The sequence below is a fragment of the Melopsittacus undulatus genome, chromosome 1, assembly GCF_012275295.1.
Source record: "Melopsittacus undulatus isolate bMelUnd1 chromosome 1, bMelUnd1.mat.Z, whole genome shotgun sequence".
NCBI classification, from domain to species: domain Eukaryota; kingdom Metazoa; phylum Chordata; class Aves; order Psittaciformes; family Psittaculidae; genus Melopsittacus; species Melopsittacus undulatus.
Window position 1 is genome coordinate 116,246,645 of NC_047527.1, and position 576,716 is coordinate 116,823,360.

Sequence of the window (576,716 nt, forward strand, 5' to 3'; positions counted from 1 at the left end):
CTGAAAGGTAGCAGAACAGACTTCATAAGTAGAGAAAGCACAGGGGCCACCTATTTCCCCCCTCATGAAGCTTGGGAAGTTTCAAACAATATGCAAAGGCAAAAGGGGAAAATGGTTACAGTACTGAGAAAGCTAAAATTTGAATAATAACAAACCTTTCTTGTGGAAGGAAAAGGAAATGACTGATTCTAAAAAAGCTTCTGTGATAAATCATCATCCCTGCATGAAATTCCATTCATATATGCTGCGATATCTGGTAGCAATGTTAGAGGAAAACAAAAAGGAACAAAAACTTAGCAACAAACATGTTTCTAAAGAACAAAATGTAGCTTGCTGGAGTTGCTGAGCTCTTTCAGTAGTTCAAACAGGAGCAGGATATTACAGAATCAAACAAGAGTTTGAGCAGTTTCAACAGCTGTATTTGTATTAGTCATAAAGGCATAGATGTGAAATACAGCTCTCATAAAAAAATTGAAGTTTATAAAACTGGATGGTAATTTTCCACCCTTTCCAGAAGTATCTCAGAATATCCAGGGGAGTAATACCTGAAAGAGAAACATTTTGTTTGTGCATTAGACTACAAGGCATGTTCTATGCTAAGTAACAAAACACTATTCATATTTCTATTGATCAGGAAAAAATCCTAAACATTAAACACTAGTCAAGGAATTCTACAGTTATTCCCCTCCAATGTTTTAAGAGCCTGCTTTTCAACTTATGATATCATTTGTGCTTGGAAGTCAGGTTTTCAAAAATATGTTTAACCTCTTTTAGGGCACATAGGTGGTTGGTCCTGGTAGTTGGCTAGCTTTTAGGTAGGTTCTGCAGCCATAAGCATTGTCTTTACTGAGAAATGTAGATGTTAACTTCTTTTGAAATTATGGCCTTTAATAAAAAAGCATGAGTTTACACAGAACCATAGGCTGCCAGACAACAATAGTCTACTGCTGTTCATCGAGCATAAGCACACACCCGAAAGCTAATGTGAAGTCTCCATCAATGCAAGAGACATTGATTCTGGAACAAAAAAAAATTTATCACAATGACCTTCTCTCCCTAATGCCAACTCAAGGACGGAGATTATCGTATAGGTTTTCATTAGAGTAGGGACTCTATGGTGCCATTATTGTCCTGCTGTCATTCAGTTAGTTTTCCACAATGGACCAACTACATGTTTCCAATATGCAAGCATCACCAAAGCTGCATTTAGTTCTTGTTTTCCAAGTTAAGAGTATCTGAAATTTATTGCTGTGTTATTCTAAAAAACATACATCTCAGTACATTTCTGGTTTTGTAGGCATGTAAATTGTTAGCTCTGTGCCCCCCATGTAATCCATGCCTAAACTGTATTAAAGTAGAAATCCCCAATGTTTCCACACTGAAGGAAGATCCACTTACCTTGCTGGTTTTCATTTTTTGGATTATTTCTGCATAGTGTAACTCTTTTCTAAAATCATATTAATTGGCCGATTGTAAAGCTAACTTTTCAATGCGTTATTATATTCAGTCTGCAAACAGCCTAAAATAACAGGTCTCCAGGACAAACCCAGAGCTGGAGTCTATTATAGCAGCTGTGCCTCAGGCAGCACAACCAACATCAGGCAGTAACACAAAGAGGCAAGCAGGAGATGCTCGAAGGGGCCCTTTTCTTTATTACATCCCAGCCTACATAAGTAACCTTGTTTCATTTACAGAGGGGGAAAAAATAGCTGTAACAAAGAAACATTAATTATATCCAGAAAAGCATAAGCAAATGCCCCTTTTTCCCCTCTTAAGTATTAGCTGCAGAACGAAGTTTCCTTATGATTTTTAGTCATTTGACAACCACTGGCTTTTCCTTGTGGAGCCAAACACGGCTTCATTTTGCGTGACTTGGTTTGTAGCTACTATTAGCTGAAGAACTCTGTTGGGGTAATTAAAATTGATGATGCAGATTTTCAGAGCCTGTAGAGGCAGTGCACAAGTACAACATCCTTTTGATGTGTTGATGGAGTGAAGGACTGGTAAATGGATATCTAGAATCTAGGAGGGCATTTCTCTCATTATTACAATTTAGGATGGTGACATTTTGACTGTAAGCTATTTAATAGTGTTTCTGTATTCATTAAGGGCAAAGTTCAACTTGGTGCAGACAGCTGGTGTATGGTCCTTTTATATAACACTTAAGCCTCATGATGAGGCTGGGGGAGGAAGGGCAGCTGTGGGCAAAGCAACTGTGCAGGAGAGCCTCTGGACCCTCTGTACATCAGAGGAAGTTTCAAAGGAGCCTCTGAATACACTAGTTCAGACAGGCTCTTAGGGAAGTCAAGGATGCAACCAAAGGTTCGCCAATACTGGTGTCTTAGAGCCTGAGTAATCCATAAATAAGTTACCAAGACAAACCGAACTTCTCACAGACATTTGTCAATATGAGAGCAGTTGTGTTGAAGCCTCAGAGTCTGTCTGCATAGGGCAGGACTGATTTTTCTTCTCAGTTTCCTGCAAGAGCCTAATTATTTGGGCTTTTTTTGTTGTTGGGGGGGGGGGTTGTTGTTTTTTACAGACAGAAAAATGTGATTCCAAATATAATCAGGAAACAGACAGTGTTCAAAAGTGTGTGTCTGGCACACTAGGGCAGTTAACCAAATGTTATCCTGGTTTGTATAGAAACAAAATGAATATAAAAGTTTAATTAATCTATTAAATCCTTGCTTTGTGTTGTTCCTGTGAAAAACATCTACCAGTGTTATAAGTATGAATTTTTTAAATTTCATTTTCCCTACCTTACTATTTCCTCTGGATAGCAATTCTTAATAGTGTTGATATATTCCTGAAGAAGTGACCCAGGTTCTGCTTTTATTTCTTGAACCTTTTTAAGTCCACCAGTTGTTACAAAGAGACGACGTGCTTTACTGTCATGTGGTAACACCTACACACAGAAAAGTGCATTAAAAAAGAGAATATTTTCTTTTAAAAGAATCTCTGTGCTACTAGGGTCAAATATTGCTTATCTGTTTTTAATTCAGAGGACACATAAAATGGAACATCAGAAGTACAACATGTGTAATGACTACTGTATTTTAATACCCAGTTGCACAGGAAAAAAAATCATAAACCACCCCTTTATAGTTATAACACAATATAACATGTACTGTAATACATAACATATATAAAAATAATGAATTGAATATTTATCTTCATGTAAATTATATTTCTCAAAGTATTCCTACAGAGACCATAAGATTGTGGAGATTAAGTAGATAATAAAACCAGAACACTAACATGGAATAACAACAGCATCTGTTCCACTTAAACCAAGTTATTCAGGTCTTTTATGTCAATTCCCACAGTTTAATTGTATAGCAGAATTTTATACCATTATAATGATCTAGTATAGATTAGTGCATGAAAACAATACTGAGAATTGTTGAAAGTGAACAATGCAGCCTTGAAGCATTACATGCTACTATTAAATTCCTAGATATTAAAATCCTACAACACACTGTGTAGCCATGGAAGCCTTTTACAAATACACACACACACAAAGCAGAAATGTGAAGTTTCTGCAGCCAAAGGGGATGAGAAGCAGAAATGATCAGACAATACATTCTGCACTCCGAGTGATGCCAATATGCAGCTCTGTCCAGAGGACGGGAGAGGAGGGAGGGAAGGAGGTGGGGGCTGGGCCAGGCAAGGGAGAATGACAGCATGGAGTCCACAGGGCTGCAAAAATACTTTTAAAAAAGGGAAAAAAAACGCCAGAGAGATAATGCAAGACGTCAGCTGCATCTACAGCTAAACTGAATGGGTTTAAAACCAACTCTGAGAGTTACATGCTATGGGGACAAAAGCATTTGTAAGCCTTCACACTGGTCAGACAAATCAAGCCATAAATTTGATGGTATCGCAGTGTAAAACAAGATACTTGAAGGAGGAAAAAGATCATAAAAATATGAAGGAAAAGAAAAATGAGTTTTCTGCCATACATATAGACAAGCAGTCTTCATTTCTCTTACCCCTGTAAGGAGACAGACAAGCAAAGAAATCAACAGGTAAAGAAATCAACAGACAGGTGAAGAAAAATCAAGGGAACACAGAGTCTTCTTATTATATGCTCTGTATAAGTGTCAGGAACAACTGTGATCATTTCCTTGTAGGAACTGAATACAGCTGTTTCCACCTATCTCCCACAACCAAGGAGGAAGTAGCAAGAAAACAGGATATGGCCCTTTCCCTGCCTTCCTCCTCCACACTGTGACTCCCAGGCTGGATAAGATGGCAGAAAAGTCTTTTGGAAGAGGCCCTAAAGCAGACAGCACCTCTGAGACAGTCCCTCCCCTCTGTCTAAGCTGAGAGAGCACAGAATTGCACAGACCCTGAAAATGATAATGCTTAAATGACACAGTCCAGCACCAAGAACAGAGAGCATCCCACTCTGAAGCATAACTCAGAAATAAGGCTTTTACTGTGATATAATATAAATAAGCCGAACTAAGTAATACATCAGAGTTCTAAGAACAGGAAATTTCCAAACTATGGTAGACAAGAGAAAAATTATTTTACTTCAGAGAAATTAATTTTAAATGTATACTTCAGAAAAATAAATGCCAGACAAGTACAGTTTGTTTAATACAGCATAGGAGAAGAAGAAAAACAAAACAAAACAAAGCATCAGCTAATATGAAGGGTATAAAACCACTTCAACAGCAAACAACATTCAAATCTATACACTGGGTAACTAATTACTATGCACTCAGCTCATTAATAGCTCCAGTCAGCACACAGAAGCAAAAGGCACTGAATTCTGTGCAAATCTCCAGTCTTTGTACAGACTTAGCAAGATGACAAGGACAAACTTAAATGTGGCGATGTAATCAGGAATCTGCACTCCAAACAGTAATGCTTCCAGATCTGTGACAATCAGAACTAAGTACCAAGAGTGTTTTACTTGGCCATTTCCAGAAAGAACATTTCACCAAGAGAGCCTGGTATCTCCTACTAACAGATTACACTGCAGAGTGTTGTACAAAAGATAGACTATAGATGAGCAGGATTCTCAACAGCTGGTGACCACTGCAGACACAGGGAATCTCCTAACTAGTTAGCAGTTATTTAAATAATTTGAAATATATTTATCAAATTGTGTTAGTTTTTACATGCTGTGCTCAAATATTGTTTGAGCAATATGTTATTAACATCAAACAGTTCCAAATTTTGAGGGGAATAAGAAAGATTTGGAATTTTTATACTTCCTTAATTGAAACTGAAAATTAACAAGGATAACAGTGGTAAAGCCTTTATACTGTAGATTAGTGTAAAATACCTAACTTAAGTCATTCCTGCACAGACAGCTTGTACTTTATCGAAAACAGATGTGACTGGGATTTATGTGATACATTGGCTCAGTGAAAATATTTGCATGTGACTTAATATTCCACTTAATCTCAAGAGGCAAGGAAGAAAAACAAAACACTTTGCTTGTAAGCAACTGTTTTCCCAGTCTTAGGATGCATTATGGCAGGTTCCAGATGAAACAGTATCCAGCTTTGTCAGACAAAAGAATGGGATGCTCCAAACTGCTGCTGCAGGGTATGCTTGAGGATCCTGAGAAAACAACTAAGACCTTTAGAGAGACTTCATCTTTGGAAAAATAGCTTCCTTGCCAAATAGAAAACAATTAACACATTACTCATCAAGCATTTCTTACCTTACTAAACTGTCCAACAATATGTTTTATAATATTGGGAGGAGCATCATGCAGCAGTTGTTCAAGTGCTGGAAGATATGTGCATTTCTGAAGGATGTTCTTTAAGGCTCTTTTAGTCTATTGAAATGCAAAATAAATTTCCTCTAGTAAGATATGAATGTAAACAACAATAATTCCTGTTATGTATTACTGAAGTCTGATCAAAAAAAAAAGCAAATTGATCAGAATTCTCAAAGAGCATTTTCTGAATAGAAACTATGATACCTACCAGGTCACTTACTGAAGAATCAATTTTTCACTTAGATTTATTAAACCTCAAAACCTAGAGTACATCATATTCTTATTATGTTATCTACGGTCAAAGTAATGGCAATTTTTCTTTGACTACAATGGAAGCAGGAGTAGACCCTTTAAATAAATTGAAGTGTGGTAATATAATAAGGAAGGCAAACCAAAACACATTTTAAAAGATTGTATTTTAGAAGTGGCTTACTAGGAGAGTCTGCCAGTCTGGGATAGCAATGTGGACTGCTGTCCAGGTGGGAGAGAAAAAGAGAGTGAAACAGTTGTACATTAGTGCTTAGTTTCTGAAAACAGACTCAATGTTGACTGCTTACAAGCATAATGACCTTTTTGAGTAGGTTTAGATCATACATCTCATTTGGCCATGGTGTTCTGGTGACCACTGAAAATGACTACACAAAAGTTATGTAACAGATCTGGAAAGTTATACTTTAATGGAATGTACAGAATAATACCACATGGGAGACCATATCCTGTCATATTATGTTCTTTAATCCTGTCACATACTCTTCAGTTAGTTCACTTGCTGTTGCTCAAAAACACACTTTACCGAACTGCAACTCTACTAGCTCCCACCAAAGGAAGGCCCTAAGCATCAACACCTGCATGCTTTCAAGAGCAGAACTTTGAGTATTTGCTACAGTTTTATTATAATAATCAAAACATAAGCAAGTCTACTACAAGGACTACAATATATTGTACAAGAGCTTATACTTCTAAAAAAAGTAGATACTTAGAAACTAGTCACAAGAAATTATATCATTTATGGGTGGATGCAGCCCTGATCTAAACTGGGAAGAAAATGAGGGACTAGATTGCTGTGGCTGTACCGCATGATTTGGTATGCACTATATGCATGGAGCCATTAGGACCAACCAGTCCTAATAAATAACATACAGCATTCGGACACTTACATCCAGCAAATCCATGACTCAATGAACATCAACAAAAGCACATACGATTTAGTAGTTTTTAAGCACGTCTACCTGTTGATTACAGTAAATATCTCACTGCAAATGCTACAAATATACTTGCTTTTATTTGAAGATCTTCTGAACTGCGTGTATCCATATACAGAGAAAGCAGTATGGGTAGCACATTTGCTACTGCAACAGCACATGCATGCTCAGGAGTATGTCTTCCAATCTGTCCCAAGGCCCAGGCAGCTGCTGCCTTAATATGATCTTCTTGTTCCTCTATCAAGCAGGCACACAGTGGTGGTATTCCCTGCAGCATCAATCAAAAGCACAACCTTTACAAATCTACACCAGGGAGGGACAACTTTAAACTGATACAGACTGTTAGAAAATGTTTTTCTACTTACATTCTTCTTCTAAAATAAACTATAAGAGAATGCATGCTAGTGGTGTCATGTATTTTACAACATTGTGTCTAGCAAGAATTTTTAATAAATCTTAATAAATCTAGTTAAAGAAAGAGAAACAGATTCAATGCTCTAAGTCAGAAGGCAGTTTGAGCTAACACACAAATTTAAGGGATAAAAGGAACATATGACACAATTCAGTCTGTACTAAAGGTAAAGGATTCAGTGTTGTCAGACAAACTAAAATAATTTGAGTGTTTATGAATCTGTGAAAGCAATTTAAGATCAGAAGGGCTCAATCATTGAGTCTTTTTTAATTTTTAATCCACACCACTATATTTCAGTTTATCAATCTCTTCTTGAGTCCAGTAGTTCATGTTTAACTCAACCAATCACTTCCAGAAAGGTTTCAATTATTGCTTTGAAGACAATAAGAGATGGAGAATCTCTCACTTACATCCAGCTGTTACTGAAGTCCTTCTGGTTTAGGGTCACAGTCTTTATCCTTTCTCCAAAGGATTTTGGAGCTACTGGTATTTTATGCCAGAATACTTCAGTAGGAATCATTTAGTGCTACTTTAGGTAAGGGGAGGCTACTAAACCTCTAACTAGAAAATCTTTTTCTCCACCCCATGGTTCATTTTTTAGTCTTTTCTACACACTTTTCAGAGTTTTTTTTTCAGGAGCCTTTTAAAATACAGTCATCAGAACTATATTTACTGGTATTACAGACAGATTAACTTTTCTTTCCATTAATGCTCCATCTTCTGTTCTTTAATACCACACAGGACTGACTGTCATCCTTTCAGGTTTTTGCCACTGCACTGCAGCAGAAGACCACAGTGAAGTGTTTGTCCAGTATGACCCCAAAATTAATTTTTCAAAATTCATCCTTTGCAGAATACAGTACCACAGAATGGAGCTGTCACTTTACATCATAACATTGTAGATGTGCAACTGCATGTGTGTTTGCCACAGTGCATTTCTTTCAGATGGTTCCAGTTTACCATGTCCTGCCCTCAGCACCATGTACCACTCTACAAGCTTAGTTTCCTCTGAAGCAATTTTTATGTTTTTTTACTGGGCTTTGGGGTTATTTCAGTTTCTTTTGTGGCTCATTCATTAAAGTATTTAATTTCATGATAGTGTGCCCAAATCTCTGCAAAACCTCTTACTGCACTCCTATTCAGTTATGGCAGCAAACATTATTACTCTTCAAAAATCTATCATTTAGGTGCTTCCTCATTAACTTAATCATGAATTCATCCCACTTAACATTACGCACTCTACAGCAGGAGTATATTTGCTCTAGGCACCCCTGAAAGTGGAGAGACAGAAACGTTCAGAGAAGAAAAGCCTCCAGAGAGGACAAGGAAAAAAGTCTATTTCTTCAGTTTTCAAATGCAGAAGAGCATTGTTTGAGCACTCCTACCTTCCCTGCATCTTTACTGATGTTACGTTGTGGCAATTTCCATTTTTAACTTGCATTCTTGCTAGAAGACATTTCTGTTTCTCCACTTTTATTGTTTCATTGTTTCCACTCACACAGTATATTTTAAAATGACTGACATGGTGTAAAAACGGGCCAACAATGCTCAGTAAAATTACCTCCTCCTGTCATTAGTTAGCATTATTCACATACGAGTATTATGTCACGCACTAATTTCACCAGTTGAGAATATTGGAAATTCCCTCCCTTCTGTATCACTGCCCCTTTATTAAAACCTGAAAATGTATAGCTTATCTCATTTGAAATGTCACTTGCACAACCGAATCAAACCATGCTACATTAAAAACTGAGGTCTTTTCAAGTCTTAAGATTTCTATTGCAAGACTATTCTAGTGGTACTAGCAGAATCATGCTAGTGCAATGAGGAACGTGTCATTAACCATTCTTGTTTCAAAAAGTGTTTTGATGTAGCCACAAACAAAGAGGAAACAGACCGTAGAAATTCACTGGCTTATTTTCTGTACCCATGCAATTGCAACACAGAAAATCATGTACTGTAATACAAACGGGTGCTCATAAACTAATCCAAGACATTTTATAAAAGGTTCAACTTCATAAAGACACACTTTGATCAGGTTACTATACAATTTCAGACATTGCAAGCAGCACTATTAGGAGAAAGTGCATTCATCAACAGCGAGTATATAATTCTGTCACAAAATACATTCTCTGCCTATGTTAATTTGTATTTCTTTCTCAGAATACCACTGAAGAATTATGGGAAGACAACAAAGTGATAGCTAACCTTGGAGACAATCACTGCCATTGACAGGTTCTCCGAATGAGCTGCTACATAACCAAGCATCATGATGCCAGGCAGCCTGACAGTCCCTCTGCAGCTGCCAATACAATCAATCACAGCGGCAACTCCACCTGCATTTACTATAAGCTGTGAAAGCTGAAAAGATAAATGGAAGAGATTAGATACTGTGAAGTATCAACAGGCATAACAAACTACATTAGAAAAGTCTTTAAATGTATTGCTCCTGATCTACAAAACAAAGCTGGAGTAAGAGTGATCTATCATACAGACTGTTGGGCACTAAGTGCAGCATGAAATTCTCAGGAATGAGGTTGTTCTGCAACTCTATTTTTGATTGACTTTACTGCAAGGTAATCAAGACTCTGAATTCTTGATGCTGTATAGCATGGAACGACATATTCTCAATTCCATTAGTACACACCAAGGAAATATGCAAATGACAGCTTAATATATGAATCCCTTGAAAATGCACCTACTGAGCCAGATACTCCTTCATACCAGTATCTACTTATTCCCAAGCCAACATCATACTGTGCAGGACAGGGGAAAAGGCTCACTTCTTTCACCTGCATTGTAGATAACGTCTGTGTCATAAGAGCCTTTCTGGATTCCCCACTGAGGCATGAAGCCAAAGACAGCTGTCATGCACACACAAAACCAACTTGAACTACTCCATTCTGCCACATTATGGTACTCTGAGGGAAGTGTCCAGGAAACACACTCAATGGGCAATGGAGTTTGCCCCAGAATGTCAATTAAATAGCCTAGCTGATAAATGATAATCAAGTTATGCAACATGTTTCTTTCCAAAAGTTATCACTTTTCATATCCCTAGAGGTACAGCAGTAGAGTATGTATGATATAAACAATGCACAAGAGTTTAAAAATTCATATTATGATTATTTCCTTCTATCTTGTTAGGTATATCCCATTTCCCCCAAAGATTCCAAAGCAAAACAAATACATTCTTTAAAGTCATATTTAAATTAACAAAACTGAGGCTTGTGGATTCCCAATCCAGTTTATTTCTATAGACATGAAATCCAACTTTGCCTTAGACCCTTTAAAAGGGTACTGTTTTATTCATGAGACAAAATTTAAAGTTACAACTTAAGAAAAACCGTTCACATGATTGTGAACTGCAACCAGAGATGACCAAGCCCTACATCTGGGGGCAGCCTTGCGTGCTGGGATGCATAGAGCTCCTGCACAGACATACTCCCTGGTGGTGTGACCCTCAGGCCCTGCTGCAGGCCTCCCCAGATCCTGACACTTCACATGAATTTTAGTGCATATAAAGATAGCTGAGATCCAAAAGCCATGACACTCACGACTGACACAGCCAGCTCCTCTAGAAATACGATTTGCCAATTTGTGTCTGCTGCAACACATTTTACTTGAATATCAGAAATGGACAGACATCACTGTCACTCTGAAGTCAAACGTGGACTGTGACTTCCCACCAGGAGCAACCAAGATACTTTCTACAGCTCTTTTGAATTGCGGCTAGAATGGCCAACTCCCTTGCACAGAGAATCCTGTGCTAGCAGCTCTTCTGACTTTACTTGCAGTCTTGTAAATTTGTCCTCCAGCTTCCAACTCTAGTGCCCTCCTTTAATAATGACAGTGTCTTCACGTTTTTGTGAAAGTGAAGTTGCATTGCTCATATGTACAGAGAGAGAGCAGGAAATGTGACAAGACTGCAACCTTTAATCACCAGCAGCTTAAAAACTAGCAGGCTGAAGAAACACCACAATATTCATGCTTAAGCACTTCCCAATTGTTAAGCTAGTCTCAGCATTAGTGTGTTCCACAAATACATTGCAAGTATTTTATCCCAGAGTCATATTTAGAGCCTTTTAATTATCTCTATGGTCTGACAGATTAACATAGTTATAACTATTTGGTTTTCCTCTTTATTTTGTATTGACTTTGTAAAAAATCCCCACCTTCCTTTATCAATTACTGGCAAAAACACTGCAAATGCTGAGAACCAAATTACAAACTCAAGCTAATAAAAGAAACTACCATCAGTTTAATAATAAATAACAGATAATAATACGACCTTCATTGTCATTGGAAAAATAATTAAAATGGGATCCCAGCATCCCAGAAGATTTTTTAAAAAGACATACACCATCTATTACTGTTCTAGGGTAATCTTGTCATTTATTAGCTGATATCGTGACTTCTGTAAGGCTTTTCTCATGATATTTTTAATATCCAGGGCTGACAATACTGTCAGGCTAGAACTCCCTCTCTGTGAAGATATCTTATGGAATGAAGTAGCTAGATATACATTATATGAGTCCCGGTTTCCTAACTCAATTCATATTCAATACACATCTCATAATATCAGCAAGCATTTCCATATTGTTCCAGTGAACATGCCAAACTGCTATTTGCCCTCCCTTCCGAAAAGCAAATGACAGAATAATCCTGTATTTTATTTAAAGTGTAAAATCTAATGATATGACCTTGTATTTGCATTTTCAAGGTTTTACCTCAGGCGTGTGCTTTACTATCTCTCTAATTAAAGTTGCACCATTTTTCTTGACATATTCATCTGAGTCCTTCAGGCATGTGAGCACAACTGGGAAAATTTCTGCTTCAACCACCAACTCTGCAAGTTCCACTGAATGCTTTGCTATTTGGCTTAGAGCTGACAGCACCTGACGCTAGTAAATAAAAATTGTTATAAAATCAATATTATACAAACATCCCACAACACACACTCCTCCCGCACACAAAAATCTATTGCATCAAGGAAAACAAAGCAGGATAGGGAAAACAATTACAGCTATTTTACAATTCACTGAGTCAATTCATGCACGAATATAATGGCACAGAACATTCACTGGTTCCTGAATAAAAGTTTCTCCTTTGTTTTACCCCATTCAAGCTTGCTATGTATGAAAAAAAAAAGAAAAAGAAAAAGAAGAAATATATACATATATGCCATTTACAACTGTAATTTAAAATTTACTGAAATCTAAGAAGGTATCTTTATTTGCATAAGTTTGCTCTGTCAAATCTTAAAAAATTTTTGTCTATTTGTTTGAAGTGACATTTTTATGTTGTCTTCTTTCTGAGTAAGACAAAAAGATTTTATTAAGAAACAATTTTTTGTTGAATTCTACTGATTAAACCTTCAACAGCAGCTATTCACATAGATAGTACAGTCTAAAATACAATAATACATTTAATATTAACTGGTTTATAATATAACCCTAAGTATGCAAAACCTTTTTGTAACAGAATTGCATGCATTTTATCTATTAAAAATATCTGTTGCATTCTTCATATACTACATAATTCTAGAACAAAATATCATACTGTTTACTTTAAAGATTTGTTTAGCTGTGCCTCACAGAGCGGCAGTTTTTTAATCCAGTAGCTAAATCTGTGGTTATATTCAGAACTCTTTGTCACTAATTACATAGTTACACTTTGTTAATGCCCAAAACAAGAGCTTCCTAAATAAAAAAGTACGTCAGTGGTTTTGATTCAATATCAAGTAATGACTGGTATAATGGAGATTTTAAAATATAATTTTTAAAAATGTACCTTCAGTTTAGCATCAGGGTTCAGGATCAGCTGAGCTAAGTGAGCGATAGCTCCTGCATCCACTACTGTCTGTGCTAACTCTGGAGAATGCTTTGAAATATCACTGAGAGTTGAAGCAGCAATCCTTTTCAAAGCAATTTCTGGCTCCTGGATACAGAGCACTAAAAGAGGAATAGCGCCTGCATCCACCACAGCTTGTGACAGTTCTGTAGGTCCAAGGAAAGTAATTAAGTGAGTATGGGTGACTGACCCTTGTGCAAGCCATTTTTCACCCTGACAGATACAGCAAAGGAAAAAGGGGAGGGTGTAGTTCACTGTCTCGACATCTGCATTTCAAATCAGCCCTCCTGGTTTCATAAACCGTGTGGACCAATCCACAACTGAAAAGAATGCAGGTCAATAGATGGACCCCCATTTACATGCACACATTTGAGGTAGATTAGGCTGAAATGGTTTGTTATTCTGTTTTCTTTTTCTTTTTTTAAAGTAAGCAGATGTCAGCTGTTTAAACCCTGGCTATTCTACACTGATCAATAGGAAAGCATTTTATGCATGGCTAACAACAACACAGAAAGCCAAAGTACCAAAATTTTACCAACCACCTAATTAGAGAGCATTTTACCCTCTTTAAATGATAAGCAGATATTAGCATAGATCAAATGCCAAAAGCAGAAATACAAAAAACATACATAAAAGATTTATCTTACATAAAAGATTGAGAAAATGGAACTTGCAGATCAAAACTAGGCTTTGCTAACATCCATGGGACAAGACAGAATTTATACTTTAATGACATGAAAGTGTTATCACACATAACTAGATAAATAAGAAATATCATCAGTGGGATATTGTGTGCCAGAGATTAGTGCAATATCCTTAACCAACAGCACCTTAAATAAAAAAGAAAAAAAATCTGAGCACATGATTAGCTGACATGGACAAAAATTACACTATTAGAAATTCATTAGCTCTCTCTGTGCATACAGCATTAATCACAGTCCTAAAATAAGAATTACTGGATATCAGAAGCAAAATTTATACTATAACCGATTTGTGCTATTTTAAAATAGTGTTGAAAAAGTGATAAAAATCATGGGGGATTCAATAATCTATTAGGTTCTTAGTTCAGTTGTGCTACACCTGATTATGCATATCCATTATTATCTTTAACATTTATCTTGACTTACAATACCATGGCAACACATGGCTGTTGTATTTCAAGACTCTAACTTAGCTTTTGATTTATAGTCCATCCATAAAGAGATTTTCATACTAAGAAAAATATAGCATACTTCATTAAATACACATAGACTAATATAGTTTTTCATGAAATCTATAAGTCATATCATCATTACATTGTTAATATCCAAATAATGTTCCTGAACAGATTTGTTTTCAATTACTGAGTTATAGCCACACACTCCAACACATGCGATAAGTCAAATATTTACACTGTATGTTATTTTGTAATCTTTTAAAGGTAATATAATTATTACCTCACGAAATAACAATAAATAATGCAATCATTTTTAAACTAATACAAAATTAACCCTTCAGGCTCACTTTTCAAATAACTATTTGACTAAAAATTTGAGTGTGCATCCTCCAAATATGCACAAATCCTAAAACTCCAACAAAACCCAAATACTGTATCTTCATTACAAATCTGAAATTAAATGTACCTGAAACATATCTGAAAACAAACCTGAAAAATAGCTCAACAATAAGAGGTATAGGTTACATTTAGCTTTTCGTGGAAGAAGACATACTTGCTGTCTTCAAATTGTAGTTTGATGCCGTACACTGACCAAGTGGAATACATCCCATACTACTGACCAACAGTCCAGATTAATCCATGGGACTATGCCTCAGAAGCAACTTCCGAGTAACCAATTCAATTGCCTACAGTCTGCCAGGAAATGCCAATATCAGGAAAATCATGTCAAGAGGGACAGCATACTACTACAAGAATAGATTTCTTTGATGCCTTCTGAGATTAAATCACAAAGTTCAAGATAAAGAACAGTACTTTAAGGTCATAGCTTCACCTAGGCATGCAAAAGTAACCATAAAAGTTATTTTAAAAGAGCTAACTAAATCTGATGCAATTCAGATCAGCTCATGCTGATGTAAGTCTGGTATTGTTTAAATACTGATGGTTACTGTTGGTCATGGCTAATTAAATGGTTCTTCTTCCAGTGGTGTTTATAAGGTTCATGGCTAATAATTTACCACATGGAGGGCTGGACCATGTGTCAAAAGAAAGATAAGCAGTAAACAGACTATCAGAAAAAAAGGAAAGGTAAGGTAGGGACAAAGAAAATATAGATCTTCCCATCACATTCCCCTGCACACTCAGACCAAAACTACAATTCTAAATATTAATGACTCTGTGACAACTGTAATGATTTTTTTTTTCCCCTCAAGATGAGACTCCATTAATGTTCCCACTTGGTAGAACAACTTTATTTCAGACTGTTGACCAAAAGATTCATGAAATTTTGCTATCCAGTTACAAAACACAGGTGAGAAGGGAGAGGGGTGATGGGAAGGGTGAAAAAGAGTTTAAGGGGAAAATACAGTTGTTAAGAACAAATTTTTAAAAACAAATATTCAGTCAAAGAAATTAAAAAAGCTGGAACAAGTTACAAAAAAACTTTTATGAATACTATGACAAAACTGCATAGTAAGGGTAAAGACAAGATCAATAGCTGCAGAGGAGAAAGACAGCAAAGAAAAACTTATTTATGGACATAATTCCACAGAAAGTTATGAAAACCCTGGGCTCAAAACTTCAGCTTGGGGTACAGCTCAAGGAATCTGTCTAACTACATGATGGTAAAGTAGGACTTCTCCCTATGTGTGTGAAAGTAGGAAATGTTATTCCAGATATGCTTAGAGACAAGAGAAATAACACTCAAAATCCACCACAAATTAGTTCCTTTTGTCCAGAACAATACGAGGAAGATTTTCAAATAATTATTTGACTAAAAGTTTATAATAATATATAGTAGTAGTTTATAATAATAGTTTATAATAATAGGAGATGCTGAAGACATGAAGGCACATAGGCATGGAGGTAGAAGAAAGATTGATAAAAAAAGACTTCAGAGTTTAAGACCTGAAAAGTGAATGAAGATGAGTCAACAAGATCCTGACTACATATCCACTGAAATCAGCAGGAAGTCTGAAAGTGTTTATCTAAACTGGTTGGCAGTCATAGTATGGATTCACTAAATAAATATATGAAAAGATGAAGGTAAGAAAGTGAATGTGCAGGCAGGTAGTCCCCAGAGAAGGAAAATCAGCTCTGAACAAATGCCATATTCACACAGTGCAGCAGCAGCAAACCTTTTCCTGGAAGCAAATGCAAGTTTCAGTCCAGACCCAGATAGACCCTACTGTGATGGCAGGTGTATCCACAGAAAATAACAGGGTTGGCCAATAAAGCCCTCCAACACTATTTTCCCAAGGACTGTGTGATCATGTAGTGGCCACATAAGAATGTGATCCCCACAGGTATTCCAAAAGCTGCACTTCAAAATCACAGGTTTATGCAGACCACTACAACCACAATGCTAGAGATTCCACTGGAACCAGTGGGAAAACCTTTCATCAGGAGAAGAATGAGAGTCATTAATTACAAGGCAAGCTTAGAATCTGGACTAGACAAAGTTACTGCTAGCCTCAAATCACTGAAGAGCTGAGCCACCTGGTCTAACCTTGTAGCTGACCCTGCTTTGAGCAGGAAGCTAGACTAGAGACCTCATGAGGTCTCTTCCAAGCTGAACTACCCTATGATCCTAAGAGTACCACTGCATGGCAGAAAATAAGCATAACTCTGCTCTCAGCAAATATGCTTGAGTATAAATAATGTTGTTTATTTTTGTTTTCCTACCAATTTATAGTACGCCAAAGCAGGCAAGAGACAATTAATAAATTATACCTTTTATGTAGGCAAAGCAAATGGAAAGCTAAGTTGTTTGCATACTTCAAACATGCATTTTGCATTTTAATAGTAACTGAATATGGTGTAAGTAAAAATTAAAAAAATACTTTTCAGGGACCTGATGGTATTTTGATGGTATTTGAAACACTTCACACTCAAACACAAATACTAGAAATAATGAATGTCAAAATTAGACCACACTGATCTGTACGCTTTGGAGCAAGATCAGCATCTTAAATTCAGCTTAAAGGGAGCTTCAAAAAATGAACAGAACTGCAAGAGCCATTCCTAAATTTTGGAATCTGACCTGGCAAAACTTCTAGTGTCTTGAAATCGCATGAGACATCTGTCTTGACCTAAAATCTTACAGGCCTTCTGGAGACATCTGTTCACAGAAGAACTGCATTTTTAAGAGCCTGTTGTATGAAGACAGTAGGGAACTTGCTAACCAGGGAATGTTTTCTTCAGGAAGGAAAAAAAAAGTATTTTTCAAAAATGTAAGTATTTTCATAGGAACACACACCACAGTTCCAAAAGTAGCTTTACCAGGTCATTCCTGATTAAAAGCAGAGAGACCCTGCCATTGCCAACAGTTCCCAGCAAATGCTGGGAGACTTTGCTTGTGTTCAGGGAGACAGAGGTTCACAACCTGCCTAAAACAGATGGGAACTTTAATCTGCTTCCCACATACACCCCAGACACAGGCCCTAAGCATTGAACTTTTCTTGCTGGGGCAAATTAAGCCTCCCCAACCCCCAGTCTTTTCAGGGGGCACAAATAAAATCTTGTCATAATGTTGTCCTAGCTTGGAAGTGAAACAATTTTTGAAACTGAAAAACCTTTTGTAGGTGGGGAAAACCATTTCACACCCGACTCCAAAAATAGAGTTTAAGCTGCAGTATGTGTCCACAGACAGTCAATGACAGAAAATCAGAACTGCTAAATTTTGCCAACACAAGCATGTGAGTCTAATTCAGAGCTTCTTGAACAGTAAACACCAGATGTTGGTAAGAACAGGTCAATCTATCTTTGCATCCCATCTCCAACAATACCTTGTTGCAAAGGCATGCTTGTAGAAGTATAAGAAATGTACTATGCACAGAGTCATTTTCTTCAGTATAACTCCTCTACTTTCAGTAATCATTTTAGAGACTTCCTGTGTTATAGAGGAAGGTAAATCCCCCAAACTGGCTGTAGCTGGGCAGAGAAAGCACATTTTTGGGTTGCGTTTTTTTTGTTGGGTTTGGGTTTTTTTGTTGGTTGGGGGAGGAGGTTGGGTGGGTTTTTTGGGAGAAGCAGGGGTGTGTTTTTTTGTTGGGTTTTGGGTTTTTTTGGGGGGTGGGCTGTTTGGTTGGGTTTTTTTTTCCTGTGCAGGTAGTTGGTTGGTTGTTTTTAACTGATTACACCTAGTGACATGTCTATGTCCTGATGCTTGCAGCTTGGTAGCACTCACAAGTTCAACCTGATTTCTGAAAATGCTGATCTTATTGCTGGCATAAACTGAAATGAGACATGCACCCATTCACCATCAGTGAACAAATAATTCATAACCATGGAACTGAAATTTGTACAAGGAGTTTGTTGTCTGCGACACCCCCACATCACCTCCTTTGCAGACAAGGCCATCACAAGTGAACTGGATCACCCTAAAGATCAGCCAGCATTCATGCAGTGAATAGCATGAAGGGCAATTGAAGTGAGTCAATATTGATTTATTGACATAACAAAACTACAGAAACGTTTATGTTAAGAGTAACATAGAGACACACACTACACACATTTACACAAATGAACACTTTCAAATGACACTTAGACAAACGTCTTTCAGATGGAAACAACAATTATTTTCCACTAAGAATGAGATTCAGACCCAGTGACCAAAAGATAAAAGACCTTTACAGCAGAAGTGCCCCAAGCATGAATTTGTTCCCCAGAAAAAGCAGTCTGTCAGCAGGAAGGTGCTGACAACTTTGGAGTCAGTCCCAGTAAGTAAACTCTTTCTAAGTGGGAAGGGGAAACCCCCAATGCCTTCCACAGTCCAACACTCCATACTGATTGAATAAAAGAGAAAACAATAACTTCCAAATTCAGTCTATGTACATTTCAGAGCCAAAACCAAACATAATTGCATGAGTTAGTTATGATCCTAGATTAATATTAAACAATTTTAATACAAGACATTTCTCCCACCCTTTCCAGCCAGCAGTTTCTTCTCTTAGTTATTTGACTCATAGCTCTAAACTTTTACTTGAACTATATAAATAGCTGGTACATGAATTATCAATCCCATGGATCAGCTTTTAAATAGGAACACGACACTGCCAGTGAGTTATACAACTGCTTGTGAGACAGCAGTGAACTTCTCAATATCGGATTCCTAGGGTCTGTTCCTGACCCTCAGAGATGAAGAGTGTGGTCTACTGGCTAGTGATAATACAGATAGTGCAACGAATTTGGCACATTTATCCTGCAGGCACTGCTGTAAGCTGAATGAAATTTGGTTCTTCTTAGGCTTCTCCATTTTACTATGTTTATAAACTAAGAACCAATGTTAAGAGTAAGAAACTGTTTTCTACAGCAACAGTTAAACAATACATACAGGTTCTGAAATTTCTTCATGAAAGATAATAAAGCCAAGCATCATTTCCTGACCAGAGGCCCAGTGCATCTCTTCTCAGAGCACCTCTCATAACCAGGCACTGCTGGTGTCAGATACAACAGTTCCTTACAAAAGATACAGCACTGGTGGACTGGTATAGTTAAAGTATGTTTCTGTTCCAAATTTAGAATTTTGTAACAGTAAAGCATCTTGTTCTATTTATGAACATTACAATAATGCAATTTATTATAACTCTCACATAGCATTAAGCTGAAAGATAACACATGTGAAACCTGTTACCTGAATTGTGTCGGGCAATATACCCAAGTGCCCAAGATGCAGCTTCTTTGACTCCAGGGTCAAAATCTTCCAAGCAAATCACAAGCATTTCCAATGCTCCACACTGAACTACTGACTGAGCTAGCTGTGGAGAATGTTTACCAACTGCTCTTAGCACAAAGGCAGCTGCTTTCTTGTAGAAACGCTATACAAATCAGAAAAGAAGAAAAAATAAAAGCTCTCAGTAAGTAGTTCAAAGCATAATACAGTACAGACATGCATAAATTAGACTTTTTTAGTAGTGGCAATACCTCATACAGATCCAAATCAGGACCACCAGACATCACACAAACAATGAACTTACAGTCCTTCTTTGAGACAGCTCATGATCTAAAATCTGCAGTAAGTGCATAAACAAACAGAAAAAATGAGAGGGCTAAGAGGATATGGGGAAAAGATAATAGTCGAGATAAGTCTGTTTGTTTAAGTCAGTAGTGAATGATAAAAGCTACAAAAACAATAGCTCTTAACATATTTAACCAGATTACACAGGTTATGCGGGGCAAGCTTCTAAAATAATTCTACCCATCTGTGACACTTGCAAGGTTTCACAATTTCCAATGTATATACCCTCACAACATCTCTATGAGAAAACTCTGTTTACCTTTACAAACACAAAACTGAGACACAAAGGATTATATACAACAAAAGGGTTTAGGATCTGAATTCTGAAATGCCTAAATACTGCCTAAGCCCACAGCTAAGACCCTGAAAAGCCATCCTACCAAACACCCAACATCAGAGGGCCCTCAGTTTTGACCAGACTCCTGCACGTGCCCAGAAACGGCTCTCTTTCAACAGGACTAAGCACCTTGGCACCTCTGTCATAAGTTCAAGCAAAAATCCAAGCACTTATCTCACTTCTATCTATCTCCCTCAGCGCTGGACCAAATATGTTTTGAGCATATAGACAACTATGCTATGTGTACTATGCTGCACACATCATGGGCTTCCATGTAGCTTCTACTAAAAAAAAGCACAGTTAAAAGTCTTTCCTTCAAAAATAACATTTTGGCCTTCTCCTGCAGTTTTGTAACTATCACTGGGATGTGGAAACTGAAGATTAAAATTATTCCAATCTTACTTTAAAAATCCAGAGCCCAGCTAAAAGTACTCTGGCCAGAAACAACCATGCTGTGAAACAGTTCGCCTGCCTCATGAAGCCACTGCATGGCAATGAGTGCAAGACTGACTGTGACACAAGTAATCTGCTGCTATGCCTATGTGCATGGAGTATGCCCTCCAGCCTGGCAGTTGACAGATAACCCCTGTGGATAGGCTGCAGAGGGCTCTCTCTCTCTCTGTACCCAGCTGGCTTTAACGTCATTCCAAGGTGCTCAATTCTCCCCAGCTCTGCACAGGGAGCCTGGGCACCTGACAGTGCTAGATTCCTACTCACAAGGTACCCAATAAGGTGAACAATACAAAACCCACATCCCTTTTGGAACAAGTCCAGAGAAACAAAGAACCATGTGAGTGCTTTTGTGTTTCCTGTAAGGTGCCCGAACACCTTCAAAAGTCTAAAATCTAAAGTACTAAGTTATGGTAATAGAAGAGTATCTGCAGTGGCTCCACAGAAAGTAAAACAGAGCCAGGCCCACTCCCTGGTCCTGAAGAAAGGTGACACAACATATCACATCCATCCACCTAAGTTCTTCTTCTCTCAAAGGACAATGGCCTCATTTATACTACCAGAGACTGCTTCTGCCTTGTGCTATCCCCTAAACCACATCCAGGCTTTGTTGAGTAGTTTGATGGTTGGTGCTGGCTAAAACTTCATCAGAGAGCATGTTAACAATCTAAAGAGCCTTGCCACTTTCCAGTGTTCAGATGCATGCCCCAGCCCTCCTTAGTTTACCAATACTGATATAAATACTCAATGCCAAAAATCCAGTCTTCTAAGCTAAGGCCTACAAGCAAGTACATTAAACATCATGTACAAGCAAAGCATTAAACTTCATTTAGGGGAAACAGAAGTTAAGGGAAATAGTAAAGATACATTAGCTAAGGATTTGACTATTTAAAGTACCGTAAGTTTTGATGAACTCAGTTGTCATGTAGTTGTTTACACCAGTCTATGTCTGCAAATATGGGTATGTTATATCTGTTAAGTAATTATGCTCCTGGTAAAGTAAAACACATCTTTGTTTTTATTATTTAAAACACTGATTTACAAACAAAACATATTCACAGGCACAGACACTGTAAAATTGTATTTTACTCAGTTTAATTGACAAAACATTGATCTGGGATGTAACCCTGTAACTGTTCTCCATAAATCAATAGAATCAGTATTTATAGTGTCCTCAAAGAATCTGCTCCTTAAATGTAGATGCTGACAGACAAAGAGTGAATGTAATAAAAACAGGGGGGTTTGCCTATGGGAAGTAACAAACTGCATGCATTGCTAAACTCTGTATGAACTGGATAATGAGTTTCCTTCGCTTGCCCTCAGTCACCAAGGCACATGAGGCTTTCCATGACCTCACACTAATCTTGCTGCTGCCCCAAGTGATTCTGAATTACAGCCATCTTGATGTAAGGATAGCACAGGCAATAACATGGAAGACATAAATCAGGGTACTCAAGCTAATTTAGTGAGGTCTTTGAGTTGTAGCAGGGGATAGTTTCCAAAACAAAACAAGAGTATAAAGAATTTTGTTCTTCTTCACTTCAATATAGAAACAAAACAACCAAAATGGTTATAAAGTTGCCTAACTAAAACTTTAACTTTCTTTCCCTACTATACCAGTATCTTGACATGAAGGTTTTTCTTTAGCTTTCCTTTTTAAAGACGAATTGTATAGACAATGACCTATATGCACAGAAAAATATGCGACAATTACTTACATTTATGTTTTCTTCAAAAGATTAAAGATGAAAACATACAGTTTTCCAAATTATATCTCAATTGAAATCCTACTTCTCCTAAATCTAATCAATCAGAACTGCAACCTATGTATAGCTGTGGTATTAATGCACTCAGCTGTCTCTTTCCAGTTACTAGAAACCTTATTAAAAAGTATTTATTTTAATCTAGGTTGGGAACACTAGAAAGCTGGAATGTATATAAAACCTGAAGAAAAATGGCAGGAAAGGAGAGACACCAGCAGATACATTTGCATTGCAATTGTGACTACACTTTTTTGAGCGTTCATTTTTGACAAATATGGAGTTGAAAAACTTTCAGAATATTTTCCTGTGTTGGTGGATTGAAATTTCTCATGCTACAAATTTCTGAAAGGCTATGCTTGGAGATATTAAATATTTAACCACATAAATTCTGGGGTTTATATGTATTTTACAAGTGTATCATTGACAAATACTAGTCAATTATCACTACAACTTTCAAACTGTCTCATTTTTTAAGAGGGACCTTTTATAAAGCATCACTCAACGTTTTAAAAACATAAGAGTGCCATGAATGTATTTCTTATAGTGCACTAAAAGGTAAGACAATATTTTACAGTCAAGCTTATTTGAAGTCAAAGTTAGGCACACAGTACACATTGATCTCTCAAGGTTCAAACATACATGGTGTCTGTGACTACAGTACATGTATTACTGTATTAGGATAACAGCAGATAGCTGATACAGAAAGGCTTCCCTTTCCCTGTGCATTAGTTAAATGTATGTGTGTGTATATATATATATAACTTAAGAAAACAATAATGCCTTACATTCTGCTCAGACAACGAACACAGGATCTGTGGAAGAATGTCTCCCTTCACGACTGCCTCTGCCAGGGCATCGTTATAATTGGCAAGTCTCCCGAGAGCCAAAGCAGCAGTCTGTTGAATATTTGGGATGACATCCAGCAAAAGAGGTCTCAGCAAAGTCATTACACCTGAGTTATACCAAGAAGAGAAAAGCTCATTTGATAAGCAGACATTTTTCTAAACATTTGCCTTTATTCATAAAAACCTATTGAATTACTCTTCCAGGTAATAAGAGCTTGAAGGAAATCCAGGTGTTCCACTGAAATGAAGTTGGCACTTGGATAGCACTGCTGATGCATAGCAATGGTTCTGCCCATTTTTCATAGGTACAAAACACTTCTGAAATATAAAAAGTCACATGTAGAAATAAGCTACATTCAAATATCTATAAAATACAGATCTTAAAGGATATGCAAGAAAATAAGGTATTTTCAAACATACATAAAAAGCATGTGTTGAAGTATGCACAGGAAACTCCACCTGGAGGTCCTGGTGAGCTGACATTGGCATGTTGCTCATTCAGCATGCCAGCAGAACCTCTGTGTTAAATTACACCAAATTACATTTCATCTACTATAAACATTATTATTGTTATTATTAGACTGATTTATTTGGGGACCAATATCCATAATATATTACACTCCAGCTGAAGATTTTATCATGTTATTATTTATTATATGCTTTCACTTTTGAGTCCACAGTGTATCAGTTAACATGAAAGAACATGAAAGTCCATTCTCTAAGGTGGTCTTACAATACATACTTGAAATTATAGGTGGGGTGAGCAGCTGTGACATGAACCATTAGCAGTTACAGGCTAAGAAAGTCCTTACATGGATAAAAACCTGGCTAAAAATAGGAAGTGAGAGGAGTAAACTTTCCATTCTTGCAATAGGAGGGAGGAGGTCACTGTGCAGTTCTGCAGGCCTCCCTGCTGGGACATGTGCCACTCACTATACATCTATGATCTGGAACAGCACAGTGAGGTGAAATTTTGCTGTTTACCCAAGGTTATTCAAGGTAGTATCAGTGAGGAAAACTGTAAGGAACTAAAGTCTGAATGACTGGATAACAAAATGGCACACATACAGGAAATACAATCCTAATGGCACATATGCAGTGATGAACCCCAAACAGGTCACTACCACCCAGAAGAAAGATCTTGATGTTAGAACAGGCAGTTTCACAGAGGTACCAGCTCATTAATCAGAAGCAGAGAAGAAACTTTACCTACAGAAGTATCCAGAGTACTCAGGATTACTTGGAAAAGAAAAAAAGTCAAAGCAGGAACCATCACTATGTCACTGTATAAATCTATCCTATATTTAATACCCTCCCCTGGCAGTAGAACTGAAAAGGGTTCAGTGAAAGGTAACAAGGATGGTCAAAGATGAACGGTTTGTATGTAGAAGCTTTTCCTACAGTTAAGCTAAGCCCCTTCAATAAGAATATAAATGAGATACACCCTGTTACATAAAAACCACAATTCATAAGATCTGGGAAGTGAAAAGTTATTTGTATTACGATTCTTAAAAAGCGTTGTCCCTGTACCAGCCAGCTGCATGAATTAATACTTCTGAGCTCTATACTTCAGCTAGAAAGCAATGCTCTCTGAAGATGCAGAAGTGCTACAACAAAACACCAAACACTCAGGGCCACAGTCAGAAATCTCCATCTCAGTTCTTTCTACTACATTTGTTTGCTAACAAAAATAAAGATTTCACAGGTAACTGTGGCAGAAAGTAACATATCCCTTCTCAAGGCCTTGCATGGTTCTAAGCACCAAACACAGTATTTTGGTGCGACAGTCTCACAACAGTGGCATCACTGCCTAATGGCAAGTGGCACCCAGGTGTTGAACAGGGACACTATGACCAGGAAAACTAAGTGCTTTAGAGCAAGGAATAGTCCAAAGTGATGGAGGCTGTAACAAGTTACACCCGTAGCACACTTCTGCATAAAGGGACACTGAAATGAAAAATGTAAGCTGAGCAGCAGTGTAATTCTCACAGAGAACATTTAATTTACATTAGAAACAAATTGCTTCCAGCAAGAAGAAAATAGCCTAATAATCTATACATGGCTCCAAAAGGGTGGCAGGGGGGTAAAACTAACCATGGAGGCCATGCTGACCACTAATGAATTTGTTCTGGGAAGGTCAATACTCCAGACAGAAGCTGCACTGCCGTGAGAGGTATGACCACACTGGATGTTCACAATTCAAAATAACACAGACCTCAGGGGGGCATGCAGTAAAAGGAGAAAAGCAAAATGAAACTGTGATTTCGAATACCATTACAGAAACACCAAAAGTGGCTCTGTAACATGCATTAATTGAGCATGTACATGTAGAACCTATGGAAATAGGTCTGTAGTGTAACTGGCACCTGCTCGCACTTCTGTCAGTCGCTGGGAGCTGAAAGAGGCTGCCTATGTACCAAGACAAAAGCTTGATCCTCCAGTATTGTAACAATCAATACGAATTCATTTAGCACTTTGCAGAAATCACTACTCCAGAATGTGGTGATCATACTGACATCTTCTCACAAGCCCTCCCAAATAGCATGTATGGTCTTGTTAGCAGGTTATGCTTCATATCAAAATGCACCAAGTACTTTATTTGACACATTAAAACAAACGTGAGGTGGGGCCAACGCCACATATCACCTATAGTGAGCTATTGTCCAGCAAGTCACCTGAACATGGGAGGGCATTTTCTTGTCCTTCCCTCTAACATCAGTTGCATGGTCAATCAACTGCTGAAATTCCTAAGGAGACCTCCTGCTGTTCTGACTCTACTTACACTGAAGGTATTTCAGTAGAGCAGAAACAGTTAGAAGTAGTACACTTGTATTTAGTGTACAGATACTACAAAAACAAGATTATTTAATAAATAAAAAAGGGGGTGAGGAGGTAAAAAGTTAGTTTTACTGCTATAAGAAAGACTGTTAGAAGTGGTTAGGGGAGAGCAATAGGAGTGTTCTAACCCTAGAAAAGCCAACAGGATGACGGGTGAGACATTCAACTACGATGTGGCAGATGTTTGAGTTCTGGTGATGGTCTCAAACTGCAGTGACATTTAAACAGACTAGAATCACTTTACTCAGGAGGAACCCATGAGCTAGATCCAGACCACATGACAAGTTTCTGGCCTGCATGACATACCTAGACACCACAAAAATGTAAAACCACATTTAAGAAAGCTTACACACATATGTTTTGAGTTGTCCTAAATACAAGATTTATATAATATGCATTTTCAAGATTAGCTGATACAGATTTCACTTTTAGAATAAGCTAAAAAGCCTTGAGCCTGAAAATGCTTCTAAGCAGCAAGCCTCCCCATGACCAATACCACTCATTTCATGGTAATATAAACCATGTAGAGCTTGGTGATGACATTTAAGTGTCAGCACAAAACATTCTATTGCTAATTATTTTAGCTGATGAAACTGAAGGTGAGGAAAGAGATGAAAAATTAAATGGTAGTTACTGCTTGGAGAAAAGACACAAGATGCTAAAAACAGGGTCCAAAAAAAAACCTAACCAGTAAATGGATGGAAAAAGTTTAGAAATAATAGAAACTGTGCAGATCCTTAAGGAGACTATATTTTCCTAAATCGATGCCTGAATGTCAGAAAAGACAGTGAATAAATAGTTATCATGACAACAGCTTTGGAGGAACAAAAAAAACCCAAAACCAATAGCTTGTTACAAAAACAAAGCTTGTTACTACACAAGCCTTTTACTGACATCAAATTAACCAAGAATTGAGAGATGTGTATAGGCCTAGATTATGCTTGTGCCTGAATATAATTAAAAGCTTCTACCTCTGCTTCCCACCTTCCCTAAAACCAGTTTCTTTCTCTGCATCAAGATGCTGTCTATTATCTGACCCCTCTGCAAGACCAACTGCCTGAGTTTTCACCATTATAATGATTTTTACATCTTCAGCAAACTGAGTATTTCTTTCTTTACAGCACTTAGAAAAAATAATTAAATCTGAGAGTGTGAAAACAGCTACCCTAGAGACTATATGGTCTCCACTAAAACACCTACAGGAAAAACAAGATGTTCACTCTTCCTTCTGTCACTTTTGAAGATAGTGCTGGAAAGGACAGGCATGCCTGACACAGGAGGAGGCTTTCCTGTCCTGGGCCTAACCCAGCTCTTTCTCCGAGACACAGCTGGTTTTGGTGAGCTGCTCTATTTGATCTTTTCCTTTCTTTTGACTATCCTGTGTGCAGCAAAGTCTAACCCCCTTTTCCAAAGAGGTCCAAGCCAGGATTCCTACTGGCATTTTGAGTTAAATTCAAATATATTTAACATTGTCTTAGAGTAGGAAAATAGGTAAGAACCTTCCAACAACTTCCTTTTACTTCTACCATTCACTCAAGTGAACAGGACCATACAGAGCAGGGAGTAGTAGTGTCTTGCTGCTGAAACCTTTCGGAGAACTCTTTGGCCTTCTTCTAAATAAGCCTGTGGTGACAGAAGTGAGAAATTCATTAACTAACTCAAAGGCAACAATACAGAAACTAAACTACAAAATAAGGCACTTAGACCACTGGACTAGATTTGCTTTGGAAGAGTTCCCACTAGCAACTCAGAAACAGAGTAACAAAGAATTACTGCCAAATACCCTCTTGCATCACAGAAACTTGACTGACCTTGGGCAAGGAATGATTCCTCTTTCCGTCCTCAGTACCCCACTCAGATTTATTTCAAAGAAAGACACACTTTAGAAGCTGAATCACCCTTAACACACACTTCTGAAGTGGAGCTGCTGTGCACAGACCTGACGCGCTTCCTTTTAGCAAGCAAGTGCTGGCTGCTGCCTATCTGGAAAAAAAATCCACTCAAGGCAGTGGCAGGCTCCAAGTTTTTTCATTCCAAGTTCCAGTAGCCAAACAAAGAGTCACTATTCTGGAGATAGCAATCTTCATTGGTCATTTTGAGTTCTTGGGGAAAACCACCTGGAAGTCACACAGAATCACTCTATCCTCCTCCTCTTACTCTTGCCAAACCCTTGTCAAACATGAATAGTCACAAGTCAGAGAAACGTCACTCTACATTTGAAATTCTCTCCATGTCTGAACCTGAAGATGACCACTCCTATCCTCTTCTCCTTTAAAAACAAGATTTATTTCTGCTTTAAAATGTAAATGTGGAAAAAAGTGATTTTACCTAGTGTTGTCTCTGGACACACTTATCTTGAAGATGCTGTCCTTCTAATTTATGCTTTGGATCAAATACAATGTTGTCTTTTCATTTTTGTGTGCTACCTGTGACACTAAGAACATTCACCAAACTTACCATTAGCACTCAAACATTCATCGATCACCTTGATTCTTGACGGCTCCTGGTATCAAATTCAGCTGATTTAGCAAGGGAATAAAATGGAAATTCATTTCTGCCTCACCCCAACTCCTTATCTTCAGCTACCAACTACCCTTTCCCACAGGCAGCATAGCCGTGAGTTGTAAGCAGAAGACTTAAATTTCCCAGAAGAATAGCGAGAGAAAACTTTCACACTCCTTTTGACACAGCCTCTTCCTGAGATGATGCAGTATGCATGTCTCAAGTACATGCTCTGCAAGTGTGACTCACCCCGAGAAGGGACTCCTCACTGTGACAGTTCCATGCACAACACAACTACAATCAATCAAATATCAAAGGCAACATAAACACCACTTGGTAACAGAGACTCGGGGTAATCAAGTAATTCATACAGCAATTACCAGATGGGGTTGGACATAATGCAGATTCAGTTTGACAGTGGGACTGGAGACTTTTGGAAGGATAGAGGAGCAGCAAGTTGTTCCTCCTTACAAGATGATCTGGCGGATATTTTCCCAAGCACTGTTTCTGCATTAATGCAGCAGGACTAATCCTGTTCCAAGAGTACAGAGTTTCTGAAAATGTTCCTCATGGGACTAGTTAGTGGCCACCACACAATCCTTCACAGGCACACCAAAACCAGTGTGGTCACAAGGAGCTGCTTCTTTTTAATGACCACTTGCTAAGATGAGACTGAAGCTCCTAACAAATTAGGGCTTTGAAATTTTACCCAGAAATCTCTTCCAAACAGGCCAGGAGGTGGAGAAGAGGAGTAATTCTGGAGCAGTTGAGCTTTCAGTTGAGTTACAGTAAAAGCCAGGCCTCCAGCTTTAGCTACTTTTACCTTTTCTCTGTCATCTCTCTGGTACTTTCCGCTATATACAGCTTCCTTCTTCCTTTCATCACGCACCACCATGTCCTCAAGCCTTGGGAAAAGCCACTCTCCTCACTTGATCTACTATAGCTCCTTTTGCCTTTCATGCTACATTGCATACATCTCTCCCACTTCTCCCACTAAAGCTCAGCAAAGCTTTCAAATCAAAATTAAAATAATTACAAACAAATTTAAAAAAAAAGGCAGCATTCTTCACAAGACAGGATGCATAAACCCAAATGGTGAAAACTGGCTATATGGGGGCACTGGAGTCTGTCCATTCATATCCACTTGCAAGGTCCAGGTAGAGCAAGAACACAGATGCTTTATAGGAGCAGCTCTTTCTGCGCAGCTGACTCAGAAGCCATCCTCCCTACACACCCTGTGCTCCCAGCAGGTTTTCTACAAAGCACTGTCCTACCAGAGCACATTCTTCCATATAATTTAAAATACGGAATTACGTTCTGAAATCTGTTCCCAGAGTCTGATCCTCCTTACCCAGGGCCAAGTGTCCAACTGCCATGCTCAAAATAGATACACTTACAATATGGAAGAGAGGTTGAGAAAAGCATGAGCAAAAAGACTCAGTGTAGTTGGATGAGGGAAATAAATTTGAACCATCTTGTCTCAAAAATATCAACTCCTCAAACCACTGTAAAGATTTGGAAATACAGCTTTTAAAACCTGTGACCAATAGAATAGCTGTGAAGCTGGGGGAGAACCAATGCTCGAAACATCACCTGCATAAAACCAGACCATGAAGTAGGTAAATCTGCCATGCCACCAGGGTTTGTGGTGGAGCCCTGCCCCAGGATGTACCCTCTTGCCAAGACAGATTGTGAAGAACAGAAACAAGAGAAGATGCCCAGAGGTAAAAGAGGAGGAGAGGACTCAGTCCTGAAACATAGCTTGCTATGCTGGGGTGCAAGGCCTTAAAAGTAGCTTCACACCAGGCAGAAAGGAAAGCAGACCTTGGCTCAGGGCTGTGAGCTGACAGAATGGGAGGAAAGGTGGAATAGATTCACTGGGAAAGGGTCTTCCTTTACACTGACATTCTGGAGCTTTCCTAGAGCCCTGCCTTAAGTAGGTAAGGCAGAGGAACAGAAGTTGAAGTTATCTGCCCAAGATGATAAAGACACCCCAGCAGCAATGAGAAATGAACACAGTTAAGGTCCCATTGTGATACACAGGCTGCTAGACCCCACAGCTCCAAGTTTCTTTTCCCATGTTCAAGACTCAGCTTTCCCTATGACTTCCACAGTCATTATACTTAAAAATGTGATCAGCCCAAAGAAAGAGGTTAAAGAGACAAAGTCAAAAGCTAAGCTCCAACACTAAACTGCTTTATTCCCAATAGTATCCTTAAATAACTTACAAATTAAAAGCAACAAGCCTATCACAAGTTCTAATGCAAAATAAAAACCTAGTTCATACTATGAGAAAATACAAAAATGAACATACAGAAGTAATTCAAGTCTTCTTCTGATACATTTATTAATGCTGAATTGTAAATGCCTTTAAAAAAATATCAAAACAAAATGCTAGTTCAAAGGATTTATTATTTACAGAGTGTTGCACTTCACAATGCAGAAGAATAAAGAATTAGGCCCCCAGTGACTTCCACTCTTAGAAATCTATTGGAACCAGCCAGATTTTCTCCTGCATCTTCTACAAGACAGAAAGCTGACTAAATCTCAGTGCAAGAAAGAGAGCTCAAGTTCATTTGCCATTATAATTGAAAATAGTCTGTTTCTATGCTTTTAAATTTCAGCAGAGTGAGGGGGTGTGGAGCTCAATAATGCATTCTAGTACCAAACTTTATAAGCTCTAGCTGCCAAATGAATATACTTATTTTTAAAGACTATGTTTAAAACCATTACTATCAAAGCAGCTTCTCCCATTAGTCAGCAGCTCTCCAGAAATGAGATTTGATTGTCTGTCTTTGTTCCAAATCTGTATTTACTAAACAGAAAAACTTCAGGAGTTTTGGAGATTTATTTTTTTAAGTACCCATTAATTAGACATTCAAACAACAAACCCTGTGATGATTATTCGTGGTAGTATTCCACCATAAAGAACAACCGAACCACGGAGCTGGAAAACACCCGGGAATGAGTTCTGACAAAGGAATTTCTCTGATCATTCCTTGCACTTCCCTGCCACCAGAAAGCTGTTGAGCTCCTAGGCACAGACCCCCCAGGACATTCCTCAGCAGAAAGCATCAGTGCCCTGTAAATGTGTCAAAGCCCAGGGCCAGATTCCAGTTCCCTGGTTACAACCACTTATAAGGGGATTTCTGCTCAGTGGGAAAAGCAGTTCCAGAGCTTGATGAGATAAAGAAGCTTCAGAAGAGAGATGCTCTGGGAAAAGGTGGGCTTCTTGTTGGCCCTCTCTGACCTTCTTTCTAGCTTATCAGTTCCCCCTCCTTACAGGTCACATATAGGAGTCTCCACAATAATGGTACCTCAAAGTTTCTCAACAGCATAAGAAACTTCCACCTCTGATCCTGGCCACTTGCTCCCCTTCATGTTGCCATCTCCTGATTTGAAACAATACCACTGCTTGTACCTGGTTCAATACCACAGAAGCAGGGCTTACACTGTAGTAAAGAATTATTTTTTTTAAATACACTTCCATCTTTCATGATGTTAGCATGGTGTCCAGAGGCACCTCCACAAAGCACAGGGTCTCAAACTAGTATTTACTTTTTAGTAAATACTAGTATTTACTATCAAAAGGACTTCTATAAATGTGACCAAACACTTGATTCCTTGAGCACTGAACTCTCACTGCTATCAGTCTGAATCTCAGATATTCCAGGAATATAAACTGAGGCAAGTAATACAACAGTACAGTATATTTTAAGGGTTCAATTTTGTTTAAATTCAAGCCACTGTAATCTTGCCTTCTGCTCCAGCCAGAAGAAGACTAAATCCTGACAACCTCTGAGATCTAACCAAAGAACCCAGCAAAGTGCCACTAACTCCTACAGCTAACAGAAAATGACAGCAGGCAGACTTTCTGCATCTTCTTAAAACAGCAGTCTTCCTAAGGGATACCTAACTTTCTTTACCAGAAGAAGAAACAAGCCCCCAACCCTTTTATATATGGATCTATACAGAGACATGTGTATAGACAGACATACTTCTTTCTCAAATCATTGCTCCAGAGCTCACTGGATCAAGACCACAAAAGGCATGCCAGTAACCTGCTAGACAGCAATGTCTTGAAATATTTGGTTAAGTGCTTAAAAAAAATACCATCAAATGAGGTTTTATTTGGTAGGGGATTTTAAAAGCCACTTAATAACATTTAATTAGGAGGAGGTTTTAAAACCTGTATCTAGAAAAGGTCAAAAACTAACAGCCATCATGAATCAATTTTAAAGGCACAGGTTGGGGAAGACACTAAAATATTTGTGGGCCTCAAGCATTCAAATAAATTGTAATAGGAAAGGCTGGAAAATGCAGACATTCTTCACTAACATCTGAAAAACTAAAGCCTACAAAAAAGCAGATCAATACCAGAACGACCCAAGAAGGATGGCAACCTACACAAATGCACATTCCCACATTACTACCCCAGAGCCTGATCCTTGTACAGTTAACCTTCAAACCAACACCAGCTGTGCCCAAAAGAAAGTTTCAGGCCTCTGAACTGATGATTTCTTCTGTACAAACAATAAATCAGTTCTGAGATGGACCTACCAACCAGATTACATCAAATAATTATTTTAAGAAGAAATACAATGTAATTAAAGTTAGCTTGGCACTTTGCTTGCTTTTTTAAAGTAAGAGACTTTCTGCGTTTTTAAAAACTCTGAAGCTAAGAAGCCTGCCTAAATGGGATCTCTGTCAGTAGCTAAAACCAGAACTGTTAACGGACACAGAGGGACCTCTTCTTACAAATGAGGCATAAATTATTCCTATGGCCAAGATGTCCCTTTGGTAAACAGAGCTCATTTGTATAAGCTAAAGAAGGGGCATTAACTCACTAAAAAATACCAAGAGATACAGGCTAATGCAAGAGGCCTGGTGTCAACATGTCACTCCCATAATCAAAGCAAATGTTTCTTTAACAAGAATTTAAGTAGCAGATTTTCAATGAAACCATTTTAATAAAGAGCTGTAAATACAACAACAAAAAGTTGAAAGTATTTACACGATTTCATTTCTTTCGTTTGTTTGTTTGATCCCATTGTATCTCAGAAAAGACTGACAGCTTTACTAGATTTGGGAAACAAGAATTAAAAACAAAATCAAGACAAACCAAAACATAATCAATTCATGAATACCATATGGTAAAACAACTACTGATTTACAACACTTTTTCAAACTGTCTTTCAGGTAATCAATTACTGAGCACTTCTTTTTTCTCTTTAAAGCTCAGGAACGTTGGCCAAGCAGAGTGGGTCTGCCAGATGCCAGCAGCACAACAGCTGGTAGAATTGCTCCCGCAGCTCCTGTTTCTAAAAATGCTCAATTTGGTTCACGACATCCCACGACAGCAATATAACAAAAGCGGCTCCCTTTTTCAACCGAGCTAATCTGCTGGCGAAAAGTACTGAAGAATTCAGGAACAACTTATAAAGCCAGTATAAAACCAGTTACTTCTAAAGCAAGCTTTCCTAGGCAATTTGTGGTGGCTTCACCGGGAATTCCGTTTTCTACGCTTCACGTAAAGCTGTATTGGAAGCACAAGAAAGTACATCAAGTGGGTTATACGGAGAAAATGTCCCTGAAACAGAAATAAGTTATGAGATCACAGCCAGAGACATCAAGCTCAGAAACACAGAACAGAAAACACAGACATAACTCCGCACACACAAGCGGGACTAGCCGCGCTCGCAGCTGGCGGACGAGCCTAACGTAACCTCCCCACGGCGCCGCAGGGGATTCAGCAAGCCTAGCCTCGCACCGCGGAGCAGGGGAACAGCCAAATCCTATTGGGAACAAACCTCTGGAAAACTAAGCAGCCAGCCGGCGGGGGGGGGGAAGAGAAGAAGGGGAAAGAAAACCAGTGACTCGCTCCGGACAGCCCCGCAGTCCCAGGGCAGCCCCTGCCCCGCTCGTCTTTCCCCGCCGTCGAGCGTTACGCAGCGGCGCCGGGACGCGGAAGCCGGCTTTCGGGTGCTGAAAAGGAAGGGGAGCGGGCGCGTACCTGCATCTTGGAGGGTGTCGATGTACTGCGGCCGGGCGGCGAACTCGGCCACCGCCTGCACGAACTGCATCCGGGCGCGCTGGTACTGCTCGAAAACTGCGGGCGGCAACCCCGGGGCACCGGGTTAGCTGCCGCCCCGCCAGCCCCGGTCCAGCCCCGGCCCCGCCGCCCCGGCCTACCTTGCAGGACCTGCCTCTGGCTCATGGCGGCAGCGGCACAGCAGGCTACGCACCCGCGGACGGCCGCACTCTGTGTACCCGTTGTCCTGGCAACCGGGCGGAAGCCGAGCGGAGGGGGGGGAGGCGGGACCGCGGCCACGCCGCCAGTGACGTCAGCGCGCCCGCCCGCCGCGTGCAGCCCCGACAGCGCTCCGCGGCCGCGCAGCCTTGCGCGTACCGGTAGTGTTTGTGCGGCTGGTGAGGTGCAACACCCGTGTGTTAAACATAGGGGCGCGGGTGTTTGCGGCGGGAAGATTTCGGCCGCTGTGGCACACCCGACCGGCGGGTGCACACGCCGCGACGGACACGGCGTCCGTCACATGAGAACATGTGCAGGAGCCGCTGCTCCTACGGGAGCGCAGCGAGGAAAGAGACGGACACAGGACGGGCAGCGCCCGCGGGAAGGGGCTGAGGACGGGACAGGGCTGACATCCGCGCAGGACCTCACCCCCCACGACTTGCCGCTGCTGTATCTCCGCGTCCCGGCAACGCGGAGCAGGAGGGGACTGGCGTCAGGACTGGGGCCTGGTCGCCCCCGATGGTATCAAGGAGTGGCGCCGCGGCAGCCCAACCGGTGCGCCTCCCCGGGACAGGGTCCGAGGGGGTCCCCGCTGCCCGGCAGGCCCTGCGCAGGCAGCCGCTCGTCGGACCTCGGCGCCGCGATACTCCGCGGTCCCGATAGCTGCCTTGTCCCGCTCCGCTGCTGCGCAGCTCGCCAAGGGAGGGGCGGGAAAGCCCCGTTGTCCTAGCTGTCTCACGCCGGGGTCCCCCAGCCCGGCTCCTGCTCCCCCTCCGACCCCTCGGTGAGGGAGAAATAATAAAAAAGGAGGAGAAAATAAAACTAAGTGCATCCGCTGCGCTCCCGGGGCTGCCCCCTCCGCACGTAGCCTCCGTATTTATTCCTCGGGGAGGGGAGCCATTGATTTTAATTTTTCCTTTCTGTTTTTCTTCCTCTTTTTCTCTCCCTTTGTCTCTTTCTCTCTTTTTGTCTTTCTGTGTCTCTTTCTCTCCTTTCCCTCTCTCTGTTTCTTTCCACCCCTGAGATTCTCCCTCGGGAATCCCCAATATTACATTATGCCGCCGCTCCGGCCCACGCCGGAGTTTTTTGCGCCGCACGGGGAATAAACGCACCACGCGGAGCCTCCGCGGAGCGCAGCGGGGGAACCCATGGGCTGCAGCTGCGGTGCAAGTGCCGCGGAGAAGCCGAGGCCCCGCTGGAGGAGATGGCGTAGCTCGACCTGTGCCCCACGCATCCATCCGCGCAGCGCCGGGAGGTCTTTTTTGCTCTGCCTGCGGAGGGGTAGCGGCACGGTGGGGCTGCCCAGCAGCAGCCGCCCCCTGGCTTTGCCAAGCACAGGTACTGGCGGCTCCTTTGCACCACAGCAGGATTTTGTACTACGGTTTTCTTCATCAGAGCATCATTCTGGCAGATAAGCCAGGCACTGCCTTCCTCTGTCCCCACCTTGGTACCTCCCTCTGCGAGGACAATTTACGAATAATTCCCTTCACAACCGGTCGGCCAAGGCGTGGTTTATGTATGGGTAAACCCAACCCTGGAGGTCTGTTTGGCAACTGATGCAAACGGTGGGACTGAAAAATGAAATCAGGGTGGTCAGGATTTTAATGAAAATAGACTCTCAATCTCCTCCAGTATCTTTTGAGAGCGATTCCCAAGAAGCGGGTATTTGTGAATGAAGTTACTGCTTAGGTCTGCTATAGATCAGGCTGCTCAGAAGGAAACCCAGAGTTACTATTCAAGAAAAGAATGTCCCCTTCTGGATCCACACTCCACCGCACAGTGGCTTCAGGATTTCACAGGCTGCTATTTTGTTCTGCAAAGCTCCAAATGTACAAAATCAGGTGGCTGATACTATACACACGTATTATTTCATAGGCAGTACAAAGTTCTGTCTCACACCTTAAAGCTGAAAGGCTGAAGTTACTTCAGACGCACTTTAAAAGTTTGTGAAAGTATAAGAAGGACGCCTAATTTTAGTAAATCACCTCCGGGGATCCTCAGCTGAGGAGAGGGGGGGTTAACCCAAACAGTACCGGGGAATGAAGTGAGCCATGTGTTTCCAGGAGTATTTAATGCGGGGAAAAAACCTCTCTTTGAGGAAACAAACCAGGCAGGCGATGTGCCGTTCTTTACAAATAAATGAGACAAATTAAATCAGGTTGGTGAGAAGGTCGGTTGCCACAGAAAATATTTTGGGAAATTATCACCATGTGTATTTGGGAAGGGAACAGCTGTTAAACACATTTCTTTATACTTATTTCTGTTCTTAAGTTAAATAAAAAAATAAACAAACGGTGATGAATTACTTCCAGAGTTTTGGGGGTTTTAAAAAAGCAGATGTGTCGATTACAGATAAATTGATTTATCTGTCTCATTAAGTCTAATATTCCCATAAGTGAAACAACAAAACGCACCCTGAGTACCTCCAAAACTTGCTGTCACATTTCGTTGCTTGATACTGAGGTTCTGTTCACATGGTTAATAATAATAATAGGGAATAAAGAGCATGCAAATGCGGTCTACAGAAATGTCACCGGTTCTCGCAAAAGTACTGAAGACGGAAAATCATTTATGGAAATGACGTACTTGCGAGACTTCATTGCCCGCTGCTGGGGTGCTCATTAGTAGGAAACTTGTATCCTCAGGCGGGTGGTGTTAGTAACGACCGCGTTACTGCACACGTCAGCTTAAAAAATAAACCGGAGACTAGAGGATTAGGCAACAATTATCCAAATTAATAACGTGCCTTCGCTTTCTGGTGGGTGTTCTTTAATCTCAGCCTTTGATTCACACGGAAATACGCTCGTAACGGGCGGGAAAACATCACTGTCCCCAAGTCGGTAAAGGGCGAAGTTACTCCTCGAGTTTTTTTGGGGGGTGAGGAGTGCCCGGGGGCTTCCCACGGGCTGTCCTGGCTTGGTCCGGCCCCGCGGATCAAGGCAACAGGTGGCTCTGTTGCCTGGGGCAGCCCCCGGCGGGAAGGGCGCTGGGTGGCAGGGTCAGGGCCCCCCCGACGGCTCATGCCCCGCCGCATCCCACAGCCAAGCCGTGGCCGCTCCTCTGCTGCTAGAAGCTCCGCGATGCCAGTCAAAAGGTGAGGTCATTCCGCGTCTTGGCGTGGCGGCTTCCACACCGGCTGCGAATCCCCGCCGGGAGAGCCCGTCGGTGCTGGGGGACAGCCGGGCTGGAGCCCCCTGACCGCCCCCCGTGCCCATCGGCACGGCGCTGGGGCGGCTAATCTGCCCCTGGAGGGTCTCCTTCGCTTGCAACAAGCCTGGCAAATTGTCCAAGGCTTGGAGCAGGTATTTACAGGGTTACCGAAATTAGGGGTTTAATCCGGTGCTTCCAGGACGGAGCGCGTTTGGTGGGAAGAGCAACGCGCGAACTCCTCTGCTGGCTCCGCGGCTCGGAGGCGAAAGCACCAGCCTGCTGGAAGAGGGGAGGTGAAGTGTGGAGAGGTTAGTGGAAGTGAATGGGATGCGGGAACCGAAGTGCTATCTCAAAGGGAGTGTACTGAAGGAGGGATCTCCAGCTCCGCATATAGCCCCTACTGTTGTGTATGAATCCTTAAATAATTTAATTTTAAAATTTCAGTTCGTCTTTGCCACTACCTGATTTTAGCGAAAGTTCTGTCAGAGGGACCGAGCAGTAGAGCGTCCCCTTTCCTGGTCCTTGATTTTTTGCTCTGGGTTCCAGCGGCTCACTCTGTTGTGGGGTCCCCTTTCCAGAGCTTCGGTAGTGAGTTTAGTTTGTGAAACTTTCCTATAGAATAAATTAGTTTAGGAACGTCGAGGCACTTCAAACGCGCTAGAAAGAGGGCTTCTTCTTCACTTCAGAAATCTGTAACTGTAAGCATGCAAACGGTAGAGACTTGGCTGGTGGAGATTTGGTGTGTCGCCATTGCACTAGGCAAAGGTAGAACAAAAATTATAAGGGATCAATGACGTGGAAAAGGGCAAAACGTTTCAGGTTGACTTGTAGGATGGGACCAGGAAATATGAGCTGATAGTGCTGAGCCCTTTTTACCACGTGCATATGGTTACACCTCTGGTTTCCTACGGAGCTGTCAGCGCTTGTGCAGTGCCATTAAGAAAAATAAATAAATAAATAGACAAATATTTTTGGGACGTTCCAAAACTGAAACCCGGAGCTTAATTTATTCTGGGCACTTGAAAGGAACGAGGTCTTCCTTTGTGTCTGCTGCTCCGGGGGAGTGTGTGTGTCGGCTTGGCGCTGAACGCTGCCCACATCTACATATATAAACCCAGCAGCGCTCTCCCCCCGCGGCGGCAGGATTGCGGGCGCTGGTAGCTCACAACAATGCTGCCAGACAATGCGAAGTACGCGGAGCCTGCGCGGCCGCGGCGAACGGAGAGCTGGAGCTGTCCAGTGTTTAGCTCTTGATAGAGAAGGACCCAATGGGCGCACACTGCCCGACGGAGCCGCGGCCGCCCCGTCCTCCCGCCCCGTCATTGTCCCCGGCTGCGGCGGCTGGAGGGGTGGGGACACGCCGCAGCCAGAGGACGGTCCCCGCTCTGCAGAAGAAGGTGTAACGAGAGGCACTGGCAGCAGAAAAGGCTGCAAATCGCTGTCGTGTGGTTGCTATTAGCAACAAATCAGCTGAACAGCCTGCAAACCCCGAGCACCTAGGGCGGAGGTGGCAGGGAAAGCGCCGGGGCCGGGGAGGCAGGGGCCGGCGGGCACTCTCACAGGGGGACCTCTCCTGAATTCCTGGGCTGCCTCCTGGGGGGCGGCCGGGCAAGGGCTGGGCAAGGGTGGGCGCTGCTGCCACCGCCGCGCACGGCGCTCCCGGAGAGGGGAAAGGCAGCCCACGTAAAACAGACAAAATGGCAGCCCGTGGCTTGTAGGCATCCCTCTCGGCGCCGAGCGCCTGCCTCGCCTCCGCCGGCCCCCGCTGCTGCCAGCTCCGCCGTGCCTCGGGGCTCTCCCTGCCCGCCCGCTGTCCCCCGAGGATCCAGGCGCAGCCCTTCGCCCTCCGTAACCAGCCCACCCAGCCTAGAGACCAAACCCCATCCCTCTGGATGGGACACGTCCCGGCCGACGGCACCAGAGCACACGGTGGCCGGCCGGGCGGCTGCTCCGTGCCCTGCTCAGCCCAGCACTGCCCGCGGGCTGCTGGCTCCGGGAACCCGCAGAGAGTGCGCACAAGCCCAGCACCCCGCGCATCGAGAGCTGCCTCTCAGGGGAGTCACTCACTGATCACCCCAACACGTTGACTATGCCGACACCTCCCCTTGCAGCACAGCTTTCCCGTTGATTTGGGTTTTTTTTTTTTTGTTTTGGTTGGGTTTGGTGTTTGGGGATTTTTTATCGTATTTCCCATTTGAAGTTTTGGGGTTGTGTGTACAAGGCAGTTTTGGGGTATTTTTTGTTTTATTTGTGGGGGTGTTCTTTTTCTTTTTTTTTGTGTGTGTATTTTTATTTAGGATCAGTCCATTTCAGAGGCCTCCAACAACCGCAGGATCTTTGGCACAACGCCGTTGTCTCACAGATCAGAGAATGCCTCGTCGACGAGGCACTTCTCGAGCATCCCCAGCACATGCTGAGGGAGGAGTGAGCAAGGGCCGCCTAGAAGCTCCGCTCTTCGCGGAGGCCCCGGGATGCGGGGCGGCACCTCCCAACCTCGGCCTCTGCCGCCGGAGATGCGGTGTGCGAAAGACACCGGCGGCCGGAGCCCGGCGCCGGGCAAGGAGGGAGAAGGGGCGCGGGCCGCCTCCGCTGCTATAAAAGTGCCTCCCCGCCACCGGGAGACCTCAACCGGCCTCTCCCTGGGGAATATTCTCCAGCCACACCGTTGAGAGCACCGGCGCGGAGAACGCATCTGCCTTTCCCCGGCAATGGGGAACATGCAGCCCTTTGTCTGTCTAGACGAGGTGCGATATTCCACTGCGTGCCACGAAAATACAGGAGCCAAATGGCTACCGCGGCCCTGCCACTTCTCCGGACGGGGGGGTTGAGGGTGTAGGAGTGCCCCTGGGCCCCGCCATGCCCAGAGGAGAGGCTGCGGCTGGCCAGCCTCAGAGGGAGGCCGCAGGGCGGGCGGGGACATGGAATTGCAGCGCCCCGCAGCTGGACCGGGAATGCCGGAAAATCACGTCCCTGTACCCCCTTCCCGTTGCGCACATCCCCAAATATCCGGGCTCGATGCAGCACCCACCCCAGGGGCAGGATGGGGGAGGGAAAGCAGATGGGAGAGCAGGACGGTGCAGCTACGGCAGCTACGCCTCGGCGGAGGGCGGTGGCAGCCGGGCGTGCACCCAGCCGGGCGTGCCCGCCTCCCCCCTGCCCGGCCCGGCCCGGCCCGACCCGGCGGCGAAGAGGGGCGCCGCACCCGGCTGCGACTTCCGTTGTTGGCGGAGGCCGCTGGGGCAGCGCAGCGCGGGGGGCACGGACCGGCGCTGCGCGGTGCAGTGCGGAGCGCACAGGGGGTCCCTGCGCGCCGCCAGATTCGAACGGGGTGCGCGGGGAAGTTCCGCGGGCGCGAGGCGGGAGAGCTGCGCAGGCGCAAGATGGCCTCTGCCCGGGCGGCGGCGGGGGGCGCGGAGCCGGGTCGGTGGTGGAGCGGTCCGCGGGGGCCACCGGCGGGGAGCAGGCCCGGTCCGTGGCTCCGGCGGGGCCGAGCGGCACGGTTCCGCGCCTCCCTGCTCCCCGCTGGTGGGCAGCGCGCAGAGAAGCGCGGTCGTACCGCAGCTCCCCCCCGGCCTTCCGCGGGAGGGGGCAGCCCCACGTCCCGCCGGCGAGGCCCCTCGCACCCCGGAGCCACTGCCTCCGCCCCGGCGTCGCCACTCGCGGCCTTTCCTCGGACGCTGCTACCCTGCCCGGTGTGCCCGCGGCTCCGCAGTAGCGCCCGGGAGTGGAAATCCTGTTCCCTGCCCACCCCCGGCCGGGAAAACCTCCGTTTTCCACGGGAATTACGTGTCCTTCGTGCTTCACCCGTTACCGACCTTTTTTCAGTTTTTTTAAAATCCTGTATCATCACTGTCAAATAAACACCAAATGTCCCATCCCCAAAACTGCTGAGACCGAAAGTTGCCCCAGTCCCCGCCGGGCTTCAGTGGTTTTTCTGTTGTCCTGGTGGGACTCCTCTGCTCCTCGGTTAGTCTTGGGGAAAGGGAGTGAAGGAGCCGGAGGTGGAAAAAAGTTCTCGCTGCCAGAACCCTTGAGATTCTTGAATTAATAGAGCACAAAGCGGCCGTGGCTCGGAGCTCTCGGACTGGGACAACGACTTTGAACCGGAGAGAGCGGAGACCCGCGGCCCCGCGGGCAGGAGGGCAGGTTCTTCTCAAGGCGTCCTCTTGATAGGAGACTGGCAGAAAGCACGAAAAAGAAACTGTTCATAGTAAAATAAAGGAAATCCGTTTCAAGTACCCGGAGTAGAAGCAAGAACGTTAAAAATTAACAGCGGAAACAGGAAACACTTATCTGAGTAAACACTGTCTCAGAATTTCACCGTCTTAAAACCGGGAGGGCGCAAGGTGCTCCCCGGGGCCGCAGCCTCCCGCCTGCCCCGGCGGTACCTGCCCGTCCCGCGCCGCACCGGGTCTGGGAACCGGAGCCGGGCACGGCGAGTAAACCGATCCCCGCGAACCGGTTTTGTGGCAAAGATCGGAACTGCAGGAGTTCCTGCGTGGTGAGAGATGAACAGTCCACAAGTGATGTGTGGAAGGCAGGAGTACAGCTCCCTGCCACCGGGGCGAGGGGACCGGGCAGTCCGGGACCGCGGCGAGGAAGAAAACGGATGACAGAGGTGGAAAACAAGAGGTTTGACCTGGTACCGACGCAGGGAGGACTTTCTTTGGCCGCGCTTTGAAAATACCCTGCGAAACGGGTGAATCCTGGGCAGCTGCCCGGCGGAGGAGGAGGTGACCGGCGGGACGCCCTCGGCAGCCGGGGGAAAGACCCGCAGCATCACTCCCGCTGGAGGACGCCTGCCGCTCGCTGTGCCTCTGCCTTCGGGTTTCATTGCCCCCGTCATTAGCAGAAAACCGGAGAACGTCGCCTTCGGGTTGAGCTCCCCGTAGACCGCCCGGTGCTGCCGGGCCCCCGGCGCCGCTGCGAGCGCCTCCTTTGCCCCGTCCCCTGCCCGCGGGACGCCGCGGGCGTCCGGTTGGTCCCCAGCGGTGCCCTCCCACCGGCACCGGCCTGCTGCGAGGCGGTGTCAGAGGTTGTTCTGAGCAGCGCCAGGGGACAGACAGCTCGGGTTGGCCCCCTTGTCCTGCTCCTTCTCGTTCTCTTCCTGCACATCTCCGCAGTCCTCTTGTCTCTGCCCGCCTTCTCCCGGAACCCGAGCAGCTCTTCACTCTCTCTCTCCTTCCCTTTCCCCGGGGCTGGATCGTTATCGCCTCTCCCCCGTCCCGGCCCTACACAAAGCGCTGCTTGGAGCTGCGGGCACCTCAACCAGGGCGGAAAACTGGGTCGGACGAGATAGAAACACATAATTTTCCAGCGGACACAGCCCGCCCCCGACTCTATCTTTGATCAGATGGCTTGTTGAAAAGCTCAGAGAAACGCAGCAGAACTCGGCTTTATCTCCCGATCTATAGAAATACAACGTCGGATAATGGAAAAGTTCTTCTTACGTATACTGAGCTGAGAATTCTTTCCAAATAGAGAGGATTTCCGTATATTTGTGAGGGAACCCGTTGGCTGTGAAGCTGCAAAGGAAAACCCTGTGAAACCGGGGAGGTTGAGAGCGTAGCTCCCAAGTAGAACATCAAGATGCTGTCTTTAATCGTCCTCCCGATTGTGCTTAGCAATACACACGCATCGCAGTGCCATCTGCCCAGGGTCAGCAGCAAAACAAAAGTTTCACATGGCAGCACAAATGTCCTTGGTGGCTCCTGCAGCCCGGCGAGAGCTACTGAAAGAGTTTGGTCTTTTTCGGATGGGAGATGTCAGAGTGGGAGATGGTAAAATTGCTGTAAGAACTCAATAAACCTCGAAGGGAATTTTCAAAGTCCCCTTTCATTGCTTTATGCTTCAAGGACACTCTACAAAGACCGATAATAGTTCCATTTTGATGCTAAAAGTTGTGATTATCAGCTACTTCAAGTACAAATAACCTCGATTTGATCAATGTGCTAACATATAAGCCTCTGCTGCAGGCTCAGGGCTTGTCTTTGGGTGAACTAATTCAATCAGTACAGCGTGATTAACCCATATAGTTGAAGGAATACTGCCAAGGTAGACATGGAGAGACATATCTTTACATTAAGACTTATTTAGTTCCACTGAGGCTTTAAGAGAAACCCAGAGCACCATAAGAACATGGCACTTGCCATCATAAAAATCACATTCTTCCCTTCCAAGGCAGTGCAGTTTAAGAGGGGCCAGCTCGGAGGAAACAGGAGGTGAAACCTGTGGCTGACTGATCTGTGGGAACACACCGTTTGCTAACTTTCAGGAATAAGTCGGGGTCAAAAAAAGAAGAGCAAATGTTTTAGAGGGAGGCAACCAAAACAGATCAGGGCGATTTCTAAGCATTTTTTTGTTGCTGTTATTTTAGTGCTCTTTTGGTCACTAAAATCTTTTGTACACCCAGAATGACTTCCAATGAGAACAAGATGTTTGTCCTTTAACACCATATTACCAACAGAGGTCATTTACTATTTTTCAATGAATTATCCCTTTTATTTGTTTATTTCTTTGATCAGCTATAAATGAAAGTTATTCGTGTATATAAAACTGAAGTTTTTACTGTTGAAATTGAACTGTACATGTTTACTACAGGAAAAAATATCAACTCTTGTTTAACAAGACATTATACATCAATAAGCAAGAACCTTGTGGAGGATTTGCAATCACCTGGTCTATAAAAACAAGCAGGACAAATAACAGCAATTTATATGCAAAAGTAATGATTTAATGACTATAAGCAAGACAAAGCAATAAGAATTGTGCTTCTTTTGCAGACTGGAGACAATGAAATGTTTAACTACAATTTTCCCGTACAAACATGAAACAATATCCATATAGAATAAACACCCTCACAAATGTATAACTGATGGGTGATGAACACACACGAAGTTCGACCAAAGCAAAGCACAAACTGAAAAGTGTTCTGGGCTGTTCAGATTTTATGGTGGAAAAGTTTCTTCTACTGAGAAAAAAAAAAACAAAACCAAAATACCCTTAGAAGCCTCTAATAAAATGCACCTATTTGCAGGCCATTAAAGAGGAGGCATTCTCCACAATTTATCTGAAATATTAAAGTACCTGTTAAATTTTAATGAAGTTAGTACTGTACCATATACATATATATTAAAACAAATTTAGATAAAATGCCTTCACCCAGCCACTTGCTGGTTCCGTAAAATTTATACCGAATAGTTTATGGCTTCTCTACTGATTCCGTGTGCTTTTGAAAACACAGTCCCACCACACCAAATCATAAAAAGGTAATCAAACAGGTCAAAAGCTTCCATGTCCATCAACTTTTTTTTTTCTTTTTTTTTTTCTTCACTGCATCACTTCAGCATTTGGTAAAGTAAAAATATATCACTTGGAAAAGAAAAAAAAACAAGACAAAGCCAGTAAAATTCTTTCAAGATTGCCAATTGCCTTCTGGTTGTATCAGAGACTCAAATGTGCTTTCCCGATACTGTAGCTCTCACATGTAAAGTGTTTCTTGCAGTATGAGCAAAGCTCGAACAGGCGGCATCTGCAAGGGTCGAACCAGTTTAGAAATTTAACAACCATATCATGAGTGCATGAAACACAATATTTTCTTTATAGTATTTATAAATATATCATACAATACTGTTTCCTGTTATGTCATATACCAATATGGCATTGTACAATAAGCATAATGCCATCTGATTCTTACAAAAGCGAATCATTTAAACAAGTCAGTAAATAAAACGGTAATACCCGCTTTTAGGCATACAGATTGTAAAACTGAAGTTTACTTTTCTTTTGATCGGTTCTGCGCAGCAACAGAGGAGTAAAAGATGCAACATAAGAATCAAAATGGCTAATACGCAAAAATTGTTATTCACAGTGACATGGCTACATATATGCATTATTCTATGCATATTCTTTCCATTTTGTTGGATTTCAAGATGAAAAAGCACTTGCTTTCTACAGGTTCACGAAACAGCATAAGAACAATAACAATCGAAGAGAACGCAATGGAGGAGTTAGTCTGGATTAACAAACTACTTCCCGGGATTTGGACTGACTTCTGAAGACTCCCAAGTCCAGATGATGGGGGATGGAAACAACTCCGTATCACTCAGAACAAGGTGAAGGTGTAACTTTTGTTTGCTTCCCAGTCCTCTGAAAATCATTTACATTTCAATCTTGCGTTTCCATTAACGTCCATCCTGAATGTCACCTAGTCCGCCTTTTATAGCCAAGTTCAGTGTCACTACAAAAGAAAGCAATTTGGACGAGAGTCACATGGATTAGCATCTATAAAGCTGTAATGGCATGGAGAGATCTATATAAAGAAGGGGCAGGGGGGTGGTAGCCTGGTTGGCACATCAACCAGATGAAGTGGCCGAGGAGCCATTTATCGATGTTTTCCGTGCTCTGTTGGTAAAGGAGGACTGGTGGTTACTGCTGGGGCTGCTGCTGGTGCCGTTCATGGTGCTGGAGATGTGGGGGAACTGGGGGTGAGGAGACTGGACCGGTGTGCTGGGGCTGGGCAAACAGGAGGAGGTGGAGGGGATGCCTCCTGCTGGGCTGCTCGCCTTGTCGCTCCCAGAGTCACTTTCCAGCTCCCCGCTATTATTTAAGCCTTCCCTCTGGTGACTGATCTTCATCCTCTTGCAAGTAGGTCGGACCCGGTATTTCAGGGGGAGAGGCCCATTCTGCAAGGCAAAGGGCAAAACCTGGTAAGCACCTTCCCTGGTCCAGGCCCCACATCCCCCAGGAAGAGGTACACTGGAGTCAGATACTCACCCTCCTCCAGGTATAGATGTAGGCAATATCCATTAGGGTGTAGTAGTCCTTCAGAGGCTCCTCTTCATACATCACATCAATCTGTTCAAGACATGAAACACTGCATTAGGGAGCACCCAGGTATTTTCCCCTAGCATATGAAAGCTCCAAGGTGAAAGTGGCTCCACTGTTACATATATCAGAAAACTGGGGCGGGGGGGGGGAAGCTATCCCAAACCCAGCAGGGAATAGGGAATTTTCATATCTATTAGATAGATGTGAAGGAGCAATTTCTGGATAGCTAGATATTTCCAGCATTCAGAAATTACAGTGTCACCAAAGTGCCTGGATAGATGCTTTAAAAATAATGTTGATAATCCCATCAACATATTGCACACACCAGAAATACTTGCTGGAACTGGCTGCAATGAGAAAACGAGTGCTCACCAGCATCACTGGGCTGAGAATAGCAAGACTGATTACAAAACCAAAAATCCCTCTTTCCTCAGAGGTACCTGGAAAGTGTTGGGTATATCCATTTTACTCCTCAGGAACTTTCTTAGATGCATCACTGTCATTGCTGCTGGGCAGCGCAAGTATCTTTTGTCATTCACCTAATGGCATAGTAGAGAAAGTCAGTCTACTGAGAACAAGCCATTACTCCCACCAAAATTGTATTCTCACATTTTTATGTCATCCTTCAGAAAAATACTCTTTATTTAATGATAAGCTCTAATATAACAATTTCTGCTGCCTTAGAAGGAGGAACAGAAATAAAGTAATAAATCATAGATACAGAGAAAGTAATTAAAAAGGCAAATAACTTTTCACATAAAGATTTGTATGTCATAATAAATCTCTTATTGGGAATACATATATGAATTATATATTAATTTTTAATTAATTTTTATATATTTCTTAAAATACAATTTTATTGCAGAGTTTGACAAAAAAATCATATTCTGATTTAAAGTTAATACTGTAGGTATTTTTTATTTTACAAAGTTGCTTACATATACAGCTGTATGAAGATGTTTTACCTCTTCTGTCCCTAGTGCCATGACAGGAGGTGTGCTTCTCATGTTCTAGATACACGTACCTAGGTCTTTTTCCCAGCTCCAAACCTGCCCCAAAAATGTTTGTGTGTGTTATGCTTCCCCTGGAGTAAAGGAAAGTTATTTACCTCTTCCTTTGATTTTTCTTTCTCCTTATTTCCTTTCCGTTCCAGTCTGTGAGAAGAAATGAAACAATTACCACAAATAATAAATAGAGCTGCTCTCAGTCAGGCAAACATAAAATATTACCATTCTGGAACTTGCCTATTCTGGTCAAAGAATTCAATGGATAAGCTTATTATCTCGTCGTCTGTTATAATTCTTTTGTCTTCATCAGCCACTTCTCCCCTGTCTTCATTAGAGCCATTGGCAGCTGCGCAGAAATTTCCACAATCATTTACATTTTGAAATTCAAATCAGGAAGAATGGCAATTCCCAGTAACAAGAAAAAAATAAAAGAAAAAAAAAAGATCTCCATAGTAAGATTATGAATTAAAGCTACCTAACTGTTAAAACAATAAACTTCTATCATGCTGAGTTTACTCCTTAAAATCATGTCACGGTACATGACATCATTTGTAAGTCAAAAGGAATGAGCAAAGCATCTAGGTCAATGCTACATTTATGGAAGTGCAAAAGGAGAAGCTTTTACCATCAGCCGACGGATGAGCAGCATAAAAATCCCTTCTTCTTTTCATTTCATCTAGATGGAAAAGCATACATTGTTATTTTAGTATTTACTCTGTAATTCCTGGTACCGACAGAGGACAGCAGCTCTGGTTTAGCTTTTCTGCTCTTGAGAGAAAGCCCGATTTAGCTACTTACTTTTGAAAAGGCCTGGTACTAGCTTGTATACAATATCTTGGAGAGTTTTATCTGACCTGGGGAAAAAAAAAGAACAACCTCAAAACATAAAATCAAGCAGATGAAGCGATATTTTAATCCAAGTGGCAGCTCCTCATTTATAATCTTTAGCAACAGTGAGGCATCTTCTACAAACTGGGAGGCTAATCATAAAAAGTTAACTTACAAGAGCTTATAATCAAACTAACACTGCTCTAAACACCGCTGTAAACCAAAACTCATTATCTGCTACCACAAATGAAAAAGAGCTCTCCTGGTCTGAAGGAAGGCCTTAAAAACTACATCTCCTTCCTAAAACATAACGAGAACAGAAAGGAACACTGACAGCAAACAAAGTTCTGAAGGGAAAAGCATGCTTTAAAGGCTTGTGGGAAGTTTCAGCAAGAGCTTTCATGACAAGGGACTATGGCAGAAGCAAAGCTTGTTTGGGAGACAGAGAAAGTGGAGGTAAAAACTGTCGGGCTGGTCCCCATGAGAATGGGGGAGAGGGCAGAGGCATTGCATCAATGCCTGGCGTATGCAAATAAGGACTAACAAAAACTTTCTGACTCACATGCAGAGAAATCTTCAATTTCAATCAATGACAACACTCCAAAGAGAGAGCATACACACGAGTTAGCTTGTAAATTGACAAGTCTTTTCAGATTTAAATCGCAGACAGAGAGATAACATCGACAGGACTACCGCTGGTCTGCCCATATAAAGGGGAATAGGAGAAGCAGGGTGCACGCTGCATCTTCCTCCTACCTTATATTCAAAAGTGGTCGAGTTTTGTGAACTTGGACATCGCAGATGGGACAATACTTGCTGGTCTCCAAGTAACGCACGATACAGGTCTTACAGACTGCAAGTCAAACACGAAAGCAGGGCTTTTTTTAGTGATGGCTGTAGGTGCCACTCAGCTGTGCATAGATCGAGGTGCGATTTTCAAAACTATGCAAGCTACAGCAAATCGTCCATTGTCAGCAGCGAGCTGCTTAAGCTAAACAAATACCCAAATAAGCTGCAATTACCATGAAAAGGAGACGCTTAGAGTACATATATTATTACTTTAACAAAGACTGTAGGGCCGTCGTCAGAAAAAACGGCACCGTGTCAGGGCCCGCCGGTACGGCGGAGCCGAACACTTCGGGGAGTCTGGGCTTGAAGGGGAAGAGGGGAGGGTGCTCCCGGGATGCCGGGAAAGGTGGGAAGCGGCGGGGGAACAACGCGGAGCGCCCGGTCGTACTTACAGGAGTGGAGGCACTCTATGATGGTTGTTGCATCAATGAAGTACCCGCCGCAGAGCACGCACATGAGATGGGGGTTTAGCTCGGTTATTTTGATTCTGGTGGTTCGGTGCATTTTGGCGTGGCGAGGGGCGTCTCTGGAAGACACACACACACAGAGGACTGATCAGCGGGGACCAGCGCGGCGGCGTCCCAGGTGCCGAGATCCGACGCGTCCCCTTCCCCCGTGCCGCCGCATCCCCCGGCGCAGGGGAAGACCAAGCGCGGAAGGCGGCGGAAGACGGCGGCGGCGGCGGCGCGGGGCCGAGCGGCGGCCGAGGGCCGATCCCGAGGCCGGCGGAGTGCCCCGCACGGCTCCGCACCGCCTCGGGCCGGCCTGGGCGCAGCCCCGCGGAGGCGCGGTCGCTCCACGGCACCCACCGCGCGGCTCCCGGGCGGACACCGGCTCTCCCCGCGGAGCGGCGGGGCACCGGCCGGCTCGGGCTCCCCGGGCGGCTCGGCGGCGATGCGGCGGGGCGGAGGGGAGCTCTGAGGGGAGAGCCGGCCGGGCACCGGGCTGCCGGCGAGCAGCACAAAGGGGAACCAGCGCCTCCCGGTGCGGCTGCCCTGGCATTTCCGGAGAGCGGGGAGGGGCGGCGGCGGGGGAGGGACAGAGGGGGGGACACGCACCTCGGAGCGGGGCCGGGCACCGGGGCGGCGGGGCCGGCCCGCGAGGGGGGTCCGGGCGGCTGCCGCTGCTGCTCGGTGCCGATCCGGATCTGCTCCGCTCTCCGAGGGGGTTGCTATAGCAACTTACACTTACACTTGGCATCCTGCCACCGCTGGGAACACACGAGAGCCGGGCGGGGGGGCGGGCTGGGGGGGCGGGCCGGGCCGAGCCGAGCCGGGCCAGGGGGTGGGACGCGGGGCCCGGGGGCTGGCGGAGGGGGTAGAAGAGCCGAGGAGCCCGCGGGGGTCTGGGAGCCCGGTTGCGAGCGGAGGGGGAGGGCGGGGAGGACGGGGGTGGCGCGGGCGGGGTCCGGGTGCTGCAGCCCGGAGGGTGCCGGAGCGCGGTGCGGGGCAGCCAGGACTGAGCCGGGCTTCGGGGTCGCAGCCCGGAGGAGGCGAGCGCCAGAGGCTCCTCCCGAGCCTCGGCCATTTCGGATCCTCTCAGGGGCCTCTCTCCACGTCGACTCGGTGCGAAGCGCTAGTCTGAGATCGCTCCTCTCCCCCTCCGCTCCCTCCCTCCGTCGCGCCGCGCTCCCGGGACCGAGCCCCCAGCACCGCCGGCGGGGTGCTGAGCTCCAGCTCCCGCGCCGCCGGCATCCCCTCTTCCCCATTCTCCCCTTCCCTCCTTTCTCTCTTTCCTTCCTTCCTTTCTGTCCCACCCCGCAACTCTTTCTGTCTTTCTGTCCTTCCCTCCCCTCTTTTGGCTCTCGTCTGAAAAGCCTCCCGCGGACGAAGAGAGCGCGGTGCAAAGTTTTGCAAGAGGTGGAATGAGATTTGCAGCACCAGTGTAAGGTGCTGGGACGGGAGAAAACAAGTCCCCGGATCCTTAAACAATCCCCCTTTTTCAGCAATAAAGCCCACCACGGAGGTGGGGGGAAAAGCCCAAACCGACTTTAAACGGTACATTAGTGACAACATGCGAAGGACCATGTGACCAGATCATTCCTAAAGCTAAATCAACACCTTGTCAACACAATGCAGCGACAAGAGTGAAAAACAAATGTCATTTTCACAGTCTGAAACCCATAAACCCCCATCGGACGCACTGGCACCAACATCAGATGCACACATACTATTCAAAATGAGAGGGAATAACAGGCAGAGGGGAAAGTACGCCGGGAAAAAAAAAAGAAAACCTGTCAGCCACGTCAGTTGCAGAGTAAATTATTTTCTGTCAACTAGATCCTGAAAAAATGTAAGAGCGCTGCTCCAACGCAAGCCCTCCATTTCCCCATGCCGGTGCTCCCAGCACACCGGCTCTTGCCCTGGGTCTCTACTCCTCCCGAGGCAGAGCTTGCGAGCCACCGCTCCCTGCAGCACCCGGCGGGCTGGAGGAGGCTCAGGATGCAGAGTGCTCCCCAGACACTCGCAAACTGCGATGTTAAACAGGGGGGAAAATGAAAGAAAAAGGGTAGGGGGGAAGGAATCCCAACACAGCAAGCTTTCTGAAAGCTCTGAATTTCGGCCAAACTGCCCAGGACAGGGGTACAGTATTCCTCAAGGAGTGTGCACAGCGCCAACGAGCGACCCTAGCCAGGAAACTTCTCTTGCTGCCGCAGGAGAACCCTCGAGCAAGCAGCAGAAAAAACTCCCCAGCATCAAAATGCAGCCGGCCAACACACGGAGATGCGAAGTGCAAGGAGCTCCGAGCCAGACCAGGTTCCCCGAGGTGCTCCTACCCTCTAGTGTGGGAAAGCGAGACCCCTGCTGCATTGTACTGCGGTTTAAACGTCGCTTCCAGGGTCCCTGACCCTCCGCTTCTTACTACTAAACCGATACCGAGGGTTTGCTTTTCCCAGAGAAAGCAGAGCTCGGGCTCTTGCGCTCCTCCCTGAAGCGCCCAGTGCCCTGAAGCCGGCGGCTCTAGGGTCCCTTTATGTACTTAGACATGGGCAGGCTGCTTTCACTGTTCTGTGTTTTATTTGTTCAAGTCACTACCTTATAATTCATAAATATCTGAACCAAAAAATACCCAGCAGTGACCGAGGTCACGCAAGCCGGCTGACCGAGAATTCCTTCCCAGCCCTGACAGACTGGGACAAACCTTTCAAGACATTAACGCGTTTATTTCACACAGGCGTAGCCCCTTCCTAAATGGAGGGGGATTAAATTCAACCGTGAAACCTGTTTTGTCGAAGCAACCCCTAAACGCGAATTATTTATTGCCCAAAGTTAGCACGTTTCGAACGTGCTGAGAGCTATCTTTGCAATCAGTGATTTTCCCCAGCGAGCTGAAACAGGCGCCCAGCTTCTCCCCAAAAGCCACCCGTACAGGCACACGATCACGCGTGCCTGTGCCCGCGGGTGTGTAACACGAGGGCAGCACGTTTTACTACACCAGCCTGAACTTAGTATTTCCGTACGAGGGAAACCCTTCCAGGCTTTTTTTTAATGCTCGTGCTGATAATCAGCACGGCGAATACCAACACTTCACCCAGTCAATACAAACACCCTCTTAACCAGGAGAATATATATTTACACACTGACACATGGAACAGCTAAAAGTAAAATACGCGTAGATAATACTCGCTAGAAGTAAACACTGCCAGCCGACTGATTATTTAGAGGCCTTAAACGGGTTATGTCAAAATGAAGAAAAACAGAGGTGCATTCTCCTCCTAGGAATCAGCTACATTATTAAAAATCTATAAAGGCAATAAGCTATCAAACCTCGCTTGACAGGTCCCTAACAGAAAATACATACATAAAACCCAGAAGCATTGCTCAGGTAGGTCTGTATACTTTGCACCAATCTCTTCTCGGAAAACTTCACATCAGGAATAAAGCAGCCGTCATTCTGCATCTTCACTCACTATCAGTCAGAGCCACTTTTACTATCGAGCCTGTTACTACTCCTTCGCTTCAGAATGGTCCCATATGTTTCAAAGAAGGGGATGGTGCTTCCTTCAGAGAGGGCACACGGAACTGGAATATATGTGCCCAGCCCTTTAGCACTGGGGAAAGCCCTGAATATTGGCAGCAGAGTGCAAAGAGACCCCAGCCCCTTAAATCGCCTCTCTGGAATTAGGCGAAGGACACGATCTGCCTACCTAAAAATACACTAAAATGTGAATTTTGCACTATCTAAGTAACCAAACAGGTCAAGCCTTCGTGCCCCTGGCAAACTGCAGCACCAGTCTCAGTTTCCAGGATGCACTGTACAGAGGCACTGAAAGTAGTTTTACTGGACTCTGTTTCCAGAATCTCACTGGTCTTCGGGACAGCCCCCCTAAAATAAGTTGCTCTGACCACTACAGACCACGCCAAAAATAATAATAAGAAAAAAAAAAGGGGGGGGGGGGGGGGAATCCTTTTCACACCAGTCTTGCCAATGGGCACACACGGGCAGGTTTTCCTCGACTTTTCTGGAGAGTGGAGGAGTGAACCAAAGTTTCTCGAGGCTGAAAAGTGACTACCTCACTTCCATAGAAATGCGATTTTTCTGCTGATTTTTACCTCATTATTTGCAAATATTCGCAGTAAACACAGAGGAACATCCCGTGTTCTATATTGCCAAGGCCACGCAATTCCAAGAAACACACACCAGCAACTTTCCAGGGCTGCCCATAAGTAGCATGAGGAGCCCACTCGTGACACCTCTAAGATGTGACAAAGGATTTCATGTAAAATTACCCTGCCCGAGCTCAGGAGAAACCCGAAAACACCAACCACAGAAAAGAAATGCAGAAATCCCCCCTGCGTCCCACAGACACATCACCTTTGCTCCAGAGGCTCCAGCAAACCGCACACCCCAGCTCCCCAAGATCGCAGCCAAACTGCTACCCTCGCCCCCCCCGAAAAGTTATTTCTCTGTGCTGACCAACCCCCTTCCCTCCCAGCAGGCAAACCCCCCCAAACTTCAGCATTTAGAGCAGAAATGTAAGAGGAGACATTGGAAACAACTGGGAACCGCCATCTTACAACCCATCCAATTTCACACAAGTACTTGTCCAACTTAAGTTAATAACATTTTAGGCTGGGCGCCCCGACGCCTAACAACCCCTCCAGGAGGATCGCTACCCCCCGCTGGCTCTATCTCTATAAAATGGGCGCGTTATCTGGCATTTTAACCTCCCCCAGACACATTTCTTTCGGGGAGGACTCAAATCACTTGACCCAGGCAGCTCCAGATTTCACGACCGTCCCTGTTTAATCAAAATCTGCCTTTAAACAAAGAGCGCTGAGGCCGGGCTGGCAGCAGGGTCTGGAAATATAAATATTCTCCTCGGGGGCCATGTGCACAGAAAGGTTTTAGGGGGCGTGTGGAGAAAGAAAGGAACTAAAATTTGCAAATGTGGGTGCGCAACGCGAGCGAGTGCACAGGCTGCTGCTGCTGCTGCTGCGTGTCTATATGTGTGTGTGTGTGGCTGGAGCAGCCTGTCAGCGCTTTTCCCATACGGAGAGCTCGGGGGACACCTAGGCTCCCCTTTGCAGCCCCCAAACCGGCCGAAAACCGCCGCCGAGCCCCCTTCGCCCCCCGCCCTTGGTAAGGCGACACCTCGCTTCATACGTACCCGGAAAACGGAGCCGGTGGGTGATGATCGGAGCGGCCAAAAAAGACAATGAAAGTTAAAAGTCGTTCAGCAGAAAATGAATGTGAGCCAAGCGGCCATCTTGAAACGAACTGCAGACGCTGTCAATTGCAATAAGCTTATTGCCGCCGCCGCCGCTGCGCTCCGCGCATTTTAGTTACAAAACACCCGGGTTTCCTCCGGTCGTCCACCGGCCCTTCTCGCTCCCTCTCGCTCTCTCTCCCTCCGAGTTCGCCGCCCCGGCGGCTCAGGCGCTGGGAGCGCAAAGTCTCCCCGGTCCGGATGGGTCCTCTCTCCACCAGCCCATTGTCTCTCCCTCTGCCCCCCGCTCCGCCTCGCGGCCTCGCTCGCGTTCCTCTTTTTATTATTGCTGTTATTAGTACGAGTATTATTGTTGTTGTTATTTCATAGTTGGTGGCGGGGACCCGGGGAGGGAAGGAGGGCGGGCGGGCAGGCGGGCGGGAGGAGGGCGGAGGAGGGAAGAATGCAACGCTGAAGGCACACACTGGAAACTGACACCGTCCCCAAAATGGCTCGGAGTTCGCCCGCCCCGCCAGCGTCACGTGGGGCGCCTCATTCCTTAAGGGCGGCCTGGGAATTAGCGGCGCTGCCGCCGGGGCCCGGCAGCCTCCCCGTGACCCAATCCCGCAACCCGGCCGCCTCCTCCCCCTCCGCCTCCCCCCTCCCTCCTCACACTCCCCTCCCCCGCCCGCCGCCCCCTCCCCTCCTTCTTCTCTCCCTCTCTCTCCTCCCTCCCCTCCCTCCCTCCCTCCTTCCCTCTCTCCTCCCTCCCCTCCCCCCGGCCCTGCACGCGCTCGCCCGCGCGCCGCCGATGCCTCCTTTTCGCCGCCGCGCCTCCCTCCAGCCCCGACCCCCGGCCCCGATCCTGATCTCGCCTCTTCCCCCTCCCTCAGCAGCCCGATGCCTCCTTCCCCGCGCTCCCTCCCCCGCACCGCCGCTGCCGTGCAGCCCCTCCGCGGCCAGTCCGCGCCCTCACCGCCCATCGTTCCGCACCGAGCTGCCCCCCCAGGTCCCGCGCCTAAACCGACCCCCCCGTCGCTCCCCACACCCGACGTGGTGCGCCCCCCGCCCCGCCCGGTGCTGCCCTCTCCATCCTGGCCTCGCCGCAGCCCCTCTGCCCGCACACCCGCTGTTTCCGCACGCCGCCCTCGCCCCCCACCCAGCACTTGTTACGTCCCGCACACCCCGGACCGAGGCCCCGCGGGGCACCGCGGCCTCGCGCCCCCGCCGCCTCGTGCGCGCTGCTCTTCGCTCGCACGCGGCCCCGGGACTCGGCGGGGCCGCCGGCGTCGGGGAGACGCGACCCCTCGGGGCCGCGCCGCGGCTTCCTCTCCCCCAGCGGCGGCGCAGCGGGCGTCGCGGGCACCCGGGGTGTTCCCCCGCCCTCCCCCCTCCGGCAGACGGGGAGCACCGAGCGCTTCCACCGCAGTGGGCGGGAGGGAAGCGGGGAAACCGTCGCTGGTGCTCTCCGCCGCCGCGGACAGGACGCCGCCCGCAGCCGGGGAGAGGCGCAGCGAGGCGGGAAGAACCCAGCTCTACGCCGGGCGCCGCGAAAGGGCGAGGGCCCGTCCGCCGCCGCGCTTCTTCCGCGGGGCCGCTGTGCCCCCGCCGGCAGGTGCGGGCGTGCTCCGCAGCGGCCACCGGCGCCGGGGCGGCCCAAGGGGAGCGGGACAGGACGGCAGCGGTCCCGCCGGCGGGCGCGGAGCGGCTCCGCGAGGGCGGGAAGACGCCGTCGGGCTGGAGCCGACAGCCGGCTCCGCTCGATCCTGCGGGCTGCGGCTTTTCGTGGGGCGCCCCGGCCCCGCAGGCAGCTTCCACAGCCCTTCTTGCCTCCGTTGTCGGTACAGCAGCGTCTCTTGCAGAGGATCCAAGACTGGCTGGGGCGAACTGACAAAGCGCTGTGGACAACGGAGCAAACGCGCCGCGGTAGCGGCAAGGGGGACGGGACTTTGGGCTCACAGAGCCGGTCTAACGCTTAGCACCTTACTGTTAGGTACAGCTCATTCACTCACAGAGCATGCAGAACAGGAGCGAATAAACTTTATTGGAGCCCAGAGAAAAATAATCAATGACCATTCTAAAAAATATACAAAATGAAAGGGAAGGAATGCTTTGAAGACATGTCATGTAGGCAAGTATTTAACACGAATTAATTAAAAAAAATGACCCAACCAAGGAATACCAAATGCAGTCATAAACCCCCCAGTTATTTCACTTAATTCGCCTCCAAAGATTAAAAAAAAAAGAAAAAAAAAGGCAAAAAAAGGAAGAGTTTGCATCAAGAGATGTAAGGCATTTGTCATTTAGAAGACACTCCTAGGAATGAAAGTAGGAATGAGAACACTTCAACTCAGTGGGCTTGCACCTTCCTTCAGTCACATCTGAGACGCTCTTTCTAGACTTTTTGCAGCATCTTTTAGTTTTCCAACTAAATCCTAAGAGATGAAACACTGCCTTAGATAGAATATACTTTTTTTTGTTAAAAGGTCAGATAAAGGAACATAGTATCTATATATATATACAGAGACAGGCAAGGAAACCAGCACCTTGTATCACAAAGAAATGTTGCAACTGACGAACAACGCCAGCAAGCCATTAAACAACTCGCTATTTTACCACGAAGGAAGAAAAGCAGGAACTGAAGGAACACACCTTTTAATGTGTATCATCTACTGAAATGGATCACTATTCTCAACACAAATATTTCCTCAGTGCCCTTAGGATGGCTGAGCTGACTCTGCTTTGTGCTTTGAAGTACTACAAACATCTCTAAAACACTGAAAATATCTTGAGTGCAATTTTGTATTAGGACTATTCCCCAGCCAAAGCACCTCAGATTTACCTAAGCCAGCAACCAACCAAAAACACCCATTAGTAAGACAAGGACAACTTTTGAAACACGCATTGAAAAAGTAGAGGTGTAAACCTTCAGTTTTAATATCTCACTTTTTCTTCCCCCCACCAAGCCCTCTTCCCAACCCTCCAGAGTTTGGTCACTTCCAAGCATGACAATACCTCCATTGTTCAGTTACACATTTAAATCGCTAAACAAAGATCAACATTTGTTTCAGGACATTTCTTACATGTCATTTACACCACTGAAGAGCCTCCAGTTCGTTCTCTACTTTCAATCGTGTCACATTTAAACCACTGATCCAGCTTCTTTAATCATTTATCCAAAGCACAGGAAATCAGTTGCAGAAAAATTATGTGTATATATAACTTATATATATATATAAAACTTTTAAGAACATATAAGTTATGAAAACAGACAAGATATTTATGCACACATGTAAAACACTCCCAATGCAACTAAAATCAGCTACTCTGCAACTTTATTTGAGAAGACAGGAAAACTACACTTGGATAATTTTAGTGGAAGATTCTCCTCTTCTCTCCTTGTCCTGGATATAGATTTTTTTAATAATAATATATATTATTTAACTTTGGTAAGTTATTAAACATATTTACATCCACAACTAGAGCCAAGTATAGAAACAATGAAGGAAAGAAGTACCTGTAACTGCTCCATTGTGCAACTAAAGCTAACATCTGGGTGTGATCCTGAATCACTGTTCTGAAGAAAAAAAAATAACCAACAAACAACAATGCCTGTTTTTTAAAAAATAAATACAGTTAAATTGCATTTTTTCCCCTGAGGGTGCTGGGGGTACAGTACCTCCTCTACGTTTAAGGTCACCAAGTAGGAAGGCTGGTAAGTTTTATGAAGTTGATTGTTCTAAATTAAGGCCAAAGAACACAGGAAAAAGTTAGGTCACAGCATAGAAACAGACTAAAGAACCCCCTCCATGTGTTCAAATTACCTTGATCTGATATTCCAAGCGCCAAGACACATCAGTTATATGGAGAGGAGATCTGCCTATGCTGAAAGACAAAACAGTTACAAGCTCCCCACACTACAAGAGAATGTTACTTTCTCAAACTGTCCATCAATAAAAACTTTTTCACCATCCTTGTAATACTTCTTGAAAAGTACAGAAAGTTTTCTTAATAGTAGAATTATGAAAAGAAGAGGAAAAGTTTCAAGAGCTCTTTGCTAAAGTTTGCTAAAAATGTGAAATTTATTTTTTTTTTTTAATGGAACAGTATTTCTGACTTTAATCACCTAAAGCATGAAAAGGTGTTTTCCAGAACAGTTTCAAAGTAGGTGTAATTGCAACTACGTATCTGTGCTGCCTGACTGACCTACCTTCCCAGTAGGATTTCCAATGCATCCTTGTTTTTCTGTAAGGAAAAAGAAAAAAAAAGATAAAAAATCGCTCAATAAATTCATGAGAGAAAGAAAACACAAACACGTTAAAATTGGTTTTAAAACCTGATATTCGGTGCAAAACTGTTCTATTCTCTCTTTATCCAGTTTACAGTCTTCTAGACATGTGCTAGAGAGAAAAAGAATTTATTAGTTTTCTGTTAACATTAGCTCAGCAGCACAGTTTAAAGTAACAACCGCTACAAAAAGGGGGTAGCTTTGAAGTATTAGTACCTTATAGCAGATATGTCGGCTTTCTGCTTTCCTGCCTCCAGAATACACATGGCAGCCGAAGCATGGCAATGTTTTAATACCGTGGGGTCAATATCTTTCAGGTCCGGATCGTCTAAAGCAAATGAATTACTGATGACACACTTACATGCCAAATCCCAGCACACGGTACCAAGAGCTGCTGCTCGCCCTTTGAACGGTACCTTTCCCACAAAACTTTTAAAATGGAACACATGTGGGGGCTTGGAGCAGAAGAACGGAGCAAGTAGGCAAAGTGCGAGGAGGAGGAAGAGAGGAGCTGAAGCACTGGCTGGTGCAAGCCGTGCCAGGAGGGGCTGACCGGCGCCGAACGCCCCGCCGCCTCGGTATCTCCTTTGCATTAAAAAAAAAAAAAGGCTAAAAAAAGGATAAAAAAAGGGGAAAACCTCAATTTCCTCCCTCCTGAGCTAGGTCCTCTCTGAAGCCTGTCGCCAAAGGCGAGCAGCGGACTCGGAGCCCCCGGCCAGGCGAGGCACAGGGGCTGCCCGCCGGCCCCGGCCGCACCGGCAGAGCTCTCCCTCCGGCCGCGATGTCATTAACACCGCAACATTAATTGCGCGACCGCATACCCCCACTGCGGAGGGGCCGTAGGAAGCGCCTACACGCGAAATAAAAACAAGGGCGGAACGGAGCGCCGGTGGAAAACCACCTCTATGCCCTGCTTCACGGACACGAATACGCGGGGCACCCCGTCAGGGACCTGCCCCCCCGTCGGAAGATTTAAGGTCGACAGGTTTAATCTTTACCGAACTGTGCGCGCATTAGCGATGACACCCGCGCAGCGGCACCCTGGAGCCGTTCAAGGGCGACTCCCCCCGTGCCTATGTGCCGAGCGACGGGATACGCCACAGCACAGTCACGCGTGTGGATGCCGCGGAGCACAGCGCGCTGCCTTGCGCTCTCCGCGCGGCTCCGCGGCCCGCCACGCCACCGCCGCGTCTCCCCGCGCCTTACCCAACCCTTCCCGGGAGTGCCCTAGGAGGAGGCTGCGGAAGGCGGCGCGGAGCACAGCGGCGTAAGAGCGGCGGGGAAAGCACCGGGGGTCGCCCAACAGCCGCCACCCTCCCTGCGCGTACGCCGACAGCTCCATTGTGGGCGCCGTGACCTTCGACACGCGCCCACGTGACGCGCGCGCAGCTGATCGCCGCCACGAGGCGGAGCCGCCGTTGCCGCCTCTGAAGGAGGCGGGGGGGGGGGGGCGGTTGGGGGGGGAAGAGGGAGGAGGCGCCAATCGTCGGGGGCCCTCGACGATGAGGGCTTCCTTTCGGTTCCCCCTGGCTCCCCCCCATTCTGAGGGGCTTATTTCTGGATAAATCTTTCAAGTGCCTGTATATCATTAAATCCCAAAAGTGCTTATATGGGGAATGCGTATTTAATGCTCTGAAATCCCCGAATTCAGGCTATACGTTTTCATCTGCCCGCTGAAAACGTCAGGAATAGAATCCAATGGCTTTCCCCATGGGTTATTTTGCTTTGGACGTGTCTACCTGTCTACCTCTTGCAAGGTATTTCCCTGTCCCATCCCCCCTCATTTTTATAGATCTGTGTACGAAACCACATTATCACTTTTTACCTGTAGTTATGGGCAGCTGAATTTTGAGCTTAGAATCAAGGTAATGTTGCTGTAGCGTTTTGGTAAAGGCTTTCCACATTTTTTTACACCCATAAAATAGTGAAAGATAATACAGCTTTCACCTTCATGGTGATACAGCAAAGACCTGCAAATGCTATCTAAAAACATTTCCACCTTAAGCAGGTTAATTCCTAATGTGAGATGTTAACCTCTTGTGTTTCCATTTTGGTTTTTTACATGTTGGAACGTTGTCATGGTTCTCAAAAGAAGTTAATGTTACGTGTAGGTAATGACATGATAGGTGTTTAGATGTCAGCTAAGGACCAAGTTAGGACTGATCTAATAAAACATAGGTAAAGGCCTTAATATGTCATGATGTATACAACATTTGAAGCTGAAGTATACAAAATATTTTACATCTCACCTTTTTATTTGCACTTGGCTATTCTGGATGGACAAGAACATTACTGTGTAAGCTGGCCTTCTTTATTGAACAAATGCTTCTACTGTATATTTCTTACAGGGGAATTCAATGTTGAGAGCTGCTCAGCCTATTAAAAATGAGTAAAAGCTGAAGGCCTCTGCCAGATTCATGATTTTAAAATAACATCTATATAGTGCCATTTTTTCCCACTACGGACACATATCAGACAATAGAAAGAGCAAAGCCAATCGACTTTGCAAATGATTGCCAAATATGTCAAATAATAGGAAAACAGAACATTTCCCCCTGTAAATGTTTAATGTCAATTGACTTAAATAGCTCACAGACAGCAGTACTTACAAAGTATATTCCAGAGTACCTTCATGTAAAATAGTGAGTGTAGCCTGATCTTTCAATCATGTGCCAACCTGTGCTGCAATCCATTTACAGGTTGATGGTGCTGTCAGAGGACCACACTCCTTCCTAGAAACGAGCTTTGAACAAACACACATTTCATTTCACCTGAACTATTAATGGTAATTGCGTGGTAGCTGATTTAATCAAAAAGCTGTTAGGAATTTTTGCATATGTATCCACAGCTCTCACTAATTACAATCAGTCATCTAAGAGCTCAGTCTGGCTTTGGAAGCCAGTTCAAGTTTGTGTTGCAGCAGGAAGGGTAAGATTAGACTTTGTCACATCTCACCTCATCACATTTTGTGTTTATTTGAATTATGCTATATTTGAGATCACTGCTGTTGAGTTTTTTTCTTTTACTTTTGGTGATATTAATATAGTTCTGTTATGCACATCCAGCTGCCCACTTGGCCCAGATGCAGAGCACAGCAGACAGGTGATTCTACCTTCCCTGTTTCCTGGCATCATGGCTTGTCTGGACACTGTTGTAAAAACATGCTTTTGTATACCTAGGTCTCAATTATGCTCAAGTCAAGGTCAAAAAGAAAATGACGCTGGTGCAATATTAGACCTTATGATACTGTGAAGAACAAATGCTTACAGTTTTGGGGTGCGATCTGAAGTAATAACACTGGCCTGAGACTTAGGCATAAAACTTAATACCACTGAATTGGTGATCTCTGAGCTTGAAGGTTCTGGCTGTCAGAAGCCCTGGTTGTTTTTATTTTGCCAGAAACACGAAAGGCATGGCAACAGACAGACGGGTTGACAAAATAAGGCTTTCTCTATCTTTTGGTATGGTTGTCAAATATAGACATCATACCTAAGAAAAAGCAGCATAAAATGGAGAAGGAAAAGCATAAAATGGAGGAGAGGACAAAGCTCTGAGCTGTAGAATTACAAAGGTAAAAAGACTAAGGCAAAAGGATAGTCACCCAAAAAAAAGTTAGAAATGTACACATAGAACATGATTGCATGTTATGGAGATTTATTCTTCAACACCCCTTACTCTTTATAGCATATTGAAATCTATAAATTAAAATCTAGTTGTTTTAAATGCAAAAAACCTGCTAAAGATTGATAGCAAGATTATGTATGTTTAACTAGTTTATATCACAAAATTTATATTTTCAGTTCCCTTACCCAGCCTTTCAGACTGACTTTTTTTCTTTCTCTCTTTTTCCCTCCAGGAAGGACAGAACATGGATTCAGACTGTCAGGTTACTCTCAGATTTTACTGCTTGTGCATAGTGTATGTACATGTTAAAACCCTGTTCATTCCAAGATATGCTAAGCTGTATATTGCATAAAGAAGTGATGAAGGAAATGCATTAATACTCGAATATTAATTAATTAATCAGGGAAACAAACTACCTTGCTTCATGCAGGCTAGTATTTTTTACAGCTTGTGCTTTGTTAGTCAGGACAAAATAATGTAACTGTTCAAAATGAAGGGGAATCACTTAGCGAGTCCAGAGGACTAATTCATAAAACCTAAGAAAGGCATCAATATTTCTGAAAAGTCTCAGATTAGCAATTTTTCTTCCATGTATTGCTCTTCACAGAGGTTGAAGAGAGTGATTTGAGATGATACTCCAGCATCAATTTTCTGCAGAATTACTACTAACTTCCAGATGATTCATACACACATTAATGGAGCAGCCCTAGAACTATAAAGTCAAATAGAATCTTCTTTATTATAAAATATATTTTACTGCATAAAATGTTTGAAGCAGGTAAGAAAATTTCTCTCATGTCGTAGGAACAAAAATGCATGAATACTGTAAATAAAATATCACCTTGAACCAAGCTAGTATGTGGATTATTTATTTGGAATTATTTCTGTAGATAGTCCTCCTGTCTGGTAAGAGTGCAGTAGTTGTCACATATTTTAAAAAATACTTGCAGATTTTTTGGTATATATTAATTTCAATAAATGCATTGTTTGGCTATAGACAAGCACTATTCAATAAAATATACCTCATTCACAGATAGTTCTGATTAACAGTGAAGAGAATTAGCCTTTTAATTAAATATGTGAATGCTCTTGGCTTATTTCAGTAAGGTAAAACCTATAGTAGCTGACTATATTTTTGTTCAGGTATTTCATATCTTTTATTCTGTTTAACTTGAAAAACATTTTTGCTACTAGGTAGTATTTTTGGAATTAAATGACATTAATTTATTAAAAAAGAGGATCTTATAGATTTACCTTTGGTCAGCTTTATTCAGACTTGATTTTAGCTTCTATTTGTCAAAACTTAGTCTTCCAATTTTCCCCTCGTACATGAGAAAAGCTACATATTCTTAGGTTGTAAATGAAAATAAAAAAGTAGAGCTTTCACATTTAGATGATACATTTTCAAGCTATTACTATTTCAGTCCTTATTTAAGTACTCAGGAATACAGGCAACTAGAGAAGTACCACTTGTTTAAAACATCATTGCTCCTCTATCAATAGAGGAAAATCTTGCATATTTTAAAAGTTCATTTTCCCCTTTAAGTTGCTAAAATATAAGTCAGGTCAGAACTCTAAAAAAAAATAAGTTTATATTTTATTTTTTCTTGTAAAATAAAACAAAAAAATATCACAGGGGGAATTTGTAAACTTTATGTCCAAGATCACACAAAAACCTGAGTAATAAAAGGATGTAAGGGTTTCAGCAAGTGTGAGCAAGTGTCACTGCAATGTACTGGATAGTACATCCTCCAGGATAGAAGCTTTGTCTTTCTGTGTATTTTAGCATATGTTAAAGTCCTTCTAATTAAGTGGAAGCCCTGTATCTAGTAAATTTCTAGTAATTCTCTTTCTCTCCCAGGGAAGTAAAGCTATGCAGTTCATAATGTGTTGGCTCCTTCTTAGGATAAAACTCTAATGTCTTTAACTGAATTCGTGGAGATTTACAAATGAGGCCTACAACATAAAAGATGCCGCCTTTAATGTCGGATGGAGAAATACAAAGATCCCTGCTGCTTTAGTGGAACTACTACTGTAATTCCATGTCTAGTCCTGTGTCGCAGATGAACATAGTTTGTTATGCTCACAAGAAAAAAAAAAACCTAGGAAATGCTTTTTAGCTATTATATTGGTATTCACTCTTTGCAAGCAGCATTTACTGGTAGTAGCTTTTAAATGGAAGTTGTTGCTACTTTTCAAATGATCTTTGCATTTAGGCTTATTTTTTAAAGATTTATTGCCAAATGTCTAATCTGCATTTGCTTTTAAACAGTAAACCAAACACATTTGAAATTTGTCAATGTTTTAAGCAAGTCTTTTTACATGTTTATATACTCGATGGTTAAGATTGTAGCCTTGCTGGTGGAAGCCTGTAAGGAGGATATTATGCTCGATTGTCAAGAAGCATTCACAGTCTGTCACATTAGTGCTACAGATGTGTATAGAACAGTAATTATTATAAGCTGACATTCAGCAAATGTAAGCAAAAATAGAAAAACCTCAAAGGAAAATTAGGCTGCATGTTTTACATACTATTTGTCTCCAGATGTTTAATGTCCAGACACTAAAATGTTATTTAGCGTAGCACCTAATTGGTAAAATAATTTTATATTTATATAACAAATAGAAATGTGATTTTCTTAGTTCTGCAGTTAGCTTCTTATCAAGGTAGATAAATACAGAAATACAAACAACAAGTTATTAGTAATCCAGTTATTTAAACAGATGTATGGTATAACATTTTTAATTCTCTTTATACAGTTCAGCCGTACCAAGCAGCAAAATTACTTCAAACTTAATATGCAGTTTTCATTTAAAAAAAACCCAACAAACTAGTTGGAAGAGATATTACAAAAAGAATGAGCACTACGCAGCTTTGTTTTGTTTTGTTTTTTTTTTTTTTTGCTTGAATTAATCCTGCTGTTTCATGACCACGTTTGATTCTGGTCATAAAGCAAGGCTGGCATGCCAAAATGATAGATGCCTTAAAAGAAGCTTTGATAAATAAAATCCTGCAGACCTTGGCATTCACAGTTCCCTTTTGGCAATAGTGAGGAATGGCTGAGTAATAGTTAGGAAACAGACTTATTTAAGATGGTTTATTGCATCTAAAGATATTAGAGTGAGATCTGGAGCTAGTGTAAATCAGCATATCTGCCTTCAACTTACTTATATTGCTTTGTGTCAGCAGAGAATCTGGCCCCTATCCATTATCTAGAGGGAATATCAACTACTACAAAGCATACTTATCTAACCAAAAGCAAACGTAGTGTTCGTAGCTCATTGATGTTTCTTGTAACACTTATGTTAACCTTTATAATGTGATAAAAATCTGGCACAGTTACGTATGGTTGCAAATGATCTTGCTTAGATAATATCAACAATTATAAATTAGCATTTATCACTTTTAATACTGCTTCAAATTACATTGATAAAAGCTTAACTTGATATTGATGAGAAGACTAGTAATTTAGGACCTTACTGGTGCTCTAATTAACATTACTAGGAGCAGAATTAGGCTTCTCTGAAACAGATCTGCATATCAAAGCTGTATGGAGTTGTGGGTTGTTTTTTTTAATATAGTATCTTTTCTGTGTTCTCTTTTGGTGAACGTATATCATATCTAGTGATGGTCACATTTTAAAGAGCCACTAGGTTAGACCCCTAGCTTTTACATATACAGAAATGTTACTCAACTCAGTAAAATCACCAAGGGTGAATACAGATGCAGGCAACTGTAGAATCCAAGCTAAAAGTTTTTGTTGAAAAGACTGTGAAACTTTGAATAACATAACAAACCCTGACTTCATTTGTTTGGCTCAGTTAATGAAAGAGAAAGTTAACTAATGATCAGAATTTTGAGCAGTAAAGGCTGGGTCTAAGTAATATTGCAACTAGTGTTTATAATGCTGCAATCGTTAGACCTGTTTAGCAGCAGCTCCAGCAATATTTTACAGACAAACCAGAACATTCATTGCTCTGGTTCTACATGTGCCAAATTGTCTGCATCATTTATATGACGAGTTTATTTCAGATTGTAGAAATAGTTTTGATATTAAAAATACAGTTGTGGTTTCTGCACATTTTAAATGGCAAATGACATTATGGTCAATCTGAGAAAATTTAGACAAATTCTAGATACCCTAAGATTATTTTATTGGCAAGATGACTGAAAACTACAAGTGTCCATGTACTGTCTGTTTCATGCAAGATTTATTTGTTGTGAGAGAAAACCCTGATGGTTGGTTAGTGAATTAGGTCAATAAGCAGTAGGATAGTGATAGGGGAGATTTTATTGCTCTTGGGGATTTAGGCTTCCTAGCACGACATTTAAATCAATGGGAATCATCAGCTACCCTAATCTGCCCATACCAAATAGCACTGGGCCTGAGGTAGTACAGAAAAATTGGAAGAGACCCTAGGAAATTGCCTTCCCCCGCCCCCCCCCCCCCCCGAGATAATTCATGAAATGTATTATGTAGATGCTCATAAAAATATTTTAGCTACTTGTTCTGGATGTGCAAATTTTATAAAAACTACAGTGTATTTCTAAGGTAACACTAATTATGGTCATCACTTCTTACCACGCACTCATAGAACTCTTAAACTATTTTTTTGCAAACGCATCAGTAACCTGCCAAAATGTATCCAAGAAAGAGGCACAAGGCAAGAAATTCCCATTACAGTATAAACAAAATGTTAAGGTTCTGGCTTGCAACTGCTGTTAATGTAAGACAACATTGATCCAGTCAAAACGATAACAGAAAGAGTTAAAATTAAAAGCTATGTACAACCAATATGAAGAAGTGTAAGAAGTCTGTATTTCACAGGAAAAGTGAACACCTCTTTGGTAATTTTTCAGATTGCAGAGGCAGCAATGAGATGCAAAAGTAAGTCTACATTGGTTTCACATCTTATATTTTCACTAAGCACACAGGAATTTGAGGTGACTGTAAACTGCCATAGCAACACTTACAAAGCTGGGAAACAATGTTCTTCTAAAAGAATTTTCTTTATCTATTAGTAGCAGTGAAATATAATTTAATTTTGGTCAATTTGCCTTGTTACATCCTGAATAATATTTGATATACTGTTGGTAACAATTTTAGAAAATGTACTATTATCAGTGCATCATTGAAAAAACCTCTTACTGCCTCTTGCTTTCTGCTTATTATAAAACATAAATGAACCCATTCTTTGTTCAAAAGGTTATATTTATTAAAAGGATCTTTTCAGACAAAAGCCTAAGATAACTTAGATCACCATTCAAAATAAGTGTTAGATGTTCCACTTCAGGTCCACTGTACGTTCACATAGGAACATGATAACCTCATAGAGCTACATCAGCCTATAACAGACATTCACTGACAGCATCATTCTAGTTTTGTCAGCCAGGAAGCCTGCTTGCAGCACCTACATAGGATGTGCATTTGTTCAGTCAAATGTTGTTGCCATTATACCATTTTACAGCGATAAAGTTCCATTGAGGCCAATTAGGAACTACTAGAGTGGAGAGTGAGCAACAAATTTCAAAATTTGATCCATCATTTCTTGGCTGTCGAACCCCGTGCCCATCTGTTCACATGGCAAGCAGCCCACTTGCAAGTGAGCTGGACCCTAAGAAATGAGTGACAGGCAGGAACAGTTTAGTTAATCTCTGTAACAATGCAAACAATTTTTTTTCCTGTAGGAAGTGTGGTCCGATATCTAGGAAAGCTGGACAGCATTTGCCTCCTCTCATTTAATTATACTTTTTGACATGTATGTTGTTAGAAATGGTTGAGCGAAGGAGGAAAGAAAATCAGGGTCTTACTAGTACTGGTTGCTGCCAAAAAGGCAGGTTGTATTGGAACAGGTGCTTTGAGAATCTGTGAAAGCCAGCTGAAAGGTGTCAAAATGTGCATAACATGAAGCAACAGTTCACAGATATTTGTGTGAATTTGGTCTTGTGGCAGGAAAGTTCAGAAGGAACCCTCAACAGAAAGTATCTGCGTTAGGAACAGCCAGCCAGCTTAACAGGCATACCCTTGTCTGCTCAGGCACAGCATGCGTGATGCTCTCATGCAGGAGGGAAGACAAAGAGGAAAAAAGAAAAGGGTTCCTTTGTTACATTTATGTTCTTCATTATCTTGAAATTGTCAAATCAGGAAAAAATATATGATAATCTGTTTCTAAAATACATTCAGCTGATCATTTAGCCTAAAAATAAAAGTAGATCATTTGAAACTCCGTAAGCTGTGTTCAGCTGACTGATTAACTGTAGAGTCTGTGCAGGTAAAACAAAGAAGAACGCGTGATCCTTTTTATAGTGCTGGTCAAACTGATGCCTGTGAGCCACACTTGTCCCTTGACCTTGTTAAATGTGGCCCACGTGTTGGAGGGAGTACAAGAAACTTTTCTGACACATTCCCTTCCCACATGTTTTTCCTGCAGTGTGCTACTGTAGATAGTTCTAAAACACATGGGAGTACAAGTGGCTTCCCCATGTGTATTTAAAACCTAACAGAGCTACAGCAGTCAAAACCACATGGGGATAGAAAAGGAGAATCAGGAAAAAATAAATGCTTTTCCACTATTTGTGCTCATGTTCTTCATGTGCTCAGGCAACACATGGGAGAGCAAGAGCAAGACAAAAAAGACAAGGGAGAGCAAGAGAAGAAAAGAAGAGGAAGAAAGAAACGGGCAGAAGCAAAGAAAGGAACAAAGCAAGATGGCATTGAAAAGAAAAAGCAGAAAAGACAAGTGAGAAAGGAGAAGGCATTGCAAGGACAGGACAGGAACTGACAAGGAAAAAATCAGGGAGAAAATTATTTCACTGCTTGAATGGATAAAAAGCTGAATAAGCCTGCCTGTGCTTTTCATTTCAGCTTTACAGCTTGTGTGAGTGTTTCAACAAATGTAGGAAGAGGCATCTTTTGCACATTCCCCGATGTCATCCCTCCTTTAATTTTTGTCTCCACATACTGCATCTTTGTTTCTGCTTCTGCTCTCTGTCTCATTCTGTCTCCTGCTTCCCCCTCCCCTTTTTCTCTTCTCTGCCTCTCACAGGCAATGAATGAGACGTAGCATATCATTGTATTAGCGGGGCCATTTTTTTCCCAAACTTGCTTTAAAAATGGAATGCCAGTGAGCATGTTATAACTCTTCCAGCTTTTTTTTTTTTTTCCCCAAGAAGACTTAGTTGAGACAGCCTGAAGTCATCAACATAAACCTAAGTGAGCATATGGGTGAAATGTGACTTTTGCCTCATGCTAGTCATGGGATATGGTCATAGTCCTGATTTCAAGGAGCTTTACAAGAAGTCAGTACTGAGAAAGTTTTCACTATAGCTGGTGAAGTCCAAGAGGAACAAATAAACTATCTCCTGTTTTCCTCTCTCACGCTTGTGGACACAGCCTGCATCCACAGCCTCTCCCTCCTCTGTCCTTCCCCAGGTGCAGTGTTGCCTGTGTGCACCACTCACCCGGTAAGCTGTCGTTGGGAAAGATGGTTTTGTATGCTGCACGGCAAATCTGAGCACACCCACAGGAATATACAAATATTACCTTATTTAACATTATGCATTTGGTGTAATTTGGATTGGAACAAAAAGTAAATAGCTTTGAACACAATTTTTATTATATTATCATTTGATAGAATTGTGTTCATCTCAGATTTTTTTCTTTGCTTTGGGGAAGATGATAATACTGAGTTTTGATATTGCATTTAGATCTATGATATTCAGCTTTTAAGCAAAGGAATATTCTTAAAATATATATGTACTCTGCTTTTGCTCTTGCTTTCTTTTGGTTCTAAGTCTCATGCTCTATTTTTTTTTCCTCTTGTTGACCCCTTTTAGTTGTATGCCAGGATCTCAAGATTTCCAAAGCGAGGAGCTCGGGAGGATGAACAGCTTTCAGGAAACGGTCAACAGCTCTCAGGGTGCAATTCTAAAGGTCATTTGTTATCACATCTGTTCCTGTCAAGGCATCCTCTCTGAGGCAAAGCGCATCTGAGAGGCTGGAAACCCTGGGAGGTTCTATGGTAGGATTTTTCTCTCACATGCTATATGATGAGACTGAAAAGAGCACATTCATCTATGGAGTTCTCCCAGTGTCAGGGGAAAATGTCAGAAACCTTTTCCCTCTGCCATGTTTCACTAGGATCTTCATTTCCCAGACAGTGTCCAGACTTTTAAGTGCAAAGTCTACCACCCAGTTAATATCAGGATTGATTTCCCCTGAATCTCTTGGAGAAGAGTAAATCTGGAGACCATCATTTGGCAGAAAGTCCAAGATTTCTTGACTGTGGCTATGAAGAACAGGGAGGGAGGAAGGAAGAATGCCAGGGTTGAATGACCTCTTAGTTTTGGTCATGTTGGAACTTCCCAATGCTGAAAGCTATTCACACCATGGAAGTTATGGAGCTGATGAGGCTGGGCAAGTCATGCCTCTCAGGCTTGAAGGTAGGGTCCTGCTTTGTGCTTCCCATCATCCACCCACACCAACAGGATCACCATGCCACATTCTACTGGAAAAAGGACAGAAGGATTTTGCATAAAGAAATGAAGTCAAGCATGCATTTTATGGCAGTAATCTAATTATTTACATTAATAGAGAAGCGTTACATTACAACTCTCTGAAGAAAAAAAAAAAGGCAGAATTTAGAATATCCCATTCTCGACCCAGAAGAGTGTTATCTAGTCCAGTTTTTAAATAGCCTGTGAGCATAGTAAAATACCTGATTAACTTAAGAAGAGTTGTTACATCAGGTAGAGAATATGCATTTTAAAATGTAATCACATACCAGAGTACTTGTTCACTTAATCTGTCATTTACAGGACAACAGATTAGACTAATATTATGGGACAAAGTATCCCCTAGCACAAGCTGGTAAAGCCCTGTTGGGATCTATGTAGCTGTACAAATTACACCAGCGAATAACAGTTTTGTATTTTATTTTATATTTAATGGATAGACAAATTAACTAAACTATGATATGTCTCTGTTCATATTTTGGAAAATAAATTGTGTAACTTGAAGAAAGTGAAGATACAGTAGCCTAAAGCATAAATCATTTTTAAGCATAAATTAATTCAGATTCTTTACACATTCTAAGATTTGACTTAATTTTTAACATATATATTGCTCTACAAAGGCAAAATGTGGTATTTTGTGGAAGTGGTTTTTGTCCTTGTCTGCAAAGAAGAGGTGTTTCAGAACTGTTCCACATTGTATTTTACATGGCAGACAGAGGATAAAACCCGGTGAATTCTGCATCTGTCACTATTCTGCATCTGTCACTCAAAGAAAATTCCCCTTTCCATTTTTGGGAAAGTTGCCTAAGGATGATGGGATATGGCTGATAACAATAATCCATATTTAGGCAACCAGAAGATTGTGACAACATTAGATGGAGTAAGGGAATGCAGACTTAAAATCAAAACATCTGTTATGGTAACTTTAACTTACCCTATTATTTCTAGATGCTTCAGTGTCATAACTTAGATTGCTGCATTGTCTTGCCATAAAAATATACATCTAGCCTTGAAATTCAGCACTGACTTTAATTTGCTTTAAACTTCATATAATAAAATTAATATTAATGAAGCATAGCAGTTCATCTTTGTATTGGGTTTGAGTGGCAAGGTTTTGGTAGCAGGGGGGCTACAGGGTTGGCTTCTGTGAGAAGCTGCCAGAATCTTACCCTATATCTGATGGAGTCAACACCAGCCAGCTCCAAGGCGCACCTGCTGCTGGCCAAGGCTGATCCCATCAGTGATGGTGGTCGTGCCTCTGGGATAACACAGTTAAGAATGTGGGAAAAGAAAATGCACAACTGCAGCCAGAGAGGAGTGAGAACATGGGAGAGGAACAGCTCTGCAGACACCAAGGTCAGTGCAGAAGGAGGGGAGGAGGCGCTCCAGGCACCGGAGCAGAGTCCCCTGCAGTGCATGGTGCAGACCATGGTGAGGCAGCTTGTGCCCCTGCAGCCCATGGAGATCCATGGCGGAGCAGATCTCCACCTGCAGCCATGGAGGTCCACAGTGGAGCAGATTTCCACCTGCAGCCCAGGGAGGATGCTGGAGCAGGTGAGTGCTAAAGGATCCTCTGACCACATGAGAAGCCTGGGCTGGAGCAGGTTTGCTGTCAGGACTTGTGACCTCATAGGGGACCCATGCTGGAGCAGTCCTGAGGGACTGCACCCGTGGAAGGGACCCATGTGGGAGGCAGAGCCAAAGTGTGATGAACTGACCACAACCCCATTCCCCATCCCCCCACGTCACTGTGGGAGAGGAGGCAAAGAATTCAGGACTGAAGTTGAGCCCAGTAAGAAGGGAGGGGTGGGGGGAAGGTGTTCCTTCCTTGACAAGCGAATTTGGGTTAGCTGCTCATGCTGCACTCTGATCAGTAATAAATTAAATTGTATTTTTACCACAGGTCTGTTTCACCCATGATGGTAATCGCTGAGTGATCTCTCCCTGTCCTTATCTCAAACCATAAGCTTTTTGTTATATTTTCTCTCCCCTGTCCATTTGAGGAGGGGCAGTGATAGAGCAGCTTTGGTGGGCACCTGGCATGCAGCCAGAGTCAACCTCCACAATCTTTAGACACTAATAGTACAAATAAGTGATCTTCTACTTGATAGATTGCAAAATGTGTTGTATTTTATCCCTGATTATGAGAATAATTTGATTAGCCTCAGCATAGCTATTAAATAGTTACAGAGAGATTGATTGTAGTAATATGAAAGATTTCACCATTAATATTTCTATGAGAGAGATTCAGAACATAAACAGATTTCATGGCTGTTCTTAACTGGAATATCTGAATATATGCCTTTCCTTCCCTATAACCCATGTACATCAGCTTGCCATAGAAATTTCTGTCAAAACAGAGATTCCTTTGATTTTCCAGTGCTTCATATCACAACATGTTGCTGTTGTACTAACAGTATAGCGATGAGGACATCGTTGCATAAATCATAGGAGACAAATGTCCAGAATAAAATACTGTAATGAATAAAGAGAGGTGCAGTACGTGATGACCCTGATCCTGCTGTGTGATAGATCTGAGTTAGAAGATTTCATTCTGTTATTTCAGGGAGGATCAGTCCCATCACATGTAGTAGGAAATGCTGATTTAATTCTGATTCTGCTCTCCTTCTACCGTTTGGTCTTCAAATTATGGGCAAGACTCAGTGCTGGTAAACTACAGCTGCTGCATAGCCTGAATTTAGGAGTGTATGCAGAGTCTGTGCTTAGGCTGCCAAATCACATGCACGTCCTCTGTTCATTCACTGTGCCTGCTAGAATAACTTGTTAGGATACTGGACTTCCAAAGAATATATTAACTTCCTGACTCTCTATAGTAATACCATACAGCTGGTTCAAATAAACATTCCAAGCCAGTGCATTTTTCATCTTGGAAAAAAAAAAAAAGCAATCCCAAAGAAGTTTTGTATTTATTCAGCGCTTACTGTCATTGCCTTTGACACCGAGCACAAAATTAATAGTTTAAAAAATTGGAGTTACTCTCTAGGCCTTTGCATTGATTCTCTTTTGTTGTTCTTAATTTATTTTGTTGACCACTGCAGTCAAAAAGAGAGGAAAAACTGCTCATGGCATTAATTTTCTTGAGTTATTGCACTGTTCTGTCTCACTAGAAGTTTATTGTTGTTTTTATACTTCGAATAAAATGTAACTGCTTTTGTCTGAAGCAGAATCTGTATAAAGAATTCAAGTTGTTCTTGAATTTACCTTACTATTCTAAAATTTCTTTGACATTGATACAAAACCATGACTATGTAAGTTATCCCCACTGAACTTTTGCATGCTATTAAAAATACGTTACTTTGTTTCTTTAATGATTTCATTGTCAGTTCATTTATTAATATTGCTGAAACAGTATGAGTGAGAACCTTAGGCAAAATCATAATGTAAATAATGGATCTTTTGGCTGTATAAGGGCTGAAGATTTCATCATATTTGATCACAAGTTTTGTAGTTATATTACTGTAGGTGCACTGAGTTTTGGCTTTGGAAAGGGTACACATGATTAAATAAAGATTTTGCTCCAAATATTGCTTTTATTGGTAACATACAAATTCCCACCAGAGATATATCACAGGGTACAGGTCTTCCATTTCTATGTCATGCTGCCATTTATAAAGTAATTTCCTAATGAAAATTGTTAGTTGTGCCAGGTTTCTGAGTTGGATTCTTGTACTCTGAGCAGTAATTATGGAAAAACTCATGAATGGAATTATGGAAATGATGGAAAAATACTGTGCATGCCTGTACTTTTCCGAGTTTTGTTTTAATTCTTTGGGCTAATTATGAAGAAAGTGGTATTTCCAATAAGTTGTGGAAAAATCAGAGTTAGCCAAATACATATGATACCTGTTTTTAAGTAGTTTTTCAAAGCTGGACACCAAGTTTTGATCTGTCATCCAACTGTGAGTGATGTAGATAGAAATGTGTCCCTGATTTCAGTGAGAGCAGGAGTAGGTGGTAGTTTTTCATTCTTATATCACACATGAAGAAGGCAATTGTGTATGCAAGACTTACAGCAATGTCAGATCTACATTTTTATATGTTTTGTTACAGTCTGTGAATAACTGGACCGTATGGATATAAATCTGTCTTTGATTAAGACAGATTATTCTAGTGTCCTGTTATAAGATTATTTTACATAAACAGAGCTATCATTGACAAGTACAGAATCATTCTGATTTATAGTACTTTATGAGAAATATACACATCTGTGGAAAATGCTACCTTATGGCTGGAATTAAGGGGTAGATACAGGTTCTTTTTATTCTGCTTTTGCATTAAGGAAAACTATTTGGCCTGTTACTGCTTCAAATAGTCATGGAAATTTGCTTTCATCAGAGAGCTATTCTTCATAATTTACAGATAAGGTAAATCAATCCATAGTTTTACGACTGGAAGTGAGGGAGCATTGTAAAACTGTGGAATTAGGCAAAGTACGTAAGAACATTCTGAACCCCCAAAAGCTATATTAAGGTCACACACGTTTTAAATTAGGAGCCTCTGTTCTCACTCATAAATGTCTCAAACTTTCAACTACTGATCTGAAACTTTTGGTGGTTGAATATTGTAACAGTAGCCACTGGAATTAGTAGATACTGACCCTTGTGCCATATGACAGGGCATATATAACTGCTTGCGACCCTGACCGGGTTCGTGTGACTGGAGTGAAGAAATGGAGGTTAGCCTCTTACTAGAGTTCCTGCACACTAGAATTTCATTCTAAAGGTAAAACTGACTGTTTTTTAAATTATTCTATCAATACAAAATAAACTTACCCAAAGAATAATGTTAAATTTAAATCATTTTCCCCCCATTCACATGGCACCTATCATACTGTATTCATAAGCATGGGGAAAGCAAAACATAGCTTAGTCTCACTGCCTTCAACTTTGTGGTTGTTACCAGTAAATGCCTGAACATTAATTTATATTTCATATTTTGAGCTTAGATTTTTAAAAATGATTTTTTGTATTGTTTCTTTGCCGGTTTTCTTTTGTTCTTGCTATCTGAAAGACATGTAACATGACAAGCACTGAGCATCTATTTGTGTGAAGTATACGAGGAAACGGAGAGTTATAAATATGTATGCCTGATGATAATATGTAACTATGACAAAGATATTCCTGCCTATGTTTTTGGAAGTGATCATACAAAGCTATGGTTTATCCAAATAATGGCAAAAAAAACATTCTAAAAATGTTCTAGTTACATAAATAGTAAAAAATACAAAAATGTGTACTTAGTCCCAGGTAGAGAAGTTCTTTTTTATAATATTTGGAGATAGATGTCCCTGTGCCTCCTTATCCCCCAGGATCCATTTTCTGCAAAGGTCTTTTAAATGTGAGGGTGGATAAAGTTTCGCAACAGTTTATTGCTAGATTTACAATGCTGGCGACAAAGTCATTCTTAAAAACTGGGATAGACTTCTCCCAGGAATTGATCTCTGGCTGGGTTAACGGATTATACGGGCCAGACTGTGTCTGTGACCAGCCCTTACACAATAATGCTGCTGCAAATACATGTGAGATTTGGCCTCACAAGAAACTGCTTTTGGAAGCCCAGCACCCATACCTACTGGGTAACCTCTGCAACAGAGCAGGAGTAAACAGTGTCATGCTTATGCCTCTGCATTGATACAAAAGTAGGAAAAACAGTCAATGCCTGGAAAGCAACAAAGTCCCTACATTGGTTTGATTACAGAAAGATAGCTCCTTTTGCAATTGCTCCTAACTGTGCTGTTTGAAACAATCATCACCCAGATCACTGGTCAGCACATAGAAGATTAATTATTTGGCTGTATATTTTATATTATTAATTAGGTTTTAGGATATTCTTTTTTTGTTTTGCTGCACAGAACATTAGCTAAAATCAGCAGAATGTAATTTTTTAAATTTGAAATACAAAATGATATTTTGCATTTCATATTTATATATAATTTTAAACAGTCTCCAGAAGACCTGTGCAAAGGCAGAAACAGTGGCTGACTTGGTGCATTGAATGGGTGAGTTTTTTTGTCCTTGCCGAGTACAATAAGATCACTGTGTCCCAGAGTCTTTATCATACCACCTAACTGGTTTGCGAAACCTTGCCGCTGCGGGCAGCTTGATCTTGCTGCCAGTGACATGGGTGGCACCCCCCTTTCCTTTTTGTCTGCAGCAGAAGCAGGATTGGGCTGCCCAGTGCCTGCAGCATGAAAATTTGGCGGCTCCTCAGCATCGCCCCGGGTGTACGGTGATTTTTCACTCTTCTTTGTTTCAAAGAGCTGCATTGAGGGCTGCTCCACAGTAGCAAAACTGAAGCAACACAGACTATGAGAAAAGCAAACAAAAACTTTACAAATTCGCCTTTGAAATTCAAATCCTTTTTACAAGGTTGTGAGATTGCAGTTATTAATTTTGGCGTGTCTTTTTGTTTGATTATTGCCTTTGAAGTGGGTCTGGCCTTAGATCAGGATAACTTCATTTTGCGTTACTTGGTGACAGCCAGGTTTTGCTTACACAGAAATTGACATTTTTTTTTGGTAAGAAAGATACAAAGAAATGATATTGCACAGATGTAGTGTGTTCACATGCACATGTATGTGCACAGAATGCTCACTTCCATGTCACAAGCTGGTGGTTTTGGGCTGCGGGAGCAACACTGCTGCTGCCATTTCCCCACCATGGCAGCCCAATACCTGCCCATGCACTGGGGACTGTGATGGCGGGAGGGGGCTGCTGTGAGGGGCTGCTGCTCAGTGTGAGCGGTTGGTGAAGAAGAGGCGGGTGCGGATGAGGCTGTCCAGTCACTGCCACATGATGGCTGCGAGGAGCCAGGGTGGAGGCCCGGGTGGTTCTTCTCAGGTGGAGGCAGTACTTTGGTGAAAGAACTGGAAGCAAACAGTCAATGGGGCTGGAGAGCAGTTGCCCCAGAGGCAGGAAGTGGGTGTGAGGCAGGGAAGGGCAATGGTGGGATGGGTGACACTACACAGCGCCTGTGGAGAAGAGCAGGAAGGAGCACTGTTGCTATGGCGGCCACTGAGGTGGTGGTTGAGGACTGTGGTGTGCTCACAGGGTTGGCTGAAGGCAGGTTCCTGGAATGGGGTCAGGGTCTGTGGGGTGAGTGCTGGTGGGCACGGCAGGCCGCCCGGGGTGTGGCTTTCCCCAGGGCAGACCTGTGATGGCGGCCATACTGGTATGCTCCCAAGCGGGGATGTTGTGGCCCTGCTGCCATGTCAGGATCAGCAGCTCTCCTGTGTGCGGGGCTCAGGTGTGTGGGGCTCAAATATACCTTTTTATTAGCTATGCATAAAAGCTCTGTGAGATTCAGACCTTTCTCCATCCCTACAGCTAAAGCAGTTCTATGGATAATTATTTTAAAAACAATTACACAAGATGTTACCTTAGGCAAATCATAAAATTAAGAGTACAGTGCCATATCATCAAATTTCACGTCACTAGGAAGTTTTAAATTCTGCAGCCTTCTGGATTCCTGTGGTTCGGTGTTTGTTCACAATACATGTCAGGGGAAAACATATGGTAATCCCATGCAGAAATAAATGTGACTGAATCCTGTTTGCTTTCAAATAATTGCATTTATTTACATCAGTTTAACCTCCATTTAAAATGTCATGTATATCCCAGCTAGATTAATGCATGTAAAAAAACAAGCCTCTGTGGGAAGTGTTTCAAGTAAGCGATTTGTTTTGCTTATAATTAATGGATTCTTACCCAAAGTACAAGTTATAAATAAAAATAAACTAATGGTGAGTGGTAGTTTGCTGCTGTCGCTCAAATAGTGGACAGTTTGGTAATTACAGACCATCAAAGAACTGCAGCACTGCTAATTATTATATTTTAAGAATTTACCAGCCTTTCATCATTCGAAAGAAACTTGCATTGAAGACTTTAAATATATGCTATAAATAAAATAAGCCTATTAAGTGGTGTGATGGTTGGTACTGACAGCTCACATAGGAGAATGTCACCTTTCCTTGTTGCTTTGTCTGATACAGAATGCCACATTGTGAAATAGGTAGCCAAATCTCATTTAGCCACGTGTATTTGTATCTATACCAAGGGCTTTATTCTGTAAACATGTGAGCAGCTTGACTAGGATGAGAAGCTTTAGAAGCAAAGTTGGAGAAAGTTATTTGAGCATTTATAAGGCTAGATCCAGAACATGTCGAAAAATCCATTCACAGAAGCCTTGTATGCAAACCTTTGAACTGAAAAGAAAGAGTATCAGTGAGGAAGATGTTGGCAATAGTTGCACCTGCCCTGAGCTAGAAAGGTGTATAATTCTAACACGTTCTTATATGTCTTATTTTTTGTTTAAAATACTTATGAATACTTTGATACGTATTTTCATTTTCAAAACTGAAGAAGTTATTAGCCACAGAAGTATTTTATCACAGTTGTGATTCTCCATTTACTTCATATCAAAATGAACAAAACACACATTTTAATGGCAATTTTAGTCAAAAACTCGATTTAGGATGGAAATTATGTTATATATATGTCTGTTCCTTTTCCTCACAGAGGTAAACCAGCGTTTAATACCTCCTAGGCTGTGATCTTTGTATTACCTAGAATTAACATAGTATTGGAAAATGTGTTTATGTACCCAGTGGTGCTGGAGATCATGAACATTTTGTCTTGAGGGAGGAGCAGGTACATGCAATGTAGAGCTGATTGTAATATATTTCCGTCAGAAGTATTGCAGAGCTCTTGGACCTTGACTTTGGATTTAACATTGCTTTGTTCATCTGCCTATAAACAGATATCTGTAAAGATAGCAGACATATTGTCTCCAGTAAGGAGGCATCCACTGCCAAGTTGATCTATATAGTTTGTCTACCCATTTATCTTGGGCTTATATCATAATGAAAGAGTAGTTCTGAATCTCTCATTTAGAATATTGACACGAGATTGCATTATCCATCTAAGTAAGATTTCCAGGATGGAGATTATAGACCTCTGCAAATACAACACTGAAATTGTAAATAATATAAAACAAATGCTAAATATTGTACTCTTCAGTAATTTTCATTGAGCCAGACTCTAATAATCATTAAGGCATGTAAAAAATACACAGATATATGGTTAATATGAAAGGTCAGCTGCAGGCCGTGGTTATTTTTAATTCATTGAATTGTTTTCAGCAGGCATATCTGTATGTAGCATAATCTCTTGCCCATTTTCAGCAAAACATCCCTAAATTCATCATACATGAAAACAGAGCTGGAGGAAGAGGAAATGAACAATTTTCCAATTTATGCAATTTAAGAGAAATATGCGGAGGGTCTTTAATGATCATTGGTTGTATGAAACACACATTATCTGTACCTATCAAGCTGCAAAAGCCTGTGGAAGATGGCAGAAATGCTGTTTTTAAAGGGTTCTATAATCTTGTGAGACTAGATTTATTATAAATCTGCTTATGTGTCATTGAACTGGATACTGTACTTTGTAAAATACTATAAACATATTTTTTGTTGTTAATATCCTAATTCATTTGACATGTTTTAGCTTGATGGTTTTGGGCATAATATTTTCACAAGCTTTAAAAAATCCTAAATTAAGACCAAATTAAATAATTTCAGAAAATGAGCTATTTTGAGGTTGCTTGACAATTTAATTGAGAATTAACTGATTTTAACAGTACAGTTGTGTTGATTACCTTATTTTTAAAAAAAAAGATTGAAAATTTCCAGGTGCATTGACAGACTCATGCACACCTGTTTTGGGGATTTTGGGTGATTTGTTTATTTGCTTGTTTTAATAAACCACAACAAAGAAAAATCTGAGAACCTTGAAATAGCAGTTTCATGGATATGTAAGGAAAGCAATTGTTAAATGGCTCTGAGCGTTAGCAGAATTTGTAAAAGCTAGTTAATGTAATAAGAAGACTAGAAAGGGCTATAAGACTTAAAAATATGCTGTACACAATCATATGTTTTTCATATTTTCATATTTAGTATTTACACTTAGGTAGTTATTTGTGGAAATTGAGCAGATGTACTGTGTATTAACATACAGTGTGAAAAACAGTAAAAAAGCTAATGATACCATAATTACTGTTTGCTGTATGAAAACCTGAAAATGCTGAATTGTGTTCTATTGAAAAATATATAGTTGTAACATGTCATAATACAGGATGATCATGAATCTCTTCAGTAGCAATTGGGATATGTTGCAGTGTGTATTTATTAATATACCATATTTTCTTAAAGTAGAATTTCATATATGTAGAGTAATTACTCAGAGGTAGTAAATAATTGCAACATAAACTTGAAGAAATCTAGAAAGGCTTTTATGTGATGAAAGAAAAACAAGAAAGAAGAAGGGAAAAGGAATCATTTTAGTCCTTTAAGGCCTAGAGGGTTCCTGGGCAGGTGAAATGATGAGATTTTATGTGTTGTCTGACTGCTCTTGGTCTTATTATTAGGGCCCTGCTCCACAGCCTCAAGGAGCAGGAGGAGGACTTCGGTATTGTCAGAATATGCTGCTGTGCACAGCCTGTATTTCCTTTTCCTGGGAGGATTATGCTGTGTGTAAGTGGCAGCATTCTGCGTAGCAGCAGAGATGTCTGAATGGAAGATCCCTTCCCCCAGCGGTAGCATGTCTCGGTAAATGTTCTGGTCACTTAAGCCAGGGGCATTTTGACCAAAATGTATTAAACTTTGGAGACATAACATCTTCTGTTCCTATTTATTAAGTACTGCATGTGATTCTTTATCTAAGGGCAAGTTGTTCTTATTTCATTCACAGTTAATGAACTGCATGCATGTGGAGAGGGAGAGAGATTTAGCTTCTGTATGTCTCTGAAATAACTTACAATGTAGTCTAATAAAAATAGTTTATAATAAAGTCCCTCTGAAGGTAAATGACAAAACAGGATTGTGGCTCCCTATAACACCCTTACACTCTCTTACCTTTTATGGCCCAGTTTAGCTGTATTAAATGTCCAAACAATACTCTTTGTACACTGTATTCACTTTCAGACATGCACCATGCTTTTATTTCACCTTTGATTTCCTTGGCACATGAGATACAGTGGCACATGAAGATACAGTGCAGTCATCTGTCCAGTTCCCTTCCTATAGCCATATTGTATATTAAACTCTCATGCCCCACAGTGTTCTGCAGGACATTATCCAAGAAATGATAAATCCTTGGTAGGAGCTATCAAAGTATCATTGCCCGTTTGTAGCTGCCAAAAAGACCCTCACATCTCTTTCACTGTCACTGCATTATTGATTAGCTTGCGCAATACTGAAGCTGTATTGATTGCAAATATTTAGGGATGAAAAAGGAAACATTGTCCTTGAAGGTATTTGCAGTCCTCATTTCTGTTAAAGAGATCTTCTCTTGTATTTCTCTGGCTATCTTCTACATATGCTGCAGGCAGATGTGTTCATCCAGGGCTACCAGCAAGATGGGCAAATGACTGCCTCACCCTGCTGTGGCTGGGAGTCACCAAAAACCTGAAAGGGGCCAATAAAGTAGAGTGCTTAGATAAAGATTGCTTGTTTGGTTTTCTACATATATGCATTTTGACAGAAATCACAGGAAGCAAAACCCATTTCCTATTCATCTATTTTTTAATTAATTTGTATTTTAAAATTATCTTAATGATCCAGGCAATCTAGGCCATGAGGTCTGAAACAGTCCTGCCTAAAATAGCACATAACTAGCTGATATTCTAGTCCCATTAGAAACATAGCTGCTGAAATCGCAGCACATTCTGTCTTGATATTCATGGGTTCTCCTAATCCAGTTACAGAAATACTCTGCACAGACAGGCTAAAATACAAGACCTGAGAAGAATCTTAGCTTGTTGATCCATTTGGGTGAAGTCTACAAATGGACTTTGCAAATGAAAAACAGCAAAGCACACAACAAAACAATTCCCTGCTAATTTGCAAGTTGCTTCTTGCTGTCCCTTCTCCAAGAAGATCCTGGCACATGCAGGTGGTTGCTGCTTGGTTAGTGTACAGTTAGTTCCCTGGCTGGTACTTAAGCTGAAATCATTAACATGTGTCTTGTGTGTTACCTGAATGAAAGGCGAGTTCACGGGTTATTATTGCCCATTTTTTCTCTTTGCTCCTGCACTTCCCTGTTTCGATTACAAATCCCCCTCCAGGCACAAAGCAAGCTGGACACCTACAGTGCAGCTAAAGAGTTATTTGTTCCCTAGGTGGACACTAATGAATGACTGCAGTGCTGCCCTGAGTGAGGGGGTCCCCACTATTAAAAGTTTAATAGAAAGATCTGAGAAGCTGGGGGCCAAGAGGAGGAGGAGGGAACAGGGAGCTGTGAGTAACTCACTAAGTGCCTTCTCTGTTCCTTTGCTGTAGTGGAGATTATACCATCCATTAGGACAGGAGCAACAGGAGAGAGGTCAGTTCCCTCTGTTCTCCTTTTGCGTTCAGTCTCACCACAAGCTGTTGAAACTGCAAAAATATGTTGGTCCCTTTCCACTGTAAAGTCTCTGAAAGCAGCAGGGATATGGCCTGCCTGAAAAAATGAGCTAATTCAGACTTCCTTTCACTTTTCTGATTTTTTATCCTTTTGTTTCCCTCTCGCACCTCTTTGTTCTCCTTTTAATCCCTGATCTGTCTCTCTTTTCTTTACTCTCCATGCTCTTCTCTTCCTCTACTTCATGCTTTCCAAGACTTGGCATTAGGATAGGTATATTTAACTTGAAGGCCTTTCTTTTGTTATTATTTTTCTTTAAATATTCCAACATCCACATGAATTCCTGTCTGTGTTAAGCGATCATTAAGTTTCATAGAACACTGGAAATATATTGTCCCTTATTTCAACCAAGGTAGGTATAAACCTCACTTTTTCTTTCGGTTGTAGGTGAGATCTGTTTTTAGTTTTGCTTTTAGTTTTTTATCTAGGCTCTATTACTGTAGCATCTGTCTATTTTTGAGACCATGTGAAAAAAAAGGGGGTTGTTATAACCAAGAGAGAGGGAGGGAAAGAGGTATCCTTTAGTTTCTGTTTGCTGTAGGTTACCAAGAACATTCTGAGTATCTTTTACATAATCCTTACGAGGAACAAGAATCTCTTGTATATAATATCTCTTGTATATAATTCCTATTATAACTCCAAGAAGGAGTGTTTTATGGGAGGTTCAGGCCACCAACATGTTTGGTATTCTGAGGTCCTGCAGGATGCTGATCACACTGCAAGGGACAGCCAGGGAACAGCAATAGAAAAAGCTTTCTCACACCAGAGGTGTTGAGAAAGTTAGAATTTTGGTGAATCTAACCATAACAATAGGAATTGATGTTTGTTTTCATGGTGGGATGTTATAACCTCCTTCAATTTTGGCGACAGAGTTCTAGGATTAAGAGACCTCTGTTAATCTTTTGCTAGCCAGTGATAAATGTAGCTGGAGGAACTAAAATAATAGCTTCTCTACTGTTCTTTGGATCCCCTGTGTCATCTCTCCTACAGAGCTTTTCTAGAAGGCAATGCAAGAACATTTTTAGCATGTAAATGCATCCTAAAAAGAGCATTGATGCCTGGATGTGATGCCTGCTCTCTTTGAAACAGTCTGATTAAAAAAAGGCATTCGGAAGTGGTGCTGCCCACACAACCTGTCAGCACAGGTTTAAGATTGCTGCCTGGAACAAACATGTCAGATTCCTGTTTGGAAATCTCTGGACTGGATCCACAAAGCTTACCTGTGCTCTCCTTTCTCACTGCCTTTCCTTCAAACATTAATGTTCTGGCTTAACTCTAGCACTTGGACAGATGAAAGCTGGCTACTGTGATCACCTGTGAAGTAACTTCTAAAGAGCAGCAACACACTGAATTTTGTCTCTCCTGAACATGAGGCAAGTGTAACCATGCGTTCCATGATCAGAACCAGGCAGCTTATGCCATTTCCTTTTGGTAAATGTGGTTATGGAAGTTGAGAGAATGGTTGACTTTTAGGCTACCCAACAGTCTGCAATTAGCAACACTCTGAGATTTCTGGATTTTCTCATCCAGCCTTCTTTTGCGTGACTTGCATTATAAGATAATACAGAGCTAAGTGAACTGGAGAGGTCAGTAAAATGCTGTTGTTCAGTCTTGTTCTTTGCTTTTAAGGTAAGTTGATCCCATATGCAGGGACATCCAGTACTTTTCTGACTTAACCTATACACCCAAGAGTAGAAGTGTTTAGTTAATAAAGTCTTAGAAAAAATATGGTAAGACACCTTTTGTATCTGAAAAACAGTGAATAAGTAATCAAACAACTGAATGAAAAACCCCAAACAACTCCAAGGGCATTTTATTTGAAGGATGAAAAGAACAGAAGTCTTGCAACTGATCAAAAAAGCCTGTCTATGTCTGCCTTTTGAATCCTTCTTCAGTAATAATGTTTTCCATGGTTTGATGCTTGCAGCTCCATAAAGAAAAAACTTTTGTCATGGAAAACTTATTCTCTACTTTTATTAATCTTAATGACACTGCTGAATTATATTAGTTATCCATTTATTTTGGTGTTCTGTTCTGGTAGGGACTAGAATCATATGTTTCAGAGGAAAACAGAAGAATTCTTTGGAGATTCTGTGCACTTACGGGCCTCTGTTACAAAGTAAGCAATCAGAAATATATCGGGGCAGAAACTGAGCAGATGTTCTGAATTTTTGGGGAAATATGTTTTGTACTTTGGGCTGAATTGTAACTCAAGGGCTGATAAATAGATCACTAAAACTGACACATAGAATAATAAATAATATAGGCACATGTGCTTGTTGGGGGGTAAATGGTTTTTTCCTTTGAGAAATTGTAGAAATTGACTAGTCTATGAGTAATTCTCTGGTGTAAGTGGGATAAACATTTTGTTTCTGTTATATCCTACAGAACCGATCTTAGGAACAGTTCTGAATGAATAACAAGACTTACATTTCTGAACAGAAGATGAATAAATGGTATGTTTCTAAACCACATAAACAATATCCAGTTTCACCCTCTGTCCTGTTCCAAAATGTCCTTTCTCTGACACTCAGGAACCAAAACCTGTATCAGAAGAAGGTCACAGATATCATAATGATGAACATGCAAGTTCATGGATCTCAAAATAACAATACAACAATGTTATACAAGATTTAAATATTATAAAATATAAAAATAGTTTTACATTACATAGTATAACATTTTCAAATATTCATATGGAAAACATTTTGCTTACAGGTATGTTTTTATAAAAATATAAGCAAAAAAATATTATTAGTGAATCCAATAATGGTATTTAAATTATATATACTAGATATTGGGGAAAAAACATACGTGATCCACAAGAAACAGTGTATCAATGAAGACAACTGTGCAGTTATAAAGAGCAAAGCACTGAGAAGACGATTAATCTGAAGTAGCAGCCCTTTCTGGCTCCTGAATTCTTTAAACAGTACTTGGCCTCTTCCTTTCTACTAAAGATACAGTCAGAAACCTTCTCCTAAGGGTAGATAGCTAATCTTTTCCATTTACAGAGTAGTGATAGATAACGTTGCTCTCTGGTACGACGGCTCACTGGTTACTGCTTCAACAGTCAGCAAAACTCATCCGTGATCAGATCTTTTGCTGATCTGTAGGTTTCAAGCCAAAGGGGTAGCATTTGCTGTTGTGCATGTTCTTTTTATTTTTTTTACTTTCTAAGACATTAAATTAAAAAAAAATAAATGAAAGTGAGGAAGAACACAAAGAATAAAGGTGCCAAAGTGACTCTGTAACCTCACCTGCAGCACTCTCACTGTCCCAACACATGGAATAGGCAGCCTTGAATGTCTAATGCCAGGTCCCGTGCTGCAATCAGACACCTCAAAGTTAGAGCTTGTGCTCAGTATCAGCATAGCAAAGTCCCTTTTGAGAGCTGGCTGCTAGACACAGATTTTGAAAATAGTCAAGTTTACACTTGTTAAAACTAATGGGAAATTAAAGCATAAGAAGCAAAATGTGTCAGGGCCCAAAATCCATGTCCAAATGTCCTTCTGTTGGTCTACAGGCTAGGCCTTTTTTCAGATTTAAATCTTGCTATTTCCACTAAATACCTTTGCTTGTGCATAAAGTCACAGGTCTGTTTGCTTATCCTCCTACACAGAGAAAACAGAAGTGGTCCCCCCTCTGAACTGGTTCTTCTGAATCTGAGAATAGCAGAGGTCTGCTGAAGAAAACTTGACACAGTGGGCATGATGCCCTAGAAAGCAATCTTTAAAATAACTATTTTAATTACTTTTGAGGGCTTGCATATCTTGTCTTTCTCCTTCTTATTTTAAAAGATGTTGGTCAGTAAAGTATCAACAATATGCAGTAAAATGAAGCAGTACTGTGATAACACTGACATTTACACAGCTCTTTTCAAAGTACTGGGAAAATGAGTGGCTGAGCTCCGGACAGTGAATGATCAGCTTAAGTTATTTACTGGGCTGAGGAATGAAATCTTACAACACGGTTGAAGAACTAGGTATTGTAACAAAGTATGACAGCTGGAGTAACACTCTTTTGCTCTTACTCCTGCTGCTCAAGACTCTGGTTTTGAGAGTGAGCAGGGACTTCTTGGTCTGGGGTGGGCAGAGCCCGGGAGGTAACCAGCATTCTCTTGGGAAAGAGCCAGGACCCGTCATCCTGGTGCCTTGAGTAGCATGTCCCAGCTCCACTCAGTGGCATTCAGTAGTAGAAAAGCCATCAGGTAGAGCTTCATGGAGCCACAGGGACACATGAAGTGACTGATACTGTAAGACTTAATAGAGATTCTAACAGTATGAGCCAATGAAAGAAAAGGGGAAAACACTTGCTCAAGTTTGGATGAGAAAACTCTTTACTTGGCGGAGCTGTAGCTATAGATGATTTACTGTAAGGTCATGTGGGAAGCAGATTTTGATACAATGATAATAAGAATGATAGCTTTTCCTCACTGCTGTTTTCAGTCTCTAGAAAGGTAGATATAATCTGCCTACTTACACACAGAGGGATGCTGCCTGCTTTAAACAGTCTAACTGCTCCCTGCAGTCACTTAAATTACCTTTTAGATATATTAATAGGGCAATTGTGCAATGATATTGGGGAATTGCATTTTGGCTTGCACGTGTAATGGATGAATTAGCAGCAGTCAAGAAGCAGTTTCACCTCTGATTCCTCAATTTATTCCCCAGAAAACGGACGCTGCTCTGAACAATTATTTTAGGAATTAGCCTTTCATGTTGAGTAGAAGAAGGAGAAAAGTCGCCGGTCTCACTGTTTCTTCAGTTTTCTTTTGGCATGTCGCAAGGCTGGTTATTTGGGAGCCCGGTTGTACACGGGGCACGCAAGTCACCGCAAAGAAGAGCTAGTAAGACTGGCGCGGCAGCATAACACAGCACCGCCGTGGTAGAGGTGGCCCTCAGAAGGAGTCTCTGTGGCGCAATCGGTTAGCGCGTTCGGCTGTTAACCGAAAGGTTGGTGGTTCGAGCCCACCCAGGGACGGGGTTCGCCTTTTGGCTCGCCGTCCTTCTGTGCGTGCGCGCCTGGGAGGATGTGAGATTAGCGCTGGCGGCCGTGCCGGCGCCGCGAGTTTCTGGCAGGGGGGCCCCCGCCGGGTTGCTCAGCTAGGCGCGGAGGCAGCACCGCCAGCGGAGTAGGCCGGCCCCGCCGCACTGAGTCCTGGCAGTGAATAGCCGTACTGCAGAGGCCACTCGCGCCTATGGGTCGAGAGGGTGTCGACTGGCACGGCGTGTGGTTATGTCCTGCCTCCTGGCAGGGAGGTGTAGAACCCCCCCAGGCCGGATCCTCGCCGTCCCACGGCTGGGGGGGGGGGGGTTCTGAGCGCCAGTCGTCCGGCAGGGGAGAAGGGGCTGCAGCTGCCGGAGCGGGCAGGGGCGAGAGCCTCCGGGAGTTTCTTCACCCTGAGGTCCCGCGATGAAAGGTGCAAAGGAAAATACCATATTTGAGCTGCATAATAATCGTTAATGACGGTGCCGCGCGATAGCAGGGTTTGCTCCAGGAGACACTGCCTTTGCGGTACTCCAGCACCCGAGCTACCGCCATCGGATAACGTGCGCTGGAGGCTCGGCTCCGGGGGTAAACGCCGTCAGCAAGAACGATTATTGTTACAACCACTGTTGTGTAGGGCTGTCACCGCTGCCGTACCTGGTCGTCACACGCAACCTTTCGTCTCTCCGCAGTGGACGGCGGCAGCGGCGCTGCTCCAGCCTCCGGCCCGGCGGGAAGCAGACCCATGGGGCCCGGCGGGCGGGAGCGCTACCCTCGGAGCCGCTGCCGGTCCAGCTCCAGCCGATGGTTCCAGGCCCGTTTCCTGCTGGCAGCAGCGCTGCCTCTCCGGCCCGCCCTGTCCGCACGAAGCCTCTTTGCATAAATGAATGTTAAAAGCAATTACGTTGGGAGCTTCGCCTAAACGTATCAATTAGAAGTTGGCACCTTCGCCCTATCCGAGCCCGTGAGCTGATTACAACGAGCGTTCCGGCCGTTTGAAATCCGGTTGCCTTCCAGACCAGCTCCTGACAGCTCTGCGAGGGTCTATTTACAGTTTACAGAAAGCGGGATTCGTATTAAAAATGCCCCTTTCCCGGTGAAGTTGTATTTCACTGATCTTTTTTTTTTCAACTCGCCTGTTTTGAATAAAGGATATAGCCCTCTTAAAGGTCAGGCTGTGCCACTGGTTTACCACTGATGCCAGGATATGGCCCTCGCTAGCTAAGATACTGGAGAAAAGACATGGATTTGGACACACCGAGGAATCTTGAATCTTTTGAAAGTAATAAACCCTAAATGGTCGGTGGGTTGGATCTGCAGCTGTTGGCTGGCATCGTTTTTTCTCTCTCTTTTTTTTCCCCATCACCCGCATCTTTTTCATTTTTTCATTAGACACTGTAAAACTTAGCAGCTGTGCTCTCAGCACCGGATAGGTGCAGCTCGCTGCGGGACCCACCTACTGACCTCAGCGACGCCTCACCCAGAAATGTCCCACAGTGACCGGTACAATTTTATTTTAACGCGAGTCATTCAGATAAACCCCCTCCTCTCCGTTCCCGTGGTGTTGGCAGCGGAAGGATGGATCCAGCTCGGGAGCCAGCGAAGCCTGGCGAGAGACGGGGGTTTTTAAACCTGCATTTGTCTATGCTGGGGTTGCCTCGCACCGGGCGGTCACCGAGAGCTCTCAGGAATCACAGCAGCGAATTGATCACGGCAGTGTAAAGAAGCAGTGGCTGGAAAGGAGGTAATTTAGGAGCTAAAATTCACCGAAGTGATACTTCAGGAGGAAGGTTCTGCTCCTAGGCAGTAAGTCCTGATTTCTCTAGCTGGTCACACATGGATTTTACAGAGGTGATTCTTGCTGACCAGGAGGTCTCTTAACTGTTCTTCCAGGTGTTGTACGTCGGTGTGCAAATGCACCCATCAAACCGCTTAAAACAGATGCAGGGTGTGAGCACTCACTACGCGGTCCCTGGATGCGGGTGTAGTAGGAAGCTCTTGAAACGCGCGTCGTGGGCTCGGTACCACGCAGCAGCGTTGGGGCGGTGCTTGAGAAAATCATTTTGTGCAAGTGGAAAGTGCCTCATCGCCTCTGCTCACCAACTAATTACAATGAAGGTTGTGGAAAACGGGACACCTGGTCCATTTCTTTTTTTTTGGGGGGGGGGGGAGGGAGGGAATAGGGACTCGATGTTTTATTCGTATGAAGTGATATTTTTTTAGAGGTCAGTGAAGCTCTCAGTTCTCAGCCATAAAAAAAAAAACACCAAACCCTCACAGCTGTGCAATATAGCCAGAGAAACCATCCGATTCTTAGCTTAATCCATTTGTCTATCCGCGGTTTGGGATAAACGGTGTTCTAAGTGCAGTGAGGGACTGCATCACCTGATACTTTTAGGAAAAGCCCTTCCATATTCAGAGTGACCTGTTAACAAATACCGAGTTAAACCCCAGCCTTAATATTTCAAACCAATATCACAGCCAGTTTCTCGCGCGGCTGGGGAAGCGCGGACGTCGACATATCCGAAGAAGACCCGAACCGCAGAAGACACCCAGCACTGCCCGTTCTCCGGGCTGAACAGAACCACCCGCAACCCGCCGCTGCTCTTTGTTCGCGGGGACGCGGGGCCGGGGGTGCAGCCCGGCCACAGTTCCCCCCGGGGGCTCCGCGGCTCAGCGGGGGGTCGGGGTGGGAGCCCCACCGCCGCGGGCCGCCCGCCTGCCGCTGCCCGGCGGATGGAGGCCGGTGGGAGCCCTGCGCTGCCCGTGGGTTCGGGGCCCCCCTCGGCCGCCGCGTCCAGCGCGGCGATGGGGGAGGGGAGGGCGCGGCTGCCAGCACTGCTGCCGGCCCGGGCCGCGCCGGCCTCCGCCTTCGCTCCGGGACACACACACACACACACGGTGGGACAAAAGAACGCTGCCCCCGCCACAGGAACCCCGCAGAAGGGCCCGGCTCTGCGTGGAACCTCGGGGATCCTGCTGCTCCCTCCCCTCCCCGGACCTCACCGGACGCGGAGACGGAGCCGGGACCCCCCCCCCCCCCCCCGCTGCTGCCGCCGCCACCCCCGCACCCTCCGCGCTGCCGCTGTCCGCCCCACCCCGCAGCTGCTCAGCGGCTGCCCGGGAGCGTTCGGCGGGGCCTGGCGCGGGATCCAGGTGCGGAGAGCGGCCCCCGCGGAGCCGCCGGGCTCCGGGCGCCGCCCCAGGGCCGGGATCTGCCGGCGGTGTCCCCGCCGCCGGCTGCGGAGCATCCTCGGCCGGCTGCGCGCGGCCGCCAGTGTCGGTACGGGGGAGGCATGCGGCCGAACCGGCGTCCAGAGGGCTGCGCCCGTGTCCGGGCTGGAAACGGGGCGGCCGTTGGTCAGCCCTCTTTGAAGTTTGGCCAGTATTTAATAACTTGGGAGGCTGATAGAGGGGGGATAAAATATCCACAGCCCTAGGGAAGTCGGGGACTCGGAGTATTTGAAACGTGGAAAACTGTAGAGCTCGCAGAAAGGGTGCAGAAAACAGCCATCTTGAATATTTTAATCTCTGGCAAGTGTTTCTTTGGAACAAAATGGATGTTGGAGGGAAACAGCATAGTTAACATTACTGTAGCCTTCCATTTCTAACACCATCCCTCTCGCAGAATTCAGCTGGCATGAAGCAACGAAACTGGAAGGAATGCTACAGCCTTTCCTCTACATACAATGGCAATAAATAATCATCATCTGAATACTGTGGTCTGGAAATTTAGTACCTCTCTAAGCGATGGTGTGTTTTGTTGGGTTTTTTACCCACGATTTATATTGATTTGTTTGCATCGATATCACTCACATGTAATGCTGCAAGCCTCCCCACACACACCCCTTTAATGCTCATATAACATAAACAAACAATTGCTGTGTATTCACCCAGAACACGCATGTAAGGATTTTTTATTTTTAATGATATCTCACGTTGTTACCATCACCAAAGCCAAAGGAGATGCTCTACAGCTTACCCTGGAAATGGGACCAGGCCTCTGGGTTCGGAGTTTGTTGTGTATTCATGATATGAGTCAATTATTCTAAGGATTCATTGTTTGCCCATAAAAATCAGTCTAGGCTGAGATTAGGTTTAGAAAGTCCCCAGGTTTTTTTCCACTTTTAGTAAAATAGATTAACATCTGTCTTTATTTTTTCTCTCTCTCCCCCCCCCCAATTGATGGTGAAAGCAAATACAAGATGCTGATTTCTGAAGGTTTTTGTTTTCCTGTAACTGCAAAATAGCTGTCCTTTGTTTTACTAAGACTTATAATGCTATTAATGCTGGTTAGGCCTTCCCAAAATTTAATAATAAAATACCTTTTTTTTTAAAAAAAGGGACAACTGACTGAAGGGGGGGATGGTGGTGCGGTGAGCGCAGAGACAATAAGTCAGTGCTTCAGCTACACAGGCTCGGAAAGGCGCCTTCCCTGCGATTATTTATTTATTTATTTATTTGTTTCCCCGTTGCTGTTTGCATACTTTGGACCCAGTCCTTCACAGATAAGCTTCAGCAGAAACAGCACACTTTAAAAATGCCAAAGACAGCTAATAAAAATAATGCAGCAAAGGCTGGAGAGGATTGCCTGAAGATGAAAGAATAGGATTGCAAGGCAGAACTGCTTGATTTTATTCACTTACTGATTTCTTTAATGACAATTTGGGAGCATTTCTAATCCTAATTGCTAAGGGCAAGGTTTCTATTAAGAACTGCATTGTTCTTATTAAAGATTCTAATTTTTTTCAAGGAAATGTTGAGGCACTGCATATGCAGTTCCTGATTATTTCAGTACCTCTCTACAGCTTTACTTTCAATATCTGAACACTTTTGCATTATTTTCTCAGTGCCATACTTTCCCCAGTGGACTGACACATTAAAATATATTTAACATCTGTTTTATAGGCATCCTGGTGTTTGTATAGCATTTCCTGAGACTTTGTGGATCAAAAGGCACTGTGAAGTCAAGTAGCATCCCAGTCATTTTTTACAATTTGAGCACGTAGGAATCTCAAAAGAATAATGAGAGTGAAAAGCAGAGTGAGCAAAATCACTAAAATGCAAATGGCAAACTCCATCAAAGGCTAAAATCACAAACTTGTATTTGGGAGAAAATAAAAGCAATGCATAGACTAGAAACAACCTGGAAAAACAGGCACTGGCTTTGTAATAGGCAGGTCTTACTCTAAAACTGAAAGCAGGAGTTGTCTCAAATTGTTCATGTTATGTAAGAAACAGGAAGATCTCAGCTAGATTGAATAATACTGGGAGTTTGGGGGCTGTTGTAGGGCCCAGAGAGGAAAGCCATATCAAATTTGTTCAAAGCTTAAGGAACTGCATTTAAATGTCATGAAACTGTGATTTATGTGGGAACGGTACGTAGGGTTCCAGGGAGGAAGCACGGTGCAACAAAGTACTAAGGAGATCTACCTCTGTATTTTATTCATCAAATGTGAAAGTCAAAGGAATATTGTAGAAATAAATGAAAGAAATAAATGAATTTAACCTACTTGTCAAGTAAGTTTAAAAATGTCTTTATAATGATAACTCAAAACAAGTATCTTGCCTGAAAGAAGCATATTCACAGGAAGAGAAAAAAAGTAGAATATTTTTTTGCTGAAAAAGAATAAAGCTTATATTAGGTTAATTTGCCCATTTGTTACATGAGATAGGCTCAGACATTTTTTCTGTTAAGTATTATATTCCTTTATCGTCATCATAGCTTTGGTGACAAAAACTGAGAGCGAGATTGTACCTGAATGGGTAAACAGGCAGCAAAACCAGTGAGAATGCTTCTACCCACACCTTCCAGAAGGGTAAGGAATACCTGGGAACTTCCAAATAACTGAGTCCAAAGGGACTGGTGGTTTTATATTTTACTCTGAAGGGACAGGATATTCTGGTTATTTTGTTGTCTTGTTGGGTCATTCCACAGCAGGCTCTGCAAACAACTATTAAGTGTGTATTACAGTAGTGCATGTATTGGTAAGGAATAATTGGTTTAACAAGCTGAGTGTTGTTTGTAAATATATCTGTATAAAAGTCAGTTAAATCCGTTGTGCTGTTTAAAAGGTAGTTGTGAAGTGATGCAGTAAAGTGGCAGAAGAGCTGGAGAGATCACATTTGGTCTTTTCTTTTTACAGATTCTCTCCAAACATGTCTGGGTTTCTCAAACAGATCACTTCTCTAAATATTTCTTAAAGCTTGATTGAGAATGGGGAGTGACAAAGATCTGCTATTCAAAATTCAGATCTTCAGGTTTATTTCAGGACATGCTTCATCTGACATTCTATTTTTCTTGGATGATACAAATATTCTGAAACTCAGAAGTTATCTTTGCAGATACTTGCTATAATTTGCTTACCTCAGCAGAGGAAAAGTGATACAGAGAAGGTCTGTGCCATTACACATGCTGTGCTTGGTACTGTTGGGCCTCACAAGGTTGCTTGCCCTGAGGTACTTCTAGTATAAATGAGAGATAAAACTTGTAATTAATGATGTGCAAAGTTCTGAGTTTAGACAAATATTTGCAAAATTGTTTTATTCATTTGCCTTTAGTGTTTAGGAATGAAGTCTGGGCTTGACCAGGTCTAAGTTAAAATGAATAAAGGAAAAAAAAGAGCACTTTTACTCTTTCACTTTCATTTGAGCAGGTCTCCTCAAACAGAAGGTGGAGCTTCCCCAGAGCCATCAGGAGTCGGAGCAGCTGTGACTGTCCTTGACTTCTCTAGTATGAATAGTTTGTTCCCAGTTTGTAAGTTGTTCCGTTATGTTGTTCAGAGCTTAAGAAACAAAGATCTTCTGTGTGCCTATCATAAGTGTTCCTTTTTCTCAGTCTTAAGATCCAGGGCTTGCTTTTACTGCTGTCACACACTTCTAAAATCACAGATAGGCTGACTGGAAAGGTAATAATTCGGAGTTTATTGTGGAAGGAAGATAAGATTAGGTGCAGTAAAGATTTATTATTAGAAAATGAATAGCCTCATTTTCAAGATTTAAGAGACTTGTACAAATTACCTGCTGGATGGTTTTTTAGTTTCCAGTTCACATTAGTGCTGAAAGAACTGTTTGGGGCCTATTACGCAACTTCTGGAAAGTTTTCTTGTAATGGAAAAAATTGTAAGGGATTTGGAAATGAGGACTCATCTGGCTAGTAGGTGTTCATAAAAATCTTAACGACTTCAGCAGCCCCAGGCTGTTGGGGCTGGGCTTGGATGGAAACTACTGGACTGGCTTACTGGCGCATCTCCTCCACATATGCGTGGTGGTGATAAGGGGAGGGTTTCAAGCAGGCTTTGAAATCTAAGAGTGTATCTGTGGCTGGGCCAACAGTGCTGCTTTTAAAAATGATTCTGTATTGTAAATTGCATGGGAAAAAAAAAGAGTAGCTTTAATGTATAGAACAAGGAGCATGTGCAGGTTTTCCTACAAAGGCACTTTACAGTTTTATACATGCCATTTCATGATGTGTACTCTTTGTGTAGAGAGTATATTCTTCTGGACCAAAAGTGTTTTCAGTTTATTTTGTGTTGCTTTGGAGGGCTTTTTAAGCTAAATCCCAATATATTTGACTTAAAACAGTGATGTTGCTATATACGGAAAAGCTGCTTTGTGGCATTTCTATAAGCTTTTACATACTTCAGTAATTTTACTGTTACTCAGACACCTGTGTGCTTTTAACTCAAAGGCAATACTGTTGATCTGGGTGTAGCTCAACTTTGGTGGTAATATGCAAGGGAGAAATCTAATTTATGGTCAGTTTGACAGTTGGCTGGGGAAGTGGAATGATACAAAGATAGTATTAATTAAAATCACACCCCCCCCTCACCTTCATAATCAGTCCTAGACCGGTTAATGTGATAATACTCAGCACATGATACTACAGTCAGGCCAACGAGTGCTATTGGTAACTGGAGATCATCTCTGGAATCCATGCTGATTTTCACTGACCATATTTAAATCTGTTTCTTTGTAAGACAATGTAGGGGATGTTGCCTTAGTTTCATGGGGCTGCATGGGCTGGCCCTGAAGGTGAGAACTGATGCTTCCACTAGGAAAAAAAGGCCTGTTTTAGAAAAACTTAGCAGATTGTCATTCTCCCCAGTAAAAATGCTGTTGTTGCTCAGCCACAAGGTTATGGTATAGTATAGTCTCTGGGATATTCTTCTACCAACATAATGAAATCCCAGCAATGAAGCTGAGTGCCAGTGAGTAGCTATGAAGCTGTATTTGTCCTGAGAAGACCTGCAAGGTGAGCTGCTGTGGCACAAAGCTGCTATGATGAGACCATTGAAGCAGGACATTCTTTGTTACCCTGACCTTTTGGGAGGTACAGGGCCAATGAACATGCCACCATATGACTTTTTTCTTTGACTGTTATTGGTTATGTGTTGAATCCTATTACTTCTCTCTCTGACTTTGCTAGGATTCCTCTTGACAGACAAGCAGGTTTTGGCTGTGCCATTACTAATCCTCAGAGGAACAACAGATTTTTGCCACAATACAGTAGTCACTTAGACATCCACAAGGGATTATTTCCAGGGTTCGGTAGTTTGGATACTTTGCTGATTTAGTTACTAATTCAAAGTGTGCTCCTCAGTCTTTCTGGAATATGGATCTAGGTGTCAGTTTAGAGGTCTTCCAGGGTCTTTGAAGGTATACACAGCAACATGACAGGGTAAGTAGAGATCAGCAGCTGGGGCTGTGGGGCTGCCCTAGCTTTCCTGGAGTCTCAGAGCAGCTGTCCAAGCTCCAGCTTCTCCAGCCCCAGGCAGTCGCAGCCCTTAGAGACAAAACCTGTCCAGCGTGGACACCCTGCATTGAGGTGTCCAAAGAAGAAAGAAACTCACTTGGTTCTTGTGGGGCTGGGTCAGTCAGCACCACATTCAGGCTATTCACCCATGGGCATATGAACGCAAATCCCTCTCTCCTCTCTGTGAACCTGTCTTCTTCCTCTGCTGTGTGTTTGGAGCAGTTTTTCTGCAAGTGCTGCAGGCATCTGTCCATCCACCCATCCGTCCATCCATTCATCCGTCCATCTCAGCTGCTTCTGCAGCCAGCCACACTTGCTGGCTTAGCTCCTCTGGAGCAGCAGTTGCTGTCAGGCAGCGACACGAGCGCTGTCTGTACAAGATGAATTTTCTCACTCATTTTCTCTCTCCTTCTCTCTTCATTTCCCCTTGGTCTCTCTGCTGGCTTTTTTATTTCTGAATTCCCTCACCCCCTTTGGTTACCCTCCCTCCCCATTTCTCTCCCTCCCCCCCCCCACTTTTCCTTTCTTTCATTTTTCTCGTTTCTTGTATTCTCCCTTCACTTATTTTTCTATTATCTTTCCTGTCCTCCTCTGCATTCTTTCAATCCCAGCAGGGCTCGCGCATACAAATTGACCCCCTCCCAGCCAGTAATGTGATCGAAGCTCTTTGTGGCTCCTACTATCTCTATGGTAACTATCAGGGGGGTCTCGAGAGTGGTGGTAGACCCAATGCACTGGCCCATGTACTGTTGTTCTTGCCAGCGTTACGTGCTGACCACATGGGCCTGGCTGCTCATTTACAATTACTTCTTATTTAAAAAAAATACCAATGCCCTAAAGTGCTTGAACAGGGGAAACAGACGGCATGCTTGAGCACAAATAGGAGTTGGGTTCTCAGGGTTTTGGAAAACGGTTTCTGTGTTCAGAGCTGCTTTACTTGGCAGACTGGTTGTTGTTTTCTCATCGTTGTGGAGTGGCATGTTGGCTGTTTCATGTACTCTGGAAACAAGAGTTTTGCTGCAAAAACGACTATCCACACTGCAGGGGTGGCCAGTGGCAGTGCAGTGGTGGTGGTTGTAACCACCAGCACAGGCTGAGAAAGTAACTAAGAGGGGCTTGCACGTTATGAATGTTGTGAACTCTCGATTTTCCCCATGTTAGCCACTTACTGCATACCCCCGGGTGGCTGCTGTAATGCAGGTATTAAGAAATGAAATTGTAGGCATTGGGTTGATAATAAATTTACTTAGCCACAGTCTGGGATTTGTAGCAACCATAGGATCTGATGGAAGGAACTGCTGAAAAACCTGTGGTGTGGACAGAAGAAACAGCCATGGTCCCTTTTGGCTGTCAGGCTTTCCTCATATAGCCAGGGATGCCAGTGGGAACGTGGGGAACCAGGGAAGCTTAATGCAATCTAAAGTCATAGTATGCCCAATCTATGTGCTCAAGAGGGAAGAAACTAACCCTAGGGCTTTTGAAGAGCTTATATTAGAAGTATAAAAGTATTTTATTTGAATACTTGTTGTAATTGTTATTAATGCAGTACATATGATATTAAAAATATAATTCCTGCCAGGACCATACTCCAAATATTGTTTTGGTCTGTTAAATTCCTCAATGTTCCCCTCTCCAAATGTGTATATAATATTTGTGTAAAAAAATTGATTCAATTTGTAATATCTGTTAATTCCATTAATTTCATCAGCTTCTAGGCAGCAATGAATAAAATCTATGACATTTTTTGCAATATTTTGCTGGTTTTTTTGTTGTTTTTTTTTAATAAATTGTTTCATTTGTTATAAAAGTTTTTGAACTTAAAAAAAGTCTACTGGCGTTATTATCCTGACACTGCATATTGCCACATCACGTAGGATGTGCAGTGTCAGTCAACTACACTTACCAGCCTTTCTGCTGCATGAAAATGCACTACAAAACACCCCATTCTATTTGAATCTCTGCAACCCTCAAACAATTACCCTGCAGTGTTGACACAGGAAGCATCGTGTTGCTCTAATCCCTGAAAAGAATCAACCTCAGAAGATGATTTTTAGATTTTTTCAGATGGCTGCATAATCTATATTCACAACTTTATTAATAGTTTAGTCTATTTAACCGTAGATTGTTTTACATCTACCTGATGTAGATATATCAACATCTGTAAACTGCCCTTTTAGGTTAAACGGCGGTGAAAGGGTTAACACTGTGGGCATTTAAGTGGTCATAATTAACAGTCCATTAAGATGAATGGAGAAAGTTCGCACTTTGCAATGCTATTGTTTAATTCTGCCTGTTTACAGACTCAAGAGGACAACAGTGTGCGGCTTGACATTGCCCAGGATTTGCGCTGGGGAAGTCAGGAATCACATTTTAAAATAAATTATAACCTTACATTAAACAAAACCAAACAAACCAGACAAACCAAAACCAAACGAAAAAGCAAAAATCCTTTGGGAAACACATTTCCTGTTTTGGGGGATTTTTGTTGTCCCAGTTCACTCTCTTGAATAAGTAGGTTTGATGCTAACTACCATTTTGCTTTCCACTGAACAAGTCCACCAAAACAAAGCCCGCATTATACTTAATCCCCTCCCCGTTTCACAACGATTTATGTAAGTGGATTTTGTAGCCGGTTATTAAGAAGGATGCAGAAGAAACTCAGCTCTACAAACCTGTAAAGGTTCTCCTGATTCTGAGGGTGACTGCTCTTCTGCAGTGTTTAATATTTGATATAAAATCCCACTAGTAATATCATCAATGATGAGCATTAAAATATGAAGCAGGACACAGATCCAATATACCAGCCTAGAAAACCTTGGGTTTATTTACCTTTTGCATCCCTAACATTTTACAAAAATAATTCTTCAACCTTTTCTCCAGTGAAGTTAGAAATCTATTTTGTTAGAAGGAAGCTGAATTTTTCATGTAATCTTTTCATTCCTAGCTCTGAAGCTTAAAAAAATTACTAAAATCACAAAACCATGTCTATACCAAGACTTGCAGCAAAATCCTGGGTGTTGCTCACATTACTGCTGAAGAACACAGTTCTCGCAGCAAGTCTGAAGTCATTGCTCTTAGGAGAGCTGGGGTGGGCCCAGGAAGAGGAGAATTCGCTGTTTGAACAGGACCCGTTTTTAGCCAGAACACAGCAGTGAAGATGCGAGGGAAGCCTATCATTTTGCAGTAATACGCAGTTCTCTTTAAAAGGTTCCATTTTATTGGTACAATTTTTTCCTTGTAAACGATATGGGTGTAATTAATTATAGGCAATAAATCGTAAGTGCATTTCATAGCTCCTGCATGTCTAGCTATATGACAGCCCTCAGAAATGTGGTCGTTAAACATACGGAGCAGCAGTAGGAGAAGCCGTGATTTTTACTAGATTTTATTCTTCATTTTGTAACAGAGCACCTGAAGCAATGTGACAAATATCAACGTTTCTATGAAAATGTTTTAATTACTAAAATCAACATACATTAGTGATAAATTTTTGCAGACACAGGTCCTGTCTTAAAGGGCAGCAACACTTGCTGAAAGATAACCTCAAAATACAGTTACAGAATTGTGTTACCCATTCTCGTTAGAAAGAAAATGTTCATGGATGAATAGGGTTTTGCACGACATCTACAGTTTGGATTCCTTGTGATTTTAAATGTAAGTTTGAAATTTAAATATACAGCTGTTTTTTTTTTAATTAATGGTGTTTTAATAAGAACTTTCAATGCTAATTTTAGCAAGCATGTACTTGGTTAAATTTAAATTAGGCCATAATGCCTTGCACTTACCAAAGCTAAAAACGCACTTGAAAGAGCCAGAATGATTCCTGGAGATACTTTATAGAAAATCTCTTTTTATCATATGCTCCCAGAAAATCAGACTTACAGAAAGGTCAATTGCATAATTTTAGAATTAAGTATTTAAAATCAGTTCAGCAACTTGGGTTTCTGATTAATAGAGATTTTGTTTTGAAAACAACAAAACTGAAAAAAAACCCAGTCTGAATTAACAGGAAACGTTACTTTTTGTAGCATGTCCCATTGAAACCATTAGAAATCTAAAAAAATGTAATAATTTATTTCCTTGATTAAAAATAGAATCCAAAATAGTACAGGAGAAAGACTCAGAGGCTAAAGCTGTGTTTGAAGAATGGTAGGATTCTGATTCATTAAACAGGAATTAAAGCAGTTAAAATAAGTTTTCACATCCTTCTTTGTGTCTTTGAGTCACTATCTTTATTGGACTAAACCAGTGAGTTGAAGATGAAATTGTTACGGAAGATGTGGAGCCTCAAATCCAGATCCATGGACTGGATGGAGCTCATGTTCACAGAGGAACTGCAGCTCCTGAGCACACTTCCAGTGATTTTCCTACTGCTGAAGGCTCTTCAGATGCTTTAAGAAAGGCCAGAACAAACCCCTGACAATCAGGGTGTAGGGTAATGATTGTTAGGGTCTTCTCTTGGGAAGGTGATTTGAATCCCCTGAGGCTGGCAGTATCATCTGGCCTTACCTCTTTTACTTTATGGAGATATTGCTGTGGATGGAGTCTGTCAAAAGACAAAAAAAAGAGGATCTTTGAAAATTTTAAGGTTCTTTCATGAGGGCCACTTCATACCAGTTTTTGACTTGAAATAGCTGTTACTGCTGTATTTTATGCTGAATTCAGTGTAGCTGGCAGCTGACAGCAATATGTTTGCTAGAGCAAAGTCAAGGTTGAGGCACGCAACAGCCCCTGGCAATTCAGTTGCCATCACTGGGCAGCAGCAGCAGCAGCTCAGGCTGTTCTCTGAACAAGTCAAGATACCAGGACTTTCTAGTGAAAATGTAGTCAGGTGCCTCTCTTCAGGTTCCTGTGAAGCGGGGAGAGGGTTTGGGAGGTTCATGCTTGGAAGGAGGCAGTGGTGTCCTCCCAGGCCTTAATCCAGAGCCTGAGGATGCCGTCCACTTTCCAAAACCTTCACAGCTGCGTCCTTGGAGCTTGTGTGAGCTGTGTCAGGACCGTGGGCTACTTCTCCTTCTGCCTGTGACGGCTGAAGCAGAGAGGTGATTGATCTTAATTACTCAGTCTGTTGTGTAGGTGGGTAGACTCGTGAGGGAGCATGCCTGTCTTTGCATGTGTGGTATTTATTTTTTAAGATTTGTGTTTCTCCCTCTGTTGGTTTCAGCAGTATATAAACTGCATATAAATAGGGGCATCTTGCTCAGGAGCTTGGAGGCAATATGGATGCTTATTTTTTCCTCTTTAAAAAAGGAACATTTTACCTTTCCATTTGCCTGATAGCCTATTCTTTGGTGATTCTTGATCTGTCTGACTGCTTTCATTCACCTTTAATTGCAATCACTGCCAGGTTCAGTGTCAAGCTCTAAATGCTTTTTACTTCTCCTTGGTTTGCACAGTAACTGGCCACAAAGCGTCTGCCTTTCCAAGGACACAAGCTACTGGTTTCCACAGATTCAGAGGTGACTGCAGGATGTCCAGTAAATGTTCTTCTATGTAGTAAAACTGTACTGTTTCTTTTTTCAGCTGTAAAGAACCTGCCATGATAACAACAGCCTTAAAATGATGATGTCAAAATGTCAAAAAGGAAAGTGCCCATATGTGAGGTCACGAGCCTCACTGGTGGAGAAAGCAGCCAGCCTTGAAAGTCAGCTGTGGATGGGAGATGGACAACTGCTTATGCCAGGAGCATACTGCAAAGGAAAGGCAGCTTGGAAAGCAGCGCTTCTGGAGATCATGGGCACACAAGTGGGAGGCATGCTGTGGGTTGTCCTTGTGGAAGGAGAAAAATAATAGATGTTTAAAGTCCACTGGCTTTTCTTTTAACACTAGTCTTAAAGGGTTGCAGTCAGATTCCAGTGATTGCTCAAATCTAACTTCACAATTTAAAACTATGAGATTTTACTAAATTCATTGTGTAACTGTTCTACAAGCCTTTAAACTCAGTGCCTAAACTCAATAAAAAGCTAGTATGGCTTCTGGTGAATTTTGGAACAGGTTCAAGAAGTGGATGTTTATGACAATCGCATAATATATTTATACTGGATACAGGATCTGCAGGTTTCCTTCATTTAAAAAACCAACTAAGGTTAAACATCCCTCCTTATGACTCCATTATGTCTAGACCTGCAAACTTCTTCAAATGAGGGGAAGAAGGAGGACTTGTGAATCTCATCCTTGTACAAGACTCTTATTTAAGCTGGAGAGTTATGCATATATAGCACAGAGTCGTGGATCTTGATCTATGTCAAGATTGTGGTGATATTTTTGAATTATGCGGATTTTGTATATCCTGTACATTTTACATAGGCTGCTCTATATGCAGTTAGTTTGATACAATCCCATCAAGCTGAATAAGTCTAAGACATCCGGTCTACTAATGTGGGGTGCAGGTTTGCCTAAAAGAGACAGGGTGTTTTTTGCAGAATGCAGACAACAACTATTAGAAAAACAGGTGGCTGTTAGGGTGAAAGAAACCTGCTAGAACAGTGCAACAGTGCTTTCAGAGAATAGGCGTTTTCTCCCATGTATATAATGACTGACGAGTAATCTCTGATCCCAAGTGCTTGGATGTGGTCTGGGAAATCTCACCCTTGTTGTTACAGGCAGGACTGTAACACTTCACTTCAGCCTTTTGAGTTCCCTATGCATGATCTCCTATCAGCAGCTTATCATCAGCAGGTGATGGCAAGTAGTATCAATATCATTGTTTCAAGAAATTGCAGCATGGGTTTCTTTTTCAATAATTATAATAATACTTAATAACAATTTGAAGGTACTAGAGACCAGCACGTTTTCTACATGTCAGACATGAGACTTCCAGCAACTCACTGTGCTCTGTGCTACCCGGGAAAGCTTTTCTGAAAGTCAGTTTAAAACACTGAGATAATTCTTATGCACAGACGGGTTTTGCTAGCATCTGTTGTAGAAATAAATGAATCACTGCTTGCTTTCAAGACCAGGCAATTAACTTGGGATTCAAGTGATGGTTTTTCATTTTGCTGAACATAAATTCACATCCCACAGGTTGACAGAAGGGTTTTTAAAATGCTCATTTTAGGTAAAACAGCCATTATTTTCTGCAAAGGACAGTGCATAGTTTCTGTAGCACCCGCTGCCTGTCTCTGGGACACACCAGCATGTTATGCACTTGATTAGCTCTGGTTTTGTGGGATGAATTAATTTGTCCAGGGCTAGTACTGAGTCTGAGTGCATGCAGCTGCCAAGGACATCCGTTGTTCTTTGGGGCACAGTAGTGTTTCCTTAACCTTATTCAGGGAATGAGGACCACTCATTTCTCAACAAAATGATAGTAGTCACTAGGAATGGAGGCAAGACATGGTGTTGATCCTTACAATTGGTTTTGGTGTTGATACTTACAAGTCACTGTAGCTGGTTTTACCTAGGTCAATCTTTTTCTACTTTTTTTTTTTTAATTCCCATCTGTTCTATTCATAGAATAAAGGAAGGGAAAAAAATCAATCAATAATTGGTCCCTGGTGAGCAGGAGCTTAATTTTAACTGAGATTTCCTTGTTTGCATGCCCAAGGTAAGAGCCATAAGAGATGCTGATTAGCAGCCAGAGAAATGGATACCACTGGGAAGACTCTGCTCCAAAGTTAGGAGAGGCCTGGCTTGAAACTCAAGCTGGACAGTTTTTCTTATGACAACTTATTTCTCTTTTTTGGTGAAAGTACTGCTTTTTAAAGAAAAGCACGAAAAATTATTTATTGTCTTCTTGAGAAAAAATGAGGGATGATTTTGTGTCATGCAATCTTTCTGCATTTGTTCTGAATGGAGAAGGCAGCTTCAAACTTTGTGGCATATCCAGTTTGTGTAACTTTTGGATTTGTAGAGTGCAACCATATGTGAGAGAAAGGCCACTTGAAATATGTGGCAACTGTAAATGTATCACCTACTCTGCAAGATTTACTGATGAGATGTTTGGATCTTCTCCTAAAACTCTTGCTATGGAAATTTTTGAGGAATTGATGCCATACTATTTACTAGCTGTATGATTTGGCATGGGATTTTCTGCTGGCAGCACCATGGGATTGGTCCCACCTTGAAATGTTCTGATCCATGTTAAGCCTTGGTGTTTGAAAACTGTTTGTCTTTACCAGCAGATGCTGGAGCAAGATCAGAGCTTCAGTTAACCTAGTTACAGTTAAAGCTTACATATGACTTAGAAAAAAACCCCTGAACTTTACACCAAAAAAGATTTAAAAGTTATAAGAACAAATGACTGAATAGAGCAAATCTGGGGTTTATTAACTGTAAAATTGGTTGCAAATGTTTTTAAAAACTTCTAACAAGTTGCTATTTTGGGGGCTTGTGTCAAGTGGCACAGCTCTCTGGGGAGAATGTGGGTGGTGGAAACACCATGCTGGCATGGGTGATGAAGCCAGGTCCCCCAGGAGTGATGACACCTCTACCAGGAAGCAGCTGAGCCTGGGACTGTGCCTGGTGCTTGTCTGCACAGAGGAGTCCAGCCTGATGGGAGTGTGTTTTAGCTCCCATTGCTGCTTCTGTTGCTGAGAAAATTCAAATCATCTGGTATTGCCTCACTTAGAGATACTTCCTTGTGCAGTTGCCTCGTCTCAGGGCTCAAACAGCATTACTGACCTCAGTGTGGACCATCCCTCCTGCACATCATTGAACAAAGTACCTACTATTAACCTAGGGATATTACCTCATGCAAATGAGTTAGCTGCCTTCCTAGGGGTGCTCAGTATGGGTGGAGATCAGCAGAAACTGGAGAAGGGTGAGGTCTTCAAGGAGAGACCATGGTATCAAATGTTGCCATGCAGACATTTGGCAAAACCTTTTCCAAGGGAATGGAAGGAGGGGCTAATTTTAAGAATTGATCTCCAGTTACTAGCTGCAACCGGAAAGGGATGACATAGGAAAAGGAAAAGTGTTGGTATTCCCAGAGCAGTCAGTTTTTCAGGTTATATTAGTGTATTACAGATAATAATCCAAAACTCTCAGCCAATCCTCAATGCTTAAACAGCAAAGATTGGCATATGAACATATTGGCATATTGAAGATAGGCTGAGAAAGTTGGGGCTGTTCAGCCTGGAGAAGGCTGCGTGGAGACCTCATAGCAGCCTTCCAGTATCTGAAAGGGGTCTATAAGGATGTTGGGGAGGGACTCTGCATCAGGGACTGTAGTAATAGGACAAGGGGTAATGGGTTCAAACTTAATCAAGAGATGTTTAGATTGGATATAAGGAAGAAATTCTTTACTGTTAGGGTGGTGAGGTACTGGAATGGGTTGCCCAGGGAAGCTGTGAATGCTCCATCCCTGGCAGTGTTCAAGGCCAGGCTGGACAGAGCCTTGCGTGACATGGTTTAGTGTGAGGTGTCCCTGTCCATGGCAAGGGGGTTAGAACTGGATCATCTTAAGGTCCTTTCCAACCCTAACTATTCTATGATTCTATGAGTGGAAATATGGTGTATATTTGCCAATTTAGGCTGCAAATCTAACTTCTCACCCTTTCCAACATATCAATGGCCAATATAAAAATGTTTAGTGGCAAAAGCCTGTGTAAACTGAGGTGTTTCCTAGAGAGTAATAGGAGTTGAATATTTAAAAAATGTTGTGTCTGCTATCTGGGGAGCATTATTGAGAAGTATTTAACTTCTTCCCCCAAAACTAGCCTATGTATAGAAAACCACAGTCCCTGCAAAAACCCCAATCCAACAGTTAGGCTTTGAAAAATGTTTTAATAATGAAGCTCAGCAAATAGTTTAAAAAATAACTTATTCAGTGTATGTAAATAATGTAACAATCGTGATCTCATCTCACAGAAGTAATGCATTTTTCAATTTCTTTGACTAATATCTCTGTGTTTTAATTATTATCTGATGGATTGAAGCATGTGATACTAGTCTTGAGTAACTCATATTCAGAGTTGTGGTGGCAATATCAACCTCTGTTCCAGGTCTGTGGTTAGGTGAGTGTACAGGCATATCATGGGAGATTTTAGTATGTGTAGATTTAAGATCTTCCTTATATAGTGATGTTTGTTGAGCAGTACTTGGTTGCAAATGCAACTGTTGCATTTTGCTTGCTGTTTAGTCAGCAAGCCTTTCTTCGCAGTTCTGGTAACAGAACGGGGATAAGCCAATGTCTCATTGAGTCTCGGTGATCTTGACCCTGCTGGTCCCAAGAGCTGCCTAAGCTATTTTACCTATCATTAGCACATGTCAGGGAACTCAGTTCTTGCAGCCAAGATATCTTCAAGCAGATACCATTTTTGATCAGAGAGGTGACCATGTAACCTTTTAAAACTATCAGTTTATGCTGAACACTTAACCCCAGTGTGAGAACACTGGGTGAAAGATGCGGCTCTGCAGGCCCTGTGGCTGCTCACAGCTCTGCTCTCTGTCGTGAGGATGGATGAAACCCCAACAAACACTGCTGGTGAGGGAGGTTTCCTTGCAAGGCTAGGAGTTGCAGTTCAGAAAACTTTCACTGGCCTATCAAGGTAGAAACACTCACAGGCCTCATCAGGAGTAAGTTATAACTTTAATGGAGCAGTTAATTAGTTCTGCGCTTTTCAGACAGGATCATTAGAATTTAATGAGAATTAGTAATTTCATAAAGCATGGAAATATATTGCCCCTAGCAAAATACAGTAACACACGTTTCAGAGATAGCTAAATGAATGTGGTGACATTCTCTCATGTTGTTGGATGATCTATAATATTTTTATGTGGTAACTCCAGGTAAAGTGTGTTTAGCTCACATAACAAACTGTGTTACTATTTTAAACTACAAAGTCCACATTGGTTGTAAATAGGAGTACAAACATAAATACAGTGATGTAAACTTGATTCTTTATCATGGTTGGCCTTTTTCTTTAAGATTTTCAAGACAAAGCTACTGATCACCTAGAAGTGTCATTGAAGAACGCCAGAATTCCTTTGCCATGTGCTGTAATGTTGTTTGCACCAGATCTATTGCACTCCTTATCTGAGTAAAACAAGCACATTACCTGTTTGAGAATAAGATGTCATAAAAGAACAGAGAATATTTATCAAACAAATATTTGCAGCTATTTTAGTTTGACCTCATCCGACAACATCATAAAGAATGTAACAAGCAACAAACAAGCAATCCATTTAAGGGATTTTATTTTCAGTCTAGCATTTTACTGTAAATGCTTATCTACAGGTTTTGTGTCTGTAAGCTGTTGTTCATGGTATAAAAGGAAACTATTTCTCACGTTCAGATTCTGGGCTGTTTTAAATTGGCCCGACTTCCACTGAACTTCATGAGGTTGTACCAATGTACGTGAGTGGAGGCTGGGGCCCAAAGACTTTAATGAAGGCTTTGGAAGTCCTAGAAGAGAGGGAAGGAAATACCTTTTGGTTCAAGTGTCCAAAGCTATTGTATATGTTTCAACTGGTGGTGACTCTTCTTCACAGAGTTTTTCCTTTGATGCTTGAATATAGTGATAACATTCTTTCTGGTATGAATTGCAAATTGAAATAGTTGATCAATAAAACTGCAAATGATGGATATTATGAGCTGGCATTCCGAATGTGGCCTGGACTTGCAGACTAAACAAACACTGCATAAAACAGAGGCAGCCAAACAAAATTGTTGATCCTGACCCCCATCCCTGTGGCATGCTGGAATACATGTAAGTCTAACATAGTTAGAGCAGTATAAATCTGGTGCAATGGGGCAATGATTCAAATTTGCATAGTTTCTAATGTTATTCCTGAAAGAATTATAGCCTGAATTAAACATGTCAGAGCGAATAAGGGCCAAAGTAGCATTCTGCTGCCACTAGGGCTAGGTTGTGGTACCCTATGATTAGAGCACTCTTTCTGGGGAGTTCTGAATTCCTCTTTCTGTAGCAATACCTAACCAGAGCACAGAAATATCAAACTATTCAGCTTTTTGTGATGGTCCAGCTTGCTTAATTTTTTAAAACTGCAGAGCAGTAAAATGAACCATTCTTACATCCTGGCTCCTCTGAGCAAAAAAACTAGCAGGACAGAACCCTGGCTCCAACTTCAAACACATAATACATCTCCCATCACAGACGTGAAAGAAAATTACCCACCAGGTTTTTTTTTTCAGTAGAAGTTTATATTTGAAATGAAAAATGTGACCATTACAGATTTTCAACAGTCAGATGAAAACCTGCTAGCAATATATATATATATATATATATATATTAAAATAATATACATAGAGGTTGAAAACTCTGCAGGACATGAGTAACTGGAGTGAGCATTCCAAGTGTTGGCCATGCAAATATGTAACCAACTGTATTCTACTTCCCTCAGATTTTTTTTATTAGCTTTTATAGTATTTAAGACTAAAAGATATTTTTTCTCAGCCTCTTTTTCATCTTCCAAGCACGATGATTTCTGTTTCTATGATGTAGTTACGTACTGCAGCAGCACTGAGGCACTAGTGGTTGGAAATGGAGAAGCACTGTTTCCATACAACAAAAAGACAATCTTTTCCAGAAAGCTGGCAAATACAAGACTATATGAGAGAGGGCAGGTTGGCACAACAGAGCAGGGAAGATGCTGAGACAGCACTGCTTGTTGTATGTGCAGCTGCAAAAGGTATTTGACCACTACTTCGTGATCGTTGAGTGGAGAATTGAACAGACACATGATGTAGGATTTTAAAGCCCCGATGGCTTCATGCTAGCTGTGGTACCTGTGAGCAGTTCTGGGAGCAAGAAACATGTCCAATCCTGCTGCTGCTTTCCTTCTTCCACTGGATCATGTGCTAGAGGTAGCCCAGGTTCAGCCGCAGTGGGCATTTTCCATTCCTGTTCTGCAAGAATTTTCCTTTGATCTTCCTAAGCAAGCAGGAAGGTGAGGGAAGGAGGAGAGACTTCCTTGCACTGTCCCTGTGCAAGTACTTATGGTACCTCAGTTACTTCATTTCTGCCTGCTTTGGAGGGGTTGGTGCCATGAAATGGGAGTACAAGTAGTCCCGGTGCCTACTGTGTGCCCCAGCACACGCAGATGGCAGGCAGCCTTACACTGCTCCCCCTGGTTGGCCTTGCTAAGGAGATTGCTAGTGTTTTCCTTTTGAAGTCTGCTTCACACCGGTCTCCATCTTCACAGAACCAAGGCCGTGAGGAACAATTATTTTTCACTCACATAATGGGTCTTTGCTCACAATAACATGTAAAGAAAATGAATGGAGATAAAAGCTTTCCTTTGTGGTCTAACCCAGACCTTTTATATTATTTTAATGTTTGTTTAGGTTTTACTTAGAGAACAATCAGCATCAGTCGTTGTATACTTGATCATGTATTGTATGATCTGAAACCTAGCTACTTGATCGCATTAATTGCCTATAGTATTAAATATTGAATGCCAAAGTTTTTTCAGCATTTACAAAACCTTTTAGCCAATTAACAGTAAAATAAAAAGCTCTCAGTTTGGTGAGAGCTACTGTAATTATGTTTACTTTGCAGTTTATTACCATATGTTTAAAATGTTTGTATTACACCTAAGAACTTCATTAAAAGAACATTAAAGCTGCAAAGTGTAGTGTTCTGAAATGAGGAAATGATGGAAGTATGTTTTCCTGTGCAACTTTAAAACTCTTTAGGGAAATCACAACTGTGTCTTAGCTGTCTGGACACTGTATACAGCATGTGAGAGAGGCAGGTGCCTCCAAATGGGATATAAACAAACCCATATGATGGTCTGGGAACCACCTAAACTCATAAATTGGGAGTGCGAGAGACAGGCCTCCATCTGAAATTTGAGCTTTCTCCTAAAGTAAAACACCCAACTGCAGTCAGAAAAGAGCTTCCTTATAGCCTGCAATAAGCAGCTGTGCTGGTCTATACGCATTTCTCCAGGGAAGAGAGATATCAGGAAGATCTCTGGGAGAAATTATATTAATGGGGAAAACTCCACAGTACTGTACCACAGTGAAACATCTATTGACTTCAGGTGGAATGTAACATCCTGGCTGCTGCAGGCCTGCTTATGCACCATATGTATATTCATAAGTGAGTAAATGCAGGAATTGTTGGAGGAGAAGCTGTTGGACTCGAGAGCTCCCCTTCTCAGGCATCACCTCCACTGCTAGGAATGGGGATCTGCTCTTGGCCACTTCCTGTGGCTCAGCAGATCTTCACTTCTTGAGCTTCAGCACACCTTCAAAATGAATAAAGGGGATAAATGTCCCCAAACAGATTTGCCCTGTAGGTGGGAGCTAAGACTGTTTGAACTCCCTTCAGTCTGTGGAGAAGTAGCCTAAATCTGCTGTTCCTGTGCAAGTCCTCCACCAGGAAATGATTTTTATAGAAGGGATTACTGCTGCTAACTGCAGGGGCATCATAAAACCAGTGATCCCTGCTCCACCTCTGGAAAAAGAGGCTGGAGGTAGAGTGAGAGTTTAAGGCTATGCATCCCAAATGGATACAGGTACTCACTGCAGCCCCAAAGGAAACAAGCAGCCACTGCAAGCAGTGAGATTGAAGAACTGCTTCATGTCCTCAGTGTGCTTCTCTAGCAGAGGTCTAAGGACTGTTTGCTGCTTTTTAATGAAAACTAAAATGCTATTATTCATTTGTAGAGAGGCTCAGAAGGCAAGCACGAAGCACAGAAACCCTGCTCTGATTTCACCTTCACTGTTCTCTCTTTCTTTTTGTTCAAGATGATCTTCAAATTTGTATATACTGAAGATTTTGCACAGTTTTATTCTGGATCCAAATTTGAACTCTGGGGCTATTGCTTATGTAAGCACAAGAAAAACTTCACAATGAGCAAATTTCCTGCTGCTCCACCGCACATAGCTACACTGGCAGCTTTTTCCCTTGTAATGGGTTGCTTGGAAGACCTTTTTCCTGGTATTCTGGCTTGGAACTACTGGACCTGACTAAAGTTTGGGGGACTGGGAACTATTTAATTAATAGAGGATTTGGGTATCACTTTAAAATACAGTTTTCATGAGCACATAAATCCCATTGAGCAGTATTTTTGTCAAACTGCTACCTTGTGTGGTGTTCCCTATGCGATGGTATATGATACAAGCCTAAAATTTATACTTCAGTGTATTTCAACCTCAACTTCTGGCTCAGTTCTTCAGCTGATGTGTATTCATCTACGTTCTTTGGCGTTAGAGGAGACATGGTGATTTACACCAGTTAAAAGACAGGGTCTCTCTTTCTAATGTAATTTCCTTTGGCCTTTTTTATGTGCTATTTTTCTGTCCTCTCATTTTTCATTATTTTACCAAGAATCTTTAGTGTTTCCCTGTAAACATTAAAAGTCCACTTGCATCTTTGGCATCAAATATAATAATAGAACTTGTTTTTACATCTCTCTGTGGTACAATATAGAGGCATTGCCAAAAGCTATCCACTATCATTACAAACATGGGAATGGAAGACATATATAAACATAGAAGTATAACCCCTTTCTCCAATAAGAGTTTATAATAGCAACAGTGAACTTGACCCAGTGCATTTCCTGTAGGGATAAGGTGACCTGCAGGGGTTAATGGCCCGTGGCTTTGCCTTGGGCTATCATCTCACCCAGCCAGTGATTAATCCTGGAGAAATGCCCTTTGCTCCCATCATTATCCCTTAAATGGAGCCTTTAGAATTCAAAATGATTTTGGAATGAATTTACCACTGCCCTGAACTCCATTCATTGCAAGGAACTTTACTGTAACTGCATGTCACACTTGCATAAATAACCTTCAGAGTGAGGGAAAAAAAGATGAAAGGACTGGCCTGGAGAAAGGGAATAGAACTCCAGTGCAGGCCACCACTGCTGGTACTACTCCAGCAGCAGGGTGATGCAATACCAGGAGGATACAACTGCTGCAGCAAGTGGAAGCAATCAAAAAGTCTTAAATTATTTGCTGTATGTATGAGTTTTTCTGTACCAGCACTAACTGTAGTGTATTTTCAGGCAGCAGCAAATTATGTTTTTGCTTGCTTGCTTAACTGGCTGTTGTGGTTTAAGCTCACCACCCACCAATTGATGCCCAGTTCAACCCACACAGCAACCTGGACCTTCTGGGTAACTCCCCCCAGTTTCTACACTGGGTATGGTATACCCCTTTGGCTAGTTTGGGTCAGGTGTCCTGTCTCTGCTTCCTTCCGGCTTCCTGTGCCCGTCCTCAGCAGCAGAGCATGAGACTGAAGTTCTTGATCAGGGTAAGCATTATTGAGCAACAACTAAAACATCTGTGTGTTATCAGTGCTGTTCTCAGGCTAAAGTTGAAAACAACTTTGCACCAGCTACTAGGAAGGACAAAAAGAGCTGTTACAGCTGAATCCAAACCACGGGCTTGCAGGCATAGTCCTGAGAAATAGGTTCTCTTCATAAACTCAGGACAGCAAGGTACTTGCATTGGAAATGCATGGTCTGAAGAGCTGTCTAAGGAACTTGCTTATTCCCTTGGGCAGATAGAGTGCAGAAAAGACTGCGAGTGTCCACACAGAGCTCTGCATCAAAACCAGAAAGCTTCAGCTTATCTGCCGTGCCCTCCTGCAGGCCTACCCCTTGCAAATTGTATCTGCAATAAATTTGTTTACCATTTTTTACCTCTTAATAGACACAGTTTTTCTCATTCACTGTTTCAATATAGCAATGTTCCAAATAGGAAGATACTCAAGTCCAGTTAACATAACTCTACCGTGAATATATTGGTGGCCTAAGCCTGCAATGCCATCTTCCCAGGCTCCCAGTCATCTGCACTGATCACAACCCCACTTCACCAGGAGACCTATTATTTCTGGTGCATTCCTATTGCATATGGAGCCATGTCATGTCACATGTGGTGAGTCTGGTAGTAGTGGTCACTCAGTGTGTGGTTTTATTTTGATCCTGCTCAGGGCCATTTTTATTCAGTAGCACCTTGCATACTGTTCTGTTGCTTTATTGTGGCTCAGCCTCAGGCAAAGCAGCCTGTAGTGCTTGCAAGGTGGAAATGTTCTCCAGCTGGTTCAGGGTTGTTGAAGATGGAGTATGGGATGCTCTCCAATAAGCTGCCTACTATTCCTCTGGCATGTAAACAGCATGCAGCAGAGTAAAGCAGGGTTGTCCAGCTCTGGAAGCCAGCCCTGGCTCCTGAACACTGTACCTGTGTGGTGCTTGTCTGCCAGAAGCTGCTGATTGCATATCAAAAGCAGAGATAGTCATTGTCTTCTTCTCTCTTACTCTTCCAGTGAGTGAACCCAATCAAGACATTCGTGGGAATTCAGCTTCCATGACCCGTGTTCCCTTCAGGTGGTGCCAGAGGTGGTTTCTGGTAAGTATGGGAGATGGTGTGGCCCTTCTCTGAACACTCACCTCACTTACTGCACCTCAAACCCATGAATGAGAACCTGGTGGATCTGTGGCTGAAGGTGCAGTGCAGGCAAGCACAGGAGGAATGCATGTGCTGTTCAGCATTAACATTTGGGGCCTAGACCTTTATATACTTTGGATTTAATTTTAAAAACATATTCCAGCTCCTCTCCTTCTGCAGTAGCCAGTAACAGCCATGTTGCTATGCTTTGGCTTTCTGTTGCTGCTGATTAAGTCCCATTAAGTCAGCATTAATTGTAGATAAAGATGCACAATTAATAACTTAAAATAACATAGAAAAGGGAAAAAAATGAAACTGCATTTTTTCCCCCATGATGCCTGAAAAAGCCATTAATTGTCTTTGTGATATTTATTGTTTGGTTGGGTTTTTTTTTTTAAACAATATTTGATAAGATTTTGTAAAATCAGATGTATCTTCCTGCTTATTTTTCAGTGAGTCTGTAAACATTCTAAAATGGTGCTGTTTAATTATCAGTAAGTACATAACTGTAATGCCTATAAGATTTTGGGAGAAGTCTTTTTTGGTTCTTTGTTCAGAGAAAGCTGCTATTCAGCTTAGGAGATTCTAGCACATTCTTTAGCAAAACCAAGTATCGGAATGGATGCTTACATGCATACATAAACAGAACTGTATAAAAAGAGGAGTGCATGTCTTTACTCTTGGGAATCGTTTCAGTTCTAGAAATCAGAAGGAAAAATGCTTACAGTAAAATTTCATAAGCACTGCAGCTGTTAGGAAAGAAGGAGTTTTGTCTGAAAATGAGAGTTCTGATTCTGTTTTACTGGGAAGGAGAAACAGTAATAAATTGTATCATGTTTACATGCACCTGTACAAAGTGTTGCCATATGTGTAAAACTTCAGGGCATGAGGGGCCAGTACTGTAGTTGGGACATCCATCCTCCATCCTGTTTTGTTGGAGGAAGGGAGGGTTTTATGGGACTGGGAGATGGGATGGGACTGGTGTGATTGCCATCACTGTAACCCAGAATATCAAAATGGGACTTATGACATGTTTTTTACTTAAAGACAATGCAATTCCTGGTTGGTTTCATATCCCCTTTTCTTGCTATACTAGCAGCTATGAGAAAATACTTAAAACAAGCATATGCCTGAAAAGAATTCATTACAAATGCTGTTAACTTCTCCCAACTGTTTTCATTTTACCATCAGCTTTAGAGCAGTGTTTCATTGTGTGTGTGGAGGGAATCAGGCACCACGGAACCTGAAACATGAATGAGACCTCTACATTTTATTAGGGTATAAATAATGGTAATAATTTGATGGGGCTCCTTGAATAACACAACAACAGAATGCGGTTTGGTTTACAGCATTGTACCTTGCTTGTCTATAGGGTTATTGTTGCAGATTGCTTTTGCACAGATTGGCTCCTGTTGGTAAGAAGGTCATAAATGCCCACCTTAATCACTGACCATGTCTAAAACCCCTAATTTAACCCCCATATAGGGTGCCGTGTACTTCTTGAGATGTAGCTTCAAGAACTTTAAAGAGTAGAAAACATGTTCTTAGTAAGGTGTAGTTGAGTCTGTCATTTGATAATACAGGGGCTGGGACAGAGAGGTGATCCCAAGCGTGTTAATCTCTGAAGATAGGAAAGCCAATGGTTGGTTTCACAACACACCTTTGCTGAGACACTGGAAGGTCCAGGACTCATACTTTTATTTTATAAAATAATTTTCTCTTATTCAAAAGAAGTGGAGGAAGGAGGAGAAAAGAGAACATTTCTTAAAACAGAAACTTTAAAACATGATTATTATTCTTCAAACAAGGCATTGTTTCTAACCAGCTCCATAGGTTGGAATTCATGGCATGTAATTACGGTATGATACATAGATGGCTGTGGACTTCAAGCACTTACTCTGTCTCCTGCTCTTGTCTCCACTCAAAAATAATTCAAATACATAGTATTACTCAGGGGAATATAAAATGGAAAACTTTATTGGTCTGAATGATATTTTGCCCTTTAACTTCCAACACTATAGCTGATCATCATGACCTTTCCTTTTCTTAAGGGGACTTATTAGGAGACATCTTGCCTTGGCTTACATAACCAAACTGTCTGCTTTCTAAATCACCTAGTGGACATGTTTTCCAGAGGCAAAGTAATTTCTTTGTGTCCATTCCCTGGTACAGAGGACCTTAAGCACAATGGAAGGGTACAGGAACATAGAGTGAAGCCATACACCAGAGATCCCTTCCGTGTATCCTCATAGCTAGTGACCTTGTGTATTCCCCAGACAACTTTTTCAACAGAAGAAGAGCAAACAGCCTTCTGGAGTAATTCTTGTTTGCAGAGATTTGAGTGCAGCTGTCAAGTAAGGGCAGTGGAACCAGTATTGTTCCGCAGAGACTTGTGGCATCGTGGCCATGATGTAGCCATTTATCATCAGCCTCTGTCATTCCCAACCCAGGGCCTCTCACATGATAACACAGAGCACTGCCTGCTCCTTTACTGACTTGGTCCCTGGTTAATCAGTTTGTTCAGGTTTTGAATGCTGTATTCAAGCATACTTTTAACAATGAAAAGCTCTCTGTGCTAAAAGAAAGGTCCTATGTATTTGAGTTCACATTCTTTTCTTTCCAATCACTTCAGGTTTTGTGTCACTTGATTTGTACTAGCTGTGGCTCATTATGAGAAGTATTTGTCAGTGTGGGCACTAAGGCACGCACAGCCCTACATGTGAAATATAATTATGGGCATGGGAATTTCCTGTCCATTCCCTTGAAATATTGTTGCTTAAAAGTTGATAGAGTGAAGGTTTTGCAAATTGAAAGAGAGAACCATGAAGGAAGATAGACAGAGGAATAGACAGAGGGGTCCAGAGATGTCTGATGTCTGGGGATTGAAGAAAAAGCCAGGTTCCCTTAGGAGCAGTGAATGACCTTGGAGCTATTGGAACAGAGAAGAAAGTAGACACCCTGAAGGCACAGAGGGATACAGGATGAAGCCTGATGACAAACACTGAGGGATGGGTCCTCAAATTGGACTGAGAGAGAAGAAAGGGCTTGGAGAGGAGAAAGAAAGATTAGGGCTGGAGGGAGTCTTCTGGCCAAGGAAGCTTTAAATCAGGGATTATGAGCACAGGATGTATATGCTGATATTCTGAAAAACTACAGGATAAATGTGGTATAATTTTTATCTTGTAGATCTGCTCTGCCTCTCCTGTCTCATTAGAAAGGTTGGAGCAAGAGCCAGCTGCAGGGCAAAGGCTGAGCCCTGGTCACTCATGCACAGCCTGACAGGAGAGAGGGACTTTGCCTCCTATAAATGAAGCCATTTGCTAGGAACCTCCCTGCTCGAGCAGTGATGCAGTTTATGTGTCTCTGCTTGAGAGAAAGATTATACAAAGTGGAGAAATCTTTCCCTTACAGGTGGGCAAGCTGTATCTCCATTGTCTCTCAGGAGTTTTGTTAGGTGGGGATTGTGTTAGACTGAAGTCTTCAGAGACTCTGACTGCAGAATCCAATCATGCTACAGAAATTTGCTTGCTCTTTTGAACTCTGATTTAAGAAAAAAATCCTGTAGTTTGCTATCCCCTTTGCTCAATTCGGGTTATTATAGCATGATCACTGTTTCCATCTACATGCTCTGTAATCTACAGGCAACATGTCTATCCCTCTCCTTCCAGAGAGCACAGCCAAGACTTAGCTCCACTCTGGCCACTCTGGGGTTTCCTCAGTGGCAGAGCATCAGCCCTGTCATGAGCATTGTCACAAGGGACATGGGGCAGAGATGGTCTTTCTTTGAGAGTAAGAGATGGTAGCGGGTAGCACTCACTCCTGCTACAGCATCACAAGCAGCTCCAGCACTAGAATAGAAGGGATTGAGGCTCCCTTAATTATCACTTTCTTTCTCCCTGTTCTAAATCCATTCCTGGTACAGCTTCAAGAAAGAGTCGAGGAGCACTGCTATGAGCAACCTGATGGCTAACAGCAGCATGTTAATCAGAGGAGCCTGAGGTATGGCTGCAGTCTTCTCAGGTGTTTTCTCTGCCTACCAGTGTGATGCCTGTCACAGTTGCTCCCTGGCTGTTTTTCACTGATGAACATTCCACAGATTTCAGTGCAGCTTTGTGATGATGCTGTGTCATTTGCGGTGCAGCTGCAGAGAGCTGGATTTTATCTGTGCTCGTGGGAGGGAAACAATCAAAACACTGGCAGACAGTAGAGAGTTGCTGTGTTGCCTTCCTTAGTCTGCAGATAGTGTGAAAATAGGGACCACTCATCTCAGCAGAATGCTAAAACCTGAAACTGAATTATGACAGCTGTGTTTGCATTAACTACTTCAGTACCTGAGCATTTTAGCAAAATATTCAAACCATGAGCTTTTACTAGATATAGTTGCCCATCAAGTCTGTCTCTGTCATGACAATGACCTCCAGTTTAAAGGATAACTTTCAGCTTCCACTCTGACTGATGGTGCTGTTTTCAGTTGCCAGCATACATTGGCATATTGGAAACTGAAAATGTAGCTGCATACATTTCATTTAATTTTGAGAAAATGCAGAGCTTTCCTGTATTGATTATATTGCTTATTTTCCTGGTTAGGATGGTAGAAGTTCTTGCTTCTTGACTTGGACTATGGAGAAGGAGTGCTAGGTCAGCAGCAGTTCTTTCTGAGGGCATCTCCTGGAGCACATCTGTCCTGTAATCAATTGCATGGACAGAGCTACAGCTGAGGAGCTTTTCAGTACCACTTTGCTAGTTATGGTCATTAAAGAATGAAGAATATACTGAAGTATGAAGAATACAAATTACTGAATATTCATTTGGCTATGAGGACAATTTTGTACCTTCAGAACTTGAGATGCAGCTGAATTTCAGCTAAAACACTGAATCTTATGACATATTATTCCGAATCAGAGATAACTCTCTTCAAAGTTAAGATTGTTTTTCCGTTTGAACACCTATCTTTCTTTATAACTTTATCTACAATCAAATTGAAGACTTTTACATAAGTCTAAGCCTTATTTCTGGAGAACGTAGAATGTGAGGTGTTTGCAACAGGAACTGTCAGTACATCCCTCCGAAGACTGAAAAAAAATCAAGAGAATTTCATGGGATATTTCTCTGGTTTTTTTTTTTTTTTTCTGTGCTATCAGCCATTGGACAATAAGATCAAAATATAAAACCAGACATATACCTGAAAGCTAACAGTCTTATTTGGAACTTACTTTAACTGAATACTGCCACCATGGTCACCATTGTTTGGTGCTGGAGTCATAGAGTCTACTGATGTACAGATAATGTCACAGTCCCAGAATAATAGCTTTCTGTTTATAGTATATCAAAAGAACATTTTTTAGGAAATTAAAACTTCAGAAAAGCCTGAGCCCTGAGATAAAATAATGCAAATACCTTATTTACCCATATCTCATGAGAATCCAAAAAGCAAAGGCATATTTCATGTTGATAGCAAGTTATGAAAGAATCTCTGTCAACTTCGTTGCAGTCTAAGACTTCTCACTTTTAAGGAGAGTGAGAAGGGCACCCTACAAGAGAGAGAAACAGAAAGAAAACCTGATAGAAGAGGATGTTGGGACTAAGTAGAGAAGAGGAGGAAACAGCAAGCTCACTATGGAGTGTAGTAGCTACTAGACTGGGGATAGGGTCAAGGGAGAGAGGAAATGAGACTGGGAAGAATAAAATGCTTAACCATTATTTGTCCAAGGATAATGCTGGGATAAAAAAGAATAGCTGTTAGTGAGATTTTGACAGATTTACAAGCATCAGACCAAACTGACTCACTTGCTCTCAGCCGTGACTATGTAAAACATGCTCCTCCACTAAATTGCAAAAGGAAATAAAAAATGAATGGTTTGTGCATGAAGAGCTAAATTTGGTGTCAGCTCACCCTATGTCCTTTGCCATCTCAGAGAAATAAAGATCTGAAGACCATAAATATGCAAAAAATATTGGCCAGGTTGTGCATTTTTAATATTTCCTAGTTCTTCCACAAGCACAACAGTGTTGCAGCAGGTCCGACTGCTGTCAGCTACACTGGTTGCAGAATTCCACCACTGACAGACAGCAAATTACAGATAATTCATGGGACCCTTTTTGTTCTTTTTGGAGCATGGGATTTACACAGAGAAAGGCAAGTCAGCTTGCTGATATTCATTCAATTAGAAGACTGTATCCAGGGCACATGTTCAGCTTGTAAGGAGTCAGGACTGCCTTGTTCTGTGTTAGTGCCAGGTGGCCTTGGTCTCTAAACAGGAGTTCTGGTTGCATTAATAATAAATAATCTTTAAAGATTATAGTAATTCCTGATTTGGAGGTGACAAAAAGGTGCAGGAAGTAAGCCAGTCATTTATAAATATCCAGCCTAGGCTGGTTTAGCCTAGCCTAGCTAGCATTTTCAGTGTTGGGAGCCAGTGTCAGCTTTGGGGCATCTATGTAAGCTGATCTCTGGAGCTCCATAAGAGCAGGGTTCTCCTCCGACACAGGCAGGCTGACAGTTTACAGAGTAAGTGTTTGGGCATGTGGAGGTGCTCGGGAGGTAATATGCCAGCTGAAACAGTCCTGGCAGCCAGCTCTGACTCATGAACTGCTGCTTTGATCTGGCCTTTTCATTGCACTCAGGAGAGCTGCTCCGATTTTTTTCAAACACATTGATAAATTTCTCATTTTTCCCTGTATTTGCATAACTTGTGTAATCGCTATGAAGTGACTTGAGAGTTCTCTGTAAGTATCCCATAATCCGTGCTTGGGAGTTGTGTCATCTTGATTAGGTGTGATCTCATTGGGTCTTACGATGAAGGTGGTGTTTCTATTCTTTGGCTGAATGAGAACTGAGACACGTAGGGCAGAAGCGTAGATGCCAGCAGCACTGCCTTCCTGCCTGCTCTATCAGGGCAAACACCACATTTTCATGTGGAATCTTCTAAAATTAATCTTCAGCAGACAAACTTTCAGTATAAACAGGCAGTGGGATATTAATTACGAGACAGTATGAATGAAATAGGTGCCAGTCACAGACTGCAGGCAATTACTAGACAAATGCACAAATATGTAGCACTCAATTGTTTGCTCTCCTGTAAGACCACAGTTGAGCTACAGTCTTCATGTTAGCACACAGAAGACATGCAATAGGGTCAAGGAATACATGTATGCAAAGAAACTTGATTATGTTGTGAAAATTAAGTCTCTGTCTTTGAATTGTTTATTAAAGAAGTATAATTAATGGGCCAGAAATTTGCCCAAGAAAATGCAACTGTATAGTGTACAAGTTGTGTACAGTTTGGAAACGTAACAGTAAACTGTAAGGCTGAATGCAGACCCTTTAATTGCAAAGTGATGAAGGGCTAAAATCAGAGCCAGAAGAAGAGAGCCTTTATAAAGGGAACACATAATTCATAATACATTCTAAGGTGTGTGTGGCAAACTGAGGATTAGATTGAATGGCCAGCAAAAGCTGGACCACACACAAGGTTCAAAGGCTGGCAGATCAAGCTACTTTCACTCAGAATCTATGGAAAAAACATTAGCAATACCTTTACCCACTGATGAAAACACACCACATTATTTGTTCTGCTCTGCTCCACCTCTTCAACCACAAGTTTTGGTTTAAAGTTGCTGCAGTCACTCTCAAAAGCCCATATGGCACTGGTTGTCTTTTTCTGGGGGGTGGGGTTATACTCTGACAGGTTGTTCCAACAAGTATAGAGTTTAGAGAGTGCCTGGCCAAGGTCACTGTTCCCATGACTCAAGAAGGACTCAAGGCCATGAACTTCACAGCCATCAGAGGTAAAAGCATGCCTTGCCTCTCAGCCAACTGCTTCCCGTCTTACTCTCTTCTCAGGTGAATGTGAAGAAATGCAATCACTCCTGTTTGTCACCAAAGGAAGGAAAGAAAAAACACTTACTTGTGGTCAAAGAGAGCAGTTGGATAACACACTTTGGCATCTAATAAGACAAGACCTTAAAAAAAGAGTTACTCGTGTACTTGAAGTGAGTGGTTAACCAAAAACCAGCCTTATAAGAGTATTTTGTTGTAATAAGAAATTCCTGATGAAATCACATAATTCTTTGATGCTGTTATGATTCTTTTCAAAGCCCGTGCACAAGCAATCCTCATCCCTGAACACAGCAGAAATGTGACAGCAAGGAATGGTGCTTTTTCTTCTGTAGCTCCAAGTCCTTTACTAGCCCTTTCTATTCCCTGTAAAAAGGGAATTCTTTTAACATAAAAGTAACTTTTACACAGTCACTGTGCCTGCTGTACAGTTGATTTTCCTACTGCATATGTTTGACATCTGTAAGAAATATTGTTGTACATGGTTTGAATGTACAGCCCACCCCACTCAAGCCAAGCAGAAAATCTGGTGGAGATGGCAGAAGCTCAAGATATCTGAACAGAAGTTTTGCTGTTAGAGAGGTATGTGGGGTTTCAACCAGAATGATCCTGATTAGCTAAAAAAGAAAGAAAAAAAGGATCAAGTATTTCTGTCTTAAACATTTAATGGGGGGCTCATTCACTGTGTGATGGAGTGGAAGCAGTGGGGCTGAACAGCAAATGTTTCAGCAGAGCAATTGCAGTCTCTCAAACATATCAGACTGGGGAAAATCCTGTGATTTCTTCCTGTGCTCTGATACTTTAGGAAAAATAGAAAATCATCAGTTCCAGTGTTTAATTTGTCCATAGTGTTCTTGTTTTCTAGTGTAAAGCAGATGAATAATTTATTAATTTGTAATGATCTCTTATTTAGGGGAATAATTACCAATGTGTAAATTTTACCATTTATTTGAAAAAAAAAACCCACTTCCATATTTTTTTGAATTCTATGAGAAAGGCAATATAAAACAAAAAAAAATAGATAATATAAAACCAGACAGGACTACCCCATAGCTCTGCAAACATCAAATCCCTAAGTAGGATTCTCTGTCCTGGCCTCAGAACAGATTACAGCTGTGGTATTAAAGGCCAGTTCCCAAGAGTCTTTCCTCCCACATAAATTAACTGGAAAGCAGGGTATGTGTGTGGTGTGAGGACAGAAGTGGGCAGTGGTAGTGTTGGGAGATCTGATCTGCCTCTGCCTTGATTGAGTAGTTAAAGAACTGCCTATGGAGTTAAATTTAAAGACAGAGTCCTGCAAGGTACCAGATCCTTATTTCCACACTTATTTCAGTATTCTGTGAAGGAACTGAGGCTCTGGAAGGACAACACCTGCAATACAGGGTTGCACTGCTAGTTAACTCGGCACTGATGTGGTGCCTGGATCCTGGCTTGAAGCCTGGCCCCAGTGCAGAGGGAACCTGAGGGATGTCTGGTCAAGAAATTCAGGCACAGGCTGAATAGAACCCCAGAGCAGAGCTTGGCATTCACAGCCTGGCCCCATCTCCCCAGGGCTTGGTTCACCCTGACCATTCTGGTGCTGGGCCTTGGGTATCCTGGCACAGGTCGCCCAGAGAAATTGTGGCTGCCCTATCCCTGGCAGCATTCAAGGCCAGGTTGGACAGGGATTTGAGCAACCTGGTTTAGTGGAGGGTGTCCTTGCCCATGTCAGGGGGTTGGAACTGGATGCTCTTTAAGATCCCTTCCAACCCAAACCACTCTGATTCTATACTCATTCTTGATACCCACCTACGAGACCTATCCTGCCCTCAGCATCTCACTGCTTAGTCTACCAGCTGGTGAATTCCACCTCCTCTGTGGATTCCACCTCCTCTGTGGTTTCCTCTCTCTTCCAGAGCTTGTCTCTGAGAGCTGGGTTGGCTGTCCAGAAGGTGGGAATCTGGAGGGTGGAGCAGATTAAAGTCTCTGTTACCATCTGGAAGGTTCTTTGAAGGATAAATTTTCTATGTGAACAGAGCATATGTCTTCAGAGGGTGTCTGGGCAGGGGAAATATAAAATAAAAAACTAGGCTCTTAAGTAGCCCAAGACCCAAAAAATCCCTCTTGTAGTTCAAGGCATGCATTTCATGTTGTAAGGATTTTACAGACATCAGATGTTAAAGCCATATTCCATCCTTTCCTGTTTTACCATTTAAAGAGACACCTGGCAGAGTTCTGCCTTCTCTAGCCAATCCAGAGCAGTTCTGGCAATGCTTTCAAAATAGTGTGAGTACCAGAGGTGATATAAAAGCATATTGACTGCTAAGCCCAGGTTTGTTCCTGCCAAACTATAGCATGGATACAACCAGAGTAAGCAAAGTCAACTCGAGGTGATTGTTTGCAGGTACCTGATCTTTGCCACTTGGCTTAGCATGACGAAGCCTGGACACAGCTGTGATTACCAAACATGTGGAGGTAGCCAGGATGATTGTATTCAGCAGAAAGTAGGTGGAATCATCGTTATCAGCCCTGCTGATGGCTTTTATCTTACTTTTCTGCTCTAACCCTCCTGGTTCTCCCCTGTGAGATGGGGAAGAGGAGGCACAGGAGCTGTTAGCAAAACAGCAGAGATGGCCCATATTCTTAAATTCTGTGTCAGCCTTTTGCTTTTCACAAGGTGCCTGTTTTCACAGGTGAAATGATTTGATTCCTCTGCTTAGGGAAAAGTCCTTTAAGCAGCATAAAGGAGGCTGTTAATTACAAAGAGGTAGTTCCATAGGGTGTATTTGCAGGGTGTAGGTGCCAACAGCCTTTTCTCAAGTGACTTCTAGCTCTGTTAATTACAAACCTTTAATCCAACACTGTCTTGTGGAGTGCTAGTCAGAGATGGTATTGGAGTCTTCTCCAAACTAGGAGGTGGATGAGTTCATGTGGTAGCCAGTTCAAGGGATTATGTGGAGGCTGATCTGGGAGGTGAGTCAAATATGCTAGTCAGACTATCAAGTCTTTGCCTTTTGCTTAGTATGGAGAATTAAAAAGTGAAGAGGGAGGGGTGATGGAGAGGGGAAGAGGGGAAAAAAAGGGAAAGATGGCAAGGAAGGTCAACATCTGCACCCTTGCATAGGCTGGGCTCTCCAGAGTCAGTTTGCCAGTGTTCTGTAAAATCGTGTTGTATCTTCTGGTTAATTTTTAAAGTCGGTTCTAATTATTTACCATGTTTTTGATCAGTAAGGACTGGTGGTATTAGAAAAACTCTGGAAAGAGTAAGCAAATTAAACTGAGACAGCTGTTCCAGGCTTTTCCAGCCTCCCAAGAAGACTGCTCGGACTGCAGCACAGCACATACTGCTTTTCACTGGCGTGGGGCCACTGTTTGTGTCACAGCCAGACGGCTTGCATTAGAGTTTGGCCCAAATGTGAAAAAGCCCTGTTATTTGAATTGAATTGAGAAATACAGAGTCACAATTCAGGTTTTAAAGCTTTTTAATTAGTAAAAGGTTAGGACTGAAAACTCAGCATAGCTGTTTGTGCTGAATCCCTCCAGGGCTTGGAACATAGATATTTACAGCAGGTGGGTGCTTACAGCAGCCTCATCCTTTGAGGGTGATGAGCACCCTCCAGTCCCACTGGCTTCCCTGAAAGCAAGTGTGCAATCTCTCCTGGTGATAATGTTATATGACAAGTCAAACATGTAGTTCATGAGGGCAGTACCTGCTTGTGACCCAGGACTATGTTATAGCTGTTGGCAGAGCACCATAACCAGAGAGGTGTGATGCCAGGTGAAATCCAGAGTAACTCTGTTTCCCATCAGTAGTTACATCAGTGTAAAGCCACTGTATGAAAAAGCAGCATTGAGTCCAATGTGGAAAACTTTATTAGAAAGTGTAAAGAAGTCTTATTCAAGTTGCACTTGAGATGTGGAAGTTTTATTCTGGACCTGGTGACTGGCTGCTTTGGGTGCTGAAGCTGTCTAAAATTACCTAAGGATTCCCTCATGTGAGTTCCTCTCACCAAAGGCTTTTCTACCTCTTTGGTGACCTGCAAATTAACACTTGAAACAGCCCTCAGCCTTCTGCTGCAGCACAATTTAGAGTGGTTTAGGAAGTGGGATTAGTGATACGCTACAGCTATACTGCAAGCTGTTTTGACTACCTAGACCAGGAATGAAGGGAAAGAGGGGGGAATAAATATATTTAAAGGTCCTTTCCAACCTTAACTATTCTATGATTCTATGTTTAGACTTGAGATTCAGGATTTTCAATGATTTATTCATGCACCAAAGGAAACTTTGTTATTTTGCTATATTTGTTGTATATAATATATATTTGTTACAGCCAAAGTTATTTGCAAGTGTGAGTTGAATTTGGCAGATAGCTTCAGGTAAAGAAAATGAGAAAGAAAGAAAACAAATAACTGATCTAAATAGATCAGTTTGACATTTGCTAAATCATTTTCTAAAGCTTTTTCAGACTAGATTCATAGGTACACCTGAGTGCAGCTCACATAACTGAGGAAGAGGAGGTCTGCTGCAGGGTGACAAATGACTTGAAAACTGAAGTCCCTGTCAACCCTCTGAAATGGGAGATCAGGTTGAATTCCTCATCTGATCAAGTGTGAATAAGGATTGGAGGGCAGCTCTCTTCCCTGTTAGGGGTATAAGAGAAGACAAAAGAAAACAATGCATTTTGTTAGACTTGTTTTTAATCAATTTAAAAATATCCTCAGGTTAACTCAGGACAGGTTTTTTTTTCCCCCAAAGTTGGACAAAAATTATCTGCATATCTCTGCTTAGAGCAGCATTTCTGTGCAGCTCCCCTTAGCTGAACCAAGAACAAGCACAGCCTACATGAGTAACAGTATGTCCCTAGCTATGACAGGCCGTGAGGGAGGATGAAGGAATTACTGTATAGTCTTGTTCTTGATTTGGAATTATGGTAAACATTTATCTACTAATGCAAATCACATTCAGTCTACGAAGACTGATTTTCATACAATTTGACCTTGTCTAATAAGTCTTCTTGACCACATGAATTACAGGGACTTTGCACTGATTTATTTTTGCTTATGCATGAAGCACTGCTTGTTCATTTATTATGCTTAGCACATCAGACTCAGGAAGATTACATTATTTGAGAGTTACATTTCAAACGTTCATATTTTAACATAGACCTCTCTTCAGCTGTTTGGCTTCCTACAACCCTGTCCTCCAACACAAAGAAAATCCATAGAAAACAAATTACTTTGTTTTCTGAAGTCCACATGCTAAATAGTAACTCCAGAACTGTGCATACTGATGCTATGATGGACGGAAAAAACTAAGCAATATGTTAATTTAAGCGTTTTGTCCTAACTTGTGTCCACAAATACTCACATGATTTAATTATAATTATACTGTTACTGTGTTGCTACAGGGAGAAGTTGCTCTTATTTGATTACCTTATCCTTATTCTGTATTCTTTAGCATATTTTGGTCTCTATTATTCCATACATTAACGCCATCCTGCATCCAGAGGTTCTTTAAGGCTGAAAGTTACTGACGTTAAGGAAAAGGCTCTATTTTAACAGTCTGTGTATCAGGCTCCTGACGACAACAGCGTCTTAAGTTCTTGAATGTATTTTAAACTGTAACTGTATACGAAGAGAATTGTGTGAGGGGAAGATAATTATGGTTGTAATTACTCTTTCTTGTATTATTTTCTCACATTTCAAATGAGTAACCTTATGTTGCTACTTTCTATTCACTACCACGGTTCTTCCCCCCCCATCTTTGTTTACATTTGAAATTCTTAAATATATCATGTATTCATTTAATCAACTGGCTCTTTTGGAACATTTACGATTATAGTAAATTTGTTTCAACACTGACTTCTTCAGCATCTCCCTAGATACCTCTTTGCATCTATTTCAACAAATAGAGGCCTATTTATCATTATTAATTGTTTACAGTCCTTCAAGGGGTCCATGATTTATCTGCAATTATTTAATAGAGACCCCTCATTTTCTAAAATATGAAGCTGAATTATGTCATTTAGCCAATTATCCAAGTAAATAGGGAGTGTGGTTTATCCACTCATTGAAAAATAGTTGTGTTTTGGCAACTGCATGGTCAGACAATCAATACAGTCATATAAAACTCAGCTAGTCATGTGTGTATGCATATCCTACAATATAGATGCATATTTATTTTCAAGCAAGTAACAATAAAAACTTCTTTCTCACGTATATATAATATATATAACACATATATTTAACATATACCTAAAACATCCACTGTGCAGGCTGGAAGGGCTTGGCTCTCACTTGTATGCATGGACAGGTGAGGGTTGAACTGGTAGGTGACAAGGTGCATGGGAAGCTGCAGATTCAACCTTGCATGTGGGCAGACCAGCTCATGGGTAGCTCGAGATTGCTCAGGAGATGTCAGTTGTGGTCAGACACTCCCTGATTGCCTGAGCATCCTTTTTCAAACCAGTTTTGCACATCCCACTTGCCCTTGGTCATTGTGCTTGAAGTAAGCGTGGTTAAAGTCCTTCCCAAATCTTCTCTCACAAAGCCAAGCCATTAATCAATCAATATAAATATATATATATATCACATATATATAAAAAACATGTCTGGAATAATATTTTTTTAATAAAAGTTTAACTCTGTAAGAGTTAGGATGTTTCTGGATTCTCCACCTATAGGGCTATCTTTGTAGGGCCATGATTCTGTGAAGTATTTAAGTGTGTTACAGTACAGAATTACAATGGTGTCAATAAAATTAATGTGCCTGATCTTTGAGTGAGTTTAAGCAGCAAACCAATTCTAAGATAACTTTGGATGTTAGTTTTATTAATGAAAATCTGAATGTTTAAATGGTGGATACCTGCTACTGACCGACCAGTGACAGAAGCAAGCATGGAGTCCTGTTAGAAAACTGTGTCCTCTCTGTGATGATAGAGATTTACTTTTAGCCTGAAACTACTCATATTTTGAGATTGAACAGTGTACCTCAGAAGTGTATAATTTTAACAGAAAAATATCCACAATTAAGAGGAAAAGAAATATTTCCCTAAAAGGCTGATGAAAATTAAATATCAGGTATTTGACACTGGTCAGATCAGCTTTAGAAAGTCTGAATTTGCTGAAAGGAAATGAATTTGTACCAAAGCAGGCAATGTATTAAAAATGCATGGAAAAACTGGAAAAAAAAAAAACAAACAAAAAAACCCATAGGATGCATTGTGGAATCATGTGATAAAATCAATTTCACAGTGGAGCATGCAGCTCTAGCTGAGTGTTGACAACTCATGATTCAGCTGAGAGTCTGGGAATATTTAGTATTCTTTTTTTTTAAAGCCCCAACTCCTGAATTCATATGATTACAGCAGGAATTCCAACTTTAATTAAATTGAAGTAAGTTCCTGCCCACAGAACAAGCCATATTCATGCATGCTCTAAAGACTTAGAAAATAAAAGACAAGCAACCTGTAAATTTTTGTTTGTGGAGGCTTTTATGGCTGTTTGTAAATAATAATATGGCTGTTTGTTTTATCTGGAGACTGCTTTATTCAAAATGAGTAACAATCTACAATACTGAGTGAAAGAGGGGAATACAGTGAAATGAGACAACCTACAGAACGTTCTATTTAATTAACACAGGGTTGCAGAGTAGCAAACTTTATTTCGGTAAACTAAAGCACTAACAATAAAGGTTAATGAGGTAAGAGCAAAAATGTGATCTATCTTCATGCCAGTGAAAAGTTCCACCCAACTGCTGTGTGTTTCCTACTAATGAAATATGATTGATGTGCATTACCTGCTGTGTGTGAGGAACACAATGAATGATGGATCAGCAGCCAAATCATCTGTCCTTTCTCCCCTGTTATTTTTGCATAATACACTCATCGACCTTGTTAAAAAACAAGTTGTTTGTTTTTTTTTTTTTTTTCCAGGAATTGCCAGAAATTTACTCCTTTGAAGCTTTGGGGTATCCTTTTGGCATTTGCTCTGAGCAGTTCTGGAGCTCATACAGGCATATAACACATATATCAGTAATGACAGTATTATTGAGGTTGCAGAATCAAACACCCCAAAATTAGGATGTGCCACAGCTGAGGTTTTGTGTAACTTCAGTCTGTTATGAGCTTGTGTCTAAGTTTTGACTAGCATGGCCAGTAAATCTTAGCACTTGCACCTGATGTTGAAGATGAGTCTATTTAAGACCTAAAAAGGTGTTTGTCTACCCAAAACATTTTCCTCCAACCAATATAATTTGATTTCATAACAGATGCTACCTGTGATTGCAAATCTCACTTCATGACTATTTCTTCTACAGCCTTTAATGAGTGATACATATTTTTTTTTACTGAACAACAAAATGCTGTACTTAGTCACTCCTCTTCACATAGCTCTTCATCAAATAGCACTGTGTTCCCAGCAGGCTAAAGCCAACTAGTCTCTAAATCCAGTCTCCCCTGCCTCCCACTCCCCAGTTTGTCATCTCTCTCTGCTCTAAGGTTTCTTGTCTGGCTATTCGCAGTTTCACCGGTGACCATCTCTGTCTCTGCTCTGAGTCAAGTGTGGAAGCAAGGCAAGTCACTGTAGACACAGAAATGACATGCTGTCTTGGTTCCAGCTAGGGTAGAGTTAATTTTCTACCTAGTAGCTGGTGCAGTGCTGTGGTTTGGATTTAGTCTGAGAACAATGCTGATCACACACTGATGTTTTAGTTGTTGCTAAGTAGCACTTGCCCTTATCAGGGACTTTTCAGTCTCATGCTCTCCCAGTGAGGAGGGGCACAAGAAGCCAGGAGGAAGCAGAGACAGGACACCTGACCCAAACTACCCAAACGTGTATTCCATACCACAGCATGTCATGCCTGGTATATAAACTGGAGGGAGTTACCTGAAAGGGATCTATCGCTGCTTGGGTCAGAATGGGTATCAGTCAGTGGGTGGTGAGCAGTATGCCTCACTTGTGTTTATTAATATTTTTTTCCTTTTCCTCTTTTAGTTTTTTATTTTTTCCTCTTGCTATTTCCCTTATCATAATCATTAGTAGTAGTAGTAGTATTATATTGTACTTACATTACTGGAATGTTTTTATCTCAACCCATGGGGTTTATATTGTTTTGATTCTCCACCCCATCCCACCCATGGAGGGGAGCTGGGCAGAGTGGGCAACTGGCTGCATGGTACTGAGTTACCAGCTGGGTTTAAACCATGACACATGCTGCTCTGTCTCACTACCTGTTCAGAGCAATTAATTCTGGGAAACTTCACCTGCACATATTTGATTAGTAAAAGCATGCTTTGGTGACAGCTGATGCACGGTGCAATCACATAGGATCTGGAAGCAAAGGACAATACTTTTATGGCCTGGGGTGAGGTGGCACACACATGCCGTAGTCACACCAGACTACAAGTGGATGGAGCATACACTGTTTGCAGAATGTGTGTTTGGGTTTTGGAGATCTGTTCAATTCCTAGATCTAGAGTTTCACAAAATGCAAACACACACAAAACCCAAACCAAAGCTGACTTAGGAAGCAGCTGCCCTGGGTGTTCTCCCTGCTTCTTGTTCTTCAGACATCTATCTCTGCTGATAAACTCACTGCTCCCCATATCGGGCTGATACAGCTGCTTACAGAGCCATCCTGTTAGCTGGTTCACAGAAGTGATCCGGTCCAAGATCACCATTGGGTGTATTCAGAACCTTTTACAACATAGTTAATTCAGGTTTCAAAGTTGCTTATCCAGGATTATGCTAATTCAAGTGACAGTGGCTGTAGTGTAAAATTTCATTTGGGATGCTCTGTCCACACCCAGATGAAAAAAACTATTTATGGCAGTAATATTTCTTGGAGTACATCCTGTGATCCTCAGCCTTGTAGCAGCTGATGTACTCTGAGAAAATTTCCTCAAGAAATTGTCCTGTTTGGATAGACAAGGAGGAGAGGCATGGAAGATTGCACAGTAGAGTGGCTTTGCCATTCCTTCAGAATTACAGGATGGTTACATTAGCAGTTGATGGGGAATTTTACTGGTTTTAAGTAAATACCTCTTGCTGATCTTGGGCAGCCAATATAAACTACAAATAACTAATATTTGATTTATGTTTGGTTTGTATGCACTTAGGATTCAGGTCAGGGAATGTTTTACAATGTCTATTTCTGCTTATCGTGGCTTTTTAACATCCCCCATGCTTTCTCCTTTTAGTCTTCCTGTCTGTTTTTAACTGGTGTTCCTGCCTGCTTGACTCAGTGCCAGAGTGGTGGAGACAGCAAATAGTGAAAGAGAACATGGGTAACTTTCCATACCCTCCAACGTCTTCTAGAATCGGTTCCCCTCTCAAACTGCCCTTGTAGGGCATACTCACAAGTTATCACTGTATGAATAACTATATGATGAAAACAAACCCACTACAAATTAGATCTAAACTCATTTGTGGGAACAAAAGATAAAGCACCACAGGGGTTTAGTGGAGCTGCTCCTACTGACAGGAGGAAAGAATCTGGAAAAAAGTGAAATTTAGTTTTGATATTCTGTGCTTTCATTAGTATTTATGTCTCTTTAGCACCACAGAACCTTTCTCTGGATTTCAAGAGCAGTTTGTGAGACTGTATCCCTGCAATCCCACTGGGCTCTTGTCAGTAGGATTGTTGTGCTTTCTCCAACAAGATTATAAGCACTCATTTGCTTTCAGCAGAAGTTTTACTAAGCATCTATTCATATCGTAATGGATTATTGACATAACACAGCAGACTGTTATGAAGTATTCCACTATGTGTAATTAGAGAGTATTTAATCTGCATAATAAAAATCCATATGAACAGTTGTTGTCATTCATGCCCAAAAGCTGCTCATCTAAATGAAGCATGTAGCTTGCCCCATAGATTTAGGGATGGAAAACAGCATTTGGAAAAAATCTCATCTAAATTCAAGATTGCCAAAAAGGTGCTTTTACTCAGCAACCCAGATGTGGGCAATCTGATCCCCCCTCAGGCATATAGATTTGAATGTTAGCTTCCAACTTTCATCTTGGATCATGTTTTTACAGCTCTGTGATAAGTATTTACTTTCCCATTCCTTGTTCCTTTGGTAAGATGCCAAGGCAGTCTACAAGGAGATTGCTCAGGGTCCTCCTGAAAGGGCTGAGGAGGAAGGGTGAGAAAGGCTCTCTGTACTGTGTACGGCTTTGTGATGTTTTTGAACAGTGCATCCACCCATGCTACCAGACCTGCAGAATGTGTGGAAGGTCAAGGTAGCATCTCTATACCATTTAAGGCCCACTAAGGTATGTAAAATAGAACTCAACTGGGAATATGAGTGGCTCATAATGCATCCCTGGGTGCTTCGTAATGGGAGGATTTTAGGGTTAAAAAAAAGGTGACTGATAGCAGAGCCTGATAATACTTAGGTGGAAACCAGGAAGTAGGAGAAATATTTTATCCCTATAGCCTGCTAGGGATTCCCTCATGAAAGATTTTACTAGATCAAACTTTGCAAAGAAAGCAGTGCTACCAGGAAAAAGAAGCTCAAAACATTTAAGAAAATGTATATTTATAAGTTTTAGTTGGTTTAATAAATATTTTTGTGATTTTTATTTTGCTAAGGAGTCTCCTTGAGTTCAAAATTAGCCAAAGCTGAAGAATATTAACTTCCATTGTAAAGAAAAGTTCTGTTCGACCACTGCCACTGCTTCTTGTTTTGTGGTAAAAATCCATCTGTAAGTAGCCTGAAAACTGACAAATTAAATGAAAAAACCCCCAAAACAACCAAAAACCCAACCCAGAGATAAAACCTCAGCTATAATTTTCACATCAGCCTTTTACAGTCAGTGTACAATACAGGCATTTTGTGGTATTATAAAGAGTTGTAAGTTGTTCTTCTGGTGATTTAAAGCCCTAAAATTGTCAGCATAGTCTAGAATATTGCTATGCACAAGAGAAAACTACACTGCATAAATTTCATAGTGCCTTTTCATTTTGGCATCAAAATAATAAACTCAATTACTTGAGAAAAGACATGTGTAGGGAGTACAGTGGGCTTGTCATGGCATTCATGGAGCGGGGCGTGTGTGTTGAATTATGCAGAAGTGTGGTTCACAAAGAATTGAAAAATATGTGCTGACACACAAAAGTTCAATATTCAGGTGAACTCCTGAGCACCTAGTGCAGAACTCTTACTTTTGTACCTAGAAATTAATGTCAAATGAATGCTGTTATGGAATTGGCCTTAATTCTGGTGTTTAACTGTTGAATATTTGTCTTCACAACCTTAACTCTAGTTTCCAGCATAATGTGAATTTAGATGGCCAAACTCATAAATTGCAGGCTCCTCCATATCACAAGATGAAGTGCATGTATTTGTGGATCTCAGCCAAGGAGATTGGATTTTGGGTTGTACTGTAATTTAAACCAAAGACTGTTAATTTTAGTGTATGCATAAAACACCTGGAGCTATCTTAGAAGAGTCACGAGATGTGTTATCAGCCCAGATATTACTCAGAGCTTTCAAGAAACAGAACTCTGAATGTCTGAATTTAAAAGAAAAGACAAAAGCTATAAGAAATATGTTGAGAGACATACTAAATCCCTTCGTCAGAGGGAGGTAGATAAAAACCATGACACTTGGTAGCTAAATAATACAATCGGTGGAAATCTTAATGAAGCCTAATGACTTATGAGCTGTACTGTTAAATTTACTATCCCCACTTTACAGCCAAAGAAAAAAGAAACATGAAAGTGAACGCTAACATTTTCATCTTTTGGGTGCATTAAATTTTGCAACTTCATCCATATTCTTATGTGCTAGTAAAGAAAGCAGAATTGAGTTCTAATTACAAGTAAAATTTAAACTATCACATAAAGTGTGGAGAACTTTGCAAGGGAGAAAGACCCCCATTCTATCAGGCAGCTAATGATTAGTGACCCTAATGGGCTGTTTGAAAACAGGATAATGAAAGCTTTATAAAGACAGTCACCTTTACACCTTTCCCCTCTGAAAGAAGAATGGGTGTTCAACTGTTTTCAGTCAAGGTCGGTTTGGTTTTCTCTGCCTTATGGAACCTGCACCTGAATTCCTGTAGAGAGAGCAAGCATTTGGGCTTTACCTGTGCATTGTTCTGTGCAGTCTTCAGCTCATATCAGCAGATTATCCTTTGGCTTCTTTACAGTCTCTTCTGCTCTGGAATTTCTAAATTCAGGATCTTACACATTTCCTTCTTTTCCATCAGAAGAAATGGATAATTGGTAGCTATTAACAATATGGGGCTGTGGGTATCTCCTCCCTTTCTGCAGCCTGTATGTGACAAAGACCATCTCTATGAAATGGTACTGCCTTTTGAGCCCCTATTTTGCTGTTATGTATTTTATATAAATATATAATGTGCTGTCTTGTGGTTGCTTAAATATACTTTACCAGAATGATTTTATGATATTTATGAAGAACTTGCATTTCCACAGGTTTTAATAGAGATGGTTACATAACCTTGTGGTCCTATTGATTGCTATTAGATGCATCAGATTACAATCTCAGTTTCAAGAATTCTGCTCTGTAATTTAATTGAGCTAAATAGAGATTGCAGTTATGAGGGGTTTTTTAAATAACTTTTAAATGATTTTGATACAATTTTCTAATCAATGAGGATTACAATGTGAAAATGCTATGCTCAACATTTTAATCTCTAGCATCAGGTTCTGGTCTTTCCTTTTCTTTTTCTTTGGCATGATTTACCGGTATTTTTATGATCTTACTGTTTCTATAGTTGGTTTGGGGTTTTTTGTTCGTTTGCTGTGAATTTGGCTTTTTCTTTTGAGTATCTATATACATATGTCTTTACACTTTCATGTACTGATGAGGAAGCAAAATTATCCAGGTAGGAGATGCACAAACTGAGCCCTGTTCTCATTCCAGGCATTCAAAGTTGAAGGATTTTGTGGCCCCATCTTAGAAGCCCATGTGGAGGAAGACCCCAGATCCTTTTTTAAAGTCCTGTACATATATAATTCTTTACCAAAATAGCTTCTCAACAGAATGTACATATACATACATAGGCATATTTATATTATGCATAATGCATATGCCAATAATATGAAGTATAAATTTTTTTTTATTCCATAAAAGTATAAATACATAGAGATAGAAACTTTGCTCAAATTTCCAGCTTCTTTTTGGCCAAAACTTCACCAGCTGTTACCCACTTCTCTTACTTGGCATAGACTTTCTGTGGGAAACCTGTTTTTCCACTTCTGATGGCTGCTGTTGTCTTAACTGCCCTAGGGAAGTGCACATCCCTGGCAAGATGTTCAAAGTTGGATTCAAGTCCTCAACATGTGGGGATCACAGGTATTATCTCTGAGAAAACTTAATGAGGAAATCAGAGGGTTCTACAAAGTCAAACAGCCTGGAGAACAAACTGTCAATCTGAAAGCTCTTGGATTGATTCATGTTTCTACAACCAGAAAGAAGAAACAATCCTTTAACAAAGAGACTGCTGGCTCTTAAGATATAATTTGGTCAGATGTAGGTCTACAAAGGTTGGCTCTTACCCTTATCTCAGACCATGTCTTCTGAGAGCTCCTGGTTCAGATCAGCAACAAACAAGACTTTCCAGAATAGTGACTCTTACATTGTTGAGATCCACAGTGGTACTTGCTTTGTTCCTTCCATTCCCATTCATAGAGAGGTCCTTGTATTTGATACTGACTCTTAATTCAAATAGTTTCTGTTTGTCTCCTAGGGTCTACCAGCTTCCTTTGTATTAAGTGACTTGGCTGTTGATTTGACAGCATTTACCTTTGTAACTTCAGCATTTCTTTACACCGATAGTCCTTTAGAAGAGAAATCAGATGACCCAGCTCATGAGCACTTCCTCATCTTCCCTGGGAGTCAAGAAGGATTTCCTCTCTTTTATTAAACATTCCTGGAAAAACTCCTTACTCCATAAGCAAAAGCACAAGGCAAGTATCATAGGCTCCTTATACATTGACCTGTCCTTTTAAAACAGTTCTGCTTCCACATTATTCTTCAACACACAGGAGCAGACTGAAAGTCTCTCACTCAATTTTACAATTAGTGAGCTGTGTTATCACATTACTCCTCCACCCTAATGCAGCCAGAGGAATTTTGTGTGGACTTAGATGGACTTGTTCCTTGCATAGACCAAGCCCTTTCAATCCCAATCAAGTCATTAATTTAAAAGTCTTCTTTTGATTGATAAGGATAGTTTATGTCCCTATAAAGACATCCACTGAATTAACCTGGTGAATATCCTCTACCTCAGCCAGATGTTGTCCCCTGTGCCTTCAGTATCCACAGGAAGGTATCAGTCTTTCTGCCCTAGACCTGGTTGGTCTCTATAGTCCTTTTTAGATGGTTTCTTGATTTTTCAGTTAGAGGAGTATGCCTTCCCAGAAATTTCTTTCGTAATCATAGTCAGCCAGTCAGTAAGACAATATATGACTGTAGTGATTCTTCCATGGTCTAAGGCAGGTTTTTTTCCAGTACTCCTAAGCTTTTAGTACAGCTCCCTATGCACTGCTTTTCAGTGCCAAGACCTCCTAGTGCTGAGCTTGCCTCCAGTCAGCAGTAAGCAATAGCTCTCTGGATTACAGTTTACCTGTTTATCCTGGTTAGTGATACCCTGATAAACCACAGTGAAGATTTCAGCGGGCACATGCGGCAAGTGATGACTTATAGGTCAGGACTTCTTGATCAGCTTGTTTGAAATGCCTCTGGCAGTCATCCCCAAAGTTTCTTCCCATCAGAGGCTTGCTCCTCACTACCTTGTAAGCTTGTCTGTCTCTCTTTGGTAGGACACCTTCCAAATTTCTCAGTGAAATCAGCCTTACAGTTATTTCAGTCAGGAGAGGAAAACGAGATCATAGCCTTTAGAAACAGGCTGCTGCATGCTGCCTCTTTTATAGTTTAGCCTTTATATTAATCCTAAATGCCTTTCTAAGTAGTGATAAAGCTCTCTCTTAGTTGGGCAAATGACTTCTACCAACTGTTCTTAAACTACATGCTTCCAAGACAGCTGTCTGGCATACCTTTGATATTGTGTCTCTTGCACCAAGACAAAAGATATCTGGCTAGCTGTGCTTGGATATAGTTACACTGACAGTATGAGTGACATTCAACCACGTACGTCAAAGAAAAAGTTACAGATAAGCTACCTTTCCTGTGTTACTTCTTTATTCAATTATCCATTTCATTATGTTCTGCTTTCTCCTTATATTTTTGCTTGGTGGACTTGTGTTTTTCTTCAGTACTTTCTTTATCATCTAGGATCTAACATTTCCAGTCATAAAAACACACAGTGCTTCATTTTTTACAGTTGCAAACATTAACTTTCCTGAATTTTGTCTTGCCTTGGCTTGCAGTTCACATTCACCACAGCACAACTCCTGAGAGGAGCTTTTCTTGTTTATATTCAACACAATTAGATTTTAATATCAAAAGTCTCTCTATGACTTCAAACACAGCATTACTTGTGTGCTGTCTCCAACTGTAAATAGTATGTACTCTTTTCATATTCAAAGTGATAATCCAGTCTTTGCACATAGCAATCCTTGCAAAATTTCTGCTGTGATTTATTCTTCCTAGCTCTTCTTTGCTTCATTTCAGCTTTCATCTGCAGACTTCGGCAGAATTGTTTTACTTAAGAACATAATGGATTTGCCCACAGGCTGCTTCGGTCTATATTTTATTTCAAACCTTTGTGCAATCTTTTATGTGAGTTCTTGCAGATCCACTTTGATTGTATTTTGTGGTCTTCAGCTTTGTTTTGCATTTGAATCTCTTAATGGATTTACAGTTTAATATATATAAAGCATCACACATCTCCTCTTTGATTTCTGATAGGAAACTGATACCTTTTCAACTTTACCTTCCTGTAACTGAAGAATACTCTTAATTTCTTTAGCTGTCCTGTGCTTTCTCACCTGCATGTAGGCTATTCCTCTAATCTGGCACAGATCATCAGCAGTATTTTTTAGGCCACTTTTTCATCTTCTTGAGAATAGAAAAAATTCTTGCCCTGCTTTGCTTAAATTTTCTAGGGTATTTCTGAAAATTTAAAGACATAGTGTAGTTGTTACTGGTTTCTCTAAGACATCTGTTACTGGCTATCCTTCCTTCTACTTGTGTATCTATTCCATTGCTAGTACTACATCATCTTTTGAGGTGGCAGTGAAACAGAAATCCAAATCAGGATTTAGAAGTACAATAAATCATTATTATAACTAAAGAAAAACTAATGGTGGGGAAAGATCTGTGTGTTCTACTCCTTCTGGTGGATAGCACTGAGTGCAGAAAGAGCTACTTCAAACCAGAATGCTTCTTAAAGTGCCTTTTACTATGAGTGTTATTTAATGTTCATAGGTGCTGTGTACTTAAAACTGTCTCTGAAGTTAAATGAGGAAGGAATGAAATTGTATATTTCTGCACCAAATTTAAAAGCCCAAGGTTAAAAATTGGCTTGTAATACCTTATTATTTATAAGTCCTTACATTCAGTTAAGTTATCCAGTGTTGTTTTTTATGGAGATATTCCAGAAAACTGCTTTCAGTTCTGGAATGACTGACCTCCTTCTAATTAGGTGAAACTTGGCATACCTCAGATCTACAAAGGCACAAAGACTACAGGTACAATACTTTATAAAAAAAAGAATTAATTAAATACTGTACTTCCAAGTTCATCATAGCGGAGAAACCACCATTTTGTTTCACTTATTGTTTGGGAAAAAGGCAAAATGTAGCCAGAAAACAATAAGATTGCTCGTTCCTCAGCTGCAGAATCTTTTTTCCAAAATAAATCTTTATGCTGCTTCTCTCTCCTTCTAATGAATGTTTTGGTGACTTGCTGGCAAAAATGAAAACAGGAAGAAAGACAATAGTTTGTGAAGTCTTTTCACTGGGGAAAAATTACTTTATAGTAACTGTAGCGTAATCTGTTGTAACTCCAAATATAGCAGAGGAGTACAAAAAGAAAGCGGCAACAGTAAGTGCCTCCCTGGGTATTTCATTGGAATTACAGCTCTCTGGCTGTAATTTGGACATTTAAACTGACCAGTTTTAGGTTGATATCGCTCTATTAACAGGCATGTCAATTTACAATTGTAACTAAGATTCTCTGGAGGGAGATGCAGTTTCAGGAGATAGCCTTCAAAAATACGGGTGAAAGAGTGACAGAATCAACCATGCAGTAACTGAGGTTTATACAATAAATGATATCCAAAAGAGGATCATGACCACCATTTACAGTTTACCATGACTGTCATTGCTATTTTGTGCAGTTCTTAATATGGAGGAGATGATGTGTCTAATCCTGTGCACACTATTGCAAAGTGTTCACTGAGTATTCTTTTCCAAGAGGTAAATATATTTTTTAATGTAAATTAACAGATTATTACCTTCAACCTTGACCCATGGAGTGGAACTTTAGAAAGCTGACTACAACAGTATTTAACATTTTCTATAAAGATACACAGAGATCGCAGCTCAGGAGGGATCCTTTGCTGCACCCATGCCCCTTTCCAGATAGGTTGTGTTTTCAATTTCCCAGTATTCTAAAAACATCACAGAGGTGATGGGATTTTGGCACAGATGGGAAGCACTGTAGCTGGCTTGCTTTTAATTGCAGAAAGGCCTAGGTTACATTTTTAATGCTCCTGGGAAACCAGATAACACTAACAGTCATATACGAACCCAAGGGATTAGTAAAAATCATTCAAAATCAAAACAGAGACCAAAAACCCCACAGTTAAACTTTTCAAGAAGAAACCTCATTATTTTTTACCTCTTGTGTTTGAATGTACTTTAACATAAAACTTCAGCAAAGTACTAGGACAGGTTTGTTCCTATACCTGCAATGAGCCACAGCATCCAGAGGACTCTTCTTCATCTCTGTCAGCCGTTCAGAGGGCAGTTGGTGACAGATGTATCCACTGACCTGCTCTGGCTTGTTTTTCATGGCCAGAGTACTTCACGCGTTCTCAGCTGGACCTGCTGACAGAACAGGATGGTTTTGCCCCGAAGTCCAGTCCTTTAAAAGGAAAAGCTCTTTTGTTAAAGGAAAGTCGAATGATAGTGTAGGACTTCTGGCTAGAACTTGTCCACTATGAGTAGCCTTTGGAAGGTTACCAAAAGCTTGTTCCCAAGCTGTGTGACCTAAATCAGTTTTTTTTTTCTCCTGGAAAAGTTAGCAGGAGTGGCTGTTGGCACGTATCAGGATAAAGCAAGAGGGAGCCCATCTCCAGGTGCCGCCCTGATGTGGAAATGACAACAGAGGACAGATATACCCAGGTCCCTTCTGCACATCCAAGGCTGGTGCTGGTGTGGGTGCTAGGCTGAGTGGGCAGCCAGGGTAACATGGAGATACTGGGGTAGATGGGGAGCAGGAGGGAGAGGAGCCCATAAAGAAGGCCATGCAAAGCAGAGGAGGAAGGTACCAGGAAGGGGGAGCATGAATTGCAAGGAGCTGCTGATGGTCCCTAAACAAGAAGAGCAGTCAGGATGGCAGCTCCAGTGCTTCAGGCACTCCCAGCAGGCAAAGCTGACACCACAGAAGGCAGAAAGAGCAGGCACCATGCCTTTCCTTAGCTAGGATTGCTAAACATCCCTTGTAACACAGAGCATCCAACATGAAATTTCTGTGCCTTGTGTGATCCTCATGTAGAACACAAGCTCTCCTGCATGTTGATAGCAATTAGCCTCACAACTGCAGTGCATTTGGACATGCTCAGTTTGTCTGCTTCACATGCTGTGTGTATGATTTGCTGTGCATGCACAACAGTGTGAACATGCAATGCAGTTAACTGGAGCCGTCTTGGCTTTATACTTAGGATCTCTAGTCCTGTGTTTGATAGGACTGCGCTCACTGATGGCTGGTGGCACATAAATTATCTGTCACTGACATGCGAGTTGTGGGAGGGCAGCATCCACCCAGCAGGAGGTACCGCAGAGAGAATTCCTCCTGCCCTTTTCTCTAACATGCTGCAAGAATAAATCACCTACTCAGCTCTAAATGGTGCTTAAGTGATATAATGGAGTTCTTCCCTGGCCTGTAGACAGAGATAACAGCACTTTGATCTAGCACTGATTAAAACCGTGTTAGTCTGATGTTTGTTTCCAAATAAGTATTTTGTAACAAAAATGAAGTTGAAAAATAGAATTTGGCTATGAAAGCAAATCTGGGGTAAATGGAATAAGGACAAGAGGGCTGTTCTTTAACATTAATATTTGTATTCAAAGATATCCTAAAGGCATGCAAGGAACTTTGACATCTAATTCCTTAATTTTTGCAGGATATAAGAGAGCTTTGGAGCTTGCATTATGGGTGAAAAAAAGAAATTATTAGTTTTGCCTCTGCAACACAAGTGAAACAAATTAGTGGGTCTGTAATTTAGCTATCATATCCATTAGCATAGTTTTTAAAGGTGTTTTTTTTTCCCAGTTTTCACAGACAGTTTTGATCTTGGGAGGATTGCCATGCTGTGGGCAAGCTATTAAATACAGTCTTTTTTAGTTGTAACTTTTAGATGCTTTGTGATGAAAGTATGACTCATTAGGATGACTCACATAAAAGTGGATCCAGATAACACCATTGCACAAGTTCCTACTCTCTGCTCGCCAAACTATCTTCTCAGCCTGCCAGTGACTAAGAATATGTATCAGGAGCATCCACTAAGTGATTTCTTCCTGTACATGCCACATGGAGGAGAAGTCAATATTTATACCTCACACTTGATAGAATTCATTAAATATATTTTGCTAAATAACACTGTATATTACATATTCCTTGTCTAATATTTGCCCACAGAAGTATTTGTCATGTGAATCAAATGCCTGGTTAAGAAGAGCTAAATGAGTACAACATACTTAATATTTATTTGGTAGCACAACACAGTAGACACAGGGAGGTGAGAGAGAATGCAAATACAGGAGGAAGAAAAAGTGATTAAAGGGCATAGACAGAACATGAAGTATTTCTACATGACGACAGTGATTCTGAAAAAAGTAAGAATCAAGACAAGCTCAGATATTTGGATTTTAGAATGTAAAAGTTAAATATTTTAAGTAACAGATAATACTTAAGGAGGACTGTAAATGACTGTTCACAGGCAGACATGTTTTGTCTAGAAATACTTTGCTTCAGGAGAACTCCAGAGGTGACCCACTTCCATAAGATATGGACCATTTAGGTTCTTCATATTTAAGGACACCTTTTACCTTCAGTGACAGGTTCTTAGTATATTTCATTTTTACTTTTATATTGGTTTAGCCTGTGATGTAGTGAGTGAAATTAATATCACAGCAAAATCTAGTATCAGCAACAACAACCCCCCCATACTGCAGAGAGCTGTTAATGTTGTGTTGAAGACTACTTAATGGAGAGATTAGTTACAGAGAAATTGTACTGGCTGATGGGATTCTGTGAGAGGTTATACTGCAGAATTTTGGCAAACTGTGTGCATTAACCAGTAATATGTTTTTCTGGAAATAACATTGTGCACTTGTAATAAAAGCAGCATGTCCTGCTTTATTTTCTGAAATACATTCCTTGAGAACAAATGGAAGTCAGAACTGTACAGGAGAAGAAGGATTTTGGCCATTTATATTATGATTTGAAGAAGACTCAAATATAATATACCAGCAGCAAGATGCTGTGATATGTTTAACACTGAACTTTTAATTTTATAGAAGCAAGTGAGTCCAAGAGGTAAATATATCTCTACTTGACATCAGACAAATGTGAGAAAAATTGTACCAGACATTTATAATACTTATTTTAGCAGGTATGTGTTTGCATATTTAGCTCTGGTGTCCTTCTGGTAAATATAATCATGGTATAATTCAACCTTATTTCCTTATATTGGTTCCCAGCTATGTACTTTTTCTGCTGTGTGTGTGACTGTGATTATCCACTCCAGTCTGGACATCCTAGGAATTTCTTTTTGGTATCCATATAGACTGGAATTCCTCTGACATCAATGGATTTTTTCCTTTACCAACCACAATTAAGTGCACTGTTATATTTAATATGGAATTTGAAGGGGTTTTACAGGATCTTTCTTAAAAAGACATGTGTACGCATATGTCATACTGATGGCCTTCATATGTTTAGTCAGTTCTGCTGGTTTTGCATTGTATAACTACAGTCTGCCAACTTTGTTAATGCAAACCTGAAATGTGAAAACTATGTTACTTGAAATTTAACTTTATTTTATTAAGGAAACGTTTTGAACATCATGAGCAAATTACAAAGTATTATTCTCAATTTTGAACGGGACAGCGAGTTACCAAAAAACCACCCAACAAAAAACCCTGTGGTATAGAAACATCAGTCTTGAGTAAATATTGTAGTTTATGCTCATCTCTCATAGCTTTCAATTCACTCTCTGAATAGACTCAATTCTTTTATTGAAATGATATCCCACAAACCAAATGTTGTCCATGATTAATTCCCACATACATTTGCTGGAACAAGCTCTTATGTTGTGCTGTTGGCATGTTGTGTTTCTGGTCGCACAGTCTCTCTATGCATGGTCATAGCTAGACATACTAATTTATTTTACAGATGTGGTTTTGGTTTTGGATTTGCCTGACTGTTTTTCTCTATTCTGATGTTTTATGGTGCTAGTATCTTCCTTTCTCGGGAGTGTACCTTAGCAAATGTCACAAACATGCATACCTACCAGGTTAAGAAATGGGAGATGAGTGTTACATACTGAGAAATGGAACTGTATAATCTTTGTAACAATAAGAAAATTCTCAGAGGATATTTAAACTTGTTCTTCTCATCTGCCAAATCAAATCCTCTTTTTAATTATTCCTAACATCAGCTCTTCTGTGGCAAAGTAATGAATACAAGAAGGGACAAGCAGGAACAGAACAGCACTGAAAGCATTGTGCAGGGAATTAAAATCAACTGAAACAGAATGATTCTATGATTCTATGATAAGTGTTAGAATACTGGTTGCAGTACTGAATTACTATTTTTACCTTATTTAATGTCTAGATGGCTCTTATTTCCCTGTGCAAGTCACAACAATCACAGTGTGGGACCTGGCAGAGGCATGGTAAAACCATACACACAAAGAGGACCAAAGCAGGTCTTCTGCCACAGCCATCTTGTACCACCTCTTCGTGGTCCTCCAATTCACTTTCCCAGCTATTGCCTTAACATTAAAGCAGTCAAATTTGGACAAAAAGGTGAAGATGTCCATCTGGTTGATTTTTGGGTCTGCAGTTTGGTTTTTTTAAATCACACCAGTGATTACTGTGAAGTAGAAAAAGACCTTGGAAGGGTCATGCATCCATGAAACCGAGATGAAATGTTCTCTCCCGAGAAATAGTTCTTTGCCCCCTGGTGGTGAATTAATTTTGAAAAATACCACAAAACGCTTTTAGGAAAATTTACTTAAAATTAAAAAGAAATACCAGTTGCTTCAGTGAACACAAGTGAAAGTAATCTGCTAAGCAATACTTGGTGTGTCACACACAATTATGAAAAATCCTGTTACGAACAAGCTCTATCAATCTTTGATGGTCATTGCAGAGTAGAACAAAAGGAATCAATATCACACTAAAAAATGTACAAGACCTTCAACATTTCAAAATCCTGTTTCTCATTTTGCTCTTTTTGGGAGGGTTAACATAAATGTCTTGAGAACATAGTGTAGCCTTGTGAATCCCTGATTTCTCATGTTCTTACATTGTAGGCTTGTCTGCACAGCATCTGAAAGTTGTGCCTCTCTCTGGAGAAGTTTGTCTGCACAGCATCCTAAAGTTGTGCCTCTCTCTGGAGATAAGTAATGTTATCCACAGTGAGAGCTCTATTCTGGGAAACATTCCTTGGATAAAAATTCTAAAAGAGCTGTACATCTCTCTAAAAGCTGTCTGGAGGTTTTCAGTTTGCATATGTTGAGCATCTCAATATATGAATAGAGTACCAGGGTGTTGTTCTTGGAATAGTAATAACTAAATTGACACTGAAAGTCATCCACTTGCAGTTAAAGCCACAGATCATTTTGAAAGGTGTCAAGAATACATTGTTTAAAAAGAAGGTATAATCCTTCTAATCACTGATTTTGTTTTGTCTTTTAATTCTTGTGCCTCCTGAACTTCTGCTTCCCCATGTTGATGTTCTTTGTGAAAATACATTTTTAATATGTAAAATGACAAACTATTGGCATGTCATGCAGCAAAATATTATGCATTTATGCTGAAAAAAGGTCATTCATAATGACCAAGGCTTTCATTATGTTGGCTTTGTCCTATCAGGATGTGGCTGATACTCTGAAGAGGAACCCTCTTCTCCCATCACACAGACTGTGAGCCATCTTGCATGATGTTAATGTGGCTTCAGGTAGCTTTTCATCCTGGAAAATGGCATGATGGGGTATGGCGTGCTCAGTAGGCACGGGCTTGGGCACTAATGATGTAACATGAGGAAAAAGAGGAAAAAAAAACCCTGTAACGTAGCTAAAAAGAGGACTGAGCTACCCAGACCAGGCATGGATTAGCTGTTTCCTAAATAATATTCTTTCATGTCTGATGGACCGTAATAGCTTTCTTGTTTTAGCTCTGTTGCTTTTACTTCTCTTTCCATTCCCACATTTCTTTCTTATTACTTTGACTTATGTCTGGCCTAAGGTAACAGCTGGTCTACACAAATGGCATATTCCTTACAAATCTTTCAGTGGGAAGGGTTCCTATAAAGTGATCCTGTCCCCTTTTTCTTCCCTCTGCCATGCTGAATGTTACCTTCCCTTGGTCTCCACTCCATTCCTCTGCTGGTGTGGCTACACTCTAAACTGCGTTTGTAAAATGAGCTGGCTTTAAAAAGAAATCCCTTAAAAAGGCAATAACCACTTGTTTATCGGGATGGAGCACTACAGGATCCCTCAGAGTGAGGTTACTGCCGCCTCTCTCCTCGCTTTTGCAGGAGAACCCTCTCTTCCGGTGCAAGTCCTCAAACGTTCCTGCCAGCTGTGAAACAGAATTCCTGCCTCTGCTCTGCTCAGCCTCACTGCTCAGGGAACAGCTTACTTTCAGCTCTCCGGGTGTAGGTATACAAAGGGCTTTTTCCAATGGGAAAGCCAGTTTAAGCCAGGCAGTTTTCTGCCTGCTCTGCCCTCTTGTTCTTGCTCCTTCATCACAGTTTTGCTGTCCCCTGGATTGCACGAAAGCAGCCGTTTGTGGGTTGTGCTGTAAACTGGATCACTGAAATAAATCTGAGGTTTTGTGTGTGGATGTGTATACATGAATACACAAACAGCTTTTTTTTTTAAGGAACAACTTGGATTATTTCAGTCATTTGATTTATAATGTGGCCCACAAAGAGTTGAATTAGCACAGTTGAGGAGGCAGCAAACAGTGCTGAGGTGGGAACAAGCGCCTGGGCTGGGGGGAAGGTGCTACTATTACTGCACAAAAATTGTATTACTGAGCATCTGAACTAAACTGCTGGAATAGAAAACTGGAATAGACTGTAGGGCAGTCAGGCTCTTCAATTGCTGAAGATAAGGCTTTATCTTTAGGAAGCAAAGGGGTGGTCCCTTAATAAGCTCCCCTAGACATCTTCTGTTCGAGACATCAAAATCACAGGCTGTTTAGCTATGCAGAATATGATCGTTGTGAATCCTACTGGGCTTATGAAGCATGTTGGTCTTTCAGTGCTGTTAAAAACGCTAATAATAACTGGTTCATGCCTCGGGCCTTGGGTGCTACTGCCAATTAGCATCAAAACAGAGATTTATTTAAACAAATTATTTCTGTGTATGCGTCCTTCCCTTATGGTTTGCAAGGGAGAGCTTCGTGACTGAGCATACCTGATTCAGTGATGCCCGCCTGCATGCGCAGACAAACTCAGGGCAGAGAAAGAAAATGCCATCCTTCCCTTCATAGCTCTCCACATTCTTAAAGGAGCTGCCTGCGCAGAGATTACATCCAGAATTAAAACCCTTTCTCTGATCCTCTAGCCATTTAAATGTCATGCCTGAATCAGAAAAAAATACAAATACCTCCCAACGTAAGTAGTTTTAGACTGTAATAAAAAAGCCTTCACTTTCTGTGTTATCTTTGTGTCAGAGTTCACAGAACTAAGATCTAAATCGTCATCACTGGTCACCCAATTCATCAGTCATTGCACGTGTCACTAGAGATCTCTCATGTGTCATTGCAGGCTCACAGCAAAGACAAGCATTGCTGAATGTAATCAAGTTTGGTTTGTGTTTTAATGCTTTCTCTGAAACCAGGAGAGAGAACTGATCTATTTTATACTGTGAAAGCTTAGTGTGACTTGGATTAATTGAAGTATTATTGGAGAAGGGGGAAGGGCTATAATGACTCATCGAGAAAAAATAACTTCTCATGACTTTAAAGGGGAAAACTGAGGAATCAGAAAATGATAATGTGTCATTGTTATGGTGGTGCTTGTAGCGTTTTAATATCACTTTCAGCATTTTCTTCCCAAAATTTCATTATTTATTCTTGGAACATAGAATGATTTTAATGGAAACGTTTAAACTAATCTCATAGTCTAGAGCTTAAAAAAAAGAACAAATCCTTTTTAGAAATGTTACATGCAGTATCAGGCCTGCTCTTCCAATGGTTTAAACATCAGAATAAAAATGAATATTCAGATTTCCCACATTGTTAAACCTGACTGGAATAATTTAAGTATGCTGACTTAAATGTAAGATAACTCTTAAATACGTATTTTAAATAACCATAATCCCATTATTAGTGCACTTTTTTTTCTAAATTCACATTTCTCTTGATTGAAAGAAACCATAATTTACCTGAAGAATTCTGAGATGTTTCTTTCAAAACAGCTATCATCTGCCGTTGTTCTCAAAGGATTGAAGCCACAAGCTACCTGCAGCTGGTTGTCAGTGTTAGGGCAGTTTCTCTGGGTCCCAGCAGAACAGAATAGATAATCTGTTTTTATCAGGTTTTTTGAAGGCTGTTTTAACAGCTCCAGCAAGAGCAGCCAGGGGTGGATTTTGAAAGGGGTCATTCTTCATAACAAACTCTGAATGATGAAAAATAAGATGGAAATAACAAATGCTTCTCTTTGAGGCTGATTATTGCACTAGATCAACTTAACTAAGGAGGCTTAGAAGCTAATGAGGCAAGACGAAGGAGATACGGAAAATACAGAATGAGTCAGAAGGGAAGAATTTGGAAAACATCTATTAAGAGAGATGGAGTATTGTTAATCCCACATATTAAAGAAAAATCTTTAGCCTGGTTTAAAAATAATACCACTTTTCTGAACTCTTCATTTGCCCCTGGTTTCAGAGCATACTTTACATCTTTAAACTTTATTCTACAACCTTATGAGGAAGTAACTCTTTGAATCCAAAGCTGGTATTTTTGTGCAATAAAGCTTGAGGCTTGAGAGCAAGGAGAACGTAGATACACCAGGCAACAAAGGGAATTTACACCATTAATACTGGTGCGCAAAACACAGCAGATTAAGAAAATAAGGACAAGGGAAGAAACTCGTCTATACCAGGTTCAGTTACTCCAACAAAAGAAAGCAGCTGATAAATTCACTAGTCCATGGTTTTCTCTTTACTTTGTCATTCTCTAGAAAAGGATTATTTTTTTGGCTCTGATCAAGTGGGAGAAGCAATTTTGTAAGAAGATCAGAATGAACAGTTAAGCGCTCCTTTTTGAGAAGGGTGAATTTAAAACATCAGATGCTGTTGGCTAAATTATCATTTCCTGGCAAATGGGTTTAGGTGTCTTTTCAGAAAACAGAGCCAGAGGCAGAATCATGATCCTATCAGCGCAGTGGGCATGCATATGGGATATGGAAACATGAGTTTAAATACCAATCTAATTAATATTTAAATAGTATATACAAAAGGGAACAGTTTCAATAGAAGAGACTACCTGAGACTACTCTATGAGTTGGAAAATTGATAATGGCTATGTTGATTCAAGTCCTTGTTCTGAATTAAATAGAGCATATTTTAAAGCTGTATCTTGCTATTCCCATGTAGTATCCAAGGCAGTGCTCAACTACTGTACAGTGATTTTGTAAATGGCGGCTAGCTCCTCTTCAGTGACCTCAGGTACATTAGATTTGCATTTGGGATTTTTTTTTAATTGGAAAAAATGTTTTCTGAACTTGAGTTCATGGATATTTCTGGGGTGTGTGAAACTGTCTTTTCTTGAAGGTTCTCATAGTGAGTTATTAACTAGGCCTAACTGGTTATACAGATGGGGTGTTCCAAGGAGTCTGAACGTACCACCGACAAGTGATTTGACACTGATAATTTGTATTGTTAAGCCGTTCAGTCTCTTCTTTCTCACCTAGCATTTGTATTAATTTAAGCAGGGAAAGAATGAAAGGTCCAGTGGACATCGCTTGGATACCGAGCTGCTGCTGGTAATTTACTGCAGTGATTTTAGGGTAAAGCCGGCTCCAATAATCAAACGCATCCTTAAGGAATTACGAACCCCAGCACACGTCTGAGGGGAATCCAGCGTCCGGGGGCACGCGGGGCCGCTTTCTCGCCGCCTCTCCCCTGCTGCGGGCGCCGGCGGACAACGGAACCCCCGAACCTGCCCCTGGCGGAGCTGCCCCGGCTGCAGGACGGACAGACGGACGGACGGAGGGAGGGTGCCGGGTGCGGGCTGTGTGCGTGCCCACCCGCGGGCACCCGCAGGGGCGCCGGCGCACGGAAGCAGCGGGGGGTGGGAGGGCCGGCAGGCGGCGCGGGGCGCGTGCACGGAACCAGCTCGCGCCGGGGCCGCGCGAGTCCCCGCCGCTCCTTCGCGCGCCCGTCCGCTACCCCCGCCCCCTTCGCCCTTCCCCCACAACCCTTGACTGCGCGAGCGCCAGCGGTTGCCGGGGTACCCGACGTCACCACCTGCGGGGGCGGCGATTGGCCAGGCTGAGAGCGTTCCACCCCCCCCTCCCCACGCCAGTGGGACTCGGCCTCGGTAGGGCCGAGCCTGCCTCCTTTCCGTCAGAGCGGAGCTGTCGCTGGGCCGTGCGCGGCCGCAGCGGCGCCTCCCTGGCCACGTCCTCGATACTGCTGGGGCCGCGGTCATGGGCAGCCCGCGGGCAGCGCCGCGTCTCCGGCTGCTGCCGCTTCTGGCGCTGCTGGGGCTGGCGGCGCCCCGCGCCCGCGCCTGGGACAGCGGCGACCTGGAGCTCTTCGACCTGGTGGAGGAGGTGCCGCGGAACTTCTACGACTTCCTGGGGGTGCAGCAGGTGAGCGAGGGGCCGGGGCCCGCCCGCTCGGGCCTCGCCTGTCAGCGCCGTCCCTGCCCCCGCCGTCCCTGCCCCCGCCGAACATGGCTGGCTGGCTCCCCCCGCAGCCGCCGCTCCCCGCGGCACAGGGCGCCGAGCAAGCCGCCGGCACCTTGCCTTATCGCCTGGCGCTGTCATCCACCTCCGGCCTTGGCACGCGTGCGGCTACCCGGCTCTGCCGCGGCGGTCCGGGACACCACCACCACCTCCCCCCTGTGCCCCAGTTCCAGTCCTTTCCCCAGCCTCTTCCCCCCCTCTGCAGGGGCTCTGTTCTCCTTCAAAGACTGCTGTGGTTTTTCTCCTTCTGGCCCCACCATAAATCAGCCCTCCCTCTCCCGCTTCACCTTTGTGTGTTCCTACTGCCTGTTGCTCTTCTGAATATGTCTATTTTTCTCCAAATGCGTTTAGACAAAAGTAGCTTGTGGGCTTCTTCCACTTTCCGTGCGTATCCTGCGTATTGCTGTTTTTCATCTTTCCCTCATTCTGCAATAGCTGCTAGTCCCTTATCTTCTTACGATTGTGCATTGCCATGTGTTGCGTCTCCTGTTTTCTTTCATGTATGCCATGTGGTAAACTGATTTGGTAGTGGCTTGGCGGTTGTTTACTTTCGTTGTATTTTGCTTATTATGTATGGTTTTTACCTCCTATTGCTAGTCAACACTTAAGATTATCTTAAAGCATTTATTATGCATCTTCTGTTATTTTTTTTCTGGATGTGTAGTCAAGGCAGGAACTCCTGTTCCAAACACTTTCATCTCATGTTTTTTTGTGCATGTTTTGGATGTGGTTGCTGGTTTTGCTACCACTTGGCATCTTTAGCTTGTATTGCTTGTCCTGGCTCACACTTGACAGCCTTCCTCATTTCCAGATGCTCTTCTGTATGTGTGTGATCTTGCTTGATCTCTCTTTGTGCATCTTAGAACTCATTTTTTTGTCTTCTTCTGCCAGTATAGTATTCCTCTCCTCAATAACTCTGTAATTCTTTGTAGTCTGTTAGTTCACCCAGTGTCCCCACAAGACATTTTGTTTGTTCTTTGTCTCCTAGCACCTCTGCTATTTGAATGGCTTCCTTGACAACCTGAAAGTTTATTCTGATGTAGTTCTTATAGTTTTTGAGAATAGTAGCAATACTTCCATGTGCGTTTTATTAGGGCCATGCCTACAAAGAGAGGAAAAGTGTCTGCAATATAAGGGTCCTGTTTTGGAAACTACTGGCTGTGGTTGTTAATGATGGTTAGGGGGATTCTGAGTCAGTTTCATCTCTTTCTTTTACTCCTTCTTCAACATCTAGTGTTATGTACTATGGAGCACTGCATATATACAGCGCAGCAAACACTGCTATGCAGGTTTCACTTTCATGAGACTAAAAATCTGTGTTTTAATTTCTCAAAGGCAATTTTAGTGTCAGGTAATGTGAAACACAGATTTGTTTGTTTTGATTAGTGATGTTCAGATCTGGTATGCAAACTCTTTTTGTAGTGCTGAATCTGTACCTTGTTGACCTATGTGTTTAGCAAAACATAATGTCACTTTTAGGAAGCAAATGTTCTGCTAGTTCATGCTTTTACTCTTTTAATCTTAGTGGAGAACTTGAATTATTCGTGATGTACGAGCAGGGAAAAAGTTGTTGAAAGTGCAATGCAAATGAAACAAGGTTTTTTTAGTTATAAGTATATGCAAGTCACTCATAATGTAATTATAGCCAGAATGGAAGTGTAAATAGTATTAGACACTTTATCCATAGAGCGGAATATACCTGTGAGTACAGTAATAGAATTTATAGTGTTGAAGTTGAGCTTCAGTAGGAATTTGTAAGCATTGCAAGGTGCTGTGTAGGTTTATAGGTTCTTCCACATTGAATCCTTTGTTCCTGTTGTTTGCTTCTCCACCTCTGACCTATACTTAAAGCTTCAAACAAGATGCTGAAGCAGGGTTCTGACTTGCAGTGACTCTCTAGATAGCTGCAATTGTATGAGAAGGGTAACAGGTCTCATAACAGGGTCAAGGTAAGTGCACAGATCTCCCGTGTGCTGTAGCTTAGCTTGGGTGTCTTAACATGTAGCTACCTTTTACCATAATATTTCTTTGTGCTGTTTATGTATTTCTTCATGTTTTCTGCTGGTTTTAAAAACTATGGTTTAATGGAATTTGCTGGTTATTTTGTATGTCACTATTGTTGTAGTTGGGATGCCTTCGACTAGAATGCTGTGATTAACTTTTTGTAGTTCTGGGGCGAGTTGTTTTATTCCCTGTGCTCAGGTGAATCCTTTGGACTGTTTCATTACCTTTCATTCATCAAAGCTTGCTTCCTACCTGCTCCCTCCCTTCCCGTATTCCTCTTGGTGTTCACTGCCTTGTATTGTGTCCTGATAATCCCTTCATGTACTCCTGGGAAAAGGACTGCTTCTTTATGCAGGATGTAACTTCTGCGTCTGTATAGGGATGCTTGACCATGTTTGTTAACTAATAGTAGTATATGAGAGCTGCCAGATTTTTTCTAAACATGTCATCTTATGTTTTGAAAAAATAAAGGGTATGATTCTGATGCTTTCTTAAGGCATTAAAGCAGCTTTGGTTTTGATGGGAGAATTGTGGTACCAGCTGCTTGTTGAATCTCTGATGTGACATTAGAAGCTGATATTGGCCTAAGCTGACAAGGTGCAGAAGGGGTTGTGGGAAGTCCTGTAGCTCTCTACCATGAAGCCTCTGACTGCAGATTTTTCCTTGGGATTGGAGAGAAATGGTGATTTTTTTTTTGTTTTGTTTTGTTTAGCTGCCACTCTATGCTTGCAGAGAAAGGGTTTTGTGTTTCGTCTTTTGAAGGGCCTTGTGGAAGCCTCTTGACGTCAGGTAACTGTCATCCAGCACTGGCAGGGTGTTAGCTTTGTAGCTGCTGTAGTGTTTTCCAAGTTGAGTGACTGAGGGTTAGAGGGTGATCTCATGGAAGTAATTTTTATTGTAAACATGAAGTGACAGAGGGAAGAGTAAGGCTGTGACTGTCTTGACACTTAGAATAACTGTTCTCAGTGCTTGACTGCAAGGTTGGCTGGCAAATCTGTAGGTGCTAGCTGGATGGTTGAGGGTGGAAGGGACCTCTGGAGGTCACCTTGTCCAACCCCACCCAGGTATTAGGGCTGAGCACCTAGATTAAGAAGGTTCTGAGTTTTGTGCAGGGATATAATGTATCTACTTGTTAATCCATTAGATCTAAGGGCAGCATAGTATATATGAGAAGTTCTGCATTGTTACGTTGTTATTATGGCTGTTCTGAACCATTTGAGAATTGCTCTACCTTTCTGTTTCCTCTGTGATTCAGATGGCTCATTTAGAACATTGTTATTCTCAAGAAGCTGACCTAGTGGAATGGGGAGATAACCTTTGGCTTGAGAAAAGATTACATTTCCATTTCCCCCAAGTGGTTACTGAAGAAAATAGAATTGTAAACTCTTGACAGATCAGATGTAATAATTATTTCAGTATTCACTTAGTATTGCCAGTTTCAAACTGACAAGGGGATCAGGACCAAATGATATTTATCTAAAAACGAACATGAACCAGCAGAATTAAACCAGAGGCTATGCAGACTTGCAGGGTATAAAACTACCCTGTTACCTGAGAATGAGAACATGCAAGTGTGATGTCAACTTTTGTGAAAAATTCCAGGAAGATCTGGGAAGCTACAAGCTTGTTTGGTGAAAAAATGAATTGATCACGTTAATTTTTTTTGTCTCTTACAGCTTTCAATAGCTGATAACTGTATAAATATGATATGTTCTGGATTAATCAAGTTGGTATCAGTTGAATCTGTGGATCTCCTCACGAAATACGCCTTTGATTATGACTGTTTATATCTTTAAGAAAATCACCTCCTTCTCTGCTTCTTTTGGCTTGCAGTAATGGAGGCACTATTGGCCTCTGAATGTCTTCTGAGACTTTGTGATACTGTTCTTGGATACAAGGGATCTGATCAGTACATTTTTAGGAAATGTTTGTGAAAATATGCTAAAATGCATTAGCTATGTTGCTGGAATTGGCCTGTGCAGAGCAGTATGTTATGTATCAAGGAATTTTTGAATAAGGCTTGGGCTTCTACTGGGTAATTGGATAAGGGTAGAGGCTTGTATTGAATGTTCTGCTAGGCCTGTGCAGTGGAGAAGCTCTGTATTTGCTTTCATACAAGTGCCCTTTGAGGTAGTAGAAGCCCTGGGAGCTCAAGTTCCTGAGGGAGAATTAATACATAGGTAGGGCTTGGTGGCCAGCACTGTGGATAAATATATAATCCCAAAAAATGTTGAGAGGGGTATTTTCTCCATTACTTGCTTATGAGTTCCTGTGGCACATGAGGTTTAGTTTGAGTCATTCCATTTGTATGGCTTTACTGTAGAGAACTAAGAGCATTGTATCCATTTCACTGTTAGATGATGGGTTTGCTAGATGATGCTGCATCACAAAGTCAGGATTGTGCATCCAGAACCTGATTTTGGTTCTGCAGGATGTGGGACACTGATATGTGAGCAACTCCAAGAAAGTACAAGATGTGAAAACCAAGGAGTTGGATTTCTGTGGCTGCAGGAACCCAAAACCCCTCTAGATGAGCTGGATGTGGACTAATGGGCTCCTTTCAAGAGCACTGGAACAGGGGAGCTGTTGTGTACCTTGGCAAGTAGCAGGGTCCAACAGAGTTGTGTCTGTAGAAGTCAGTATTTGGTGCTGAGGAATTGGTGTCTGTACTGTTTGCATTTCAGGGATTTTTTAAAAATAATTTTTTACTTTGATTGTTTTTGGCATTGAACTAATTCCAGGCTGGCTGCATGGACTCAGTGCCTGTTTGTGTTGAAGTGTGCTGCTTGTGCTCTGGGTTTTACATCTGACAGTCCAGTTCTGTCCAAAAGAAAGCCACCCCAGAAATCCAAAAGTTCATTCACTCCAGGACTGCTTCATGATGTGCAGTTAGTAGGTACCATAAGTAAGTTTGCTTTACATGTGCACTTTTGATCTGCACTAAAAAGTTGATGCAGATGCACCTTTAAGACTTCAGTTTATAGTAAATGGTTGATGTTGGATTTACCTCTTGGCATTCCTCTGTAAGAACCTTAGCAGAAATGAGGCCCACAACAAACTGTGTGGATCTTATGGTATTACAAGGCATTATGGGATATTTATGAAAATTCTCAGTAATAGATTTGGTGTGGTCTGTTTTATGTAAGTGTGTTGACATGCAACATGTACATCACTGCAGTTCTGAAGTTGTGAATTCATATGTTATATATAAGTAAAGCTGTTGGACATAGATTTGGTAATGTGTTTTTCAGAAAAAAATTGCAATCTCTGAAGCTGTTAGTGTTGCCCAGGGAAGTTGTGAATACTCCATCCCTGGCTGTGTTCAAGGCCAGGTTGGACAGAGCCTTAGGTGATACGGTTTAGTGTGAGGTGTCCCTGCCCATGGCAGGGGAGTTGGAACTAGATGATCTTAAGGTCCTTTCCAACCCTAACTATTCTATGATTCTGTTACTTATTGTCTGGCACTGCCATAGCTGTGGCTTGGAATGTGTCATTGTCCAGAAATAAAATAATAAATCTAGACAAAGGTATTTTTGCTGTGGAGCTTTTGGGGCACTTTGAGCACCTGGAGTGGTCCTTCCAAGTAGGAAGAGGCAAGTGAGGGAGAGCTGTACCTGTTCAAGAAATGCTCTCAAGTCCTCAGCAAGCACAGCCTACCTATACCCACACAGGTTTTCTGTCTTCTCTGACAGGCAAGATGCAGATAAGGAGGACAAGAAAGGGGATTTGAGGAAGGGTAGCCCAGAAACTCAGCAGTTTGTTTCTACTTCTAGGCGGAAGATCACACTCCAGAGACTTATTTTGGTTGCTCTTCTAACACTTAAGGCTGGTCTCCTCCCTGCTGCTTTTTAAGGTTAACATATGTGGGCGCAGTGTTACTAAATCATGGAATATGCATCATCTGCAAATGGTTTAGAGAAAATCTAGGTTGCTGATACTGCTTCAGTCTCCTAAGCTTTGGAAGTGTTTAATTTAGTGAGACATGTATGCAATTATGACAATCACTTTTTTTCAGATGATTGTGTCAAAATTATGAGCTGTAGGCTTTTCTTGCCTTGTTTTGTGAGACTGTTTTGTCTTTGCATGCCAAATAGGATGTTCACTATGACTTCTGACAGTCTTGTGCTGTGAAGTGACATGGAGCCATGTCACAGCTTGATACCTCAGTTCCTCCCCTTTGAGGAATCAAGTTGTTGGGCTAGTGATTAAACATCATGTCTAATGGTCTAAACCTGTTTCAAGATTGTTTTCTACTGCTTGTTCAAAATATATATTAAGCAGGTCTAATAGTTTTGCAAGGCTTTAGATTTTAGTGTGCTGTCAATCACAGCATCGGAGTTCTTTGGGAAGATGAAATATGTTTCAACTTTCTTGCCCCAAACTGTAAAAAATGAGTAACTCCTGTAATACATGACTAGGTGATAGTAGTAGTAGACCTTTATTTGGACAGTGAGGATCTTTGTAATTCCTAGGTTTAAGTAATGAATGCAAGGTTTAAGTGATGGATGAGGGAGGGGTTCTTCAAATTTTTATTTTTTTACTCCTTAAGAATTGGCTCCTGTTACAGTACTTAAAGTCAAAAAAGCCCCCAAATACACTATCAACATTGAGGCAGGGATGAACTCCATTTCACTAGTTCTAACAAAAAAGCATTAGGAAATCCAGATTTGTTTCTAATGGCTTTAGCTGTAGTCTCAGTTAATTCCATGAAAATAATTGTGTATTTTTTTTTCTCAGTGTGTTATTGAGACACAATTGTGCATCCCCTCATGGTTTTAAACTTTCTATTTGAGTCTGTTACTTAAGTTATATGTAGAAGTGGGATTGCCAGCAGTTCTGGAAACTTGGTTTTTTCATAACAAATTCAAATTATTAAAAGTGTGTGAAGCCACTGTTCAGATTATTTGATTGGATACTTTAAGACAAAGTTGTTCTGAACTACAGAGTAGCTTAATTGCTCACAAGGTTCAGCATATTGAAGCACTAAGGACAACTGCTTGGATTTGTAACTGAGGATGTTGCAGGATATGGGGTTTTGTGTGTTTTGGTTTTGGTTTCACTTTGTTCTAAGTGCTGAACTTCCAGGTAAGCTGCTGGTACATGTCAGGGCACTTACAGAATGGATTGCATTATGTATTGGGTATGCGTAATGTTCCCTGATGGTTTTGTTCACAATTGCTGCATTTAAAAATGATCAAGACATCTAGACTTGTGAAACTTGTATTTTCCATAAAAATAGGCTTTCTGTATTGTTTCCTGTTAAGTTTCTCCTTGGATGTTGTCCAAGGAAATCCAGGAGTTTTTTTTGCTTTCATTGTTGGTTCCTTTCTTAAAGACACAAAAGTGTTTCAGAATCTACCATTGTAAGTACTTTTAAAGACATTTACTGTTAACTTTCCCTGGTAATTCATTCATATGATACTTCCTTGATTTCTTTCAGATTATATTTTTCTTTTTTGCTGTGTAGAAGGACATATAGCAGCAGGAAACTACTGTGCTTGGGAACCCAAGGGAACTAACATTATGCAAAGTGCTGTGAAAAGGATAAAACAAGCAGTCCTGAAGGATAAAACAAGCAGTCTTGATTTTCTTTTCTTTTTTTTTTTCCTTGTTTTTCTGTCTGCAGCAGCAATAATGTTTCAGCTCTTCCTCTCTATACTTCCCACTTCACTAATCCTTTAAGGATGTATCCATAATAGCTTAATCTTCAAATTGCAAATGAGCTGGTTTTCTTCCTAGAAGTTCTTTTGTTTGACCTGTAATTCATTGAAAGGAGTGGCCAATTTCCTGGCAAGGAATGGTAGGTAACCTGTGCTGGTGGCCTCCGGTGCTTACGCAAGGCTGTAGGTTTTAATGCTTGTTTCAAATTCATCTCCTTTGCAGGAGTTCTTATCTATGTGCCTATGTTGGTATCCAGAACAGCCACATAGTTAGCCTAACATACAGTTTTGTAAATGGCTGTCCACTACTTGACTGCTGTGGACTGTGATCATCATCTTTATCTGTAAAGATGTGTAAAGAAAACTAGAGGCCTCCTTAATTTCATTCTGTTGAATAATAAACATTTTATGATCTATCTGGATTCATTTTACAATAAACATTGACAGTGTTTTCTAATAAGGTCTAGAGAAAACTAGGAAGATATTTGGAGGTATCTTAAATGCTATTTTAAGTACTTGTTAAAATTAAAAAAATGGAATTAAGCATAAAAAATGTCGCTTAGTTGGGGTGGTGTTCCTTGTACTCTCAGCAGAACCAGTAACAAAAGGATCATGGTGCTGTTGCACAGCTGAGCCAGAAAGAATGAGATTATAAGCCATTACAAAGGGGTTTTAATCTCTAAGAATAGGTCTGATATTAAAATTAAATAAAGGAGGAAATTAATGTATATCTGAAATGTTTTGGTTTTCCACAGCATCCTAGGGGGCTAACAAAATTCATGCAACATATGAGAACAGGCAGTTTTGCTTTTGATTTACATGTTAGTGTTTGTGCTTTTGTTTAGCTGTATGCTGGACCCATTGAAAATCTGCTTCTGTCAGTTTTGGGTTCCTAAGCAGTAGGTTTGTTTTTGTTTTTTGGGTTTTTTTTGTTCATTTCTTCCTGCAGCCTAAAATTGTTTCTCCCTAAACTAGGAGATTTGGGGTTTCTTTTGTTTCTTGTTTTTGTGTCCATCAACCTTGTTTGGATGTTGCAAGGTCTGTATAATAGTGATTGTTTACAATCTTATGTGTGTGGTACATGTGGTGTATGTTACAGTTATGCAAACAGTAACATGGTTTAAATGTAACACTTCAAAGTAGGACTCTGTAGTACTGGGCTCTAATCTGATGGATTGCTAAATGCAAATTTCTGGAATGACCCAGTTTACCGGCCTTACAGACTGTTCTTGATGTCAAACAAATGAGTGGTGGAATGAGAAGTGAAGATAACTCATAAGCAGTCCCTCATCTCTGCTGGATGTGAAATTCTTCCTTCTCAGTGTTAATCTGGAAAATTTGCAGAGAAAACCAGAAGATGTATAGGAGCTGTTGAAATAAAGTCACTCTGCAATCTTTCTCTGACTAAAGACAAAAGGAAGAACTATGAAAGCCTTGCTTTTATACATGGGCTATAACTCTGAAATGCTGCAGTCTCCAACACTGGAAAGTGCTTTTGCATGTTGAAAAAAACAGTCAGTGCTGATGAGAACCTGAGAAAACTGTGAAGTAGCCTTTTTGCACTGATTTGGGGTGAATAGTTTCTCCTTGAAGAGGCAATAATTGTTTTTTACGTACTCTGAAAATACTGCAGATGATTCTATAGTTTGATCAATGTTCTATTAAATTTCAAACTGATTTAGATTAGCTTTTGTAGTTCATAATTACCATTTCTGTAGTGTTATGTGATATAAATGTTGTGATGGGAGAGTAGAAGGACTGTATGCTGTTTAATTTGTGACAGTTTCCAATCATATTAGCAATTGTTTTACTCAGCGTTGTGTATAACAGTGGTACTACAGTGTTACAGCAGAAAGAAGTCTGTAAAAATTCATCTTATATGGAAACCTCTTCCCATTTTCTGTTAGGAATTATTTAAAATCTTACTTGGTGGAAAGGAAATCTTATTCAATTCAAGCACTTTCTTCAGTTGATTGAAATAAACTTATTTTCCATCCTGAGTCTACCTATCTGTTAGGTAGAACAGAAAGTATTTCTTTGGTCAGTTTGTAACCTGTATGGTTTGTAGTTTCTGTTCTACTCAGTATTATCCTCTTTCTATTTCTGCTCCAGTAGCTTTCCAACACTACAAGCTAGCCCAGCAGCATTCAAAACAAAACAGTAAATTAAAATGTTGGCCTCTGTCTGCTGAGAATAGTATTTTGAAAGTGGAAATACAGATTGAGGGTATGAGCCAGTCAGTTGCCTCTTGCAGCTCACAGTGGTGAAAGAAGAAACCTCTGTTGTATGTAACTTATATACTATATTTAAGAATTAGGCGTAACTCACATTCATGTTCAGTTGCATGGTACAGAGTTCGCATACTGAGTGTGCAAGTCTTTGTGTTTTCTGATTGAATAATGATAAGTGCTTAACCAGAAAGCTGTGTTAATTTTGGAAAAAGAAAAAAAAATCCAATACTCTGCTGGACAGAAGGAGACTTATCTGTCAGTGAGTTAGTGACTTACTAATTTCCTCAATCATGATGATTTATGCCTTTCGCACACTTACCTTTCTTATCTCCAAATGGATATGATTTATAAAGGCCTTAATTTTCTGGTTAGTGAACTTAGATTTAAGGACAATAGCTGAAGTAGATCATTTGCTTTTTGGTTTTCAGGGACTTGTAATTCATTGGTTGAAAATCTCTATCTCCGTGTAGTTAGATATTATTTTGACCTCTGACTTTGTGTGGTTGGATATTCATTTGGTCACTGGAGATACCTACTTCTGTTCTCTTTTTAAATAATCTTTTTCTTACTGATGTCATGCAGTATGGCTTCTGAAGAGAATTTTTTTTTCTATAACTGTGTATCTGTTAAGAAATAATGTGATTTAAAGAAAAAGCACTATTTGCAATTGAGAATACTAAACATCCTTGCCTGGTCTTGATTTAAAATGTTTAATAACAGTCTAGTATTGTGTCTCAAGGAATGTATCCTGGTGCCTGTGAGGGCCTATTTCCATTCGCTAGTCTTTTTGTTCTCCCCTCCATGTCATCCACAAGCTCTGTGAATGCCTTCAAGGAGTGCTGGATGCTGTCAGTGAGCTCTGGCTGGTTTCTTACTATTTATATATGCTTCTGTATAACCCTTGCATTTACTGAATAAAAATAATAAAGCCAGATGGTGTTACTGGGGAATGCATGTGTGTCCTGGTTTTAGCTAGGATAGACTACTGTGCAAGAATGGAAATTTTTGGAGCATTCCACCAAAAAAGGACTGTCATGGTTTAACCCCATATGACAGTGACTAAGTACCGTATAACTGCTTGCTCGCTTCGCCTTCTGGTAGCATAGGGAAGAGAATCAGACATGTTCAGTTAAGAATTGAAATAAAGTTAAATACTTTTATAATAATAAAAGGAAAAAGAGAGAGAGGAATAAACCCAAGAAAGATGCATGATACACAATACAATTGCTCACCACCTGCTGAGAGGTACCCCCCCTACCTGAGCAGTGATCTGCCCTTCTGGGTAACTCCCCCAGTTTCTACACTGGGCATGATGTGCTATGGTATGGAATACTCCTTTGGGTAATTTGGGTCAGGTGTCCTGTCTGTGTTTCCTCCCAGCTTCTTGTGCCCCTCCTCACTGGCAGAGTGTGAGAGACTAAAAAGTCCTTGATCAGAGTAAGCATTATTTAGGAACAACTGAAACATTGATGGTCATCAGCATTGTTCTCAGACTAAAGCTGAAATACAGCACTGCAGCCAGCTACTAAGAAAGAAATTCTATCCAGCCAAAACCAGGGCAATATGAACCTAACCGTATTTTGCAATCCATTTGCTCCCTTTACCTCTCAACCTCCAGTCTGTGATCAGTAATATTAAAAGGTGTGTTTTTGGTGGTGTCTTTCAGCTGGTGAGCTAGAGTGGGTATGGAGGACTGTCAGAGGCATGTCTTGGATCGCTCTAACTGCCAGCTCCGAGCTCTGTTCTGTATAGGCATGGTTTAGTTTAAGGTGCTGATCTTACCTATACAGATTCTTATATCTCACTTTTTTGCCAGATCGCTTGGTTTGGCATTCCCTCGCTAGTGTCCAGTATCTACCCAAATGTATAGTGTCACCTATGACCTGTGAGATTTCATTGCATGCTCTACTCTTCAGGTTGTCATTGAAAGTGCTGAATAAAGCCAGTCCCAGCATCGGTCCCCCAATAGGAGACCTTTCAGCTGCCTATTCTCTGCCCTGAAAACTGGCCATTAAACCTTGCTTTTTTGTATCCTGTTTATTAATCTTCTATTTATAAGACTCTTTCCTCCCATCCTGGAGCAAGTTGGTTTCTTTGACAGCCTTTGGTATAGAACCTTGTCAAAAGTTTTTTCATAATAGGGACTGTACTGTGGCTGCTGGACCTCCTCTCTGCTTACTGATGTACTCCAATGGCTCAGGTGGGTTGATGAGGCAGAGTCTCTCTTTGCAGAAGCTATGCAATGTCTTTTCCAACAGACCACGTTTAATCCTGGCTACAGTAAGTTTGTGTAGCCCCTTATGCCTTTGGTAAGGATGGATGATAAACTTTCTGGTCTGTAAGTCCCAGGATGTCTTCTGTTTGGTTTGCCTATGGTTTGTTTGGTTTTGGTTTTTTTCTGTTGGTTTGGTTGGTTGGTTTTGTGTTTATGTGGTTTGGAATCTCATTTTTAGCTTGTTCAGTCTCTGGTGGCATTTTTTTGCAGTACTGGGTTGCCTTTTATCACCTGCCTGCCTCTGACTTTGTATATAAATTTAATTCAGTAATATCAGGTGAAAGCCATGATCCTGGCCACTTCTCATCATCTAATTTGTCTGTTTGGAGTGATATGTTTGTATATTTATTTCAAGTTATATTAACCTCTATTGACCTAGCTCCTCTCTTTCTCCAGAGAAGCTGTGGCTGCCCCATCTCTGGTAGTGTGCAAGGCCAGGCTGAATGGGGCTTTGAACAACCTGGTCTAGTGGGAGGTCTCCCTGCCAATGATAGGGGGATTGGAACTAGGTGATGTTTAAGGTATCTTCTAACCCACATCGTTCCATGATTCTGTGACCTGTCTTCATCTACTGCAGAGAATATGTTGGTGCGGTAATCTCTTGAACATCTCCAACAAGAAAGATTCATTAAATGAATTACTGAATTGCACAGCTGTAGCTTTATTTCTGAACAAAACTTCTCATAGTTTCATCATCAAACAGTCTGTAGGGTAGCATCCTGGTTTTTATTTCATTTAAAGAAATAAAGGGGTTTTGAAAATTGAACGAATTGCCAGTCTAGTTTGCTTGGATAGATACAGACGTCCATATTACCAAGTTAGAAAGTAGTCAATATGTTTTCTTAGCTCTAAGTTCCATGAGTTATACTGGAATTGATACAAAATCCACAACATTGCTCTTGTAGTTACAGATCATTAGAAGGAAGAATAGCTGCTGTTATGCAGCTTTCCAGTTCTACTAACTGCTACATATACATGATTAAGCACATTTTCTTATAACTGAGATTTCCAGAAGGTGCTCAGGAATATATCACCCATTTATGTCACTTTGCTTTAGTAACTGGCATTAGCTCTGTAACATCTCAGTCTTGGAAAATAGTTTTTTTTTTTCAGAAGGTAACATGGAGATCTAGGGTTTGTGTTACTGCTTGAGTTAAGATGTAAGCAGAGTTGATGTGTGTGTGTGTGTCCCTCCCCTTTTGACTTGTGGTTCCTTTATATCATAATAATTCTGTGGATTTATTGATTCCCCAGCAAGATGTGTACTGCGATGTATTCAAGTTTATTGTTTTGGAAACAATGAGATGATTTTTCCCTAGTTATTCTAATTTTGGTGGTACCACTTACTAGCAATGTCTTTGCTCATTCGTGTTGGTCTAAGCAAAATTTTTGTATTGCTTTACTTCTATTGTATAAATCACTGTGGAAAAACTCAATTTGTAAGTTTTCTATTGGATACTAACATTGTGAGGAGAGTGACATGACAGGGTTTGAAGGCATGTCCTTACTTCTGAAAGTTTTTAAAAGATAGAAATTTGCCAAAATAAATTTTGCAGCAGGGAACTTGTTAGAAATACAGGATCTGTAATTGAACGTATTAAAGCTGAAAATTGTATTGAATAAAATGTATTGAATTTCAATACATTTTCAATACATTCAGTACAGTTTTTGTATGCAGTCATTTTTCTTTTTTACTTGTAAATGTATTTGTGCATATGAACACTGCTTAAGACTGAATACAGATATCCATATTTTCTTTTTAAGACATAATTTCAGTTGTCTTCTATGTGTTTACCTTACTCAAAATGTGTATTTTTAACAAAAAAAATAATCTGGTATTTAGAAAATTATTAACAGAGGTGTGGTATCTTCTTAAATTTCTGACCAAAAGAAAGCAGAAAGCCATAAAATGTGTGTTTCTTCACTTCTGAAAGGTGGAAGATGCATTCCTACAGCCTCTGTGCTCTTTCTAACAGATTAAGTCAAAGACACTGTCATTGAATTAACAGTATCCCGTTATTATCAGGGTATTGGTTAGCCTGTCTGCTGTCACGAGATATGAGAGCCTTACATGACAGCTGGTTAGAATGATCAGATTGATACTATGGCCAGGAAAGACAGAACTGGGCTAGGCTGGTTTCTGAAATTGATTTCTCAGTCAAGATAGAATTGTATCTTGATCAGCTATTCAATATTTTGCAGTCCAGCTCTGACAAATATACAGAGTATTTCCAATTCCAGCTGCAAGAGTAGAACTTGCTATTAGCATAAAACCCAACACACGCCCAGGTTGCACAAGGGCTGCTTGTGGAGTCCAAGACCGTTTGGCTGGAAGCCTTAAAGAAGTACACATATTGCAGTCATTTCCATTCTTCACCTGAGCATCAGATTCATGAACAATTTAGTAAGAGGCTTATGTTTGGTTATTCTTAAGGGGTAGCTTGCTCAAGCAGAGGTGCCTGTTGGACTACACTGGCAGGGGTGGGTGGATAAAAAAAATCAACACAAGAAAACTCTGCCACTGCCCGCCGCCCCCAGTCTATTAATGTATTTAAGCATGAAGATAAGAATACACCAGATACCATCCCTTTAGGCAAGTTGGCAAAGGTGGAAAATAATGCTAAAAATTTGGTCTGTTGTCTGGTTATATAGTGAAACCAGTATGCCATTTAAAGATGGGATGGTATAAGTCCTGAAGGGGCAGTTAAAAGGAGTAAAGATCCCCTGAAGAACACTGATTACTCAGATACAATAAAACATGAAAGAAAACCAGTGTCTTGTGGAATGTGGAAATAAATGGATTCTTTCCCCTCCAAAAGATAAGTTGATTTTTTTTTTTTCTTTTTCTTTTGTGTGTGTGACTATTAATATACAAGCTGCTAGTTTCTGTGCTAGGCCATGGGAAGACTATTTGAGATAATTGGTTTAGAAAACACTGTTCTGACTCTCAGCCCTGTGTTTGTGCTCTGGGATCTATTGAATGTCAGTAGTAACAGACTCATATACTGGCACCTTGAAAACGGGACTCATTTGCACAAGGTTCTGCCTTGTAATGACATGGTTAAGAAAAAACCTCATTACAGGAGGTGAAAAAATACTCTAGTGTAAAATCTGTCACTTAGTCAAGTGAGATGCTGTGTGGTGATAGCAATTTTTTGAGTCCCAGCACACTGGCAATGGGAAGGAAAGCAGGAGCATCCAGTGAAGCCAGCGTGTGCTTGGAATGGTGGGTTATTCTAGAGTTCTTACGGTCACTTTTAGTGAATATTTAACAGGCTTGAGCTCTTCTATATTAATTTTTTGAAGTTAAATATCGAATTGGTGATTTTAGCAAGAATCATTGCATGTGCCCTTGTGTAAATGTTCTAAAATTGTTTCGTTTCAAGCATCAGTAATCTGGAAAATGTACTGCAGTTGCTGATATAGCCCAAGGAAAGGAGCCACTCTTCAAAAGAATGATTGCTGATATTTTCATGACATTTTAAGTTGCATCTTGTTTATTATGCTGTCCATTGATTCTGTTTAAATTGAACCTTGGCTGTTTTATTTGGATGAAATATGGAAGCCTGCCCCATTTTCTGACAAAGCTGGATCCAGACAATGTTTCATATGAGTTGATCTTTAATTTTTAGGCCATAGTCGTCGTCTTAGAGACCCAGTGATATTCCCAGCGTAAACACCTGTGGCCCAAAAATGGAAGCAGATGAGTGCTTAGATTTCCTGCATATTTTGAGTTACTCTTTGTTATTTCCTTTACCCAGAAAAGATAGAAACAAATCATTAAAATGAATGACATATGCAGATCTCTTATTTAGTCTCTTCATCCCTCTCTAGATTTCATAGCAGATCTGTTTAGACCTGCCTACCAAGGCTTCATGTTCTAGATTAATGTTTGGCATCAGGTTTACAGTTTTCCCTAGCCGCTTGCTCGCTGGGCATCATGGAGTTGTTCTGTTTTTTTTTGCCTTCTGTCTCCCCATACTAAATCCCCATCTTCAAACTGTCAATCTTAGAACAATGATGGAGAACGAGACTGTTACCTAAATGGCTTCTTGCTCTTTGCTATGCCTAGAGCTTTATTTTTCACCAAGGCAGCATTGTTGTTGGGACTGCACTAAGTGTTTTGCTTTAATGAGGGCAGTATATAGGGTCCCTGGTGGCTGCAGCTAAGAATTGCTGAGCTGGCTTGTGATGCTTGAGCGTTGTTAGGGCTTTGTAAATGCATCGTAGAACCTTCTGCATTGCAGTCCACAGTGATTGTCCATGCAGCCCCTGGAGCTAATAATTATTCTCTCTTCCTTGATGACACTTCCCATGGCTTTTGTGCTAGGCTTTTTTGCTGTTCTAATTTTCAGAGGCTGAAAGAGTCTTCTCTGTTCTGCTTGGGAATATACTTACTGTACTTGATCTTCTGATTCCTCTGTTTCCTTTTTTTTTAAACTCCTCTCATGAAGAACTATAGTTATCAATCAGGGATACGATACAGGACATCTGTAACTTTTAAGCACCCTTCCTTTGGTTACCTTTTCTTATCAGTGTATTCGATACATCCTTTTGAGAGATCTGCAATCAGCTTGAACTATGTGTAATCATGTTCAGGAAGAAAAACTAAAGATTTATCTTTTTTTTTTGCTTGTTTTTGGTTTGGTTTTTTCCCCCCCTAAATCTCCAATGTCTCCGACTTCCATTTGTCACTCTTAATCTTGGGGGTCATCTTTTCTCTTTATTGTGTGGATGGTTTGTTTTTAAATGTATTCCTGCTGCCATGAAATTTTACTGTGGCTTTCACTGCTCATCATAAATTCAGTCCTTTCTTTCAGCTTGGGAGCTAAAGTGGTTGTATGCACCCTGGTTAACTTACATTTCAATTACTTCAGGAACAGCCTCTTTGTCTAATCCCTATGCTTTCTGTAACTAAAATGACTGTCTAAAATTGGTTTTGTCTTTTCAGTTGGACCTAGAGATTGAATTGCCAAGCAACAGGCACTTAATGTTGCCTTGAGCTTAAAGCTGCATGTGGCTTCAGGCTGTATGTTACAATCCCTCTGTATATTCCCTTTTATTATTCGTGCCTTCTTAATTTTCGCCCCCCCCTCCCCTCCCCCAATCCTCACATACTGTAGTTGTTGATGTGGTTTTTATTTTGCTTTTTCTTTGCTTGTTCAGTGTTTGGTCTCTTCTTTCCTGTATAATTTCTGAAGATCCATTTTTACTTCTGCATGTCAGTATAAGTCCTATTTTTCTTTTCCCAGCATTGCAGAAAAAATAGTTGTCCTAAGTTTCATAATACCTACTTTTAGAATTTGTGGCATTCTCCAGTCATTCTCTAACAGATATTTGATGTGGTCTCAATTTCAGTAGGTAGGGGGTTATACCAGTGGTTATTTGGAAGGAGGATTTTTCATAACTGTGTTTGAAAATTGCTGGTTTAGAAACTAAATGTCTTTGGATGAGCAGGCTGGGTTCCAGGGCCAAGAAATATCAGAAGTCATATATTTCAGACTGACCTTTTCCAGCTGGAAAGTCTGGCTGTCTGGAGGTTGCTTTCCCAATGGCAAAGTTTTAGCAAACTGCTTTGTGTGAGCATTTCTTGTGTGGAGAGCTGTCTCTTCTCAGTTAGAAGTAGATGAGTGGCCATCCAGTACTTGTACAGCACAGATTTAATCTGTAGACTGGTAGACCCCAGGATTTGATAGAAATAGTTCAATAGTTCTGTCCTTACTGATGAAGTATTGATAAGGCATAGAATATGACCAGTACAGTGAATGTTATTTTTTTCTGTTCATTTTAATGTGATAACTGTTCTTTTCCATTTTTAAATTTCTGTAACAGAAATTGAATTTGTAAACTCCATTGAATGTGCTAGTCATTATTTTGTCTAACAGGACAACATCAAGAAGTCTTTGTACTTCTATCTTCTTCCGTGGACAAAATACCTAGTCATGGTGAAGACCTTGTGGGATTTCTGTGATTCAAACATTGTATGTGGGAGTGATGGGAGTAGTTGTACTGTAAGTCACTCAAGGGTTTAAAATGGAAGTAATCAAGGTCATGCAGCCTGGCTCCATTCTGCTGTTACGTTATTAGTTCTTTTTGTTATTTACTTGATCTAGATAAACCCTCCCAGATTTTCGTTGTGTTGCGTGTGTTTCTCTGTAGGTTACGTTTGATTGTAGAGCATTAAAATTTCTCCTGACATAACAAATGTGCACAGTTGATTACAGCTGTGGAGCACAAAGGGAGAGACTGACATAGCCGCATACTTGCTGCATTAGACATTGCTGAAGAGATGGGCTGCTGTTTTGCCCTTTCTTTTGAGATACTGCCAATAGACAACACTAAGTCTGAGAAGATGTTTGTGCTGTACCTTCCTAATTATGTTATGGAATTCCTCATAATTGCCAAATCAATATTTTTTAAGTGTTAAGCATTATATACATTATTGCTTAAAAATTCTTTTGTTGTGCTGCTTTTTTGTTCTAAATGTAATGTTGGGGAATATGGATGTTGATTTTTATTCTGTGGAATTTGATGTGAAAAGGATCCTTACAAACCCAGATTGGAAGCCATTGCTGAATTTATTGCTTGGGGCTTTGTAGTGCTTGGTAGTAGGTACACCAGAACTTCAATGAAAAGAACCATAAGGATTTTCAGTATTCAGTATTTATAGTTGTCTCTACACTATACTGATCATTTAATCTGATTATTGAGATTTTACATTTTTAAGTTCAGTTTTGGTTTCTTACCACTTGATGGCAGTGAAGGAGCTAGTGTTGCCAGGCGAAGGTTCAGGGCAAGAACCCATTGTGAATAACAAAAGAGGAGGTACAAAGGAAGCCTCTGACATTTAATATTGTTCACATTTCTAGGTGATATTACGTATACCACAAATGACAGTCGAGGAAGAAAAGCCTCTAGATGGAGCTTTAGTACTTCCAATGGGGAAAAGACTTTTATACTCAAGTGGTTTGCTCCTATTTATAATAATTATTTCAAAAAAACAACTTTCCCATTTAGGAATGGAACGATACCAGACATAATCAATAAGTAATATCAGTGCTTCTGCTATTATAAACATACTATACTTCTTAAAGAGCATGCAGTTGTGCCATTTTTCTCACACCTTCTGTTCAAATCCTACAGCCTCTCAATGTTCTTAGGAATTCTCAGGTATTGTTAGAAATGTGCAACATAGATTAAGGATCAGCATAATTATTCAAGCTTTTTTCTTAAAAAAAAAATTGTATTTTAATGATGGACCAAAAAGAAACGGAAAATACTCTTCATATTGGAAACTGCCCTGCAGTATTTACTGTTTTGCGTGGTCTAGTCCCAGTGCAGAAGTGTTTGTTGTAACAATAATATTACAATGCATGGATGTGTGTTTGAGGCACTTTATTAGTGAAGGTTCTTTTGCACTTCCTACACCCATGTACATCTCTTGCCAAGCTGGTATGGGGAAATGAACCATATAATGGCCCTGCTATAGTAATTGGCTCCACATGGGTGGACTCTAGCACACAGACAAAACCTTATTTGAAGTAATTGGTGCTTTGTGTAGGTACAAGGGTCTGTACATGCAGATTTATTTTGGATCCTGGGTCAAACCTTGGCATTAGTAAAGGTTTCAATTTCATGCAGTGTCTTTGACATGTAAGTGATTTTGAATGAGTATCAAAAACATCCATGCAGATGATAGCAAGCAACTTGATTGAACTTGTTTGTTAAAAATACACATAGTTAATATTTTGAAGCTGTATTTTTGAATGAATACCAAAAAAGAATTTGGATTATTAAGTTTTGTGAATGTACAGCCTGTTACTAATTTTAGAAAATATCAACAAAGCATAATTATTAAATATCTTAATAATTAGCAGCATTGTTCTAGTTCTGTAAGAGGCAGTACTACATGAACTCAGAGTTGAAAATCAGGGAAAAATCTGCTGGAGTTATCAAATATTTACTTTGGTTTCAGATGCAGTTCTTGTTGTTAAAAAACATTCTTATTTTTAAAAAGCATTTAAGTGCATTATTTCTAGTCTTAGGTGGCATCTGTTAATCTACTTGATGGATTGCTGTTGCTGGTTTAATATAATGGTAGCCAGAGCATACTTACTTGATAAGATGAACCAAATTTTTGCCTAATAAGTACCAAATACATATTCTTTCTAGTGTTAAAAAGAAAGGGTTAGAGGACAGAGTTGAAGATAATGCAGTATTTAGAATGATTGTTTCAGCCAGTGGAGACTCATTTGCTGGAAATGCCCTGGTGAGATCTTGGTGTTTCTTCATCTCTGGCATTAGTTCATCATGTTGCATGAAGCAGTATTGAAATGAGTTTCTTGTCAATGCTGTTTTGAGTAAGATTTGTTAGAAAACTGTGAAATTTTACTTCATTGTGTGATATGTGTTGGCTACATAATGTCAGTGGAAAATCTTAGCTACTGCGGTGCAATACAATTTTAAGAGAACCTAGTGCAAGCTTTTCCAGCTGCTACTATTCAGTTTAGGGAAATTTGAAATCTGAAAGATACAAGGAAAATTATCACAGTGTTTGGAACATGAAATCAATTTGTTTTAGGAAGTTAGCATTAATCTTGCTCTGTCTGCTTGTCAGGCTTGATCAGCATAATAGCCAAAAATCAGATATAGGAAGAAACCATATGTTTGTGCAAAATACATTTTATTCTTCTAGGTGATTGTCAAGAATTTTAGCAAATGTAACTTTAAAAAAAAATTTGGTTTGGTTGTTTTTTTTTGTTTTTTTTCATCTGCGGTATAAACATATTTGGCTGATGGGCAGGTCATTCATTCTGGGATTTATGTTATATGACTGCACACAATTGTTAAATCTTTTATTAAAGGAAAAACTTTTTACAAAAGGGGAGGAAAGGCTGTGTGTTTAATGCAACTTTTGCACTTCCTGGAGGGCAACTAGTTTGTTGCAGATAGTTCCTTAATATTAATCAGTGCAGCAGTAGTAATTCTGCAGAAGCAATGTGTTATTTTTATTTCTCCTTATCTGGTAAGAATTGCAGATAATAGTAAAGGTCTCAATTTCTAGGTTTCAGCTCTGTTAATTCTGGCAAATTCATATTGATCTTTTAAAAATCCTTTGGCTTTTTTCTTTCACTGAGCTAACACTTGGGGTCATTTTTGCCTGAGATTGTCTTTTAGTTATATCTTTATATTAAGTTTGTCATTAAAAATTTGAGGTTCTTTGGTGGCATTAAAAAAGATGTTGATGGTATTTTATTTATCCTTGACTGCCGGGCAAATCTCAAATAGTTACTTCCTGTTTGGGTTGAAGGAACAAGTGAATTTATGGGAAAGGCATGAAACAGCACAAATTAGCAACCAATATATGGACTAAAATTATTTGAATATTCCTGGATTCACTGCTGGTGTGTACTTTGAACAACAAATTCTGTAAGTAATACTTAACTTTGTCATTTAAAAGTAAAAATACCATACCATAACTGAAGACGTCATATTGTTGTGGAGTTCATTTTTGTCTTAGCTTATTTTTAATAATGATGAAAGAGATTCACTATTTAAAATTACTGAATTCATGAAAATAATCAGAAGTTTCCCTTGTCTGGAGAGATCTTATAAACAATTTATTTTACTTTATTAGAATCATAGAAACATAGGGAAAAAAAAGCTGATAAAACTGATCATATAAAACTAATGATTTGTGTTTCTTGTTGTGTTCAATGAGAGCAGAATAAATATGAAGAATTTAAGGTTGCTCATAGGATTACCTCTTAATGTTTTTGTTTTATTTTGCCATAAGAGAGCCTTTCAGAATTGAATTTCATTGTGCCTGCCACTCATTAATGCAGCGAGCAGCAAGTTTTTTGTTTGTGTGCCCTTATTCGATACCTAAATTTCAGACCTAATTAAAGATTTTTGGAAACTCATTCAATAAAAAAAGAAAAAAATCAGAATTCCTTTATTCTTGTTTTATCATTAAAGCTTTTTTACTTCTTGTGTCTGGTTTTATTTGTGCCTCCTATTAGTAACAGCCATTAATAGAACAAATATCCTTGACTTGTCTTTATTTTTTTTTCGCTTTTTGCACAAATGTTGGTATAGAAATATAGAGAATAATTATAGTTGTATCTTGGTGGACCGTATTCCAATTTTCTTTTGTTGCTTCCTCATTTTTGAGAGTTGCTTTTCTCCCCCCCATCCTCCCTTGGTCTTGTCAAACATTATTGGTTGAAAAGAGATGATTTTTTTTTTTTTAGGCGAAAAAATATAACCTGTATGTGTACTTTTTTAATGTAATAACTTATGTGTTGTGTGTAAAGTCCATCTAAGTGAAGATGATGGAAATTTTCCTCATTTCAGTTTTTCAAGGAATGCTTGCTATGCTAAAAATTCTTTATAAATAAGGCTCTTTCATGCAACTCTGGATCAATATAAACAGAAAGGTTTTCTTGGGTAAGATGAACAGTTCTCCATATGTAAAGTTGTCTTGCTTGTAAAGGTGCCTGTAATTTTTCAGTTCATGGATATTTAAGTCTGACTCTAGATCTATAAATATTATTGAATAAAAGCTTAGCATGCCTGTCAGTTTATTTGGGAGCATAATTCTACCAGTGTTTAGGCAGCAGTTGTATTTGACTCCCATGTAAATGCATTCATGAGTGCCAGGATTCCTGTAAACTTGCACAGTTGGAATTTTCATCTTTAAAACAATGTTGTGTTAATTGCATGCAAATTTTGATTGCCTTATGTGGGAATAGTATATTTCAATATTTTAATTTATTCTTACATAGTGCAGAAAAACTACATCAAATATACATGAAGTATTGTTTCAGAAATATGACTACAAATACCTAGATTCTTGTTCTTTTTTTTTTTTAAGGAATTACTTGGATTATTCATGTTTATTCAGTTTGATGGAATTTGTCTTCCAGGATTCTAAGGTTTTTTAATTCTTAGTCAAGTGTTTGACATGAGATGTGGTGATAGAATGAGACGGAGATGATACGAGAATATTTCAAGTATGTCTTGTATTAATACATGCTGACAATGGCATTCACAAAACCAAAGCACTTCTGTATTATTTATAATTTCTGAAAATATACCTCACAAGTTATATTTCAGCAAGATTCCAACTAATGTGGATTGAAAATGGTTGCAGTTGTTTGTGGTCTGGAAAGTAGGTATCTCCATTTATGCTTTTCGAGTACCCTTGTGTAGAGAAGTTCTACTGAATTATTAAGGAAGAACTTTGTTGTACCATAACAGAATTAGTAATTAAACCCCTCAGCCAGTTTTTCATGTGGCTGCCATTATTTTTAGAATCTCATTACTTTCATTACACTGCAGAGATTTTGCAAAGTGCTGGGTCTTGAGCTGCTTTGTCTGGGGTGATAAAAATACATATGCCTTGCAGAAAGTCCTTGCTAAATACCTGTGGGTCTTTTGAGACAAAACGTACACTTTCCTGTAAGAGAATCATTAGTTGCCTGGACACTGTGTGTTTCAGAACTGTCCATCTACACCTGGGCTCATCTGCTTGTAATATGTGCAATCTTGTTCCCCTTCCTAACTGATGCACTTGGTTTACTGTTTTCTCCCTGCCCTTCTAAAATGATACAGCATATGCTGGTTTTTTGTTCTCTGCAGATACCCGTCTGTTACTGCACATCTCTCAGAAACAATACACTTTAATTGTTTTAAGGACTAATCCATTTTATATTATATTTGTGTTAAGATTTGTAGTTTGAAATAAGCAAGCTGATAACTAGCCAGATCATTCTGCAATTTAGTGGAGCCTGTTAGAATCAAAATGATTCTTCAGAGAGCTGGGTTTATTTGAAGGGTGTGGGGGAAAGCACTGCTTGTAAGTTTGTATTATAAAGCAGGTCTGCATTGCTTATGCAAATATTTTTCTTCTTTTTGAATCTACTTGTTTCTCTTTTTGTACAACAGCTATGTACATTAATATTGCTTTTAAAAACTAGTGACAAATTTCCAGGGCTGCATACTGTAAAATTAGGGAATGTCAGTTTTCAGAATGTCTCAAATCTTAATTTGGTTTCTTTGTGCTTGTTCATTGTGATGATTTTTAATTCACTACATTATATTCTACAGGGTCTTTACTTATTCAGGCTCGGGGAGAGATCTGGCCCCAGTGCAGCTTCAGGCTTATGTATTGAAAGAGACTGTTGTCTGTAAAAACTGTTTAACCTGTAGATGTTGAGGGTATGTAGAGAGTGGGGGAGAAGATCACGGGGAGGGGGGGAAATGGTTTCATGGGTAAGCCAGTTAGACGAAAAGTGCCCTTGAGGATTGGATTCTGTTCCTGTCTCTGCCACAGAATTCCTATGTGATGCTAGGCAAGTCGTTTAAACGAAACTTTTCCCAAGTGGTGACTAATTGATTTGAGTGCTCTGCAATTCTGGTTGCATAATTTGAGATACTAGGGGCTTATATGCAGAAATGCTGAGGGTTTGCAGCTGCAGCTGAAGACGATTACTGTCTGTGCTGTGAATGTATGGAATGTTGTTTGATACTGAGCACTTGGAAAAATCATATCTGAGATAAAATTAGCACCTGAGATTGCTGAAGATTCTGCATTAATCTGTGCCTCATTTTGTAATCTATAAAAAAGGGAAAGTAATGCATGCTCGTCTCTTAAGATATTAGTGGTGAATAATATTATTTACGAAGTATGATACCGTTGTGATGGCCTTCAAAAAAAATAACCACAGCTTCCAAACATGCTTGAACAGCATGTAGCTAAGAGCAGATGAGGCCACACATGAACAAATGTGTGGAGAAAAATAGTGAATAGCTGTTCACTGGGTATGCAGTCATCTCCTGTACGTTGCATACAGAGTGGCAGGAGTAACGGTGACAGATTGTAGGTCCTTTTCAGGGAACCATGGAGTTCTTCCCAAATCTCCCTTACCTGTTCAGAATACTCATTATTGTCTGTAGCATGTATCCTCTTCATCACATTTATCACATTCAATTTTTGAACTGTAAGTTTATGTTTTGTTTAAACTCAAGTCTTACCTTTTTAACAATCTCATTATTAATAATAGCTCCTCTTGCCACTCAAAAAAGAAAAGCAAAATAAAAAAATGGTACCATCCTTTTTCTTGGTTCAAAGAACAAACTAGAACTCAACAAAAATTTTTTCATCCTTTTGGTCTGTTTGCCAACAGTGTGCTCTTTGTCGACATTGCCACAGGGTATACAGCTTCCACTGCTGGCATCTGCCTGAAGTTGGCTCAGGGTCTGTGTGGAACTAATTGGAAGAGAGGAGCTAGACTAGGAGACAGACTAATTTTAGTCCCCTTCTTCCTGCTTCACCCTGCAGTAAATATTTCTGTTGTTTTGTCCAGTTGTGTTAAACTGTGACAGATTTTTTCAGAAATAATTTTGCAATATTTCTGCCAGGATTTTTGGTTTGTTTTGGCTTTGTTTTTGTTTTGTTTTTTTTTTTCCTTACGAAAAAAGACAAGTTATGAAAGGAAGAAATTATATTTGATGGAATCCTTCATTTCTTGGCATTGATTCCATGGCTGGGCTTATGAGACAGTGAAGTGGAGCTTTGGCCTACTATTGATACTTTCAGGATTGTAAGTAACAAAGCTTTTTTCCATGTGGTAGCTTGCAGACTTAAAGTTTCAGTCTGTCCCTCTCCATCTGTGTCAAAAGTTACTTTCTAAATACATTCTTGGTTGTCCATTATCTTTATTTATATAGTGTTGACTTTCTAACTTGAAAACCTGGGGAAGAACCCACGTAAGGATTTGTCATTGCTTCATTTAAGTCCTGCAATCACAGTACTTTTCCTGTAGCTTTTGCATTTGAAATACTTTACATTTGTCAGTGTTTCTATTTGAGGCAGTAGGACAGCAGTTTTATCTTCCAACTTTCACTGTTATCTTTGATGCTGATAATCCTGTAATCTCATGTTGAGAGGCAAGTAAATGAATGGGTAATAGGCACTATCTTCTGCAGGCAGTTGGCTGAGACAGATTCCTGGTAGCATAGTTAATGGGATGTAACCTGTTCCAAGTTTTTATTGCTGCTCGCTCAACTGCTGATTCTTCATTTTCACAGGCACAGAAAAAGGCATGCTTTCCCTTTTTATTTTAGTCTTTTCCCCTTTTTGCAGTTTTGTCTTGCTACCAGCTCTGTTCACCCAACTTTGTAGTTCTTGCAGTTGGCTATTGCTCTCTGTACTGTATCCAGTCTGAGGAGCAATCCTTAAAACACAGGTGATCAGAAGAAAACTTACCTGTTTTTTCTGCTTGTGATGGTGGGTGGATAAAAGATGGTGGGAGGCAAGTGTGCTCCATACAACTGCTGACTTCACATCAGTGGCTGAAAAACTGAGCTTATATTTGCCCCTTTACTTACTTTTCTGTCAAGAGTAGGGAGGATTTCCCAATCTGTTTCACTTGTGACTTCAGAGGGAACACTGGGTGAGAGCTATTATTTTGCCTCCCTCAGCCCTCTGATGATGACACTGTTTAGCTTCCCAGCAATAAAAGGCTTGTTTTTGCTGAATAGTTCTTATGTCTGCATAAGGAGAGAAGCAGGCACATACACATGTTTGATACCCACTGCCTTTTGTAGTGATGAGGTGGTTGGGTGTTGCACTCACCGAACTGAAGAATGCTTGAAGTTGATCTGGAGAACTGTTTACTTAACACTCATCTTCTCAACCTTTCCTCCTTGTGCAGATCTGCCCTCTGTCTCTTCTAGACTTGTCTGAGCTTTCAGAGTATCTGGTTCAGCTGCAGCCTTGCTGTAGATACGCTATGAGAGCAGAAGCTTGGCATGTGCCTGTTCCCTTGGCTGCTTCTGTAGGGGAATGCCCCATTGTGAGGGTCTTGCAGTTTGGGCAGTCAGCATCTTCTGCCCCTCCTCCAGCTCTTGCAGGCCAAGAGGGAAGCCGTTGATGGATCAGTATGAATTGCTCCCCTCCTTCCCTGATACAAACCTTGCCTCTAAGGTAGTACTGGTAGAGAAGAGCAGTAACTGCTTGCAGGGAATGGCTGTGTGAAAAGCAGGGGAATGATCTTTCTGCCTCTCGCTTGGGCCTTTGTGGTTCAGTTCAAACATTTTGATTTGAAAAACACAGAGGGCAGTTCAGGGAACAGTGTGCCACTGTGTGTAACAGTATCTGCCCACAGCTGCCATAAATCTTGAGAGGTAATTATCTTCCTTAAGGATTATTTGGCTCATTCTCACTAGAAATAATGTCAGATAAGCATTTTTAGTGGCCACAATACCAGTTTTCCATACAAAATTGCTGGTTAATAGTAAGGGCTGTCTCCAAGTCAGCTCTGTCACAGGTCCTTGCATACATGTGGCTTTTAAAATATGGGATTATTTTTAAAATTTAATTTTATTTAGGTTTCAGGTGCTTATAAATAAAGTTCCTGTGCAAATTTATTTGATGGTTCCTAATGCTAAACTTGATTTCTCTATCCAGATACCTCTGAATACCAGCTGGCTAATTTATGGCTCAGATAGACTCTGGAATGTTTCTGAATAGTCTTTTGGGATGTTAGTGTCCCCTATCTCATGCCCTGGCCCTTTACCAGGTTTACCGTGTTTTCTGCCACCCAGCTGTGAGTCAAGGTGATCAGACAATGCTCATGCTTTCATTTTGTTAGGAGTGTGGTAACTTTTAGCAGAGTGGTGTGCCACAGCAATAGATAATATGTTAAGCTTACTGGAGTTTAACTGAGGTGTTTGTTAACTTTTAGGTTGGGATGTGTCTTTCACACAGAAATTTTGCTGATGCTGGCATCTGTACTACAGAGAGTGATAGAGGGCATTCCTATATTCTTTCAAGGAGGCTATGTACTAACTCAGCAGTGAATTACTATATAGGTAGTGGCATGTTACAACCTCCCTGAGGTCTTCTGAGTCCCGAGGTAGTAATAGCTCATTAAAATGGTAGTTAATGAGTATAAAGGGATCATTATGTGACTCTCCTACATGACGGGTAGGGCTAAATCCTAACTAGTTCAGTAGAAAGCATTCTAAATAAGGAAGGAAAGAATTTGATAAATGCTGCTGGTAGTTCTTTATAAACGTAGCTATTTAAAGCAGTGCATTTAGAAAAACATAGAAATATATTTTTAATAAATTAATACAGGTTTGTAAATGTATTTTAGGGGTTTCAGTGGTATTAGTCTCCTTTAGAATCTTAAAGTTACTTTAACATAGTCTGTAATGAAGCATTTGTGATTAAAAATACGCAGCATTTGGCCACTTCTGATCAGTTAGGTTTGACGTAAAAAAAAAAATCCTCCATTCTCCCTTAATTGCTGCTACATTTTTATTTTTTTTTTTATTTTTTAAGATCTCAAGATTTGTGGACATTTTCTGTTCTATATGCCAAAAAAAATTATGGAACAATTTCTCCTTGAGGGAGGAGGAGAATAATGTTCCCTAGTATGATTTTGTTCATGGAAAACAACCACCTCACGCATGAGATCTTTTTCATGTGTTTCATTTACCTACTATTACTTTCTGGAGAAGAGTAGATTTATCCAAATCCAACGATGTGAATTTTTTAGCAGCAAGATGAAAGCCCTACTGATTTTGGTAAATGCTTCGTGTCTTTTTCCAGGCTCTAGAAGGACAAACAAGCATATGAAAGACTGCAGGCTCAGGAACACCCAGATCTCAAAGCTCAAGTTCAGTGGACAGGGCTATTTTTAGGGTCTGTAAATCAAGAAAAATAACATTGCTTCTATGAAATGAGTCCTTCAGAAATATCATGGTATGGTACAGAAGCTAGGGTAACAACAGGAGAAGGAGCATGGAAGCAAATATGAAATACATTAAATAAATATATAAATATATTGTAGACATACAATAAATGTATGATTTTTAGAGAGGTGTTTCTGCTTTCTGCATATTTCTGCATATAGGAAGAAATTATTACTGCTGTAGCTGGATATTGTTCACTACAGCGGCTTTACCATATCCTCATCTAGGTGTTTTTGTTGCAGGACTTGAGTATATATAATAAACAAAATATGGGGCATTTTAAAAGGAATGCCCAAATTAAAAAAAATCTAGTTGTAGAAATCCCCCTTTGCTTTTTGTCTTCTGTTTAGCCCTTGTTTTCCTCTGACATTCTTAAGGAACTGTGCTGATCATACCTGTCCCTGTTCCGTGCTATCTTTTAAGGCTAATGCTGATAACAGATGGAGAAGGTATTCTAAACGCAGATTGTGTATGACTTACTAGTGATTGTCTCCTACAGGATGACTTTCTTAGTAGTTCAGAGTAACTGTTCTGTAACAGGAAAAATAAACCTAATGCTTTGCAGACCAAGTCATGGAGCAGGGCCCCATGGGACTTCATAGCAAAGAAGTGTTTCCTGCCACCCCTTGATACTTGCCACTCCTTCTGAAGCTCTTTTAGGTTTTGTGAAAATCTCATTTTCTCCTCTGGCATGAGCATCTGTCATCTTCAGTGTGACAAGAATACTGTCTTTCAGCCAGGACCTTTAATACTGCAGAAACAGATAAAGTAAATCCAGTTGGAATATTTTCGGAGTTATTATTAAATAGATCATCAAAGGGGTATTTAAATTCTAAAGTATTGGGCTGCTGGTGACGTGCTATACCCTGCTGTGACAGAACCAGTGAAATTTAAGTCACGCCTGATAAATGCATGCAAGACCTGCTTGTAAAGGAGACAGCAGTCTGTTCCAGTGATACCCTAGCGATGCTTCTAGGAAGTTTTCCTGGTACCTAACTTGAATCTCCCTGTGCTGTTATCTGACTGCTACTGCTTAGACCTGATAGATCAGACCAGGCAATTATTCCATTTTTCTTTCCAGCTACCTTTAATGTATTTGAAGATGTTATTTCCTCGTGTCAGCTGCCTTTCCTTTAGGCTTAAGCCGCTCTTATTTTTTTCAGTTTTTCTGAACAAGTCACTATTTTTGTCTCCTAGACCTCTTATTATTCAGGTTTTTTTTCCTTATCTTCTGAACAGGCTTATAGCTTTCTTTAATGGCATTGTTTGAACTGGAGGCAGCAATCTGCTGAGGTCTTACAATTGCTGTGTGAAATGGAATGGTTGCTCCCTGCCACACTGCTCGTGTCTCGGGCTGTGCTACACAGAAAGGCATCATGCCACTGACTCGTGCTCAGCTTGTGATTCACTGATCATTTCTGCATAACTGCTTTTTTCTATCCTATGTTTGTGTAGTTGATGAATTCTGTCCAGATGTACACCATTAGTCTTCCACTTAGGAAATAATGTCGTATTTTTTTAGAACAATTCTCCAATTTGTCCAGATCTTTCAAAATTCTAATTCTCTTTGACAGCATCTTTGTAGGTTTTCCCAGGTTAGTTTAACTACCAGTGTAATAGTGATTCTGTAATTCAACTTCCTGGTTAGAATACTGTGTATCAGTGCATCTGGGGCAGACCTCATAAGATCCTGTTTGATGCATGTTTTCATTTTTGACAGATCCTTTAATCTATTCAAGGGGTGATTTATTTTCTTTCTGGTTTGTTTTGCACCTGCAAGAGAAGTTTCACCATACCCATGTTTTTGTCATCTGTTGTACATGAAATATGTTACTTAAGATATGAAAATAACTGCTTTCTTTCCAAGTTTATACAATAGCTTTTATTTAACTGTGTTCTTAAATATTTTGTGAAGTTGAGCAACAATTACAAATACAGATCAGAGCATTGTTGTAAGCATTCAGGACTGCTGGGGGGTACACTTATTTATATGTATTTTTATATCTGCATCTGTGTGTGTGTGATGGACGTGTGTGGGTGTATGGGCCCATAAATTGCTGTCCTTCACTGCTGATAGGGTTGAGGAAGTGGCTAATAAATACTTAATGTTTATTCTGAAAGGTAATGCCTGGGGGGTTATTCACTATGTAAATGTTGTGTTGATGCAGAAGTTAATGGGTGGGTTTTTGAAAACTATTGGAGAGAGTTGTTCTCTGCTGGCTTCCTGTATGGCTTTATAATAGTTTCTTTTCAGCCATACATCTTATATCTTGCCTCTTGTATGCTCCTTCCTCATTTTGTGGATGTCAGAAACGATGACAATAAACACCTTTCTAAAAATATAAGAAGTTTTAGAGCTCACAAATAAATTAAAGATGTAGTCACAAAAGTGACAGCAGCACTTCATGTGACTAAAGCATTTGCAGGGGGGTTATTTGTTCTGTTTGTTTTGATCTTTGGTTTGCTTTGACCAAAATCTGTGGTCATTAGTAATCTCCCTCTAAAATTTATACTTAAATTGAGATCTGTGAAACAGTTGTATGTGAAAAGACAGGTTAGTTATGTAGGACTGTATGGGTCAGTCATGTCAGTTCTGGTGGAAGGGTATGATGAGAACAGGATAAGCAAAAGGAGGAGGTAGAGGCCTTTTATGGATGCAGCCTTGCTGATTCTCTAATTTCCTCTAATTCCCTGCCTTCTGTAAAGAAGCTGGAAATGTATGTGTCCTGGGTTCAGCAGTAACAGTCATTTTTTGTCCTTTTTAGTAGCTGGTGCACCGCTGTGTTTTTGACTTTCAGCCTGGGAACAGCGCTGGTAACACCAATGTTTTTAGTTGCTGCTCAGTAATGTTTAGTCTGACCAAGGACTTTCTGACTCTCATGGTGTGCCAGGGAGGAGGGGAGCCCGGGAGGAAGCAGGGACAGGACACCTGACCCAAACTAGCCAAAGAGGTATTCCATACCACAGCACATCATGTCCAGGATATAACTGAGAGTTACCCAGAAGGGCTAGTTCATTGCTCGGTCAGGCTGGGTGTCGATGGGTGGTATTGTATTCTCTTCCCTTGTTATGTCCTTTATCATTTTTTATTATTGGTGGTAGCAGCAGTGATTTGTGTTATGCTTTAGTTACTAAACTGTTCTTATCTGAACCCGTGGGAGTTACATTCTTTCAATTCTCCTTCCCATCCCTCTGGGAGCTGGGGGAAGAAAGAGGAGGGGGGGGAGTAGATTGCCTGGTTCTGATTTACTGCCTGGGCTTAAACCATGACAGTATGAAAGCTGAAATGTAGCAAGAGAGCTATATAAACAAATGGCAGCATATTTGGGGCATTACATTGTAGGAATGGTTGGTTGGAACTTGTCAGATCAAACAACCCAAAATCTTTGCCACCTTGTACAGATTCTCCACAGTGGTGTCGACGACATTCAGCTGTCCTTGGGTACAGTGCCACCTCTCTTGTGGCTCAAGGGCCTGTACTATCTAGGAGCAAGTGCACTGAGCAAGATTTGGGCACTGCAGGTTAGACATTAGGAAAAAATTCTTCACTGTGAGGGTTGTGAGGCACTGGAACAGGTTGCTCAGAGAAGTTGTGATTGCTCCATCCCTGGAAATGTTCAGGGCTGGACAGAGCTCTGGACAGCATGGTCTAGTGTGAGGTGTCACTGTCCATAGCAGGGGGGTTGGAACTAGATGATCTTTAAGGTCCCTTCCAGCCCTAGCTATTCTATGATCCCATTTTGTTTTCCCTGCCAGCCTGGACAGTAAAAGTAGTGGTCTGTCTTTGTAGCAAGTTAGTTGAAGGATCAGGAATTTTATAGGGAATATTTTTACCAGAGAGCTGTACACTGTAAATCTGATACGATAGGCAGATTTTAAGGAGAACTCCCTAGGAACAGTGTAATTTACCCTGTAAGAGAATACACACAGGTATACATAAATACACACAACTATCTGTAGTTTAAAAATTATATAAGACCTATCATATAAATATGTAACCAGTAAAGGTAATTTATAAAATTGAGTTAAAATGTATATCCTAGTGTTCCTGGAGAAACGTGTGAAATAAATAAAGGATAGCGACTTGTTCCTTTCTTTTGACCTACCAGAATGAAAACCTAAATGGACATTAACTATAACAGTAGGAGGATTTCAAATTAGCTATTGTGGTATTGAATAATGTCTTCTGTTGTTGTTTGATAGCTTTTGTCCATTTTGAATTTGAAGAACAGTTCTAAAAATGTTGAGAGTTGATGAGTATTCTCTGCATCTCAGAGACAAAGCTTACGTTAAAACATAACTTACGGTTATACATGACAGTGTTCTCTTGGGCAATCCAATTTTTCCTGCATAATCAGTTTCTGAAAATCTAAGTAAAAAAGGTAAAAGGCTAAAGTAGTTTCAGCAGAAGAAAAAAATTACATATAAATACTGTTGTTCAAATTGGTCAAGAAAACCTAAACCCATATAATTGAGCACATGTGCTGAGGAGATCACTTTTTTTGGTTTCTCAAGCATGAGGCAGCAGAATTTTCATTCATTTGGCACGCCAGGCTGAAAACAGAGTCTTCTTTCATTTGACACACTCCCCTGGAAACAAACATGCCAGTGAAGGGATTGTGCCAGTTATCAGAAGCTCACAGGAATACATTGTGCTGGTTTGTATTCATTTTCATTTCATGAATTGCTTTAAAACTTAGCAACATAAGAAAGCGTTAAAACACCTTTTAAGCATTATTTTTTAGTTCCTATGTATTTCCCTGCTGTGCTGTTATTCAGTTTAAATCAATGGAATGTTGTGTGATACATGGCTTGGTTTGGAGCAGATCTCTTCTGCCTGCGTATACTCGGAGCATTCATCTGTAGAGAAGCAGCAAACTTGAGTTTAACTGAATTTACATTCTTGAAAAAGATGAGCATCTTAGAAAGAAGTTATATAAAAAAGGCTGAATTAAACAAAGGATGTGCAACAAGAAATGTAAGCCAAAACTCAGCTGGTATCTGTTAACTGTGAAAGTTCAGAGGCAATGCTTGATCTTTTGGGAGACGCTTTTCTTTGCTATAGTTATGTTCTTGAAAACTGCTAGCAGGTCCTTCCCATCTCTGGAATTTTCTACAAGACTCTTGTATCCCTTATACATGTTTTTCCAAGTGCAAAGTTGGCAAACTCAGGTGTTCTTCTTGGAGCTAACTTGGTCATGGGACCTTAAATTAGGACCAGGTTGCAGTGGATGGATGTGAAGCAAATATGGGAATGGTATTTTAATCAAGCTTGATATGGATGAAGATTCCTTTATTTCCTAGTCCTGTGTTGCTGCTGTTACAGGAGCAGCCATGTTAGATATAGGTATGTCTGCTTTATGTGGCTGTTGCTTTTCATTCTGGTGCTACTGAGTAGTTTCTGTGTGTAGAAACAGCATGGGTAACAGGTGTGATGATTTTTTTTTTTTTTTTGTTTTTTTCCTTCTCTTTTTAGAGGGAAGTTACTTCCCAAAAAGCTGTTTGAGGAAATGAGGATGCTTGTGGTTGGGCACAGGTCATCTGTATTGTGATATTTAAGGCCGTTGGTGCTGATCATGGGAATTTTATTGTTTGCTTCTTAAAGTCTCATTGACTTTTTTTTAAAGTTTGGGATTTTTTTTTGTTTTTTCTTTTTTTTGGTTTTTTGTCTTTGTCTTTTTTAAAAAAGGAGGAAAGGAAAAAAGTCTAGAGCTAAGGCAAACCAATGACTTGTACATTTCTGGTAGTAAATTTCCAGTCAGAATGGCCTTCCAGCAGGTTGAAGAGGTATGTGTCAGTCTGTGTGAAACAAAGTGGAGATGAGAATCAGGCTGGAAAAAGTGTCACAGTGGTATTGTTTCTGCCATAAGAATTACCTAGGGAAGGGTTGTGGAACAGCAGTGGTTCTATTCTGACCACTTGAGAGAATGAGACACTTAAACAGGGGATCATACTGTGTTCCTTGATGTTGCTCAAGGAATGAGGGCTGTGGATATTTAATTAGTGGCCTACGGTTGTGTTTGTTTGGTTATGGATATCAGTTTTTTGTGGACTTCACAAGAAAGTAACCAACTATAATGCAGCAATGTTGACACAATGTTTGATAGATATCTGTAGCTTCTGTCCAGTTATTTGTCCCTGCTTCTGTTGTGTCTTTGTGCAGGATAGCCTGTGCATCCTGCAGCTTCAAATCATGGAAGGAAAAATACATGCTTGTGAATTTACAAAGTTTGCTTTTCTTTTTCCTGTACTATTCTATTTTAACTTGTATACCTGCTGGTTACCAAAAGGAAAATAGTGATTTATACCCCTTATTCTACACAAATATTCTGAATGGAATATTTTGTTGGGGAAAGCATATTCCTTTTTAATTGCTCTTGAATAATATCCCCACAAGAGTTATATAAGTTTGATTTATAATTTTGGAAGGCTGAAAAAGGCCTCATGAAGGCCTGCTTGTGCTGAGGTTATTTACAGGTATAAGCTTCACACTTGAAATACAGTCATCTGGTGCTCTATGCAGTTGTCACTTTTGGTTGCTGTATAGCTTCAGTAACACGCACTGTGGAAAATTCTGCACAGTTACACATCTGCACTACCATGAAATAGACATACTGATGTCATTCTCTTTTCATCCATTAACAAGTGATTGGCCAAACTGCAGGTGAATAGAAATGTGATTTCTGTCTTCATACGTGGTCCTCTGGACCACATGCCTTCCCATTGCTAATAAAGATATATTGCTAATAAAGATACATGCCACCTATTTGAAGACATCAGCAGGCATATTTAAAACCCAGGATGAATCAAGCACATTTACTGTGTTAGAAGCAGTTGCTAAATTGTAAGTAACTAAGTCTTGTTGTATAACTGCATTGCACTCGAGGGAACAATTTGGGTTTTGAATTGTGTATGTTGGTAAGTGAAAACTATGTAGACATTGATTATTTTTTTTCCCCTTGACCTAATCACTGTTTGCCTATGGCAATATCTGATATGTTATGTGTTCACCAAGAATTGTCTTGGGACCACAATGAGGCTTTTTTTTTCTTTTTTTTTTTTTTAGCTTCATTAGTAATCATAGGTACATTAGGAATAGAAGGTAGTGGAGTAATATGCTTGTACTGTAATATGCCAGTTCTGTTTATTGTAAAGGTGGAAGTGAACTCTGTAGGTGTGAGTCTGAATTTGTATAGACAGAAGAGGAGACCAGATTTGAATCTTCGTACATTTTCAGCAAGAAATGAATTTTAAAAATGGGACAAATGCCTAGTTAGGTGATCTATTTTTATATGTGTTGTGAAAATATTCTTTGTTTCCCCTTGTATATTTGTCATCTAATGATAAAAATTTCTTGGCAATACTAGAGCATATGAAAATGATGCCAAGTAAAGTAAAATTTAGTAATGTGTTTTTCAATATCTGAATTGAACAAGTTGCCAAAAGTTAACACAGAAATAGTGATAAGAAAGTTTCCTCCTCTCCTCCACTCTGGGAACCTGATGTCTATTACCTTTTAGACAAAATTAAATATTCTAACAGAATACCTTAAGAAATGTGTTTAACTCTTGATACACTGTTGATTGCTTCAATTGGTAATTTTGTCTGTGTGCTAAAATACTTGTTTGTAGTATAAGGGATTACGTGAGAAAGTGTAAAAGGATGAACTTCTATCAATCTACCTAGAAGTCATATAACTAGTCACATGGACACTCTGCTTGTTCAATAAAGTGTTAGCAATTAAGAAATTCCCTCATCAGTACTTGGCATATTTGCATGCACAAGAGACCAGACTATGGCCTATCTAAATGGAGTCTTGCAGTTTGGTAGTTCTGAGAACTAAATCTAGTACAGAACACCTTCTTCTCCATTGAGTTGTCTATATTTTTTCCAGCTTTGCAGCTGACAGCTGGGCAGGTTTTATTTTAGCTTAGAGCATTCATTTTGCATTATCTTTTAATATGTGTTTGCGTTATGCTCCGTGTTTCAAAATATGCATTATTGCCTTTTTTCCTCCTGAACAGCAGTCTCTCCTATGAAAGTGGACTTGCATGCTGCATGTGGAAGTGTGTGCTGCTGTTGCAGTGAGAATAGTTCTCAACTTGTAAGATCCGATAACTGGAAATGGATGTGCAAAGAGATGTTCAATCTTTGAAGCATGATGGGACAATATTGCTTTGAAGAGCAAATTATCAATGCAGGTGATGCTTTTGATGTTTGTATCCACATGAGGGAGACAGTGTGACAGGCTCATTTGCCTTAATTGGTGGTAAAATTTGCCAACCTGAAGCACAGTGTTGGAGAACTCATTTAATGCACTAGCTGGCTATAAGGTTACCTGCTGCTTCTGCTGTTAACTGATACACCTATACAGATTTTATTTTTCCCTCCTTAAATGTAACTAAGATCAAGATTTCTGTAAACAAAGCCATCCAACATGTCTTCTGAGCTTTTTCTTCAAAATGCAGAAAACCTTAATGTGGTCATGGCTTTCTCTCTCAAATCTTTGGACTTCTGCCCTAATATGTGAAGTAATATTTTAGTCTGTAGAAAACACTGACTCTTAACTCAGTGTTTTGTTGTACAGCCTTTATGGCAGTGTTTCTGAAGGTTGCTAACAAAGTCAGCTATAACTGAAAGTCTGTTAGAACAGCTGACTTAAGTATGGTAGGTGTTTCTTTCTTAGTTTGAAAATAATCGTTCTTTGTAGCTTATGGAGGGTCACACACTGCTAGGAAGTTCTCAAGTCATGAGAGGCTTTTCTCAAAACCCACTTTTGTTCAGGGCAACTCCTAGAGGATCTGGAACCTTGCCTGAAGATGCCCAACATTACCTGTAGGTAGCATTAATTAGCAAAATATTTGGAGCATACATTTTCCTGTGTTGCCCTTGACAGTATTGTGGAGAAATCGGTTAGCAGGCAGAATTACTGTTGCTGTAGAAATTTATGTAGACCAGTTGTAATTAAATCATTCCCAGCAACATCCCATATTTAATTTCTTGTCAGTATTATTATCATCACCTTTTCAACCTTCTAGGGGTCAATTACAATTAGCTGATATGTTCATAAAGATCGCTTTCATGGTTTAGCTAAAACCATGGCCAGTAAACTATTTCCTGATTTTTATTTGCAGTAGTAGTGCTGAAATACTTTGTCTTGAAGACAAGACCACATTGTTTATGAAGGGTTAGTAGATGAGGGAAACAAAAGTATCTCTAAATTATTCCTGGTAACTAAGAGGAACAATCTATTTTTGTAAATTCATAAGTTCTTGTTTCAGCTTCTGAAGGTGAAGCAACAAATATTGAAGCAACTTCATTCTTTCAGAGTTGAATTGGGATCTCTTGCTTTGCTTAAGCATGATACAGATAAAAAACCTTTTGTCCTGATCTTCAGCACAAATAATTATGCTGCTCCCAAATAAAATTGAAGTTTAAATTGTTTGGATACAACTGAAAACAGCATAGCTTTACTTGTTTGTTGTTTGAAGTAATTGGAAGAATGCTCTGGGACAACCTTTTAATGTGCTTTTGTCAGGTTTTTAACTGTTCACTGTGACTGTTCCATAAATAATGTGCACATCTAAATATGTGGTAGAGAAGGAATAAGCTGTGTTTTATCCTAAAGACAGTCTGGAGGTTATACACATTTATACACATTTCTTGAGGTTATGATGGTCTCAATCTCTAACTTAAAAAAAAATTATTTACTTTGCATTTTCTCATTTATTCAATTCTATTAAGTTTGCATCTCAAGAATTTAATGTTTCCTTGTGCTTAGAATAAATACTTAGTCACTGTCTCTTCCTTCCCCTTCACCAAGAGTTAAAAATAAACCTATAAAACAATGGCAGTATGAAACCGCTCCCTAGCAGCAATGAAGCTGGAAGCAAGCTGGTACTTAACCAGAGGAATTTTGCTTCAGTGTCCCAGGCCTTAGAAGTAGCTGTTTTAAAAATTTAAAAATGAAAAATGCATATGCAGTCTTTTCAGGAGAAATCTTCCTGCGAGTAATAAAAGCACCTTCCTCCTTTGGCAGAGAAGAGACTATGGAAATTTTGGTCTTGCATTCGGGGATAATACCAGCTTACTTAAAATATCATTTCAAAGCTGAATTTGAGAAAATTCTGCCTTTCCTTCCTCCCACCCCCCCTCCCCCCCACTTTATCCTCTTCCTCTTCCCCTCCTCCAGTCTTTCTCTAATATTCACTCCTGGCCCAAACTTGTATACAGCATTATAATAGCCTCATGTTATAAAACTGAAAATTTTAAAATGAAAATAATGATTTGTAATAAAAAGACTGACAGACTAATTATAGTATTGCATTAATTATTATCTTATTTCAGCTCTGTTCCTCTCACAGCTAATTCAGATCTGGGTTTTGGTGGTTTTTACTCCCTATTGACACTGTAATTGTGAGAGAGAGAATATACTGGGGAATAATATATACAAAATCAAGAAATAAAAATTGTCAGATAAAGAGTTGATTTCTAAAATGTTGCCTTGGAGATGTTAGTAACAGAATGCAAGTAGTTCTGTTTAAATATGATGCTTTGTGTCTCTTCTGCTGAGTTTAACACTATATACTATGTAATATAACTCTTGAAATCTTCCATTTCTGGATATTTTTATAGCATGTACTAAATAGCAGTCATTCATTCAGAAATCTGTGCATTGTGCAGCTAAGTTGGTACCTCACTGGTGCATTTTATAACCTGAGTTTTATTTTTTTCTCTCTCCAAATGTGTGCAATTCTCACAATGATTAAGATAAAGATTGATGTGGGTGCTGTAGTATAGCTTCAAGACTGCAATTTGAAGCTACTTTACAAAAATACAATTCTTCAGACACAGTGAAGCTGAAGTTGAATGGAAGTCCTATTACTGGTGAATTACATGTAAATATTAATAAGGGAAGAGTTCAGAGCAAGTCCTGAGTTTGGGAAATTGAGCATGATAATTTCCTGAAATGATGTCTGTCTTGAAGATATGCAGATGCAATAATTTTCAGGTTTTATTTGAACTTCCAAGTGGTATAGAAGGTGCCCGGGTTAGTGTTTGAGCAAGAAAGTGCTTGGAAGTTTTGGCAAATATCACTCTAATGGATGTATGGTAATGAAGGAAGTTAAGTTGAAAGATGAATTGGACTGAATGACTGTTTCATTCAGTCATTTAGGCTAGGCTAGTTGCATGGTTTGGTTGTTAGACGTCTCAAATTGCGTTGCCTTAGTTCCTGCACTTGGTTGACTGTCTTCACATCTTAAATTCCGAGAATTAGTTTCTGACCGTTTGCTTTGTTTTACTTTTTCAGGATGCTTCGTCTGCAGACATTCGGAAGGCATATCGAAAGCTTTCACTGGTTTTGCACCCAGACAAGAATAAAGATGAAAATGCAGAGACACAGTTTAGGCAAGTAAGTGCAATGTGTGGCAATAACATTTTTAGGGAAAATAGAATCAGAATGTTTTATAATGTTTTGTTTCAGTAAGAACAATGGTACACACCTTTTGAGCTGAACATTGAATTACATTTTTCCTGATGTATTGATTAAAAACAAGTGCACTTTTTCAGAATTAACTTGTCGAATAACTCCTAAATTAGTATTTACCTATTATTAACATAATTTGAACATAACACTTAGACTTGTACTCTTAGGAGGGTAATATGTTTAGCCCTTTATGTAAGGCTGTTTATAAATAGCTTTTTTAAAAGCAGCAGGGAGAAAATCTGATCAGTTCTCAATGCAAGCCATATGTGGGCATAATTAATGAAAACATTCATTTTAGTTTTTGAATATGTGCCTTTTGAATCTTTACAGAGTGAAACCACGAGACTCTTGTAATCAGTTCTACCTTTAGAAATACACTTCTGATGACTGAATAGAGGCTACTTAATTTCAGTAGCATCTTTCAGATTAAACAAATTATACCTTTTATTTTTAAGGTGTAACTGGTGCAAGACTCAGTTTGACAGATGCAAGGAGGGAAAAAAAAACAAGGCTTCTGCAGGAGTTGCTTGTTTGTGTATCTGATTTGTGTTTGAATAGGTTGGTCTTTCTTTTGCATGTTGAGTTTGCTTCTCAGTGTTGCAAGGCAATGTGAAAATTAGCAAAGGTCATTAGTTGGCAAACATAAAATATGTTACTACTATTCAGAGTTTGTAAACTCTTTCGTGTGTGGGTTTTTTCCCCCTTTCCTTTTTCTGGTTTTGTTTTAGTTGGTGGCCATCTATGAGGTTTTAAAGGATGAAGAAAGGAGGCAGAGGTGAGTTAATTCGTCCAGTTTCTTAAATAAAGCATTCATGCCAGTGATATATTTAAGTCCTATTTGACTTAATTGTAACTCTTCAGATGATTTTTTTTAATATACTTTACATTTGCAATTCTTAGATTTAATTAAAGATTGTATGTGGCTTAAAGTGGAAGCTGGTATTTATTTTTGTGTTATATGCTGGTTATACTCCTTTAAAACTGGTATCTCAACTTCAAAAGCTTGCTGTTATTTGGAGCAATTTTTTTAACACTTAATTATATCAGTTCTTGTTGAGTTGTGCTAATTCTCATTGCTTATTTTATTAAAACAATGAAATAGTTGAAAATACAGGCCACTGATTTAGCTGACAGTTGTATCTCATTGTATTAATAAAATTTGTATCTTGAGGTTTGTAGCATGATATTTAGAGATTATTTCCAGTGTACATTTTCAGCATTGTTTTCTGTTGCTTAGTTAATTGTTTTTTTCTTTCAGATGTATTATTTATAATACTGTTAACTTTGGTATAAATAGCATAAGTTTTTAATAAGTAATAGTTGTCCTTGCTGCTTCAGGAGTATGTCCAGCAGTGCCTGGAGGGGATAGAATTAGGAACTGAAAACCTGGGGCTGAGCTGCTTTTTGGCAGATTGTTTTAAGTTATTATTTTTTGAGCTGATCAGCATTTAATGATTATCTGGGACACTTGAAAGAGTTTTGCTTTTGGGTTGGAGTTATAGTAAATCACCTTTCGGCTTACAAGTATTTAAACAGGGCTTCGCCAGACGTTTCTTGAAGAGTTATTGGCTTTGTAGATGTCTTGGCAGGAGTCCAGGTTTTATAGTACAGATTATCTACTTTTTGATAATCCTCTCTTGAAGTGTCATGAAAATGTACTTAATAGAAGTACTTTTGGAAATTTAGTGGGGTTGTTTGTTGGGTTTTTTTTTTCCACCTCTCAAGAGAATTTAATTGTGAAGTTCTATTCAAGGAAAGTTTTTTTAAAAAATGTTAAAGTGGTTCCAGACCAACTCACTTGAAAAGTGAGTTATCCCCCAGATTTTCCCACCTTTTTGTTTATAACATTGTTTACATCTGCTTTTTCTGATATTGCTTTTCTGGAACATAGTTCCAGCTTGGAATAGGAATTTCCTTGCAGCTCTAATAGCAGCTTTTGCACTGTGATGCAGTAGCTTGTAAAATAGGTTTTTAAGCCTTGTATGCATTGTGAATATGAGTGACTTAACCCAACTTGTTTACAAGAATCTTGTTAATTAGTGCAGCACAGTGATTACAAGTGAGAACCTAAAGCAGTGGTAAATTATTCTCACTTGGATTGAGTTCACTGTCAGTGACTTGTTTTGTACATAGTGTTGTGTCTTTCTTGCACAGTGTGGATGCATGGTTGATATTGCCTCTATAGTCGATTAAATAGTTTACCTTCAGAGAATTTTCTGGAAATAATATGCAGAGTTTAGAAATAACAGGTACAGTAACATACCTATATGGTGTCATTGCTTTGAGAAAACCTTTATTGGTCAGATATATTACACAATTGACATTCTTAATGATAAGCTTTCAGTTGAGCTTGTAAATGGAGGGTGGTCTGTCCTGTACCCTGTAAGACATTGTTGTACCATGTCTTTAAAACAAGTCTTAAGTAGGTGTGCTAGGAGCTGCTCGCTCTCTAATATTGATTGTGTTATCACAATTGTGTGGGTTTTGTGGCAGAAGAAAAGGGAGAATTATTACTTTTTTTGCAATCTCCTTACTTTAGATGTTGATACTTGCCTATGCATTGTGTGAGGTGATAGATGTAGTGAAAAGAGGCTCAAAGTTTACTGTCATGACCATGTACTGGGGAGAAACTACACTGCACCCTTTGTCTCTCAGAGCTTATCAACTCAATTTCATCCTGATTTCAGAGAGACTTATTTGGATCTGCTGTAGCAAAGCCTTCTGCCAGGTTCCCCCCCACCCCAGACAGTGGGGTAGTTTTTATATCTGAAATAACTCAAAGACCTGATGGGATGTGAAGGAAGTTCTGCTTCTTACTAATTAATCAGTGAGGAATTTTGGCATTTTAGCTGAGAATCCCTTCACAACTGGATGCCTAAATGAGTTGGGGCACATGGGATTACACCACCTTGAGAAGAGTGAGCTGTAGGCTTCTGCTTCTGAACAGTGAAATCAGCTGTACCTGCCTCTTACTGCTCATATCGAAAGTGGTGTAGGCTGGCATTGGTCTTGATGTGCATACAGAGTGGAACCAGCAAAGGCAGGAAAAAAGTCCTTCACTCTTTGAGTGAATGATGAACTCACTTTGAACCAATGTAACTGTGTCTAATTAGACCTTTCCTCCGTGTCTTGGTGAATGGCCGAGGTGTTAAATCTGTGTGTGTATAAAGAAACAGCTTTCTAAAAAGCCAGATTTGTTGGCAACCTATATGTGATTATTTTTCTAAACTCTTTGTAGTTTCAGATTTATCAATAAATTTTTACTTTACCTGATGGCAGAAGCTTCTCTTAAAACATCAGAATTCCTCTACTGACAATTATAATACAGGGCTTTAAAATTAAAATGTGATTCTCTTTTTTGAGAAAGTTATACAGTTGCTTGTGAAATACACTAATGTTAGTAGTAGAACTACAGAGTATAGTAGTATTACCCTGTTAGTAATTTTATCTTACACACTGACTTATACATAACCAAAGCATTCTAATATTCTAACATTAGACATACATGCAGCATTATTTAATATAAAGTGTTTAAGATTAAGTTAAATGTACATGTGGCAGAACACAACTTTTTATGTTCTGTATGCACACTGCAGTGTGTAAAATTCTACGTAAAAGTTTATCTCTGGGGAATGAAGATAGAGGTGTGTTTCCTGAAATACATTTTACTTTAGCGCATTTATTGGTCAATCAACTTGACAATGATAAATTTTATTAGCCTTTGATTATTTTTAATTTACGAAAAAGGAGATAGTTTTGCACGCTTCTATAAATTGTAATTAGTCAGAAATCATACACTTTAATTTCATTGTTTGTTACCATTTTAAGGAGCTTTTATAAGTTACCAGGCCTATTTTCTGTAACAATGTGGGCTTGATTACAGCAAGCCTTTGCGAAGGAATCAAGATATACTTGTTTAGAGTAAGAAAGGTGTTTATCTTAGCTCTCATTATAATTGTCTGTATTCAAAGGTATAAGCTGTTCTGGCTGATGTTGCACTGGATGTCTGTGACATATTGAGGAAAAAAGGCCCCAAAATAAAAAACACCAGTGCAGTCTTCCAATAGATCAGAATAGATCTCATTAATTCAAGGTTACAGGATATAAACTATATCAGATCTCTAAATTATTTGAAATATGACATGGAGGGAAGAGTAAATTATAATTATATTAAAATAGATGATATTGTAATTAGCTATTACATTTAATGGAGGTTTTTTTTTCTTGCAATGTAATTGATTCTACAAAGACCTCTAAAAACTATTTAATGCAACTTTACAGAAGAATGAAATTTTAATAATACAGCAATTGGTTACTGGTGAGTACAAGACTAACAAGTCTGTTACAGAGTACTCAGTTCTAAAAAAAATAAATAAATTCAACTTAAGTTATAAAAGGCGATTCTTTTTTTTTTTGTCTTTTTGTTCCTGTATTGGTGCTTTGGGGTTTTTGTAGCTTGCTGACTGCTGCGTTTCAGACAACTGTCAGGCATACTCATATGTCAGGTTTGTTGCATTCCGTATACATATGTCTGAGGAAAAAATACTGCAGATGTACTCTTTTTTTTTCCTTTTCAGCTTGATTTTTTTTTTGCTTACCTAAAGTAACAATTAATACAGGTTACCAAAAGAAGAATGCTTTGTAATTAAATTTCAAATGTAGTTCTTGATGCACATGGATTAACTAACTATATTCCGTAGTTAATGTAGGTTTCTATAAGGAAATTCGTTAATGAGAAACTTGCTTTTAATTAGACCATGTCCTAAATTTGGAAATCAAGATTTTAAAATTATGGGAAGCTTCTGAGTTTCAGTAGGATCATTTTCCAGTTGAAAACCTGAAAATCATTGATATCTTTATTTTTCAAATACAGAGCTTAATTACTATTGAAAGCAGTGATTTATCTTTTAACAGTATATATTCAAAAAGTGGGTTATAATAGAAGCTATCTTCCCTTAAAATGGCCAGTCGTGTGAGCCATAATGCTCATTGATAGTAAAATCAATAGAGCATTGATTCTGAGACTTAATCCTTGGAGACTGTTGTTCAGAACAGCGGACGTAGCCTAGTAAATACCGAGTGCTGTTTAAAGTGTTTAATGCAAGAGACTCTGCTGTCTTAATTTATTTTTTTTTAACAGATAATTTATAATAGAACGTGGTTGTCAAACGTCAGTTTGCAATCCCGTTTTACATATTGCTGTATTGGACCTTGTTTAATCAGTAGCCACATTTTCAGTACATAAATTAGCAAGCCTTAGTATTATAAGAAAGGCAAGTGCTTAATAAATTTATAGCGGTATTAAAATTATTTTAAGATTTTTCATATAATTCTCTGAAGCTTTCAAAGGAAGAACATCTGTTGTGAAATGTATCAACCTAATGTGTTTTAAAAATGGGTTTGTTTTCTAAAATATTTTCATGTATTTTAATGTTTAGGGAATGCATTATTACCTCTAAAATGCTAAAATGTCTATGTAATTTTTTGTTCAAGAATCGAGTAAAAGTTTTAGTTTTTAAGTGACATACTAAGCCATTTTTCTGACCAGATTTTGTGTTAAGGCATCAGAAGTTAATTTGTTTTGATTTATTGGAAAGGAAAAAGGTTACTTCAAATTTTACAATAATGGATATTAATCTTAGTAGTCTTATAATTTGCATGGAAGATAGAATTTTGTAATATGAATTTTACTGCTGATCGCATTCAGGGCACTGAAGAATCCTGCGTGGTTAAATCTTCTGCATAGAAATAATGGTACCAGCTTGAACAAATGTTTTACCAGAAGTCAGCTTTTCTAGATATGCTGAATTAAAGTATATTTTTTTTAATTGAAAAGCATTGCCTCTTTTTCTGGTTAAAAAAATGAATTTACTTATGGAGAATTTTTTTAGTACATCTCCAAGGTATCAATTTAATAACTATCAAAGTAGCTAGTGCAGTTGTTGCATTTAAATTGATTTACATGTCAAGACTGGCAGTTTAGCAGCTGCGCTATTATTCCTGGATTGGTCAATTTACTTGAGAAAAACCTACTACTGAGTTCTACTGACCTGCATGACAATATAGGCTCTATTTCTATTCCTGTAATTAGGCCTGCGACTAACTCAGAATATTTTTAATTAAAATATTTTGGTCAATGTGTTGCACCAAATTAGGCCTTTCAGTGCAGATTTAATTCTGGAAATGGTGTGATTAGAATATGTAATGAGTTGTGTTCAATTTAAGATTAACAGGTTGTGCATCTTGAACATATAGTTTTTTGAGTTTACTGTAGAGATTTTTGTTTGAAACTTTACTCTTCAAAGTTAACAAATAGAAAAATCTGTTTTGCATGTCTGTGGCTTGTTTATTTTTAAATTGATGGTAACATACTGTAAATAAAAGACCCCAGACATACTAAGATATTTCAAGACATCTGTGTGAAGAAAAACAGACAAATTGTCAGAAAATGGTTTCTGTACAGTCAGTGGTGTTAGTAAAATTAAACAGTTTTAAAATAGATTGATTTTTGGTGACAGCTTTTCAAATAGAAAATCAAAATCATCTTGCTGTGGTGAACTTTGTTTTCTAACATCAAAATCAAGCTTTTAACTTAAAATTCGTATCTGATGCAGAATTGATGTTGAGTCTGACAGCATTTTTACCCAATGGATATTGTGCTACTAAAGGACAAAACGAAAGCAAAAATACCTCTCCCCTCCCCCTACACTTGTGCTTTTAATTTGTAAAAGAAAAATGGATTTCTCTAGTGTTTGACTTTTGTTCTTTGCTACCTATTTAGTAGTGTGTGGTTTGTTGTTTACTTCTATCATGGAGACCTGCCCACTGATTACTAGGCAGGTAGAGCACAGCTACATTTCTAGGAGTCTGTTATTTCAGAAGTGAATGAACTGGAGGGTGGGTGGGTGTTACAGGAGAGTTAAATAACTTTATTTATTTATTTTAATTGCAAAAGACTAGATACATTTCCCCAGCATTTGGTTGTGGATCCTGCTTGTTTCCAGATGCAAGCCTAGCAGCTGACAAAACAAGACATTGCTCTAAACCCAGCCCCCCAAACAAAAACAAAACTAAAAAACAAAACACAACAAAACCCAAATGATCTTTTGTGTGTGTATTATTCAAGCTGTCTGTGGATTATCATTTGTTTTGTTTTATAATTGGATGGTTTGGCTTATTTAATTTTTAGCTCTCCATGAAAGCCTGTTGTATATTTGCTACTGTAGGTATGATGATATTCTGATCAATGGACTACCAGATTGGCGACAGCCTGTATTCTACTACAGGCGGGTGAGAAAAATGAGCAATGCTGAGCTGGCATTACTCTTGTTCATTATACTCACAGTGGGTCATTATGCTGTGGTTTGGTCAATCTACCTGGAAAAACAGCTGGTAAGTATTGGTAATAAATCAAACTTGCTTCAATTATTAGTATTGAATTTTCTGCAGAAGTTTGCATATTATAGGGATCTCTTCTACTTCCTCTGTTTTGAGTTTGGATTTTTCATATTTTCAAAAGATTATATTTAAGATGGTGATAACTACAGAATGAGCTACACAAATAGTAATCTAAGAACTGCTTAACTTTTCTACAGTAGGTAATTACTAGCAAGAGATGGGTCTTTGTTTAACTTTATCATTTGCACAGAATCGTATGCTACTGATTGTATATACATACTGATCGTATGTCTGTGGTTTTCCTAAAAGATGTTTAAAAATACTCAGTTTTCATTCATTTAGAAGTCATACTTGCTTTGCCTTTGTTTTTAGCTAAATACTTTTTTGCTTCGGGTTTTTTGTGAACAGGATAGGCATTGGTAAGCAGTATAAACGACTTTTTTTTTTTTTTGGTCATATAGAGATCTATTGCTGTTCAACTAGAAAAAAACCTAAGCATAACTTGAAAAATATTCATACATTAGCATCTATTTACTTTTTTTTATTTTCCACTGCATTATTGAAGTTGATGAATGAGAAAGGAGGCAAGTTGAATGCTTTCTCCTCTTAGAAAACTTTGATTGCTATGGAGATACACATGAGTGACAGAACTGGACTTCATGTGTGTTTAAAGACTGGATACCATGGCAACAGTTATTGTTAAGATAGATCATTTTACTTAATCATGTAGGACCCCTAGATACATTTGCATAAATGCTACTCTACTGTTTACCCTTCACAGAAGAGTCCCAGTAACATTTGTGGTTTACATGCTAATGATAACCTGTAACCGTAGTTCTTTCTACATCAAGGATGAACTGCTTAGCAGAAAAAAGAGGGAGAAGAAGAAAAAAACAGGCGGCAGGGGTACAGATGAAGCCAAACTTGCTGCTGTAGACAAAAATGAAAGGTGGGAAGGAAACTCTTTTGTTTTCTGCATTTTAAATCATCAGCTGCTGGTTTAGTTCTGTCATATTCTCCTTGCATCTCTGAAATACTTAATGAGAAAAACAACTGTATTTGTAGTAACAGCAATTGCTGATATAAAGCGTGCCAGTGTAGATGTTTTCAGCTTTTGATTTGGGAATACATGTGTGGTGTTTATTCAACAGATCAACAATAATTGAAAGATTAAGGCTGAATTAATCATATCTGGCTTATAGAAGGGTGTATTATTTCTACAAGTTGATTTTAGAAGATTTTACAGCTTTTTCTGTCTTTGAAGATTTTTTCCTTTTATTACAATTAATAATTTTCAATTTATTTAAGCTTTAGTTTATTACCATACCAAGCAAGGAGTTTTTATGGGGTATTAATGCTTGTCTGATTTAATGCTTTTTATCTGATTAACTTAAAAACAAGCATGTTGGTGAAGGCTTCTAACACCATTGTTTGTTAAGAAACACATACGCAAATAGTGGCTTTCTGGATGCTCCAAAAGATACCACCATTTCTCCTATTGATTCATAGAAAGAAATAAAGGGTTTAAATAGTTCACACAGCAGGGGCATGAACTGGATCAATGCAGGATGGAGATCAGAGACCATTCTGCCTGTTGTCTTTCCTGATGACATCAGTGAGTAATGCTCCAGTGAACTGCAAATGACATTAATTTTTATGTATTGTTTTGTTTATGCTACAGTCTTCATATCTGGTTGTCAGCACTTGTGAACACTTCGTTGAAGCTTGAGGTTTTTCCAGGGATTTGTTTGGTTTGAGGTTTTTTGTTTGTTTTTTTTCAAACTGAAGTGATTATGTGGCTTAGGAATTTATCTTCTTGAAAAGCCCTTTTTAAGAGATTAAAATACAGTGATGACTCAAAGTGAGCTGTTACGTATTTTTAATTGAATATTCAAAGTGTATTTTTAATATTATGTAGTTACATGCTTTTATAGGAGTTGACAAGTGCTAATCATCTTGAAGGATATGGTAAAGTTCTGACTTTATGATTGTGTGGAAGTAATGAAAAACTTACAATTTTATTTAACTGCAGAGTACTGGACAAACCACAGTGGCATGACTTACTTCCATGCAAGCTGGGAATATGGTTCTGTCTCACTGTGAAAGCTTTACCTCAGCTGTTCCAGGTAATAGTAATGATTTTAAGTTATATTACTTTATTTTTCTTGATGGTGTTATTATGGATAATCAGGTGCATAGCACTTGTTCTTGCAAATTTTTTGACTCGAGCGCATGCCATGTGTGTATATATAAATGTATTAAAAATTACTCTTTGGAGGCAAATATATTATCATAAGTTCATCAAAATATGAATATATTCAACATGTACATTAGTCTTAATGTGCTAGAGAATTCAGCAGCAGTTCCTGTTAGGCAAAATTACAAGAATATATTATGGAGAGGGGTGATATATATACATGTAAAAAGACATTGGTATTCCTAATGAGCGATCTATTAACAAAAATATTTTTATCTCAAATAGGCAAATGCTGTGCTCTCACAGCAAGTATTAATGTCTTTAAAATTTGGGGGAACAGTGAAATTACTTCTTCTGATTGAGGTTTTTATTTTTTTTAAGTCACTGGTTAAGGATGTAAATCAATACCTGAAAATACTACTAAGAGTAAAGTAACAAAGGTATAGTTGTAACTCATAAAAGTAAATGTGGCAGATTTGCCCACGGTTGTGTGGTTTTGATTTAATAATCTAAACTGTAAAATTTAGTTGATATTCAGCCAGTGTGTTATCAGATCTGTTATCAGAATAACTTTTTTACTATGACATGGTCTTTCTTTTCATTTGCCTTTAATATATCCATTTGATTTCAGTATCCTTGTCACTAAGGAATATGGATCAGGGAATGCAAGGTGGATTTTACTTTGGTTTACAGAAACATTGAGTATTAATTTTGAAGTAGAAATAACATCAAGTGTTCAATTTCTCTTTGTGTTCAAGCTGGAAAAAGCATATAATTCATAATTCCTAATATGTTAGCAAAAGGCTTATAAAAATTATAAAGTCTGGTCTTTCAGCACCACAGCCTTTTCCTGCAAAGAGATGCAAAAGTTAGTATCTTCCTCTTTTAAAAGTTTCACCAGAAATGTGTGGCTATTTTATTAAAGAAACCTTTGCTTTTTGCAAGTTTTTAAAGCAAAAGTGATGGTGCTTAATTAAATCAACTGTTGTGTCCAAATTCAGCTTTGATGTTCATCCCTCATTTTGGTGAGTCAGATGGAAGGGAATTTAGTTCCATTACTGCTGTTGCTGCAATTTTGAAATTTTCATAATTATCCAACTTTTTTGTCTTAATTGCAAAATACTCAATATACTTCTTTTGATCGAAGTTTTCTCACTTTTTATTTTAAGATAGTCTGTTAAGAAGTCAGTTTAGCAGGTTTCAGATTTTCTCATAAAAAATCAGATGCTGTCTCAGTCAGAATAGGCAGAAAAGATGAACACAGCAAAAGTGGTTTTGCAGTTTGTGAACACCTAGCCAATACCTCTTGTTGTGGACCTTAAATCCATTAAATTAATAGTAGTGAAAAAACAAAAACCCTATCTAAACTCATGGAAAACTGGAAACCAGCAAGCAGGGATTTGGTGGCAGGGAAAGTATGATGTAGAGGAATTGAGGACAGGACAACTATGGAGCAAGGAGTATGCAGAGATGTGGTTCTAGAGTAAATTGCCCCGTACATGAATTATACTACAGCTTAACAACAGCGCTTGTTTTGTTGTTGTTTAAGGTGACCTGCCAATTACATAACTTAAAATGCAATAAAATACAAGTATTCTTCAATATTAAGAATATTCAGGACTTCAGATAACTGAAATAAAATACTGTAGCTTATTAGCTAACAATACTTACAGAAGTATTATCTCATTTGAAGAGCATAAGAGCAGCAGTGACCTCATGCTTGTGACTTTTCTGAAATGAGAGTGCAGAAGATAGATATTGTAGCCAGCTGGACAGGGACACTTCTGGACTCCTTTTAAGTTGTATTTAAGGTTTTAGCAAGTTCTGCCTTAATTGAATTGCCAAGGTAATAGCAAAAAAGTGGCTGTTCTTCCATGATTATAACCTGGTACAGAGGTCCTCTTTTGAACATAAGTGCTTTTCTCTTCAGTAATACCCTAACATAGGCTGGAGATTTCAGTGTTTCACACTTTTAGTATAAATAGAATCACTAAGGCAGCTTATCTAGAAGATAAGACTCATGCTGATATTGAGTAATGTTATTTGTGCTAGTTACCCATGCAAATTATTTAACAAGGTGTTACAGTGGTTGACATAAGGATGGCTACTACAGATTTTTCTTTATCAAGTTAATGTACATAATTTCTTCAGTCACTTAAGAGCAAACAAATTATTTTCAAAGTTGGCTGTCATTCATCTGCAACTAATTCTGCCAGTTGTAAATTAACTTCTGAAAATACATCCATATTTAAATGAACACTGTTTGGGACAGGAAAAAGTCCCAAACAAAGAGTTAGCAATACTTTTAATGAAATGTTGCTTCTACCGCTGAGTTTTTCAAAGCCCTGGCAGTGCAATTGCTGAACTACTTCTCAAATTAAGGAAACAAAACCACCTGCCTGTGTACACAAGTTCTTCCTTAAAGGAAACTTTATTGAAAAAAGAAGGAAACTAATAAAAAAACCCAAACCAAACAAAACAACACCAAAAAAACAGCCCAAACCCTCAACGAGACAGAAAACACAAAGAGAGATCAATTTAAACTTTTTGTCATTTTTGTATTGATTCCATTTACTTAGCATCCATCTCTCCCCCTCGTTAGTTAATGCGAATTTTCTACTTGCAACAGCTCTGTCTGAGGATTCAGGTTGCTGAGCTTCTGCCCATGCCTGGCTCTCATTTATCCAATTGAGTGTCTTTCTCCTACTTCCCTTCCTTCTTCAAAATGTCAGATTTCCGAAGGAGGCACTTAAAATAATTAAGGTGGGCCTTTACTGAAGAAAAATGCTTTGTTTGCATGCCCTTCTGATGGCCTATGCCATTTTATCGTAGTCTACATTTTATGTCAAGAAACTGGAAGAAAAATGGGTGAGAGGAGGATGAGAGCAACTAAAAAATGATTGGTTTGGTTTTTTTTGGTTGTTTTTTTTTTAACTGTTGACTATTGTATTTTGAGAGAGATTGCATAGGTTTTTATATCCACGCATTTAGTTTAGTTAAATTTGGGGGTGAAAACGGCATTGTTAAGCTTATTTTAAGAAGCAAAGGGAAAAGAATACATAAAATGTGTCATAAATCGAATATCTCTGATGTGAAAGAAACATTAAGTGGAGTGTAAATTACATTGACTATTATCAAGTTTAATTCTTATAATGTAGGCTCAAGAAAAAAGATAAGTAAAGAATACAAATTGTTTCTAAGGTCATTTATCGTTTCCTCTTTCATGAGAATGGCCAGGAAGAAGTCTATGTATTTAAGAAAATACATAGAAGAAGAAGAAAAAAACCACCCAACTTTAATTATAATGTTTATTGGAACTGAAAATTGTTCTTACAAAAAGTTAACCAACCAAATATAGTGTGCAAGAATTGAAGTTCAAATGGTGAATGTAGTACAGAGGACACGTTTTTTTAAGTGAACTTTCATTTTATGGTAGAGCAGTCATATGTAAATTGCAGTTTATTCCCAAAACAGCTTACAAGAGGTTTTTCTTTGGATGTTCAGACCTAAGACTTAAGCAAAGTCTTTTTAAAAAATGTTAATTATTCTTCACATAGTATTTCCCTCAGAAAACTGAAGATAGGGAGTGTTTGTTAATGTTCTGTCAACTACTTTCCCTCCGCCTTGATGGGATGAAGCTTAGCAATGAATGTCTTTATTTTTACACCAACTTAATTAATACTAGTCAGCACTATGATATATTTTTGTATTAGTTAAATAATTTCTGGAAGAACTTCTGGTGGCTTGCCAGTAACAAGAAGGCAATTCAAGCTCAGTACATAGTAGTGCCAGGTATAACCTATTGAAATTATCAACTAAGCTTTCAATTACAATTGAAACTTTTGCTTATGGAGACCTTTGTGTAGTGTGAAGTGAATTAAAACAAAAAGGCCAGTAATTTATTTTTATGTAGACTACCAGATGGTAATTACTGTAGCTGATTTAGTAGCCTGGAATAGATTCAAACTAGTGACCCAGAGGTGTTTAATTTTTTCCTCAGGTTTTCTTTTAATCCGTGATTACATTTCAACACCTGTTTAGAGATGGTTCAGCTTTGGCCTTAAATGGATTGGCAATGTGTCATTAAACTCAAGAGGCTTTGCCAGCAGGGCATCTCCTTTGGCAAAGTTAGCTTTTAAGTAAGATTTATTTAGGGCAGCAAACACTTTATGTAGGTTGGTTTTGTCTTCACATATTACTTTATATAAAATCATTGTGTGAGATTAAAATTTTATTTACTGCATTTAATAACATACGCCCCAAAATGAGATCTTTTGAGAAGATTTATTCACGTCAGGTTACATATCTCCTTAATACCCAGCTTTACAGGGTTTTAATGCATTCCAACTTACTGTACAGCACCAATGTTGATATAAATTGTGGGGAGTGAGCAGGATGTGTGGCACGAGTGATTGCCTATTTGCTCTGTTTCTTGCTATTTTGCAGCTGTTAGAAGAACCGAAGTAGGGATGAAGCTCTTGACCCTGAGGTCAATTAGAAGCTTAGAAGCAGGTCAGAGGAGAGTGGATGGTAAAACAAGTAATCTGGGTGTATGCAAGTGAGCAAAAATAATTTGTGTCTAACTGAGTACTGAGACTTTGGGAACAAAATGTGCTTTGCTGCATAGTAAAAGTTTTAAGTCAGTGTAGGACACTAATTTAATAGCTTTTTGTTCTGTGAGAGAGAATTTTGTTCTGCTCTTTTGAATTACTTACTGTATGTCTGTATATCCTAAAACACACATTAGAGGAACATAGCTCCAAGAGTAGGTCATGTATGAGACAATACTGCTTCTCAATTAGTGGTACTGTTTTATTGTGGTGCGAGGTATTGTGGGTTGTGAGTGGGTCCTAGGGAGGCCTTTCAGCATTGGCCTCAGTTGCCCCTTTTGCCCACCTTTGCTCCATCACTCTGGATGTAGAATACCCAACAGATGCTGCAGAGCACAGCCTGCATCCAAGGCTTGGGAACCATGCTTGAATTGCCTACAGGCTATACACAGCTGACAATCCTGGCCATACCTGGTATTATTTCAAGGCCAATGTGATTTTCTGGTTATAAAGGAGGAAGTAATGCAATTTCTATTTATTTGCTAGTATGTAAAAATGCCATAGATAAAGATAAATCTTAATGGTTAACTTTTTTAAATGTTATTTTTTACCAGAACATTTTGATATCACTAGCTTATAAAACCATCAAAGAGTGTTTTGCTGTGGTATAATGGATGTCATTTTTATTGCACAGAAATAGCAAATTGAGGGGTGGATGTTGCAGTAATTTTAATTTGCCTTATTTTCTCTGTGTTTTTGTACAAATTGTATAAGAACACTATTCAACCCCCCCCCCCAATTCAGGAACTTCAGTTCAGAAATACAAATATTTCTATTCAAGTCTATAGATTGATTTAATAAGAATTAGTGCAGATAAAATTATTTCAGTATACTGATTTTAAGTATGCTTGTGGGAAAGTTTCCAGTTAACTGTGAATTCTGAGGGGATACATTTTGTTTTTATCAGTCCCTCACCCAGAGAACTGAAATGTGAAGCTGATTCTATCACAAAATCTGTAATGAAGATTCACATATGGCCAATACAGCAGGTTGTTTCCAATGTTTGCCTTGTGTCTCCTAATCTCTAGCCTTTCTGAGGTAGACCACAAAGCCAGGAAGATTAGCTGGAAGGAAAAATAACCCTACAGCACAAACAAAACAACAAAACCTCATCACCCTACCCAAGAGTCAAGGAGAGGCCAAAGTGAGTGAGTGAGTCTTATTCAGAACTAAGTTTTTATTCCAGAATTGGTACAGTTTGAATAAATAATATATTTGTTGATTTAAAACCAACAAACAACAGTCACCCCCACCAAAACCCCCAATCCAAAAAAAACCCGAACACCTTAAACTTCCAGTATCTAGAATTCCTATATTTCTGTATAACTCAAGCGCAGCTTTGTCGTGGCAATCTTAAATTTATTGACACAAGACAATACTAAAATAAAAAGGAACTACAATACAAGATTTTTCCCCACTGTTCTTCATTCTTTCTTATGGTTAAAATATTGAAAATCATTAAGTGTTTTTATGTTGATTTTTATTTTTCTTTAACACTTTCTGAAATATTTTGGTTGACCGTGAGGGTAATCACAGGAACTTCCTATATATGACATTTGAAATATAATTTAGAAATACTAATACCAGAATTTTGCATTTCAGATCTACTCTTTTTTTTCCATTCTGTTCCTTTTTGGAAAGTGTACATTTGAAATCATAGTATAAAAGACCAGCACATATTGCCACTCTTCACTATTCTTTTTGCTTAAATATATGCATTATTACTTTATTGGTGAAGAGAAGTAATGTATCTGTGTTCAAACTCCTGCAAATGAGAGCAAAATATTTCTGATTAGATAAGGTGGAGCTTTTAGTTAGAACAGTTCTAGTTGTATTTCTGTATGTTTCTATAATAGGAAATGTTTATTACCTATCAGTGGTGAACTAATGGTGATCAGGTCTAAAATGTTGATGTGCATATTTTGAGCTGTTTGGGGAAATATCTTCTAAAAGAAAAAAATGTTACTGAATCCTGGGGAGGGAGCATTAGATTGAAAGAGGTGGTATCTATACTGCCAGTGGTTTTAGGGCCCTAAAATTGAAGCAAAATGACTACTAGAATTTATCACTTTGGAAAGTAAAAATTCTGAATATAAATCTGTTTTGAAATACTCTGACTACCAAAACCGAATATGCTTGAAAATGAATATTCCTGTTTAGACTGAAACTGTTGAAAACTAACAAGGATTAAATTGAAATGTGCTTACAAATGTTAAGGCAGAAGTTTTCTTCAAATAACTTACATTTTAAACTGCCTTACAGTGGATTTTGTTGGGTTTTTTTTTTGTTTTGTTTTGATTGTTTTGTTTTCATTTTGACATATAAGGTGGAATACCCATCTAGTTTGTGTCTGTGGCTAAAATCTTTACTCAGGTATGTCTTTTAATTTCTCCTTACAACCTGTAGAGCCATTTCTTAGGCTTTTGTGGGAAAGATTTAATTTTCAAATCTTCAGAATCCATTTTGATTTTTTTTTCTGTTCTTTTTTCTTTGCTTTACTTCCTACATTTTTGTGTGATTCAAAATGTGCAGTCTCCCCTTTTTTGTGGTTATGGTACCAGCCATAACAAACTGTGATTAATAAGATGAAAGACTAATGTTGCCTTTGTTACCTGCATATTACTCCATTTGCAGTGATAATCCATTTTATATCTATAAAGCAACAATACCGCTAAATTTCATTTACGTGCTTCTGAATAGTTTTCTTTGTTGTTCAGCTATTGTGTCTCATTTTCATCTGAGCCACATTTCCAATTGTTCCATGATTGACGTGCTGGAGAGATTGACAGTTACCCCCTAGTGCCTGCTGTCTGGAGATCCCACAAGCAATAATGGATTTTACACCAGAATTTAGCATCAAATATTGGCTTTCAGTGTCAAATGGGTTAAATTTAAATGCCAGTTAATTGTAGCCATTTTAAAATCATAGCCTTAAACAAAAGCATTTTTTGGATATCAGTATGTCTGAGTCCTGTGTATGCCACCCAGCACACGTCTCAAACTTACAGCACAGGTTAACCATTACATTTATGGCTGTCTCTGTTTCTTAGTCATGCAAGTAGTCCAAATCTGGAGAGTACAAGGGTAGTTTCCATATGCAGTAGGGAACTCATATTTCAGGTAAACCAAAAGGGAAACCAATGCTGACCCTAATTTTTTAATTCAGTTTTCTAGCATAGAAAGTGAGTGCGTTTCCTCAAAGTCTACATATCTGCTGTTAACAGTAGTCCTCCTGTACCTACATGTGAGGGTTTTTTGTTTGTTTAGCCCCAATTCTGCAAAAACCACCAAACCCCCCTTCTTCCCCATCCCCAAAGCGAAAACTGAAAGCGTGTTGCTGAGTCGTGTGAGATGAGTTGCTCTCATCTGTTATGTTCTAACAGTGTCAAGTTACGTAAATTCGTCAAAATTTCTTCTGTGCAGTGGTCTCCTACATAAACCTGCAGAGAAATGTAACTTCCCATTTCCTCTATCCAAATATAAAGACAAATAGAGAGTAAGAGGTATTTTGAAAGAGATTAAATCTTACTTATGTTTTATGGGAATTTGTCAGAGTTGTTCTTCAGGCACACTGAGGTGTATCAGTGAGATGTCTCCAAAATATTACGAAGTTCTGAGGTGGATCATGGTTCTGTCCTGTGTTTTCTCACTTTCCTCAAGTAGTTTAAGGGGTAGATGCCAGTACAATGCAAAGAACAGCTTTTGTCATATTATCTTTGCAGGAAGCAATGTTTTAGGATGACTTCTACCATTAGAGGCAGCAGTGACTGCTTAACTCAGTTTTAATTTTCAAAGTTTATTAAGTTGTCTTGTTTTAATGAGACTGGATTTTGTTCGAATTTGGGGGACTATAGTTGAAATTATAAAAATATTTACTGATGATTTACAATACATTCTACATAAAAATTTGAATCACCCTTTATATGTAAAAAGCAAGACTGTTAATGTAACAAGAATAAAACTATTTTTTGCTATAAGGAACTAAAATTAGGTTTATATAATACTGTAATTTTGATTTACTATTGGTGAAAGTCTCTTACTTCAGCAGTCTGGTTGTTCATATTGAAAAGCTTTCAATGCAGATCTATAATTGCTGATTAATCAGATTTTGGAAGCATGTACCTTACTGGAGTTTTGTGACAGGGGTCTAGTTTTTCATGTGTAAATTTGCCAAATAGATTTCAGGTTAGAATTTAATCCTTGGGGAACCCCCCCCCAAAAAAAAAACAAACAACCAACAAAATATAATATATATTTTCAACGCTTTAATTGCAATCTAGAAGTTGGTTTGGGGGAGAAAATAAATAAAAAGGGACAAAGTCTGGTTTTGGAACATGCGGTTAGTGTTACCGTAGTGGGTTCACACTAAGATGACTGCTGCCTAGCAATTGCCTTTGTCCCCTACACATACTACTCTAATTAAAAACTTTTCTTTCTTCCTTGAACTTCCAGATTGCTGATGTGAGCGAAGTGGCTACTATTATAAAACTATAGGTAGTGATCAGAAATGTTTTTCTAACCATTTTTCTCTTCAGGTTGTCAGCGAGCTTCAAAGTCTATAGTATCTACATTATTACATCTGAACCTGTGTTACACAAAAATTCTACATTCTCAGCAAATACTTTCTATACTGACAATTGCTGTAACTCAAGAGAACAAATGTATCTTAAATTTTTTTTGCAAGGTTAATTAAGAACATAAAACAGAGCCATTGCAATAACTTGTTTGTATAAGAATGCTAATACCATTGCAACATTTTCTTAAAGGATGCCAGACAATTATATGTAGAATATAAAGAAACAAAAATGAAGGCGAAAGAAGATGCCCTGGCTAAGGCTGAACTTGAAACATTTCAGAGTGAGTTTTTACCACTGTCTTAATAAACAAAGATGTAATATGATATACCTACTACACAGGATGTATGTGAACATTTTTATATCTAAAATGTGTGCTCTATATATTTCTGTATTGTGGATAAATTTTAAAAAGCTTTTAATTTTTTGTCTAGTTTTGCAGTAGGCTGCTGGCTTGTTCCTACAGAAGCATGAACGTCAGTTAGTTATATTGCAGCAGCAAAAGCATGCTTTGCTAGAAATGTTGCTTTACAGGAGGGGGAAATCTCAAATGCATAGATTTTTGAAGTATAAATTTTCAGAAGTGACCTCTTCTATTTTGAGCATTCTTGTATTCTGTCTGTAAATATTTTTTAAAATATGCTTAATAATTCTGGTTTGCAAATTGAGTTGATTTTTGTGATAGAAATTCAACATAATTTGAATTTCCAAAAGCATGGATGCAGACTTTGGAGGTGGATTCATGCTATTGTTGAAGTAAATGCTTTAAAGTCCTTACGCTCATATAAAAGACCAGGGAAGACAATTACCATTTTCCTTAATAAAGTATTCAGAATAATTATAGGTAACTTTTCCTTTTCTTCTTTCAATTATCTGCTTTTGACAATGATTAAACTTACCCTCTTCTGAAGACAATTTTAGAAGTTTTTTTTGTTTGTGTTTGTATGTGCGTGCTTGCTTTATTTACCATACTTAAGTGCATGCTTTTAAGTTCCTTTATTCTGACAGGTGCATTGAGTGCCTTATAATAATTTACTAGCTTTGAGTATGCATAAGCCTTTAGGCACTTAAAATACAGCTGTGTTGTTTATATTTACAAAATAGCTTAATTTTGTAAAATCAGCAAGTATACCCAGTTACAGCAATAATTCCCAACTTATCTGTAGCTGAATCTATTTTGAGAAAATGGGTGACATTCAGCATCTCAGTGAACATTGTGGACCCAGGCCAAATACAGCAAAGTAGTGCATTTAATGCTTGTTAGGAGGCCTGCTATTATATTTGAGATACCTACCACAAAATGGGCCTTGAAAAGGGTCTTGACTTGGGTTATTAAAAACTTGTTAAATTGTCAGATAGTAATGTACTGCCATTGTTCAGAATAGCTGGCATACGTTCTGCATTGAAATTTGTGAACTACTGTTAAAAAAGGATTAGTTTTTGGAAACAGAAGTGCAAGTGAAAGTAAAAAGCCATTAAAATTGTGTGTGCACGTTCCAGTGTTTGACTGAAAGACCATGTGTGAACTTTTCAGTATTCCCCCTCTGCCAAGTGTCGCAAGAGTTGCATTTTTTTTGTTACTTCCCCAGTGCCCACATGCAAGAGATGCGGGTTTGGCACATTTCCCCTCAGGGTCACGATGACCTCTCACCACCCTGTCCCTGTCATGCTGCTGGGTGGGACATGGCATGACCCCCATGTCTGCCAGGTAACCCAGTGTCACTCATGTGAACAGGGGCCAGGCCTCACCACTTCTGTGGGCTGGCATCCCACTCTCCCTTGGTAGGCTTGGTGGCAGGGAGCAGGAGGAGGGATTGAGAGTAGCCACCTGTAATTAGCAGAGTTTGAAATTTGGCATGAAAATAATTTGGTCAGTCATAGCAGTGCTGCTATGCATGGGCACTGCATGGGCAGTAGAATGAGCTGTTGGCTACCTTTTTTTTATTTTTTTAAAATAAATAAGACTCCCAAAAAAAGAACAAGAGATGCACCTATGTTACTGTAGGCAAAAGAAGTTACATAATTCTTTACTGAACCTTGCATGCAAAGCAACTGTTAAATTTGCTTATCTCATTATATTGTTCTGCATTGTCACTTCACAATTAGCATAGAAAGGTTGTAAATCACCAAATGTATATTTTGTTTGCCCCCATTCTTCTTAATTTTAGAGACCATGGAATGAAAGTTAGTAACAGTTTCATCTATCTAATTGAGTAAATTTATCTCATGGAGATTAGCAGTAGCTGTTTTACAGTGCTTGTTTTTTCATGACCTAATTGCTAATTTACCCTTGTGTCTATCTGCTTCCCTGCTGAAATTGTGCAGTGCTCTGTAGGCAGCTTGAACTAAAACCCGAGAACGGTACTGAAGAAGGAAAATACAATTTGCAGAGTAGGAAAGAGTGGACAGTATTTTAGCATGTTATTAAAGTGCTGTATTTGGTAAGGAGTGTGAAAAAGTAATTTTTGGCAAGGTAACATTATGCACAATTTTGAGAAGTGATGAGAAACCCTGCTAAAATGCTAGAAAAATAAGTCAATCCATTAAACACTGCCATTACTATCTTAGGAAAAAAACGGCAACTTTACCTTACAAAAAAAACAACTTAAAATACATACCTTATGTTTCTAGGAAATGCTGTTTTGTATGGGATTACGGATAACTGGCTGTTTTATGTACAAAAATAGAAATGGTTTGCCTTACATTTTCTGATGCCCTTTTCACATTTAGAAAGCAGAAAACAAAATCCATTTTAAAACGGAAAAGCTTTAATTAATAAACTTCAGTTTCTCCCTCTCCTGTATTGTCACACATGTGTATAACCCTGCAACAGGGAATAATTCTGTAACAATAGATAGCCCTGTTGTTTGTAGTCATGGGATGTAAAATAGAGTATGTATTAACTAAACCAAGTAGTCATTGAACTGAGAAGACATAGGCATACATTATCAGGACAGGTGACTCTAATTTTTAAACATAAATTGAGTAGTTATCATGACAAATTCTACCAACTCTGCTGGTCCTCTTTTTGCATGACCCTGCTACTTTCAACCACATCCCTTGTGGGGGAGACACATCTATTTTTGTTTCTTTATACTTAGCCTTGGTAGTTCTCTAACTTCCCATTCTTATGTTTTCCTTGGCCTTCAATATGGAGACTTAAACTTATTTTTTAAATACACCTTTCTAAAGAAGTAACACCTGCTAGATATTGCAAGTGAACTCTTCACTGGCATCCCAGTTACTAAAGATATTTGCATTGTAAATCCAGAATTCTTGGCCTGATGTACAAGCCATCTGGAACAATCCATATTTGCAGTTATAAACCATGTTGAATTGTATGGAGTTTGTTGGGGTTTTTTCCTTACCCCCATCATTCAAGGGTTAATGGAAATATGGAGTTACTAGCCCTGAGGCTGCATGACTAGCCTTTTTTCTGTACTGGGGCTTTATGATGGTAGCTGTAGTGGTATTTATATTTTTATATAGGGCTTTATAGTAAGAAATGTCTTCCTGTGAAACATCCAGAGCTGTAGTGAAACCTTTAATAATATATTTGATCATGTTTGGTTAGGCTCAGTGGTTCTCCCTTTCCAGATAGCTTGGAATACAGCATGCCCCTTGGTTAGCATTTTATATTGTTTTATGAAGCCTAGGGATAGAAGACATCGCTAGATCATTTAGAATAATGTGTTTATTTCAAACTCTTACAGGCAAAAATCAGTGGAAAATACTGATTCTCGTGACTTGTCTTGTTTGACTTGTACCAGTGATGTATTTTAGCTTTTAGAATCTTGTTATGCAAGATACAGTATTGATTTGAAAGCTTTGAGATGCCTTCAGTTCTTAATGGTTTGTTCAGACAATTAGTTTTACTGTTACATAGTTATGTCTTAATTTCAGTACCAATTTCTCTAGCTTTAGCTTTTGGTTAGTGTGTTTACAGAATCACAGATTACCTTAGTTCCATTGCACTGGTAGCTCATTTCAGATTGCTTAACCACCAGAACCACAAGCTCTTACATCAGAGGTTCCTTGCATGCAGTCCCTCATCAGTGCAGATACGGCATAAGATCTGTATCTGTAATTTTAGAAAATGCTTTTGATTTGATTGGTCCTAGACTACCAGCCAGTCCATGTTCCTATTTCTTCATGTACTTTTCACTGTAAACCATTTTGACCCAATTTATGTAATATAGTACTATACTGAGGGTAACTTTATTTTTAAATAATTGAAAAAGATATTTGGTAATTGTATTTAGTGTTAATCCCTGCCAAAATGCAGTGTTCACATGCCTGCTCAGTAATGATTTGCTTACGGGTAGATTCAGAGAAAATTACTTCATATAACATGTCCTTTTTTGGTCAGTGTGGGTGTGAATGCTCTGATCACTTAATTGTTACCTCTGAAGCCTAATTATGGCAAACTAAGTATAATCCGATTCACTGATTGTTTTGGCAGGCCTGCCGAAAGGATTTTGAACTTGCAAGCTCATGTTTTTGCAGTTGTTTCACCTAGGCTGTCTGATGCCTCTCCTTACAAAACTTGCTTCAGATTTTACGGAAAATATTCCACTCACATACAGCATTAGGAGGTTATTTGAAAGAGTCATGTGTGTTTCATTATATGTTTGTTTGTTAGAAGACAAATTAGCTCTGAAATGTCGGAGGTTTATTTCTAATCCTTTCATGTATGGAGATGAGGTATTTGGGGGTGGGGGCTGAAAGTTTGGGGAGGGGTAGATAGAGAAAGATGAAAGATCAAAACCTACAGCTAGTGAGAAGTTTTTTATAGTTGATGATATATTCATCACTGAGCATGTTTTTACTCAGTTTGCTCAAAAATAAACTAGCTTCTAGGTCTCAGTACAGCAGATGTATGAATCTGTTTCCAACTTGTGACGCTTTCATACAATCCCATTGACTTTATTGAGTACAGAAATGTGTATTTGTTAAACATGAGTGTTTGAATATAGTTTGCTCCACTGTTTTCAATAAACTGTCAAAACCTTAACACAAGTTTTTTTTCCAGACTTTTGAGTCTGTTGTATAACCAATGCAGGAATAGTATTGGAAGCCTTTAGAAACGTAAAGTACTGTACTTTTAAGGGAGTTAGCTAATAGTTATATGTTAAAGTCTAGGCATCCCAGTGATAGTTATGTTTATATGCTGTTCAAATGTAGGGGACAAATGATATCTCCTCTTTTAACTCTGAAGTTCTTAAATACACAGTCTTTTGGTAAAGAACTTGATATTTCTAAAGGTGAAAAATACATAAAAATAGTATCCTTGCAGCATGTGAATTCAGTAAGTGATAAAACAAAATTTCTTCTGCTACAGAAGGACCAGAACTGTAGAAGTCATAAACCATGTAAAATTATTCATCTTTCTACATTGGAGTGGTAGATACAAAGTTATTTCCATACTGGTTATGATCTTGGATTATCCATTTACTTTCTGTTGTTGCCTGAGTTTTATTATTCTAGTTAATATAGAATCATAGAATAGTTAGGGTTGGAAGGGACCTTAAGATCATCTAGTTCCAACCCCCTTCCATACAAGAAGTTGCTGCACTCTTAAGTTGGCAATTAAATTACATAATGTTCCCAGAAAATAATAGTGTTAAGCAAGCTATTCATTCCCTCATTGAGCTTAAAGTGAGGTTTCACCAAAGCTGTTTCTCTTGTCTCCATTTAGGTGGATGAGCACTAGTAACTCTGGTCATAGTTAAGATTCACTAGATATTGGTATCCGCCTATGGTATAGTGGTCTGAACATCCCCTGTCTAAAATCCTGTATTATGATAGCTGTTCAATCACTTGCATGTGCTTCCCTATTCTAAAAAATGGCTTTTGAAAATTCTGAGGTGAAAGTGTTCCCAGTGTTAAAGGTGTAGTGATTTCAATTCTATTTTTTTTAATGAAGTAAGACAGACATTGTGGTATTTAATGGATATGCTGAACTCTTATTTGTATATGCACAGGAGGCAGTAGAGACAAGTTTCCTAATTCTGGTTGAGTGCTTGTTTGAGGTTGTACAACCATTTTCTCTAGGTCAGATTTCTTGTTACTTTGATAGCTGGCAAACAGCAGGGTATCTTGTCTGTGTTAGGTCTTCCTCTGTCACTTAAATGCCTGAAGAAAGCCTAGATACTGTCTTTGATATCTCATTTAAAAGTCGGTATGGTGTCTTCTGGAAATACTGCTGCAGAATTATTTCTAAAGCTACAGGAAGAGGCTCGATGACCTATTTACAGGCTAGGCTCTTAATTTTTAAATGTTAGTTACATTCATTCAGGTTTTATTTGCATATTTTGGGAGGGAAAATTAGGAAACAGTAGCTCATGGGATGTGAGATACAGGAAAATCCACCTGTCTTGGTGTGTCTCTGCTGTTAAGTAATTCCAAGTGAACACAGACATAGTGCTTGATTATTTTGCAGGATTGAAATGCAGTAGTGGAAATTGTCATTTAAGGTAATTTCCTAGAATATTTTTGCCAGTATATATGTTTGCAGTAGATAACTGGTGAAGCCATTGTTAACTTACCCTGGCAAATCTTAGCTCTGACTCCAGAAGCTATTACATGTGGTAGCTATTAGATAATAGTTAATATATGCAATTTGATTATAAAAATCACCTTTTGAAATAGACAGAAATAATTTTGCACCTGTATTGTCTTTAGTAGCATCTGAACAGTGAGAGAAATGCTGGTTAACACTTTTGGGCTTTCTTTAATTTTGTTTTTTGGGGACTGTACATCATTTTGTGATATTTACTATGCATACCTGTAGAAGGATGCAAGAAAAGAAAATCCGTGTCCAAGTTTTTACTTTATTTCATTTAATTAATTTCTTAATTACAAACAATGTTAGAGATTGAAAAAAAACCCAAGTGTCTGAACAATGTACATGTGAAATTTTAAAAGATCATCAGACACTCTGTTAATTTTCAGATCTATATAAATTTCCTGTTTGTTTTGGACTTCCAGAAGTTGCCATGAAACAGTTCTCTCTCCGTTTATTGTTTTCTTAAATAGGCAGTTCCTAGAAATTTGTCAAGTCTTTGTAGTCTTTTCACTGTGCTATTTCTGTATAGACACTCTTAGGAACAGGAATTCTGCATCAGAGCCCATAGGGAGCAGTCCTTCTGGCCTGTTTAGGAATTTTTTCAAGAAGGTTTTCATGGAAAAACAGAAATTTCTCCCTTGATGCTCAGAAAAGTATTAGGGCATGGTTGCAAAGGCACATAAGCTGATCTAATGGCCCACTGCTGCTGAGAAGTGTGGTTCTCATTTTCCTTACCCACCACCTTTAAATGACTTGTATTTTTTTTTCTTTTCATTTGAGTGTAAAGGAGTAATTTTCTACTAGATTAGTGAATTGAATTACTTTTCTAAGTGGTTGGATGATTATTGAAGCACAAATAGAAGAGAGAGGAGTGCATAAGCACACAGCGGAGAGTAGAAGGGTGGAAGTAGACTAGAACTTTCCTCTTTTAACTGCAGCCAACTGTTAGATCAACTCTTTTGGTTTTGTGGTATCTTCAGGAGCATCTAGTTGTTATGAATACAGCGTATTTTTAAAACAATGAGAAAAAAATGAGAAAGTCATTGGCACACCTGAGGTTTCTGGATGCTGAGTGTTCGGGCTTTTTATCTGGTCCTCATCCTCTTGTCTTCCCTGAAGTTCTGGCAGTTTTCAGTCAATTTTAAATCTTTGAGATCATCATATGTAGCAGATACGTTTTCAGTTGCTGGGGTTTAGATCGTTATTGGCCCTCCTTCCTGTCTCTTGAGTTTGCTGCTCCCATTTAAGATCCTTTGAAGGCCAGAGAGCAAAAAACAGTAATCAGGTAGAGAAATTATGTCCAACATTTAAATATTTCTAAATGTGTAAGTGCTAGAACAGAGCTATTTGTAGTTACAGAACTCACAGAACAGAGAAGCTATCTATTCACTCAGGAGCTTATACCCAGCACAGCTGACCATAAAATAATACAAAATTCTCTAAACCTCACCTTTCTACCTTTGCCAGTTTCTTTGAAGCCAGCTGGACTTACAAAATCTTTTAACAGCTGCCTATGCTTTTGCCTGTACTAATTTTAATTATCAGGTGGTGTAGCAGTAATGAGAGCTAACCGTGATTTTGAAAGGCTCCTTGTTTGGTCCTATAAAGCATAGTTCATATAGAAGAGGAGTTAAGTGGATACACTGATAAGCTATTTACTTTTCATTAAAACAAAATTATTATGTAAAACTCTGCATTCTCTTCTTAATAAAGAAGATGAAGCCACTTCCTCTGTGGCAGTTTTAAAGAGTTCAGGAGCTAAGCCTGCTCCTCATTTGTACTTCTCTGCAGTATTAGTAGCATTACTTTCTCTTCTTTCTGTCTTTTGTGTAGAGGAGAAGAAGCCTAAAGCCAAGAAACCAAAATCAGAATTCCCTGTATACACAGTTCTGGAATCAAGTGCATATATACCATCATATGATCATGGAGCTTCAATCGAAGAGATTGAGGAACAGATGGATGATTGGTTGGGAGGCAGAAACAGAACACACAAAAAAAAGGTAAGCTCAAAATCTTTCATGTCATTATATATTTTCAGTGTTGGTTTGTTTGCTTGCTTCTTAGGAAAATACAATATTGTATGTATACCACCACAATATTCATATTCTGTTGAAGTCTAGAGCAGTATTGTCAAGCAGAGACATAATGGAAAAGATTATATTGATGTTCAATGTAATTTGTGTAATGATACTGGAAATGTTATAATAGGACGTCGTTGATTAAAATATATGAAAGCTCTCTATGGTTTCCAATATAAATACTATTCTTGTTCTCTAGAAATTAGTAAAACATAATGCTGTTAAATAATATGAAGCTTGGTTCTTTCTCTTAATTGCAGTTAATAACATTCTGCTTGCAAGAATAGATTCCTCTCTATTAAAAAAAAAAGAGGGGGGGCAAAGGAAAAAGAAAGAAGAAAACCTTTCCCTCTTAATATCCAGCTGTAGTGCCTTTTGATTGTGGAACTCCTTATGTACTTTGTGCTTTTCATCTGCTTTATGGAAAAGTCCTAAAAGTTTGACTTCAGCCTATTATTAAGGTTCTTTCTGTTTAGAGATAACTGTTCTTAGTGGCGGTTAGTGTCATTATCTTCTGGTAAGTTTTATTAAAACATACCGGCTTGAAAAATGTATAGTTTTAATCTTAGGACTGAGATGCAGAAGTGAAAGAAGAAGTGTTATAAATTGCCTTCCTGACCTAAAACCCTGCCTTGCTTGGAAGACTGTGATGAGTGTGCTTGGAGTTAGGGCGACACATTGACTTCAGCGTCAAAATAGCGAAAAGTTCCTGGTGCCATTTGTGTGGTTGCTCTGTGTTGCAGATGTGCTTCCTCCTTTCCTCCTTCAAACCTGTGAAAAATACTCACACATTTTTAGCCAGACCTTAAAGGTTTTACTAAAATAATTAGAATTTTGCATAACCTGTTTAATCATCTACCACTACTGGATTCCTAAGCTTCATGACATCCTGGTTGTCAGTTTTCTTTTGCTGTTTCTTTTTTCATATAAAAAATACAGACATCTGCATTCTGTTTGCTGTTATATTTCTGTAACGAATCCATTCTGCAATATGCTCATCTTTTGACTTTTGTGTAAGGGATTGGCGCTCTGAATCCTTAACCACTGGGGCATATTTTCATGCACTTAGAATTAAGGACCCGAGTTCTTACTCTACAGATGAGTTGCCTGGGAGTTAAGAGCATATGTGGTCATTGCTTTGTTTACCTTAACTCAAGAAAGTGTCCATGGATTGGATTCCTGTTAGTTGCGTCCCTGTGAACCAGGTTTGCTTACCAGCCTGTGTGGACAAATGATTAAAGAAGAAAAGATGTATTATTGTTTACAGTAGCTCAGGTTGGTTGCATGCTTGACTATCTGGATCCCAGTTCACCTTCCCCTCTGATGGAAATCAAGTCTTTCTTTGGATTTCCATGAAAACTAAGGAATTGAGTGAGACTTGGCATATGTCATCTATGATTTTGCACCTCCTACATAGAGTATATAGAAGTTGTATCTTCAGAGACACTGCCAAGAGAACAAGTTGTAGATACATCCTTTCAGAAACAGGAGTCACAGAAATTAAAATATATCAGACAACTGTTATTAAAAGGTAAGTAACTTGTTTTTTTGTGCTTACAGCTGGAGGTTCAGTGTTGCACCTATCACTTTGATTGATGAGTTTATTTTTTGAATTATATTCTGTTGCAAATGGGGTTAATATTTTAGGGACAAGCAGGCAATTTGCAGGTGTACTGTCTGAGTAAAGTGTTTGACCTGAACAAACTGTGATGAGGCATGCTTCCTCTCCTTGACAGCTAATATGTTACCACAATGCAACATCAACATTTAATATAGTAGTGGAGAGAAACACATTCATAAACTGTACATAGAAATGGAAAATATATGTTACCAGCTGTAGCAGCTTGTACGGGCCATTTGTATGTCAATATGAGAGCATCTGTGTCATATGATTTGTAATAAGCTCACTGGGAAAATAGTTGTATCACAAGTGAATTGTTCCCAACTGTCATTCGACACATTTTCTTGTTTAGAAAGATGTATTTTCCTTCAGCACACATCATAGATATGAACTGGGACAGCATCCCTGTTCTGCCTCCCTCTTCTGCTTCTTGCATGGGTGTGCATTAAAGTGCTGTGCAACATTCACCTCTCAGTTCTGCTTGTCTTAGGAAGAAGTTACTCTTTCATAAATCATTTTGCCATCAGACTTTTTATTTGGATTGCTACGCTTCACTCATGAGAAATCTTGGTAGGGTTTTTTTGTCTGTTTTTTTGGGTTTTATTTTTTTATTTTCTTTCGTAATAGCTCAGGGATGTGGGCTATGGACAGCCAACCAGGCTTGAGAGTCATTTACTGAATGGTAAGATCAAAGTAGCTTGATAAAGTGGAATTGCTGTTCCTGACGTTGGAACCCTGCGTGTAGATGATTACAGTTCATTTAATACTGTTCATTAACTGCTTTTCACTATTGACATCTTGTACTTTGGGAGGGGCCTGCCATCCATGAACTACTGTTTTGGAAGTGCTGTACCATGCAGAGCGCCCAGTTTGATTAAAAAATCGCATAATGATCAGTCATTAAGTTAAAGTCAGTCTCTATGATTATTTATATATATTTATTTTAATTTTTTTTTGAGGGGGTGTTTTTGGTTTGTGGGGTTTTTTTTTTTGTTTGGTTGGTTTTTTTTCTGGGGTTCTTGGTTGGTTTGTTTTTTTTGTTTTTTTGAAAGCTGATTTAACAGTACATCGGCTACAGTCCTGTAAGCTGTTTACTAACTTTTCTTCCAGTTTGGAGGAATACATTTGCCATCCTTGGAAGACAGACTCTGGAAGGCTAACGTTATGAATTTAGATGTATCGAAGCTGTAGAAAATTAAAATTCTGATTTTTATTGTTCCATCTTTAACAGGAGTCTGGATATTTTTCTGACAGATATTAATCTAGGAAGTAACATTATCATAAACTTAATAGCTCTGTAAAGTAGATTTGCCAACGTAGACAAGATTATGGCTTTCAGAATTATCTACCTCACCATTGTTACATTAAGTTTACATAAAAGCTCTACAATTTATTTGTAGAGCAGGAGTGTGGCTTTGGCACTGCAGAAAGATAACATGACAGTTTTCTTCATAAAATAAATTCTACTAATGTTTGACAATAATTGGAAGTCTGTATTTATAAAGAAAAAAGATATTTGTGTTTCTGTCAAGGATTTGATTAATATAGAATTGGTGGATTTGGAGGCAAATATCACTTCAGGTATCCTAGAAAGATATGTCTGGTAAGGCAGAAGGTGGAGGAATAAAGTGCAACTTGACAGAAGTTAAGCTGTTGGGTATTGTAACTGAATAGAAGAAAATTATAAATGTTGATGTAAAGAAATAGGTCAAGAAGAATTGGGCAGCAAGGCTGGAATTAAGATTAGTCATGACCTGAGGTTAGTTTTGGAATAGAACAAATAATTTGCTTCAGTGTTTATTGAAGGTGATCCTAAAGTAAAGGTTAATTAAAATTGCTTGGAAATAAGAATTACCATCTCTAATGGGGAGGTGAAGTTTTAGTTTTAAATTTGGAAGAGTCTGTAGGCTAGTCCTTACCCCAGAATTCATTTAAAGTATCATTCCTACTGAAGAGCAGACACTGTCTTTTTTTAACAAGGAAAATAAAAATATATGCAACTGTTTCCCTACTAAGTGACTGTCAATTCAAAATGAAATAGCAGCAATGTAAAAGTGCATGGAAAATAATAGAAAATACAGTTAGGCATACTAGTGTGTGTTCTGGATCGGTCTACTAATTTTTATTGATAGTTGCTTAGAAACATTTGAGTTTTTTCTGTCTGGTGTCTGAATATGATATGGAAGCTATTAGTGTACTATTGATTACAGTCTCCATAGGTTTTAAGTATTGAAGTAGATAAGGAACAGGCTATAGAGAAGAAAACGGCTTTCTTCTTAGGCGGAGTAAAATGATCTACCGAGGGATATAGATAGAGGAGTGTTTTCATAAGGGTTACATAGCTGGCCTAAAACATGCTTATAGCATTGTAAAGTTACTCCTCTGTCTTAGTTTGCAAACACATGAAGTTTATGGCCTTAAGGGACTTAGGTCCTTAGGTTACTTAGGTCCTTACTTAGAATAACTATTAAAAGAAAGTGAGCTATTGAAAGATAGATAATATTCATTATTACAGAACTGGGAAATAATTTGTCTGCACTTCTGCAGCAGTGATCCATCCACCTTTGAGACATTTTATATAATTTTGATTGTTGTACTTTTCAGAAAGAAAAATTAATAAAAAGACTACATCAGCAATAAAAATAAATTTAGAAAATCATATTTATCAGGAAAGGTTAAGTAGGTGGAGTTTTAGACCAAAAAAGGGAAAGCCATTGGGTAAAAACTGGGTGGATCATTATTCCAATCCATTCCAGGCTATTTTAGGTAAAATGGTTATCATTTATCATTACTTCCCACCTTTCATAAATTCAGAGAGAAAGTAATATCAAATTTAGTTTGCAGCCAGGATGTTTAAATTCAGACTGGGGATGCACATAACTGGAACATGTTACCTGGACCATTTATGAAGACTTTCTTCCACCATCTATCATATTCTTCAACTTCATCTGTTGAAAATAGTGTGAGCAGACTCAGTTGCATTTGAGAGCCTATAAATAAAGTGACTAGACTCTTGAGGCTTTTTTCAGTACAGGATATCATATACTTACCTAGCACTAAATTGCATATTCATATGGTGCTGTTTACACTATTCATGCAAACCACATATGATTATGAAACTGAGAGGAATTACTAAAAGCTCATTCTTATGCTGGTAACAAAGCTCTTCAAGTACTGAGAAAGTGTATTTGTAAAATATTTTTTGTTTTGCCACTGAATGTTTATACTCCCAGATCAGATCCTCTTTCAGGTTGTTAAGAGGAAATAAGCAGCTTGATTTGCTTAGTTTGAGTTTCTGGGGTTTTTTTTCTTTTTCCTTTACCTGTCATCAAGAATTCACTGGAAAAAATATCCTGTGTATGCTTGTTAGGAATTAGGGGAAATTTAGAGGGAATATGGACATGGACTTCCTAATAGTTTGCATTATTTTGTGCTTTGCATATGTTGTTAAGCCACCATTGCATTGCTTTGTAGCCACTATTGCATTACATTAACCCTTTACTTCCCCATTGTGCCACGTATTATGTGGAGCTGGAAGAAAAAAGAGAAACTTATTGGAGGACATATTTTGTTAAATCTGATCTTATTTTGTCCTTTCTGCAAATACTCATGCAAGAATATATGTATTTACAGTTTCTGGAATCATTCTATTGATGAATCATTGCCAAGTAATTTCTTTCCCAGTGGGATTTCTCTTGTATTGTTTGTTCTGATTTGATTTTACATGATTTGTAACACACATTGTTTTCATGAGAGTTCATTGTTTGTGTGAATAATGATGCTGTTGCATGAAAATCTTGGCCCTTGAGAAATCAATGGGAGATTTATTGTTGTCTTCAGTGGGACTGGGATTATAATTCCTTTTGGTTTATAGATTCTTCATTTTCTCCCACTGGAATCTCATTTTCATTCCATATCATTATTTGACTCACTCTTTTCTTGAAGGTAAAATTCCAAGTTCTACCTCAATGAGGGGTGAATACTTTTGACCTTTTGATGTTTGCTTGGTCTGTAGAGGGGAGATAAAGGTGGGGAAAGACAATGCCTGATCCCTTCCAGCCTGGAGCAGATGTATGGATAGAAAATGATGTTTCTCTTTTTTTTTTTTTTTCATGTTATCCTGCAGCACTTCTTGGCATTTTGGTGGTTTTGATACTGCAGGAGCACCTGGCTTGATTTTACTAAAGCGGGGTAGTAAAAACTATTTTTGTGCCCAGAATTTGGGAAGCTTAGATAATGTGGAACCCCTGCATTTGCTAGACTTCAGTTTTTGCTCTTAAATGAGGATTATTACAAGTATCATGAAACAAAATTATATGTAAGCATTGTTTTTACACAATTTGTTGGTTGGTGCTAGAAATGCAGTAGTTACCATTTTTTCCAGTTGCAGAACTGTCAGCTGGGATCATCTTGTACTGAACTCTCTTCTGGTTAAAATGCAGTTTGTGGTTTTATTTTTCTCAGGCTGGGCCACCAAAGCACTGTGTTTCATAGATAGGATATTGATAATCGAGTGAGCTTTTTAATCATGAGGGCTTTATTTGAAACCTGGGTGGGGAACAACAATATAAAGTAACTTTAAATGTATGAAGGAGGTTGCTGCTTTATAACGCTAAAAGGCAAAATGCTGTACAAATGCTACATTATTGTTTTGTTTAAAAAGTATCATTTTGACATTTAAATCTTCGCCATTTCATAATCTTGCACATTTCATAATTGCCAGCTAGCCTGCCACCTGCTCTCTTTTGCCTTGAATCTTCCCACATCTGTGCTGCTTTGAAATCTGAGTCTGCTTTTTCTTTAGCAGCAAATAACATGGTGCTTGCTCTAATCAGACGTCATATGATGGATTACCTGAATACAGTTTCCAGGCTTTTAAAAAATGTTAATTCCTTAAGCAAGCAGTTTGTATCTTAGCAGGATTAAGGTACTGTGTAAACCAAATGTTTTAATAAATTGGTCTTTGAGGGGAAGGGTTATTCTGTCTTAGTGTGCTACCTGAGGTCATGTATTTTTGAAATAAACTAATTTTCTTCTTCTAAACAGTGAAACAAATATAGTACCTGAAAAGTATTAGTATTCTAACAATTTTTTATGCCTGGGATGGGTACAAGTGAGCAGCTGGCAGTCAGAGGTTCCTCATGGGTGTCCTGCTAGTGCACTTCAGCCCTGAACCAGAGGGATTGCTATAGGCCCAGAAAGTAAATCACTGTATGCCCATTGAATTTAAGGCTCTATATTGAGACTGCCAGCAACCATACCTGTTAGTGTCAGTTATGAAGCTATTCACTAGAAGCTAGTCTAAGCTCATAATGCATTTTAACCTGAGCTCCAAACTCTCATCAAATGGTGATGACTTTGGGTGACTATTGATCTGGGCCATATTGAATTTAGTAACCCTGAGGTGAAAGTCTTGATATTCTGTTACCAAACTTTTAAGCAATGTAGTGTCACTGCAAAGATACATCATTTAATAAAAAACACCCCAAAATCTGCATTAGACTGATACTGAAATTGTTAAGGCAGAAGACTCCAGGCTTTCCTCTGGGTTATTATGCTTTGTGTCACTGCAAATGTTGTGGACTCAGCCTGAGTATAATATTATATTGGGGTTTGCATTTTAAAATAACTCTAAGTTCATGTCTTATAGGTAACTCCTACAGCTATCATATTTACATTAGAGGTATTAGCATGAATAAAAAAGCTACTTTTGTCCTATGCACATACTTTTAAAAATAGGTGCTTAAGCTTACCTGTATAATATACTAGGGCTCCTGCCTGAGGTTGGTGAACAGGTACAGAACAATGTATGTGTTTTTCTTCTGTGCAGCAGAATGATATTGATAAAATACTGATGATACCAGTTAAGAGAGTGTGGGAAGTAGGGAACAAGGCTGAAATGGTAAAGGGGCACCTTGATTATTGTAAGCTGTCTGTGTAATTTCTGTCCCATACGTACATACGTATGAGTGATTCTATTTCTCTTTCTCTTTTTTTGCTACCAAGTCAGTCTAATGACCAAAAGAAAACTAGAAAACCCTTGAATTTTTCAAATATCATACTAAACAGCCAATGTTTTTGTTTGTTTTACGGCTAATCTTTTTATCTCTCTATGTGACTGTTGAACTAGAGCAGTCTATTACTAGCAAATTAGGGTATTTAGTATGATTCTATTCAAGTGGTGTATTTTTTATTTTTATTAGAAACAGATTTATATACTTTTAGAGTTTTCTTTCCTTAAATGAAGACAATAACCTTGTTTTCAGGTTTCTGTCTTAAATATTTAAGCCTCTATGGGCTTTACTTTGGACCTGAATAGCTTTAAGGAGAGAATAAATGTGATCTAGAAAAAAAAATAATTTTTAATTACTGAGTTTTCCTTGGAGAGGATGACCCACATCTTTAGATCTAGAGTAAGACCTCTCTGCTTTTGAGCTGTGAATATCAATTCATTAGGGTCAGAAATCTAATTTCATCTGCAGTATTAAACATGCAATGCTTTTAATCCTTAGCTTTTCTTAAGGAAGAATAAAGTTATAGGGCGATGGTGGTATATTCTTCAAATAGCATCTCAAGCTGGTGTTCTCAGTGTTACGGCAAACAGACATCAAAGAACAAATTGTAAATACAAATTAAAGAAAATAATTTCTCACAGTGTTGGATTCAGAGAAAATAGTTGTTATGACTGGGACAAATGCCAGAAGTAGTAAGCATTATGGAGTTTTGCCTAAAATAGGTCAGGAATATTTCAAGACTGTGAATAAACACTAACCGAACAACTGCTATGTAAGAATGTTGAATTTCTGCCTTTCTCTCTCCAACCTATTAGTTACATTGAATAGGTTAACAAAACACAGGAAGCTTTTTATTTCTTTATTCTTTATTTGTAGAAAGTAATGGTGTGTTCATAGAAAATGTAATTTGATAATATTCTGCTCTTGAATGTATCATACTCGGGCTGGCTACAACTAGTTTGGGTGGAGAGGTTTTTTAATCTATGCAAGCAGAAAACTCATTTTATGAGCCTTCAAGGAGAATATTTAAAAGCATCTAAATAATATAGAGAAATTATTTGATATGACAGCCAGGGAAAAATTTTTTGGAAACAGTATGTTTCACAGCATAACCAAATTTCAGTCTAGATTGCAAAGGAAACAAACAGCCAAATACATATTTCCCTAAGGATGTTCTGTAAAGATAGTAACAATATGTTATATGAACTCTTACACATTAGTTAAAAAATAAATCAGCCACGCATATGTATTGAATTAAGACAGTACAGTTAATATTTGCCTGATACTTCCTGATCTTGATTGAGGTTTTAAATTTTGTCCTATTAATATAGTAGCATAGGTTCTTGTCTTGTGTAGACAAGAATAATAATAATACACTGTTTTCAGCACCATGCTATAGGTACTCTGTTGTCAAATCCTAGCTTTCAGTAGTTTTTCAACTAAATCTGTATTCCAGAACAAGTGATTGATGTGACTTGCTGCCATAATTGTCTGACTAGTTTTACCTGTATGTTTTCTGTATGTAGTCCTCAGTGTTTTGAGTCTGTCAGTTGAAAAACTTCTCAAGAGCTCATGTTAATTTTTTTGAGTATTAATCTGCATGGACAAACACACAGGGGATTTTAAATGCAGCTCTGTTTCTGCACTGGGCAGCACTATAACCTCTGTTTAGCCCAAACTAGAGCTATATAGCTTCTATATACCTTTTATAACTGAGGTTGGACTTCTTGAATTTACCTCAGGTCTTGACTCATGTTTCAGTTCTGAGATTTACATGATAAGTTGTCTATCACATAAAGAAATGGTAATGACAGTAAGAGAAACCTCGTACCTGTGAGAAGAAACAGGAACTCGATCTTTCCCAGTCAACCATTGAAAATCTGACTCTTGTCATTGGGAGTGTCTCTTCTGTCCTGAAGCTGATATCCGTTTTACATAAATTTGCAAGATGCGCAGTGCATTTGTAAATACTAGTCTTCATTGCACTGGTTTTGTCTTCCTTTTAGCCTGGGAAAGAGGTAGAAAACACACCTGATGGAACTGTTCCAATTTAGTGCACTTGGGGTGAGGTTGTGATGGAAATCCTGATTTTCCTTGGCAGTGCTCCCTCCCTGTCACCTCCCAAAACAAAGTTGCTCCTGTCTGAACTACAAAAGGAAGAGTAGAAAAACAGAAGGAAGTGACTGTAGTTGTACATAAAAGGGGTAAAAGCTGGAGGAAGATGTGAAAGCTGGTTAATCACTGTGACCTTGCCCTGTTTGCTCCTGCCCATCTGACAGAATCGAGAGAGTAGTCCAGTGTTAACATAGCGTATTCTCGTAATTTTGCCGATAAATGAGAGACAAGGATGATAAATGTCCCTGAAAAGGGATTTTCACAGGATCCACAACCTGGGGATCAGAAAGAATTTTCAGTTTATGGCCCCAACTTGTATAGTGCAGTTCGCTGCTGCTCTTTTCAGCTTTTTAATATGAATTTGAAAAATGTGGGCTGTTGCAAAATAGTTACTTACTTTTCATGGTATGAGTTTACCTATCTTTAAATTGGAGAATTAAGTCAGCTTCAAATAAATCTACTGTAATTTATAAATGTGAATACATATTGATGTTTTTATATCATTTTTTTCTGGACAAACCAATTAAAAGCTGATTAGATTTAGCATCTTACCTTTCACAAGGCACAGTGCTGCAGCTTTCCTTTTTTTCCTGAGGTCATGACTATAGTGGGGTTTGGCCAAATTTATTTATAGATATTGCCCAGAAATTATAATCTAGGGTAAACTCTAGCAACTAAAAATAAACTGAGCAGTGTGAGAAATGTTTGGCTTTTGTTTTCCCAGTAAAGATGAATATGTAATCCTGCCTTGCCAAGGAATGATTTAATACCTCTGACATAAGCATTTTGCCACATAGGAATTTTCAGAGAATTTAAATCTAGTTATTAACCATTTTCTGTATGTTTTTTGACAGTGAGGATGCAGTCTTGAAAGGACAAAGTCTTCAGAACCTCAGTTTAACCCACTTGAGCACACGATTGCGTTCTATTTAAGTGAATCAGAGTTGTGTCCATATTTGAAGTTAATTTGCATCCAATTCAAAGTGTACTTATTTGGCCTAAACCATTCTTTACAAAAAGCTACTGGATAATGTATTAATTACCCAAACCTGCAAAAGAGGAGAGCACTCCTAATGATGGCACAATACGAGAAATGACACAGAGCAGTTGAGGCTTGTCATATTGGTGATGACTCTTCCCAAAAGGCAGATTATCTTAAAACACAGTGACTATCCTTGAGGTGCAAATTGTAAAGGAGTGGAGGTTCTTGCATCATTTGCAACTGAGTAGTATGCAAAATTTGTGTTTTGTTGCAGCCATTGGACTTTCAAAAGTAAACATACATCTGCAGCATGCATTTACTTACAAATGCAGCAGGTTTGATTTGTTGTATAGCATCAGATATTTTACATAGACCTCTTTAGGGAACATCAGCATCCTGACCATCCAGAATTCTCCTAGTGGTGTTCTCGATCTATGTAATGAGATAAACTGGGTGCCTGGATATGTTAGTTTGTTAAAACACACACGCACCCCAACACAGAAAACAATATTTCAATCTTTACTGGTTGCTAGATGATACTTGTAATTCACAATGGAAATCCAGGCTGGAACAGCTCTATAAAGAAAATAATGTCAACAGAGAATCTAGGTAGTAAGTTAGTAACTTCTAGTATATGTGGAAGGTTGTCATGGTTTAAAATCAGCCAGTAACTCAGCTCTGTGCAGCCTTTTGCTAACCCCCCTCTTTTATCCCCTCTTTCCAGGTGGGATGGTGAGTAGAATCAGAGGAATGTAAACCCACAGACTGAGATATGAACAGTCCAATAACTGAAGTATAGTGTAAAACTACTACTATTAATAATAATTTTAAAGGAAATAACAAGGGAAGAGAATATCAAACTTAAAAGGGGAAAGGAAAAACAAGAATAAACACAAGTGATGAGCAATATAATTGTTCACCACCTGCCAACTGATACCCAGGCTGACTCAAGCAGTGATCTGGGCCTTCTGGGTAACTCCCCCCCAGTTTATATACTGGGCAGGACGTGCTGTGGTATGGAATAACCCTTTGGCTAGTTTGCATCAGGTGTCTTGTCACTGCTTCCTCTCGGGTTCCCATGCCCCTCCTCGCTGGTAGAACACAAGAGACTTGAAAAGTCCTTGATCAGTGTAAGCACTACTTAGCAACAACTAAAACATTGGTGTGTTATCATCACTGTGCTCATACTAAAGCTGAAACACAGCACTGAACCAGCTACTGGGAAGGAGAAAAAATCTGTTACAGCTGAACCCAGGACAAAAGAGTTTAACTATACTGCTCTCAACTGGATATCTACCAGTATCAGCAATATTTCACTACCTTTGGCTTTTTCATTATTGTCCTTGTTTGGAAGATTTGCTCAGTAATGAGAGAGTGAGAACAGGAAGAATGAGGCTGACATAAATGGTACATTTTCCAATGGCCACGAATTATAGGAAGGAAAAGCTGTGCTTATGAGAAAAGTGAAGGCTAACTTTGATTTTTGATTAACCCAGACTTTTTGGTTGTATTTGGGAATTTAATAGGTAAATTCAATGTTTATATGTTAAACAGTTGAAGTATTGTTGCACTTATTTTCAATTACATGCATACGATTTCATTATAATAAGGAATTTTGAAATTCAGGTTACTTTTGCAAATGTAGTTGTTTGAGGTTGTCATCACAGATCTGTGTTCCATGAACTCATGGAAACTCATACTCCCCCCATGCCTCTTGTTGGTACATGGCAACTTAGGTTGCTGGAAAACAGAACTGAAAATGTATATAGAAGAAACATTTGAATAACACTGATGGAGATATTTACTTTTTAATTGTGCAGTTTGTTCGTGCATTTTGGGGATGCAGAGTACTTCCTGCAGTTGAATTAAAAATAAAGAGGTCAGAATATGCAGGCTGTTTTAGGGAATACCTGATTACTGTCAGAGCAAGATAACATTCTCAGTGAAATAATTTAGTTATATTTGATGTGTAAGGAAGAATTTATTTAGACATTAACTGCGGTGTTGAAATACTTCTGATGGAGTCAGTTAAAGGAAGGCAAGGGACAACAAAAAATCCCTGATTTTGGGTAAGTTATTTAAGGTGAGTGAAGGTAGGAGAAACAGTTTGCCAACAACAGACCAATGTGGAAGGGGGGGAAATCCCAAAGTTACTGGGATAAGATCTCTATCTTATGATAAAGTGTGCTGGGAAGCAAGACAGAAAAACTGGACAAAGGACAGCGCTGTGAGCAGTCAGTGAGCAGGATGGGCTATGTAGTAGTAATCTTGTTCCTTATGACACAGTCTGTAGAGGGTGGTTCAGTGTATTGAATGTTTTTTAATACCATATGTTAATGTTTTCAAAATATCCATAATATGCCATGTGATACTGAAGCAGATTAAAGAAGAGTATACGGCCCTGTGCTGTTAAATATTTGACACTTGCTTATTCTGCTTAGTATTTCATAGACAAATAATAACTTTGCAAGGAAAAACCCTCCTTACTAATAAAGAGTAATCGTACGTGTTAATATATCTGCATGCCTTTGGGCTCATCTTCTCTAGTGAATTTAACAGCGTAGCCCAAGATTTTTAATTTATCAAGTAATTATAAAAAAGTTGCCACCTGCAATCTGTTGAGGGCTTACTACCCTATGCACATATTGAAGTTTAGGAAAGTTACAAAATCTTTTTCTAGAAGAATTCATTGACCTATGTGCTCTAGAAGATTGGTAGTTTCATGTTCTCTATCAAATGGAAATACTTTTCCAACTGCATTTAAAAATCCAAATAGGGCATTTTTTTTGAGAGAGAATTAAATGAAAAACACTTTCTTTGGGAATTTGCCTCCACATTAACGTATCACAGGCCAAACGTAATTACCTGTTCAACCTGTGGTTTATTTGATCTGCATGCCTGAGTGTCCTACAATCAAATTTACTGTAGAGCTTCTCACTTTTTTCTGCATTAAAACAATTGCCTTGAAGCAGCTAACAATTAAAAAATAAATGAGTTAACACTTTCTGCTAAGTCCTACCATTTAAGTTGTAATATGCAATTAGCTACATTTTAATTTCCGTTCAATTACATTGACTTAAATAATAATCTTAGTGTTATGTTTATGAACTATTTAATTGTGACATTTTTTTCTCTAGCTTGTGTGATGAAAAAGTAGATTTGAATTTGAAAATGCAGCAAGAAGTAACCTCTTTCCCTCTGTGGTTTGCTGGGTTTTGTGTAAATATGACAGAACAATTTTGTTTCCAAGACAGATAAAAATCTGACATAATTTGATTTATTTTTTTATTTGTTTGAAATCTACTTCATAGGAGGAATATTCAGACTGCTTTATCATAATGTAGGTAGGCACATTGAAACATTCATGCTACGGTTAAAAAAGCTTCATATTTAGAATCAAAGCCTGGTAGAACCTGAAGTGCAAAAACATTTCTTTTAGAGCAGTGGTCTTTTTCAGGTGTGTATTGCTAGAGACGGATGCTTTACTACTTTTGGCTTTAGCTCTTTATTTTTAAAAGAATGTGGTATTTTAGTTGGTGCATTGCAAATACCTAGTTATTGTCTTTTTATATTAACACTAGAGGGAACTTGCTATGGAACAAGCTCCATATTAGAATGGATTAGGATTTTTCTCTTCCCCTTTGAACTCAAGTCCCCCCAGGTCCTTTTAGCATGCTGAAAATCACTTTGAAGCATTCTCTAATTTCCAGCTCCGACTTACAGTAAATTAACACCTGAGTGCTCATGTCCTGCTTCTGTGATGTATTAGTCTGTTATGTTTATGTAATTGGGTGTAGGGGTCTGAACAGAATCAGAAACCATTCTGGATTAAACAAAACAAAACCTGGCATAAAAAGCATGTTTGGAGTTTTTTGTTTTCTAAAGCTAGATCCTCTGTGTCTCTGGAAGGACCTTATTTCATCCATTTGGTATTATCTCTTGTTTTTCCGAGCTCTGAAAAACAGTAAACCTGCCTTTTTTATGTCACTTCCAGTTGATAAGATTCCAGTCTATATATAAATTTAAAGGATCATGCAATCGATTTAATATCATCCCATTTGTATTACCAAATTCATAAAGTTCATGGAGATACTGATCTTTGCCAAGGACCAGAATTTCTAAATACCACTTTTTTTGTGGTGTCCAATCCTGTTTCATGAAAATATAGGTCTTGGGGCTGGAATGAACCTCAAGACATCTAGTTGTTTCCTTCTGTTAAATAAGTTCATGTAGTGCAGTTACCTGCACCTTGATTAGATACTGAATATACCTCATTTTGTTGAGGACTCAGCAGCTTCTCTACTAAGAAGGGTTCTTAGTATTTTTTAATTCGACCATTGCTGGAGAAGTCTTGCAATTCCTATCCCAAACTTATAACTCAGTGTCCTCCAAACAGCAATGTCAGCATGAGTGGTTGATCTGTTTAAGAAAGGAGGAAGAGTATAGTACGAGAAAAAAAAATCTTCTGGGATTTTCAAAGCTTGGTGTGAGTGAGCAAGCAGAAGGATGGCAATAAATGTGATGATTATGTACTGAGAGGTGTACTAAGAGAACTGTAGCTCCTGAAGTGTTGACCCATATACCATAGGAAGGATGACTTCTGAAAAGAGAACTCAAATTTACTGAAGTGCAGCAACATTATTGTAGTGGGCTGTTTCCCTCCATTGATATGTTGTGACTGCATGGAGGAGTTGTGGGATTTTGGGATGCATTTCTACACTGACTTTGGATAACTTTTTTTCTTTTCCCTCAAACCATGTAGACTTTTAAGAAGCATAACTTTGAAAAACCTTATACCTTTGTTACTGATTTCTTAACCTATAAATTCCTTATGCCTTTATCCAAATGTAACTGTTTTAACAAGACTTTGTGATTCATGATAGAAAAATGTGCCTCAGGATACAAGAATGGGCACAAATGTGAGTGTCCCTCTGAACATCAGGAAACACTTTTTTACTGTGAGAGTGAGAGAGAGCACTGGCACAAGTTGCCCAGGGGAATGTGGAGTCTCCATCCTTGGAGATAGATATCCAGAAGTTGTTTGGCTGTGGTTCTCAGCAACTGGCTGTAGTAGCTCTGTTTGAGCACTGTGTGGACCAGATGACCTCCAGTCATCTCCCTTCCAGTCTCAACTATTCTGATTCTCTACTGTTAAGTGGTATACATTTACACACTGACTTTAACTCAGTTCTCAAAGAATGCAAGGGTAATGTCAGTCTTAATTGACTAAAACAAAGTATTCTGAGAGAAACATTCGTCAAATGTTAGTTATGACTTATATCTTCCTGGTCAAGGAAAACTGAAATAGAAATTATTCTTCAAAACACCTCTCATTAAAGAAAGCCAGGGGTAGGAAGTTCATTAGTTAATTTAGGCTTCTGATACTATTTGAGGACTGCGTAGGGAATAATTATTCTTTAAATTAGGACATTTATGCTCTAATAAGTTTGCTCTTGGTTTTGTGTCCTTTGCATATATGTTCATTTTATCTGTGTTTTATGGAATTGTAATTTTTATCTGTGATCTCTTTGAACCTTTGTGATCACAAAAGGGCTGCAGTATTTCAGTGAAGACAACCAGTACATGCCGTCATTTAAAAGTGGTGACAGTAGCATCTTTAGAATGTGGACATCCATGGAAGATTTTCCCTTTTTTATAAACTAGAAAAAAAGATCATTTTTTTCAGAAGTGCCTGAATCATTGAGGGAGTAAGTTTATATTAGAAATCAGTAACTTTAACCTAAAATTATCACTGGTTAGTATACAAAACCCAACCAATTTGTTTTGTTATACCTAATAGGTAACAATTCTCTGTTTCTTGTGGAGGTAAATTTGCAGACTACTGTATTGCTAGCAGAGTTTTACTTTAAATCTGGTATTTGTCTGTTGTAATAAACAACAGCAATTGTAGGTGCCAGTTACCTTCTACTCCTGTAGTTTTGAGGGGAGATTACTGAAGAATTCTTCCCAAAATTGCTCCTAAATACAAACCAGGATGTTGTAATTTGTTACTTCATAGTTCCGTAGTGACTTAGTTCATTACTGTGGCTGACTGCTAGGTGCCCACCCAGCCACTTTCACTCCTCCTCCTCAACAGGACTGGAGGAGAAAATAAGATGAAAAAGCTCGTAAGTCAAGGTAAAGGCATGAAGATCAAGTAATCAATTACCGTCACAGAGGAAACACTCAACTTGGAGAAAAGTTATTTATTGCCAGTTAAAATAGAGTTGAATGGTGAGGAAAAAGACAAAACCTAGAACGCCTTCCTCCTACTCCTCTTGAAGTTGAAGGCTCCACTTCACTCCGTCTTTCCCAATTCTACCTCTTTCCTGCGCCCAGTGGCATGGAGGGCATGGACTATGCGGGGTTTGGTCAGTCTCTGATAGTTCCTTACTGCCCCTCCTTCCTTCTCGAACTTTTCCTTGCTCCAGCATGGGTCCTCCACAGGCTGCAGTTCTTCAAGATAAACCTGCTCCAGTATGGGTCCTCCATGGGTTGTGGTTCCTTCAGGGCATACCCATGTGCTCCATTGTGGGATCCTCCACAGGCTACAGTGTGGATGCCTGCTCTAGCATGGTCTCCCCCATGGGCTGCAGGGAAATCTCTGCTGTGGTGCTCCCCCTTGTCTCTGACTTTGGTGTCTGTAGGGCTGTTTCTCACACTTTCCCTCCCTACTCATACTGCTGTGCAGCACTTTGCCCTTCTTAAATATGCTTCCCCAGAGGTGCCACCAGCTTGGCTCATAGACTTAGCTGTCTCCTGCAGTGGGTCTGTTGGAGCTGGCTGTGACCTACTTCCAGAGAGGCCACCCTGGCTACCAAAATCTTGCCCACAAACACCTGATAGATTTCTCACTTTTCCTCTCATATTCCTAAATATTTTTGCAATAAAATCCTCAAGTGGTATCATGCTTTTTGCCTCCCCTGTTTTTCCAGGTGATGTGGCTTTAACCAGATGACCATTCGTATCAGTGATTAGTCACTAACAAGGCATTATTTTAGAGTGATTTCAGCCCTGTTGAGGAGAAAATATTTTTATTAAACTAATTTAGAGATGCTTTTTAAGGTGTTCTTGTTCTGCAAATCTGAAAATTATTGCTCAGAATTGCCTTCCCCTACAGACTCTTTATGAAGAACTGGAGTACTTTCACAGAAAAAAAAAATATTACAAACTACTCTTGGCTTTGAATTCTCAAAGTAGGAATAATGAATAAGAAAGGGGAGGAAAGGTCAGATCCGAACAGCTTTTTGTAATTTGGAGATTTACATGAAAAAAGGAAGAAAATAGACACAAAGGAAATCTGTAGAAATTACTCAGGGATTGGAAATGGTATCTACTGATACTTGGAGAGTGACCTTTTAACTTAGCAGGTGCCTTCATGGGAGAAAATACTTGTTATTAAAGGGCCATTTGGTCTGGGAGGAAGACACAAAAGGGCCAATGGCTAGAAGTGAAAGCCAAAGACGTTGGAATCAAAGCTGTATAATAGCAATCATCTTGAGAATATAGCTCATCCAGCACTTCATTTTTAAGTCACTGTTTGCCATCTTTTCTGTTGGGTGTCTTTTGAGTATCTGTAACTTTCTGAATGTAGTCATAACTTTAAATGACTTCCTGCTTCATGTAGGTGGTTCTTAAAGTGATTTATATTTACTTCTTGCCCTCCTCCCCTGCTTTTTTGTCAGTCACAACACAAACTTTTCAGTCTTAAGGTGTGGCTTGTTATAAGTCAAGGAGTAGCCTGGCAGCACCATGTAATTCTGCACAAGGTGGTGGTGAAAGACTGATTATTCACTCAGGCTTCCTGCTTAGGTTAAATAAGGGATATATATAGGTACATATAGATGCACAGCTTAGGAATCAGGAAGCTGAATAATTCCTTTTTAACCTGTGAAATGTATGTGTTAATAAATATTTTAGTTGATGTTTCTGAATAGGTGGCAACTGGTTTTGCTTTCCCAAACACACAGGGAAGATGTTTTATTGACATTACACAGTTATGGACTCATTTGCATTTTGGTTTCTAATATGCTTATACTCTCAAACTAAAATCAGTTTTTGTTTTGGGTTTTTTTTATAGTGTTTATAAATCATCTGCTGACATGCATTTAGGAGGGATTAACAGTCTGCTTGGAGATTAAAAAAAGTTAAAATTGTGAGTAATCAATATGGTAGCCAGTGGAAGAATCTCAAATATACTCATTTTATTGGGGCCTACAGGGATGCTGGGGAGGGACTATTCATTAGGGACTGTAGTGATAGGACCAGGGGTAATGGGTTGAAACTTAAACAGGGGAAATTTAAACTGGATATAAGGAAGAAATTCTTTACTGTGAGGGTGGTGAGGCACTGGAATGGGTTGCCCAGGGAGGTTGTGAATGCTCCATCCCTGGCGGTGTTCAAAATCAGGTTGGATGAAGCCTTGGGTGATATGGTTTAGTGTGGGGTGTCCCTGCCCATGGCAGGGGGGTTGGAACTAGATGATCTTGAGGTCCTTTCCAATCCTAACTGTTCTATGATTCTATGAATTAAGTTATTCTTGTCTCAAACTAAAAAGTGAAGATAGCTCCTTAATTGGAGGGAAGAAGCTGCAGAAAGGGAAAGGCTTATTGTGGAAGAGCATAAGATTTGTGAGTCAAATGTAAATCCAAAATAAGGTAAGCCCATGACCAAATAATTATTACTTTTTTTTGTTAGAAAATAGATGAAGGAGCAGTGCCAAGGATTTTGTTGAAGTAGTGGATGATCAAAATATGAAGCAGTTTCAAGAAGATGCTAGGGCTAAAAGTCCTTTTAACCCATGTTTACTACGAAGGAGTTTAGGGAGTTTTGACATAATGTATTGAATGCAGGTGAAGGAATGTTTTAGATTGAAGCATTCAGCTGAAGTTGATAAATAAAAAATTACTTGGAAAGATGGTCTTCACCATTAGTTGAACCTAAATGAATTTAATACTCCTGTTAATATTTTAGCAGTTATACATGAACGAGCCTTGAAATGAGAGATGAAATAGTACACCAGTTTTTGAGCTTCAGTGAGAGTTCTGGCAAGTGCAGGCTGGTTAGCATGAATTCCATACTGGTAAGTTTTTGAAATTATTAAATGAATGATATTGTTAGATGTGCCAATTTTAAAATAAGAGTAAGAAGTCAGGGTGAATTTAAAGAAAAGTTATGCTGCCTTATTAGAGTGTTGCAGTGTACTTGGCTTTTATAAAGCTTTTGGCAGGATCTGTCAGCAAGACTTCTTACAGAGACAAAGTAATGATAAAATGAAAAGGAAGGTCCTTAGAATAATGCTTAGTTAAAGAACAGGAAACAGATACATTTTTGTTATTGCAAAATGTCATTAGAGTTGTTTCATGTATATCTACAAGGATCTGTTCAGTACTGGAAGTGGTCTACAGTGTGGTGGATTGCAAGGGGTGATGCAGAACTATTCAGGGCAGCACTAATTGAAATGTCTGTGAAATCTTCATTCTGAAACAGGTGAGGTCTAGAAAAACCTCTCCTGAAGAGTTCTGTGTTTTCCTACGGACTGTCCTGCAGAAAAATTTTCAGCTGTGTTTGTAATTAAAGAAACCATGCTGCTTACTGGTGGAGATTTGGGCTTGGTTAGTTTTTTGTGGGGGGATTGGTGGTGTTGGGTTTTGTTTTGTCCTTCCATCTGTGTTATATAGAGAGCTGTAGAGCAGGGCAGAAATATATTGGGCTGAAATGAAAAAGCAGCAGAGTATGCTGAGAAGTGAGAAACTGAATGTGTGTAGAAAGCCAGCTTATAATGTTGATTAAGAGCAAAACTGGGATGAGGAGAGCAAACAACTTCATCATTGGCTTTGTAAGAGAAATGGATTTAACTTCATGTTTAGGAAATCACTAATCTAGGTTTAGGGCAGGTGCAAGGGAAAGAATTCCTCAGTCCTGAAACATTTGCTGCCTCATGGCATAGAAGACCTGATGCTGAAGTAGATGAAACTTCATGCTTCTGTTCTTGGGTTCTTACTCTTCCTCTAAGAGCTGTTGTCTACTTACGTATATTGTTTAGTATTTCAGTGCTTTTAATGCTGAAGGCATTCTGGTGTAAGGAACAGTATAAATAAAAATTATTATGGTTAGATTATTATCTTGACAAGCTTTTAATTGAATATACTTACTTGTATCTTTATATTTACATGTAGCTGCTTTGAAAAAATCTAAAATTAATCTCTAATGTTCTTCTAGACCTATGTAATATGTTGTTTAAATTATTTAAGTTACTGGGGCCATAGGACATGCAACCAAGAGTTCAAAGAAAATTTAAGGTTTAAATACTTCAATTAACTTTTATTTTCTTGGGTATCTGAGGACTGAAAAGGAAAATAAGTCATTCTGTTTATTAAGTTGTGAGTGGAATTCAGGGTCTTTACAGGCCTGTACATCTTTGGGGACAATTATCCAAAACTGAACTAAGGAATAGAATTAGTAAGCACCAGGTAAATGACTTACATGGGGTCCTGAAAATGTTATTCTATGAAGTGAAGTCTGCCGTAAACCCTCTGGGCTTCATAGAAGGATTAACAAATAGGCAGGGAGAAGGTTATCTGACTGATAAAGTCTGCTTGGTTTTCCAGAAGGGTTTAACAAGGCTTGTAAGCTTATAAGGAAATAAAATAGTCATGGGATAAGAAGAAGGATAAATTTCCCAGATAAATAATTGGTTAAAGATGGGAAATGGAGGCAGGAACAGCTCTTTTCAGTAGAGCAAGGTTAGCAGTGAACTTCAGCTGAGTTTCTGCTGGGAATTATGATGTTTACTGTATTCATACAGTATAACAAAAATTCTAACATGGTAAAAAAATTAGCCTTAAGGTGAGTTTATCAATGATAGTATAATTTGGAATAGCAAAGGTGAGAACTGACCCTGAAGAACTGCAGAGTGATCTTAAGAATTTGACTGCTTGGGCACTAAGCTGCCAGAAAAATTTCCCAGTATTTAAAAACGAAGTGATGCCGATGTTGATACAATGAATGATTGTCCTATCTTCATGCACAAGATGATGAGCTCTGAGCTATCCTTGAAGGGTGAGATGTTAGGAGTTACCAGTACTGGCTTCATTGAAAACATTGGCTCATCCCAAAACCCAGTGCAAATGTTATAAATTGTTAAGAAGGGAATAGAGAGCAAACCAGAAGAATTCCACTGTATAAATTTATGATTAATCCTGCTATGTGCAGTTTTGTACCTCGTTTCAAAGAGTTTGGTTATAATGGAATTGCAGGTGGTTGAGGAAAAGGCATGATAGGCAGTATTATGCATAAAATGGCTTTTACATGAGAAACCACCTGAGTGGATTAGGACTCTTTTAGCCAGGGACAATTCACAGGGGAATACTATAGAGAGCTAATTTGAACAAAGTTGTAAGTGACATGGGAGTCAATAGATGTAGACTATTTGCTGGTTCTTCACTCAAAGCCAAGACCTAGGTCTCAGCAAAGCTAGCAGGAGCCAGGCTCAGAACAGAAAAAATAAGATGGTTCCTTATATAATGAGTAGCAGATGTGTGCAACTCCCTAAGAAGATGATGCTGCAAATAGAGAAATTTTATATAGTTTTGGGGAGACTGGAAAAAAACATTGAAAGACACATTCACTTGGAGTTACCAAATAGATGAAATAGCCTAGAGAAATTTCTTGAGCAGAAACCAGTTAGAGTCTGGGAAAATACTAGGATAAAGTATAGAGACCTATATGCTTGCCTGCCTTTTACTTGGTATCTGCATATGGTCCCTGTTTTTTCAGAGCAGAGCAGGACTGGAAAGGATGAATGATAAACATAATCATTTATGTTATCACAAAGCATATAGTAAAGTTTTCTACAGCTGCACTCCGTGAACACAAATAATGAGCTTACTGGCCTACCTTGACTGTTGCTCTGAAACAGTATAGCTGTCTTTGTTTTTGTTGGCTCACTTAATAAAAACGGTACTCGTGGAAGTTGGATTTGAGCAAGAGCTTTGAAAGACTGAAGGATTATATGAACATGTGGCTCTGAATATGACTTCTGATCATTAATACCCTTTAGCAGATCTTCAGAACTTCACAAGAGATCTTTAGAACTGCAGCAGATCATTAGGGTTCAGCAGCAGCTAGGTGTGTATTCGACTTGATAAAGCAAGACTGGCTTCAGACTTCTTACAGATAAAGCAAAAAATTGTAAGAATATAGAATATTATAAGAAAAATAAGACATTATGGGCAAGAAATCAAATAATGAAAACTTTTACATTCTGTTTTTCCAGTAACTGGATAGAAACACCACTTTCTTGTTAGATAAATGTTTCCTGATTTGCAAAGCTGTCTGGGATTTTACTAGAACCTTTGCTCTACAAATGTTTGCACAGATAAATAGATGCTGCCTCATGGTGTATTTGCAAGATTGTGGACAAGATATGCTCAGATCAGTCAATCACCAGAATTAGATGAAGCAGAGTCCTAGCCAGACTGAAAACATTAGCCAAACTTCTATACAACAGTGATTTCAATTGAATCTACAGTATGTTGATGACAGGAAAAAATGGTCCAAGCTTAAAATTGAATCTAAAAAAAAAGTAATTATCTCATATTGTCAAAACAACATAAATAAAAGTTTCTTCATGAACTGGCAAATACTATCAATGAGAGTATGTGGTTTTATACTTATTAATGTTAACATGTCTAAACAAGTCAGACTGTTTTCTTGAAGTGTTTTATTGTCTAAAAAATCTTCTTTTAATGTAATTAAAAATAGAGTTGCTCATTTAAAGGAAAAAATCCCAAGAATGTAAAATACTGTTGTGTTGGAAGAGGTAGTACGAAACTGCAAAGTGCATATGCTCGTGTAACAGTGATGCCATACAATGAACCACATTCATATTTCTTTTCTACAGAAGGTGCATAGTGTTTGAATGAACTAATCCTTCAATACTGGCAGCTATGTATAACAAACCATGTTAGAGGATTATTATTTATGGGAATGCTATGAATTTTTTATATCTACACTTGTAGCTTATTTTCATTTTAAAGACGGTAGACCATAACTCTGTACTTTTAATTTTGTATTCAGTATGGGGAGTTAATCCCAGAATGGGGCTTTTTTGATGCAAAATCTGAATGCTTGTGTAGTAACAACAGCTGTCCCCTCACCATGTGGTGTCTTCCATTGCTTTACTGTAGAGATGAATTTTGGCCCAGTGTTTCAGTAATATTGGACACACATGGTTTTAGGTGACAAAGCAGTATGTTTATGCATTCATTTGACTCTCACAGTTACAGTTGGCTACAGATTAGAACAGGGAGAATACATTCACACCATGACCACCCTCGTAGCTGCTTGTAGTAGTTGGATCACAGTAGGCGCTGTTGCATCTAAAGACACAATTAAATGTTGCTGAGGAATTGCAAATTCACAAAAGCTCTTTTGCAGCTTTGCAGTTAAGAGTGGATTTTCTAAAAGCTTTTACAAAGATTTTCCAAGTTCATAAATGTTTTAAGATCTTCGCATTCTAAAATTATCATCAGCTGGAAGAAGATTAACAAGTTGGTATTTTAATGTAGCTGATGAATTCTTGTGCTGTGAATTAGCTATATAATTAGCTACACATCCACAGAATGATTGTAATCTTGTCTGTTATTTAGGAATATAGCCCTGTGAGTTTTGTTACATTTACAAATTGTTGGTAAAGTTGTAAGCACGTAGGAAAATCAAAGGTTACCGAAAAAGCCTGAAAATAAAACTTACCAGAAAGCTTCCGATGCCTGCACATCACTGAAAAGATCATCTTGATTTCCGTGTGTAATTGCTTAGATATGCTTTGGTTATGGTGAGAAAGAATAGCTGTGAATTTACTTTTTAAAAAATAAGAGAAAGAAAGAAAAAGCAGCACCTCCTCTTACCCCCAAAACCGCCACCAACAAATACCTACAAAAGTTTTAATAAAAATTAGCTACAAAATTGTAGTAAACTGTATATTAAGGCTATTTTTGAGGTGTAAAATCTGATTACTTTTTAGAGAAAAGACTGCTAAAATTTGGGGATTATTTAAATTCCAGTGATGAAAATTATTCTAACTAGAACGTCGAATACCCCAAATCTTCCCTTCTAAAAATTTCTTATATCTATATATAGACTTTATACTAAAATAATTCTAACAAATATATGAAGTATATTTAATTTTTAATACAATAAAAGTGATTGTGCAATGTGGAGACTTTCTATGTATCTGTCATTTCTTCTGTAGGCCAGAGTGTAATTGTATGATAATGCATATACTGTATGTGTGATATCTCTCACATACACACACATTATTTAAGCATCTTGCATTTGAATCGTCCTAGATCATTCATTTTATACTCGTATTATAAACTATCCGAATATGAATGTCTCAGGCTTTCAGCATTGAATAAAGGACTACATGGATCCAAACTAGGACGACTGATGAAATCCTTGCTACTATTGGCTATTATTTACTGTCTTTTAAGTGGCAGGTTGTATTTATGCCAATTTATCTGCTTCAGGGAACACTCTTGATAGCAGAACAAAGTGAATAAAAGTAGTTTGCTTTGCAAATGAATGCAAATGGTGGAGCCTTTCGGGAAGCCCTTTAACAGGAGCGATGCACTTTGATTATGAGTGAAGCTGCCATTTGGACATGGTGAAAAGAGCACGCTTGAACCATTGATTGGGAGAGACAGTAAAAAGTCAGGAAGGGCCCCGTTAAGCTTGCAGTGCGGCAGGCGGATGTCAGTGTGGTTAGAGCACAGTGGGAGAATGACAGGCAGGATTAGTGTCAGGGAGAAGCTTTGCTGTAGTTGTGGAGATGGTCCCTGGGGTCACTCACCTCTGACTGTTGTTCTGTCCTGATGGCTCTGTAATGCAAACCACTTGATATGTGCCTGTTCATTATCGGAAATGGTGATTAGAAGAGGTATGTCATAAAGAATTTCTTAAAAATAAATAAAATGGCAAACTACTGATGGTAACAAAGATTCGGCTCTGCGGTCACTGGCCAAGATGCTGCAAATGTCAAAGATGGTTACTGTGTGTTGCCTGCTGAGGCAAGTGTGATTTGATGCCTTAAACTGTTCTAATTTCGGGTTCCTTGCTTTGTTCACTTTTATATGGCCGTTATGAAGACAGTTATTTATAAGATTACGTTGACTTCTGGTTATGGGGTGGTACAAGCATCCGGTATGGTTTTGTGGCATAACTGTGCTTCTGTGGGAAAGGAGTGTTGTTTAGTTGTCTTAATGGAATACTAGAATCAACAGATTTCACTCCTGAATCATCCCAGAACGCTAAAAACACAGGACAGAAAGCTAAAACGACTGTTCTATTTAGAGGCTTTTTAAAACATAAAAATTACATAAAAACCATTTTCTTTGTTTTTGCTGGAAAAAAATCTTACATGTACAATTATCTCAGTATCTAAAATTTTGCATCTTAAACTGTGGTTTAATCATAGAATTATTTAGGTTGGAGAAGACCCTGAGGTCATTGAGTCTAGTCATTAATCTAGCACTGCCAAGGCCACCACTAACCCATACCCCTAAGCATCACATCTACATGTCTTTTAAATACCTCCAGAATGGTGACTTCATCACTGCCCTGGGCAGCCTTTTCCAATGCTTGACAACAGTTGTCAGTCAGCACCCCAGGCCCTTTTCCTCTGGGCAACTTTCCAGCCACTCTTCCCCAAGCCTATAGCGCTGCATTGGTTTGTTGTGACCCAAGAGCAGGACCCAGCACTAAACCTTGTGGAACTTCCTCATACGCTTGCCTCAGCTCATTGATCAACCTGTCCAGATCCCTCTGCAGACCCTTCCTGCCCTCCGGCAGATAAACACTCTCACCCAACTTGGTGTTGCTGCAGACTTACTGAGGGTGCAGTTGATCCCCTCATCCATATCACTGATAAAGATATTAACCAGAACTGGCCCCATAACACCACTTGTGACCAGTGACAACTAGATGTGCCTGGCCATTCATCACCGCTCTTTGGGCTCCCATCCCCTAAGCAGGTCACCCTGTCATAGGAGGAGATCAGGTTGGTCAAGCAGGACCTCTCTTTCATAAGCCCATGCTGACTGGACCCAATTGCCTGGTTGTCCTGTACATGCCAGGAGATGGCAGTCAGGATGTTCTGCTCCATGACCTTCCCCAGCACCAAGGTCAGGCTGACAGGCCTGTAATTCCCTGGGTCCTCTTTCTGGCCCATCTTGTAGCTGGGGGTCACATTTGCCAACCTCCAGTCAACTGGGACCTCCCCAGTTACCCAGTACTGCTGAGAAAGGATGGAAACTGGCTCTGTGAGCACTTCTGCCAGCTCCCTTGATACCCTTGGGTGGGTGGATCCCATCCAACCCCAAAGACTTGTGTGTGTCCAAGAGGTGTAACAGGTTGCTCACCATTTCCCCTTGGGTTATGGCAGCTTCATTCTGCTCCTTGTCACTGTCTTCCTTCTCAAGGGGCTGGATACCTGGAGTACAACTGGTACTGTTAAAGGCTGAGGCAAAGAAAGCATTAAGTGCCTTATCCTTTTCCTCATCCTTTGCCACATCCCACCATCCGATAAAAGATGGAGATTCTCCTTAGCCCTCTTTTGTTGCTAATATATTAAATGAAATATTTTTTATTGTCTTTTATGGCAGTAGCCAGATTAACTTATAGATGGGCTTTAGCCCTTCTAATTTTCTCCCTGCAAAACCCCATAAACTTTAATAAATGTGTTATTGCTTTTTATTTTTGCTGCATTTTATATATGTACATTGTATAAGTGTTGATAGAAATTAAATGTGTTAGTCTGTGTAATATACAAAATGCATTTTTTGAACGTTAAGGATTTTTAATATCTTACTGTCAGTCTGTTGGCTTTATGCATTTTTGGTAACAGCACAAGGAGACGGTACCCAGATACTTGAAGCTATTGATTACTTTTATTACATGATTTGATGAATTCATTTGAAGATTATTTTTTTCACTATATTACCTCACACAAATATGTCCAATATCCCAGTGTAATGAATGTTTTACAAATGTTTTACAGGCACCTGAATGGACAGAGGAGGACCTCAGCCAGCTGACAAGAAGTATGGTTAAGTTCCCAGGGGGGACTCCAGGTCGATGGGAAAAGATTGCTCATGAATTGGGTCGATCAGTGGCAGATGTGAGTTCACTCAGATTTGCATTGTATAGAGAGTGACAAATCAGAACAAGACGGGCGGTGTAGAAGGCAGACGTATATGGGGGCCGACATTGTCTTTTGAGAGAGGCTGCCAGTCCTTTTAGGACCTGGAAGTGAACCATTAACTGACTATGCAAGAAGCAGATGTGAGCCAGTCTCTCCCTCCACAATTAACAGCTGTAACTGATCAGCTGGATGGGGGATTCTGGTGCTTACAGACTTGAGCTACTGTAACCCAATAACAGAAAAACAATGCGCTTCAGGTTTTGTAGCAACTTCCTTTCACTTGAGCGAATGTTTGTGTGACTTGGTTAAAGATTACATTTCTGTTTCAAGCTAGTCCTTAAAAAATGTAGATGAGCTAATGGTGTTTAGACAGGTGGTTTCCATTAATTAAACTGAAATATTTTTGCAAACTTTAAAACAAGTTATACATATGATACTATTTCAGGCCCTTTTCCTGGATTACAGCATGGTTAATAATGTTGTATAAAATGATTAATAGCCTTGTTAATTCATATTTTATAGTATTGTACCAGATATCAAAGAAAGCTTGTACTTAAGGATTTTAAGTGTTATGATCTTAAAACCCTTAGGGGCTAGGCTGTAAAAGACTTTTCCTTTTCAAGCAATAGATCACTAGAACATGATGTAGTGTCTGCTGAGGACCATTTGAAAGCCCTTTCAGCTGACCCTATTTTATAGGCTCTGTAGGGGTTAATGAGAATAATGTTTAAATCTGTTGATGTCCATTTTGAGATTAGATGTTCTTTATTATATTTCAGGAATTATCTTAAAAAGGGAAACAAAACCTCTGGCTAGAGTGAAATGTAACCCATTATAGCTGCCTGGGCAATTTACATATGTCTTAAATGGTTTATTTACCCATATTGGTATCATCACAAAAAGACACTTTTAGAGGTTATTTTTAAAGATTTAATGCATCTATACAGTTCGGATACATACCAAAAAACAAGCCGTTTGCATTCTTGTCATTTTAGAACAACATACATTATTTGCAAGTAAGTGGGTGTAAGCAAAAACTAACCTGTTATGCAAATGAAATTCTGCCTTTTTTTGTTTATCCTGTTTAGTGTTGTTTATTTTACTCCTTGCAGTATTCATACTACTGCAGTGCTTTATAAAAAAGGTGCTACATTTTGCTAAGCAGATATTTACAGCAAAAATATTTCACATGGCTTCGTAGTATGCTGTGTACATGGGAAAAACATGAGATTGCTTTGGAGAAACTGATTCATTTGCTTGATACTGACAACACAGACATGTGGAATGGTTCCACATACACCGATCACAAAGCTAAAACTGCCTTAAGTTGTCTTTTGCACCCATTTTCTGATTTATTCCTTGATGCAGGTGTAAGAACATTCTTTATTAAGAAACCTTTGCATAATATATTTGGCCACCATACTTGCACACATCCAATACTGGAAAGAAGGAGAGAAGTCTTGAGCAGCATGTTTTGGTTTTTTTTTCAGTGAATTGGAAACAGAAATGAAAGGGGTATGTTCTAAGAGCTGTCATTTCCTGTATGAAAAAAAGGAGTTTCCAGGTTTTTTTCTGTGGAGAAAGGTCTGAGTGTAATGCTTTTTACTTCCATTGACCTCCCACTATGTGATTAATGTAAGTGTTCTCCACACAAGTTTTTATTTCTCTAAAAATTTCTGACTGCTGATAGTGCTAGGTCAGCTTTCCTGACACAGACTAGTTATTAGAGTGCTGCTACTTTTGCAGTGATTAGGTTGTAAGAGGAAACACAAACAAAAGCATCCTGGCACCTTGTCTGGATCACAGAGATGTGAAAACTGGGAACTACCTCAGATATATCCATTCAGCTGTTGAAAAAGATGTACATCTTATCCTTTGTATTGTTGAGGATGACATAAAATAGTCACCTAAATTTACAGCAGGGGGTCTTACTTTGCTTGGGCATCACCAAAGCTGAATAAGAAACATTAAACTGAAGCTGCAGAAAAATCTGGTTTGTTAAACTTTGTGCACAGAAAAATTGTTGCTTGCATGTGCAGGCATCATTTCCTTGCCAAACAACTGTTCCCTGATTCACGGACAGAGGTACAGGGAGATAAGTTGTGGTGTATGAGGTGCTGATTTGAAATAACTTGTGTAGCAGACTTTGGGAGTCCCTTCCATTCAGCTAATGCAACTTTAGTCAAGCCAGAGAGAGTTTGACGGGTGTATTACCTGGCAAATGCACTAGAGCTTAAAGAAAGAAAAATGCTAAAGGGCAAACTTGAATTTGTTTTTCCAACATTTTCTGTGACACAGGAAATGCTTTTTAAAAACTTAAGACCACCTTCTGCCTGTTTGTTTCCCTGTGAAGTATTGCGCAGTAAGGCTTGGTTTTCCTTTCACAGTTGAGGGAATTGTAGTAGGAAGGATTGGCAAGGTACAGTGTGCTTGTTTCCATATGATTTTAAGCATTAAACCCCTTTTAAATAGTAGAATAGCTAAATAGGTGTTAATAAAAACATTCAAAGTAATCCAGTCCAAAATGATCTTTCTGTTGTTGCTTCTGTCTCAAAGCTTTCTTCCTCACCAAAAAAAGGTTAGAAAACTATTTTGTTACTTTTTAAAGAATAAGCGGAAACCATTCACAGAGACCAGAAAGCATCAGTGAAATTCACTCTTTGTAACCACCCCAAAGAAATTCCATTTTAAATTGCCTTAAACTCCTTTTTTTACATCAAACTGTATTTGTTTCCAGTGGCAGGGTTTTTAAGCAGCAAGAAGTGACTTGAGAAGAGTGTTCTTGGCTTTTGTTAATTTTTTGGCTTCATGGTGTTGTTTTAACTTAGTTTTGTGGATTTATTTCTTTTGGAGGGTTTTTTAATATATTTCTGAATTTTTCTCCTGCCATCAAGTTAATGAGGTTTGGAACGGTGTGAAGCAAAGGGATTCGTTAGAGTGCTTGTAGCTTTAACACTGATTTTCACATACAAAGAAAGCCCAAGTTCGTGTGTCAGACTCATAGAGATATGTTGGAACAAATCCTTGATTTGCTAGAACATGGCTTTGATACCCCAGAATCTGGCAAGCACATGTAAGTCTTACATAGCTAAGAGGAACTGTTAGAGCTTAGCTGGGAAGAAGCTATTGGAAGATGATTTGAATTCAGAAATGTCAGGACAAATTGGAAAAATAAGATGCAAAAAATAGGATGTAGTTAAACAGACAATACATGCAAGGACACCCGGCAACATGGTGATGAGGTTCATAAATGAAAAATGCCATACAACTGGTTAGAGGTAGCTGTTAAAAAGTAGGAGGAATGTGGGGATTAGCAGAGATAATGAGCTAGACACAGGTCAACAAATAGCTAGTTGTGAAAGAGGCAAGCATCTTACTGAGAATATACAAATATGAGGATGGTAAACCTGCATCTACATCCTTAGTCTGCCTCTAGCTTTCAGTATTGCACTTAAAACAGTGGTTCAATACAGAGAGTCCAGGTGAGAATAAAAGAAAACAATAGGTCTCTAAAGTGCTACCTACAGGGAAAGACTGAAGGAATTCATGTTGTTGAACTGAAAGAAACTGTGTAGTAAGGATGTAAATACTCATCTACGTGGAAAGAAAACTGTAAAGGGAAAGGGGCTGGTGCACTGTAATTATTTTATAGGGTAAGAAGTAATTACCACAGATTTTATCACAGGCTGCAGAGTTGGACATTGAGGGGCAAAGAATTACAATGGAGACGCTGTATCAGTGGTATAAGCTGCTGTGGAGTCTCCATATTTGCAGGCCTTTAGAACAGGTTACACAAACATCTGCAAGAAACAGCGTCAGTGTAGTGATTCTGCCTGAGGTTAGGTCCTTCTCCTCATATGGTCTATGATTAGACTAGCAAATGCAAGCTATCTAGGAGGAAAGGGGAAGGAAACAAAACCTTCCCTACAATTGGAAGCATGTGTGAATCATTCTAAGAAATGTAAAATTAAAGCCAGATAGTCCTGCAGTTGGTTAGGATACCTTAGCTTGAGTGTTCTGAAATTCAGTCATGCCTAACAAAGTGTTCTTTCAGATTTTGTTTTCTACTACACTCAAATTGGGATTTTGTATACATGTAAGTTTGTTAACTGTTATTTCCCAAAATACTGCAGAAATAAGAGTTACTATAAGGCCCATTATATGGGTATGTCTGCCAGATTCCCAGTCCAGACAGGTACATCCATACAGTGTGCTGCAGGCCACTGGGAAACTGCCAGCCAAAATCCAACAATAAACTGTTGTGTCCATGCTGTAGTGCCCCTGAGCTCATTCAGCTCTACTGTTTCTGTTTAGGCTGCTTCATGTGATATCAGCATAAATATCTTTGCAACATACTCCTGTGCTTTTCAGCTTGGAGCTAGGTTAAGCTTGCAACTATGGTGCAGGCATACTGTGAGAAGGCTTATTACTTTTAATTTTTGTCATGTTAAATATAGGATCTTGTCTCTCTCTAGGAAGACATCTTTTAACAGCCAATGAATAATCAACCCAAAATAGATGAGGTTAAGTTGTGCTCATTTTATCAGTATGTTTAATTATTTAAATTGCTAATTGTCATTTTAATTTGTGCATATGGGGATTTAGCAATCTCTTCCCATAAAGATGATTTTCAACCGGCTTACTCTAATGAAATCGTATTGCTTTCACAACTGAAAGCTTCTACAGCTTTTAAAGTAATTTTTATTGCAGTTGGCTGGTGTTATAAATTAGATTTTTCAAGTATTTTGATTATGAAAGGGAAATGGAGTTCAGTTAACTCTAATCAGGATTCCTGTCTGCTGACCTGGTTACCTGTACCAGTGCTCTCTGTCATCCTCTAAACATCTGTTCTTTGACCCATTTTCCTTGCTGAATTTGTTGCTTCAGGGTTAGTTCTCATTCCTCTCCTCCAATACTTAAGGAAATAATTGACCTTTTAAAACAAAATTTAAGAGTTATGTTTGAATTTCCTAAGCAGTGTGGACACCCTTATAACATAGTATAAATAATGAATGGAGTTTCAAGTCTACTATTCTGCAAAACTCACATTGTTTGATTTGACAAATGCTAAGCCTTATGAAGATTCATAATGATGATTGTCAGCTTTTGCTGAATTCAGAAACTGAGAAGAAGCACTTAGATGTGAAATTCAAGAAGTGGATTGTACTGGACAGTACCTACCTTTATAGATAAAAAGTTAAAAAAAATATTTGCTGAAAGGCATAAATGAATTTCAGAAACTACAAAGGACGTTCAAATTGTAAAAATAACAGAGGAAGTAAAAGCTGTCTGGCATGCCAAACAGACTTTAATGTGATTATTAGGTACAGGTTCTTTAAATTAAAGGCAAAGAAATCTCAGGTTTCATACTTGTGAAGTCATATCAGTCACTTGTCTTACAGGATTTAAGCTGATTCTGTTTGCTCTTGCAGTCACTAATCTCATGCATTTGTGTTGCAAAAACAGACTGATTGGGATTAGCTGCCTGTACAGAAAAACACTAAGGTAGACAGCAAAACAATAGACAGGTGGCTATATTTGAGCAGACTTTCTGAATCATCATGAAACCTGAAAGCAAAAGGTTTGTGTGGGTGCTTATTTTGTGGTGTCTCTTGTATGCCCAAGCAACAGTTTCAGCCTTTAGGTCTCACTGCATGAGTTCACTCTCACTGTACTTCATATGCCTGTTTTTGACAAATGCAAGTTCGTTACCTTGCCAGTAAGAAAACATCTATATGAGAAATGACCCATATGTAAAAGTTCATTAATTTATAAGCTTTTTGCTTCTGGAGATTGTTTTCCTAAGTCTGTTCTACATTTCATTTTGTATACTATATCTGTGTTAACTCACTTACTGTACAATCCAGTCATGGATATTCTGAAATATTCACCCTTAGCAACTTGCATATATTTATGTAATCAATAGTTCTTCCAGTTGCTTATTGAAGTATAAAGACCTACCTCTGGATCGAGGTCCAGAAGAGGTTATGAATATCTAAGATGAGATTTAGATTGCGTGCAGGTCATGTAGATCCCTCATTCTGAGAGTGAGATCTTCAAAATACCTGTCTAATCCCACACACTAAAATGTCTCTGTTGATACTTGGAGAGGAGGAAAAGGTGGTCGCCGTATGCAGTTCACTCATTGCACAAAGTTTTCTTCAGCGCAGTCCTACAGTTGTCCCTATGGGTTTGGCAGACCCAAATGCAAAATGGATTCATTTTAAGTGAAAAGAGCATTCTTCTCACGTAAAGGAGAAAGTTTTTTACAGAAGGGAGCAGGCACCAAATTGATGCTGCAACTTTTTAGAGTCGCTGGAATTAATGTAAATGTCTCACATGCATCCTCGTGAGCTGGGTTTGAACTCCACTGCAGAATTCAAATCATCTGACTCTCAGGAAGGGCAATGCATTTTGCATTAACAGCCATGAAATCAGATGTCCAAGAAGTTGTTGCATTTGAGCCAAGCTCTTCTCTTATGTTGGGACCCACAGTAGTGAGCTTAAGATTCTCAAACATGGGTTTCAACAGACAAAAAAAAGCATGTTATGAAGTCTCCCTCCCAACATCCTGACAGTTCCAGCTACTGAGTTCTTCTTTGTGTTTCCTGAAGGAAGGAACAATTCTGCTGCTGCTTTAAATTAACTGTTTGGGTATTTGGGCACTCAAACTGGAGACCTGCTAGTGTTCCTTGTGTGGAGATATAGACCAAGTTTGCCTTTTTTGAAGGCCACCTCTTAAACTGCCTCATAATTAAGCTCCCAGTTCTGGGGGGATTTCTGAGGATATGGCTACCCCTTCTCCATCTGCTGTGACACAGTTCAGAGTCACACAGAGCTTCAGAATCCATAACCATAAGAAGACTGTGCTGTTGCAGTCTGCTATTAGTTGGCCTAAGCAAATTCAGTTAAATTCCTAATGTTTCTTAGCTCTTTTGAGAATAAAAGCATATTGTCCTTAAAATACTCATTTGCTGTTTTAGCACTAAATTCAACACGTGATTTAAACAGTGGAAGAAGGCTAGTTATGCTACATACTTTGGGGAAAGCTGGTAACAATGTACTAAGCAAACTGTTATAAGCAGTGCCAAAACAAAGCTGCGTCTTCTGGTTTGAAACATCATTTCAAGAGGTCTAGTAAGTTGAGGTGTAAGCAAATTAGGATACTTGTGAAAATGCAGAATTACTTGGCTTGATGCTTCAGTATTTGAAGTTTCACCGATCTGTTAGTACTGGAAGACAATTTTAGCAGCCTTTTTACTGTCTGGAGGGAGGGCAGTTTATAAAGCAGCAAATTTTGGGTATTGGCACGTGAAAATAAAGGAAAGGGTCATTATTGTTGTCTGACTTAGGTTAAGCAGTTCTTGATACAACTGTGGTTGCTATGAAAAAGTTATTTAGATCTATACTGGAAAAACAACTCAGTGCTGCAGGTAGCGTTTTGGTTTGAAGTGGAGAACTTCAAATCTGGCAATATATTCTGTGGTAGTCTGGAAGGTTTGGTTTGCAAAAACCTGCTGCTTGGACACAGCTAGGAAGGTGTGAAAATCCTGCTGTGTTTGGCTTTGCTTTTATGAGAAAGATGTGATTATAACTCCTTAGCCTAAGAGATTCAAGAAATTCCTCACTGTTCATAGTAGCCTCAACTACTCACAGACTGTCTCCACAGCATTTTTTTCCATAATCCTACAGATCTTGGTATTTTTGCACAACGTAACTGGACAGAGAGCATGCAGGAAGATACCAGGAGGGTGAACAGAACACTGCTGCTGGGACTGGCAAATTTGTGATAGTTGATGCTGAGAAACTGTGGCAGCTTTAGTAGATATTCAGAGAACTGCTCAGGAAGATGCTAAGAACAGTAAACCATTCTATCAGGACCTCCAGTTTTCAGTAGCACAATAACACGTCATCCTTCCTTGCAAGAAGGAATTGCAGAAGGACAAGCCCCTTGTGTTCCGACAACATTCCGAGAAAATGGTGTGGGGTTTGTAGAAGGCAAACAATCCGTGTCACTTGGTTTCCCCAATGTGACATCCTTCTGTAGTTATCTGGGGCAACCCTCAGCAAAGTGGTATCCTATCCAGAGAAGGAAGGTAGATTATTGCCCACAGAAGATTGCCAAGAGATAGGCAGAGGCTTCAAACCCCTGTTGGTGTGTGCCCTGTGAAGCTGGGCTGGTCAGGGTGTTGGAGGGGTCAGCTGAATGGGCTGGTGGCTGATGCTGTGCAAATGGTGAACTGCTCTTCATCTTCTGCAAAAGGGCTGTTTCTCTGGCATCAGTAGGATCACTGTATCTCTCTTTACAGGGTTTTCCCTCTAGGTCTGTCACAGTTCTGTGCTTTTTTTATGCCTGCCTTCCCTGCAGGATGAAAAGGAGCTTCTCATGCATGTGATAGCAAAATTTTCTTTTGCCTGTGCTACTGGGTCTTTTAAGATGACTCTGGGTAATACTTCTTTTAATCCTGTGCACCTCTGAAGCATTGATTGTCCCATCTGAAAGAGTTGGCAGGTGTGCAGGGTAATGAGAATATCTGGATGGTCACGATGAGGAATGTTTTTACTGCTAGGTGTCTTGTTGAGTAGCAGCTACTCTAGTAATCTGGACTAATTGTCAGCAGTCCAGGAGGAAACCAGCTCTGTCTGGCTTTCATCACATAAATCATCCCTCTAATCCCACTTGCTTTCAGTAAGATCTTTTTGTGGCTGAAGAGCTATTGAAACTGAATTCAGAAGGGAGTCCTTGGAAGCAAACTGTTCCTGCAGCTTCTTTCTGTAGGTCTATAGTAAGATGGTTTGATTTCTACTTCAGCAATTTGACTGCTTGCATCCAACCTTTTTCTTTTCTTTTTTTTTTTTTTGGTCATCTTTATATGTCTAAGAAAATCTGTTCCCCTGTGCTTGTGATTGTCTGACTTATTTGTGACTTCTGTTTTCCCTGAGGGACTACAGGGTTATTTGAGCATAGAAACACCAACATTTGAAGTTGATTCATTTAGAATAATGCAGTGTGTCTGTTCAGCACTACAGATACTTGCAGGAATATGAGATCTGCCCTCTTCTGTTCTTCTGGTTTAAATCAATTTCACAGTCTTGATCCTTATTATTTAAGGTGTCCCCAGACCCAGGATTTCATAAGGGCTGGCTAATGCTCTGGTGAAAGCTCTTGTCAATAACAGCAGGCTTTTAGCACAATTTTTCACAGTCATAGAATCATAGACTGGTTTGGGTTGGAAAGGACCTTAAGATCATCCAGTTCCAACCCCCTGCCATTGGCAGGGACACCTCACACTAAACCATATCACCCAAGGCTTCATCCAACCTGGCCTTGAACACTGCTGGGGATGGAGCATTCACAGCTTCCTTGGGCAACCCATTCCTGTGCCTCATCACCCTAACAGTAAAGAACTTCTTTACATCTAACTTGAACTTCAACTGTCTCCAAATCCAGGGTAGCCAGTTTTCCCAATAGCTTCTGGAGAGAGCCCACATTATCCCTAGTCTGTTTTGTTTGCTACATACCTATAAAAGCTTTTCCTGTTATGTTTGATATCCCTGGTCAGACTCAATTCTAACCGGACCTTAGCTTTCCTGAACTGATCCTCAGCTTCCTGGACAATGTCCCTGTATTCTTCCCAGGCCTCCTGTCCTCACTTCCACCTTCTATAAGCTTCTTTTTTCCATCTGAGTTTTCTCAGCATGATAATACTCATTATTTAATATACATGAAAACTGTGGTTTTTTTAAAGCTTTATGCAAGAACAATCAGTAGTAATAACCGGATGAGTAGTTCTACAACTGCTTCATACTTTGAATAACAGTATTGCCAAGTACATTATGTGTTACCTAATGAAAAAGTGGTAATACAAGCAAGATAAGAAAATGAGTAGAGAAAGCAATGGAGTAGCTTCTGTTGTATAACTTAGTGATTTATTGTTTTAAAATCACTGTTAAGAACCAGCTGGTAGCTAACACTACTCACCACTGGAGAGGAAACTTAAACCGATATTAAGGATGTCAGGAAGTATGGAGGAACTGGCAACAGAAGAATCTGCAAGTCTGAGTGGCAAGAGAAATGGTTAATCTCAAACAGATCAAATTGAAATACAATTCCTATGTTCCATAGGTTGGATTCCTAATAATCCTTTGTAGTTTAATACTGACATGTTATGATTCTTGCCCTGTGTCAGCATCTTTAACAGCAATGACAGTTGAAGCTGATGGACAAATAAATCTGAAGTCTAAATGAGCTATACCTGTACTTAAATTGCAAAGAGCTGGAGTAAACATGAACCATACAGAGCATGTGGAAAAGGACTTGCAAAATCATCTGTATGTAGAGGAAATCTGCCAAAAGAAAAAAGGAGAGACAATAATAAACAAATAATCTTCTCATGTAACCTGTGAATGGTGATAGTAAAGCTGTAAGAAGCTTGATGAGTTGTCAAAATTGATGTGAACTGCAGGTGCTTGCAGTGTTTGAAGGTTTTCAGTATCTAAACCATACGGTTTTTATTTCCAGCTTACCAGGTGAATGTTCAAATTGAAAGTCCATCAAAATACAGACAGATTATCCTAATGCCTTCAAAAGAGACAGTCTTGGAAACACTAGATGTGACAAATGGAGTAACTTCCTACAAATGCTACATCTGGGTTTACCAAGTTATTAATGGCTGAAGTTATCCAAAATAAGATAACCTGTGGCACTGTTACTTCTGAAGTTTTTGCATGAATGGGGAAATGGAAGTGCCATTAGGATCTAGGAATAAACAAAAATCCTTCACTGTTCTAGGGCTGGTTTAGATTCTAATTCAGTTAGGTGTAATATGCTGCAAAATATGTATCTATCATGGGCTACCTACTCTAACCTAGTTTGGGAACATCTGTCTTGTAAAGGAAACTTGAATCCAGCATATTGATTCACACTACTTCCAACGCAACCTTTATGTTGGGTGTCCAGTCTCAGTTTGAAAGATAAAATGGTAATTGCCAACCTTCAAAAACATCAGAGGTTCAACACAGAGGAAACCAAACATTGCCATTGAGGTAGCAGCTCGGTCAGTTTGCCTTGTCCTTGCCTTTGCTTGCAGTTTATTCTGCTCTGTTTTGTTCAGGGAATCTTCTTTTTCCTGACTTCTTGGACTTATGAGTAGGCTGTAGATCTTGGAAAGAACTTCTTTAAAATAGCACAATGGTTTAGAAACTGTTTTCTGGAACGCATGAACATAGATAATGCCTTCTCATATCCACAATGAGCCCACTGCATCATTGCAGTAAGCATTAAAGGATCAGCTACGTGTTTGCATGAAAAGATCTTCTCTTTTCAAAATGTTCTATCATAATCCAGTTTGTGTAACTCAATTTCTATTTAAGAGATGCATCACAGGGCACCACTAAGGATCCATTCTGCTCAGCAGTCAAGAATGGATTCCCTTCCACCAAGCCTTGTAAAGTGGTGGCCCTACAGAGACACTGCTAAAAACGAAAACGGAAGGCAAACTTTTTGATTTGGATTATTTTAGACTATGAACTCTTCAAGGAAGGCAGTTACTATTACAGACCACCTGTTTCAAAGAGGATCCATCCCGTTGTTTCAAAATCATGATCATACAGATCACAGACTTGGTGACATGTAAAATGATCTGTTCATTTCTGAGATTTCTCTTTAACAATGAAAAGTTTATCATACTGCAGCAGTAGAAACTGGAAGTTTCTATGCCAGATGTTTACCCCTGGATAAAGGTTTTGGTTAATTAGAGTTGGATTTCTTTTGTTCACAGAGTTTGCATTTAAACTTAATCATTCCAGAAAATGAGGCTTAATTTGCAAGGAAAATAGACCACTTTGCCTTGTTAAGTCTTGCCATCATTTTGTTAAGGAGATCCAGCACTTGCCTGTTTTGAGAGCAAAGTACTGCAATTTCAGGGGCAGAAAGGTGGGTAGGAGGAACCAGACAGACTTGAAGCAGATGGTATCACAGTATTTTAACTGTTGAAGTACTTGCTCATGAATCTTGTCATAGGACAAAACGCCTGAATCTTTGTATTTTCTCCTTCCAGCAAATAGCTGTAGAACCCCCTTCTCTACATAGAGGGTCACTGTCAGTGTAAACATTAGTTAGCTAAACCAGCAGAGGCCTGTGCTGTGGCTATGAAGGCCTGACTGATCCATATGGTGGGTAAATATGATTCCATGTGGAGGAGTTTCTGACTTTGTAGATGTTGTACTTTTTTAGTTTTCCTTAAACTAAATGGATGTTAACATCTGAAGTCCCAGGTTCACCTAGCAGGAAACCCAGGTTACCTGTCCCAGGTAGTATCGTTTCTGATTGAGTGTTGCCTGGAAGTTTTACTTGATATGGGTGGCTCAGACCACTTAATTTTCACTTGATTTCAATTTCCAGCTTTTTCACAAAGACCTCATCTTGAAAAAACTGAAATCAAAATCAGGTCTTCATAAAACATATTTAGGAATTAAAAAGCATACTTGTTTGAGTTCTAATTTTAAGATGCTGTTATGTGGTACTTGAACTTTGAACTCTAGATCATTTGATGTAACGCATATGCTAAGTGATTAAAAGGATCTTAATTTTAAATGCACTTTATTATCTGCACTGAGGTCTAGAAACCTGGAACGGGGAAGCTCCCATTCTGAGTGGGGAGAAAACAAGTTTTCCTATTTAGGTTAAAATGAAAATGCTAAACCCGGTGTTACTTTTCTCCCAGGATATAGATTTTGGTGTACATGGAGGGGCTGAAGCATCAGCTCTTCATCCTTTGCGTTCTCAGTAATAAACTTTTTTCACTGAAATACCAGGACTTGGGAGGTGTCTTGTCTGGTTTGGCAGTTAAACTGTTACATGTTATTGTGGGACCAAGTTTGTATCCATTAGTGTGCTTCATAACCCAGACCTGTGTGGGTTATTTTGTTCTTTTGTTCAGCATTGAGAAACTAATAGATGGAAGATAACTCATTTGTTTCCTTTTCCCCTGTCTCCTTGTGGTATTTTTAGGTTAGAAAATTAGGGTTTAGCAATCGACTGTGATGTATAATGGTGGTAGTAATAGAAACGTGTAGCTTGCAACATTTCTATAAGCAAGGAATGTCTTTTAGAAAGGACAAAGTGTAGAAACTTACTTTTGGCAATGTGGGAACCAGGCCAGCAGAAGAACATCAGTGTCACCATCTTTAATGTATGTTCAGTGTTGTCTTGCAGTGAAATGCTAATGACTTCTTCAATAGCCCACATAATATATTTTTAATAGTCCCTTTTTTTCTTGTTTTCATGCAGGTTACCATGAAAGCCAAACAGCTGAAGGATTCTGTTGCATATACACCAGGTGTGTGCTGCTAGATCCTCAGTGATGCTTATAAGAAACCCTGTGTTTGAATTAGAACTGTGCAAATGCAGTGCTTTTGTACCTTCCAGGGTGTGCTTTCCTTGGGGACTTTTGCCCTCTTGCCTTACTTTGAACCAAGCAAAGAGCTGATGGTTATTCTGAGGGAATGTTTCCCTTTAACTGCATCCTCCCGGGCTTTCTTACTCAGTTCTGGGGTTTTGTTCATTTGTTCAGGCTGTTATCTTTGTTTATATCAGTGTGGTAATTTATTAGTATTTCACATATACCAGACAAGTTCAGAACTGGCAAAGTTCATTGCTTCGTAACAAGTATCTTGATTTCTCAATAAGCATTTTCCTTAAACTGTTAATCCAGAAGAGCTTTTTTTCCTCTCTGTGCTATTCCCAGTATTCAGTATTTGAGCATTTCCCTTCTTGTGATTTATTTACCTACAAGTATGACAATACTTATAACAGGTACCATTAGGCTCTCTGAGCTTAAAACACTGGCCCAGAACTCCAAGAATGTCAAAGTCAACGTGAATTTGCCAGACCACATAATCACCCAGCGAGAAAGAGAGGAGGAAGAAGAGGAGGAGGAAGCGATGGTGAGCTACAGTCACATCCCAGAGCAGATGGATGTCCAGACGGATCAAAAGGAGACCACTGCAAGTGAAACTAGACACCGCAAACGAAAAGTTGTCAAAGCCCCTGAAATGACCGTGCCAGCCACAAAAGAGGTACCGGAAGAGAAGGGCAGGGGAAGGCGCCAGAAGGATTTTGGTAACACCGAGCAAGCGGAAGAGAGTGATGATGAGAGTAGAAGAAGAGAGAAAAGCCGTGCCCCGGAAGAACTGTGGACTCAAAATCAACAGAAACTTCTTGAACTGGCCTTGCAGCAGTATCCAAAGGGAACATCGGAGCGCTGGGATAAAATAGCAAAGTGTGTTCCTGGAAAAAACAAGGTACACTTGGCTTTGTTTGAACTGTAGCATAGAGGGGAAACGTGATTTCTACCCATTTATGATTACCTTAAGAACTTAGGGTGTGTGCAGAAAGGTGAGGTCTTTACTTAGCCTAGCAATCCAGCCACAATCAACCTAAGAAGCGTTACTGGCATGGTTGTTGCTTTTATTTTAAAATACATTTTCACATAATTCAGTTTGTTTGATCTGTTACAGAAGATGTTGAAATGCCTCCTGTTCCATTTAAAGTACTTCCCTCTCCTCTGCCTTTCAGGTCTTCAGTTGCAGGACAAATTAGATTTTAAAACAAATTTTCATTCAAACTTAGTAACCAAACGTTGGTGAGCCGCTTTGCTTACACTTTTACAGTACGCTTCTCAACCCAACTCAGTGAACAAACAAAAATAAGTAATCCATCTGCAAGTGTTAAATGCTCAATAATCTAATGTCCTTTTTGTAAGTATAATCTTTTTCAAATAGCATTGTCACTGATATAGTTGGTCTGTGCTAGATGTCGTAGCAGTTGTGATAGTGTAGTGTGCTTGCCTCAGGCATTGTAGCTGCAGAAAATCCCCATTTGATTTGTGCTCAACACAGTGTGAGAGCAGGAAACGAGGAGGGAACTGGACTGTTTCCCTGGCTCTGAAGCTGTTCAGTAGTATCTGATGTTGGTAGCTTCTATGTTAGTGCCCATTAAGGCTTGTCCTCACCAACCTGCAGGATCACTTTGCCAGAACTGTTCTGAAATAGATATTAAAATGCAACTGTTTCATAATTGCTGTTACAGTCATTGCCAAGAAGTACCAGCCAACTATTTTCTTGGGGTTTTGTGCTCTTTAAAGAGATAAAATATCCATTAAGAAATGTAAATTTAGATGTATATTAAAAATATTTAAAAAGTAAGAACATAAGGATGGTGAGGCACTGGAATGGGTTGCCTGGAGAAGTTGTGTCTGCCCTAACCCTGGCAGTGTTCAAGGCCAGGTTGGACTGGGCTTTGAGTAACGTAGTCTAGTGGAAGGTGTCCCTGTCCATGGCAGGGGATTTGGAACTGGATGAGCCTTAAGGTACCTTCCATCCCAAAACATTCATATGATTCTGTGATAAACTGCAAGTTCATTTTTTCTAATCCGCTCTTCACTAGATGTAAATTCTCCTTCTCAAATTCAGTGCACAACTTTAAACCAAACCCCAAAACAAACCTCAGGAGCCCCAGAACCTAGCTCTTCTAGCATGTATAGCTGTAAAGGAATAGTAAAATATCAAAACACCGATTAACAGTTTTGTTTTTCCTTTTAGGAGGAGTGCATAGCAAGATACAAGCTGCTTGTTGAACTGGTACAAAAGAAAAAAATGGCTAAAAGCTGAATGTTCTGAGCAGAAGAGGTGTAGCTCAACTCTGTCAAAATGAGGTTTTAAATCTCATGTGCAGGAAACTGCATCTTTGTACCTCAGTATTTCTATACGTCATGTGCCTTAGTAAAAGAGAATATTAATAAATCTTATACCATCTTACCTGGTTTGTGTGTTGAAGAAGCAAAGGTGTATTTTTGTGTTGGAGAGCTGCTTATGTGGATGGGTGATAACAGCACCTTAAAAATTAGTGGTCCTTCAGGAAAACCCACACTGGCTTGGGTGGGTTTACAGCCAGTGCCTGTGCAGAATATAAAGAATTTGTATGTGTTTCGAAGAGAGAATTGATCTGAAACTGTTCAGCAGCACACGAGGAATTGAACTCAATTGCACTCAATACATTTTTCTTTCTTGCAGCTATAAATCCAAGACCATGTGCTTATAAGCATGTCTGTGCTCTATGCAGTGGCCAGTCATCCTACCTGGATGTTTTGAAAGTAGTAGTATTTCTCATCTTAACTTCCATGGACATTTATGTGCACCTGCAGTAGAACATGTTTTTTACCAGCCCTGCAGCCTAATCCACAGTGATATTTGACAGTGCTGTTCATTTGGTAAAGTTGAAATGAGTAAGAACATTAAAGGCCTTAATGTTTTCATTAGAAATTAAGATATATAAGGCATTTACTTAATGACCAGGTTTTAAATACAGAACAGAACTTACAGCTAACCTCAGTGGGTGAAGAGGGGGGGTTTGTATCCCCTAGGTTTTATATTTGAAGGATAGGTAATAAGAGTTATTATTCCTTAGTTGCTATTTTTCATAATTTTGGAAAAGCTACACAAAGCTTAAAATGCTTGGATAAAGGGTACTTGATGGGCTGTAAATTATATCCATAAATCAGAGCAATGATCGGTCTTTGGCAAGAAACATTAAGGACTTGTTTTTTTTAAAGAATTATTTACCACTCAAATTCTGATTTAATACCAGGACTACGGCATGGTTTTAATCCAGATTAAAACAAAAGAGGATCATGTACCTGAACTCTGAATCAGAACTTGGGGGCTGAGAATCTCTGTTAGCTTTCTGCCATTTGCACTGTTGACTTTCTGCAGTAACTTTGCCGATTGTGCTGCTTCTGGCAGATCAACATTTCACACAGTTTCATCCCATTCCCATAAAACTTTAAGGGAGAAGTATCTGGAGAAGGTTACAGTGTTCCAGATGTGTTCTTTGAACAACTGGAACTATATAAAAATTAATCTGAGTAGAAATAATATTATGGAAACCAACAGGGAGATTTTAGTGCAGCTTATGAAAAACAGGCACCAGAACCAACGGGTCGGTTAAACATCACACGGTGATACTGCTGAAAGAGCAGCTCCTGCTCACACAGCTTGAAAGGAGAAAGTTAATAAACCAGGATCGGAGGTGTCGCAGGCTGCCCGGAAATAGTTGGCTGCTGTAAGCTGTGTTATCACTGGTGCCAGTAAAGCTGGATTTGGGGAAAAAGCAGCAGGAAGTTCAGAAACCCATTAACATGGAACCCTTCTGAACTGCAGCGCATGTGGCTTGTGCTGCTCTTGTGACACAACCCAGAGAAGTTCCCAACACACTGGAGGGCAGCTCTGTCACCACCCACTTGGCTGCCAGCGGCTGGGCAGCAGCTCTGGCATCAGAGGCATTCCACAGGGACAGCAGCATCAGCTTCTACTGAGCTGGTGCCAGATCAAACCCCCAGCCCATCATCTTTGATGTGGGGATCTGCAAAGTCATTGAAACAAGGTTGGGTTCGATTGCATCTGGCTCTCACGTGAACTTGGCTTTGATGTGGTCTCTTTCTTTACAGGGCTAGCGAATTGGATTTTTGTTCAGATGTCTGAACTGTCCTTTTCATTATTTCGCTGCTGTCAACTGTTGGTCCATCAGGACTATGTGTGCTGTAAAACATCTTGGGCTTCTGGCACCCATCTCGAACAAGTGGAGGTTTTTAAGAATGTCCTAACTTAACAATTTCACAAGTATTTCCAATTTTGCCCCTTTCTTACTTCTCTACATCTTACCAGGAGACTGAGACCAGAGGTCAGGCCATCCCTCTCTTAAGTCAAAGAAACACGCAAGGCAGAGGAGGACTTGCTGGTTCCTATGGTACTGATCCAACAGGAACGTGATGACAGACTGATACTTCTTGTCAACCACGTAAAGTTTTTGGCTTCAGCTTAGGTCTGTGAATAAAGCAGCAGTAATGGGACATTGCTGTCTGTGAGTCCCGTCAAAGGGCCACTCAGAAATCCCTGGAGGCCTCATGTTGGCGGGCTTTGCTTCTCACAGGTCTAGCAGTATGAAGTGTAAGTCAGTCCAGTGCCTCAGCCTATAGGTGCTGTATACTCTCCCTCCTTAGCATCAACTAACAGCCAGAAGAAAGGTGGCACCCAGTGCTGGAGCGTGTCTAGACACAAGTTTAATCAGTGAAGCATCCAGTTTTCTCAGTCTCTGCACCCAAGAGCATACAACAGTCATCAGCTACCCCAAGAGTGTAGGGTACTTTTTCTAGGCCTGATGGCCGAGGAGCCAGGTAGGCATTAGTGGTGCCTCTCGCTGCGCCAGATGCCATTGCACATTCCCCTAGTGTTTGTTCTGAGCTTCCTCACTTACCCATCTTCATTCAGGACCCCACTTTCACCCACTGGAAAATAGAGATATTCCATCCCTAGGCTTGGAGCAGATGGAATAAATACACAAATGGCACAGGCCTGTGGCAACACCACCTTCCCGCTGCTTGTTCCAACAGTTTCTCAGCAATTCCTCTTTAAAACATGGCTGCAACTGCACTTTTATGTCCAGCAAGCACAAGTCCAGCCCTTGCAGCTGCATCAGGCCTTTGGGAAACAAACTGACATAACATTTTAATGACTTTGTCTTAATAAACGTTAGCGGTCACATGCCATTGAAATGGCTCCTGTCTTGTGATGTTAACAGCAATAGTCTGCTCTTCCACCAGACTGATGTGCACACAAGCAGTGTATACGACTATAAACATTATTAAAGTTTATTAACAAAAGCTTTGTACATATCTTTTCATACACTTGGAATTTTACATCTTGTCAAAATAACAGCACATTTCCATCTTACCTTTTGTACAAATTGTTACAGAATATCCACCAGTGGGCTGAGTAAGTAAAATAAACCACTGGGTTACTTTTGTAAAGTATCTACAAAAGTGATCTGTGACATTTTAAAAAATTCCCCAGAACATATAAAAATAAATTATTTTTTTACTTTGTCAATTAAATCTACTAATTAGAAATATTACAAATCAAAATATCAATGTTTTCTTATGAATTCTTCACAATACAAAACAGATTCACAAAACTTTATTTACAGAAATGAGGTAAGAACTGTGCAATGTTTAACTAAGAAACATATTGCAGAATTAACATGTTCTTCCAAGTAAGTACACAGTGGAGGTCTAATTACAGCTGGGTCGTTTCCTCTAATAGCTCCCACCTTAGTACTGGTAGTGGTCATTACCCCATTGAAGCTGTCCTTCACCACACTGCATAGACTCACGCCATCAATCAGCTACTGTCGCGAGCGTTGGAACACAAGTTCACCCGTTTCAACCACTGGTAAGTGTTAGTGGGCAATAAGAACTCACTTTTTTGGTAATTTATTAGTGAAAATTGACCCAGGTAACAATCTGCCTGAGCTATCTACAGTGGTATAAACACCTCTAGTAAAGGCAGAACAAGGCTGCTGGTGCAACACAGAAGATTCCTGCTGCTAACAAGGACACGTCTAGTGCATGATCAGCTGTTTGCAGCCATTTCATCAACATGGAGGTAGCAACAGGCACTTGGTTTAGGCCAGACACGACACATACTTCTTCCAGTGTGGCCTTCTCATCTGGTAAGAAAACTCTGTGACCGGAACCACTCCGGTTCCTTTAAAAACCTCAGAATCTAAAACCTACACCGAAATCTAACTTTGGATTCCGTACTGTAATTCTTACTCAGGAAAAATTCCCACTATATAACAACAGGAACTTAAAGGGATAAAAAGTTCAGAAGTGGATTCCCTTATGAGTCAGGTTTCAAAACAAGTGTGTAAAAAACAACAAAGAGCAAGTCCCGGCTGCCATCATCAGCTTGTCTAAAAGGATACACTGCAACTGCAGCAGCAGAGCGGACTGGCAGGATTGCGTCAGTCTGCTTTGTAAAACTGCTCCAAAACCAAAAACTGCAGGACTAGAGACAGTTCTCTAGCCTTTACCTTTCTAAGATTAGGACTGAAGAGTCAAGTACATGTTTCGCTATGGTTGAATTTGTGTACTTGGTACCATCATAGTGACAAAATAATTATGGTTTGCAGAGTTTTATCTACTTCACAGTCTGAAACATTAAAAAGTACATAATTTTAGTGCAACAAGAAGGCAAACGAAAGCCTACCAAAAATCTCCTTATGAACATGATTAACCTTTTGCTGCGCAGTGAGAGTTCCTTGTTGCATTTCTTCAATCTGCAGAAAGGCAGACTGCAGCTTGCAGCCAGATGAAGTGCTTTAGCAGCAGGACGTGCAATTCTCAAGTAGCGTTCAAACGTCAACTCTTCTCTGACGCAACTGGTCCAGTTTTATCATTGAGCCTCTGTGTAAGAGAAAATACTTCTAAAAATCAGATTATAACATACAGAGGGAGGTAAAATTAAATTCGTATAAAGGAAAAAGCAGATGAGTACATTTACTAGAGCTACCTGAATGGTGACTTTTGCCCTGTAAAGAATTGTTATGTATTGCAGCAGAAAAAGGAGGAAAGAATAATTAAAGGAATGGTCCTACACTGAAGCAACTCACAGGAAGGTCATAGCAGCCAGCATTAGAAAACACCAATTTTGCTTCTACTTCCATTCCAAAAGAGTTGCTGTTCCTGGCTGTTGGTCCCTCCTCAGAACTTCATGATGGTCAAGGTAAGTACCAGGTGATCCCTGCTACTCTCCTGGAAAGGGCTGAAACCCATGCTCCTCCATCAGAACAGACAGTTTCCATCTTGCCCCTGCCACGACTGTCTGTTGGTCATATATTGCTACAAAGACATTTCCTGCAAGTACTGAACAGGACCAAGCACAAACCTCATCTCATTCAGTGATCATTCAGGAGTGCTTGAAAACCTAACTAGAAATGAGATTTCAACATTCAAACTTTTGGCAAATAGAGAATTTGTCAGAAATTCTTTCTTTGATTAAAATGGTTCTTTCAATCCCAGCCTTAAATAAATAAAAGCAATTTCAAAAGAAATTTATTTCTAAGAACAGTTTTCTTCAAAAGATGTTCTGAGATTTCCTGGAATTGTTTACAGCTAACTGCTTGAAGAACAAAACCTAGGACTGTAACAGCATACTTACAAAATACAGTAGTGGTGCCTGGTCACACTGCCCAAACTTACTAATAGCCGTTTCAAGAAACTCAAACTAAGGTCACAGAGAATAGTTTGTTCTGATATAACCCGAATATCCCATTTGCTCAATTCCACTCACTGATTTGTGGAGAACAAGGGGAGATAATTCAACATACCAGAACAAATCATGACCATTTCCCAGTGAAGGTGAGGCACTGAGCAAAAGCCCTGTGCAGAGCCCTGTTAGTCAGTGACAGGGATGAAGCGTGACCTTCACGGAGCCCTGTACCTTGCAGTGTGGCCACAGCATCACAACAAACCAAACTCCTTCCCTTCATCCCCTCTTAACCGTATGACCCTTAGTGAATTAAGTCTACTGTCTGACTCCCTGAAGAAAGAATTTCTGTTTTGGGGATAGAGCTTATAGGCAAATGCTGAAGACAATGGAACATCTTTGCTTGTTTCCTTATCTGCCCAGGAAGGATTTTATTTCACCTTCCCAACAATGGGCTCCTCACCTCCTGAGTCATCAACTGATCACTGCAGCTCCAACAGTGTCTGGAGCCTGGCCAGGACAAACCCTTCAAGTAAGGTGATACAAGGAATGATCTACAAAATAGTGGACACAAAGTTGGGGAAGAAGGTGGGATGAAGGGGGCTTAGGGCTGCAGTTGTAATTACAAGAGAAGGACTGGTGTCCTGACCCAAGGAAGCAGGAGTGTGCAGCAGACAGGTTAGGTGTGAGTACACATTCAGAAGAGTTCTAAACCTCGTTCGGTGCAGGCCAAGGCTCAAGAAAAGGATTAAATAAATCAAAAATATCCACTGCCCTTGAGTTGCAAATTCAAGCACACGACTTGGTTCTTGTCTTTTAGCTACCTTATGGAAGTAACTACATTGAAAACGAGGTGAGAAATATACTTACTGTCACCTTCTGAGTTGCATTATCCCCATGAATTGTAAGGAATGGGTTAGTAGAAGCTGCATTAAGCGGTGAGGCCTGTGTGCCTGAAAGCAAGTTGTTTATGGGTATCTGTGCTCCTCCAGTAATCTGCAATTGCTGTACTTCTGACTGATGGTGTTGGTGGTGGTGATGCTGTTGCTGCACTAATTGATATAAAAGGGCTTGATGTTGTTCCTTGAGTAATATAAGGAGGGGAAAACAGAAAATAAATCAAGAATTAGTTATTGAAAAATAGCTCCTCCCAGGGTTCTCACTTATCCAGATCTTCAACCAGTGCAACCCTGAGCCTAATCCCAGCTAATTTAGGTTACACTAATGAAGTTCCACAAGACTGTTGGAAAGGGAAGAAAGTACCTATAAAATTCCCTGAAATCAGTAGCTCAGCAGAAGTTCAAAACTAAGCCTGAGAAGAACATCAAACCATGTTTCTCAAAGTAATAGAACTACACAATTAACCATTCAAATGGCTAAACCAGTTCCCCAATGGCCTATACGGATACTGTAAGGTAAAGACAGCTCACAAGGATATTCTTAGAACCCATACATGGTCCCAAACTCTGCTGCCCACAGCTGATGCTGAGAGATACAAGCCCCCATGTCCACATAGGGCAAAACAGGACTGAAAGCACTAGGAAGTGATTCTTCCAGCAATACACACAGCCCAATGATACCCTGTAATTTAGCATTACTATGATCCAAAAAGGTTGAAGGAACTGAAAAACTAGTTATCAAGCCCTGTAATATGAAGTTAAACACTTTTCTAATTCATCCATGGAGTTTATCCATGCCTTGGGATACAACAGAGGAATGAATCGCAATTAACTGGTAAACTTACTGATGTGAGTTGCTGGCTACTTAGTAACTGCTGAAACTGCTGGTGCTGTTGATGGAGTAGAAGTTGTCTTTGCTGGTCAGGAAGTAATCCTAGTCCTGAGGCACTGTAGGGATTGAAAGAGTAATACTGTAGTTTGTATGAAAGGATGGCAACTTTTTACTTCAGCCTTCCACTGAAACAAAGTATGTATATAAATAGACAGTTCCTATTTAGCACTTTGCTTGGATGCTGTCAGGTAATCTGTCCACCTGCAGTTTTGATACATACCTAGACATGACCACCACCACCCCAGTCTCATTTATGCCAAGCAAGAGCAACATCTTGCCTCTATAATGTAAGTCTACAGTGTGCACATTATTTTAAACTGATAATAATTACGTTTCTACATTTTTTTCAAATGCATTCATTGTATGGAAATGCCAGATTTTACATTATAAGACAGCTCTCACCAACCCTTAATACTTGGTTAAGTAGCATTTACTTCGCCTTGGTTTCCTTCTAATTCTCATCTTTTGCTATATTCAAACCTGCAGCTATTGCCTGTACCTTGTCTGTAATTTAGCGAACACATTCAGCTTTGAAGTGGGCGAGCTGGTGCTGTGTGGAATGAAGCAGGCTGCCTCTTGCCTACTACTTCACTCCCAGGCCCTGTTTTCATGCCTACATAAAACTTGCTGCAGCTCTTTAGGAAACAGGGCAGGGAACTGGTCCAGCTGAGAACTGGTCTGAAATAAAGGTTTCTTCAGCTGGCCAGTTCCCTGAAGACCAACAGCCAGAACAAGGGTGGTTCTGGAAGAGAAGACCAGGAAGACAACTGGATTTACTTTTGGGACCAATGTTACCTTTTACTAATTTAAAACACCCTCTGAATTACTGAGGTATAGTTTCACATAGGTTTACACTGTTACTGAAAGGTTAAGTACTGCCCTTCAGCTGTACATTTCTGTCCCCTCCCCTTGCGCCAGAGCTTGCACAAAGAGCTGCATCTTGTGGGAAATGAATTGATCTGAAGCCAATACAAAACACACTGAAAGATTACCTATTATAGAATCATTGAATAGTTAGGGCTGGAAAGGACCTTAAGATCATCCAGTTCCAACCCCTCTGCCATGGGCAGGGACACCTCACACTAAACCATATCACCCAGGGCTTCATCCAACCTGGCCTTGAACACTGCCAGGGATGGAGCATTCACAACCTCCCTGGGCAACCCATTCCACTGCCTCACCACCCTAACAGTAAAGAACTTCTTCCTTATATCCAGTTTAAATTTCCCCTGTTTAAGTTTGAACCCGTTACCCCTTGTCCTGTCACAACACTCCCTAATGAATAGTCCCTCACCAGCATCCCTGTAGGCCCCCTTCAGATACTGAAAGGCTGCTATGAGGTCTCCATGCAGCCTTCTCCAGGATGCACAGCCCCAACTTTCTCAGCCTGTCTTCATACAGGAGGTGCTCCAGTCCCCTGATCATCCTCGTGGCCCTCCTCTGGACTTGTTCTAACAGTTCCATGTCCTTTTTATGTTGAGGACACCAGAACTGCACACAATACTCCAAGTGAGGTCTCACAAGAGCAGAGTAGAGGGGCAGGATCACCTCCTTTGACCTGCTGATCACGCTCCTTTTGATGCAGCCCAGAATACGGTTGGCTTTCTGGGCTGTGAGCACACTGAAGCTGGCTCATGTTCATTTTCTCATTGACCAACACCCCCAAGTCCTTCTCCACAGGGCTGCTCTCAATCTCTAATATATTAATGTAGATGAGGTTATTGTGTGAAGGCACAAGCAGTAGTGCTTGCCTGCCAGCAAGAAGATGTGCATAGGATGACCAACAGGACAACAGGATTACTTGTTCTGGCTGTTAGCAAAGAATTAACTTTTATCAGCCACTGTTCTGCACAGTTAGGCTACACTCTTTTAGTCCTTCAGGACATAATATGTATCTTCCCTTTCTACAGTGGTTGGCATATTGTAGCCTGGCTCCAGGATCACTTTAACACTTAACTTTGTACTAAGTAGACAGTATGAGAATAACCATAGCATCACCATTCTCTTTGCTGGGTCAGGGCAAGCAACACAAACTGTTTCATCTCCATTGGATGGCCTCAGTGCTATGGGAAACATGTGCTGGGCTGCATTTATTATTTCCTATGGGAAATGGGAAATGTATGTCAATGTGAATTCTATGGGGCCAGATGAGATCCACCTGACAGAACTGGCAGAAGTGCTCACAGAGCCAGTTTCCATCCTTTCTCAGCAGTGCTGGGTAACTGGGGAGGTCCCAGTTGACTGGAGGTTGGCAAATGTGTCCCCCAGCTACAAGACGGGCCAGAAAGAGGACCCAGGGAACTACAGGCCTGTCCGCCTGACCTTGGTGGTGGGGAAGGTCATGGAGCAGAACATCCTGACTGCCATCTCCAGGCATGTACAGGACAACCAGGCAATTGGGTCCAGTCAGCATGGGCTTATGAAAGAGAGGTCCTGCTTGACCAACCTGATCTCCTCCTATGACAGGGTGACCTGCTATGGGGATGAGGGAAAGGCTGTGGATGTTTGCCAGAACTTTAGTGAAAACTTTGATGCTGCTTCCCCCAGGGTTTTCCTGGAGAAGCTGTCTGCTCATGGCTTGGATAAGTAAAAAAAAACCTGGCTGAATGGCCAGGCACAGTGTGGTGGTGAACAGAGTTAAATCCAGCTGGTGGCCAGTCACAAGTGGTGTTCCCCAAGACTCAGTAGTGGGGCCAGTTCTGTTTAACGTCTTTATCAATGATCTGGACAAGGGGATCGAGTGCACCCCCAGTAAGTCTGCAGATGACTCAAAACTGGGTATGAATGTTCATCTGCTGGAAGGCAGGAAGGCTCTGCAGAAGGATCTGGACAGGTTGGACCAATGGGCTGTGGCCAATGTATGAGGTTCAACAAGGCAAAGTGCTGGGTCCTGCTCTTGGGTCACAACAACCCCATGGAGCAGCACATGCTTGTGGAAGAGTGGCTGGAAAGCTGCCCAGGGGTGTTGACTGGTGGCTGCTGATCATGAGCCAACTTGTGCCCAGGTGGCCAAGAAAGACAAGAGCATCCTGGCTTTTATCAACAGTAGTGTAACCAGCAGGGCCAGGAGAGTGATCATCCCCCTGTACTCAGCACTGCTGAGGCTGCATCTCAAATTCTGTGTTCAGTTCTGGGCCCCTCACTACAAGAAAGACATTGAAGTGCTGGAGCAGGTCCGAAGAAGGGCAACAAAGCTAGTGAAGGGTCTGGGGCACACTTCTGGTGAGGAGCAGCTGAGGGAACTGGGGATGGTCAGCCTGCAAAAAAGGAGGGAACCTTATCATTCTCTACAACTACCTGAAAGGAGGATGGAATGAGGTGGGTGTCAGTCTGTTTTCCCAAGTAACAAGCAATGGGATGAGAGGAAATGGCCTTAGGTTGCACCAGGGGAGGTTTAGACTGGATATTATGAAATATTTCTTCACCAAAAGGGTTGTCAAGCATTGGAAAATGCTGCCCAGGGCAGCGATAGTCACCACTGCCGGAGGTATTTAAAAGACGTGTAGATGTGGTACTTAGGGACATGGTTTAGGGACTTTGTAGAGTTAAGTTAAAGGTTGGGCTCTATCATCTTAAAGGTCTTTTCCAACCTAAATGAATCAATGATTTCCCATCATCTACTTTAGCATCACTTTTACCACTCTCCTGATTCTCAAACCTCCTGTCAATTGTCTTTATCCCCAGCAAAGAAGTCAATTCTACTGACCTTGTCCTGTACAAGCCATTTTGCCTCTGATTATTCTTGCTGTACTGTTTTTCCCCTTGAATTATATAATTTTCTGAAACTCCATAGTCAGAACTGCACATAACATTCAGGTGCACTCATACCAGGGATTTAACGTGACAGAAAACAAAATGGGTAACACCATTCTATTTATTCCCCAATAAATCCTAGCAATGTTTGTTTGATGAAAGCAGAGATGACACTATCCAAGGAAACTCCTCCTGAGCTACAACAGGAAAACTCAGGCCTAACAAGCTAGAACTATGCATATGCTTGACATTCAACCAATGACAATGACACTCATTGATTAATTGAAATTCCTTCAAATAGCTTCAAGTTAAACTGTATCCAAAATATTTGTAACACCTGCAAGAAATGAGCAACTTCAGTCTGACTAAAATTACCATTATTTCCTTCTTCTCTTTTTACCTCACTGTTTCTGTATTCTTCCATGCTGGAATGGATGTTCTCCACTGACTTTTTCATTCTCTTATCTCATTCTTTCTTTTATTCCTGTATCATGTTTTACCTTTCCACTCCTCTTTTCTGCTGCTGTTCTCCCATCTCTTTATGTGCTCTGCCTTCCTCTCATGCTCTGTACTGGCACTTGAAAGAAAATACCTTCAGCCACAAAACACTGCAGCTCCTGCTCTTTGCGGAAGCAGCAGTTCAGTTCACTGGACTTCACCAGAGCCTTTTCTAAACCAGCTCAGCTTGGAATGTAAATGGTAATCGTTTCTAGCTTTCATTAAAAGGTGTATGACCAGCCTGAAACTCTCCATCCTACAGTCCTCTCTGGTTGTGAGACTGTAAGGAAACAATCCTATCTTTTTCCTCAGATTACTTATCTCCCTGTTGTGAGCAATCTGTATTAAGCCATCTTGTTCCCAGAAAAGGTTCAAGTAGTTTTCTCTGCCAACTCTCTCAAAGAGCAGAGTGCAAATCAGTGTTTCCTGACCTCCTTATGTCCCACAGTTAGAGCTCACACGAATATGGACAATATGCACAAAGTCTTCCTGTATGGGTGAATAATCTAGCTGTCCTTCACACAAAACCATCCAAACATATTCTGAACATGGGAGGATACTCTAAGTAACGACTTACAGGAACATCTGGGAAGTCTTTTAATTACAGTTCAAGATACCTAAGTTAGAAAGTAGGGCTGAACTCTCACGTGGCTTTCCATCATCTGGTGAATACCAGTTTAAAGCACCTCCAAACTGATCACCACCATGCAATCTAACCAGGTTCAGAGAGCAGCACAGCAGCCAACCTCCATGGCTGCATATGCTTGTTACCACTGAACCGTCCCACTTAGTTCAAAGAGTAGTGATACCTGGAGTGGAATTTAACGTTAAAGAAATAGTCAAAATAGTTGCCACTGAAACAGCACTGAACTCAAGAGTGGCAGGAACAAGCTGTGTCCATGCAGATTCAGAGCAAATAATCTCAAGCAGTGGAAAATACTTCCCCTGCTCCTGCCTTCATTCAAAGTCATCCCAGAGCCTCCTCACAACTTAGTTCCCAGCAACAGGAAAGTTTTTACACATTTTTCACTGAAGTGTTTGTAATGGAAGCAACGGGACTGAGGAACGCACATGTCATTGCTATAATCACATCAGCACTCATCAGCATTAGTGCTTGCTCAGCCTCAACTTTTTTCCTAGAGGAAACTAGTTCCTTCTAAACTAGAAATACTGAAAACTCAGAGAAAATTGAAGCAATTGTGAAACCCTTCAAAAGCAAGGGGCTCAGCAAATCATCTGCATGAGCTCAATAAAGCAGGGAATGGTGTGAAAAGTGCACCTTTAAATTTAATATAAACATTAATTTTATATAAGTATTATTGAGGGAGCACTGCAGAAAGAGATAATGCAAGAACAGGAATAGTGAAATGGAAATGCTGGCAGAGTTGTACATCATATGCTTGCACCAACAGGAAATAGGGAATCATTCGAGTATTCCAGACTATGCTAAGAATTAGAACGAGAGTTTATGAACAGGATACTAGTTGCAGTATTCTGCCTGAACCAGAGTGGTCTACCATGAGGCTACACATTCGAAAGTAAAAGCAGTTAAGAGAGATATTAATAAAAAAATAATAATAATTTGAGATAAAACTTCTGCAATATGGTCAGAAATATATAACCTGTGTATAAACAATATTGTATGAGAAAACAGCAGCATGACCAACATATTTTGGCATTACCTGAAAGTGGAAAGCATTAGACAACTGGTTAATTTTACTAATTTTGCCTAGCATTTCTCACTCCTCCTCACAAGTTTGGGTATAGTAATGTAAAATTCTTGTGTTTTCAGCAGACTTCTGATACTCAATAAAAAACCCAACTTTTCATTAACAAAAATGTCTTTTAACCACTAAATCTTATGTCCCTATATGATACAAACTATGAGAAATAGAACCTCCTCAGTGAAAATACGATGGCACATCAAAACAACACAATACAGTTTTTATGAGCCTACTGCAGCAACACCACACATTGATATGGTACACAAACATTCAGGAGGTGGCAAACAAGCAGGAAGGAAAGAACTGGGAAAAGAAGCTACAGAACTAGGGAACCCTTGCATCATTCCAATCACATAGCCTTTTTGGCATGTAATCCACCATAATCTCCAAAAATAAACTCTACTTAAAGGCAAGTAATCCACTCCCTATTTGCAGGCATTTTTTTCTACATAGAACTGTAGTTCTCCTTCCTAAGCAAAAGACAATACGATGGGGGGAGGAGGGAGAATGAGTTATCCCAGACTCTGCTCTATCCCAAAATACTTCCAGACCAAGCAGCCCATTCCCCTTGGGGGAAAGCAGCTGTCTCCTTTTGTTACCCATTTGCCTTGCAGCTCAGGCAGCAGCACTTTATGCTAGTGAGGATACCTGGTTTTGGGGAAGAGTTGTTACAAACACTCAAACATGGCTCCTTTTATGCATTTAAAAATCCTTAAGAAACACCACTTGAAAAACGCATTTTTTTTGTCTCTGGAGTGAGATGCAGAGGACTGAAAACACCATGCAACTGTGCTACCGCTCCAGTTAGTTATGCCTGTTGCATCTTTAATTACATGACCGTATACTGTTCTTCCTCTTCCCCTCCCCCCTTCTCACTGCAACAAATGGTAGCTTTTCCAGTGCTCCTTTAATCCTGGAAGAACAATTGGCAGAAGAAAGAATATTGTTTTCCGAACTCAAAAAGAAAAAAAAGGAGTTGAAGCACATTTGCATTATTACATTTGTTTGGAAATGTGACTTGATTAAAAAACAGACACTGGGATTTCCAAAAGTTAAACAGAAAACAGTTTTTCTTTAACTTGACTATTCATTCTTCCACTAAATGTCCTCTTAATTTCATTCACAGATCAGGAGCAGAACAACTACAGGCTAAGGAAGAAACAGTACGTTTTGAATAGGACAGTTCAAAAATCCAGCTAAGCTGAAGAACAGCAAGTACTACCAGGGGAAACAAAACCAGCAAATTCTTACCTGTTATTTAACGTGGTTGGCAGAGGATGTGTTGCACTGGGTGGCACGGTTGCATGAGTGAGAGGAGAAGGGTTCTGTGATATTGTTGCTGGGGTCTGAATTACCCCATTTAAAGCCCCTACAATTCCATTGATTGCCAGCTGGCTGGCTGGCAGTGCTCCAATTATTCCACCCACACCAGGCACTGCAGGAATGGTGGAGGTTACAGTCTGCATACCACTAGCTAGTGCCCCCACTGTCACACCATTGACCTGTTGAACTCCTGTGACTCCTGAGCCTTGCTGAGCTGGACTCTGCCCAGCAGGTGGTGGAGTGGAAAGAGCTGATGAACTGCTGGTGCTTTGTCCGCTGGAGGTTATCTCCTGGTGTAAAAACAAACAACAAAACTCCCTCAGCTGCATAAGATTTCACCTAACAGCACAATGCAAGGACTATGAGGAGTTAACTTGTAACAAGTTTAAGATTGGAAGAAACAAATAAAAATTACCTGATTTAATACAGGAAGAGAATTGTCTGGTAAAAAACTGTTTCCCAGATGAGGGCTTTTACTGCTGTTCAAGGAATCAGTGCTAGGTGCTAAAGTAATTATTTCAAAAAACACACAGAGGTTAAATTTCTGTAACATGTGAAAAGATTCCGAATAATTTGACATTTCAAAATAATGTCACAGGTAAACATAGAAAATCTCAACCTTAAAATCATTCTGAAGAGTAAAATACTAATAATCAGTGAATCAATAGAGTCAAACAGATGTGCTCCAGACTGAAGTAAAAAAGAAATTGCACTGGAACAAATAGCAATGATCCTTATAAATCTTCCCACTGACTTTCAAACATTTAAATACATTAACAATGCTTATGTCTATATTCATCCTACATATACATGCAATCCCTCCATCAATGGCGTATGTGGATGAAATAGCTATTTCATAGAAATACATGTTCGAGTTGCTCTGCCACATTCATACTCTCCTCTACGTACCTGCTTGTACTGGAAAGGCATGTACTTGATGAGAAGGACTAGGATTTGAAGTTATTGTTGGAAAGGGCACTGAAAGCTGTGCATTGAGTAGCTGAAGCCGCTCCTTCTTAGCGGTCAGATTCTTTATTTGTTCCTCTAACCGCCTATTTTCAACCTGAAGTTGGTGTAATGATTTCAGCATTCCTAAAACTAAGGTAAAAATGCATGTTATCTTTCACAACCACTTTCAAAGAATGAATACTATCTCAATTGTTTTAATTTCTGTATTACAGTTTAAGACCAGCATTAAGTCATATGGAAAATATAAATAAAATTATTATGGAGAGATAAATTACAGAAATTTGACTTTAAGTGGAAAGATTTAGGATCAATCTTGTGTAATTTAAGGAGCAGGAAAAAAGTACATAACATGTGATAGTAATTTTGCAATACAGCTACACCCTGGCTTAAATACAGATAAAGTCATATCATTAGGGCTGACAGTCATTTTAAGCAAACAGCAGTACATGATAACTGATCCCCAAATCAGAATAGCGTTATTCCAGTAGCACAGGTTAATTTCATAGTTGGGAAAAAATCTATTTCAGCTGCAGTATTAGAAACTTTAAACAGTATCAAATCAAAAGAAGTTTGACAAAACTGCATTCAACTATGAACACATCCAACCAACAACATGTAGGTAAAAACTACTGAGTTTGTGAAAAGGGAGTTTTTGTGCTTTAACACCTCGTACAGCGAATCATAAACTCACAGAAAGAATGAATAAATGTTATCCAATGTGAAGTGATCACAACACACCTTGGTGGGAGCAGGAGATCCCATGTGCTGTGAGTGGCGATCTACAAATCACCCAGCAGGGAGCACTGTGTGAGCACTGCAGTTACCACCCCTTTTTGCATGAAAAGGGCATCATCTTCTTTCTGTACTAACCTGATTTTTACCAAGCAGAGTTTTCCCAAACTCCGCTCTAGTTTCAGGACTCGCATTTCCCAACTGGTGCTGGAGTGGGACTGTGAAGCCACAGGGACAGTCTGCTTTTTTCTGCCTTTTTTTTTTTTAATTCTAAATTGTATTTGTTTAACATGACCTCTGGGCCTACTACAGACATAAGTCTACTGGTATAGGCACATCTGGTCATTTCCCAAGGATTTAGCTTTTATCCCTCCTCTTCAAGAACATACAAAGGAACCCTCAGTGAGCCCAAATGAGATGCAATAAGACTTAGCTAAACCTGTCCTCCAGCTATCATGTTTAAAGGATTATCCCTGCATGAATTTCCTCACAATTAGCATTTTTGTCAGGATACCATTCATAAAAATACCAACTAGATACCACTTTACACTACCAATGAGAGGAATAATATGTTCAATAAAAAATAACATAAACTCTAACCTGATATTAAAAAAATAATAATTATAAAATGCATTCAATCATTGTCTTTAATGCTGATATTCTGCTGAATATAGAGATCCAGATAAACATGCAGGTACTCATCACTTATACTTTTAACGTATTTATTCTTGGACTATGCCACTCTATTAAACATAACTTCAGAAAATAATGATTTGCTTGCTTTGAGAATTCGAACACAATAAAGATATGAAGGCCTAGCAGGGCACCTGCCTAACATTTGTAAATACTTTTTAAAACAGCAACAGAAGTAGGCAGTTTAGATTTAAAAAATGAACAATATAACAATAATAAATTATTATGCCAGTTTATATCGCACAATGTAAAGCAAACTGGGGAACTGTGCCATGCTATTTACAGGAGTGGATCTAAGACTCCAGAATTAATTTCCGAACTCTGCAACCAAACAGCTGGATCTGCAAGTCACTTCCTCTTGCATGACACAATTTCCCCATCCATAAAAATGTAGATAATTATAAGGAATTATTCTGTAATCTACTGAAGCCATGGGCTACACTAAGAACTCCATTACAATTATACACAACAGTTACATTATACACTACAGCTAAATTTCTATTCACAGCAGAAAATAAGGGTTTTTTTAAGTTCTTGGATAAGCACTGGAATGGTTGTTCTGAATAACAGTTAACAAAAGCAGTAATAAAGGGAATGCGAGTACTTACTGTCACTAGGGGTGCCTTGCTCTAATAAAAACTGTTGTCCTTCACTCCATTGCCTCTCCAGAAGCTGTTCTATGCTGGCTGCTACTGGGGGCAAATTTTCCCCACAACTGTTCCCTGATTGATCATAGCGAATCTGCAAGCTGCTTACAGGGGATCTGTTGAAAATATTGCCATTTATTGTGTAAAGAAAAGAATGGAAGGAAACGCATTAGTAAAAAGCTGTTGAAGTTATCTTACCTTGTATCAGCCCCTAGCAGCTACACATCTTACAATTCCAAGACTCAAGTTAATTCCTCAAAATCATTAGGAACTCCTTGTTCTCATTGGCAAGGCATTAATAAAAGAAAGACGTAATGTTTCACAGCAAGAAAATTTATGCTGAGAAAGCACATAACCTCTTCTTGCATACAAACTAATGTAACACCAAACAAACAGCACTGTATTAAATTATATAATACATACTTCTACAGCAGTAAAACATTGTATATGCATACATAAAACACCTGTATTAAAAAATCTTCAAACTAAAAACATTTTCTTAAAAATCAGCACAGTAATGGTACTTCCACATAGGAAGGCCATATATAATTCCACTGCCTCACTTGTTCCCCCTCAGGACCCACGAGAAGGCTACTTTTGCATTAGATGGAGAAGAATTTAACCTGTGAGCAAAACCAGATGCTCAGTGTATTTCTGACTTGGGGTTCTGGCCTCATGTGTACATGGTCCCATTTCTCACACAGGACCAACACCCAAGCCCACTAACAGCTGGCTGGAGGATTTTGGTTAGTTAATTTGTTTTGTATTTCTATCAACTGTGGTGAGCTCAGATTCAGATTCTTATGTATTAGTTATTACTGTGAGCAGTAACTATTGGTGCCATTACAGGATCACAGCCATGTTGTTCTACATGTCGTGCAAACTTACCAACAAGACCACCATAGTCCCAGTACAGGACAACATACAGAGTTCAGGAAATCAGTGTGTTAATTATGATTAGCGTAATAAGCAGTGGTCACAGCACATTAGCTACCTAATGACTGTCAAGCGTTTTGCAGGCACCAGAGCAAAGCGATTTTTAGAGAAAAGGTTTTAAGTAGGTGGCTTAAGAGCTCTGTAAGTATTTATAAATAATTCCTCTTTTGCATACAGGATGAAAGAAGAAAAACACTTGTTAAAACAAAAAGCCCTGATGAATGGGTAACCAAGGTAGTGCTTTTTGACAAGAGATGACAACTCAACTGCATTTAACAGTTCAGCACAGACATGGCAAAAACACCCTTAAAACTAGTTGTTTACACAATGTGCTGAAGTGATAAGAAGGAAGGTTTATGCAGAAACATTCTGAACAGATGTACTTCACTCCACACGAACACCACACTTTAAAAAACAAAAGAAAAATAAAACACAATTAAACAAAATCAAAACCAGAAAACAAATACAGAAAACCACCACAAAACCCTCCCCAGCAACTTTCTTCTCTGTACGCATGCTTTTGAAGGGCACATAAGCTACCCTAACAGATTGCACCATTTGCATTATAAATCACCAACAAAATTCTTCTTGGGCTTAGGACTGTTTTGTATCAATTTCACAAAGATAGGAACAAAGCAACACATGACTCTATAACCCTATGCAATCCTTCAGTGGAAGTCTGTATTGAAGGAGAAAAAAAAAATCAAATCTAGATTTTCATGTATCGCAACATTAGTCAAGTCCATCCTTCTCCCAGCTGAACTCACCCGCTAGACATGATCTTGCATATAGGGATAAATCCTTATTCCAAATAATATGTAACCATAGTTTCCAATAGGATTATAAATGTGCTATATGCAAGGGTCCGATGCTGTCACTGAGAGGGGAATCCCTCACTTCATGTTTCATACTTTGTTTACTTTCAAAACTGGTTTTGTTTATTCCTGCAGTACAGTTATTCATACTCTTATAATATTAATTGGAATTTAGATATTGAGGCATACAGGCATTTAGACATAGGCATATGCACATATTTTGATGGAGGTAGTACATAATACACTTTAAAATTGAAGGTTAAGTATGGGGTAAAAAAAGTTCAGGTGCCACCTTGGGAAAAGCAGCAAATCCTTTGCAAAATAGAAACAGCTCACATATACCAAGTATATTTATATTTCTCATATATATATTAAATTTTTAAATATGAAAGCTTTAACATCAAACATTGTGGTTATATAGAGGAACAAAGATATAACAATATGGATCTGAAATGACCATACAGCTCATGAGTCACATATGTCTTCTCCAAAAAGCTGCGTCATCAACAGCAAACAATTGTTTCTGCAAGTGTTTTTATTTCAAGCAACTATTTGAAAATGACATGGTTCTTTTGGAGAAGTGTGTTATTTATGTACCTCATAAGCTTCAAAGGGAACAGAGTCAGAACTTGCAGGAAAATAATGGTAATAGGCAAAGCAGGTAACATTCAGAGTTGCTAAGTTTTCAGACAGCAGATTTTTGAAGTTACCTTTTAAATCACTATAAACAGTATTTTAATTAATCATTTTTAGATACACACTATATATATATAAAACAAAAATTTAATTGGGGAAGGTGTGGAATTTGCTACACATCTTAGAAACACTGACATACATCTGATCTTTCTTATTACACAAACCAGGGGTGAAATTTGCTGACTACTAAACTTAACTGAATGGGTAAGTTACCTAAATTTTTTCCATGCTAAGTACTTCAGACCAAGTTTTTCTATCTTTCCATTTTGGAACTACAGCAGTAATTTCTCCTTCACCACCCCTCCCCCACACAACTTTTCTGGCTTGTTCTTGAACAAATCTACTGCCAAGCAAAAGCTATCTGCTCTTTGTGGAATACTACAGCTTCCACATGCTGCAGGAAGCTCTGCAATAGTGGACTGAGGTGGCCTTTGTATCATCAAAACCAGCTGAAATTTGACCATGTTGTAAGTACTGGAATGTATATATCCTGAACACATACTCTACAGAAGCATCATACTTAAGGAGTATAGCTTCTCAAATATTCTATGTAAATACAGCCTGAACACAACTTATGGCCTACTGCAAATCGTATGAAGACCATGCCTTTGCATATTAACTAAGAAGACATTAAAACTTGTAATTAACACAACATGTATGCAAAGGAGGACTACTTAATCAAAATCAGAAGTTCTGAAATTTCCTAATTGTTGAGCATTTCCCTCTGCAAAATTCTCTTAACTTACTTGGCTGTATATATACAGACCCATTTCTTATGTATATAAAGACTTATATGCTAACGTAAATATATGTATTTATATCAAGAACACAATCTAAACTGATTTGTAAATTCTCTTTTTATTGTCTTAGAGGCAACACATATTAGAAAGCTGAAAAGCCAGTTCATGACTAGTTAATAGCACCTAAGTACTATAATGGATATTCTCACCCCATTCGACAAGAAGTCTTTTTTGATTAATGAAGGAATATAACACAAGATCAACAACACCAGGCATGTACATTAAATTATCTAATTTGGAGGTATTTATTATAAATTACTGTAATAAACACATGCTGTAACAATCAAATTCATTGTTACAATGCTGTATCTGTGTAACTACCATTTTTTTTAGGTATCCTAAAATCCTTTTTAAGATAAAATCCCCGTGGTGAGCCCCAAAGCAAAAAAAAAACCCAAAACAAACAGTAGTAACACTGTAAAATCTAATTCATATGGAATAAAAATAAAGTCTTCAGAAAACAAAGGCTCACTTAAAATACATGGAACATATTACTGAAGTATTTAAAACACAATACTGAAATTTTAACAGCAAGTATTTTAAAACAAAATAACACGATGTAATTCCAGCAGAATTCTCATGCCAAACTTCTGTAGTAGAGGTGATATGCAGCAGGACACAAAAGGTATTTCCCCACCCCCACCCCGAGAATGGTTGCATATTTTGAAGTGGTGATGGATATGGAAGGAAATATTTGACTGAAAATTTTAATGATATTTAACTTCTCAGACCATTTTATTCCCGTGATCACTGTAGCCTTTAAATATACGGGATTTTGGAATTTTTGCAAATAAGATTAAAAATAACTAATCTAAGTAGTACATGTGGAGTAAATCATAGATAAATCCCTCTAAAGCAAGTCTCCGTTTCCAACATAAAGTCCTTCATTTGTAAGCCTAATTTCAGTTGACATAAAAGTAAATTTCAGCACATTTTTTAGCTATCTGGACATATTAGGGTTTGGGAATTTTTTTTATCTATATAAAAATAAATGTATGCACACATGTGTGTGTACATACACACACAAATATACAGGCTTTTTAAACACTTATGTATTACTAATAAAAAGACAGTGAAGTTCCCAAATCTTAAAACATTTCCTTTGCCTGCACTCTCCAATGTAAATAATGCTTACCGTGGTGAGAGACTTCCTCTGGGTGAACCTCCTCTGCCAACAAGGCTGCGGCTATTATCTCCGAGATCTTGATCTGCAGTGTAAATATTTCACAGCTGATAAATCGACTCATCTTAGATAAGAGTTTTAAAGCTGATGTAGATATTTTAAAAATACCTTAAATCTCAACTTCTATCTGTAGTTACTGCTGAAGAGCGAATACGTAACTAGTTTAAGATTGCTGAACTGTAGCATGTAAGGTGTTGTCCTTACACATTTCTGAGGCTGTACCAGGCCATGGATTATGTTCACTTCTTTCATTCCTTTCAGTTTTACAGCACAGAAGCGTGGTTTGCATTTGCAGTACCCTCCCCTCAGCCACTTTTAATTTGTACGGTGAAAGTAATGAATCACAGCTGTGGACAGCTAATCTGTATGCTTATCACAGCAAATCCTGATGCTCTGTATTTTTTTAACACTTTGCATCCCAAAACAACTCATAAAATATGAAACGCATTAAACTTGCTGCTGCTGTCTAACAAGCACACCTTATTCTGCAAATTTACTGAAAACTTTATGAAAGCGTGTAATTCACTAATTCCTATTTATAAGCAGAAGCATAGGAAAGACCCTTGCTAGAAAGGTAGTAAAACAAACAAAAAAGGCCTCATTAAATATACGAAAACGTTTTGCTTGGAAGGACTCAAAAGGGTTATTTTCCCTATGGCCTCTCAATAAAATAACCCTATCTGCCCCCTTCAAGGTTGCCCTCCCCCCATTCTGAGTCAAGCGACCTCCGACCTCTCGGAGGGCAAAGACATGACTGATCCATTCTTGGTAAACTGCTAAACTCGTTCCCTTCCCCCAGACAGGCATGGCTACCAGGACATGTCAACAAATCCTTACCGGGGAAGGAGACAAAGCAAAGCCCGCAGCTCATTAAAACCAACGAGGAGAGCCAGTGGACCCAAATGCCAACCGGTAAATATTCACAAGATTATTAAATGCTGCGCAAGTTCTCTAACGGGATCTCTTTCACACCGAGTTGTATGTAATGCAATTTCATGAATTATGCAAATAAAGGTTTCAGCTATTCACGACAAAACCCAGAGCTGTGTTACTCTCCTTGCAAAGAGCTCCGAACTGAACACATCAATCACAGAAGTCACAGGAGACATTGTTGCATTCCTGCCTGCTGATGGCTCTGCTTAAACATTTACATTTCAGGGACTAAAAAAAAAGGGAAGAAAAAAAGGGAAGAAAAAAAGGGCGGGGGGGGGGGAGGGTGCTGGAGGGGTAGGGGGGTTGGTGCAGGAAACCCGTGCTGTTCTGCAGGACAACCGAGAATTTCCTTCCAGCACATCACAACTTTATACAGATGCTGCGCAGGGTTAACAAATAAAATTCCACAATCTTTTCAGGAACACTGAAGTCTGTAAAGTTGCACCTTTGTCACCAGCAGCAGGACGCTTACCTGCTTGGCTGTTGTCAGCCTGAGCTATAAGTGCTGCCATTGCCGAATTTGGATTCAGCCTATTGCCGTACATGTGGGATGGCGGCAGACTGAGAGATGATCCAGGTAGGGTGTTTGCCTGCAAGAAACCAATCAGTGCTTGAATCCCTTTCATAAAAAAGAGGGAGAAACGCTAAATATATTTTAAAGAATACATTCATAATGCACAATTATTATTTTAAGTTCAATATTTTCTGAAAACAATATGTTTAAAAGAAAAAATATTCATTTCCATTCATCAGTATAGAAATAAAATTGCAACACTCTGAAAATATATCAGGTTTCAAAGCATGATTTGGTTGTTATTGGCAAGACCTGTTAACTAAAAAGAACCCCTTCCAATATAAAAATTACTGCAGTAAATATTAAAAAATACCTAACTTGCATTTTTAAAACAACCCCAGTGTAGCAGGACAGGTAGCCTTCCCCGCAATCCTGAAGTATGCACTCAATGCTAAGACCATGTGGTTATCCTACTAATTATTTAATCTTATTAAACCATTTACAAAATAAGGGCAGGTAGACAACAGATGTCTCACAAATGCCTGGGTTCCTTACATCACAAGCCGGCTGTGGAGGTCAAAAGGTCCAACTTTCAGCTCCATAAGTTTAACTACACAGAGCCATATTTCCTTTGCTCCACTCCGTCATTAGTAAAACCTGCACACTATTTTGTTACTTCCTATTTTGATAGACTTGGAAGCCTGGTGTTTTTTTGTTTTGTTTTGTTTTTATTTTAAAGAACGCAAACAGCCATTACAAGTATGTTTTCTATACAATAGGGGGCTCGGGGAATCACAGCTTTGCCCTGACCCCATATAAGGAACTGTATTTTTGGCAGTTGGCCAGCTCTACTTATTGAAGAGCTCCCAAAGTTTGTGTTCATTCATGTTGCTAACCACAATTCTGAAGGTCTCTGCTGGGACTTGTGCCAAACAAGCGAAAATGAACCCTTAAACAGATGAAGCTAAGGAGGCTGGCCAAAATCTTGCATAATCCAATGCAATAAAAATACCTTCTTCCTTGGCTGCTTACGCTTTCTCCCTTTCGAAGAAAAGGTTTGTGTTAAATGCAGAGTTGCAGGGACAGGCAATCAAAATAAAAAAAAAGGCACTGCCTTATTGAAAAGGCATTTTCCTACCTGATGAAAAAAATTACTTCAGAACAAAGCAAGGACTGCAATACTTGGGGGAGGGGGAAGTCTGAGATACACAACTGGTGTTATCACTGCCCTTAAAATGAATCTTTTAAAGAAATGTAAACAACCTTTACTTTTTTTTGGGGGGGGAACAAAAAATGGAGGTGAACAGTAAGGAACTCAATTTGTGGGACATTTTGACATGTATAACTGCACACAAGAGACAGAGGAAACATACTGGTTATTACAGCAAAATATTACAGAGTATAAACTATGTCTCTGGAAAGAATCACACACTACCATTAAGTTTTGGCTTTCAGCCAACATATTAAACTTGATGAATGGACTTTTATGAATTCACACAACTGTTTTCAATGATGCTTTATTTACTATATACTGGTGAGAAATTGTGCCTGATACTTACATTCTTCTACTGTCACAAAGTTAGAAAAAGCCACAAGTAATTGTTTACAATGGTCGGGGTTTTTTCACTTCTCAGTTTAAAGGTACATGCACAAGACTGCAAAAACTACAGTTTCACTCCAAATGTGGCCATTATTTCCCTTTTTTAAGGAACTGCATGTCTTTTCTAGAATTAATGTGAATTAGTTTTAAATCTTAAAAATACTACAGGCATTTCCACCTCCCCAGATATAACAGCTTCCAGAACCACAGCACTTATTAGTACTGTAACACTTCCTGATGACGGCAGCAATACCACACAGCGCCTGCTATATTCCTTAATAAGTGCCTATTCCAACTCAACTATTTAGTAACCTACAGCTGTTTTCTTCTCAAAAACAAAACTAACTTCAAAAGCAATGTAATTTTCTGTCAAATCCTTTCACTGAAGTAACCATCCAGAATGGAATATTACAAGATTCAACCATTATTTGCTCCCATATCTAAGAGACAAGACTACCAGAATAAAATATATATACTTCATTTAAATAAACTCATTGAAGTTATGAATTCTACTAACACAGTTCGTGCCTTTTTTGTTTTTAACTACAAACACCCGGTCTTATTTCTGTTTAGTTTTTGAATATTTCTATAAAATAATTCTCAATTCTAGTAAGTGTACTGCTCACATTTTAAACAGAAGCTCCTATACTTTTACTCTGTGTAAGCCTCACCCCAAGGTTGCTTAAAACTGCAATAGCAACTATATATTAATTTATGATGGAAGGGCAGCTATAATCAGCAAGGCAAATACATGTTTATTTGATTGCAACATGACCAAATAGCTTTAAGAACTTTCTAAAAGTATCTAAGTATCTTGAAAGGAGTTGCTAAAGTCTGTTGAGTAACCATCACATCACAAAACAAAAGACATCAAAGGAATTAAACAATGTTTGCTAAGTGGGTTGATACAACAGATCAAAAGACTTAAACAACATCTAAGAACTTGAGTTTTTTCACAAGTGGTGGTTCACCCTAAACTTAACCCCTGTTTATACTTTAAAATAATAGCAAAGGTGTCCTACAACAAGCTGGAACTACCAAAGTTCTAGTGCCATCATGTACCCTAAGCAACTCTCAAAGGAAAAAGTCACATTAATAAAACTGTTGAAGTAATCTGCAGGTAAATAAAAAACTTTGAAAATGCTTTTCTTAAATGGCAAGGTAAAATGACAAGAATAACGATTCGCGAAGCTTTATTACGTATGTGACGACTTCATCTGACAGGAAAGTAGAGAAGGTGGAGGAGTGCTACATTATTTAAAGGTGAAATAGAAGCTTCATGTTTCACTAGCAGTCGAAACAAGCTGTAGCTAGCATTTATTAAAAATGCGCAATCATCCTGTCAATACATATTAAGGTCACAGGACTGAAACACATTCTAAAACGTAGAACTTTTAAAGCTGTACGATTCTTTATTTCAGCTGATTCTGTTTAAATAGTCAACACAATACATGATCAAAATGTATGAACTAATGAAATAAAGAGACTGCTAAGTATTTCTTTTGAAAAGGCAGCAAATTTTCCTGACAAGATTTTAGCAGAAGGATTTAGGCCCATTTAGGGGTATAGCATACCCTGCTTTCATTTATGGCATGTTCAATAAATCAGTAAAGCAATAAGCAGCAAAGCAGCACTGAAGGAAGATACACTGCAATTCACAGAATGCCCAAGTGCAGTAAGAATAAATGATTGATATTTGATTGATGCCTAAAAACACTCTACAGCAAGAAAGTGCAAGTATATTCTTTAATTAGAAGAATAAGACTAGCAACTAAATTTATCTTGTATATATACATATCCTCTGAAGTATTTGAAGTAGTTTGGTATTTCCTTGCATCACTACAAAACTGTATTTTACTCTTAACAGTAACAGTGACAACCATTTGCATTCATAACTGGATATTTACTTAAATTTCCAGGGAAAATAGTTTCTTCATTTCAAAAGTTACTATGTTCTTTAAACACAAAAAAAACCCCAAAAGAAATAAACAAACAAACAAAAAAATACCAAAACCAAACCACTAAAGGGGTGGAAAATGATACAATATTTAGGTGTACAAAATTAGATTAGGTCTCAAACATTGAAGAACCTTTGAGCATGCCTATTCCCCTGTACCTTTCAAGTTTTATGCTATGAAATATTTTCTGATAACAGGCCTCATTTCTGCATCAGCTCCACACCAGTAAGGTTTTAATACTCAGCGTGTGATGAGAGATGAAACCAAGTGTGAACAACTTTCGGGTCCCATGAGTAGGCTGACTGTTGAAGCTGTCAGGTTCAATTGCATCATTCCACATTATTCAATGCCCCAAACTGCTCCCTAATTGTTAGGGGCTTAACATATTCAAAACCATTGTTTAGGCTAATGCTGAAATGCCTACAGTTGAGTTTCCATAAAGAAAGGGGAGGGATTTAATTGTAGTTAAACCATTACTGAACTCTCCTCCTTTCATGATAGGACAACATGGATGGCTGGAACAACCAATTCCAGGATGCTTCTTAATCAGTTTATATCCAGTCAACATCCCATTTCCTCTCTGCTTTAAAAATAGTCATTGCTATATTGTAGCTTTGCATTATATCACGGTAATGCTTTACACTTAGTGACAGTTCACCTAATTACCTACTTCAGCTAATATATATTTGTCAACAATAATTTCAAAGGTTATTTTTATTTCTTGTTTAAAATAAAAACGTTGCTCCTGTACTGTCTATACCCCTTAAGAGTATGAGTACCAGATTAATGCGGTTGGAGTCAGGCTATCTACCAATCATTCTAGGTTCTTCATCACAGCACAATGCTGTGATAGAAGCTGCAAAACTACCCTTTGTTCCTATTAACACAAAGCAATCAAGAGCACTAGATATCACCAGCAACTATTTCTCATGGCCAACTACTACCAGGAAGTATAAAAAAATGTTAATGCACATGAAGTTGCAAGCTAAATTTTCTGCGAGCTATCCTGCTACACTTCTGAGAAGACATCACTATTCCTTTCCATGAAATTGCCTTTTTTCATGACATATGGAAGGAAATTCAGGCACCAGGCCAACTGCTTGCTAAATTATCTTAAGCTGATGTATTTTGGTCAATGATAAGCAACATTTATCAGAACAATGTACTACTGAAAATAACATCAAAATTAAAACCTGCATTGCGATTAAATGAGGTTAGATATGAAAACATATTAATGGTATGTACATAATGATAATCAAAAAATTGATAATATATATAAACTAACTGCTTTACTTGAGAAGTGAGAATAGATGCCTATCAAGTGACAGCAGCAAAAGCAACTTGGCCTTAAGTTTCCTAGCTTAACTTGGGAAGTGAAGAAAAGTGATTTTTATCCCTAGAATTTTTATGGCCAGTTATGTAACAGAGAGCATGTAACCGCCATTTTTTCTTGGCTTTCTTGCTGTTTCTTTCAATGCAAAGGGAAGAAGGTGTTAATGCTTCCTTTGTTGTCTCAGTACTTCTGGTACCATCTTTAACTTAATTTAGAAGATGTGGAGGGACCACGGCTACACACCTCCACTTGCCTTCTCTGAAATCTGTTATTCATCTGGGATGCCACTATACCCCGCAGAAGGGTGGTCAGTCTGCAGTTAACTGCAGCAATGCAAACAGATTTCTAGGACATCTAGGTTCTGCCACATCAACAGCTTTTCATGCATCACAATGCTTGAATATTTTCCCCACAAACATGGAATTTGTTTATAAATCTTATCTAGACCTTGGTTTCCAATGGAAAAAAAAAATGAAAATCCAAATTCCTGTTTATTGTCCTGTATGCCAAGAAATACAGATGGAGTCAAGGACGGAACTGAGGACAACACAGAAATTCCTTAATAAAAAACTATTTCCACATTTCTTCTGAAAACCATCATATGACTTTTCAAAATAACTAACACAACATAAAATAACATTAAAATGCATCCTGATAAACATTATATCTTAACTAAACCAATACTTGCACTTATACTTTCTTAATTTATATTTTGGCTTTCACAGTTCAAAGTTGAACATAACTGATTTTCAAACAAACTCTATTGACTTCTATACTAAAACAGCCTTCAGCACTACTGATGACTGAAAGCGGAAGGTGTACTTTTTACAGGCAACCCTGCTACCACACATACATAATGAATACGGATCAACCCCAAACATTCACTGTAGTCTTTTACTCATTCATTCCATGAAAGCAATACTGGAATTGAAAAGATAACCCTTTCCATATGCCACCATTACCATCCAAGCACTTTGAAGTCCTTAAAGTTTGGGTTTGGTTTGCTTAACACAGATAATCAAGGTTCAAATTTACTATCAGTGTTTTCATTAACTGGCTAAAATAAAGGAATTAACTGAAAAGCTTAATTAAGAGGCTGGAAAAGTTGAAATCAGAAAAAGCGTTCATGGTATCTTAAAAGACAAATGCAACTTTTAAATCACAAAGAGCATTAATTACAAATTTATATATTATTGTAATCAAAATCTGTCAGGACAACTGTGTACATGACATATAAAATCATCCGATGGGTACATTATTCACATCATTAGTAATTTTTATGTTAGTAGTAAAAATACTTCAAACTTCTAGCTGTAATGAAGACACTGGTTTATGAATAAGCAAATAATCAAACACTATCTTTGAGAACCAAGTGTTTTGAGTGAATGTATAAATAAATCTTTCCATTAAATGAAACCATCTCACCTCCAAACAGCAGCACTCAAGTATTTTCCAAGAAGGGCATGAATGAATGCAACTGGGAAACACAGTGGGATTTGAAAGGCAAAATGAAAAATTAATGGCACACCTACAGAAACTAATTTATACCTCTGCCCAGTGTACAACAAGGGCACATCAAGTCATTAAAAACCACACAGGTACAAGGCCTATCTTCCAATAACGTGCAAAAGCTGTAACCTCGACTGTGCTACCAGTTTACTCATCTCTTCCATGCTAAACTGAACATTATATAAAATTTTAACCAATTAAAATCTATTTATTTATAAATTAGACATAAAAAGACTTGTATAATGACTTAGTAGAATGCTACCTCATTAAGAGGGTTTGTCGCATGTCTGTTTTGTTTTTAAAAAAGGAGGCTATATATACAGAGGTAAGACCCTGTGATTCCTCCACCTCCCCCACAAACCTAGCTGAAACCAGAGCTATAGTTTCAACACAAATCCACTTTACCTCAAGTTTGTTCCTCCATCCTTTCCATCTACTTCTGTCTTCATAGCACTTAACCTGTATGTGCTCCACATAGACAATGGAAGCAATATCTTACCCAAGAATCTGTTTTCCTTAAGAACATTAACCTCTGTATCAGGAATCACAATTTCATTGTCATATTGACTAGCCGAAAGAATGACTTGATTAGGGAACAAACCCAGTGTACCCATATAGCAGTTTATTTTCTTCACATGAGTATTCTAAAGAAAGCCAGACACTCTAATACAGCAAACAATGGATCTGAAAGAACAGCAACTACTTTCAAGAACATCTGTAATTTCAAAAATAGTTATAATAGCCACTTATTCAAAAACACAGCTATTTTAACTTTCTAAATAAACCTCAATAGTCTTTACTATCTAAGTAAAAACCTACTGTAGCAGAATTACTGCTGTGAAAAAATGCTTGCAAGATTCCCAACATTTTATACAAGGTCTATACGGGCACTGCCTCAGCAACGAACTTTGCAGCTTGTAACAAAGCATATACCACATACACTTGAAATCGTTTTCAAACCTAATCATTTGTTTTCATCTAAATATTTTTATTTTCACATTTTTCATGTTCAACACCATTACTATTGTCTCAGGCAGCTAAAGTGAAGTAGTGCTACACTCAGTTCAACGAAGAGGTCAATGTGCCTCAGTTGCCTGGAGACTGATGGTTGCTACAGCAGCACCCGATAAGCCAAGCTAAATAAGCTTCAGCTTGAAGGCAGAAAACATTTATTGCTAGACCGAAACATTGATGCAGTTGTCTCAGCATGCAGCACTGTGCAAAATCATGTAACCACATTTCAGACTATCTGTATATTGCACTAAGTCTATGCTAAGACAATCTTACTGAAGCTAGAGGAAAATGCAAAAATAAAGATTTTAATTGGGCTAAATACTAGATTACTTGCAACTATGATTCCTTTGTTCTTCTAGTTGAGTCACATGTTAGAAGGAATTTTCCCTCTGGCTGTAAATTCTTCCTCCTTGCTACTCTCTTCCACCCCCACTCCAAAAATCCTCAGATCAAATAAGAAGAAAATTAGATTTTTACCTGTTTTGCCTAGAACTAACAGAGAATTAAAACGGCTTTTAAGTGACAAACAATAAAATTTAGGTGGAGAAGCCTTTACTAGCCTGGTTCTTCCACATTTTTAATTTTGCAAGACTTAAATTTAACTGGCTCTGACACAAACATGATTTGGCGATTTTGGAAGGAAAGTCACTATTTTGCACTGACATCTTACACCACAAAACCAAACCCCCCTCTGTCTACTACATACTGAGGGATGCATCTAGCACGCTTTCTAAACCTATCAGCACTAGCAGTTTCCTGTTGCAATGAGTCCCAAGGATGAGCAACACACGCTATTAAGAATTCTTTCTTTTTGTTCTGGATGTGCCAGCTTTTCCTTTTATATCTCCTTCTTAAGTTATAAGGAGAACCGAGTAATTTCAGTATCCAGCAGTCTGTGATCCATGTTACTATTTTCCCTTTGACACAGTGGGTAGGAACCTCTTTTGAGCAATCTTACCATCAAGAGGTGTTTTGATAGTCACATAAAATATGTTAATTGGTTTTCATGCAGATACTATTTCTATTGATTAGATAATTCTAGTACTGCAGTAAGGATTTGATTTCCCTTTTCTGGAATGATGCTGCTTAAGCCATGCAATATCATGATCTCCAGATGTTTTATTATTCTCTTGTTAATTGCCACACACATTTAAGGTCATACAAATCATCCTTAGAAAGGCAAACCCAGAAAATACAACCAAACTGACCGCAATTTCAACTACAAATCATACTTGTTTATCTGCAGAGAAGATCACTTCAGTCTAGATTACACTGAGTTAATTAGTATCAGCAAAAGACTGGTATGACTTACCTCATGGCATGACTACCAGAGGAAGCATATTTTGGAGGAATTTAGCAATATACTAACATACCTTTGTAAGTGCTGTCTATACTTTACATAATGACTGATCTAAAGCATGACAGGTTTCTCCACAAGGCACTCACTCTTTACTAGCTTTGCAGATAAGCCATAGAAGTCTATATTATCTACACTCTGGACTTCATAAGAGCTACTCTGGCATTCAACATCTCAACTATTTCCAAAGCAAGAAACAGATTTATGGAAGTAGCCTGAAAAAAAATCTTAAAAGAGTATAAGGGTCTTCCTAAGTTATGGAAATAATCTCTGATTCCATGTTTAATGTAATTCGCCATTATTAGGATAAATTACTTTACATCGCAAGAAAGGATTATCCTTACATAAGTTTGTTGGTATCATTTCCAAGTCTCTAGTTTTAAGTCTTAAAATGTTCCAATCCAAATGTAATGCAAATTCTAAATTCTCCACTTCAGATACAATGTGTACCTTGGGGAGCAAAGCAGAAAGCTCGCTTAAGCAACCAACCATCTAGTACTGCAGGTTACTTAAAGTCTGAGAGTGTCACACAGGAATGTTCTGGAACTGAGGGTAGGTTGTCTTTTTGTGTGTGTGTGTATTCATTCTGCACCCTAAAGAGAAGTGCATCAGACACTGGTAGCTAAAAGATCTGCCATTTTCTAGGGTACCCACAGAGAGAATGGTACAGAAAATTCCCTTAAACAGACTTATGCTTTTGCCAGCCCCAAAAACTCCAGGCGCTTAACCTGAAACCTTCCTCCCTCCCTCACATTTACTTTGAGCTAAATAGCCAATTTTAAGGAAAAAACAAAAAGGCAGAAAACAGTACATTTCTCTGAGCAAGACAGGAGTATCTTCCTTGCCCATGCTGAATTTGAGAATATGAGCTCTCTATTTCCAGGTTACAACTGCATAAAAACATCCAAATCTCCCTTACTGAAGACTTGCAGAAAAAAGTCTCAACTTGAATTTTCAGCTCACTGGAGGTGTACTCTCGAATTTCCTCATTCCTCCCCTGTTTTGGAAGGTATAAATAAGATTGCTCCTCAAAACTGTTCCTAACTTCTCTGCTGATAGGGTCAAGAACCAAGAACAGAGTTCCTTTTACCTGCATTTTCACTTATTTTCCCATGATTGCTAGAATAGGAAGAAAAAAAAAATAAAAGAGAAAGTTTCCCTTCATAGCATGCAAAATGATAAACAATCTTCAACTGTGACAAGCAAAACCCCCACTACAAGAGAAAGCCGAAAGTAGGGTAAACTAGTGCTATGAAGAAAGAACAGAGAACTACAAAGATACAAATTTAGGGACTAGACTAATTAAGAAAGTGAGAAAATAACCACCACAGGACAGAAGCCTCTGAAACACCAGGTGCCCTACATTCAGAAAAGATCTCAAGATTCCTGAGCTTTCACATTCCTATATTGTTAGCAAATTACTCCAAAACTATTGGAAAAATAACGCTTATCTCCCACTAAAAGCTGGATCAAAGGAGGATACCCACCATTGTATGAATGCTAAAGAAAACCTTGCTGGTTTTCTACTGCTCCTAAGGGGCGTGAAGCCAAACAAACCTCAGAAGGGGCAATGGAATTGGTAAAAGCAAATTCACTTCACTTAGAATGGCAACTGAGTAGCAGCACCTACATTCCCAATTATCACATCTCCACCATGGAGGCAGTAGTTCATTACGCCATGCTGTAGTGGACCCATCATGCCATCACAAATAAATCCAGGACTAAAACGAACAGCAACTATTCAGTTTCCCTATCTCTGTGCAAGCCATAAGGACTGCTGTTACAGATACTTCTTGTCCTTTTTTTTCTCTTTGTTAGCTGCTTCTGAGGCAAAGGAAGCACAGCAAACAAAGTAAGAGATGGGAACTTAAGAAGAAAATAAAACAGAAGGTGCAGAGGAAGAAAACCAGCTTAAAAAAGAAAGAGGAATACACTGGCAAAAAAACCATTTTTCTCTCTGTCCTATAAAAGACAAAATCATCTTTTGGATTGAATCTGTAAAACAGGTTAGTGACAAGTATGTGCAATATTGCTTGAAACTGACTCTTACTGGAGTCACTAAGAGCACAGACACCATCACATTGGAGAACAAACAGAAAAATAATCTACAAAGTCACAGTTTGGTCATGTTAAATTTCCAAAATAAGAATTAATCCTGAAAAATTCTGAATAGACTGAGATTACAATATTGTAAAGACTGTATGTTACCGAATCATACAATATCAGCCCCAAAGAATTAGTGAGCTACAAACATTTAAAGCCAAAGGCTGTACCTCTTTAAAAAAAAACACCAAAACCCCACATGCCATTTCCACTCCCACTAAAAATATTCCTGAAATGAGATTACAGGATACTTACATGCATTTTTTTCTTAAAAGAAATATAGTCTTAGAGATGGCTTTAATAATTAATGACTGGAAGAAAACCCAGTCAAAACTCCTTACTCCCATTTCTGCAGTCTGATCTTGTATTTGGAACATAAAGACCCCAGAAACAAATTACTACAGTGCACTACCAGGGTAATTTCACCCATTTAAATCATCAAGAAGAAAAGACAGCTCAAGCTATTTCAATCTCAATCTCAAGTAGCAAAGATTTCATTACAAAATCTGCAAAGTCAAAATTAAAGAAATAAATTAATTAATCTAACAACCACCGTTTCCGGATGGGCAGAAAACAAATCCAAAACACCACAACATGCTGACAAACATTTTTGCTGTCATTATGAAACACAATGAAATCTTTGAGATAAAAACTGAGCATAGGATCTCAGAGTGGTGTAACCTGTGACTTGGTTTAACAAAAATCCAAATACAGAAAAGTGATTTTTCTCCACAACAGAGCACACACTGATATTCATGCAGACGATGAAGTCAGGCTTCTGAGAGCAAAGACAGTAGCATGGGATATAGTAATTTGCTGTGACATGCAAAACCAGCAGCACCAACAAACATCAGTGAGCAACTGTTTGTGCCGGTTGTACCTTCCCTCCTGTATCCCTTTTTTCCTGTATTCTTGTAATTGTTAAATGCTTTGTTATGCTAATAAAGCCTCACTGAATTAAGCAGTGTGACCTACCTGAGTCTATGGCACAAGATATACAAAAAAGAGGAAGAGGATGCAAAAAAAATCTGCATTTCCAGCAAGTGGCATTTTTAGTAGACCACTGATTCCCACCTGGTGAGTAACACCAGCATTTAAATTCAGTTATGTCACAGCATGGAACACAAGATAATAATCTCTTCTGGATTTATTAGATGGGAATAAAAATTATAAGTGGCACGAGAGAGAAAATGAGACACAAAAGAAAAGGTGATTGCAGCAAGGCCCATACTGTGCTTTTGTCTTAAAAACAAACAAAATAGAAACACAGCATGGGAACTATCATACTAAGCAACAGAATGAAATAACCAAAATCCAGAATTTTAAAGTTGTTGGAGTCTTTTTAAGCTTTAAAATCAGTGTTGTTTAGTTGCTGAAGGAAAAAGCAGCACTTGGGGGTTTTATATGGGCATAGCAGTTATTAAAAAATAACAAAAGGCACGGTAGTATTACTTAATTTTCTCATTTTATGTTGCCATCAATTGCTCTCAAGTTTTTTTAATAGTAAGAACAAAATTTTCTGAATTAGATGTCTACCATAATCTTCTACGAAAAACATGCCAATTTTGAGACTAATTCTATGGAAGTATTTTTGTTTACCACGATTTTCTCTTTAGAATTTCTTAACACCCTTGCTTTAAAAATAAAGGATGCAAAAAATCTATCAAAAAATGTCAAATTCATGATGATCGCAAAATCGTAATTGCAAACGGCCAACAGAGATCTAAGAAAACTTAACATCTGAAATCCTAAAGGAGTGCGCCTTAGCAGCACATCTTTAAGGCTATTCCAATTTTTAGTACTATTGCAACCACATGTCTGCCATCCTGACCAACCAGCTAAGCAACCAAAGTTTGGTCACAATTGCTCTCTTAACCAATAGTTTAAATAAAACCTGCTTTTTTAAATCTTACTTTTTATCTGCTATAGAGGCACAAGCTTACCCTAACTTCTAACTATTGTATGTACACCAAGGACCTTGGTTGATTTAATTAGAACATTACACAAAAAATATACTAGCACAATGTTATTTGAAGACTTTCATGTTCAAAAGGTGGGTAAACACTGAGAATATATCCACAAGAGCCTAGCACTCTGATGAAACTTTGCAAGATCAAGGAGGGCAAAACCCTAACAACTGAAGTCTAATCAGTCATTTATGCTAACTGCATGGAGAAAAATGGTAAAATAGGCTATCTTGACTGAATCTCTTCAGTCACTTGTAAGGACCTCATGAACTGAAAAAGACCCAGAGGCCAGGAAAACAAAAACACATTACAGGTGGTTGTCCTGAATTAGTGTGAATCAAAGACACTTCCAGCTTGGTATTTTTAAGTCTTGGAAGTTGGGAAAAAGCATCACTGGCTGGTGCAATGACAGAAACAGCACCAATCCTAAACCTCAAACAGGACATGAAAGTACTTAATATTTAAACTTATAACAGACATCCATCTTCTTTCTCCTCCATGCCAGAAAGTACTATGTAAACTCATTTTCCCCATGAATGAGGAATGGCTGTGTCAACAGACCGTAAAGCCACTTGACTGTTCACTTCTTGCCATTACAGTTTCTTTGTAGGAAGTTTCTCTCAAAAAAAACAAACTACCACAAAACAAACAAGCCCTAACACCAAACCAGAAAGGTGACAGTAACCTGTTAATGGATGCCAGACAAAAAGGAAAAGTGCCAGTCTAAGTGCAAATGGTGAAGATGGGGAATACAGAAGAGGAAAAAGATTGGGACAGCAAATATAGGTGCCTTGGTTGTAGAGCGTAACTTAAGAGACATGTCATGCTATACAGCTCACCAGAGGTGTGATGTTTGTTCGAAATATCAGTGCCTGTATAACAGTTCAGATGTTGGAAGGACCACGTTCAAATTCATGTGTTGACACCACTGATGTAAGAAAAATTAAAGACTATGCCTTTACCAATTTCCTACAGCAGGCACTAGTTAACCCAGTGTAGTCTAGAATCACTGTAGCAGTGTAGGACTATATTAATTCTCAGTGCACACAGATGGCTCTTTTGAGGCTGTCAACCAAAATTTCTCACCATTGGAACCCCCTTTATAGTTCAGAACCAAAAGACTCTTTAAATGGTTGTACCTCTGAATAAGATCTGAATAAGATCTAAATCCATGACCACTTGAAAACAGGTACTCAGGTAAGATACACAGCTCCAGAGATGGGTGATGGGGAACACACAACACTACCACCAAAAATGCACATCTCCCAAAAAACAGAGCCAAAGGAAGAACAGGAATTTTAAGCACTTAACCTATAGAGGGCTCTAATCCATCTACACACTAAGAGAAGTGCATCTCCTAGGGTATATGTCTCCTTCTTGTAACAAGATGAAGAGAAAAAATGTGTGATATTTCTGTTCCCCCTGCTTAATATGGTCTCTGTCCCATTGCTTACTGAATGTGTTTATCCTCTGACAGAGTTTAACAAACAGAAATGATGGTGCACAATTCTTGCTTATTTTTCCACGTCAACTCTGATTTTAAACACCTTTGTCTTGTCCCTTCAGTGTCTCTTTTTCAGGCCAAGAATCCTAAGCTATTTACACATTACTTATAAAGATGCTGTTCCTTGCCAGTGTTCACTACCATGCATCTTCTGGCACCTCTTCTGATGTCTAGTCTATATGTTTTGAAGAGAAACTGCATTCTCCCTTTAACAGTCATTTATTTCATTTGCCCTCTTACCACCTTGTCAACACAGGCTGGTGAAGTCTTTCAGCAGTCTGTGAGAGCTCATCTTCAGAATAGCTCACTCCATAACCTAGCATAACCAGCAAACGTATCTTCTCTTCCTCCTCATTTTCCTAGATCATTTATTAGTACACTGAGCTGTACAAAAAGCCACAAAGCTGATCTTTCTAAGACTCTCATGCTAAACCTCTCCACTGTGAAAACTGAGCATCTACTTGTCTGGGGTTTTTTTAAATCTTTTAATCTGCTACTAAACTATGACACTGCTTCTCTCCTTATCTCCACACAAAAAACTCCCTTCACAAAAGCTACACTGCTTTTTTCACCAAAGCATCACATTTTTAATTAATTTCTTTAAAATATTTTATATCAATTTGTGCAACACAGTTGTCACCCAATTTTGGGTGGAACCAGCCAACAGATTCTAAAGTTACAAGACTGAAGTCACACAGACTAGCATAAAGCAGGCTTTATTTCTTTAGGAAACCAGTCCAGAAGAATTATGTGAAAATATGAACTGCTACCTATAACCACAAAATGTTATTTGATACTGAAATGTATTCTATGTTGGCCTGCACATAGTATTTCTGCTATACATATGTACTATACACACACATATGTACCATACACACACACAAGTATGTACGTATTAAACCTGATTTTAATTCTTCAGGTTTACATCCACTATCTTCAATCACTGTACACACTACAAATTAAAGGTTGATTGCTTATATGCACACACAAAAAAGATATATTTGATGCATTAATCATAAAACATATTCCCACCAGAAAACAACAAATATAAGAAACACAGAGAATAAAAACCATACTGTCCAGGAGAGTATTCCTTCGTACTTGCACTCTAACCGTGAGAGCTTCCTACAGCTATAACTTCATACTCTCGCCTTGATATATGCAATCTTACCAAACTTTAACTCATACAAAATACTACCATGAAGATGTATTTTCTGGTTCATTACTTCGACTACATCACCCTTCCACACTCCCTCAACGCCTCCCTTATTCCTTCACAATCCAACAGGAACTACATGTCTTAATTTGTATGGTCTTTCAAATACACAACTATAGCACACATGTCAACTTTCATTTGCTGTCGAGATGTCTGCCTTGGCCACCTCTTTGCCAGGGCTAGCTTTCATTGTCCATTCATCAAATTTTCCAAATAAACCTCCGTTCTTTAACTAAAACCAGCATTTTGGCATGAAATGTGCAAACTTTGGGGTTTCCTCTCTTAAATCCTTTGTTACAACGTTGTTCTGATAACAGACATTGGTTAGAGCACTGATGAATTGTAACTGGCATTTATGCTGCTAGTCATAACACAGTCATTATTACTACACAATTCCACAGAGTATCTTTTAAAATCTATGTGCTCTACAAAGATGGAACTATGTATTCATATGGAGAACTTCTAGTCACTGTAACATTTTCATAACCAACACAATGCTTATCAACCTATTTTCCAAACAAATTATTGTTTCTTTTAACATCAAAACAAGTAGGTCAGTAACATGTTTGCTATCTTAAACTCTTTTGATAGTTTACCTGAGTTGCAGCAACAACAGTAGTTACAGAAGGCGCAGTTGAAGGCGATAGAGCTCCCACTTGCTGCAAGTGGCCTGAAGCCTGCTGAGGTAAATGAGAACTGGAAACGGGGGTGCTAGATCCTGAGCCAGATACTGCATTTGGAAATGATACTGCTACATCATTGCTGCTAAAAATACCTGAAAAAAAATTACAAAAACAATTACATGCATCTTTCTCTCTTCCCCTCCCTCTATTTTCTAGCAACCATGTAAATACGCAGTAGAAAATCAACCAAGACAAACAAGATCACTTAATACATAATGCAGAAAGCTCTGTGTTGAAATTCTAACCATGCTGATTGATAAAAATGCTCTTGTCATTTGACATTCTACAGTTCAGGGAACACAGACTGATTCAGTTCTAAGTTTCTGTAAAACATGTGTGATAAATCAAATATTTATGTGCATTACGAACTGCTCAAATATTAACAGTAGCAGGAATTTCAGCTAAAATGCCTGCCTTCAACTGAGTCTGCTAAGAGTTTGTTCTTTCAATGAATTACTATAAAATTAAGTAGACAATGATATATAACTATATAACTGAACATATACAAGACAAATGGAAAAATACTTTTTAACTTTAAAACATTTCTAAACAACGTATATTTATTCAAAACTGTATTTTTGGCAACTAAGGATTGCTTGTGTATTTTCAGAAAAATATTGACAGCAAGTCTGAGGACAAAGTACTCGGATTTGCTGGTAGAACTGGTGGCATTTCATTTATTCGTAAACTAAAACTCCATCCATGATCTACAAATGCTTGACTAACATTTCTGCTAGAACAGCCAACAAGTAAATGACTAAACTTGTTAACACTAGTCAGATTTGTACATTAGCAATTTAAATAGGAAGAGTTCATACCCCTCTGTGAAGCCATTACTTCTGTTGATCTACATGCAGGGTAAAGTTCGTTACACAGGTTGGGGAAAAATCCCTACTGACCAGAAGCCCAGGACAAGAAGTAGTACCTGTCTATGAAACCGTTAGGCTCCACGTGCATTAGATAAGTGAGCTGTCAGCTGGCCAAGGAATATCAAGCATGGTAGCACTGAACTGCAGTTAGAGGAAGAGTGCCACAGGGAGTAAACAGAAGTAGAATGAACATGGTTAGATCAAAAAAAGCAACAGAACTGAAATGCCAGTTAGAAGGCAAAGGGTGGAGCTAGTTTGTCACTCATACAAATAATGATTTGAAGAAGGCAGTGACAATAAGAAGATACGCAAATGTTAAAACACCACTCGCCACCCAGCAATCCCTCCGAGAAAAGGCAGTGAAGGGAGACTATCATTATCCAAACCCACACATAATAAGCAAACACTGATGCATCTTAAATGCCCTGCCTCTATTAACTGTCAAGAAAGTGGAAGAGAAAACCAGCCAGACCCAATAGGGAAAGAAGATACAGAAAAACAGCTGAAGACACATTCCAACAACACTTTTTTCCTGCCTAACTTATGTTAGTGACTTCCTGTCATCTTCTTGCCGGTCTCTTCATCACAGAATTCCATACCTGTTCTGCCCTACTATTGACCCTCATATCTTTCTCCATTTAGCACACCTTCTTTGGTCATCTTCCCCTCCCTTTGTTTTTTTTGGACACCATTCCAAAAATCTACAGTTAATGCATTACTACCAGTTAAGATCTTTTAAGTATTTACTTTGTTATAACCTTTCTTCAGTTATATCTGACTCATCTACCTATACAGTAAATTCTATAGATCCTGCTCTTGATTTCTCTATACACCAGCAAAATGAACATGATTAACAAACAGCCTTGTTACTGAGTCTACCCTTAAAGGTGATACAACTACAACCACAAAAACTGATATATACCCCAGATCCTCTAGCAATTGTACTTTTTTTTCAATCTGCTTTCAATCAGAGATTGAGAATTAATTAAAAGGATGAGATATTTAACCCTCTTTTTTTAAAACAAATATACAAAAATTCTTAAAAAATATGAGATTCTCAGGCAATTATCTGACTCCAGGAACCATGAATTTTAATAATAAAAGTAATTAAATATCACAACAGTTATGATCAAATCATAAGAGCTCATCAGCACAAATGCTATCACTCTCATAAAATGTCAATGATAACAGGAGAAAACAATTTTTTTTTTGTAGGAATCAAGTAAAGGTGAAAGATATTTTGCCAGAAAGGTGAAACAACTGCAAATTTTTAAAGCTACTGTAGACCTTTTTCCTCAATTTTTCAAAATCTTACATATTTAATAACTGCAGAGCTTCTGCTGCTTCTACTTTAATTATAAGGTTTATTCTTCCTCTTAAAAATAAAATTATGGAATACAACAGAATTGTAAAATCAAGGGCATAAAACTATTTCAAAAGAAAGACAAACAGTAAACTAGTTTGCCAATGGAACAAGGTAAGCTATTATTTGCTGGTAGTAGTAGTAGTACTAGGAACACTTGCTCTTTGTTGTTGTTGCAAAATACAGGACAAATATGACCTATGTGCACACTCTTTTTGGGCTAAGTATATCTATTAAGCAATACCTTACTAAACACATGAAGTACATGCACCTTCTGGAACTACTCACACAACCAAGATATTACTCCATACAAGCATTCAACATAAGAACTGTATGCTGAACATACAAATAAATGCTAGATTTTACACCACTAAAAAAAATAAAAATAAAACAAAACCCAAACCTGTATAAAACCTATGTGTGTATCATATTAGAAAGCCAAGAAAGTACATATTTTAAATGTCTCAAACATATCAAGTTGTCCTTTTGGGGTCCGGGGAGAGATAAATCACTTTCTGGATCAGGAAGGCATAATAATGAAAGCCTGAACAAATCACTATAAACCACATTAATGTTTAAAACAAACAAACCGCCTTGAAGTCCTTCCCATATTACTGAAAAGCCAAATAGCCATAGCTTGTGATGAACAGCACCGTGTAATTTGCCAGAGGCATAAACAGCATGGTTAAATACAATCTTCAGCATTTTAAACAGAACACAGTTCTCCAATCACAGGAGGAAATGGACATGTAACACTGCTCAGGTAAAGTCTGACCATGTTTAACACCACTAATACAGCTACAGAACATGGTTTCAGATTTTGACAGATAAAATGCACATATAGCCTGCATTGCACCTCTGGACAACAAAAAACTGCCTGCTTAGCATAGGAGGGTAGTACTACAGAGCAGGGAATACATCAGATTATGTAGACTGGAAAAAAACTGTATTTTTCTTGCTGACAATCAATGACAAAACAGAAAATAGAGGAAGTAACTTTAAGACCAGTGAAATCCAAAATAACCTCAAGTCAGAACTAGCTGTGCAATTCTGTATACACCAAGTGGCATACGGAACAATTTTAGTGATCTCAAAACTAAGCAGTTCCACGAGCAGAAGAATTAAATTCTGGCCTTCAACAGTGTTGCATCTCACATACGACAACAATACACTAAGCTTTCCCACCACATTTTCTATATCTCGTTATGAAATCCTCAGTCATTTTTATTTTCTAGTACTGCAGCCCCCTGTTACTCAGCTCCCTTACATTCCTACTCTATGATGCTGAATGCCTAGCTCAGCAAGGGACAAACCTAGGCAGCCCTATGACAGAAACACACTTATTTTAGACTCCTTCACCAAGTTTGTTTGATATTGGACAATAGGCTCAAAGCTTACTGTGGGCCAAAATCAAGAGACGTAACATGCAGACTGCTGTCTTAGGAAACTATGAAAATGTTCTCCATACCACAAAGCTGTATTTTGTTTTCTAAGCCAGCAACCTGAAAGTTGTGCAACTATTGTGAAAAAGAGGAGCTTGAAATATCCACCAGAGGTTGCTGATTCTAGCACTTTACCAAAACTTAAAGAATAAGCAAAATATGGTGACAGAGGATGTTTTTTAAATGTAAGCTTACAACCCCCAAAAAGTCGCCAAGAACTGCAGAACCTTCCCACTCTGGGGAAGATACAAAGGCCAGGGCAAGGAGAATGGGGACAACAACCACAAAAGGACTTGTAGTAGAATTCACAGAAATAAAATGAAATTTCAAGTTGTAAGAACTTCATTACAAAAACTGAACCTATATACACGTTTTCAGTACCTTTACTTCCTGTGGTGATCTCATAAAGTTTCCCCTAAAACCATTCCAACTTCCTATACAAAGCAAAATGAAAAAGTGCCTTTGAATGAACCAGTCCATTAATTAATGAGCATGTAAAAAAAATAAAATAAAAAAAATAAATTAAGTTTAGTTACACAAGAAAGAACATATCCTATTCCAGCAGAATGTTAATAATGGATGAAATATCCTACTATTTTTTATTTTGTTATATGGACATAAGTTTAAGTGAATCTAATGCTAAACACAAGCAAATAAAACCAGCTTACTGCGACACAGTTGCCTAAAAAGAGAAGAAAGTTGAGTTTGAAACTGCCAAGCTAGCAAAAATATTTCATTTCAATTCATCTGAGACAACAAAACTGCAACTTGGATGATAGGGCCAAGCTGTTTCCATCATGAAGAAATCTGAAATCTAAGAATCAAATAATCAAGCTGTTTTCCTGCTGCTGATGAGCAAAGTGGTAGAGTTCACTCTCAGAGAGGTTTCGACAAGATTCTGACTTGCAGAAAAATTCTGCAGCCTGATCACAAGCCAGCATTTTTCTCCCTTTTCTGGGGGTCCTTTTTTGATGGAGGCACAGCAGCCTCTGCCATGGATCAAGAGTCAGTGCTCTCCTTTCATGAAGGGCATTCAGTGCACTCTCCACGATGAGGTCGAAGGATAAAAGCTCCCAGACTCGAAGTACCCCAAGAATAAAAACCACTGTGGGTAGAGGGGAGGAAGGAAGATAGAAAGTACCAGGTACACACATTTCCAAAATAGAACTATTCTAGTTTCATACCTTATTGACAGAAGGCAGACTGCCACAATTATTCCCTTTGAAAATACTCTATAGAACAGATTTATACCCAAAGACCAAAATACATGACAAGAACCCTCACACAACTGAGGAACGCAATTCAGCATAGCAATGTCATATATATGATGACTCAGCAGTCTAAAAACAAGGTCCTATCATGTTCAAAAAAAGCAAAGCTGAAGTCTGCTATCAAACTCCATTAAAATTAACTCCAAATACTTGACAGCTTAGCTAGCTAAAGATGTTTAGTCAATCTCTTCTGCCTACTCCCATTCCTATACAGCTACCTAGTCTTAGAAATGTATTCAATAATGGGGTGGGGGTGCTGCATCAAAACTGATCCATGCAGCTACAAAATGGTCTACAGCTAGTCCCACCTGCTACAGTGAAACATTATTTTATACTCAATTTCACATTCACTGATGACCACAGATGTCAGCAGAGTTACACAACTCACTCTTCAATAAATTCTAAGAGTGAGCTGCTTAAACCAAGCTCAGTCAGTATACAGTCCTCAATTAGACTTTTATTTCTAGAGGCAGGCTTCTAAATATAAGATTTCAAAACTGCCTAAACCTCTGCCAGAAATATTACAGCTTCCTGATGCAGAGTGTGCCTGCTCCTAACTTGAATTAATCCAAGCTGTTACAGATCTTACACCACAGCCCTCCATGGCAGAACGGCTCAAATCCGTATTTTTCATAGCCCAGTCAAGGTGAATTTGCTCTCCAAGAGGACAGATCTGAACAAGACACAAGGAGACAGACAAACAGCACACTGGACTAAGGACACTGGGAGAACTGAACCATTTTTCTAAGCCAGTTATCCATCTCTTAATGACCAACAGCAGCTGCACAAGGAAAAGCACAAGAAAAGGGCAAACAGAAATTAATACTCTCCTCAAATATTCTCCCAGCCTCTAGAAATCTGTAAAGTATGGATTTTGAACTTGAGGAATGGATCCTGCCCAAATGAACTTCTTCCGACCTTTTTCTTACCATGCCCCATGGCAAAGTTAAAACTGGTGGAGTTTTTCTGGGAGGGGGAGAGGGAATGCAGGGCAGTGGAAGACAGGGAGGACACAGGGACAAACCTCCTTTTATTTGTTTCCTCCAGATATTCTTATTTCCCACAATAAAACTTTGAGATGCTTTATAACCGCCTGTTTAAGGTTTAATATATAATTAATTTAGCTTTATTAAACAAGACACATTCATTGAGAATTTTACACTAATTCTAGTCTGATTCAAGAAGTTCGAAGTACTCTTCTAGAATAATAGCAAGAAGATAAAGGACTCCATGATCATCTCCGAGCTACATATTCTCCGTCCTACAGGAAGACTTGCAGTTCAGTGTGTCACAGCACAGAAAGACCTTTGCAAGAAGTGGTTAAGACAGACAAAAATGATCGATAAATATATTTTATTTAGATGTTCAGTTTTGTCATGGTGAGCCAAGACAAACAAGTCTAAGTTACTTCAATATGATACACTAAAACCGAAGCAGTTTTAGGCTCACTAAATGGGTAATCCTGAGTAGGAGCATGACACTTATGATCTACATTTCTTAATCATTTCCAAGGAGAATTTAATGGGTTTGCATAAGATCTCTGAAAACCTACAATGATTTCAAACCATTCTGACAGCAAACTATCTCAGCTCTGACATGGCGAGTCACTGGAAGCATACACATCAGATGTTAACATAATACAGTCTTTCAGGAGTTGCTATTTCAGAAGTTCTCTTTTGGACTCCAGTGATAACGAAGTTGGTGTCTTCGAAGGCATGCTACAAGATGCTTGACTGAGCCAGAATTTTCAAAAAGTGGGCCATTAGAGAGGCTAATGAATAACAACAGCAATTCTGTTGTGATTAGTTATTTCTAGTGGTAGGGAACAGCTGTTGCCCAGACTCCTGAAAGACTACACATAGTTATCATTAGCTACAACTAAAGCTTTAAAGTGGTATTCTAGAAATTCATGGACCTACACTCAAGGTTGCAATATTTGACAACTGAACAGTAACACTCCATTATTCAAGATTCTGAAAAGAAAAACGTACATAAAGGAACTATTTCAGGATGACTTTGTAATTTGCCCTTCTCTTGTTCTTCCTTTTTTAAAATTTATATGGTTTAGCCAAGCACTGCTTTCCCTATGCTTCAATACAGGCAGATGCCTTTTTAACACCACCATAAAATATGGTTATATTTGGGTTAAATTAAAAAAAAAGTTAACTCATATATGCTCAGTACAGATCCTGTCTAGTTTATATTACCTTGTTAAGAAACTCACACCATGTATCCTAAACTTTGCCTGCACTGATGCGGAGGCCAAGGCTGTAGAACTGAGAAGTTTCTTTGGAAATGCACTGTCTTCTAAAGGCGATCACAGTGCTAGTGAGACAGGCACGACGGATATCTGTTTTGTGCTACGACTCTCCTCACTGCAACTCATACATTAGCCTAAGATGGAACAAGTGAAAACAGAAACCTGAAAACAGGAACAGGAGTAACAAATAAAATAGAAGATAGAATGAGCAAGAACAGAAGAAGCCACAGAAAGGCAAATCATTACGATTTACAGCTAACATAAAATAACAAGATATGTATGTCTGTACCCCTTCCTCCTGCTTTCCAGTGGTACACCCATAAAAATAATGCACAAGAGATGAGACTTCAAGGTCAAGTCAAGATTGACTGTAAGGTCCAGAGTAAGACAGAGAAGGGCAAAGCACAAAGTTATCACACAGCAAACAGCAGTGGAAACTTGACACCTCTCAACTGCAATTTTTGTGTTCTGGTTGGTTGCTTGCTTTTTTAACAAGTTTCAAAAAAAAAAAAAAGCATGAAAAATATAAAAAGGTGACCATAAAATTAAAAAACAGTGCCAAGCACTAAGTCTCTCGCTGGCAAAACTGCACTCTGCCACTTCTGCCTTGAACTGTCTTGACTCCTTTCTATTAAGACAGGTATCTATATGGAAAGATGCAGCTTCCATGACTCAATTTTCTAGTCCTTTTTTAACTGACCCTTTCACTGTGTTCATGACTTCAGATCTCATCTTTCCTCCTTTTACACCTTGTCAGCACCAACTTTAGTGGACAGGCTTCAACCATCACCTTCATACTAGTGTAACTATCGAATGAACTTCTTTGCTCTGAACTTGTATTTGTCTCCACTGAAACCACAACTCCCTTTTCTTTTAGGTATTTTCTTGCTAATGTGCAGCCAGCATAAACTCAGTGCAATGAAAAAACAGGCTTCTGATATACTATCTTCATCATAACTCTTACTATACACACGGCAAGATCTTTGCTTGCTGTTCATATTATCCAAATTTCTACCTACCCTCATTGATTTCACCCATGTATATGCTTCTGCGGAAACAAAAATATGAAAAAAACAAACAAACCCCAAAAAACAAACAAAAAACTAAACAAACAAACAAAAAAACCCTGCAAGATGGGAGGAAAAAAGTGACCAACTTTCAAATCTTACTTAGAAAAATATGGGAAGGTAGATGAAACACCACCCCAAAAAATACTACCTTAGACAATAAACTCTGTCCAAACACTCAAACACTATTCTAAAACAAACATGTAGCTAGCATTATTATGCTGCCCTACAATGAGTCATACAAAGCATTATTACTGCTTGACAAGAAAGATCACAACATTAAGTAGACACTTTCCTCTAAGCCCTTCCAACTTCCATGCTAGAGTTAGGAATACATAATCAGCTTTTAAAAGAAGTGCAACGTGGAAAAAAGTCATCACAAATGGCATTCCATCAATTTCTGTTCTGCACTGTTGTGAACCTATACCTCTTCAACATAAAACAGCAAAAAGGCTCTGCTTATGAAACAGCAGAAACTCACCAAGTCCAAATTCAGCACACTTTGTCAGATACCCTTCAGATGTTTTATTTTTGTTCAGAAAAATGGTGAGCTTGCTTTCCTTCATCTCAAAGCTGGTTCAGAGCACAGTATACCTGGGAGAGTGAGAGGGAAACCCTATATCAAAAGGAAAAAAGCTAAACCTATTTTACTAAAGCAAAGCAAATCTAGAGAAATTTCAATATTTCTCACCACATGTAGACTATGAATACAGATTTAACATAATATTAGTTCTTTTAATTATTAAGAGACCCACCACTACAGACATCTGCCTAATGGGTGCAATTCATGGCTCCAAAAGTGTGAAAAGCGAAAGTCCTATTAAACCTTAGTGATTCCTACCTTAAAATGAAAAGAAATTCATCATGAGAAGTTTAAACATTTAAATTCTTTTGCATATGCTGAACTCCAAGTCAATACAATTTGCAATGCATACAGCACTGCTCTTCCAACATACATGTACAGCAAGAAAATCATTCTGTTTGGCTGACACCAACAGATAAAAAAATCCAATTTTTATTAACAGATCACCTGACACCAATTAAATATCACAATGAGAAATAAACTTGATCATCTTCAAAACTAGCCTCATGAGGGTGTTTTATCTGTAAATATTCACTCCTAAATCTTTCAGTAGCTTGTGAATATAGCTATGATTGTTTCCTACAAACAAACAAAAGCCTTGCAAAAGTAAACCAATTTCTAATTTAATAAGATATATTTCATTTCCACTGGCTATGAGTGCATACAGAACTAGGGCTACAAAGCCAATACTGACTACTAAAGGGAAACAGCAATTAGATATATTAAAGATTCAATATTGCTCCCTCTGAAACCGATAGTAGTGTTATCAGTGACACAAATGGGCAGCATCAGGCTGTCAGAACAAAGAATGGACCAAACAAGGCTATCTTCACATGCATTACTTGTAGTAATTTAAGTAGTCAGGAAGGCAAGTGGGAGAATGCCTGAGTAGACACCACTATAACACACCTGTGAATGGAGCACAGAAGAAGAACTAGAAGCACTATTCACAAAATTAAAGAAAAGAATCTCAGAACTGGAATAAAACTGTTATCATTTTACTGCGCACATACAAAAAGATCATAAAAAGAGAACTGAGGAACTATTGACCTATCAGGCTCCTGCAGACAATCTACAAAGTTTTCACTCAAGTACTGAACAATTGACTCACTGCAGACCTGTATTTCACCCAATCCATAGAATATGCAGACCTTCAATCAGGCTTTTCCACAAAAGGCTACCCTTTGTGATAAATGAACCTCTGAAAAAGATTCTAATATAACTTACCATTATGTATGGTATTCATCAACTTCGAGAAAGCTTTTGAGTTAGGAGAAAAAGGGCTTCATGTTAAGATCATGTTTAACAGACGCACAAAAGAATATATGTATAGACAGGGATTTCAGTGAACAATAATATACCTGAATACACCTTTCTTGTATTAGAGCTCTGATCATTTACAGTAGCTGAAACTGTAAAAGGGATTTATTTCTATCCACTACAATTTTTATTTCTTTTACCAGTGTTTGTTAGCTTTTAAATATTGAGTGTAAGAACATTCCAGTATAGGCCAATTATGTAAATTCTAAAGCTACTATTACAAATAAAAATTCAAATACTTTCCAACAACAATCAGCCTTCCCAACAAAAGACTGATTTTAATTTCATTGTACAGAATTTAGAAACTCAACCTGAAGCTGCCTTCCTAATTTTAATCACAAGGCATCATTTTTGCTTCACTGACAGATTGAAACTAACTTAAGCAGTCAAGTTTAACAGAAAACAGTTGTGCCTCCCAGACTTCAGGGAGCTCAGATGACGAACTCAATGCAGAGGGAGAAAGGATGTCCAACTAGCAGCACACCAAAGGAGATGCTCACATGAACTTCCTTTTCTTCAAGGGTTGGGGCTCTCTGACCACCAATATGGAATACACTCACATCCTCTGCTGGATAGCTGGAACTCTCTGCAACTCAGCCTCCACAGCAACACAACCCTTTTATGCCCAGTTGCAGAATGATGGCAGTCATGCCCATCTCTTCATTCATACTTAGGATAATGACGTCATGACTATAAAATTACTAGTTTCACACTACTGATGAACAAAGCCCTCAGCTTAGATACCTGGTTTGGCAAGATGATCAAATGAACAAATCTGCAGGCAAGAGTGTGGCAAACACCTGTGTCATCCTTCCATGGGTGAATTTTCTACCTGCATCAGCCTCTAAGGTCTGACTCTAATAAATGCTCGTGTTCCAAGTGGGTGACTGTCTTTTATGCTTTATTTTTCTCTTCTTCATTCTCCCCACAACTGGTAGATATTAAAAACTACTGTCATAAGCCAATTAACAACAAAGACAATCCAAACTTCTATCAGTGATGCTAGAATATATTACAAAACTAATTCTGAAGTCATTAAAAAAATTCCTTGCCTTTTACCTGCTGCCTAACCTTGAACAGCTAGTCAAAAAGGTGCTCCCATGAAAAAAAATAACTGTTCAAATTTAGAGTATTCTAATTAAAACATTACAGACCAAGCCTGCACTGTAAAAACAAGAAACATATAGTCATGTTTTTAAATTTTGTGGTAGAGGGAAAACAACCCACAATATACAAAATCATGAATGCTTGTCAAAAGTAAACTAATCCGATAAAAGCGAAACTGATAATCAACCTTCTCAAAAGTTTTTCAGACAGCTAACAACAATGTACAAAAATACACTTAAAACTATTACTCTACTAGGCAAAGCCACTAAAATGCACAGACCATACACCACTGCAACAAATTCTGCCCCCGATGCATACAATACAATGCAACTGCTGTCTGCCGACCATAGGAGCAGAATCATTTCACCCACAACCACTCTCCACAGCCTTTATTTTATCTTAATTGAATAATTTCATTCCAGTTATGCTCAATTTCTGCACAGAAGAAAATAGCCGCCATTTTGGTCCACCAGTGCCTTTGATATTAAGAAAAGTCCCTTTCATATTTAAGGGACTGTTGGGTACATTTGTGAGGGTCTTGGGGTTGCAGTGCTTTTATTTTTTGGTAAACAAGCTCAGCTCCAGACAGTCTGAAACTACACCTTTTACTTTTGTTTCTTTAAGACTGTACCACACAGGAGCTACCATTAACCCCAACTATCACATGCATGGTATTCCCAGGCATCTGTCAGAGCTTTCACAAAGTTTTAAAGCAGAATACACTAGATATGCCCCAGTGAAAAATTTACAAGATACACACTTCATAGACAAATGAGTAAGAGATGCAGTTAAAAGAGCTGCCAAAACAATTCAGCAGACCTAGTCAACATGAAGTTAAAACAAGCAGTTATGTCGTAACTCAAGAACATACATAAAAACTAAATGGGAGAAACAAACTGTGGTAGAACCAACAAGAGTAAACATGTGAAAAAAGCATTCACACCTTTGAGTTTTACTTTGAAAGTCTTTCTTCTTTTGTAATGCTTAGGATTCCCATACAAGTAAAAGGACTATCATGCAATGATCAAAAAATACAAACTAAGTAAGTGTTACTAATTATCAAAAAGGAACAGAGAACAAAAGAAAGAAAGCATAATTATGCCACTTTAAAAATTCCTGTTGCACCTGTATTTCAAATACTACCTGCACTTCTCAAAAGCAATATAGTAGTACTAATAAAGATCTGGGAAGGGTAAGAAGGGTATAGTGCGAATGATAAAAATGTATAAAGATATCTAGGTCTAAACAAAGGTAATGGCATAAATGACAGACATTTATCGATTATGAATACCGTAAAGATGCCGAGTATTTTCAATTACTATGCACCTTTTTTTCAGAAGTGTCAAAACATGATCAACAACAGCTGCAAACAAAGTACATCCTTCTACAGTGCATAAAGACATGAAACTCACTTATCACATTCCAGATATTGACAGCACAAATGGTTTCAAGAATTATTAGACAAATTCATGGAACAGATTCCCAGCAGAGATCAAGAACTACAGATACCCAACCCTGAGACAGGGTGCAAGGAATCCTAGTAAGAAAATGGCCCATTTAACCTAACTCTTTTCAAACAAACTGTTCTAACAGAGGCCTCATCCTGTTACATGATGAAGTGCCAACACTAGATCAGTCCTCCTTATGATGGAGCTAATTCTAGACTCCCCCCAAGCCTGAACACAAAACAGAACTGTTCCCCTAGTACTATTCCCTTGCACACCTCACAAATTAGCAGAAGGTAGATGAAAAAAAAAAAAAAAGGTGGTTTATTCTGGAAGGAAAAGAGAGCTACTGCCTGGGTTCCTAGTACAACTGCCAGGTTTGGTACAAACTGGTACAACTGTCTCCCAATTTCTTCTTACACTTTAAGTACCTTCCCAGCCACCCAGTTTTCTCACCCAATGTGAAGCTACTGGACTCCAACTAAGTGCTAAGGTGTCAGGAAACATTAGGAAATGGTGAATGGTACTTGAACACACTAAAAAGCTACACACTGCAGTAGCTGGACTTCACATTCATAGTTTTCCTTTATTTTCTGTCTCTGCTGGCTTACACGCTTTCCTCTCAGTCTTGTCTGAATCCTTCCTTTCTTTATCTAACCCTGCTGCTGCATGCTTCTATTGCTCACTTTAAAATCTTAAAATTATTCTTCCCTATAATCAATGCTGCTCAGAAAGACTTAGTTGCTTCCAGCTCATTCATTTCTATTACTTCCAAAATATCTCAGAATTGACTGTACAATACCTATATCCACATCACCGTCCTTCTATTGTTCACTACCTGTTTTTCAGGTACTTGGATATGCATACAATAACTCAAGTTAAATTCTAAGCTTACCAGTACTCCCATAGCAGAAAAAGGCCTAGTGACTTTAAGGACGTTATTTGCTGTAATCAACCACTAAATCCTACAGATAGAACAATTAGTCAATTACAGTTATCACACTTTAACAACAACAAAAAAATAACACACACACCAACCAGCCACCCCCCAAAAAAATTAAAACAAACAAAAGAAGAAAGGACAGTTAACTATATTGACTGTTTACAAGCTGCCTTTTCATTCATTTGGGAGAATGAAGGAATCAGGGTATTTTATCCTTGTGGGGTTGTTTGGGGTTTTTTAAAAGTACTTGGAACATCTAGTCATTCTTAATATGGAAATCTTCTTGTAAATGTTCAAAACAAATAAACAACAGGAAATAGATATAAATCCAAGTCAATTACAAAGGATCAGATAGGATTACTCATGCACAAGCCCCAGACACATGTTCATATTCTCAACTCAGTTTCTAGAGCTATCCTGGTCCGAAGAGGCTCACTCTTTCAGACAAAAAAAAAAATCTATTTTTTCAGGTTACTTAGTCTAGTGAGAATCCTCTTCAGAAACTTCTTACCACTGAGTGTAATTCCCCCTCAGGAAAACATATGCAGCAATCTAGATCACTGTCAAAATTAGCAGTCTTCTTCATGTTAACTCTTATGGCCTCCTCACAGACACATTGCTTATCTACCAGATCTGACACCAAAAGAAAAAGAATTATATTTAAAAACTGAATGAAAAGTATTTAAAGAAAATGAAGCAATGGGCTTGCATCTAAATCCCAGTTAAAATTAACAACAAATTCAAATTAAATTCAGGATCAGACAAGAACTTTTCTAACAATATAGTTTGTTTCACTATTTCTTGCATTACCACCCCAAAGCTCCTAAGAAATATTTTCCTAAGTATTCTGACATCACACTGTGTGTGTACAGCATACCTGAATATCAAGCTCCTTTTTCAGTTATACCTCATATTCCTGGAAGAGAGGTTTATTTGAGTAATCTGGAAATACAGTGGCATGCCCCAATGTTGTACGCAGTGACAGGCACTGCAGAAAACTGCACCACAGTCTACCTAGAGCTTCAGAAAGCTACTGTTCTTAGTCCTATTACATCCATGCAACCTGTTTAAGTAAGTAAAATAAATTACTTGTGTAAGAAGGAAGCACAGAGAAATGTGGACTGATAATCAGACACTGTATTTGTTTAAAAAGAGCACAATATACAGATAGTATAGTTGCTATACATCAGCACAGGAATCTGTCCACTGTAAGTATTAATGGATTTGCCCCCAAGCAGTATCTTTCAGTTAAAAGCTCAATTATTTTAAGGTACTGAGTCTTCCTTATACCACTACATTATGTATTTATTTACACTTTTTAGTTTTAAAACTTCACGAGGGAATCTCGAAAATTATGATAATCATCAACCGTTCTAGACATTAGAGCCTTAGCTTATATAGAAATTAGTGATCCTAACTGTAATCTTGAAACAGCTTTCATACAGTTTAACTCCTGGTACTGCAGCTCTTCACATCAAATAAACGGAACATTTAAAGGCAAAGCACATTTCCTTCTGATTTTAAAAACTTGACTGTAGTGTTATCACCTCTGACTGGCAACAAAAACAGAAAAATAATTTTACCATATGAACTGGACAGTCTTCAGAGAGACAAAATGCTGCAAATACTATCAATACATATGCATCACTTGTTTTTCAGCTGTATCTGACTTCCTAGAAGACTTGAAAGTCTGTAAGATCTTATAAATACAATTTTCAAGGAGGAGTAAAAAGTCCTACTGCTCCTTTTATAGTCAAGCATCTTCTTTGCCCTCTCCACACGCACTTTTTTACATTCCCCATGTCACCTTTAACAGATTTTATGGAGTTAAAAGACTGATTGCTATCTCGCATTTGACTTACAAAGAATGCCCTAGTAAATTGACTCCAGATGCTGAAAAATCTTCACACTCGAAAAGATGCATATTTTAATTTAAAACTGCAATATCTACACAAAACAATAACAAATTAAAGGGGCGTGGGTTGTAAATTTAATTTCTAAAGGAGATCTTGGGAACTAAACAGTTGCAAGTAAGCGAACAACACCTGTATCTCACTTCATTTTCCAAGCAGCAATAGAATTTCATTTAAGGAATATTTGCTTATACCCAGAAAAGACATACATCTCTAAAATTCTGTAACAAAGACATCTTATAGGATAGAAATCTTAACTGTTTCAGAGTGCCTCCTTGTTCCCCTTCTCTATGTTAAATTCTAATATAGATTTTTTTTGTAAAAAGAGCTAAATAACTAACATAATCCAAGCACAAAACCAGAAGTTTCAGTGCAATTTCTCTTTCCCTATTTTTTAATATAATAATGATAATGATGCATAAGTTTAGCCCACGTATCTGCAAAGATAATCAATCCCTGGAAAAGCAGACAATTTATTTTGTTCACTATGCAGGCAACAATAATAGCAAAACTGTCAGCTAGTTCTCATCCATACAGTGTAGTGTACCCAGACTTCCCAGGCCTAAAATAGATGAGTTTTTATTAGCAATTCAAACCTAACACCAGAACTATACAGGCAATTTGTGGGCTTATGGGTCAAATATAATCTAAAAGCAAACAGTTTACAAAAAGCTCACAGACTTCTTGGAAAACCTTCCCTCACCTAACACGAGAGATTTATGGTTAAATTTGAAAGTAGTAAGTACATTAACTTAGGCAGACTGTAAGACCCTTCTGTCCCAATCCATTTTATTCTCTGCCAATACACATATAACTAAAAAAAAACCCTAGTGTATTTATACTGACATTTATGATGTTTCAAAAATATCATATTTAGATGGCAGTCATGCAAATAATTCTGTATGGGCGAAAGTCTATAATTTATTTTATTCAGTATTAAATTTGTATTTGGATAGAAAATTCTCATAGCTTGAATAAAACCAAAATTTCAAACCATTTATAATTAATTACATCTTTTGCTCAGCTGCTTAAAATTACATTTTTCTCCTGAAATGAGTAACTACCAGAATCTTCTTTATGTATCACAAGATCATAATTTAAACATACCATTTGCTGTTTGACTATCAGAGCATAATAAATTAATGATGATATATTTTGAAATGTAACTAGAAATTAATCCACAGAGTCACACTGTAATTTGGGAATCTATTTTCAAGTATACAATCTTCAAAATTTCCATTTTAACCTGACAGACACATTCTCATACATTCTCAGTCAGGTAAAATCTCATTTCCATGGCTGCCCAAAATCTCCAATACAGGCAGGCCTAAAAAACTTGACAAGCAAACTATACCCCAGTTATGAGAACTCCCTTCCCTTCCCTGGAACATTTTTTCATTTCAGAAAGCCCCCACATCTGTTTTCACTAAAAAAAAAAAAAAAAAAAGAATCAGAGAGAAAAGAAATATACAATTTTTTTAAAAAAAACAGAACTTTTTTTTTTGTTTTGCTTTGTTTTAAATCAAGTTTCATTTCAATGCAATGCTCCAAGAGTTGCTAGACATGCACAGGGGAACTGATTTGTATTTAACGCACAAACCACTGCTTCCCTGGCAAGTTGGACAGCCTGGAGAATTCAAAGGTGGAAAGGCTGAACATTTTTTGTTTTCAGAAGCTCACCTCATTAAGTACTTACTATCAGTCTGCATTTTTCTGTCAACATTTGGGTTGCCCAGGGAAGTTGTGAATGCTCCAACCCTGGCGGTGTTCAAGGCCAGGTTGGACAGAGCCACGGGTGACATGGTTTAGTGTGAGGTGTCCCTGCCCATGGCAGGGGGGTTGGAACTGGATGATCTTAAGGTCCTTTCCAACCCTAACTATTCTATGATTCTATTGTATGCCTCTTCTCAACTTTCCTATATTCATATTCTAGTGAAAATTTAATCAGAATTAAATAAAGTACTCTGCTACCTGCAATATCTATGGAGTTTGTTCAAGTGATACAACTTTTCTATCCCTTCTTGAAATAAGCATCACAAGGATGACAACACACTTTTTTTCTTAAATCATCTCAATATGACATAATATTCAGTTCTCCATTATTATTCAGAAGCTTTACATAATTGTTTTCAAAATACATCTTTATTATAAAGTTCATTGTTCAGTTTTTTTCCTTTTTTTTTACAAAACTTAATCAAGGAATTATTATTCATTATAGCCAAGAGTACAATATACGTTGCTAAAAACTACTGTGAACCCTGACAGTGAGCAGCAAAGATCCAATTCCTTCATTTCTTCCCAATCTTTGATAAAAGCATAGAACATAACATGTTCCCTACTAATTCCTGTATTTTGAAACACATTATTTGCCCTGTTACAGTCTATTTCACATGCCAAACTGATTCATCATGCTAATTTTTGTTTTAGAAATCAAAAGTGTAATACAGTACAGCATTAGGTTTGTAGATAAGAGTCAAACAACAATCTCTATGAGCATGTGACTTGATTCTTAGCTCTAGAACTTCTTACTGCAAATCGAATAAATCTTCTAGAAGATATATCACCTCCAAATTTTCAGAATCATTACTGAGAACTGTTCAACTATTACCTTCTCTCACTTGATCACGATTTACTTTGTTAGGTTAAGAATCATCATAGAATCAGTTTTCAGTTCCTCATATGATGACAAAATCATAGAGTGGTTTGGGTTGAAAGGGACCTTTGGATAAAGATCATCTGTTTTTCCAAGCCCACTGCATGGGCAGAGAAACGTTCCACTAGACCAGACCACTCAAAGCCCCATCCAATCTGGCCTTAAACACTTCCGGGGATAGGGCATCCACAACTTCTTTCAGCAACCTGTTCCAGTGCCTCACCACTCCCACAGTACAGAACTTCATACAGTTGGAAAAACTAACTCCATAGCTTTTGTACAGTAATGTGCTTTTTCCAGTTCTGAATCCTTCTCATGGCTCTTCGTTATACACAGCAGATAGCAGAACTAGACACAATATTCAAAGACTAGATGCACTTTGCTGAACACAAAGCTACCTTTCTGATTCATCTGCTGCTTATGCATTCAGATCTTTTAAAATCCACCTCAACACTGGAAACTCAGACATAACTGATAATTCATCTGTATGATTTTTCTTTTCTGCCCTTCTTTCCCCAGAAGGCTATCCTTGTCCTGCAGGTACACATCCATCTTCCTTAGACATAATCTTTTACTTTAGCCCCACCAACACAACTCATGGTTTGTACTGCTTACCAAGAGATCCAATTTACCCTGCCTTCACATACAGATTTTTTAGGAATTGCAGAATTTTCCAATAAATAGCATAAGGTTGATAACTGATGCACAGGGAAATGATGTAACTTTAAAGTTAACCCTTTGACTTAATTCTCTGATCAAATAAACTCAGACTTAGCCATTAACTACATTTAAAGCAACAGTTTGCTGACTTAGTGTCATTACAGCTCTTTATTTAAAACGCCATGCTGTATCAATTGAAGTCTAGACTTCTACTATGCCATTGCTTTTATTAATACCAAAAAAAAGGTCCAGTAAGTTATTTTCCATAACTCACAATAACCACCATTAATCAATCATTAAGTCTCTGCATCTCTTAACATCTTTCTTATATCAGACACATTCTAATTACATACCATTAACTACCTGCCAATCTCTTACAACTTCACAAGTTTTAACGACTTACTGAAATTTAACATTAGTAGTCTAAAAACATGAAAATATAAGGTATTCACCATCATGCCAGTTTATTACTTCTGGATGTAGCTGCTGCCAACACCTGTTTTACTTGAGAACATTGATGAGGGATCACCTAATGATAATCCGCATATTCATAAATTTCTCCTACCTCATGTGATTTCTTCCCAGTTACTTTATGAATGTCTCCACATTTTCTACAGCAACAATTGTCAATTTTAACATTTTAATCTTGTATCAAACACCATTTCTGTTGAGCCTCAAATATGAAGAATTAAACTCTCTGCACATGAATTTTGCCCTGTGCATCTTCTACGCAGTTTGCTTAATCCTAAAAGGTCATTAATATCCATTACCATCAATTCGTTCTTTCTATTCTATCTCCTCTAGAATATAGGCTGGCTTTTTAACACAACAAGACCTATTTTTCTGCTTTGGCTTCCAGGGCACCTAGCAGGTAAATGTAACACAAACTGTTCCACAGTGGTTTTTTCTGAACTCTTTCTAACAATAGCCTTAGTTAGTATGTCAAAGGTTACAGGAGTTTAAACATAACATCAGAAAGATTCAACATGAGGTCTGAGGGACTCAGTATATCAATGATAATTATTTCAAATTAATCACCTACTTCGAAGCTCAGAGACTGCTCTCTTATATCATCAGTATGACAAAAAGCTTAACAGTAAGATCACCTCCTTGCAGAAAAATGTAAAACTTGGCAGAGGCTTCATCACTGCTTGAATCACAGAATCCTAGAATCCCAAGGGTTGGAAGGGACCTCAAAAGATCATCTAGTCCAACCCCCCTGCAAGAGCAGGGTAACCTAGAGTACATCACACAGGAACTTGTCCAGGCGGGCCTTGAATATCTCCAACGTAGGAGACTCCACAACCCCCCTCCCCTGGGCAACCTGTTCCAGTGCTCTGTCATTCTTACAGTAAAGAAGTTCTTCCTGATGTTAACGTGGAACCTCCTATGCTCCAGTTTACACCCATTGCCCCTTGTCCTATCACTGGATATCACTGAAAAAAGCCTAGCTCCATCATCCTGAAACCCACCCTTTACATATTTGTTAACACTGATGAGGTCACCCCTCAGTCCCCTCTTCTCCAAGCTAAAGAGACCCAGCTCCCTCAGCCTCTCCTCATAAGGGAGATGTTCCACTCCTTTAAACATCTTTGTGGCTCTGCGCTGGACTCTTTCAAGAAATTCCCTGTCCTTCTTGAACTGAGGGGCCCAGAACTGGATGCAATATTCCAGATGCGGCCTCACCAAGGCAGAGTAGAGGGGGAGGAGAACCTCTCTTGCCCTACTAACCAAATGAGAAAAAGACAATAAAATACATAGACTAAGCTGAAGCACTTAGTAAACTTCTATACAAAACTGGAATTTGACTGCACAAGACAGTATCAACCCAGAGGGGCCTTATTCTGAACACTGTCTAGTATAACCAACCAATGCATGCCTAAGACAGCTCAAGGGTAGAATATGTATGATGTAGAAATACAAATGTAGAAAGATAAATAAAAAGGTCGCCTCAATTGTGACAAAAGAATTCCAGAAGACAGACACAGCAAGGGTGCTGAAAGAACAGACTACCCATTTTGAGATGCAATTTGGAATTAAACCTTTTCTAGTGTTCTTAGTGGGGAAAAAAGGGAGAAAAAACCCTGTGGGGTTTACAATACTCATAAGGGTATAAAATCCATGCTGCAAAAATTAAAATAAAAAAATTAAAAAGCAAATGATTCCCTGAAGTCCTTAGCAACTGAAGCTGATACAATACAATTTGTTGTACACTTGAAATCAAGAACAGAACTGGAAAAGACAGAGAAGCACCTCTATACACTTCAAACACTGTTTCTTCCAGCAGGAAGAATCCATGCAGAACTTGGAGAACTTCATCTACCATAAAACACAAAATTCATTTTACTTCTGACACTTGACTGCTTTTCATTTTACCCTGCTGCATTGTTCCACGAAAGCCAGAAGGTACTGTACATCACATTAAATATTCTTTTCCCTACTGCTGTGAGAAATTAGTTCTCAGAAAGTTCTTCACACACTGGAGTTTACTCCAAACAAACAGGAACCAGAGCCTGCACAAACTGCTTGACAGGAAAATACAAAATGTATGAAACTTATTTACCATAACTGTACTTCTCTTTAATTCCCACCACTTTGTTTCTGCATTACTGCTGAAATAAAGTGCAAGTAAGGTAAAAGGAACAACTGATCTTAGAATCTACTACCAGCAGAGGCAAGGATTGAGACAAGATGCTACTCTTCTCTTCCAAACTCTGGATGAAGGTTTTTCTGTTCTTTAATTGCCATTGTTGTGAAAAGAAAAAAATAAAAATCTTCCGAAGAAAGGATCACTGCTTTACAATACTTTGGATTACAAATTTATCTATAAGTGTTATCCCCTAGAAGGATGATGAGAATCAATACTGAAATTCAACTAGTGTGACATAAACAGCTCTATCAAATTGTAGTGTTCACATGAAACCCTCCCCCATTAAAAAGATCCTGAATTCAAAGACTTCAAAGACCAGCAGCAACTGTAATACAACCTGAGTTTATGTATTGTAATACCTTTTAGCTATGTGGCCTTGTACTATTCCTGGTACATCTCTGTTATTAAAGAGGAAAACCAAGTTCTATGGACTGGGCAGAAGTTTGCAGAGGGCAGATACTTTGACAAAAGGAGCTGAATGTACTTCTAAATAAATGTCTTATGGAAGACACTTAATTACATAAAAACAGCATGTGACAAAACTGTTCCCTTTAAAATAAGCTTTTCTTCACATTTCCTCTAATTTGAACACTGACTGTGAACTGGATTATCACTTGTCTGTGAAGTAAGGAATTTTCATCATTTTGATGGATCTCAACAAATATTCAAGAAAATGGAAAAAGAATGGTAGCTACAGTTAAGAAGGTTATCAAATAAAAATAGGAGGAGAATCTTGAAAGAAGTGCCTCAAAATATTTGTTTAGTATGGTCTAGCTCATTCCTCATTCTGCTTCTCTGAAGTAACAAGGCAATTCCAAGAAAGAGTCATTAAAAACTCTTTAGCTTGACTTCTCCTGCATTTTCTCTCACTACATTTACATGCACAAAATCTTACCTGGGGTTTTGGGTCAAATCATTTAGACTCACGTGTAAGATTCTGTTACTGGGCAATACAGAAATGTTTCAAAGAGAAACACAGCATATAATACCTGAGAAAATGTATGTTTCTCAGGTATGTTTCTGATAATACTCATGTCCTTCCTCATTGTAACAAAGTTGTAAATGGACCACTAAACCCAGAAAATGCTTATGAAGTGAGGAAAGCAGCACTACCACCATAATGTCTTTGCTTACAAACCACCTGGTTTTGTTTCTTTGAGTTTTCTGGGGTTTGTTAGGGTGATTTTATTTCTTTTATTTATTTATTTTCACTCACATTCTTTGGCATCTTCAGAAAATATCACTGGTTTAAAGGACAAATCTAACACTTGCTACTAAGAACCTAAGCATGCCTAACACAGGGGAAATTACAGGCTGAAAATCATGATACATGTAATAAACCTACCCAGTATGTCCATCCTCTATTTCAAAGCTTTGTAAAAAAGGAAGCTTAAAAATATCACTGGCATTTTATAGCTGGAAGAGTGAAATGTAATCAAGAGGACAAAGGAAGCAAGAATGGCACTAGCCAGGGAAAGGCCAGTTCTAGGAGCTAGCAAAACTAGAATATTCGAAGACAAACCTAAGGGTGGGAAACATGAGTCATTCACTTCGAACCAAGATCTTGTGTTTCCACCTCTTACCCAACCACAACAATACATGATCCACCTCAAAAGCATTATAAAGGAATAATTAAGTTCATACTGAAATAACCAAAACACTGATTGGTTGCACAATCTCTGTTCATAAAAGGTATCAGGTTAACATGTTTATTAAACTGCATTTTCATCAAAAAGATGGACAGTGAGCTAGGAAGTTTTGTCACACACCATTTCTCCCTACTGATTCCAATGCAGGAATAATGTTTTTTAATATAGTTGCCACTGCTATTGCCATTATTACCTGTAATAAAGAACATAATTTACCTATACCTAACAAAAACTTAAAACAATGTGGGTTTGAGATCATGTTTAAGTACCTGTCTTGTTCTCAAAGTTTTTTCTTTCTTGATGCATGTATGGTTTTAAAGTATCTCTGGCTTATGCAGTGAAAATATAAAAGCACGAAACCCTGCCCACAACCAAATATTCACTTTCCATCCCTTTCCCCTCACCAGCCTCTCAAAGCAAAAAAAATCCCCCTAAAACAACAAAAAGGTCAAAATTTCAAAGTTGCAAAAGGGAGGGATCAGATAGTTTGCTATTTTTTTATCCAAACACAAAGGCCTCAAAAGAAACTTCAACAATGACTTTGGTAGATACAGTATTCTGCAAGGTCATTCCACACACAGGTTTACTGGGAAAAAAAAGCCTCTCTCAGCACCAGATGCACATAACATTTAGAACAGAGGAAGAACAAACCAGCCAATTTCAATTGCTAAAAAGCACACAAGAATATGAAAATGTCATCAAGTTGCACAGGGACCCATATTCAAAATATCCTTTTATGTGTTTAAACTGATAATTCTCCATACAGACATTTTGAGTTTTAGTTAATCTGAATTGGGAAAAATAATTGAGGGACATACTCAGCACAGATGATATGCTTGAGTACTGATTTTCTCCATGTAATAAAACATACAGACAATACAGTCTGTATGCACTATCACTTCTTTTAGCTAAACATGTCACATGTCATTTCCAAAGAACCTACTTTCATGCAACTTATTTTTTCCCCCTATAGACTCAAAACCTGCATTTATATAGCATATAGGTCTACACACAGGTCAATTTACTACAGCCACCTATGGCACAGTGGCACCGATACATAAAACAAAACTTATTCTTCCAACAGTCTCATTCTGATTTTCACATTTTCCCCCAATTTGACTTTCAAGATACTTTAAATGATACTCTGTTCTGGAAAAGCATATTCAAAATTACAGCTAAAATAACAAAGACATACTTTAAGGTAAGAAAACAAATCTAGTAATTGCCTACCTGAACCCACTGGAGATGAACCAACACTAAGACTTTGTAAACTTCCATTCCTGAGCAAAGTTGGAGATTTCTGAAGACCAGAGCTTGTCACACTTCCTGCAGCAGATGCCACAGATGAAGTTGGGGAAGCAGAAGAAACTGAAAGATGGGAAATACTTTCTTGACTTTTATTTCCTTTTGGTCTACCAGGCCCATGTTTACTTTGCTTATTTCCTTTCCGTTTCTTCTCTGTTACAGTTTCTTCTTCTATTCCAGAAGTCTGAGCTCGTTTGTATGCTGTAGAAGTAAGGCTTGAATTACCTATGTCTCCAGGGGAGCTGTCAAAGTTTTTAGATTGGGAAACAGCTGATGATGAAGGGAGACCAATTAAGGAAGTGAAACAATTGACACCCCCTTCTTGACTCCCAGCCTCTCCTTTATGTACATCTTTGGTTGGTGCAGCCTGTTGAGAATGCGTGAAACTGTCACTTCGTAGATCTGTGTCTGTAAAACTCAAAAAATCCTGGGGAGACTGAACTGAACTTCCAGAAGAGGACTTCATGCTCCCAGGAGTGCCCAAAAAGCTTCCTAAAAAAAAGAAGAAAAGAGTACAGAATTATTTTCCTGTAGATGATGAAAATCAGTGGGAAAGATTAATATCTTTGGATACGAAATTTTAAAGAGCAAGGACTTAACGAACGTTGCTACCAAGAGCTAAAGAAATTATTTTTAAGATAACTCATTGCTTTTCCTGTGGGTCTTCGCTCTGCTGGATCTGATTCTCAGATTTCTGTCTGAGATTCAGATTTGAGTTTGGGGCACAAACAATGAACAAAAGTAGAATAAACAACCTTGCTGCTCAAACAACTTTGACATTCCTCATGTTTTCAAGCCGTAACACACACCTGGTGCAAGTCAAAACGCAGGTTTTATTAAACATACACATATATAAAAAGAAGGCTGATAGAAACATGCTAAGATCAAATCTACACTATGCCTGCAATCTTCCCTACCATTCCACCTAAATCAAGGGTCTGACACAGGTCAAGGGAACAGCAATTGCACTTAATTTACCCTGGCTGAGAAGGTGTTCCACGGAAGCAGTATTTTTCAAAAGGACAGGAGGAGAAGTGGAAAACGGTGTACAAAACTGACATTTTAAGACTTTTTTAGCACTGTCAGAGAACCATAAAGATCTTTTGTGTAACAGAATTAAATTGCTTCTCTAATATTTGAAATCCAGTCATTTCATCACTGTGTTAGTGCATACAAGGCAGAAAATGGAGCACAGCTGGAAAATACAAATCTACCGTCACTGAAATTCAGTAATTCTATATGGGTGGGTGCATGTGGGTACTGTTTTACAGAACTCAGACTGATGACAACTATCCCCTCAAAAAATACTTCTAAATATGACACTGGATATAAAAGAAAATCCTATAAAAATAGCGCTTTCCCATTAGTACTCTATTCAATATTAGGAATTCAATTTAAAATATAATTTACATTAATACAGCAATTTAAAAATCATAAAAAGACATTGTTTTTTGTATTTTCAAATTACATCAACTTCATTTAATGCAGCTTTAAAGAAAACACAAGCAGCTAGTAAAGATCTATTTTGCCATCTGCAGCGAGCAAGATTTTTCTTTAAATGTAGGATTCCAGAAGGCAATTTTCAGAGTTTTGAGAATGTAAAGAAAAAAATGTTTCTCATTTTTTCAAATAAGAGTCTGAAATACTGTAAGACTTGTAGACAAATTTAAAACTACTCATTGCACACACAAACTCAAAGGAAGACCAAGATTATAAAGCAGAAATGTCAGCTGCTACACACCACAGCGAAAATTATACAAAAAAATTACCACATAGAAGGTCTAGTTTGTTGTGTTTTAAAATAATGTTTTATTAGTTAAATAATAAAATTGACTTTTATTTATTTTTCTTCAAGTCTGATGAGGATGTCATAATAAAATTTGCTTTTTAGAAGTATTAGCAGTGCACTTAATATGTTTTAACATGTTCAAAACATCAAACTTTTCGTATTACATAAAGTAAAACTACAAAGTATATAGTTGTCATGTAATCATCTTCTGCTTATGTATTTCAATGGCAAAAAATATAAAAGTAAAAATGTCTTTCCTTTGAAGAAAACAGTGTATTTTAAATGTCTGCATCTTGAAAAATTATTCAGGGACCACAACATACTATACATTAGGTAGTCCAGCTTCGTTCTAATATGCACTAACTATAAAATGGTAGTATATTATTCTGTAAAAGAGCTAAGCAAGGCCCCTAGACTGAAATTCATGTTAAATTTTACCCCAGACTAACTCTGAAGCACATAAAGAAACTTCTGGATTTAGCTCTTAAAGAGAGTAACAGTCTAAACAAAAGCATCAACTTTGCCCTTTAATGATGTGCGACCTTCTTTTTCACATTACAACAATGAACATTTTTTCCCTGAAAAAAGTTACTTTTTCCCCAAAGTGAAACAGCATTCTCATAATTGAGGATAAAGGATTATCTACTTTTCAAGTTTTAAATATGTAAGATTTCTAATTCATGTCAAAGCAGAAGTCGTGTTACAGCATAACAACTGATACCTTGCTGAAAAGGGCTAGCTGCAGTCACAGTTGTTCCTGGATTTCTTCCAGCACCAGGCTTTCTTCCCCTCTGACCCGAGCTGTGACCTGCAGATTTCTTGCCTTTGCTCTCTGACCCTCTAGCCTCTGAAGAATCTTTTCCACTTGAAACGTGTGTAGAAACTTCCTGGAAATTTGCATTTGTAAATCGAGCTGTGGTATCCTCCAACCGCTTCAAGGAGCCTGACATGGAGTTGTTGCTAGTGCTTGTGTATGTCTACCATTTTGATAAGAGAGAAGAAAAAGACAAAAGACTGTTAGGTCACACAAAAAAAGCCTGTAACAAAAGAACCATTTAAAAGAACCCATTCTTTAAAATAAACTTGGAAGTACTCAAATACTAAAGTAACAGGCAACAGCAAGAGTTACATATAGTGAATACTTGAGATTTTCAGCAAACAATTTTAAGTGTATAAAACTTCATTTTGTGGAAAAATGAGTGAAAATAATGTCAACTTTGATTGAAACTCTTATTTCACTGAGGTCAGTGGCTTAATCTCACATCTATGGTTACACTGTCTTTACATTCTATTTAAATAGGATATTGTTATTTTGCTGTTTAAAATTCAAAGTTAAAAAGAATAAATGAGATTTCAAATGCTTTTCTGAAAATATTATTTTTATGCAGTTTATTTCTTCAAACTGGAAACTTTGTTCCATCAGCAATGAAACTGATGAAGGCTTCAGAACCTAAGACCTTGCACTTTTAAGACTTCATAGTCTAAACATCAAACCAAAATCAATTCCAACAAGCCCAACTGTCCCTTATGTGTTCACTTCCCATCATCACACTAGGATTCCGTGCCATCTGAACAGTCTCATTCAGACAGTTCCTTAAATAAAGACAACCTAACACACTCCCGGAGCTCCCAGTGCAGATTTCTTCCTCATCCGCCACCCAGCCCTATTCCTACACCCATCAACTCTCCACAATGCTTTCGAAAATTTTATCTTTAGGCCCATTATTCTTCCAACTAATTTTGTCAGAATTCTTCATACTGGTGAACAATCGTCAAAATAGGTTCACAGAAAGTAATTAGGCAGGGAAACTGCACACATAGCATTAGAAAAAACCCACAAAGGTATGGATTTTTTTTCCATAATACGGAAAATGTTTTTGTAAGAGAGAGAAAAAGAGAGGGAGAGAGCGAGAAAGAGGGAAAAAGAAGGGAAGGGAAGGCATTATGACAACAGATTTTTTATACCAGAAGAAGGAAAATTAATGCAAAATTACGGAAAAGGAAGTAACAGTCTACTGTTATTTATATTCAAACCAGCTAGTAAAATAGTCTTTTGACTGCATAAAGCTTCTTCAACAGAAAATATGCACACTAGAAGCTACTTACCCATTCAAAACAAGCTTAGTTTTTCAGGTTTTATAGAAGAGAGTTTAAAATAGTAATTTTTCTCCATTAAAGACTGTACAAATATATGGCTCTTAAAATTGAGCACATATGTTTTCTCTTCCCCAAGATGTTTGCTGTATTTAGGCCTACAGCAGAATATTTCTTCATCATAAGCAGCTTTGCATAGCTGTTATAAAAAGTTTTCCATATTTTTACTAAAACAGCTAAGACATTTATATAGAACTTACTTTTCAGACATCTAAATATGCGAGCTTTGAGAAAGACAAAAATTTAAATCTATTTGTGTACCACTCTGCATGAATTACTGTGAACTGCAACAAATACATACAACAGATTTTCTGAATAACTGTGAAGAAGAAAAATCAGTCTAAATCTGCTGAAGTACAATATTAAAAATTATTTGCCCCAAATTCATATTACTATGCTGGTAAATGCATCTAATGGAGATCAAGCCATTTCTAAAATATGTTTAGTAATCAACTTTTCGAATTATTACAAAGTCCACAAGAAAGCTCAATTTTCTTGAAACTGATGTGTCACTTGACCTGAGTAAAGTAGCAGTGGTTCAAATCTGAGTTTTCTGAACAAAGGGCTTCCAAATATGCAATAACCTAAACCAAAAGTCAGCCTTTTTCTAAGATGCAGGATTTCTCATCCAAAACCTTCCTTTCCTAATTCTTATCTCCTATCCACCCAGTTGGATATTAATTACAAGGATAATTCTCTGTTGCTATCAACAATCAGAGTTTGATGTTGTCTAGTACCTCTTCCCCATTACTGGAGGAATTTTATTTACTTATTTTCTTATTTTAAAGGGAAATAAAGTTTAACACAGCTCTGCAGACTGGCCAGGGCTAGGCAATGACAAGTAGGCATCAATCTGCATCTACCATGAAGAGATTTAGTCTGGCTGCAAAAGCCTGAGCCCTGCTCTCTGGAGAGCATGTATGCACATTGCAGTTCTGCTGTTGAAGATTTTGTTCCAACATTTCAGAAGGTGCTCTAAAGTGTACCGAAATCTACATGCTTACTCGGAATATCTTGAACACTACTATGATGCAATATGGCCTAAGCATACGAAAGTTGGTGTCATTTGGTATTTTTTCCCCCCCAGATTGTATTCCTTATTATTAGCTGCAGCAAAGTGCTCTACACAAGATACACATACATCAGTTGCTTTGAGAAGCCACAAGATACGCAATAGGATCTAAGGTACAGCTTACTAAGCTAGTTGGTTCAAACAATATCCTACTCACCACTAAAACTGCTTTTCTAAAATGCTATTTTTTAAAAGGCAAAGGCCTAAGAGAAAAGTCTCAGAAAAAAACCCTTAATATGCCATGGCGAAGTTATATTGTTTGTTGGGGGGGCGGTGTTTGAGGTCAGGAGAGTGACAGTGGCACAGAGCAAGGATCAAAGGATAGAGGCAGAACACCTTAGATTATTTACTGACCGGTTTCAATCTCTGCAGCCCCCACCCTCCCCCCAAGCTTACAACACTGTCTCCTTACAGCATGTGCTTTTTAAACAGGATACGCTGCTCACACCTCTCCCCCTCCACTGTTCACACTGCAGTCAGTCATTTTTCCTTCATTTCAGTACTGACATGCCCCAAAAAGGAGATTCCATGATGTTCCAACTCCATTCCTTGGTTTATCTGGGAGGACTTGTCTGTTTCATGAGTGTTAATCCCGTTCCCAAAATTCAATCAGTATTTCCTAGTGCAATTACCAAGCTCACTGTGTGTATCAGAGTTCCTTTATGCTTCCCATAAGCCAGTTAGCAGGGCTTTTTTTTCCCCAAAAAAGCAAAGTTTCACATTAGCAATCTGGTACAGAGAGAGCTACTGTCATTTTTATGCCACCCATATATCACTCTGTGCACCATGAAGAGTTATACCATCAATCTGCAGCACATCTTAAAACTTCTGGGATAGCTTTAGATTTACAGTAAAGGCGTAATAATCATTCTTGCTATACACAGTACATCCCAAGGCTTGAGAAGCTGTTAACCCCAATACAGATGTCTAAGGTACTCTTGTACAAGAGAACAGACAGACCGCAGCAGGTAATCCTCAAAAAAAATGCCAATAAAAACACAGTCCAAGCAAAAAATAACCAACAAAAAAAAACAACTCCCAACACATACCCCGTACCTCACAAACACTTCACAGCTGTAGGATAGTGATGTTCAGTCATACCAAACAGACATTTCCCTACTCTTTTAATTCTCTTCAGTACCTCACCCATCTGAGCATGTCCCCTAATAACCAGACTGGGCTGATAGTGAGGATGAACTGAGGAGGGTCATCACCATCATCTCTGCTATTACAGACAAAATTCAATCAGCTGTACTTTCTTTCTCTTGGCAGTATCTTGTACTTAGTTACTGACTACAATTTCAATGCGGATACACTGTATTGTGTATCTTTGCATATATCAATATTTTGGAGTTCTGTTTAAATTAGTAACACTCCATCCCACTCAAAAAAAGGACAACTGTATTTTTCTATGTATGTTAAACCACACATATTTTTAAACACTCAATACAAGGCAAGTTCAAAAGCTGAGACAGAAGATTTTATCAGGACTGATAAAAAGGGACGACAGCCCTTCCCTACTAAGAGGAAGGCCAAAAAAAGGGAGAGACAACTCAAATCCATAAGTTCTCCTAGCCCTTCTTAAAACATTCTGTATCTATGCCGCAGAAGTGAAAAAGTTCTTATTACATTAATCAAAGAGTAGCTAGGAATTTCTTATTTCAAATTCTTTCACAATTAAATGATCCAGACTAAGCAGAGTTTACTGAGTTACGTATCACAAAAAATGCCTCTCAAAATGGTGTATTCATGTCTCAACACAGAATATGGACTGGAACCTCAGTAAGACTTACTGGATTTAAATTTTGCAGAACAAACAGGCAAGCCTGTAATGTAAATCCACAGTTTATTCTGCAGCCTTCATGAATCTCTCTTAAGAAGCCATTCATCCAGACAAAAATATGCTTTGTGGCATCACCTGCTTATATGGTCATTACCACCGTATCACAAAGGATTTAAGTTCTTTAAAAAGGAAAAACAAAATTAGTTTCAAATTCTAGTTCCCCCCCACAGGAACAATATGGTACCAGAAGTAATTTTATACCATGATAAAACAACATATTCTCTGCAAAGAGACTGCTGTGAAAAAGACATCAAGTCTAAATCAATTCTGACAACTCTATGTAAAAGACACACAAAAGTAACATATTAATACAATATTCTGAACCAAATATTTATTTTGGAACAAAACAAAAAAAGTCTTATTAGCAAAATTAGTAAAAATAATCAGTATTTCAATATATTTTAACTTTTACACCAACGTACAATAATGTAACATTTTGTTAAAATTTATAATGATGATTAGATGATAATGCAATTGAAAAAATATATGATCGTATATAGCACAAAAAATTGTAGAGTTTAAAGGAGCTTCCCACACAAGAAGGATAAGAAGTTTCTTTTACAGGTTATCAAGTTTGCAAGTTGTCTCTGATAAAGAGGAATAAGTTAAGGACAAATTAATAAAAGGAAATATGGAATCGTATGGACCAGTCAATACTATTCAGAGTGTTCTACAACCTAATTTCAGTAAAAACTGTCACAGTGCACTGGGTTTTTATGGCAAAGTTTTGGTACCAGGGGGCTACAGGTGTGGCTTCTAGACCTGTGTCTGAAGGAGCAATTGCCAGACAGCTCCAAGACAGACCAGCAGCTCTCACAAGGCTGAACCCACCTGAAATGTGGTAGCACCCCTGGGATAACATAGTTAAGAGGGGGACAAGTTACTGCCCAGGAGTAACTGCATCCAGCGAGATGAGTGAGGCTAACAGCTCTGCAGACACCAAGGTCAGTGAAGAAGTAGGGGGAGGAGATGATCCAGGCATCAAAGCTGATGCCCATTCCTCTGCAGCCCACGGTGAAGACCACAGTGGAGCAGGCTGTCCCCCTGCTGCCCATGGACCATTCTTGTAGAGTATAATGAGATCTGCCATTATTTAACTCTCTACGTTGTCCTTTGAGTTAGATATTTGCCAGCACATGAATGGGAAGGAAAGACCACAAAGCCTAATAGAGCAGACTGCTAAAAAGGCAATGTGATATTACAAGTAGATGAAGCATGAGCTTTAATTTCATTAATTACCAGCTTAAATTCTTACAGGCTCAGTGACAGCTCAGCACACTCAAGTGAATTTCAAAGGAAAGATTTTCTAAAACTTATCAAATTATTAAACATAAGTCAATGAAATAAAACTTACTGGACCATCAGTGGCACCTGACTGAGGTCATTGAATCACTCACTGCTCCAGTACAAAACTCTTAAGCTGTTCTCCATATGATAAATCTCAAAGTATTTGGGGATTTTATGCAATAGGAAAAATACCAAGCATGCCTCATAATTACAGAATCTATACCATTAGAAAACTTCTATATCTATAATGGAATGATTACATCATGAAATTTCAACATAAGTAATTGACGTGAAAGAGGAGGAAAAACACATTGACTTACTTTCTCTGTAGTTACAGTAAGAGATGGAACCAAGGATGGTGAGGACTCCGACTGTTTCTTATATTTTTGCTTGTGTTTATCTTTCTCTTTATATTTCTGTAAGTTACAAAAGAGAATACAATCTAAGTTCAGCTTTATCTTTAGCATAACCCATTTTATGCAGCATCACGCATTATCAAAATTTGAGTGAGTAGTAACATCCTGCACTATTTTAATGTAAACATTATTTTTTGGAATTTTTATAATAAAATTTTATAAAAGCAAATAAAATATTTATTTATATTTGTTTTCAAAGTACACAAACTGGAATTCTTCCATTATAGGCAGCATTTATGAGTCCACTGTTGTTAATCTGTCCATCTTCCAATTAATAAATTAATCATCAAAAGAAACTTGATTAAAAACAGAGACATGGCTGCCGCTCAGAGTTTTTCCTGCATTTCCCACCAACTATTTTTATCTTCCTGCATTTCTGCACCTGCACGGTATTTTTTATTGGGATACTACTGCAAATTAATTCAAGTTTTAGCTTTGGCTCCACTACTGACATCTTTATACATAACAATGTGAAATTTGATTTAGATTTCATTCCCAAAAAGGGTGCATACAGTTTACGTACTAAGTATCTTCCATGTTAAAGTGGACAAAATACCAAAAGCTATACCACTGAAGTCTGCTTTATAAAAGAGCATGAGAATTTATTTATTTTAAATACAGCATGAATCATTGGCAGTGTGAATGAAATTTTGCAAACAGACAGAAAATAACTGCTTAACCCAGAGCCTCTAGACTATAAAAGAAGTCTCCAATACTGATAGACATCAATTCTTCAAGGATTACAGATGCAGACCTAAACTGTTTTTGTTTAAATAATTCAAACACAAAGAAAAAGCCCAAGCCTGACAAAATGTTATAACAATTCAGCCTAGAACAGAGGAGTCCATATTTTTACCAAGTTAACTTTTTTTACCAAGGTCACTTTTTCCACAATATCATAATATGGTTTACTTAGACAGCCAACATCAGAAGATGCAGGGAAACTGCAGAGAAAGTTACTTGTAAACTACTGGCACTTAAGTATTTTGCTTCTTTATTAGGTATATGTGAACACACACACAAAACACAGCAGAACAGCATAATCTATGGTTACTTGTTCAGAGTAAGTGCTTCAACAGAAAGCTGCCCAAAAAATGCATACATATGGATTGACACAGGGGCTTTTAATCTCCCACTGAGAGCTTGAAAAGATGAAGACAACATAAAATGTTTAATTCTGAATAGCCATACGAAAACTCAGTAACTGTTTTCAACCTCAAAAATTATCCATGCTGATCTTTAACTATCAAAATTGTTACCCAGACTCTCTAAAGAAAACGTAATTTGCTCAACAGCAACTGCACAACCACTCTCATGAATGAACTTGTAATTTTGACAGCTTAGTCAAGAAAATTCATGAAGTACCAAAGCCATCTTCATCAAAATATCATGCAAAAATATACTTGTTAGAATACAATATGCAAAGTCCTTTGGGTGCTTGTACACTTCTGAAAATTCTAAGGAAGGTCCAAAATGCTGATGGGGATTTCTCCATTTGTTTTTTTCATACACTGAAGTGAACTTGGTTACCTGTTTTTTCCCTCAAGTGTGCTGCTTGGATAGCAATGTGGAGTTTTCTTTTTCATAGCCAAGTGTGTAGGTGTCATAATTACAACAGTATATACCATAAGGTAGAATTCCAGTTGTTTAAAACCTAACATAGGCTTGTTAGGGAGACTTAGGCCACAGATGTTTCTGTTTTCTTTGGGGTATTTTTTGGAGTAGGGATTGTTTGTTTGGGCCTTTTTAGGCCTGGAGAACACACATTTGAAGGAAAAAAAATACGGAGAGGAGGGAGCCAAATGCACTGCACAGACTATTCAATAATTTATTGAATATTAACAGACTCAAAATTGCTACTCCTACTGCTAGAAAACAAGCAGGGATGAAAACGGAAGCATCTGCACTAAGACTGCCATGTTATCATTCAAATCAGGTGATCCAAATGCCTTTCATCAGTGCTATTTACCAGGTTTACTGTATCATCAGTGTGCATGTTTATCTAAGCTAAACAACTTCACTGAACCCCAAACAAGCCTCAAGAAATGGAAATCTAAGCCACTGCCTGAATTTCTTTGGCTTTCATCATTTTACTAAGAAATTCAAATCCCCCTAAAGAATTTTTTATTTATAATTTTGGAGCCAACGGGGAATGACTTTAATATACTTTAAGATAAAATTTCACAGCAATATCAGTAAACAATAGGAAACATTTAAATGAACATGTTTTACAATCTCTTCTGTTAACTTTCTAGTGTTCCTTTACTTCCAGTGTTAATTTTGTCTGAAAGGCAAAGAAACATAGAATTCTGATCAAAGGAATAGTCAGGAGGCCTTCAAATTACATTCTGTAATGTACTGAAATCACTTTGATAGTAGTCTCAACAGAAAAAGACGTGTCAAGAAGAAATAAAGAGGGATACAAGAACAGGGGGAAGGAAGGGGTATCAAACGACTGAACCTGGAAAGAAAATGCTTTAAGCTCTGTAAAGTGAAGCATCTGCAACCACAAATTCTCTTCCCAGATCCAAAACATCAATACAAAGCTTGCCAGGACAGCTTACCAAAGTTACAGCTTACCATTCGAGGCCACTGGAAGCGTACCCCACCCAAAGGCCCTTTGCATACAAAGATCTCATGCAAAGGTCTCCCATCCTTAACTCTGAATTCCCTCCTCCTTTTACATTTTACCTCCTGTAACAATCTTTCCTTTTTTTTTATTCCTTTTCTTTTTTCTTCCAAAGTTCAGAAGTCCTACTTCTGAATGTGAATTGATTCCAGATGCAAATAACATCAAAGAAGTGGAGAACATTTCACTGCAGGAAAACCTTTGACAGGAATGCTAAGGTTTTACACTGATAAGAAAAAAAAAATCAGCAACAACCTGCTGAGATTAAGAGATTTAGCTCCCACAAAGTGACTCCTTGCAGTTGCACCCTCTTCTCACCATAATAAAGCATAATAAAGCATAATAAGAGTTCTGAAATATGCACTTTTCGATCTAGAAAAGGAGTAACAGAAGGATATGAATTCCCACAATATTTAACAAGTATGACAGCTTTCAATCAGGTGTGTCTCAAACAACAAAAATCAGCCATCTTCTCTACTGCCACAAAAAGGACAGCTGGCCCTTCATAGACATCACTGCATGCTTTTCACTTTTCTACACGAAAACCCACCATTCTAGGGATAGTGGTATCAAGTGTCTAACCTTTTACAACCTTTACTGCAAGGCAAAAATGGGAGAAATTACTCAACAGTGACTGAAAATAATATTGCTAGTAAGTGAAAGCTAAGGTAGCCCTGAAGGTCAGGTAGAACCCAATTTATACACTCAATTTTTTTAAAGATTCATAGGCATGATTTCAGATGTTCCAGACATTTGTATGTTAACATAGTTGCAGAGCTGATAAATGCAATGCTACATTCTGTAAGAACAGGATTTAGCAGAAGAAACATTCAGAGGAAGAAAACATTAAAAAATACACAGCCAACTCCAAAGTCGACAAAGGAAACTTCAACCTTGGCACACAAATAGAGAAGCTCAACAGGATCAGATTCAGGCAGCTCCTGAAACCTTACTTATTTTAAGAAAAATAAGGTGCAGTGGCCATGCAGCCATTGGGTAAGCAGCTGTAACATTATTCATCCTAGAACTTGAAGAGCCCTGATTTATAATGTAGCTAAATACCAATACAAAATACCTTGAGTTCATATGTCATGATTAATCAGAAAGCTTTATTTATCACAAGGGATCTCATTTCTGGGTTTTGCTTCTTATCTAAAAAAATATGTAATACCTTCTTAATTCCAATAGCTACACGCTGCAAGATAAGAAAACAAATATGGTACAAGATCTCTAGAATTCTGTAGCACCTTCTGTACATTGTCCTCTTGTGGGAAAGGGAGCAGGAGGTGAAGAAGGCAAAAAAAGCGCACTTTCGTTGCTTCTATTTCTTTCACAAAGGTTCAGTCTACAAAACTTTTACATAATATGATTTCACAAATACAGTTGGTTCCAGCTCTTCTGGTTTTTAGCTCATTTACACACTGGATTACTCTAAAGATCAGCATTCACTCATTTTCTTTACTGTACTTTCAGAGAAAACATTTATCAGACTACTGACTGAACATAATCTCATTGAAACATTAGATTAAGGATACATGTATGATTTTATTTAAGCTCTAATCTGTTATCAACAGAATAAATGTTATCAAATATATCTTTTCACAGTTTGGACCTTAACATCTGGGAAGACTGAATAATGCAAGTGAATGATAACTTCCAGGACAGATGGAATGGATGAGTTCAGCTTTTCTCTAATGGCATTATTAATCCATAACATTACCATGTGGAAGTATCATTTAACTTGTTCAAGGTATTTACACTTATTTGCAATTCATTTTTGTCTCAGGAAGTCACAGCCCTCTCCAAAGAGGTTACCACAGTACTTCATTTCATTAAGCTACCTTCTGAAGTTTGGCATTTAACAGTTCACTGTTACAAAGAAAAAAAGGTTTTCTGACCCATCCTTCACCTTCCACACTGCTTAGCTTGTCAGACTTTCTGTGTGCCAATTCAAACTGCTAAAAACCAGCACCAAAACCCAAAGTGGATAGTTCTCTCCTGTTTTAGTGAATTAGGTTAGTTCAGCAAAGGAGCATGAAACATGGGCAATAACAGGGACAAGAGGAGGTAGACACAGAATGGAAGAGCAAGAGCTCATCTGCCCAGGGATCAGGAGACTAACTTCTATTTTGGAAGAATTAAAACACATGCACACTATCGGCAAACACCAATGATCAGCCTTTCAAACAGAACTGCTTGGGCTGACCTAAAACAAAAATTCCATTTTTATCCCCCTCCCTCTCTATTACAAAAATCATAACTCCCCCTCCTCCCCCTACTACCTCTGGTTGTGCAAAGTTTTCAAACCTTAACATTTTCAAATTCAGGTTAGATATAAGGAAGAAGTTCTTTACTGTGAGGGTGGTGAGGCACTGGAACACGTTATCCAAGGAAGTGGTAAATGTTCCATCCCTGTCCGTGTTCAAGGCCAGGCTGGACAGACTCTTGGGCAACACGGTCTAGTGCGAGGCATCCCTGCTAATGGCATGGGCGTTGGAACTGGATGATCTTAAGGTCCTTTCCAACCCTAACTATTTCTGTGATCCTATGATTGTTGAGGGAAAAGTCATCTGAATGTCTAAATCACTAATTCTTCAGCCACTGTTTCTGACTCCCTCAAATAATTCAAATATATTGGAACATTCTATTAGTACAGAGTACTCAGATTTGCGCTTTTGTCTTTTACGGATATTTTGCACTATCTCTTCATCACTGAAGCTTGTAAATCCAGAGCTGTCACCATCACAACTAACGTCTTTAATAGAAAGCTGCACATAGTTCTTGCTAATTCCCAACACAAGACCTGCTTGGCCTCTTATTTGTGACTGGCAGCTATTAGTAATATAACCATAACAATTCCAGAATGAAAAATGCCTATGGTCCTCAAGTTCAAATTCAAATCTTAATTTATCTTGTTTTGACAAGAATGGCCCTTGCTCAGGCATTCATCTATCTATCATTTTATACGGTATAAACCACAACAGGAAAATTAAATACAGTGGCAGCACCGCTGCAGTCACAGTAATAAAACGAGATAGGCTCAGGATAGTTTATAGGTGGAGGTGGAACACTACTGCCAGCATTATTCAAATACATTCACAGTCAGCTCTAAGCACAAAACTTGTTCTTAAGTACTAATCCTTACTACAGTTACTCAAAAGACTCAAAAAACTCACTTCAGGGATAATGGTCAGACCATGGCCAGAATTTTAACTGTCAGTAGTAAAAAGACTCAAAAATCAATGATAAAAATGCCAGTCAAAGCTTCTCTTACATGCAAGACTAATGCACAACTCTTACCAAGAATATGCTACTCTTCTTTTGAAATTTAACATTAAAATGAGCTTTTTCTGTTATTTACACTGTTTAATATTAATGGTTAGTGATGGATATTCAGCAGTAAACACTTGAGTAGCATGTTATAACTTCAAAAATTATTCAGGATAAACTAAAATAAGACAGTTATTTATGCTCATCTCCATTTATTCCTATAAAAATTGCAAGTATTTAAAACTTTTCAATATGTGTTATGTTACATACTGTGAAATGCTCTCCTGTCTGTGAGGCAACTTAAAGATACCCATCAAATATTTGTTAAGATATAGGTAAATGGAATGGCAAAAAGAATACATTTATCCTGGCTCAAGTCAGCTTACCATTGCAGATCATCTTTAACTGCATGTGGTCTACCAGCACTCAAAACATTTTACCTGGTGAACTACATATACATACAGCTTCACTGAAAATTATCAAGATTATGTTCTAGAAACTATTATGCAGTCAACAAAGTACAAATAATCTTGTATTAATCTACGATCCAAAGCAAAGAAACAGAACATCTTAAAGCACCTTTTGTTTCTACATCCCTCAGAGTTATAGCTACATAATTGGTGCATGAAGGTACATTGTTCAAACAGAAACAAAAAGCAGTAACCTGAATGACCTATTTTTAATATACAGGTGTCATCTAGTTTTTTAATTAAGACAAACAACATATAATTTTCTCAACCAAGAAACATTCACACTTCTTCAAAATCCAGCTTACCATTCACTCCAGTTATTCAGATGTTACTCTCCTCTATCTTATAATGTGGCAGAGCACAAACACTGAGGAGTTAAGTGAATAATGCTACAACACACTGAACTTGTATAAGGACCAAAATTATTATCAGACATAAAGTATTTTCTTAAAATTTTGTGAAGACACTAGTGAAACTGAAGTAATACACTGTTGTGGTTTAAACCCAGCCAGCAACTAAGTACCACACAGCCGCTTGCTCACACCTCACCACTCCCCAATGGGATGTGGAGGAGAGTTGAGAACAAAATGTGCAAAACCCATGGGTTGAGATAAAACAGTTTGATAATGGACATAAAAGTAAGATATAATAGTAGTAATAATAGGAAATAGAGGGAATAAACACAAGTGATGCACAATACAATTGCTCATCAGCCGCTGAACAATGCCCAGTTCATCCCTGAGCAGTGATTTGCCCTTTCAGGTAACTCCCACCAGTCTACATACTGGGCATGACATGCTGTGGTAAGAAATACCTCTTCAGCTAGTTTGGGTCAGGTGTTCCGTCTCTACTTACTCCTGGCTTCTTGTGTCCCACCTCACTGACAGAGCATGAGACTGAGAAAGTCCTTCATCGGGGTACGTGTTACTTAGCAACAACTAAAACACTGATGTGTTATCAGCGTTGTTCTCAGACTAAATCCAAACCACATCACTGCACCAGCTACTTGGAAGAAAATTACTCTATCCCAGCCAAAATCAGGACATATGTAATACTAGCAAAAATAATAAACAAAATAAGTAAGATTAACACGTCATTACATCTCAAGTATATCACAGCAATTTTTCAATGAAGCAGACAGTCTTTTGGTTGATCCCTGCAACCTAAGGAAGACATCTGGACTAACAATGTGATTTTTCTTTTAAAAAAACACTACTCATCTAATGAGCAGAGGAAGAACTTGCTGTAGTAGAGACCTACTCAAAATTCTGATTCTCGCAGTACTCCTCAAGAGACATCTGCAAAAACCACAGTGAAGTAGTAGCTCAATGAAAGAAATAAATAACAGAACTTCTTCAGATGACTGTTTGGGGATTTTGCTACCCATGGAATTTCAGTTTTATAGCCTACAGAGTTATCACTGTTACTAATAACTATTACTTCGTGCACAGGTTCTGCTGGAGTTGGGGTTTGACTTAGATTTCTCTCACAGTGGAAAGTAGAAGACCAAAATGTGTACTTTGAGGAAACAAGGACAACTGCAACTAACGCAGCCTCTCAAAATCCTACAGCTTAAAGGGTAGTTTTTTAGGTATACCCAAGGGTGTTGCATTTGTCATTTTGATTTCACAGTAATTAACTAATCCCAGATGCCAAGCTTAATACAACTATGAGGCGTTTGTTATGTCAAGGTTAGCATTATCCTTTTTTCCATAATATATCACAGAATCATAGAATGGTTTGGGCTGGAAAGGACCTTAAGATCATCTAGTGCCAACCTCACTGCCATGGGTCAGGGATGCCTCATACTAGACCATGTTGCCCAAGGCTCTGTCCAACCTGGCCTTGAACGCCGCCAGGGACGGAGCATTTACACTTCTTTAGGCAACCTGCTCCAGTGCCTCGAATATTAAGAAGACATAACACAATGACATGTTACTGTAAGGGTACAAGATAGTCAAATCAGTAATTTCATGATAAGCATGATAATCTAAACAGAAGTTTCTACTTTTCCTCTTACTAAAATAAAATATGCATGCTGTATTCTTTGTCAGGCTGACACGGAATACAGCACAAGTTAACACAGAACTTTAGCAGGCAACAAATCAAACAAGATGCCTTCTCTGCTCTTAATCATGCAGACTTCAAAGATCTATATTACAGAATATACTTAGAATAGCTTTCTAATGACATTTTGTTTACACAGACACACTCTGCCAGTCCTCCCAAGTAATAAGACTTTCAACACACAAAATCCACACAAAAACTCAGCCTTAGGAAACAAAACCAGGTTCTGCAGCTCATCAATAAATATTAAAGACCATCTGTATATACACTGAGCTACATACAGTGTATACTTATTGACCCATTTTTATATGTGTTTTACAGGCATTCTTCTTTCCCTTTAATCGAACAGAATTTCCATTTTTCCATGAACAACATGGACAAGCATCACCATCCATACCACACCATTCTCATTTGCGTAATACTGATCTAGCATTAGATCACTTTTCTTCTAGTTATCTTAATCATTCTTACGATTTTGCTTTATAATACAAGAACAGTTGAGGATTAAACAGTCAAATCTATTAAACTGATTAACAAGAACTTTTAAAACTTATAAAAATCCAGTGGGATACTGAATTATTGAGATCAGTCTGGCACTCCTTAAGCCCCATTCTCCCCCCAAAAAAAGGTACACAAAACCCACAATGTTCATTAAGTTTATGAAATGAGGCAATTAACAGAGGAATGACATAATTAGAATTGCCTTTGCTACACTTTGTTTTATACCGTGCTATAAATTGATTCTTCAGGACTAAAAGAAAATTTAAATTTTTTTCTTTTCCCCCAAAGAGAAAAAAAGGAAACCATTGCTTATGTAGCTGAATGGTAACTCAAGAACTGCAGTATGTCCCTGTTTTTGCCAAAGAACCTTATGTGATGTATGGCAGGTCAATTTTATCTTTTCACAGTCAGTTATTCGTACAGGGAGGCATCATAATGAACACTTGATCTGAGTGTTTAGGACTTGATTTGTAACAGCCCACACAGAGCATTAAAATACATTAAAAAGCATCAAGCGCCTTTTTCCCAAATGAAATTCATAGTCCTGACATATGAATGTAGGGTCCTTCACAACATATTGGGAAAGTTTATGCAGTTCACAAGTTTTACCTTCTCACACACTTAACAAACTCACAGTTACAGTGGAACACACTGTATGTCATGCAGTGCCTCAAACTCTTCTAAGATGTTTAAGTTTCTCCCCTCAAAATTAGGGGAGGTGTAACATTCCTTGAAGAACAGGATAAGCAGCAAGATCATACCCATAATGCATTCCCTTTAGCCAGTAACTCAGTGTTTAGAACACTTGTCATGGCTCCTGCATATGAGGTTCTCCTCTGACACCCTCAAACTTCTGTAATAGTGCCCTGGGGCTCCTCGTCACTATTTTGTTCTTTTTTCCCCTCTTCAGTCACCACTTCTTACATATTTGAAGTCTTCAGTTACAAGCCCCTTTTTGTTTAACTTGCATCACATTAGCCATCATAGCAGGGAGTTTTAAATTTCCATTTCCTGCTCAGCCCAGACCAAACCTGAAAGACCTTTAGTAGAAAAGGGATTTGTGCAATTAAGCTGCTACATAAGAGTTACTTACTATGCAGTAAATTCACATTTTTCAGAAATCGTAAACATATATGCTAGTAAGCTTGCCTAATTTTCACCTAAGTGGCAAGAAAGACTTCCTTTACACAAAGGTCAGTCGCAGACGTGTTTGGTTCCTTCTTTAGTCCCTTCCAAAGATAAGGTTGCCAGGAACATAAGTAAAGCAAGGTATTCTTCCACAGCTTCATGATGGTCTCAGTTTTTCCCCTAAAAGCTTGAAGTAAACACCTGGACCCTGAAAAAACGGGTATTATAATGGGATGACAAGCAACCAACCCTACTTATGAGGCACAGACACATCTTTAATTAACTTCTAAGTAACAGCTCTGCCACAGAAACTAACAATACTTAGTGCAACAGTAAACAGAATACAACTAAGCTATTCATTCTGTAGCTTCAAATTCCTCATTAAAATTAAATCATACCAAAGGTTTGGGTTTTTTTGTATTATTCTACCCTTATATTTTACTATCAATTTTGTGAGCACAGTGTCTAGAAGAGACAAAGTACATCATTTGAAGGAAAACACATACTTTCAACTCAGTGTCTATTTACAGAAATGACAGCTATCCATATCAACATTTTCAGACCAACCTCTTCTTAAGGAAGAGTAAGATTTTATAAGCATATGGACAGCTTCTGAGGTCTATGCAATAAAAAAGGTTCTGCTTGGCAAAAGAGAAAGATTTAAGAATGCCTGAAGATCAGATTATCCAAAATTCCAAAGAATAAAGATGAAAGATAAAAGTAGAAAATATAGTGCTTTTGGGGGAAAAAGGAGGAGACACACAACAACACAGACAGGAGATAAACAGAAATAAGGACACAACACACGAGATATCACTGTATCTGGGAAGAAAGATACACATTTTTACTGTAATGTGACAACAATCTAGATTCCAAACTGATTTAGGTAAGAAAATACAGTAAGTCATCCTAACCTTACTACACCAAGATACAGTGTATATTTGATATACTGTATCAACTAACATATCATATGCTGAAGGTAGTTAAATTTATCATGAGAATGTGCCTCCACACCACATAGAATTCACTAATCGAGGAGCAGTATTTTGCAAAGTAAAGGCCATTCTTTAACTATGGAATATGTTAAGGTTAAAAATGCCAAACAAAAAGCCTATAGCCACAGAAAGTTATGTGAACAACAGCTTTAGGAAACCACAACTTTCTTCACACTTGGTGGTTTTAGCTAGAATAGTATTTTGTTATTACACAACATACAAAGCAAATTAAACTTGGTAAGTGAATATGCTGTAAGGTACCATGGGAACCAATGAATGTTAAGTAATAGGTTAGTGCTTCAAACTACATTGCTTCACTTAGTATTACAGATAGAATCATAGAATAGTTAGGGTTGGAAAGGACCTTAAGATCATCTAGTTCCAACCCCCCTGCCATGGGCAGGAATGCCCCACCCTACACCACGCCACACCAGGCTCAAATCAAATCGTAAGATCTTCCAGATTGCCATGTTTCAGTTCACAAAAGGTGTAAGAAACTTTCCTATCCAATTTCTAGTAAACTTCAAGGCACAGGAAAAGGCCAGGACTTGCAAAGACAAGCCACAACATTAACCATTTCTAGAAGACCCCCATCAAAACACTTCCAGAGCAGGAGAAGCTGAGCAGCAAGTAGAAAAAAACAGCTGATATATTGGCTGAACACACTGTTACAAAGTCCCTCCAAGTATGCCCTGAAGATTTCCAGGTATGACAAACTGAAGAAGCATAGTATCTCCAAAGCACTTTAAAAAAACAAACACACAAACACAACAACAAAACCACACCACCCAATAAAACTCAATAGTAACAGGTTTTTTGCACTTCACAGACATACAAAACTTGAAATTGAAGTGAAAAACTAAGCACGTTAAGTCAAAATATGGCAAATATTTGGTAAGGTTTTTGGTAAGGTAATTCTGTACTCTGTAATTCAAGATTGATTTTTTCCTACTGGTGTATTACTAAGAAAAAAAAGATATGCCAAACCCCCAAACTTTTCTAATCTTAGTAATAAATTTAGGTTTAGAGGTACAACCACATGACAATGCACTCTCTTCTGCACTACCAAATGAAGACAGAACTATTCGCTTACACCATTAACCAGATACATCACTGGAGATACAACATCCATCCAAAGTGGAAATAAGCTTAGAAAGCAAATCAAATATTAATGAGACTAAGAGTCTGAAGACTGACATTTGTTATGCAATTTCCTGTCACTATAAATAGAGCTCCTTCATACAATAAACATTTGGTCAGTACATATTCCAACTTCAAATTTTATGCAATGATTTTGAATAATGCAAAACTAAGTCTACCCACACCCACAGAAAAGTCTATGAAATCAGTTGTATGGGATTTTGCATGTATTCTTAAAGGGCTAAAAAAGAGCCAAAGCAAATTTGCATCATGGAGCCACTGACTGTTATCAGTGGTGTTTATATGACAAGTTTCCAATAGACTACTATTAAAACAGCAGTAATAAAAACATGAAGGAATAATCATTATAAACTTTAAGTTATTTTTTTTTAAATGTGAGTTAAATTGCTAGAAGAATACACCATTGACAGAAATCAGCATTACATTATTTGTACCCTCACAGGAAGATTCCCAGCTGAATGACAAGATATTTGCCATCACAGTGGCAACAAGAGCTGTCAATTCTTTGGTGAAGAGAAAAAGAAATAATGGGTTCAAGCATCCAAAATCAGACACACCTGTTTAGCTGCACACTTGCTAAACTATCTCCCCCTGCTTTTCTACCCTGCCTAATCATGCTACCCAAAAAATCTCTAATGGAAAAGTAAATCAAAGGAAGCTGCACAGAAACAGCCTTCCCAATAGATATGTTTCGGTGTGTATCCCAAAACAGATGATAAACAGGAATAGGAAGGTGCATGTACAAATGCACCTGAAGTTGTTTCCTCACTGGACACTAGTACATCTAGTTTACCACCTGTGTCATTTATTATTCAGTGCTTCAGAAACAAGATTTCTTTCAAGCTTTTCAGCAAAAAAATAAGTTTATCAGAAATGCTACTATTAAGCAGATGTGCCACATAATTAGCAACGACAAATCCACTTACTTTTTTCTCCTTCTCATGATGTTTATCCTGAGAGTGAGAGGAAGAATCACTTAAACTTTGATCATATGACCTATTAGATCCCCGTTTGCTCTTTTTCTAAAAAGAGAAAATATATTTATGGATAGAGAAAAGGAACGATTTGAATAAATAAAAAGTATAAAGCATTTCAACTGATAAGATGCCTTAATGCTTGAAGGAAGAACAACTCAGTTACTGAAAAACTGACAAATTTGGAACAATTAACAAGACTACTCAAAGTATACCAGAAAAAAAGCCCACCCTTGTATCAACTTTTACACCTCCACAAATTGGCAAGATATGGTTTCCACAAAGAAAAGCAGTACATCACTTTTTAAAGGTTAAAAGACGCTGGACACATTTTCAAATGTGCATAACATAAAACAGAGAAGATGCTGCTCAGATGAGTATCACAGGAAGCCACACTGCCACATGCATGAAATGCATTGTAAGGTGGCTGTTTTATGGCTTCATGATTTATTATTCAAGTGATCCAACTGCAGTATTTTCAATAAAATGGTTTAAAAAAATAGGATACAGAATGTTACAGTCATGTATGCATTTAAGGGTGGCAGATATAATGCCTGTATTACTGTCATGTTTAAGAGCCTAGTCTGGGACTGCAAAAACTTTACGCTATGCCAGTGTTCGAATGTTATTTTATTATAACTGAGATAGTATTACAAAGACACTTCAAGTCAGTGCTTTGCAAAACAATGTTTTCCGTGATATAGCAGATACACGCCACCCACCATCTTCTGTAGTAAATACTAAACACCTGTATTTAGCAGGCATCAATAGTCACAGTAATCCTAGAAGAAACACTAAAACACTTTATCTTGTCAGTCTTTACTGATCTTAACTCTATAGCTTCGTAATGGGAAACTAACTAATTACAGGTCGAATACAGTTATGTCTTCATTGTTAAGCTTGCTTTTTATATAAACATATATACGTATTAGTTCAGGATAATTTAAAACCTTAGCTTAGTAAGGGCCCCAGAAAGCCCTGACTTATTTTCATTATGAAGCAAGTTCATCAATATTCACAAGAGTGCAAGGTTATCTTCTAGAAAGCTAAAATGGTGCATTGGCCCTGTGTTTTTACCTCAATGAAACCTACTCAGAAGTCACCCAAGTATTCACCTTTTTTAGCAGTGAAAACAAGTAATCAGCAAGTTTAACTACACTTACAGCAGTATCTGTACTTAAGTTGATATACTAAAATTTTCATAATTCAATATTCATAAGTAACATTTTTAAAATATCACTAAGTCCTTCAAGGCCACACACTCACAACACATACACAGAAAGAGATTCCTGGAATTATCAAACTGGTAAGAAGCAATAGGAAAGACTTCAGAAGTCGATCCAAAACATTTTGAAATAGCAGAAATTTCAAAGATTTTTGTTTGTTTAAAAAAAAATAAATCAAAACCAAGTCACTTCCTCAAGGTTCTGTTTCATTGTTTCAAAGAATTTACAAGCATGGAATATCTAACTGGCTACACAGTGAGCATTAGAACAAGAGGAAAAACACTGTTTTCTTTCAGCAGCAAAAAGGAATGGAGGGCTTCTTTATTCTCTCATGTACAGGAGAGCAAGTAATATATTTGATATTATTCTAAAATGAACTAAATTCCTAGAAGCAAATTAATTAAATAGCAGAAGAAACATTATAGGAACTCAAGGGGAAAAAAAAAAACCAACACTAAATGTGCATGCTATTTCTGGCAGAGGGGAATGACCCACACATCTAGAAAGTAATCACTTAGAAAAATGTTCAGCTAGTACTTCTGTAACTGTGATTAAAACCACTGTTTTAATGAGACACAATCTACTTTCTGAGCTACAGGAAAATATTATTTCTAGTATTAATAGCAATTCAGAGAGGAAAAGTCAGCAACCATTTTTTTATAAGATTTAACAAATACGTACCAGTTTACTAAAATGGTATTTACAGTAGCCACAGTATTGGACGTTATCTGCACCATTGCCTTCTTCTTCACAAAGAAGTCCTGCAAACTGTGCACTAAAAATAAACCAAACAACATTCAAGGACAGTAATTTTACATCAGCTTGCACCACAGTATCACAGCTGATAATGTAGGGATACTTACATCTGCATTTAATAGATTTCCACACAAATGACATGCAAGCACGTAACCAGCCTTTGTAGTCCACTGAAAAATATGTATAGCTTATACTTTGGCCTAATGCCTTTTTCATAGTCTTTAAGGCACTTACACAAGCTTACAGCTTGAAAATCTACATTTACTATGCAGCTACACCCACAAATGAATAACCCAAGCAATTGACAATGATACTTAGCTCAAATTGAAGCCAAAGATTATCTATGGAAAGAACAGTTTTTAACAAAACATACTGTAGATCCAATAGATCCAGAGACATTTTTCTGAAGGTACATACAGCCCTCTTTCCTCTGCCAGGAAAACAACCTTTTTTTTAATAGGACTTCAATGACATAATAAATAATATTTATCGGTTTAAAAGACTGTGGCAGGTTAATTTCTTTAAAAAAGAATGAAACATACAAGTTTCCTTGCCTAGGCTAGTTATTACCTTACTCTACTACATTTTTGTCAATCAGATTTGGTTTTCACCATTTGCAATGTTGATTTCTTTTCTTGTCAAAACTGACTTCAGACATTGAAAAAACAACTATTCAGTTTCATTTTCCATATAATTTTCATTAGCATGATAATGCAACGTTACAGTCAAAATTATACACAGGAGTATTTAAATGAAAGAACAATATATAAGGCAGCTTATTTTCATTGCTTTTTAAAATCACTTTCCCCTTATTTATATTTTATGTTCCTGGGCAATCCAGAAATACTGCCTCCCAAATACATGTACATCTACAGCAGATGCCAACTCAAGGAAACATTTAAGAGGGTATCTTTAAATGATGACTTATCACCATACAAAAACAGATGGACTCAAGCTCATTTTTCCTTAGACGATAGTTTTGTTAGCCCAAAACTGATACACCTGACCCTGGATCTCTGCCTTCTGTAGCTCTCACATTTTTCTTTCATTTTTTAAATATCACAAAAGCCTTTAAGTATCCTCAATCACAGTAGTCTCTGTCCAGGTGTAATTTTATAGTACAAACCTCAGGGGGTTAGAATCAAAAAATCCTAAGAATTTGCAATATAGTTTCATTTTTAACCTAGTTCTCATGTACTTTACAGCATTCACTAAAAACAGGGTTTTGAAATTAACAAAAAAAGTGAAAAGGACTCCTGTATGCATCCAAGTGTTTGAAAGAAAAGAGACTGTCAACCAAAAACATGGATGTATACATTTATTTCACATCTAAGTAACCTCGTTACATGGTACACATGCTTTGAGGAACACAATCCATTTGCACCATAAAAAGAATCTTGACATTGATACATCCAATGAAAAATTAGATGCTTGTGAAAGAGCAAAGCCTGCCAGATACTCAGGTAATCAAAATAAGAGTTGCCAAGAAATCAGTGCCTAAACTACAGAATTATATATTTTAAAATATGCACAAGACTTTCCAAGTATTACTTGATGGCACTGAAGAAAATACATTTAAGTAATTTAAGTAGGTGTGCAAATACCATTTCCCTGACTGAGCTGGTCAAGAAGCAGCATACTGAAGCACTCATAAAACAGACAGGTAAATCCACAGATTATGTAGCTAGACAGTCTGTGTAAATCTGCTATCTATCTACTGCAAAACAGCTTCAGCTGAATTTGAAAAGATAAATAATGCCTGTAAATTTTGGTGTGAAGCTCCTTTTGCTTCCTTTTACCTGTTGACGTATGACTTTAATTATCCAGCCTCTTTTAGAAGTCCATATAGCGAGACAAGCATCTCCTGAATGCAAGCATGCCTAAATATCTTAAAGTAGAATCAATGAGATAGTGGACACAACTGTTTCTTCAACAGCTACACACGAAACCTAAAAATAGTTCAGGACAGATGTGTACCATTTAGATAAAACCAGTGAGGTAAACTGCCCCAAATGTTTGGAAATATGTACAAGAAGGGGTGAGTCTAGTGCATGTTTATGTATAACACAGCAATTTTTCCCCACTGGGGAATCTGGTAAATCACCAGAAGTAAGTATCAAACCAGCAGGCGTACAATCTCAAACATTACTACATCCTATAAAACATCATCTAAGAAAAATAACTTAAGGAAAAAAACAACCACTAAACCTTATTCACAAGAGGACATGGCATTGAACACAACCCAAAGGAATATTATCAGAAAGCTTTTGCAGCTGACAAGAATTGTCTATGCTGCTCTTACTATATTGGTAGTAAAAATTCTGTATTATAATAAGGTTAGGTATTTCTACACAGCCCACTTTATTACATTTCTTTACTCAGAAATAACCTAAATAAAGAGTTTATTCATTACATTATGTGCACTGATTCTTCCTGGAACACCAGAGTTTTTAAATAATAAAATATACTTACCACGTTACATGAAAAGCTTGTCGACATCCATGTTTATTACATGTCATACAAGCACCAGTGGCTGCTTTACTTTCTCTGCCTTGTTCATCACAAATATAGCATGTCTATCAAAGAGAAAATACTTAACATGATAAGAAGCATAAAATAAATTGTGTTACAGATTCTTGGCTGAGAACTATTGGATTTTGCAGCTAAGCTTATTAAGAACTTCTTTTAAAAGTCTAACTATGTATGTCTGCAGAAGGAGATCACCCAATAGACACTTAGGATTCACGTAACACTTTACCAACTCTAACGCAGTACAAATATTAACTTACAGAAATTCTGTATCACTGTTCAACTAGCCAAATGGCTAAACAGACAATATTTACTAGCATTAAGCTTCAAAATTTTCCTTGCTTTCAAGTTTGTGTTTATGCCCTCTTAGGTCACAATAATTTTCACATTCATTTAACATTACCTGTATTGGCATTCAGAAACATCAAATTAGACTGAGTGCCCAATGGTACAAGATACCATATGGTATACACACATACATCTACAAAATTACATACAGAAAAACTGCTAACAAAATTTTATGCATACATTTGGTGTAAAGTCTTGAAGCATGCTTCAGTAGTCATATGATGCTCAGTTATTTTAATTAAATAAGTTGTTTAACACAACTCTGTTTTAATTTCAGCATGATCTGGACAGCCTCATAAATATCTTAGAAACTAATCAAGCAAGAATCTCCTGTAAACAAAGCTTAAACTAGTGTATCAAGCCCATTTCAACCTCAAAAATAAGCCAGAATGAAAACAGCCTGTCTGGTACCTGAAAATCTTATCATAGCATTTCTGTCAATTTATTAATTTGTATTACTGGGATAGTGTGGCAATTTGTAATATTTTCAAAAAGTTGTCAGTAAAATTGAAGTAAAAAAAAAAATACTAAAAGAATACACAATATTTTATTTTATTTTATTTTACTTTACCATGAAGCAAACAAATGTGGATACATGCTGTATGGAAGCTCACTGTTGTACTAGACATCACTACAATCTCTCACCAGCATTTCAGAGAGATACATCAGACAAAGCTAAACCCCTTTCCACTTCTTACTGTCCTAATTACTGAAATGCCATTTAGAGAGATCTTATCATATCACATTGATGTGTAAAATTTAACAGTTTAAGAGCAGATTCATAATGAAAGTATCCTCCAGCACTGGGCCAGTCAAGTGTCTGTTTATAAATGAAAGAGAACCTTGCTGAGGTAACAAATACCAAGAACACACTGCCATCTCTGTAGACATCCCATTACAAGATCTTAGATGAGAAAAGAAAAACTCCTTTCCCTCCTCCCCCACAAAAAATTGTCTACATTTAAACTGTAACTGATTCATTGCAACTGTATCACAACCTCCATTCTGTGAGGCAAAGAATGAGTAGAATAAATAAAAAACCATCAATCATAAGAAGTAGAAAATAGAGTTTAAGAAAAATGGACCATGATACCACTGAAATAAAAATATCAAAAGAATATAACACAAAACCACTATTACTTGGAAAGCCATGAAAATGAGTGCAATTCTGAGATCAGAACAACCTTTTACAGAGGTATTTAGAACAACATTTAACATGAAATGTCAGCTAACGAAAGCATTTTTGTTCACATGCTGGGCTCTGGGGTAGGTGAGTCATTCCTGTGCGGTTTCCACAAGACTTCTAAAAAGCATTCAAACCAATAGCTAATATATCCTAAATTCATACCCTAACATTTGAAAGATCAGAAAGGGGATAATCCTACTTAATTCTTTGCCTTGGTCCCTTTGTACATCAAGGTAGTGCATACAGATAATTCAGTTGTTTGACAGGGTCTGAGACTGGCTGCTTTTTGGCTTTCTATAACATGACCTGACACATTTCAGATCTTAGGAACAAACAAGGTCATGATCTATCAGCCTCATCTGAGTAACTAAATTAAATGAAAGTAACTTCAAAAGTAAGGTACCTCTATAAACAGAGAGTTCAACGGAACCCATAAAACTCAAGCTCCAGTTACAGTCCTGTTTTTTCAGAGTTCTGCCTTAAGATCTGTAATTTTTTTTCCCCACTGAGCTCAGAAAGAAAAGCAATATAAGCATTCCAGTTAGTAAGCATGTAGTTCCTGATTTTCAGCACTACATACTACATGTGTTTCCGGAGCCTTCAACCAATTTACACTAAAATGACTTAATTTTCTCTGAAAATGATAACAAACTACCAGCTACAATATGAACAAGTTTAAACACAACACGCTGGACTGCCTACCCATTTAAACAAGCTTGGTGAACTTCTATTCTTCCTGCCATAGTCATGAGAAGTATAAAACCTGATTCCTAACCCTCCATGTGAAACAGGGCAAAAGAAAGTTCATTTTCCTGTTCCAACATGGATGGTAAGTTCTCTCTAAAGCTAAGCTTCTCATACTTCTACCTTCTCTTAGACAAGAAGCCTGAGAACCTTTGTGTGTCTCTCACAAAGCAGGAAAATAAAGATTTTCATACATTTGCAAATCCATGCAATTGCTGCACCCCCTCTAAAACCTCTGGAATGTGGAAGTGCAAAACTGTGTGTCCCACAAACTAAAGCAGAGCTATTCTTCAGACCTCTCAGGGAAAGAGAGTACCTTAAGACTTCTCCCAGACTCACTGGAAAATACGCAAATCATTACATAAAGCTTTTGACTCAGCAAAGAAATTTTACCAAGAAAAGGCAACAAATATCTTAGTTTCTTTAAAGTCAAAATACGTATTTTGCAATACTGCCTTTACGTTCCTGTCAGTATTTTTCCTTTGAAGATTCAAAATGTAAACCTTCTTTCCAAAAGCATTGACAGAAGGGAACATAGGACAAGAAATACCTTACAAAACAAAAAGTACTCTGAGAAACTGTTTACTCTTAACAGCTACCCAATAGCATTCCCTGCTTACAGAATCAAATCTAGGAGTTTTAGGTAAACTTCTCATTGTTGCAGCAAGTACTGAAATACATCTAACAGCTGCCTTTAATACTAGGCAGATCACGAAACTCCAAATGCACTTATTCTTTAATCCATTCTTAAAAGAGGTTCCTAAAAGCAGTAATTATATTCAATTATCACATACTTTCCAACAAACCTGAAACAGACAAATAAAGCCCACATAAAATAAATTGGTATAATCCATGCATAACCACCCAAGGAATAACAAACATTTACTAACTAGGAGAGCAACTACTAGTCCATTTGATTTTGGAAGTGACTGTGTAAGAAGAGCTTTCTTGTTAGTTAACCCACTAAGCAAGTCATTCAGCGAATTCATTCAGTAATATGATGGTTTTTATCCCAGAAGCAGATAAACTTCAGGAAAATAACAGACAAATGCCTTGACATTGACAAGCCTCATGCTTTGGTGTCTGCTATGTTTCTTCTTGCATTTAAGATTACTGTACTTTGTAATATTACATATTTCACAGTGTTCAATAAAGAAACAAGCTCATAGAAAATCTGTATAAATTAAGTACTATCTCCTGGCAAAATGCCAGTGGTGTTTCTCTTTATTTTAAAGACTACAGTATATGTTCCTCCTTAGGGCAATTTTTATCTATCAGTATTTTCCTCCAATTCCATATGCTAAAATTCTGTATGTATCAAGCCACACACAGAGAATTATTGAGGACTTCACAGGAAATAAAATGTTTCTTAAAATCATCCTATTTCAACCTGAGCTGACAGAACGAAATTAGCATTAAGCCTTTCTAAAAAGAGAAGCAACTCTAGCCACTTTTTTTTAATTACATGTTTACATTTGTTCACAATGTGCAACAAATGTTTTAAGAACTGTTTGCCATACCTACCTCTCAAAAAAACAGCTTTTAGTTCCCATTTCCTTCCAAACAGGTATAGGCAAAGTTAAATGTTTTACAAAGTTCCTGAACTTTCTTTAAAAAAAAAAAAAGTAAAAATTTAACATTTAAATAAATACAATTTATACTGAACAGCAAGGACTGTGAGGGATGGAATTACTGCAGGCTACCTGAAAAGGGAATGAGTAGTCATCTTGGTTTTGGAGTATTTTTCAAAACCAACCTACTCGGGAACTGCTGGCAATTTAGCCACAGCAGAACCAAACTTGGCACTGGGTACAGCCTTATCAAACAAGTTGGGAGAGTCCTCAGTCGGCAGCTACTGCTTAAATTCTGTGCTGTTACAGCTAGACTGATGTTAGAAGTGCAATTAAATTGGTTTCAGGAGGTTTGCTGCAGCAACAGCGCTACAGGCATTTCTGAAATTCCCCTAAAATCAACAACCACTATCAATAAAGATGATAAAATAGATATTAATAAATATATTATTGTATGTTATATTAATATTGTATATTGGTGTATTGGTATATTAATACAGAATAAAAATATTCATTTGCTATATCTATTTATATAAAGACAGCAAAAGCTGAGCTCTATAGGAAGAGAGAAACAAAAAGTAATTTCCAGGCTAGGGATGTGACCCCAAACCTTACACTTCTGATATAAGTCTCATCATATTTTACAATATACTGTAGTGGCCTGTATAAGCCATTATAAATATAAAATAATACATAAAAATACATATAAATATATAAGTTGAGATTGGTACTGCTGTGGCTAAACTGCCACCAGTTCCTGAGTGGACTAGTTTTGAACAATAACCCCAAACCCAAGACTCATTCCCTTTTCAGTAGCCTGCCATGATTTTATTCCCCACCTTCCTTGCTATTCAGTAGAAATTGTATTTATTTAAATTATACTTTTTTTTTTTAAGTTCAGTACCTTTGTAAAGCTTATAGCTTTGCCTTTATCAATTCTGGAGGAAATGGGAAATAAAAGCTGTTTTTTTGAGAAGCAGGTTTGGCAAACAGTTACGGTCAAGCGCCAGCCTAAGTAGTTTTAGGCTGACTGTTAACAAACATGGAAAATAGGCCCAAATCAAAATACCCACCAAAAATGCAGAAAACTAAGAGCTAGACAACATCAGGAACTTTTATCTACATCACCTGTATGGTACTAGTAATTATCTAGCAAGCAAAAAAATTCATGGTAAATTCAGACCAACAAAATGCAGATTGGAATTTTAGCAGTAAAAAATAACTATATATCATATATTTGGAAGGAGAAAATATCAAAAAGGAAGCAAAAAAAAATTCTAACAGAAAGGAATTAAAGACTAAAGACAGAGATCACCGATGGACTTTGTGAACAATCTTATAATACTCAGAGTACTTTATTTTTTTAATTTACAAGGACTTATTCATCCAATCAATGGAAATGGTGCAAGATAAAACAAAATCCAAAGTGTTCCACAAAATCTTTGAAGTATATTAGGGAAGAATCACTAACAATAAAAAAGAAGTTATTACTACCACTCGATGAAAACTGAGAAAACAGATGTGCTATTGGCTCAGGGTTGAGGAGAGAGGAAAATAAACTCATCTACTACAACAAATCTGTAAGTGCTTTGTGCCCCAGCACAAAAATTTTATTAGTTCTGCACTTAATCCTACTGCTGCATGCGCTTGCCAATGCAGAAGAAAGCCAATAGTGAGAAGCCTACACAGATGCTCAGGTACTGTCTATTGAGAAAGCATGACAAGAACCTAGAATTTTACTTCAAGTTTTTCAGATATAGCCGTATATAAGATCGGCAAAACATATTGAGAGCAACTGTGAGAATCTGAAACAGATGAGGAAAAGACCAAATCTGAAAAAAAAAAAAAAAAAAGAAAAAAGGCTAGAAATTGGCCTCAAGTTGCTTCAGGCGTGGCTTAGATTGGATATTAGGAAAAATTTCTTCACCAAAACAGTTGCCAAGCATTGGAACAGGCTGCCCAGGGAAGTGATGGAGTCACCATCCCTGGAGGTATTTAAGATATGTAGATGTTAGGGACATGGCAGACTTGGCAGTGTGAGACTAGTGGTTGGAATCTATGAACTTAAAGGTCTTTTCCAACCTAAATGATTCTATGAAAGAGGTGCATGGTGTAAATCTGAGATATAAATTGGGGAAGGGGAGCAGCAAGAGAGGTCACAGAGACAACATGAACAGGATTGGTTTCCCTATAGGAAGAACACAAGAGGTGATACATGCCTTTCTTCCTTTTTTCCTTTCTTCCCTAACACAGCCTTATTCATCCTTTACCCCAGTGCCCACCAAAAATAAAGTAAAAGAAAGAAACTAGGGGTAAAAGGAACAACACAAGAAAAATACATAATCATGCTAATCAGAAATTCCATTTGCTGCCTACAGAAAGGAAAATACAAAGCAGAATATACTTAAGTCTAGTGAGGAAGAGGTAGCACAAATGAAACAAGTAGAAAAATACAGTTATTGATATAGAACATTAATAAGTTATTAATAACTTACATTACTTTGCTTTGTGCTGTTTGTTCTTTTTTTACTTTTAAATAAAGTAACATTGTGCTTTATAGAACATTTGATCTCACTGACATTTATTTAGAAAGAGTTCTTCTATAAGGAAATAATCCCACTAAAGTGAATACTGTTTTCAGAGGCAAAAGTCTGTAAGCTTTTGCCTTAATATATTAGCATAACTTTTCTCCTTAAAGGAAATGTTTATGAACAAGCTTGTGTTCATGTCAATACTTAAACCAGTATGACTTACTGGTAATTAATAATAACATTTCAAATAAGCTGTAATAATATTTTAACCTATGGGAAATATTTCACACTCCTTTCAAAATAAACTGTTATTCAAAAATCACAATATTTTTAATTAACAAAACAGTCCCTAATCTGTAAAGAATAATGAGACATGGCAGATAACCTCACAGCTTAATTTAATAATAGCTTTCTTATTTCTTGAATTTCTCATAAAGTCATAGCAGAAAACATACAGCATTACATGAATTTTACATGAACTGCATTCTAAGAAGTGCAGTTTTAGATTATTAAAACTCACAAGTCTTAAAATAAACACATTAGATATAGATAAAAAGACATATAATTATACCTTATTATAACGATCATGAGGAACAGACTGCAACACGATAGGTTCCATTGTAGAAACATTTGCAAACTGCACCTCGGGAATGTACAGAGCACAAACCACATGAGCCCAACCTACAAAAAGTTATAATTGTCATTTTAATGTTTTCTAGAAGCTCAAAGGACATTTCAATTATAATACAAAGAAGCTTTTATAACACTTTTTTCCACAAACCATTTTAACTGTTTGGAATGTTACAGACATAAGTTACTTTAGTCATGTTTACATTTCATTTTATATTATCCAAAGTTTAGATAAGCTGTAATATAGTTTAAGTTTATTCAGTGGAGAAATTATACGAGTAATACTCCATGAAATCCAGATACTCATTATTTATACAAGCAGCTTCACACAACCTGAAAACAGGTTATTTCTTTAAATATCTTGGATTAACATAGTCATTGCATAAAACCTATGCAAATTTCTGCAAAAGGAAAATATCATCTGAACAAACTAGTATTCATGCAAGCATTGCCATCATATAAGACTGCTGCGTATAGTTTTTATTTAAACAAAGTCATTCAAATTCGATTAGACTCCTATATAGAAAGAAATCCCAACAGACATATACCCACATTTTCCCCGTAAAAAATCTCTTCCTTCTTTAAAGGTCAGGCCAACTCATTTTTCCATAGGAGTATCAACTCCTATATCCACTCCTGTTCTAACTCATTTACTTGGGGTCATCAACAAACGCTTAGTTACTTACCATACTGTGCTTTAACAACATTTCAAGAAGTGAACATTTCTAATTGTCTGACATTTGATTGTATGGGGGAGAGGGAAAACACCAATTCAGAAAGAAACCAGCTAATTTTAGGTCTTTTTTCCAATACTAAGATCCTGAGAGTTGTCAGTTCGTTTCAGTGGAGGACAGTTTGCCTTAACTGTAAATTTAGCAAAAGCTGCTACACAGCTAACCCACATATTAATATACTGATACTAATGACAGGATTACAGTAATATCACATAGTGCAGAGCTACCTCATCTGAAAGCAAATTTGGTGTAGATAAGCGTTCAGTATTACTTCTGTTCTTCCCTAAAGTCTTTTGTCATAAGACCTTTAGTACACCTTAAAAATTATGTATTCCTCCTACCCAGGCTTGCTTGCATGCAAATATTAAGGACATAAAATGATAGACTTAAATAATTAGATAACCTAACAGATTATTAGAATAGGTAAACAAAGTAAACTATCATTGTGCAAATGCATCCTGTAACTAAAGATAAATAAATAAAGCCAACACAACAACAAAAAAAAACTACACACAAAGCTCACCATATTGCCTCACTGCAGACATTTTTGAGTAGTTTTCATCTTGCATTTTCTTTTTTTAACTGCTCTACTGAATTTAAAGATTCTTAATTTCTTCATCCAACTGTACTTTGACTCAAACAGAGCTAAACATTAGAAGTTTGTACTTACTTAGACTAGTATTGTTGAGATTCTGGAATGGTATCTGGAATTACATCTGTGGTTTTTATTCTTTTCTTAAAGCACAAATCTTTTCTAGTTGTTTCAAACCAACTGGTATATCCCTCCCCATTTACTACATTGGCAGTTATAATCTGTATACAAAATGAAAAGTGCACACACAACTGTACAGTCAACATAAAATGTCTCATTCTAGCAATTCATTTGCAACTAAGTACAGTATCTGTGCTGCTTCATCATTTTATTCACAATTAGTTTGTAGAATTATTCCACACAGAAGAAGCATAAGAATAAGAGTACAAAAAAAAATATAAACTCCTAACTTGAGCTGCTTTTATAAACTGTTCCAACAGACCATTTTAAAATTACCAATGACAGACAAAAAAACACAAACAACCAAAAACCTATAAAACTCACAGACCTGTTTTGTTCTTTTCTCTACCTGAAATATCCTCAGGGAATAAATTTATAAGGAGTTTTCTATAACTTGCAAACTGCCCTAAGCCAGAGTCATCTTACTAGACAGATAAATATTAACATGGTGTTAACGGTGAGTATTTCTCCTTAAATCTTCTCTCAAAAGATTAACTCAAACATCATTCATCTAATAAAGCCTTCAAACCAGTTGAGGAATTACACAAAAACAGATGGCAAAATATTTTACTACAGACATAATTAACCCTATACTCTAGTTACACTTACTTACAATGAAAAAATATTATGTAAATATACAACATATATCAGAGACATTAAAAGAAAAATCACTTACTAAGCCAACTGAAATTTCAGTAAGTAAAAAATTTTTGCAAGAAACCACTTTCAGAAGAAACTGTAAATGAATATTACTCCATCACTATAAAAAAAACCCAAAAAAAAAAGCAAAACCTATAAGCTTAAAGTATTTTGATTTCCAAAATACAGAGCACAAATCTAGGGATAGCTGAGGGCAATAGCACACATTCATCTTTCATGAAAACAAAACCAGTATCTATATAATGAAATAAATGAAGTACCACAGCACTAAGATACTTTTTGAGCAAGGGGTCAATAAGAACCCAGAGAACTGAGGACGAGGAATGGAATTCACTGATTTTCATCTGGAGTCCTTAGAACCCAGATAATGTGACCTCGCTGAAAAATCACAAAAATCTGTCCACAGGGGAGTTGCAGCACCCCTATGCTACCAGCCTCAAATGCCCACATGATAAAAGGAGCCTAAACTCCAGCATGAACCCCCAGTAGCATGCAGAGGTCCCATATGTAACTGCTTAAACGTTCTTTTGTCCAAAGATTCACCAGTGAAGAAATACGAAATTGTCACAGAGCAATACCCAGCTCACCTGGAAGAACCAAAAGAGGGAGAGCTTCAGCAGCTCTCCCTAAAGAAAGAAAAAGGAATGCATTTTTTCCGTAACAAGTGCAGTTAAAGACCATCTGCCTAAAGGTGGTGTGGAATCTCCATCTTTAGAGAACTCAAGGTCTACTGACTCTTCAACAGAGCTTTTCAACTTAAGGGAGATGTAGAAGACTCAGTCTAGACATATAAGGAACAGACAGCAGAAGAGGAAAACAGAAAGGAAGAAAACAATCATCATCTTTATCCCAAGCATCAAAGGACTAGTCACTCTTGCTACAAAGAAGTAAGGACACTTAAAGCAAAAAAGTAAATGTGACAGCTCTCCCCCATCTCACTGATAGAAGAACAAGCTACTGGGACACAAGCAGACCCTACTTCTAATATTTTCTGCAACTGAGCAGTCTCTTGACTATGTAACAAGAAGAAAACACTTCCCCCATTCTCTGCTCACTTCCTTCTCTTTTAGACAACCAGTCTCAGGCAGAGCACAGAGCTCGTAATCCCAACATTATAAAGTACTTATTGGCAGGTTCAAAATTGAGTGCTTTTGTCTGCTATTTCTTACTGGGTGACAGCTGCCTACTTTGTCAGCAGAGATAATGAAGCATACTAAAAAGACACCCATCCAAACTGTACATATAGCCCATAAAACCAGCGAGAATTCGTAAGGATTTATGATATTTAAGGCTATATTAAAATATGTATTTTTCAATTAACTCCATCTAAGATATAAAGATAGTGCTATAAACTTCCTATCTGAATCACCCACTACATTACGCTTGGTTAACTGTCAAATTTCATCAACAACTACATATCTCCTACACACACACATTATTAAATCCAGTCCTTTCAAGCTTTTGCAATGTTTAATTGTGAAAAATACTGTTGTATACCTATGTCTTAGAGTTAAAAAAAAAAAATAAGTAAAATCCAGTGGCACTGTTCTACACAGTCAATAACATTTTTACATTTAAAACATTCTCATATTTCTGTTGGAACTGAAATTATCTTACTACCATTACTCTTGACCCAAAACACTACACAGAAATAACCACAGGATACTGATTTTTCTAAACTATTACCCAAACTTAGCCATTTTTCAATCACTTTTGTTCCAAATAAGTTTATTAAAACCATCTGTATAGACCATATCCTTTACTGTTTACATCAATGATAAGCTTCCGCTCACTTTGGTTGTGAACAGTTTGCATACAAACAACTGGCCACACATTACTCACTTCTTTCAATTTTACTTATAAAATCTGCAGTAATTGCTAACAAACTGTTATTATTCCTGACTATTACTGAATTGCTTACACTCAAACTACTTTTCACTTTCATCTCCCTTCCACAACAATTTTAACTGGAAGGGAAGTGGAGGAAGGTGACAGGGTTTTGCAAATGCAGGCACTGGCACCTTACAAAATGTTCCTGCAATCATGCCTATCCTCTGAATATTCTCTGATTTTTTTTCCCTTATTTGACTATTTTTCAGTCTTCAAGAATGTGGCTATTTAACATATATGCTTTCCTCAATAATATTTTTAGTAAATCACACTGCCTCGCTTGCTTCTTTTAAAATAAACTTACGCTTTAGCTTAAAAATAAATGAAGAAATGTATTACAAGGGTTAAAATCAGCCACTGAGTTTGCTTGTTTGTTTCTGTGCATTCTTATCAGAACTGAAACTACTGGAAAGAAATACATGCAGCTAACTCCCACGTGCTGGCAGATTCACTTCCTCTTTTTGCTTTAAATGATCCAATTTTCTGCACCAATGTCTCCATCCAGGTATGGTATAATGTCATCAGGTTTTGATTACTGCTTATTAGAAACAACTTATTGGTGACAGTCAAATTAAGATTTAAAATATTTACTTCCACTCTGCTTTCATGTCCAATAACTCTGGGAAATGCTGCTTACCTTTCTGTTAAAAACAAAAAAACAAATCCACTGTTCTTTCTAAGATACATCATACATGTATAGCTAAGACACTTTCCTTTGGAGGTATCTTAAGGTACAACTTTAATAAACATTGAAACAACATCAAAACAACATATAAACCAACAGCAAGATCTACTCGTAACAATAACAATGAAAAGTTTTATCTGATATCAACATTAAAACAACTCCAAGATCTACTCTGATGATTACAATAATAATGAAAACAGTTTTATCCAATATCAGAAATTGGAAATATATGTTGAAAAGCCTTGAAAGTTTAAACATGTCTTATGAACTTCCAGCTTTTCTTTTATTTCCATTTATCCCTCAGAAGACACACTACTGAGTTTTGTCAATTTTTACATTTCATTGTAATGAAATGGTATGGAAAATGTTTTATCACCAGCACAGAATCTATCCAAATTTTACCAACTTTCTGCTGAGATTCCAGTAAGCTGATTTTTAGCCCACTGAAAATCTAGCAATAAATACATACTTAGGCAGGTATAATCTGAATATACATTATTCATTAACATTTAGAGAAAAAAATCTCAGGTTCCAGAACCCTAACTGAAAATAAACAGTTGATTTTGTTATCCCAAGGAAACAAAGAACAGGTAACTCCTAATAATTTCACCATCAGCAAACTAAAGACTGTTGCCAACAAAGAACTCTATTAACTAGAAGCTAATTCTACCACGTAATCTAAAATCAACAAAAAAATTTGGGATGATAAATAATAGGAAGTACATTACCCATCTAACTAGACTCTTGCCTTTACAACTACCACTTAAGTGTTCAAAGCTTGATTCACAAGCATTTTCAACTTAATTCATAGTACTTTTAAATTTTCTAGTGCAAACTTTGAAGCTATGATTTTATAATTTTTTACTTCATAAGCAAATAACAGCAATAGGCTTATAATCCATCTTGCCATCCAAATCAAAAAGCCCACCTATAGCTTGTGAACTAACAGGCACAGCGTGAGCACTACACTAGGGCTACGTCCCACAGTCAATGTTGAAGCTGTGCTGCAAAGCAGTAACAGACTGTAGAGACCAGAATCATGAAGTCACACCAAGATCCAGCCATAGTGACAATCTGGTCCCCCAAGAGAGCTCTAGGTTGTCATCAGCACCTCCTAACCATGAACTGATTCCAGAGTAAAATTTTCTTATGCATCCTGCAGTTCCTGAAGAGCCTATTATACCTCACTAAAGAAATCTTACTTTATTTGTAACTAGAGCCCACTCCTAAACCAAGCAAATGTATTATTCTAGCATGGAAAAACCTTTATTTGTTGAAATGTTAGTTTCTTATTAGGGTTGCTCCAAGTTATAAGTTAAGGCTACACCTCAATCCATTTAAGGCTGTCACTGAAAGGAAAGCTCTCACCTTAATCCTCATTTTCAACTGTATATCCTTGCACTCCTCCCTGTAGTATAATCTTGCCATGTAGTAGGGCAGATACAATTTTATTCACCTGATTACTAAACTTACGGGAAAACAAAAGTTTGCCTTCCAGTAATCAGAAAATAAGGTGATAAAATCCACACTAAGTTCATACAATTACCATACACAAAACCACCAGTGCAGAAACACTCTTGGGAAAAACACAGTCCACTCTTCAGCAGAGGTCAATAGCTGTCCTAGATTACATGAAAGTGCACCCTCACAGTAGCCACAAAGATCAGATCTGCTAACAGACCCCAAGCCTCAACTCTAACCCACTCAGAGAAGTGAATCCAGCACTTAAGACAGTTACTGTTATTATTTGCCAGAGGGTAAGATGAAGTACTATTTTAGACATTTAGTTACAGTTCTCTTCATTAAGGTATTCCATACACTTTTGTTTTGACCCTGATCTCTCACTTCTGCAAAGACAATAAAATCTGCAGAATGAAATCTGTCAGTTTAAGTTAGTCTTATCCTAATAAATATAGTTTCAGAGTTTGCTATAGTTAACATGGTCTTACCCACTATCTTGTTTATCCACTCCTTTCAAAGATGGGTAAAAAGGTGCTCACACCAACTACTAGAGCTCTCACCACTGTGGCTGGTAGTCAGCTACATTGGTTATCTTGGTACAAATCACTGGTACACAGAATGAAGGGATAATTTCTGTTTAAAAAAAAAAAAGTTTGTCTATGAACAAAAGGCTTCACCCTGCAGAGTCCTACTACAGAATTTCACCAAACTCTCCATTTATCAAAATTTGTTCCTCAACTAAAGAGCTGGTACATAAGAAAAATTCACTTTGAATCATCATTCAAAGCAAACAGTTTGGTTTTGAAACTGCTACAGATTACATTCCACTGGTCCACTGAGCAAGCTAATAACTTTAATAATTTTATCTGGCATGCTATGGCATTAATGATTCTCATCCCCCTCCCTCAAGAAATCTTTTTGTACAGCTAAAGGAAGAAATTTCATAAATATTTATTTAAAGCTCAAAAAAAAACCCAAATTCTAGTTATACATTATGATTACTAGCAATATAAATAAGAAATAAACAGCATAGGCTATATGATGATGTGTTTATCTATATTAATAGAATATTTTGAATTGTTTACCAATTTTTACTGTCTTTCCCAGTTAAAAAAAACAAACACAAAAACTCCTGCAAATCTGCACAAAAGGACCAGAACATCTCTAAGTACTTCTTGCAAAACATGTGTATTTGAATGTGTACATATGACATTAGACCATCCGCATTATTAGATGCTAATACCATGAAAACTCATCAGAAGACTATACCTGACAATGAGAGCTGTTGACTCTAATAACAGCAGCAGCAATAAGAAAACCTAGCATGTAATGTTTTTCTAGACTTAGGAGATTCTGACGCATCCCAGGGGATGGGAAGAGGGCCTGGACCATGACATAAACCCACCGCATTGTTAGCTGGCCTTTTCCCAAGCAGCTGCATGAAAGAAGTCTTGGTGAAAAGTCAGTCACACAAAGAATGCTGTTACACAGCATTCCTGATCATCATCCAGAGGAATCAGATTTCAAAGTAACAACTTGTACAGAAAAATCAAGCCTTTCAGGCTTACAGAAAATTGCAGACAAAGATTACTGTAAGAAAACTATTTAAATGGGAGATGAACAGTATTAGATACAAGTGAGCAATAAGCTTAAAACAAGACTGCATACTCAGTATTAACAGAAGACAGAAAAAGTGTAACGCAAAAAACTGTAATCAGTTAAAATGGTCATGATTTTATTTCCTCCTCACTGAATGTCAAAAACCCAAAGGAAATTACTGCAACAGTTAAGGAAACATTACTGAATTGAAAAGGCCCAAAAATGTCCAAGAGCCAACAGTTCTCAAGTATCTTCAAACAAATGCTCACTTGTTGCTTTTCTGTTTGTCAAAAAATGTGTTTATATTTTGTCCAGTTACTAATCCACACACAAGAGCAGAAAGCTAAAGAAGAGTTAATCTCTCCCTCAATAGCCTTCTTTCATATAGGACAGAGCAAATCAATAAGCAACTCAAATACATACCAGTTTTTCTCATTTTAAAAAACTTTTCTATTCAGTAATGTGTTTAAAACCACAGTGGTGCCCCATAATGAATACGAATGCCAAATTTAGCAAGGAATTCTATCAATAAACATATGCAAAAAAAATATTCCTTTTTCAACTCAATCCTTCTGTTCTACTTTTAGTATCAATTAAAAAATCAATAAAAGCTTGTAAGTAACCTAACTGAATTTATAGAACTGCAGTCTCTGAACACTGAGAAAGTCTTAATGTTTATGTAAAAACAAATTCCACAAAGTCCACATATAGGGAATACTATTTTTTTGTTCATAAAACTTCACCACAGCTGTAAGACTGTCACATATATGAGGCAGCCACAATATTTAAATATATTGAAAGCTTACTCCTAAAATTTCTGACAATCATCCTGATCATAACTGTGCAATGTCCCACTACTCATAATAAATTAATTAAATCAAATGTGTAGCTAAATAAAGTCAACTCTTAATAATCCTTTGCATGGATAACCCGCTGACAGATAAGCCACACCATGAATATTAGTCCAGGCAACACTCTGCTAAATCCAATTGTATCGTTTCCAAGATCTGTGCAAGTGCAAGAGCAGAATGACCATTTTCACACAGTGTGAAGCAACTGAACAAACACATGTGATCAGACCTTAGCTGCTTCTTTTCAGAGTCAGTTCAGGTCTCTGACAGTGGAAAGCACAGGAGGGACACTAAAGCAGACTAGAATGTGTTCTGCTCAAATCCAGACAGAATTATCTCTCTGAGCTCACTACAGGTTCCAATTACAGTGACAGCAGCCACCATCACCAAGCCAAGAACAGACAGGCATCTGTGTACTTCCCAGTGGACCAAAAAAAAGGTACGAGCAACAAAAAATGCAATTTCCATTTGGCGCTTCACATGAACTCTTTAGTCCTAGATCCAGATACACTAGCAACTTGGTGCAGAACCAAATGCACTGAGTTTCCAACACTAAGTGGAACGTTTCCAGAGCACTGTCTAGAAACCACTTGCCTAGTACAGTCACTATTACCTATGGTAACTGGACTTCCCCTATCCCACTTCACCTCCAATAACCCAAATAATCAAGAGTTAACTATGGCTATAAAAATAGTTATCACCTCCAAAATGTCAATTATCCATGTCTTCTGTTTCCAGAGCAATTGCAGAAAACAGTGCACTCAGTTTTAAGAACATTCTTGAAGCAAAAGCCTTGCTAAAATCAACACTTTCATTCCAATTTCAGGATCTGTCCTGGTTTCGAGGTAATGTGAATATTTAGGCTACTGAAAATATTCTGTAATTAATTATAAAAACCTGTACAAAAAAATGGTGACCCATAATTACATTACTAGTCCGTGTTAAGGAACTCTAAACCATACTGTAATCATTATGCAGTCTAGAGAGTTCATGGCATCATTTACAGCAAATCTGCTTCTCTAAAATTTCACACTCAGCTCTGGTAAGGATGATGTATCATTCAGAAGACATATAGAGAAGGGGAAAGGTGATGGTCAGTTCTCTGTACAAAGAATGCCCAATCAGTCTAGGCTCCTTCACCCTGAAATGTACACAAAAGAAGAATATGACAGAGGTCTATAAAGCCAAAAGAGGTTATTGAAAAGGTGAACTGCTCTTTGTCACTTCCTATCACTTAGCAAGTGCCAAGTGGCACCAAAGCCGTGAGGTAACAGATTCATAACAAACCAGCATATATCTTGACCCACTGTAGAGATCGACTGCAAAATGCCTTGCCACACAACACTACGGACACTAAACCTTTATACAGAAGTGGACATATTGAGAGAACTGCTCCAAGAATGCTGATTTATGGTACCACTGAAAACTGTACTTCTGTACTTGCCACAGACAATATTGAAGAACCCAGCATTAACCCTCAACAACTCTACTGATGAGCATGAGTAAGGTACAGTAGATGTCTTCAACACAAACTGTAAAACCTAAATAGTAACTCTAACGTGCTAATCTCCAGAAAGTCGGATAAGCAGTAACAGGCCAGTAAAAGGCAAGGGAGCAGGAGGAAGAATGTACATAAAGGAACCTCATGCCACGGAAGGGAGGGAGATAAAAACCCACAATACATCAACACAGACGTATCACACGCCACCATTACTATTTTCTAGTCAGTCAGTCAGTAATACTTAAAAAACAACATGAGTTTGACTCACAAACTACTTCGTCATATATATCTTATAGTGCCTCAGATTCTTAAAGGCAAGATAACACCATTATATAAGAGCCATAAGATTAGGCTGCTTTGAGTTACAGTTGTGGAACTGATTTAGGATAGCTAATATACAGGCTGTTGATGGAAGAATAGTCCTGGCCACTCTCCTGTATCAGGATTAGTATGGTCAACTGGGTCAGGGGACAGATTATCATTTAGCTGAAGAGCAACCTAGGGAAAGAGAAGAAGGAAAAAAAAAAAACCTTCTAAATGCTAGTACCATCACAAAGGAGGAGGAAACAGTGCATAGCAAGGACCCTCCATGCAGTAATAGCCTCTTACTGCAAGTTAAGAACACTGTGGAACCCTACAGCAAAAGCTCAGTAGACCAAAAACCATTAGAATTCCTGACATAAAAGGGAATACAGGACCTTCAACACCCAAAACACATTTCTTCACGTTATTCAAAAGCAAATATCCAGAAGACTGTTAACAAAAAAACCCAATAACAACAACAAACTACAGCAGCCCACTTATGAGCTAAGCTATCTGCATATTTAAAACACTGCACTCTTTTCTGGTTATAAAGTAGTTACTTGTTGCCAGAAGGAAGGAAGAAGCCTAACTTCCTACCACTGACATAAATTGAGTACTTTTTTCACAGGTTCTGAAAAGCTGAGACCATTTAATTATCTCTATACTTACAAAAAGGCTCCATAATTACTAATTTCTAAAGCTGGGTCCTTACAAGGTTTTATCATAAATGTTTGTTTCATGGTTTCTTCAGGAATACCTGCATCTTTTTATCATTTCCCTTGGCAACAACTGGTGTTAACAGCATTAAAAAATATTCCAAGTACTGACCTACTGTAAATAAAATTTTATACTGGCAATCCCATTATAGGACCTTCAACACTTTCCCACTTTCCAACACTTCTGACCTTTTCTGGCACAATCCCTTGTTAGGCAACTCTTTGAAAGGAAAGCATCACATTAAGAATATAGATTTCTGAAATTCAACAACCAATGTTCATTTTTTCCAAGGTTCAAATCCTTCTGTAATGCTGTTATTTAAAGGACATGTGGTCCATAAGGTAGAATTTGCTGTATTCAACATTATGGACAAGACCTATTGCTGAAGCAAGGATGCTTCCCCAAAGGTGGTACAAATTCTTAAGTCTCTGCTGTGAAATTTTTGCTATGAAGTTTTCACTGATGAAAATAGCTGCTCAAGAAAATTATAGTAGGGACAACACTGTTTGCACAGTGTAGCATCTTTGCTATTTAAACTTGAATAATTTCAATCTTAAATAGTTTCAAAATCACCATAGGGAATAGCAAGGCATTCCCAAAAACTTACGTATAAAAAAACAGCTACTTCATACTTCACAAACTTTACTGTATATTTTAACAGATTTGAGGCTTTCTTATTACTTATTTCCTAAAAAAGCAAATACCCAACTGCCAATTCTGAAGAAATAAATCCAACATTGCCATGTAGCAATCTGTCTGAGAGGAAGAATAGTTTTAAGGGTACAGCACTGGGCTGCCACTAAGCACGTACTTTCACTGACACGCACAACAGACTCAATATAATCTCCAAACATTCACAAATGACACTAAGTTTACTAACGTATTTCTGATAAGCAGATATTAGAATGGTGAAGGTTATAGCGCATACTGTATGTTGCAGTCAAAGTGCAGACAAGGGGAAGGGTGTATGAGCCCCAACACAAGCAGGTTCTGTGTGCCTGTAATCCAACTGCAATAGAAACAACCAAGCTGCATAAACACTAAGCTAAGATATACAATAGTTGGAATATTAGGTATGCAGCACAGAATCTCCAGAACACAATTTCCACAGACTGTCCAAATGAAATCCAGAATCCTGATCATACTTTCTCCTCTCTTAAGAGAAAGCTCTCAGTATCAAAAAGATCAGGCTATTTACAGATAGATGACGGACAGGAATTTAGAAGTATCTAGTAAAGAAAGATGAAGGAATTCCAGAAGTGACTGAATAGTTAACTGAAATTTTTCACTCATATCACCCAGCTATTAGTATAAATGTAATCAAGACAGGATACTCAGTGGAGACATTCTCTAGCAATTCTACTCAGCAGGAGCAGAACTGATGATAACCTAAATGATGAAATTAGAAAGATACAAGGGACAGGTAATCACTACTGAACTTTTCAGCTCTAACGTCTTTGTTACAGAACCTATTAGTAAATCAGGCATGAAAGAGCTACCCTTTGAAAATGCACTGGTGCATTCAGTCTGGGCTACAGACATAAACATTCCACTTTCCTCCATGAATGGCACACTTTCAACAGCTTTCTATAAATGTTTGAACTCCAACTAAGTACATATAAAAATTATCCTTTTCACCCATTAAAATCTTATCTTTAAATGCAGTTTCTCCTTCACTGTTACTTTTTTCTAAAAAATAAAACTAAGAATAATGATCTATATTCTCAAACTAAATTCAACCTAGATTAGATAAATGAAGGTTACTATAAAATAGTTCTCTTTTCAAACCAGCTAGCATTTGCATTTCTATTTAGCATCCCTCCCTGTTTTTTTCCTCACAAATTCCCTCATACAAAATAAGAGTTCACAAAAAATAAGAATAAAACTTACCCCCATTATCTGTTCTCTTTAAAGCACCATCCTTATGAGGGCATAATTCACATCTCTAGGGGAAAAAAAAGCAAAAATAAAATAAAAAAAATGGAATGATCATAGGAGCATTGAAAAAGAAACCACACACATTGAAACTGTTAAGGAAGCATTAAGGAAGCAACCATTCTTTAAAGTGAATGGGTGTGTTTTCCCTTACTTTTACTTGAATATTAATGTTAGCTTGTCACAAAGCTTTCTCTTCCAGATCTTGAAACTTATGATATATACTACAGCTACTTACAGTTCTACCCCAAAGTTTTTATTCCTGGATTCCATACCCTGGCATTTTGGTGAAAAGCCTCCAAAAAATATAGCATGGGGGAAGACTCACTTGATAAGAAGCTTGGGTGCACTTCAAAGACTGCCTATATTTCCTTCTAGGACTTCTGTATTCACAAAGGTGGTCAGTCACAAAGACTCAGCATGGATATAATCAGCACCAGTCCACATACTGTGGCTGACCTGTCAGCCTCTGCTGAGTCTCACTCTGAGATACCAAAAACAATCTTGGTTTCTATCTCAGAAAGTGAGAAGTTGACTCATCCTTGAAATTCTCCAAAACTACATGCCTGGAAACATGCAGCTGACATCATATTTTTCTGACAAACTCCAGGATCACAACATAGAATCCTTCTGCTGTCGCTGTCTCTGTCAAGTTCCTAATATCAAGTTTAACTCTAAGTGTCCTAGAACAGTGTGAGACAATTCCAAACCAGTTCATAAATGAAAGAAATGAAACAGGTTTGACACATACTCCACCCAACTGTTTCAAATTATATACAAAGGAACACCATTATAGGTGATCCTATACCTAAGAATCACCTTATTAAAAACTTTATATATTCCCAAAGTGGGGACAACTCCAGGCATATCAATCTAACAAGCTTTTGAAGAAACTGAATAACAGTCTGATCATCAGATGCAAACTCAACACCACATCCTTCAAATTCAGGGGGACACCTGACATCAGTAGGGATTTTCTCTGTGTACCCTGAACAGTACAATTTTCCTTACCAGCTAACTAGCAAGTCAGGAGGTAAAGAAGCCTACGATGTTGGAAGTGTCTCAGAAATAGACTGTCCAAGCTTATTTGAGGACTGAGAAATTCCATTCCTGAAATTCATATCGCTGAACTGTATCTTGACGACTATCTGTTTCTCCTAACCTGTAAGAAAACTTGTATTAGGAGCAAAGAGATTTTCACAAAGAATAGAATATAAAAGTTCTCGAATTATTTTTGCTCAGCACATTGGTATAGACAGCTGCACACAGCAAGAAGAATCTTTAGAGTTGTTGCTTTTTACCTTTTGCTTCACTCATCTCCTCCTCACATTCACCCACTAAAATGATCACCAATTTAATGAAAAGCAGCATTAAGTCCACCATGAAATGCAGAGATGAAAGCGGCTGAAAACTTCTGAACCATTCTATAAGGTGCCTACAGACTTGGAGCATTAAACCATTTTTTTATTTCTAAGTCAAGATTATAAGGACTGCCTTGGCACTGAAATTAACTGATCAGATAATTTTAAATAACATCCTACATACCCAGTATGTACGTGAGCTGTACCTTAACACTCCATCTCTCCAAACATTAAATACAAAGGTGCTGAAAGATACTCAGGAGCATTGGGCTCATTTCAGGAAATTCCCCATATACTGAACCAGATTCTCAAAGCAAGAAGCCTGGTATATACTCATGGTGACAGTGCAATAAGGTTTGTTCCCACCCCAAAGCTACGAGCTGGCAGCTTAAGGCCAGTGAGCAGATATGTTAAATCTAACACTGAGACAAGGGAAGCTGTTAACATAATCTACCTTGCCCCACCTCTGCAAGCCTGTGGGAGTTTGACATACATTTTCACTAGTGGCAAAACCAGTTAGGAGGTTCTCTTCCTCACCTCTCCCTTATTAATACCTCCCTCTACCACTCCCTCAGCTGCTGACTAAACTGTCTGTAGGACTGCCCCTTAAACCAGATCAGTGAAATGGACTGAAATGAACTTCTTCTTTTTAACATTTTTAATTAAGGTCATATTACTGTTGCAATTTAAGCATAATTCCACAAGCAGTTGCATCAGCAAAACTGTAGGCAGGGAGCCACTGCACCACAGCATTAGTAATTAAAGAATTAGCAAACTTCTTAAACTTTATCACAAAAAAATTAATTAAAATGATGACAGGACATTAAGCAGCAAGGAACTAAACCAGTCCTTTATGCAGAGGAGTTAAGCACACTCCACTCAGTCCCATCAGAGCTCAGTTTCAAACAATTTCCTTTTGTCTCGCAATAGGACTCTGGTCCAGTAAGTCCTCCCTCATTACTCCTCTGCAGCGCTGGCTGCAACCAGTCAGAGAAGATGCAGGGCAGAAGACTGAAGCGGAGGAGGGAGCTTTGGCAGTGGAAGAAAACTTGAGTGTGAGGAGTTCTGCAGGGTGTCACCTCACTGGCAGGGAGCAGTATGCCTGCACTTGGCTCTCATGAAGCTGGGCGACTATGCAGAGATGATGCACTTGCACCCTGATGATACAGACTACTTCTGGTGCCCTGAATTGTGGCTACAATCTGCAATAAAGTAGCACCCTTGTAAGATGACACACCACACAGTGACCCTTTCCACTCCACCCTCTGGGTTATGAACCTAACTGCTTCCCACAGTCAAATTCTGTCACCCGTTTCTATTTCTGCTCTCCCAGATTCCAATATGCACCACACAGTAACACCAGTATCTTTGCCAGGTGGGAACAGCATGCCTCGCCCCTTAAGATAAGTAACTACTAGAAAATGTTGCCAACTTTATTACTAATTCTAAAATGTTACAGTACTATAGGATTTCAAATATTGTGGTAGTTTTAGCTGAGAATTTAAGAAGTGACTGAAAAACATCCTGAGGACTTTCAAAATGATGCCAGCCTTATGAAGTTTAACCATGCCAAGTGCAAGGCCCTACATAGGGGTTGGAGCAATCCCAGGCACAGCTACAGGTTGAGAAGAGATTCAGAGCAGCCCTGTGGAGAATGACTTAGGGGTGTTGGCTGATGAGAAAATGAACATGAGCCGGCTTCAGTGTGCACTCACAGCCCAGAAAGCCAACTGTATCCTGGGCTGCATCAAAAGGAGCATGACCAGCAGGTCGAATGAGGTGATCCTGCCCCTCTAAAGAGTACAGTTCTGGTGTCCTTAACATAAAAAGGACATGAAGCTGCTGGAACAAGTCCAGAGGAGGGCCACGAGGATGATCAGGGGCTGGAGCACCTCCTGTATGAAGACAGGCTGAGAAAGTTGGGGCTGTTCAGACTGAAGAAGGCTGCGTGGAGACCTCATAGCAGCCTTCCAGTATCTGAAGGGGGCCTAAAAGGATGCTGGAGAGGGACTCTTCATTTAGGGAGTGTAGTGATAGGACAAGGGGTAACGGGTTCAAACTTAAACAGGGGAAGTTTAGACTGGATATAAGGAAGAAGTTCTTTACTGTGAGGGTGGTGAGGCACTAGAAAGGGTTGCCCAAAGAAGTAAATGCTCCATCCCTGGTGGTGTTCAAGGCCAGGCTGGACAGAGCCTTGGGCAACATGGTTTAGTGTGAGGTGTCCCTGCCCATGGCAGAGGGGTTGGAACTAGATGATCTTAAGGTCCTTTCCAACCCTAACTATTCTATGATTTTATGATAAAATGCTTAAATGCATGCTGTTACAAAGGATTCTGTAGGAGAAAGGAAAGGAGATAGTTGGGTATAGATGTATCTCAGAAGTCCAATTACCTATAATTTCGTATTTGAACATTTCTGCCCATGCAGTGTCTCCTTCCAGTTTTCTTATGGATGGAACTTGGAGTTTAAGTGAACAGCAACAGCTGAATCATTCTACCAACTGCCACTTCAAATACAACTTGTATGATGGAATAAAGCTTTGCTCTTTGCAAAGTGGTATAAGGAATAATCTGACCACCTGTACAGATGGTCAGACGGTCTCTAGTATTTGAGCATACGGACCATAGCAGGACTCTTTTCCAGTTGTGTGCTGTAAGTCTTAGCTCTGGCAAAGAATTTCTGACATAGATTCATTGTCTGAGCATTCAAAAACATTGTGGGGAACTATGAAAGCTGGAGGGGAAGAGGGGGAAGTGAAGGGGCAATGGGGGCAGACATGACACCCAAGATATCACACATAGGTCAAACTGCTATGAGTGATCAGCAGTTCAGATAAACACCATCAAGTTAGACAGTAAATGTGAACACCAAAGAGGCTGACTGTGACCCAAAAGAATAACCACATTCTTCAATATGCTGAAGGGCACTAGTTCTACAGTAGTGAGGGACACCAGCACATGTGGTGCTGCAGGTACAGCCACCTGAATTAGACTTGAAGAAGGAAAATGACATAAATACTGGCTAGGAACACTGAAGTTGTAGGAAGTGACATTGTCCCTTTCTGCTCTTACAGAATGTAATATGGACATCCCATTTTTGCAGCTTTTTGGTTGAACAGGCTTTCATAGATCTAGATTGTGTCCAAGCAGAATTCAGGTGAACTCTCAGCAAGAATTCCTTTGGACTATGAGGTGTCCTGTAGAGAACTAAAGTGAAACAAATTTCTGAGTTGTGCAGCTGAAACACTCTGATGGTGTGACTGTTACAACTCACTTCTGAGCTACAGAAACAGTAAGTTAATTAAGTGAAAGACAACTGATCCTGTAACCTTAGCACCCAGGTGAATTGAGACTGCCTGGGTCTGATGAAAAACCTCCTAAGGAGACCATCTTTAAAGTCACCCAGCAGAGACCTGAAGTGGTAAAAAGCACGCAAGACCCAAGCAGAAGGGGAAAGAATCTGCCTTTTTTTTTTCACTCTTGTCAGAAAGTAGAAATAACCAGGAACAAAGAATAGTAAAAATAATAATAATAATAGTAGTGCATTCACAGTCCAGGAAGCCAACCATATTATGGGCTCCATCAAAAGGAGCATGACCAGCAGGTTGAAGGAGGTGATCCTGCCCCTCTACTCTGCTCTTGTGAGACCTCACTTGGGAGTACTGTGTACAGTTCTGGTGTCCTCGGACATGGAACTGTTGGAACAAGTCCAGAGGAGGCCACAGGAACGATCGGGAGGCTAGAGCACCTCCCATATGAAGACAGGCTGAGAAAGTTGGGGATCTTCAGTCTGCAGATGAGAAGGCTGCGTGAAGACCTCTCATAGCACCCTTCTGGTATCTAAAGGGAGCCTATAAGGATGTTGGTGAGGGACTCTTCACTGGGGACTGTAGCGGTAGGACAAGGGATAACAAGTTAAAACTTAAACAGGGGAAGTCTAGATTAGATAAAAGGAAGAAGCTCTTTACTGTGAGGGTGGTGAGGCACTGGATTGGGTTGCCCAAGGAAGTCAGGAATGCTCCAACCCTGGAAGTGTTCAAGGCCAGGTTGGACAGAGCACTGGGTAATGTCCTTTCCAACCCTAACTATTCTATGATTCTATGATTTTATATATAAATATATATATATATGGAGATGCCCACAAAATATACCCAAGCAAAAGAAAGTTCCACAAACAGAAGACCAAAATAAGAGAAATAAAGGAGTTAAATAAATCCATCATCATAATAATACTGAATTAGTTACAGTCCAGTTTTTTTCCACTGCTTTGTGGCACAAAGTTTTCTCCCTTGACTTTAGATAAATATGCCTTTCCATTCTAAATAGGACAAAGAACTACCTTAATCAGCAATAGATATTATCAGATAAATCTAATTGCTTGAGTCCTTTTAGCTAACCTAACTACCAGTTTTTCAACTGGAAACCAATGAAAGGCATAGAAAAGCGAATTTAATCCAACAGACTACCTTCTTCATGTTGAAATGAAGAAAAAGAAGCAAGACACATAGTAGATAGGGAAGATACAGACAGATAGGAACAAGACTATACAAGTTGTAGAGGAGAGAAAAAAGGGTAGTAGAATATGGCAGTTCTTCCCTCACAGTTCTCTAAATCTGGAGCAAGTTTCATAAAGCATCATCTGCAGACATCCATTATATGCTGTCTCATGTCATAAGAAAACAAAGGTCAAAGAATTCTTGTACAAGTAATTTACTGAATTCTGATCCAAGCTAGGCCAATGGAACCATTCACCTGAATAATGACTGTCAACCAAGTAAAGTCCTGCAGGACTGAATTCCCAGCATTGCCGTGAAGCAATAAACTGTGTGTCTCAGTATGACCTGTTAACCTAAATAACACAAGAAGATCTACAACAGATTAAATAGCCCACAGTTCCTAAAACTTAGCTGAGACACCAGTCTGCAGTTCCAGCTGACTTTACTTCAGGCTCACTTTGAGGTAACATAATTGCACACTGCTGCCAAAAGATCACTGGCCCCTACTGTATACTTTGTACTGCCTCCCTTGCTCTGGGAAGAGCATTAATTTGACCATATGGAAATCCTAATTGACAAGCTAAAAATAAAACAGGCTCTTTTCAGCCAGATTGCTTCTTTGAGCCATCTTTTCACAAGGCCATATGAACAATGCCAGATAAAAAAAATGTAACAGGAACACAGGCAGGGAGAGCAAGGCAAGGAGACAACCACCCTGTTCAGGAGGTGTCATCATCTATGCTGGCTATGAGGAGTATGGAATTCCAACCAAGTGCCTTAAAAAGAAACAAACACAGACTCCACAACCAAAACACCACACCCCGTGCACCCTCCCCCCCCCCCAAAAATAAAACAAACCAATGAAAAAAAAAAACAAAAAAATGACCACACATTACACCTGAAACAGACAATTTAATATTGGTAGTGTACAGACATATTTCTTGGGCCCAGACATAGATATATTTATTAGGTCAATGTTGGTATCTCCCTAACATTTGAATACTCCAAGTATTTCAACAGGCATCAACACAAACTGTTTAGTTTACAAGCTTATTTTTCCCTCCCCAAGCTGTGCAATACCCAGCATGACTTGTATGCTTCCAGAATATTTTTTTTTTTATCTAAAGTACATTTTGATCACAGAATTACTGTTTCAGATTGCTTGACAACAGGAAAAAAATATTTAACTGAAAGAAACAACTTTAAGAGATTGCAATACATGACCCTTAAAGTTACAAATAACAAAACATCAAGCTACACAAAATCAGCACCAAAGCTCTTGAAACCTGACACTCAATCTCTTTCAATCCCTTCACCAACAGGAGTTAAAACTTGACAGACAAAACATTTTATTCTGCTGCTCCTGTTAATCATTAATCAAACAGTAGAATGGTTAAATCCCTTTGTTTTTGTTGTGAGTTGTAGCTCACATTTTAGTGAAAACAAACCCTACACAGTCCATCAAATTCTTACAACTTTCTTAAAATTAACCTAGGAGGGAAGAGACAATTGCCAAGCAGAAGTCATTTTACTGTTTTATTTCTGCTTTTGCTTGCAAATACATCTATTTCACAGCATGCCATGCTACTGGGTATTTCTGTATATATCAAAACATAGTAAAACTCAGCACACTCCAGCAGAGCACATGGACAGGTTTACAAAGGTAAGCAAAGTAGCTGATCAGATGGCTAGTTTCTGATCAATGGTTTTCCAGCTGGCAGCCCCTGATGATCTAAGAACCTTGTCTCCCATTCACTGGTAGTTGTGGAAGCCTGCAGCACAGCCAACTGTGTCCCGATTCATCTCCCAGGTTCTGTGGAACAGCTTCACCTACCTTCACCAATATTCCACACCATTTTATCTCACCTTTGGCTGTTAGCAGAAGGAATCATTTAGAAATCACCTTTAATACTCTGTATCATAGCCAAGACGATCTTTCCTGATCCTACAGACTTTGAATATGCTAGGTAGTCTTACATGCTACTGCTTCAGACAATACAAAATGTCTTAGTAATACTGTTTTTAAAAATGGTTTAGAAGGGTAAAGACATCCACATGGGTTTTTTTCAGTTAATGCAAAACAATTTAACATTGATACGGGCATATCTATTGCTGTCAAAAATGTAAAAATTCTGGAAAATAGATAACAGCTCTGGATACAAAGTTGATCACAAATCACATCAAGAGTTTCACTTGTGCCAATGCTCCACATAACTCATCCTACCTATATGTAAGTAGTGGAAGGGCTTTAGTCACTTTTATTTAATTAAAATCTACCTTCTAAGCTCAAAACATTATTGCTATTCATTTTCATTATCCCTCAGTGTGAAACTGGTATTCCATCATCTCCAAAGGAAGGAGTCTTACATTTTCTCGTCTTCCCTTCACACTTTTCTTTCTATGTCCCCCTTCCTCCTGGTGTTCTGGCCCATTTCTTTTATAGGAATAAATTAATTAATTAAACCCACACATATATTAGAATTAAAACACTGAAAATACAAAAAATTATTTTTCCCCTAATAAACCTGGAAAAAAAATTGCGTTCGTTTTAGTGAGTAGTTTGTGTTAGATTCACACAAATATGGTACTACATAACCAATGTAAACACAGCTTCCTCTATAAAGAAAAACAGTCTAAAGACACTTAAAGTGTACTAATTACACTAGAAACTAGATTACACTTAACAGAAAACTCAGTTAATGAGATGGTATCTGCAGAAGAACAAGTGCCTTAGAGACTACAAAGAAACATTTTTTGCAAGATTAGACTACCAGAAGAAAAAAAAAACATAGATATTTGCAGAATGGTACAAACCAGTATACTGGAAGTTTAGGTCTTGGCATAAATTCTGTCAATAGATGAGAATTCACAGGCAGTTAGTACAAAAACAGACCGAGCAACAGGATGCGTACCAGACTGACCACGTCTACATCTGCTGGCAATAACTTACCCCAGCTCTCAGAACCCAGTAACATCTCATTTTTCCATCCACCCCTTCAAACTCTCTTCCATGAAGCAAACCAATACTGCTAACATACAACTAACTAGAGATGATCAACCTCTCAGCCCTTGGAGCCTCCAGAAAGTCCAATAAAACTCACAAGCAGTGCCAGATGCTGATGAAATTACTGAAGCTCTATTCATACCAAACTTAGGCTAGCTATTCACATCAAATCCTTTTACTCTGCTACTTTTTACTATCTTTTTTTTGTATTTTTCCTTAAATCAGTTAGGTAATTTGAAATTTCCCATTACAGTGTATTTCTAATTTTCACACTCATGCTTTGTAATACTTGCCAAAGTCAAATCTTCATTTTCCACTTGTGCAGTGCAGCAAAAAGGCTGAATTGTATAACCCCTTCTTCCAAAGCTTCCATAAGAATGCATGGCCCAGCCAATGAAGACACTGCTATCTACAAAACCAAATCCACATTTTCTTATTCAACAGTTTGTAAACTACTGCTGGAGAGCAATATACCTTATAGTCTCAACCTGCAGTATTTTAAGACCTAACCCATAAAATACTTTGATATTTTGATCTAGATGGCTCTATAAATGATAGCTTCTCACCATGGAAGTATTTGAAGCATAAGTCATCAAGTAGCTAACTACACAATTTTTTTCAAACAAAGTATCTGAAACAAACTGAAGTTTCAATGTTTCCAACCTATAATTCACACCAGACTCCAGTATTTATAAGCCACAATGAAGAGCCAACAGGAATCAGAAGATCATCTGCCACATTCAAGAATCCCCAACTGGCTGACACCACTAATAGAGCAAACTAACGCATACTGTCAGTAACTTCTCTTTGAAAGTGCTATGTTCTGCAACTTGACAACTTAAGAAATTAAGTCATCTCCATCTTCAAATAATCATTTCTTGATGCTGACAAATTTGCCAAATCTCTGCCCCATCTCTATTCAGTCATTTGTCCCAAGAGAAGGAGAGAACTTTTTTCTAACGCAGACAGTTGACAGGTAAAAGAAAAACAGACTGAATACCTGAAGCATTTCGGGTTTTATACCCGGATAAATTACAGAGACTCAACCTACTTCTTTTAACCAAGGCATCAGACAAAAATATATGCAGATTCAGTTAGCTCTGTCAAAAACATCTACTACAGATAATAAATTTAAAGACTATGACAAGAAGATTAGAGGCAATCAACATGCAAATCTGCATTCTTCCAAGACCATCCAGTCAGTAGGTACTACAGGTGACATTCAGTCCTACTTTTGCTCAATACATGCAGGGTAACTAGAAGTGAGCTAACATACACTGTAACATAATGTAACACAGCATGCATCAAGACCTGGCTACTCCAAGTTCAGAAGTCATAGATACCTCATCACACATTTAAGACTAGTAAACCCTGCTAGATGTTGCGTGAAAACAAATTATAAAGATACACAAAATTAAGAGTCATGCATTGTTCTTCCATGGAAAGCATCAGGAGGCCTTGAGAAATACCTGCAAAGTTTGGCTGGATTTCCAGCTAAACACCCAAGCTTGTTATCTGGCTGAAGGTAGACTACCGATCCAGTTCAATCTAGCTGAAGAAAAACACAGTATGCGATGGTTTGCTTGTGTCCTCCTGCAACATACCACAGATGTACCCTAAAAATTCCTAGGTATAAAATGCTAGTATGCATTTTAAGTAAAGTTCTTTGGAGTTGAGGAGCATCTTGCTTACTTCAGAGACTTCTTCTGCCAGTGATTTAACAGTCTTGTAATGAAACTGTCACAAAATGTTTTCTGCATGAGAATTATGCAACACCTGTAACAGGAAATGTTTTGCTCTAGTCTCAGTCTAGCTAGTAATTCTGCCACAGAACCTTTAGAGCATTTACTAAAGTACCCATTACATTGATAACTGTTGTAAAATTTTCATCAAGTAGTACTTGAGCGATGAAATGCTGTGTTTTGAAGACTGAATACTCCATGTATCCGTAATGCAAACTAAAATACTGCACAAATAAGGTGTACATTTAGGTAAACAGCAGCTGATCAAAACAGGAAAAAAAGTTTGCAGACCTTTTCTGCTGTAATTAAGAGCTTTAAGTTTATAAACTCAGCTGTGTATTTAGAAACAAAGTAGAAAGTATGTAGACAAGCAGGGGAAAATGCAGTACACAAAAAATCACCCCAAAACCATAACACATGAAGGAAGGCAGCACAATAAGAAATAACATTAGTACTCCCACTTTGATATGCACAGCACACAATACAGTGCATGAGGTTCAGTTTGCCAGTTGGAGTGGAGGATGCACTGAAATGATACTGCCCTTCTGCAACACCTTCTGCCATTTGTACTCCTAACCCTGATGACCAGACACTATGCAATCCTAAGTAATTCAGTTATCTTCTGAGTCACAGTGCAGTAAGGTCATGGGTCTATACTCACTACCTATTTAATAAATAAATAAATAAATAAAATTAATAGGAGAAAATTATTTTCTCCTACTGATGAAACACAAAGCAAACAACACACACCCATCTACATAACAGACAAGAAATACCACTCAAGCAATAGCATTTCAGAATAAAAGAAGTTTCACTGTCATCACCGTTAGAACAGGAACTCTTCACAATTATTCCGCTCTTCTCTCTCTAGCTCTGTTCAGTCCACGTTTTGCCCATTACCTCTCCTAGTCACTACCCTTATCTCAAACTCCTCCTGTTAGGCTCTAAACAGGACTACAGTGGCTTGACCCTGGCTAGACGCCAGGTGCCCACCAAAGCTGCTCTATCACTACCCCTCCTCAGCTGTACAGGGGAGAGAAAAGAAAGGCTCATGGGTCAAGATACAGACAGGGAGAGATCTCTCAGCAATTACCATCAAGGGCAAAACAGACACAACTTGGGGAAAATTAATTCAATTTATTATCACACAAATCAGATTAGGATAATGAGAAAAAAAAAAAGAAAAAAAAAATCTTAAAAACACCTTCCCTCCACCCCTCCCTTCTTACTGGGCTCAGCTTTACTCCCCAACTCCACCTCCTCCCCCTGAGCAGCACATGGAGATGGCAAATGAGGGTTGTGGTCAGTTCATCACATATCTCTGCCACTCTGTCCTCCTCAGGGAACAACTTCTCACTCTTCCCCTGCTCCAGCATGGAATCCCTCCCATGGGAGACAGTTTTCCATGAACTTCTCCAACCTGAATCCTTCCCACAGGCTGCAGTTCTTCATGAACTGCTCCAGCGTCAGTCCCTTCCACAGGTGCAGTCTCTCAGGAAGACTGCTCCAATGTGGATCACCCCCAGCATCACAGGTTCTGCAGGGAGCCTGCTCCAGAACAGGTTTCCCACAGGTTCACAGCCTTTTTTGGGCACCTATCTGCTCCACTATGGAGTCCTCCTCAGGCTGCAGGTGGAGATCTGATCCACCATGGTTCTCCATCAGCTGCAGGACAGCTTGCCTCAACAGTCTTTACCAAAGGCTGCAGGGGAATCTCTGCTCCGGCACTTGGAGAACTTCCCCCCCTCCTTCTGCCCTGACCTTGGTGAAGGGGTTATTCCTCTCACATGTTCTCACTCCTCTCTCTGGCTGCAGTTTCTATTGCACTGGTTTCATCCCCCAAACACTTCTTAACTATGTTATCCCAGAGGCACTATTGCTGTCACTGATGGACTCAGCCTTGGCCAGAGCAGGTCCATCCTGAAGCTGGCTGGCACTGGCTCCATCAGATACAGGGGAAGCTTCTAGACACCCCTGTTGCCATCCCCACTGCCAAAACCTTGCCACACAAACTAAATATAATATGCTATGCCAAGTATCTTTGGGCAGCCTCCTTACTCCAATTATCCAGCCACAAACGAACACTCACTGCCTTCCAGACTGCATAGTTATTCATAAAAGACAAGACTGTGCTATTGGTTTTTGGACTGAGGTGATTTGGGGATTTTTTTGTTGGCTTTGTTTTGTTGGGGGCTTTTGTGGGGGGGAAGGCCAGAACAGGAGGATATTGCTAGTAAGTAGCATTTTCTCATATTTAATCTCATATTTATAAAAACGAATCTACTAGCAATCTGTATTTTATAGTCACTTTTTCTTATTTAGATGTTTAGTATTCTGCTGTGTAAAAACCACGTAAGATCATATAGGTCAACTTTTCTGTTGTATGCTCAGAACTAAAGCAATTTTTTCTACTATTTGTTACATTGTTCTTGAAAGTAATCATAGTAATATCCTTATATAAAATGTCCTTTAAGGAAAATTGTGAATACACTTTAAAAAAACATGAATTTGAAATTTCTTTAAGAATTATTTCAAGAGGCATCTGCAAAGAAACCACAGATTGTTAGTTCTGAATGATTTGGTAGCCAGTATTTCATGCTGAAGGAAAAAAAGAAAACAGACAGCTTTTTTCTTCTAAAAATAAGTTCAGTTCACCTATACTGTGACCATACATATCAATGCACATTTTAGGCTACAGGTACAGATGTAATAGCCACGCCAGAACTGACTGTAAGCACAAGCACAGAGATCCCATTCCCTTGAAGGCAGTCTGTCCAGCCAGAGCTGTTGGAACTCTGATCACAAACCTATCTGCATACATAAAGCCTACATTCCCATTTCCTCCTCCCTTGCCTCCTTCTGTCTAAGCAAAAGGCCAGCAATACTGCACCTATGGATATTTTATACTACACAAATGCTGGTGGTGGGATGTTAAATTTTGGAGACATCATACAACTCATGAGCAACTCTACAGTAACAAACCTGTAGACACATGTGATGAAAGATTTTTTTTAAAAGGGAACTTGGGAGAGAAGTACAATCATTGTTATATTAAAGATTAAAAAAAAAAAAAAAACCAAAAAAACCCTCAAGCATTCAGACTGTGAATCATCTGTGCAGCAGATGCAGGAACAGCTCAGGTCTGGCAGGATTAGTAGCAGGAACCTATCACTATGAGATCATAATGTACCTTAACTGGCTTTGGAGGTAAACAGCACAGCTGCATTTCAACAGCTCTTACTCCTTAAACATTAAGTACTGTATGACCTAAACTGACTCTGCAATGACAGTCCTTTCTGCCTCTGCACCAATTTCCAACAAACACATGGAAGTACAGAAACTCCAGTTAAGCTAGATTCAGCTGAGACCCAGATGAATACTATCTCAAACCTTATGTGGCTAGCTCCATAGGGAGTCATAGCCCCCTCAACACATTCGGCAGGACTAAAATACAGGTGGCTTATTAGACAAGCTGTAGTGTCATGCGTATGTGCCAATTCAGTTCTGGGCCAGTTCTGCATTTGACTTCATAAACCACCCCACAGGAGAAAAAGAAAAAACACAGAAATGCTAAGTAGAAAAAACACCACCTTTACAACATTAGAATAATTTGACCAAGTCCAAACTGATTCTTCCAGATGCAACAACAGGATTATGATATACGTATTGCAATGAAACAGATCAACAGCATATTAATTCACTTGCAATGCTGGAAGCAATCTGACTTCACATATACAAGCTGCACTGTGCCTGGGGAAGTAAAACTTCCCGGAACTCATAACACTGAAGTTCCATGCTGAGATCTCCTGGTCTCTCTGAATCAACCTGAATTCACAAGGACCAACACCTACATGTAGCTAATAAGCCACCCAAGCTAGCTGATTGTGTGAATGTGAAATGCCTCTGTGTTGCCTGGTATTTCTATCTCATGGATTATTATGGTCCCTTCACAATAAGCATGAATATTAGTAACTTCTAGTAAACCATAAACACACCATCTATCTATACCCCACTATATACTAAAATTAAATCATTCTTAAAATAAGATCATCAAAAAAGATGTTTGGCACATAATACAGTGATGGGGAAAGAAGTCTTTTTGAACTGTGCTACAATTCCTAAATTCAGCTTCTCTAGTCTCTTTTCAGATACCAGTACTATCAACTCCTGTACAACATGTATGTTCCATTCCATTTCCCAAGCCAGAGCCCAAAGTCCCTTATGTATGTTCTACTCCATATACATATATTCCTACACTGTGCCTAATACCACTTTTTCCTACATCAACATGTATCTGCCCTGCTTGATTCAGAAGTTAAGGTACATCTGAAGACATCAAAAGGGCTCACTATGTATGGTAATAACAGCTGGTGCTGACACAGGCAAAGCTGGGAGCAGTTGCCACCTATCCTGAATAGATTCCCATTCCAACCCCATCATAGATCAGCTATGATAAATTAGCTGATTTAGGGAAAACTGTAACTTTTCAAGCAGTAGTCAAAAACTTACACGGCAATTGTAAAAAGTGCATACTGGGATTACAGCCTTCTATTTATCATGTACTACATATGCATGATTATAAAAGGTAAATCAGATAATAACTAGACACCTCGGTATGACCATTATCCACACAGTCCAGGTTCACAAATATATCTGTTTCTTTCACACACACAAAAAAATTACCTTGCTAGAGCCAAGACCCATTACAAGTTGCCAAGCCTGGAAATGTGTTTTCCAGCTACTAGTTGACCATTCAAAACCCAAGATGCTGGCTACCACCTCACTACCAAAAACACCTAAAATCAACCAGCCAGGAGGCTTGAGTGGCTGAAAAATAATCAACCACTGCTTTCACCAACAATTCACCAGCTTAGCAGCAGCACACAAAAGAAAGGCAACACAGCAGATATCAGTGTGTAACAGTTGAAAGTATATGGGAAGCCAACTGCTCTAACCTGCTATTAAGTGAAGTTCTCTGGTGACCCATCTATTTCAGTTACATGCTACTGAGTTAGTCTATTTCTTTCAGTTGTTAAAGCCAGACCAACTTTAGTACAAGCAATAAACCCTTGTCTCCTAGCAGAATGGATTTGACCAGTAACTGCAGCTTGAAAAAGAAAAACACACCAAAAAAACTCACACAACACAGGCAGCATCAGAAGGGAAAAATAAGCCTTAACTTCGAGACCAGTACACAGTATGGCCGATTTAATTCTGGTTTTGTTTCTAGACAGAAAGGCCAACAGAAAAAGTAAGCTTCAGCCTCCTATTGTGATGATAAGGATATTTACTTTTGCAAGTAAGTGCATTAAAACTTTTGCATCTGATAAACTAGTTATAACAAAGTTCCAATTTTCATACTGAAGTCAGAGCTTCACTTAAGTTTCTGAATGCTAAGGGTTTCTCCAAGACCCCAGAGACGATCACCATGTTTCTAACTCTCTAACATACAAGTAGTTGTTAAAACATAACTGTTCTACCTCCAGTTTCACCAGAGAACCATTTACACTGATATATGCTATATTACAAATAGGAAAGATTTTTTTTTTCCAAAACAAGATCGGTAATCAAATTGTTGAACTGTACCATAAACAGACCCCATTAGGTGGAAACAAGAATGGAATACACCAGGCAGAAAATTCAGTTAAATTCATCACTGTTCCTTCCTCAAACAGCAAAGAAAAGCAGTATAATGCCTATCAAAGCTATTCTCTTTAAGAAATTATCAGAATGAAGCAAGACATTGGTTTAGAACTCAGTACAGTTCTCCTTCATTCTTTGTGTCAGGAGAAGCCAGGAATAATTATGTCCTAAATCCTGAAGAGAATTCCCAATCATGCACCAGAAAACTCCTTCTCTTAGTCTCCATCTCTCTTTCTGACACTTCTGTATTTTTAACTTTGCTGTCAATTTGTATATACCAAAATCAACGACATTAAGAAAATGCTAATCTTAAAAAACTTTACACTGCTGATGGGTCTTCCCAGGATAAGAAAGAAGCAGCCTTTCTTCAGAAAGGGCTGCTGTTCAGATTTTGTGTTGACAAACATTTGGAGAGCACACAGAAACAAACCAGGCTCCCACCAACAGGTTTGCTTCAGAATGAATAACAAAGTCTAGGTTACTAGGGCATTATGGAAACATCAACAGCAAGATGTGAAAAAGTAAAGCAAAAAGATTCTTCAATCCTGTGCCAAAAATTCACAGAACATTAAGTCATCCTACCATTTCTTTATATTAGAAAATGAAATAGGTACACCAAAAGGCTCATGTAAACACTCTGTTAAGTCACTGAAAATTTGGTCTCAAGCTCTTCATTTGTCTTTAGATACGAAAATCATAAACAGTTTACACGCTACCCTAAGATGCTGCACCACCTTCTCTTCCCATTATGTGAAAATCTTTTTCAGAGACAAAAGAACAGGTCAGTTTTTCTGAATACTCTCACTCTATCTTTTGCTGGGAAACAAACTAAGAAGTGCCAAGTAGTAAGAAAGGTGATTCTCTTTATATAAAAATGCAGCTTGATCTAACAACATAAAAGTCTGACCCAAAAAAGTCCTCACATAATCAAAGAAGGGGGAAAAAAACCCTTTGGAGGTTTTTGTTGTTATTCAGAAGGATTATCTGAACCCCCAGTATTTACTATAAAATATTTTAAAGACAGAGAAATGTTTTTTCAGTTAGAGGTATCACATTCCAAGTAAGTATTAGATTCCAAAATTAAGAATACTACTTATCGGTTAAGCATTTCTAGACTGAAGCTTTAAACTGGCTATCTAAAGTTGCTGTAGAAGAAAACTGGACGCAGATTTTATTTCTTCCTCATACCTAACTATATAAGTGTTAAACAGACAAAATTACGCAAAACCCACATCATATATAAGAAAATAATCTCTGAAAGGGGAATATAAATAAACAAATCACACACACTCCTCCAGAAATTGTCAGAATACTTAATGGCAGTTGCGTATTTCCATTTCTCAATAGCATCTAGATGGAATTATTCCAGAAAGCTAAGCTATTTTCTACTACTACTGGCATACTTGGGTAAACATTATCCACGCAAGTGTAACAACCAGCATTACTTAATAAACAAAACACATACCACTCTGGCTGCTCTTTCCTGAGATTCACACTTCCTGCAAAACCAAGGTCCAGTGGGTACTTGAACAATTCCATAGCAAGCTGTTTTGAACAAGACAAAATATTTCAGCAAACCAGCAGCACCACAGTACCATTAGTATCAATGTTAAAGAACAAGCTTAGTATTAATTGATCTCATGTCATTTCAGTAAGTCAAAATGACTTCTCTACAATGTATATTAAATACTATCACAATGTTACAAGAAATGAAATGCAAGTTTTAACTTGAAAATGTATGCAAAGGAAAGTCAATGAAATCTTTTCCTATTATATACATACATTAGTCATAGTAAGATGAGTTGTCAAATTATCTTGATAAGCCCCTTCTACCATACAATGAAGTTCTTTAATATGAGGAAAAACATCTTGTTTTTGTTGCACCTATATTAACCACAGATGAGAAAGACTTCGATTTCCTTTTTAGAAAGTAAGAGAGAGATTGTAAATGTGCAATCACGCATTTACATTAGCAAGAGACAGTGCAGGGTAAGAAGCTAATTACAGAATGGAACTCAGAGACAGGACTGGCAATTACATCCAAAGGCAATGTGAGTTGGCCAAAGACCAAAGCTGAGGTGAAGTACTTCTAAATCTGCAAACATGACAGAGTACATCTACAGCCTAGAACAGTCCACCACAGGTTTGTGCTCTGATACTGTTTATTGAGCTCCAGGACTTCCTTTGGTGTATAATTCCACTATCATGCAAAGCTTCTTCAAACACATGAGATTTTGTCCTCCACAACTTGCCTGTGACTTAACACTTAAAGTTTCCTTTGAAGTAAAAATATTAATACCAAAAAAATGTAATTGATAAAGTCTCCCAGTTAATACTGCTGGCTGAACTTCAAATAAGTTTAACCAGCTTTAACCATGAGGACCAGGACTTTTATGACAGAAAGACTACAAAACCAGTGGACATACTTCCTTTATCACCTTCATTCACATGACATATCAACTCCAAAACTTAAAACATCAACAATGCAGTAAATTAAAACAGACAGTTCTTTGTTAAGACCTCTACAACATCTGGATTTAGAAGCAACAGTACTTTGCATACTTCCTGCCAGATTCAAATTCAGATTTGCACCTCACCTTCAAAAAAAAGCTCAGTATTCTAATTTACTGAAGCGTGTCTCTATATATTAGGAATACTTCCCCAAACAGACTTTTGTAATTCATGCTATTTCAGCTCTAGAACTGCTGCTGTCATCAACTTTTTTCACTGATGATATTAGCCAGGCTCTAGATACAAAGGAAGATGCCCAAGACAACGCAAAAGTAATGGCTGGTTCAGGTATGACTTCTAGAAGCAATCGTGTTTTGGTGTTCTTTCCCATGATCCTAAGACTCCACAACAGCAGAATTAACTTACTGGTTAACATTACTCAGCTCTTAAGAAAACAGAAAACTGATTCAAAACCAGACTAATTTCACAGATCCTGTCAGCTCCCCTCTGCGTTCAATCCAACATTAACAAGAATAATTGAACTCTTTTGCCAATCTCCTTAAATTATTACTATTTATCACTAATTCTTGACAGCTCAGAAAGGAGCATAAACCTGAAACAGTTACTGTATCAGCTTCAACACAATTCAGGACCAAGCATAAGACACACATTAGTATTTTCACATGCACCAGGCACTCATGCTAATGAACCAGATTTAGGATTTTGTCTCCTCCAATTTGTTCACCATTTAGGAGTCAGAGAGCCAGCCACAGAACTTGTATGACTGCTTGGGCATTGATACAGAGGAACTACTGTCTTACTCCTTATTTCTAGTACCATAATTCAAAAGACATCATAACTTCCTTTCTTACAATGTAAGCAGCAGAATCCAGTTTCTTCTTCTGCTCTCATAAGGGTCAACCCACTGACAGAAACAAAACAATCACACATAGAGGGAATGTGCCAACTCCTGAGCTGAACTGGAAACCAAACAACCAACCAGCCTCCACTAATCCGAACAAATCCAGCATCAGCCTTTCTGCCTAGCACCCTCCCCCTACAGAGCCACAACAGGAAGTCTCCATCTACCAGGAAGCATCAGCCAAACGACATTCAAGGAAAGGCAGGCAGAGGAAGAAATCACATGACAGCTAAGTCTCTCCTACACACTGCTCTCTTCCAATCCTAAACCCTTCTCGTCTACTGGCTGCCCCTTAAATTTATTATTCTAACTTGGGGAAGGCAAGGACAAGAAGGATCAAGCATACGAAGAAAGAAATACAGCAACAATTGTCAGAATACAGATTAGCAAGAAGTTCTGCAAAGAAGGGAAGGAGTTTTATGTAGTCTCTGGACTGATGCAGCTGAGGTTGCTAACAGTGCAAAGGCAGGCTAGGAAACACAGGCACAGAAAAGGCACAAGGAAAAGAGGAAAGGGGGGAAAAATGGAAAAGGAACTCTTCCTTTCTTATAGATATAATACAGGAAATCATAATACAGGAAGTCTCAGATGAGGGAAAAAAACAGGCTGGAAGAATAGGATGACAGGACAGGTCAGACCAGAAAGCACGTGGTCCTAGAGACAGGCGAACACGCTTCAAGTAGCTGGGGGGGGGGGGGGGGAGGAAAGAAGGAGTGAGGAAAGGAGATAAACGGCCAAGGGGAGGCGAATGGGGGGGGGGGGGGGGGGGGTGGGAGCAGGCCCAAGGGAAGAGGACAGGGATCATCAAGAAGTAGAGAGGCTTGAGGCCAGCGCGGGCAAACTGGCGCTCGCCTACCCACTCACCTTGATGCACTGCGACATTGCAGCCGTGCCCGTCGCAGTAGACAAGCGGGTTCTCGGCCCAGCCCCTCTCGTCGGAGCACACGCAGCAGCCGCCGATCATCTCCTTCATGCTATTGGAGAACTCGCCCTCCAGTGACACAGGCAGCAGCAAAGGCTCGCTAGAGACCATCTAAGGGTTAAAAACACCGTCGTCAACACCACACACTCACACGCTCTACCCTCTGCCTGCCCCCTCCCCCGGCAGTGTCTCCCCTCAGTCACTCAGCCGCCGCCGCCGCCACCGCCGCCACGGCAATGATTTAGGGCCCATGACCGCTGCCTGAGAGCCTCTTCTCTCCGCGGCCCGACCAAGAGGCCAGGCTGTGTCAGTCAGTCACGGAGGCAGGCAGGCAGGGACAGCCCGGCGACGGCACACTGAGGAGGACACCGCGCAGCAGGCAGGGAAGCAGGCAGGCAGGCAGGCAGGCAGGCAGGCACGAGAGCACGACCAGCGCGCAGGCGCACTGCGCGCCCCAGCGGGGAAGGCCTCGGCCTAGGGCCCTCCTCGCGATGGTTCACGAGCCGCCCATGGAACGTGAGCCGCGGCTGAGCGCGCGCTCTACCTCCCCCCCCCCCCCCCCCCCCCCCCCCCCCCCCAACGCCCCCCTTCCCCCCACACCCCGGCTCCAACCGTCGCGCCCAGAGAGCGTGCGCGAGCCAGCCGCGCGGCGCCCCGCCAGGTCCGCCCGCCCCTCGCCTCGCCTCCGCGCGGCCCGCCACTAGCACCTGAGGGCCGGCCCGGGCCCGGGCCGCGCCACCGCCACCCGCCCGGACACCCACCTCGCCGTGTTGCCACTCTCCGTCCCCCGGGCGAGCCATCTCGTGTTCCCACCCACCCCCCAGCCCCGCCTGGCCTAAGCCTAACAACGCGGGCCGGGCTGCGCCGCGGGACAGCCCGTGCGAAACCACTTCCCCTCCCAGCCCGGGCGGGCGTTAGCTGGGGTTATTGCTGCCCCCCTCCCCTCAGTGTGTGTAGGGGGGGCGGGGAGGTGGCAGACATGCGCCCCGCTCCCACCCGCGATGTCACCGTGCTCATGCCCCCTTCAGGAAGGCGGCAGGACTCGCCCCGTTCCCGCCCACCCCGCAGAAATCATTTTTACTATCTTGTTTATTTTCCCCCTGATGTGCCTGCAGGACTAATGCATTCCCGCTCCCAACTTTTATTATCCTGTTTATGTCCCCTCGGTGTGCCTGCAGCACTAATGCATTCTCGCTATTATGCCACTTCCCTGCCCTCACCGCAACTTTTACTATTTTGTTTATTTTCCCTTCGATGGAGCTGCAAAACTAATGCATTATTAATCCCTCTCTTTCTCCTCTCCCCCCAAAACTCCTCGTGCGGATGCAGCACTGCGTGGCTGTTGCTGCCACACCAGCAAAAGTGGTAGAGATAAGGCAAATAGAAAAACCAGGGCGGCCACAGGCACACAAACCTAAGTGTGCTCTTCGACACAGCTGTCCTCTGCTTTTACTTGGAGATGGATACGTCTTTCTAGCACTTGGGCACTGGAGAGGGCGGATAGTAAAACAATCCTGTTGTTTCTTTTAATTGGGGGGGGGGGGGGGAGGCGGAATATAAAACCTGAGGGGAGAGAGCTGAGATGGTCAGCAGATAGGAAAATCTCAGGCTATTCAGTTCTCCATTGTAAGCAGGTATGCCTGTAGCAGAAGGAACTAATTGTGGTGATTGTTAGGAGCACAGAGAAATTAAATACAGCCTTACAAAATTCTGCTCTCACTTGCCCCGGGGCCCAGCGTTTATTTATTTATTTAGTTATTTATTTGGTGTGGGGCTAGGAAGATATCATTGATTTATCTTCATTATCATGCTAAGAAGCGGAGAAGCAGAATTTGTGCATGGACTGTATTTCTCAGAATGATTTTGCAAGGCCAGCTCAGTTGATATGGTATCCATCCATACAAATTGCTACTGAATTATGTACGTTTCTGGACACGTCACTACCCAGACCCATACATATGCAGGTTATATTTTATACATTGTTAACTAATAAAACATCTGCACTTGCATAGGGGAGTATGACAAACTGCGTGGAAGAGAGAAGTGGGATGTGCACAACTCCCTACCCCCTACGGACATCCAAGCCTGCAGTTTGTATGCAGGATATCTTAGGTCAAGCTCTTTTCTCTCCTTTAAAGTTTAAAGTGAAATTACTTAGAGGAAAAATGGCAGGCAGGCCAAAAGGGAATGACAAAGGTAGCTTCCTAGTTGGGGGGGCCCAGCCAAATATGCAATTAATGCAGCCATTTGAGACACATTCTAATCGTTTCTCTGTAAACGTATGTTCCAGCATCCCTGAGACTTCAGAAATTTTTAAGGCACGTGTCAAAAATGGAGGCAGGGGACTGGAATGTAGTGTGTTCCAGCTTGTGTAAAATCAGTCAAGAGTCTGCACTCCAAAAAAACCCCACTCTACACCCTAACGTCCTATCTCAACACTGAAGAACACAAATTTGACCATAAAAGTATTTACATTATAAAACATACTTACAACACTCTTTTTATTACTTTTAAAGCTTGTAAAAATACCCTGCAGATTGCAGGTGCAAGCAATTATTTTGTAAGGAAATAAAGCAATTAATATATCCCGGTGGTTTAAAAAAAAACAGAAATTATTTGAAGCTGATAGATACAGTGCCCCAGACCTTCTTCATTCTTGTCAAGAAAATGACATCTAATTTAAAAAGCATTCTCAATGATTCTGTTAACCCTGACCAAAAAGAAAAAAAGAAAAATAATCACATGACAGCAGCAAATCTGTCCTTTATTTCCCTAACAGGGAAATTAAAATAAATACCCTTTTAAAATGAAAATATATCAAATATATTTTAATTTGTTGGATGATCTTACACATTAAGTAAAACTGGTATTGAAACAAACAACTAAATTTTTCTCACAGCATTTTTTTTTTTTTAATTCATTGAGAAGGTTTTTCTGCAATTTCTTCTTTGAAAAGCAACTAGTACAATTCCCGTGTCTGTCTTGGTGAGTTCAGGTTTTTTTAAATGTTAGCTGTTTTAAGGCTCAATTTTTAGTTCGATAAAGAAGCACCACCAAAGAAAAAATTAATCACTTTGCACAACTTGATTAAAGCTGCACCATGGCAACAAGAGTATATTAGTGAAAAAACTAACGTATAGTTTTCAAATAAAAATATTTTAATCTCACACCATGTATCACACCAGCTTCGTATTGCACAGCCTGAAATTTTGCTTTGGTGAAAATTCAGTCAAGCCTAATACATTCAATTATTTAATGAAACATTTGTTGTCTTTTTATGTATTTCTGCTTAATTCTTTCTATAGAAAGAATGTACATGGACTGAAAGAAACTCCATGACTACCACCTTATGGTATTGTGTAATATTTGATGGAAAAATTTAGATAACCTCTTGATAGTTCTGTAAAACAATCATTTAGAGAAGACCTTTGAAATGCAAAATAGGAAAAGAAATGCATTACCACTAAATAAATACTGAAAACACTAAGCCTATAATAGCTATGGAATCAGAACATAAAATCTTGTAGCATATATGTTCTTATGATTGTAGTATTTAATAAGCACTGACATGACACAGAAGGCCAATTTTCTTTTTTTAGAAAAGAAGCTTGTCCTTTTATAGTGATATATAAGAGATTAAAACAATTAGAGAGGAATATAATTCAGTGAGTATGAATGAATAATTTCATTGTTAATCTAAAAGCAAGGAGAAAATTCAATTCTCTTAAAAGGAACCTACAAGACCTAGGAGCTAAACAACCAATGTTGTAAGAAGTATACAAGAAGATTGTATGTTTTCATATTTTTGTGGATACCCTTTTCAAATAGAGTGACTATGTAACTGAAAGGAAATTACACTCTCCAAATGCTAATTGTTTTTAGAAGTTTAAGAAATTCCTCAAGATAACATTAACATATATTAGTGCAGAGCACTTTAGCTTCATCAACAAAAATAAAGAGGTTTTCACCTTAAATTTTTAGTGCAAATTAATCAGTTCCAACAATAAGGCTAAGATTTTGGAATGCCTGCTTTAAATTTCACTTTTTTTTTTCCCCCTAAAAAATGCAAAATCATATTGTAATGTCAATGAATAAACCAAAGCATTGAACAAGAAAAAGTCTTTCATTTACAAAACTGCATTACCAGTTGGATATAATCATCAGAAGAGTCTTCCAGGAATAACAGAAAAAGCATGGACTTCATATAAAATGGACACTGTATCATAAAACATGGACTGATATTGGGACTTGAAGCTGTGGAGTGAGGAGACTCACTTCTTTGCAGAAAGCAAATTTCTAATCGCAATTTTTACTCCATTTTCTTATGGGGTCTTTGTGGAAAAAGCTTTGATCTTTACCTATGTAGAAAAGGATACACACTGCAGCTAAACAGAAGCCACTGAAAACAGGAAAACTGCAATAACTGCATGATACTCAATAGGTAGAATAACACATCTCCTGATTATTCATTTAAAATACATTATGCTTGTCTTCCTTTTGTTTATGTGGGTTTAAATCATTAACAATCTACACTGAAATACATTTCTAACCATGAGTATTTGCCTCATTTCTGGGAAGGCAGCATCAAAATGGTCACTTTACACAAAATAAAATGCAACTCTTGTGTGTTGACCTTTGCAAACAGTGTGTTTTTAAATGGCAAGCTGCCTTAGATGCAACAAATTATTTCTATCCATGTCCAATTATTAAGGATATAGCATGTCTACAGAACCCATATTAAACATGTTAATGTATCTTTGCATGCTTACTCTTACATTACACTGAGAAAGAATAAAGTTCTTTTCCTTCTATTCCTTAATTCACTGCTCAAATCTGCATTTAACACCCATCCAAACACCATGTACTGAAGAACTAAAAAGTTTCAACATTTAGCATGTAGTCGCTTCTTGACCAGGAGCTTGCATGCTGTGTATTTGCATGTTATGCAAGTACAGGTATCAGCATCACAGGTCATAAGCAGCACATCTCCTGGACACCATGCTTTTTTATATGCTGCACCATTTTCTTTTGTGCAAACATAATTACAAATTTTGCAATTCTTTAGATTGCAAAGAAGGGGGAACTAACTCCACCAACTACTATATTCATTTTATTGCTTTTAATTGTATTATCACTTTTGGAAACTTTGGTAAATTCCACTTAACTAGCAGCAATGGACAAAATCGGTGGTTTTCAAGTACTGCTTCTGTTACTAATGTTGGCATTTAAATGTTAATTTCAGACTGAGGTTTACAGTAAACATGAAACAAGGGATTTTCTTTGAATGAATAATCTCAAACCAAAATTCTAAATAAAGGAATCTTAGCACAGGATGTTTTTAAGCACAGCGATTATTTCCTTTTAAAGATTTAACATTCCCTAAATGGTAGAAGTTAAAGATTTAAATGTGACAGTTAATTTATAATTCTCTACATTAAAAAGGCATTTAAATGTTAACCACATTTTTATATGAGTCAAGTCAAAGTAATGATAATTACAATATGATACAAAAGAACCTGAAATAAACTTCTAGTAAACCATATTGAGTATTAATGCTGCATTAAGTCCTGAAAAGCTGGGTTAGTAAACTCTGGAATTTAGATTATATGCAACTTAAATGTAACACAGGGCTTTTCTCCAGAGAAAAACACTTTGTTTCAAAGTTTGGATTTTTACGAGCTATGTATTAATTCATTGGATTTTTATTAAATACATTTACATAGCTCCACTCCAAAACCAAGCCTCAGCTTACTTCTGTAGATGTATCTCTATATAGGATTTGCTAAATTAACATTCCATATAAATTAATAGCCTTTTTTCATGTTTGTTGTGTTACAATAAGCAGAGTGATGCTGCATTGTATCACAGGTCACATTTATTCGATTTTGATTTAGGAATGGGATCTGTGCTGCTTATTAAATACAAGAAATGACATGCTGAATTTCCCATCAAATATCTTAAATACAGACTTATTTTAGGTAGATTTGTATAAACAAAACACATAAACATAATACAGGCGTGGGAAAGGAAAAGCTGTTTTGTTAGATGCTAAAGCAAATTGGAGTAAATCAACCGCATCCGTGGGCTGTATAAGCAATATTACTCTGCTTTTCCCAGTACCATTTGGACTAAACAATGTTACTTTTTTATTTAAAGTGTTTTCTTCTCAACAAGGGGCCACCACTTCCCAATCTCAGAAACACGCCCCAGAATATGTTAATTAATTGTATTGTGTCTCTGAAAGAAAGAGGTTGCCAAATGCAATAAAAAAAAGTCGATCAGTGAGCTGCGTTCCCACTGCCAGCGACCATCTAATTTCAATTCCACATATATATATATATATATTTATATACACAGAGATACGTTTCCTCTAGGTACGACTTTGACCATTTAAAACTAAGAGCAAAAGTCTAAATTGACCACATAGGGTGTATCTGGGAAGCTTAACATTCCTGTCGAATTAAGCACGCAAGCCTCGGATCACTTTTTGTCAATCTTACTCTGGTACTTCAGAGTCGGGAATGTGGGTAATTTTTATATCGTGGTACTTCTCAATTAAAAGCAACAACAGTGCTCCTTTGTGAAAAAAAAACTTAATATATGAAATACGTCAACACATTGCACACAGATACAAAATAAAGAGCAATGAAGAATGGCAACACATGGTCTCTCCCTATTTCTTTTTTTTTTATATCTTCCCTTTCAATAAGATAGTTTTCAAATAGCAACATATTGTTTTAGTAAATACAAGAGCATTAAATGTCCTTCTGAATAACGCTTTCCTAAATTTGTAGTTAGCTTTTGAAAATTGCCAAGCAGCAATCAAGAGAAAATGCATCTCTGTAATACTGAAGTAGGAGAAGTAAAACAAAACCAAGCAACAACAACAAAAAAATCTTTCTTTCCTCGATCTTAAAGTTAATGCCTTCAGATATTACCAGGGTGGTGTTCTCCTATTAAATATTACAAGCATCTCCAGCTTTCGAACAACACGGATGCTTTTTACCATCTAAACTGAATTGAGCTTTTATTTGGAGGAGTCCCACAAAAGCCTGCAAGTTTGCAAAGAGTGAAAGAGAAGTCCCAAACTGTATTATCTTAACCAATGACTGAAAGTATGCAACTTCCCAAGTGTGCGTGGGGGGAGGAAAATCACTTCAGAATTTTCAACTAGGTGATATCCGTGAACACCATCCTTCAACTTTTTACTTGCTGCTCATAATCTATGCAAAACGTTTATTTCTTGGCGATAATTTTATTTTTTTAAAAAAGTAAAAATAATAGGTATCATTTCTGATTTTTTAAAATTAATTCTCACGCACTAAGAGATAACTTGCTAAAAATAATCACAGTTCCCCTAGAAAGGATTTTCTTAAATGAATTAGTTCATCACAAACACGAGCCCCTTCCCGTTTGAATGTAATCTTCCAGAAACAACGTGCAAAGACTTTTTTTTCCCCCTAGAAGATCAAGGGCACTTGTTGGAAATTTTCTTGAACATCAAGTTACTTAATTCATCCTCTATGAAAATACATGAGAAAAGCTCAGGTCTGAAATGGCGTACCAAAACAATTTAATTTCTAATTATTTTCGGGAGGAAGAGAGGGAGACAACAAACATTTTTCCCATAAAATAAATCTTTACAAATCTCAAACAAACATCAAACAAACACTTGGAGGGGAAAAAGTCCATATACGGTGCTTACATGGAAAACAGGATAAAATTAATGTTCATTTTTATAAACCGACCATTAAGACGAGTTCCTTCCAAAATTCTCTTTGGCTACATTTATTATTCCGAATTCAGCGGTTCGGAGCAGTTTCCCCCGATTTCTTTAAGAAGCCCTGTTCTAAAAATCCACCCACAAACAGATGTTACTTTATGTACAAATCCACTGAGGTAGTGGGGTTTGGAGTTTTTACCTTTCAAGTAACACGTGAGCTACCGCCTCACTGGAGCTCCCTCAGTGGATGGCACTTCTAAAGACTCCTCTCTTTACTTATTTTACCCGTTCTCCTCCCGGAGCCCCCCGAGCTGCTGCTACTGCTGCGGGTGAACACCCCAGCCCAAAGGGGCCCAGCGGCAGCAGGGTCTCTTCCCTCCTTCCCTCGCTGCGGCCGAGCAAGCCCCGCCGCCGGAAAGCGGCGCGAAAAGAAGCTCCGGGGAACAATGGGGAGCGCCTGGAGGAGAGGGAGCCCCGGCCACGCTTCCCCCTTCCCCACAGCCCAGCCCTGCTCCGCTCCCGCCGCTTCCTGCGGCCAAGCCGGAGGAGGGGGCGACGACCGCCGACCCCACTCGCTGCCGGGCCGATGCGGCTCCTCCGTGTTAGCTAGGGCAGCCTGCCCGGAGCCCGCCCCGCTGACTGGAGACCCTCGCTCACCCTTTAAATCCCCCGGGCAAGCCTGCCAGGTCAGCGCCGCGCTGCCGAGGGCACCCACAGGTTTACGCTCTCAGCCGCTCAGACCCCAGACTCTCCCGCCCCACGGCAAGCAGCAGTGCTGCAGGGCGAGAGGGGCTGCCCGGCTGGCCCACTGCCAGCCCCGGCTTCCGAGCCTATCCCGGGGTCGCCGGTGCGGGCAGGCCGGCCTATGGGAGCCCTCAGCCCTCCGCCGGCTGCCCCCGACCTCCCGGCAGCGGCCCGCACCCGGCGGCCCCTCGCATGCCGTGAGCACTACCCGCAGGAGAGCAGGCAGCACTACAGACGCGCCCCGGCCCGCGCTGCAGTGCGCGCTCCTTCCCTTCAGGGGACGGTGCTGCACACAAAAGGCGGCTCAGCATTGTTCTCCTCCCTGACCCCCAAATCCCCTTTTCCCCGCCGCGGAAGCCGCCAGGAGCGGGCAATGGGAAGGGCCCGGAGAGAGGGGGACGAGGACGGGGAGAGGGCGACTGCCCGGCATGCCTCAAGGTCCCCCGCCATCTTTGCGCTTCCCTACGCTCGCCTCGTGGCGGGCCCGCAGCCTGCCGTCGAAGCCCTCCGGTCCTGCGCCCTCACCCGCTTCTGCCGCAGCTCCGCTGGAGTCCCGGCCCCCGCCAGCCCTGCCCGTGTACCAGGCTCCCAATGCCTCCTCTCACACAGCCCCGACTCGTTGAGAGCGCAGAGCCCTTCACGTAAACGGGTCCTTCGCGTGTTGCTTCACACAAAACACCCACTGAGGTGCCTCACTGCATCCCCAGAGCCTCCTCGTTGGGTTTCCACATGGGATCACCCTCTCCAAACTCCCACGGGGGGGAAAAACTCCAAAGCAGGATCAAGGTGAGGTACTGCTTGAGGATTTCATGCTCAGATTTATGCAAAGCATACTGCGTTTTAATTCTGATGGGTCTGGCTAGAGACCAGTGTCTAAACTACAGCACTGCTTACTCTGCAGCCTGCAATCCGACGTCCAGCAAACGGCACATTCCCTGCTGCTACGTTAAAAACACCATATAGCGAGAAAACTAGGTGCTGAGATCCCACAGGAAACTCGAAGCAAGTGAGGAAGGGAGCAGGAGCCACGACACTGGGAAAAGTGTCACGGCTCGATTTAAATAATTGCATAATATTAGGATTTAACTTATACATGTTTACATTTGTGTGATTTGATTAATGTCACGTTTGATTTCCTTAAAGCCACTGACAAGGTACTTTAAAACAGCAGATTAACGCCTGCCGGTGATATTCAACAGGCAATTCCTCCTCCCGGCGCCGCCTGCCCCCAACGCGGGCAGGTACAGCCCTCACGCAGACCCCTCTCCGGGTACCTCCACTCCCCTCAGCCGCGGGGACCCCACCACGACCCTTCCCTTCCCCTGCGCCCCGTGAGGCGCTGTGTCCCCCTCACAAGTGACAGACACCGAGGGCACTCTCCCGCAGGCTCTCCCTCAGTCAGCCACTGCTCCAACAGCGCCCGCCGGGCTCTCCCAGCCGCCTCACGCCCCGTTCAACGTGGGGCCGATCCCGCCTCAGCGTCTCCCCCAGGGAGACCCCAGCTCCCGCCACCGCCCCCGGGCTTCCCCAGGGAGGGGAGGGGGAAGGGGGGGGGAGGGCGAGCATCAGAAGGCACGAGCGCGGCCGGCGCGGGGAATTGTGGGTAAGGAAAGTGGTCGGGCGGCAAAGGAAGCGGCGGGCGGGGGGGAGGGGTGAAAGGTCAGCGGCCGAGAGCCCCCGCGCCCGCGCCAATGGCGGGCGGCGCCTCTGCAGGCGGGCGGGCCTCGCCGCCGCCGCCACACGGACCGGCCAGACCCGGCCCCGCCGCTTCCCTCACGGCAAGTTGGGGCTGCCGCCCGCTCCGGCCGTGAACACCGAGCGTGCGTGTTCCCCTCCGGGCGGCCCGGCGCTTCAGGGGGACGGGACGAGGCCCGGACCTGCCCGCCGCCCTTTGTAACGGTTCGCGGCGAGGCTGCGCGCCCGGAGACGGAGCGCCGGCGGTGTTTGTTTGCACACAACCACAGCCCCACCCGCTCTTTGCTCTTTGATGCAATTTATTTGATTTGCAAATAACTGCAAATTATTTTTCTCTTCCCCCGTTCCCACCTACCCTGCGCTTCCTCACCCGCCACCCCGGCAGTTACCAGGGAGATCCGTCCTGCCCAGCCGCCGCGGCTGACCCGGGACACCCCGCACACAAAGGTCCCGGTTCGGGGACGGCGGCGCCCGGAACGGCCCCCATCCCGATCGCGCTCCCTCGGGCACGGGGACTCTCCGGTGAGTTCAGAGCCATGAAAGCAGCAAGTTGTGCTTGCAGCGGGCACCGCGGCGGCTGCGTCTCCGGCGCTGGACCGGGGTGTTATTTAAACCGCTCCGCAACTTTCTCACCGCCGCCGGTACCCCCGTCACCGCCCAGCCTCCGGAGGTAAAGTTTAAGCGAGTCCCCCCCACCAGCCCTTCGCAACGAGGCTCCAACGGAGGGGAAAAATGTTAAACGTTCAGTTGGAGAAGTGGTTCCCTTTGTTCTTTCATTGTTTCTACCCGAACTGGCGGACACAAGGACGAACACTTACCTTCTCTCCTTTTTGCTCCAAAACACGCACGTTCCCATCAGCTTTGAAGTGCACTGTCCACTTTGGAAGCGGCTACAAATGTCGGGAGAGTTTGTATTCCATTATTTTTCGCTCCCTACTCTTTTTAGCGTAAGATTAAGTTGCTGAGCACGTTGTTGCAAGCTGTAGCCCCCCGCCTTAGTGAATGGTCACGTTTAGGACCCTCCAAGTCCATCCTAATTCTGCCAGTAGAATCGAGAGTATTGGAGGTCTAAACTTTGAAAAGGGCCTGCGTCTATCTAGCAGATCTGAAAATGCATTCTCTACCACGCTCACTTCCACTAAGGGGATATAAACATTTCACCCAGGACAACTCAATGAAATATACATTTTAAAGCTTGAATGTAGAAAAGCTGTTCCCTCTGCTCAGATAAGCTAAAAGCAAACTGGCGTGCAGAAAATCTACCTCGGTGTATTCTGCAGCGGGAATCGTTTCTGTCTGGAGTTTAAAACGAACAAATAAATAAGAGCATCATGTAGAAATGTTACGCGTAAAGTTTAAAAGGAATCAACCTCTGAGGGGGGCGTGCGACCCGGTGTGGAATGGAGAATCACAGCTTTTGAAAGGGTCCCTTTCTTGCAAAAATTACTGCTTTTCATTTGTTCCCCCGTGCGACCCAGGCAGGGGCGAGGAACCCGTTTTCCGCTTTCTTTGTAGTCCAGCCGGCGTTTCGCACCCAGCCACACCGGCGTTGCCCCCCCCCCCCCCCCCCACCTTGCTTTAATCTGATTACGGTGAGATTTGCTGATACAATGAATATTTGAAATGATCCTCGTGTCTTAGTGAGCGGGATGCGTTTTCAGGCTCCCGGTTCCAAGGCTGCTTGCCACAGAGGGGAGAGGAGCGGTGGGGAGCCCCGGCGGGGTGCCAGTCAGGGAGGGTGGGGGTTTAGAGGGGATAAGTAGGAAGGGGGAGCCCCCTCCTCCAGTGCCCAAGGGCGCCGGATTAATTCAGCCCAACTCCCTAGGCCGGTGGCTGGGGCGGGATCCTTAAGTGCTTTTTCCCCCTGCATCATCACGCCTTTGCCAATTGAAAAAATAAACAAATAATTTAAAAGAAAAAAAAAAGAAAAGAAAAAAGAAAAAGAGAGAAAAAAAAACAACCAAAAAACAGGATGCAGGCGACCCAAGTAATTGTGGGACCGGGAGTACGTGTTGTCTCACACCCCCCTCCTCCTCCTTCTCCTCCCCCTCCTCCCGATGTGGCCTTAACAGCAAACTGGAAGGCCGGTTTATTTCATAGGGCCATATTACAACCACCAAGGTAAATAGGGAGTCATGGGGGGAGAGGGAGGGAAGGGAGAGAGGGGGAGAGAGAAGGGGGGCTTTTCTTTGATAGCCTTTAATTGGAATTGAAACATTCTGGAGCTGTAAACATTCTTTATTTATTCAGTACACATAAGCGGGCATTGTTTTATCACCATCATAATTACGGTGTCCTTTAAACTGACTGATAGTGGAGGAGATAAGGGAATGCGCCTGTAGCTCCGGATCAAATCGCTGGCCCTCCTCTCTCCCCGGGTCACAGGGATCCACACGGTCCTTGGAGATGAGGAGCGCCGGAAGACTGTGGCCTGGCCATCCCTTACGTCACGAAAGTGATTTGTACCACATTGCTAATTTGGTGCAATTCATAACCTCCCGATCTCCAACGCTTACAACCGCTTTTCAGTTTGCAGGGTTGGTTTTTGAAGATGCGGTTCCCCAGCACAGCAATTCAGAGGGATCACCTATGTGCAGGAGAGGATCTTATTTCCCAATGTTTGTTGCTTTACCTTTGTCTAATTAAAAATGCAAACTTTTAGGATCCTTTCAGAACAAAGCCTCACCAAATCCCCTTTACGTCCAAGGATTTGCAAATTTATAAAGGCTGCATTGAATTCAGCATGGGTCAAGGGGCAAAAAAAGGGTAGAAGGTCACTGCATTTTGATTATGGGTCAGTAAACAACATGGCATGTAGTATGTGTCCAGAAACTCCTGCTAAAAAGTATTTTAAAACTATAAGCAGTATCAAACTCAAGAAATAGTCTTAGTCTGTGGTGATTCTAAATTGCACAAAATTCTAGAGTGCAAGCGACACCCCAGCCCCCATGGAAATAAAAAGGACAACTTAAAAAGCACTTAGCAGAGCTCTGCATTGCTGCTTTGTTTACCAAAAAAAAAAGAAAAGAGGAGAAGAAAAAAAAGAAGAAAACCAACCCTGAAACTCCATGTAGGCATGAGTGTTACCCAGATTATGGGGTTGGGTTTTTTTCTCAGTCTGATGGTTGGCATTTCTTTGTCCTGCACATTTAGGAGATTTAGTTATACGTTATGATTTGTTGCTGTATTTGACATGACGGCAAATTTTAGGTACCACAGTCACATTTGACTGACTTTAAAATAGCAGAAGGATCCTATTATACTGTTCTTTGACCCTATTATATTTACGTTACTGGACTCTTTGTGATAGCCTCTAGCTGCTTTCTGTCTGTCTGTGTCCTCCTTGAGCAAAATATGCCCAGGAATACCTAAAAGTAGGGTGTAGGGTTGGAAAACAAGTCCTCATTTGAAATACGTATTTCTGCCCAGTGTCATGTAAGCGAAAGGTTTATTTAATGCTTGTCAATATCTGAAGATATGGTCCACCACTTAACAAATAATAATAATAAATGATAATAATACTCTAATAATGTGGCAATCCTAGTGTGAAAATGCACATGATCTCTTAGGTTTTCCAGGAGATTTTCCAAAGAATTCTCCCCAGTAGTAGAACCAGTGGTGGACATCGCTGCTGCATTTCCTAGCAAAACGTTTGAAGGACTGTAAATGGTGTGTGCATTACTTCATTGCAGGAGGAAGAGGTCAGGCTGAATTGCACTGGTATTTAAACATAATCATGCTATGAAAATAAATCAAAACATGTAAAAGGAGTATTTTGAATGTTACACACATTGCTTGCTGGAACGACATGGTTAAACACTTCCCTGCGAGCGTATATATTTTAACACAAGTTTACAAAAATGAAAGTATACGATTTCCAATAATTGGGAATAGGTCTACAGCGAGGTATTATGAATATTATTTTGCTCTTTCTTTCCTAATGAGGTTTATCCTTTGGCCAGACAGCTTCAAGACTGAAATACTACTGACTATAGAATATAGATTGCAGATTGCATGCTACTCAACGTGAAAAGGAGCACATTTGATTGATAGTTTCTGTGTGTGTGTGTGTGTGTGCGCCTATACACACAACTCTCTGTAGTTGCATGTATATGTGTTTGGCAAAACCGGGCATCTCCAGCAGTCCTTATCTCAAGAAATGTGAGACAAACATCCATCCCTTTAATCATGTTCATCTTTGATCACCAGCAAGGGTGACACAGTCCACAAAATTAACAAAGAAACTCCCTGGCTTTTGAGGGATAGCTACATGTACATCTGGGTCTGCACACACATGCACCACGGACACATGGACACACAGGCATCCACCTCGACTCCCAGCAAGGAAATTATTGCATAACTTTCCCTGTAATTGATACCAGACACCTTTAATTTTTCATTTTCATTCTTTGGGCCGGCTTTCACATTAACAATCTAAGCTGTAAATGTTGGTGGCTATTGATCGCAGTCCCCTGTGTGTGTGCAAATCCATTTTCAAGTCCCCTGCCTGCTCAGGAGTAGGAGAGGCCCCTTGCACACGCATATGTGTGTGCTTGTGCAAAGGGCCTCTCCAGCTCCTGAGCAGGATCTGCCCCCAGCCTGCGTGAAGACGACCCCGCATACACAACGTGTGCTCATGGCCAAGGGAAAGCACGCACGCACACACGCACACACACACACAAAAGCCACAAACGATGGAGAAGTAGAGAAACAGAGGTCTCCGTGCGAGATGCGGAGCAAGATCCGCAGCCCAAAGTGTGTGTAAGTAGCCAAAAGGATGTGTATGTAGATTGGGCGCCTGGCAATTCCCAGGACTTACAGTGGGGCTCTGCCTGACTCCCCGTGCCCGTGGCCGCACCTTTCTGGGAACCTGGGGTTTCCCACCGGTTCTAAACGTGTGGTAGCTCTGCAATGAAAGAAACACACAAAGAAAAGGCGGTTTTTAACGAGTTGCCGCATCCCTGTGCCGGGCTGTCACCGACAGTGCGCGGGCGCCCGTGGCTCCTTGCCTGCGGGCGCACGCGTGGGGTTACACGGGAACCCAACTGCCAGGCTGAGAACGGGCTTCTCAGCTCATATCGGGGGTTTTGGTAACGTCTTGTGAGCAGCTTTCTCGGAGTTTACTGTTCCTTTACTGTTGACTCCATAGCCTTAACCTTAAAGCAGGGGGAGGAGAGCAGTGGGGAGGGGGTGGGGGTGTTGGCAGCATATAAGTACATCAGGAGGAATTTTTAAACGACCGTATTGTCTCTAGCTCTAGAAAGACTGCGCTGATTTCTTTTTAGCCCCAGCAGCTGTTTTCTCTCGCAACTTTGCTTTCAGCCTCGGCAGACGCCAGGGTGGCTCTCCCACGGGCGAGGAAGAGGAAGGCGAGGCTGGGGGATCCCGAGGCAAGGCGAGGAAAGGCGAGCTCCGCGGACGGTGTTGGCTGCGCCGAGGCATTGTTCACTGCTGCCTCTCGGTTACGTTTAAAGGCTGAAATATCACGAGATCCACTCAATGATCCTTTTCTAATTCGAGGGACAAAATGTAATTTGCCGTAGCTCTGCTTCCTCGGATGGGAAGGCTATCCCCGGGTTCCAAAGGGAAGAGCTAGGCACCGCGGTTCGCACACACATGGATTAAGTTGAACAGCGGCGGCTACATCTGCGCTGGGAGCAACAGTAGTCCAGGGCTGACTTTTCAAATCTCAGCCCTCCGAGTTTGAGGCTCCCTTGAATAGACTTCCTCCATTCCCGGATGCACTTCTCCAAATTCCCACTTCTTTCTAGAATTCCAGCGAAATCGGGAGCTCGCCTGCATTTAGCTTTGACGTGCAAACCCGCGGTTTTTACAGAGTGATTATGCGCTTTCTTTTAGCTCTACCTGACGGGGTAACACGAACTCCACGCACCATCTTGCCAATACGCGGAGTGGATATTGACGTTTGGGACTGAAGATTTTTTTATATATATAATTATATTATCATTATTTCCTCCGTCGATTTTTTCCCCCCAAGTCCCAGAAATATGAGCTGCCTCATTCATCTCTCGGATATGTCTCTTTCTGGATGTGCGGTGATACCCAAACGTGCTCGTGTTCGTACACAGCGGAGCACTGGAGGCACGGCGGAGGTTGGCGATTTCTTTTTTCGCGGCGCCTAACGTGCAACCCGGGAGGAGCATCCACACACACACACCCCCCGGTGCCACGGGAGAGGCGTGCGGCCATCGCGACATTGGCGAATCCCCCGGTCCTGACACTCGCCTCGTTTCACGTCCCTAAGAAGAGGTTAAACCTCCATGCTGCTTCTTCAAATTGATTTTAAGGGGCTGCTCTCAATGGAACATCAAAAAGCTGCGGCAGGGCTACTCCGGGCGGAATATGCGAGCTGCGAGGGAGCAGCATCCTAGCCGCCCGCAATACCCTACATTGTGTGTGCCAGCACTTTTTTGTTATTACGTAAAGGCTCCTGGAAGCACCTTGGATATTTTGCATTCTCTTTCCTCTGCTGGAAGCAATCAGCACGCAGGAATCCTGACGTGGGCTTCGGGACGATAGGACATTCCAGCTCGGGATCCAGACCGGTTAATCGTGAAAAGTGTATACATTTCTGGCTTACCTATGCTTTGTTATGGGTCTGACGTGAGCCCGCGTCCTCCTCCCCCCCTCCCGCAATATAACAGGCAGAATTTCAGCTAAAAGTGTTACAGTCTCACGGTGCGGGAACCGTGATATTCAGACAGCAAAATAACCTTAGTCTCCCGCTGTAAAAAAAAACCCTAAACAGCTAATTAAGCCGAAGAGGAAAATCAAGGGAAACTCGAAAATGTAAGTATTCCCTTTCCTTAACAGCCGAGCATTTAACTTTGGAACCTCAGCAAGGGAAATACCGGGCTGCTCGTCACGTTTTCGCTAAGCTTCATTTTCCACACAATGCAGAATAAAATGCTAGTTTAAAGCGACCACGTTACTGAAGGATTTTCCACCGCTACCGGCAGACTTACGTCCTTTAAAATCACGGCATACACAAAAGAGCAACGTTTGTCCAAAATAGGCTAAAAATACACGGAACGAGAAGGGGGAAAAGCGTACAAATCCATCCTCAGAAGCTAGCGACGAGGAAGTCGGAGAGGTCTGAGTGTGTTTGAGCTCGGATTGTTTAATAGAAAGATTTATATACTAACTGTATTATTTACTTTGGGAGGGGAGGTGGCAGTATAAGGGTATGCTAATTAGTGGGAGATTTTTTGGGGGAAGGGGTGGAATATCAATTTTTATTGCATCACCTGTCAGGAGTGTCCAATCAGCGTTGGCTTTAGGGGAATTAATTGATGAAGGTGTCTCCGGACGAGCTCACTTCACTCTGTCATTTTATTTGTAGCTAAAGCAGCGGCGGGAATAGCAGCTGCATTTCTTTTCTCTTCCTCCCTTCACATTCCATTATCATAGTTTCCAATGGAAAAGCAGGGAATGAAAGGGAACAGGTACTGATCTTCAGCAGCAACTTAGAGAAACACTTTGGCAAACCTGATTTTTAAGATTATCTATTGATTGTAGCCTCACGGTATTTTTTTCTTTAATTTATATTTTTTTTCAATTTTGTCTAAAGTTTGGCACTTCATTCACCAGGAATAACAGCCTTTGTTATATTTTATTAGCAGGATGCCTTGAGACAAATACAGCATCTGGCTGAGGATTGTGTGTGTGTGTGGCTTTTTCTTTTTTTTTCTTTTTGGTCCTTTTTTTCTTTTTTTTTTTCCTTTTTTTTTTTTTCCTCCACCTCTCTCTCACTCTCTGCAAATGCTGGGAATAATTTAATTCACGAAATGGGAGACCTGAAGTCGGGTTTTGAAGAGGTGGATGGCGTGAGGCTCGGCTACCTCATCATTAAAGGAAAGCAAATGTTTGCACTCTCCCAGGTTTTTACAGACCTGCTCAAAAACATCCCGCGAACTACCGTGCACAAGCGAATGGATCATTTAAAAGTAAAAAAGCATCACTGCGACCTGGAGGAGTTGAGGAAACTCAAAGCCATCAACTCCATCGCTTTCCACGCCGCCAAATGCACCCTGATCTCCAGAGAGGACGTGGAAGCCCTGTACACATCCTGCAAAACCGAACGGGTCCTTAAGACGAAACGGAGGAAAATCAGCCGTGCGCTGTCAGCCACCGACCTCCGGCCGGAGCTCGCACCCACCGACCCCTTCTCCGGCTTCTGGAAGGAGAACAAACTTTGGCTGGGCCTGCGGGACCCTCCCCGGCCCCTGCTGCCCGTTAGGAGGAAAGCTTTGCGTCCGGGGGACACAGCCTTGCTACCGGCCTCTCATCTACCTCACATTTTTAGTAAATACACTGGCCACAGCTACCCAGAAATCGCTCGGGCGCCTTGCAAACCCCCCGTAAACTATGAAACAACGCCGCCGGCGGGCAGCTGCGCGCCCCTCCGCGCCCGCCCCCCGCCCTCCGCCGCGCCGCGGCTCCCGGCCGCCAGCCCCCCGCCCCTGCCCGCCCGCTGCCGCCGCCGCCGCCTCCTCCACGGGGCGGCCGCCGCCGCCGCCGCCGCTGCCGCAGCCGCGCTGGGTCCCTCCGGCGGCGCCCGCCGGACCCTGGCCGCGCCGCGGCCCTGCCGGCCTCGCGGCGGCCCGCGGCTGCCGCTGCTCCGCGGCTTCGGGCCGACGCCGCCCGCCTTCCCCGAGAGCGGCAGCAGCGACTCGGAGTCCAGCTGCTGCTCCGGCCGCGCCGCGCACGACTCGGACTGCGGCTCCAGCCTCTCCAGCTCCAGCGAGGGCAGCTCGGAGGAGGAGGACGAGGACGAGGAGGACGAGGAGGGCAGCGGCGCCACGGACTCCAGCGAGGGCAGCTCGGAGGAGGAGGAGGAGGAAGAGGAGGAGGAAGAGGAGGAGGAGGACAGCACCTCGGACTCCGACTCCAGCTCGGTCTCCAGCCAGGTCTCTGTGCAGAGCATCCGCTTCAGGCGCACCAGCTTCTGCAGCCCGCCCGGCGTGGTCCACGCCAACTTCTTGTACCATCTGGCGGCCGCCACCGCCCCTCGGCCCCCGGCCCCGGCGGAGCCCGGCGGGCTGCCCGCCCTCCGTGGCTCTCCCGGCGGAGTCAAGCCGGAGCTGCCGGAGGAGTGGGGCCGGCCCGGCTGGGCTCCCGCCGCCCCGGCGCTGCGCTGCTCCGGCGGCCTGGGGAGCTGCTTCTCGGAGATAAGAGATGATAGGGTATCCGAGATCACATTCCCACACTCTGAATTTTCCAATAATGCCAAGAGTACTGACCTAACAATTAACTGTGTTGCAAAGGGGGCCTCTTCACCTAGCCCAAAGACAAACAATGCATTTCCACAACAAAGAATACTCAGAGAGGCAAGGAAATGCCTTCAAGCAACTACTACACACCGTGCAGATAACAATACAATAGCTGCTAGGTTCTTAAATAATGATTCTTCATCAGCGGCAGCAAATTCAGAGAAAGATTCCAAAATCCCTCATTGTATTGAATTTGCCACGGATTTGCCCTCTTTACAAACGGCTCCTGAGGAGGATGCTGCTTCTCCAGGGGCAGCAGCAGCAGCAGCAGCCGCAGCTGAGCTCCAGTGCACTGATACAGGCAATAAGGCATTGCCATTCCTGCACAGCATTAAAATCAAAATAGAGGACAGCAGTGCGAACGACGAGTATGAGCCCGATCTTACAACACATAAGCTAAAGTGTGAGTGCAATGATACTAAGGATGAGTTGTACGGTGTGACTGAGGGTAATAACCAGGACGCTTTATTAACAGCCAAGGAAGATTCTGCATGCACTGAGAAAGAAACCACTTCCTTAAACCTGCTGACTCAGAGTCAGGTCCTCTCATGCACTTTAGGTACTCCAAAACCTGAGGATGGGGAGTATAAATTTGGAGCAAGGGTGAGAAAAAATTACAGGACACTGGTTTTGGGAAAGCGACCTGTACTGCAGACTCCTCCAGTCAAACCAAATCTGAAATCAGCTCGAAGCCCACGTCCTACAGGTAAACCTGAGACACATGAAGGAACACTGGATGATTTTACAGTTAACAATAGACGCAAAAGGGTAGCCAGCAATGTAGCATCAGCAGTGAAAAGGCCATTTAATTTCATGGCAAATTTTCCCTGTCCACCATCACTAATTATTGGCAATGATGGGGATTTGTTGCCAGCTTATTCCTTAAACACCACTAAGGATTCCCAACCACCTCACAAGGCCCATCCTGTATGGAAATGGCAGCTGGGCGGTTCTGCAATACCTCTTCCACCTAGCCACAAATTCAGGAAATTTAATTAATAAAATAGTTTGGAAAATATTTTCTCGAACCACCTTTAACTTTCTTACTTTTTTGTTTTTCTTTTTTCTTTTTTCCTTTTTCTTTTTTTTTTTTTTTTTTTTTTTTTTAACTCCACAGGATGGTTTGTACAAGGCCATTAATGCTATTCCCACTTTTGGAATCCTGTTTTTCTCACATTGTGAAGACAGAAACCGGATTACTGTTTTCCTTACCATTACAACACCGGTCTTTTGTTTGTTTGGGGTTTTTTATTTTTTTGGTTCTGTTGCCTTTTTTTTATTATTATTTTTTTTTGTTACATTCCACAGAGTACTTCAGGCTAAAGACTCAAGTTAAACTCAGTTATTATGGTAGAGCTGGAACACTTTACTGTTTAAATGCTAATAATGCACCAGTACCTCAATTCAACTGCTGCAAATAAATGTCAAAAGGTTGAATAATAAATATTAGAATGAGCCATTAAATTTATGCACTAGATTTCGAAAATGGAAGTCTAACTGTTAATTCAGTTAAAGTTTGTTAAGTTCCATGGTTGCACAGTAAGGGTTCACGATAATTCAATGTGGCAGCAGCCTACTTTTCGGGAGCTTTGTTTTCGGGTGCAGGGGTGTCTTTTTCCAAGAGCAGTTGCACTTACTCCTTTTTCTCTCGTTGGGAAAGGCTGGGGTCCGCCTGCGAGCCCAGCGCTGGGAAAAGCTGCCTCCTCTGAAACCAGTAAATAAATGTGGAATTCTATTTTGGGTAAAAGGGTGTCTTTTTACTTGTACAGCCACTCTTTGCAATTGGGAAGCCTTTTTGTTTCACTCAGAGGTCTTAAATAAGGTTACTGTTACCCACTAATGTCATGCTTAGGCTGTGGTCTGAACATGCCCCTTACAAACTTGCAAAGCAACTAAAATATTTGCCCTGCTTGCAGTACAATTTATGATCCAGCCCCTCTTGCCGGCTGGAGGAAATAGCAAAGCAGTAAATACAACACAGAAAGTGAAATGGGAGGCCGTGAGTGGAGAGAATACCCAAAATGAGAAGACTGTGTTACTCGTAGCTTTTTTGGCACCAAAACTCAGGCGTTTCAACCGTGTTACACTTCCCGGTTCTACCCTCATCTCTTGAAATTTGTGGTCGTGGGGTGTTTTTTTTTTTGCCATGCCATCCTCCCGATGGCGCAGAAACGTTTCTACTGCACGTGACAATCAGAGGCAATTCTCTATATTTGCACTTAATATCGAAATAGTCGAACAGGCTGACTTCTAGAGTCTGGCCCTCGGTAAGACATGCTGGTATAATATATTGTGATGATGGAAGCAGTAAATCAAAATTATGGAAATTTGCACTGTTGAAAAGCATGCTTTAGCTTTATTTTCAATTAAAAACACTGTTTAAAAAAAATATCCCTGATTCCATACACTTTGAATTATTGCAGAGTTATCCGTGGTTTCCTCTCCGCTTGTAAGTTCACTGTTTTTATTTGGAGGAAATACGCTTCAAGAGGTTAACTGTTTCCCTCCCTTCCCCCCCCTCCAACCTCCCCTTCCAACGCCACGAAAAGAAAGGGAAGGGGAATTTAAAAAGAGAGAGAGAGGGAGAGAGAGAGAGAGAGAGAGAGAGAGAGAGAAAGCTGGAGGCTGAGGAGGAGGCCGAGCTGAAGACGGGGGAAGGTCTCTGGCGGGGGGAGTCTGGGTACAGCAACTCGGAAAAGAGCCTGCAAAGTTTGCAGCTTGAGAAAGGCAGTTATAATTGAGTTGCTGAATCAGCAGAGTTTAGGATGAATAATTGCTGGTTTCTTTCTTTGGATTAGCATTTTATTTATACTAGATCATTCCCAAATTAAATTTTAAGGATTCCACTCATCGATCAATCCCGGGAGAATAATTTATCGTAAATCAAAAAAAGGAAAACAAAGCAACAATGTAATGTTTACTGTGTGACTCAAAGTCAACATTTCTGCTGGCAATCCGCTGCCAGGGTTTCAATTTTTTAATTCCTGCCTTTTGTGATGCCCTCTCCCAACCCCTCATGTCTCTAAATATTCCAGGCAGTCACTAACTGATTTCAGCTCTGTTTACTATAGCCACACCGGAGTTTTCCTCCCATTGTAAAAGGCCTAGTCTAAGAATACCTGCAGCCAAATATATTTAGAAAGAGTAAACAATTGCCTTTCAGTGGAGTTACCCTTCCCCCCTGCCTGCACACATCCCCACACGCGCGCACACACATCACTTCCAACTGCCAATTGCAAAAGGTGCACTGCATACTTAACCGCTCTGCTGAAATCACGACGGTCATGAAAAATCTGCTTACTGGAGTTGTTCTGAGATCAATGTTTACATTCGTGTGTTTAGAGCTGCACAGATTACAGCCTTATTTCCCCACAACTGTAAATATGTACAAGACGTACTGCTCAGGAAAGGCCCCCACTCAGTTAGAAAGCCGTGTCTGCTCGACAAGGGTCTACCCTTCACCAAAACAAAAAACTAAAAAACAAACACCCCCCCCCCAAAAAAAAAAAAGCAAAAGAGAAGGGGGAAAAAAAGGAAAAAAAAAAAGCCAAGCCCAAAAGCTACAAAGGTGCAATATGCAAACTTGAAACCTAAAATTTCGCCTTGTCAATTAAACAACATATCGCTTTCAAAGTAACTCCATCCCCTGACCCTGTTTACTTCCAATTAGAGGTATGCTGATTTGGCCAGGAACTGTAAATTACAGAGGTGCCTTTTCAGGTTCCCAAAGTAATCCAGGGGTGGGGGTAAAGGGGGGGGAGAGAAGGGGGAGGAATAAGCATAAATTTATACCAAATAGGCTCTGCAGAGTTGAGGATGTGAAATATGGCACACCAGGCCCTGCTACGGCCCGGGACCTGCAGGCCCAGGTCCAGCACCCACCAGGCAGCTCCCTGGGCTCTCGTCAGCACTGGCAGGCAACAACAGAAGGCACAGAGTTAAAGAGCCAAATAATCTTCACACGTGTACACCTCAGTTTAGTGCAAGCCACTAACAAGGACACTCGTGTTTTTACTACCACTAGAGAAATTAGCCAGGTACAATAACTCATTGGCAGAAAAGAAAAAATTGGGGGGGGGAGTAAGTATTCTTTCCAATAGTATGTCCATAATTCTGGTAGTTCGGTAACTGTTTCTGATGGTGTTGTAATTATTACTGTGAGCAGAGTTCATTATAATTTCAGCCTCCGTACTATAAAGTCATATCATTGAGTTACATAAAAATAACCCATTTTCCCCCATAAAGGTAAGTTCTAATAATGAGGAAAACCAAAGGTTTTTCAAGTGAGCTAGGTTACCAGTTTGTTGCAATGTTTACACGAGGTAAAACTTAAAATGTATTAGTACTGGATCACCACCATTTTCCAATTCCTGGTGTACACAAAAGTGAACAGAATTCTCCAGAGGAAAAAGCAATGGAGGGAAGAGCGCATACTTTACAGACTACACTCCATAGTTATTTGCCATACATAGAGTTCACCAGTAAGTTTATTGGGAAGATATCTGCTGCCAGATGGAAGACAAAAGAAAGTTTTGGACTATGTCTAATTCTCTAGAGCATTAAAAAGGGAACACGTGTAATGCCTTCAGCAAAGAGGTATATTGCCTTAAAAGATGTACTCGCTGTTTACAACAATTTACTTTAAGAAGCGATTGTTCTATAACCTACACTTACTTGACTACAGTGGGATTATATCTTTACTGGTTGTTTATTTAAAACACCACTATTAGCAATAATGCAAAATAGTGGTAGCTGTTGTATGAAGTTTGCTGTTCAATCAGTTCACATGGTGATTTTTTTTACGTGGTCTCTGATCCTTTTTCCTCTAACAGATTTAGTTGCCAATAAATTTAAGTTTCTGCAGAAATGAGAGCAATGCAATCATGTTTGCGTTTGTCACCATTCACACGTGCGAGGGGTTGAGGCAGAAAGGGCCACAAAAAGTGGCATTTTTGACACACGGCGGTGATTTGCAGGAAAATATTCTACATATGCAGCATGTCGGAGAACATGAAACATGGGTAACCTCGTTAATTGTGGGGTTTTTTTATGGTTAAGAGGATTGCTGGAAAGTGTATGCAATGGCTCATCCTGAGATCTATTTGGTCAGCTTGGAAGTACAAAAGGAAGGCGAGCGCCTGAAAGTGAAAAGCCTTCGCTAGCAAAACAAGGAGGGAGGCGTTGGGATCTAGCTAGCCAAAGTCATGCGTGCAGGCACTCCCCATTCCCCCGGGATTCAGCCCTGCAATCGCGGGGCTCCCGCCGCCTCGGGGTGGGTGCTGGGCCGCGGCCTGCCCTGGAGCCCTTGGGGAACGACGGCTACCCGGCTTTAGGCCCATCCACGTTGCATTTCTTCACTGCGCTGATATAATTATTTGCCGTGCCCTAGGCCCCTCTCTCTCCCCCTCTCCCTTTCACGCCGAGGCGGCCTCACAAGCCCCCGCTTTAAAAGGCCCGAGATGTTTTGCATGAAGCGCTCACAATAGGGGTTGAGAGAATTGACAGTTTCAAAAACAAGGCGCCCTGTCCTTTCCAGATGCCGAGGACCCCTCTCCCGCACCATCCCTCGTTTGCTCCTCGCCGCTGGTGGCTTTATCCTTAGCATTGCAAATATACGGCAACAGCTGTGTTTGTAAACAGGGGGGAGGTCGGCAGGAGCCCCGCCGCCGGCCCTGCTCCGCGCGGCGCGCTGCCTCCGCTGGCCGCCGCTTCGCTGCCTCTCCAGCCACCGCCGGTGCATCAGTGGGGAAAAGAATGAGGAAAGGGAGGCGAAAAAACATGAAGGGAGCGGAGCCGGGACGCGAGAGCTGCGCGGTCCTCGAACGGCGGGGCCTGCTCGGCGGTGGGGCGGCCCCTGCACGGCGGGCCCGGGGGACAGCGCGCCTCGGGCCGCCATCTTGCCCAGCGCCACACAGCCGCCCCCTGGCACCCTGGCCCGGCTTCCCCGCTCCCGCAGCGGCTCCCCGCGGCATGGCGGGGGTGGCGTGGCAGCCTGCGGGACCCCCGGGGGCTCCCGCACTTCAAAGCGGCCTCTCGGAGGGGCCGCGGCTCCCACCCGGCTCCCTCCTCCGGCCCCTCGGCTGGGGCGTCCATCTTCCAGGCTCTCCTGTGGCGCGGCCCAGGGCCCGCAGGACCTGATCTCTCCGTGCCTGGGGGATCGCGGCCGGGAAAAACCCACAGTGGGGGAAAGCACGCGGTACTTCCGCGGGTCCCCCGGGGCAGCTGCCGGGGGAGAGGCCAGCGCTGGCAGCGCCAGGCTCCGGGGGGGAGGCAGCCCAAGGAGCCACTGTCCGGGCCCGGCGCCGGGGAGGCCTCGGGGCCGTGGGGAAGGCCTTGGGGTCTCGGCGGAAGCCGTGCGCCCGCAGCCCCCGCGGAGCCGGCCCGGGGAGGGGACAGTGAGTGGGGTCAGCTCAGAAAGTGCAACAGGGCTGTTTGCTCTTGCGTCTGAAATGCAGTCGGGGCTGTAAAGCGTGTGAAATTACGCACTGGTCTCTTAAAGAGTGGCTAATTTATAGTAAATAGCGAGGGCTTTGTAAATGGCTTTATTATGTTGTTTCTTGTTAATTGTTGAGAAAATCCCCATTGTTGAGTGTGAATGGCTTTATGGGCTAACCCGGTCTCTGCTGCAATCCAGGGGCAGTAAATGGCCGCTCCGCTAATGTGGCCCGTAGCGAGAACCCGGCACCAGCACGGTGACCTTTGGGCGGCGGCGCCGGGTGCGCGGAGGGGGCGGGTCGCGCTAACATGGTCGCCCCCCAGGCAGCGAAGAAGTGCTGGCACCCCTGCACGGCGGTGATCCCGTTCTCCCGTCCTGGCCGCCCGGGAAGCATCGGCGCGGAGCGGGCCCGGCCGACTCTCCGGCGCAGGGCAGGCCCCGTTGTGGCCCAGCACACGTGCAGGGGCCGCTCCCCATCTCTATTAACGGCCTCGGTGGCCCGGGGCGCCCGAGGTGCCTTGCCCTGCCGAGGAGCACGCTTGCCCGGTGAGGGGGGCGGGGGGCGCCTCGGCAGCGCCGCGCTCCAGCACGGCTCTCGGCCTCGCTCTCCTCCGTCTCCCTTAGACAAATAAACAGAAGCCAGCACCTCCAGCCCCTTCTCCCCTGTCTCGGAGGGAGCTTCGGGGGTTTGGGGTGTTGCAGTCAACTTCTCCAAACTCCACATCCCGGCCCCGAGGTGGGCGCTGAGGGGGGAGGTGTTGGGGGGCACGCTGCTGCTCCCGTTGGTCAGAGGACCCGGGGACGCAGGGTCTCCCCCGCCGCTGGAACGTAAACGGCGTTTCACCGAAACGCCTCCCGAACGCACGTGCCTGCATATTATAAAATACAAATCGCGATGAAATGTAAATTCCACTCTAGAAACTTATATTGGGCTATTCTCTTTCCTGAAATCTTTCCCTCTCTGATTTCGCTATTAGGAGAAATCCCCCAGGGTTTAAGGCACTTGTTTCACGGATTTCTGCACAGCCCACATCTGTCGGCTTCCCCTCCGCGGCTCGCCCCTTCGGCAGGCGGGGAACACAGCGGCTCTCCAGGCGGGGACGGGCGCGGAGAGGCCGCCGCAGCCCCGGCACTGCACCTCGGAGCACAGCGATTTTCCTACCCGCCTTTCAGGGTTGAATTGCAAACATGTCAGATGCACGGCTGCCGCTTCCCCGGGACTTGGGCTCGCAGCGCTTTTCCAGGCTGATTAGTAGTGTCGGAGCAGCGAGATAGGGCTGTACAGTCCATTTCCCTCAAAACAGGATGTTTCCATCAACCTGCATTCGGTTTTCCCCAAAGAGCAGCAGAGAGTTTAGCTGGGAAACGGGTCCTGGCTAAACCCCCTCCTTCAGCGGCCACTCGGGTCACCTCACATCTTTGGTTTATGTTTCATCCTGTCATTCCCCTTTCTCGGGGAAAAAAAAATAAATAAACTAGCAAACAAGCAGCGCCGCCGAGAAGCCGGTGCTGGTGGAGAAGCGCGGGGCTGCTGCGGCAGGGCCGGGGCACGGCTCAGCCGGGGGACCCCTTCCTCGGCCTCCGTGGTGTTTGTCGGGGCTTCTTGTTGCTCCCGCAGCAAAACCTCTGCTTTCCCGGACCACCTCCCGCCCGAGCAGCTCCTGGGCTGCGGTTTTCAGGGGCTTTTTGCCTTCGTGGAGATGCATGTGAATCGGGCAGCGAGTGCTAAAGCTGCCACATAACCTGTGCGAACATATGTTTTGTATTTACCAGCGATGCTGTTGTATTCCCTGGGATTCAGGGGTAAACGGCCGAGACAATAGCAAACCCAGAAATATTGTCAAATAAACTGCATGGAAAAGTAATAGTAATAATGATAATATATATATATTTTAAAATAAAATAAAAAGGGGTTGTTCGCATTTGGAAACTCCTATTTCCACTTTGGTGGACGTGATAGTTTGCACGAGGGTAAATCGCGATAACGTGCTATTCCATGTACAGTTTTCTAGACCATTTGAAAAGCTTTACTGTGTCTGCTGCGGATGTTTGAAGTAGCACGTTATAACCAAGAGAAGGATTTTCAGGTTGTTTCCAGCTATGACATAATCGTCCCCGTCAAAATCTGGCGAAGTTCGCCGGAGGGAAAAAGATGTTCATGCTAAATGATGTGGGAGAGAATGGCGTTTAATGCGCGCTATAAAATAATATCAGATCTCCCCGACTGTGATCTCGCAGGCTCTCTTACATTTTAGGGGAAGGTTATAAATGGTTACCTGGGGTTTACAAATTTTGCCAGTAAAATCTCATTAATTCCATTATGATTTCGGTATCCTTCTCCCGTAAAGGGGCCTGTAAAATGCAGTAATTCCACACAAGCCCTGCCATTCATCAAGTCCGGGAACATTTGTATTTCCCTATCTCGCTGCATAGAGGCCGATAAATAGAAAGGTTCTCCAGATAATCGCTGCTATCTCCTGTCCTCCACGCAGAGCACTTGGTGGTGTTTGTTCCGCCCCGGAGAACCGAGCTTCTTAAAGAGGCTTGGAGGGGGGTCAACTTTTTAAAACACACCTGAAAGCTGGGAAGCTTTGTACGTGTTTGCATTGGTCGTGGGGGGAAAAGGAGGATACCCGGCAGCAATTCCTCATCAGCGGACTTAGAAGTGGCTGCTGCTTTCCCCGAGACCTTTCTGCCTTTATTTTTCCCTCTTCCCACCCCTATCCCCTCGGTAAACGGCCGCGCCGAGGGTCCCAGCAAAGGCTGCGGGCCAAAGTACGGAGCCCAGCTCCCCGCCTGCCGTGCTGCCGTTGTTCCTCCCGTTTTCCACAGGAGACGGATGACATCGCTTTTAGGGAAAAGCTCTGGAGGGTAACGGAGAGTTCACCAACTCCAAGCCCCGCGAACTGCGAGGTCAGTTTTGCCGTGGCTTCGACTTCACCAAACCTGGAAACCCAATTTGCCTCCCGCGCAACATCCACTGCTTGTCTCTGGTTTAGCAACGTCGATGGCGTCTGATTATTTAGAAAGACGAACTACATAAACATCAGATAGTTTGTATTAGAATCAAGCTCAGTGACAATTGCACAGAGCTGGTTTTAATTTTACTCTAAAGTGTTTACACATCGACATATGGTACATTTGTCTTCGCTGAGAAAGTTAAGAATCGATAGCGTTGATAGCTTTGCATAGACATGATAGGGATTAACATTTCTGCATCTCTACCAGCCTAAGGTTCCCATGCTTGGGTGCTGAAGGAAAAAGGGGTTCACATTGAAGAAGAGCTGTCTCTGCCCACAGAGGTTGCTTAGAGTATCCTCTCAGGCACTGCCGAGCTCAGCAAGTCTGACCCTCTCTGCTCAGGGCTGTGAAGAATCAGCAGTGCCCTTACTCCGGTTTCACCTTAGTTTTGCAAAACTTCTGCTCAGCAGTACCTACAAAGCTCACGCCTGAGAAAACAACCGCCTTCTTCCCGGGAAGAGCTGCTCTGTCATAAAAACGTGGAGCCCGGTTCCCCTGCGCTCCGACTGGGAAGACAGCGTTTGCCGGGAGCCTCCCTAGGTCTCAGGGAAGCAGAAAAGCAAAGCCACCACTCCCCAGCTCACACTTTCTGCCAAGGTGCTGCAGGTCCTTTAGCGTGCTTCCTCGTTTTCCCAAAGGATGTCCAGCGACATCCAGTCTGAGCAAAACAGGGTGGCAAAACCTCGGTTGTGCCGGGACATTTTCTAGTATCGAGGATATGCTCCCAAAGAGGTAATAAACCCTCGAATTTATGTATATTTACAGACACACACCAATACGCAGGAGTCATCATCGACATTTGCAAACGCTGCTAATGCATTTTCCCCCAACATGGAAGAACTAGTATTTTCAATTTTCAGGTGTTGCTTTGGGAAGATCATGAAATCACGTAGGAGCTCGAAGCCTAACCCGATCCACAGATGGCTCCGCACGTCTCTAAGTCAAACAGGTCAAATAATTTTTAAAGATGCATTTACTAAGGAAGAAAAAACCCCCCAAAAAAACAAAAAGGGAAGAAAAGGCATCTAAGCTGGAAACCTGTGGGGGATAACAAAAGGGAAGAGGCCAGAAAGAAATATCCCACAGTGGATTACAAGGTTATGGGACAGGTCACTATAGGAAAGTTAAACAAAAAATGAAGGGTACATTATATAAACCTCACATAATTAAAAAATAGTTAGTCCCAATGTTGTCGTTAGACCCTCAGGTATTTGTGGAAGTTGTTGATCAAGTGCCTGTGAATTTATTGGGAGTTTATTCTATTAGGATACCTTTATTTAGCAGGCGTTTGCTTTTTAACATAATTAGGAAACTGACCGCAGCCTTTAATGACTGTGTGTTTAATGAAGACTATAATTATTTTACACTGCAGACAAATGTACAGAACGAGCTATTAGAGGAGAGGACGTAGTCAGACAAGAAATAACCCCAGCCTTACAGAGAGAGGGCTCTAAGACAGTAATATATTAAATATTGCAGCGATCGATTTCAATATCCTGAGTGGACACGGGAATAAAAATCCACCCCCAAGATGAAATGATCGGGAATTCTTTGTTGGGAAGGAAAGAAATGCGATTTTCTTCCTTTTCTTTTTTCTTTTTTTTTTTTTTTTTTTTTTAGATCCTTTTTGTTCAGGTTAGAGGAGGGCCCGACCAGCATCTTTCATGCCCCGGGGTCCCAGTTTGGGCTATAACCCTAAAGGTTACTCGCATCTCAATGGCGTTTCTCCGTGCTAAAAAGATGGGTCTTTGTCCGAAGAGAGCCGGATTAAATATCAAGCCCAGCTCCGGTGCGCGGGACTAGGGCAGCCCCCGGCAGCGGCCCCACCGAGTGGCAGCTCACCGGGGCGCCGTGCGGGGGACGCCGGATGACTCCCGTAGCCGGGATCCTGGTACAGGGCAGAGGATCTGGGTTTTGCTTTGGTCGCCGGGGAGGGGGGGGGAGGCGGCTACGGGTGCGCACTCCGGTGCCGACACTTGGGGAAATAGGAGGCGGGGAGGGGGAATGGCACCGGGCTGCCGTTTGCCCCAGCCACTCTCTTCCCGTCCTTCTCCGCACGTCGCCCCCGCCCCCCCCGCCACGGCCCTTCTCGGTTTTAAATAATAATTAAAAGGCGGAATGAAAATTAAAGAGGGGCAGAGGATGGGCGAGGCGGTTCCGCGCCCCCGCGGGAGCCCGCCTGGGCGCTGCGGATACGGGTTAAGGCGGGCGGGCTGCGTGCGGGGCTGCCGGGCCGGGGTTCCCCTGCACCCTCCGGGCCACCTCTGTCCTCTTCTTTCTCTTCCTCCCCGTCGTCGGGGTATCCGGGCAGCACAAGTCTATCAGCAGTAGCCGCGGCTGAGGTCTGGCCAGGCAGCGATCGGGGCTGGGGTTTGCTCCGCTCCCTCTCGGCTGCAGGGGAGAGGAATTACAACCCAGAAACTGTGAACCTGTTGACTGCCACATCCCGCGGGAAAGGGCCGGTAGACTTTTACATTCCCAAACCTATGAAGTGGGGATGCCATCGCTGGGCCCCTGGATTCACCTGTCACTGCAATCACTGCCCCCGAGCACTGACAAATATTCACAATAAAAGAGTGAAAGGGTCTCTTAAGGTTCACTGATTTGTGTGTAGAACTTTGGGAAACTGCAAACAAGCGAGAAAAATTGTCCATTCTTGTGAAGGGAAATACAAGTTTGCACTTAACCGTTCAGCGACAAAACCCACGGACCGGCCAAAGAGCCGGGCACATCCACTATAATCTCCATAACAATTTCATTTCCTCTCTTCCCTCTCTCCCTCTTTACTGGTTAGCAAAGGGGAAAATCTAAGGGTTTAATCCCGAAGAAGGCTTTCCATTTATTCCCGCTGCAGGGAGAAGGGGATATTGAGAAAAGCCAACAGATCCCGGACAAAATGGAGAGGGAGGCGGACGGGCTCCGCTCTGGGAGAGGGGCTGGGAGCATCCAGCCAGAGGACACATGCTACTCGGGGTGAAATAGAAACTGCCGCTATTAAATTTCCTTTTAAGTGTGCCTTTGGATTAGTTGTACACGGAATCCAGTAATTAAGGCCCTTCTCTTTAGAGAAAACCTTTTCGGTTTCGTATTCCAGCGTTGGGCGTGATTGCTGCGTGCTCGAGAGAAAAAACATAAAGGACGAGTATTTTTCTTTGAGCGCAAAAAGTTGCTGCCACAGAAGTGGTTTCTACTAAAGACGACGTTAAATTGTAGGGTATTAGCAATAATCACCGAGCGATCTGTTTTATACCGTCTCAGGCCTCAGAATCTGCTGTTCCCGTCTTGCTGGGACTGGGGAAAAGCGCTTCACGATTAAATTCTGCATTAATAGAACTTGGCAACCGGCAACAAAAACCTTGCTTAAGTGAAATGAAGAGACAAAAGGCACTTTAAATGCTGAGGGTGGGGGCTGGGGAGCTTATGTCCCAATTTAAAATGAAGACGACGTTCATGCCTCGCAGCTAGCGCTGAGCTCGGGCTCGGCCGGGATGAGGATAGCACCGTTCCTCCGCTGCCCCGCCGCCGGGCTCCGGGCAGGGCTTCCCAACCCCTCGTAGCTGAGATCTGGGGGATCTCGAAGCCGACCCCCGTCTCCCAGGCGGAGCTGCCTCCTTCTCACCGGACCATTAACGGGACCGCAGCTCCGCCGGCCGGGGAGATCCCCCTCGCCGGGGCTGGCTGGAGGCGGCGTGGGGACCCCGGCCCCGCCGCAATTCCCCAAAAGGGCTTTGCACGGCATGCTCTGGGGAGGGCTGTTTTACCCCCACCTCTGACACGCGGGTGTCATTTCCCACGGGACACGCGACCTTAGAAGCCCCTTCCTGGTGCCCGCGGAGTGTGTGGGGGGAGGATAACTCCGGCGGGATCTGCGTTGCACGGCGCTGCGCGGAGCGCGGAGCGGGGCCGCAGCCTTGCGAGCCCGTGCCGGGGCCGGCTCCGGGCGCGGAAATAGAAATGTAACATCTCTGCAGACAAATTAATGTTTGACGGATTTATGGCACGGTTTGGCTTTCAAGATACTCATTTGCTCCTCCGAGCTGCACTCAAGTCCGGGTGCAGCAGGATAAACACGCACGGGCTGCTCGGCGGAAACCCGCCAGCAGGATCTGCCAGCCAAAGATCAAGACACTTTGTGCATTTGCCACAGATAATGCCCATATTCCGAGTGAGTGATCAGAGAACTCCGGTATTGTTAAGTAAAATGAGAGGAAGGCGAGTGACGTGGGAGCCGAACAATGGCATTTCTGAATCAGTTTGGTTGATTGACATTTGGGGGCTTCATGACCCGAGGGAATAGGACTCATTACCGTGAATACACCAAAACATCAACCGAGATTAGAACTCTGGATCTTTTAAAAATCCTATTTCATTCTAAATTATAGTGGGAAAATACCAATTCTAAGAAAAAAAATAAAAGAAAGAGAGAGGGAAGAAATTACTCCTTTATGCTCCTTTAATTGCTCAAAGCCCCCCAGTAGAGTAAGAAATGGCGTTAAGATTTTAGGCAGCATATAAGAGGAGAAAATTAACTTTACAAACTAAAAGTCTTGCTGCTGACAGAACACCGAATGCGAGGAAATCCATGTCTCTGGGACCGGCAGATCTTGCTCCGAGCTGAGGTGGGAATAGGCGCACGGTGCAGGAATAACTTAATAAGAAGGATATTTGACAGATTGGTATAAATAACTAATTATATATTATTTCATTCCATCCTTTGCTACGCGTTTTATGTCCCAAATCCTCAGGAAAAGGACAAGGAAGGGTGAGGGGAAAAATAACAGGGTGAAGGAAAATGTGTCCAAATCAGCCTGGAGAGTCAGGAGAGGCAATGGCCAGGGCTGCCATGGGTTCTGTTTGGAAGACGTCTATTTTTCATCAAATTGGGAGTAAAAAAAATAAAGAGTGGGGCAGAGGAGGGCAAAATCTCTGGGGGATGGTGACGGTCCTGCCCGCTGGGACCAGCGGCACAAGGATTCGCCCATCTCCAGAACCATCTCCGGATCCTGGGACCCAAAACACAGTCCCCGAGCCCAGCACAGGGCCAAGGGATTTTAAATAAATATAGTTGTATTTGCTTCTTCCTATCTTTAGGGAAATAAATGCTGACGGGGCTCCTGCTGCAGGATGGAGCGTTTAACCAGCGAATGTGGCTGCCAGGGAGGGTTCCCCTGCTATCAAATTTTCGATCAGATATCCAGGCTGGGGATTGCTCAGGAGTAGCTGCTTTGCACAATAGAAACAAGGACTGGTTTATTTATCCGGCGATCAGAAATACAAATAACTAGGAGCCCGGCAATCCTGCCAAATAAATTTAGTGCTTTCGGCTTAAAACACAGGCACACAAACAAACCCGATGATTATCTAAATGTTCAATTATACATTGGGTAACACGGCCAATGACTCAAAGCCTCCGCACATGTAGATGTCATCATCTTTGTACGGAGACATCTTGGCTTTAATTGATGAGTGCTTCGTCCTCATTATTCTCAAGAAAAACAGGGGTCACATCACATTAAAATTAAGATTATTTTGATTTTTTCAGGCTCTTAAGGAAAAATCGGTCTGATTACATTGCGAACTGGGAGGGAGAGGTGGTGTGGCTCGTTGGGGAGTTCGAACAAAGGCAGGGACCCGATAACGGGCATGGCTGAAGAGGGGTGGGGAGGGAGCACCCCACGTTCCGCCAGTCCTCTGGAGGTGCCACCCGAGGGGACGGCCTCTACGGGGTGCTCAGGCGGCACCGCGCCCCGGCCGAGCCCCGCTTATTGCCGGAGACCGGCAGTGGGACCCACGCGGGATAACCTGAACCTGCGGCGCTCCCTCCCGTCTCACCGTGCCCGGGCACGGCGGGGAGAGACCGCCCGCGGGTCCCGGGAGCATGCCCGGAGCGGGGGGGGCGGTGATGCAGATTGCGCTCTGCCGGGCGGCAGCGGCCTCGGCCCCGCACCTGCGCGGGGGCCCCGTGGGGAGCTCCAGGGGAGGGCAGCGCCCCGGCCGCAGGGGGAACAAAGGCGGTGGCGCGGGGGGCGCCCCCTCGGCCTCGGGTGCCCGGCGAGGAGAGGCCGCCGGCGGAGGGGCCGCCCCACCGCTGCCCAGTCCGCGGGCCCCGCCCGCCGCGCCCAGAGCCAAACGTAGGCCAGCAGCGCCCCCTGCAGGGCGGTAGCGGCGCGGCAGCGGCGCGGCGGCAGCACCGCCCCTTAAAGGAGAAGGAGCTCTTAAGGTGGAACGGGAAAGGAGCGGCGGCGGCAGGCCCTCCACAACGCGGCTGAGCGCGGGGAGCCCCAGTCCTGCCCGACGGCGGTGGCCGCAGTGCCGCTGACCTCCGGAAATACCGTCCATGCTGGTGCCGCCGCCGCCGCCGCCTCTGTCCTCTCCCGTGAAAGTATCTCTGGTTTTCCTGTGCACGTCAGTAAAGTGCGGAGTGCCCCCACGGGAGTGATTTTCCACACGGGGGCCGGCGGGCCGTACCTCGTCGCATTAGTAGGAGGCAGCGGTGCCGGGGCAGCGGTAGTGGGGACACCATTGAGGGAGGTGCCGGAGGGACTGCCCCGGCCGACTCGGCCCCTTCGACGGCTGTGTCTCTGCTAAAGGGGTCCGACCCTCGCCCCCCAGCACCACGGACGCTTCCTGCTTCGGTTCACGGCAGGAGCTACCCGCTTGTTCCCAGGGTACGGACAGTCCTCGCTAGCCGAGCACAGTCCCCCGGGGCCGGTGGCCGCACCGTGTTCCCCGCCTGCCAAGAGCACTGTCCCAGGTGGGGGGTGGAAGAAAAGAAAAGGGAAAAACAGGGAAAAATAAGTGGTACACCAATAAGTGGTCCTTATCCGGGGGTGAAGCGAGCCGTGGCCCTCGCTCCGCTCGGAGCAGGGGAGCTCTTGCCAGCCCCGGGCAGCTTTACCGAGAGGTTCGGCCGGCTGCTGGAGAAGAGGCTCTCCTGTGTTTTCCCCCGCGCACACCGACACGGCGGCAGCTTCGTTTTGGGGAAGGCAGGGCGGAGGCTGCGCGGGGTCCTGGGACTGCGGACCGAGCCTCCGCGGCTGCGGGACGGAGCGTTAGCAGGCAAACTATTGCCGCGGAGCCTGTCCTGAGCCGCTCGTCCTGGAGCAAAACGAATTAAGTTATATAAGAAAAAATAAAACAAAAAGGCGGGGGCACTATTCCCCCCACACCGTGTTTTGCAGCTGCTTTTCCCTCCAGCCCCGGGGCCGCAGGGATGGAGGCGCCGCCGGCCGCGCTCCTCCGCGTACCCTCCGCACCCCTCGGCATCACCGGGTAAATGGTTTTATTCTGGCTCTTGGGGTCACTGGGAAGGCGCGGCGACAGCGCGGAGGGTCCTAGCTGCCAGGGAAGCGCCGGCTCGGAGCCCCCGAGGGGCCTCGGTGCACAGGGGGCCGGTGCCGGCGGAGGATGAACCGCGGTTAATGTGGCACGGCGAACCCCGCTAAGAACATTGGCATTTGCAGCCGAGAGGGCAGCTGCGGGAGCTGAAGATGCCTTTCGGTTGCACAGGGGCTCTATCGTTGCGCTGAAAATTCAGGGCCGAATTTCTCCTGTTTCTAGACGGGTGATAGTTTTATTTTGGGAGGACTGGTGGCGGTGGAAACTTATTAAGACAAATCTACGTTAGAGCTGCCCCACAAAGGCTAGTAAGCACGACGCGGTTTCCCTTTCGTGTTTTTTTTTAAGCAATGATGCGTGAGTGGCAGCGGCGGGGCGGCCCTACCGCGCTGCGCCGCGCAGCGCTCGCGCCCTCATGGTGGCTTGCGAGCTCCGAGTCTCCTCAGCACTAGACCAAAAAGCAGCGAAATGTCGTCAAAACCAGGCCCGTTTTCCGCTCCCCTCTCCCCACGCAGCAGAGCTGAGTGACGGCGGCTGCTGGCGCGGAGCTGCGCGGAACTATCCCGGACCCTGCTCCGCCGCCTGTTTCAAGTGAAAGAGGCCAGCGAAGCTGCGAAACGAGACGGGGCAGGAAGGGCCTTGTCTTCTGTTCATCGCAGCCTTATTTTCAGTTACCCTCTTGACGTTTCCGCGGAGCGGCCAAGAAATTAGCACCGGGTCTCTCCCGGCCAGAGAAGATCCCCCGAATTTGGCATTTATATATTTAGCTTGCTGGTAGGCTTTCATGGGCTGGAAGCTTGGAAAGCGAGACCAGAATCTGCACCCTGCCGGATTACCCAAAAGGCACAAATGGTGGAGGGAGGGAGCGATGTTTCACCCTGGGGTTCATGCACAAGAGAATTAAAAATAGTACACGGCGATTTATTGATTAATCTAACGTCTGAGGGGAAGGCTGTAAAATCCTGAAGGGGCAAGCTGTGCCATGAGAAAGCAACAATCCCAGAGACTTCAGCGGACCGTGTCACAGTAAGCCATAATAACCGCGATTAAAGCAGCAGCAGCAAATCAGGTACCTTATCTCCCCTTTTTATCTAAAGCATCAGAATATTCCGTCTTCCCCTGACAAAGGAGTCCTCATCCAAAGCATTTTGTTTCCCTTGACAGAATGAAACACATTTTCTTCCCCAAAGTAAACATAATACATGTGACTAAAACACTGGCAGGGCCAACAGCAGGGAATTTAACTTTTAAAGAAACCGATCTCGGTCCGTGATTGATGCTGTGTCGCTCTGACAACAGAGAGTGTGTAGCTAATTGCCTCTATAAACGAAAAAGATATTGCCCTCGTTTTATCAAACACATTCTTTGTCTGGGTCGAAAACAAGTGTCACAGTAAATGAACATGACTGTAGAGATTAATGGTTTCCCAACAGTGAAATCTGAATAAGAACCCCACGTTGGAACCCAGTGTCTGGTTCAAACTGGGAAGGAGATTTGCTTTAATTTTTTGGGAGCAGTTTTCTTTCCCAAGGTTCCACTTTTGCAGCTACCATTACATGTGTGCTGCTGATGGGGTAATCCACAGCTCCTGTCACCAGGATCTCGAGGACCTCCTGGAGGCCCTAGAGACGTCTCCAGCCCTGGAGAACTCCCTGACCCTCGGAGTCTCTCTGGGCAGAGACGTCTGCCCGGGCTGGATGGTCCAGAGGACACAGCTTTCCCACTTGTCCTCCACAAGGTATCATGGAGAAGGGAGCACAATAGATTTGCTTTGTTTTTCATTAAAAGACAGGTTGATACTGACTTTCTTTTGCAGAACTTCAGATGTTTTCTCTACTCCTAAGAATATATGCATAACATATATAATATATATATAAATATATATATGTATAATATATACATATATTTTCTTTATGTCTTGAGGGCCAACAGCCAGTATTAGGAAGAAAAAGGGAAAGCTTTAGAGTAGTTATTTGTTCAAACAAGTAACAGCAAATTGTGTGCAAGCACCTAGCAAAATAAAATTTCATCTTCAGCCAACACCAAAATGCGGCTTCTGGGATCTCTCTCTCACAAAACTGCTCTATTTATGCTTTTACTCCCATCATTTCCCATAGAAACCATTCCCTCAACTTTTCAGCCTGGCAGAGTAATGATGCCCTATTGCAATCTAATTTTTTATTTTCTTCAAAGTGATACTGAAATTTAGAAGAATATGAAGAAGAGACCTTCCCCTCCTACTCTCATGTTTTGAAACCCAAAAGTGTTGTACAAGATGCTTCTGGAGCGTATCCTTTCTTAAGTGACTGGATTACAACATGAAATACCCCAAGAGATGGAAACATGAGGGGTAGAAAGTCTCTTTAACCTACTGGGGAAAGGAATAGCCTGAACAGCTGTAAACTGAAGGCAGATCAATTCACTGCGTGAAGGAAAGTGCTTGTTTGTAGGACACTGCCCAGGGATGTGGCTAATTCATTGTTATTTGCTGCTTCTAAGCTTTCTTTGAAATTGTGCTCTTGCCAGACGCAAGTTACTGGACACAATACTGGGGGAGTGGGTAGCATCTAATGGTCAGCATTACACAAAATTTATCTACTCCTATGGACCTGGTGTTTTTTTGTGGATTCATAGAGTTTAACACCGAGGTTCACAGTTTCTTCTGCTTAGTCCGAACTTGGTGTCACTGGTCATGAAGCAAGCAAAGATCCTCAGGTGCTGGTACCTTCACTTGAGGCTGCTGAAAAGTAGTTTTCCACTTTCCTCTGGTTTATCTAGAGTGGTTACTGCAGAGAACCTCCACAGGAGTAACGCCTCTTTGCATAATTATTTATGCTTCAGGTTTAAACTCTCAAATCCATTCTCTTGTCTTTTTCTTTCTCTCTTAAGATTTTGCTTCTTACTCCATGCAATAACGAGCACATTCCCAGTGCTGATATTTTCCCTGCTGAACCTGCCTTACAGATAGCATGAACAGTGCAGTTATGCCTATTAGTCACAGTGCTCAGCCCTGGTGTTAGACTAATTTGGAAAGACTTCCTGCATAGCAAGAAACAGCAGGATTTGATCATAGTCAGAGATCCGTTACAACGTGCAGCAAGGCTCTTTAAGGAGCCCTTATCACCTGGTGCATTTAAAAACTGCGCTCCATGAGGCACCAGTAAAAAAAAACCCACCAAGAAACATGGCATCAAAGGAAGTCGGATCGCTCGATCTGCTAGATCTTCTACATCACTGATTCCTAGGACAATGATTTGATTAAATAGTAATAATAAAAATACCTGATGGAACAGGGAGAGAATGGACAGTGAATATTGACTCTTTAACTGCACTATTTTGGGGAATATTAAATTAATGTTCCTACATGATGTCCAGGCTTCAATCCTGATATCCCTGGAGTCAATGGTGACATTCCTATTGCCTTCTGTGGAAGAGGGCTATTTATCTGAGGGCATCTTGATCAAAATAAACACGAAGAAATAGATTGGACGTGAGAATATTTTGAACTTCCTTTTGCTTGATTTAAACAATTGCTTTGGTCTCAGATTATTAAATCTTGACTTTATCCCAAGAGAGGTTGCTGTTGTATTACTATCCTCTTTCTTTTGCTGTAGGGATAATCAAACATTTCAATAGCTTTCTGTTGACTGTGAGTCTATAGTTACTTTTAACCCTTTTTCAGCCTACTCAAACAAAAATGTTAATGAAAACATCTCCAGACAGCGCTTGGTAATCTAAATATCAAATAGACTTTAAAAAAAAAACCTCGAGTACTCTATCAGCTGTTAAAAAGCAGATATTTTACAGAGCGGGGAATATATTGACGCACTTGGGTACTGAAATCACCTTGTGAAATTTGAGCACCGGTGCTAGGCAAACACAGAGATTTTGATGACATCTTCCCTAGAGCTCACAGCTCACATCTTGGGCTCACAGCAGCTGATGTATTCGCCTTTTTCAACAAAATAAAACATGATGATCTTTCAATGAACACTATAAGAAAAAGTGCATCTGTTCTGATTTACATTAGACAGCCATTTTTGCTGCCTTCTTGTAACCCCTTTTTGTTCTGTCCCATGAAAACAGCCCCACAATAAGATTCACAGCTGCCTATATGGATGTCTTACTATCAGCTGCAGAGGAGGGAGAGCTATAAACTTAACCGGTTATTCTTTGGTTTTAAGTAAGGTAGCTGTCACTGATATTTTTCCGTTGGTTCTCAGGACAAAAATAAGTAGGAAAACATGGTTTATTTTCCAAACTTTTTGTTTTGTTTTGTTTTTCTTATAGGATCCTGTTAATAACAGCGTTCAGAAGCCTCCAAGGTGTGAGCCCGGTCATAGTATGTGACCTCTTAGGGATTAGCAACATGCGTTTCTGCAGTCTTATTTAAGCAGTCAGGTTACAAACAGATACAGACCAGCAACACACATTCAGAGCAGGAATTTACCATCTGTGTCTCAGTATAAAAACCCTCCCCAATGAGCGGATAATTTACTTTCCTCATTCAGCAATATAACTCGGCTGGACAATTAGAGGCACTGGTATGTTAATAAAGTTTCCAGGGGCGGAGGGGGCAGGGAAGGGTTAAGCCTCACTGCCTCCCGGCCCCTTCTGCTGGGGTGGGCGCCTGGGAAGGAGCGCGGCCGCCTTCTAAGGCGAGAGGGGTGCGAAGGAGAGCCCGCTGGCTGTGCCGGCTGTTTGGCCAGGGGAAACATCTTTGTGTGGTATTACTTTGTGTATTAATGAACCCTGCCTCAAAGGAAGGGCCTACAAGAGATTTGGGAATTCCGCGGGCTGGCAGGGGTCTCTCCTGCTCTGAGAGGCGCTCTGGAGGGATGCTCAGATCAGGAAGGGGGGGAGGCAGGCAAGAAGCAGGTAGGGACACAGTCCTGCCGCCGTCCTTCTGGAGCGCAAATTGTTCCATCAAGACCCCTTCACAAGTTTTCCCTCTCCACCCCAGGCTCTTTACAAGCCCATTCAGCGGCAACTCCATGCCCGGCCCCGTGCCCTGCTCAGCCCCTGCGGGGTGGCGATGGTGGGGACACAACCTCTCCTGCCCCAGGACTTTCGCCCGGCTCTTACAGGAGCTTCGTGGCTCATCGTTTTTCCGGGAAGGAGCCGCTGGGAGGGCAGCGGCGGGCAGCGCGTGCCTCGTTTCCTGCGGGAAGCCGGGGTGGAAATGCAAGCTGCGGGTTCAAAGGCAGGGAGAGGGGTGCTGCGGCTGCTTGGGAGTATCTGCTGCTGCTGCGGGGGGCTGGACACACCGGCTTACAAGCGGACAAGCGGGAACTTTCTGTCCCATCCCCAGCTCTGATGGGATGGAAACAGACTGCCTAGGGAGATTGTGGCGTCGCCCTTTAAAACCCACCATTGGACACGTTCCTGTGTAACCTGCCCTAACTGTCCCTGCATTGGCCTGGAGGGGGGGTGGGGGGTGGAGGGGAGAATGGGGTTGACTAGATGACCTCCAGAGGTCCCTTCCAATCCAAATGACTCTGTGATTTTGGGACTAAATCAAAACCACACAAGCAGCCAAATGCCAGCACCCTGACTCTTAGGTACCTTTCTTTGTAGGCTGGGTTTTCCAAAGGTGAAAACAATCTCTTCCTCTTTTCCTCCCCAAACGTTCAGTTCCCAGTGAGGGCAGCATTCCTGGTCAGCAGGATCTGAAACCTGAACCTTCAGCCCGGCATCACAGCTTGAGTTACAGGACTAACTGTGCTCGTCCCACCCAGGATAATAAACTGATTTTGGGTGTGGAGAATGGGTTCCTGAGGTCACGCTGGGAGCGGCGGCCGGGCAGGGGATGCTGCAGTTGCTCCCGTAGCTGTGTCTTGGCCTGGCGTTTGGTTGAGATGTGCACGCTCAGTTATTTTTAGCGTGTCACCACCATTATTGTTGAGAATGTGACTAGAAAGGTATGTTTGTAGCTTCGTAGCTTTGCAAAATGGTAACACAAAGCATCGGGATAGAGAAAAGGCTCTTTTCTGCTGCTGGGTTTTTCCTCCTGCTAAAACTAAAAAGCAAGTTGAAGGTATAAATTCCTCAATATGTTCCAAAAGCATTTTATAAAGGAAAGTGCATGGCAGCACAAATACCAGGGCAACCACTTACTTAGTTTACCAAGGTTGTATTTCAATTGTGTAAATTCCAAGGCATGACTGAAGAGGTGTTTGCTGCTTGTGGGCTTCATCTTCATTTCAAAATTGTTAATACATCTGTCATGACAAAGGACTGATGTTATTATTGTAATCTGTGTCTACATGTGAAAATTTACCACTAGGCAGATTTCTTTTTGTAGAGAAGTGCATAGGGAAGACTGTTTCCATGCTCTCTTTGCAAGAGGTCTACTTATTCCTGTCAGATTTCTGCAGACCACTGCTGATTTTACTACAATTGAAACACTTACTCTGACTTTGCATTGTGCATTACTTTAACAGCAGAAGATGGCACATAAACACCTTTTATCTACTTTCCCTCCTACCAGGCTTGTAACATCAAAGATCACCCCATTCATCTTTGTTTCCAGGTGGGCTGTAAGTTTTCATCTGACAGGGTTGTTGAAAATCAAACTGACTATACTTGATCACAGTGGGATCTGCATGAAAATCCGTCTACAAGTTGAGCTGTAATACTTACCTGTCTAGGTCAATTTGAGAACAACAAGAATGATAAGCACATAAAGCTGAAATAGTGTTGTTTCACAGTAGGACTGTTCCACCGCCGATATGGCAGAAAAGGCTGATTTAAGTAAATGTGGAGCTGCATGAAAAGCCACGTGATTTTATCCCAGAGGTTATTAGATGCAATTCATGGTGATAATTTGTCTTTCCACTTGCACTGACTTTGTATGCCATATTGCTTGGGGATTATCGCAGCCAAAGAAGGAGGATTAAGGTATGTGAAGGAATGTAGTGGAAGCATCAATAGAGGCTTCCTGTTGAATAGGGGAAAAGAGCAAAAATATCCACGCCTCTGTGTTGTGGGAGAAAAAATGCTGGTTTCCAGTGGGGCTCAAGTTGTTGCTGGAAGCTTGTGGGTGCAGGGAACAGGCTCAGCCTGCCCTAACTGGAGGTTCAGCTTCAGCCTGTTGCAGGGAAGCCCTGTAAGACCACAGCTTATTGTTGGTTGTAGTTTTGGCATTGCTAACCAAAACAAGCACAGCAGCAGATCATGTATTTATTTATACTGTACTATTCTATCAATTACATAATTTATACATGCTTAAAAGTGGAAAAATGAGAAAAATCTTCTCCCCTTTCAAAGTGAAATGACAGCGTGCTATGATGTTCTGCCACTTGTGCAGTCTCATATACCAAATAACCTAACTATATTAACCAAATATGTAGGCACAACACTCCTTTTTATCCCCCCCACTCCTGAAAATTAGCCTTGCTTTAAAAAACGTTTATTTTGACTTAGCTATACTGACTCTGCATGGACATGCCTTAAAGAAGCTGCTCCCATAAGTAAGTCTTGGACATCATGGTTTATTTGGAAATTCAGTCATTTAGCTGTGCATCTTCACATAATTTGAGCAAGTTTGACAGATATATGACTGTTTATATGTATACAGTGGCTGAGCTAGTTATATTGCTTATGAGTAAAGCTTTCTGACTCTTTCCATTATGTGGCCATGCTTAGAGCTCAGCCAAACTTTAACTACTGGGACTGAAACTTTCCAAAGAAACATTGAGCCTGGGGCAGCACTTGCAGTGGAAAATTTAAACTAAAAGATTTCAGATTTCTCTAAAAGCAAGAATAAGAAAATTGTTTGTTTGGCTCATGATAACAACAAAGAAAATAAACCCCAAACCTTACAGAAAAGCTGTAGTGTTTTCTGTAACAGTGTCATGATCCGGCATTTGGGGGAACAACAGTATTTGGAAAGACAGTTCTAGCTGCTCCCGGGGAAACATGTGGCAGTTAGGCTGAGCCATGGTCCTCCCAGTATTTGTGGTTTGAGCGTATCTAGGCTTTTGTGCTCAAGTCTCCCGAAGATTTGACCCGAATGGAGCCCTTGTTTCTCCTAGCCTCAGAGGCTGCCATGGGGCTGAGCTCTCTGGAGTGGCAGGAGCAGCACCTCAGAGCATCCCGTGCTTTTGGGCCAGGTGGGCTGTGGGGAGAGGGCCATGGGGTGCTGCCTATCCTTTGCATGAAGGAAATTTCCATTAGGAAATTATGTACAAAAATAAGCAGAGGTTGTGAAGTCAAGTGCTCAGGAATTAGGAAATGCCAGAGTGATGTTTCCTGTGCTGTCTTCCCTCTTTGTCCCCCTTCTGTGTGGCCGTTATGATGCAACTTTTGAGTGCTCAAACTCTTTTTACGGCTTTCTCTTTAAATGCATTTCTTTTCTTGTGCTAAGGAGTATTTTTTTAAATTTGTTTAGCAGCAATAGCCCAATGGCTGTGCATATTGTGGAGTAAAACCAGATTGTTTTCTTGATCAAAGTGGTTTTTGTTTTATTAAATTCTGATGCCATTAAACCTGAGTGTCCTGTGACCCTAATGGAGATAGACGTCTGTAAATGAATTGGATCTGTCAGAGCTGTTGTCTCTGTTTCTTGTCTTTTGTTTGTTTCTGTCTTGTCATTTTTGACTGTTCTTGGTCCTTATCTTAACGTTGTAGGAAGGAGATTGTTATTCAGTGACATAAAAAAAACGCTGGCTAAACCGGAGCAGTTCATGTTGTCCTAAAGAGGAAGGAAGGATGCCTCTTCCTGCCTAACCGATGGTGTGCTCTGCAAGGCGTTACTTATTGCTCTGCTTTGCCCTGCCTGTTTCCTGGAGGAGGTGGAAAGCAAAATGATAAACGTCCTTGACTGAAGCTTGCACAAATTAGGTTACAAAGACAAATTACTCCCCAGATCTTCTTATTGTACATCATTGGCAGGTTTTGTGTAAAATTAAAAATAGGTATGCTGTGTATCCCTGCTCCATTATTGCCTGCAAATATACAAAGGCGACATAATAAAACAGAATAGACTCTAAATGTGTCAGATACAAGCTGTACTTTCTTTCAAAAAGAAAGAAATCTGAATAAGGAAGATCTAACAGCAGCGGTGAAGTTTCTGCTTTCATGCTGTATCACCATAGGTGCAGCCCCATGGGCTGAACCACAGCATTAAGGATTTCATCAACGTGTCTGTAACAGTCTCAGGCTCCTTTTCATGCTTCAGCAGCTCTGCTGTTACATATTTTCAGAGGTGTCATACGCGACCAGAAAGCAGTGATTTCCAGATGGTATTTTTCAGTCCTTGAAATCAATCTGTATGAACTCCAGGTGATTGCCCTGCTGATATTATATTTGAACTGGGGTCTCCTTTGATAGACATTTTTGTACATAAGGAGTAACCAGGTCAGTCTTGTCCAGTGCAGGGAGACCAGAGGGAGCCTGAGCACACTTGTGCCCTGCAAACAGCAGTCACATTTTCCTTTTGTTTTCTGTTGAGCTGTGAATATTTATTCGGCGGGTTTGTGAATCCATCTCCATGGATGTCTTGTTAGGCTGCGCTTGATAAGGAGCTGCTACAGGCTGTTGTGAGCCTGTGTACACTGAATTCCTTATTGAGTAAATGTAAATGAGAGGATTTGAGGACTTCCACAACAATTGAACTCTCCAGTTCTGTAGCAACCCTCATTTAATCTGTGGAAAACTCATCAAAGAGCACCTACAGCCTCACCAGTTTTGGATCTCACCGGGAGATTCTGGGGCATTGCAGACTCCTGCAGATTGAGGAGTGGATTGACAACCCGCACAAAACACGGCTCAGAAACCGTTCCTTTGTTTTACTCATCAGCTTTTCTTCTTCCTTTGTCTAGATAATTTATTTCTTAAATGACAAGATGATGCTTTTGGTTCTGATAATGTGCTCAATGCTTTTGTGGATGTGGTGTCTTCTGTGCAGACAGCCTGTGGTTTTGCTAGTATCTTTTTGTTTTGTATGCTTCCTGGTGGTGGTCTGAAACTCTTAACCCATCCTCACTAACTATATGCTCAGGATGCAGCTCCTTAGAGGCTGCTAGTTAATTTTTTTCTTAGGGTTTAAGCCTTTAAAAGCTTAGAGATTGTTGCCACTCTTAATGTGTCTTATGAACTATGTGAAGGCTTCTTCAGTTCTCAGAAGCAACATTTTGAACTGAATCTCTTTTGTTCTTTAATTTAAGAAACTCTGTAGATCCTTCAATACCTCTGAATTGTGCCTTACTCATTCCAGGTTCAGAAGGCACTTTGAAGGAAACAATATAAATATATGGTTTATTTCCTAGGTCCTTTACTCCCATCATTACCTGAGATTATCCAAATTAAACCTGCTGAAATGCCTTGCTCCTAATATTTTATCCATGTGTTTGACCTGCCTGTGCATTATGTCTCATGCAGTCAATGCACGTTTTTATGCCTCTTTTGGGCTTTTGAGGGTGTGCAGGTGGAGATGTCCAGGGTTAGGCAGGCTGTCCAGTCAGGCTAACCTCCAAAACATCACTTAGTTTAGCTGTTACCTGATATTCAGGGAATTCAAGCTGGGAGCTGCCTGCCAGGAGCACTCCATAGTTAAGTGCAATCTGATGTTGCAGTTGATCATATCTTGACAAGTTCCCCTTTATTCCTGGAGGATGCACTGGTGCAGCGTTGCTGTAGCTGTGCTAATTGCTTCCTTTCACTGCCTTCCACCAAGGCTTCTGTTAAGTCAATCCCTAACTTGTACCGGCCAGGCTGCCTCACCACTTTTCACCTCTGTTGCTTTCAGAGACTTTGAAATGCTGTCTCCACCATCTGATTTTTCACCAGCTGCACCTTCTGCTCAGCCTTAGTGATGGCTCCCATGCACAGCTCAGTCCTTGGTTCAGCCTGTAGCATACTTCTGCTGAACAGCCACCTTGTTCTTGCACAAGAACTTGGATCTTGCAGGGTTCAGAGCCAGATTTCCGCTGTTGCCTGCAGTAAATGCTCAGCAACAGTGACTATTTTAATCTGTGTAGTCCATGCTTGCTTTCTTTCCAGCATGCTGGTTTGCCCAGGAGCTGGAGTCATTTCAGATCTCTGAGCTGTAACTGTGGTGTGCTGGCTACCAATGTCCTTAAGCCCAAAGGTGCTCATGCAGCTCTTTGCATGGATCATACTAGCAATTGCTGGCAGTGGCTCTGTCTGCCTGCAGCTTTATTCCTTTGTGTATGGCTTCCCTCTGGACAGCCTGTGCTTAATGCTGTTGCCTGCCTAGCATGTCCTGTGGGCATCACCTGGCCTGGCACCCAGTTATCTATTATAGGTTGGAGCTTCTGTCCTATTGACCTCTCTAATGGGGTAATTGCTCCACTAGCCACTATTTCTTCAAGTGAATAAAGGTTTGACAAAGGAGCCCTCCTGTGGCAGGGAATTAGTCCCTAATGTCCCTAAAGAAACTGCATTTTCATTTTTACACTTCTAATTCCCTAGAAGTAACCTGGACCAGGACCTGTGACTGTAGAAAGAAAGCAGCTGCCAGGGGCACTAAACTGCTAGAGACTTGGAAAATGGTCACAGAATTGACGCTTTGCTTATGCCAAGGCACAGAAGACCAGGCTGGTTTCTCCTTCTGAGGGAAAGCACAGGGACTCAGCTTGGTGGAGGGTGCAGCCCCTGGCAGCAGCCATGCTGCTCCTTGCTTCTCTCTGATGGGTGGCAGCAGCATGCCCAGATTTGGGCTCTTCCTTGGCTGGTCCAGTCAGCTCTTTCCTGTAACCTCTTGTTGCAGCAGGATCCTTGCTCTGCTGAGCTGAGCCCCTTGTTCCTGAGTAGTCATGTGCCTCCTGTGGAGCACTGAGCTGGTTGTGACTTGCTCTGTGCACTGCCCTGGCCCCCTGCCCTCCTCTGGCAGGGGTGATGCAGACCCCTTGCCTCCCCCCCCCCCCCCACTGGCCCCTCTCTGCCCCCAGGCACAGCCCAGGGGTGATGCTTGCTGCTGCCTATCAGCCATTCTTCCTCATCTGGCAGGGACCAACCTCCTGTTTGTCGCTGACTGTCTCGGAGGGACTCTGGTGGGTGCTAAATTGTCTGAAACTGATAAAAAGCAGCTGGGTGGGTATTTCAAACACAACATTCGCTGCATCTGTAAATCTGTAGGGACAAATGCCAAGACAAACCTTCAGTGAGTTTATGGCCCTGCTTTGTGTTTCCCACCCTTCAGCTCCAGCTTTTGCAGGGATGCTGGCAGCACAGGAATTTCTGCTTTCAGACAGTCTTTGGCCAATTGTCCAAAACCATATAATGTATTTTAAAAAGTCCATTTGTTTTTTTTGTTTGAGTGACTCCTCTTCCTTAAGGAAAGATCAAGAAAATCTTAATTTTCTTAATGGTTAATTTTCTTAATGGTTAAGAAAAAATGTTTCATGTCTTTTTTGGGTGAGAAGAAGCACATCAGTGCATCAGTGAATGACTTTTTGCTACTCAATCCATTCCCAACCTTCCTGAGTATATTGGGAAGCTGGCTGTTTTGAGAGTCTGCATTACTTCAGGTCACTTCACTGTATTGAAATTCACATACCCAGTCTGCTGATCAATAACAGGGAAAAGGAAGGTTTGTCGTCATCCATGCCACCAAAGCTTTTCCAATCATTACAACTCCAGGCACCCAAAATACTGTTCTTCCTTTTTCTCATTTTTCTTCAGCTTTCTAAAACCTTTTGCCTTTACTACCACTTCAATTCTATCCAACATGATTTATTTGCTGTGAAATCCTGTTAATTCTTGGATGGGGATTGTTTCCTTGTTTCATGACTAATAAACATGTTACTCTGTGTTTTTGCCCAGTGAAGAAATGACAACTGTGGTCAGGGCCTTGGTTAGCTCTGCTGGGTGGATGAACAGCTTGCAGAAGTAGCAAGGAAGGCAGTGAGCACACAACAGTACAGAAAAAAGGTTTCCCTTCCTTTTCTGTTGGCTTTTTCTCCCACTGGCTGGGCTAGGAACTGTTATGACCTTCCTCTCCCTTTTTCATAGACCTCAAGGGGCTGGAAGCAAATGCCAGGAAGGATGAGGAGCTGTTTCATAGAATTATAGAATTCAATAGGTTGGAAAAGACCTTTAAGATCATCAAGTCCAACCCAGGATTGCAAAGCCCACCACTAAACCATGTCACTAAGGGCCTCATCTACGTGGGTTTTGAACACTTCCAGAGATGATAATTCCACCACTTTCCAGGGCACCCTGTTGCAATGCCTGACTATCCTTTCCATGAAGAAATTTTTCCTGAGAGCTATTTTAAGCTAATGGGCAGTGTTGGGTCAACTGGGATGTAGACTGCCAATGAATAATAGGTAGAAATTAGAGGTTTCCCACCATTTGAAGGGCACAGTTTTGGAGGCCTGAGGGTGCTTCCTGAGGTATGTGACGTGATGTGCGCTGTAGTTGGGAACTCTGATTAATTTAGACTGTATCTTCATTCTTGACTTTTAGTTATGAAAATGAAATGTGTTTTCAGGGGTTTACAGATCTAATAGGCTATCTGTTTTGATGTCAGAATGACATTTTTCCTATTAGGATAAAACTGAAGAGGGACAGGTATTTTTATGTCTTATTTGTCTGGTTTTCCGCTCATGTCACTATGGCAATAAATCTGGCATAGGAATGGGTATGAATATTAAGTACATTTTATGCCTGTGTAATATTTAGTGTAATAATTACTTTGAAACTTGAAGCTGGTATCCAGCATGGATAGCAGGTTGAAGCACAGTCTCCCAGAAGAGAAGACCTGGGGTTTTGCTGATAGACTGCTGAAAAAGGAGAGCCAGAGTGTCTCTTTCTCTTTAAGGTGAGAAGATGTCAGATGTATGAAACTGGTTTCTTTAAGTAGGCTGAGGACAGTTGACCATGAATTATAAGTTGTATGGTGGGAGTCCTGTGACTCCTGTACTGGATCCACTTAAGTGCTTGGATATGTTAAGCTAATAAAGTTGCAGGCTGCTGCTGAAATCCATCCCAGAGTCTGTCTTCAATAGTCTCCTTGTAGTGATTAATGACAGCAAACCCGTTGCTGTTTGCAATGAAGGATTTGCTTGTATCTGTCTGCGTTTGCAGATAGTGAAGTTTCAGATAACGGATTATAGTTCCTGTGGTTCTTTGTTGCCTAGAATGCAGCACAGAAATCTTACACCACTGTAAATTGTTGTCAAATGCTGCTATTCTGGTTTAGTAATTCACGTGTTCATTTTGCATGGCTGTAACTGGGAAGTTATGGTGCAATATCGGAAGGAGAATTGGGACTCTTGATTTCAGCCGTGTTTCTGTATAAATGGTTCAGAGAGCTTTTCCCCTTCCAGTTGTGGATAGATGTGTAGTGGAATACCTTCATAGATGCTGGAAGTGCAGGGAAGAATAACTAGAGTGATAATGACCAGTAATATGCCATCAATGGCTTGGTTTATTTACAAAATCTCTCTTTTTCGAAAGTCCTCTTCTTGTTTCCCTTTTTTTACCATGTTTATGCCCATGACATGAAAAAAATTCTTTTTTTTTTTTTCTTGAAAACAACCAATATGGAAGTTATTCATGTGTAAGTAAAATGAACTGTAGAAACCATTAATCTTTCAAATGTTGTTTATGTAAATACAAAACCCGTTCTTTAGTTGTACTTCAGTAACAGTTTGTGCTTTCAATATTCTGCAGTTCTTGGTAGAATGAAGAGATAGAAAAGCAAAAAGAAATTCAAGTGATCAGAAGACCTGATTTCCCAAGACCTTGTCTTTGCTATTTCCAAGGCCTTAAAGATGTCTTGTTTCTCATGGTCAAACCTCCAACAAAGAAATGGTCTTTCTGGAGTTCTCTTTTCCTCTCTTCCTGCTAAAGCCCAAAATGTTTTGCTTTCTGTTTTTAGATTTCTTCAGTGCTTTTTGCAATAACCTCAGGCATTATTTAGACCTCTCAGTTAGAAGCATGGCATAGTGCTAAATGTTTTGACTGTCAAGAGCATCCCTGTAATTTATGTCTGTGAAGTCCAACATTCATGCATATATGCTTGCAATTCAAATGTATCTTTCTGTTTGGTTTGGTACCAGTTCAGTGCGTATAAGTACTGCAGGTTTGATGTGTGCAGCCACAGGGTTTTTTGTTTACTTTGTTAAAGGAAATACCTCCCAGTAGCCTCAGGTGAGTGATTAATAAAAATGATGCAGATTTCTGCAAACAGATTTTATCCACTTGACTCTGACTGTTCAAAACTCACTTATACGACTGAGACCTTCTTCACTGTATTTCTAATTCTAATTGTTACACTTAGAGATTATTTTTTTTGCATTGTATCCTTCACTTTGGATGCTTCCAGCAACCTTCCCATCAAAATTAATCTGAGTATTTCCTTGCTGGAGGAAGGCAGGGAGAGGCAGGAGAGCAATGGGGAAATTGCCATTCATTGGTTTGCCAGGGTTGATGGAGCTGAATGAAATCCTTCCACTCATTCAGTTTCTATGGCCTAATGTTCACCACCTTGTGACTCCTTGGCTTGTGCCCATGGCAGGCTGAAGTCCCAGATGGTCCCCACATTGAAATGCTAACGCCTGGGACTGTTCAGCTTCCAAAACTAGGCAAAATTGGGTGCATTGAGTCTAGCATGGCGAAAGGCCAACCTGCACCTAACCGTGTAATAATTTACAGATATATATGAATCCTTCATATTCTGGAAGATATTTTTCATTTGGTGTACATATATATGTCCCATTAAACTGAGTAGCAGTTATGTGTGTTCTCAGAGAGGAGAATAACTTCTGTGTTTTCCTTCTTACAAGGCATATGCTGTTACGATATATATTTTTAATTGATTAAGAGGTGGGAACAGTAACAGTGTATCTGATCCAAGTTTTTAGCAAAAGACTCTTTATTGGCCTCCATACTGTAAAACATTATTCTAGGCATGATCCCAAAGGCATTTTTAATCATCAGGCTAGATGAAGAGAATATACATTTCTAAGTATCCTGGAAGTACTAGTAATTTAAATTACAAGTTTATCTTGTTAACATTTTTTTTGGTGGGCAATAAGCCACAATTCAGAAATGTTAAACAAAATCCCACTTTTTTAACAAAAATGTTTCAGGACTTTGGAAGCTTCTCCTTTCTCAATCCTTTGCCATTTGCATGGTAAGATCTCAGACACTCTCCTTGTTATTAGCAAAGGAATGGTCCTTGCACATTGAGTTTGGAATGGCTGTGGCATGCCAGGTTATTGTTCATTGGAGGCCCGTGCTTGTCCATACCATGAGGATCTTGAGACCTATCAACCTGTGCTAGGCACTAGATGACCAAAAAGGATGCCTCATATCAAAAGCACGCAGAAGGTCACTTTTCTGGTATTTTCAAGGCAAGTAAGTGGCTGTGGCTAGAACTGCAGCTTTAGCTCATGCTCATAGGTAACTGCAGGGTTGCCTTGTGCACATGTAGTTTATCTGCTTGGAACTCTAGCCCTCATTTAGCACTTATTCTGTCCCTTACAGCTGGATCATGCCCTTGGCAGTGCTTCCTTGAATGATGCTGTTTTGAATTCCCTCATCATGGTATTTTTACATTCTAAATAATGTTCCAATATTTGAATACTAAGACCAGTGTAAACATTTATATATACTTAAATAACCTAAGTGAGTATGCACGGTCTATAGACTCTTTTCTAAAAAAAAAACAACCCAAAACCAAAATCACCTTCCTTTCCTTTGCAAATGATTTATAGCATGAGATTCTATCATTATTTTCATAAGTTTATACTGTATGAAAGTGTGGCATGGACTGTCTCAGAGCTATTGAAATAGGTGATGAAAACCATAAAGCTATGTAAAGGAAAATACACAATTGTATGATAACTATTCATATGTCTGCTTTGAAATAAGAATAAGTTTTATGAGCAGACATGTTAGCACGACCTCTTATTGAGGTCTCCTGTTAGTTTCCACTAAAAGATTCAGTTCTCAGTTGTTTATAGCTCTGCCATCTGTTATCTGCTTAGACTGAAATTTCCTTTAGCATGAACCTGGGTTGTGCTGTATTAGTTTGGAAAACTTCAGCCACAATGCTTCATCCAGTAGAGGGAAACAGCTTTAGCCATATTAAAACTCCCTTTTTAATGGTTCATGAGCTTCTTGCTTTGGAAGAGGCTTCCTCATAAAGGGATGAGAGAAAAGGGTCTCAGAGGAGGATTTTTGTTTTATTCTGAAATGGAAAACCTGGTCAAATATGGTTTATAAAACAAAGCTGTTGTGTGCAGAGACCCTGTAGATATACTGTAGACTACAGTCTCTATACTTCTAAGCAGTAAGCCCATGTGTGGAGAGCATTCCCATCCTCTAATAGTTCATGTGTGTGATTAGAAACCACGTTTCTGACAACAGTGGAGGATGATGGTGAGCCCTAGCTTTGGAGGGTATGTGCCTAGGGATATCCTTGCATGGTGATGCCATTCTCAAGCAGGATGGAGTTTCATGGGACCAGCATAGTCCTGCCTGGGCAGTTATTTTATAAAGGACAGTTGTCAAGTAATGCTGAGCGTTTCAGAGTAATCATCACATTCAGCAGCTGAGCCTGTTATCCTCTGCTGAGCTTTGGTTTTCAGTGTATCTATTCTGGCTGGACACTTGAACTAGATGCTGGCTCCAGCTTTTGAGGGAAATATCTTGTATGAAGCAATCAACTGTGTTTACCAGAGATTTTTTATTTTTTAGCCATATCTAAAGCTTTGTTCGTGACCTCAAAGTAAATAGTATGTTGAGCTTTTTAACGTGCAATGAAATTATCGAAGTAACATGTTGATTTAAACGAATGTGTCCATTGTTAGTTTCAGTACCAAATGATACTTTCAGTCAGGGTTCAATGAAGTCAACCTGAACACTCTTTACTAGGGAACAGTAACCAGAGAGATCCCAAGCCAAAGCCTAAAACATCTCTGGGAATGGACGTGATATTGGTCAAAACCTTTCTTCCTGCTGAGGAACAAAGGCACAAAGAAAAGACTTTTCTGAATGTTTGGGTAGGGAAATAAATACAAGTTACCTGAGTTTCTCCAGGCAGGGATGGTGAGAGCCTGGCCTCGTTGTCTGTGCCCCAATCCCAGTGTCGTGGTATTTGCTGAAAGTGAAAAGTTCAATTCTTAGAACTGATATTAGGCACTAGAAGTGAAGATCTGGCTGAGAAAAAAAAAAAGAAACAAACCCTAACCCTAAACCCCAAAACTCAACCCCAAAAAACCCGGAACCAAACCTGAACCTAAAACCAGACCAAATCCCAAAACAATTAAACCCAAACCAAATAGGCATCTATGGAAGGAGGGACTCCTGGAGGCCAGCTCAGACTGCGACTGGCTGGGCTGAGGACCTGGAGAGCTGCAGAGAAGCTAATAAGCATTTGTCTGATATGAACTTTGAATTATGCAGACACACAGAAATAAATCCAAAGAATGATGCAGATTGCAAGACACAGAAGATAGCGTGTAGATGAAAACATCTGTAAGGTATTTACTGAAGGTATAGCTATAAAATAACCTGTTAATCTGCATGGCCTGGTAAGCAATGGTATTTCACACAGCCTAGCTAATGGGCAGTAAGTCTTTTGACAGAAATGGCGAAGAAAGCTGTGATTAATGTGATTCAAATAAAAAGCATCCTTCATATGGATGCATTTTTGCACATTAGTAAGTAAAAACAGTGTTATATTTTAATATTATTACTGTAAATAGGGAATTTGCTGAATTTTAAAAATGGTGTTGCATGAGAATTATTCTTTACGAAGATTACTAAGTCAGTTGTTTAATTGACGCATCATGTTATCTTATGTTAATTGGAATTTACTTTGAAAGAATTCCCTGAGATAATATTGTAATCATGTAGTCAATTGCTATAGTTACATGTATCAAATACCAATACAAGAGCTGTGACAAGAATGAATGTCAAATCTAAAGAAAAAAAGAAATGTATAAGAAATGAATTACTGGTGTAAAAATGTAGAATTATCTTTCTTTGAGCTCATCTGTAGAATTCAGAACATTCAGTCTATCACTGGACTTCATGAAGGAAAAATGTTTTCACCCACATTATTTAAAATCTTACACAAAGCAGTATTTAAAATCTTATATAAAGCAGAAGTTCTTAATAACATTAAGATATTTTTATAACTTTTAGTTGTTTTACTCTTTTAGGAGACTTTAAATTTTCAGTATTTATTTTGTTCCTGTATGTGATATGCATTGAAAAGAAATTAAATCTCATTATAAGATTTTCTTCAGCTATTAGCCCCGTAAACCAGTTCCAAATTGTGATTCTTGCCAGTTTTGCAGTATTTAGAGTCTATGCATTTTTTTTAGTGCTGGAGTAGAAGAACATCTAAGAACAAAGCTCCTCTTTTATCTGCTTTTCGCTTCTTATCCACAACATTTGATTCATGTCACGGTGAATTGAATCTGCTCCTAGCCAAGAGGTACACAATCAGCAGGGATGAAATGGAATGATATTCCTGAAATGTCCCTTTACTTCTGCCCTAAAAACTAATCCCATGTGCTCTCATTGTGTTTCTAAATAAGTTTGAACCTGGAACTCGTTTCCTTGTAACCTGGCTATTAGACTCTTTTTCCATTGGCACGAGACAGACAACTTGGTGTGTTCACCCAGCTCAGGGCCCCATTTATATAGGCAAATTTACAGTGCCAGAACTTACATTAAAGTGTCATACTGCCCTGGTTGTTTTAGAACAGGATTCTGTAACATGGTAAACTTTCCTACATAAACATTTACCTATGCAGAATTTATGCCTGTACGTTTTTACTTTTTTGAAAAGTAAAAATCACATTTTTCATTCTTGAAGTGGCGAAGACAACTTTCACATATATACAACTACAGTGCCTTTTCCTGTTTCCAGAGGAAAAATATTGTCTACTGTGAAGGCTAAACCTTTCCTTTAGATTTACAACATTATCTGCATAGCTACTCAGCTGAAAAGGATGAAGAGGCAGGAGTCAAATAAATGGACACTGCTGGGCTCACTAGCCCAGAAAAAAAAATATGAAGGAAAGCAGCTTCAACACATTTTATTTCCCACTAAATGATGATAAACATATCATAAATTAGCTCTCCTAATGACCCTATATATACTGTCATACGTTGGTATTTGGTACTCTAGCACAATTGCAACCAAACTGTTAGCAATCTTTGCAATTTCACCACATTTTGGATATAGATGGAAAGCAGTGTATGCATTGGCTTAAAATATCCCAGGAAGTGAGAAGCAAGTCTTTAGGCAGGGCTTTAGGAAGCTCCTACTTGGGATGAATATCTGGAGTAACCGGGTATTTGCACTGGGGAAGTGGAGCAATTTAAGCATTATTATGAAGAAATATAGGAAAATTTTCTGAAATAAAGAACTGAATATCTAGAAGAGCTGCATTTGGATTCATAGATGTGTTTGTGTGATAACTTGGAAATCACTACCAGAAGAAAGTTGTTGAAACACAGCTGTTGAGATGCTTATAATGAAAATAGTGATGTTCTGTACAGATCAACATGGAACTAGTGCTGGACACATGATGTCACTGGGAGACCTCGCAACCTTTCACTTACTATGCCCTGCAAGTCATCACCCAAGCTGTGAAAACTGTAACTTTGTGTTGATTTGATATTAATATATGTGAACATCCTTTAATTGATGTAATTGCATAATGATGGTATCGTTTCTCCTTTATGGTGTATTGACTGGATTAATGTTGGGGAAAACACTGGGGAATGCTTCTAGTGCCTGGGTGGGTTCAGCATGGTGGTCCTCAGGCTGGCTGGTCCAGTGGTGTGCTGCAGTGAAGAGCTGTGCAAGTTTTAGCAGGAGTCATGGCCACAGTGTGACTGTGTTAGCACAATGAACACTGCTTCTTCCCAAGCAAATGGCTATCCTGGGTGCAGCACTCAGTAGAGACAGCTTCAGTGCCTGCAGCTGGCTTGGTCAGAGCAAGCTTAAATCTCTCTGCACCAGGCTCCACTGCAAGCACAGAGTGGCCTTGAAAAGTCTTGGGATAATTAAGTTTTACTTTAGAAGTCTTGCCCCACTGAACTCCATGGCAAAACGGCAGTTGACTTCACAGGGATAAAACCTGTCTCTTATTCTTGCTAGATTTGGACTAGAAATCTCAGCTTCCACTAAAGCTAATGGAAGTCACATGCACGTTCCGGGAGGAGAGCAGATCTCTTTCATCTCTTGAGTACCATGCTCCTCTGTGGCACTTCCAAGGCTGCATCAGTTATCGCAGGTCCGTTTATTTTAATGATGCAGCAGGAGTGTCCTAACTTCCTATGAAGGTACTTTGTTGTAATTATCTTGTATGTCTAGGGGCACCACAAGGGGTTACATTTATTTTACTGCCAAAGAACTGTTGTTTCAGCTGCAGTTCTATGAAGAAACAATCACATCTCCAGCAGTTTGTTAGATTAATCACAGGTGTGTAATCCCAGCGCATACCCTAGAGGGTATATCCTTTGACCCGTTTCCTTTTTTAAAGGGGAAACTCTGAATTAATATCACTTGCACTGCTTATCACCGTTCACATTGTGTTTCTGCAGGACATTGCGAAAAATAAACTAAAAGCTTCTCTGACCTTTATTTTACTTGCGTATAAGTGAGTATTGTAATTTAGCAAACCAGAATTGCTTATTGGCAAAATTCCCTGAAAAATGCAAGCTAATGATAAAAGTTTGAATGCAGATCTGGTTCAGGAACTAAATAAAGCCCATAGAAGGGAAGAATTTGTCTGGTCTTAGCACCTAGCTATGCTTCAGTGTTTTATCCCAGTGGCGTAAAATAATTAGTTCAGCAAATTGCTATTTATTACTTCGCAGTAGGCAACAGGTAAAGGTCTCTGATGCTCAGCAATCTATGTGGTCATTTCACAGGTTTAAAATAGGATCATCTTTGATTTTACCATAGTATTTGTTCCCTCAAGTTAACAGTGGTATAAGAATGCACCATTTTACAGCTTCATTCAATACCTTGTGCTACAAAACAGCATGAAGTGAAGATTAAGTCTTTGACAAATCACAAGGTTTTGTGTTTTTTTATATTTCAATCATGTAACCGTCTAATGTATCAACAAGTAAATACCTAAGGACTAGACTTTCTGTAAACTATAGTATGTTTAAAGCCTCATCTGGGGAAAATTCAATGAATATAATAGAAAGGAAATGCGTTTGCCTTTATTGTAAGTTGAATTTTTACAATTAAACAGCTTTAGGAATAGAATCTCTGTAGAGAAATGCATTTCTGTACATTAAAAATAAATAAATCCAATGATTCATAGAAACATATGAACTGGTTTACCCAGGAGTATATTTTTAAGTAATCTTGGCTGCTTAGTCCTGTATTTTTTGGAAATGAGATTTTTGCTTTACCTGAAGTGGTGAACATGGTGGGTTGGTATCAATGTCTACCACAGCACTCCAGAGACATGTGTGCACTGTGAGAAAGCAGGATGAAATATTACAGCTTCAGAATAGCTGTGTTTCTGAACTTCCATGTTGAGCCCTATCCTGAAATAAATCCAATTCAAGAAAAGAAAAAACTGCTAAAGTATTGCTCCATACCAAGACTCAGCTCTGCACTGAAACTTAGCACTACGTGAATCAGAGAACATGCACCCAAATAGGTATTTAATTAAGGTGACGAATGCAAATGATGAATGACTACTGGCATGGATTTTGCAAGGGCTTGTGCAGGAATGCAGCTCTTCGCAAGCACAGAGCCTGTAGGCTGCTAGTCCACGGTGGTGCAGATGTGCAGAATTTGGAAAGCAGTGAGGAAGTTTGGGAAAAATGTCATTCTGGAAGGGGTTAAACCTGAATTTTCTTGCTGTCTGTTTACTTCACTCATGCTGCTCTGGAGATCTAGTGTGACTCTTGGATATTCAGGAGTTGGCTTTAATATGTCATTTGTATGCCCTAAACGTAAGTCTTTGGTATGCCCCAAGGATCTATTCAGAATACACTGTATATCCTTACTTCCCCAATTTATCACTAAGCACAGAAAAGCAAGCTTGCTATTGTTTTAGCAGAAGTCTCTCTAGGGAAGGAGTGGTCTTGCTGAAGAAGGCATAGCTGTGGTTCTTCAAGATAGTTATGTGAAATGCACCCAATGGGAATTCAGATGCCTTCTGGGATTTCTTTCTGGGACAGGGTATTGCAAGTAATAACCTTTAACTGCTATTAATAATCTATTAACTTCTTTGATGGCTCTAGTGAACACAGCTGTGTGACAGGAAATCTTGTTTTGGGAGAATGGATGTACAGAGTCCACCCTGAAAAAGATATTTGTGGGAAGAAGAAAAGGGATGAAAAAGAGAAGTGCCTTGCTTTAGATGAGTGTTTGTTTCTCATATTATTGTGCTTTATAATGCCATCAACTTCAAAGCACAATTAACACTTTAATGAACACAGTATGACTGGTGAAATAGTTCATATGTTTTTTTGCTGAAGACAAGGTTGTTTTCAACCAGGGCAAATTCATGCAAAGGCTTTCTCAAAACAGACATGACTGGAAACTTAGTAGAAAATTACAATAATCTCACAGAAAACTGCAAAAATGGACATTAATTTCTTTGCTGTAAGGTTTTTTTAGTGTCCCTGTGATTGCGCTAGTGAAAATGCTTCTTATATAAGGCTGCTCTGTTGCAGTAATAGAAGATTAATCAGAGAAATGACTAATACTGGAAATATAATACTTAATTTTTCAGGCCCTGCTAATTTGTTAAATTTGGCCTGGAATGATCCAAACTATTAACAACCACTGTGTAGCAAGAGAAGCGAGAAACCCTGCCCTTTCCCATTGAATCATTTCACCTGCTGGTATCTTTGCTCTGGGACTTATCAAAAGAGTCCTAACAGAAACAGTGAAGGACATTAACTTTGTGAAAAAAGAATAAGCCTCCCACTTTGATTGCTTCCAGTGAATGTTTAGCGATGTAAGTTTTACCAAAGGACCACATAAGAACTGAATAAACCCTTCAGAATTTCTCTGCACAGTGATAACCTGGACTTGTACCAGATGTTTCTTTTACAAAATCCTGGGAGTACTTTCACTCTGTGTAAGTCTTGGCAGGAGAAACTCATAGCAATTGCCACCACCAGGCTGTGGAATGAGTTTATTAGTATTTACAGGCAGAAGAAACTGGATGATCATATATCCTAGTCCAGTGGGGCTTTTTATATTGTTGTTATTTGATTTTTAAATTGGGAAAGGATAACATGAGAAAGCCTGATTTTACTGAAGGGGAAAACTTGCAGTGATTTAAATTATGCAGAATTTCATCCAAGATGCCTATTCAAAGTGTTTTTAAAATGAGAACAGTATATATTGAATAATTCCTAGGGGTATGGTAGAGAGAAAGCCTCTCTTCCCCCAGTTTTATATGTGTTTTAATTGAGACTCAGAGGTCTTCTGAATGGGGTGGAAGAGCCACTCTACTTTGAAAAAATTTGATTTCTTAAACTAGGATAAAATGCTGGGAAATACAGGCAAAACTGGGCCAGGTAAGCCTTATTTATGTATATACTTCTGTATACTTTACATAAAGCTGAATACCACTCCCTGACAATCTCGACCTCAACAGATGACTTGTGTACTTACTGCTGACCAACATTAGTATGACTGGTAGACCATAGCCCTCTGTAGCAAAGCTAGCATTAAAAGCAGGATTGCAGGGGTTAAACCCAATGTGCTATCGATAGGCAAGCCTTTTTCTGATTTTCAAGGACAGACCAATACCAGAACATATTAATGCAATAAATCTCCTCCACTTCACCTTCCCCCCAGTATAAACCCAACCAGGTGTAAGGAATACTGTTAAGATTTAAAGTTTTAAAACTTTAAAAGATTTAAGATTTAAAGATTTAAAAACCACTTTTTGATGCCCAGTGCTCCTGTGCATTGCAGATGACACCCCATCGCTTAGCACACGGCTTTCACACCACCAGAAAGGGCCATAAGCAGGGAGAGGTGCCTGGGTTGGGGCAGGGAGGCTGAGAAGCTACACAGGACTGTCCCCCCATGGGCAGCCTGAATAGCAGGTCCTACACAGCACACTGCCTCGAGCAGGGGGAATCAGGAGAATGGGGCTGGAGACCCTTTGGCTGATTGATGCTGGCTGGAACCTGGCCTGGCCTGGGGCCAGTGCCTCGCCACTTTGAAAGACTTCTTTGAACCACATCTGTTTTTTCCAGCAGCTGAGGACGAGTCAGTGCTAATCCAGGGACTGGTCCCGCATACTGTGAAGAGTCCGAAGCTGTTGCTTGCCGACAGGGTTCTGTGTTGGGTTTTTCATTCCAGAGGATTTCTTCATCTTAGATGTATGCTCCAGCATGTAATGCATACAAACTTGAGTGTAAAGGCTGTGATTCTTGTGCATTTAAGTGAGTGCTGCGTATTTTGTAGGTGCTTCTCTAAGCAGTGGAGTGTGGAAAAGGAAATGATGAATTTAATTCTTGCAATTAAGTGTAGGTGTCTAACAGCAAGAGAGGAAAGGAAAGGAAAAGAAAAGAAAGGGAAGGAAATGAAAGGATAGAAAAGGAAAAGAAAAGGAAAGGAAAGGAAAGGAAAGGAAAGGAAAGGAAAGAAAGAGAAGGGAACAGAAGGGAAGGGAAGGGAAGGAAAGGAAAGAAAAAGAAAGGAAATGGAAGGAAAGGAAAGGAAAAGGAAGGGAAGGAAAAGGGTCCATGAATATAAGACAAAATTTGTTTTAAAATTATCTGATTATCCCAGATGTGTCTGATGTTGGTTTATAGTATTTGTCATGCACATGTTTATTTAATGTAACCAATGGTAATCTCTCTGAAATTAACTCTATGCTACTATGTCAGTTTTACATGCAGTTGCTCTGGGATTTAATGCAGCATAACCCTTCCTGGTAAAACAGAACTCTGCCTTCAGTTTCAGCAGAGATTTGAAGTGAGAAGGAGATGTAGCAGAATTGCAGAGGGCATTGATTCAGTGTCCCTGTTCTGTGACATCAGGTTTTCTTGTCTAAAAACTGTAATCTTTTCTTCCAGCAGAAAGAGGAGCTTTTACTCAGAGAATGAAGACTTAATCTGTACTTTAATTCCTCACCACTCACTGTTTGTCACATATAACTTAGTGCAAAGTCATCCAAACACAAAAAACCATGCCCTAGGTCTTTGCTGAGACACTGTCACAGGGCCAGTGCTTTGTGAAAATAATTTGTCTTTATACCATACAAATATGTGATTTTATTATTATTGTTTATACCCCAGTGTTGAACTGCATCTTAAGAACTAAGGAGACCTTTTCAAGATTCCAGGACCTGATCTTTCAGAGCATCGAGAGGACAGATCAAGTTTTACATTCAGAGGCTGGCTTGGATTGGCTTTACCTGAAGGTGGGAGAGTTCAGGACCCCTGTGAGTGCCCCAACCCCAGGGCACGGGTTCAGCTTGCCAGAAGAGGAACTTACGGTTGGTGACTGTGTGTGAACTCTGCTTTGGGCAAGCTCTCGAAGAAGTCTGCGGCAGAAGCAGGGGTGGAATTGAAAGGCAACGCTCAACTGTCTTAACCACAGCGCCAATTCTCTCTTCTTGCAAGTCACCAGCGGGGCCAAAACCTGTGGATTTACTGCCCAGGTTGCTGCTGCTGGACCTAACGGAATAACTGGTTGCTGCAGCAGGCTCTTGCCCTCGTGCCGCGGAGTTGCTCTGCTGTGGCACCGGGTCTCAAGGCTGTGGGAGTGGGAAGGGAGCCCAGGGTGCCCCGCTCTGCCCTGAAGCCTTTTCTTGGGCTATGCTTTCTCCAGTCTGTTCCACATCTACTTAATCCCATTTCAGTGCCAGGCTCACTGTTCCCTTCCAAAGCTCTTCATCCAAGGTGTTTTGCTCAGCTGGCCAGAGCCACCGCTGCCTGTGGGCTGTACTCCAGCCCAGGGCTGCTGCCCCTGCCCACTGCCTCACCCCAGCACACTGCTCCTTGCCTGCTCCTTGTGCCACCAGCCCCCGGTGTTGTCTGTCACTGTCAGGTCTGGCAGCGGACAATGGCAGGGAGCACAAAAGGAGATTGTCCCTTGGCTCCCTGCTGAAGCAATGCTGTGTCCTGCATCACTTGGGCGGTCCAGTCACAAAACAATCTTCAGTGCAAAAGCAGAATTTAGTTATGATTTCTAATGAATTATGCACTTCAGACTTTTATTTTGAGGAACTTTATTTGAGTGGCTTCCTCAGTTCTGCCTCTTCTCAGAATAGCAAGAGACAAAGATTGAACATTTAGCTAACTGCCTTCACAAGTTTCTGGTTCCCTACCCAGGCATACAAAGACTCTCCTGAAGCAGTTCCAGATTTTTGGACCAGTTTTCTCCTTCACTTTTTTCTTCGGATGTGGCTGAGCTGTTTTTCATGAAGTTTTCAAGTAAGTCAAGTGGAGGCAGACCCTCTGCATGAAATCTTTAGCCTGGAAATTCAAGTGGAAACAGTCTTGTAATATAAAGTGCCAGGACCACCTTCAGTTCAGGCAGACTCATCAGGTTCTCCTGTAATTCTCCTTTATTCTTTCCATTCCTTCCTACTGTTGCTCCCCATTATGATCTGCTAATCAAAAAAGTTTGAGAAATTACTTCCAGGACAAAAAGCCCCTGAAGTATTCCAGGTAGCTGATTTTGAGAGAACTTTACCAGCAGAATTAATGACTTAATGCAGCAAATAAGGCAAATTAATTTTAAACAAAAATCATATGGAAGATAGATATAATTCATATAATCTTATAGCAGAAAGAGAATAATATCAATGCAGAAGTTCTTGTAAGATTTTAGGAAAACCTGCAGAAGTTACATGGTAAGAAATGTTAACAGGTAACAGGCAACCAGGCAGTTAGGACTAAACCTTGTCCAGGTGTTAGGGTATCCTGCTGGGAGGGGTCTCATTGCCCCTGCGGGCAGAGGGCATTGCTTGAGCAGCACCTCACAGATGGAGGAGCCAGCAGAGCTGGACTTTTAATATCTAATTGCTAATATAAAGCTGCAGTACTGTAAGTATGGAAAGTGCATGCACTCAGTGTATCACCTTGTTTTTGGAGAGGTTAGATCTAGCCCTTTATCTGTTTTTTAGCCTGTGTTTACTTAGTCCAGTCTGGTCTCGTCCTGGTCATTCCTGTTACTGTTCTTATTTGTGTTGCTTCTTTTGCCTTCTTTTCCTCTCTTTTGAGCTTAGGCTTAAAGCTTAAGCAAGATATTAAAATTGTTGCATTTTAGTAACCTGTGTCCCTACTGCCATCCTCTTCAACATCTCTTGTTTTTCCTTTACCTTAGAAGTGGCTTCTGAATGCTGCTTGTACTGTGCCACATCTGGCAAAACTGTGGAGTGGGAGCTGGGCTCCCATGTGCTGCGTAGGGTCTGCGTGTGATACTGGGGACCTTGCAAGTATTTCTGTTTTGTCCCAGATATTCTGAAACATTAGAGCTTGGATAAATACAACTATAAAAGCTTATAACTTTTTGGAAAGATGCTGTATCATCCTCTGGACTGTGTTTTTATGAGGGCAGTGCTGCCTGCTCTTTTATGTTGCTGAAGATGTTTTATTTTAATCTTTTGCTGCTTTCCTATTTGCCAGGGAGAGGAATCACATAAATGAAAGCAGTAGAGAGAAGTAAGGCTTTGGCAGTATTTCAGTCAGAGGGGGTAAAGGAGCCAGTGCTCAGTTAAGGGCTGCAGGGCTTCAGGAAAAATGGTTTTTCTTTACAGCTGGCTGGAAAACTCCTGCAGTCCTGAAGACTGAGCTGGGCTCAAACTGCGACTGCTAATGCCCAAGCAGAATTCACAGTAGTTTGGGCAGTGTTTATCTGTGGCTGCTCCTGCTTCAGGGAATCAATCACGTTTGTGTTGAAAATGGTGTTGAGTAATACCTACGTCAAAGATCACTTCTGGTGACACCACAGAGAAAAGGCTGAGGTATGTTCTGAGGTAATGAGTATTAATCACTGCTCAAATCCGATACCTAAGTCTTCATGTGTTTTTGAAACAAAATAGTATTTACATACTAAAAGATGGATCCAGTCCTTATATTTGGTAGAGTCCCTCCTGAGAAAATGTTTCAGCCAGAGAGCAGCTTTATAAATGCTGAATTTGAGTCCTAAACTTGCTGTATTTCTCTCAAGATTTAACTGTCATATACTAGTTAAATAAAACTTGATATTTGTAGTAATGCCTTCTAGCCATTTACAGTAATATTGCTTCTTTCAGTTAATATTTGATGTCTTGTACTGCATATTGTGATTGACTTGTGGCTGAAGAGAGAAATAGTGGAAATAAAAGATTTCCTAGGGGTGATGGCTGATTAGAAGAGAGAGAAAAAAAGACCAGCACCTTTAAGATACAAAGTAACTCTTTCAGAACAGAGCAGTTAAAATTGTGATTAAATATATTTTGATAGCTAAGTGTTGATTCAGTAGTGGTTCAGCTTCAATGAACGGTTGGTTACCCTCCTTGGTTTGCTCTCACTGGAACAGTTACTGATCTGAATAGTTTCATTAAGTACTTGCCTATCACTTCAAGTCACTCGCAATCTGATTTCTAGCAATCAAATGTAGTCAAAGTCTGTCAGCAGGTAGTTGCCTTATCCCTTTTAATCACTGCCAAACCAAATAACAACAGGTCAAAACTTATCCTTTTCTGGGCTTTGATTTTCTGTAAGAAAATAAAATGAAAACACAAAATCCACTCGGAGTCATCTCTCCAGGGCTGGCTGCTTTCCAGCATTTGCTCAGCTCATGCCCCTGGTCCTCTTGTAACAAATGGTAATGAACATAAGAATCGTATGGAACATGGAGAGCCACTACTCCTTTCTTTAGCGTGGCTGGGAAAGTGTGCTACCTACTTTGACCCTTTTAAAGATTCCTTTCCCCCCAGGCAAATGCAGCGGCCTGAAGTGCCTCAAGTCCAGCCAGGATGAGCCGCGTGGGACCATGCTTGTAGAGAGCCCCATCTCAGAAAAGTCTCTGGTCCTTTGTTTGGGGGTGGACAGTGGATGATGCACACCAGCGGCAATTTTGGGTGCAAAACCTGTGGCACTCTGCACCCTTCCCAGCAGATGGGACCAGGGCTGTGGGGGTGAGGAGAAGTGCCTTCAATCTCCTGCCAAGTAAAGACTCTCTAGGTAAGGCTTTGGTAGCCACGTCAGCTTGTACCTCATAACAGTGTACATGGAATTGTTTTCCTATTTGAAAAGGGTTTTTAATGCAAATGAAAACCATTCATACATCTGATTAAAACCAAATCTTTGCCTTTGATGTACTGTTAAGATGTTTCAGAAGATGTTTCAGTTCTGCTCCATTGTCATGGTTCACTTCAGACAGAAGTTGGTGATCTTTAACTCAGACCTTTGGAGCTCTCAGTTCACCTCAGGAATACTTACAAACACCAAATGAAGCACAGCCAAAAGTATCTGTAGGACTGAAGCGGATGAAACATGCATAAAACATTTGTAGGTTTTCAGCCCAACATTGCTTCAACATGATGAATTGAAGTCACAGAATGAATTTGTGTCACTGTAGTCACTTTGCCAGTGAAATTACAGTGTTGCAAATTCAAGGCAGGAAGATCTTGCAAATAAGAGATTGCATCTACAAGTTTTTATCATAATTATTTAAAGGAAAATATTTGCCATGTAACCTGTTAATTTTCACATTTGCTTTGGTGTAGAAACCCACCTCTCAGTCAGAGCTTTGTATCAGGATGTAATCACCCACCTTTGTTTCCAATTCTAACGCAAATTTAAGAAGAGGAGAAATTAGACAAGTGCTTTCCTTCCCCCTGGAGGCTGAGGATGACATTTCTGAGCTATAGCTGGTCTTTAAATCCTGGCCCTTGCAGCTCAAGTCTTTCAAAGAGCGAGGGTGTGTCACTGCAGCTGCTGCATCAAACAAAATCAAAGAGATTTGATTAATATAAACTTCAAAATCAGTGCCATCTTTCCTTCACAAAATACTTCAAACACAGCAAGAAATGTCATCTCCCAGATGATGGAAGTTAATGTACTTAATCTCCTCTTTCCCTTGCATCTGAATGCAAACTACTGGAATATACCCAATTACCTCTCGCCAGTCAGAATAAATTCCTCATTCCAACAACTTCAATCAGATTCTAAGAGGAGACTTATCGTGCTTTTGTAATATCAACATGAGTTCTGAACCCACAAAGCAGGACAGACAAAACAGCAACCACAAACTCTCACTTGTCATGCTGTCAGAGTGGGTGATTAAAAGATCCTGGGTCAAAATTTGTCCTTTGATTTGAAACCTCTGAGTTCAGTGGATGTAGTAGGGGCCAGAGTCAGCAGGATTTGGCCAACTATCCGTAGTGCCAGTGTGACTACATTATTTCAGACAGGAAATCTTCATAACATCATCAGGTTTATAACATAGAAAATCCTAAATTTACACATGAAAGGCTTGTTTCTGGTGTTGTTACTCAATGCTTACAGGAGCTTTCTCCAGTCAATGACTTTTAAGACTGAAATGAACATGCATGTGTATACCACACTCAAACTTTTTTCTTCTTAGAATTGCTGATATGATAGAAAGCTAAATTTATTGCCACCCTAACAAATTTCCTACTGTCAGCCCAACACCACATTGCTCATTGAGTAAAATGCCTTTATGGACTACCTAGGCTTTTTGTTTCATGTTTTATAGTGTTGTTTTACTGTTTTATCTTGTTTGCCTTCTGTTCATTGTTTTGAATCAGACATTCAAGATGTTTGAGTATTGACTGAAACTGTGCACATTCTACACAATTCTAAATCCCTTCTGTGAGGTAATGTAGTAAAGCAATTTAAATGAAACTGGGAAGAAACAAGCCTTTTTCCCCTTTCTCCTTGTACTTGCATCATGCCTGGAGAAAAGTGCAGTCCGTATTCAGGGGTACACTAAAAATTCAAGTGTCACAGTGTAATACACTCACATATTTAAATTCAGTTAATGCCATTTGAAAACTCATTACAAGTTGAAAATCACACTAAGATGATGACTGAAAGTTTTTCCCCTTGCAGAATTAACTAACTTGGTGTACATATTGGAATAGTGGAAACCAACAAATGCAATAATTTAATGTTTCAGCCGGCATTATGTTTGACTTGATGATTTATACATTTTTTGAAACTAGATTATTTACCTCAACTTTTCTGACTGTTGAAGATTTTTATGAGTCTGTCTTGAGTGGATATTTTAGAAGAGAAAATCTAGGCTGTAATTCTTCTTAGTACTTTCCTGTATTTAAATAGCCCCTTGGAACCATTCATAGTGAAATTGCTGCCAATTTTCCAATTGCTAGTGAATAAAAACCAAATACAACAAATAGGTGCCAGACAGGGTAACATTCTGATGCTTTTGGCAACAAAAATATGCATATAAAGTTTTGGTATTGGGTTAGTCAACTATGGTGACTGAATGGAAATGGAAGTGAAGAATTTCAACCTCAGCAGTAAGCTCCCTGCTGTCCCTGCAGGCACCTCCTGGTGAGCCATGCTGGGAAACAATGAACACAGGGACAAAAGAATAACTACTAAAAGAAACTACTAAAAGAAACTTTTAACTCTTGCCCATAATCACAGGGCTTAAGGAAAATCACAAGGAGTGGAGCACAGCTGCATTTTGGCTGGAAGGTAAGAGAGGACAGGGAAGAAACAGATTTGGTTTTATCATATTGTCCTTTTTCAAGAAGGAAGCCAAGCTGGGGGAAGGTTGGGCTGGGTGGGAACAAGGCTGTAGCTCTGCCCAGCATGCTCCAAGCAGCTCCACTGAGGTACAACAAAGGGGAGCATCAGCAGCAGTCCTGCTGAGGCTGAGGAGCCAGCAGCACCCGATTCCCTGGCTCTGGGGAAGCAAGGGAAGAGCTGGATGTAGACAATGCATACCTGCTCCGTACCTACTTTTCTGAATCTTGTCTGTGAGATTGGATGGCACCAAGAAAGGTTCACAAAGTCCAGCGGTGGCCGAAATGAAAATGCAAATGTTTGGAATCTGTACTGTGGCATGCTTAGGTTACTTTGGCAAACTTCTTTACATCAGGATTTCCTGTATTTCATAACACATCCAACAGTTAATATTGGCCAGATGACAACAACCAAGGAGTGCAATGCAAAATCAACTCCCAGCATGGTAAAATTAACAACAGAATGCTTTGAGATGCTATGCAAACCCCTCTGCTGTGTCATGTATTTATTTGTAATCTAGAAAGAAGAGAGATGAAGAGAGAAAGGAATTTGAAGATAAAGCCACCCATGTAGGTTAACCACTATGAAGGAAAAATATGAGGAAGTTGATTGACATTTAAACTAACTAGAGAAACAAGCAAAAAATGATGAATTAACTTCAGTGCTGGTGAAAGCAAAGAAGTGTACAGTGGTTGGAAAAATATGTTTTTTCTATTCCTTTGAAAGACCCTTGGCTATGAGAGCTTTATGGTGTTAGATTGCATATGCACAAAAAAAGATCAATATTGTAATACCTTTGTAGACATGAGGGTAAGCTCCTCCTTGGGAGAACAACTGTTTTATGCTCTGTAAGGATGTTCCAGAATTAGAATGCTCAGAGATGGGCAGAACTGCATTATCCACATCTAAACATACATACAACCTATACTGAGGACAAGATTCAGTTACTTAAACATAGGCACTGGTTTTGTTTTAGATGCAGTAGGAAATCTTCCCTGGTGTCCATCTGCCACCCAGAAGCACACAAATCTCATACAAGTCCTTTGCCATATATTGCAGCTTCATGTGGCAGTCCTGGAAATATAAAGCAATTCAAATGACACTGTGTTTACGTAGTTTAATTTATGTTGCTTTTTGGGTGCTGTTTATGTCCCAGAAATCCTACTCATGCCTAGACAAATTGTTACCCTTTTTGGTGCACAGCTGAAGAAAATACTTGTGAAGCTATTTACTGTTCTTTATGGGGAGCTGTGAAAACCAGCTTTCAGCTAATCACTATGCAGTAACTCTTTACCCAGTGTTTGCATGGTCTCTGTTTGCTAGAAGACTATTAAAAGAGTTCATGATCTTGTCCTTATGACATGTTTGAACTTCTTGTTTCATACGACATCCCCAGCAAACAGAACATCCTCGCAGTATGTCATGTCTCTGCCCAGCTTGCAACTGTGTGATGACAAAGAGTATAGAAATCTATCTAGGAAATTCTAGAAATGAGCAAAAGGCTCAATTCTTCTTATTTCTTTGCATTTTTTTATTGCTAGCTGACAGTAGAATTAAGCAGGTCATTCATGTAACTACAGTAGTTCACATTCAGGGAGCTATTTTCACAACTGTGAGGGAAGGATTTTCCTTTTTATCCTTAAAAGAGAGCTTAAGTTCTGATTAAATTGCTTGGGGTCACCTGCGGTGCACCCGATGTTGCATTAGTAAGTAAGCATTAGGAAGTTAAATACAAGCACTGTTAGTTTTGTCTGGCCCTGTATTCAATCACTTGTCGAGGAACTCCAGTGACTAGCTTCTTTCTAATCCTTTGTATAGTTGGAGTGAATTAATCTAATACACCTGACATACTTCTTCTTTAATGCAGTTAGTGATATTTTCCATATATATCTCTGGGATTTCATACTATTTATAGCACAGTAATGCCCAAAATATGTTGGTAATTTTCCAGACATGTAGCTGACTATGCTTAATTAGCTGGGGAACTGACATCTTAACTGTAAGTATGACCTGAACAAGATAGTGTGAGGTAATGAATTAATGAGAGACAAAGAAGTCTAATGATTGTGAAGCTGTTATACAGATATCCCACCCTTTCCAGATTCCTTTCTGAAATAAAATGCCTTCTTATGACTGTCTTCACCTGTATAGCCTCACACACATGCTGTCTCTCCTCCTTCACCAGCCACCAGTTTAACCATCCTGCTCTGCGTTGCTGTTCTGCCTCACCGCCCAGCCTCCTTGCACTAACAGGGTCAGGCACATCGTATCTGCAAGCAGCTGGCCTCCACCCTCAGCATGAGCCCTCTCCTCTTTTACAGCTCTGCTGTTAGATGCTTCCAGGCCTGCTTTTCCCATTCCTGCTGGCTTTCCCAGCCCAAATTGCATGAACAGACCTCGCTCCAGGGAGTGGTCCCACGTGCCCTGGCAGGGGTACTCATTCACTGTATGACTAAGGACTGCTGGGATTGAGGACCCCACAGATTATTCAGTTAGGGGCTGACTCTTGTTCCCAGAGTAACATACTGTATCTGAAGGTCGTGAGGTGGGAAGAGCCAGCGGCTCTGGCTAGGCTGATCTTTTCATTATCTGGCTGGCACAAACCCCACCACTATGGGTGCAGTTTCTACCTTCTAGACCTTGAAAATCCAAAACTTATCTCTTATCAGCCAGTGTTTATGTTTTGTAGTCTTGCAGGGTATGAAATTTTTCTTTGATGAAGCAGATGGCTCACTCTGTACTTCCATTTGTTTATTCTATCTTGACACCTGGTTCTTTTATTTGTATTTATGGTGAGATGCTTTTCTTCTCTTTGATTGTTCAGAATCCAAATTCATTTTTTTAAATCTCAATTTATCCACTTAGCAACATTTCTGGGGGAGTTTTTTTGTTTTATTTTCCTCCTTAATGGTGAGATTTCTCCATACAGAAAACCTACATTATTTTCTTACACTGTAGTGGATAGCTACAAGACTAGAACAAGGGACTAGGTGAGCCATGGGAAAAGGTGGCAGTGCTTTTGTTGTACACACACATTGTCTACAAATGGTTTTAAGAATGCTTGAATATGTCTTGGAATTTTCCAGAACTGACCCTTCCTATATTTCTGTGAAGCAGCAAATCACAGTATGAGACTTTGAACCTGCCACATGCATCCTCATGACTCATTTCAGTAGTCCAATGACACGCTGACCTAGCAACGTGGTTAACATATTAATGTTGAACTTCATTTGTTGTCAGTTTTATTATTTGTTTTTTCTTTATGCATTATAATTTATTGCTCCTCTTGTATTTTGTTTGTTTTTGATTACTTTCCTTTTCTCTGCTTACATTTCTTTTCCCTAAGGTAAATAAGTTCCAAATATTTAGCTCCTGCCTATGGCAGCCACATTAAAGGTTCATCTGGCCCACTTTTGTGTCATATTTGAGGCCGGCCTCAGAGAAAACATTAGAGGCTGCACAATTACCTTTTAGTTCCCTGTAGAGCCTAATCAGTCTCATTCCCTGAAGAACAAAGGTTTATAGCCTCATTTTTTTAAATAAAGCTTTTCCATTTTAATTTGTGAATGATTCCTATTGAATATATACAGTACTCATAAGCATTCTTTCTTTTGAGCACTTTACCTACTTTTGTGAATGAATTCTGCAAACAAGTAATACATGATATTTATCTGAGTAAAGAAGTGTTTTCTTTCATCACATCTATGTTTATTGCTGTCTCTGGCTGTCTCCTTGCTCTTCTACTAAAAGAATTAGGTTTGTTTCCTTTGTATGTTTTCATTTCTCTCCTGTTCCCTCTCTCAATTAAACAGTCTGAAATTTTCCCTATGTTTCTGTTCCTTTGCCATCTATCTCTAAAGCCATTCTGCAGTTCCTGTGTCTTTTCTGAGAGAAGCTGACCAGCAGGCATCAGTTTAAGTGCAAGTGTTGATCCATACAATGCTATTTTCAGTTCTTTCTATCCACCTTTGTAGGTGCTTACACTTTGTTTGCTTGTTCATCCACCACTGTGAGTTAAAAAAGCACACATCAGAGGTCCTCAGGGACAGTAAAAATAGGTATTTATTCTGCAGCCCAGTGGTTAGAGCACTTGTTAGGCACGACATGTGTGTCAGCCCAGTATTAACCAACAGTGGAGGCCAAGAGGAGGTGTACATCCTTTTTCCTTGCTGCCTGTTCCTGGGCGTACCATTTCCTGGTCAGGCTGATCTTCTGCTAAGGGGGAAGGAATGGGTTTAAACCCTTTTGTCAGTGAAGGACTCGCAACCTGGTTTTTGTTTACTGAACCAGTGGTGTTACTCTGATATGACAATAAATGTGTAGGCAGCGGTATTTTTAACCAGAACTCACAGCTGTGGTGTGCTATGCACTTCCAAACATGGGGAGACAGTGATGAAATTCTCCATATGTGTATTTTGGGTGGCACTAGTCTGACCACAGGCTATGTACATCTGAGCTGGTTATTAGGACTCCCTTCACCGCGAGTGGTAAGTGAAGTGAAATGACTCCTGTCTCCTGTGCTTGAGTACAAGTAAGCTTGTGTGAGGGAGAGAGAGGTCTGCAGGGGTTTGCCAGGTGAGCAAAGCCAGAGGTGTTCTGGCTACACGAGCTAGTGAAGCTATGGGGTCCTACCGCTCCTGAAAAGAGCTTCTCTTTGTGCCTGTGGTGTCTCAGGTATCCCTGTGCTTACCTCAGGTCAGCAGAGTTTTTGGATAGATGTTTAGGAAGTGCCTGACTTACATCAAAATTCACTGTTAAGTGCCTGGTTTTGTTTTTGAAACCCATTGTAGGGGCATGTCTATACCAACCTGGGATTGCAAGCAGAGATGTCCACGTCAGCAAAGACCATGTAAGCTCCAGTCTGAGGAGAAGGATGATCACATCAGCACATGTGGTGCCTTGGTGAGAGAGGCAGGCTTGCTACACGTCTGTAGTTAGATTGTTGCTGAGTAGTGTGGATGGATGTCCTGAGAGAGGGTATGATTGTCTCTATAGATGGCTGGGAAACAAATGCCAATAAAGGAGAGATGCTTAAGCTGAATAAAATTTCTGGTGTAAGAATAAGTGGACATGCATTTATCCTAGAAAAAATACAAATGCTAGAAGAATCAGTTTTTGAAACAGCCTTCCAGAATCAATGAGGACAGCTATTGTTAAATGAAACTTGATAAACTTAGGAGCAAGCACTATCAATTCCTATAATAAATACCACAGACCTGGACTCATGAACCTACATGGGCACTTTGAACTTCATAATGCTCTTTCTTCATTAACCCCATGTGACAGTAAGTTATGCAGTTTAATTATACACATTTAACAGGAATGTGTTTTACTTTTTTGCAGTACCCCATCATCCCATCAAATGTTCCTTTATTCCTGTATTTGATGGATAGACCAGCAATCCCATCTCTGTGCTGCTCTTCAGAACCTATATCTTTTTATGTTCTCTCTTTCATTCTCGCTGGAGAAAAAAAGAAAAATTCTTTGGAAATTTTTGCCCTGTTTTCATGTAAGAGTTTCCTGTACCCTTGATCATTCCTGTTTCAGATAAAAAAAGCACTTGTGAGATCAAAAGCAGCATTGCTGAGAAGTGAGTACCCTTGCTGTATTTAAATGAATGAAAGAACAATTTCTAAAGTAAATATATATAAGATATAGATTATCCTCCTTCTGAATTAGAGAAATACCAATTGCAGAACAAAAGCTATAATCTGCTGCAAATCAGTGTTTCACAAAACAATGAATGTCAGTATTCTTTAGCAAAATGTCTAAGCCACATGAATCCAAACTAAATTAAAATACAAGAGTTCTTGCCTGTTGATTTAAGTTGCTTTGATTTCATTCACCCTGCCAACAGCTCTGCTGTCCAAGAGGGAACAAAGCCCTGCAGCACTCAATGACAACTGTAGTGATGGGGTGGGCTGTCAGGCGCCCAAACCAGCAGCTCTGCTGTGCAGCTCAGGACATGTCTCCATTGGTAGGTGAGCACAAGCCCAGTCCAGGGCCAGGTTTGCATATCTGTCTTAGTGTGCAAAGATGCAGGAACTGGGTCAGGACGAAGGAGGTGAGTGTTATTAACATATCCTTATCCTATCTAGCTGGCTTCTGGCTCATGGCTCATATTTGAGGAAGGAGCTGTATGCAGCTTTTTTGCCTGTCCATGCAGATGTATCTTATCCAGTGTAAACTGTACGTAAATGAAAGGCTTGCTTTGTGAAGATAACTAAGCATTGGAGCAGCTTCCCCAGATTCCACTGGATAAACTCTTGAGCAATCTGGCCTGCTGGGGTTTTCCCTGCTTTGAGTAGGGGGTTGGACTAGAGACATCCCAAGGTCTTTTTCAGCCTGAATTATATGATGTTCTCATGATGTCAATATCTGGGGGACTTCTACATTTGCTTACCTACAGCCCCCTCCAGGAGCACTTGCAAGGTAGAGAAGGGGAGTCATGCCCTTTCTGTGTTACTCGTAACTCTGGCCTACTCCTCTTTGGAAGATGTCACATTACAGAAGTGATGACACTTCAGGTGAGAACAATGAAGAAAAAGGAAAGTACAATCAGAAATTACGTGTCTAAATATTTTTATGCATGTCATAACTTCAGACATTTGGATTTTAAGTGTTTCTTTCCTTGCCACTCTTGAAGGGATGACAGAAGTAGACAGGATATATAATGAGTGCATGCAGCTTGGGAAATATCCAAATATAGCCTCTGCAGTAACATTGCTTAGACATGAACTGAATGTGCAGTGCTAATGACTGGAAAGTGATTATACAGTTAGTGTCTGGATAAAGTAATTAACCAGCTGAGAAATGTATGTTTGGGACAGAGTAGCCAAAGGGAGAAGCAAAGCTGAAAGGTGCAGGCAAGCTATATATTTGATTTTAGATAAGAGCACACAAGACTGAATCTTGCAAGATGTGGCAAATGTATACAGCTGTCTCAGTATATGGCTCTGAAACGCTGGGAAGGTGTGTGGTGACTCCCACCTCTCTTCAGTTCTGCAGCAGGACAGTGAAGCACTGGTTTCATTTGTTTATTCTACAGTGACACTTGGAAAATTTTGCTCCTTTATTTCATCCTTAGGGGGTTTTCATCAGACTGATCTGGAGTTCAGTTTCAGCACTGAATTGTGCTTTAGTGTAGCACACATGTTGTCCTTACCCTTATTTTTGGGGTCAATTGAGAACAATATGGCAAATGTATTTAATGAACCACTGTGTTTCAGTGTTGACTAGAAGCTGTTATATGAAGCAGAAACATGTGCACAGAGCAGGCTTAGCATACAGGCTAAAAGACCACGTAAAAACTTTCCGAAGTCCTACAAGTCTCCTCTAAAATTGCCTCTAGGCAGTACAGTGTAAGGTAGCCTGCCTGAGCTATCTTTTAAATAACTTTAATGAAATATATTCGAAGCATAAAACCATCAAGGAAGCATATACTTTTCATTTAGGCCTGATTTCCACATCAATATGGGGAAAGAACTAAGTGAAAGGCATGTGATTGCACAAGTGAAATGGCAGCAGCATGGATAGCTCATAAGGTTGTTCATCTGAAATCTTCAAACAGTTGGCTCAAAGCCTAAAGAGAGTACAAGTTTAGGTATAGATGAGTTATCTGGGAATCTTTATTGTCTCTAGCACAGGTTTTGTATATATATATATATATAAAAGGCTTCAGTAATACTGTTCTTTATTGGTCTTTTGGATCTTGAGAATTTGTATTTCCCTCCTTTGGATAGGATGCATATAGCCAGTTATTCTCCACAACTCTTTAGACTTTTTCTCTTGACTTTAACAGTTTCCCATGTGATTAGAAGCATTATTATGAAGTTTAAGGATAGTGTTTTTCAGAAATCCGTAAGTCCTGAAACCAAATGACTTGTGAAAAATCCCAGCTTTTTGTATCTGAAGTTATCTGAGATAATGATTGAGGAAAAAATCTTGTGACTATAAAAAGAAGAAAAAAGAGGCATGAAAATTGAACATTAACAAAAAAGAGTTTCAAGTAGTAGAATTATTCTACTTTAGACTTTTTTTCTGTCTTCTTGTTAGCCTAATTTGGTAGCACTTACTATAACATCTCTGATAATAACCTACCTTCAACTTAGTATCCTGTAATTCTGTAGCTGTACAGAGTGATTCCAGTAAGAGACACACAGAGAAACATCACCCTCTAATTAAACAGGTTAACAACAGAAACGTGTATTTAAAAACCCTGTGTTCTATTTAATTCTTATTGTAGCATCCGTATGAACTTAAGAACGAAGCAGAATTCCAGAGAAAGGCTTTAACATTATTTTTCCTTATTCCTGTAACAGTATAGGAACACATTCAGGTGCATAAGCCCCTGCTTATGGTGACACAGGGAAACCCCTGCGGAAAGGCAGTCTGTTGAAGAGCGAGCAGCGGTTCCAAGGGGGAGCAGAGGTGCCTTTCCCCGGGCAGGTCCTACTGGCTGCCTCCACCAGATGGTGCCACGCTTCAGCAGAAGCCGGCGCCTCTCTCGGAGGAAGCCTGCGTGCCTCAGGCTCGCAGGAGGGGGACGCTTCCTCTCTCTTCCCAAGAGCAGAGGTCCGGTTCTCAGGCGCACCTTTTAGTCTGTGACATGCTTTATCTGCGTGGCAGACTACAAAGCTTCTTGGGTTTTACGCTTCCCGCTCCCCAGTAACCTATACTAATTGTTCTGCTGTATGGAAACCTGAAGGGTGCAAGAGCCTTAAAAAATATCACAAAGAGCTGTTACACAAGCCAGCTTCTTAAGTGCTGTCTCCACCAAGCAGTTGATACTTGATTCTATTTTCCACCTACGTTTACCAATGATATAATTTTTCACTTTAAAAATAATATGCACAGTACTGGATATGTAAATGCATTCAGTGCATTATAAAGCACAGAAAACTTTTCAGTTATATTCAACACCAAGAAGTCAAGGCTGGGGGAGGGTGTTCATTGTAATGAGCTAATACTTCCATTGCCTGTTTTAATAAAACAAGAGAAAGGCACTGCCAGAATCCTAAGGCACTGAACATGGTCAATGTTTTCAAGTTATTAAAAATCTATTTTTTAAATTGTCTGTCTTGGCACTATACATTTGTTCAGTTCTCCTGGGCAATGTGGTTACTTTGCGTGACACTGACAGCACAACTCACTGTTGTGAGTCAGAGGAAGACATTTAACTGCAAGGATGATCTTGTAGAGAAGCTCTGTGTGCCCCTCACACTCCATGTGAGCTAGGTTATATTCCCTTCCCTTCCCTTCCCTTTCCTTCCCTTCCCTTCCCTTCTCTTCTCTTCCCTTCTGTTCCTTTCCATTCCCTTCCCTTCCTTTCCCTTCCCTTCCTATTCCACAATGTTCATCCAGGGCAGGGGAGAAAAGACTGTGTTACAGGAAAACCCATGTCTGGAGCAGTCCCATCGCTCTCCACCCTTCAGTGCACAGCACTGCTCAGGACTTGTATAACCACTCTTCAATCTGCAGCAGGCCATAGCTCTCTGCTATAGCTTCAGAGCAAATGACTGATAGCTTATGTCAACTAGTGGCAGGATTAAAGGAAAACTTTCATCCTGATCTCTACTTCTACAAGAGTGAGTGGAACAAAGCGAAACAGAACTATTCCATGATTTGTTTCACTTAAAAGAGAATAAATATCATAGTTAAATGTATGTGTGAACACATACCAGATCTTCTAACTTTAATGCTGTTGCAGTTTCCCTCCTCCAGTAGCTGGAGGCCTGTATTACTCATACTTGCTACAGGTAGTCAGGAAGAGAAGATTTGCTTTGACAAGTAAAGAAAGTGGCATAAAAAAGCTTGCACAGGCTCTCTATGCCATGCTCCCTACTTACCGAAAGACTGGGAGAGCCACAGCTGCAAAAGCATGATCAGCAGGTACCACCTACCAATGCCCACTGAGCTAGGCTTCTTTTATGCACGAAATATTTCTGTCAATTAGCCTGCCTATCATCTTAATCATCTCTCTGATTAAATCTCTTTTTAAAATTCACATAAAATTCCCTCCACGTCATTTTACTGGAAACCAGAGAATTTATAAACCTCTCAAAGCTGCAGTCTGTGAATTTCCTTGAGCTGGCCCATCATTGACAAGAAAACGTCACCAGTGATTATTTCTGCATGTTGTAGCCTGTCACAGTGATTCCAAAAGCCAAATATCCAGAACCAGTTACAGGTCTCCTGTGGATGACTGTCAGCCAAACCCGTCTTAAATAAGTAGTAAATGTGGATGACTTTGGAGCACACTTGTATTACCAAGTCCATTGAGAAGTAGCTATGGGTAGTATTCAACATAACTGTCTTTTATTTCATTTTTTGGTCTTAATCAACTGATGTTGGCTTCGATCAGTCTCAGCTGATAGCTATCCTTCTGTTCTCTTCCAAAATTTGCTGGATGTTCTGCTTTAAAGACCACTGCTGTGATCAGAGGAGTCTGTGGTCAGGGCTGCCTGAAGGTGCTGCTTGATCAAAGCCAGGAGACAACATGTTCACCTCTTTGTTTTACCCCTGAGTCTGTGTAAGAACATTTACTGGCTTCCACACAAATTCTGGGTTTGGTTTCTTTTCTTCAAAGGGCTTACTATCTATAATGCAACACAATATGGCCTGGGATATATTTGAGTATGAAGACATATGCCCTGGGTCAGTAGAAGCTATGACTTTTTGCTATTTGATTTTGAATAACTACAATTTCTTTCTTGCACATTATTTTACAAATCACTATGCACACACAGTTCCTTATGCTAGCTGCAGAAAAGACACAATGAAGGTGGTGTTTGCTTTAGAGAAACGGATGAGATATTCTGCAAAAGTATTGTAACTTTTGTACTTATTTAAAAAGAAAAACCCCTGTATTTTTGGTTTCCAGTCTAACATGCTTAGCATGTTCAAAACATTTAATTCTCATTTGTATTTGAGTTGCCACTTTCCCCAGCTATTTATCCTGATCCTCATGAGCTGTTAGGGATGAACCATTCTGCCAAGAAGGCATCCTCCTTGGAGGATATAAGCCAAGAGCTCTGGGGCGCATAGGAATGAAGCAGGGTCTATTCTCCCATTGCAGATGCACAATGCTTCCGGATGCCACCGACCTGGTGAACAAAAGTCATGAACTTGTTCCAGAGTCCTGAGACACCTGGCCAGCTTCTTGAGCCTTTTCAGCAAGGGCCTTTAAGCTAAATGATTTGTTTATAGTAATATTTATCCCTCTCAGACATTTTCCTGGGGCGGTCTCTCTCATACTTCTGCTCATTTGATTAGTTTCCATAGTGACACTTATTTGTAGAGTTTAGAGTTGCTCATAGCAGGTTCCTGCAAATGCCAGCCGCATGCATGCCATGTTAATAAGACAAAGTCAGCCCTATTTCTTTCCCTTTGGCACTCTAATTTTGCTGTACAGTTGGGGGCATCATTGGGAAAAAGGAGAAGGTGGTGGGGGGCTCCTTTGGATTCAAGATCTGGGGGCTGTTAGCTTATTATTCTAGATGGCATTTTTGACTGGATTCGTTTGTGTGAATTGCAGTAGCAGCCTCTGAAGGACTGTCTGTCTGTGTGAGCTATTATGTAAGGAGAGGAAACCTTCCATTACAGCAAGGCCTTTAGATTGCTGCTTCATTTAAAATGCAGAATTACACGGAAAAGCAATTCACTTGAGTAGTGCCATGTAGGTTGCCTTTTATCCCAGGTTGAAGTAGGAATTTGCTTTTCTTCTAGGGAAGTTGCTACTCTCCTAGAAACAGGAGAATGCTAAAATCAGATACAAACTCATGTACGCACACACAGACACATTCATTTTACCAGTGTGCAATGCTTACCAGTCAACAATGCTGACTCTTTGTAGTAATCACAACAAATTCATAGACTGGAAGAGAGTTAGCAAAAAACTGGAGCTGTTATGCATGAGCCACAGGCAGGTATCCCCACCAGATAGGTATCCTCACAGAGCAGCTCCTGGGATTTAGGTAATAGGTCATTTGTACATTTGTTTTCCCACTTTTAGGGAAGAATAAGAGCTAGAGGGAAAACTAGATTTGACAGGGATTTTGTCACACACAGTATTAATTCTCTTAGGTTTTTGCGGACACTTGGAGGCCTCTTGTGTCTGACACATTTCTTTCTGCAAGAGACCATAAGCCTGTTTGAGCCACCAACATTTATGCATAAAAATAAAGCAACAAACAATTGTGGGAGTTCCTAATAGCATCTGGCCAGAGGAAAGGCAAGGAACAGCACTCCCAGGAGACCAGAAGTATGATTTTGCTCTCACATAGCACAGAAAATAAAGAACAGACTCTCTGAAGCCACAGAAATTAAACTGCGGTATATCGGGGTACATGTAATGCAAGTCCAGCTGGACTCTGGCCCTGGAATTCACAAGCAAGCTTGAATATACTACTGAGGTGGAGCCAGAGGAAACTGGGCATGTCGTGGGAGGACTCTCCTGACCTACACAAGGGTAAGTGCTAAATTCTGTTGCACTTTCCCCAGCAGCCTTTAATTGTCAGTAACATTTAAGAAGATTTATGAATTTCATTAAGATAACTCAATAAAATAATACAAAAAATATGTTAAAACCTGTTGATTACTTAAAGAAAAGTGTAAATAAGAGGCAAACCCCCTTTTCTTCAAGAACACTTTAAGGAAAAAAAAGTTATAATTGTAGAATGAGAACTAAAACTTCAAAGTCTGTGTTTCCCTCCTTATTCCATCCCCAATCTTTAAAAAATGTAGGTGTTCAGTGGAGGGAAGGAAGAAATCAGATTTATAAAACAGCAAACCCCTTTGATGTCAGTATGAGATAATTTTTAACAGCTAAGCTTCTGTGCTCTCATTAGATCCATTGGAAGGGTGGATTGGAAGGGTGACATCAAATTGCGAATTCCTTGTGAGCATTCAGGAATACTGAAAGAGGATGAGAAAGAGCTGCTCCAAAGCACCCCATGCTACTCAATAGGATTAATGGGATCTACTGGAAAAGCTCTTCAGCTTTGTCTAAGTGAGCCAGATGGTAGCTGCAGGTGAAATCTTTCCAATAAATCAAATTAAATCTCCTGTTAATATTATAGAGGTCTGAGAACAGTGCTCTCTCTATTTAGGATGCCTAATTTATCCATTTAAAGAATAGTTATGAACTATTTTGTTTTGTGGAACCTTAGAAATCTGGGAGGGAGAAAGTCCTGTAACTGGAGGAATATGTTGTCTTTGCCCTACAAAATTCCATTCAGATTTGATTGAGAGATAGAATCATAGAATCATAGAATAGTTAGGGTTGGAAAGGACCTTAAGATCATCTAGTTCCAAAGAAAATGATGAATTTTTAGTTCCATAATCAACAAAATAATGGCAGCATGTCAAAACTGATAGATGATGATGAAAAATCTTGTCTAAGACCGAATTCATGCAAGCATGAAGTGAAGCAGCAGTGAGAAGAACAGATGGCTCCCTGTGGAAACAGGGAGTGAGAGTGAGGCCAAGCTCCTTGGATCCATTCACCCTTCAGATAAGGACTGTGCACCCTGCCTTGTATCTGGACCAAGCGGTGGTTGCTGTGCTGGGGCAGCAGCCGCTGCATGGTAGCTTTGGCCAACAGGCAATGTGCTGTAGAGCAGAACACTGGTTTGCAGTTCAGGAGGTACTCACTTGGAATCCCAGCCCCAGCTCCAAACCAGGTTGTATCTACAGACATTTAGCTTATTTTACCCATTTGTGTTACTGAAACAGTAATGTCCTTATTCTGGGATGGATATTACATATTTGTGAGGCACAACGAAATGTGAGTAGTGTAAAAAAAACCTCAAGGAAACAAGTAACTGGATTAATTGTGTGGATCACTGGAAATAAATATGCTCTACTAATTAAAAGATAAAGGATAAAAATGCCAAATGCCTTCTTTGTTTTATGAGCATTAGTCAGAGAAATTAGTTGAGGCAGCAAATGGTAATGGTACACATACTTAGGCTGACAGTGCCTATACCCATAAGCTATGAATCTGCCTTTGTTTACCTTGGTTTCCCAAGGAAGTGAAACTTTTGTAAGTGCACTGCCAATCTGTCCATCCATCAATCTTTCTATAATTTCCCCCCAGTAACTTTTGCATAGGGCTAAATTTAATCAAATCTGTCAGGAAAGCAAGAAATCCCAAAGTTATGAAAATCATTGTCTGGGCAAAATACGGAGTCTTGACAACTGTCCTGGCTATGTCAAGTACTGCAGTGTGAACTTGAGAGCTACTTTTTCAGTGTAGATTGCCATCTAGACCATCAGCACACACAGTGCTGGCTGGTCAGCATGGATGTGTGTCAGACACTACATATACTGCATCTTGGCTAACAGGTATTTTACAGACATGAGAAAATGATGAAAGTAATGTACATGGGACTTTACAGGCTATGAAGGAGAACTGGAAGCACTGCAGAAAGGCTGTTATTTTAGTGGGATCTAATGAAGCAGGACGCATATTTCTGGGAGACCAGACATCACTAGATCTGGGACTGTTCACTGATTTCCTGTCAGAAGGTGCATCTTTATACAAAGAATACAGATTTAGGAGAACATTTTATTGGCATTCAAAACTGCAAATACAACATTACTATTTTTCAAAGTATTTTGGCATTTGTATCTTTTGACTGATTCATGCATATTGACTGATTCCGTAGGCCAAGCCTACATTTGCTCTGCTGAGTGGAGAGATGATTCCAACTGCTCAGGTCTATCATGGTCAAAAGCTTCTTCTTGTATTAAAACATTTGCAGTTTGAAAATCTAATTCTATCTATAGACATGCAAAAATATTCCTTTATGAGTCTGATCTCATCCAGATTGAAGACTAAAGGAAGGCTTTCACTGACTTCAGGGACAGGTATATATGTTGCTTTAGAATAAAATATACTAAATAATATTATATACTAAATAATGAAATGTCTGATAGCAACTCAAACCTGAGTAATTCAGTAATCTGTTGGGTGGTCTGTAAATACTCCATATTTGTAAAGTGGGCAGTGGTTGATTATTTTTTGTAGCTTAGTTGATTTAGATAATACATTTATGTTTGAATTATCACACTGTTTTCCCTGAAACCAAGGGCACAAACTGAAACATGGGAAGTTCCACCTGAATACAAGGAATGACTTTACACTGAGGGTGGCAGAGCACTGAAGAAGCTGCCCAGGGGCGTTGTGGAGTCTCCCTCTCAAAACCTGCGTGGACGTGATCCCGTGCAACCTGCTCCAGGTGAACCTGCTCCTGATGAACCTGGGTTAGACTAGATGATTTCCAGAGCTCCCTTCTAACCCCAAGCATTATACGATTCTGTGATACTTTATGCCAGTCGATTCATCTGTTGTGGGTCCTGATTGCTTCTTATCTGCTCCTTATGTCACAAGCATTTCTACAATGGTATCTCAAAATGAAGTTAATCTTCTTCCTTAATAATTAAATAGGAATTTACTTGATCCCTGTGACCTGGATAAAATATGCATTATAATGCATTTTGGCATTCAAAATCCTGTTTTGAAAGAGAAGCAAGCTGAACAGTATATTAAAACTAAACTTTGGCAGTGTGCCATTTATCTAGGCTGCTAGGGACAGATATTGAAAGTGTTTTACAGACACTAGATGGGTCCCAAAAAAGTATTCATCCTCCAGGTTCGGACCTCCAAGTCTCCTGCCTCCCTCATTACCCCCAGCTGGTTTATGACCCTCTAGAGCAGGGAACAGACTGTGCTGTCTCTTTTCTGAGCCTGAACTCATCAGATGATGCAGTGCCTAATGATTTAAGTGCAGTGTACATGCCAATACCATGCAGAGATATAAGAGCTGCCTTTGAACCAAACCTGCTGGAGTAGCAAAACTAACTGTATTAAATCACACCCCTAAGAGTGCTTTGCAGCTTTGCTTTTCCTGTCTGAATGAGCTTGCTCAGGTAAAACTGCTTTATGTTGTGACAAGTACACCGGTTACTTAGCCCTCTCCGCTACCCTAGTTTGTTTTGTATGCCCCATTTAGTATAGAACCTATGCAGTTTGTTATCTGCAAACAACCTAAAAATAAAGCACCTATTCTAATAATGGTTTCTGTGTACCTTCTGCATCTTTAGATCTCGTGCTATGACTGACAATGCTGGGCCTTTTGTTTAGCATGCAGAAGAGTTTTAGTTTAGTTCAATAATATTCTTACATGCAGGACCCACAAGAATTTTCCAGGCTGCTGCCACCTTCCAAAGAAAAAGAAACATCAACATTCAAAGTATTTCTTTTCCTCCTCAAAAAACTTACATTATATCTTCAGTTATAAAATCTTCAAATCTAGATTAAGTTTTCTCCTCAGGTCCTTAAATAGTGCAAACATTTTATTCAAGGGTAAATAGCTGTTAAACTACTTTTGGCTTATCTAGCAATTAAAAAGTTCTGTATTACTACCAGCCACAGTTACAAAATAAAGCTCAGAGTCTTAGAAGTGTATTGAAACAATACCAGAAACAGCACCATAAAAATAAGGTCTACCTGGAGAACCTTGTTATAAAGCATACTAAGTTTTAAATACTTCTTTCTTGATTCTTCTTGAATAATGTGACTTCTTGTTATAGAAAACTCTTTCAGAAAAAGATCTATTCCAATGCACATAATCCACTCCTAATATTCATGGTGTTTGTGTGAAGTGTCCATGTCTTCTCACCTGGGCTTTATCATACTTTGAAGAGTTTGTGCCTACAAATTTGGGCATAGGTGATAAAACCTGATGTCTGATAAAAAAGTTGGTCAGGAATGACTAGAGTTGTTAATGACTCTAGATTTCATAACAATTGGAGAAAGGATTAAGGGATTACTGTGTGCTAATCTTGTTATCTGTGAGGTCCTGAAGCTGTAAAATTTTATATTGATGCTAAACTGGGACAATGTGTGAGGTTGAACTCACAGTTTATAATAAACTTTAGGCAACGGTAGCATAACACTTGGTTTTGTTGTGCTCATCTTAATGATTAATTTGAAATCCTTCACAGAAAAATAACCCTTGAGGATTAGAAATTAATTATAAAATAAAAAATAAATAATACTGAAATTACTGCAGTCTTACAATCTCTCGATTGCAGTGCTGGAGCTGCCATAAGGAAAAGATAACAACATGTTACTTCAAAAGATGTTTCCTTGCAAGAATAAAAGCATTGCCTTTAATTTCAGCTGTTTTATAGGTATTTCCCAGCTGTGAACTTCCCCTAACCAATTGTCTTGTGTTGCAGAGGTGCTGTCCTTTCTCATGAATTTGATCTTGATTATCCTGTGAAGTGAAAAACAAATGATTGCAGCCCGACCAAATGCGTAGTGAGCAGAGGAGGCATATGCAGTATTCCTGGTCCCTTTCCCATGATCTACTGTTGGCTCCCTATACTGGACAGGAAGGGGACTTCACTGAGATGAGGGCAGGGACAGGAGCTCTTTAAGTAGCCCTGTGAAGAATACAGACCCGTGGCTGCAGTGCTGGCCAGCGCTGGCTTTTGCACATGTCCTGGTTTTGGTTAGGATATGTGGGAGGAATATGGAAGTGGGGTTGCTGATTTGGAATTGGATCACCACTTTCTGCTATGTTGTGCTTCTCCATATGGAGACTTGCTTTAAATTCTAAAGGGACATAAAGTTCTTAGAATTTATAAAGTGTACCACACAGTGATTTGCTTGCTTCAGGGAGACTTCACCACTTACAGCTATTTTGCACAGTCAGGGCAATTTAGTGTGAACACTGACAAAAAAAAAACAAACTGTTGGTTCACCTTTTTTTTATTTTTTTTTTATTTCAGTAGATGCATTATTTATTATGGCAGAAACCATTCCATTTTGGAATAAATCTTTAAAATTCTTGATCTCATTTTCTATTGATTGTTTAAAATGAGTTTCTTGTATAAGTACGTTTCATAGAAATGTATTCTTGGTCCTTTCTGGACTTTTATATCATCATGAGCTGCTACTTCTGCTGGTCGTGATAATGTTACCAGCATTTGCAAGTGAAATATGGATCCTGTATCTCATCATGCAGAAAAAAGATTCATATGCTTGTTTAAATGTGATTTTTAAGTATGCTTATTTGTAAATGTTAAAGCCCACAGACAAATTTCACTGGGATGCTAAACATTGACTGACCTCATCATATGAAAGAGGCTGATGTTGTGGGAGCAGAGAGAACTCTCCCCACAAAACTGTTAAGCAACTCTATGGAGAGACTATTGCAGCAATTTCAGAAGGCTAATGCACTTCTGGAGGGCTTCCCTGGCTTGGTGAGAATTCCCCAGCCCTGGACCTCCAATGCCCTTTGCCTGCTGCTGGGAAAGACAACTGTACAGCTGGATGATGACCTGCAAATCCCTGAGATTCAGAGGCCTGGAGATTCCATCTGAAGCCTAACAAGGCAGATGAAACACCTTTACAAAATCTTCTCTATTTGCCTTAAAAATAAAAATTGCAATCTTGGATTTCTGTTGGTAACTCCAATTAAAAAGAAATAAAACAAGTTTCACTTGAAGCCAGTTGTTAGAATTAGGTAATAGGCTCTGCTGGATCAATGGATTACCGGTCTTTCAGCTGATCAGACCTGAAGCAACGAAGAAATGCTTTTAAAGGTATTCTAATTAATTTATTAGCATTTTCTTTAGGTTCTATTAAAACTTCTAGATGGTGGTCTCTCAAATGTGAGCCTGTGAATCATTACATCAAGGAGAAGTTCATGCTTTAAAGAACGTGCTCCAGTTACGTAGTTTGCAGGATCCGGGACAGCTTTTCACTGCTGGAGTGCAGGGTAGTGCTTCAGCTGCCCTGCAAGTTCTGAGAAGAGACATCAGTGACAAATCCTTGTGATTGGTTAGAGAGCTACCTAATGAGCTACTTGTCTGCACTCTCCAGATTCTTCATTGCCTACTCCTACTACTCCTACACTACTATTTCTGCATATGCATCCCTGATCATCCTACTGCCTTTGTGGGCCACTTGTTACATTTTCCAGCGAGGTTTCTTTGTTCTTTCTCTCTTGCTGGAATGGAGCTTACATAGATATTCACAAGGTCAACATTACTTTTCAAAACTTTCTGTTCCAGCAGTGTATAACAGCTGAAGTCAGTCTGTGTGTGTGTGTAAACTAAAGTTACCAACATTATCTCATCCCGGTTTTTTAATTTCTATAATGCCTTTATCTAATACTTGTTCTTGGCCTTAGACTGACAAGACATCTATGAAACCAGATGGCTTTTGATTCCTCATTTGTCTGGAAACTTATAAAATGGAATCTGGATCACTAAATAGCATGAAAATGTACTGTAGTAACAAATGTAAGCACGTGTGGAGATAGTCCCTTTGTGAATGTGCCACATTTTGTGATTGTGCAGTTTTTAAACTTTGATGGTCTGAAGATCAGCTCAGAGCTAGTTCAGTGTTTTGTTGACTTGTTTTCATTCAAGCTTTCCTAGTCTTTACTGTAACCATAATTCTAAGATCCTTTGTTCCTTAAGAAAATTTGCAGGCTGTTTGCAGCAGACATTTAGATCTTTTCTCAAAGGCAAAGAAATATGCTTAGAACCATCTCTTCTTCTGGTGTCTTCAATGTAAAACGGATATGGAACTGTTGGAACAAGTCCAGAGGAGGGCCACGAGGGTGATCAGGGGACTGGAGCACTTCCTGTATGAGGACAGGTTGAGGAAGTTGGAGCTGTTCAGCCTGGAGAAGAGAAAGCTGCATGGAGACCTCATAGCAGCCTTCCAGTATCTGAAGGGGGCCTACAGGGATGCTGGTGAGGGACTATTTATTAGGGACTGTAGTGATAGCACAAGGGGTAACGGGGTCAAACTTAAACAGGGGAAATTTAGATTAGGTATAAGGAAGAAATTTACTGTGAGGGTGGTGAGGCACTGGAATGGGTTGCCCAGGGAAGCTGTGAATGTTCCATCCCTGGCAGTGTTCAAGGCCAGGTTGAACAGAGCCTTGGGTGACATGTTTTAGTGTGAGGTGTCCCTGCCCATGGCAGGGGGGTTGGAACTTGATGATCTTAAGGTCCTTTCCAACCCTAACTATTCTATGATTCTATGATTCTATGAGCACTCACAATCCTTCTGAATTTAATATATGTAACTCTATCCCTGCTGAGAGATGGGTTCCCTAACTACAGCATTCCAGACCAAATACCTGAGCCTGCAGACATCCTGATGCTGTGTTTTCATGGTTTTCATACTGGTATTCATGTGTGTCCTCAGTCATCTGGCTTCGTAAATTCCTCAGACAAGTTGAGCGGCCCATGCAGAACACCCCCCCCTCCCCCCCCCACTGCTGCCATCTCTACAGGAGAACTGGGGTAACTGGGATCTCTTTGAGGTCTCCACTGGAAGCAGGCAATGCAGCCTGCCCAAGCAGCTAGGTAAAGCCACAAGCCCTGAATGTCTGCAATCAGTAATGGGCAAACCTTGCTGGCTACTGAGGTCAAGAACTGACTTTTGTTATGTTGTTCATACCCGTGATTTTCTGCACAATTTCTGAGACCAGAGTAAGATAAACTTCTAGCTTTCAGTTTAGAAGTAGGATGTACATATTTTTTTCAACAAAGCCTTGTTTGAAAGCCACTTTATTACTTGCTGTGATAGTGCTTATGTCCAGCACAGTATCAAGCTTAGATAAATACACCTGCCTCTCTATGTGTTGGCTACTGAGAATGCTTTACCCAGCCCTTGAGAGCACATATTCCTGATTTGTTGGGACTGAGCAGATTAGGCACAATACCATTGACTGGGTGTCTGTAGTTACATGGTTTTGGAGGAGTGTCTGACATACAAGATCTCCCAGTTTTAGCAGTGATGTTCTGAAAGCCACAGCTTCTACCAAAAATGAAGTGTTTGCATTAGTTTCAGCCCAATTACCCTGAAACTACCACGAATTCTCAGTCCCACTTGTCACTGAGCACTCATGATAGTCCTAGCGAAACGATATGCCCTTTTGTTCAGGGGCAAATGCAGCCATGTATCAGTGATCTGAGCCCCTGCATTGGGGCACTGCATCCATATTGGCTCATGTGAAAGAAATGCCAAAGGTCAGGAGAGGAAAGAAAACAGACACACACATCGACCAGGCTGCAACACAGTAAGAGCCAGGGACAAGCTGCAGCAGTGCTCTGCACTATGGGAGCCACCACTGTTGCAGTGGGGTAGGCGAAATGAAGCCAAAGCTGGAGCTAAGGTCCTTCCAGTCTCCCCTTGGAAATCTATGCCTGTATTTCAGTCTTCAGAAAATGTACAATGGCACAACTTATTAACATGCAGATTTAGCCCTGGCACTGTTACGTAAGTATGTCTTGTCTTCCCTCTAACCTAAATTTCACTTACAGAGAAAATACAGAAGACTTGCAATCCATATGAAAATAACACCCAAGTGTTTTCACCCACCTAACCCCCACCAGGATTTTGTCAGCCCTCTTCATGTCTGAAGATCCTTGATTTTTAATTCCTTTCCATTCTTTGGCCATTCTTTTTCTGTCCTGGTTGCTGAAATTGAGCTACTCAGAAGAGGTTTTATTCTGTTACATTTTCCCAGTCCTTTTCTTTAAAGCTTTCCCTCAGGATTACTGCTATCTAAGGAATTTTTCAAATTTACCATCAACTTGACATGCAGACTCAAAAATGTGATTTTTGCTGCTCAGCCACCCCTTGTAGTCAACTTCAGCTCACTAAGTAAGAAAGTCCTATTCACAGTTATGACTCAATAATTCTGCAACACAGCTTCTGTGCAGCATGTGACAGCTCCTCTTAGCAAACTGCTGATACAGTCTACATGGAAACATCCAGTGATAAAACTGTTTTAACAGTTTATAAAACTGCATCGGAGTCCGCAGTCTTACAGATGGATAGATTTCCTGGTGTCAAAAAAATACTCAAAAAGGATAATATTTCTTCTTATAGATTTATTCAGAAGATAACGATTTTTAACAGTTATTAAAAGACAGTTTCTATGAGGCGGCCATTTAAATCTCATTATGTTTTCAAAGACTTCCAATAAGTATGAAAGAGCATGGCAGTGGAAACCAATATATCACACTACAAGTCTGTCTTTGGGCAGTCAATTCAGCATTCTGTTTGGGGCATGTACCATGGCAATTTTGCATCCCTGGAGAAATGTGTTTGCTTGATTGCAAAGAATAGGCTGATCAATTCAAACTGTCGGAATAACAAGTTGGTTCTGCACCCAGTATATTTTTTTTTTTTTTTGTGAAAAGCCATTTCCCAAATTTTGTGTTATTATTTTCTTAGAACTAATCTAGTTCAAGAAAAGGATAAGGTCAGCTCTTTTCCCCCCTTTTTTTCTCCATAATTTGCCTACACTTGTCTGTAGTGTTTACCGCATTTTACAGCGGCATTTACATATTAAATTCTCTGCACTGACTAATGAAGCTAATGCTTCTTCCAGGCAGACAAAATAAAAGAAAAAAAACCCAATTCCTCCCTCACTTTCATCTGAATTTCACCAATATTTTAATTTATTAAGGAAAAGAGCTTTAAATATCACAGTAAAATAAAACAGTAAGTAAAGTACAATGGCCACACATTTTCTAAGAAGCAAATATTTAGTGTACTTAAATGTACATCCTTCTCAGGTTATTCAGGACATCTTATGCAGAGAGCACTCATCATTTTGGGGAGAGGTAAATAAATTTATTCAAGCTCCATTATGGGCCTTCAATGCAGAATAACACTATTACTACTATTTTCACTTATATAGAGAGGTTACTCAATTAATGTTCTCTTCTATCAGCATTTCCTTTGAGTAAATGCTTTCTGTTTTCTGTCAAAGTGCATCCAATATATTAACCATCCCTGAGATGTTAAGTAACAGTGCTCCAATCTGTCACGAAAGTGGTAATGCTGCAGAGTAGTAAACCTGCAATTTCTGAAGTTGGATGGTACACAGAAAAAAATCCTGTGAAATCCTTAATTATAAGCAGTCATTCATTATCTTCAGTGAATCCTGGAAGCTGCTGAAGTACTGTAAACATGAACTGTTACAGTGGAAAAAAGCAACATTTAAAGTATTGTTTTGCTCTGAATAACATGTTTTCATCTTTTCCAGGAAGACATACACTTGAAAAGTCTCTTTACACTTAAGAAAGCTTCCAGAAGTGTAAATACACATTTGAAATCACGTAAGTAACATTGCCACTGCCTCCTTGTAACTAAAAATAATTTAAATGAAACAAAATATGGCTTGGACAAAAAAAAAAAAAAGGGAAAAATTATAAAGAAAAGCCAGCAGCCATTTGTCCTCTCCTTCAAACAAGGGGTATCTTTACTGCTTCAGTGACTTGGAAAATTGTAAGGCTATCTAGCTGAACCTCTGCACAACTTGTTTATAGACCAGTTGGGTTTTAGGCTCTTCTAGTATTTAGAGTGATTTTCACTTGCTTTTGTGTCAGTAGAACAAATACTGTTGTCTTCTTAAATAATTAGATAAAGTCTTTTAAAAAGAAGACAATATTATTGTAAATTACTTCCCCATTTATTAGATGAGATTTTCACAATTTCATTCCAACTTAGACCTTTTTTTTGCCTGAAAAATTGATTTTTCCAGTGTCAGAATTGATCACTGTTAAAGGGCCCTCTAAAATTTGCAAGCCAGGATTCTGCTTCTGTCCAGTTTTAGTTTCCTGTCCCTTCAGACTCTTGTGCTGCTGATGGGGCTCTTTGCTCTTCTCTGGTGTGGTCTAGGCCTTCTACTGGCTCATCCACAGCAGAAAGGCATGTGAAATGCAATGGAAAATCCCTCCCATGTAAATCTGGCGGGTGTTCAGACACAGTTAACACAGAGAAACCACCTAAACAAATAATTAGGCTGAATGATGCTTCAAAAGGTTGATCAGCCCCCAGTTCTTGTGTCAAGACCTGACCAGTATTATCTGTATCATTCTCAATACAAATTTAAAACCATAGGACAGTTTAGGCTGGAAGGATCCTCAGGGGATCACCTCATTCAGCATTTCCCCTGACATGGGCAAACATCAGCACTGGCTAACCTATTTTTAATGCCCAGCAAAGATGGAGAGTCTATCGTCTTCCTCCCAGACAATTTATTCCAGTACTTTACTGTCCCCTTTACTTTACTTTTTTATATAAAAATCTCTTATTGATTTTTCTTAACATCTAACCTGGATTTACTTAATTAAAAAAAAAAAAAGCTTATGATTTCTGTTGTGGACCAAGAAAAACCTACTGAAAGGAGAGGAAACCCCTACCCCCATTTTCAGTGCTATAAGAACAGCCAGCTCCACGCAATGTAGCCCAAAGGTTGCCAGGCTTAGACCTTTTTTAATCTGCTGTAGTAATGGGGGCTGGATAACATCTGAGTTCTTGTCATCAGTTTCCATTATTTGATAACAAATATGTTGCAAGTTCACATGTACTTCTATGCTGTAACTTTCTGTTATTCTTATTAACAATATTGCTGTGTATTTTAGCCCTGTAAGTTCTATTTGATTATTACTATTATTTTGGGGATTAAGTTACCTAAAAGAAATGTGTTGTTTGTGTTTCCGGCAGTTTGGTAGGTTAGCAGAAGGTCTTGACATTACATCTGGAGCAGTCTGTAGGTTAGTTGATAAGAATGGCAAAAAAAAAAAGAATGAAGAGAAATTTCACATGACAGTTATTACATATAATTATGAGGATATATTTGACAAATTTTGGTATAATTTGAAAACCTGACAGCTTGTGGGTTTCCTGATCTATCATTAGTTGAGTGGATTAATTTTACAACCGTAACTCACATACAGCTGAGTTCTTTCCTTAACGGTATTGTCTTCCTTTCCAGGATCATGATGCACTTTTCAGAGTGTTGTAAATTTTAGAAAAACTATACCTAGTAAAAGGAGCATCTCTGAGTTAAAACCAAATTAAATGCAACAAACTTTTGAGTACTGGTTTCCTGTTCTGTTCTTGTTTTATTTATTTTTTATTTTTTTCCTTTATTATGCTTGCAGTTGAATTGTGATATTTTCTTCTAAAAATAGGGTTGTGATCTCTTACTGAGTAGGACTACAACATATTAAGTAATACTCTGGATCCGTCATACCAGTCACCCTCCCACTGCAGAGACACTCAGAAGTTATGGGGAGAAGCATGAAGGCATGAGTTAAAAATACCTTATGGGCTAAATTACAGATTGGTGCTAAGGTGATCCTGAAGTTACAGCTGGCTGTACTACCTACACCAGTGTAGATATGCACAAGTGTGATTTCAGTTTTGTTTATGAGGAAAGTTTTCTGATAGGATATGACTTTTGATCTGCAGTGCAATCCTGCTTATTTAACTGGATTTATGGAGAGTAGATATACTTGTAATTATATAGAGCAATTATGCAGAATGATATTTATACATTGACCTCAGTATTTACCCCAGCTGGAATACAGGCTGAGCAAAGGATAAAAGCCAAGTGCCAATCCAGATAAGTCTACAAAAATGGCAATCGTTTGTTTTGCTTAACTTCTGAAGAGCTGGGCACAGTGGTAATCATGGCCCTACATACGTGGACTAAGGCACCATTTCCAAATGATAATTAGTGGGGGATGTATTTACTACACCAAATAAGTGTACATGCCATGTTGACATCTTCCTCTTTAAGTAATTTGATAAAATAAGATTTGGGAAGTTTCCTACTATCTGTGTTTTGTTCGAAAGTTTTCCCATAGTGCAGTTTCCAGGGTTTTGCACCATTAAATATGCTTTCTGCAAGCATGAAGAATTGTTTACTAAGAAACTCTTCGAAAGCAGTATTTTATGGACCAAGAAAGAGTTCTAAAGTTTAATTCAGTATAGAAGTATCTAAAATGGACTCCAGAAATCTGACCTCTTTATCATCAAAGATTTAACTATGATGAAGAGAAAGATAACAGCTATGCATAATGTTGTTTCAGTAGCTTCCTGTGCACTTGCACCAACCAGTGCTGTGAAAGGAGCTTATGACATTTAAAATTGGTGTATGGTGCCAACAGTAACTAAGTACACTGTTTTCTGTTTATGCTGATACTCCTCCTTAGTGCAAATTAAATAGTCTATTGTATTTAAACTCAAATCTAGCACACACGGATGTTAGTGGAAGCCCTTCAATTTGTTTCAATGTGTTGGATCAAGCCCAAGCAGACTAGTAAACTACGTCAACACTTCATTGGCCTGAAGACTTTCCTCTGAAGGGAGTCTTGGACTGGTATCCCTCAATACATTCAACCTCTACATCTACATTCCTGGGTACAACAGCTATCCTACGAGCCCTTGCAGAACAGAAGGCAAGGCCTTTATAGCTGTTACCTCATTTGTTTGCCTGTGATTTGTGATTCTCCATAAAGAAAGATTGAGAGAGTTGTATCTGAGGTTTGTCATTATTTATTACTATCTCTTAGCCAGGCTTTTGTCCTTCTCTAGCCCCATTTTTAAGTTAGGAGTGCACATGGGCTTGTGGTAAAGATGTGGAGGTAATTAAGCCAAATGGGAACATGTGTTTAAATAAGGTTGTGATAGGAGGAAGGAGAGATAATAAGATTCCCTCCTGCTTGACCCAGATGTTGCCATCCTGGAAAACCTGCTGGCTCTGAACTGTGTTTATCTGTACCGTCTAGCAGACAAGTGCTTCTAAGGAAAAAATGGGATCAAGTCCACCAGCACATGTGATCAGAGGCAGCAGGGTATGCCATTGCATTGGCATCCCAAACTGATGTGGGAGACAGATATGAGTTGATGGCCACCAGTGGATTTGTGCCTAATTAATATCGTCAGAGCAAGACCTTGGCTTAGGAGAGCTGGAAAACTGGGGGAGATCAGTTGCTGTAGCCACACTGGTTAATTTGGAAAGCTCTCTTAGAAAGATTGGGGTGGATATTTCAGGGTTGTAGCACTAATCCTTGATAAGAGAGTTCTCTGCTCTGTGGCAGGAGATGAGGATGCCGCTGGCTGTGTTATGTGCTGCCTCATACAGTTGCTGCTGGTACAGGTAGCTCCTGCTGCCTGATGAGTCATACTGGCAGGGACACAGAAACCAAATCCTTTGGCGATTTCCCTTGATGGACCGAGTATGTCACACTCATGATAATGTGAAATGTACTCTGCTGACAAACCAACAAGGACAGACTATTTGGTCTGCAGCATACAGTAGGGAAGAGGTGGAATAAGCAAATTCCCTAGGGATTTTATAATGTGAATAACTGAAACATTCTGTAAAATGCAACTTCATATTAGTTCCCTCTGTGGCATGTTCCAAAACTGTATCTTTCACATGGCAACACAATCACTACTTGCACTGATGTAACTGTAGAACCATTTAACAATTCTGTTTTCCTTTATTTATGGTTCAGTAGTGAAAAGAAAATTAACTGGTATCTCTGCAGTGTACCAATATTTATGCTTTGCTTAATGCTCCACATAATAATTGCCATTTCTAGGATAACATTTAAGATAATTTATGGAAAGCTGTCAGGGAAAAATGAGAACTTCACACTGAAAAATCCTCAATTACATGTTAGAAATTGAATTTATATGAAATGTTGCTCTTCATTTAGTGCTTGAGACTAAAGTTATGGGCTAGCTGTAATTCTAAAGTTAAAAAGAAAAGAAGTTAAACAGGCCCTTTCTGAACTTCCTCTGTTTTGTGAGTGCCTTGGTACCACATCTAAGAAAACCTCCTCAAAAATTCAATGTTACTGAGAATCTTACTCAAGGTGTACAGTATTCAGGTCAATTTTTTGCTGAACAATCACTATGGTTTCTTCTCTTGTAATTTTTTATTAATGAGCAAGTGCAGAGATCTGATTAAAAGAAAGACACTTGCATCTTCATGACAGTGACATTGGGCCTGCTATTCCCTGTGTTGTCTATTGTAAAGGAATAAAAAGAATAGGTTCAGACTAAAAAGATGACACAGATTTTATAAAATGCCCTTATGTACAACACTATTTCTATTCATTGCATAAATTTATCAGTTAAAATAGTGAAGCTGTTTAAAAACCTGGAATTATTAATTTTCTAACAGCTATATATAATAAAAAAAATTAGAAGATGAAATTATAACCCAATATGATAGTGCTGTATTTAGGAAGATGGTTCAAATTAGACTTTCTTCTGAGCCCAGTAAAGAATTCTATGAAAACACACAGCAGAAGATGTTGGAGAGAGGACACATTGTTTCCAAGTTGTTCTCCATCACTTTTCAATGAAAGCAGCAATGGGCCAAGCCACAAATGGTGCCCTTCAGGTCACCAGAGGTCTGTATGTTGCTGAGGGTGAGGGATGGGTCTCTGCTTTGGCCTTTTGTTCCCAACAATTCGACCTTTTGAAGATCTGCTGTTAAAAATTCAGGTATAAGGCAGAACTCACAGCACATCCGTAAAGTGTCTGAACTGAGCTCGAAGTGAGATGGGCTTTCCTAAAGTTACTGTTTGTTTTACTTTCAGCAGTTTATCTCCAGGAATGTTGAGGAAGGTGAACTTTTGTCAAGCCTGTGTGCTATTCTATTAGCATGTCTGCAAGCATGGGACCAGAAACAGTGCAGCAGACACCAACCTTGTTGTTTTTGTTGCTACTGGGAAAAGATTTAACACCAGTCATTGCCTTGCTGACCTAAGCCTATAACATATCTGCACTGTTTTTTTCATTTTTTATTTATAGATTACAACTTTAAAAGCTTCTAGGATTTTATTTAATGGCCTTGGAGCTCATAGTCTCTACTTTCAAAACAGAAAACTTAAAAAGAAACATAAATTGGAAAAATTATAACACTGAACTATGAAGAGATCTTACTTTCTGGAAAGGGGTTTTGTTAGTGTTTCCAGATCAGGTTGGATGGGACTTTGAGCAACCTGATCTAGTGGAAGGTGTTCCTGTCTGTAACAGGGGGGCTGGAACTAGATGATCTTTAAGATCCCTTCCAAACTAAACTATTCTATGAGTCTGTGAATTCCCCCCAGATCTTTTCTTCTTTTCAGCAATGTGACAATGCTGCGCTGCACCTCCTTCTCTCTTTCTCCCTGATGCCCCATGCATCTGCAGCTGTCTGACAGGCTGCAGACTGGTCCATCCAGCTGTGCCTGGCATGTGGGGTTAGAGGATGGGAGAGCAGCCACAGTGAAGTATTGCAAATGAGCATGATACAGGTCAAGCTGTGGAGAAGGCAGGTTGGGAGCTAAACTTGCGAGACTCCCTCTTGATGTGTGAGATTTGACACTGTGAAGGCTATAGCTTAAAAATCTTGCTAGGAGGGTTGAAAACACAGTTATTTCAGAAGCCCAGAGTTAAGCTTGCTATTAATGATTCGCTATCTTTATTACAAGAAGCTGCTTCTTTCGCCAACGGAGGGAGTGTATTCCCTACTATTCTTCTAGGCTATCCACAGAGTAAGTGTATTTAGTTACCCTGAGCTGGTCACGTAACCTTTTAAAACATTAACTTCAAGAATCCGGTCCAATCACAGCCCAACCCTTCCTGTATTTCACTATGTCGTTCAGTTTAAAAAAGGAAACCTAATTTTATAAAGCTTTATAGACCAAGTTCCATCTACGTGAACAGTTTATTTAGGCAGGAAGCTACTCAACTACTATTTCTGGAAATAATGAGAAAGTAGTTGCCTAGACAAGACTATGAATAATTCTATTGTTGTCCTTTTATTAAAAGCTACCAGAACCTTCTTGTTAAGTTTTAAAATTCATTTTAGAACCCTCATTCTATTTCTAAATTCCTATTTTGTTCTCATGATAAACATATGCCAGTAAACATTACCCACAATTAACAAATAATATTTTAGTTCCATTATATCTTCATAAGCAAAATCAAGTATTTTATACTTTTACTCAACGCAGTAAACAAAAAGTGATAGCTATTAAAACAGAATGAATAATTAACATTCTGTCCTCCATTGCTGACAGTCCAGCATTGAGCCTCTTGCTTTGACTGTGTTTGATTGCTTGTGTGTGTGGTAAAGTTTTTGAAAATCTCTTTGGATTGGGATTAAGCAACTAGTTTTGATTCTTGGCACAGGGTAGTAGAGCTGATCAAAGACAATCTTTTCCTTCAGCTTCTCCAAGAGCTCTGATGAAGGCTTTTTATTCTCGTATCAATTACTTGTTCATGAAAATCAGTTCCTCTATCAAATGAAATATACTGACTTTTTATCTCCCCATATCCTTATTTCTTCTTAATTTGTTTTTATTTCTGCAAAACATGGTAGGAATGTCTAATTCTGACTAGAAAGAGAGGAAACACAGTTGGTAAAAACAATTCTCAACACATTCAATGCAATATACATAAAATAAAAAGGTTTGCTCCATTTATGTGGCTGGAACATCCTCTGAGCTGTAACTGGATTAAAAATTTAGAGACTGTAACAGAAAGAATAAAGTACTAATAATGTATATTTATTCTAAGCACTGTCAGTGAGCATGGAAGTTTGACTTGAAGGCTTCCAGATTTCAGACTACTTCCTACAGGAACACTGTTTTGAGTTCTTCAAGTTCCTCACCTTGCTCTGCAAATGAAATGACACAATGAATGGTTGAACTGAGGCACTGGGACCAGTGGAGCTCTGGCAGCGAGGAACAGAGCTCTTGCTGTGCTCTGCCTGCACCTGTTCACATTGCTGATTTCTCTCAAACTGTACACATGCATGTTTAATGAGAAGGTTGCACAGGAACCCCAGCCTCTGATGTTAGAATATGTTACTGAATCATAAGTCAGGTTGACTGTTTCTACATTTCCAAATCACTGAAGACACCATTTACAAAATATTGGATGTATGGCTACAGCATCCTGGTTGTGCTCATTTGACTCCATCTCTGGAGATGCCCAACATAAAAGCTAACACTTCAACCACTCACTGCCAAATTCTCAAAACATCCTGTGTATTGCTATTCACAGAACTCCACCTGCTTTGTGCACCTGAATTATACAGTGTACATGCTTCACTGATGCCAGCTGCTTTTTCTGAAACACACATATGCACACAGGTAACAAAACCTGCAGCTGCATGAAGTTTTCAATCTGCTTTTGGCTCATAAAGCAGCCAGTCTGGTAACTACCTTCTGTTCGACATAATCCAAGTAACCAGTCCATTTTTATGAAGCTTTATTACAGTTAAGTTTTTATATTCAGTAAAACATAAAGACAAAACTGGTTTTTTTTTCATAACTTAAAAAGAAACTATCATAGTATCCTGGAAGACCCATTAATAAGAGAAAATCCTGACACCATGCATAAAATAATAGAAATCTCCATTGCAAGATTAATACTAAGAGAATAAAAGCCCTGTCTTCTAGACAATTCCATAGTCACACTGACCCTATATTATTACTTTTCTAAATATTTGCTAAGCCGTTTGTTCATATATAGCTATTGTGGGATGCAGTATTTGGTTTGCATGCATTTCGGGTGAAGAAAGGAGATCCTAAGAACTGTTGGCAATTGACTAACCCTTTTTGTTCTAGTATTTCCTTAGTCTATCAGATTAGTCTGAGTAGCTGAGGATTGAGTAATTCTGAAGGTGCATATCAAGATTCCACTGCAGAGTGTTATTTGGACCATATTACAGAAAATAATGAAGTCTAACCATTGCTGGTTTTGTTTTGGTATTGGTAGGAAAACATTCACTTTTGGTGTTAGCTTTCCTATAGCTGAAGTTGAAAACATACTTTCACGGACCCTTGCATACGAAGAGAATAAATTACTCTTTCACAGCAGAAGCACATTTCTCTAACAGCACCCTGGGTAGCTCTAAACAAGGTCACATTAAAGTTGCATTGTTCCTGTTTGAAATGTAACTATGCAGTTTCTTTAATGTGGTTATATGTAAGCTCGAACAGGAAGGGTCAAAAATGGACTGGCAACTCCTGTCTCAACCAATATAGGTTTAATGTCTTCCCCCTTCCTACATGATTTAGGACAGCCACGGAATTTCACAAAACCTTTTTCAGTACTATTTGTCTGTATTGCAGTACTCCTCAGAGGCTTCATCTGCAATTCTCCATGCACTGCCTTAATGATGAGATCATTCTTCCACTTAAATATGATACAATACCTCTTATCTCCTGGAGCTTATACACAAATGTTATGATCTAGTTACAGCAGAAAGATAGTATTTTAAGTACATTTCCTTAACTTGTCAGCTATCCCACCTTTTACATCTGTATAAATAACAGATCAGGAACGAAAAAAAAAATCAGGGAAACACTCAGAACATTATTTTTACAACAGCCCTTCAGAGTGTAAGAACATATTGTCATATTTACCCTAGAAAACTGACTGATGACACTGCAAGTGGGACATCAGCTGTTAATTGGAGCATACTACATACAGCACTCTTTTCCCCACAAAAATGTAATTAAATGAATACATATCTGAATGAAAGAGAACCAAATTCTTTGCTGTGAAAAAGATAGATCACTTACATGCTTACATGAACTCCCATTTGTCCAATAGGGCTCTATATACCCATAACATTATGAGCAGACACCATTTATAGAAATTTGGGGGAAAAGACAATGCCTTCATGTGATCACAGTGGCAGTGAACACTTTCTATGCACTTTTATGTATGGCCTAGGAAATGTATGATGATCTGCAAGACAGAAGCCTTTGCTTTTTTGCTATGTTGATGTCTCCAGCAGCTGTGGGAGATGGGTTACAGGGAGCTTATTTTTTTAGGAAAGAGAGCTGAGGAAGTTCACAAGAAACTTTCTAGAAGAACTAGATTTACAACTGAGATCCCTACGCCCATAGAAACAAGCCTTTATGGGTTGTTTCTTCCAAGATATTGCCAAGTCGCTTTCAGTAACATAGAGGTAAATTTCTAGTTCAACAGTTTTTGGAAACGTTGTTGTCTCAGGCAAAATTCAGTATCAATGCATGAAATCACACATCATAGTTTTTTCCCTGCATCACACATTTACATGTTTATCACCCAGATGAACTGAATGGAGCACTGAAAACCTTACTCTCAAATAAACAAATATAAAATGCAATTGGTGATGGTATTACCCCATAGAAATAGAAACCTTAGTAATTACCATTTTACCTAGCCATAATATTTCTAACGCTCCATGACATTGCTGCCCCAGAAGGTCTTTATCACTTGGACTGCTATCCTTAATGCTAAAAAAAGCATCTATTCACAAGTGTTACTGATTTGTATTGCTCAGTTAAACACTCACTTTTCATTCATCTAGGCTAGATAAACAGCTTTGAAATGCGCCAGATGAGATAATAGCCTAAAATCTTGGGGCAACATTTTAGGGAACTGATCATCCCCCTGTACTTGGCACTGGTGAGGCTGCATCTTGAATACTGTGTTCAGGTTTGGGGCCCTCACCACAAGAAAGACATTTAGGTGCTGGAGTATGTCCAGAAAGGAGCAACAAAGCTGGTGAAGGGTCTAGAGAACAAATCTTATGAGGAACAGCTGAGAGAGCTGGGGCTGTCTAGAGAGAAGGGTTATTTGGAGAAAAGGAGGCTCAGCGAAGCCTTTATTGCTCTCTACAACTACCTGAAAGGAAGTTGTTGCGAGGTGGGTGTCAGTCTCTTCTCCCAGGTAGCGACAGGAAGAAGAGGAAATGGCCTCAAGTTGTAGCAGGGGAGATTTAGATTGGGTATTAGGAAAAAATTCTTCACTGAAAGGGCTGTCAATCATTGGAACAGGCTGCCCGGGGAAGTGGTTGATATTTAAAAGACATGCAGACATGATACTTAGGGATATGGTTTAGTGCTATATGCTGCTACTGGCAGTGCTAGGTTAACAGTTGGACTTGATCTTAAAGATCCTTCCCAACTTGAGTGATCATATGATTATATAACTTGCTGTTGGGAATCAGTGCTGGACCCTATCCAGAGGTCCACCACCTACTACAGTCTCCATGCTTCTGGCAACAGCTCTTTAGCTAGAGAGCAATGTCTTTGCCCTTCTGTGCTTGGTAGTCTTCAGCTTACACCCTCTTGTGTGTCACTGACCTATGTCAGTGACATAGCGGGGTTGTTTTACTTTGCTTTGCTGAACTTCACCACTGCATCATTACTGACTCAGAAAAAGGAGACTACTGGTGAGTAACAGTTCCCTGCCTTCTCACAAACAATAATGGGTGAAGCAGCTTCTTCTCTCACACTGGTTTGAACAGAACCAAAGAATCTGCTTTTCATTACAGTAGCACTCAAAAAAAATGTGGCCAAGGAAAAAAATTGAGGAACAATATGGAAATGAAGACTGTGATTCAACACCATTTTCCTCCTTGTGGAGAAAACTAATAAAAGCTAATAAAAAGACCCTGAAATAATGATAAATATTGGAATGTTTTCATATGCCAAAACACTCAATTTAGATACAACTGCAGATATTCCTACTGATCTTACTAATCCATTTTTAGTGTTGATATTTTGGTTAATAAAAGTTTTCAAGAATAAGGCAGGAGATTTCATTGCAGCATTGAGGTCAGAAGTAAAATCAACATGATTTTTGCATGCTGAGTTGAAGGCTTCGAATGTGATTGTAGTAATCTAGAACTCCCAGGAACAAAACCTCCATCTCAAAGATTTCATATTAGCTGCCTGGGGAAGCCATAGCTATTTCTAATGAGCTAAGGAGCTTTTTCATCCATAAGCCATCAGTTGAATCTAGGCTAAAAAAGGAGTTAGCTAAGAAAAGGTCCTACCCCCCTTCCCCATAAGTAGTACTCACTGCCCTCTATCAGAGATTAATTTAGCTGGATCTTCATCCCAGGTCCTACTACAGGCTCACAACTCCACCATATTTTGCCTTTACAGGACAGAGATTGCTCACCTATGTGTTGGGTGTAATTCAACTCAGATGCAATCTTAGATGGACCCACAAAGAACAGTTTCTGCAGTTCCTGCAGAAAACATTGAGTTACCACTTATTCAGGTTTCCTTTACCAGCATACTCAGATGCCTAGCATTCACAGTTTCTTGAATAAAAGTCATTGTTTGCCACCAGTCTGAGCATCCAACAAAGTGTAAGGTAATCTGTACTGCACAGAGGTAGTAGATGATGAAACTCACTGCATCAGCACTGCAGGGGTATGTATGTACCTCTTTCTGACTGGGGAATCTTGGACTGAGGCCAAATCGGTCTTCAGTTATCATGCTATTGTCAGTAATGAATAATGAGAAGACAAGTCTTAAATTCCAAATCAAAACTAATTTGGTTAACAAAAACTGTAAAAAAATATGTGATTCAGGATTTTTGAGAACTGCAAATTGCTAGCACTGGCCCTGAAATGGACCAGCATGCAGATCACAGGAATTGCAATGAAGCTGGTCAGCAGTTTGTCTATTTGCTACTGCACCCACAGCCAAAGCAGACAATAAGCATTTACAAGACTGCAAATCTGTTTTCCTGTTGCTTGCAGCACAGCCAGCACCTCAACACTATGAGTTTCACTGTGTGCCAGATGTTTATGTCTAGATGAGGCAAACGAAGTTCCACAGCTTCCATCATCTAATATTTACAGCCTGATTAGGTGTTTCTCATTTAATCACATATATTATTAATTTCAATGAAATTACTGTTTCTCCCCACGCCTTTTAAACAGCCAGTGCATAAAAGTTGGGTTGCTAAGGCAGAATTATTGCCAAGTATTCCAGTTTAGCTGACTGCACTCTGATTACTTAATAACGCCCAACTATGTGCAGAATTTGTCCTTGCTGTGCGCCACAGAGAGTGCTGCACTACTGAAAAAGCCCAACAAACTCAAAAAAGGCTGCACTGCGTTGGCTTAAGCACCTTCGTCAGCGTGGTTTATACTCCAGGTTAAACAAGTCCACAGCTAAGGAGAAATACACGACTTCTTGCTGTGTCGTTCCCCAAGCACTAATGAGCAAGTGAAAAATGAACGGCACAAGCTTACGCTGAGGAGTTGAATTTACTGTGCTGGCTGAGATGTGATTGCCCCGTGGGACCGCTGATATGCCCCGGAGAGACGCGGTCTCAGAAAGGCAGCAACAACGCGCCTGGAAACTAACTGGGATACAAAGCTGAAGAAACGCAGACATTCCTCAGGCCGCTGCGGGAGCTGCGTGTGGAAACGGCTTAAGGCCAAGGCTCCCCACCGCCGGGCCGGGCCCCTCACCGTGCTGCCCCACCAGCCCGGCAGGTGCCTACCGGCCCGCGGCCAGGCCTCGGGCCTAACCAGTGAACGACTAGGCTCCCTCACGGCACCGCGGCTGTCTCCCTCCCTCCGGCGCAAGAGAGCCTCGGGCAGGTGCGCCCGTAAGGCGGCCGCAGCGCACCACCCTCCATCTCCCCCGCCTCACGGCGGCGGCGCCGAGCCCGCCATCTCTCCCCCCTCGGGGCGGCTGCGGTGCGGAGCTCACCCCCCCTTCCTCCCGCCCTCCCTCCCCTCGCTGCGGGCCGTGCCGTGCCGGTGGGCTTGGCTTGGGCTGCGGCTGCAGCGCGGGGCTCGCTGTGAGTCACCCAGCCCGCGGCGCGGGGAACCGAGAGCGCAGGCACACGGCGGAGGCGGTGGGGGCGGGTGGCGGCGAGCGGGCGGGGGCGACTGGCACTGGCTCCCCGCCCGCCCACTCGCCCATGCTGCCGAGCCGCAGTCAGCCGGAGCGCCGCTTCCTCCTCAGCCGCCGCCGATGACCTCCTCGCCCGCAGGCAGCCGCTGAGGACCCCCGGCGTCCACGCTAGGGCAGGGGATGGTAGATCGGCCCCCCGGAGACACGTCCACCCCAGCTCGCAGCACAGCAGCCTCAGTTGCCGCCGCCACCGCCCGTGGGAGCCGCCGCCCGAGAGGAGCCGCAAAATGAACCCCCAGTGCGCTCGCTGTGGCAAAGTGGTCTATCCCACCGAGAAAGTCAACTGCCTGGACAAGGTGCTGGGGCGCGGGGGGGCTGGGACGGCACCTCCCGGGTGTACCCACCTGCGCACCGCTCCCCTCGGCTCCGGCTGGGCGGGCAGGGCCGGGTGAGGTGGGGGTGCGCGGTGAGGTGGCAGGTGGCAAGTGCAGCGCCCCGGGGGTCGCGGCTCAGCCGGCGTCCGCAGCACCGGGCGACAGCCGCCGTGTCACCGCGCTGGCGCAGGGTGGGGGGCGGCCGGGCCCGGCGGCACGGAGAGTCCCTGCGGTCCCCCCCCGGGCAGTGACGGTGCCGGCGGCCGGTCCCCGCGGGCCCCCCAAGGATGAAGTTTTAGGCGGCCCCCTCCCGGCTTGGGTTGTTGGTCCTTCCTCTAGCTGGGGCGGCTTCTGCTGCCCCTTACGCCATGGCCGCCTTGGCGGGGATGGTGGCCGGGGCGGCGGAGTGGCGACAGCCCCGTCCCGCGGGGTGTCCGCGGTGAAACCGGGTATCGCCGAACGCCGTGAATAAGAGCGATGAAAGAGCCTGTGATAGATGCGCCAAATTGACGGCCCTGGAAACACAAGGAGCTACCGGAGGAGAATACCGTATTGTGTTCTAAATTTAGTGTCTGTTCAGTGTACCAAGAAACCAGCTGTCACATTAGTTAGTGATTTTTTTTGCATAGTACTGCGTTCTTAGGAAGCGGTGTCGGTTTTTTCTTTAACGAGGCAAAATGTCAAACTCCTGCTTGAGTTACCTTTAAAATAATCCTGGCAAGGTCAGTGCGTACAGGTCCGTAACAGGTCCACCTTAGCAGAGCATTTACATTTCTGATAGTGTTTCAGAAGCACACTCGCTTTTCTGTGAAAGTAATTATTTTGGGTTAGTTTACAAACATGTGTGATGTAAGGCCAAAATATTGACCTCTAATTGTGTTTTTACGTTTACTGTATCCTGACATAGCTTTCAAAACATTAGAATTGTAAGTAATTCTACTTTATGTTTCTTTGCAGTACTGGCATAAAGGATGTTTCCACTGTGAAGTTTGCAAAATGGCTCTGAACATGAATAACTACAAAGGATATGAAAAGAAACCTTATTGCAATGCGTAAGTATTGTAAATATCAAGTCTTGCAGAAATGCACATGAAAAGAAAACCTGGCCGTGGATATTGTCAAATGGGTTTTGCCATGCTGTAAAAACTTGATCTAGAGATGCAAAACTGCAGTTCAGAGCAGTTTAATATCTTTGCAGGTTGCTTATTGAACTTCCATTGAAGTTATAGAAGATGAAAATATTTGATTACAATGTGTTTAGGCAGTGTTTTAATACCGGATCTCAGAATAGAGATTCTTTCCTTCCAGAAAGTGTCGGATTTAGTGCTGACTCCTATTACATTCATTATTGGTCTGCTGGGTTACAGTTGTCCATTATGCAGTAGCTCTCTGTTCAGGGTTATGGACCTGATCAGCATTTTGTAGTAAGAAAACAAAGTGCTTCTCATTTGTGTAGTTCACCAGAGACAATATCCTGTTAGAGATCATGACGACCTATTTTTAAAACTGTTATGTTCACATATCTCAGATTACTGAACTGGATATTTACAAAATCCCTGGTTCCAGTGCTTCATGCTATTTTGTATTTTGCTGCTCTCCTAGATTTTGATAAAGAATATAGATTAATTTTGGTTGTAGAGTGTGAACATGCTGTGTTCCACTTTTAGATTTTTTTGCTGTTGTGCGGATTTTGGAGAGTGCTTTGATGTTTGGCTTGCAAATACTGCAGAAGAACATTTTGATACATGTAGAAAAAAGGTGCTTACTGTTTTTTGTACTGTGCTTCTAAGATTAGCTGTGTGCATTTCAGTATGTTTTAATTTTTAGAAAGTTATACGCTTCGTTAGAAGGGTACCTCCAAAGGGTTTGGAATTGAATTTGATGGTATATGTTACTCATATATTGTTATATTGTTACTATTTTCACCTTCATGTACTTAGAACATATGTTTTAAGTGGCAGAATTTTGAAACTATAGACACATTGTACTTTTTTTTTTTTTCAGAAATACTCTCCTATGCTCATCTTAAAATACTTGTTTCATGTTGAGCTAGATAGTCTATGGCTGGTTGTCACAGATAGTTCAACAGCAGATGCTCATTTCTTCCAGGCTAAAATTGAAGCCAGATAGTTCCTATCTGTATAAAGTACGAGTTTCGTAATTAAAACTGCTGTGCTGCCAAAACTTGAAACACCTGTTTCAGTGTGCACAGTTGTAGTTAGATTGCTTGACGAACATATGGAGTTACACACATACATTTCTAGCTGTCCTTGAAACGTTCTAGTTCCTCATAGTGCTCTATGGGGGTGACGTTAGACCTCTTGTAATAAACTGTGGTCAGTTTTCAGTCATAAGTGCTGTAGAGAAAGCTCTGCAGGAAGGGAGATTAAAGCTTCAACAGGTGGTATGTTGCAAGTTGAGACTAATTTAGAGGTTTCTGGCCCTAGATGGGACTCTGCTGGTGGTGCTAGTTGAGTTGAAGTATAAGTACAATCTTATGTCCTTTACAGTGATTAAAACTCTAATAATATTTTGGTGCCTTTTACCTAGTTGTTTACTTTAGTTGTTTGATCTTTTCTGATCTACCTAATCAGATACTTGTACTTAATAACATTATTTGTTTGCAAAGTATCCTCTGTGCTATTCATCTGTGTTTCCATGCTGTGCATAATTAATTTCTGTTGTAGGAGAGTTTTTCATCTATGTAGTTATGCTACATCTCGTGTCTTTCATGTCTTTCTATTTACAGATGAGGGGGAAAAAGGATGATGGATATGTTATATACTGTTACAGTGCTATTCTTCCTTCTTCCTGGTAGTTGCTCTAATGATCTTCGTAATAGTGATGCTTGAAAAAAATAATCTCTATTTTTGAAATGTCTCTCAAACCTGATGTATGAAATGGGAAGAAACAATGAAAATGCATGGAAGAATTAGTTTCTGCTACTAAAGACGAGACAGAATTTAATGTGTAGTATCAACAATGTGTATTTTGTTCTTAAGTTTCAGTAAACTTAGGGGCATTTGTTGTTTTGTTTTATTTTATTTTATTTTTAGAGAAACTTCAATCAAATGCTCTCATTTCATGTGTTCTGTGGAATCACAAAGGGAAGAACAAGGTGTGCTTTTTGGTTTAAACAAACTTTAATATCTCTCAAAGGAGGGTCAAGATGTTTATGTTTTGGAAATACAATTGTTTTTAATTATGATATTTAAATGATGATACTCTTGCATCTCTTACTTATTTGCAAAGCATATGCCACTATAGTATTTCAGGTTATGATGTGTCTTATCCAGTGCTCATTAGCAAGAGGAAAATCCGTTTTTATGTTAAATACTGCTTGATCAGAAAATCCGTGAAGAAAAGAGAGCAGATTTACTCATATGAACACCTATATGTACTTGAAAAGAGCAATTACAGTTAGATTGTTTATTGAGGCTATCCATCAATGAGAGTGTAATTTGGAGGTAAAAGTGAAGTATGCACTAATTTGAATGGGACAGCAACACTATGAAGTAGCTAAGTAGGTCTGGAAGTTAGCTTTTTGTAAGTTGAAGAGCATGTATCTTCAATCATTTCTGTATCTTTATCTTAGTTCACAGGTTTGTTCATGTACTTGACTATATTTTGACTTTTAAACTTAAAATATTCCACTCTTTTTCAGGTGCTTAAATTAATAATTCTTTCTGCAGTACTGGCAAAGATCAGAAGTTACTTTAACTGTAAAACTTAAGTGTGTTTCTGTTAATATAAGAAAAAGATACTGATTTGTGAATGCTCAAGCTACACTTCTGGTGGAGGAGAGTCAAGTCAGATGGATTAACAGGAACTAGTAAACTAAGAAGGAATATATTGTGAAATACTTTGATTCAGTAGCTATTAGAAAAGGGCAGAAATATTTGTAAATGCAAGGATTCTGCTTTTTTTTTTTAAGGGCAAAATTTTTTAAGGCAGGTTATTGAATTTCCAGCAAAATGGTTGTGTGTGTTCTATGTGATAGGGATACATTAATAGCAAAAGTAGTGTCTGGGCTACTGATGCAGTAGAACTGGCACAGGCCAAGAAGCTGAGTTGCCTAGTATTACAGTTATCATACTGCTTTTGTAAGTTGTAGATTTATGAGAGATTTTGCAACTGGGTTAGAGGGAAGACTTTGTCTACATGTGCCCGTCTATAATATGGCTTTGAAAAGAATTATCTTTGTATCACTGAGTTTCCATGAAGTTCCTTGGTCTGGCTCCTTGAAACCTTTCAATTCTCTTACTTGTAGAAAAAAGATTATACAACTTTGTTCCCTCTTTTTTATTATTTACATAATTTGTGACATGTTTGAATTACAATATTTTATCTCTGCTTGTTTGTGCAGTGCTTAGAATATTGTGCTTTTATCTCAGCTGGGACCTCCAAGTAGTACAGTGCTCTGTATTATGTTTCTTGCTTTACTCGCATTCATGTTTTATCTAAAGGCCTCCTACACAACCTTGTGAAGCTTGTAGATTTTTAACACATGGACACTGCTAGATTTCTCTGAACAACTTTAGTCTTGTCTTTTTATTTGCTGTCTGACTTTAGATATGCCACATTGACAGAGAGCTGTCTGATTTGTGAAATAATGTTGATGAGACTAAGGGCTCAGACTTGTAGCTGCGTTTTGCAGTCAAGCCAGATGCTAAGCATTGCTTAAATAGGGCGGATGAGCCATTCCTTGTGTCTGTGAATGTGCATGTAGGGAGTAAAATACACATTAAGACAATTAAAATAACTTGGGTAGTCCGATGATTTGTTAAATCAAGGTGGCTTTAATGAGGAAAGCCCTATTCCACTTTAATATCTGCAGATAGAGATTGATTAATATATAGGGAAATTATGAAAGTTGTTGTTATTATTTGCAAACACAGAGCTGATTCTTCCCAGCTGCAAATTACAAAGGCGATGCAAGGAAATGAATGGCATTTTGGCAACTAACAATCTGTGTGCTAGTTCTCAAGCTTGTTAAATGACTGAATCATTTAGGATGATTAGATGGTAACTTATGAATGGTAACTTATTCTTACGAATATTCATATAAATTCTTTTTTGACAGATTCACTAGACCAAAACACAAGACTACTTTTTATGCAAAACGTAAAAGCTGAAGTGCATGCTTTTGGAATTTTCTCTCTGCATTAGCTATACCTGTTGAAGCAAACAGATTTCCTGCATGTGTGAATACATCTGACAGAGATGTATCTTTTAATTTCAGCAAAACCTAATAGCTTAAGCTTCTGCAGACCTTATATGCCCTCTTGCAAAAAGCAAACAACCTCACTGTTGGGATAAATTCTTCTGAAATATTTAGTATCTAAAATTTTGTTAATCGCCTGCACACAGGAAAGCTTCATTCAAGTTTTTATTTATGACAGTCACCATATGGAATGATTACATAACTTCAAAATTGCTATCTACTGTCATGTTAGCATGAATTATGGACATGAAGAGAACTTCATTTTTCCTAGATTTACTTTCTTTTTAACTTACATCAGTAGGAAATAGATATGGAAATCTGTTTGAAATATTGTGATGTTTTTAGAGGAATTGTACTACACTTTTGATTTGCAAGTGCAGTCGTACTTTAGGGATACTATAGGTAAGGGATGAAAAATGTCAAAGTTATTTTATACCAGCTTGGAAATGGTAAGAGCATGGCACAACTTTCTAGACAGCCGGAAGATTTGGACAGTGGAAGCAGTTGGTTGTAATCAGTGGATGTATGTGGCTATAACATGGAATCCATTGTCCTCAAATGTGAGCATGTGTATAGGAGTTTGGTCTTAGCTGTGAAATATGAGTGAGTTTTCTTTCTACCAGTCACAAAACTTTTAGAAGGTGGCTAGGAGTGTGATGATACTAGTCTTACTAAGAATAGCTAGCATCATCTTATTTTTCAGTATTGATTTCAACAAGTGATTATTTCTCAGTTTCAATATGGTAGGAAGAAAGGAAAAGAGATGATAAGGAGCAGCATGAATAATTGTGTGTGTGTTTCCTCCTAGCTTTTCAGCTGTTTCTGATCATTACATTTGATCAAATGTAAGCTATTATACAAGTCATTCTTATAAAACAAAACAACCCAGAAACTCATGCAAACCTGCGTAGAAGGGAAGGATTTGTGCTTTATCACTTTGTTAACTTTGTGTATTGAAGACTTTCCTCTTAGGGTGTAATGTAAAATGAGTAATGTGAATAACAGAACCACTAGAAAAACAGCTGGTAAGGGTCTTCAGTCAGAGCCTAATATACCTGTATCATTTAAGTCCATTATTTATTGTTCAGCATCCCCTAAGTATGAATTCCAGTATTTGATAACAGTTATGTCTTCCATCAGCAATCTTTTCTTTAAACAAAGCAGCTCTCTTTCCCCATAGATCATATTTTTTGGTAATTCTTGTTTCTCTGCCTTCAATTATCTCCAAAGGGTCTGTGTGTGTATATATATGTGTATTCTTTGAATTGCAGTGCCCAGTGGAGCATTACCAGAGCTGGTAGAACAGCAAGTGTGCCTATGCAACTCACACATAATTCTTCTTCTAAGTCCCAGTACAGTCTTTGCAACTTCTTTTTTTTTTTTTTTTTTTTGTTTCATTGCAAAACACAAAGTACTGTTAAGTCATATTTAGATTGTTGTGGGCTACAGTTCTGTCTTTCTATGTACAACTGCAACCTCAGCAGTTGTTATTATCCATTATCTGAGCAGTTAATTGTTCTTGGCTAAGCACAGAATCTTCCACTTGTTCTCATTGAACTAAATCTCCATTTTTCCCCAGGCTGTTTCTCCAATTTGTCAAGTTCATTTTATATTCTAATTTTGTTCTCTAATGTGCTTACAGCCTCCTCCTATCAAACCTCCCACCAGACAGCCTGTAAGCACATTGCCAATTTAATAAGTATAATCTTCATTTTATCACCCAGGTCGCTAGCTAAAGGCCTGGAAGGATGCTGGAAGCAGTATGTACCTCCGTGGTCTGATGCAACCTTCCCTTCTGTACTGAGCAGTGACGAATGAGTGAAGTCCTTTATCTTCTCTACCTATTCATGGAGTGCTAGATCAAGTGTCAAGCTCTGCATGAGAAAGAAAATAAAATTGTGAAAGAGCTTAATCAGCATAGATGTTTATACAAACTCTGCTTAAATATGAGGGACAGCTGCAAAAGAGGAAACATACATGCTCACTGCTTGCTGCTGTGGTATCTTAGTTGGTTGAGTATTAATTCCAGTAATGAAAGGAAAAGTAGGACAAGAAGCCAAGCCTGTTTGCTAGAACAATTGAAGTAGCTTCTAAAGCTAAATATATTTGAGTCTCTGAAAGGTGTTGGATGCATATCTTTAAACTCTTTGAAGAAGGCACATGAGAACACTTTGTCAGAGTTGCTGAATACCGTGCATGAGGCGGATGATGGTTAGTTGCAAAGGAATTACTAAAGAATAAGCATCACTGACACTCTGATCTTGGGAAGAGTTGGGCTGTGTTTTTGATTGCTGTGGCTATGCCTGAGTAATAGGATGCAGAAACATTTCTCAGGTTCGAGTTCAACATGTTCAGTTGGCTGTGTCCTGATTGCATGTCTGATTCCGTGTTTTGAGACCTGCATATGACACCTTAGATGCATGTGCTGGTGGGTGAGTGGGGAGAGGATTCTCTGGGCTCCATCAGGTCCCTTGGTTTGCATTGCTGCAAGCTATGGAGAGCACATGGAGTGCTGCAGCTTGGCTGCAGCCAGCTTGCTTCCCTGCTGGTGCTAGTGGAGTAGAAAAATTGCCCCGGGGAATATGAGTTGTTCCTTTTTTCTTTCTCAGAGCAGGTGAATTCTCAGACCTCATTTAGCCATACTGTCTTGTCTAGATCCTGGTGAGAGCACAGGGTCTGTGTTTGGAATTCACATGTTTTAATATTCTGCCTGTTGGTGTAATTGCTCCAAAGGGATAATTACAATTTAATGTTTTGTGGGATGTTGCTGGGGAAAATATAAAATATAAAAATCAATATTATACATTTTGTTTTTATGCAAGAGTGCACTAAAAATGACATTCAAAGCTATTTTCAAGTGCTTGTAGAAATCCTTGCTGTGTGGAATCCTGATCTGTTTCCAGTTTATGTACTGGCTCAACTAAATGCATATTTTTAATTTGATAAAATCATTGGTCATCATAGGCTGCAGATAGTTTTCCAAGGAAGAAGATGTGTATTTCCTCAGCATATTCGTTTCCTCAGCATTCCTGTAGTCATAGAATATGTTGAACATAATTTCTTAGGGAACTGTAGTTACTGAGTCACAATTTCAGTAAGTGGGATTTTCTTTGCTTGCTAGTATCTTAGCCACTGTTGATGCTCAACCTAATCTTGATTTTTCTTAATAGCTGTTACCTTCTGTAATCATTCCTTAAGACTGATGAAGCTTGTTTCATTATATTTACTAAAATATTTAGGCAACAGAACAAGAACAATAGATGAAATTTTGTGATTCCAAATCATTTACTTATTTGCACTGCATATAAGCAAAGCTTGAGCTTTGGAAGAGGTAATAACCAGTTGTAGCAAGGCTGTGAAATCTTGATAGTATGTTTTGTTAACAGCTTTGTAATTTAACTGTTTGGGGGTTTAAGTGTTCTAAGCCATAGAATATCCTATCACACTTGCTGAAGAACTTAAAAAAAAAGAAGGTAGAATCATAGAATTATAGAATAGTTAGGGCTGGAAAGGACCTCAAGATCATCTAGTTCCAACCCCCCTGCCATGGGCAGGTATTCTCATTTGGCTGAATTTTAACTCCTGTGTAGCACTGGTAATGTTGGTGGAGGTCACAAGTAAACTGCCGTCCTGATACATTTGATATACTTCATGAAGCTTAAACAAAAAGTGTATGTTCCAATATTTCATGTCACTTCAAATTTTCAGAGTCTGTGATGTCAATAGAGACTCACAGCATATCAGTCAGCTCAGTGTCAAGAAGTATTTTTTGATGTTTACATATAATAACAATGGAAGCTTATCCAGACAATGTACAATCTTGGCTAGTGGTCAATTAATATTATTTTCATAATTTTTAATATTTTGGGATACTTACAGAAACCTTGCTAAATATAGAGGTTGTAGAAGTCACATTAAAGGCAGAATTTAACTCTGTGACATTGAGGTTCCTTGAAAAGGATATGGTAGGCAGGACTCACAAGGGGAAAGTTTGTTCCAGGAAGAGGTGGGTGCAGTACTTGTTGAATAATAGTCTGCCTGAATATAAATGAGGCCAATCAGTTCATGCTGCCCCAAGTTAGGTCATCTCACAGAGCAACTTTTTGGAGGAAAAAAAAACCCAAAACCAACGACACCCAAAATTCTGTAGTTAAATCTGCTTCTTGATTCACATGTCAGCCTATTTCTCCTCTCTGTGCCTTCCTCCATCTTCTGATGCTGGAGTTGATGTTGCATCAGAGTTGGCCAAGCTGTTTTCATTTGCTTTCTATTTGTGTTGGCTGTGTAACTTTTTATTTGTACTAGGAGGAAAATTCTGGATAATGAGCAGTGCAGAATTTTTAGTCTCTCGTATTTCCTCTTTCACCTATCTCTCTGGCTTCTCTCTAAATCTTCCTGTTCTTGACTGTGGTGGAATTGTGTGATGGTAGCTCATCCCATAACTTCTTAATGTGAGGAAGGCACAAAAATGTGCAATCAGTGTAACACCTGGGAGAAGACTGAAGGAGCTTAGTTTTAAAAATTAAAAACTAGTAGTTTGGCTAGTAATCATTTCACTGTATATTGCAAAGGCCTTTCTGGGAAGCATATAGTTACTCTTTAAAGCTGATTTCTTAAAATGTAGAACTATATGGAAACTGTAAGTTTCCTCCTTGCTACACAGTTTCAAAAACTCAGGCTAGATTCTTCCACCCCTCCTCAGGAGAGCAAATGTTTGGAGTTAGTCCATCATGTTCTGCGTCTCTAAATGGCAGCATTTTTCACACAGGTGTATTGGTGTAATGCCAGTCTTGCATATTTTAAAACAAGAATATTGTACTGCATTTTAATTTAGTTATACTTCAGGTTTATTATTATTATTATTATTTTTTTTACTTGGCAGCCTAAATGGTAATCACTGTTTTTGTGTTCTTTTGTCCCAGTTTTACCCTGGAAGAATTCAATACTTGTAATGCAATTCCTTCTGACATCAGAAAAGTATAAATAGAAATACTCAGGGGAAAAAAGATGCTGATTTCAGACTTAATTAAGATGCAAGTTTGTGTAAGGAAAAAGTGGTAAGAGGAAATAAATTGCCTAAATAAAAAACCATGGACTGTTTCTGCTGAACAGTGCAGGGTGGCATACGTTCAGCACAGTAGGGTGTTCACGTGCTACACAGCATTGGTTGTGTGCATCTGCGAATGCAAGAAGGAAGAAATTTGTAACTGGATTTGCCAGATCATACAAAATAAAAAGGGGCCAATATGGGGATTTTTATCAGCAGAATTGCTCAGTAGGTGGTTGACCAGGAGATGATTACCACTGTTAGATCTGGCAGCTTGCTTGATACATTGCTGTGAGGGAGATTGCAGTCCATGTTTTAAAGAACCTGCTTGAAAATTGTAGAAAAGCAGTCATTCCTCTATGACTCAAACTTAGGGTTTTTTTTTTGAGCTACTGTTTGTGTTTGATACAGTGATGTTACTGTCTTTGATGATGTTAGTATTTGATGGGTAGTAGACAAGTGATACTGATTGGGCATGAATAAAAGAATGCCTGCAAAAAGATGCTTTGTTCAAAAAATAGTTGCTGAATGGCCCATCATGTAGACATATATGATACAAATTTTTCTATAACATGGGAAAGTCTGAGGGTTTTATTTTGAAGTAGCTGGTAGGAATTTGTCAGGCTATCAGAAAACAGAGATGAAGTTTGTTACAAGTTATTAACGTAACTTGTTTAAACACTGTGGCATTAGCACAAAATTGTTAAGAGGAATGGGAAAAGGGAAAACCAGGCTGGAGGAAAAAATATTGAAAGATGTATTTTGAAAAACAAAATTTTCTGAACTATGTGAAAGAAATTGACACCTCTAGTAAATGAGACTGAGATAAGTGTTACAGAAAACTGAGCAGTGATGATGTGTACTTATACAAGGGAAAGAAAGAATAGATGGAAAAATGAAACAATTTATAAAAATGTTTGTTGAACATTTCAATTTAGGAACACCAAATTTCCAAAATGGTTGTGCTTTTGAGTCTTTGAGAAATGGGGTATCGTCATGGTGAGTGAGGAGTACGGATATGCTGTAACTTTTGGCTAATTTTGATCTGAAGACCAAAAGGAAGATTAAAGACAGTCATTAAAGAAAGTCATAGCTTTCTCCATCCTGTTACTTCTGCTGTGCTGGAGATGTTGGCTTTGGCAGACGTAGTTGTGTGAGCAAACAGGCCCCTTTGCTTTCTTCTTACTTTTTGTTTTGTGTGTCAGCAAAGCCATGAGGCTGTTTGGCGTCAGATCTCTTCAGCAGGTTTCTTGTCTCTATTGCATGCCTCTGGTATGACAGTAATTCAGCATCTGATGTGCTGTGACTACTGCCGATGATTTGCAAGGCAGGTGTATCTCCCTTGCATTTTCTGTTTGCACTGTTCATATACAACCTTGGTCTGGTCTAAATGTTTCAGGGTCACTTTTTCATATATATCTTCAGCAAGACTGCTACAGGAAGGCAGTACTTCACAACTAGGATAAAAGATAGTACATGCAGTTAATAGTAACTATGTATTTTTTACCAAAGAAATTGAACTGGACATTCAGTAATAGACTTACAATGGAATTTGGAAGTTGATATTTATAGTAGATTAACCATAGGTAATTAGTTCATAATAACAATTTTCATAGAATAGTTGGGTTGGAAGGGACCTTCAAAGGTCATCTACTTCAGTCCCTCTGCAATACCTGTTCTATTTTTTTTTTTTTCAGTGGAACAATTTCTTACCAGAAGAGTTTTTTTTTGCATGAGTCTCCCAGTTTTACCTTTTTCTTTTTTTCCTGTAAGAATCTGTATTTTAACTCTGTTGGTTTTATAGTGTCAGAATGCTTAATTTAAGGGACAAAGTGTTTAGCTTTGTCAGTTGGACTTATTTTGCTTAGGTGTATTTTACCAAAGCACTCAAATGTTATGTGTATTGATTAAACATGTTAACTTTTATTATGATTTTATATTACATTTAGCATTATGATGATGATATTTGCAAACAAGAACCTATAAATAAGAAAGCAGATAAAATTTATTGTTTTTAAGAGCATGGAATTGTAATTATCTGGGGTTCTTTACTATAATTGCAAATATAGCCGTTTAAAGAGGAAATTTTTTTAAATGAAGTTTTGAATAGTAAAAAAAAATATAATAAATCCAGATCACAATTCTTCTCAACAAAGAACTGTTTTCCCCACTCACATATAAAGTTAAGAATGCTTTGTGTATTTGTGCAAATGGATGTGAAAAGCAATGCTGCTCCCTGAGGTGTGGGAGGAAGTTTGAAGGAAGTTGGTAGTAGTGATGGCCTTCTGGAGCACTTTAACACATGTACTTTATAGACATCGTAGTCTCCAGTTTTTATTTTCTTCTTATTAGACATATGTTCTTTTAATTTTATTCGGGCTTTATTAGCAATGGTGTTGTTTCTTATATAAGCTTCAGTTAACATTTCTGGTCCATTCCCAATTACATTAAAATATCAAACAGTGTCTCGGAAAGACTACCAACAACAAATATGTTGAATGTTGTCCTGGAAAGTAGGGTCATGAGCTTGAGCATAGTAAACTCCAAATGATTCTAAGGCTGTTAAAATACTTGCAAAGACAGTATTTCAATATATTCCAATATGATTTTCTCCCAGACAAATAGATCTGACTTGTTATGAATTGGATTCCTTACCTTGTGTGCATTGTGTTTCCTGTATGATTGTTCTGGAAGGTTTTGGCTCAAGGTCTAAACCAGAGAGTGTATCTGCTGAAGTCTTTGGTCTTGCAATTAAGCTATAGAGTAAAACTTAGTCTTGTAAGTCTTATAAACCAAGCAACCTCCGGAACTTGATGTCTTCTGTAATCACATGCATGATTAATATGTTGCGGGAATAGCGATACTGCTCCGACTGGTACCTTGATATTTTTAATCTAGACTGTTAAAGTAAGGGAAATTTTAAATTTGACTCCTTGGCACTGTTGTTTTCCACAGTAAAATGACCTGTTATGGTTTTGTATGTTTTCCTTTGTAACATAACTGTTTAGTAACTGTGAGCAAATTAAAGTTAAGATAAAATGGACTCTTCTACTTTTCCTCACACAGTTGTATGCAAACCTACTTTTGTATGAACCCTTTTTTTTTTTTTTAATTATGGACTTGCAAAAATACACCCAAAAGTGTAAACAAAAATGTATTAATGGCATTGTTTTCCCATCTTATTATAGTGAAAAAGTATACTGAGCTGTAAAGTATAATATTTGAAAGATCTTTATTCTGGAAAGAACTGTATAATTTCAGTACAGGTGTTGCTTGCAACTTTTATTTTAGGCAAATAAGACAATTTAATAGTAAAAACTTCCGCATTTTTTTTTCTTAGTGTAACTTGCGGTAATGCTCATGTTAATTTTCAGAAGTTCTTTTTCTAAAGCAAAATAAGGGAAAAATGACTAATTGCACTTTCTTTAAAGAAATAAATAGCATTGGTAGTCTTCATGCACCACTTTCGTATCTGCTTAAAAGCAATTATGCTAGAAAGTAATTTTTTTGGTCATATTAAATTAAAGATTAGATAGGCAAGAGCTAGTAAAACATCAGCATTCAGAGCTGTACTAATAGTCAGGTAACTATCAATTTCCCCAAAGAAGTGATGGGATTATTTTTTAACAGGGGAGGCTTAATCAAACCTGTAGTATGTGGAAGATACTGAATATGAAACCAGTGATGTTAGAAATCTACATATGAGCTGGAAAGATTTTCCTTATGACACAATCTTCATGAAGGCTCTGCTAAGTGTGCCTTCATAAGCAATTCTGTTGATGCATAGGAGTCAATCTCATCCGTGATAGCCTTGCAGTATAGATGGGTAAGAAGTGGGAAATCCTTGCTGTTCCCATTAAAAAATCAGACCTTAAAACAGGGGTGCAATGAACGCTCAGAACTAAAAGATCCTGCCAAGTCAGAATGTCATTTGTACTCATTTTTTAAAGTGAAACACTTGAAGAGCACTATAGTAAAATATTTCATTTGTTTGTGGAGTGCCTATTATTGTCATAACTGGATACCTTTTACCCAGGAAATGTTATAATAAAGCTGATGGGCCAATATATTATAGAATAGTACATGTCCTTTATGGGGGGAACTGGAATAGTTTGTGTTCTGGAGCATCGTTTTGAGGACTGACTGGTAAAAGTGAGGACAATTGTCTGAAACAACTTTGCAGTAAGTATAGAGTGTTAAAGGTAGATTGGCAGAAATCAATACTCAAAAATACCTTGTGAACATAGTATAGTGCTGGGTTTTTTTTCAGATGCTGTTTTGAAGAGGATCTTTGAAAGGTTAAAGGTGCTTTTTAGATGTGGTTGCAAATAGTCAGCTTAGAACTGTTGCTAGCATCTCCTAAGCTTCTATCAAGACACAAAAACAGTAGATGGTGTAGTAGTAGATAGTGTTTCTGAAAAGTAATTGAAAAAAATAATTGAAGTAGGACACTACATACTTTATATTCTGTTTTCTCAATGGAAGGAATTATGAAATACAGCCTTTTGTATTTTCTTGAGTGTTCAATTTGTCACCCTTTTCCCAGCAGGAGAGACATGTTCTCAGTAGAGTATCTTGTTACATTTTGATTTCATTCTTGCTGGAAGCAGAATAGATTTTATTGGCTTTACAAGAAGATGTACACATTAGGGATAGTGGAGAATGTCATTAGTTTATGTTTTGACTGACATAAACTATTATGACTTGTAACCATTTCTGTAAGACAAGAAATACGTAAAGCAGTGGGGAGAGAAGTATTTATTGTGCTGTACCTCTGGCACAAAGCAGTGGTATATTAAAGTACACTCCGGGTGAAAGGAATGGGGAGATACAAAAATGTGACATTCCATATGGACCAAATTGTCACCGCAGCAGGATTCAGAATGGAAGGGGCTCTGCGCAGATTATATGTTCCTTAAATGTTTAAAACAATCAGAAGAACATAAAAACCAATAGTGAATAAAGTTGGCAAGTTTCCCCTTCTGCTCCATCCACACAGGTTGTTAAATGATTCTCTTTGCTGTGGTAGCTGAGAGCCTGCCAGGAGTGCATTAAGCATCGTGATTAATGTCTGTCACATGTTTGTTCTCTCATCTTCTCCCCAGCAGGTGGTGTGTATATGCAGTGTGGGTTTTTTTTTCTTGGAGGTTTAAAGAAAATAAGACTCTGTGAAGATGGGTATATGTGTAACGGGAGACAATGTTGAAGAAGTGAACTGTGTGCTTGAAGCAGAAAGGGCTTGTGGTGGCCCCTGGAACTTGGAACAAATTTCCCCCTGGAAGGTTCTGTCTCCACTGCAGATGATTTCTCTTGTTCTAGAGACTTCTTATGAGCCAGAAGTAGTAAATTCAGTCTCCCTCCCTTAAATTCAGGTTACCTTTTAAAATATTTAGTCATATTCAGGATGAGGTCAAGTGGCTTGAACTCTGAAACTCTGGGAGGGCAGCACTGACAGTGGCAGACAGGTTCCACATGCTTATGAAAACTCTTTTGCTTAGAGGCTATTCTGGTCTGTGCTGTATGAACAGGAGTTTCCTCATGTTACTTGATAAGCCCACTGAGTGAGCGCTGGAATGGGGGGGACATGCATGCCATGTTCATGCAGTTATTAGAAAGCTCCTTATACTTAAGTGTATTTACAACTGTAAAACCAGCTTTTTCATACTGTAAGTGCAGGAAAAAAGAAGACTATTGCAGTGTTATTCTTTTACACACTGTGTGTGATATTTTTTCTTAATTGTTTTAATAACTAATAATTCAGTATTTAAAGTACTATTGATTTTTCCTATAGTTTGGATAGCATTAAGTGGAAGAATGAAATGGAGATAATGAAAGATGAAACTCATTGGAAAAAATTTCTAGTTATTTTATCTGAAAAATATATCGGGATTGTTAGATCTTTGCATGGTTCATTGCACAGTGGAAATGCCTTCAACTGATATATACAGATTTACATTTTAGATATATCTAAACTATTCCTTCAACTGATATATACAGATTTACATTTTAGATATATCTAAACTATTTCAACAATCATAAAACTAAACAGACTTTTAGTTTTAGTATTAACTTGTTCAACTCTCTTTTGCTGCTAAATGTGAGGTTGTATTTGAGTATCGTTACCTTGGAATTTTAATCTGATTTATTCAAGGTCTTGGTCACAGTTGCTTAGTAACATGCTGCGGAAACAGATTTGTTTATTTATGATAATATATCTACTATATCCTTATAATTAAAGATATTGTAAGGAAAGGAAGTACACAAAGTGCGTGTGTTTTTAAGCTGAATGTTTCTAATAACCTCTGTCTTCACAGAGAGTGCCTTTGTATAGGTTGATATGTTATGTAACTCTTTCAGTAGAATCATAGAATCACAGAATCACAGAATAGTTAGAGTTGGAAAGGACCTTAAGATCATCTAGTTCCAACCCCCCTGCCATGGGCAGGGACACCTCACACTGAACCATGCCACATAAGGCTCTGTCCAGCCTGGCCTTGAACACGGAGAGGGATGGAGCATTCACAGCTGATATCTGTCTGGCTCACACTGTTATACGTGTTTTTGCGTAGTTTTGGATAATGTTGATTTGCAATTTGTGAGACAGAAATCCTGAGGTTTAGCAACTTCCATGGGACTGCAATTCCAATATGGTGGTTATTTTGTAAGACTTGTGTTGATATCAGGAATGTATCAAGAGCAAGCCGTAAGAGAGAGAGATAGGTTCATGTTCATTTTTACATGGTGTTACACTTTATCCCCAGGAGAGAAAAGTGTGTTAGAAATTAGCATCATGAGACTTGTAAAACATCTTTTCTTGACAGCTAAAGGAAGTATCTTGAGAAGTGTTGGCTGTTACGTGTTGCATGTTTTCAAGTACTTGCAATTACTTTATTTTAAGGTTTCCTGAAATCTTTAAGGTCTTTCATTTCTTTGAAAACAGGGTTCAAGATTTCTGTTTACCTCCTTTGCAATATACTGCAGAAGAATTCAGCAGCTGAGAAATTTCCAACACCAGCATGCTTATTGTGTAAAATGTCTATGAATGCAAAAATTAAGCAAGCATCTCTGAGACAGATAGAGAGCTGCTAAGATCCTGGAGCCTGCTTTAAACACAAACCCAACCCCAAGGGAACAGTGCAAATAAATTTAAGAAATTTATAAGTGAAACAAAATTAAGTACACAGTGTGACGAGGCCTGAATTTAGTCTGCTGTTCTGTGTATGTTTTAGAGCATAATAATCTTGTGTTCTTTGACTTAGAACATTGAAATAACTCTTAGGTCAGATACTAGGATATTTTGTGTAGGTCCAAACACATTGCTGTTATATAATGAAATAATGATAGTTTTGCTTCTTTATCTAGTATATTTACCTCAGTTTACTTGTGAAATTAAGTTATTCGTGTTCTTATCAGGCACAAAAAAAAATTTACAAAGACCCATGCAAATTGGTATGTCTAATCTCTTCTTCAGAATTTTTTTTTCCTATGTGTAATGCAAGAATGCAGAGGAAACAATTATTATTTTAAAAGTGCCATTCACATGGCTCTGTTCAGTTAAATGTTTCATTTTGTGCTTTCAAACACTTTTCAGCTTTTATGGTTGTTCCACTATTGTTGTATCACTTGACTGGAAAACTGTGGGTGGCATTCATCTCGCCTACCTTTGACATATCTATCCCATGCTGATGTACGTAAGCTGAAATCATTGCTCTAGTCCTTTTTTTTGTGGTTGGTAGAGAAATAAATGCTTTAAGATTTCAGTTAATCTGAGTCACCTGTTTTATGATAGGTGAAACAGACTTTAAGTTGACACAGCTAATGATGAATAATCTTCATGGACTGACTCAGATACAGAGGTTTAGCTTTCATGGAGTGGATCTTCTCCTGTGTTAGAGAGCCAGTTTACTATGGCTGTCCCTGAGCAGCTCTCAGAACCAAGTATCTTAATTTTCTGGAGCCCCTACCAACTTGCATTCCCAGTCCTTTGGTATTTCATAGGTACTTGAGTAAGTTTGTAGGAAAAGAAAGATTTCAGTTGTTCAATTTTTAAGCCTGTTTTTGAACTCTGTCTGTCACTTCACTGCACATTGAGCCCAAGAAAATTGTGTCCCAGCACCATTGCCTTCTTCAGATTCTTACGTTATACAAACCTGTTTTATGTCTCAAAATATTTATATCCCAGCCTAAGGAGAAAATAATTGTCCTGCTTTTGGTGATTTCTTGTTTTGCATCTCCAGGCTGCACCTGGAGAACTGTGTCCAATTTTGATCCCCACAATTCAAGAAAGACATGAACAGACTCAAGGAGCTCCAAAGAAGGGCCACAAAGATGATTAAAGGGCAGGCGAAACTGCCCTGCGAGGAAAGACTGAAGACCTTAAGTCTTTCCTCCCTGCAGAAGAGTAGGCTCAAGGAGAACCCCATCACAGTATTTCAGTACTTAAAGGAGAGCTACAAAGGGGAAGGAGGCTCTCCCTTCACAAGGAGACATACGGAGAAGAAGGGCAGTGGATACAAGCGGCAACAGGAGAACATTTATCTTGCAGTGAACAACTCCCCAGGCATGTGGTGGAGTCTTTGCTGCCGGAGGTTTTCAGGAGTTAAATGGACAGAGTGCTAGAAAATCTCACTTAGGCTTCTTTTTTTTTTTATTCATGAAAGGTTGGACCAGATGAGCTCTAGAGGTCCCTTTCAACCTGGGCTGCTCTACGATTGATCTGAAATTTATGGTAATACTGTCTGGGTCTAATAACAGGGGCAGGTGTGAATTCCTCAAGCATGGCTATGAGGAAAACTAGGTGAGTTCAAACATAATTTATTTTGTGTTGGTGAGTTCATGAAGATTTGATTTGTTATGAGCCCTGTTAAAACTGACGATGCAGGACTCGTTCAGCTGAGATATTTTTGAATTTTAAGTTACACATTGGATTGACATTTAAAAAATATGTGCTATATCTTGATGAAAAAAATCTGTTTTCACAGCCAATGAAAAATACTACAAAAAGTCTGAATTTAGTAATTTAAAATACAGTCAGTTAAAAAGTGCTTGTTTTAAATATTAATGAAAAATGTAGAGTAACTCACCAATAAGCATTTCTATTCTAACAAATGTTTTTCTCGATGCGCTTTTCAAAAGAAAAATACACAGAATTTGATTGGTTTCTGGGGCTATGTGCAGAGAACCATGAGATAAAGGCATTGATGGTATCTAGAAATACACAATTACATTGTGTGGTAGGATCTCCAATGAGCAGAGAACTTTTTCTTCCAAGTCACTGGATCTCAGTCATTTGGGGTAACCTTGCAGGCAGACAACAGATAAAGGCTATAGTCTTCTAGTATAAAATATAATGGACTACTGACTTAGTTTTTCTTTTTTTTCATCAGCTTACATTTGCCCTTTCAGAATCATTCGATTAATTTGTGTTCACTGTGTGAAAAGCCTTTCTATGGTCTTTCATTAAAAAACCTCAGACAACAATTAATTTGCTAAATCTGAGTCAGCAGTTTATCTCTCTCCAAGCTCTGTATTTGTTTTATAATCTGCTGTGTATTTTGTCTGCTTTTCATTAAATCTTTATTTACATATAAAAGAAGACACGTACAAATTCTTGGACAGATCTATGCTCATGGTACTATGTACCTATTAAATCTATATAATAAAGATCTGTCCTTGACTTTTTGGATATGAACTGGAAAAACCCAAATACTATGAAAACATATTATTTCTGTTAATTAAAAAGTTCAAGGAAATGTTCTATATATGTTGATGATAATTTTGTAACAAATGAAAACAGTATTTTCTGAATACTCTGCTGGGTAGTCATAAGACTTTTTTTATTTACCAGGCTCTATGGAGGTGGTAGTTGGTATTAACTATGCTTTTTAGTCAGCAGTGCAACACCAGCATATTTCTTTGACCACATGTCTCATAGTCTAAGGTTGTGTCCCTAGCCTTCTTATGGTGGCTGGGTTTACCTTAGAAAGAAAAGAGAAACCGTGTTGTGACATGAAATGCCAGAATTCTCTTTTTTTATCCAGTGGACTTTCTGTCCACAGCAAAGCATCGCGCTGCTTTTCATACCATGAAATCACTCAGTTGGTAATGCAGTTTCTATCAAGCATGTACTGGCCTTATTCTGCTTTTTGAAGTGTTTGCTTTCCAGTTGCGTTGAAACTTGGAGGCTGCTTTCTGCTGTTGCTGTTAGTAATTCAGCTGGGTCTGCTGGGTGACATTCCCTTACAACTTTGAAAAAGCAAGAACTAAATAATTATTATCTATATGATATTGTTTCCCCATTTCTCCCTGTTTGATTAAGAGGTGAACAATATCTGTTTTGAGTTTGAAAAGAACTTTATTAGTATTTTGGAAACGCAACTCCATATGAAGGTCCTCCTGCATTCTCTTTAGATTTCCAGCTACATGGATTGCCCAGGGAAGTTGTGAATGCTCCATCCCTGGCACTGTTCAAAGCCAGGTTGGATGAAGCCTTGGATGACATGATTTAGTGTGAGGTGTCCCTGCCAATGGTAGGGGGGTTGGAACTAGAAGATCATAAGGTCCTTTCCAACCCTAACTATTCTATGATTCTATATATGATATGAATAAAGTATCATACTAAGCAAGAAACACAATTACAAAATATTCCTTTTGTTTTGGTTTGGCAGTTGATGTTAATGAACTGTCCAACATGGATCCAGATGTATCAAAGAAGCTAACATTTGGCCTATGTATGGCTGTTGTCTGTGACTATTTCTGCTGTCACTCACTGTGTGATTAACAGACTTATTACAGTAACCCTTAATCTGTCACAGTGAGAGAACCCACAAAAGTGTTTTGTTTGAAACAGGATAGAAGTATTTATTGAAAACCCTTTTTTCTTAAGACTTTAATACTTAAACTGTTACATAGTCAGATATTTTAACTACTGGAAAAAGCCTCCATTTGATTTATCATTAATTATTCTTTCTGAGGGACCCTCTCCCTGCTTCTTTACTCGAGGAGCTAGATTTCTCATAAAATAGACTTTTAATGTTAAATTTCTGGCCTAGTTATAAATGTATCCATAATCTCATAAATATCCTAATGTTATCTGTGACGTGAAAGGGAAGTTATGAATACGCTTCTTGTTCTGCCTTTATAGTACCTTATGTAAGATGTATACTTCAGACTGCATAAATTAGGATTTTCATAGAACAGTTCCTGTGTAACCAAAATTTGTAACTTTCTTACATTTCAGTTTAGTTTACTTTGAACATTGATTAGATCTTTGACCAACATGGATTGTTGGTGGAAATATCAGCCCCATATTAATGTTCTTTGTAAATAAAATACATGCAAACAAGTATGAATATAGTTAAATCCTGAAGATCATATTGGTCTCACTAGGCATTAAGTGTTAATTGTCATTGTGTCAATTAACTTAGTGGTACATAAAACCAGAAGACAGGACCTATCCAAGCCCAAGCTTCCTTACTGCTGATAAGACCCTACCTATCTAAAAGTATAGGCTGCCCTTCATGTTTGGGTGTTCCCTTAGGTAATGGTGAGAGTGAGCATTTGTCTCAGTGTAGCGCATGGAAGAACTAGACTGGAAGCAAGCTTCAGATCATTTTAGCCCCTCTTGCACTGCAGTAGGACTAGGTTTACCAAAATTATGATGATTATGTTTGCCTAATCTGTTCTTAAAATTTGGAGTCCTTGTTCTATTATGTCCCTAAAGTTCATAGTTTTCCTAAAGTTAATCTTGTTTTCTGCAGTAAAACTAAAGGTAAAACTTTAGTTCTTTTTCTTCTTTCCTAGCAGATGTTGATATCAATTGCTAGCTCTGCTTTTTTCATAATGCTTTATGTATTAAAATGCTGTTACCATGGCTCACCTCAGACTTCATCTTTTAGACGGAAAAAAACTTAATTCCTGTAGTTCTTTTTCATAAACTATACTTTCAGAAACCCCTATAATCCCTGCTGCTTTCTACAGATCCCTCCTTGTTTGTCTTTTCCAGAGTGATATTTACATTCTAACAGCAATATTACAGTGTTGACTTGTATTTAGGTTGTCTTCTCTATCGTATCCAGAGCCTCTCTTTTCAATTGCTGCACAGGCAAAAAATGAGCTAATGGAAAATGTGGCTTACAAAAATTTCTGAGAAAGTATCTAAAAGGTGGAATGCACTCTAGGTTGAATTGGGCATCTCCAAAGGAGAGTGAGCTGTTTTCTGTATGTACTGAGCCCATAATTTGAATACTTCAGTTGTATTAATTGGGTTCAGTAATGCAACTGATACCAAGAGAAGTTTACAATCATCACTAATTGGTGATGCCACTAGGGTAGCAGCCTATGAGCATGGTAGTGTTGGAACACATGTTGTGATTTAAGCCGGGCTGGTAGTTTAGAACCATGCAGCTGCTCACTCACTCCCCCTGTTCTTCCTCCCCCCTACTCTTGGAGGAATGGGGAGGAGAATTGAAAGAATGTAACTCCCACGGGTTGAGATAAGAACAGTCCAGTAACTAAGGTATAACACAAACCACTCCTGCTACCACCGATAATAATAATGATAAGGGAAATAACAAGGGAGAGAATACAACTGCTCACCATTAGCTGACCGATACCCAGCCCCACCAAGCAGCAATCTTGCTCTTCTGGGTAACTCCCCCCAGTTTATATAGTGGGCGTGACGTGCTGTGGTATGGAATACCCCTTTGGTTAGTTTGGGTCAGGTGTCCTTTCTCTGCTTCCTCCCAGCTTCCCCTCCTCCCTGGCAGAACATGAGACTGACGAAGTCCTTGATTGGAGTTATCATTACTTAGCAACAACTAAAAACATTGGCATTATTAATGTTGTTCCCAAGCTGAAAGTCAAAAGCATAGCACTGCACCAGCTACTGAGAAAAGTGACTGATTCCATGACTGTATCCACCCCTTATTCCACACCATTCATGTCGTGCTCAGATCCCACGGTTTTCAATATACCATTGCTTTTGTTGTATATATATATGTACACCCACACACACATAAAGAGAGAGATATCATTCCTTAGTGCATGGACCAGTCCCTATAAAACTGCTGAATTCATCTGATCCATGATGTTGGGCTCCATCTCTTGTAACAGTCTTTCAGAGAAGGAAAGGCAGTGTGCAGTGTTGGATTGATGCCTGCTGATGACACCGTGGGACTCATCACTGCTGAGCTTGTCTGGTTTCATCAAAGTTCATTCTTTGTTGGGATGATGATTGGAGGGATGTCAGGTCCAGTAGCTGGTGACCTGAAGACATCTAGTTGGTGGGCTATACAAGTGCTACAATAGCAGGCAATAGCATACAATTGAGTTCATTGGTTGTTTTCCCCTAAAATCAAATCCTCTTGAAGTACACATCGGACTTCCCCATCTTCCCGCATTACCCACCAATTATATCTGGGTTCCTGAGCAAAAGCAATCCCACAAGTGGGTTTGCCTTTAACTGAAGCAGGAATAACACAGACTGTCTTCCCCAGCAAATTCTTTATGTGCACCACAGGGACTTCATTCCCCTCTGCAGTATGTAAAAGCTCCAGCTGGGCTGGACTAGCCCTGTTGGCAGATCCTTTGGTGTTGACCAACCAGGTGGCCTTTGGTAAGTGTGTATCCCAGTGCTTGAAAGTTCCCCCACCCATTGCTCTCAGTGTAGTTTTTAACAGTCCATGGTACCATTTGATTTTCCCAGAGGCTGGTGCATGGTAGGGGATGTGATATACCCACTCAATGCCATGCTCTTTGGCCCAAGTGTCTATAAGGTTATTCCAGAAATGACTCCCATTGTTTGACTCAGTTCTTTCTGGGGTGCTGTGTCGTCACAAAATCTGTTTCTCAAGGCCCAGCATAGTGTTCCAGGCAGTGGTGTGTGGCACAGCGTATGTTTCCAGCCATATTGTGGCTGTCTCCACCATGGTAAGCACATGGTGCTTGCCTTGGCGGGTTCATGGGAGTGTGATACAGTCAGTCTGCCAGGCCTCCCCATATTTGTACTTCAGCCATTGTCCCCCATACCAAGGAGGCTTTAAATGTTTGGCTTGCTTAATTGCAGCACAGGTTTCACAGTTGTGAATAACCTGGGCAACAGGGTCCATTGTTAACTCCACCCCTCGATCACGAGCCCATCTGTATGTTGCATCTTTGCCCTAATGGCCTGAAGTGTCATGGGCCCACTGGGCCAGAAATAATTCACCCGTATGTTGCCAGTCTAAGTCCATCTGAGCCACTTCAGTCTTAGCAGCTTTATCCACTTGTTGGTTGTTCTGGTGTTCCTCAGTGGCCCGACTTTTGAGTACAGGAGCATGGCCATGGCGTACCTTCACCACTAGGTTCTGCACCAGGGCAGCGATATCTTGCCACAATGCAGCAGCCCAGATGGGTTTATGCCAGTTGCTCTGCTTCCATTGCTGCAGCCACTCCCACAGGGCATGTGCTATCACCCATGAGTCAGTATAGAGATAAAGTACTGGCCATTTCCTCTTTCAGCAGTATCCAGGGCCAGCTGGATGGCTTTCGTCTCTGCAAACTGACTTGATTCACTCTCTCCTTCAGCAGTTCATGCAACTTGTTGTAGGGGACTCCATACAGCTGCCTTCCATCTCCGACGCTTCCAAAGTGCTAGAGGGACCCACTGGACTATATACTCGCCCATACTGTCCCACACATGCCGCCATTCATGACTCTTCAGCCTCAGGGAAAATCTCTTGGTGATCTTCCTATATTGTCATTTAACTCTAGACAAGAACTGAATGGACACTGCTTAACTTTCAAGATCAGATGAAACAGGGCGTTCTCAGGGTGGGATGGCCATGGTTAAAACGTAGCATATGCAACAATAAGCTGGTTGCCAGCAAAAGGAGCAGGATATTTTCAAGGGCATTGAAAGGATATTCAAGATCTTTAACTTTTCCAGAATCTACTACTACTGTAAATAGCCTGATGTGGGAACTTTATTTCAAGATAGTGTGAAATGTGTTCAGTTATTGGACACCTGTTTAAAATGTACATTAATTGGAGAATGATTGGAACATTGTGAGAACAGCTTCATTGCACAAAATGCATCATTTGCAAAAGATGCAGTGGAAACTCCTGAAATTAAAGGATGGATTTGGCACTGTATGGGCTTCCTGTTTAGTACTGGAAAATGTTAAACCTCCTAAACATCAGAGAGAAACTGCCCAAAACTCTGTGAGGATTAGATATTTCAGCAGTAGTCTTCTAAGAGATGTCTCCTGACTGCTGTGATCACTTCTGAGTGTAGTAGTTACTGCTTGACCACTTCAGGACTCCTTCATCTCCATCCCACCCACCTGGATCCAACAGAAAAAAATGACGCCTGAGGCAGTGAATACAATGTAAGCCAGGAAGACAAAATGGGGGAGTTAGACCTGCTGTTCAGTGAGAAGACACTGGCAACTCTTAAGTTCATAATCCTTTTTCCAAAATGGAGGCCTGCTGTCCTGGGATTGGTACCTGGTATTTGTGGTTTTTAGTCAGACAAGCCATGTAGAGTCAGGTTCAAAAGAGCTACAGGATCTGGGGTACGGCTCTAATACTACATATGTCTTAAAATGCAGGTAGCCAGCTACAGTTGAGATTTGAGAAGAGCTTAGGACCTAGAAATTGTGTCTGGATGAGATAGCAATAGTAGTCCTGCCTATTGCTACTACAGTGCAGAGCCTGCAGGAGGACCATGGGCTGCTGTTAACCTCCTCACATGCAGCAATTTTGACCAGACTTAGGATGGCTATGATTATGTTGCTTTGCACTGAAAGATTTACCCAGCAGGGACCGTATCATCACTGCACCCAGTGTCCAAAATAGACAAGGCCTCCCCATACTTAAATGGATCTAGGAGGAAGTCAGATGTGGTTAGAAGCAGCAAAGAGGCTTCCTGATTTGCTGAGCTGGTTACGAATGGTTGTTGGTTTTGTTTTTAAAGCTGTTTCTCTGTGACCTTGGCCAAAAAGAGTCTCTGAAAGTTCTTCAGCTGCAAAATGTCACTCATCTTCTAGAGGTGGGAATACCAGAGGGGGCACGTTAGGAAAGCATATTTACATTTTTGTTTAAAAAAAGAAAATCCACTCTTGCCTCTCTCTTCCTACGCACCTCCAAAAATGAACAGGATTTTGATCCTCCCGTGACTGAGGTATGCAGGCCCCTTGTTTTCTGCAAACCAGGGCATTGCATCAGCGCGGTGGAGCAGAGCCGAGTCCTGGTCCCTCAAACAGGGTGCTAAAGTGCTGCTTAGCAACATGTGCCTGCCAGCGCCAGCGGCCGCCCCAGCCGGTGGAGACTGCCAGGGAAGATGAGTTTTCAAAGTGAGATCTTCTATTTAAATATTTCTTACAGTGTACAGATAGCTGGAAAAGAGGGCAGCAGGCAGAATGAAAGCAAAGAAACTGCGGAGGAGGAATGAGAAATAAAGGAAGGGTGTCAAGGCTCTGAGTGAGCAAGGATCCAAGGAAAAAGGAGAAGAGAGTAAAATTGGAGAAGGAAAGCTGCAGGATGTCAAAGGGGATGTTGTGAGAGAAATCAGCAGACATTGAGAACTAGAATTGCTAGAAGAGGGATGCCTTCATCTTCAGGACAGATGTTTGTGGATAAAATCTTACCGAGGTAAAAATGATGTTGAAATAAGATGGTACAATAGTGATGGGATTTCTGTATTGTTTTTCTTTCATTTACCTCTTTTCAGAACATACTAGGAAAGAGTAAAATATGATTATGCAGTAACTGTACAGAATACTGTGCATAGTAAAATGGCACACTAGCCCTTTTTAGGAGATAATTAAAAAGAATAAGCAAGTTCTCTGCAAGTTTTTATGATCCTGAACTTACAGGGAGAGTTATCATTTCTCTTTGCTCAAGACAGCATTGAATTAGTCTGTATTGCTGGAAGTGCTTTCTGCCCTTTCCTGTATAGACACAGACAAGAGTTTCATTTATCATCGGAATTTTGTGGGTATGATAAACTGGAGAGTTGGAAACATTGCCCTTTTCTTTCTAGCTTCCTTAGCAGCTACAGTTGCCCTTTCCTTTTCACTTATGCTTCTGCACTGCTTGAAATTGCTGTCTGCTCTCTTATACTTGACATTATTGCTAATTCTCTGACAGACTCTTTTTTGGTCTCCTTTACTCCCTGGAAAATGTGATTTAGACTTGAAAACAGTTTTTACCTGGCCAAATCATAAGAGACCTTTTTACACTTGTAGTAGATCAGCATTTCTGTTGACATCAGAGTCATTTAATCACTCACATGCAAAACCTTTTCTCCTTCAGGATTCACAGTATTGTGGTTTTTTTTTTCTCCTCCTTTCTTTTTGCTTTTTCTTTCCTTCACTCAAGTTTGGCATGGATTTTGCCAGCATTTATAGTATCTTCTAGTGTTTTACATGCTGTTTTATTTATGGTTTGGGGAAAGAGAACTTCCATCAGGCCTCTCCTTATGTAACTTGGTAACTCATCCCCAGGTAACCTCATCTCATTCTGGGACTTTATATGGTTGGTGTGCATAAGAGTTTAATAGATGATCTTTTGCTCCTTATCTCAGACTTTTCCATATGGCATTCTGCCAATAAAATATAAACATGGCAAAACCTCTCCACCTCTTTCCCCCAGACTCTTGTACTTCTGCACTTCCTTCAGAGCCACTGGCTTCATCTTCCTGTCCTGTGTAAGCAAAACAGTGGTATGTAACTTTCACACTTCTTCTTTCTCCCTCAGCTTGATACCATTTCCTATGACATTTCACTTGTTGCATCTCAAGTGGCATCCTCCTTGTCTCCACTTCTGCTTTGAAACTGCTGTTTTGGCTTTGATGATTTGTCACCTTTTTATTATTTCAGTGTCCAAATCTCTGTCTCTTGCCTCTATCCAACCTTTCTAAATGTGACCAGAAGCTGCCTTATTTGGTCTCTGATTTTGACTGTACCTACTTGGATGATGCATAACTATTAATTCCTTTTTGATTCCATTCACTTCCACCCTTGTCTTTCAGGTCTTGATCCATTCTCATTCAAATCCTTCCTTTGTGAACAAGCATTTAAAGGAATCTTTAAATCCTGACTTTTCTGTTACATCTTTGCTAATGCTTACTTTAAGAAGCAAAATGACTCAAAAATACAGAAACTAAGGAAAAACTAACCCTTTCTAACCTTGTACTAATACAACATCCCTGCTTTATTCTGCCTTCCAATTGCTTTTATCTTCATTACTGCTTCTTGTGCTGTCTATATAGGTTATAAACTATATCAAGGATAGAGTTTTACCTGCAAAGTGCTGGCACACTGTGGGTGTTCTAAAAAGAGAATATAGTGACAATGGTTTAGCAAATTTAGTACATTTTGAGATTTTATTTTAGAGTTTGACTGCTCTTTTAGTATTTCATTAGTATTTTTTTTCATCTGATAGAATGACTTCTGCATCATACACCTTGCAAAGAAAGTATATGCATTTTAAGCTCTTCTTATTGCTCAGAATTTTTTTAGAAATAGTATTTTCTGTTCAGTTTGCTGCTTATAGCCTGTTTATAAGTTCTCATCCAGCCCCCTCTGTCTCCTCAGTAGTTAAGCTCTGCAAGCTGAATTTTCCTAAACTGCAGTAAGTTTATCATTGAACTCTGAGATATCCTTGGGTGCTCTATATAATAGTATTTAACTTCCAGATGGTATCAGGAAAAGAAGAATCTCACAGTAAGCTCTGCTCAGTTTACGCATCTCTCACTAGGTGTGGAGAAGAGATTACAAACAACGTAATATAGTTGAATACTTGTGTTTGTTTCAGAAAGTGATTCCTGCTGAAAAATAGGGTTTGAGATTACGGAAAAGCTACTTCTACACAAAAGTCAGCAAGATAAGCTAGAGTAAAGCCTGAGGAGAACCACAAGATTCAGCTGGTTCATGAAGGCAATATTGCTGATGAGAATGGGAAGGGTGATCCACACATTCTCTGTAGGCATTAAAATGTGCAGAAGCAAGATGTGTGTATGTAAGCTGAAGCTAGAGGTGACTTTCAAAGAGTATCACAAGGAAAAAACAGGTGAAAAATGAGGCAGAAGTGGAGTCAGGCTGTAACCTGTGAGAACAGTTGTTTTGTTCTACAGTAAGCTGCATTGAACACACATTTTTGTTGAACACAAGTTAAACACCTGTTTTACTTAGCCAGTAATCTTTGTGTGTGTGTTGTGATTGTGAGATATGTACTAAAAAATTATGAAGGGTTTCACTAGTTCCAAGGCAAAATCAAGGTTTTGAGTACTTTTCAAGTATAAAATCCAAGTTCACCTTTAAAGTATGCAAGGAATGGAAATTTCCACTGTCAGATTTTCCTTGCAGTGTTTTGCCTCCTACACACTGTAGTAGTATTACATTCACAGTCCTACACAGGGTGTGCCTGATTTATTTCTTCATTTTGTCGTGCTCAAACAGGGGCTGAGGTGTAGCTTTAGATGTCACTGTACAAGTGCTTGTAGAATTTAATCATTTCTGTGGCTCTTTGAGCTGTCCATCTTCTAAGAATAATTGAAATACTGTGGCAGTATCATTACTAGAACATAACTGTGGAATGGTGGAAAATAGATGTGGTAAGATAAGGTCCTCCAGAATTAACTCTGTGTGTAAGACACTGTAAAATGTAGGGCCTAGTTTTTTATCTTCATAATAAATGGGAAAAAGCCGGAGGGGAATTGTCACTAGATAATCAGAATTTTCCAGTGATTTGAATAAGCCAAGACATTCAGAGTCTTGTGTTTTGCAGTTTTATTTCATACTCCAAAGTAACATCAGCTGATTTAAAGGTGGTAGAGCAAGTAGTAATTTCCGTGTCAACTGTAGTAATAAGTAATATCTGCAGTGTCTTGGGAACATCTACCTTTGATTTTTAGTGTTCTCATTCTGAAAGGGATTTTGAGTTGATTTTAAACCTGGAATAGTATTTTCCTTTTTTTCCTCTTACTATTCTAGATTAAAATTACCACAGCCTGAGGAGAAGACAAAGCAAAGAAGTACAAACTAGTTAATGGTTACCTCCATTTTTGAATATGGTATTTGCCTTGTAAGGTTAGATACTGTGTATGTGCAGTGGAAGTTCCTCAAAAGCCTTGGTAATTGCTGAGCTGCCTTGAATGGTAAAGGTTTAGAAAATATGCATATGTCTATAGCTGACCTGCTATGAGAAGCTGAAGAGCTGCTGTTCCTGCTGGGAGTTGCTTGCTGCTGGGTGTTCAGCAGCTGGGACAATAGGATGTATTATTTCAGTAAGGGCTGAGCATTTGTAAAAGTTTCTAAGCCACTCTTATTGACATGAAAACTGAGTTCCTTTTGTTTTTTTTTTTTTTTTTTTCTTTTTGTAAAAATAGATGAAGGTCATTTGTAGTTTGTTCTTTTCTTTCTTTTTTTTTTAAAAGCTTATGACTTTGAGCTCTCCCAACATTTTGTCTGCCATACTCAGAACGTACTTCCTTGAATCTTTAGAAATGATTCTGTCTCTAATTGTAATCAGCTGTATTGTTGGGAAACTTGTGTTAAACACTGCTTGCTGCATGGCTGTGATTTATGGTGACTGCTACAATTCATGGCTTGATACTGGCTGGGGGTATCAATAAGAAATTGCAAGGGTGTTACTTCATTGAGTTGCATTTGACCATCTTCCAGCTACTCTTGTTTTCAACTGATGTCAGAGAAGTACAGGGTTTCACAGACGCAAGATAATGTTACAGTCTTGGCATAGTGACTAGATGCACGGGCCAGACTGGCTGCTACATTTTCCATGGGAAAAAGATGTAAAATTCTGTCATTACACATTTAACAATAATTATGTACCAAACTGATGGAAATTGTGTCTGTTCCTTTTAGGGCAAATTCTGATTAGTGAAACTGTTCAGTGACAGCAGTGCTGAGACAGCATGATGGTCAGTTAATGTAAAAAGAATGTGCCATCATGGTACCAAATTTAATAGCTACATCTTAAATGTCTGAGTTGCCTCTGTATGTTTGGCACAGTTTTAGTATTACTATTTCCAGCTGGTTAGTATTGGACTTTAATTTTTGAGATTGTTAGATGCTGTAAATTAGAATGCTGTCTTTCTTGTTTGAATCAATTACAAGAAAATTCTGTATCTCTATTGAAATGCTTATTCAGGAAGTTAATGTAATTTAACAATACACTATGCAAAAGAAGCCAAAAATCACACTAGAGGATTATTTAACAATTAGTAAATCTGTCATGAATAGACATTGGGAGAGACTGGAGAAACAACAGTGTTGCTTCCCTCCCCTGTTTCTCATAGAAAGATTTTATAGTTGTTTAAAATACAAAATCAAATAACTTCTTTACATTAATTTTGATGAATTTGAAAGAATGAAAATCGAAGGAAGTTCTAAAACAGTTGATGACATCCAGAAAAAGCTATGCCCAAAAGGTCAGAGACATTTTGCATGATTCAGCATATGAATAATACATTATTTTTCAGAGAATATTTTATGAAGTGATTGTCCTTTGTTATGTTTATGTGTGAGAATTGGGTTTTGTCACCAACAAGAATTCATTTTCCTGTAGCTTTTTCTTAAATGCTAATTTATTGCTATGAAAGATGCCAAAGTGACAGATCTGAAGAATGAAGCCCTCTATTTATCTTCTGAATGGATGGAGCATGAGTAGCAGTGAAGCCTTTCTCATGCTCTTTTGCCAGTGCACCACAATCTTTTTACCATGTCCTGAGCATATTTTTACCAGTGAGAGGTGCTTATTCATTCCATAGTTTCCCTAATGGACTACCAAGGGTATCAATTAGTGACAAAAGAACAGTAGCTTTACAGCTTGGATACCTGCCCAGTAGGAACAGAAACTAGCAACTCTTTCACATAGGCCATAGGAACCATCAGACTAGTGAATTAGTGTCACTTCAGATAGGAGCTGTTTGCAGTTGGGCAAAGGGAGGACAAAAAGCCCCTGTTTTTAACACCAATGTTCTTAATGTGGAAGAAGATTACAGTTTAGCTCACTTGTCTAAACTGTGGAATGATTTTTTTTACTGATGACACTAAAGTTGCAGTACTACAGGTGCTGCAGTAGAGGAATAGCTAAATAATAAATACTTTTGTGTATGTTATCTCAGTGCCCTTTTGTCTACTGTGTATGAGTTTGGTGTGAGTACTTTTAAAACCTTAGGACTAAAAAATACAGTTACTGAGGCTTAGAACTATCATGTACATTCCAGTTTTATTTGCAGTGTTGTGTTGTGTTTTTTATGGGTATTGAATTTAATTCCTTAGTCCTGCAAACATTCAAATAGAAACAAGAAAAAAATGTAGCAGAAAAGAGAATGATAAATTAGAGTCTTTTATAAACCATGCATAAGGTAAAAGCAGTACTTGTTTAGATTAGTCTTCTTGATCATTCAGGTAATATAGCTTTCCATGTTTTTAGCAATTGTTTCTGTGGCTCACACTGTATCACATCAGTTGCTCTACAGCAGATTTGTTTCTGTGAGTCTTGTCCAGGCTTGTCCAGACATGCACTTTGAGTCTGACTCTCCTAATTCCCTTCTATGTGTAGTTCCCCTGTTGGCAGGTTTGTGCTTCAAATACAGGCACAATTCTGTGCCTTTATTCAGGTCCTGGGTTACACAAAACCCAGTGCATAATCTGGGGGAGAAGTTTACAGGGCCTGTCCTTTCACAGCCCTTTGTAGTGTGACTATATGAGTGAGCTCAGGAAAGTGAAGTTTAATTAACAAGGGGGGATGAATTTGTAACATATTAATTAAATCAGATTAAACTAGGCCACTTTACTTATGAATGAAAAAGTCCATGTGGGGGTTTAATATGTTTTAAGCAATGGATTTTAAACTCACACTTGAAGTCAGTTTGGCTTAGTGTTCACAATTTTCCCTGTGCAGATATGCCCATAGAATTTTAAATAAGAAAAAGATTTGATGCAATTTTTAATAAAGATCCACCCCCATCCCAGGAAATAGATCTGCAAGCTTTATCTATCTGTGAATGAAAATAGTAGAAGCATGGGGAGCTAGATACTGAGCAGAGTTGGTGTGGTGCTCCTTTCTCATCTCCCAGCAGTTTCCATGACTGACAAGAAGGATTTTGGAAACCAGGTTTGTGTTCCAAAGCAGGCTGAAATCCCTTTTCACTGCTTGTGCACTCTAAAGACCAGGAAGTGAGCATTTGGGCCTGCATACTCTCATACTTAAGCACTGTGTGTTTTTTCTTTTTTTGCCCTACCTCCCATGTAAGAGTCTAAACCACCCTGCTATAGACTGATTCTGACTGTGTTGACCTCTGGCTTGATGAATATTTAAATACTTAATGAAAAGTTAGATATTGAAAGTTTAAATGAGACCATTCCAGGGTACTTAGTGATGCAGCAATTAATTCAAGATGGTATCTAATAATGCTTTATGTCAAAGAAAATTACAGGTCTGAGAAGGTGGGATAGTGTTTCTTAAAATAAAACAACTTGCATTAAGTTTGCTCAAAAATGATGTTTAAAAATTTTGGCTCTTATTGAAATGAAAAAACAATTTTTTCAACCTTCAGGTTTTGTTTTTCTAAGAAAGTTATTTTTTTTTTCTGTTTTAAGAATGAGAGAAAGAGACAATTTGCTTATTGCTTTTTTTTTTTACTTGTAAGCATATTAATCTGGAATAATTGTTATGTTTTTATACAAATTCTGAAGAGGGTGACATTGGAGATCTTGAATACTACAGATTTCTTATTTCATAGAAATAATTAATAACACATTTTCATAAGGATACTTTCATAAGGATGTGGACCTTTTGGAGCAAGTCCAGAGAAGGACCATGACGATCAGAGGGCTGGAGCACCTCTCCTATGAAGACAGGCTGAGAGAGTTGGGCTTGTTCAACCTGGAGATGAGAAGGCTCCATGAAGACCTTAGAGCAGCCTTCCAGTGCCTAATGTGGCTACAAGAAAGTTAGAGAGGAGCTTTTTACAAGGGCATGTAGTGACAGGACAGAGGGAATGGCTTTAAACTGTAAGGGGATAGATTTAGATTAGGAATTAGAAGAAACTCCTTATTATGAGGGTAGTGAGTCACAGGAACAGGTTGCTTGGAGAAGTTGTGGCTGCCCCATCTTTGGAAGTGTTCAGAGCCAGGTTGGATGGGGCTTTGGGCAAGCTAGTCTAGTGGAAGGTGCCCCTGCCCATGGCAGGGGGTTGGAACTAGGTGATATTTAAAGCGCCTTCTAACCCAAACTGTTCTATGATTCGATATGTCTTGTCTAGTAAGTATGCTTATAATTCTTTAAAAAAGATCATAAAAGATAGGCTATTTTGTGAAGCATTTAAATACCAGTTATTTAAAACGTTGTTTTTGTAGCTATCAAGTTATGTGTGTTTTTATGGTCACACATAGGCATTTTCCTCTCTTTTTAGGATGTGAGAAATTTTGAAATTCCCATTCTGCTGTCTTCATTGACTCTTCCTTGATTTCACTGTTCTCAGAAGAAAATGAAAAAAAAAAATTTGGAGGCTGATTTTCCGATTACTCCACATTTGAGCGGAGGAGGACAGCTCCATTTTACCAAACTCCTCCTAGCAGCCTTGTGATTCACCTTACCTCTTGTTTAAAAGGGAAATAACTTAATCTCTTACAGTTTAACTGTATATCATATGTTTTTCCTCATGTAGTTCCAAAGAAGTTAAGCTATAATATCTGGATAGACCATCTGGGTATGGGCTATCCAGACAACATCGGCTTTTGTGGATATCAAACACCACAGACCATAAGTTCATAGTAGTTCCCAGCTAGTATCTTTAGACTATTTAGAGGAAAGCTTTCTTGTTTTCCAAATCTCTTCTAGATTCAAAGGTTGAACTTTATAAAAATTGCTATGCATACATGTATATTAAAGGTTTTTACTGCAGCAAATTGGAATTTTCAGCTGTACTTTGTTCTGGAGTCACTGAGCAAATTGTTTGTAGTCCTGTCATTATTTTGGGTGTTGTTTTGTAGTCAGCCTGAGTTGGACTCAGACTAGACTGCCATTGAAAGTCTTGGTTCTACCCTCCCTTCTGCTGTTTCTGTCACTCTTCCACCTTTTTCTTGGGATCAGTACTGGTGCTCATGGGGGTACATGATTGGTAGGGCTGAAACTAGAGAAACATCAGACTTAGGTAGCAGCAGACTTAAGTGGTGGGAGAGAGGTAGTGATGGATCCTGTCTTTTGATGTAACATGGTGTTAAGTTCTCACAGTGACTTAAGGTGATTAAGAAACTGTACTTTTGGCCTATTTGAACTGTTTGTAATTTCAGCTGAGTGTGGGGCTTGTAGATTCTGCCCCAGATTCAAGTGGGATAGTGGTCCAGATAACTTCAGGGTATATGAATATGCTTCAGTTAAAATGGTAGCAAATGAAAATTCATCTGATCATCTTGTGATATTTTTTGACCCTCCTGCTATTCATTTCAGTGTGTCTCAGTTATTTCCTGCTCACAGAAAGCATGTGATGTGTTAGCAGCGAGTAACTTTTCTTTTTTTAATCCATGTGTTAGACACCCCACCACCTGGTGACCAGGTTTTGAACTACCATATTGCTTCTGATTCTTTCTGAATTGTTCCTACATTAGGAGATCCTGTGTGGAGTGATCAGATGGGCAGGTTTTTCTGGACAACCTCAAGAGCAGTTATGGTGAAGTACACACTCTGACTATAAAGGACTATCATCTAGCCAAACTGTGAGTTCTTAAGTACCCGGTGTTCTGTTACTGATGATTCTGTGGCTTGGCTTGACCAGATGTGCATACCATAACAGCAGTAACCCTAACGGGAAACACTGAGATGATGGCACTCCTTTGAGCTGTCAAGTTAGACAGAATCCTCCTTTTTCCTCCTACAAGCCCAATTAATTCCATCTGCAGTTTCTTTTAATTCTCAGTGGTATTTATGAAATAAAATCTTAAGTTTCTAATCTAAGAGCTAATTGTAAATTAATAGCACTGGCTTGTAACAAAGAGAAGGATTAATGCAGGCCCACACATTCACTTTTCCCTTTGATTATGTTTCTGTATTGGATGGATCTCTCAGGACTGCTACCAAGCTGTAACAGTCAGAAAAGTGTTTGTAGGGGATGAGAGGTATGGGATTTTTTTTTTTTTTTCATACTCACAGCTTGGCTAGGTTTCTGATTTTTTTTTTTTTTTTTTAATTCTGTGTTATTGTCTGCAAACAGCCTTTTAATGGTTTTGATGAATTGTTGTATTCAATATTGGGGGCATGGAAATGATTTAGAGTAATTATAGATGGTTTTGTAAGAAAATCAATGAGGCTTGTGTTTTCTGTTGTTGATTTGCATTTGTATTTAAGTGCTGCCAGAATTACTTGTAAAGTGGAAGTCCTAAAATTTACTGTCCTTTTACTGTTGGAACTGTATTCCTGAGCTGTATTTTGACTGTCCTGAATTTGTTACCCACTATAGTTTCTTGTGTCCTTCGTATAACTGAAGACACTTCTCTTATTAGCTTTCTAAACATTAAAGTGCATTTGCTTGTGATGCATGAATTTGCATTCATCGCAGATAGGTAATGTTTTCAGCTTAAATAGTGCTGATAGTCTGATGATGATTAGTGTCTTTTCTCATTAATCAGACTGTGCTGCTTTTCTCTTTGTATGTCTCTGCTTTTCATTAGTGTAAATGTTTAATACTGTATGCAAGCTCTGTATGATGCTGGAGGAAATATCTGCAGCTTGACTCTTGTTTCCCATTACATCTTTTGCTCTCCAATTACTTTGGTCTTGTAGGGATTGTCCTTTATAATTTCCTATGTTGTCCATATGTGCTTGACTGTCCTTGATATTAATAACAGACTTTCTCTGTCAGCCATGAGATCATCTGAACACTTCCACTGGGCTTTCCGAAGAAGAAAGAGAACTTCTAGGAGAGGGAGGAGGCTATTTAGAGAGCCACAAAGACAACAAACTAAGATTGCTCCTTTATGTCCATCTCTGTGGGAGATGCTAGTTCAGTATCTCTATTTACACAAGACAGGACTGCTTTATCTTTTCAGATTCAAGCATTTTGTTGGCATGCAGCATAATAGTGAAGATGCACTATTGCAGCTGAAAAAAATCTTGTATGAAATTATTTAGGCTTAAGAACAGCAAATGCTTCCTTGAACTGGAGTGTTTAGGATTAAGTTTACTTTCTAACCCTTCTCTGTCATTGCACTAGTTTGAGAGCTGTGCAAATAATTTTTTGACTGGAGATGTGTTAATAACAAAATATTTTCTCAGCATCTCTATCATGTGTTTTCTCAGAGGAGTTGTAAAACTAGATGTAAACACTGAAACATATTCCATTATCCAGTGGCTTGATTCTGATGGACAGCTTATATTTTATTGCTCCTCTGGAGCAGAGAGGTCTCAGCCTGCCTGAACTGGCATCTGGTGGGCTTCAGTGCTGTGAAGTGGAGCTCCTAGGTGCTGGAGTATGGAGTTTGCCTCTTTTGGGCTCAGGTCACTGAACTATGCCCAGAAGAAAAAATGATGGAACTTTGAATTTTGTATTTCCAATTAATTCCCAGCTACCAGACTGGCCTTTGGAGTCTCTATGCCCTGGATTTTTAAATAGAAACATGAAGGCCTATTGGGATAGTCAGGAGGAGCCAGACAATTCTTTGAGGCTTCTTAGGCTGAAAGTGAACAGTCTAACTTTATTAAATAAAGTTAACTGCCTTATTCAATTGGTGATGCTGGCTGTTCTGAAAGAGGCTCACAAAAAGGGTTATGAAGTCTTTTCCTGAGTGGAGGGAGTGCAACTTTGTCTGCAACTAGTGACTGAGCTAAATGTCAGAAGAGATTGGTTTCCAGTTGATTAGCAAACCTTTCCGTACTGAGCGTGGTAATGGTCAATGACTTTCTTCAGACCCATTAAATTGAAGGCAGTATCCTTGGTTCTGCTCAGTTTCAATTTAGACCCAGACTTGAGATAAAAAAGCATTAGTATCATCGAACAATGCTACCAATGAATAGTGGTTAAATGTGTCACTACCTTTCTCTGACTTGTTTAAAGAATTTGATATTTTTTTTTGAGATACTGATGACTCTCCTTAATGGCAATACCAAGGGCTTTATTTTTCTTGCAGTAGGAAAGGAGAGACTGTTTATTAATATGGGATGGTTCATTTGCACTGCTAAATAACCAGACCGACACCACTTCAGCTGCTAGGATTCAGATCACCCTTCTCCCTAGAAAGAGTTTTCATGATGTTGTAGCTAGAAGAGCAAGCAATTAAATTCTAAGAAAGAAGGCTATGCTGCTGTTGCTGATTTTTAAGTGCATAACAGACAAATACTGCCTAAAAATAAGATGGGAAGCCCTGACATTGAATTGGTATTCATGCCATACTGCCTGTTTAATGTGTAGTAGGTGGAAGGAATGTTGTTGCTTCTTTGTAACAAGCTTGGCATGACAGAAGTGTGCATTAGAAGTGAATGCTTCTGCTGAAATACACTAAACTGTTAGTTATTTGTGTTGATTTGTGTTGTAACCAATGCAGTAATTAAATATATCTAATTGGGATTTTTTTTTTATTTTCTTGTAAAACATGGCAAGCAATTAGTTTATAAAGGCAAGGCCTTAGTTTATTAGGATGAGACATTAGAACTGGTAACAGTATTATCGATAGTACTAGACATATATAAGAGGCAGTATCAGAATTTTTCATTTACTTTGCTGTGTTAAGTGAATATACAAAAGCATTTGTCTAATTTAAGGTGTGGATAACTTTCAATGTACTGTGTCATATTCTGTTTCACTATGGGCCAGTGTCTGTCCTTTATCTCTTCTGTATCCTTGTACTTTGACTCCATTTGTCAACATCTTAATGCTGGGTTGTTGTCAGTGGCTTATACATGCAGGTGTGAATATCTGGCGTGTGCCCTAGCATGCTATTAATTGGATATTTTCAAGACACTGCACAACATGTCTTTAAACAGAAAGTGTGATTAAATTTCCAAAGGAAAAATTCTGTTCCTTGACCAATTATGCCATTAATATGGATGCTTGGGTCCTGATATATCTTTCTTCTGTGATTAATGCATCCTTACAATTCTTGTATACATTCAGAATGACACTTAAAATGCCCATCTCAAATGGAAATTAGCCTCTCTGTTACCTCTCCTCTCCTTGCTGTTCCTTTGTCAAGACACAGTGCTTTTGGAATTGAGTTTAGTAGAATTGGAGTTTTGTGGTTTCGTTTGTGGCTGTTTTAAGCTTTTCAGCTGTCTTTTCCAACAGAAGCTGTGGTGTGCTTCAGGGTCTTTTCAAGACTTTTCTTCTCCTTCCTACTGCTGATAAGGAGGCTGGAATTCCACTCCTGTCATTTGGTCCTTCATCACAGTTGGCATCTTCCAAGAGTGAGCCCTATGACAGCTGTTGAGAGATTTTATTTTGCTATAATAATATTTTATTCCCAGATTTTTTTCCTGCTTGTTGGAATTAGATACGCTCCTATTACAAAAGCACATGCTGATTTTAGAGACTGTTCTGTTTGCTTTGAGCAGCCATATATCTCACTCTGTCAGTTAATAAAAAGGAAGAGTTTCATTTTGCTAGTTAAAAGCAGCTGAGGTGCTGATTGAAGCTGCCGTTCATTTAAGAGCTTTGTTCACATGCTTCAGCTTCAGAAAGCATAATTCTAGTGGTATGACCTGCTTATATGGAGTAGGAAGGAAATCACATAATTCAGGAGAGACATAATTGTGCAAAAGGTGGAAATTATGGCTGGCTTTAGAGCCGTAAATAATTGCTTTGATTTGTTAACTTAAAATTGTAGTGGGGGAGAAGCATTGCTGGTGTTTCTTCATGCAGTCTCTACTGGAAGTTCGTGGTGGCATGTTGTGTGTGTGTAAACTGACACTGTTCCACTGCTGTTATTGGAAGCAAGCACACTCAAACCAACTGGAGGTCTGCCCCTATATATTTTGTGTACAGTATTACTTTGTCTTATCCTAAGAAAACAACTGTTTTCCTACTTGGTTTTGCACAACAGTGAAAGATTTATGTTTCATTCCGTCTGAATGAAGATCACCTTTGTGCTCTTTCCGGAAAGGAATCTTAACAGAGTTCAAGTTACTGTGTGCCAAAGGAGTTAGATAAGTGAACTACACTTGAGATTAACAACATATATGAGAAATATTTTGTGAAAATATCTATATTATGCATATTTGAGTAATTTATAGAAATTAAAGTCTATATTGAAGTATCCAACCTGTATCCAGGGCTAAAGTATTAAGCCACACCAGTGTTCTTAACTGTTTATTAGTAAAATACAGGCTGTGTGTAGGTCCTAGAAGTATTAATTTTCTTCTATTCACCTGTCACCTCACAAAGACTATTCATACTGTGCCTCCTTTCCACATGGATGTATTTATAAAAGGGAAGAATGCCTCCAAACCCAAATTTCTCAGCCTCTGTATTTCACCAAGCTCTGCTTTGAGAGTTGAGGATTATGGTCATTGCAGGGTTGGTAAAGAGGGCGTTGTGTTGCTACCCAGGAGTGGAACATCTCCCTTATGAGGAGAGGCTGAGAGAGCTGGGTCTCTTTAGCTTGGAGGAGACTGAGGGGTGACCTCATCAGTGTTTACAAATATGTAAAGGGTGGGTGTCAGGATGATGGAGCTAGGCTTTTTTCAGTGATATCCAGTGACAGGACAAGGGGTAATGGGTGTAAACTGGAGCATAGGAGGTTCCATGTGAACATCAGGAAGAACTTCTTTACTGTAAGAGTGACAGAGCACTGGAACAGGTTGCTCAGGGAGGTTGTGGAGTCTCCTACGTTGGAGATATTCAAGGCCCGCCTGGACAAGTTCCTGTGTGATGTACTCTAGGTTACCCTGCTCTTGCAGGGGGGTTGGACTAGATGATCTTTTGAGGTCCTTTCCAACCCTTGGGATTCTGTGATTCCCTGGTAACTGATACTACAATGTTGAGTAAAGATCATAGAAACAGCCCTATGGGGTCAGCCAAAGCTCCATCTAGAACAAATCCTATTTCTAACAGTGGTCAGTGGCTGATGCTTGAGGAAAGAATGTCTGAATTGTCAGACTCTACAGATTTGTCATGTATTCCCAATTTCCAGCACTCTGTAACACAGTGCTTCCTTGGTTGAAGTGTTCTGAAGGGATTTTCTTTTACTAAATTGTTTAATAACTTTTTGCATCCGACATCTGGCTTCCATTATGTTCTTTTCCGATTTACTGCTTCATTACACTGTAGAGAAGCTGAGTAGGGATTCCCATGACAAGAAGAACACCTAGCAAAGATTTTGTTGTTTCTTCTCTGTAGCCTTTCCAGCACTGACTCTATATTATTAATGTGGAGTTAGAGGTCTGTGTGAAATTTTTGGGAATTTGCTTACAGGTTGTCTCCATAGTTGCTTCTGAAATTCACTGGTTGTGTACTAGGTCTGCTCTTTTCTGGGAGTTTCCTCAATCTTAATTCCTCATCTGCTGTTTAAGGATTTTGCACCCCAGTGAAGCAAGAGCCATTATTACAATTATTATTTTGGATAAAACAAAGCTTAGAGTAGATGTTTTAAAAGTGCCTAGAGGATGGATATAGGCATCCAGCTTTTATTTAGAGCTGGTGTACAACTTCAAGGTGCTTCTAAGAATGCAGCTGTCAGGATATGTCCCTGAGGCACAGTGCAGTGCTATGGAGAGATGCACTCGAGAGGCCCTAAGCAAGCTTGTTCAAGTACTAAAAGCAATACCGCTGTGTTAGCACAAAGATCTCCCCAGGGTGATTAACCCTGAAGAGGAACTAGGTGAAATAAGTGGTAGAGAGCTATACTTACATTGCAGAGCAGGGTTAGCAAAAAAGAACAGGCTATTCAGTCATTTTTGTTGAATTACATTAATGTATGCCATAGAGTTGGGCAGTAATAATGTAAAAAGGAAATCATATTGTTAGGAATTTTATGGAATAAAGTCACAGGTAATGTTTAGTTAAACACCACAAGTCACCCATTTTTCGTCTAGACTCACCAGGTATGATTTCACTTGTGAAGGGAGGCTGTTGGTAAAGCAATTTTAGCTATTTCCTGGGCATTGCACCATGCTGTGTGTGGCATCCAAATCATATGACATTATTGGTATAGTTTTGCTGCACCTATTCTGTCTCTTCTGATCTTTTACACACTGTGGTTGTAACTAGACCTGGAGGTACTCTTTAACTGCTTACTTTAAGGCATGTTTGCTCTGTATGCAAGCAGAATGAATCATGGTTGATAACCAATGGCTCATCACCTACTGTATCTCTTCAACTCAGGTGTTGGGTAACAACTAAATAGTAACGGGAAAAGTTTTGGGTCTGTGTATGCTAGAGGCCACACCATGTTCACACACAGCCTGTGAAGAGTGATTGAAGTAATTGACAACTGTTGGTCTTTTTGTCTGTTCCTTGTGGAGATGCAAATAGAATTGCACAGTCCAGATGTTGAAATATGGGAAGTAGCAGCAGCAAAAAAAAGTCACAGTGTTTGCAGTCAATGGCACTCTAATTGCATTTAAGTACTGCCTTGAAGTAGACCCTCAGAGCTTCATTTCATGTGTTTTGTACCAGCTCCTTTCTGCTGTGTTTTGTTCAAAGTGTCAGGGATCCGCTGGCAGGAAGGGATAGAGCTGGAGGGTGGCTGGTTAGGAACGTGGGGGCTGCAGGATAGCCTGCCATCAGCTGAAACACAGCTGTGCCAGGAAGCCAGGGGGTATCTCCTTCTGAAAGGTATGAAAGTTGCGAGGAGAAGGCAGAAGGGAAAGGCTCTAACAGAAAAAAAAGGAGCAGCAGAACGGAAGAAAAAGTCTGATTCATTACTGAAGTATTTCAGGATCTTGAAATTGCTGAATTCTTTGATATTGCTGGCAACTGTCAGCATGTCCCTGAAATAATAAGTCTAGGTAGAATGGTCAAAACCAGAATTAGAGGGGTTGCAGAGCTGTATAATTTGCCTTTCAGTGGAAATAGGAAACATGAAAAAGGGTAACAGTCACAAAAAAGAAATTCCGATTTTTTTTTCTAGGGTTTACAAGTAGAGTACACTGCATTCAAATTAGTAAGTCTTTAAAAATTAATTACTCCTGCATTGAGTTGATGCCATTATAGTGACAGATGACCTGGATTGTTTTGCTGGGAAGGAAGCACCCTTCCCTTGAGAAAAAGTCACAGCTGCTTATCTTTGCTGTGCAAAAACAAATCCTTATTTATTTATTTATTTAGTTATGTATTTTATATGGAGAGTTCAGAGGGGAAACATAATTCGTTTTATTTACAGTAACAGTGGAATAATTTGGATTTGGTTTTGCTTCAAGGATATTGTTATGGATACTAAAAATACCTTTGGGGGATTTGTAGTCATCATTGACAGACCTCTTCATAACAAAAGGTATAGTGAGAAGCAGATAATAACTTTCTGCAAATCACTAACAGCAAAATAAAAGTAACAAAGTCATTATAATTTCTGATCTTTCTTCCAAAGAGCATGGTAATTTCTCCAAATGTAGCTAATGGAAAACCAGACATGTCTGGCTAATTTCTGTAGTAGCTAATTTTAAATTCTTTGTTCTTGTGCTTTAATCAACGACATTCAGAAAGACTCGCATGAAAAAATGTAATTTGTTTTGAGATCATAGGAAGTAGCCAGGGAGAGAGCCAACATCTCCCTCTGTTGCTTTTGCATGTGTGCTAGGCAGGGCTGTCTTCCACAGATGCTAGAAGGAGTTTCCTTCATACACAGCAAAGAACAATGCAGGAATCATGACAGAAGTGGGATTTACAATTCCGCCCTCCCCCACCCCCCGCCTTCGATTTAAATTTAGTTGTATAAAATTGTCTTTTGAGAAATTAATTGCAACTTCTTTTGTCACTAAAACCGCATCTTATATATAGCCTTGAGGAATTTTGTTTTCAATTGTGAAAATTTTTAATCTCAAATACAGAACAGGGTATCTTTAAATCTGAGTCCTGTCACTTTAATGTAACTTCTTGATGACATGTAATCGAGCATGTATTAATCAAAGCAGAACTGAAACATGTCAGCAACTTAAAACAAAGGCAAAATATTTTTGACTGCACACATGCAGTGATGCCATGAGAAATACAACAGTTTGCTGAAATCACACAAGTTGTCATGTTGGCATGGTTTTAAACAAGCAAGGCTAAATAAGGCACAATATGACATTTTGGAGTTCATGTTGGGAGTAAACATGCCACAACAATCAACTGTCTTGTCAAAGAGCTACAGAAATAATTTATTTTCCCGCCAGAGCAACTCCAAGGAAAAAGAATAGTTAGTGTATTAGCTGTCTGGGAAAAAATTAATATGCAGATATGAAAGGCAAGAATGTTTGGGTCATGCGAAAAAGAAGCATCAAAAGGAGATGTAGTTTGTTGAATCTGTTTTTTTGAGCACCAAAGTGAACAGTTCACCATCATTTCCATTTAAGCGTGTTCAATAATCAAGTATATCCCACCAACAGGATGTATAGATTAAACCACCATTTGAATGTAAAATATATTCTTGACTATTTGTCAGATTCTTCCAGTATTTTCTTTGAGCTGTTTGGTTTATTTTAAAACTATGGTAAATACACATAAGTGTGTATCAAATGTTGCTATTATATAGCAGAAGTTTTTTTTTTTAAAACAGTAGTTTTCCATGTAATTTTTTAAATACCTTTAAAGTAGGAAGCTATATTTCTATATATTTTGCATTGGCATCATAGTAAATACAGTGAATTCCTCCTTGAGTTATCATCTGAAACCAGCGACAAGACCTACTTACAGGAACTTTCCCATCAGAAGTGTTTGAGCAGGAAGAATGCTGTCATGCTCCATAAAGAACTGTAAATTGCAGTGTTTCTGGCAGGCAGGATTTTAAGGAAGACTGCCTTTCTTGGCCACTGACAGATGCTGTGGGTCTGAGTCCTTTCTGTAGCATTCCATGATCGTGTTATTTTGTTCAAGTTTTATTGTGAATCATAAAAAGGCTTCTGTTTCATACAAAATCCAGCTCCTGAATTTAAGGAATTAAAGAGAATCTGAAAATAAGTCTGTAAATCTCATTCAAATATTTTAGCAAAACTTTACATCATGACTATAAAGACTACAGTGTTGGGTGTTGACACGTTGATGGAGGCTTCTTTTTTTACAAAGCCTTAGGAACTAGGCCACCTAATTTAAGGACCAGCTTTGAAGTGACTCTGGACTGCAAATATATATATGAGGACGCTATGTTTGATAGAAGACTTTGCCACTTCTTTGACTTTTTAGCTGTACCATTGTTCTCTCTTTGTCCAGAGAGACATGATGGCAGTCTGCTCTCCTTGTTATGCTGGACATAGGCCGTGTGTCTGTCTGGTCATTTCTCTGTTGTATCTTTTGTTTCAACCAAATTTGATGGAAGGTCAAGTTAAGCTGATGTTTTGTGATTTTCCCAGAAAGGCGCCAAAAGAGAAGAGGGAGAGAATGGGTAAAAGCTTACCCATATAAAAGTGTATGATAAAGCAAGGATCACTGCTTCTGGGATATCAAGGTATCTGCATACAGCATTTTCTTTTGAAGTTGTACCTACAGAACCTCAGATTGCAGCTGTTCTGTACTTGCTTTCTGCCACATGTCAACATTGCTTTTCTTTTAAACTCTGCTGCCAACTTTTCCTTTGGTTTCTTTTACAATGAAAAACTTCATCCCAAAACTGTCCTCTAAAATATCTGCATATTCTTCTCTTTAATTGCTGATGGAGGCCTTGGCAAAATTCAAGATATAATAAGAGATGATGTGACCTCATTTCTGAGATTTTAAGAGAGGTTTTTGGCTGATTTATTCTCTTTTTAGGTAGAGTGGTGATTTTTTTTTTTTGTTTTTTTTTTTTTTTTGGTAACATATTAGCAAGGAGCAATGCAAAGTATGTACGTGATACTGTTTGGGTTGGGGGAAGGGAGACACATATTAATGTGATTACTTGCAGGATGAAAGATGTTGAGGTATTTAAACTGGTTCTGGCTTTAGACCAAAGTGAAAAATTAATGGGCTGTAATGTTGTTGGCTTTGTTTGATGAAGTGCTTAGTGAATGTTATTCAACTCAAGAATATTCTTGATACAGTTGTTGAGAGAAAAGAAAAAAAACATTGAAGCACATTGTAACTTGGTGTTAAGCATTCATTTAATCAGCATGTTAATCATTAGCTTTGGTTTGGGCTTTTAAGTTCTGGATTGAGGCAAAGCTGTTCACAAAAGTCTGTTTAAGAATGTGAGGTGGCCAAAGCAGAGAGGCTTAATTACTGACTAGGTTTCATTTCATTAACTGTGGTGTATTGCAAAGGGTTAGAGACTATGAAGCTTTGCTTGGCATTTCTAAATTTAGATCTAGGTACTGTGTTTCACTGCGGTGGTTGCAATTTTCTGTTGCCTGTACATTCATAGGATCCCTTTGCATACTAAGGTCATTATGGGAAGCTGTTATGGCCAATAAGTGCAAGATAAGTGGATATGTGACAAAAAAGACATAATGGGAATAAGTGCATTGAGAATATCAGTGGGTTAATAAAGAGCTGAACAAATTTTTTATGAATAAGTTTGTGGTGAATACAAAACTTGTATTGCAAGTAAATATTGTTTTAGCCATTGCTCCAGTACTTTTCTGGATAGATTAGCGGAATTCATCCTAACTGAGTAGTGCTTTGCAGGGAAGGGTATGCTGGTGTGTGTGGGGTGTTTGTTTTCCCTTTGACATATTATTCTTGTATGCATGTAATAGAAATTTTTTTGTGAGTGAGAGAAATAAGTCGTGATTGAAATCTGTGATAAAATAACTTGCGGGTGCTTAGTGCATTTTAACTGCAGAATGAGGCAAAGAAAGTTTGAAGTGGCACATTTCTTATCTAAATGTGGGGTGGTGTCTTGTTGGATAAAAGATTGAATCATGCAAGCTGTTGGCGTTTCTTGGTAGTTTGAAGCTTTAGCTATTGCACAACGTATAATTCGTATTTAGGGAGGATTACTAAATTCTCTTCCTGTTCTTTGTTATGTTTTGTGGGAGAGTTAGTGTTGATGGAGTTGGTAGACATCTCTCAACTACAGTCCCCTATATTGTCTTTCCAATATTGAATTACTTTTATTAGGTTTTGTTATTACTTAGTTAAGGTAGCACAAAGTTCTTCATTACATTTGATTATTCTGGTATATACTGCATTAATTTGTTGAATTCTGTGAATGAAACTTAAGAAAAAAAGATACTAATATGTATTATGAAGTGACTTGGTTATTACAGATGTGATAGAATAATACTGTTAATATGTAGCTTAAACCAGGTACAAAAATAGGGTAAAGATGTACAGACTTTGATAAATATATTTTTTTGTGAATAGTGCAAGTTAATTTTTGGTATTTTACAAAAAGAGTACTTAGTTAGCATTGGTAATTAAATCTAAGAAAGGACTAGAGCTGACTGATTAGTAGTGGCTGGAAATGAACATCCAATCTCCTACCCCTGAATAAAGCTTTTCAAGTGGCTGTGAAAAGTGTTGGCAAAGCAGCATTGTATGTGCAACAAGGAACTCTTCCACTTTTTGGGGTGAAAGCTGACAGGCTCATCTCAAAGTATTTTTATGTGAAAACTGTTTAAAACACTACCTGGGACATATATTTCAAAAGAACAGGGTGAGTGAAAGCCACTTTTGTAGCAGATTTCGTGATCATGAAATATTTTGCTTTGAATAAGGAGAGTGCTGCATGACTGCCCTGTTGTGCTCTAGATTTTGGATGCTCACTGACACCCCAATTCTTCCTGCAAGGACAAAAGACTTCTAGAAATGTGACACAGACTCACATCATTGACATGAGAAATCTCAGTACTGGTTGGATTTTTTGGGACAGCAGTGGTCTTGGAGAGGATTTTGTGTAACCTAAATTCTCAGGTTGCCACAGTTTTGAATATATGAAACTTCAGTCCTAAAAACCTGAAAACTTAAATTGGTTTTTGATGCCCCTCTAGCCCCTTTGTTAAGTTGACTGAGAGGGGACATAGGCACAGGTCTGTAAAATAAAATATTGAATTTTTTTATTAAAATTTTTGTAATTTTGCAAATGTGTAGGTCCTGTGTGGAATTCTGAGTAGTTTTAGTCTCTGGTAAGTTTAAAATGGTAATGATAAGTGATATTAGTAAAAAAGCCCACTCGATAATGACTTTTGCATGAAAGGTCACTAAAATAGACATGGAAGAGAGCAGTTTCTGTTAAAAAAAGTACTTCAGTTTTGTTCACCCAATGATTCCCATGTTCAAGTATATGTACCACTAGTGGGAACTACATTAAATCAGGTATACCATAGTTACACAATGGGTGATTTGCCGATCATTCTGCTATAGTATCACAGAATCACAGAATCCCAAGGGTTGGAAGGGACCTCAAAAGATCATCTAGTCCAACCCCCCTGCAAGAGCAGGGTAACCTAGAGTACATCACACAGGAACTTGTCCAGGCAGCCTTGAATATCTCCAACGTAGGAGACTCCACAACCCCCCTGGGCAACCTGTTCCAGTGCTCTGTCACTCTTACAGTAAAGAAGTTCTTCCTGATGTTAACGTGGAACCTCCTATGCTCCAGTTTACACCCATTGCCCCTTGTCCTTTCACTGGATATCACTGAAAAAAGCCTAGCTCCATCATCCTGACACCCACCCTTTACATATTTGTAAACACTGATGAGGTCACCCCTCAGTCTCTTCTAAGCTAAAGAGACCCAGCTCCCTCAGCCTCTCCTCCTAAGGGAGCTGTTCCACTCCCTTAATGATCTTTGTGGCTTTGTGCTGGACTCTTTCAAGCAATTCCCTCTCCTTCTTGAGCTGGGGGGCCCAGAACTGGACGCAGTATTCCAGATGCGGCCTCACCAAGGCAGAGTAGAGGGGGAGGAGAACCTCTCTTGCCCTGTTAACCACACTCTTTCTAATGCACCCTAGGATGCCATTTGCCTTCTTGGCCACAAGGGCACATTGCTGGCTCATGGTCATCCTCCTGTCCATCAGGACCCCCAGGTCCCTTTCCCCTTCACTCCTTTCCAGCAGGTCAACCCCCAACCTGTACTGGTACATGGGGTTGTTCTTCCCCAGATGCAAGACTCTACACTTGCCCTTGTTGAATTTCGTCAAGTTTCTCCCTGCCCAACTCTCCAGCCTGTCCAGGTCTTGCTGAATGGCAACAAAGCCTTCTGGTGTGTCAGCCACTCCTCCCAGTTTAGTGTCATCAGCGAACTTGCTGAGGGTACACTCAGTTCCCTCCTCCAGGTCGTTGATGAAAATATTAAACTGCACTGGTCCCAGCACCGACCCCTGAGGGATTCCATTAGTCACAGACCTCCAGCTAGATTCTGCCCCATTGACCACAACTCTCTGCCTTCTTCCTTTCAACCAGTTCTTGATCCACCTCACTATCTGATCATCAAGCCCACATACCATGGCAATAGCTGGAGTGAGGTTCCCTCCCACACTGCAGGGCAGTGCCACAGCAGCTGCCACAAGCTGCCTGGCAGTCCCAGCTTTCTGCTTGTTCCTCTCAACACCTGGAAAGCAAGACACACAAGGCCAGAAAGAAGCTTAATGCTGGTGGCAGTGGATCTTCTTTGCTACATGGCAGAATGAAGGGCTCTGGTTTTGACTGGAGGGTGAAAGGGATGAGGGTGGAGGTGAACACCTGCCCTGTCCCCTATACTTTGGCTAAGGCAGGACATAGATGGAGGATCACAGCTGGGGCTTTGAAATACTGATACTGTGGTTGATGCCAACTGCTATTAAGCCTACTGATTTTGAGTTGTTTTTTTTTTTCCCTTTTGGTAGTTCAATTGTGTAGTAATATACAGGATACAACTCTAAACCTTTTACTTTAGCCTGTGTGGCTGTTCATTGCTAGTGACATGAAACACGATAGTGTGATAATGTGAAAATGTGAAAGAAAGAATTTGTATGACAACATGATACTGAAGAAGGCTGAAGTATAGGAAATCAGCTCTATCTCATGGCTTGTATTTGAGTCAGTTACCCCAGCAGCAGGTGGACTTCTATGAAAAATAGTTAAGAAATCTGTTGTGTGCATTATGGATACTAGTTGCTGGTTTAGTGCTAATTTTAAAGGGAAAAGTACTAATTTTAAAGGAGAATAACGAGTTTTTCCCCACATGGGAAATGGATCCAAGTTTGTGTTGGATGTGATGAGATTCAAGTGCAGGCAATGTTGCTCTTAGTGTCTGCTCGCTGGAAGAATCCCTTCGCATGAGTGAACTTCTGTTGACTCTTATTCATGATTTCTTTTTAATCCGTATTGTGCTTGCTTATGGAGATGTGACCTTATGCGAGTAGGATCTAATCGATTAATGACTAAAAAGTAAGATCAAAACTTAGACTAGAGTTGGGAATGGATCCAGGAAGTTGCATAAAGATAGTAAGTGTTGCTCTCATTCTGCTTCTGGTTGCATAAACCAGAGATGAAGTGTACTTGAAACTTTTACAGGGGGGTGTACATCCTTGTCTGGGATTAAGGCAAAAAGACCCTCATTGAACTAAGAACTGAAAAAAAACAACCAAGCAATACCACTGTAACTGACACTATGTTGTAGGGCAGAGCTGTGTGTACTTTATATAGCAGATGTCACACGAGACTGCCGGGCTATGACTATGGGCTGGACAACACTGGTGGAGAAGAAGTAAGGATACAACCTTCCTGCTAATTTGTTGACAGGTTTATTTTTCCAAATGGATTCTCTTTAGGTTCTGACTGTGATAGGTTTTAGGTTAATTTCTTGGATGTTCAAAATATGTACCGAAACAGTAGTGTCCCTCAGCATGGGTATTTAAAAAGAACAATTTAGTGATAGTATCAACAGCAACAGCAGTTGAGGATACAGTATACAGGTTGCCACTGATACCTCATGGATTATTGTCTTGATAAAGGCACACATGGTTCTGCATGAATTTTGAAGATAAAAGGGCATAATACATATTCTTGAAGATGAAGGCTTGGATCAGCAAGGAACAATTTTTGGTTCCCTTTCCTCACTCCTACCCCTCCCTGTAAAGAAAATGCTGGTCTCAGTGTTATCTTGGAAGCTATTAAAGAAACACTACAAAAAGAAAAACTCTTGCCCCCAACATCTGTCCACGCTCATTTCAATAAACTCTTCTGTTAAGAATCATAGCTGGAAGCTGGAAGAAGAACATTTTCTCATTTACCTGGGTGGTTACATCACTTAAGTTTACCTGAGCTATGAGCACAATTAACTGGAAAGCCTCTGCAAAGATTTCTGGAAATGCTGACGAAGTATTTTGGAGCCTGTGTTTTGGTGGCACTTTAGAGGAAACTCAAAGAGCAAGAAAGCTGATGCCCAGTTCAAAAGTCAGACTCTGTGGACCTGTGCGATTTCTACCTTTTGCTCTTCTCAGGGACTGCTATCATAGCAGTTCTGAAAGGAAACCACTGAATAGTTTCTAATTCCTTCCATAGTTGTGTTTAATAGATGATCTTCTCCACAAATGTTAATTTAATGCTTGTCCAGGACTTTGAATAAGAGAGCAGTAAAATAAATTTAAACTTTATCATGAAGTGCTTGGAAGAATTACACTTATGCCAGGATTTAATGCTGCATTTATTATGGATTGCATTATAGAACATTATAATTGTATTGCAGTATATCCTTGCTGTTGAAGCAGTGAGTATTAGTATTGATGATAATTCTTGTGGCCAAATTTTGCTCTTGGAATCTTTCAGTTTAGAAGAAGTAACGATTGGGTGCGTCATAAGTTATTGCTCACTACTATAAAGTCATATATCGTGTGGAAAATGAGCATTTAATCTCAAGACTGTTGGCTTCAGAAGCAGAGAAAAATCCCATGCTGCAGAATTTTGTCAGAGTTTGGTGAAAGGAGTAATCCCTCCTGTGTTTTCCCCCTCACTCTCCGTCCTTTAGTCCTCAGAATTTGAGGGATGCCCTCTCATCCCACTCTTACTAGAGCTGCACAGGGAAGAGCGGAGGAATAGTGTTTGCCATGTCTGTTTCATTTAGATGGTAACATAATATAACTCTGTATCTATGAACTGGAATAGGTTGTGGGTGGTGGTATGGCATGATATGGAGACTCCATGACTGGGATTTTAAGAAGAGTATTGTGTCAGGAGCAGTCTGGGTGTTCACCATGCAGTTGTAAAGTAAGGGATGAACAAGATGATGTCTTGAGCTTTCTTCAAAGCCCATGTTTCGTGATGCTTTATTTTTGTCTTGAAGTAAAGCCAATGATTATACTTCTTATCAAAGTCAGATTTACACTAGAATCCTTTTGAAAAGAAACAGTGCCTTGCTAAGAATAAAAAAAAAATCTAGACAATATTTTTAATAATCTCTCCCTTGCAAGATTTATTTTTTCAACTGGTTATTTTATATTTTACTGCTTTACATATAACCAGACATGAAAGGGACAATGTAATAATTTGTATTTTTAGGTCATTCTGCCCTTTTCTTGCTTGTGTATTTTTTTTTCCCCTCTTGCTTGAGACTATTCAAAAGCCAATTGATACTATACAGCAAGGGAAGTAAGAGAATGAACAAAATGATGTATGGAAGAAGGCTGAATTCAAGAAATTTTGAGAGAAATTTGTGGGCAAAAAACTGAGCCCATTTCCACGAAGGAATTATGCTACCTGTGCATCCTGCTTCATTCTCCTTTCAAATGTGTACCTTTGCAGACTCTCTGGGAGGCCCCACATGCACCTTGCAGCAATCATCTTACTGGCTTCTCACCCTTGCATTAGCCACTCTTCCTATTAGCCCAGATCCAGATACTGATTTGTGGATACACTTTTACTCCAGCTCCTTTTCTACTGTCAGCTTCTTTCCCTTCCAAAGCACTGGGCTTGTCTGATATTACAGTATGATGAATATGTTTTATTGTTGTTGATTGAGCAGAACAGCTTACGTATTTTTCTTTTTGAAAATTGAGTTCCCACTATTCTATTAGTACCAGAACAGGTATTTTTTTTCACCATCATTCAAGTTTGTTTTAGGAGTTGAAATCACTTTTACAACCAGAAAGCAAAATAAATAAGCAAATCCCCCTAAATTCTTTTTATGACTAAATTAGAATGGAGTTGTTTTCAAGAGGTAATACTACTTAATTGGTGTAATTGCTTTAATTGGTTGGTTATTTTTTTCTTTACTATTATAATCTGTTTCAGGTACAGGTTTTTTTGTTCTTTTGTTTTTAGAGCACACTTGCAAAGCAAGATGTACACAAATATAGTTTTCCATCTTATTTGTAAGAAAGCACAACAAATCAAAAGTAATTTTCAGTTTAGGGTCCTCTGACCACTAGTTCACTTTTTTTTTGCTTAAGGGATATGAAAACACAGTTAATCTATTATAATGAGCAATATCTTATTTCAATTACCTACCTAAAGACATGCAGAAAAAATATGTAGAATGGGATTTCACACACCCCCCTCCCCCCTAGAAAACCAGCATGTCCAAATGTTTGTTTTTGATGTACACATAGAACTTTGAAAATATGTTTTTCAATGCTAAGTTGCAACAATACATTGGATTGTGATAGAATAAAACCTTAATTTTGAAGAAAAAGTCTTTCTCTTTAGTTTTTTTAGTTGCTTTAGTCCAAAGGTTAAATATTATAGATATATTATAAATATTGTTAGTATAAAATGAGAAACAATTTAGTATAAAATGAGAAACAATAGGTAGGTATGATAAATAGTGGAAGCAGAAAAATAGTAAGGGGGCTTGGAGTAGAATAGCGTGTGTCTTGGACAGCAATTTCCAAAGAGGTATTAGCAAGTAGAGTTTAGACAGTAAACTTTGAACTTTACATTGTAGGTGTCTATATAATCTGAAATCTTTGTAGTCAATGGAGATGAATAGTCCCTTTTAAGTCATGACTCCTCCAATCTATACTAGATATCTGGAAGTGCATCTCTATTAACTATTAATGGAGTCTAGGTGACTGGCCTCAGATATGGATACATATACTGTAGATATCTGTGTTTGATTAGGTGAATCTAATTAGATGAACCCCTTGCCTGAGGGGATAGATCCAGACAGCAAAGTCACAGCTGGAAGTTTTGGGAAGAATGGAAATTTGCTTGCAGGTGTAAGTTGTGAAGAGGCACTGTTGAATTGCCATGAGAAACATGAGGCTGCCTGAGGAGAAGCTCCTGGATGGGAGCCTCAGTAGTGTGGTTAGAGGGTGAGAAGGTTAAAACTCAGCAGCCTAGGAGGGGGTTCCAAAAGTGAAAATCAGATGTCAAAATCTAGGTGATTCCAAGATGGTGGAATCAAGGATGGTTTGGTTGCTTGTCATTGATTATGACCCAAAATCTTTGGGAAAATGTTCTCACATTCTAGGCTTCTCTCCCATAAGATCTTTTCAGAAATGGATTAGAAAAATACTCCCACAATTGCTTCTACAGCTAGAACATAATGGACAGTTTCAGTCACAACATCTGATTCTTCAGTTTTTGATAGGAGGGAGTGAAAAATAGAAGGAACTAGAGAAATTCTGTGGATATAATCATGCTTTTCCAACTGGGGAAACTAGACTTCAGCCATAAAAAAGGAACTGAAGTTGTACTGACTATCAAACAATCTGATGCTAAACCAGAAATTTTGCCAGTGAACAATTTATAATGAAGCCTGTGGTGTTTGTGGAGGTACTATGAACCTACAAATAGATGAATCTCATTTAGTTTTAAATGTCAAGAATGTTGCACTATTGCAGGGCAAAGCAGTAGGACTTTGCAGTAGTGCAGAAGCTTAGACTTCGTGCATATTCTACATACTAGAATAAGACTAAAATAATGACAAATAAATAAATAATTATCTTTCTCTATGATCTTTCTCCAGGATTGTGAGAGAAATTGCCATAATTTCATGGTCTGTGTTCCTATTTTTATCAGACTTGCAGTCAACAGAAAAAGGGTTTATTGGGGGGGGAATAATTAACTGAAGTGCTTCAAAAAGCTGTAAGGTACTGTCTCAAGTGCATGATAAGTCTTCTGTAATTGTCAGTATTGGAAACAATCACTATCCTGAAAAGTTTTTGTAGATTTCTTTTTTTTTCCTTAAAGAATAGCTTTATAGTCACTTACATGTGCTATAAAAAAAAAAGTTTTAGGAAAACTTTTGCCAGAAGTGTGACAAAAGATAAAACACTGATTTGTCTTTTGATTTATTAAAAATGTCTATATAAATATAGATTTTTTGGGTTTTTTTTTTAAACCTTTATTCTTTGATGCAAGAAAGGAAACATAAATACATCATTACATGTACAGTAGGTCTTTGATGTTTACTTGCTGGTGGAGAGTGTCAATTTCCCATATATGGAAAGTGGTATAGATTTTTCTAAATTGGGTAACATATGCTGTATTATGTTCTTCAGGTCTACTTTGCAACCAAAATAATACCGTGCAGCAGCATTCCTTGGTAAAATGTAAGGTTAGGTGATAAGATCCAATGATTATTGCTTAGGAAGGAGTGTCAGGACTGATTAAGATCTCCTTCAGGTTCAGTAGCTGATGGGTTTCCCAGGGCTGCTTGTGCTAGATTGTTATTGACTTAAACTCCTTTCCCTTACTAAGGTCAGTGATAGCTGCAGCAAGTACCTTACTTGTTTTTTCTCCTTGTAGAAACCTGAGCAGGAAATCTTGGTTTTATACTACCTTGCAAGTAAATGTGTTATTTACACATGAACTCTGACATTTTTGTTGCACTAAATACATAAATCAAACCCCAGTGCCATTCCCTAGTACCTCATAGTTATATCTAGGAAGGTGTACTTGATTTAGTGGCTTTTGGGGCCTTTCTGATTTGATTTATCTCTGTGTGTTGTGGGAAGTTTATAGAACACACTAGCATTTTATATGATCGAGATTAGTCAATTTTAAAGTATCATCCCACCTAATAACAGTAATATTTCTTACTCTGTAGTAGCTCTACAGCTACACTGTCAACAGCTATAAAAAGAAACTTTTCACTTTTTTTTTTTTAGTATTTCCATTTAATGGCAATACTCCAGAGTTCAGTGTCATGCTTGAACAAAAATTACTGGAGGCATAAATATTTTTTAGAATTTACTATATTTTTACCATCTGAAATATAAATATTATTAGTGCCTAGAAATAGAGGACTCTTAAGTAGGCTGAGGTTGGGGAAAGTCCTCCATCTTGCTATACTTTAATTATCTATATGCATGTGGTAATGCTGAAAATGATAAAGGATGTTTGGATTTACTCTTAACTGTATTTTTCTGTGTCTCCAGCGAGGTAGTGAAAATCCTGGTGAAAATAGTTTAAGGTTTCTTTTAGCGGTATAGTTATTTAATTTGCTCTCGATGGTTATGAAGAGTATCTCATTAACTAAATGTCCGTTTCTGTCCACAAAATAATAATTTTCCAAGGACTCACAGTATCTCTCAGCATCTTCAGTGCTCTCAGCTCGAGGCTTCAAAGAGGGAAAAGGTATGTGAAGAGAGATCTGGTAGGATAATTTATGGCCTGAAGATAGTGGAAGATGGAATTGAATGATTCTTGCAGTGTTGTGGCAGTAAATAGGATTCTCAGGGGCTACTGCTTATCTGCTGGGAAGTTCTCAAAAAGCTGAGTGGTATCCATTGGCTGGTGTGATCCACCACCTTCCAAGAGGTCCCACTGGTTGTAGATTTTCTTCACCTTGTCATGTTGGTGGTTTCCAAAGGTCATTGCTGATCCTGATCCTTTTTTTTTCCTTTTTTATAAATACAGTGTCTTAGCTCTTACAGAACGTGATGGGTCACCATTTGGAGGTGCCTGTCTTTCTCCATTGATGTTTAGAGGCAGTCTTGGTGGTTACTGAGATCGCTGATTTGAATTCTACCATGACTGTGACAAATTGATTACAGTCTGACAGTTCCAGTTTGGAGGAAAGCCTGATTTGTATCACCTTACAACCAATCTATCCATTCCTGATTTAGTCCACTGATGCAACTTATCATACCATTAGTGGTATTAGGGTTACTGTTCAAGAGATACCCTTGGGCCTTGAAAAGTCTTGGAAGAGGGGTACATAGCCGAAGTAAAACTGTTACTAGAAAACTGTTCATTTGAAATTTGACCTAGCGTCAGACTTTTGATTACAGATCACAAAGAAATAAACAAATGGAAAAAACCCCAAGCAGCCAAAAAACCTACCTACTTGAGTACTTTAGGGATCTTCTTTGGGTAAAGAGAGTTCTTTATTCACTTTGATTTTCTCAGCACTATATAGTTTATATATAATATATACAGTATAGTTTGCCAAATTTGATAATGAAATTGGTAAAGAATTTAAGAAATCCATGTGATGTTTTTGGGTAGAGCATAGCCACGTCTTTGAGGCTGTATTGCAGACTGAAGGGGTAACTGTCTCCAAAGCCAAAACCGTCCGTTGCTGGCATTTTGCTAATACACCCAGTTTTAAAATAGACCTATACATTTTTACTGAGGTGTTTGTGTGATTTGTTCAGGTTTGTTCTTTTTAGCTAATGCTCCATTGGCAATTTTACCATGGTTCACATAGCAGGAGGGAGCATGCCAACTTCCAGGGTGGCCAGGACACTAGCCTTTTTGACTAGAGACTGTGGATCGTCCCTTGAGTGTATTGATTTATCACGTCTCATCAGCAAAACCCATTAAGCTTTTGCTTAGGAAAGCATAATCAGTGCATATGCTTTAAGGTGGTCCTTATTTAGACACACAGCTATTGGTAATTGTTTCAAATACCAACACTGGGGATCTGCCAGCAAAACATTACTTCATATAGCTGTTTGCCTTAGGCTATAGCAATGTAAATTGTTTTTTCTTTTCACTGACCTTAAAAAGTGTTAGTTATTTATTCCATATAGTGATGTCTGGGCAGTGAACTAAGAACTTATTGCGTCATGCCTTCTCTGGAGAGGAGAGAGCTCATGCTTCAGCTCAGCAGCAAAACAACAGTTACTATTTACTATGGGGGCAGACCATCACTGTATTTCCAATAGACTTAGTAACTTTTAAAGAAAATCACTAAAGTAATAGTTTAAAAGTAAAACAAACCAAATGCCACCAGGCCAAACTACAAAGCTCTGAATATTAATATACTGTCTTTTGTGTAGCTGCTGTCCAGTGAGTTACTAGTCAATAGCCATTTTCCATATTCTGACTCATATTTGTGATTGTCTGAAGATCAGCTTCTGACGTTCTGACAGTTTTTCATATTACAGTTTTCTCTCTTTCCTTTTCTCAGCCAACAGTCATGTGCTCACAGTGATACACTTTTTTCTGCTGCTGCTTCAGTGCTGGTGTTTATTACCTCCTCCATGTTTCCTTTCCTGCAAATCTTTCTGATTGCAGTCGTGAGGGAGTAATTTTCCCTGCTATGCAGTTGCTGTAGTTGGGATTTCTAACCTAATCAATGTTTTGAGAGTTTTTTTTTAAGTTTAGCAGGCTCTGGATGGCAGTAGAATGTCATTTTTTTGTTGCTTCTGCCTTCTTTTTTCCCCTCACTAATTTGCTGTTTTCTGTCCTTTTTCCTTTGTCACTTCATATTTACAAAATTCTGTGTGCGTGTGTTTGTGTATGTGTATATCATTTTTTCAACCTCTCCCTATCTCCTTTGTTTTCTTTCCCACTTTATTTTTTGTTAGAGTTCTAGGGTGACCTGTATTGGGTGCTGCTGGTAACATTGTCTTTTCCTTTTGCTGAAAAGGCCAACCTATCGCTGGCCTTTGCAGGTTTTCTATTGTCCACCTGCAGAAGTCAGGCTCATTACTCAGAGCTGGGAACTGAGGTTAAAAAACCCCAACCAAAACACTTAAAAAATGGTAGTGAAGCCTTTACGGAGCAGTGAATAGTCACCTTGCTTAGGAGATGTGTTGCTAAAAAAACCAAGATAGAGCAGGTCCACAATTCTATGCAGGATATTTCTGAGAATCTTTAAATAAAATGCATCTCATTTCTGTTTCTTAAGGGCACTGTATTAAGGGCACTCTACATTCTGAGTCTCAGCTAAGGAAGAATAAGTGGGGAAACCTCCAACTGTATAGGAAGAACTTGGGTCTCATTTTGTTTAAGTACCTTTAAGCTAAATCAAACACTAAGTTTAACACTTGGACACCATATGGATTCATGATGTTTATGAGAGGAATTTTGATGGATATGAGATCCATAAATCAGGCTCTCACTGATCTGTAAGAGTATTCTTTTTCCTGGTGACAGAGATAGTTGTGTTCAGATTTCTTGATGTTTCAGGGCAGATCATATGTAGAAGGTGCAAGAGACTTTGCTTGCATTTAATGTTTTGTGTTTCTAACAGACCATCCTACCCTCTTGTCTGCTGGACAGACATTGCACTGTGGAGTTTCTGTTCTGGTACTGTTGACCAGTTTTCCATGTTTCCATTGCTGTGTCAGTTAATAGTGCGTTGGCAGAAAATAAAATTGTTTATTCCCTATTCTCCAGCCATTCTACTCCACTTCCCTCAGTTATGAAACATTATTTTTTTGAGACCCTCCTTTTCCTCAGCCTCTGACTCTTTTTTTCCCTGAGATACAGCTGTGTACTTTATCATAGTGCTAGCCTTTTTTCCATCTTCATTTTCTTGCATGCTCTCAATTCAGATGGTTCTGCTTCTCAGTGAAAGGTTAGTTTTCTAATCTATGTGAAATCTGTCTTTTAGAAACAGACAAAGCTCAAATTGAACTGATCAGCTCAAATGAAAGGAAATGGAAAATACAAAACTGCTTTAACTCGAAACTTGTAGGTAAGGTTAGTATGCATTAGGTCACGTTTGACAAGAGTGACCATCTCTGAGTTGCATCTATTAACTGGGTCGCTGCTCCCAGACTCACTGGAAAAATAAAATAGAGAAGTAATTGGTAACTTAAAATTACAACACTGACCAAAGACAGGAGATAATTTTGCATTTGTTGTTCTGGCTGCACGTACAGGTTTTATATTTGAAAGTGGTGCTTTTATTTAATTGCAGCTGCATCACTTTTTTTATGTCTCATCAGAGATGAATAAATATGAAGCTAAAAAAAATTCTCTTTTAATTATAAGAGCTATGTGGTCCATATTCAAAGCACAGTATAACTGAAGAAGTCTTTCAATTAAATAGCTATTTGTTTTAACTGGTCACCATCTTAGTCTTTAAATTATTGCTTGTATCTGATATTTTGCCTCTTGCTGGCACTTTGGGTGCATGTCACATGGAACAGTTAAGGTGCTGTGCATGGAATAAATAATCCTTTGGTATCACAGGGTGTTTCCTCAGGCAGTTATCTACAAGAGAGACTGTGGTGAAAAGTCTTAACAGGCCTTCCTTTCCTTAAGCTAAGTTTAATTGTTAGTAGGATGCCAAGCTGTAGGAAGCTATACTGTATCCCTGCTGAAGTGTTTCTTGGAGCTATCTGGGACTGTATTGTGGTCACATACAGCAGACAGTCCACTTTCATCTACTGACCTAGTTGTTCAATTCCTGTCTGTGCCAGTGACAGCCCCTGCTGCTTGTGTGCATCAGGACCAGCTGCTGCTTAGCCTGGGTCGCCTTTGCTTCCTTCAAAGGCAGTTGTGGCTTGAGTGCTTTTGGACCAATGGGGATCTCAGTGGAGAATTTTGTAGCAGATGTGTGTGCATGTTTATAACACAGCAGCGGTGTTAGGAAAGGAATGCGCTATGAATAAGGAAAGGGTAGGTTATTCATTATCAGGGTAATAGTGACATGTGAGAATACTTAGTTACTGTAGGGTGGGAAAACAGGAGAAATGGCTGTTACTTTGTAAAGGACCTTGTAGTTTTCCCTGTGTGCCCTGTTCTGTTCTCAGTCCAAGTTTTTACCAGCCCATGTCCAAGCACTGACAAGATTCCTGCTGAGAGCTGCTGAGCTGGCACATGAAAGCGCTGGTACTCTGCAGCACATTTACTGAACTTGTTTTTTGTTTTCACATAATCTGCCTGTTCAACTTCACTCTGCCTGGTAGGGTTGAAGCACTTGCTTACATGTGTGCTTCATGTATAATATATACATGCATAAATTCTCACTCCTCACCTCACAAATGAAGTCACAAGACAGTTGGGGTGTTGGCACATTCTGACTTCTGACTGGTTTGTCTTGCCTGTTGGATGCCCGTCTTTGATGAAACTTGGGGAAAACCCTGCTGAAGGCTGCTGCACAGGCACAGTACAGTTCCTGTTCTGATATATATTTCCTTTTCCAGTGTGCTGGGGTACAGCGCTAGCAGGTGTACTTTCTCCACTTAGTTCAAGGGGGAAATAAGACTCAGATTTTACAAAGGGTCTAAGCTTCTGCTGGGTGTGCACCCCACTATCCACAACATAAGAGCCACCTATGTTCAAAGTACAGAGCCTTACAAATGTGAATGGCAGGTATTATAGGATTGTATGATAATTCAGACTGAAGGGACCTTGGGAGGTCCTGTTCAAAGTAGAATCAGCTGTGACCAGTTAAATCTTGAAAGTATCCAATGATGGAGCCTCTTTGTTTAATCTTTTCCACTACTTGACTACTCCTGGTGGAAGAGTTTCTTCTTATATCCAGTCTGAACCTCTCTTGTTTCAATTTATGCCCATTGTCTATTGTGTTCTCAATCACTGTGAAGATCCTGGTCCCTATTCTTGATACTCCTTGAAGGAGCTCTCCAGCTCCTTGCAAATGGTGGAAGGCTGCTGTTACATCCCTTCAAAACCACTTATTCCTCAGGCTGAAAAAGCCTGTTCCCGTAGCCTGTTCTCATATGGCAAGTGCTCCAGCCACCTGACCATCTTGGAGGCATTGTTTATCTTGCTCCAGTTGACTGATCTTTCTGTTATTGTAAGACCAGTGCTGGATGCGATATTGTAGATCTGGTCTAAGAAGTGCTTGGCAGAGGAGGATGACTGCTTCTCTCAGTCTGCTAGCTGTATTCCTAGTAATAAGGCCCCAGATATCCTCCTGTGTAAAGAGAAGCTGTGTTGCCCCGCGCAGGAGGTGAGCAGAGGGCTAAGGCTACCTAACAAACAAAGGGTGTATTAAACTGCAGCTTGTATTCTCATGCAAGTAGCAGGAGGCAGATGGCTGAGCCTTCTTCTCTGGTAGTGATCAGTATGCCACCATGGTATGTCTCTTTCTGCCTCCAACTGTTATCAGGCTGTTGGTGGAGTGACCTGTGGTGGGACATACGCAAGGTTATTGTTGTATGCAGCACCACACAGAGAGAATTGTACACATGCTTAGCTGTACTGCTGGCCCAGTTTGCAAGATTTATTGTTGGAAACAGTACCCTTTTCTGGCATGTCAGAGTCCTTGTTCATTTGTTGCTTCCTTCCCAACACTTTCAGCCAAGAAGCAATAGGCAGGATTTTATGGGTAGAGATTTGAGAAGAGAGCAGTAACAGAAAAAAAACCCAAGAAGGTGCTGAGAGAGCCTGTGTTTATCTCTCCAGCTGCAGTGTTGGCCACTGGAAAGATTTCACCATCATACCATCACCTTCATCATTATGAGCATTTGCAGCTGTGTTTTTCTCATTTACCTTGCTTGGCAATTGTTGGCTTTGGGGAGAAAAAAACTAAGTGATTTGTGTATGAGAATTATCAGTGTGGGAAATTTGCTATTAAGGTGTAATAGTGACAAGAAACTAGCAGCCATCACAAACTTTGACTGCTTAAATATTAAATTTATGTATTTATTTCTTCTCATTTAAGCCACTAATAGAAAGATAGGGTTTTGAACCCTATCGTCAATTTTTATCCTGGAAAAAGAGAACAAAGATGGCAGCATTTCAGAAAGGGCAGGAGTTGTGAATAGGAGGGTAGGTGCCTGTAGCTGTCTCTGAAAAGCATGCCATTATTATTGTAATCTCTGCTGTTTTATCTGTTGTTTATATGAGTAAATTGTATAGTCTGATAGCTTTTAAATGCATTGTATCACTACCATGCATATGAAATCAAACCATGAACATTTGTATAAGCAGATGGAAACTGTGAGAATGAGTCATTCTGTCCTTCACATGGAGTTCTGGATTATTTAGGGTTTTTGACAAATTGCAGCAGACAATGAAATGAGGATTACACACAAGGGAATTATCGATTTATTCTTAACTTCAAGTTAAGGAGAAGGAGGAATATGTCTACCATTCCTGTAAGAGAATGTCAGCCAACGAGGGTGAAAAAAGCCCAACATTAGCTTCCTGTTCTTGGAAAAGTTAGTCCCTAAAAAACAAACAAACAAAACAAAAGGATTAATTTGGAAATCTTGATGTAAATTATTAGTGTTAATGGTTTTCATTCTGTGACGAAGCACAGTATTTGGAAGAAACTATGTAACTTACACCTGTAAACCCATCAAAATTTGGTAGTCTTGTTATGTAAGATGGGAATCCCTGGAGTTAAACATGTATGGAGATACTGGCTTGTGATAAGCAGAGAAAGCATTTACATGAGTAATTTTTCTTTTTTTTTTTTTCTCCATAAGAGTTCTTATTACTTGAAAATATTCCAGAATCTGGGAAGGGGGAGGGAAAGTGAGGGTGGAGAAGAGCACATTTATCATATTATAAGTAAGAGCAGAATTTAGAAATTACTTGCATAATCCAGTGTCATGCTGCTTGAGATATCCATCCATGATTAATAGGAAAATTTAGGAAAGTTGTAAGAAAAACTGCCGCTGCTACATGCATGAATTATACCCCAGTCAAACCTTGAACTTGCACAAAAAACCTGCACCGTGAGGTTTGATAAACATCCATCAGGTGTACATCTTTATGTAGCATGTCAAGACTATGCTGGAGTAGGCGGACCGAGCATTTTAGACCTGAGCAAAATATATTGCTTTTATGATATAACACGGTGCTTTCTTGCTGATATTCTTAAAAGAGGACAGCAAGATATTGAAGGGATAAAAAAATCATAGGCTGAAGCAATTTGAGTTATACTATGTGTTTTGGTTTTGTTTTTTTTTTTTTTTTTTTTTTTTTTTACTCTGCTACATCTGCTGATGTAAATCAGAAGTAAAGTTAGTGAGAAACTTGGCTGCAGTCTATGTTTTTTTGTGGCTTATATTCATGGAGTTCTATCTCCTGGATATTTTGAAAGAAATAATCACACCATCTGGAAGAAAATAATTTGGAAATATTAAGGCATCAGCCTTCGTGGTTCCATTGATGATTGCTTAAAAATATTTAAAAGCAAAGTTTTCTTAAACATCTGTGGGTTTTCCATATTTAAGTACAAGCCCAGGTGAGCTCTGGCTGAACTCACTGGGTGATATCCTGGGAGCAGTCTAGCAATGGCAAATGGTAAGATATGTGAGCGTCTTCTCCCTTCTTGACTGATTTCCTGTGCTCTTCCACAAATTTTCCTGTTGCAGTCAGTTTTTTATTTACTGCTTTGTTTTGCTACATTCACCTCTGCCTTCCAAGTCTCCCTGAACTTTCTGTGCGTCTTCTGTGGTTCCTCCTCTAGTAGTGGCTCTCACTTTTTGATCTGTTGTCAATACCAATTAGTGTGCTGCTGATGGGTTTCTGCACAGCTCCAGGCTAACCTGTACTTCTCAGTGTGATACAGATTCATTTTCTTTCCGTAGGCATCCCATAGCTGAGGAATAGGTAAATTATTGAAAAGGTGAGTGCCTGGCTCCACTGAAAAGTCTGACAGTACTTTTTACATTCATGGTGCTTGGCTTTTACTCTTTTTGATCTTTATGCTGAATCTGAATGTCACTTGGCTGTGATCTGTATTATAACAATACTTTTAATTATATGGTAAGTTTCTTAAATATGAACTGTGACCCCCTATGCTGTATTTTTTCAAGACTTTAAAATGAAAAAGTTTTGAGTTGAATTTCTTAAGAAGCAAGACTTGCCCATAACCTTAGCAATAGATCTTTTTATGTGTAATAAATATGAAATTGCAAAATATAGTTAAAAGAAAAATATGAGAAATGGGAAAAATAGGAATGTCATCTAAGAACTGGAGGATTTTTTCATTCTGAGACAATTTATGAGAGGAAGTGGGAAGACCATAATCCTTGGCGGTTAGAGTGTGTACCCAGCTGCCCAAGTGGCACAGTGCTGGTGGTGGTCTGGCAGCATTTGCCCTGTCTTTATCAGTCCTGCTTAGAATGGTTTTCAAGGGAGTTGGTTGTAATCAAAATCTCAGTATGGGAGCATTACAAATTCAGGCAACCATGTATCTGCTGGTCGATACCTGAAAATGTATTTGGAGTAGGCTTCTTGGTCATAGTGTACATATGTACAAAGCAGTTTAATGTTGTTACCTCTACACTTTTTCTCTAAAATTTAGCCAGTACTGGCTGCTTGAGGAATGTTAATGCTTATGTGAAAATATTAGAAATTTACAAGATTTTACTTCTTGTTCAAAATAAGATGGCTTTTAAAGTTCTGAAATAATCTACTGTAGGTTCCAGATCTTCTGTTTAGACCTGTTTTCCATACTTCCCTTTCTGCCAGTGATTACAAGATTATTATGTAGTCCACTTCTCTGTGATTTCAGGTGTTCTTCATCATATAACATACATTTGCAGAGCTAACCACTATTTTGATGGAGTAGAATTTCTGTATGGAATTTGAAATGGCAAGAATAATGAAATGTGATATTAGTATTGGTTATTCAGTTTTTTACACTGTTCTCTCTAAAATGTAAATATAATTTTCTGCCCTGCTTTTCTTCAGTAAATGGCTAATTTTTTCAGCTTCTAGGAGAAGACAGTAAGGCACTAACTTATGTCTTGGGGCCCAATACAGTCAATATTAATGTGGTCCCTAAGCTTAGCTTTTGAAGGGAGACCAAGGTAGGGGACTCTGTAGATAGATATCTACAAGTCCTGTAGCACAATGATGTACACCATCTGGCTGGTTGTATGACGATATGTGGCCTTCGTTCATTGCAGGAGCAAGGATGTTATGCCATACCCCAACAAGCAAGTGGAATATCCTTGCTTATGACATTTATTTATTTATTTATATTTTCATGGAGCTTAATGTTAGCTAATTCTCCCCCAGACCACTACAAACTAATCTCTTTAAGGGAGTTTTCTTGTGAAAAGGAACTTGTATTTAGCTAGCATACAGGAGCAACTTTCCCTTTTACTTCAAGAGGTACAGAGGTAAGAGGTGCAGACACACAAATTAAGTATTTGAAATAGTAAGTCCCTTGGACAATAGAAGGTAAAGCAAACTAATTGCAGCTAGAGTATCTATTATTCAAACAGCTGGCTAGATACCAGTAGCCAAAGAGCTGTTTGTGAAGAATTGTGAAATCTTCCTTGTCTACTTCATTGACAGAGTACTGCAGTACTGAAGCAGTATTGTCTGCTAGTTACATTATTTCTCCTCCAGAAGCCTTTATAGTTGCATGTAAATAAGTGATCTTGCACAGAAGGTTCAAACCAAAGCTGAGGAATCCCTCTGGGATCAAAGTGCAACTGAGCAAGGATTTCAAAGCAAGTCAGCTGTGGGCAAGATTTCCCTCCTGCTGCTTCTTTCTCTGCTGTCGTGCATCTTGCATGTCTTTCTGTGAATGGCACGGTTTCAAGGCAGGGAGAGGCAAGCAGTCCCATGCCTCTTCAAACGTAGTTGTAAGGTGCCAGCTTAAACACTCCCTGATTCAGCACAGCTTAATATCTTGCTACCTTTTTCCTGGGTAAATTACTTCATCTCATGTCTTTTATACGAGAGTTAACTGGAGATCTCCCATCTTTCTCCTCTGTTTTTGTGCTGTTTGGATGCAGACTCAGATCATGATTGACAGACTGGACCCTCGCAGGCTTGTGATGGAGCTTCCCTACCTGTCCATTAGTCGCTGTGAGCTTGGGTTGTGTACAAACTGCTGCATCATTACCCACTATTTAATTTAAATTTGAAACTTTTGCATTGGCTACACTGAAGAGCTAGTTTTAAAAGCATAACTAGCTTTTATAGTTTTTCGTAGTTCTCATAAGATCGGTTTAATTTTATTTTGCTGTTTTTCATTTTTCCACTCTGTTACTGCAACTGAAAATAAGTATATTTCCCTCCCCCCCCCCCCCCCCCCCCTTTTTGTTTCCTTGCTTTAATTAGAAGAACAGTTACTATAAACAAAAATTAGGAGAGAGCAGACATAGCCTAATGTGACAGTCAGTTATGGTAATTGGTATTATGGGAAGATCATAAAAAGCATTCCTTCTGTCTTATCTCTACATGTCCTTGTAGAGGATAAGTCTACAAGTCCCCCTTCAGATTTCCTTTAGGTACTGGAAGGCTGCTCTAAGGTGTCCCTGGAGCCTTCTCTTTTCCTGGGTGAAGAAGCCCAACTCTCTCAGTTCCCATACTGACCCCTGAGGAACACCGCTCTTCACTGGTCTCCACTTGGATACTGAGCCAATGACTGTGACTCTGAGTGTGACCATCCAGCCAATCCCATATCCACCAAGGGGTACATCCATCAGATCCATGTCTGTCCAGTTTAGAGTTGAGGATGTCATGCAGGACAGTGTAAAATGCTTTGCACAGTCCAGGTAGATGATGTCAGTCACTCTTCCATTATCCACCAATGCTGTAAAACCCCATTGTAGAAGGCCACCAAATTTGTCAGGCATGATTTGCCCTTAGTAACAGATGTGATGGAGCTGAACCTCTGTTTAGGAGAATTCTGATTTGTGTATTTTGTGGCTGTTCTCTGGTTAAAAAATATCACAGATTTTATATTGTGGGAAATTTACCAATAATCCTGACAAGGGTTATAATTCTGTAACTGTGAACGGTTAACATTACAGTTAGAAAATACACACACAAATATCTCTTAGTCGTATTGTAAATGTTAATATAAATGTTGGATAAGTCAGATTGAGGTATAAGCAAGTTAATATCAATCCAGGCTTGAATTTATCTCAGTATTTGAATTTGACCTTTTTCAAAAAAAGGAAAGCTGAATCTCCATCCCGTTATCTCTTGGAACATGTTTTTTATTCTTTTTGTTGGTTGAAAGTGTGGAAAAGCTGATGAAAACCTTACAGCTATTTGATAAAAAAACCTTACAAGTATTTGGTAAAATTTGTATCTTTCATCACTGGGAAAGCTAGGAAACTTTCAGGTATTTTCCTGAATTCATGGAGGTTTTACTGATACTGTTTCCAAATATTGTAAGTGTAAGAGGTTCCTCGGAAGGAGCCAGAGATTGAGTTGTGGTTTGATTTATTAATCAAGCTGTGCATCTGAAGCAGGCAATACAGTAACCCACAGCAGAGACACCATACTGTGTATCCTGATTTGTTCTGGAACTTCTTGTATAGATCTTCATACAGGATTAATCCTAATAGCATTAGTGTGGTAAGACATATTGCTAAGTAGACTTAGACTACTCACAAAGACTTAAGCAAACAAAAAATCGCTTGGACAATGCTATTAAATAGATGACATGACATCAACCTCTTTAAACAATTTCCAGCTTTTTTGAAGACATCTTGGACAAAAGGAAAACTGAGCAACGGATTACCAGGATACCATGCTAGCGTTGTTAGCCTTTTGAATTAAAGGCTGTTGCTGTCCAGTTACTATTTCTTATTCTGAATGTTGTAACGAAACATGGTATAGCCTTAAACTTATAGTTAAGAACCAGACTTGATAATTTTATCATTTGTGTTTCAGCCTTCTATTTCAGTCAAAAGTATCCAGTGGTACAATGCATCTTAGATAGTTTTCAAGTAATGTAATGTCTTTAATAGTAGTATTTTTAATGATCCTGAAGACATACTATCAGCAAGCTTAAAACAAATGTGAATGCTGAAGATAGGAGCTAAATTTAACATTAGTCTTTTTAATGTGTTTTAGACAAGAATTTCCATAAATTAGAAGGGATATATCTAAATCCATGTCTTTCTGGTTTGATATACTGTGTGGGTGGTTTCATAAATCAGCTGCAGTTAAAATGACAACCCATAGTAGAATGATCTGCTAATTTAATTTTGCTAATGATTCTTTTTTATAATCATCATAATACATTGTGATAAATGGTTAATATGAAGTCTGATTTAAATTTCAGCAGATTTTTTTTCACTTGTGTTGTTTACTTTCATAGTCAAGTGTAAATACTTTTTGTTGATATAATCAGTTTACATGGTAATTTCAAGCATAATAAAGCATTGCTTGTTTAAGGCTAAGGATACTTTTTTTGCTTGAAGTTTGGAGCTACTGCTTCCAAAATAAGTATGATCTTAGATACATTGATTCTTAAGTGGTTTGCACTGATTGTTGAAATACTAATCGTGGAAGAAACTATGTCTTTTTCAAGTGATCAGGAGTAAAAGCTGGTGTATGATAGGGGCAAGGTGTATTTTCTTATGTTATAGAGTAGAGAAAAGGTTTATCTTGATAGCATGGGTTTGCAAAGACATGCTCTTTGATGCTCTTGCTAATGGGGTCCCCAGGGACTGTTACTGTGACACCCACCTCACAGTGTTGTTCACATGGTTCATAAGGGGACTAGGGAAAAAAAACCATTTGAGCTGACTCCCATTCTGTGCTTTCCATATTAAAAAGAGTACAGGTGATTGCTGTTGTCATAGTACCAGCATTGTGGTATGCAGCCATGGTGAGAAATATCACTGTGAAAGTTTATGGGAATCCTTTTGGCATTCAACATGTGTGTAACAATTTTTGAACTGCGTATGTGGCAGCTGACTTTTTTAGGGGGAGGGATTCTGTCATCTACATGACTTATCCATGGATATCTCAGGGCTGCTATCTGAAAGACTGTTACTCATTAAGGTGTGCATTATGCACTGCTCACTGCTATAGTCTTCCTTGACTGTTAGGAAGCCTTGACTGAAGTGACTTGTTGCCTTCCCCGTCTGTCCATTACTACTTTCCAAACAGGTCTTATGACCTTCCCTGTAGCCAGTCTGGCATTCGTTTTTCTCCTCTATACAGAAGAAGGAGGGGTGAAATAGAAGAGGTGAAATAAAAAGGAAGTCCTTCTGGAAGTATCTTCGTCGTCCCAAGGTATTACCCTGTGCTGATACCACCTGCTTCACGCAAGAGCTGGTTCCAGTGGATGTCCTCTAAGCAAAGTCTCAGTCTGTCTCCCTGTGTGGTGCTGGAGCTGTGGCTAAGCCATTTGGCTGGTTGGCATCATCTGGCTGTGAGAGGGGTGGTGATGGGGGAGCCCCTAGTTTGAAAGTGGAGGAAGATGGGGAGCAGTGTATGCAGTACTCCTGGTGGTTTCTCTGGCCAAAGCTACAGCTTAGGTGGGACTTGGGAAGACATGGCTGTAGCTACAAAAGATTAGGTTGGAGGGTGTCATGCCTGCAAATTTTGTTTTCTAGTTTTCAGTGATATGAGCTGTATGAGACAAGTGGTTAACATAATGGTGGGAATGCATTTCACTGCAAGCTTTTATACTTACAGTGTCATCGTTCATCCATCTGCCATTATCCAACCTGGAATGGCTTTTACATTTCTTCCAGGAAAAGCTTCCATCATAGTGTTGCATCTTTGCTCTTTCTGTGCAGTTATTAATCCTTGGGAATCTGAAATGCCCAAGTTGTCCTGTATTTCTCCTCTGTTTTTCTCTGTGTATAGTGACACAATAAATGAGGGGATGTTCCACGGCCTCTTGATGGATCTGCCTACTCCATTGTGCTCTAGTGTAGAAGTCTGGCAATGCAAGATGTCTGAGAGGGGGCATTGGGCCCCTTAGCAGAGAGTGGCCTGTGTGAAATCCAGGCACCATTTCTTATAAAGTATTGGTTTCCCATTTCTAAGCAGGAAACATACAGCTTTTGGCTAAAACCTGAAATCCTCCTTAATTTTTCATGGGTGTTTTAAATATAAAATGATAAAAATGAACTACTATTCACTGGAACCATGCATTTCATGGAAATTAAACTTGTAAATGGAAAATAAAACAACATTTTCTAACAAAATAAAATTTTGAATGAAAATATGTATTATCTACGCAAGGCACAGAAAATTTATGATGGAGCCATAGCAACTGAACTAACTGCTGAAAGAACACATTAGAGCTAGCCTGGAGTTTGAACATGGAAATGTTTCATAATGCATATCTCCAGTCTTCAAATGTCTTCTTACTTACTGCTTACTTCTGCTGTAAAAATCAAGCTGCAGATGTTATTGTGTCTAAAACCCTAAGCCTGTGGTCTTGTACCTCTGAAGTATTAGAGGCTGGGGTAGCTGGCAGACATGGAAGCTTTGCGTGGAAACAGAAGGCATGAGTGTCTCACATGGTTGTAAGGTGAATATTTTTGTTTGAGACTGAAGATGCTGGAAAGTAGCAAGCATCACCTTCCTCATAATGTTGCTGGCTCATAATAATATCCCTATTTTGGAAGAGGATGTTTAATTTTGTTATTTTCTTCCTTATGTGGTCTTTCTTATAATGGAACTTTTTGTTTGGATGTAAAGTTGCAGGATCATAGAATCACAGATTCATAGAATTGTTGATGTTGGAAAGGACCTTAAGATCATAAAGTTCCAACCCTCCTGCCATGGGCAGGGACACCTCACACCAAATCATGTTGCCCAAGGTTCTGTTCAACCAGGCCTTGAACACTGCCAGGGATGGAGCATTCACAACTTCCTTGGCAATACATTCCAGTGCCTCACCACCCTAACAGTAAAGAACTTCCTCCTTATGTCCAATCTAAACTTCCCCTGTTTAAGTTTCAACCCATTGTCCTATCACTACAATCCCTGATGAAGAGCCCCTCTCCAGTGTCCTTGTAGGCTCCCTTAAGATATTGGAAAAAGATAAATTTATGAAAATGAATAAATTATGGTTCTATAAATGAGTAGGATTTTACTATTAAAGCTGTCTATAAAATGTCAAAGCCAATAGTAGGAACATATTGTAAAGTGTAAAATTTTAAATGAAAAGAGCTGTGTCTGATAGATTGCAGTATTGAGACACTACAGCCTTTGGTACTGGATATTACAGCACAGTATTGACACATTTACTATCAAAGCGTTTGACCTTTCTCTACCTGGAATGTACCTGCCTTGATCTTTCTTGTTTCAGCGTTAACGGATTTAAGATACCATGGTGCTCCAGCTGTACTCACTGATGTGACTTCAGTTTCTCTACCCCACTTCTGTTTTAAGGCCTTTTACTTTTGTCTTTGTTCAGCACATGACTATACCAGAATTTCAGATAAGCATAGATTTGTTCACTCTGTTGAAAACAAATTTCAGTTGGCAGGTCTGTGCACTCAGTGGGCAGGAAAAATATAGATGCAGTGGGCAGGTGAGATATAGATGCATTACAGGAACCTGTTCTTGTTTCTGTGAGGCGTGACTGACACAGGATTTTTAGAGTAAATGTTTCTACAACAAATCTGCTGAAGTACAAAAGAGTTCTCTACACTGTAAGCAAGAGTGTTGGGATGCATCTGACTTTCTAGCATGTGTAAATATTTACCGTTTGGCTTTGTGCTTCTTCTTCTAGACATTACCCAAAGCAATCCTTCACTACAGTGGCTGATACACCAGAAAATCTTCGTCTGAAGCAACAAAGCGAATTGCAAAGTCAGGTAAATCAAATTATCTTTTTGTTTCATTAATATTAGACTGTCAGTCCACTTCTCTATAGTTTTTTGAAATAGAATTAGTATTTCTTCCTACTGAGATATAGGAGCACTCTAATTGTTAAAATACTCATAGGTTGGTATAACACTGCAAACTTGATTTTATTTCACTTACACTAATTACCATACTATTGTAAGTCCATTGACATAACCAAAATCCTTCATTTTCAACAGTATATCAGGTATCTAAGTATTTTTTAATATTGGAAATGCCATAGCTCAACCCAGAGGGTTCATTTGCCTTAGACAAACTGTCATTGTTAGCTTGCCTCAAACTTAATCATAAAATAGCTGTATCATTAGCAAACATTTAGAAGCCTTTAATATTTGTCAACACAAAACTAACTGGATGATTGGTTTATGGATCTCTTATGTCATCTGTGAAATCATATATAGAGCAGTTTGTAACCCAGTTGTGATAAATATGTTATAAATCAAAACTTATATAGGTTAATAAGAAATGCATTGAAATTAAAATGTAAAAACAAAAGGTGGGGGGAAAAAAAGGAAGCAAATGGCAGTGTAGACTTATGTGACCCAAACATGATGTTTGTATTTAGCGAGGACATCTCTCCTGTATGAAGTCCAGACAGATCAGAATCTCATTTAGGAAATGTACCTTGCTTAAAGCAGTCCACTTTCTTCATGGTTACTGTGATAATACTTTCTGAGAGATTAGGGGCTGTTGAGGATTGTCAGGGAGGTGTAGTCATCAATTTGAGTTAAGACTAATGTAGTAAGGACTGAAATAATTTCTGGTTTATGACTGTGGGCTATCACAGTGAATGTTGAGCTTTGTACATCTCCAGTTTAGCTTGCATGTTCCAAACTTGCCTGTATCAATTGTCTGTCTTGGCTAAATGTTGCTCAATCCAAGAAGTGTGGTCTGTTTCCAGAGCCTATATGAGAAGTGGCTTTCCCTAACCTATTTGAAACATGCTGACAGGGCACTTTGAAAGTGTAAGGAAACTTGTTCTGATGTTGGTGTTTGTAAAAGGAGGACTTGGTATTCTAGGACTGGATGTGCAATAGCAACCAGAAACTTGGAGTTTGCTTCTGTGTAAACTTGCTGCAATTGTTCACAGTGCATTGGCATGAAATGTTAGATAAGGATCTACTCAAAACTTGGAAGTGGAGAGAAACCCTTAATTTGCACAGTGTGCCTTTTTTTCAAGGTTATTAGGCAGTAGAAGATTTGCAGTTGATGCAAATATAGTTTTAAATTACAAAGGCACACATTTACCTACTTGGAAGAAAGGCGGTAATGTTTCTGATCATAATTTGCTTCCTTGGTGTTGATTCATATCAGAACTGTGTAAAGCAGCATTGCCTATAAATTGTTTTAATGCTAAAATAAAGATTCCAGGAATTTTTAATAAATCAATCTAAATCTTGTCATAAAATAAAATGTACATTCTGAATAATTTCTGTAATATTTTGAAGAATGTAAGGACAGAGAAATTGCCATCCCATGTCAGCCCTACTGACCATCTAGTCCATCTTTTCATTAAAAGATAGGCCATCATCCTATCTTTACAGAGAAAGTTGCAAGACCTACCAACTGAAACAAATACATGATATATAATTTGCCATTGTTCAGGTCTTATTCTATTTTAGTAGAAAAAAGTGTGTACAAGGTTCAAGGATAGTCTTTCAAGTGAAACCAAACTTGGCTGGATAGAATCACGTTACTACTACCTTCCAGTATTCATCAGAGCTGCTTGCGCCTCCTGCCAATACAGTGACAATTTGGGATTGAACAAATTCTGTGTTAGGTAATGTAAAAAATTATGTTAACTTATCAGCAAGGAGAAATGCTTTTCTACAGTAATAGCTGTTTTGTAGCTCCTAAGTAAGCTTCTTTATTGCTTTTAGTTCTGAAGGACAACCCTGTCTTTAACTGCTGGACATCAAACACTTTTACAAAATCAAAATGCTTTAGAACTATTGTTTATCTTACTCAGAAAAGCAGGAGGAATTGGTAAAGGAAACACCATTAAATATGGTATAAGTTAAAATATACATGGGTTTGAAATTTGTTGGTTTGATTTTCATTTAAGCAGCAATTAACAGCATTTTAAGCTGAAGTGTTGGGTCCTCTATCAAGAATCCAATATGGTCAGCATCAGGTGTCAGGCTGTCATGTTGACATAACATGATAAGAGTAAAACAAATAAAACCAAAATGCTGTTTTCTGGAGGAGTCAATAGAAAACAGACTGCTCTTTAGAACATTTAAAAAATTATGTTGTTAAGAAGTCAAAGGGCAACATTTAAAAGCTTTCCAGAGAACATTCTTCTTTTATACAATATAATTTCAGGGCTTTTCCTTACTTTGGCCTTTTGCTTCCATGGACTTTCATTCAATTGTGTAGTTTGAAGGAGACACTCTTGCATTTTGGGAGAAGCTCTAAGCTTGATTTCCCATTTTGGAAAACTCCCTAGTCCAGTGTGCTGTCTGATGGAAGAAAAATGAGTTGTAAAGTCTTTCATCCTCTAAATAAAGAGTATAAACAGGGAACTAGCATCTCAAACAAGATTTTTCTTTATGCCTCTCTATGAAAAATTTGTCTTTACTTTGTTCGAGGTTAGTAAATTCTCTTACTTTATA

The 576,716-nt window shown here is 39.9% G+C and overlaps 6 protein-coding genes and 1 non-coding gene across 12 annotated transcripts; 3 read left to right on the forward strand and 4 right to left on the reverse strand.

The window, feature by feature from the left end:
• Positions 1-478: 478 nt before the first annotated feature.
• On the reverse strand, positions 479-35,340 carry SPAG6 (sperm associated antigen 6). 2 transcript variants are annotated; one of them, XM_005152969.3, is made up of 11 exons: positions 35,313-35,340; positions 35,134-35,229; positions 23,721-23,887; positions 20,002-20,185; positions 13,154-13,359; positions 12,091-12,264; positions 9,569-9,721; positions 7,025-7,216; positions 5,687-5,803; positions 2,763-2,908; positions 479-545 (listed from the first exon to the last, which is right to left on the reverse strand). In XM_005152969.3, exons 1-11 carry the CDS (start codon positions 35,335-35,337, stop codon positions 479-481), a joined length of 1,527 nt encoding a protein of 508 aa, XP_005153026.1. In that variant the 5' UTR covers positions 35,338-35,340. The 2 variants fall into 2 exon arrangements, with proteins under 2 accessions (XP_005153026.1, XP_012985458.1); XM_013130004.3 differs by lacking the exon at positions 2,763-2,908 and having other exon boundaries at positions 522-545.
• A 9,891-nt stretch (positions 35,341-45,231) lies between these two features.
• On the reverse strand, positions 45,232-56,105 carry BMI1 (BMI1 proto-oncogene, polycomb ring finger). Its single transcript, XM_013129994.3, has 10 exons — positions 55,645-56,105; positions 50,426-50,559; positions 49,941-50,037; positions 49,155-49,210; positions 48,982-49,032; positions 48,594-48,702; positions 48,458-48,503; positions 47,790-47,888; positions 47,296-47,376; positions 45,232-47,204 (listed from the first exon to the last, which is right to left on the reverse strand). Exons 2-10 carry the CDS (start codon positions 50,535-50,537, stop codon positions 46,875-46,877), a joined length of 981 nt encoding a protein of 326 aa, XP_012985448.1. The 5' UTR covers positions 50,538-50,559; positions 55,645-56,105; the 3' UTR covers positions 45,232-46,874.
• Positions 56,106-57,701: 1,596 nt separating this feature from the next.
• COMMD3 (COMM domain containing 3) lies at positions 57,702-61,347 on the reverse strand. Its single transcript, XM_034062691.1, has 8 exons — positions 61,178-61,347; positions 60,188-60,299; positions 60,020-60,083; positions 59,894-59,928; positions 59,508-59,568; positions 59,363-59,422; positions 59,201-59,260; positions 57,702-58,118 (listed from the first exon to the last, which is right to left on the reverse strand). The coding sequence occupies exons 1-8, from the start codon at positions 61,311-61,313 to the stop codon at positions 58,059-58,061; spliced, it is 588 nt and encodes a 195-aa protein (XP_033918582.1). The 5' UTR covers positions 61,314-61,347; the 3' UTR covers positions 57,702-58,058.
• Positions 61,348-89,498: 28,151 nt separating this feature from the next.
• TRNAN-GUU (transfer RNA asparagine (anticodon GUU)) lies at positions 89,499-89,572 on the forward strand. The gene has a single exon. It is a non-coding gene; the product is annotated as a tRNA-Asn (tRNA).
• Positions 89,573-152,409: 62,837 nt separating this feature from the next.
• On the forward strand, positions 152,410-264,378 carry DNAJC1 (DnaJ heat shock protein family (Hsp40) member C1). 2 transcript variants are annotated; one of them, XM_034068214.1, is made up of 12 exons: positions 152,410-152,678; positions 193,023-193,124; positions 193,928-193,974; positions 200,426-200,591; positions 201,449-201,546; positions 202,630-202,723; positions 212,171-212,261; positions 220,380-220,546; positions 248,416-248,535; positions 261,851-261,899; positions 262,376-262,863; positions 264,163-264,378. In XM_034068214.1, the coding sequence occupies exons 1-12, from the start codon at positions 152,514-152,516 to the stop codon at positions 264,229-264,231; spliced, it is 1,656 nt and encodes a 551-aa protein (XP_033924105.1). In that variant the 5' UTR covers positions 152,410-152,513; the 3' UTR covers positions 264,232-264,378. The 2 variants fall into 2 exon arrangements, with proteins under 2 accessions (XP_033924105.1, XP_033924109.1); XM_034068218.1 differs by lacking the exon at positions 212,171-212,261 and having other exon boundaries at positions 220,380-220,545; positions 248,414-248,535.
• A 2,864-nt stretch (positions 264,379-267,242) lies between these two features.
• MLLT10 (MLLT10 histone lysine methyltransferase DOT1L cofactor) lies at positions 267,243-395,744 on the reverse strand. Of its 4 annotated transcripts, none has more exons than XM_034059945.1 (20): positions 395,283-395,744; positions 392,511-392,590; positions 374,756-374,810; positions 361,634-361,743; positions 354,626-354,729; positions 352,079-352,172; positions 350,124-350,219; positions 336,881-336,976; positions 330,926-331,181; positions 328,341-328,907; positions 303,829-304,007; positions 287,630-287,747; positions 286,177-286,249; positions 281,756-281,910; positions 279,663-279,851; positions 279,169-279,257; positions 278,682-279,043; positions 271,409-271,511; positions 270,535-270,747; positions 267,243-268,862 (listed from the first exon to the last, which is right to left on the reverse strand). In XM_034059945.1, the coding sequence occupies exons 1-20, from the start codon at positions 395,449-395,451 to the stop codon at positions 268,818-268,820; spliced, it is 3,153 nt and encodes a 1,050-aa protein (XP_033915836.1). In that variant the 5' UTR covers positions 395,452-395,744; the 3' UTR covers positions 267,243-268,817. The 4 variants fall into 4 exon arrangements, with proteins under 4 accessions (XP_033915836.1, XP_033915835.1, XP_033915840.1 ...); XM_034059944.1 differs by having other exon boundaries at positions 267,243-268,879; XM_034059949.1 differs by lacking the exon at positions 350,124-350,219.
• Positions 395,745-413,310: 17,566 nt separating this feature from the next.
• SKIDA1 (SKI/DACH domain containing 1) lies at positions 413,311-415,823 on the forward strand. Its single transcript, XM_005153074.2, has one exon. The coding sequence runs from the start codon at positions 413,311-413,313 to the stop codon at positions 415,792-415,794; it is 2,484 nt and encodes an 827-aa protein (XP_005153131.2). The 3' UTR covers positions 415,795-415,823.
• The last annotated feature ends 160,893 nt before the right edge of the window (positions 415,824-576,716 follow it).

Bases quoted from the DNA above. Each gene is read 5' to 3' on its own strand.
- SKIDA1 (XM_005153074.2), top strand. From the start codon at position 413,311: ATGGGAGACCTGAAGTCGGGTTTTGAAGAGGTGGATGGCGTGAGGCTC.
- MLLT10 (XM_034059944.1), bottom strand. From the start codon at position 395,451: ATGGTCTCTAGCGAGCCTTTGCTGCTGCCTGTGTCACTGGAGGGCGAG. The intron at 392,591-395,282 runs GTGAGTGGGTAG...TGTTCAAAACAG, and splicing joins CAATGTCGCAGTGCATCAAG to CTTGCTATGGAATTGTTCAA. The intron at 350,220-352,078 runs GTACGTATTTGT...TTCTCTTTTTAG, and splicing joins AATACCATTTTAGTAAACTG to AAAAAGAGCAAACGGGGATC.
- COMMD3 (XM_034062691.1), bottom strand. From the start codon at position 61,313: ATGGAGCTGTCGGCGTACGCGCAGGGAGGGTGGCGGCTGTTGGGCGAC. The intron at 60,300-61,177 runs GTAAGGCGCGGG...CATTTGCTTTAG, and splicing joins GCACTCCCGGGAAGGGTTGG to ACGATCCGGACCTGAAAGAT. The intron at 58,119-59,200 runs GTACTTCTTTCC...TTCATCTCTTAG, and splicing joins GCACAATGGAGCAGTTACAG to GATTTAGTTGGAAAACTAAA.
- BMI1 (XM_013129994.3), bottom strand. From the start codon at position 50,537: ATGCACCGAACCACCAGAATCAAAATAACCGAGCTAAACCCCCATCTC. The intron at 49,033-49,154 runs GTAAGTAGCTAA...TTTTCCATCTAG, and splicing joins AGTACCAGGCCTTTTCAAAA to ATGAAATGAAAAGAAGAAGG. The intron at 48,504-48,593 runs GCAAGTTCCAGA...TTCTTCTCACAG, and splicing joins GAATTCTTTGACCAGAATAG to ACTGGAACGGAAAGGAAATA.
- DNAJC1 (XM_034068214.1), top strand. From the start codon at position 152,514: ATGGGCAGCCCGCGGGCAGCGCCGCGTCTCCGGCTGCTGCCGCTTCTG. The intron at 193,125-193,927 runs GTAAGTGCAATG...GTTTTGTTTTAG, and splicing joins CAGAGACACAGTTTAGGCAA to TTGGTGGCCATCTATGAGGT. The intron at 248,536-261,850 runs GTGAGTTCACTC...GTTTTCATGCAG, and splicing joins TGGGTCGATCAGTGGCAGAT to GTTACCATGAAAGCCAAACA.
- SPAG6 (XM_005152969.3), bottom strand. From the start codon at position 35,337: ATGAGCCAGAGGCAGGTCCTGCAAG. The intron at 35,230-35,312 runs GTAGGCCGGGGC...TGCCGCCCGCAG, and splicing joins CCAGAGGCAGGTCCTGCAAG to TTTTCGAGCAGTACCAGCGC. The intron at 2,909-5,686 runs GTAAGAAATGCT...TTCTGTGTGTAG, and splicing joins TTGTTGGACAGTTTAGTAAG to GTGTTACCACATGACAGTAA.